We start from the raw sequence: 542,079 nt of genomic DNA, 5'->3' as shown, positions 1-542,079 counted from the left end.
TATGCAATACGTATGCAACAATATGACATGGCACAATCATTCTGAACAGAACTGAGGGTAGATTCAGTGCAGGGAGTGTGTGTGCGTGCAGAAAGCAGAAACTATGCATGGGTAGAAGCTCTATGATTTTCTCCAGTAATAATGCAAATTGTCCCTCAGAAAAAGTATCGTACTAGAGAAGAATCATAAAGGATTGACACAATTGCTGCCTTTGCTGTTGCCCCAGTTGTGTAATTTGTGAAGGACTGGTCTCTTGCAGATTGAGGCACCTAGTTGCAATTGTGTGGTAAAAATTAACCTTACAACCATTTTTTCTATAAACTTGAGATCTTTCTGAGATACTATCTCACAGACTTCTTATGAATGAGGAACTCTGAAATTGTCACATTCCAATTTGTACGTCCTTAAAACCATGCTGGTTATTCAAATGGGCAGATTGTTTTGTAAATTCCTTTCTGTCTCGAGTTGTAGCTATATTGATACAGAGGCATAATTGTTTGAATGATATATATTGGTTTGGTTGAAGTATGTTAGTAGAGGTGGTGATAGGCTTTCTGTGTCTGTCTGAGAGCAAGGACCGGTTAACGTCTTTTTCCAAGAGCAGTTTGTTGTGAAAGGTATCAGGAAAAGGAGTATGTATTGTCATGTGGTTCTCTGATTGCTTCTGTCCACTTGCCAAAAGTTCCAAGGCCCTATTATAACATAAAAACTGTAACTTTGAAGTGGTGGGTGGTGGAGGTTTAAGATGGTCAGTTTAATTAAAGACAGAAAAGTGAAACGAATGACTACGGAAATACTCTATGTGGCCATGAACTGCGATGAAAGGATGATTTTGGAACTCTGTCTTGCAGATTACTCTCAATGCCGCAATGGATAGGGCACTACTCCCACAGACCGGGGTGTGTAAGTTTAAGTCTATCTGAGGTGCACACCCTGAACTAATACTTTTTTGCTGTAACATAATCATATTGTTTACTCTTCCTCGTAGCAGCTTGCCAGGGTGATAGTATATTGCAACAGAACCATTCCACTTCTTCACTGAAAAGAGTCATGCTGGTTACCCAAATGTGCAGCGTGTCATTTTATACAGCTTTCTTTATTGAAATTAAACTTGGACTCACTTGAAATATTCTCTTTCAAAATTATTGTTTTGAGCTGCTGTGATTTTTATTTCTAGAGGTGGTGACAGGCTTTCAGGTACGTGCTTAGGTCAAGGCCCTGTTCATGTCACTTGTATAAGCTAATTCAGGGAGCAAATTAGCAAGTCAAGAAATGGGAAGTCTGAACTACTGTCAAAGCAGTTTCATTCTCTTTTCAAATAATCCAAAAATACCATTGCAGCATAAAACAGAGTATTCAATAAAAGAATAAAGGAGGTTTAACGGCAAAAAAGCACATTATAAGATATGAAACTTTGGAAATTATCAAGATATTGTTTGAAAAAACTCCTTTGATGGAAAGAAGATGAAGAACGGTATGGGATCCTGTCCTGCGCACCTGTAATTGATATGTTCCACATCCATTCATACCACCTAACCCTAAACACCCAAACATATTGCAGTCAGTGACCATGTGGCCTAATGGATAAGGCGTCTGACTTCTGTTCAGAAGATTGAGGGTTCGAGTCCCTTCATGGTTGAGTCTTTTTCTCACAGCACCCAACTTATCTTTACATACAAACTGGAGGCACACTCTTACAATAGTCCTTTCACTCTCACTCATTAAGAAAGCCCAATCCAAACTGCACAATCAGTCACATTATGCCTTCAGCATTGCTACTTTTCTGTCTTTCTGCCATACCAAAGTACCTCTTCATAAACGCTACGGATATGCAATACGTATGCAACAATATGACATGGCACAATCATTCTGAACAGAACTGAGGGTAGATTCAGTGCAGGGAGTGTGTGTGCGTGCAGAAAGCAGAAACTATGCATTCGTAGAAGCTCTATGATTTTCTCCAGGAATAATGCAAATTGTCCCTCAGAAAAAGTATAGTACTAGAGAAGAATCATAAAGGATTGACACAATTGCTGCCTTTGCTGTTGCCCCAGTTGTGTAGTTTGTCAAGGACTGGTCTCTTGCAGATTGAGGCACCTAGTTGCAATTGTGTGGTAAAAATTACCCTTACAACCATTTTTTCTATAAACTTGAGATCTTTCTGAGATACTATCTCACAGACTTCTTATGAATGAGGAACTCTGAAATTGTCACATTCCAATTTGTACGTCCTTAAAACCATGCTGGTTATTCAAATGGGCAGATTGTTTTGTAAATTCCTTTCTGTCTCGAGTTGTAGCTATATTGATACAGAGGCATAATTGTTTGAATTATATATATTGGTTTGGTTGAAGTATGTTAGTAGAGGTGGTGATAGGCTTTCTGTGTCTGTCTGAGAGCAAGGACCGGTTAACGTCTTTTTCCAAGAGCCGTTTGTTGTGAAAGGTATCAGGCAAAGGAGTATGTATTGTCATGTGGTTCTCTGATTGCTTCTGTCCACTTGCCAAAAGTTCCAAGGCCCTATTATAACATAAAAACTGTAACTTTGAAGTGGTGGGTGGTGGAGGTTTAAGATGGTCAGTTTAATTAAAGACAAAAAAGTGAAACGAATGACTACGGAAATACTCTATGTGGCCATGAACTGAGATGAAAGGATGATTTTGGAACTCTGTCTTGCAGATTACCCTCAATGTCGCAATGGATAGGGCACTACTCCCACAGACCGGGGTGTGTAAGTTTAAGTCTATCTGAGGTGCACACCCTGAACTAATACTTTTTTGCTGAAACCTAATCATATTGTTTACTCTTCCTCGTAGCAGCTTACCAGGGTGATAGTATATTGCAAAAGAACCATTCCACTTCTTCACTGTAAAGAGTCATGCTGGTTACCCAAATGTGCAGCGTGTCATTTTATACAGCTTTCTTTATTGAAATTAAACTTGGACTCACTTGAAATATTCTCTTTCAAAATGATCGTTTTGAGCTGCTGTGAATTTTATTTCTAGAGGTGGTGACAGGCTTTCAGGTACGTGCTTAGGTCAAGGCCCTGTTCATGTCACTTGTATAAGCTAATTCAGGGAGCAAATTAGCAAGTCAAGAAATGGGAAGTCTGAACTACTGTCAAAGCAGTTTAATTCTCTTTTCAAATAATCCAAAAATACCATTGCAGCATAAAACAGAGTATTCAATAAAAGAAGAAAGGAGGTTTAACGGCAAAAAAGCACATCATAAGATATGAAACTTTGGAAATTATCAAGATATTGTTTGAAAAAACTCCTTTGATGGAAAGAAGATGAAGAACGGTATGGGATCCTGTCCTGCGCACCTGTAATTGATATGTTAAACATCCATTCATTCCACCTAACCCTAAACACTCAAACATATTGCAGTTGGTGACCATGTGGCCTAATGGATAAGGCATCTGACTTCTGATCAGAAGATTGAGGGTTCGAGTCCCTTCATGGTTGAGTCTTTTTCTCACAGCACCCAACTTATCTTTACATACAAACTGGAGGCACACTCTTACAATACTCCTTTCACTCTCACTCATTAGGAAAGCCCAATGCAAACTGCACAATCAGTCACATTATGCCTTCAGCATTGCTACTTTTCTGTCTTTCTGCCATACCAAAGTACCTCTTCATAAACGCTACGGATATGCAATACGTATGCAACAATATGAAATGGCACAATCATTCTGAACAGAACTGTGGGTAGATTCAGTGCAGGGAGCGTGTGTGCGTGCAGAAAGCAGAAACTATGCATGCGTAGAAGCTCTATGATTTTCTCCAGGAATAATGCAAATTGTCCCTCAGAAAAAGTATAGTACTAGAGAAGAATCATAAAGGATTGACACAATTGCTGCCTTTGCTGTTGCCCCACTTGTGTAATCTGTCAAGGACTGGTCTCTTGCAGATTGAGGCACCTAGTTGCAATTGTGTGGTATAAATTACCCTTACAACCATTTTTTCTATAAACTTGAGATCTTTCTGAGATACTATCTCACAGACTTCTTAAGAATGAGGAACTCTGAAATTGTCACATTCCAATTTGTACGTCCTTAAAACCATGCTGGTTATTCAAATGGGCAGATTGTTTTGTAAATTCCTTTCTGTCTCGAGTTGTAGCTATATTGATACAGAGGCATAATTGTTTGAATGATATATATTGGTTTGGTTGAAGTATGTTAGTAGAGGTGGTGATAGGCTTTCTGTGTCTGTTTGAGAGCAAGGACCGGTTAACGTCTTTTTCCAAGAGCAGTTTGTTGTGAAAGGTACCAGGCAAAGGAGTATGTATTGTGATGTGGTTCTCTGACTGCTTCTGTCCACTTGCCAAAAGTTTCAAGGCCCTATGATAGCACAAAAACGGTAAGATTGAAGTGGTGGGTGCCGGAGGTTCAAAATGGTCAGTTTAATTAAAGACAGAAAAGTGAACCGAATGATTGCAGAAATACTGTATGTGGCCATGAACTGAGATGAAAGGATGATTTTGGAACTCTGTCTTGCAGATTACCCTCAATGCCGCAATGTATAGGGCACTACTCTCACAGACCAGGGTGTGTAAGTTTAAGTCTATCTGAGGTGCACACCCTGAACTAATACTTTTTTGCTGAAACCTAATCATATTGTTTACTCTTCCTCGTAGCAGCTTACCAGGGTGATAGTATATTGCAAAAGAACCATTCCACTTCTTCACTGAAAAGAGTCATGCTGGTTACCCAAATGTGCAGCGTGTCATTTTATACAGCTTTCTTTATTGAAATTAAACTTGGACTCACTTGAAATATTCTCTTTCAAAATGATCGTTTTGAGCTGCTGTGAATTTTATTTCTAGAGGTGGTGACAGGCTTTCAGGTACGTGTTTAGGTCAAGGCCCTGTTCATGTCACTTGTATAAGCTAATTCAGGGAGCAAATTAGCAAGTCAAGAAATGGGAAGTCTGAACTACTGTCAAAGCAGTTTCATTCTCTTTTCAAATAATCCAAAAATACCATTGCAGCATAAAACAGAGTATTCAATAAAAGAAGAAAGGAGGTTTAACGGCAAAAAAGCACATCATAAGATATGAAACTTTGGAAATTATCAAGATATTGTTTGAAAAAACTCCTTTGATGGAAAGAAGATGAAGAACGGTATGGGATCCTGTCCTGCGCACCTGTAATTGATATGTTCCACATCCATTCATACCACCTAACCCTAAACACCCAAACATACTGCAGTCAGTGACCATGTGGCCTAATGGATAAGGCGTCTGACTTCTGTTCAGAAGATTGAGGGTTCGAGTCCCTTCATGTTTGAGTCTTTTTCTCACAGCACCCAACTTATCTTTACATACAAACTGGAGGCACACTCTTACAATACTCCTTTCACTCTCACTCATTAAGAAAGCCCAATGCAAACTGCACAATCAGTCACATTATGCCTTCAGCATTGCTACTTTTCTGTCTTTCTGCCATACCAAAGTACCTCTTCGTAAACGCTACGGATATGCAATACGTATGCAACAATATGACATGGCACAATCATTCTGAACAGAACTGTGGGTAGATTCAGTGCAGGGAGTGTGTGTGTGCGTGCAGAAAGCAGAAACTATGCATGCGTAGAAGCTCTATGATTTTCTCCAGGAATAATGCAAATTGTCCCTCAGAAAAAGTATAGTACTAGAGAAGAATCATAAAGGATTGACACAATTGCTGCCTTTGCTGTTGCCCCAGTTGTGTAATCTGTCAAGGACTGGTCTCTTGCAGATTGAGGCACCTAGTTGCAATTGTGTGGTAAAAATTACCCTTACAACCATTTTTTCTACAAACTTGAGATCTTTCTGAGATACTATCTCACAGACTTCTTATGAATGAGGAACTCTGAAATTGTCACATTCCAATTTGTACGTCCTTAAAGCCATGCTGGTGATTCAAATGGGCAGATTGTTTTGTAAATTCCTTTCTGTCTCGAGTTGTAGCTATATTGATACAGAGGCATAATTGTTTGAATGATATATATTGGTTTGGTTGAAGTATGTTAGTAGAGGTGGTGATAGGCTTTCTGTGTCTGTCTGAGAGCAAGGACCGGTTAACGTCTTTTTCCAAGAGCAGTTTGTTGTGAAAGGTATCAGGCAAAGGAGTATGTGTTGTCATGTGGTTCTCTGATTGCTTCTGTCCACTTCCCAAACGTTCCAAGGCCCTATTATAACATAAAAACGGTAACTTTGAAGTGGTGGGTGGTGGAGGTTTAAGATGGTCAGTTTAATCAAAGACAGAAAAGTGAAACGAATGACTACGGAAATACTCTATGTGGCCATGAACTGAGATGAAAGGATGATTTTGGAACTCTGTCTTGCAGATTACTCTCAATGCCGCAATGGATAGGGCACTACTCCCACAGACCGGGGTGTGTAAGTTTAAGTCTATCTGAGGTGCACACCCTGAACTAATACTTTTTTGCTGTAACCTAATCATATTGTTTACTCTTCCTCGTAGCAGCTTACCAGGGTGATAGTATATTGCAACAGAACCATTCCACTTCTTCACTGAAAAGAGTCATGCTGGTTACCCAAATGTGCAGCGTGTCATTTTATACAGCTTTCTTTATTGAAATTAAACTTGGACTCACTTGAAATATTCTCTTTCAAAATGATTGTTTTGAGCTGCTGTGAATTTTATTTCTAGAGGTGGTGACAGGCTTTCAGGTACGTGCTTAGGTCAAGGCCCTGTTCAAGTCACTTGTATAAGCTAATTCAGGGAGCAAATTAGCAAATCAAGAAATGGGAAGTCTGAACTACTGTCAAAGCAGTTTCATTCTCTTTTCAAATAATCCAAAAATACCATTGCAGCATAAAACAGAGTATTCAATAAAAGAAGAAAGGAGGTTTAACTGCAAAAAAGCACATCATAAGATATGAAACTTTGGAAATTATCAAGATATTGTTTGAAAAAACTCCTTTGATGGAAAGAAGATGAAGAACGGTATGGGATCCTGTCCTGCGCACCTGTAATTGATATGTTCCACATCCATTCATACCACCTAACCCTAAACACCCAAACATATTGCAGTCAGTGACCATGTGGCCTAATGGATAAGGCGTCTGACTTCTGTTCAGAAGATTGAGGATTCGAGTCCCTTCATGGTTGAGTCTTTTTCTCACAGCACCCAACTTATCTTTACATACAAACTGGAGGCACACTCTTACAATACTCCTTTCACTCTCACTCATTAAGAAAGCCCAATGCAAACTGCACAATCAGTCACATTATGCCTTCAGCATTGCTACTTTTCTGTCTTTCTGCCATACCAAAGTACCTCTTCATAAATGCCACGGATATGCAATACGTATACAACAATATGACATGGCACAATCATTCTGAACAGAACTGTGGGTAGATTCAGTGCAGGGAGTGTGTGTGCGTGCAGAAAGCAGAAACTATGGATGCGTAGAAGCTCTATGATTTTATCCAGGAATAATGCAAATTGTCCCTCAGAAAAAGTATAGTACTAGAGAAGAATCATAAAGGATTGACACAATTGCTGCCTTTGCTGTTGCCCCAGTTGTGTAATCTGTCAATGACTGGTCTCTTGCAGATTGAGGCACCTAGTTGCAATTGTGTGGTAAAAATCACCCTTACAACCATTTTTGCTATAAACTTGAGATCTTTCTGAGATACTATCTCACAGACTTCTTATGAATGAGGAACAGTGAAATTGTCACATTCCAATTTGTACGCCCTTAAAACTATGCTGGTTATTCAAATGGGCAGATTGTTTTTTTAATTCCTTTCTGTCTCGTGATGTAGTCATATTGATATAGAGGCATAATTGTTGAATGATATATATTGGATTGATTGAAATATGTTCGTAGAGGTGGTAATAGGCTTTCTGTGTCTGTCTGAGAGCAAGGACCGGTTAACGTCTTTTTCCAAGAGCAGTTTGTTGTGAAAGGTATCAGGCAAAGGAGTATGTATTGTGATGTGGGTCTCTGACTGCTTCTGTCCACTTGCCAAAAGTTCCAAGGCCCTATGATAGCACAAAAACGGTAAGATTGAAGTGGTGGGTGGCGGAGGTTTAAAATGGTCAGTTTAGTTAAAGACAGAAAAGTGAAATGGATGACTGCAGAAATACTGTATGTGGCCATGAACTGAGATGAAAGGATGATTTTGGAACTGAGTCTTGCAGATTACCCTCAATGCCGCAATGGATATGGCACTACTCTCACAGACCAGGGTGTGTAAGTTTAAGTCTATCTGAGGTGCACACCCTGAACTAATACTTTTTTGCTGAAACCTTATCATATTGTTTACTCTTCTTCATAGCAGCTTGCCAGGGTGATAGTATATTGCAACAGAACCATTCCACTTCTTCACTGAAAAGAGTCATGCTGGTTACCCAAATGGGCAGTGTGTCATTTTATACAGCTTTCTTTATTGAAATTAAACTTGGACTCACTTAAAATACTCTCTTTCAGAATGATGGTTTTGAGCTGCTGTGAATTTTATTTCTAGAGGTGGTGACAGGCTTTCAGGTACGTGCTTAGGTCAAGGCCCTGTTCATGTCACTTGAATAAGCTAATTCAGGGAGCAAATTAACAAGTCAAGAAATGGGAAGTCTGAACTACTGTCAAAGCAGTTTCATTCTTTTTTCAAATAATCCAAAATGAAAATGTCACTTACCCAGTGTACATCTGTTCGTGGCATTAGTCGCTGCAGATTCACATGTTTAGCACAGTCCGCTGCCTGGTGTTGGGCTCGGAGTATTACAAGTTGTTTTTCTTCGAAGAAGTCTTTTTTGGTCACGGGACCGAAGGACTCCTCCTTCTTCGGCTCCATTGCGCATGGGCGTCGACTCCATCTTAGATTGTTTTCCCCGCAGAGGGTGAGGATGGAGTTGTTTGCTATAAATAGTGCCCATGCAATGGAGTGAATACGTATGTACATAAAAGGTTTATAATAATTATTTACAAATGTACAAATGTTTAAGATTTAAGATTTACTTCTAAACGGCTACAGGCTTCCCGGGGAGGCGGGAGGGCACATGTGAATCTGCAGCGACTAATGCCACGAACAGATGTACACTGGGTAAGTGACATTTTCAGTTCGATGGCATATGTTGCTGCAGATACACATGTTTAGCATAGACTATAAAGCAGTTACCTCCCCTAAAAGCGGTGGTTTAGCCTGTAGGAGTTGAAGTAGTTTGGAATAATGTTCTTAGTACAGCTTGGCCCACTGTAGCTTGTTGTGCATTTAGTACGTGTACACAGTAGTGTTTAGTAAATGTATGAGGCGTAGACCAGGTTGCAGCCTTACATATTTCGCTCATAGGAATGTTTCCTAGAAAGGCCATTGTAGCACCTTTCTTTCTGGTTGAGTGTGCCTTTGGTGTAATAGGCAATTCTCTCTTGGCTTTAAGATAGCATGTTTGAATACATCTGACTATCCATCTAGCAATGCCTTGTTTAGAGATTGGATTTCCTATGTGTGGTTTTTGAAAAGCTATGAACAGTTGTTTTGTTTTCCTGATTAGCTTTGTTCTGTCAATGTAGTACATTAGTGCTCTTTTGATGTCTAATGTATGTAGTGCCCTTTCAGCCACGGAATCTGGCTGTGGGAAGAACACTGGTAATTCTACTGTTTGATTTAAATGGAATGGTGAGATGACTTTTGGTAGAAATTTTGGATTTGTTCTTAGAACTATTTTATTTTTGTGTATTTGAATAAATGGTTCTTGTAGGGTAAATGCCTGTATTTCACTTACTCTTCTGAGGGATGTGATTGCAATGAGAAATGCGACTTTCCACGTTAGATATTGCATTTCACAGGAATGCATGGGTTCGAAAGGTGGACCCATGAGTCTTGTTAAGACGATGTTAAGGTTCCATGAAGGAACTGGTGGTGTTCTTGGTGGTATAATTCTTTTTAGTCCTTCCATGAATGCTTTAATAACTGGTATTCTAAATAGAGACGATGAATGAGTAGTTTGTAGGTAAGCAGATATTGCTGCGAGGTGTATTTTTATAGATGAAAAAGCGAGGTTTGCTTTTTGCAAATGTAGTAAGTATCCCACTATGTCCTTTGTAGAGGCATGCAATGGTTGGATTTGATTGGTATGGCAGTAGCAAACAAATCTTTTCCACTTAGATGCATAGCAGTGACTAGTGGAAGCTTTTCTAGCTTGTTTTATGACCTCCATACATTCTTGTGTGAGGTCTAAGTGTCCGAATTCTAGGATTTCAGGAGCCAAATTGCTAGATTCAATGATGCTGGGTTTGGATGCCTGATCTGTTGTTTGTGTTGTGTTAACAGATCTGGTCTGTTGGGTAGTTTGACATGCGGTACTAGTGAAAAGTCTAGTAGAGTTGTGTACCAAGGTTGTCTTGCCCATGTGGGTGCTATTAGTATGAGTTTGAGTTGGTTTTGACTCAACTTGTTTACTAGATATGGAAGAAGAGGGAGAGGGGGAAAAGCGTATGCAAATATCCCTGACCAACTCATCCTTAGAGCATTGCCTTGTGATTCGCGGTGTGGGTACCTGGATGCGAAGTTTTGGCATTTTGCGTTTTCTTTTGTTGCGAACAAATCTATCTGGGGTGTTCCCCAAATTTGAAAGTATTTGTTCAGAATTTGGGGGTGAATTTCCCATTCGTGGACTTGTTGGTGGTCTCGCGAAAGGTTGTCTGCTAGTTGGTTTTGGATCCCTGGAATAAATTGTGCTATTAGGCGAATGTTGTTGTGAATCGCCCACTGCCATATTTTTTGTGTTAGGAGGCACAATTGTGTTGAGTGTGTTCCTCCTTGTTTGTTTAAATAATACATTGTTGTCATGTTCTCTGTTTTGACAAGAATGTATTTGTGTGTTATTATGGGTTGAAAGGCTTTTAACGCTAGAAATACTGCTAACAGTTCTAGGTAATTGATATGAAATTTTGTTTGGTGTACATCCCATTGTCCTTGAATGCTGTGGTGATTGAGGTGTGCTCCCCACCCTGTCATGGAAGCATCTGTTGTTATAACGTATTGAGGCACTGGGTCCTGAAATGTCCGCCCTTTGTTGAAATTGTTGCTGTTCCACCATAGAAGCGAGAGGTATGTTTGGCGGTCTACCAACACCAGATCTTGAAGTTGACCCTGTGCCTGTGACCATTGTGATGCTAGGCACTGTTGTAAGGGTCGCATGTGTAGTCTTGCGTTTGGGACAATGGCTATGCATGATGACATCATGCCTAGAAGTTTTAGCACCAATTTTGCTTGTATTTTTTGGTTTGGAAACATAGCACTTATTACTTTGTGGAATGCTTGCACTCTTTGTGGACTTGGAGTGGCAATTCCTTTTGATGTGTTGATGGTTGCTCCTAGATATTGTTGTGTCTGACACGGTTCGAGGTGTGATTTTGTATAGTTGATGGAGAAACCCAGTTTGTGAAGGGTTTGTATGACATATGTGGTGTCGTTTGTGCACTTCTTTACTGTATTGGTCTTGATTAGCCAATCGTCCAGGTAGGGAAACACGTGTATCTGTTGTCTTCTGATATGTGCTGCTACTACTGCTAGACATTTTGTGAACACTCTTGGTGCAGTTGTTATTCCGAATGGTAAGACTTTGAATTGGTAATGTATTCCTTTGAATACGAACCTTAGGTACTTTCTGTGAGAAGGGTGTATCGGTATATGAAAGTACGCATCTTTTAGGTCTAATGTGGTCATGTAATCCTGCTGTTTGAGCAGTGGAATGATGTCTTGTAGTGTGACCATGTGGAAGTGGTCTGATATGATGTAGGTATTTAGTGTCCTGAGATCTAATATTGGTCTTAATGTTTTGTCTTTTTTTGGAATTAGAAAGTACAGGGAGTAAACTCCTGTGTTTTTTTGTTGTACTGGTACTAGCTCTATTGCATTCTTTTGCAGTAGTGCTTGAACTTCTAGTCCTAAAAGTTCTAAATGTTGTGGTGACATTTTGCGTGTTTTTGGAGGGATGTTTGGTGGGAATGTGTGGAATTTTATGCAATATCCATGTTGGATTATTGCTAATACCCAATTGTCTGTTGTAATCTGTTGCCAAGATTGGTAGAATTGGCTTAGTCTTCCCCCCACTGGTGTTGAGTGAAGGGGTTGTGTGACTTGAAAGTCACTGTTTAGGTGGAGGTGTTTTTGGAGTTTGGAATCTTCCCCTACTCCTTGGGAATTGACCCCCTCTATATCCCCTGAAACCTCCCCTTTGGAATGAACCCTGATATGGTGTGGTTCTTGTTTGTTGGCTGGTGGTGTCTGTGGGTTGGCCACGAAACCCCCCTCTAAATGGTGTTTTTCTAAAAGAGCCTCTGCTCTGCGGGGAGTAGAGTGCGCCCATGGCTTTGGCCGTGTCTGTGTCCTTTTTAAGTTTTTCAATGGCTGTGTCCACTTCAGGGCCAAAAAGTTGTTTCTCGTTGAAGGGCATATTAAGGACAGCCTGCTGGATTTCAGGTTTGAAGCCTGAAGTGTTTAGCCAAGCGTGTCTCCTTATGGTGACAGCAGTGTTGACTGTTCTTGCTGCAGTATCGGCTGCGTCCAGTGAAGAGCGGATTTGATTGTTTGAGATCGTTTGTCCCTCTTCAACTATTTGCTGCGCCCTTTTTTGGTATTCCTGGGGAAGATGGTCTACGAGAAGTTGCATCTCGTCCCAGTGTGCGCGGTCATATCTGGCCAGCAGCGCTTGTGAATTTGCGATGCGCCACTGGTTGGCTGCCTGTGATGCTACTCTTTTTCCTGCCGCATCAAATTTTCGGCTTTCTTTGTCCGGAGGTGGGGCGTCGCCAGATGTATGGGAATTTGCTCTCTTGCGAGCTGCCCCTACTACCACGGAGTCAGGTGGTAACTGCGAAGTAATAAACACTGGGTCTGTGGGTGGTGGTTTGTATTTCTTATCCACCCTTGGGGTGATGGCTCTTGATTTTACGGGCTCTTCAAAAATTTGTTTTGTGTGCCGTAACATCCCTGGTAGCATTGGGAGACATTGATATTGGCTGTGTGTAGCCGAGAGGGTGTTAAATAAAAAATCATCCTCTATAGGATCGGAATGCAGTTGGACATTGTGGAATTCTGCTGCCCTAGCCACCAGTTGCGAGTATGAGGTACTGTCCTCTGGCGGTGACGGCTTTGTGGGGTATGAATCGGGATCATTGTCCGGCACTGGGGTGTCATACAGGTCCCAAGCGTCTTGATCCCGATCGTCATGACTTATGGTAGTTTGCGCTGGTGAGTGCATTTGTGGCGGTGTTTGTGCCGGCGATGCCTGTGGTGGAGAGGGCGGAGGCGTGACTTTTTTAACCACTTTGGCTTGTGGTTGTGCGTCATCCTTTGGAAGTCCGATCCTTCTTTTCCTCATTATTGGGGGAAGGGTTGATATCTTCCCTGTGTCTTGATGGATGTACAGTCTCTTTTGTGTGTAGTCCGATTCTACACTTTGGAGCTCTTGTCCAAATTTGTGCATCTGGCCACTTATTCCTTGTTCCTCTGTGTAGGGTGAAGGTGTGGAACTTTTCGGCGCCGAGAGATCTTTTTTTGGCTTCGGCGCCGACAGGATTTTTGTGGCTTTCAGCAGTGTGTCTCGATGCCGATGTTTTTCGGTGCCGGCATCTTGCTTTTGCCTCTCGGCGCAGCTATCTCGGCTCCGAGGTTGCTCCATGGCGGTCCCTCGACCGGAGTCGGGTGTCTTCGCTATGGGCGTGCCCTTTTTCGGCGCCTTCGACGGCTCGCCGGTTTTATGGGTCGAGCCATGGCCTGTTGGCAGTGGCGTCCCCTGGGCTTTTGTCTTCTCAATGGTTTTACTTTTCGACGTCTTACTCACTGTTTGTAGCTGTTCTTCGACGTCGGAGTCTCCGGATTCTGATTCCGGAACCGAGAATGTTTCCTCTTCCTCGTCGAAACGTTGTTTTGTCGGCGTAGAAGCCATTTGAAGATGCCTGGCTCTTCGGTCCCGGAGTGTTTTTCTGGACCGGAAGGCTCGACAGGCCTCACAGGTATCCTCCTTGTGCTCGGGGGACAAGCACAAGTTACAGACCAAGTGCTGATCTGTATAAGGATACTTACTGTGACATTTTGGGCAGAAACGAAACGGGGTCCGTTCCATCGGCTTCGATGTCGCACGCGGTCGGGCCGACCAGGCCCCGATGGGGGATCGAAACTACCCCAAAGTCTTCCGATGATCGGTGTCGATGTACCTAACTATCCCGATACCGAACGGAACAATACCAACGCTTTCTTCCGAGATTCTGACTAACTTTCCGAACCGAAACACGGAGCGAAAAGGAATACGTCCAAACCCGACAGCGGAAAAAAACAATCTAAGATGGAGTCGACGCCCATGCGCAATGGAGCCGAAGAAGGAGGAGTCCTTCGGTCCCGTGACCAAAAAAGACTTCTTCGAAGAAAAACAACTTGTAATACTCCGAGCCCAACACCAGGCAGCGGACTGTGCTAAACATGTGTATCTGCAGCAACATATGCCATCGAACATACCATTACAGCATAAAACAGAGTATTCAATAAAAGAAGAAAGGAGGATTAACGACAAAAAAGCACATCATAAGATATGAAACTTTCGAAATTATCAAGACATTGTTTGAAAAAACTCCTATGATGGAAAGAAGATGAAGAACAGTATGTGATCCTGTCCTGCGCAACTGTAATTGATATGTTCCACATCCATTCATACCACCTAACCCTAAACACCGAAACATATTGTAGTCAGTGACCATGTGGCCTAATGGATAAGGCGTCTGACTTCGGATCATAAGATTGAGGGTTCGATTCCCTTCATGGTTGAGTCTTTTTCTCACAGCACCCAACTTATCTTTACATACAAACTGGAGGCACACTCTTACAATACTCCTTTCACTCTCACCCATTAAGAAAGCCCAATGCAAACTGCACAATCAGTCACATTATGCCTTCAGCATTGCTACTTTTCTGTCTTCCTGCCATACCAAAGTGACTCTTCATAAATGCCACGGATATGCAATATGTATACAACAATATGACATGGCACAATCATTCTGAACAGAACTGTGGGTAGATTCAGTGCAGGGAGTGTGTGTGCGTGCAGAAAGCAGAAACTATGGATGCGTAGAAGCTCTATGATTTTCTCCAGGAATAATGCAAATTGTCCCTCAGAAAAAGTATAATACTAGAGAAGAATCATAAAGGATTGACACAATTGCTGCCTTTGCTGTTGCCCCAGTTGTGTAATCTGTCAAGGACTGGTCTCTTGCAGATTGAGGCACCTAGTTGCAATTGTGTGGTAAAAATCACCCTTACAACCATTTTTGCTATAAACTTGAGATCTTTCTGAGATACTATCTCATAGACTTCTTATGAATGAGGAACTCTGAAATTGTCACATTCCAATTTGTAAGTCCTTAAAACTAAGCTGGTTATTCAAATGGGCAGATTGTTCTGTAAATTAATTTCTGTCTCGAGTTGTAGTTATATTGATACAGAGGCATAATTGTTGAATCATATATATTGGTTTGATTGAAATATGTTCGTAGAGGTGGTGATAGGCTTTCTGTGTCTGTCTGAGAGCAAGGACCGGTTAACGTCTTTTTCCAAGAGCAGTTTGTTGTGAAAGGTATCAGGCAAAGGAGTATGTATTGTGATGTGGTTCTCTGACTGCTTCTGTCCACTTGCCAAAAGTTTCAAGGCCCTATGATAGCACAAAAACGGTAAGATTGAAATGGTGGGTGGCGGAGGTTTAAAATGGTCAGTTTAGTTAAAGACAGAAAAGTGAAACGAATGACAGCAGAAATACTCTATGTGGCCATGAACTGAGATGAAAGGATGATTTTGGAACTCAGTCTTGCAGATTACCCTCAATGCCGCAATGGATAGGGCACTACTCTCACAGACCAGGGTGTGTAAGTTTAAGTCTCTCTGAGGTGCACACCCTGAACTAATAAATTTTTGCTGAAACATAATCATATTGTTTACTCTTCCTCGTATGTGGTGGTCTGACTGCTTCAGTCCACTTGCCAAAAGTTCCAAGGCCCTATGATAACATAAAAACGGTAACATTGAAGTGGTGGGTGGCGGAGGTTTAAAATGGTCAGTTTAGTTAAGTGAAACGGATGACTGCAGATATACTGTATATACTGTATGTGGCCATGAACTGAGTTGAAAGGATGATTTTGGAACTCAGTCTTGCAGATTACCCAAAATGCCCCAATGGATAGAGCACTACTCTGACAGATCAGGGTGTGTAATTGGTGGAGTGTGTAGTTTTAAAAGCAATATTACTACGATGCTTGAAATATAATGTGTGATAAAGCTGCATAGAAATGTGTTAACATAGAGAAATAATGCACACGTCCAAAATGTACCCACGGGGAGTGGCTATCAATGTACACGAAGACGAATGAAAATAATTATTAATGATGAAATGTTATGCACTAATGTTTGAAATTTGTACTAATATATCATATTTTAGGTTCTATGCTAAGAATTGCTTTATTAATTAAAATGGGTTTAAGTTAACAAGGGCTTGGGCCTAGCTGCCTGGCCTCATATTTGAAATTGCTTTTTCTAACGTATATTGTGCTGTTTTGCTCAAGGACACGAAGCTGTACTTTTCCAGAAGCTATGTGTGTGTGTAACCGTAGTAAATTCTTTCTCATGAGAACCGACTTGCTCAAGGCGATGTTCTTGCTGGACGCAACAGAGTAATTCATAAGAGACACAAAGGTTAACTTCCCAGGAAGAAGACAATAAAGACACTGACTGCAGCGTGAAGTGTAACTTTTCCTACCTGACATTCCAACCGTTGAAGAAGTCAATAAACTGGACCAATGAGTGACATGAGAACCGCAAATTGAGGAAAATTCTAGTAGGGGACTTACCTTGCGATTGGACGGAGATACTAATGCACCAAAAATTACCCAATGAGGAATTAGGGAACAGTTAGACAGTTTTGATTTAACGGCGTGACCCTGGGAGAGGAGACACTTCTTCACTCAACATTTTTGCCACTTGACATTTGCCCTTCGTCCTTTTCTAAAGAGACTTTTGCAATTACCACGTATTCCTTTGCTAAAGACTTTTGCCAGTTATCATACTTAGTTTAGTTTGCCCTTTGCAAATCATCCTCTACCCATCTTTGCCCGATTTTATCTTCTCCTCCATATGGGGGAAGTAATCTGTTCTTAGCTATGCTGTCTTGAGACTTTGCCCCGTGCTGCTCTGCCTGATGCCGATGAACTGATGTCCTGAGGACGAAGAGTGACGCTGCTTGCTGATCCGTTGGATTTGTCACTATCTGATGCAAATTGTAAATTTGTCTGTTTGCCTTTTCTTTCTAGGTACCAACTGCTCTTTTGAGGCCTTAGTTTAGATGTTTTCAAAATTCGTGTTCACTAAATGTTTTGCATGAAGCCCAACATGCTAATGCTAATTCGAGGTTAGTTAAGGTGTTCACTAATATCTGACGCAAATAGACAAATGAATGGATTTTTGCTTTCTTGAATCATGTACTAAGGAGACTCTGCTATGTTGACTCATATTAATGATGGGTTTAAGTTCTAATGATCATAATCTATACATTGATTAAGCTGTTTTCTGATAGCCAAATAATAGTGGTTTTGATGTGCTTATTGCTATTGAGACTAATAAACATGGTTTTATGTTGTAACGAATAGGGAATACATCTCTTAACACTTAACTGAACTTGTGTGGTTATTCATGACTGAAAGGTCATGGTGTGTTCAGTTATTGATTCTTATTGATTGTTTATTGATTAGTGATGCGTTTATTGATTTGTTATATTGATCTGTTGAATGATTATGCATAGAAATTACTTCGTACTGGGAAGTCTCCAAACGTGGTCCAAAGGTTTATCGACCTAAACGCATGTCTCCTTGTAAGTTTACGTATCAAGGTTCTGACGCTCTAACTTAAGTTTGAGTCTATCTGAGGTGCAAACTCTGAACTAATACTTTTTTGCTGAAACCTAATCATATTGTTTACTCTTCCTCATAGCAGCTTACCAGGGTGATAGTATATTGCAACAGAACCATTCTGTGTCAAGGCCCTGTTCATGTCACTTGTATAAACTAATTCAGGGAGCAAATTAGCAAGTCAAGAAATGGGAAGACAGAACTACTGTCAAGGCAGTTTAATTCTCTTTTCAAATAATCCAAAAATACTATTGCAGCATAAAACAGAGTATTAAATAAAAGAAGAAAGGAGGATTAACGGCAAAAAAGCAAGTTATAACATATGAAATTTTGGAAATTATCAAGATATTGTTTGAAAAAAGTCCTTTGATGGAAAGAAGATGAACAACGGTATGGGATCCTGACATGCGCAACTGTAATTGATATGTTCCACATCCATTTATACCACCTAACCCCAAACACCCAAACATACTGCAGTCAGTGACCATGTTGCCAAATGGATAAGGTGTCTGAATTCGGATCAGAAGATTGAGGGTTTGAGTCCCTTCATAGTTAAATATTTTTCTCAGACCACCCAACTTATCTTTACATACAAACTGGAGGCACACTCTTACAATACTCCTTTCACTCTCACTCATTAATAAAGCCCAATGCAAACTGCACAATCAGTCACGTTATGCCTTCAGCATTGCTACTTTTCTGTCTTTCTGCCATACCAAAGTACCTCTTCATAAATGCCACGGATATGCAATACGTATGCAACAATATGACATGGCACAATCATTCTGAACAGAACTGTGAGTAGATGCAGTGCAGGGAGTGTGTGTGTGTGCAGAAAGCAGAAACTATGCATGCATTGAAGCTCTATGATTTTCTGCATGAATAATGCAAATTGTCCCTCAGAAAAAGTATAGTACTGGAGAACAATCATAAAGGATTGACACAATTGCTGCCTTTGCTGTTGCCCCAATTGTGTAATCTGTCAAGGACTGGTCTCTTGCAGATTGAGGCACCTAGTTGCAATTGTGTGGCATAAATCACCCTTACAACCATTTTTGCTGAAAACCTGGGATGTTTCTGAGATACTTCTCACAGACTTGGTATGAACGAGGAACTCACAAATTGACACGTTCAAATTTGTACGTCCTTAAAACCATGCTGGTTATTCAAATGTGCAGATTGTTTTTTAAATTCCTTTCTGGCTCGAGTTGCAGTTATATTGAGATGGAGCCATAAACCAGGATGTGTAAGTTTGAGTCTATCTGAAGTGCAATCTCTGACCTAATACTTTTTTGCTGACACCTAATCATGTTGTTTATTCTTCCTCATAGCAGCTTACCAGGGTTATTATTATATTTTGCAACAGAACCATTCCACTTCTTCACTGACCAGAGTCATGCTGGTTACCCAAATGGCAAACCTCATCAGAAGGATGTAATAGCAGTACTAGGGGTCCTTGAAGGAGCCCCCAGAGAGCATGGGATCATACAACCAATGCTTGCAAAAGCATGGGGGCATGATTCCTACATGCTTGATACCAAAAATGGACATAGTTAGTGTCCTATGTCCAGTAATCGCGTAAAATGGCATCCCTGCACTCATGAAGTCAGGGAAAATGGTCCTGGAGTTCGTGGGGGCACCTCTGCTAGTGCAGGGATGCTGTCACACTCAGGTACTTTGCGCCCTGCCCTCAGGGCTGGAGGGCCTGCTAAAGGGGTGACTGATTAGTTACCTGGTGCAGTGTAAATGGCAGTGAAAGGGTGCTTGCACCTCTTTACACAGGCTGCAATGGCAGTCTTGCAGAAGCCTTTGCATGGGCTCCCTATGGGTGGCAACATATATGCTGCAGCCCATAGGGATCCCCTGGAGCCCCAATGCCCTGGTTACCTAGGTACCATATACAAGGGACTTATAAGGGGGCACCATACAAATACAAAACCACAGAAATTCAGCAGTTAGAGTTATTTCAAATAACTATAACTCATGCTTCCTCATGCATAGTTAATTGCTCCACATATTATATCATTGATGACACCTTCTATGGCATCTTTTATATTATCACTGCAACATTTGCAATAAAATTATTTATAAGAAAACTGTGCATGGCGAGTGTGCGTGTTATAGTTACCTTAGAGCATGACTTACAGTTAATTAAACTAACTCTAACTTTAACTGCTGAATTTCTATGGTTTTGTACAAGTAAATTCAGAACCTAACTATAATGTCCCTGTAACATTTGGTTTATTCAGTGACTATACATACAAACATATATATATATATATATATATATATATATATATATACATATACATATATATATATATGTATATAGATAGATAGACAGATAGATAGATAGATTAGAAATTCACTTAAAAAAAAAAACAAAGGTTATAGGGACGTAATCTTTGTTTTTTTTCAATGAATTGATGAATTGATATATATATATAAGGTTACAAGGACACAAGGATGTTATAGTTAGGCTCACAATTTAAACGCACAAAACTATAGAAATTCATCTGTAATAATTAGAGTTATCTCAAGTAACTATAACTCCTGCCCTAAGGTAACTAGCACTCACGTCCCCGCCATGGGGGGAAACAGAGTTTCTGCCCAATGGCCCAGTGGGAAACAGGCCCCAACACTGACTGGCAATGTTGCAGTGCGTCGGGTGCGACAAGCACCTGTTGCGCTTTTCACTGTTTGTGGGAAAGTCCTCCTTTTTGCCCTGGTCACCCCCAAACATTTTGGACAGGTACTGATGGTTACTGACTCTTCGCTGTGCCCTGGGTACTGCTCACCAGTCCCAGGGCCAGTGCTCTGTGTAAAGTGGATAAGCAAATTAGGCTAATTATAATTCTCAATATTAACCTACCTATAAGTCCCCAGTATATGGTAGGGCATGGAGGTTTAGGGACCCCAGCATAGGTAGTGCCCCCATAGGTGCACTGCTGAGGTGCCCAGTGTCATTTTAAAGGCAGGTGTGCCTTGCTGGCTGCCTTTAAACTAAAGTTACATGCAAATTCGACTTTGGAATTAAAAGTAGTTCCAAAGTCTTAAATTACCTTATTTTTACATAAAAGCTACTCACCCCTAAGGTGTGCCCTATGTGCCCCTAGGCCTGGGTGCCATGTAACTATAAGCAGGGACCTTATAAAAATAGTTTTATAAGCCCTTTTGAGGTAAAACAGCCAAATTTGTTTTTCCCTCATTGTAGTGAATGGCATCCGTAGGCTAGAATGGGGAGACTATATTTTAATTTTAAAACTCCCCTTAAGTAATAGATACTACAAGTTTGGTATCAAATTAATTGTTATAATAAACCCCACAACTTCCAGTTGTTGGTTTTAATATAACTTGTTCAGGTAAAGAGTTTTAAACTTTACCTGAAAAGTTGCCATCTTCAGCCCTGCAGTGTTTTTGCTGCTGTGCTCTGATTGGCCAGCCTCTGGCAGCCTGGCCAGGCTGCCATGGTGAGGTGTGAAGTGGCCTGGCTCAACACAAAGAGATGTGCCTGGGGGAGGATATCCCCCCTCAGCAGGTAGGAAAGCAGGAAGGGAGGAGGGCTGCCAAACTGGCCTTCAAAGGCAGGGAAGGACATTTGGAGCAACCCAGTAACACCCTCACAACCTGCAAACCCAGACAATTAGTTGCCCCCTTGATTAGAATAGGAGAGGGCAGGAGAGGGGGTGTTTAGGATTTGTAGCCACACCAGTGGGTGTGCTCAGCCAGATGTAACCTCCAAAAATCACTTTCAGCCATGATGGATTTTTGAGGAATGTTGCTCCCTGGGATTGATTTTTGCCACACTTCCCAGGAGGTAGTCATCACAGGGGGAAGGACCCTGCCCCTGATTGGAGAACCAGGACCCCCCTGTTTTTCACCCAGGAGCAAGGATAAAACTGGCTGACCTGCACCGACACCTCAGATCCCTCTCAAATTCCAACAAGGAAGAACTACAGAAGAAGAAAGACTGCCCTGCTGGATCCTTGGCCTGCACCTGGACACTGCACTCTGGAGGACTGCACCAGCTGCACACTTGGGCTTCACCACAAGAAGGACTTTTCCTGGCTTCCACTGGTTCAAGGAGGGACTCCATGTTTGCTACAGGTGAAAACTTGCTAACCAGAGTCCCCTGCACCAACTCCTGAAGAAACCAACCCGCTGACCACTGTCCAGTGGCCAAAAAGGAGTTTGCGCCAGGTGCATTCTGGGAGTTGTAGTCCACACCCCCAAGGAGCGCCTCAGAGCTTCTGGAACCTTGGGGTGAACTGTGGACCTCAAAAGAACCTTTAAAGATACAGAAGTTTGGAGAACTTTGGAGAACTTTTGGAAAAAAGCTCCATTGAGGGACTGACCCGCCACGGCAATTCTAGCCGGCTTGCCTCAACCGCGAGCCGACCTGACTTGCAGGTTCGTCCCGGTGAAGAAAATCTTCAAAAAAGAGACTTAGGGGGTCATTCTGACTCAACGACCGCGGAAGCACCGCCAACAGGCTGGCGGTGCTTCCATGGGCATGTACCGCCGCGGTCAGAAACGGGAAACCGGCGGTGTCCCGCCGGTTTCCCGCTGCCCCAGGGAATCCTCCACGGCAGCGCTGCTTGCAGCGCCGCCATGGGGATTCTGACCCCCTTACCGCCATCCTGTTCCTGGCGGTTTTCACCGCCAGGAACAGGATGGCGGTAACGGGTGTCGTGGGGCCCCTGCAGTGCCCATGGCATGGGCACTGCAGGGGCCCCCTAACAGGGCCCCACATTGATTTTCAGTGTCTGCCAAGCAGACACTGAAAATCGCGACGGGTGCCACTGCACCCGTCGCACGCCTTCAACTCCGCTGGCTCGATTCGGAGCCGGCTTCCTCGTTGAAGGCGCTTTCCCGCTGGGCTGGCGGGCGGCCTTCTGGCGGTCGCCCGCCAGCCCAGCGGGAAAGCCAGAATTGCCGCAGCGGTCATTTGACCGCGGTGCGTCATTCGGCGGCTCCCGCCGGGCGTGCGCTAACCGCCGCTGGCGGGAGTCAGAATGACCCCCTTAGTCTGAACGCAGGAAGTTGACCGGGACCTCCCAGCTAGCGTAACCGAAGAGGGCTCCAAGGACGTCGGATCAAGATTCAGGTTTGCCCCGGTCGAAGGATTTTCACATCAAAAAAACGACTAAGTCCGAAGGTATAAATCCCCACCAAGGGCTCCTGCGACGCGTATCCAAGGAAGTGTTCCAGGAGGTCAGACTGGACTGGCAGGTTCGTCCTGCTGTAGAAAATCTCCAGAAAAATGTCTAAGTCCTAAGGTAAACTTTTTACCGAGGCCTCCCGCGGGCAGTAGCCAAGCCAGGCTTTATTGCGGTCAGCCTTAAACATTAACTTTGCCCCGGTCAAGGTGCGACCAGATGAACAGGTCGGCGCTTTTCATTTCTATGTGCTAGAAAGCAATAATTCTTAAAAAATTCATATCTCTGGTTCCCCCTATCCGATTTTATTCGTTTTGGTGTCATTTTAAAGCTAAAAAGATTTTTAAACTGTTTCCTGTGTTTTATTTAATTACTGTTTTGTGATATTTGAATGTTTTATGCTTTGTCTCCTAAGTTAAGCCTTGTCGCACGTTGCCAAGCTACCAAGGGTTGAGCTGGGTTTAATTTACTGAGACCTAACTGGACCTAAGTGGAGGTTAGTGGCCTATTGCTAAGTGTAGGTACTTACCTCCCCTTACCAATAACCCATTTTTCAACACTGTCTGAATTCAGACAGTGAAAAGCGCGACGGAGCTGCCCATGGGGCCCCTGGCACCCTGTCTTTGTCAGTCTTTACATGGCAGTGGAACCGCCATGCAAAAGCTGGCGGAGACAGGAGTCGTAATCCCAAGGACAACGCTGCTTGGAGCGCTGCCCGGGCAGATTAAGACCACAGGCACCGCCAGGGCATCGGCTGGCGAAAAAGTGGCAGTGCTGGCAGTCGGACTGTGGTACGTTCGCCACAGTCATAATGTGGAGGCCGCGGCGGTCCTAGGACCTCCAGACTCATAATGAGGGCCTTAGTTCTTAATAGGTTTCTGAAGGTTTAATGATTAGGTAAAACTTCAATCATGAGCAGAAAAAATGTCTGCTCTTATGAGCTAGAATGTAGAATTAACAACTTCCTTCTTTACATTTCTGGAACCTTGGCACTGAAAAAAAGAAATATGGAATCAGAAAAAAAGGAACTGAATGGTAAAAACGGAAACCTCATTTTGTATAAATTCAGTTGGTGAATACATGGATTTTGACTATTTGAGGTTTTTTTTTGTCTGAACACCCCTGCAAAGAAGATATCCAGAAAGGTCTTGAAGTAAGTATTTTCAGCTTTTTTTCATAATATGGGAGACTGTTCTCTCAAACTCTGTGAAAGAACATAAAGTGCTTATATTCTACCAAGGGCAATCTATAGAGCAACACTCCAGGCAAACTGAGTATGACCTGCTTGAGTTGCTGTCATATATAACTTGCAAACAAGAATTCTGTGGGCTCCTCTGTGGGCCAGTAATTTTATATTCCTATGGCAGCTTAACTTTAAATGTATTTGCCACTATATTGGAAGTAAATGCCGTCCTATACTGGGCCAAGGTATGAGCAAGTAACTTGTACTGATGTATAGTTTTGTCACCTGATAAAACCTGCTGAGATTCCTGAAATAAAATTAACAGAATTTATTAGAGAATCTGTGTTGCCAATAACTAGTGGTACTGGGAACATCTCACAGTTTAGTCTGCTAAAATATGAGTATGAAATTATGTTAAAATATTCTCCTTTGATGTGCATATTTAACAAGCATTTTTAAAAGGTAGGGAACCACATTGCAAATAGAATCACTATAGCAAGGCTGAGTAATGTGATAGTTTTAGTCAAAACCAAAACATTTGACAAAAAAATGTGGATATAAAAATTAAAGTATTTGTTTTTGTGAATGAGTAAACCAAGGAACCCTAAAACCTTTTTATTTTTCTGCCTCTGATTCTCTTGAAAGCAGCTAATATGTTTATAAAGCTGGTGTGAGATACAGATGCATCTCTTACTACACTACAGGGCATATTTATGAGAGGCTTGCGATGCTGTTGCGTCACTTTTAGTGATGCAGCTGCAGTGCCAACCTTTCAGCCAAATGAATGAGGCCACGCAAAGCCACTTTGTGTCGCATTGAATAGCCTCATAGATACTGAGTAAGGCAAGGAAGTGCAAATTGCTGCGTTGCCTTACTCTGCGTGAGGGAGGTGTTCCATTGGCATTGCAGTGGGTGTTCCCCAGCAACACCCATGGAGTTTGACGCATCCCCAGATTTGAAAGAGCCTGTACACCTGAAGATGCACCAAACCCTTACGCAAGGAGAAGAAATATCTATATTTCTTCTCCTCTTTTCCTCTTTCTATGTGGGCTGCATTCTGCATCACACATAGAAAGAGAAGAAAGCCTCTCTGGATTGGTTTTGTGCTGGAAGGTGTCCCTTACTGCACAAAAACAATCGTGCCCATAGTCCAGATCCCATGGTGCAAGGGTGCCTGTGTTGCCGCTACGCTGCCAAAACAACACCAGCGTAGTGGGAAATAACAGGAATGTGCCGTATTCTGCAGATGCAGCGCTTTCCTGCCCTTTCCTTTTTGATGCAGCCTGCGCCAAAAGCTCTTAAATCTGGGATGAGCCTGTGTTTGGTAGACTTGGGGGGTCATTATAACCCTGGCGGACGGTGTTAAAGCGGCGGTAAAACCGCCAACAGGCCGGCGGTAAAAATTTTTGGAATTATGACCGTGGCGGAAACCGCCAACAAAGACAGCCACTTTAACACTCCGACCGCCACGGCGGTACACACAAACAGCTTGGCGGTCACCGCCAACAGACAGGCGGAGTACAATGTACCGCCCACAGTATTACAACCCACCAATCCGCCACCTTTTCTGGGGCGGATTCACCGTGGATAAAAACACGGCGGAAATAGGAATTCCGAAGGGAAAGCGCTCACCTCTACACACCCCACGAGGAACAACGACACGATGGAGCCGGAACTCCAAATTCTCCCTGCGATAGACTTCCTGCTCCTATACGACCATCATCAACGCCGACGGCGAAGACAACGGTGAGTACTGCACCTACGACATAGGGGAGGGGGAGGCAAAAGTCAGGGACACACACACGCAACACCCCCACCCCCACCCTCACCCACTACATACAACACACACACCAATGCATATCCAAACAGTACAGTCACAACCCCCAACCCCCCCGGAAGAATGCAAACACAAAAGGAAATGAGTTCAACCATTGTAATATATCAAAATACAGTAACCAAATATATACAGATAGATATACACATTCAACCAAATATACATCACAATTAGTAGTGCAGGTAATGCACCATTCATTGTCCGTGGACCACTGGGCCCAAAATGCATGGGCGAGGCCCACATCCGATACCTGATCAATACGGAGAGAACACTGCTGGGGCATCCGATAGAGTACAACAGGCACCTCAGGGGGAAGGTAAGGGGAGGCACCTCAGCCGGATGAGTGCACCACGCCAGATCCACAAGGGGGCTCCATGCCCATAGATGTATCCTGGGGAGTGCAAAGCCACAGTCTCTCAAGTCTCTACAGTGGGTGGGTTGCCCACTGTTACATCCTGGGGAGTGCAAAGCCACAGTCTCTCAAGTCTCTACAGTGGGTGGCTTGCCCACTGTTCAATCCTGGGGAGTGCAAAGCCACAGTCTCTCAAGTCACTACATTGGGTGGCTTGCCCACTGTTACATCCTGGGGAGTGCAAAGCCACAGTCTCTCAAGTGGATAACAGTCTCCACTGGTTCTGGAGGGGGACTGGTGCCCAGAGTGTTTCATCCTGCCAAGGACTGAGGTAGTGGATGCATGTCTCCACTGGTTCTGGAGGGGGACTGGTGCCCAGAGTGCTTCATCCTGCCAAGGACTGAGGTAGTGGATGCATGTCTCCACTGGTTCTGGAGGGGGACTGGTGCCCAGAGTGCATCACTCTCCCCGTGACCGTCCCAGTTGCGTCACTGCCCCTGCCGCTCATGGGCTAGCGGTGCTTGAGTTGGCGGTCTCTGCCCTGTTCAGCGGTGCTTGAGTTTGCAGTTTCTGACCTGTTCAGCAGTGCTTGCCATGGCGGTCTCTGCCCTGTTCAGTGGTGTTTGCCCTTTTCAGCGGGTTCAGTGGTTAATTCTGCACGACTGACTGGGAGCCCAAGGGCTGTGTGGATGGTGTCATCCTCTAGTACACAATGACAGCAGTAGAGGATGGAGGCTTATTTACATATACCACAGAATATCTTTAGAGTGTGTTGTGGTTGTGATTCTGCAGGACTGACTGGAAGTCCGAGGGCTTGTTGGATGATGTCGTTCCTCTAGTGCACAGAGACAGCAGTGCAGGATGGAGGCGTATTTACATTTACCACAGAAGGTATTTAGAGTGTCCTGTGGTTGTGATCCTGCATGACTGACTGGGAGCCCAAGGGCTGTGTGGACGGTGTCATCCTCTAGTACACAATGACAGCAGTACATGATGGAGGCTTATTTACATATACCACAGAATATCTTTAGAGTGTGCTGTGGTTAATGTCTCACGACTAACTTGGAGTCCAAGAGCTGTGTGGACGGTGTCATCCTCTAGTACTCAATGACAGCAGTACAGGATGGAGGCTTAGTTACATTTACCACAAAAGATCTTTAGAGTGTGCTGTGGTTGTGATTCTGCACGACTGACTGGGAGCCCAAGGGCTGTGTGGATGGTGTCATCCTCTAGTGCACAGTGACAGCAGTACAGGATGGAGGCTTATTTACATTTACCACAAAAGGTCTTTGTTAGAGTGTGCTGTGGTTATGATTCTGCATCACTGATGGGGAGCCCAAGGGCTGTGTGGATGGTGTCATCCTCTTCTACACAGTGACAGCAGTACAGGATGAAGGCTTATTCACATTTACCACAGAAGGTCTCTAGAGTGTGCTGTGAATATGATTCTGCACAACTGGCTGGGAGCCCAAGGGCTGTGTGGACTATGCCATCCTCTAGTACAGTGACAGCAGTACAGGATGGAGGCTTATTTGCATTTACCACAGAAGGTCTTTAACGTGTGCTGTGGTTGTGATTCTGTATGACTGACTGGGAGCCCAAGGTCAGTGTGTATGGTGTCATCCTATAGTGCACAGAGGCAGCAGTACAGTATCGATGCTTATTTACATTTACCACAAAAGGTCCTAGAGTGTGCTGTCATTATGATTCTGCATGACTGACTGGGAGCCCGAGCGCTGTGTGGACAGTGTCTTCCTGTAGTACACAGTGACAGCAGTACAGGATGGAGGCTTATTTACATTTACCACAGAAGGTCTTTAGAGTGTGCTGTGGTTGTGATTTTGCACTACTGACTTGGAGCACAAGGGCTGTGTGGACGGTGTCATCCTCTAGTGCACAGTGACAGCAGTACAGGATGGAGGCTTATTTACATTTACCACAGAAGGTCTTTAGAGTGTGCTGTGGTTATGATTCTGCACAACTGACTGGGAGCCCAAGGGCTGTGTGTACGGTGTCATCCTATAGTGCACAGTGACAGCAGTACAGGATGGAGGCTTATTTACAGTACAGGATGGAGGCTTATTTACATTTACCAGAGAGGGTCTTTAGAGTGTGCTGTGGTTAATTCTGCATTGATGATTGGGAGCCGAAGGGCTGTGTGGATGGTTTCATCCTCTACTACTCAGTGATAGCATTATCGGATGGAGGCTTATTTACAGTAAAGGATGGAGACCTATTTATATTTACCTCTGAGGGTCTTTACAGTGTGCTGTGGTTGTGAATCTGCACGAATGACTGGGAGTCCAAGGGCTGTGTGGACGGTGCCGTTCCTCTACTGTGCGTTGACAGTAGTGCAGGTTGGAGGCGTATTTACATTTACCACTGAATGCCTTTAGAGTGTGCTGTGGTTGTGATACTGCAGGACTGACTGGGAGCCCAAAGGATGTGTGGATGTTGTCATCCTCTAGTGCACAGCGACAGCAGTACAGGATGGAGGCTTATTTACATTTACCACAGAAGGCCTTTAGAGTGTGCTGTGGATATGATTCTGCACAACTGACTGGGACCCCAAGGGTTGTGTGGATGGTGTCATCCCCTTAGTGCACAGAGGCAGCAGTACAGGATGGAGGCTTATTTACATTTACCACAGAAGGTCTTTAATGTCTGCTGTGGTTATAATTCTGCATGACTGACTGGGAGCCCAAGGGCTGTGTGGATGGTATCATCCTCTTGTATACTGTGACAGCAGTACTGGATGGAGGCTCATTTACATTTACCTCTGAGGGTCTTTTGTGAAAAACTATTCAGTCTCCCGTATGTGGGGCTCTCCACCACCCACCAAATGTGTGTGGTGTGGTTGTAGTTGATTAACTGGGAGTCCTGGTGTGTCAGAAGCAGAGGTTGGTGTCTTCCAATCATGCTGGAGGATGTGTAATGCCCCAGTATCTCATGACAGTAGTTGTGTATTTATCATGTCATGGACTTGTCCATTAGCCCGTACTTCTCGATGTTCTTATAGAGTCACCTAGTGTTCCCAGCAGGGCTCTCGCTCAACCTACTCCCCCCTGAGGAGTTTGCCTCCCATATGAGGCCCATGTCTCTAGAACAGTGGCTCCTGGAGTCTGAGGGTCTCATTTACGAGTGACTTGCAGCACACTGCACCACCTGAGTGTCATTTTTTTGCCACTGCAGTGGCACAATGTGCTGGCCCAGATTTACAAGGCCATGCTAAGCCTCCTTGCATGGCTTTTCATGATCTTGTAAAGATGGACCCATTTCATGCACAACACTGTGTGAAAGGAGCGTTCCGTGGGTTTTGCTGTAGGTGTTACCATGCCACACCCATGAAATCTGATGGAATCTGATACATTCCCAGATTTAAAAGTTTGAAAATGTGTCAGATTCCTACGCCACATCAGGGGTGGCGTTAAAGTGGTGTATCCGGGAGAAATAACATTATTTCTCCCCATTTTTCCTCTTTCTATGTGTGCTGCATTCCGCAGCACACATAGAAAGAGGAATGTGCCATTAATGATTATTTATGTGCAGGAAAAGTGTCCCTTCCTGCACATAAACAATCATCTGTGCAAAGCAGGCACCCGTGCCCCATGGTGCAAGGATGCCTGCGTTGGCACTAGGCAGCAAATTGTGTGCCAGCGCAGGGGACAAGGATAGGAATGCGCCGAATCTTATGGATGCGAACAGAATACCAGGGTTCCGCACAGATTCATCACTCTAAACATGTGGTCCAAGTCGCTGTCCTTCTCAGACACCTGCACACTATTCCTCCAGATAGCAAGGAATTTGCATACCACTCACTTCCACACAAGTCATCTTCCAGGACTGATTACCTCTCTATCCCCACCACAGATGTAGATGTAGGATGTCTGGCCAAGGCTCATAACATCCCACATGCCTTACAGACCACACTCCAGTGCAGACCTACAATACATGGCCTTGGTGCAGTTGAGGGGGATTTTAAGATTGAGTGCTTCAGGGCTCCGTGAGGCTGATCTGCAGCGACATCTGCTGGAACAGTGACATCAGCGTCCATACCCTGGGAGGCACTTAAGGCAGTTCTGAGGGGAGGGGACAAGTCATAGCCTACCAATCCGGGGCTAACAGGAAGAAGGACAAGGAACTCCATGACCTAGAGCATAATATCTGTGAGTTAGAGAAGGAGCAAGTAGACCCTCCCATTGTGGCAACTGTCTACATGAACTGCTGAGGATCTCACTTAGACTGAAATTGTTTGATTCCACCACACAAGCAAATGCAGTAAAGCTTAATAAAATATACAAATGAGGGGACAAGGCAGGAAAGCTATTGTATTGGCCTGCCAATAGAGACATGTTGTTCTGATTTGTGCCTAATCTCACCACTTGTCCCGGGCATGTTTTAAACAACCCTGATTAAACTGAGTAAAAGTTTGTCTGGTATTATCAATCCATATATATAGAAGCCAAGGCTTCTGCTCCGGCCAAGCTGTATAATTGCATTGTTTATAATTTGGTGGTTTCCAAGTGAGACTGACAAATACTAGATGACTCTATAAACAAAGAAGAAATACTAGAAGCACTTAATCCTCTTCTCCCAGGGAAAAGCACCTGCCCTAATGGCTTACCATTTGAGATCTTCACAAAGTATGAACACAGCAAACATCCCCGCTACTGGCTATGTACGAAGAGCACCTGCCCTACTGGCTTATCATTGAGATCTTCACAAAGTATGAATACAGCTAACATCCCCACTACTGACTATGTACAAAGAGCACCTGCCTTACCGCTTATCATATGAGATCTTCACAGAGTATGATTACAGCTAACATCCCTGCTACTGGCTAAGCACAAAGAGCACCTGCCCTACCGGCCTATTATATGAGATCTTCACAAATTATGAATACAGCTAACATCCCCGCTACTGGCTAAGCACAAAGGGCACCTGCCCTACCGGCTTATCATATGAGATCTTCACAAAGTATCAATACAGCTAACATCCCCGCTACTGGCTATGTACAAACAGCAACTTCCCTACTGGCTTATTGAGATCTTCACCAAAGTATGAACACAGCTAACATCCCCACTACTGGCTATGTACGAAGAGGCCATATGACCTGCGGGCACAATCATATCCGTGATTCTGAAGCCAAAGAAGTCCCTGATTTATTTTGACTCATATTGGCTGATAATTTTAACTAACCTAGAGCCAAATACCTTAGCCAAGGTCCTGGCTAACAGACTGGTTCAAGTGATACAAAGCTTGCAGGATCAGGACGGCTTCATGCCAGGTGTCCCAGGTGACTACACAATGCCCTACTGTGATCAGAAGACACATCTGGAATGGTTCTAGTATATTTTCAAAAAAGATTTTAATTTGTTGTTGTGGCCTTTCATGTTCCCTTTATTTGAACAAATGTATTTTGGTCCTCACCTTTGTAGATGCATGCAGGTTTTATATGAGAAGCCCTCGATAAGGGTCAGGGCAAATGGAGGCCTTTCCTCCCCATTTAATAACAGTAACAAATGAGGCAAGGCCGTTCCATCTCGCCCCTCCTCTTTGCACTGACTATCAAACCACTGGCAGAGTGACTCTGCGATGCATTATTTAGCAGATGCCTACGGGCAATAACACAGGAGGACAAAATATTGTTTATGCAGATGATATATGAACTTATATATGTGATCCTGAGCCTCTATAGCTAGATTGATCCAGATGTTGTACATCTATGGCGACACCTCTGGCATGACTGTTAATTGGACATGAGGACCAGTTCAAGTGATCATTCTAACCTTGCAGCGGCAATCGGATGCAGGTAGTACTTAGCAGATAGAGGGCCCCGGACATGAATATAGTGCCTTTATCTTCCTGAGTGAAGCAGAATATGGACACGTTTTTTTCTTTCCCGTAATATTGCTGGCAGAGGAGCCCAGTTCTAAAGGATTTCTCTCCCTCGCCTGCTTTATGCACCTCATCATTTACCATTCAGTGTGTTGCTGTCCTCATTTCAGTCATTACGGTCAGTCATCACAACCTTTCTATGGGCTGAAAGCAACCCCAAATCGCTTTCAGGAATGTGTGCTTGAATGACAGGTGTTCCATGTTGGTGTCTGTGGATGTGGTGCTGCTGATGGTGTTCTTGTGGATGATGATGATTCCACCTTTGGGCTTGTGAAATCTGTCTTGCCTGGCAATCTTGTAGCCAGTGGGGATGACTGTAGTGATATCAAGCAGAGGTGTGGGGTCCAGTCAGGTTTCTGTGAGACAAGGTAGGTCAGGGGTATGTTGTGCAGCAGGTCCCAGATCTCTGTGGCATGTTTGGTGAGTGAGAGGGTGTTGAGGAGCATGTAGGAGGCTGGACTGGCTTGTAGTGAGTACCAAGGGGTACTTGCACCTTGCACCAGGCCCAGTTATCCCTTATTAGTGTATAGGGTGTCTAGCAGCTTAGGCTGATAGATAATGGTAGCTTAGCAGAGCAGCTTAGGCTGAACTAGGAGACGTGTGAAGCTACTACAGTACCACTTAGTGTCATATGCACAATATCATAAGAAAACACAATACACAGTTATACTAAAAATAAAGGTACTTTATTTTTATGACAATATGCCAAAGTATCTTAGAGTGTACCCTCAGTGAGAGGATAGGAAATATACCCAAGATATATATACACAATAGCAAAAATATGCAGTATAGTCTTAGAAAACAGTGCAAACAATGTATAGTTACAATAGGATGCAATGGGGAAACATAGGGATAGGGGCAACACAAACCATATACTCCAAAAGTGGAATGCGAACCACGAATGGACCCCAAACCTATGTGACCTTGTAGAGGGTCGCTGGGACTATTAGAAAATAGTGAGAGTTAGAAAAATAACCCTCCCCAAGACCCTGAAAAGTGAGTGCAAAGTGCACTAAAGTTCCCCTAAGGACAAAGTAGTCGTGTTAGAGGAATAATGCAGGAAAGACACAAACCAGCAATGCAACAACTGTGGATTTCCAATCTAGGGTACCTGTGGAACAAGGGGACCAAGTCCAAAAGTCACAAGCAAGTCGGAGATGGGCAGATGCCCAGGAAATGCCAGCTGCGGGTGCAAAGAAGCTTCGACTGGACAGAAGAAGCTGAGGTTTCTGCAGGAACGAAAAGGGCTAGAGACTTCCCCTTTGGTGGACGGATCCCTCTCGCCTTGGAGAGTCGTGCAGAAGTGTTTTCCCGCCGGAAGGACGCCAACAAGCCTTGCTAGGCGCAAATCGTGCGTTTGGCGTTTTTGGACGCTGCTGGGGCCCAGGAGGGACCAGGAGGTCGCAAATTGGACCTGAAGAGAGAGGGGACGTCGAGCAAGACAAAGAGCCCTCACTGAAGCAGGTAGCACCCGGAGAAGTGCCAGAAACAGGCACTACGAGGATGCGTGAAACGGTGCTCGCCGAAGTTGCACAAAGGAGTCCCACGTCGCCGGAGACCAACTTAAAAAGTCGTGCAATGCAGGTTAGAGTGCCGTGGACCCAGGCTTGGCTGTGCACGAAGGATTTCTGCCGGAAGTGCACAGGGGCCGGAGGAGCTGCAAAGTCACGGTTCCCAGCAATGCAGCCCAGCGAGGTGAGGCAAGGACTTACCTCCACCAAACTTGGGCTGAAGAGTCACTGGACTGTGGGGGTCACTTGGACAGAGTCGCTGGATTCGAGGGACCTCGCTCGTCGTGCTGAGAGGAGACCCAAGGGACCGGTAATGCAGCTTTTTGGTGCCTGCGGTTGCAGGGGGAAGATTCCGTCGACCCACGGGAGATTTCTTCGGAGCTTCTGGTGCAGAGAGGAGGCAGGCTACCCCCACAGCATGCACAAGCAGGAAAACAGTCGAGAAGGCGGCAAGATCAGCGTTACATAGTTGCAAGAGTCGTCTTTGCTACTATGTTGCAGGTTTGCAGGCTTCCAGGGCGGTCAGCGGTCGTTTCCTTATCAGAAGGTGAAGAGGGAGATGCAGAGGAACTCGGATGAGCTCTTGCATTCGTTATCTAAAGTTTCCCCAGAGACAGAGACCCTAAATAGCCAGAAAAGAGGGTTTGGCTACCTACGAGAGAGGATAGGCTACTAACACCTGAAGGAGCCTATCAGCAGGAGTCTCTGACGTCACCTGGTGGCACTGGCCACTCAGAGCAGTCCAGTGTGCCAGCAGCACCTCTGTTTCCAAGATGGCAGAGGTCTGGAGCACACTGGAGGAGCTCTGGACACCTCCCAGGGGAGGTGCAGGTCAGGGGAGTGGTCACTCCCCTTTCCTTTGTCCAGTTTCGCGCCAGAGCAGGGGCTAAGGGGTCCCTGAACCGGTGTAGACTGGCTTATGCAGAATTGGGCACATCTGTGCCCAAGAAAGCATTTCCAGAGGCTGGGGGAGGCTACTCCTCCCCTGTCTTCACACCATTTTCCAAAGGGAGAGGGTGTCACACCCTCTCTCAGAGGAAGTTCTTTGTTCTGCCATCCTGGGCCAGGCCTGGCTGGACCCCAGGAGGGCAGATGCCTGTCTGAGGGGTTGGCAGCAGCAGCAGCTGCAGTGAAACCCCAGGAAGGGCAGTTTGGCAGTACCAGGGTCTGTGCTACAGACCACTGGGATCATGGGATTGTGCCAACTATGCCAGGATGGCATAGAGGGGGTAATTCCATGATCATAGACATGTTACATGGCCATATTCGGAGTTACCATTGTGAAGCTACATATAGGTAGTGACCTATATGTAGTGCACGCGTGTAATGGTGTCCCCGCACTCACAAAGTTCAGGGAATTGGCTCTGAACAATGTGGGGGCACCTTGGCTAGTGCCAGGGTGCCCTCACACTAAGCAACTTTGCACCCAACCTTTACCAGGTAAAGGTTAGACATATAGGTGACTTATAAGTTACTTAAGTGCAGTGTAAAATGGCTGTGAAATAACGTGGACGTTATTTCACACAGGCTGCAGTGGCAGGCCTGTGTAAGAATTGTCAGAGCTCCCTATGGGTGGCAAAAGAAATGCTGCAGCCCATAGGGATCTCCTGGAACCCCAATACCCTGGGTACCTCAGTACCATATACTAGGGAATTATAAGGGTGTTCCAGTAAGCCAATGTAAATTGGTAAAAATGGTCACTAGCCTGTTAGTGACAATTTGGAAAGAAATGAGAGAGCATAACCACTGAGGTTCTGGTTAGCAGAGCCTCAGTGAGACAGTTAGTCACTACACAGGTAACACATTCAGGCACACTTATGAGCACTGGGGCCCTGGGTTACCAAGGTCCCAGTGACACATACAACTAAAACAACATATATACAGTGGAAAATGGGGGTAACATGCCAGGCAAGATGTACTTTCCTACACAACCCCCCCCCAAACGAAGGACAATAAGACTAGCCATGACCTGATGAGTCTTCATTGTCTAAGTGGAAATATCTGGAGAGTCGATCTGCATTGGAGTGGCTACTCCCAGGTCTATGTTCCACTGTATAGTCCATTCCCTGTAGGGATATGGACCACCTCAACAATTTAGGATTTTCATCTTTCATTTGTTTTAGCCAAAGTAGAGGTTTGTGGTCTGTCTGAACAATGAAGTGAGTGCCAAACAGGTATGGCCTCAACTTCTTCAGAGCCCAGACCACAGCAAAGGCCTCCCTCTCAATGGCAGACCAACGCTTTTCTCTAGGGGTTAACCTTCTACTAATAAAAGCAAAAGGTTGATCCTGGCCCTCAGAATTAAATTGTGATAGGACTGCCCCTACTCCTAATTCAGATGCATCAGCTTGGACATAGAATTTTTTAGAGTAACAAGGGCTTTTCAGGACAGGTGCAGAGCACATGGCCTGCTTCAGCTCCTCAAAAGCTTTCCGACAGCTTGCTGTCCATAATACCTTTTTAGGCATTTTCTTGGATGTGAGGTCATTAAGAGGGGCTGCAATGGAGCCATAGTTCTTAATGAACCTCCTGTAATACCCAGTGAGGCCTAGGAAGGCTCTCACCTGAGTCTGAGTGGTAGGGGGAACCCAATCAATAATAGTTTGGATTTTCCCCTGAAGTGGTGCAATCTGTTCCCCATCAACAAGGTGTCCCAGATAAACCACCTTACCCTGCCCTATCTGGCACTTTGAAGCCTTGATAGTGAGGCCTGCCTTTTGCAGGGCCTCTAAAACTTTCCATAGGTGGACCAGGTGATCATCCCAGCTGGAGCTAAAGACAGCTATATCGTCCAAATATGCTGCACTGAAAGCTTCCAGCCCTTGCAGGACTGTGTTCACCAACCTCTGAAAAGTGGCAGGTGCATTTTTCAAACCAAAAGGCATTACAGTAAACTGGTAATGCCCTCCAATGGTAGAAAATGCAGTCTTAGGTTTAGCATCTTCTGACAATTTGATCTGCCAATACCCTGCAGTCAAATCAAAAGTGCTTAGATACTTGGCAGATGCCAGTGTATCTATGAGCTCATCTGCCCTGGGTATAGGGTGAGCATCAGTTTTGGTTACCAAGTTGAGACCTCTATAGTCTACACAAAACCGCATTTCCTTCTTTCCATCTTTAGAATTGGGTTTTGGTACCAGTACCACAGGAGAAGCCCATGGACTGTCAGAGTGCTCAACCACTCCTAGTTCCAACATTTTCTGAACTTCTTGCTTTATACAGTCCCTGACATGGTCAGGCTGCCTATAGATCTTACTTTTGACAGGTAAACTGTCTCCAGTATCTATAGTGTGCTCACACCAAGAAGTGGTTCCTGGCACAGTAGAGAAGAGTTCTGAAAATTGTCCTAGGAGATTTATGCAATTATCTTTCTGCTCAGCAGTAAGACAATCAGCCAAAACTACACCTTCCGCAAGAGCATCTTGTTCTGTGGAAGAGAAGAGATCAGGTAGAGGATCACTGTCTTCTTCCTGTCCCTCATCAGTTGCCATGAGCAGGGTGAGATCAGCCCTGTCATAGTAGGGTTTCAGGCGGTTGACATGGAGCACCCTAAGGGGACTCCTGGCAGTGCCTAAGTCAACTAAATAGGTGACTTCACCCTTCTTTTCAACAATTGTGTGGGGACCACTCCATTTATCTTGGAGTGCTCTTGGGGCCACAGGCTCCAAGACCCACACTTTCTGCCCTGGTTGGTACTGAACCAAAACAGCCTTCTGATCATGCCATTGCTTCTGGAGCTCTTGGCTGGCCTGAAGGTTTTTACTGGCCTTTTTCATGTACTCAGCCATCCTTGATCTGAGGCCAAGTACATAATCCACAATATCCTGCTTAGGAGCTTTTAAAGGTTGTTCCCAACCCTCCTTTACAAGTGTGAGTGGACCCCTAACAGGGTGTCCAAAAAGAAGTTCAAAGGGGCTGAAGCCCACTCCTTTCTGGGGTACCTCCCTGTAGGCAAAAAGGAGGCATGGTAGAAGGATATCCCATCTCCTGCGGAGTTTTTCAGGGAGACCCATAATCATGCCTTTGAGAGTTTTATTAAATCTCTCCACCAGTCCATTTGTTTGTGGATGATAGGGTGTTGTGAACTTGTACGTTACACCACACTCCTTCCACATGGCCTTTAAGTATGCAGACATGAAGTTGCTTCCTCTGTCTGATACTACTTCCTTTGGGAAGCCCACCCTGGAAAATATTCCCAGGAGGGCCTTTGCCACTGCAGGTGCTGTAGTGGTCCTTAAAGGAATAGCTTCAGGATATCTTGTGGCATGGTCCACTACCACTAAGATAAACCTATTGCCTGAAGCAGTAGGAGGGTCAAGGGGGCCAACTATTTCAACCCCTACCCTTTCAAAGGGAACCCCAACCACAGGCAGTGGGATAAGGGGTGCCTTTGGAGTGCCACCTGTCTTGCCACTGGCTTGACAGGTTTCACAGGACTTACAAAATTCCTTTGTGTCCTCAGACATCCTAGGCCAATGAAACAATGGAACCAATCTGTCCCAAGTTTTCATTTGACCCAGGTGCCCAGCTAGGGGAATGTCATGTGCCAGTGTTAGGAGGAACTTTCTGTACTCCTGAGGAATCACTAATCTCCTGGCAGCTCCAGGTTTAGGATCCCTATGCTCAGTGTACAAGAGGTTGTCCTCCCAGTAAACTCTGTGAGAGTCACTGACATCCCCATTAGCCTGTTTGACAGCTTGCTGTCTGAGACCCTCTAATGTGGGACAGGTTTGCTGTGCCACACTCAGCTCCTCTCTGGCAGGCCCCCCTTCACCCAAAAGCTCAGCAGTGTCTGCTTCCAGCTCCTCTGGTGTAGGTTCTGCACAGGGAGGGAATTATTCTTCCTCAGAAGTAGAATCCACTGTAGAGGGAGGGATAGTAGGAAGTGGTTTGCTTCTACTAGCCCTAGCTTTAGGGAGCACTTGGTCCATTGTTCCAGGATCCAAGCTTCCCTGTCCTTTTTGCTTTTTGGCCTGAGCCCTTGTCAAAGCAAAAATATGCCCTGGGATGCCCAGCATTGCTGCATGGGCCTCCAACTCCACATCTGACCAAGCTGATGTCTCCAAATCATTCCCTAATAGACAGTCTACAGGTAAATCTGAAGCTACCACAACTTTCTTTGGACCAGTTACCCCCCCCCAGTTGAGATTTACAACAGCCATGGGGTGGCTTTGTGTTATGTTGTGAGCATCGGTTACTTGGTACTGGTGTCCAAGTATGTGTTGTTCAGGGTGCACCAGTTTCTCAATCACCATTGTGACACTGGCACCTGTGTCTCTGTAGGCCTGGACCTCAACACCATTTATTAGGGTTAGTTGCTTGTACTTCTCCAAGTTATGGGGGCAAGCAACCAAAGTGGCTAAATCAATAGCCCCTTCAGAGACTAAAGTAGCCTCTGTGGTCTCCCTAATCAGACCAACCCCAACTAAATTACCAAAAGTGAGCCCAGCTACTCCCTTGGATTGGCTATTAGTAGGTTTGCTCCCACCACCACTGCTATTAGTAGGGACACTAGGTGTAGCAGTAGGGGTTGTAGTGGTAGGAGCTGTGGTGCCTTTCTTTGGACAACTGGGATCTGTTGTCCAATGGCCTTTTATTTTACATAAATAGCACCATGGTTTCTTTTCCTTGTTCTGATTAAAGGAGGATTTGGACCCACCACCCCCACCAGAGTGTTTTTGTGGGCCTGATGAAGACTCATTTTTAGATTTGTCCCCACCCTTGTCTGAAGACTTACCATCCTTCTTTTTGTTGCCATCTTTGTCACCCCCTGTATGAACTTTTCTGTTCACTCTTGTTCTGACCCATTTGTCTGCCTTCTTTCCCAATTCTTGGGGAGAGGTCAGATCAGAGTCCACCAAGTACTGGTGCAACAAATCAGACACACAATTATTAAGAATATGCTCTCTCAGGATCAAGTTATACAGGCTGTCATAATCAGTAACTTTACTGCCATGTAACCACCCCTCCAAGGCCTTCACTGAATGGTCAATGAAATCAACCCAGTCTTGTGAAGACTCCTTTTTGGTCTCTCTGAACTTTATCCTGTACTGTTCAGTGGTTAAGCCATAACCATCCAGGAGTGCATTCTTAAGAACTTGGAAATTATTAGCATCATTTTCTTTCACAGTAAGGAGCCTATCCCTACCTTTTCCACTAAATGATAGCCATAGGATAGCAGCCCACTGCCTTTGAGGGACATCCTGTACAACACAGGCCCTCTCAAGTGCAGCAAACCACTTGTTAATGTCATCCCCCTCCTTATAAGGGGGAACTATCTTGTGCAGATTCCTGGAATCATGCTCTTTTGCAGGATGACTATGGGGAATACTGCTGCTGCCACCATGGGTTTCTAAACCCAACTTCTGTCTTTCCTTCTCTAATTCAAAAGACTGTCTATCCAAATCCAGCTGTTGCTTTTTAAGCTTCAGTCTGGTTTGTTCCACCCTCAACTTATTGAGTTCCCTCTCTAACATTCTGTCATCAGGGTTGGTGGGAGGGACATTTCTAGAAACAGAGCTATGATGGGAATGGACAGAAGGAGACCTGTCCCTTACAGAAGGCACCCTAACAGCTTGGTTTACAGAAACATTACTACCAGTATGGTGAGAATATATGCTTTTGCTATGATGTGAGACAACACTATTTATTTGGTGTGGCTCATCATCATTACCATCTATGCTAGATTGTCTAGTAATGGGCAGGCTAGGAAGTTTCTTTCCTGAATCTTTTCCTGGGGGAGTCCCTGAATCAGATTGGGAACTATTAGGTACTTTTTCAACAGATGGGGCACCTATGGCCTTATCCTGTTCTCTAAGCATGTTAAGTAACGGTTCCAAGGAAGGATTCTTCCCTACACTCAAACCTCTCTCTATACAGAGACTCCTTGCTCTTTTCCAGCTAAGGTTGTCATATGCAAGTTTGGACAGATCAACACTTTGGCCTGTGCCAGACATTTTTAGAGAGAGTTAAAGTGATAGAAAAAGAGAAAAAAGTTTTCAGAACTTTTTGGAAAGACAGAAAAAAACTTTTTAAACTTTTAAGAACTTTTTGAAAGTTTAGAAGTACTTTTCAGCACTTAGAAAAGAGTGAAAAGAGGAAATGCAAAACTTTTTGGCTATGTGTATATACACTGACCTTGTTTTGTATATTTTTCTCTTATGAAAAGTACAATGACAAGAGTGGTAAGTAGTCTCAAGCACTTATCCCACCACTGCACAACCAATGTAGGAGGCTGGACTGGCTTGTAGTGAGTAACAAGGGGTACTTGCACCTTGAACCAGGCCCAGTTATCCCTTATTAGTGTATAGGGTGTCTAGCAGCTTAGGCTGATAGATAATGGTAGCTTAGCAGAGCAGCTTAGGCTGAACTAGGAGACGTGTGAAGCTACTACAGTGCCACTTAGTGTCATATGCACAATATCATAAGAAAACACAATACACAGTTATACTAAAAATAAAGGTACTTTATTTTTATGACAATATGCCAAAGTATCTTAGAGTGTACCCTCAGTGAGAGTATAGGAAATATACACAAGATATATATACACAATAGCAAAAATATGCAGTATAGTCTTAGAAAACAGTGCAAACAATGTATAGTTACAATAGGATGCAATGGGGAAACATAGGGATAGGGGCAACACAAACCATATACTCCAAAAGTGGAATGCGAACCACGAATGGACCCCAAACCTATGTGACCTTGTAGAGGGTCGCTGGGACTATTAGAAAATAGTGAGAGTTAGAAAAATAACCCTCCCCAAGACCCTGAAAAGTGAGTGCAAAGTGCACTAAAGTTCCCCTAAGGACAAAGTAGTCGTGTTAGAGGAATAATGCAGGAAAGACACAAACCAGCAATGCAACAACTGTGGATTTCCAATCTAGGGTACCTGTGGAACAAGGGGACCAAGTCCAAAAGTCACAAGCAAGTCGGAGATGGGCAGATGCCCAGGAAATGCCAGCTGCGGGTGCAAAGAAGCTTCGACTGGACAGAAGAAGCTGAGGTTTCTGCAGGAACGAAAAGGGCTAGAGACTTCCCCTTTGGTGGACGGATCCCTCTCGCCTTGGAGAGTCGTGCAGAAGTGTTTTCCCGCCGGAAGGACGCCAACAAGCCTTGCTAGGCGCAAATCGTGCGTTTGGCGTTTTTGGACGCTGCTGGGGCCCAGGAGGGACCAGGAGGTCGCAAATTGGACCTGAAGAGAGAGGGGACGTCGAGCAAGACAAAGAGCCCTCACTGAAGCAGGTAGCACCCGGAGAAGTGCCAGAAACAGGCACTACGAGGATGCGTGAAACGGTGCTCGCCGAAGTTGCACAAAGGAGTCCCACGTCGCCGGAGACCAACTTAGAAAGTCGTGCAATGCAGGTTAGAGTGCTGTGGACCCAGGCTTGGCTGTGCACGAAGGATTTCCGCCGGAAGTGCACAGGGGCCGGAGTAGCTGCAAAGTCGCGGTTCCCAGCAATGCAGCCCAGCGAGGTGAGGCAAGGACTTACCTCCACCAAACTTGGGCTGAAGAGTCACTGGACTGTGGGGGTCACTTGGACAGAGTCGCTGGATTCGAGGGACCTCGCTCGTCGTGCTGAGAGGAGACCCAAGGGACCGGTAATGCAGCTTTTTGGTGCCTGCGGTTGCAGGGGGAAGATTCCGTCGACCCACGGGAGATTTCTTCGGAGCTTCTGGTGCAGAGAGGAGGCAGGCTACCCCCACAGCATGCACAAGCAGGAAAACAGTCGAGAAGGCGGCAGGATCAGCGTTACAGAGTTGCAGTAGTCGTCTTTGCTACTATGTTGCAGGTTTGCAGGCTTCCAGCGCGGTCAGCGGTCGTTTCCTTATCAGAAGGTGAAGAGGGAGATGCAGAGGAACTCGGATGAGCTCTTGCATTCGTTATCTAAAGTTTCCCCAGAGACAGAGACCCTAAATAGCCAGAAAAGAGGGTTTGGCTACCTACGAGAGAGGATAGGCTACTAACACCTGAAGGAGCCTATCAGCAGGAGTCTCTGACGTCACCTGGTGGCACTGGCCACTCAGAGCAGTCCAGTGTGCCAGCAGCACCTCTGTTTCCAAGATGGCAGAGGTCTGGAGCACACTGGAGGAGCTCTGGACACCTCCCAGGGGAGGTGCAGGTCAGGGGAGTGGTCACTCCCCTTTCCTTTGTCCAGTTTCGCACCAGAGCAGGGGCTAAGGGGTCCCTGAACCGGTGTAGACTGGCTTATGCAGAATTGGGCACATCTGTGCCCAAGAAAGCATTTCCAGAGGCTGGGGGAGGCTACTCCTCCCCTGCCTTCACACCATTTTCCAAAGGGAGAGGGTGTCACACCCTCTCTCAGAGGAAGTTCTTTGTTCTGCCATCCTGGGCCAGGCCTGGCTGGACCCCAGGAGGGCAGATGCCTGTCTGAGGGGTTGGCAGCAGCAGCAGCTGCAGTGAAACCCCTGGAAGGGCAGTTTGGCAGTACCAGGGTCTGTGCTACAGACCACTGGGATCATGGGATTGTGCCAACTATGCCAGGATGGCATAGAGGGGGTAATTCCATGATCATAGACATGTTACATGGCCATATTCGGAGTTACCATTGTGAAGCTACATATAGGTAGTGACCTATATGTAGTGCACGCGTGTAATGGTGTCCCCGCGCTCACAAAGTTCAGGGAATTGGCTCTGAACAATGTGGGGGCACCTTGGCTAGTGCCAGGGTGCCCTCACACTAAGCAACTTTGCACCCAACCTTTACCAGGTAAAGGTTAGACATATAGGTGACTTATAAGTTACTTAAGTGCAGTGTAAAATGGCTGTGAAATAACGTGGACGTTATTTCACTCAGGCTGCAGTGGCAGGCCTGTGTAAGAATTGTCAGAGCTCGCTATGGGTGGCAAAAGAAATGCTGCAGCCCATAGGGATCTCCTGGAACCCCAATACCCTGGGTACCTCAGTACCATATACTAGGGAATTATAAGGGTGTTCCAGTAAGCCAATGTAAATTGGTAAAAATGGTCACTAGCCTGTTAGTGACAATTTGGAAAGAAATGAGAGAGCATAACCACTGAGGTTCTGGTTAGCAGAGCCTCAGTGAGACAGTTAGTCACTACACAGGTAACACATTCAGGCACACTTATGAGCACTGGGGCCCTGGGTTACCAGGGTCCCAGTGACACATACAACTAAAACAACATATATACAGTGAAAAATGGGGGTAACATGCCAGGCAAGATGGTACTTTCCTACAGAGCATGCGAGTGTGGAGTGTTGTGTGGGTGCCTTCAGGACTGTGTGAGTGCGAGAGAGTGGTGTGCTGGGTGATGTCGCTGCATTAAGTGTTGGCTGTGGGTAAGTGCACAGGAGAAGGCTCCCTCCAGGCTAGACTGCTTGACCTGGGACGGTTTCAGCCATGTGCAACAAAAGGTCTTCCCACTCCTTCCTCTTTGTTTGATTGAACCCAGACTTGCCTTCATAAACAATAATAGAAGGAATGGACAATCTAAGGAGGAGCACCGGTGGATAACTCAACTCATCATCAGACCCCATTCAGAGGGGGCATCAAGCAGGGCTGCAAGGCCTTAGCTGTGGCGGCTGATGTTTGCCTCTGATCCTACTATGGCTCCACAAACTGGGTCAGGTAGACTAGCATCAGCATTTGACTCTGTGGTACCACAGCAGTCACCGGCTTCTTAAGCAGGTTGTAGAAGATCACAGAAGTTGTAGCCGACACAGTGAATGAATCAATCAAGATTTATTTTAGAGTGAGTGTCTATTCCATGAAATTGATACATCAAAGTCAGAAGAATAAAGTGCATTTTAAGATCAATTCATAAATGCTGATAGAGAAACAAGGAACTGCTGCATCAAAATGAAAATACACATCTCATGTCAAAAAATTATTATATATTTAATTGAACTTTCAAGGATACCCACGCTAACTAAAATAATTCACAGTTTATTACACCAATAGTTAAATGAAACCCTCAGAAATATGTGCATCCTCCAACCTAGGTGTGACATGAAATGTTCGGCTAATTAAGTCCTTTTTTGACCTAAAACTCACAAACGTGGATAATTCCTCTCTGATTAAATTGTTTTCAAACTTTGACCATTTAGTACAGAATGTCTGGAACATCTGATATTAAGAAAAATTATTATTCTATATTATCAGCTTTTCACACTATAGTTTAAAAAAAATCATTGTTATTTTCATTTTAAGGGCACCGACACATTAACAAATTTACCTCAAGAAATAATTGTTGGCAAATTGCTGCTCTGTTATCTGTTGCCTCAGCATCACAGCGACTGAATCTACCTTGTTACTTTGCACATCTCAGTGAAAGCTAGGAACAGATGTCTTATCAATCAACCAACCACTTACATTAGTCAAACATCCCCAGTGACCCAGCCTAGGTGGACAAGCCAGTTCTCAGTGGACCCCAGCCGTGTACGCGGGACAGGTAGCCACGTTGCCAGTGGTCTTTCTTAAGTCATATGTGCTGAGATTCTCGACTGTCATTGTTTCCAAATAGCAAACATGCCACGATGAACAGGCCTCTCACTCCTGTGCTGTACTCATTCTGGCATTTAACAGTACGTAATTTCCAAGTTCTGTGAGTGACCTTGTCCGAGGGGGTCATTACAACATCGGCGGTAAAAGCCGCTTACCGCCGTGCAGAAGACCGCCAACACACCGCCGCGGCCGCGGAATTCCGCCACAGCTATTATGACCCACAGCACGGAATCCGCCAAAATGCAGACACCCACACAAGTCTGCCACACCAAATGTCAGTGATAAACTGGCGAAAACAAAACCTCCACCGTCAAGCCAACAGAAACACGCCCATGCTATCACTACCCACGAATCCACGCAGCGGTCTTTCAACCGCGGTATTCCATTGGCGGTACACACCGCTGCGCTCAAAATGCACACATATCTCCAAAACACTGCCACATTGGACAATTCGAAATACACACACCTGATACACATACACACACCACTCCTAAACACCCAATACAATAAAAAACACACACCCACATCACCCACAAACCCTTACGACCAAAAATTTAGATGAAGGCCAGAGAGACAGCACAGCATAGACAACCCCACCATACAGAGGCACACAACACCATCACCCACACTACTTCCACGCACAAAACACCACACACCAATACATATCACCACACTCATCACCACATACACCACCCCACACATCACCTACACCACACCATGGCACGGCAAAGACACCTCAGGTTCTCGGAGGAGGAGCTCAGGGTCATGGTGGAGGAAATCGTCCGGGTACAGCCACAGCTATTTGGATCACAGGTGCAGCACACCTCCATAGCTAGGAAGATGGAGCTATGGCGAAGAATAGTGGACAGGGTCAATGCAGTGGGACAGCACCCAAGAAATCGGGACGACATCAGGAAGAGGTGGAACGACCTACGGGGGAAGGTGCGTTCCGTGGTCTCCAGGCATAACATCGCGGTACAGCGGACTAGCGGCGGACCCCCACCTCCTCCCCCACAACTAACAACATGGGAGGAGCAGTTCTTGACTATTATGCATCCTGAGGGCCTCGCAGGAGTAGGTGGAGGAATGGACTCTGGTAAGTAAAATCTTAACTATCATATCCCCCACCCTACCTGCATGCTATCAGAGACCCCCCACCTTCACCCCCTCCCCTATCACTCCAACTCCTCACTAATGTACTACTAACACAAACCACACATCCCAACCCCAAGCCCTGCATGACACAACAAAGCATGGACACCCATCACTAAACCATACCCACTGCACATACCCATAACACCCCCCTAAACCATCATCACACAAGCCCCCACACAGGAGTGCTAGCACTGGGGTACACGCTCACCCACCCATTGCACACCATGACACACACAGATGCAATAATCATGCTTTTATACCCCTGTGGGACCACTACCCAACGTCACCAGACAGGAGGGTCCAGACATCTCTACCCCTCCCACAGAAGAGGCCTACAGTGATGACAGCAGCTCTGACCTACTGGACCCAGATGACCAGCCCGGACCATCGTGGGCCTCGGGACAGTCGGTTCCCCACACCCAGTCACAGGCCACCACAGACCTTCCACCCTCTGGTAACACCAGCACAGCACCCACCCAGTGGGCCCATACCTCCGTACCCAGGACACGTCAATCAGCTGTGTGTCCACCACTACAGGGAACCCAGGATAACCCACCACCCCAACAACAACAGGGACCTGGGGGCAGTGGTAGTGGGCACACGGTCCAGGGGACGGAGGCACAGGAACACAGGGGAACTGGGAGGGCTGCTGTGCGACAGGGGGCGGACAGGCCAAGGGAACCCACTCTCCACGAGGCCCTCTCCTCCATCATGGGAGCCTACCACCACTTCCAGGAGACGATGGCAACGGTACTGGCCAACTTTCAGGAGACCCAGCGCCTGCAGGAGGAACAGTATTTGGGGTTCAGGGAGGAACTCAGAACCATCAGCTCCGCCCTGGACACCATCGTAGGGGAGCTGAAGGAGATACTGAACACCAGGAGGGACACCGTGGCACTCCAAGGGGCCCCTGACACTAGCATGGACGAAGAACTGCCCACCACCTACACTGGCGCTAGTGGACAGGAGGCACCGCCACAGGACCACCATACCAGCACCCCACCCCCTGCAGATGGAGAACCACCCCGCAAGCGGTCCCTGAGATCCAGGAACAGGACAGAGCACAATGCCAAGACCCCCGCCAAGAAATGAGACCACCCTGATTGTCATCCCACTGTCCCACTTTGTAACCCTGTCCATATTGGAACTGCGCCAGCTCCACTTCCTATGCCCATATGGGAAGTGCACCTGTGAGACTGATAGACTGGACTCTGCCATGGACAGTCCTCCACCATCACCCATCACCGTTTTACCACCGCCCTCCAATATTTAGCACTTCAATAAACACCATTGAAGCACAAAACAATCTGGAGTCAGTCTGTGATTTTGAAAATGTGTATTAGCAATGACAGTGACAAAATTCTGTTCTCAAATGTAATGTCAACATACCTATGTCACACATCTCAAGTCCATGAGGAATCTAAGCAGATGACACACGTTGGTAACCACACCTGTGAAACCGTAATGGAAATGTACAACTCAGTTACCATATACTGGTTGAAATCGACAGACAGGATAGAGGTAGAAGTGTGAAAGTACTTGTAGTTGGCAGGAATGTGTACTCACCTGTGTGTCACTGGAAATATTGCTGGATGACTGAGTCCCTGTTGTCAATGTCTTCTTCCTCTGCTTCCTCCTCATCACTGTCCACAGGCTCCACAGCTGCCACAACACCGTCATCTGGACCATCCTCCTGCAGAAAAGGCACCTGTCGTCGTAAAGCCAGATTGTGAAGCATACAGCAGGCCACGATGATCTGGCACACCTTCCTTGGTGAGTAGAATAGGGAACCACCTGTCATATGGAGGCACCTGAACCTGGCCTTCAGGAGGCCGAAGGTGCGTTCGATCACCCTCATAGTCCGCCCATGGGCCTCATTGTAGCGTTCCTCTGCCCTGGTCCTGGGATTCCTCACTGGGGTCAGTAGCCATGACAGGTTGGGGTAACCAGAGTCCCCTAATAACCACACACGGTGCCTCTGGAGTTGACCCATCACATAAGGGATGCTGCTATTCCGCAGGATGTAGGCGTCATGCACAGAGCCAGGGAACATAGCATTTACCTGGGAGATGTACTGGTCTGCCAAACATACCATCTGTACATTCATGGAATGATAACTCTTCTGGTTCCTGTACACCTGTTCACTCCTGTGGGGGGGGGGGGCCAGAGCTACATGAGTCCCATCAATGGCACCTATGATGTTAGGGATATGTCCAAGGGCATAGAAGTCAACTTTAACTGTAGCCAAATCCTCCACCTGAGGGAAAACGATGTAGCTCCGCATGTGTTTCAGAAGGGCAGACAACACTCTGGACAACACATTGGAAAACATAGGCTGGGACATCCCTGATGCTATGGCCACTGTTGTTTGAAATGACCCACTGGCAAGGAAGTGGAGCACTGATAGCACCTGCACTTGAGGGGGGATCCCTGTGGGATGGCGGATTGCTGACATCAGGTCAGGCTCCAACTGGGTACACAGTTCCTGGATTGTGGCACGGTCAAACCTGTAGGTGATGATTAAATGTCACTCCTCCATTGTCAACAGGTCCACCAGCGGTCGGTACACCGGAGGATTCTGCCATCTCCTCACATGTCCCAGCGGACGGTGCCTAGGAAGGACAACAGTGACCACAGAGTCAAACAACTCAGAGGTATGTACCCACAGTCTACACAGAACACGAAACATAATCCAAAAAGTTGCCTGTATGTGTGTTGAGTCTAGGCCTAGGTATGTGTTACGCAGTTGAAATTGAAGCCATGTGGGCCCCTGAAATGGCGGCTGCCTGACCTCTAAACTGGGACAATGGGATGTGAGGTAACTGCGCTGGCGTTGTACACCGTCGCGGTAGGCGGTCGAAGACCGCGGCGCAATGCTGCATTCGTTAACATTGGACCCTATGGGTCTCAGGAGCCAATGACGAAGTGCGCCGGCGGTGATGATACACACCGCCGAGGACGTCACCGCCGTGGACGTGACCGCCATTTTCTATCTGTTCAATCACTCAATACCTGATCTTCGACAGGAGAGGACCTACACTGCAAGGGCTGCTGTGACCTCGGTCTGGAAGAGACAATGGCTCGTGCGTCTGGGGAAAGGGCCCCTGCCTTCACTGCACAGGAGCTGGAGAAGCTCGTGGATGGGGTCCTCCCCCAGTACACGCTACTCTATGGTCCTCCAGACCAACAGGTAAGTACACAGGGAGCACGTTGTATGGGCTATGCCTGAGTGTAGAGGGCTGGTTGTAAGAAAGAAGGGGCCACAGTACTGCGTGCATGAAGGACTGTGAATGCATGTGCCACATGGCAAGGCTAGGGATGTGGGCCACGCACTTCGACGGTGCAGTTGCTAATGACTTCTCTTCTTCCCCTGTACATTTCATGTAGGTCAGCACCCACCAGAAGAAGGATATTTGGCGTGCCATCGCCAAGGATGTCCGGACCCTGGGGGTCCACCACAGACGGAGCACCCACTGCCGGAAGAGATGGGAGGACATTCGCCGCTGGAGCAAGAAGACGGCGGAGGCTCAGCTGGGGATCGCCTCCCAACGTGGGAGGGGTGCCCGTCGAACCATGACCCCTCTGATGTTCCGGATCCTGGCTGTGGCCTACCCTGAGTTGGATGGGCGTTTTAGGGCATCCCTAGGCCAGGGAGAGTTCTGTAGGCTAGGCCCATCTGTAATGCAGGCCATGTGGCACTCCACCCCACCTCTGTAGAGTGCCAAGTACAGGTAAACATGCCCCTGTGTCATCTATGTGTGCAGATGTCCACCACAACCATGTAGGCCATATCTCAGGCACTGCATCTGTAGAGGCCAACAGCGCGGCATAGTGCAGGGGGCTGCTGTGTCTGTATTGTCCCCCAACAGAAGCGGTAAGCCATGCACTCAACCTGTCTGTCTTCTGTCGTCCCCCCCCTTTTTGCGCTCTCCCTGTTCTTGTGTGCATCAGCATCATCAGGCGGAGGTACAGTGGCACCGGAGCACGAGGGAGCTGCATCCCACATGGCCATGGAGGGCCACACCACGGACTCTGAATACACCAGTGGGACGGAGGGCGAGGGGAGCTTCACAGCGGTCACAGGATCTGCAACGAGCGACACAGACTTGTCCTCTGATGGGAGCTCCCTTGTGGTGGCGGCAAAATCTGTGCCTCCCACTTCTACAGGTACAGCCGCCACCCCCCCTACCAGCACCGCCCTCCCAGCAGCCCCTCAGCCTTCGCCCCGTGCCCGCTCATCCAGGAGGGTGGGCATCACCTTCGCCCCTGTCACCTCTGCTGCCCTCAGTGAGGAGGCCATTCGCCTCCTCAGGTCACTCACTGTAGGGCAGTCTACCATTTTGAATGCCATCCAGGGTGTAGAAAGGGAATTGCAACACACAAATGCATTCCTGGAGGGCATTCATTCTGGTCAGGCTGCCGTTTATCGAACCCTGCAGACTCTGGCCTCAGCACTGATGGCAGCCATTGTCCCTGTCTCTAGCCTCCCCCCTCCAACTTCCTCCACCCAGACCCAATCCCCTGTACCCCAGCCTATCCCAAGCACACCATCAGACCAGCATGAACACACGTCAACACCCAAGGGAAGCTCAGGCAAACATAAGCACCACACATCCCACAGGCACTCACTCAAGCATCACACACATACAGACACAGCAACATCCACTGCCTCCACTGTGTCCCCCTCCTCGTCGTCTCCCTCCTCCCTCCCAGTCTCGTCTACACTCTCACCTGCATGCACTACCACTACAGCCACTAGGTCCCGCACCAGCACACCCACCAGCACACCCCGCTCACCTGCACTCACCACCCCCACTACCATTTACACGTCCCCTGTGTCCTCTCCCAGTGTGTCTGTGACGTCCCCTCCCAAAGTACACAAACGCAGGCACACACCCACCCAACATACATCCACCTCACGACAGCCTCCAGCGCATGCACCTGCACCCAAAGCCACAAAAGTTACACCTCCTACAACCACCTCCTCTTCCTCCACTCCCAGACCCTCCCCAGCTACCCGTCCCAGTGTTCCTAAGAAACTTTTCCTGACCAAGCTTGACCTCATTCCCAACCCCACCCCCTCAAATTTATAGGTCCCGTACTAGCACCTCAGCCAAAAAATCTCTGGAACCAGTGGTGCCTGTTGTTAGAGGTATGTGGAGTGCACCAGGCACCAGGGCAGCCAGTGTGACACGGAGCCACAGCACAGCCAGTCCCCCCCCCCCTGTGAAGCACCAGAATTCGGACAGTGCCCGGCGGGAGTGGGCAAAGCCGCTCACATGGGTCCCGGGGGGAGTGTCCACTCAGCTGTGACTCCTCCCAAGGTGGGGAAGGGGCAGAAGAAATCGCCAAAGTCTGGGAAGAGCAGCACGGCGGAGAAGACCGCCATCATCCCCGCTGCCCAGGAGGCCACCGCCAGAGTCAGTGCTCAGAAGGGCAGCCCCATCGTCACTGGCCAGGAGGCCACTGCCAGAGTCAGTGCCCAGCAGGGCAGCCCGATCGTCACTGGCCAGGAGGCCACTGCCAGAGTCAGTGCCCAGCAGGGCAGCCTGATCGTCACTGGCCAGGAGCCCACCGCCAGAGTCAGTGCCCAGGAGGGCAGCCCGATCGTCACTGGCCAGGAGGCCACCGCCAGAGTCAGTGCCCAGGAGGGCAGCCCCATCGTCACTGGCCAAGAGGCCACCGCCAGAGTCAGTACCCAGGAGGGCAGCCCCATCGTCACTGGCCAGGAGGCCACCGCCAGAGTCAGTGCCCAGGAGGACAGCCCCATCGTCACTGGCCAGGAGGCCACCGCCAGAGTCAGTGCCCAGGAGGCCACCGCCAGCCACAGCCCAGCTGCCCAATAAAGGACCGCCAGCCCCAGCCCAGCTGGGCAATGAAGGACCGCCATGGCAAGCACCGCTGAACAGAGCAAGCACTGCTGAACAGGGCAGACACTGCCATGGCAAGCACCGCTGAACAGGGCAGAGACCGCCATGCAAGCACCGCTGAACAGGTCAGAAACTGCAAACTCAAGCACCGCTGAACAGGGCAAGCACCACTGAACAGGGCAGAGACCGCCATGGCAAGCACCGCTGAACAGGTCAGAAACTGCAAACTCAAGCACCGCTGAACAGGGCAAGCACCGCTGAACAGGGCAGAGACCGCCAACTCAAGCACCGCTAGCCCATGAGCGGCAGGGGCAGTGACGCAACTGGGACGGTCACGGGGAGAGTGATGCACTCTGGGCACCAGTCCCCCTCCAGAACTAGTGGAGACATGCATCCACTACCTCAGTCCTTGGCAGGATGAAGCACTCTGGGCACCAGTCCCCCTCCAGAACCAGTGGAGACATGCATCCACTACCTCAGTCCTTGGCAGGATGAAACACTCTGGGCACCAGTCCCCCTCCAGAACCAGTGGAGACTGTTATCCACTTGAGAGACTGTGGCTTTGCACTACCCAGGATGTAACAGTGGGCAAGCCACTCACTGTAGAGACTTGAAAGACTGTGGCTTTGCACTCCCAAGGATATGGCAGTGGGCAACCCACCCACTGTAGAGACTTGAGAGACTGTGGCTTTGCACTCCCCAGGATGTAACAGTGGGCAACCCACCCACTGTACAGACTTGAGAGACTGTGGCTTTGCACTCCCCAGGATACATCTATGGGCATGGAGCCCCCTTGTGGATCTGGCGTGGTGCACTCATCTGGCTGAGGTGCCCCCCCTTACCTTCCCCCTGAGGTGCCTGTTGTACTCTATCTGATGCCCCAGCATTGTTCTCTCCGTATTGATCAGGTATCTGATGTGGGCCTCGCCCATGCATTTTGGGCCCAGTGGTCCACAGACAATGAATGGTGCCTTACCTGCACTACTAATTGTGATGTATATTTTTTGAATGTGTATATCTATCTGTATATATTTGGTTACTGTATTTTGATATATTACAATGGTTGAACTCATTTCCTTTTGTGTTTGCATTCTTCCGGGGGGGTTGGGGGTTGTGACTGTACTGTTTGGATATGCATTGGTGTGTGTGTTGTATGTAGTGGGTGAGGGTGGGGGTGGGGGTGTTGCGTGTGTGTGTCCCTGACTTTTGCCTCCCCCCCCCCTATGTCGTAGGTGCAGTACTCACCGTTGTCTTCGCCGTCGGCATTGATGATGGTCATATAGGAGCAGGAAGACTATTGCAGGGAGAATTTGGAGTTCCGGCTCCATGGTGTTGTTGTTCCTCGTGGGGTGTGTAGAGGTGAGCGCTTTCCCTTCGGAATTCCTGTTTCCGCCGTGTTTTTATCCACGGTGAATCCGCCCCGGAAAAGGTGGCGGATTGGTGGGTTGTGATACTGTGGGCGGTACATTGTCCTCCGCCTGTCTGTTGGCGGTGACCGCCAAGCTGTTTGTGTGTACCGCCGTGGCGGTTGGAGTGTTAAAGTGGCTGTCTTTGTTGGCGGTTTCCGCCACGGTCATAATTCCAAAATCTTTACCGCCGGCCTGTTTGCGGTTTTACCGCCGCTTTAACACCATCCGCTAGGGTTATAATGACCCCCCAAGTCTACCAAACACAGGCTCATCCCAGATTTAAGAGCTTTTGGCGCAGGCTGCATCAAAAAGGAAAGGGCAGGAAAGCGCTGCATCTGCAGAATACGGCACATTCCTGTTATTTCCCACTACGCTGGTGTTGTTTTGGCAGCGTAGCGGAAACACAGGCACCCTTGCACCATGGGATCTGGACTATGGGCACGATTGTTTTTGTGCAGTAAGGGACACCTTCCAGCACAAAACCAATCCAGAGAGGCTTTCTTCTCTTTCTATGTGTGATGCAGAATGCAGCCCACATAGAAAGAGGAAAAGAGGAGAAGAAATATAGATATTTCTTCTCCTTGCGTAAGGGTTTGGTGCATCTTCAGGTGTACAGGCTCTTTAAAATCTGGGGATGCGTCAAACTCCATGGGTGTTGCTGGGGAACACCCACTGCAATGCCAATGGAACACCTCCCTCACGCAGAGTAAGGCAACGCAGCAATTTGCACTTCCTTGCCTTACTCAGTATCTACGAGGCTATTCAATGCGACACAAAGTGGCTTTGCGTGGCCTCATTCATATGGCTGAAAGGTTGGCGCTGCAGCTGCATCACTAAAAGTGACGCAACAGCATCGCAAGCCTCTCATAAATATGCCCTGTAGTGTAGTAAGAGATGCATCTGTATCTCACACCAGTTTATAAACATATCAGCTGTTTTCAAGAGAATCAGAGGCAGAAAAATAAAAAGGTTTTAGGGTTCCTTGGTTTACTCATTCACAAAAACAAATACTTTAATTTTTATATCCAAATTTTTTTGTCAAATGTTTTGGTTTTGACTAAAACTATCACATTACTCAGCCTTGCTATAGTGATTCTATTTGCAATGTGGTTCCCTACCTTTTAAAAATGCTTGTTAAATATGCACATCAAAGGAGAATATTTTAACATAATTTCATACTCATATTTTAGCAGACTGAACTGTGAGATGTTCCTAGTACCACTAGTTATTGGCAACACAGATTCTCTAATAAATTCTGTTAATTTTATTTCAGGAATCTCAGCAGGTTTCATCAGGTGACAAAACTATACATCAGTACAAGTTACTTGCTCATACCTTGGCCCAGTATAGGACGGCATTTACTTCCAATATAGTGGCAAATACATTTAAAGTTAAGCTGCCATAGGAATATAAAATTACTGGCCCATAGAGGAGCCCACAGAATTCTTGTTTGCAAAATATAAATGACAGCAACTCAAGCAGGTCACACTCAGTTTGCCTGGACTGTTGCTCTATAGATTGCCCTTGGTAGAATATAAGCACTTTATGTTCTTTCACAGGGTTTGAGAGAACAGTCTCCCATATTATGAAAAAAAGCTGAAAATACTTACTTCAAGACCTTTCTGGATATCTTCTTTGCAGGGGTGTTCAGACAAAAAAAAAACTCAAATAGTCAAAATCCATGTATTCACCAACTGAATTTATACAAAATGAGGTTTCCGTTTATACCATTCAGTTCCTTTTTTCTGATTCATATTTCTTTTTTTTCAGTGCCAAAGTTCCAGAAATGTAAAGAAGGAAGTTGTTAATTCTACATTCTAGCTCATAAGAGCAGACATTTTTTCTGCTCATGATTGAAGTTTTACCTAATCATCAAACCTTCAGAAACCTATAAAGAACTAAGGCCCTCATTATGAGTCTGGAGGTCCTAGGACCGCCGCAGCCCTCCACATTATGACTGTGGCGAACGTACCACAGTCCGACTGCCAGCACTGCCACTTTTTCTCCAGCCGATGCCCTGGCGGTGCCTGTGGTCTTAATCTGCCCGGGCAGCGCTCCAAGCAGCGTTGTCCTTGGGATTACGACTCCTGTCTCCGCCAGCTTTTGCATGGCGGTTCCACTGCCATGTAAAGACTGACAGAGACAGGGTGCCAGGGGCCCCATGGGCAGCTCCGTCGCGCTTTTCACTGTCTGAATTCAGACAGTGTTGAAAAATGGGTTATTGGTAAGGGGAGGTAAGTACCTACACTTAGCAATAGGCCACTAACCTCCACCTAGGTCCAGTTAGGTCTCAGTAAATTAAACCCAGCTCAACCCTTGGTAGCTTGCCAACGAGCGACAAGGCTTAACTTAGGAGACAAAGCATAAAACATTCAAATATCACAAAACAGTAATTAAATAAAACACAGGAAACAGTTTAAAAATCCAAAATCAATTTATAAAAATAGGAAATGTTTTTAGCTTTAAAATGACACCAAAACGAATAAAATCGGATAGGTGGAACCAGAGATATGAATTTTTAAAGAATTATTGCTTTCTAGCACATAGAAATGAAAAGCGCTGATCTGTTCATCTGGTCGCACCTTGACCGGGGCAAAGTTAAAGTTTAAGGCTGACCGCAATAAAGCCTGGCTTGGCTACTGCCCGCGGGAGGCCTCGGTAAAAAGTTTACCTTAGGACTTAGTCATTTTTCTGGAGATTTTCTACAGCAGGACGAACCTGCCAGTCCAGTCTGACCTCATGGAACACTTCCTTGGATACGCGTCACGGGAGCCCTCGGTGGAGATTTATACCTTCGGACTTAGTCGTTTTTTTTATGTGAAAATCCTTCGACTGGGGCAAACCTGAATCTTGATCCGACGTCCTTGGAGCCCTCTTCGGTTACACTAGCTGGGAGGCCCCGGTCAACTTACTGCGTTCAGACTAAGTCTCTTTTTTTAAGATTTTCTTCACCGGGACGAACCTGCAAGTCAGGTCGGCTCGTGGTTGAGGCAAGCCGGCTAGCGCTGCCGTGGCGGGTCAGTCCCTTTTTTCCAAAAGTTCTCCAAAGTTCTCCAAACTTCTGTATCTTCTTCCAGATGTTCTTAAAAGGTTCTTTTGAGGTCCACAGTTCACCCCAAGGTTCCAGAAGCTCTGAGGCGCTCCTTGGGGGTGTGGACTACAACTCCCAGAATGCACCTGGCGCAAACTCCTTTTTGGCCACTGGACAGTGGTCAGCGGGTTGGTTTCTTCAGGAGTTGGTGCAGGGGACTCTGGTTAGCAAGTTTTCACCTGTAGCAAACATGGAGTCCCTCCTTGAACCAGTTGAAGCCAGGAAAAGTCCTTCTTGTGGTGAAGCCCAAGTGTGCAGCTGGTGCAGTCCTCCAGAGTGCAGTGTCCAGGTGCAGGCCAAGGATCCAGCAGGGCAGTCTTTCTTCTTCTGTAGTTCTTCCTTGTTGGAATTTGAGAGGGATCTGAGGTGTCGGTGCAGGTCAGCCAGTTTTATCCTTGCTCCTGGGTGAAAAACAGGGGGGTCCTGGTTCTCCAATCAGGGGCAGGGTCCTTCCCCCTGAGATGACTACCTCCTGGGAAGTGTGGCAAAAATCAATCCCAGGGAGCAACATTCCTCAAAAATCCATCATGGCTGAAAGTGATTTTTGGAGGTTACATCTGGCTGAGCACACCCACTGGTGTGGCTACAAATCCTAAACACCCCCTCTCCTGCCCTCTCCTATTCTAATCAAGGGGGCATCTAATTGTCTGGGTTTGCAGGATGTGAGGGTGTTACTGGGTTGCTTCAAATGTCCTTCCCTGCCTTTGAAGACCAGTTTGGCAGCCCTCCTCCCTTCCTGCTTTCCTACCTGCTGAGGTGGGATATCCTCCCCCAGGCACATCTCTTTGTGTTGAGCCAGGCCACTTCACACCTCACCATGGCAGCCTGGCCAGGCTGCCAGAGGCTGGCCAATCAGAGCACAGCAGCAAAAACACTGCAGGGCTGAAGATGGCAACTTTTCAGGTAAAGTTTAAAACTCTTTACCTGAACAAGTTATATTAAAACCAACAACTGGAAGTTGTGGGGTTTATTATAACAATTAATTTGACACCAAACTTGTAGTATCTATTACTTAAGGGGATTTTTAAAATTAAAATAAAGTCTCCCCATTCTAGCCTACGGATGCCATTCACTACAATGAGGGAAAAACAACTTTGGCTGTTTTACCTCAAAAGGGCATATAAAACTATTTTTATAAGGTCCCTGCTTATAGTTACATGGCACCCAGGCCTAGGGGCACATAGGGCACACCTTAGGGGTGAGTAGCTTTTATGTAAAAATAAGGTAGTTTAAGACTTTGGAACTACTTTTAATTCCAAAGTCGAATTTGCATGTAACTTTAGTTTAAAGGCAGCCAGCAAGGCACGCCTGCCTTTAAAATGACACTGGGCACCTCAGCAGTGCACCTATGGGGGCACTACCTATGCTGGGGTCCCTAAACCTCCATGCCCTACCATATACCGGGGACTTAGAGGTAGGTTAATATTGGCAATTATAATTAGCCTAATTTGCTTATCCACTTTACAAAGAGCACTGGCCCTGGGACTGGTGAGCAGTACCCAGGGCACAGCGAAGAGTCAGTAACCATCAGTACCTGTCCAAAATGTTTGGGGGTGACCAGGGCAAAAAGGAGGACTTTCCCGCAAACAGTGAAAAGCGCAACAGGTGCTTGTCGCACCCGACGCGCTGCAACATTGCCAGTCAGTGTTGCGGCCTGTTTCCCACTGGGCCAGTGGGCAGAAACTCTGTTTCCCCCCATGGCGGGGACGTGAGTGCTAGTTACCTTAGGGCAGGAGTTATAGTTACTTGAGATAACTCTAATTATTACAGATGAATTTCTATAGTTTTGTGCGTTTAAATTGTGAGCCTAACTATAACATCCTTGTGTCCTTGTAACCTTATATATATATATCAATTCATCAATTCATTGAAAAAAACAAAGATTATGTCCCTATAACCTTTGTTTGTTTTTTTAAGTGAATTTCTAATCTATCTATCTATCTATCTATCTATCTATCTATCTATATACATATATATATATATATATATATATATATATATATATATATATGTTTGTATATATAGTCACTGAATAAACCAAATGTTACAGGGACATTATAGTTAGGTTCTGAATTTACTTGTACGAAACCATAGAAATTCAGCAGTTAAAGTTAGAGTTAGTTTAAGTAACTGTAAGTCATGCTCTAAGGTAACTATAACACGCACCCTCGCCATGCACAGTTTTCTTATAAATAATTTTATTGCAAATGTTGCAGTGATAATATAAAAGATGCCATAGAAGGTGTCATCAATGATATAATATGTGGAGCAATTAACTATGCATGAGGAAGCATGAGTTATAGTTATTTGAAATAACTCTAACTGCTGAATTTCTGTGGTTTTGTATTTGTATGGTGCCCCCTTATAAGTCCCTTGTATATGGTACCTAGGTAACCAGGGCATTGGGGCTCCAGGGGATCCCTATGGGCTGCAGCATATATTTTGCCACCCATAGGGAGCCCATGCAAAGGCTTCTGCAAGACTGCCATTGCAGCCTGTGTAAAGAGGTGCAAGCACCCTTTCACTGCCATTTACACTGCACCAGGTAACTAATCAGTCACCCCTATAGCAGGCCCTCCAGCCCTGAGGGCAGGGCGCAAAGTACCTGAGTGTGACAGCATCCCTGCACTAGCAGAGGTGCCCCCACGACCTCCAGGACCATTTTCCCTGACTTCATGAGTGCAGGGATGCCATTTTACGCGATTACTGGACATAGGACACTAACTATGTCCATTTTTGGTATCAAGCATGTAGGAATCATGCCCCCATGCTTTTGCAAGCATTGGTTGTATGATCCCATGCACTCTGGGGGCTCCTTCAAGGACCCCCAGTACTGCTATTACAGCCTTCTGATGAGGTTTGCCATTTGGGTAACCAGCATGACTCTGGTCAGTGAAGAAGTGGAATGGTTCTGTTGCAAAATATAATAATAACCCTGGTAAGCTGCTATGAGGAAGAATAAACAATATGATTAGGTGTCAGCAAAAAAGTATTAGGTCAGAGATTGCACCTCAGATAGACTCAAACTTACACATCCTGGTTTATGGCTCCATCTCAATATAACTGCAACTCGAGCCAGAAAGGAATTTAAAAAACAATCTGCACATTTGAATAACCAGCATGGTGTCAATTTGTGAGTTCCTCGTTCATACCAAGTCTGTGAGAAGTATCTCAGAAACATCCCAGGTTTTCAGCAAAAATGGTTGTAAGGGTGATTTATGCCACACAATTGCAACTAGGTGCCTCAATCTGCAAGAGACCAGTCCTTGACAAATTACACAATTGGGGCAACAGCAAAGGCAGCAATTGTGTCAATCCTTTATGATTCTTCTCCAGTATTATACTTTTTCTGAGGGACAATTTGCATTACTCCTGCAGAACATCATAGAGCTTCAATGCATGCATGGTTTCTGCTTTCTGCACACACACACACTCCCTGCACTGCATCTACTCACAGTTCTGTTCAGAATGATTGTGCCATGTCATATTGTTGCATACGTATTGCATATTTGTGGCATTTATGAGGAGGTACTTGGGTATGGCAGAAAGACTGGAAAGTAGCAATGCTGAAGGCATAATGTGACTGATTGTGCAGTTTGTATTGGGCTTTATTAATGAGTGAGAGTGAAAGGAGTATTGTAAGAGTGTGCCTCCAGTTTGTATGTAAAGATAAGTTGGGTGGTCTGAGAAAAATATCCAACTATGAAGGGACTCAAACCCTCAATCTTCTGATCCGAATTCAGACACCTTATCCATTTGGCAACATGGTCACTGAATGCAGTATGTTTGGGTGTTTAGGGTTAGGTGGTATAAATGGATGTGGAACATATCAATTACAGTTGCGCATGTCAGGATCCCATACCGTTGTTCATCTTCTTTCCATCAAAGGACTTTTTTCAAACAATATCTTGATAATTTCCAAAATTTCATATGTTATAACTTGCTTTTTTTCCGTTAATCCTCCTTTCTTCTTTTATTTAATACTCTATTTTATGCTGCAATGATATTTTTTGATTATTTGAAAAGAGAATTAAACTGCTTTGACAGTAGTTCTGTCTTCCCATTTCTTGACTTGCTAATTTGCTCCCTGAATTAGTTTATACAAGTGACATGAACAGGGCCTTGACCTAAGCACGTAGCTGAAAGCCTGTCACCACCTCTAGAAATAAAATTCACAGCAGCTCAAAACAATCATTTTGAAAGAGAGTATTTCAAGTGAGTCCAAGTTTAATTTGAACAAAGAAAGCTGTATAAAATGACACGCTGCACATTTGGGTAACCAGCATGACTCTGGTCAGTGAAGAAGTAGAATGGTTCTGTTGCAATATACTATCACCCTGGTAAGCTGCTACGAGGAAAAGTAAACAATATGATTAGGTTTCAGCAAAAAAGTATTAGTTCAGAGTTGGCACCTCAGATAGACTCAAACTTAAGTTAGAGCGTCAGAACCTTGATACGTAAACTTACAAGGAGACATGCGTTTAGGTCGATAAACCTTTGGACCACGTTTGGAGACTTCCCAGTACGAAGTAATTTCTATGCATAATCATTCGACAGATCAATATAACAAATCAATAAAAGCATCACTAATCAATAAACAATCAATAAGAATCAATAACTGAACACACCATGACCTTTCAGTCATGAATAAACACACAAGTTTAGTTAAGTGTTAAGAGATGTATTCCCTATTCGTTACAACCTAATACCATGTTTATTAGTCTCAATAGCAATAAGCACATCAAAACCACTATTATTTGGCTATCAGAAAACAGCTTAATCAATGTATAGATTATGATCATTAGAACTTAAACCCATCATTAATATGAATCAACATAGCAGAGTCTCCTTAGTACATGATTCAAGAAAGCAAAAATCCATTCATTTGTCTATTTGCGTCAGATATTAGTGAACACCTTAACTAACCTCGAATTAGCATTAGCATGTTGGGCTTCATGCAAAACATTTAGTGAACACGAATTTTGAAAACATCTAAACTAAGGCCTCTATCAAAAGAGCAGTTGGTACCTAGAAAGAAAAGGCAAACAGACAAATTTACAATTTGCATCAGATAGTGACAAATCCAACGGATCAGCAAGCAGCGTCAGTCTTCGTCCTCAGGACATCAGTTCATCGGCATCAGGCAGAGCAGCACGGGGCAAAGTCTCAAGACAGCATAGCTAAGAACAGATTACTTCCCCCATATGGAGGAGAAGATAAAATCGGGCAAAGATGGGTAGAGGATGATTTGCAAAGGGCAAACTAAACTAAGTATGATAACTGGCAAAAGTCTTTAGCAAAGGAATACGTGGTAATTGCAAAACTCTCTTTAGAAAAGGACGAAGGGCAAATGTCAAGTGGCAAAAATGTTGAGTGAAGAAGTGTCTCTTCTCCTTGGGTCACGCCGTTAAATCAAAACTGTCTAACTGTTCCCTAATTCCGTTTGGGTAATTTTTGGTGCATTAGTATCTCCGTCCAATCGCAAGGTAAGTCCCCTACTAGAATTTTCCTCAATTTGCGGTTCTCATGTCACTCATTGGTCCAGTTTATTGACTTCTTCAACGGTTGGAATGTCAGGTAGGAAAAGTTACACTTCAAGCTGCAGTCAGTGTCTTTATTGTCTTCTTCCTGGGAAGTTAACCTTTGTGACTCTTATGAATTACTCTGTTGCGTCCAGCAAGAACATCGCCTTGAGCAAGTCGGTTCTCATGAGAAAGAATTTACTACGGTTACACACACACATAGCTTCTGGAAAAGTACAGCTTTGTGTCCTTGAGCAAAACAGCACAATATACGTTAGAAAAAGCAATTTCAAATATGAGGCCAGGCAGCTAGGCCCAAGCCCTTGTTAACTTAAACCCATTTTAATTAATAAAGCAATTCTTAGAATATAACCTAAAATATGATATATTAGTACAAATTTCAAACATTAGTGCATAACATTTCATCATTAATAATTATTTTCATTCGTCTTCGTGTACATTGATAGCCACTCCCCGTGGGTACATTTTGGACGTGTGCATTATTTCTCTATGTTAACACATTTCTATACAGCTTTATCACACATTATATTTCAAGCTTCGTAGTAATATTGCTTTTAAAACTACACACTCCAACAATTACACACCCTGATCTGTCAGAGTAGTGCCCTATCCATTGGGGCATTTTGGGTCATCTGCAAAACTGAGTTCCAAAATCATCCTTTCAACTCAGTTCATGGCCACATACAGTATTTCTGCAGTCATCCGTTTCACTTTTCTGTTTTTAACTAAACTGACCATTTTAAACCTCCGCCACCCACCACTTCAATGTTACAGTTTTTATGTTATCATAGGGCCTTGGAACTTTTGGCAAGTGGACAGAAGCAGTCAGAGCACCACATCACAATACATACTCCTTTCCCTGATACCTTTCACTACAAAGTCCTCTTGGAAAAAGAGTTAACCGGTCCTTGCTCTCAGACAGACACAGAAAGCCTATCACCACCTCTACGAACATATTTCAACCAAACCAATATATATCATTCAAACAATTATGCCTCTGTATCAATATAACTACAACTCGAGACAGAAAGGAATTTACAAAACAATCTGCCCATTTGAATAACCAGCATGGTTTTAAGGACGTACAAATTGGAATGTGACAATTTCAGAGTTCCTCATTCATAAGAAGTCTGTGAGATAGTATCTCAGAAAGATCTCAAGTTAATAGCAAAAATGGTTGTAAGGGTGATTTATACCACACAATTGCAACTAGGTGCCTCAATCTGCAAGAGACCAGTCCTTGACAGATTACACAACTGGGGCAACCGCAAAGGCAGCAATTGTGTCAATCCTTTATGATTCTTCTCCAGTACTAAACTTTTTCTGAGGGCCAATTTGCATTATTCCTGGAGAAAATCATAGAGCTTCTTATGCACGCACACACACTCCCTGCACTGCATCTACCCACAGTTCTGTTCAGAATGATTGTGCTGTGTCATACTGTTGCATACGTATTGCATATCCGTGGCATTTATGAAGAGGTACTTTGGTATGGCAGAAAGACAGAAAAGTAGCAATGCTGAAGGCATAACGTGACTGATTGTGCAGTTTGTATTGGGCTTTCTTAATGAGTGAGAGTGAAAGGAGTATTGTAAGAGTGTGCCTCCAGTTTGTATGTAAAGATAAGTTGGGTGCTGTGAGAAAAAGACTCAACCATGAAGGGACTCGAACCCTCAATCTTCTGATTTCAAGTCAGACGCCTTATCCATTAGGCCACATGGTCACTGACAGAACTAAACTTGGGTGTTTGGGGTTAGGTGGTATGAATGGATGTGGAACATATCAATTACAGTTGCGCAGGTCAGGATCCCATACCGTTCTTCATCTTCTTTCCATCAAAGGAGTTTTTTCAAACAATATCTTGATAATTTCCAAAGTTTCATATCTTATGATGTGCTTTTTTGCCGTTAATCCTCCTTTCTTCTTTTATTGAATACTCTGTGTTATGCTGCAATGGTATTTTGGGATTATTTGAAAAAAATATGAAACTGCTTTGACAGTAGTTCAGACTTCCCATTTCTTGACTTGCTAATTTGCTCCCTGAATTAGCTTACAGAAGTGACATGAACAGGGCCTTGACCTAAGCACGTACCTGAAGGCCTGTCACCACCTCTAGAAATAAAATTCACAGCAGCTCAAAACAATCATTTTGAAAGAGAATATTTCAAGTGAGTCCAAGTTTAATTTCAATAAAGAAAGCTGTATAAAATGACACGCTGCACATTTGGGTAACCAGCATGACTCTTTTCAGTGAAGAAGTGGAATGGTTCTGTTGCAATATACTATCACCCTGGCAAGCTGCTACGAGGAAGACTAAACAATATGATTAGGTTTCAGCAAAAATGTATTAGTTCAGGGTGTGCACCTCAGATAGACTTAAACTTACACACCCTGGTCTGTGAGAGTAGTGCCCTATCCATTGCGGCATTGAGGGAAATCTGCAAGACAGAGTTCCAAAATCATCCTTTCAACTCAGTTCCCTATCCATTGCGGATATCAAGTGAGGGTTAGACATATAGGTGACTTATAGGTTACTTATGTGCAGTGTAAAATGGCTGTGAAATAACGTGGACGTTATTTCACTCATGCTGCAGTGGCAGTCCTGTGTAAGAATTGTCTGAGCTCCCTATGGGTGGCAAAGGAAATGCTGCACCCCATAGGGATCTCCTGGAACCCCAATACCCTGGGTACCTAGGTACCATATACAAGGAAATTATAAGGGTGTTCCAGTATGCCAATGAGAATTGGTAAAATTAGTCACTAGCCTGCAGTGACAATTTTAAAAGCAGAGAGAGCATAAACACTACAGTTAGGAACCACACAGGGAACACATATAGGCCACTGGCTAGCAGGATTCCAGTGACATATGTCAAACACACTGACAACATAGGGTTTCCACTATGAGCACTGGGCCCTGGCTAACAGGATCCCAGTGAGACAGTAAAAAACACCCTGACATCTACTCACAAACAGGCCAAAAGTGGGGGTAACAAGGCTAGATAGAGGCTACCTTCCTATAACCTTCTCCCTTGAACAGGTAAGGCGATCGTCCGACAGGGAAGGGGGGTAGGAGGGTGGGTGGTGTTGTGTGTGAGTGTGTGGTGTATGCGTGGTTGTATGCGTGTGAGTCAATGCATGTATGAATGTTGAAGTGAGTGCATGTCTGCATGACAGTGCGTATGTGTGTTTGGATGTCTGTGTGTATGTATGCCTGAATGCGTGTGAGTATGTATGAGTGAATGCGTGTATGGATGAGTGTGTGCGTGAATGTGGGTGTGGGGGGGTGTGAATGGATCGGAGGAGGGGTATGTGTTTGCATTGGGAGGAGGGTGACTTTGGATGGGGGAGTGGGTGGGAGGGCGTTAGGTGGTTGCTGGGAGGGTGGGGGAGCCGTCTACCAGTGACAGGGAAGGAATCCCCTGTCACCAGTAGGCCCTACTGCCATGGTTTTTGTGGTGTTGCTAAACCATGGAATATATGGCGGTAGGCCGGCTCATAATACCGCCGGCGGTACTCTGTGGGCTGCCGGATCGGAGATGAACAATACTGTCAGGGTCAAAATGAGGGCCTCAATATGGCTTGCGGGTTCCTACTGGCGGGGCGGTGCATGTGGTAGCAGTGCCAGGACACCACCGTCCGCCAGCATGGCTACTGACGGATTTCTGCCCTAAGTGTGGCGGAAGTCCGACAGTGTCCATAATCTGGCTGACAGATAGCAGTATGTTGGCGCCCATGGCATCGATGCCATAATGACCTCTTCAGTCTTTAAAAAAAAAAAAAAAAGGTACTTTATTATGGTAACACCAAAATACTATAGAGACAATACTTCCTTAGGAGGTAAGTAATACACAAGATATGTACACTATTTGTCAGAAATAGGCATATGAACAGTTAGTACAAAACAGTGTAAAACACAATAGAGAATAGTGACCCTAGGGGGAGCACAAACCATATACTAAAAAAAATGGAATGCGAGAGTTGGACCCCCACCTAGGAAAGTGGAGTGGGTAGGGGGACCCCAGGGGTTCCAGAAAAGCACAAAGGTAAGTACCACAACACTCCCCAGCAACCAGGATAGTAGGAGTAAATCACTAGAATTTCCCCAAAACACCCACTAAGAAGAAAAGAAGAGAATTGCAAAACCCAGAGATGACTGCATAAAACCAACAGTGGATTATGGAAGAGGAAGACCTGTGGAAAGAGGGGACCAAGTCCAGAGGACACAGCAAAGTTCAGTGGGGAGTCGGATCCGAGTTCCTGGAGGATGCAGGTGATGTGCCACGCCGGAAGGAAGATTGCAGTCGGGTTTGCGTGTTTGGATTCCACCAACAAGCCTTGGCACAGGCAAAACTTGCGGTTTCACGGACAGTGGTGCTGTCGTGGACCAGCAAGGCCCAGGAGGACTCAACACAAGGAGGGGGAGCCAGAGGGGCCCTCAGATGCAGGGAGGTGCTTCCTTCACTTCAAGGAAGATTTCTTCTTCTTTCCTGTGCAGACTGAAGACGGGCTGTCCTAAGAGGATGCACGACCTGGGAAATGTTGCAGAAGCTGGAAGGAGCCGTGGAAACAATGTTGCAGGCAAAGTCTTCGTCTTTAATTGTCGGGTCCTGGAGAGTCCAGATGCAGTTACTTTTGTCAGACGCCAAAGTGGAGGTTGCAGAGGAATCCTGCTGGAATCTTGCAAGTGTAATCCGAGGAACCACCCAAAAGAGAGACCTTAAATAGCCATAAAAAGGGGATTGGTCGCCTAGCTGGATTACCACCTATCAGAAGGGGGCTCTGAGGTCACCTTCCTGTCCTGGCTGCTCAGATTCTCCCAGAGTTCCCTGCTAACCTTGGATTCAAGATTGCAAAACCCAGGGACCCTCTGGAAGAGCTCTGGGCACCACGCCTTGGGTGGTGATGGGCAAGGGAGTGGTCACTACCATTTCCATTGTCCAGTTTCACGCCAGAGCAGGGACTGGAGGTCCCTGAACCGGTATAGACTGGTTCATGCAAGGAGGCCACCAAATGTGCCCTTCAAAGCATACCAGTGGCTTCGGGAGGCTACCCCTCCCAAGCCCAGTAACACCTATTTCCAAAGGGAGAGGGTGTTACACCCCTCTCCCAAAAGAAATCCTTTGTTCTCCCTTCCTGGGCTTGAGCTGCTCAAGCAACAGGAGGGCAGAAACCTGTCTGTGAGGTGGCGCAGCTGGGGCTGCCTGGAAAACCTCAGAAGGCTGTAGGAGCAATGCTGGGGTCCTCTAAGGAGCCCTCAGAGTGCATGGAATCATACAACCAATACTTTCAAAAGTATTGGGGTATGATTCCAGCATGTTTGATACCACACATGCCTACAATCGGAGCTACCGTTATGTAGCTGGACATAGGTAGTGACCTATGTCCTATACACGCATAAAATGGCATCCCCGCACTCACAAAGTCCAGGAAAATGGTTCTGGAGTTTGTGGGGACCCTTATGCTAGTGCAGGGGTGCCCTCACACACAGGTACCTGCACTCTGCCCCCTGGGCTGAGAGGGCCTACCATAGAGGTGACTTGTAGTGAACTGGTGCAGCGACCTGTAGTGAAAACGGGTGTATGCACCCAGTTCGCGAAGACTGCAATTGCAGGCCTGCAGAACCCTGTGCATGGGCCTCCTATGGGTGGCAGAATAACTGCTCAAGCCCATAGGGATCCGGATGAGACACTTCTAAATCAACCGTGGGAGTGGCAGCAGGAGAGGGATGGGGCTCCTGTCCCTTTGTCCACCAAGATACTTCAGGGCCGATGACCCCACAGTAAATGCACCTTCAGAGAGGAATACTACAAGAACTGTCACTACTTAAACTGCACATGATTAAGGTATAACACCTAGTGCAGGAGGTCTTACTTTTATACAATACCTAAAGTACGCATGCAGGGTCACCCTCCTCTGGGCAGTCCTACTGTATCAATTATAGGATCGGCTTGAAGCCTCTAGCCATCTTAGTTGACTGGGTCCTTAGCCCCTCCCCTCCCCCCAGTTAAACAAATGCCATCTTACATACAAGACACAAAACACATGTTGAACATAATCAGAGCCTTAGCATTCAACCCAGAATGACAAGGAATGCTAATCCTTCACATAGATCGATCCCCTTACACCAAGATTCCACAAGAAGAGATCTTAAAGTTAATTGAATATTTGTTGCACAACTACATTTAGGCACAAAAAAGAGTGTCCAATTGTTTTGTGATTGAGAGAGCCCAACGTGCCCTCAACCTCAGAATCTCACCCAGAACTCCATGAAACCCCCCTTACTGCCCGGTTTCTGTACTAGAAAGAACATGTTACGAAACCAGGAAATATACCCTATTGTCTCCCTATGAGCAGAACTCTGCACGAAAGTGGAATCAACTCTGTTAGTGTTGCAGAACAATGAGATTGAGGAGAGGAAATCAGTGCATGAGATGATGCTGGATGGACCCCTTTGAGGCCAAGGCTTTGCAGCACGTCTGTGGACAAGGGTATGAGATGATGCTGGATGGACCCCTTGGCGACCAGAGCTTTATGGCATGGCTGTAGAGTCAGTGTATGAGATCAATCAATCAAACATTTATAGTGTGTGGTAAATGACCTGTGAGGGTCTTGAGGCGCTGGTGCTGTATGCTGCAGTGTGGAAGAATGATCATTCGAACATCCAGATCTTTAGTTCTCTTCTGAATAGCTGGAGTGATGTTCAGTCCTGAGGTGCAGGGAGAGGTTGTTCCATGCTGTGGCTGCAAGTTGCGAGGAGCATCCTCCAGTGTTGGCTCGACGGATACTTGGAGTGTCTGCGAGAAAGCGGGAAGCTGATTGGAGGTGTCTGGTCGGTTGGTGGAAGGTCATGCATTTGTTGGTGTATGCTGGTTCTTCATTGTGTAGAGCCTTGAAGGCCTGGGTTAGCATCTTGAACTGGCATCTCTTCTGAATCAGGAGCCAGTGTCGTTTTTTGAGATGGGGTGTGATGTGGATCCCTCTGCAGAGGTCGAGTCTTGCTGCTGAGTTCTGTATTGTCTGGAGTCTCTTCAGGAGGTATGATTTGATTCCTACGAAGAGCGTGTTTCTGTAGTCTAGTCTGCTGGTAATATGGGCTTATGTAACGTCCTTCTGGTGTCTGCTGGGAGCCACCTGCAGATCTTGTAGAATATGCAAAGGGTGTGGAAGCAAGCGGATGAAACTGTGTTGACTTGTTTCTTCATGAATAGCTTGCTATGCAGGATATAGCTGAGGTTGCAGGTGTGTTGTTGGGGTGGGTGGTGTGCTGAGCTCTGCAGGCCACCATGTGTCAGTCCATGGCGAGGTGTTGTTCCCAAAGATAAGGACATCGTTTTTTTCATTGTTGAGTTTGAGACAGTTGTCCTTCATTGAGTATGCTGCATTCATCATGCATTTGTGGAAGTTAGCTTTTGTGGGGGAGGGATCTTCAGGCAGTGAGCGGATGAGCTGTGTATTGTCAGCGTAAGAGATAATGTTGAGTTTGTGTGATCTGATGGTGATGGCCAGGGGGTCATGTAGTCATGAGATGATGCTGGATGGACCCCTTGGAGGCCAAGGCTTTGTGGCATGGCTGTAAAGTCAGTGTATGAGCTGCTGCTGGATGGACCCATTAGAGGTCACGCTTCACAGAACATCTGTAGAGTCAATGTGTTAGACTGGACAGCCTTAGGGTGGTCACCCCCAACTTTTTCCTTCCTCCCTCCACTTTTTTTACACTGTTTTTGCTAGTTTTAGGACTCTGCGTACTTTACCATTGCAAACCGGTGCTAAAGTGCATATGCTCTCTCCCTTAAAACCTGATAACATTGGCTCATACCCAATTGGCATATTTAATTTACTTATAAGTCCCTGGTAAAGTGTACTACATGTGCCCAGGGCCTGTAAATAAAATACTACTAGTGGGCCTGCAGCACTGATTGTGCCACCCACATAAGTAGCCCCTTAACCATGTCTCAGGCCTGCCATTGCAAGGCCTGTGGGTGCAGTTTCACTGCCACTTCGACATGGCATTTAAAAAGTACTTGCCAAGCCTTAAACTTCCCTTTTTCTACATACAAGTCACCCTTAAGGTAGGCGCTAGGTAACCCACAAGGCAGGGTGCTGTGTAGGTAAAAGGCAGGACATATACCTGTGTGTTTTATATGTCCTGTAAGTGGAAAACTCTTAATTCATTTTCCACTACTGTGAGGCCTGCTCCTTTCATAGGCTAGCATTAGGTCTGCCCCGATATACCGTTTGAGTAGTAGATTCTGATCAGAAAGAGGTAGACAGGTCATATTTAGTATGGCCAGAATAGTTATAGAAAATCCTGCTTATTGGTGTGGTTGGATTTTATGTGTCTATTTTAGAAATGCCACTTTTAGAAAGTGAGCCTTTCTCTGAACTTAAATCCTTCTGTGCCTTATAGTGTGTCTCCAATCCACGTCTGGGCCGGGCTGCTCCCTTGTGCATTTTACCAAGACAACCACAAACACAGGATACTCATTCACACCTGCATACTGAATGGGTCTTCCTGGGCTGGAAGGGTGGAGGGCCTGACACTTACATTTCAAAGGACTGTGGCCTGTCGTCACACAATGGACTGCCAAACCCCCTACTGGGACCCTGGCAGACAGGGTTGTACTGAAAGCAGACCTTGTGCACTTCAAAACCACTCTTTGAAGTCTCCCTCACTCCAAAGGCACTGTTGAGTATATAAACTGGGTTCCTGACCATACCAACTCAGACATTTCCTAGGACAGACTCCCTGAACCAGATCCTGAAAGCTGCTAAGAGGAGCAGCCTGGCTACCCAAATGACTCACCTGGACTGCTTTGCTGTAAAGGACTGCTGCCTTGCTGTTGCCCTGCTGCCTTGCTGGTCTCTGGCTCTGCTGAGAAGTGCTCTCCAAGGGCTTGGATTGAGCTTGCCTCCTGTTTCTGAAGTCTCAGGGCCAAAAGGAATTCATCACATCTCTTTGTGTGCCGAAAAATGGATGCACAGTCTACCGGAAACGACGCACAGCTTGCCTTGCGACAAGAAAATCACTGCACAGCCGAACCGGAGCGATGCAAGATCAACGCAGTGCCTGCATTGCGACCAAAAATTCTATGCACAGCTCTACCCGATCAACGCACAGCGGAGCAAGAGTGAGGCAGCCTGACTTCCTAAGTGAAGAATCGACGCAGCGCCTGCCGTGCGCCACAAAATTCAACACATCGCCATACCAGATGAACTCAATGCTGGTGACTTCGTCCTGCATGCCTAGGTTTTCCACGCATCGTTCCTGGGCGTCCAAAGAACCCTGCACCGCAGTGAGGACCCAAGACTCTGCATCGGAAATCGACGCAAAGCCCCTTGCAGCGTGGCAAAAAAACACGCAACGTCCGTGCCGCGTCGGAAAATCCAACGCACACCTTATTTTTTCACGCATCTCCTCCTCTGCGGTCTTCGTGCGTGATAATTTTTACGCAAACCAGGTATCTTGTGCAAACAAGAGACAACTGTTGATTTTTAAGATCTGAGACTCTTTTTATTCTTACCAAAAGTGATATTTCAACTTGTGCTTCTTGAATCTTTATCATTTTTACCTTAATTTAACTAGGTAAATATCTTATATTTTGCTAAACCTGTATGGTGTGTTTTTGTGGCGTTTTCACTGTTTTATTGCATGATTTATTCCACAAATACTTAAGACATTGCCTTCTAAGTTAAGCCTGACTGCTCAGTGCCAAGCTACCGAAGGGTGGGCACAGGATAATTTGGATTGTGTGTGACTTACCCTGACTAGGATTGTGGTCAGACTTGGACAAGGGTGTATACCTCTGCCAATTAAAGACCCAATTTCTAACACAGTGTATGCGAGTGCAAGGCTTTGAGGCACATCTGTAGAGTCAATGTATGAGATGATGCTGGATAGACCGCTTGGAGGCCAAGCTTTGCAGCACATCTGTAGAGTCACTGTATGGGATGATGCTGGATGAACCTCTTGGAGGCCAAGGCTTCACGGCATGTCTGTAAAGTTAGTGTATGAGTTGATGCTGGATGGACCCCTTGGAAGCCAAGGCTCTGTGGCACATCTGTAATTTGTATGAGGGGATGCTAAATAGACCCCCTGGAGGCCAAGGCTTTGAGGCATGTCTGTAGAGTAAGAGAATACGATGATGCTGGAAGGATGCCTTCAATAAATGTTCTTAGTGTTGCAGAAGAATGAGATTGGGGGAGCGGAATTGGCCACCCCTCTGCAGTGTAAAGTTTGGCATTATTGCACAGGGAGTGGCTGCTGGATTAACAGGGCTTCTGCCAAAAAATGTTTGTGGAAGTCCCTGAATAGGCAACGTTGAGGGTTTTGGAATAAAGACTTGGAAAAAAACCCAAGAAGAATAGTCTCTAAACCTATATTGCTGACTGCAAGAGTCCTTTTTGTTTTTAGAAACAGGTGAGACAGAACCGGGTGTCAGGAGAACAGTGTACTTCGCCTCTGTGGTGGGAGGACTCAGCTTAGATACTGATGGGCCATAACGCACCCAACTAACACCTGACTGAATTGCATAACCTGAAATATGGTATTAGTGGGGGGTAGTCCCTCTGATATATTCCGCAGTTATGCATCCCACATACTTTAGCCCAAGATACATAATATAATATTGCACGATAAGCAGGTCCCCTCGGAGAAGACGTCATGAAGAAATAACATTAAGATCCAGGAGTCTTGTGGGAGAAGAAGAGAAACACATGCACATGTGTATGAGAGTGCTGTTCAACACAATCCTGGAATTGACAGAAAAGAGCCCCTGTAGGAGATGAATGTCCTGGTGATGACCAGGCTATGACATTAATAACAGTCGGTGACAGGCGATTACAACAGCAGGATAAGATGGTCTTTTAATCGAACCTTAGTGGGTTGGGCTGTCTATAACATCAGTGTGATAACTAGGCATCCACATTCACTGTGTATGTGTAGCATGGATGAGATTGCTTACAAAGATGTAAGGTGGGGTGCCAACATTGGGTTCCTGCACCCTTCTCTAAGGCTATAAGCCGATCCTTGCAGCATATCAGGTGTCCCCTTTTAACATCAACATGCTCTGGACACCACTGCAGAGAAATGCATGCACCTCTGCTCCAGAAACCCTCCGCCGACCACAGCATATTCCAGAACTACCACCCCATCCCACTGCTACCCCTCCCTATCAAAGTCCTGGAGAAGGACACCAACCAGCACTTCACCGAATACCTGCAGAGGAACAGCCTGCTTCATGCCTCTCAGTCCGGTTTCTGTGCCAACCAGACCACCGAGACCGCCCGGTGTTAGATATTTTACAACAAGAATACCTGGATATTATATTTAAAAAGAAATATAAAAAAGAAACTCTCGACTCTTTGACTTGAGTCTCCCCTTAAAGTCCACCGGGCCCTGTCCTATACCCCTGGCCCTCCCTCCACTCCTGGCCCTTCCTCCTGCCTCCTCCCTCTCCCTCCTCCCTCCTGCCGCCTCCCAAAGGCTCACCTCCTTTGTGACCTCGAAACCCTCACCTGTCCTTGTGTAACGAACTGGTGAACAGTTTCACTTCCGGGTGACGAAGGGCAGGGACAGCACCAGAAGCGGAAGCTGATACGTTCCTGTAAGTGTAATAATGTCCGGTCACCACCAGCAGAGGCAGAGAAGGAGCAGAACCTGGTGAACCCCTCCCAGGCATGTGAGTAGAATAACTTCTGGGTCAGCTGCGGTAGAGTCAGAACAAGCAGCAGAAGCTGAAACGATCTCCTCCGGACAGAGAATGTAATAGGCTCGAGGTCAGCGGCGGCAGAGATAGCACAACACAAGCAGCGGGTCTCAGCCTCCTTCACCCTCTGTGTCCAGCCTCCTGCAGAGGAGGAAGAGCCCCCGAAGGTCTGTGCAGGTATCTTCACCTTCAGACCCTCACAGGCCCCCTCAGACTCCAAATCTGCACCTGCACCCCCCCTACCCAGCCCCAGGAGGAGGAGAGAGCCTGGAAATGTCTGCACAGGTTTCTGCTCAGGTAGGAGATTGTCAGCACCTTCTGCTGTGTTTGTAGAAATAGACTGAATAATCCTGGAGGAAATCTCTGACAGGAGCCGGGCTGAGCTGGGCTCTTCTATCCGGGGGGTGGGGGGGGGGGGGGCAGGCTTTCCTTCCAGCCCAGGGGGTGTTTGTGGTCATCATTTGTGTTAAAGAGGGGATCTGAGCACTGCACTGCATCTTACAGCACTGTGAGGAATCTGTGCACTGCACTGCATCCTACTGCGCTGTGAGGAATCTGTGCACTGCATCTTACTGCACTGTGAGGAATCTGTGCATGCACTGCATTTTACCTCACTGTGAGGTATCTGTGCACTGCATCTTACTGCACTGCAAGGAATCTGTGCACTTCATCTTACTGCACTGAGGAATCTGTGCACTGCATCTTACTGCACTGTGATGGATCTGTGCACTATACTGTATCTTACTGAACTGTGAAGAATTTGTGCACTGCACCTTACTGCACTGTGAGGAATCTGTGCACACTGTACTGCATCTTCCTGCACTATGAGGAATCTGTGCACTGCATCTTACTACACTGTGAGGAATCTCTGCACACTGCACTGCGTCTTACTGCACTGTGAGGAATCTGTGCACACTGCACTGCATCTTACTGCACTGTGAAGAATCTGTGTCACTGCACTGCATCTTACTGCATTGTGAGGATTCTGTGCACATTGCACTGCATCTTACTGCACTGTGAAGAATCTAAGCACACTGCACTGCATCTTACTGCACTCTGAGGAATCTATGTCACTGCACTGCATCTTACCGCACTGTACAGAATCTGTGCACTGCATCTTATTGCACTGCATCTTATTGCGCTGTGAGGAATCTGTGCACTGCACTGCATCTTACTGGACTGTGAGGAATCTGTGGATGCAGCACTGCATCTTACTGCAACGTGAGGAATCTGTGCACTGAATCTTACTGCACTGTGAGGAATCTGTGCACACTGCACTGCATCTGTAGGAAGTTGGCTCTGTATGTGCTATTTCAAAGTAAGGAATAGCATGCACAGAGTCCAAGGGTTCCCCTTAGAGGTAAAATAGTGGTAAAAAGAGATAATACTAATGCTCTATTTTGTGGTAGTGTGGTCGAGCAGTAGGCTTATCCAAGGAGTATTGTTAAGCATTTGTTGTACATACACATAGACAATAAATGAGGTACACACACTCAGAGACAAATCCAGCCAATAGGTTTTGTATAGAAAAATATATTTTCTTAGTTTATTTTAAGAACCACAGGTTCAAATTTAACATGTAATATCTTGTTTGAAAGGTATTGCAGGTAAGTACATTAGGAACTTTGAATCATTTCAATTGCAGGTATACTTTTCAAGTTATTCACAAATAGCTATTTTAAAAGTGGACACAGTGCAATTTTCACAGTTCCTGGGGGAGGTAAGTTTTTGTTAGTTTTACCAGGTAAGTACGACACTTACAGGGTTCAGTTCTTGGTCCAAGGTAGCCCAGCGTTGGGGGTTCAGAGCAACCCCAAAGTTACCACACCAGCAGCTCAGGGCCGGTCAGGTGCAGAGTTCAAAGTGGTGCCCAAAACGCATAGGCTTCAATGGAGAGAAGGGGGGGCCCCGGTTCCAGTCTGCCAGCAGGTAAGTACCCGCGTCTTCGGAGGGCAGACCAGGGGGGTTTTGTAGGGCACCGGGGGGGACACAAGCCCACACAGAAATTTTACCCTCAGCGGCGCGGGGGCGGCCGGGTGCAGTGTTAGAACAAGCGTCGGGTTCGCAATGGAAGTCAATGAGAGATCAAGGGATCTCTTCAGCGCTGCAGGCAGGCAAGGGGGGGCTTCCTCGGGGAAACCTCCACTTGGGCAAGGGAGAGGGACTCCTGGGGGTCACTTCTGCAGTGAAAGTCCGGTCCTTCAGGTCCTGGGGGCTGCGGGTGCAGGGTCTTTTCCAGGCGTCGGGACTTAGGTTTCAGAGAGTCGCGGTCAGGGGAAGCCTCGGGATTCCCTCTGCAGGCGGCGCTGTGGGGGCTCAGGGGGGACAGGTTTTGGTACTCACAGTCGTAGAGTAGTCCGGGGGTCCTCCCTGAGGCGTTGGTTCTCCACCAGCCGAGTCGGGGTCGCCGGGTGCAGTGTTGCAAGTCTCACGCTTCTTGCGGGGAGTTTGCAGGGTTCTTTAAAGCTGCTCCTTTGGATAAAGTTGCAGTCTTCTTGGAGCCGGTCCGCTGTCCACGGGAGTTTCTTGTCGTCGTCGAAGCAGGACAGTCCTCAGAGGATGCAGAGGTCGCTGGTCCCTTTGGAAGGCGTCGCTGGAGCAGAGTTCTTTGGAAGGCAGGAGACAGGCCGGTGAGTTTCTGGAGCCAAGGCAGTTGTTGTCTTCTGGTCTTCCTCTGCAGGGGTTTTCAGCTAGGCAGTCCTTCTTCTTGTTGTTGCAGGAATCTAGTTTCTGGGTTCAGGGAGAGCCCTTAAATACTAAATTTAAGGGCGTGTTTAGGTCTGGGGGGTTAGTAGCCAATGGCTACTAGCCCTGAGGGTGGGTACACCCTCTTTGTGCCTCCTCCCAAGGGGAGGGGGTCACATCCCTAATCCTATTGGGGGAATCCTCCATCTGCAAGATGGAGGATTTCTAAAAGTTAGAGTCACCTCAGCTCAGGATACCTTAGGGGCTGTCCTGACTGGCCAGTGACTCCTCCTTGTTATTCTCATTATTTTCTCCGGCCTTGCCGCCAAAAGTGGGGGTCGGGGCCGGAGGGGGCGGGCAACTCCACTAGCTGGAGTGTCCTGCGGTGCTGTGACAAAGGGGTGAGCCTTTGAGGCTCACCGCCAGGTGTTACAGCTCCTGCCTGGGGGAGGTGTTAGCATCTCCACCCAGTGCAGGCTTTGTTACTGGCCTCAGAGTGACAAAGGCACTCTCCCCATGGGGCCAGCAACATGTCTCTAGTGTGGCAGGCTGCTGGAACCAGTCAGCCTACACAGATAGTCGGTTAAGTTTCAGGGGGCACCTCTAAGGTGCCCTCTGTGGTGTATTTTACAATAAAATGTACACTGGCATCAGTGTGCATTTATTGTGCTGAGAAGTTTGATACCAAACTTCCCAGTTTTCAGTGTAGCCATTATGGTGCTGTGGAGTTCGTGTAAAACAGACTCCCAGACCATATACTCTTATGGCTACCCTGCACTTACAATGTCTAAGGTTTTGCTTAGACACTGTAGGGGCACAGTGCTCATGCACTGGTACCCTCACCTATGGTATAGTGCACCCTGCCTTACGGCTGTAAGGCCTGCTAGAGGGGTGTCTTACCTATACTGCATAGGCAGTGAGAGGCTGGCATGGCACCCTGAGGGGAGTGCCATGTCGACTTACTCATTTTGTTCTCCCTAGCACACACAAGCTGGTAAGCAGTGTGTCTGTGCTGGGTGAGGGGTCTCTAGGGTGGCATAATACATGCTGCAGCCCTTAGGGACCTTCCCTGGCATCAGGGCCCTTGGTACCAGAGGTACCAGTTACAAGGGACTTATCTGGGTGCCAGGGTGTGCCAATTGTGGAATCAAAAGTACCGGTTAGGGAAAGAACACTGGTGCTGGGGCCTGGTTAGCAGGCCTCAACACACTTTCAATTCAAACATAGCATCAGCAAAGGCAAAAAGTCAGGGGGTAACCATGCCAAGGAGGCATTTCCTTACACAACCCCCCCCCCAAACGAAAGAGGATGAGACTAACCTTTCCCAAGAGAGTCTTCATTTTCTAAGTGGAAGAACCTGGAAAGGCCATCTGCATTGGCATGGGCAGTCCCAGGTCTGTGTTCCACTACAAAGTCCATTCCCTGTAGGGAAATGGACCACCTCAACAGTTTTGGATTTTCACCTTTCATTTGCATCAGCCATCTGAGAGGTCTGTGGTCAGTCTGAACTAGGAAGTGAGTACCAAAGAGGTATGGTCTCAGCTTCTTCAGGGACCAAACCACAGCAAAGGCCTCCCTCTCAATGGCACTCCAACGCTGCTCCCTGGGGAGTAACCTCCTGCTAATGAAAGCAACAGGCTGGTCAAGGCCATCATCATTTGTTTGGGACAAAACTGCCCCTATCCCATGTTCAGAGGCATCTGTTTGCACAATGAACTGCTTGGAGTAATCTGGAGCTTTTAGAACTGGTGCTGTGCACATAGCTTGTTTCAGGGTGTCAAAGGCCTGTTGGCATTCTACAGTCCAGTTTACTTTCTTGGGCATTTTCTTGGAGGTGAGTTCAGTGAGGGCTGTCACAATGGATCCATATCCCTTCACAAACCTCCTGTAGTACCCAGTCAAGCCAAGGAATGCCCTGACTTGAGTCTGGGTTTTTGGAGCTGCCCAGTCCAGAATAGTCTGGATCTTAGGCTGGAGTGGCTGAACTTGGCCTCCACCTACAAGGTGTCCCAAGTAAACCAAAGTTCCCTGCCCTATCTGGCATTTGGATGCCTTGATAGAGAGGCCTGCAGATTGCAGAGCCTTCAAAACCTTCTTCAGGTGGACCAGGTGATCCTGCCAGGTGGAGCTGAAGACAGCAATATCATCAAGATAAGCTGCACTAAAGGATTCCAGCCCAGCAAGGACTTGATTCACCAACCTTTGGAAGGTGGCAGGGGCATTCTTTAAACCAAAGGGCATAACAGTGAACTGATAATGCCCATCAGGTGTGGAGAATGCTGTCTTTTCTTTTGCTCCAGGGGCCATTTTGATTTGCCAGTACCCTGCTGTTAAGTCAAAGGTACTTAAGAATTTGGCAGCCCCTAATTTGTCTATTAGCTCATCAGCTCTAGGAATGGGATGAGCATCTGTCTTGGTGACAGAGTTGAGACCTCTGTAGTCCACACAAAACCTCATCTCTCTCTTTCCTTCTTTGGTGTGAGGTTTGGGGACTAAGACCACTGGGCTAGCCCAGGGGCTGTCAGAGTACTCAATTACTCCCAATTCCAGCATCTTGTGGACTTCCACCTTGATGCTTTCCTTAACTTGGTCAGACTGTCTAAATATTTTGTTTTTGACAGGCATGCTGTCTCCTGTGTCCACATCATGGGTACACAGGTGTGTCTGACCAGGGGTTAGGGAAAAGAGTTCAGCAAACTGCTGCAGGACCTTCCTGCAGTCAGACTGCTGTAGGCTAGAGAGGGTGTCTGAGTAGATCACTCGATCTACTGAGCCATCTTTAGGGTCTGATGAGAGGAGATCAGGGAGAGGTTCACTCTCAGCTTCCTGGTCCTCATCTGTTACCATCAACAGATTTACATCAGCCCTGTCATGGAAGAGCTTAAGGCGGTTCACATGGATCACCCTCCTGGGGCTCCTGCTTGTGCCCAGGTCCACCAGGTAGGTGACCTGACTCTTCCTCTCTAGTACTGGGTAAGGGCCACTCCATTTGTCCTGAAGTGCCCTGGGAGCCACAGGCTCCAAACCCAGACTTTCTGCCCTGGTTGAAATTCAACCAGTGCAGCCTTCTGGTCATACCACAACTTCTGGAGTTGTTGGCTGGCCTCAAGGTTTTTACTTGCCTTTTCCATGTACTCTGCCATCCTTGAGCGAAGGCCAAGTACATAGTCCACTATGTCTTGTTTAGGCTCATGAAGAGGTCTCTCCCAGCCTTCTTTAACAAGAGCAAGTGGTCCCCTTACAGGGTGGCCAAACAGAAGTTCAAAGGGTGAGAATCCTACTCCCTTCTGAGGCACCTCTCTGTAAGCGAAAAGCAGACATGGCAGGAGGACATCCCATCTCCTTTTGAGTTTTTCTGGGAGCCCCATGATCATGCCCTTTAATGTCTTGTTGAATCTCTCAACAAGGCCATTAGTTTGGGGATGATATGGTGTAGTGAATTTGTAAGTCACTCCACACTCATTCCACATGTGTTTTAGGTATGCTGACATGAAGTTGGTACCTCTGTCAGACACCACCTCCTTAGGGAAACCCACTCTGGTAAAGATACCAATGAGGGCCTTGGCTACTGCAGGGGCAGTAGTCGACCTAAGGGGAATAGCTTCAGGATACCTAGTAGCATGATCCACTACTACTAGGATGTACATATTTCCTGAGGCTGTGGGAGGTTCTAGTGGACCAACTATGTCCACACCCACTCTTTCAAAGGGGACCCCCACCACTGGAAGTGGAATGAGGGGGGCCTTTGGATGCCCACCTGTCTTACCACTGGATTGACAGGTGGGGCAGGAGAGGCAAAACTCCTTAACCTTCTGGGACATATTGGGCCAGTAGAAGTGGTTGACTAACCTCTCCCACGTCTTGGTTTGTCCCAAATGCCCAGCAAGGGGAATATCATGGGCTAAGGTCAGAATAAACTCTCTGAAACCCTGAGGCACTACCACTCTCCTAGTGGCACCAGGTTTGGGATCTCTTGCCTCAGTGTACAGGAGTCCATCTTCCCAATAGACCCTATGTGTTCCATTTTTCTTGCCTTTGGACTCTTCAGCAGCTTGCTGCCTAAGGCCTTCAAGAGAGGGACAGGTTTCTTGTCCCTTACACAACTCTTCCCTTGAGGGTCCCCCTGGGCCCAAGAGCTCAACCTGATAAGGTTCCAGCTCCATAGGCTCAGTTCCCTCAGAGGGCAGAACTTCTTCCTGAGAAGAGAGGTTCTCTTTTTGGTGTTGTGTTGCAGCTGGTTTCCCAGCAGACTTTCCTTTTCTCTTGGTAGGCTGGGCCATTTTTCCAGACTCCAGCTCTACTTTTTCACCCTGGGCCTTGCACTGTGCCCTAGTCTTGACACACACCAGTTCAGGGATACCCAGCATGGCTGCATGGGTTTTTAGTTCTACCTCAGCCCATGCTGAGGACTCCAGGTCATTTCCAAGCAAACAGTCTACTGGGATATTTGAGGAGACCACCACCTGTTTCAGGCCATTGACCCCTCCCCACTCTAAAGTTACCATAGCCATGGGATGTACTTTAGTCTGATTGTCAGCGTTGGTGACTGGATAAGTTTGTCCAGTCAGGTATTGGCCAGGGGAAACCAGTTTCTCTGTCACCATAGTGACACTGGCACCTGTATCCCTCAGGCCTTCTACACTTGTCCCATTAATTAAGAGCTGCTGCCTGTATTTTTGCATGTTAGGGGGCCAGGCAGCCAGTGTGGCTAAATCCACCCCACCCTCAGAGACTAATGTAGCTTCAGTGTGACACCTGATTTGCTCTGGGCACACTGTTGATCCCACTTGGAGACTGGCCATTCCAGTTTTAGCTGGATGGGAGTTAGAAGTGGTATCTTTCTTGGGACAGGCCTTGTCTCCAGTTTGGTGTCCAGACTGACTACAGTTTCGACACCAGGCCTTTTTGGGATCAAAGTTTTTACCCTTGTACCCAGGATTGTTTTGTGAAGAGGCTCTGGGCCCACCCTCCTATGCAGGTTTTTGGGGGCCTGTAGAAGACTCTTTACTATTTTTATTTTTGGCTGTCTCACCACCTTTCCCCTGGGGAGGTTTTGTGACCCCTTTCTTTTGGTCACCCCCTGTGGAAGTTTTGGACACCCTAGTCTTGACCCAATGGTCCGCCTTCTTTCCCAATTCTTGGGGAGAAATTGGTCCTAGGTCCACCAGATGCTGATGCAGTTTATCATTCAAACAATTACTTAATAGGTGTTCTTTCACAAATAAATTGTACAGCCCATCATAATCATTTACACCATTTCCTTGAATCCAACCATCTAGTGTTTTTACTGAGTAGTCTACAAAGTCAACCCAGGTCTGGCTCGAGGATTTTTGAGCCCCCCTGAATCTAATCCTATACTCCTCAGTGGAGAATCCAAAGCCCTCAATCAGGGTACCCTTCATGAGGTCATAAGATTCTGCATCTTTTTTAGAGAGTGTGAGGAGTCTATCCCTACACTTTCCTGTGAACATTTCCCAAAGGAGAGCACCCCAGTGAGATTTGTTCACTTTTCTGGTTTCACAAGCCCTCTCAAAAGCTGTGAACCATTTGAAGATGTCATCACCATCTTCATATTTAGTTACATATACTCTTATGGCTACCCTGCACTTACAATGTCTAAGGTTTTGCTTAGACACTGTAGGGGCACAGTGCTCATGCACTGGTACCCTCACCTATGGTATAGTGCACCCTGCCTTAGGGCTGTAAGGCCTGCTAGAGGGGTGTCTTACCTATACTGCATAGGCAGTGAGAGGCTGGCATGGCACCCTGAGGGGAGTGCCATGTCGACTTACTCATTTTGTTCTCCCTAGCACACACAAGCTGGTAAGCAGTGTGTCTGTGCTGGGTGAGTGGTCTCTAGGGTGGCATAATACATGCTGCAGCCCTTAGGGACCTTCCCTGGCATCAGGGCCCTTGGTACCAGAGGTACCAGTTACAAGGGACTTATCTGGGTGCCAGGGTGTGCCAATTGTGGAATCAAAAGTACCGGTTAGGGAAAGAACACTGGTGCTGGGGCCTGGTTAGCAGGCCTCAGCACACTTTCAATTCAAACATAGCATAAGCAAAGGCAAAAAGTCAGGGGGTAACCATGCCAAGGAGGCATTTCCTTACAGCATCCTACTGCACCACGAGGGGTCCCTGCCACTGCACTGCATCTCACTTCACTGTGAGGATTCTGTGCACTGCACTGTGAGGAATATGTGCACTGCACTTCATCTTACTGCACTGTGAGGAATCTGTGCACTGCACTGCATCTTATTGCTCTATGAGGGATCTGTTTACACTGTACTGCCTCCTACTGCACTATGAGGGATCTGTACACTGCACTGTGATGAATCTGTGCATGTACTTCATCTTACTGCACTGTGAGGAATCTGGACACACTGCACTCCTTTTTACTACACTTTGTGGGACATTGACTGAAGAGGATGACTGTGAAAATGGCACTGCTTTTTACTATACTGTGAGAATTTTGATGCACTGGGATCAGTGCTCTGCTCTACATCTTACTGCGCTATGAGGAATATGTGCCACTGCGCTGAGGAATCTGTGCACTGCACTGCATTTTACTGCACTGTGAAGAATATGTGCCACTGCACTGCATCTTACTCCACTCTGAGGAATCTGTGCATGCCACACTGCATCTTTCTGCACTATGAGGAATCTGTGCATGCAGCACTGCATCTTACTGCACTTTGAGGAATTTGTTCACACTGCATCTTACTGCACTATGATGAATCAGTGCAACTGTACTGCACATTATTGCACTGTGAGGAAACTTTGCACTGCACTACACTGTGAGGAGTCTATGAGGGTCATTCTGACCCTGGCGGCCGGTGGCCGCCAGGGCCACCGACCACGGGAGCACCGCCGACAGGCTGGCGGTGCTCCAATGAGCATTCTGACCGCGGCGGTTCAGCCGCGGTCAGAAGCGGAAAGTCAGCGGTCTCCCGCTGACTTTCCGCTGCTCTTTGGAATCCTCCATGGCTGCGGAGCGCGCTCCGCAGCCATGAGGATTCTGACCCCCCCTACCGCCATCCAGTTCATGGCGGGAAAGCCGCCATGAACAGGATGGCGGTAGGGGGGGTCGTGGGGCCCCTGGGGGCCCCTGCCGTGCCCATGCCAATGGCATGGGCACGGCAGGGGCCCCCGTAAGAGGGCCCCGAAAAGTATTTCAGTGTCTGCCTTGCAGACACTGAAATACGCGACGGGTGCCACTGCACCCGTCGCACCTTCCCACTCCGCCGGCTCGATTACGAGCCGGCATCCTCGTGGGAAGGTCGTTTTCCCCTGGGCTGGCGGGCGGTTTTACTGGAACCGCCCGCCAGCCCAGGGGAAAACTCGTAATACCCGCCGCGGTCTTTTGACCGCGGCGCGGTAATTTGGAGGGCGGGATCCTGGCGGGCGGCCTCCGCCGCCCGCCAGGGTCATAATGAGGCCCTATATGTGCTGTACTGCCTCTTACTGCACTATGAGGAATCTGTGTCAGTTCACTGCCTCTTACTGCATTGTGAGAAATCTGGGCACACCACTGCATCCTACTGCGCTGTGAGGATTCTGTGCACGCTGCACTGCAACTTACTGTACTGTGAGGAATCTGTGCACGCTGCACTGCATTTTACTGCACTGTGAGGAAACTGTGCACTCATCGTTCTGCACTGTGAGAAATCTGTGCACTGCATCTTACTGCACGGTGAGAAATCTATGCACTGTATCTTTCAGCACTATAAGGAATCTGTGCATGTTTCACTGCATTATGATTCACTATGAGGAGCCTGTGTCACTACACTATATCTTACTGCACTATGAGGAATCTGTGCATGGTGTAGTACATTTTACTTTACTGTGAGAAATCTGTGCACACTGCTTCCTATTGCGCTATGAAAAATCAGTTCACGCTGTCTTATTAAACTTTGAGAAATCTGTGCGCACTGCACTACTTTTTCATCCAGGGCCCTGGAGCTGTAGAAACGCTTTGTCTGTCGATCATACTGTGACCACAGGTGTCCTGGCACTAGTGGACCAAGGACAGACTCATGGACTTAAAACAGACAGTCAAAGCACAAACCAACAGGACATAATGGGAAGGGATGAGTCAAGTGGGCAAAAGATAGCCCATTACAAAGGTGGCGACTCAGATCACTGAAGATCCTCCGCCTACATCTAGTCCTCTGGAAAAAAGGAATATGAGTTACGGCCTGTTGGCTGGATCGCAGAAGCCATGTAAGAGTGTGGGGCACCAGCTTGTCTGACAAGGAGGTTGGAGTACCTCTGTACTTTGTAAAAGGCCTAATGAATAAGACAGAGGATTTTAAAGTGTCTTTTTCCTGGGAACCAGTGAAATGACATGATGACATTTCTGCAGCACTAGCATCTGCATTACTAATATATTCTGAGTCTGCTGTAGCCTTCCCATCCCTGCCTTCAGTATGCCAAGATAGATAGTCTACTTGATAGGAATAAATGCTCTTGCCTCTTCCACTCTCTTAGGAGTGGAGAGTAATGCCAGAATCATTCTAAGGATCCACAGTTGTAAAACACAAGAACAACAATTTTTTCTTTTCCATATGTTGCTCATATACAAGGGAGTCTCTCAGAGATGAAAACAGGGCTTCCTATTTGAAGCAGGTCACACCCACATGACCCTGGTGTAATTACAAATCCAATTTCTTCTGTAAGTGCCTCCTTGGAGTGTATTACAAAGTAGTACAGTGCAGAGATTTCCTCTTCTGTTAGCACGCCCTACAATGTAAGTAAAACACAGCGTAATGTGCGCAGATTCTCTTGTTTAGTATTAGAAATAAGTGGTGCAGGGTGCAAAGCACACACGGTATATGCCCCTTCTACTGTAGTGTTGTTGCTCAAATGTGAATTTATCTTAAAAAACAAAAGACAAGAGGTGTTTGGCAAAACAGGAACGGTTCGTTTAATTACACATTATGGCCAGAAGAGCAGTTACAGAAACGGGGTCTGAGGACTGTCTCTCAGTGTACAATCCATCTGAGCGGGGTTTTATACATTTCTTTGGGTGGAATAAAACAATTACAACATTTCTTGCTGGGTAAGCAATCGGAACAGTTGTCTTGGAGTCATAAATAAGGTCCTGTTAACATATGCATGTAGTCCTTGACCTTGCGTGGACACAAGGAGGGCCAGTGAGTAATGTGTCCAGATGTCTGGCCTGAGGGGCGTGTGTTCATGGCATGTTACTGTGCATGCTGTGTTCTGATTGGCTAAGTATTCCTAACTTCATGTATCATCTGACTTTATGGTATTTTGGGAATTTGCGCACCCCTCCGGCCATATGTGTTTTATTGGGTCCAATCTCTTGGGTCAATTGTGGTGTCGCTGTGATTATCTGTGGGATTGATCTAGATTTCCTGTTCATACATTTGTCTGCGGGCTAGATGCTGCTCCACCTGTGACCTGTCAGGCAGTAACCTCGGGCCTAAGTGCCTGCCTGTCGAGGGAGAGTTCATAATCTGATGGGCGAATCTGATAATAATTATGCAGTTTCCTTTTTATATGTGAACGTATCATGGTGAACACCGACATCAACTTTTCCAGTAGTAACACATCTTTAAAGTTTTAGTAGTCGTTAGCACTTGAATGGGTGTCAGGCAGACCCCAGAAGACTAGTGCAATTGTCAGACTTCCATTCCAGCTATGAAAATGCTATGTCATCGGCTTAGGGTGATACCGTCAAACTAAAGGAGAGGAAAACCCCTCAGTAGCGCCACATACAGACTAAAGAGAAAGGGTGAGACATAACATCCCATGGACTGCTCCATACACTATCACCTACATTGCTGACTAGAAGGGCAGAGAAGCAGCAACCCATGTGCACCCACACAGAAAGAAGCAGAAGCATTGAAAATTTAGGCAAAAATACCTATCGCCAAAGGACGGTTGACCAATATCAAGCATTCAGCAGTGTCAAAAGTAGCTGTCAGCTGTAAGCGCCAAGCCCATCATTATGACTCATTTGAAACTTGTCTGGGAAGGCCAAAAGAAATGCCATACACTGCGGACTGTCCTTTTACTCCTGCCTTAACTACGTCTTCACCAAAGGACTGTACCAGCACAGCCCTCACCCCAATCCTGAATGACTCAGTCAACTCAGCCACTGTGCTGAATGCCTGCAAACATGCCACAGTACCTCCCACCCCTCCTCAAGAAACTTTCAATGAACACAGAGATGCTCACCAACTATCAGCTCATCTCGCTGCTAACCTGCCCAGCTAATGTTATGGAAAAGACAAACGTCTTGCCACCAACCTCAATGACTTGACCCTCTCAACCACCTCCTCATTCTTGATTCAGGCACAAGAGAGGCCCGCTCTTATCTCCACAACAGACAACATATGACAGAGGAAACACCTCTACCTTTCTGGTACACAAAGAAACTGCTGCACCACCAGTGAAGACAAACATCACACCAATCCTGGAACACCTAAACTTCCAACTCCAAACCAGTGGCAAAACTACCATCAGAGGCACCCTCACCTATAGACCTTCACTGAACATGCCCTGGCTTCTGCAACACCATCCCCAATTTCATCGCCCCACATGCCATTGACTCCAAGCACTACATCTTCCTCGATGACCCCAAAGATGCAAATTCAGCCAAACTCCTGGAAAGCATGAGCAACATCAGCCTCACTCAACTGGTCACCAACCCCACACACAGCGCAGTGCACACGCTGGGCCCTATCTTTACGGCCAGCGACAGAGCTAAGTACAGTCATGTCTCCAAACTCACCTACTCAGACCATGCCATTATCCACTTCCCCATCGCAGGATCCCCATGCACCAACACCAGGTCCCCAGTTCCTCCCACTGCAGGAGGAATAAAGTGACAGAGACCCAATGGATGAATGCCTTCAATACGACCTGGCCTGAATCCGCAACCAACCTTGAACATCCCATCCAGAATTTCTCCATTTGGATCACCAACTGCATCGACAGAGTTGTCCCCATCAAGCCAGCCAAGACCAGCAGATTCACCAAACAAGCCAGTCGGTATACACCAGAACTCAGGACAATGAAACGCAACTGCAAACTGCCAGAAAGAAAGTGGCGAACTAGCAGAGATCCCACAGACCAAGCCACCTTCAAGTCAGCCCCCAACCAATATTACCAATGCCTAAAAGACTCGAAAAGAGTTGCACTAGCAGACCGCGTTGAAGCAAGCTCCAACCACAGCAAGGAACTCTTTAGCATTGCCAGAGAGTTCTCCTGCCTGTCAGCCACCAAAAACTAAATCTCCCCTTACCAGGAACTCTGTGACATGCTGTCGGTCTACTTCCACACCAAGATATCAACCATGTACAGTAACTTTGAACCCTAACCCACTGACATTTACAACCTCCTCACACCAACCAACGCCACCCTCAACCACCCAACACTTCATGGGAACAGCTCACCACACAGATTACCACAGCCATCATGAACTCCATCCACTCTGGAGCACCCGTGGACCCCTGCCCTCAATATTCCTTCAACAGCGGGAGCAAGGAAATCAGTTGCAATCTTGCCTTCATTCTCAATGCATCACCATGGTTGCCTTTTCCGACAGATGGAAACATGCAGAGGTCAGAACCCTGCCTTGTGGAATAACACCTGGTGGCCCTCCAAGCTTGGACCCACACTGACAGACTACACCCGCAACCTCTGCATCATCCTGTACAGCAAACTCACCATGAAACACTTTCTCCTCCGCCTGCTTTCACATCCTTTGCATGCTCCGAAAGATCTTGAGATGGCTCCCCATCAGCACCAGGAAAACCACCACTCAAGCCTTAGTCACCAGCCATCTGGACTACAGCAACACACTCTACACAGAACTCCCCACCCATCTCCTGAAGAGATTCCAGATGATACAGAACTCAGTTGCAAGACTCATCCTCCACCTTCCCAAACTGATCCACAACACCCCCCAACTCATGAACCTTCACTGGCTCCCCATTCAGAAAATATACCAATTCAAGATGCTGACACACACCTACAATGTCTTCCACAACCAAGGACCAGCATACATCAACCACCGCCTGAACTTCCAACAGACACTCCAGACACCTGCACTCTGCCTCCTTCTCACACACTCCCGGCATCCTCTGAAGAGCCTTCTCCTACCTCGCTTCCAAGGCCTGGAATGACCTTCCCCTTCACCTCCGAACATCATCCTCTTTCCCAGAATTCAGAAAGGGACTCGAGACCTGGCTTTTTGACTGATGCCAGCAAGAACCTTTGACCCAGGATACTCTTGCGGGTAAGTAGCCACACTCTACAATTGATTGACCTCTGCCCTCATCCTACTCGACCTATCTGAAGCCCACAACACAGTCTCCCACCACATCCTATTCTAACGACTGCATAAAGCCGGCATCCAAGGACCTAGACTTTGCTGGATCTGCTTGTTTCTTACAAGCTACAACCAGTCTGTCAGCTTGGCTCTCTTCATCTCAGAAGACTCCAACCTCATCTGCAAAGTTCCTCAAGGCTTTTCACTCAACTCTAACCTGTTCAACACCTACATTGTGCCACTCACTAACATCCGTGTGAATGCAGTCAATGTTATATCCTATGCTGCAGATCCCCAGATACCCTCCGTCTCTGAAAAAATGCCAAACAACAAGATTTGTTTCTCCACAGGCATGGCGGAAGATGCCAAATGGATGAAAGCTAACCATTTCAAGCTCAAAGCAACAAAGATGAAAGAAGTTATGATTGGCAAAATGGCCTACCAAACTTGGACCTACAGCCCTCCTGGCAATCCATGCTAAAAACCGTGGACTAGTAATAGAGAACCAACTCACTATGACTGGCCGAGTGAAGGCAGCCCCTGCCTCCTGCTTCCACACATTCATGGTGCTCAAGAAGCTCTCGAAATGGCTCCCTACCAACACTCACAGAGCCATCACCCAAGCCTTTATCACTAGCAAGCTGGACTACGGCAATGCATTCTATGTATGTCTCTTCACAGAAGGTGCAAGGCCATAAAAAACTACTCCCTGAACCCACATCATCCCAAACCTCAAAGAACTCCCCTGGCTCTCAATCAACAAACGAGCACTCTTCAAACTCCTTGTGCACACATTGGCCCCCACGTATCGCGACAACTACATAAACTTCCACAGCCCTCTAGACACTTCCGCTCAGCCAGACTCCCAATCACACACTTCCCCCGCTTACCACATCCGGCAGTTGTGTCTTCTCCTACACTCCTAACGCCCGAGACAACCTTTCCCTCTATACCAGAGTTGCCTTCTCAGTTTGTGAATTTTGCAAGAAATGGACAACCAGGCACAGCTCATGCAGTTCTTGTTTTCAGTACCAGGATACCCTGTCAGGTGAATTGTGTGCTGTATAAATACGCATAACATAACATTTTAGTGACATGCATTTTCACAGTGCTTATTGCCATCTCACCATTTTCTCCTGGAGAAACTCCTTCTATGTGCTACCAAGTTTGGTTGGTGAGCTGTTTCTCTTCCCACCCTGGAAGGAGAGTTACTCCAGCATTTTTCTGAAGCAAATCTCTAACAATTCCCAGCATGGGAAAGAATCACATTGAAGTTTGCAAAATGCTCACAAGTTTGTGATCATTCACAAACTGTCAACGCTAACTACACCTTGCTCCTCCCACTCCCCAGTTTTTGCTCTACATTTAACAGTGAGTAAAACTGTGCTTGACGAGAATTACACAGTGTTAAATCATTTAAACCTGGAAGGGATCCTTTTGAAAATAGCTGTCAGGGATCAGTAGAGCCATTTACAGCAGTAAACATAGGTATAAGACCATAAATGGCTTTCTGACTGAACACTAAGACTTTTGGCACCATAAAACACACGTAGATTACTTGGGTGGGACCCAAATGGTTTTTAGATTTTAGATTGTTCAGAATTGAAAACATGGTAGCAGGGATTTGGACCCAATGAGTTGGCCAGTTTCTACTAGGCACCACTTTCCATTGACTAGTTTTGTTTGTAAATGTTGTAGAAAGACCTACTGAGTCTCAAAGAATTCTGAGAGCACCCGACAGGGCTAAAAAAATCATAAAAATGTTACTAGACCCGCAGGTCGAGTAACTTAAATAATCTACTCGACCTAACTATAATGTACTTGACCCGTAAACGAGTCTCAATTGTGTGATCCTAGGCAAATAGTTTCCAGAGTCACCTTTTTCTTAATTCTCACATATGATTGCACCTTCAAATATGTTAGCTCAGCATTTTTGCAGTACAAAAAAACTCTTTTGTTTGTTTAAGTAGACTAAAGTTTGCTGCATGCATCACAAGAATCTTGCCCACATACCCATGAGGTCTAGCCCACATAACCTAGGACTTCTTTTAGTTTACTTACAACATTGCCATCAGGGCAGGAGTGTTCCTCAGTTTGTTTAAACACTCAATTTTAATAAATATATTACTAAACCATGATGTGGTAACATATTGTCATCACACACAGTAACTTTCTAAGCAATGTCCAAAAACCTCTCCACTCACTTGCAGCTTTACTGACAAAACTATATAGTGTATTAACAATCTGTGAAAATTGGGTTTCAGAAAACATATCCTTTGCACATCAACATGTAAAGTATTCTGATTTGTTTTCATCCTATAAAAATTTTTTTTTAGTCACACAGAAATATAAAAAAAGGTATTTCCCAACTACTGAAATATATTTTGAAATGTTTGCACAGTTGACTTAGGCCCTCATTACAACCCTGGCGGTCGGAGTAAAAGTGGCGGTAATACCGCCAACAAGCCAGCGGAAAAAAAATGGAATTACGGCCATGACGGTTTCCACCATGCCAAACCGCTACTTCTACACTCAAGGGTGGAAACGACCACTAGGCTTGAGACTCCGGTCTCCAGCCCGGCGGCCATCAGTAGACCGCCGGCGGTATCAGGACCCCACATACCACCATGGATTTCATGGGGTTTAGTACCGGCACAAAATCCATGGCGGTAGGCACTATCAGTGCCAGGGAATACATTCCCTGGCACTGATTGGGGACTCCCCCTGCCCCCTCCCCTGAGTCCTCCCCCAACACCCACGACCCCCTACTAGCCCCCAACGATGGTAGGACCCCCCTCCCCACCAGATACACACACACAAACACCCCCTACACGCACGCTCACACCACTCATACACATACACATACACGCACACATACATGCACACATACATTTGTCACATTTCCCATACACACAATACACCCACCGCATGCATACACTCACTCACACAACCCCTCTACACACTCACACGCACACCCCCAACCACGCACACAACGCCCCCCCACCCCCCTCCCCTAACGGATGATCACCTTACCTGTTCTGGTGATCCTCCGGGAGGGAACGGGATCCATGGGGGAGCAGCCTCCTCTTCACTGCCGACCGCCAGTATGGCTGCTGGCGGCTCTCCGTCCGAAAAGGGCAGAGGGCTGCTAGCAGTTATAATACGCTTGTCGGGAGACTGCCTGCACTGGCGGTCTTCGGCCTGGCAGAACAATCGGCGGTCTTGCAAAAAGACTGCCGAGGTCCAAATGAGGGCCTTAGTCATTTAAATGTTGTGTGTTAGGAAAAACCTGACACCCTAAATCCTTTTATCTTACATTCTAAGCAGCAGGTCACCTTACAACGTCCTGGAACTCTGCAGTCAGAAGGAAAATTAATTGTAAGAAAAACTGACTTTTGACCTCTGTCTTTAAACACATACCAAATGTGACATAAGAACAACATTTAAATGCATCTTTTATTGCCCCTCCACTTTTCAACTGAACAGAACACCTTTTCAGTGTCAACTCGCCAGGGGGGAAGAGTAAGTATTAAAAATAACTCGACCTAATCAAATAAGACTCACCAATGCGTGTGGTCGAGTGGATTTTTCTACCACTGCCCGAGTACTATGCCCGAGGTTAGCTTTAGACACGAGTTCTATGTAATGTCAAACGCCAACTGTATGTGCATAAAGAAGATAAGTGGTAAATTATGGGGGGGGGTATCTCTGCCCAAAGGGGGGTGTCAACACCTTCAGTATATTTTTAGCTGCTCCTTTTTTTACCTGTTGATGAAAGTCCTAGTTGTCTTTGATGTTGTAGCTCTGGCTGGACATTGGCCGTATTGTGTGTGTTTTACTATGTTGCACTGTGTGTGATCTCCATTTGGTGCCACGGCATGCCTTGACTGCTTGTCTTTACTACTTCACTGCCCTTGTGAGTCAATTACTCAAAGGAATGACTTGGTTATTCAGTTGCAATGTAGTGGACACCAATAAAATGTCTCACCAGCTCTTGGACCTGACAGCTCCTGCCGAAGAGTACCCAGATGGTGTTCCGCTGGGTGTGTTCAGCTGTTCTGGTCAGCACTTTTTCCAGCTCCGATTCATTGCACTGCCCTTGAATCCCTTAAATTTTGATTTTCACAAAGATGATCTCTCTGACTCCTCCATGTCACAGGTCAGGCATTTCCCTCTCTAAACGCTTCTTGTGCCACATGTGACGAAGCATTATTGTGGTTTTTAACTTTTCATGTCTCCACACTCACTGGTTCAACTATCTTTTTTCTCACTAAATCTCACAATATCTGGAATGTCTCACTGTTGTCAATTCTTTACACAAGCTGCTCTAGATTCAAAGTCAATGCAGAAATGTTTTTACAACTCTAGAAAAGAATACAGCATCAGCAGGATTTATTGTGAGAACTGCAACCTGTTAAGCATTCATGCTTGAGTTTTATAGCTATTGCTAAAAATGGCTGCCACAAAGTCTCGTAAAAGGTTGATCTTCTAAAGAAAAATCTAGTTCCTTGCAAGATGTCCTCCCTGCTTCTAGTGGTCTACCACACAAGTCCGTACGTTACCGTCTGTGCCCTCTGACACCAATCCAGCAGTTTCTCTTCTTGTGCTGTGGCGTTTCCTTGTTTTATTTTAATGACAAAACATGAAGTATGATCTGCCCATCAAAGAATATGTATATCCATCTCTGAATAAAGTGATTGTGTTTCTTTTTCAGCTGCAGAGCACCACATCCTTCTTACCACACACCACCTGCGGAGTCATATGCCATAGGTTCTATCAGTAAATCTTCAGAGCTGCCAAACTCCGCACATCTTGCATCTGGTAAGTCATATTAGTATATCACTGGGAATAACTCTTAATATCAAGGAACAGAGAGGATTATGATGGTCCATCACACTTCCTCCTAAGTCATAAGTGTACACAACAAATTGTTGTGTTCTGAAAAAAACATGAGTTTGTGGGGCTACAATTATCCTTATAATGATTTATCTCATTAGGTCCAGGGATTATCCTTATCAGATGCTCAGACCCTCACCTACCGAGGAGGCATGCTTCATCATCCGGTCGTGCTCCACGTTGATTGTGGTGTACAGTACGCAATGGGCTCCAAAGGAGCAGTTTTTTGGAGATTTTTGTTTTATTTTTTATGTGCGTGGTCGAAAGAACAATGCTTTTATCTGGTTGCTACGTGTTTGAAGTAAAAAGTTGTAGACTGGGTGATTTATAGCTAAAATTGCCTATAAATAACCTGTAGACTGTTTTAATGTTAGTTGGTTGTATCAATGGTAAGATAAAAAAAAAATGTTGTGGACTAGCTTGGCTTAATCATCCCACAAGTCCAATGAAATTAATTAGTGGTCTGTGCATCCTGATAAGGACAATCCCTAGTCCTGATGGGGTAAATCATTACAGTGATAATTGTAACCCTACATATTGCTGTTTTCTATGGGACGCCACACCTTGTTGTGTGTACCATTCATAATACCCCCAGCTGATCACCCTCCTAGGAAGACCGCTCCTCACTGCTCCCTCTTCTAACCCTCTTCTCAGCTCTGTTTGTGTAGATAAATATATGTAGTGGGGAACAAGGTATCATCTTTCCCAATATGTTGGTCTTTTGAGACATTTTGTTCAGTTACAGGGGGCTTAGAGCTCATCCATTGTAAACTATTGGTTAGCTTTGTCATCATTCTTATTTCTTTGCTTCTCTTTATTTTGCACTTGCCACGTCACTACCTCTTCGTATGCTGGCCTCTGCTCTGGAGCCTGACTCAAGTACTATTTCCTTGCCCACTGTGTGCTCGCTTTCAGAATTCAGAGGTCATTTATTTATCTTCCTGTTGTTGGTTGCCCTATCACTCCTTTGTTATATTGCTTTCCTCTCTCCCATATTGTGATGCTTGCCCCTTCCCACAGCATTCTTTTGTTTGTCCTGTCGTCCCACTCCACCTTCTGCGTTGTTCCTGCTTGCCCGTCCAGTTGCTTGCTCCGTTGCTTTTGCTTGACTCGTCATTTTTGCTTGCCCCTTTACTCCTGTTTGCTCTGGGCCTACTGCTCCACTCATGGGCTGAGTTGCTTGTTACGTCCCCCCACCATCCTCCCTGATTAACTTGCTTGCCTCGTTTACTTCCTGACCCCTTTCCCCCTCACCTGCTTTGTTGTTGTTTGCCCCATCTCCCTGCCCTCCTGCATTGTGTTGTTTGCCTAATCCTTCTGCTCCCTCCTGTGTTGTCACTTGCCCTGTTGCCCCACTCATGTTATCAAGCCTGCTCTGCCCCTTCTGCCAGGAAACAAAGCCCTATGCTGCATCACAGCACTATTTTTCTAATTTTAGCCAAACAACATAGCTAAAAGACATTGACAAAGCCAATAGGTCTCACATAAGCAAGACCTACTGGCTTTGTTAGTTTGTTGAAGATAAATGCTAAAGCCTGATACCTCGCTAAAGCGATCCATTTCTTTCATAAGAAGAGACTTTGTTGGGTTGCTCAAGAACACCAAGATGTTGTCAGTTTATAGGGTAAGTCGTGGTTTTTCCTGATGATCTTTTTTCCTGTAAAGTTTGTGTTGCACCTCACACTCTGCCATCTGCTCTATATACAGAGGGGAAAGGAAGGGAGAGAGAGGGCTGTCCTGTCTTTTGCCTGAGTATGTTTATTTGTAGTGACATGGCCCCGTCTATGCTACCTCTTCTGTGTGGAGGGTGATAGTTGTTAAAGATTCATCTAACAAAGATTGAGCCAAATTCAGGCAAGTTTCTCTCATGGGCTAGCATTCTTGTGAAGACTTTAGTGTTCACATTCAGGAGACTGACCTGTATGAAGAGTAATTGTGTGATCTTACCCCAGTTTGGGCAGTGCTCCATGTCAAACGATGTTTCTTCGTCTATTGTTCCTTCTACCTTATCTGTGAGGTGCAATGTCTTTTTACTATTATCATAGCAATGCCAGCCTGAATAAAAACCAGTCTGGTCTGGATCTGTTGGGTGTGACATGAGTGGATGCAGTCTTTGGGCTAGTATGCTGGTGAAGAGTTTGGTAACTACAGTCTGGAGATCGGCCTTATGAAGAGTTTGAGTATTGTGTATTACTTTCCTTGGTTTGTCTAGACAGTAGCCAGGTTAAATGTAGTAATAAAAGACTGCAGTTCCCAGAACCCATTGGAATTCATCACTACAGAAGACTAAACTGGGTGGGCTGTCATGGCACATTACCTGTGCACCTCCTCTGTTTGTACCTCATAAGCACCTGCCTGTGCACTTCTTCTGTTTGTACCTCATAAGCACCTACATGTGCACCTCCTGTTTGTATCTACCAGGTGAACGTCTCAAAATGAATCTTGTGATTCCTGTATTGCCAACCATGGCCGTTTGACTGTCAGACCGTTATCTGATTTCGGATCTGTGCAGACAACGAGTCGCCGCGTGCTTTGGCTAACAGTGAGCCCTGTAGAGTGAGTATGCAGCCATAGGTGTGTGTGTGTGTGTGTGTGTGTGTGTGTGTGCGATGCACAGAAAGGTGTTGGCACTTCAGAGGATCCAGTGTGAACAGGAAAGGATTGTGAAGAGGAGTGTGAATGGAGTTTTCTTTGTTATATACTTCCTGAAGAGTTTCCTTTTTTCTACACTTCCTGAAGAGTTACATTTATGCTACACTTCCTCAAACGTAAGTGACAGCATCATGTCCTGATCTATCTCTGTTTCCACAATTTGTTCTTCTTTAAATGAAATCTTGTCCATGTGCATTACTTTGTGAACACTGGTAGTTATCAATTGTTTCTGAAGTAAAGATGGGATGTGCTCAACAGAACTTTTAGTTAAATATTTGTGTATGGTATAAGTTTTAACATTGGTAAAGAAGAGATGACTTTTACAACCAGATAAATATTCCATTTAGCAGTTTTCATTCTCTTTACATCCAACAGGAAACAAGTCTTGAATGCACAAAACGATTATATATAATGAAGATAATGCTGTAAATCTGTAAAAGCTGTCATAAATAATGAGATCCAGTATTCGGGACAATATCAGTGCAATCAGCGACAGAGGAACCTGAACGTAAACTGACAGATCCTGGAAGAAGGAGTCAAGGTCAAGTCAGTGGCTATAAGAAGTGACCTCTACAAAATTAAGGCAACAACACTGACAAACCACCTCCTGTATAAACTGGTGTCAACCACTAGCTTTGATCGTGGGATCAGTGTGGGGTGACTACAGCAGTTCTCTGCTTTCTAGAATGATAAAAGACCACCATCCAATGCTCTAGGTGTATTGTAAACCCTTTCAGTCCAGCCTACTGCAACCAGAGAAAAGCACAACACTGAAGGGTAAAGGAAGGAGGCATCTGCTAAATAAAACACAGAGAACTGACCCTGTTTCCACAAACAGGAGAAGAAAGGATCTTTACCCGCAAGTATGGGAAACCATTGTCCCATTTAAAGACAGTCAACCAAAAAAGAAGCCTTACACATATTATGCATGTGGTAAGTATTTAGTGGCCATTGCTCTATATTGTTAAATCAGAAATCTAGTGTGCAAAATGTGTGAGAATAACACAAGTGATTTATCAACCATGTTGGCCCTTCAGGAAACACAGCCACAGGATGTAGAAAAATGTATACCTAACCCAAACACAACCAAGAAAGAAAAAGCATACACATGCAGTGAGAGCTTTAGTTTGTCATCAGAACTAAAGCACTTTCAGCAAACGCACACAGCAGAAAAAAAAATCAAATGCAGTGAATGTATGAAGAGCTTCATTAATGTATCAGCACTACAAAGGCACCAGCAAACACACACAGGGGAAAAAACATTCAAGTGCAGTGAATGTGTGAAGAGCTTTAGGCTGTTATCACACCTACGAAGACATCAGCAAACACACACAGGGGAAAAGCCATTTAAGTGCAGTGAATGTGTGAAGAGTTTTAGTCAGTTATCAAACCTACAAAGACACCAGAGAACACACAGTGGGGAAAAGTCATTCAAGTGCAGTGAGCGTGTGAGGAGCCTTATTCACTCTGGACAACTAAAAGCGCGTCAGGGAAAACACACTGGGTTAAAACCTTTCAGGTGCAGTGAATGTGTGAAGAGCTTTGGTCAGTTATCAACCCTAAAAAGACATCAGCGGACACACACAGGGGAAAAACCATACAGATGTAGTGAATGTGTGAAGAGCTTTAGGCGGTTATCACACCTACAAAGACATCATCGAACTCACACAGGGGAAAAACCATTCAGGTGCAGTGAATGTGTGAAGAGCTTTGGTCAGTTAGCAACCCTAAAAAGACATCAGTGGACGCACACAGGGGAAAAACCATTCAACTGCAGTGAATGTGTGAAGAGCTTTAGGCGGTTATCACACCTACAAAGACATCAGCGAACCCACACCGGGGAAAAACCGTTCAGATGCAGTGAATGTGTGAAGAGCTTTGGTCACTTATCAACCCTAAAACAACATCAGCGAACACACACAGGGGAAAAACCATACCATTGCAGTGAATGTGGGAAGAACTTTAGCCATTCAGCATGCCTAAAAGAACATCAGCAAAAACACACAGGAGAAAAACCATTCAAGTGCAGTGAATGCATGAAGAGCTTTGGGCTGTTATCAACCCTAAAAAGACATCAGCAGACACACACAGGCAAAACACTATTCAGGTGCAGTGAATGTATGAAGAGCTTTGGGCTGTTATCAACCCTGAAAAGACATCAGCGAACACACACAGGAGAAAAGCCATTCAATTGCAGTGAATGTGGAAGCAGCTTTAGTCGCTCAACACACCTAAAACTCCATCAGCGAACACACACAGGGGAAAAAGCATTCAAGTGCAGTGAATGTGTGAAGAGGTTTAGTTCTTTACCAAGCCTAAAACAACATCAGCGAACGCACACGGGGGAAAAACCTTACCATTGCAGTGAATGTATGAAGAGCTTTAGTCGTTTTTCCATACTCCGAGTACATCAACGAACACACACTGGGGAAAAGCCATACAATTGCAGTGAATGCAGAGGTAGTTTTAGTTGTTTCTCAACATTAAGAAAACATCATCGAACACACACAGGAGAAAAACCATTCAAATGTAGCAAATGTGTGAAGAGCTTTAGTTCTTTATCAAGCCTAAACAGACATCAGCAAACACACACTGGGGAAAAGCCATACCAATGCAGTGAATGTCTGAAGAGCTTTAGTCGATTATCTAGCCTACAAAGACATCAACGAACACACACCATCACTGAGTAAATAGAATGGATTAAATGTGCCAATTAGGTGCATACCAATTTTACTATGTTGAGAAGGGAGAGGGCAAGTACTTCATCACTCGTTAGCAGGAGTAAAGTGCACAGAATCCTAAAGCCACCAAAACGGGTTCAGCAAGAACCTGAGGGATGTCTTGCAAAAGATGGTCATTTCCAACAGTGTATTTTCCCAACAATTGTTAATTTCTCTACATTTTGTAGGAAGAATCAATGAAAACCAGGAAAGACATTGTGAGTTTAGCACAATGTGGAATAAAAGGAATGAAAGTGTCTACGAAATAGATGTAGAAAGAAAAACATCCAAGCACACTTGACACTAGGAATAATAGGGCATTGAATAAAGGGCCACCTACCAGTAGTTCTGGTTCTGCTTCATAGGATCTTCTTTGATACTCCTAAACAGTAGAATAATTCCCTGCAGTGTCCCAGAACACCTATTAATATGTAGTATTTGCTGTTACCTTCAAGACCCAGTTCTTTTTAAGCCTTAACGTAAAGTAGAGATGCTTATGTACATATGTATATAGAGATACTCCCACACCCATCCTTTAAAAAGTACAGTCAGTGAGGGGTCATTTATGGATTCACTGAACATTCCTATGATGAAGAACCAGGACTACAGGTGCAAAACATTTTCTTTTGCATTGTAGGGTCTTTATTGATCGTCATAAATGCTAGACTAGAATAGCAAGCTAACTCATTGACGAAGCGATTGGTAATTTATAGTCCAGCAGAACAGAAACGTAAAGAACCTTATTTAATAAGTTTTATAAAACTTGCTTCACCTACTCTAGCTTCTGCTTGATTATCAAACTCTAAACAATAGTGTTTGGCGAAGGTGTGGATAGATTTCCTTGCTGCAGCTCTATAGATGCCCACAACAGAAAACATTTGTTATTCATGACGTAGGACCTGCTTTTTCTCTTCTATAATGAGCTCTGGGTTTGCCTGGCAATTGTTGGTTTGTTTGAACGGTGGTAGCATAATGACATGCATGCCACTAGATATAGATTGTTTAGAAGTAGCCATTTCTTCTCTTATGTGACCATAATTTATAAAGAATTGATTTGTATTTCTGATGTCCTTGGTTTTATCTAACAAAAATAAAGAAGAACCCTTCTGATATCTAACTAATTAAGAGCTCTTTCTGCTGGTTTAGAGGGCTTGGGAAAGTAATGGTCAGATTGAAGTGGAATTCTGAGACAACTTTAGCCAGGAACGAAGGATGCTTTCTTCAAACTGCCCTATTCAAATGAAAAACAATTAATGCTTTCTTAAAGATAAATCATGGAACTCACTGACAGTTCTAGTTGAAGTGGCAGCAATTCAAAAGGCAGTTTAGTTTTCCATGAAATATGCTGCAAAGTAGCTGTATGAATGTATTTAAAAGTAGGAGCCATTAATTTTGACAGTACCAGATATAACTCCTCAGTTGGAAGTGCATTTTTAACACGAGGGAAGACTTTTTTAAAGAACTTCTAGAAAATGTTTTAGGGTGGGTAATTTAAAGAACGAAAGCCACAGGATGCACTTTATGGAACAGATTTGTAACTTGGCTTTTGGTTGATGCAGTGGATAACGAAACAAAGCTTTGTCTTGACATGAAGTTGGGTTTTGTCCTTTAGTGTGCTATCATATACAAAATCTTTACCATTTGAGAGCATAACATGGATGGGTATTTCGCTTCTTTTAGTGTAGCCATACAAACCTGGGGTGCATTCAGGTATACATATTGTTCGTCTCAGAGACAATGGTTTCCTTTGTGGTGTGGATGAAACTGTAGAAGTGCCAACATTCTGAATGTTTTCCTTTTGAATGTATTTGTTAAGAAAACACAGATCAAATACTGGATGATGTTGGATTGTTTTTGGGGACTAGAAAACTGAAGTAAACTCCTTTGTTTCTTTGATGCAAAGGTTCTATTGTGCCTGATTTAGTTGTTCTGTAGGATACAGGTTTCTTGCTCCAGCAGCAAGAGGAAGAAATTAAGTGTTGGTTTTGAAGCAGATTAAGTAGCCCCTTTCTATAATGTTGAGTATCCATTTGTCTGTTTTTTTTTCCACTCTTCCAAGTGGAATGCCAGCACTTCCCCCATAGGAGTGGATAACTATCAGCGGGGCTGTTAGAGAATCACTGGAAATTGCTAGATGAGTTTCTCCCTCTAGAATATGAGTTTCTGGGAAGTGGCAGTTTCTTACTTTGATACGACATTGGGGTTGCTGATCCTCCCCTTGCTTTTATTGCTAAGGCCATTTTTGATGTTGCAGTCTGTGCTGGATAAAACAACGTTCTTTTGGACTGTACTGTTTACAGAAAGCTTCTTCAATCCCAACAGATGTTAGAGTTTCCACTTGATACGGAGCATCTTTTTGTCCGTATGTTGGCCAAAGAGGGCTATAATTATAAGTTGCAGCACTAATTACAAATCACATAATCATCTCCCTAAGGTTTTTCCCAAGAAGTATTGTCACAATTGCGTTTTTCCAATGTGCTGATGCTGTTCCTCACATTTCCTAGTGATACCAATTTTCTTGCTTTCTCTCTCAGGAGCAGCAGTTGATTCAGGATCTGAAGGATGTTTTCATCTCACAGCTGTGACAATGACTGAATCAGGCTTTGGGACTATTATTAGATTTTCTGGATCTTTTTGTGGTGGTTTCTATTTCTTCAGTAGACGCGGAGTTGTTGAGTGAGAAGCTTATCCTCTGCCAGTCTTCAAAGTCTTGAGACTAATTGTAAGAGAGGGTGGGGTGCTGTTCTAGATTGTAATGTTTCCAGAATTACAGATACCGATGACTGAGGTGCTTCACGGAATATGTTAAGCTTGGTTGCTCTTCTACTAGTACCTCATGGAAGGTGATATTGTATTGGTAATACTCTGGAAGAGGATTGAGATGGTGATGCAGGTGATGTTGTAGTGTATGAAGACAGATCAGATATGTGCATGGTGATCTGGGCCTTCTTTTAAGGGAGGCGCTTGGAGATGTTCTTCTAGGTGTTTGTGGTGAAGGTGGTTTCCACATGTGTATAATGACATTGAAGTGGCCTTTGACATCTTTTTTGGAAGTGATTAGCCCAAAAGGCTATGGCGACATTGTATTGTCTCTTCAAATGGTATTGTTGGGGTGATTGCACTGTACAACAAGGGTGCAGGGTTCAGAGAAGGTGTGTCTGCATGCGGGACAGACAGATGTTTCTTTCCTTTATCTCTTTAATATCATGGAGTACCTCCTACAGGTGAAAAGTTTATTGTGGTTGGAGTATGTTTGGAGAGGTGGTGATAGGCTTTCCGTGTCCACTTAAGGGCAAGGATCAATTGACACCATTTTTCTAAGAGATGGTCGTTTTGAAAGGCATCAAGGCAAATCCAGATCTGTGACTGGGAGTCTTTGAAAAGTTTCAACACTCCGTCCATCATTTTATTTTGTGATATTTCCTTGTGTGCCCCCACGCCCAGACGTGAGTCCCTTGCTTTCTGCGCCACTGGATTCAATTTAGCCTGGCTGATGAATGGTGATACCCTAAAACTGGTCCCATGATACTAGAATCCTGTCCATGGAGGACCTGGCTTGGCAGTTAAGGCTGGACTGTTCCATTAGGAGCAGGGTCAAAACTGATTTGCATATAGCTGGGTCTGAACTGGGGTGACATAGCAAGAAAAACAACAATGGATTAAACCCAGATCTGTGACTGGGGTGAGTGTTTGAAAAGTTTCAACACTCCATCCATCATTTTATTTTGTGATATTGCCTTGTGTGCCCTAAGTGGCTGGGGTATGCCTAGACGTGGGTCCCTTGCTTGCTGCGCCACTGGATTCAAGCTAGCCTGGCTGATGAAGGGTGATACCCTGAAACTGGTCCCAGGATGCTTGAATCCTGTCCAGGGAGGACCTAGCTTGGAAGTTCGGGCTGGACGGCTCCCGTTGGGAGCAGGGTCAAGACTGATTTGCATATAGCTGGGTCCAAACTGGGGTGACGTGGCAAGCAAAATAATAATGGTTTAAACTTAGATCTGTGACTGGGGGTAAGTGTTTGAAACGTTTCAACACTCTGTCCATCATTTTATTTTGTGATATTATCAAGGCAAATCCAACAGATTAGGCCAGCTGCGGCATCGTGGGCCAGCTACGGTGTCGGGAAGACCCGCAAACAGTACATTGGAAATGCAGGGCATCATGATCCTTATGAGGAGGTCTGGTTTGTGGTGTTGCAGGCATCTGTTCACGAGGTCAGTGCAGGGGTAGTCGGGCTGATGATGAAATCAGGAGGGCTGGTGTTGATGGCGTTGGGGCTGCAGTGCCAACTGGGACAGTAGCTTTGCACTGAGCAGTAAGGTTAACTTAGAAGGCAATGTGTAAAGTATAGGTGCAGAACGTATACCATAACACAGTGAAAATACCACAAAAAGACACCACACAGGTTTAGAGAAAATAGAGAATATTTATCTGAATAAAATACAGTTGAAACAAGCAAATTCCAATGTACACAGGCAAAGTTATGAATTTTTAGAGATTAAATCCAACTAAAGTGCCTAGAAACACAATAGCTCCAACTGGGGCTATCGTGGCGTAGTTGATGGAGTTGTTCCCAACAATCCGACACCACCAGTGCAGGTCACAGAGTCACATGGACCCTCAGGTACAGTACCTTTTGAAAACGAAGAGTCAAAAAAAGGTGTTGCTGAAGTTGGTGCGGCGTCGGTCCTTTACAGCTTTCGAGGAAAGAGGCGTCAGTTCTGTGCTGCAGGGGGAGATCGGCGCCCCGATGCTTCAGTTCCGTGTGACCCGGCAGGGTCACTGGTTCCAGTCCATCAGGACGTGATGTGTCAACTTTGCAGTGTCGCAATGACCCTGAGTGATGTCATCGGAGTCGCGGCAACGTCGGACTTGCATTTCAAGGCACAGTCGTTTCATGCAGCAAGGTCCACCAAGCAGGCTGCAGCGTCGCTGAAGTTGTTCTGGAGTCACTGTAGTCGGGTACTAGCAAAAAGCTAGTAGTTCAAATCTTTGATGTCCCTGATACTTCAGAACAGGAGGCAAGCTAAATCCAATCCCTTGGAGAGCACTTTTGGGGGGAGGCAGAGTCCTTCCAGCACAGTCAGAGGCCACCAGGGCAACAGTAGGGCAGCAGTCTTTCTCAGCAAAGCAGTCCAGAGAGTCCTTTGGGCAGCCAGGCAGGCCTTCTGACAGAGTTCAGGCGCAGCTCCAGAACTGTCTGAGTTGCTGGGGTCAGAGGCCCAGTTTATATACCCAAAATGCTGTTGAAGTGGTGGAGCCTTCAAAGAATGGTTTTAAAGTGCACAAGTTTCCCTTTTAGCCCAGTCCTGTCTGCTAGGGTCCCAGTGGGGGTTGTCAGTCCTTTGTGTGAGGGCAGACCACTGGCCTTTGAAATGTACGTGTCAGGCCCTTCACCCTTCCGGCCCACAAAGACCCATTCAGTATGCAGATGAATGCAGATGTGACTGAGTGTCCTGTGTTTGTGGTTGTCTGGGTGAAATGCACAAAGGAGCTGTCAACCAGCAAAGATCAGACGTTGATTGGAGACAGGATGTAAGGTGCAGATGGTTTTAGGTGCAGAGAAGTTGTCAATTTCTAAAAGTGGCATTTCTAAAATATTAATATAAAGTCCAAACTCACCAATAAGCAGGATTTTCTTATTAAATATGACCTGGATACCCCTTTCAGATCAGAAGCTACCACTCAAAAAGTATATAAGGGCAGGCCTAATGCTAGTCTATTAAAAGAGCAGGTCTCACAGTAGTGGAACATGAATTTAGGAGTTTTTCACTACCAGGACATATAAAACACATATGCACATGTCCTGCCTTTTACCTACAGAGCACCCTGCCCTATGGGTTACCTAGGACCTACTTTAGGGGTGACTTATGTGTAGAAAAAGGGGAGTTTAAGGCTTTGCATGTTCTTTTAGATGCCAAGTCGAAGTGGCAGTGAAACCGCACACCCAAGCCTTGCAAATTGCAGGCCTGAGACATGGATAAGGGGCTACTTATGTGGGTAGCTCAATCAGTGCTGCAGGCCCACTAGTAGCATTTAATTTACAGACCCTGGGAACATGTAGTGCACTTTACTAGGGACTTATAAGCAAATCAAATATGCCAATTGGGGGTGAACCAATGTTACCATGTTTAAGGGAGGGAGCATATGGACTTTAGCACTGGCTAGCAGTGGTAAAGGGTGCAGAGTCCTAAAACCAGCATAAATAGTGTCAGAAAAGTGGAGGGATGCAGACAACAAGTTGGGGAATGACAAACCTAAGGCTGTCAGGTCTAACAAGAGCAAATAGCAGTGATAGCCCTAATCCCCCCATCTAGTCCAAGGAAGGAAGCTCATTCCCCATACCTGTGTTCAGAGGTAAGGAAGAGGTCTGTTAGTCTGCTAGGAGTCCTCGTAGACACAGAGGAAACAGAAAGTTTCAGCAGAAACTGTGACGACGTGCAGCACGAGTTGGCAAGCTGGCTGGAATGTCCCCTCTAAGATGGTGTGGGCAGTGTGATGTTTTATAATAAAATATATGTTGTTTTAAGAACTTCCCTGATGTGACAACACATATTTTTCCGTGTAGGGTAGACAATGTACCCTTTGGATTGTCAATACCAGGTAAATATTGTGCAGCCTTGGGTTAAGCACAGGATGAAAATGTTAGACAAAGAAATGAATAACAGATTCTGAATGGAAGGACAACTGATATAAAGAATAAAAACATCTACACTAGAATGAAACTTTGCTAAAATAATAGAAGGTTATCACACAGTGTGTGGGTCAGTGACTTCCATTAATGATCCCTCACTCTTCTGGAGAGAAGCTTTGTGCCCAGCCTGGTTATCACACAGTGTGTGGGTCAGTGACCTCCCTTAGTGATCCCTCGATCTTCTGAAGAGAAACTATGTCCTCGGCCTGATTATCACGCAGTGCGTGGGTCAGTGACTTCCATTAATGATCCCTCACTCTTCTGGAGAGAAGCTTTGTCCTAGGACTGGTTATCACACAGTGTGTGGTTCAGTGACTTCCATTAATGATCCCTCGCGCACATCAATATAAATCATTCAAACAATTATGCCTCCATCTCAATATAAGTACCACTCATGATAGAATAGAATTTAAACAGTAATCTGCACGTTTGAATAACCAGCATGGCTTTTAAGAAGGACGTACAAACTGGAACATGACAATTTCAGAGCTTCTCATTTGTAATAAGTGTGTGAGACAGTGTCTCAGAAAGATTTTAAGTTTGCAGCAAAAATGTTTGAAAGAGTTTTGTTTTACCCTTCAAATGGGACTACATGCCTCAATCTGCAAGAGACCAGTGTTTGACAGATCACACAACTGGGGCAACAGCAAAGGCAGCAATTGTGTCAATCCTTTCTGATTCTTCTCTAGTACTGTACTTTCTCTGAGGCAAAATGAGCATTTTTGCTGCACATAATCATACAGCTTCTACACACATATACCTTCTGCTTTGTGCACGCACAACCTCCCTGCACTGCACCTACCCACAGTTTTGTTCAAAATGATTTTGCCTTGTCATATTGTTGCATACGTATTGTATATTCATGGCATTTGTGTAGAGGATCTTTGGTATGGCACAAAGACAGAAATGTAGCAATGCTGAAGGCATAATGTGACTGATTGTGTAGCTTGTACTGGGCTTTATTAATCAGTGAGAGTGAAAGGAGTATTGTAAGAGTGTGCCTCCAGTTTGTATGTAAAGATAAGTTGGGTGCTCTGAGAAAAAGATCCAACCATGAAGGGATTCGCAGTCTTTTGCCTTAGCCATTAGGCAACATGGTCACTTGCATCAGTATCTCTGGGTGTTTAGGGTTAGGTGGTATGAATGGATGTGGACCATTTCAATTACAGTTGTGCAGGTCAGGATCTCATATCATTTTTCATCTTCTTTCCCTGAAAGGACTTTTTAAAATATATATATTGAATAGTTCCAAAGTTTCATATGTCATAATTTACTTTACTACCTTATAATCCTCCTTTCTTCCTGTGTTTAATACTCTTTTATGCTGCAATACTAGCTTTGGATTATTTGGAAAGAGAATGAAACTGCTTTGACAGTAGTTCAGACTTCCCATTTCTTGACTTGCTAATTTGCTCCCTGAATTAGCTTATACAAGTGACATGAACAGGGCCATGACCTAAGCACGTACCTGAAAGCCTGTCACCACCTCTAGAAATAAAATTCACCGCAGCTCAAAACAATCATTTTGAAAGAGAATATTTCAAGTGAGTCCAAGTTTAATTTCAATAAAGAAAGCTGTATAAAATGACACGCTGCACATTTGGGTAACCAGCATGACTCTTTTCAGTGAAGAAGTGGAATGGTTCTGTTGCAATATACTATCACCCTGGTAAGCTGCTACGAGGAAGAGTAAACAATATGACTAGGTGTCATCAAAGAATTATGAGGGTAGAGATAACACCTCAGGTGGACTCGAACTTACACACCCTGAGTTGGGAAAGCAGTGCCCAAGCCAGTAAGGCACCGAGGGTAATCTGTAAGACTGGGTTCCAAAATCATCCTTTCAACTCAGTTCATGGCCACATACAGCATTTCTGCCTAGGGACTTAAACCTAACGAGGTTTAACGAGGGACTGGAGATCGTAAAGCCATGCAGAGAAGGAGTTTCACAGGTTTAACTGGATATACTTATCCTAGGTTCTAGATAAGATCCACTTATGGCCTACAATGAAATCTTTCATTCATGCCAGCTTTCGGAAACACACTGCCAAACATAAAATCAATGCATCCTTCTCCCCCTCCGATTATGCTCAAGGGGGGTACATGGTAATGGTGTTCTTCATCCCCCCTAGCCTTTACCCTTAAAATGGAACCTTAAGCAGTCAGGATCCTGTCCAACCCTGCAATTCATGGCATGATGACAGAAGGCAAAGAGAACATAAGTTGGCTCTTTTCGCCAACTATATCCTCTGCTTTATTACTGACCTGGACATCACCATCCCTGCACTGATGAGGGAGTTAGCCTCCTTCTCTCAAGCTTCGAGATTTAAAATCGGTTTCTCAAAATCATGGGGCATAGGAGAAGCAGACCACCTGAATAGCCTCAGGGACCCCCATACAGATAGGTGGCTTCCAGTGGGAGATATCAGTGATTACCCAGTGAATCAGACTTCCACAACGCACGAGTGATCTATATAACTACACTATCCCTCCTCTTTTTACTTCCCTTTTCAAGGACCTTTATCTGTGGGGTAAGCTGGAGATCTCCTAGCTCAGCAGGCTTAAAAGCCTGAAAATGAACTTCATGCCTCGTCTATGGTATGGTCTCCAAAACCTCCCTCCAGCCATCTCCAAAGCCACTCGTATACAAATTTGCACCAAAATGTTTGACTTTGTGTGGGGAGGCAAGTCCCGGAAAGTAGCAAGGGCATCACTATTTTTACCTGTAGCGGAGGGTAGCTTGGGTTTTCCAGACATTCTCATCTACATCTTTGCTGCACTACTCCACCCCTACCTGGACTAGAACTGCGACCCCTATGGCAAACCTTGAGTTCAGGCAGAGAAAGCTTTCTTCCCAGTTCCTCTACTGGGTTTCTGTGGCTTCCTTTGTAGGCCTGGAAGGGAAAGGTCCCCATGCCCCCCCCCCCCCCTGTCCCTGCACACTAGAGAGAGGTGTGGCAGAGACTGGCATTTCCAACTTATCCCTTTCCGCTTACCCCTTGATAAATAACCCAGAATTTCCCCTAGGTTCCTTTAGTTGTCTCCGGGACACACACCAGCCTTACAAGACTTCTACGATTATGAGGATGTGCGGTCACACAGGACCTGGTTGCTAAATTTGCACTGACCATACAGGACACCTACAGGTTGTCAGGCACTAGTAGACTTAGATTTACAACGGGACAAAACTCCCATAGAAATCCTATCCCTTAATGACACCCATGGCAGAGGCATATCATGGCTATACCAACATATCTTGAACCTTGCTCCCCCCAAAAAACATGCCTATGTGCGGCAATGGGAGAGGGAGTTGGACACCAAGATCTACGGTGCTATGTGCCAGAGAACAGCTAAATCTTAATTTCGTATTCGCTATAAGGGGAATGCCTATAAAATACTAATGTGTTGGTACCTCACACAAGTTAGATTGGCAAAGATGTTTGGGAGTTCAGACTTATCTTGGAAGGAGTGTGGCGAGTGCTGCACATTCCTACACACTTGGTGGTCTTGTTTGGTAATCCAAACATTCTGAGTCAGAGTTCCTTGTGCAATACATGCCATTACAAATATCTTGTTAGCACACGATCCACTCACAATCCTCCTAGGGGACACGGGAAGATAGACTCTTCCCCATGACAAGTCTACAGGGAGGACAGCATGATTGAATCTGGCCTAAATGTGGAAACAGCTGCACACCCCCTCCTTGAACATGTGTGTGGTGGGGCAAGACCTGGCCTATATATGCTATGCCTCAGTAGTTTAGGGAGTTCATCCTTACCTTAGCCCATGACATTCCCCTTGGTGGGCATTTAGGACAACCCAAGACTTGGGAGAGATTAGTCAACCATTTCCAATGGCCCAATATGTCTCAGAAGGTAAGGGAGTTTTGCAGCTCCTGTGTCACCTGTCAAGCAGGTGGCAAGACAGGTGGCCATCCAAGGGCCCCCTCATTCCACTTCCAGTGGTGGGGGTCCCCTTTGAGAGAGTGGAAGTGGACATAGTGGGTCCACTTGAACCACCCACAGCACCAGGGAACCAATATATACTGGTAGTAGTGGATCATGCTACCAGGTACCCTGAGGCAATTCCCCTTAGGTCCACTACTGACCCTGCATTAGCCAAAGCACTCAAAGGTCTCTCTACCAAGATGGGATTTCCTAAAGAGGTGGTTTCTGACAGAGGTACCAACTTTATGTCAGCTTACCTAAAACATTTGTGGAATGAGTGTGGGGTGACTTATAAATTCACCACACCATACCATCCATAAACCAATGGTCTTGTGGAGATATTTAACAAGACATTGAAGGGCGTGATCAAGGGGCTCCCTGAAAAACTCAAAAGGAGATGGGCTCTCCTCTTGCCATGTCTGCTTTTTGCCTACAGAGAGGTTCCACAGAAGGGAGTAGGGTTTTCCCCCTTTGAGCGTCTGTTTGGCCATCCTGTAAGGGGACCACTGGCACTTGTAAAAGAAGGCTGGGAGAGACCTCTCTGTGAGCCTAAACAAGGTGTATTGGAAGACATACACAAGGCCTCCGCTCCAGTATGGCAGAGTACATGGAAAAGGCAAGCAAAAACCTTGAGGCCAGCCAACAACTCCAGATGTTGTGGTATGACCAAAAAGGCTACAATGGTTGATGTAGGAGGCTGGCCTGGCTTATAGTGGGTAACTTGTGGTACTTACACCCTGTGCCAGGTCCAGTTATCCCTTATTAGTAGAATAGAGGTGTTTCTAGCAGCTTAGGCTGATAGAGGTAGCTATGGCAAAGCTTAGGCTGAACTAGGAGACATGCAAAGCTCCTACTATACCACTTATATCATATAGCACAATATTGTAAGAAAACACAATACACAGAGTTACTAAAAATAAAGGTACTTTATTTTTATGACAATAAGCCACAAGTACCCTCAGTAAGAAGGTAAGTAATATACACAAGTTATATGTACACAAACCAAAAACAGGTAAGTAATAGATGGAAAAGTAATGCAAACAGCGTAGAATTACAATAGGATGCAATAGGTGAACATAGGTCTAGGGGCAACACAAACCATATACTCCAAAAGTGGAATGCGAATCACGAATGGACCCCAGACCTATGGGAGCTTGTAGAGGGTCGATGGGACTGTAAGAAAACAGTCAGGGTGTCCAAGATACTGTTCTGCTTTCCTGCTCTTATCTCATGACTGAGCTTACAGAACCTCTCTGGAATGCACTTCACAGTTTAAAGAAGACATTTATTGTTATTATTACTTCACCATGAGGTTCACCATGCAGAAATACCGCAAACAAGCCTTGCTAGCTGCAAGGGGCGCGGTAGAGGTTTTTGGGTGCTGCTGGGGACCAGGAAGGACCCGGATGTCGCCCTTGGAGGAGGAGACAGAGGGGGCGCTCAGCAACTCAGAGAGCCCCCACAGAAGCAGGCAGCACCCGCAGAAGTACCGGGGCAGGCACTTAGAAGATTTGTGAACCAGAGCTGGCTCAGAGTCACAAAGGAGGGTCCCACGACGTCGGAGTACAACTCAGAGGATTGAGCACTGCAGGATGGAGTGCTGGGGACCCAGGCTAGGCTGTGCACACAGGAATCCTTGGAGAAGTGCACAGAAGCCAGAGCAGCTGCAAATCACGCAGTACACAGGTTTGCAGTCTAGCGTGGGGAGGCAAGGACTTACCTCCACCAAACTTGGACTGAAGGGTCACTGGACTGTGGGAGTCACTTGGATATAGCACCTGTGTTCCAGGGACCACGCTCATCAGGATGAGAGGGGACCCAGAGGACCCGTGATGCAGTCTTTTGGTGCCTGCGTTAGCAGGGGGAAGATTCCGTCGACCCACGGGAGATTTCTTCTTGGCTTCCAGTGCAGGGTGAAGGCAGACAGCCCCCAGAGCATGCACAACCAGGAAACAGTCGAGAAAGCCTGCAGAATGAGGCGCTACAATGTTGTTGGCAGTCGTCTTGCTACTTTGTTGCGGTTTTGCAGGCATCCTGGAGCAGTCAGCGGTCGATCCTTGGCAGAAGTCGAAGAGGGAAGTGCAGAGGAACTCTGGTGAGCTCTTGCATTCGTTATCTGAAGAATTCCCCAGAGGAGAGACCCTAAATAGCCAGAAAAGGAGGTTTGGCTACCAAGAAAGGAGGATTGGCTACCAAGAAAGGTAAGAGCCTAGCAGAGGGGATCTCTGACATCACCTGCTGCCACTGGCCACTCAGAGCAGTCCAGTGTGCCCCCAACACCTCTGTTTCCAAGATGGCAGAGGTCTGGGACACACTGGAGGAGCTCTGGGCACCTCCCCTGGGAGATACTCGTCAGGGGAGTGGTCACTCCCCTTTCCTTTGTCCAGTTTCGCACCAGAGCAAGGCTGGGGGATCCCTGAACCAGTGTAGACTGGCTTATGTAGAGATGGTCACCATCTGTGCCCATCAAAGCATTTCCAGAGGGGGCCATTCACACCTATTTCCAAAGGGAGAGGGTGTAACACCCTCTCTCAGAGGAAATCCTTTGTTCTGCCTTCCTGGGCCTGGGCTGCCTAGACCCCAGGAGGGCAGAATCCTGTCTGAGGGGTTGGTAGCAGCAGCAGCTGCAGTGGAAACCCCGGAAAGGAAGTTTGGCAGAACCCGGGTTCTGTGCTAGAGACCCGGGGGATCATGGAATTGCCCCCCCCAATACCAGAATGGTATTGGTGTGACAATTCCATGATCTTAGACATGTTACATGGCCATGTTCAGAGTTACCATTGTGGCGCTATACATAGGTAGTGATCTATGTGTAGTGCACGCGTGTAATGGTGTCCCCGCACTCACAAAGTCCAGGGAATATGCCCTGAACAATGGGGGTACCTTGGCTTGTGCCAGGGTGCCCACACACTAAGGGGGTTATTACAACTTTGGAGGAGGTGTTAATCCGTCCCAAATGTGACGGATATACCACCAGCCGTATTACGAGTTCCATAGGATATAATGGACTCGTAATACGGCTGGTGGTATATCCGTCACTTTACCGTCACTTTTGGGACGGATTAACACCACCTCCAAAGTTCTAATAACCCCCTAAGTAACTTGGCACCCAACCTTCACCAGGTGAAGGTTAGACATATAGGTGGCTTATAAGTTACTTATGTGCAGTGGTAAATGGCTGTGAAATAACGTGGACGTTATTTCACACAGGCTTCAGTGGCAGGTCGGTGTAAGAATTGTCAGAGCTCCCTATGGGTAGCAAAAGAAATGCTGCAGCCCATAGGGATCTCCTGGAACCCCAATACCCTGGGTACCTCAGTACCATATACAAGGGAATTATATGGGTGTACCAGTATGCCAATGTGAATTGGTAAATTTAGTCACTAGCCTGTTAGTGACAAATTTGGAAAGCAGAGAGAGCATAAACACTGAGGTTCTGGTTAGCAGAGCCTCAGTGATACAGTTAGGCACCACACAGGGAACACATACAGGGCACATACTATGAGCACTGGGTCTCCTGCTTGGCAGGGTCCCAGTGACACAAGGACTAAAACAACATACATACAGTGAAATATGGGGGTAACATGCCAGGCAAGATGGTACTTTCCTACACCCTCCCCCCAAACAAAGGGCAATAAGACTAGCCATGACCTGATGAGTCTTCATTGTCTAAGTGGAAATATCTGGAGAGTCCATCTGAATTGGAGTGGGTACTCCCAGGTCTATGTTCCACTGTATAGTCCATTCCCTGTAGAAATATGGACCACCTCAACAATTTAGGGTTTTCACCTTTCATTTGTTTTAGCCAAAGTAGAGGTTTGTGGTCTGTCTGAACAATAAAGTGAGTGCCAAACAGGTATGGCCTCAACTTTTTCAGTGCCCAGACCACAGCAAAGGCCTCCCTCTCTATGGCAGACCAAGGCTTTTCTCTAGGGGTCAACCTTCTGCTGATAAAAGCAACTGGTTGATCCTGGCCTTCAGAATTCAGTTGTGATAAGACTGCCCCTACCCCTAATTCAGATGCATCAGTTTGAACAATGAATTTCTTGGAGTAACATGGGCTTTTTAGGACAGGTGCAAAGCACATGGCCTGTTTGAGCTCCTCAAAAGCTTTCTGACAGCTAGCTGTCCATAATACCTTTTTAGGCATTTTCTTGCTTGTGAGATCATTAAAAGGGGCTGCTATGGAGCCATAGTTTTTAATGAATCTCCTGTAATACCCTGTGAGGCCTAAAAAGGCTCTCACCTGGGTCTGAGTTGTAGGGGGAACCCAATCCATGATTGTCTGGATTTTCCCCTGTAGTGGTGCAATCTGTTCTCCACCTACCAGGTGGCCCAGATAAACCACTTTTCCCTGCCCTATCTGGCACTTTGAGGCCTTAATAGTGAGGCCTGTCTTTTGCAGGGCCTCCAAAACTTTCCAATGGTGTACCAGGTGCTCATCCCAGGTTGAGCTAAGACAGCAATATCATCCAGATATGCTGCACTGAAAGCCTCCAACCCTTGCAGGACTGTGTTCACCAATCTCTGAAAAGTGGAAGGTGCATTTTTCAAACCAAAGGGCATCACTGTAAATTGGTAGTGCCCTCCTATAGTTTAAAATGCAGTCTTTGGTTTAGCATCTTCTGTAAAGCTGATCTGCCAATACCCTGCAGTCAAATCAAAAGTGCTAAGATACTTGTCAGATGCCAGTGTATCAATGAGCTCATCTGCCCTGGGTATAGGGTGAGCATCAGTTGTTACCTGATTGAGACCACTGTAGTCTACACAAAACCTCATCTCCCTTTTTCCATCTTTTGTGTGAGGCTTTCGTACAAGCACCACTGGGCTAGCCCATGGGCTTTCAGAAGGCTCAATCACTCCCAGATCCAACATTTTCTGCACCTCTTGTTTGATGCAGTCTCTGACATGGTCAGGCGGCCTATAAATTTTACTTTTGACAGGCAGGCTATCTCCAGTATCAATTGTGTGTTCACACCAGGATGTTGTACCTGGTACAAATGAAAAGAGGTCAGAAAATTGTCCTAAGAGATTGATGCAGTTGTCTTTCTGTTCTGCAGTCAGACAGTCTGCTAAAACGACTCCCTCCACTAAGGCATCTGCTTCAGTGGTGGAAAAGAGATCAGGGAGTGGGTCACTCTCTTCTTCCTGTCCCTCATCTGTTGCCATGAGCAGGATGAGATCAGCCCTGTCATAGTAGGGTTTCAGGCGGTTGACATGAATCACCCTAAGGAGACTCCTGGCAGTGCCCAGGTCCACCAAATAGGTAACCTCACCCTTCTTCTCAACAATTAGATGGGATCCACTCCATTTGTCCTGGAGTGCTCTTGGGGCCACAGGCTCCAATACCCACACCTTCTGTCCTGGTTGGTACTGGATCAGAACAGCCTTCTGGTCATGCCATTGCTTTTGCAGCTCCTGGTTGGCCTGAAGGTTTTTGCTGCCCTTTTTCATGTACTCGGCCATTCTGGATCTTAGGCCAAGTCATAATCCACTATGTCCTGTTTAGGAGCTTTTAAAGGTTGTTCCCAACCCTCCTTCACAAGAGTGAGTGGACCTCTTACAGGGTGCCCAAAGAGGAGTTCAAAGGGGCTGAAGCCCACTCCTTTTTGGGGTACCTCCCTGTAAGCAAAAAGAAGGCAAGGTAACAGGACATCCCATCTCCTCCTGAGTTTTTCAGGGAGTCCCATTATCATACCTTTTAGAGTTTTATTAAACCTCTCTACCAGTCCTTCAGTCTGTGGATTGTAAGGAGTCGAGAACTTGCAGATAATACCACACTCCTTCCACATTGCTTTCAAGTATGCAGACATTAAGTTGCTACCTCTGTCTGACACCACCTTTTTAGGAAAACCCACCCTGGAAAAGATTCCCAGGAGGGCCTTTGCCACTGCAGGAGCTGTAGTGGTCCTTAAAGGTATGGCTTCAGGATATCTTGTGGCATGGTCCACTACCACCAAGATAAATCTTTTGCCTGAAGCAGTAGGATGGTCAAGGGGGCCAACTATGTCAACCCCTACCCTTTCAAAGGGCACCCCAACCACTGGAAGTGGAATTAGAGGGGCCTTTGGAGTGCCACCAGTCTTGGCAGGTCACACAGGACTTACAAAAGTCTTTTGTGTCCTCTGACATATGAGGCCAGTGAAACAAGGGGACAAGTCTTTTCCAAGTTTTTGTCTGACCCAAATGCCCAGCCAAAGGAATGTTATGTGCTAGAGTGAGAAGAAACTCTCTGTACTGCAGGAGAATGACCAATCTCCTGGCTGCTCCAGGTTTTGGGTCCCTTGACTCTGTGTACAAGAGGCTGTCTTCCCAGTATACTCTATGACTGTCACTGACATCCCCATTTTGCTGCTTGACAGCTTGCTGTCTGAGACCCTCTAATGTGGGACAGGTTTGCTGTGCCACACTCAGCTCTTCCCTGGCAGGCCCCCCTCCACCCAAAAGCTCAGCAGTGTATGCTGCCAGCTCCTCTGGTGAAGGTTCTGCACAGGGAGGTAATTCCTCTTCCTCAGAAGAGGAATCATCTGTAGAGGGAGGGATAATGGGTAGGGATTTACCCTTTTTACCCCTCGCTTTAGGGAGCACTTGGTCCATTGTTCCAGGATCCAAGTTACCCTGTCCTTTTTAGTTTTTGGCCTGAGCCCTGGTTAAAGGAAAAGTATGCCCAGGAATGCCCAGCATTGCTGCATGGGCCTCCAACTCCACGTCTGCCCAAGCTGATGTCTCCAAATCATTTCCTAGTAGACAGTCTACAGGTAAATCTGTGGCTACCACAACTTTCTTTGGACCAGTAACCCCCCCCCCCCTCCCCAGTTGAGATTCACAACAGCCATGGGGCGGCTAAGAGTGTTGTTATGAGCGTCTGTCACTTGGTACTGCTGACCAAGTAGGTGTTGCTCAGGGTGGACCAGTTTTTCTATCACCATAGTTACACTGGCTCCTGTGTCCCTGTAGGCATGAACCTCAACACCATTTATTAGGGGATGTTGCTTGTACTTATCCATATTAAGGGGACAAGTAACCAAGGGAACAAAATCAATGCCCCCATCAGAGACTAAAACAGCCTCTGTGGTCTCCCTAAGAAGACCAACCCCAACTACATTGCCAATAGTGAGCCCAGCTACACCCTTGGATTGGCTATTAGTAGTAGATTTCCCACCACCACTGCTATTACTAGGGGCACTAGAATTTGTAGCAGGGGTTGTAGTGGTGGGAGGTTTGGTGTTTTTCTTTGGGCAAGTGGAATCAGTTGCCCAATGGCCTTTGACTTTACACAAATAACAACAAGGCTTTTTAGGTTGATTATTAGAACAGGATTCGGACCCACCTCCCCCAAAGGATTTTTGTGGGCCTGATGAAGACTCAGAATGCTTACTTTTGTCCTCACCCTTCTCAGAAGATTTACCATCCTTCTTCTTGCCATCCTTGTCACCCCCTGTATGAACTTTTCTTTTCACTCTTGATCTGACCCATTTGTCTGCTTTCTTTCCCAATGCTTGGGGAGAGGTCAGATAAGAGTCCACTAGGTATTGGTGCAACAAGTCAGACACCCAATTAATAAGAATATGCTCTCTCAGAATAAGACTATACAGGCTTTCATAGTCAGAAACTTTACTGCGATGCAACCACCCTTCCAAGGCCTTCACTGAACAGTCCACAAAATCTGTCCAGTCTTGAGAAGACTCTTTTCTGGTGTCTCTGAACTTAATCCTGTATTGTTCAGTGGTTAAGCCAAATCCACCCAAGAGTGCATCTTTCAAAACTTTGTAGTTATTGGCTTCACTTTCTCTAACAGTAAGGAGCCTATCCCTACCCTTTCCAGTGAAAGATAGCCACAAAATAGCAGCCCACTGCCTTTGAGGGATCAACTGTACCATTCAGGCCCTCTCAAGTGCAGCAAACCACTTATTAATGTCATCCCCCTCCTTGTAAAGGGGGACTATCTTGTGCAGATTCCTGGAATCTTGCTCTCTAGCAGGATTGCTATCAGAAATACTGCTGCTGCCACCATGGGGAACTAACCCCAACCTCTGTCTTTCCCTCTCTATGTCTAGGGATTCCCTACTAAGGCCAGCTGCTGCTGTTTAAGCTTCAGTCTGGTCTCTTCAACCCTCAACTTTTTGAGTTCCCTTTCTAACAAGTTATCCTCAGGGTGGGTGAGTTGGGAATGCTTTGACACAGAGGAAATGTGGGAAGTTTCTAACCTCTCCTGAAATGGGCCAGACTGGTTCTGGTCATCTACAATGAGCATGTTAAAGAGAAACTCTTTTGTAGGGTTCTTTCCTATACTCAAACCTCTATCCAGGCAGAGACCCCTCAAACGTTTATAGTTTACACTCTCATATGTTGCATTAACAGTTTTGGGAGTGGGCTCTACAACAGACATGATAGTATAGGTTTAAGGATAGTGAGAAAAACAAAAGTTTTAGAACTTTAGGAAGCACAGAAAAAACGTTTTCAAACTTTGGGAAAACTTTTAGAAGTTTTCACAACTTTTCAGAACTTTGTTAAAAGTTTTAGAATAGAAAAGTAAACTTTTTTGGTTAAGTGTACACATACTGAACTATTTGGTATGTGATTCTCGTACCAAATGACAAAGTGGTAAAGCAGTTGCAAGTACTTATCCCACCGCTGCACCACCAAAGTAGGAGGCTGGCCTGGCTTATAGTGTGTACCTTGTGGTACTTACACCCTGTGCCAGGTCCAGTTATCCCTTATTAGTAGAATAGAGGTGTTTCTAGCAGCTTAGGCTGATAGAAGGTAGCTATGGCAAAGCTTAGGCTGAACTAGGAGACATACAAAGCTCCTACTATACCACTTATATCATATAGCACAATATCATAAGAAAACACAATACATAGAGTTACTAAAAATAAATGTACTTTATTTTTATGACAATATGCCACAAGTATCTCAGTGAGTACCCTCAGTAGGAAGGTAAGTAATATACACAAGTTATATGTACACAAACCCAAAACAGGTAAGTAATAGTAAGAAATGTAATGCAAACAGTGTAGAATTACAATAGGATGCAATAGGTGAACATAGGTCTAGGGGCAACACAAACCATATACTCCAAAAGTGGAATCCGAATCACAAATGGACCCCAGACCTATGGGAGTTTGTAGAGGGTCGCTGGGACTGTAAGAAAACGGTCAGGGTGTCCATGATACCCCACCCCAAGACCCTGAAAAGAAGGAGTAAAGTACCCCTACTACCCCAATAGGACACAATAGTCGCGATAGGGGGATTCTGCAAGAACCACAAACACCAGCAAAGCACTGAAAACGGATTCCTGGACCTGAGGACCTGCAAGGCAAGGGGACCAAGTCCAAGAGTCACGATAGTGCCCGGGGGGGGGGCAGGAGCCCAGGAAACCCCGGGTGAAGGTGCAAGGAAGCTGCTCCGGATGGAAGAAGCTTAGGATTCTGCAACAACGAAGAGAGCTAGGAACTTCTCCTTTGGATGGAAGATGTCCCAGGGCGTGCTGAAGGTTGCAGAAGTCTTTCCATGCAGAAATACTGCAAACAAGCCTTGCTAGCTGCAAGGGTCGCGGTAGAGGTTTTTGGGTGCTGCTGGGGACCAGGAAGGACCAGGATGTCGCCCCTTGAAGGAGGAGACAGAGGGGGTGCTCAGCAGCTCAGAGAGTCCCCACAGAAGCAGGCAGCACCCGCAGAAGTAACGGAGCAGGCACTTAGAAGATTTGTGAACCGGAGCTGGCTCAAAGTCACAAAGGAGGGTCCCACGATGTCGGAGTCCAACTCAGAGGGTTGAGCACTGCAGGATGGAGTGCTGGGGACCCAGGCTAGGATGTACACAAAGGAATCCTTGGAAAAGTGCACAGAAGCCGGAGCAGCTGCAAGTCACACAGTACACAGGTTTGCAGTCTAGCCTAGGGAGGCAAGGACTTACCCCCACCAAACTTGGACTGAAGGATCACTGGACTGTGGGAGTCACTTGGATATAGTGCTTGTGTTCCAGGGACCACGCTCGTCAGGATGAGAGGGGACCCAGAGGACTGGTGATGCAGTCTTTTGGTGCCTGCGTTAGCAGGAGGAAGATTCAGTCGACCCACAGGAGATTTCTTCTTGGCTTCCAGTGCAGGGTGAAGGCAGACAGCCCACAGAACATGCACCACCAGGAAACAGTAAAAAAAGCCGGCAGGATGAGGCGCTACAATGTTGCTGGTAGTCGTCTTGCTACTTTGTTGCGGTTTTGCAGGCATCCTGGAGCAGTCAGCGGTCGATCCTTGGCAGAAGTCAAAGAGGGAAGTGCAGAGGAACCCTGGTGAGCTCTTGCATTCGTTATCTGAAGAATTCCCCAGAGGAGAAACCCTAAATAGCCAGAAAAGGAGGATTGGCTACCAAAAAGGTTAAGAGCCTATCAGAGGGGGTCTCTGACGTCACCTGCTGGCACTGGCCGCTCAGAGCAGTCCGGTGTGCCCCCAACACCTCTGTTTCCAAGATGGCAGAGGTCTGGGACTCACTGGAGGAGCTCTGGGCACCTCCCCTGGGAGGTACTGGTCAGGGGAGTGGTCACTCACCTTCCTTTGTCCAGTTTCGCGCCAGAGCAGGGCTGGGGGATCCCTGAACCGGTGTAGACTGGCTTATGCAGAGATGTTCTGCCTTCCTGGGCCAGGGCTGCCTAGACCCCAGGAGGGCAGAATCCTGCCTGAGGGGTTGGTAGCAGCTGCAGTGGAAACCCCGGAAAGGCAGTTTGGCAGTACCCGGGTTCTGTGCTAGAGACCCGGGGGATCATGGAATTGTCCCCCCAATACCAGAATGGTATTGGGGTGACAATTCCATGATCTTAGACATGTTACATGGCCATGTTCGGAGTTACCATTGTGACGCTATACATAGGTAGTAACTTATGTATAGTGAACACGCGTAATGGTGTCCCTGCACTCACAAAGTCCGGGGAATTTGCCCTGAACAATGTGGGGCACCTTGGCTAGTGCCAGGGTGCCCACACACTAAGTAACTTGGCACTTATGAGGTTTAAAATGGGCAATATAGTTAAAGGCAGAAAAGTTAAATGGATGACTGCAGAAATGCTGTATGTGGCCATGAACTGAGTTGAAATGATGATTTTGGAACCCAGTCTTACAGATTACCCTCGGTGCCTTACTGGCTTGGGCACTGCTTTCCCAATTCAGGGTCTGTAAGTTCGAGTCCACCTGAGGTGTTCTCTCTACCCTCATAATTCTTTGATGACACCTAGTCATATTGTTTACTCTTCCTCGTAGCAGCTTACCAGGGTGATAGTATATTGCAACAGAAACATTCCACTTCTTCACTGAAAAGAGTCATGCTGGTTACCCAAATGTGCAGCGTGTCATTTTATACAGCTTTCTTTATTGAAATTAAACTTGGACTCACTTGAAATATTCTCTTTCAAAATGATTGTTTTGAGCTGCTGTGAATTTTATTTCTAGAGGTGGTGACAGGCTTTCAGGTACGTGCTTAGGTCATGGCCCTGTTCATGTCACATGTATAAGCTAATTCAGGGAGCAAATTAGCAAGTCAAGAAAAGGGAAGTCTGAACTACTGTCAAAGCAGTTTCATTCTCTTTTCAAATAATCCAAAGCTAGTATTGCAGCATAAAAGAGTATTAAACACAGAAAGAAAGGAGGATTATAAGGTAGTAAAGTAAATTATGACATATGAAACTTTGGAACTATTCAATATATATATTTTAAAAAGTCCTTTCAGGGAAAGAAGATGAAAAATTATATGAGATCCTGACCTGCACAACTGTAATTGAAATGGTCCACATCCATTCATACCACCTAACCCTAAACACCCAGAGATACTGATGCAAGTGACCATGTTGCCTAATGGCTAAGGCAAAAGACTGCGAATCCCTTCATGGTTGGATCTTTTTCTCAGAGCACCCAACTTATCTTTACATACAAACTGGAGGCACACTCTTACAATACTCCTTTCACTCTCACTGATTAATAAAGCCCAGTACAAGCTACACAATCAGTCACATTATGCCTTCAGCATTGCTACATTTCTGTCTTTGTGCCATACCAAAGATCCTCTACACAAATTCCATGAATATACAATACGTATGCAACAATATGACAAGGCAAAATCATTTTGAACAAAACTGTGGGTAGGTGCAGTGCAGGGAGGTTGTGCGTGCACAAAGCAGAAGGTATATGTGTGTAGAAGCTGTATGATTCTGTGCAGCAAAAATGCTCATTTTGCCTCAGAGAAAGTACAGTACTAGAGAAGAATCAGAAAGGATTGACACAATTGCTGCCTTTGCTGTTGCCCCAGTTGTGTGATCTGTCAAACACTGGTCTCTTGCAGATTGAGGCATGTAGTCCCATTTGAAGGGTAAAACAAAACTCTTTCAAACATTTTTGCTGCAAACTTAAAATCTTTCTGAGACACTGTCTCACACACTTATTACAAATGAGAAGCTCTGAAATTGTCATGTTCCAGTTTGTACGTCCTTCTTAAAAGCCATGCTGTTTATTCAAACGTGCAGATTACTGTTTAAATTCTATTCTATCATGAGTGGTACTTATATTGAGATGGAGGCATAATTGTTTGAATGATTTATATTGATGTGCGCGAGGGATCATTAATGGAAGTCACTGAACCACACACTGTGTGATAACCAGTCCTAGGACAAAGCTTCTCTCCAGAAGAGTGAGGGATCATTAATGGAAGTCACTGACCCACGCACTGCGTGATAATCAGGCCGAGGACATAGTTTCTCTTCAGAAGATCGAGGGATCACTAAGGGAGGTCACTGACCCACACACTGTGTGATAACCAGGCTGGGCACAAAGCTTCTCTCCAGAAGAGTGAGGGATCATTAATGGAAGTCACTGACCCACACACTGTGTGATAACCTTCTATTATTTTAGCAAAGTTTCATTCTAGTGGAGATGTTTTTATTCTTTATATCAGTTGTCCTTCCATTCAGAATCTGTTATTCATTTCTTTGTCTAACATTTTCATCCTGTGCTTAACCCAAGGCTGCACAATATTTACCTGGTATTGACAATCCAAAGGGTACATTGTCTACCCTACACGGAAAAATATGTGTTGTCACATCAGGGAAGTTCTTAAAACAACAGATATGTTATTATAAAACATCACACTGCCCACACCATCTTAGAGGGGACATTCCAGCCAGCTTGCCAACTCGTGCTGCACGTCGTCGCGGTTTCTGCTGAAACTTTCTGTTTCCTCTGTGTCTACGAGGACTCCTAGCAGACTAACAGACCTCTTCCTTACCTCTGAACACAGGTATGGGGAATGAGCTTCCTTCCTTGGACTAGATGGGGGGATTAGGGCTATCACTGCTATTTGCTCTTGTTAGACCTGACAGCCTTAGGTTGGTCATTCCCCAACTTGTTGTCTGCATCCCTCCACTTTTCTGACACTATTTATGCTGGTTTTAGGACTCTGCACCCTTTACCACTGCTAGCCAGTGCTAAAGTCCATATGCTCCCTCCCTTAAACATGGTAACATTGGTTCACCCCCAATTGGCATATTTGATTTGCTTATAAGTCCCTAGTAAAGTGCACTACATGTGCCCAGGGTCTGTAAATTAAATGCTACTAGTGGGCCTGCAGCACTGATTGAGCTACCCACATAAGTAGCCCCTTATCCATGTCTCAGGCCTGCAATTTGCAAGGCCTGGGTGTGCAGTTTCACTGCCACTTCGACTTGGCATCTTAAAAGAACATGCAAAGCCTTAAACTCCCCTTTTTCTACACATAAGTCACCCCTAACATAGGTCCTAGGTAACCCATAGGGCAGGGTGCTCTGTAGGTAAAAGGCAGGACATGTGCATATGTGTTTTATATGTCCTGGTAGTGAACAATTCCTAAATTCATGTTCCACTACTGTGAGACCTGCTCTTTTAATAGACTAGCATTAAGCCTGCCCTTATATACTTTTTGAGTGGTAGCTTCTGATCTGAAAGGGGTATCCAGGTCATATTTAATAAGAAAATCCTGCTTATTGGTGAGGTTGGACTTTATATTAATATTTTAGAAATGCCACTTTTAGAAATTGAGACCTTCTCTGCACTTAAAACCATCTGCTATTAATATTTTAGAAATGCCACTTTTAGAAATTGAGAACTTCTCTGCACTTAAAACCATCTGCACCTTACATCCTGTCTCCAATCAACGTCTGATCTTTGCTGGTTGACAGCTCCTTTGTGCATTTCACCCAGACAACCACAAACACAGGACACTCAGTCACATCTGCATTCATCTGCATACTGAATGGGTCTTTGTGGGCCGAAAGGGTGAAGGGCCTGACACGTACATTTCAAAGGCCAGTGGTCTGCCCTCGCACAAAGGACTGACAACCCCCACTGGGACCCTAGCAGACAGGACTGGGCTAAAAGGGAAACTTGTGCACTTTAAAACCATTCTTTGAAGGCTCCACCACTTCAACAGCATTTTGGGTATATAAACTGGGTCTCTGACCCCAGCAACTCAGACAGTTCTGGAGCTGCGCCTGAACTCTGTCAGAAGGCCTGCCTGGCTGCCCAAAGGACTCTCTGGACTGCTTTGCTGAGAAAGACTGCTGCCCTACTGTTGCCCTGGTGGCCTCTGACTGTGCTGGAAGGACTCTGCCTCCCCCCAAAAGTGCTCTCCACGGGATTGGATTTAGCTTGCCTCCTGTTCTGAAGTCTCAGGGACATCAAAGATTTGAACTACTAGCTTTTTGCTAGTACCCGACTACAGTGACTCCAGAACAACTTCAGCGACGCTGCAGCCTGCTTGGTGGACCTTGCTGCATGAAACGACCGTGCCTTGAAATGCAAGTCCGACGTTGGCGTGACTCCGATGACATCACTCAGGGTCATTGCGACACTGCAAAGTTGACACATCACGTCCTGATGGACTGGAACCAGCGACCCTGCCGGGTCACACGGAACTGAAGCATCGGGGCGCCGATCTCCCCCTGCAGCACAGAACTGACGCCTCTTTCCTCGAAAGCTGTAAAGGACCGACGCCGCACCAACTTCAGCAACACTTTTTTTGACTCTTCGTTTTCAAAAGGTACTGTACCTGGGGGTCCATGTGACTCTGTGACCTGCACTGGTGGTGTCGGATTGTTGGGAACAACTCCATCAACTACGCCACGATAGCCCCAGTTGGAGCTATTGTGTTTCTAGGCACTTTAGTTGGATTTAATCTCTAAAAATTCATAACTTTGCCTGTGTACATTGGAATTTGCTTGTTTCAACTGTATTTTATTCAGATAAATATACTCTATTTTTTCTAAACCTGTGTGGTGTCTTTTTGTGGTATTTTCACTGTTTTATGGTATACGTTCTGCACCTATACTTTACACATTGCCTTCTAAGTTAACCTTACTGCTCAGTGCAAAGCTACTGTCCCAGTTAGCACTGCAGCCCAACGCCATCAACACCAGCCCTCCTGATTTCATCATCAGCCCGACTACCCCTGCACTGACCTCATGAACAGATCCCTGCAACACCACAAACCAGACCTCCTCATAAGGATCATGATGCCCTGCATTTCCAATGTACTGTTTGCGGGTCTTCCCGACACCGTAGCTGGCCCACGATGCCGCAGCTGGCCTAATCTGTTGGATTTGCCTTGATAATATCACAAAATAAAATGATGGACAGAGTGTTGAAACGTTTCAAACACTTACCCCCAGTCACAGATCTAAGTTTAAACCATTATTATTTTGCTTGCCACGTCACCCCAGTTTGGACCCAGCTATATGCAAATCAGTCTTGACCCTGCTCCCAACGGGAGCAGTCCAGCCCGAACTTCCAAGCTAGGTCCTTCCTGGACAGGATTCAAGCATCCTGGGACCAGTTTCAGGGTATCACCCTTCATCAGCCAGGCTAGCTTGAATCCAGTGGTGCAGCATGCAAGGGACCCACGTCTAGGCATACCCTAGCCACTTTGGGCACCCAAGGCAATATCTCAATATAAAATAATGGATGGAGTGTTGAAATTTTTCAAACACTCACCCCCAGTCACAGATCTGGGTTTAATCCATTGTTGTTTTTCTTGCCATGTCACCCCAGTTCAGACCCAGCTATATGCAAATCAGTTTTGACCCTGCTCCTAATGGAACAGTCCAGCCTGACCTGCAAGGCCAGGTCCTCCCTGGACAGGATTCTAGTATCATGAGACCAGTTTTAGGGTATCACCATTCATCAGCCAGGCTAAATTGAATCCAGTGGCGCAGAAAGCAAGGGACTCACGTCTGGGCGTGGGGGCACACAAGGAAATATCACAAAATAAAATGATGGACGGAGTGTTGAAACTTTTCAAAGACTCCCAGTCACAGATCTGGATTTGCCTTGATGCCTTTCAAAACAAACATCTCTTAGAAAAATTGTGTCAATTGCTCCTTGCCCTTAAGTGGACACGGAAAGCCTATCACCGCCTCTCCAAACATACTCCAACCACAATAAACTTTTCACCTGTAGGAGGTACTCCATGATATTAAAGAGATAAAGGAAAGAAACATCTGTCTGTCCCGCATGCAGACACACCTTCTCTGAACCCTGCACCCTTGTTGTACAGTGCAATCACCCCAACAATACCATTTGAAGAGACAATACAATGTCGCCATAGCCTTTTGGGCTAATCACTTCCAAAAAAGATGTCAAAGGCCACTTCAATGTCATTATACACATGTGGAAACCACCTTCACCACAAACACCTAGAAGAAAATCTCCAAGCGCCTCCCTTAAAAGAAGGCCCAGATCACCATGCACATATCTGATCTGTCTTCATACACTACAACATCACCTGCATCACCATCTCAATCCTCTTCCAGAGTATTACCAATACAATATCACCTTCCATGAGGTACTAGTAGAAGAGCAACCAAGCTTAACATATTCCGTGAAGCACCTCAGTCATCGGTATCTGTAATTCTGGAAACATTACAATCTAGAACAGCACCCCACCCTCTCTTACAATTAGTCTCAAGACTTTGAAGACTGGCAGAGGATAAGCTTCTCACTCAACAACTCCGCGTCTACTGAAGAAATAGAAACCACCACAAAAAGATCCAGAAAATCTAAAAATAGTCCCAAAGCCTGATTCAGTCATTGTCACAGCTGTGAGATGAAAACATCCTTCAGATCCTGAATCAACTGCTGCTCCTGAGAGAGAAAGCAAGAGAATTGGTATCACTAGGAAAGAAATGTGAGGAACAGCATCAGCACATTGGAAAAACGCAATTGTGACAATACTTCTTGGGAAAAACCTTAGGGAGATGATTATGTGATTTGTAATTAGTGCTGCAACTTATAATTATAGCCGTCTTTGGCCAACATACGGACAAAAAGATGCTCCGTATCAAGTGGAAACTCTAACATCTGTTGGGATTGAAGAAGCATTCTGTAAACAGTACAGTGCAAAAGAACGTTGTTTTTTCCAGCACAGACTGCAACATCAAAAATGGCCTTAGCAATAAAAGCAAGGGGAGGATCAGCAACACCAATGTCGTATCAAAGTAAGAAACTGCCACTTCCCAGAAACTCATATTCTAGAGGGAGAAACTCATCTAGCAATTTCCAGTGATTCTCTAACAGCCCCGCTGATAGCCCCGCTGATAGTTATCCACTCCTATGGGGGGAGTGCTGGCACTCCACTTGGAAGAGTGGAAAACAAAAACAGACAAATGGATACTCAACATTATAGAAAGGGGCTACTTAATCCGCTTCAAAACCAACACTTAGGCCCTCATTATGACCCTGGCGGTGTTGCACCGCCAGGGCCAACGGGGGCGGGAGCACCGCCGACAGGCCGGCGGTGCTCCCTTGGGCATTCTGACCGCGGCTCTTTGGCCGCCGTCAGAAATGGAAAACCGGCGGTCTCCCGCCGGTTTTCCGTTGCCCATTTGAATCCCCCATGGCGGCGCAGCTCGCTGCGCCGCCATGGGGGATTCTGACACCCCCTACCGCCATCCTGTTCCTGGCGGTTCGCCCGCCAGAAACAGGATGGCGGTAGGGGGTGTCGAGGGGCCCCCGTAAGAGGGCCCCGCTAGTATTTCACTGTCTGCATAGCAGACAGTGAAATACGCGACGGGTGCAGTAGCACCCGTCGCACCTTCCCACTCCGCCGGCTCGATTACGAGCCGGCTTCATGGTGGGAAGGTCGTTTTCCCCTGGGCTGGCGGGCGGCCTTTCGGCGCCCGCCCGCCAGCCCAGGGGAAAAGTCAAAATACCCGCCGCGGTCTTGCGACCGCGGTACGGTATTTTGACGGCGGGACTTTGGCGGGCGGCCTCCGCCGCCCGCCAAGGTCCGAATGAGGGCCTTAATTTCTTCCTCTTGCTGCTGGAGCAAGAAACCTGTATCCTACAGAACAACTAAATCAGGCACAATAGAACCTTTGCATCAAAGAAACAAAGGAGTTTACTTCAGTTTTCTAGTCCCCAAAAACAATCCAACATCATCCAGTATTTGATCTGTGTTTTCTTAACAAATACATTCAAAAGGAAAACATTCAGAATGTTGGCACTTCTACAGTTTCATCCACACCACAAAGGAAACCATTGTCTCTGAGACGAACAATATGGATACCTGAATGCACCCCAGGTTTGTATGGCTACACTAAAAGAAGCGAAATACCCATCCATGTTATGCTCTCAAATGGTAAAGATTTTGTATATGATAGCACACTAAAGGACAAAACCCAACTTCATGTCAAGACAAAGCTTTGTTTCGTTATCCACTGCATCAAGCAAAAGCCAAGTTACAAATCTGTTCCATAAAGTGCATCCTGTGGCTTTCGTTCTTTAAATTACCCACCCTAAAACATTTTCTAGAAGTTCTTTAAAAAAGTTTTCCCTCGTGTTAAAAATGCACTTCCAACTTAGGAGTTATATCTGGTACTGTCAAAATTAATGGCTCCTACTTTTAAATACATTCATACAGCTACTTTGCAGCATATTTCATGGAAAACTAAACTGCCTTTTGAATTGCTGCCACTTCAACTAGAACTGTCAGTGAGTTCCATGATTTATCTTTAAGAAAGCATTAATTGTTTTTCATTTGAATAGGGCAGTTTGAAGAAAGCATCCTTCATTCCTGGCTAAAGTTGTCTCAGAATTCCACTTCAATCTGACCATTACTTTCCCAACCTTCTTTCCCAAGCCCTCTAAACCAGCAGAAAGAGCTCTTAATTAGTTAGATATCAGAAGGGTTCTTCTTTATTTTTGTTAGATAAAATCAAGGACATCAGAAATACAAATCAATTCTTATAAATTATGGTCACATAAGAGAAGAAATGGCTACTTCTAAACAATCTATATCTAGTGGCATGCATGTCATTATGCTACCACCGTTCAAACAAACCACCTATTGCCAGGCAAACCCAGAGCTCATTATAGAAGAGAAAAAGCAGGTCCTACGTCATGAATAACAAATGTTTTCTGTTGTGGGCATCTGTAGAGCTGCAGTAAGGAAATCTATCCACACCTTCGCCAAACACTATTGTTTAGAGTTTGATAATCAAGCAGAAGCTAGAGTAGGTGAAGCAAGTTCTATAAAACTTATTAAATAAGGTTCTTTACGTTTCTGTTCTGCTGGACTATAAATTACCAATCGCTTCGTCAATGAGTTAGCTTACTATTCTAGTCTAGCCTTTATGACGATCAATAAAGACCCTACAATGCAAAAGAAAATGTAGTCCTGGTTCTTCATCATAGCAATGTTCAGTGAATCCATAAATGACCCCTCACTGACTGTACTTTTTAAAGGATGGGTGTGGGAGTATCTCTAAATACATATGTACATAAGCATCTCTACTTAACGTTAAGGCTTAAAAAGAACTGGGTCTTGAAGGTAACTGCAAATACTACATATTAATAGGTGTTCTGGGACACTGCACGGAATTATTCTACTGTTTAGGAGTATCAAAGACGATCCTATGAAGCAGAACCAGAACTACAGGTAGGTGGCCCTTTATTCAATGCACTATTATTCCTAGTGTCAATTTTACAGTTAGCGTGATCAAGTGTGCTTGGATGTTTTTCTTTCTACATCTATTTCGTAGACACTTTCATTCCTTTTATTCCACATTGTGCTAAACTCACAATGTCTTTCCTGGTTTTCATTGATTCTTCCTACAAAATGTAGAGAAATTAACAATTGTTGGGAAAATACACTGTTGGAAATGACCATCTTTTGCAAGACATCCCTCAGGTTCTTGCTGAACCCGTTTTGGTGGCTTTAGGATTCTGTGCACTTTACTCCTGCTAACGAGTGATGAAGTACTTGCCCTCTCCCTTCTCAACATAGTAAAATTGGTATGCACCTAATTGGCACATTTAATCCATTCTATTTACTCAGTGATGGTGTGTGTTCGTTGATGTCTTTGTAGGCTCGATAATCGACTAAAGCTCTTCAGACATTCACTGCATTGGTATGGCTTTTCCCCAGTGTGTGTTTGCTGATGTCTGTTTAGGCTTGATAAAGAACTAAAGCTCTTCACACATTTGCTACATTTGAATGGTTTTTCTCCTGTGTGTGTTCGATGATGTTTTCTTAATGTTGAGAAACAACTAAAACTACCTCTGCATTCACTGCAATTGTATGGCTTTTCCCCAGTGTGTGTTCGTTGATGTACTCGGAGTATGGAAAAACGACTAAAGCTCTTCATACATTCACTGCAATGGTAAGGTTTTTCCCCTGTGTGCGTTCGCTGATGTTGTTTTAGGCTTGGTAAAGAACTAAACCTCTTCACACATTCACTGCACTTGAATGCTTTTTCCCCTGTGTGTGTTCGCTGATGGAGTTTTAGGTGTGTTGAGCGACTAAAGCTGCTTCCACATTCACTGCAATTGAATGGCTTTTCTCCTGTGTGTGTTCGCTGATGTCTTTTCAGGGTTGATAACAGCCCAAAGCTCTTCATACATTCACTGCACCTGAATAGTGTTTTGCCTGTGTGTGTCTGCTGATGTCTTTTTAGGGTTGATAACAGCCCAAAGCTCTTCATGCATTCACTGCACTTGAATGGTTTTTCTCCTGTGTGTTTTTGCTGATGTTCTTTTAGGCATGCTGAATGGCTAAAGTTCTTCCCACATTCACTGCAATGGTATGGTTTTTCCCCTGTGTGTATTCGCTGATGTTGTTTTAGGGTTGATAAGTGACCAAAGCTCTTCACACATTCATTGCATCTGAACGGTTTTTCCCCGGTGTGGGTTCGCTGATGTCTTTGTAGGTGTGATAACCGCCTAAAGCTCTTCACACATTCACTGCACCTGAATGGTTTTTCCCCTGTGTGAGTTTGATGATGTGTTTGTAGCTGTGATAACTGCCTAAAGCTCTTCACACATTCACTGCACCTGAATGGTTTTTCCCCTGTGTGTGTCCACTGATGTCTTTTTACGGTTGATAACTGACCAAAGCTCTTCACACATTCACTGCACCTGAAAGGTTTTAACCGAGTGTGTTTTCCCTGATGCGCTTTTAGTTGTCCAGAGTGAATAAGGCTCTTCACACGCTCACTGCACTTGAATGACTTTTCCCCAGTGTGTGTTCTCTGGTGTCTTTGTAGGTTTGATAACTGACTAAAACTCTTCACACATTCACTGCACTTAAATGGCTTTTCCCCTGTGTGTGTTTGCTGATGTCTTCGTAGGTGTGATAACAGCCTAAAGCTCTTCACACATTCACTGCACTTGAATGTTTTTTCCCCTGTGTGTGTTTGCTGGTGCCTTTGTAGTGCTGATACATTAATGAAGCTCTTCATACATTCAGTGCATTTGATTTTTTTTTCTGCTGTGTGCGTTTGCTGAAAGTGCTTTAGTTCTGATGACAAACTAAAGCTCTCACTGCATGTGTATGCTTTTTCTTTCTTGGTTGTGTTTGGGTTAGGTATACATTTTTCTACATCCTGTGGCTGTGTTTCCTGAAGGGCCAACATGGTTGATAAATCACTTGTGTTATTCTCACACATTTTGCACACTAGATTTCTGATTTAACAATATAGAGCAATGGCCACTAAATCCTTACCACATGCATAATATGTGTAAGGCTTCTTTTTTGGTTGACTGTCTTTAAATGGGACAATGGTTTCCCATACTTGCAGGTAAAGATCCTTTCTTCTCCTGTTTGTGGAAACAGGGTCAGTTCTCTGTGTTTTATTTAGCAGAAGCCTCCTTCCTTTACCCTTCAGTGTTGTGCTTTTCTCTGGTTGCTGTAGTCTGGACTGAAAGGGTTTACAATACACCTAGAGCATTGGATGGTGGTCTTTTATCATTCTAGAAAGCAGAGAACTGCTGTAGTCACCCCACACTGATCCCACGATCAAAGCTAGTGGTTGACACCAGTTTATACAGGAGGTGGTTTGTCAGTGTTGTTGCCTTAATTTTGTAGAGGTCACTTCTTATAGCCACTGACTTGGCCTTGACTCCTTCTTCCAGGATCTGTCAGTTTACGTTCAGGTTCCTCTGTCGCTGATTGCACTGATATTGTCCCGAATACTGGATCTCATTATTTAGGACAGCTTTTACAGATTTACAGCATTATCTTCATTATATATAATCGTTTTGTGCATTCAAGACTTGTTTCCTGTTGGATGTAAAGAGAATGAAAACTGCTAAATGGAATATTTATCTGGTTGTAAAAGTCATCTCTTCTGTGGCTCTACCCGGACGATTTCCTCCACCATGACCCTGAGCTCCTCCTCCGAGAACCTGAGGTGTCTTTGCCGTGCCATGGTGTGGTGTAGGTGATGTGTGGGGTGGTGTATGTGGTGATGAGTGTGGTTATATGTATTGGTGTGTGGTGATTTGTGCGTGGAAGTAGTGTGGGTGATGGTGTTGTGTGCCTCTGTATGGTGGGGTTGTCTATGCTGTGCTGTCTCTCTGGCCTTCATCTAAATTTTTGGTCGTAAGGGTTTGTGGGTGATGTGAGTGTGTGTTTTTTATTGTATTGGGTGTTTAGGAGTGGTGTGTGTATGTGTATCAGGTGTGTGTATTTCGAATTGTCCAATGTGGCAGTGTTTTGGAGATATGTGTGTATTTTGAGCGCGGCGGTGTGTACCGCCAATGGAATACCGCGGTTGAAAGACCGTCGCGTGGATTCGTGGGTAGTGATAGCATGGGCGTTTTTCTGTTGGCATGATGGTAGAGGTTTTGTTTTCGCCAGTTTATCACTGACCTTTGGTGTGGCGGACTTGTGTGGGTGTCTGCATTTTGGCGGATTCTGTGCTGTGGGTCATAATAGCTGTGGCGGAATTCCGCGGCCGCGGCGGTGTGTTGGCGGTCTTCTGCACGGCGGTAAGCGGCTTTTACCGCCGATGTTGTAATTACCCCCTCGGACAAGGTCACTCACAGAACTTGGAAATTACGTACCGTTAAATGCCAGAATGAGTACAGCACAGGAGTGAGAGGCCTGTCCATCGTGGCATGTTTGCTATTTGGGAACAATGACAGTCGAGAATCTCAGCACATATGACTTAAGAAAGACCACTGGCGACGTGGCTACCTGTCCCGCGTACACGGCTGGGGTCCACTGAGAACTGGCTTGTCCACCTAGGCTGGGTCACTGGGGATGTTTGACTAATGTAAGTGGTTGGTTGATTGATAAGACATCTGTTCCTAGCTTTCACTGAGATGTGCAAAGTAACAAGGTAGATTCAGTCGCTGTGATGCTGAGGCAACAGATAACAGAGCAGCAATTTGCCAACAATTATTTCTTGAGGTAAATTTGTTAATGTGTCGGTGCCCTTAAAATGAAAATAACAATGATTTTTGAAAAAATATAGTGTGAAAAGCTGATAATATGTAATAATTATTTTTCTTAATATCAGATGTTCCAGACATTCTGTACTAAATGGCCAAAGTTTGAAAACAATTTAATCAGAGAGGAATTATCCACGTTTGTGAGTTTTAGGTCAAAAAAGGACTTAATTAGCCGAACATTTCATGTCACACCTAGGTTGGAGGATGCACATATTTCTGAGGGTTTCATTTAACTATTGGTGTAATAAACTGTGAATTATTTTAGTTAGCGTGGGTATCCATGAAAGTTCAATTAAATATATAATAATTTTTTGACATGAGATGTGTATGTTCATTTTGATGCAGCAGTTCCTTGTTTCTCTATCATCATTTATGAATTGATTAAAATGCACTTTATTCTTCTGACTTTGATGTATCAATTTCATGGAATAGACACTCACTCTAAAATAAATCTTGATTGATTCATTCACTGTGTCGGCTACAACTTCTGTGATCTTCTACAACCTGCTTAAGAAGCCGGTGACTGCTGTGGTACCACAGAGTCAAATGCTGATGCTAGTCTACCTGACCCAGTTTGTGGAGCCATAGTAGGATCAGAGGCAAACATCAGCCGCCACAGCTGAGGCCTTGCAGCCCTGCTTGATGCCCCCTCTGAATGGGGTCTGATGATGAGGTGAGTTATCCACCGGTGCTCCTCCTTAGATTGTCCATTCCTTCTATTATTGTTTATGAAGGCAAGTCTGGGTTCAATCAAACAAAGAGGAAGGAGTGGGAAGACCTTTTGTTGCACATGGCTGAAACCGTCCCAGGTCAAGCAGTCTAGCCTGGAGGGAGCCTTCTCCTGTGCACTTACCCACAGCCAACACTTAATGCAGCGACATCACCCAGCACACCACTCTCTCGCACTCACACAGTCCTGAAGGCACCCACACAACACTCCACACTCCCATGCTCCTCAACACCCTCTCACTCACCAAACATGCCACAGAGATCTGGGACCTGCTGCACAACATACCCCTGACCTACCTTGTCTCACAGAAACCTGACTGGACCCCACACCTCTACTTGATATCACTACAGTCATCCCCACTGGCTACAAGATTGCCAGGCAGGACAGATTTCACAAGCCCAAAGGTGGAATCATCATCATCCTCAAGAACACCATCAGCAGCACCACATCCACAGACACCTCATCCTCCAACATGGAACACCTGTCGTTCAAGCACATATTCCTGAAAGTGATTTGGGGTTGCTTTCAGCCCATAGAAAGGTTGTGATGACTGACCGTAATGACTGAAATGAGGACAGCAACACACTGAATGGTAAATGATGAGGTGCATAAAGCAGGCGAGGGAGAGAAATCCTTTAGAACTGGGCTCCTCTGCCAGCAATATTACGGGAAAGAAAAAAACGTGTCCATATTCTGCTTCACTCAGGAAGATAAAGGCACTATATTCATGTCCGGGGCCCTCTATCTGCTAAGTACTACCTGCATCCGATTGCCGCTGCAAGGTTAGAATGATCACTTGAACTGGTCCTCATCTCCAATTAACAGTCATGCCAGAGGTGTCGCCATAGATGTACAACATCTGGATCAATCTAGCTATAGAGGCTCAGGATCACATATATAAGTTCATATATCATCTGCATAAACAATATTTTGTCCTCCTGTGTTATTGCCCGTAGGCATCTGCTAAATAATGCATTGCAGAGTCACTCAGCCAGTGGTTTGATAGTCAGTGCAAAGAGGAGGGGCGAGATGGAACGGCCTTGCCTCATTTGTTACTGTTATTAAATGGGGAGGAAAGGCCTCCATTTGCCCTGACCCTCATCGAGGGCTTCTCATATAAAACCTGCATGCATCTACAAAGGTGAGGACCAAAATACATTTGTTCAAATAAAGGGAACATGAAAGGCCACAATAACAAATTAAAATCTTTTTGGAAAATCTACTAGAACCATTCCCGATGTGTCTTCTGATCACAGTAGGGCATTGTGTAGTCACCTGGGACACCTGGCATGAAGCCGTCCTGATCCTGCAAGCTTTGTATCACTTGAACCAGTCTGTTAGCCAGGACCTTGGCTAAGGTATTTGGCTCTAGGTTAGTTAAAATTATCAGCCAATATGAGTCAAAATAAATCAGGGACTTCTTTGGCTTCAGAATCACGGATATGATTGTGCCCGCAGGTCATATGGCCTCTTCGTACATAGCCAGTAGCGGGGATGTTTGCTGTGTTCATACTTTGTGAAGATCTCAAATGGTAAGCCATTAGGGCAGGTGCTCTTCCCAGGGAGAAGAGGATTAAGTGCTTCTAGTATTTCTTCTTTGTTTATAGAGTCATCTAGTATTTGTCAGTCTCACTTGGAAACCACCAAATTATAAACAATGCGATTATACAGCTTGGCCGGAGCAGAAGCCTTGGCTTCTATATATATGGATTGATAATACCAGACAAACTTTTACTCAGTTTAATCAGGGTTGTTTAAAACATGCCCGGGACAAGTGGTGAGATTAGGCACAAATCAGAGCAACATGTCTCTATTGGCAGGCCAATACAATAGCTTTCCTGCCTTGTCCCCTCATTTGTATATTTTATTATGCTTTACTGCATTTGCTTGTGTGGTGGAATCAAACAATTTCAGTCTAAGTGAGATCCTCAGCAGTTCATGTAGACAGTTGCCACAATAGGAGGCTCTACTTGCTCCTTCTCTAACTCACAGATATTATGCTCTAGGTCATGGAGTTCCTTGTCCTTCTTCCTGTTAGCCCCGGATTGGTAGGCTATGACTTGTCCCCTCCCCTCAGAACTGCCTTAAGTGCCTCCCATGGTATGGACGCTGATGTCACTGTTCCAGCAGATGTCGCTGCAGATCAGCCTCACGGAGCCCTGAAGCACTCAATCTTAAAATCCCCCTCAACTGCACCAAGGCCATGTATTGTAGGTCTGCACTGGAGTGTGGTCTGTAAGGCATGTGGGATGTTATGAGCCTTGGCCAGACATCCTACATCTACATCTGTGGTGGGGATAGAGAGGTAATCAGTCCTGGAAGATGACTTGTGTGGAAGTGAGTGGTATGCAAATTACTTGCTATCTGGAGGAATAGTGTGCAGGTGTCTGAGAAGGACAGCGACTTGGACCACATGTTTAGAGTGATGAATCTGTGCGGAACCCTGGTATTCTGTTCGCATCCATAAGAACCGGCGCATTCCTATCCTTGTCCCCTGCGCTGGCACACAAATTGCTGCCTAGTGCCAACGCAGGCATCCTTGCACCATGGGGCACGGGTGCCTGCTTTGCACAGATGATTGTTTATATGCAGGAAGGGACACTTTTCCCGCACATAAATAATCATTAATGGCACATTCCTCTTTCTATAGCACACATGGAAAGAGGAAAAATGGGGAGAAATAATGTTATTTCTCCCGGATACACCACTTTAACGCCACCCCTGATGTGGCGTAGGAATCTGACACATTTTCAAACTTTTAAATCTGGGAATGTATCAGATTCCATCAGATTTCATGGGTGTGGCATGGTAACACCTACAGCAAAACCCACGGAACGCTCCTTTCACACAGTGTTGTGCATGAAATGGGTCCATCTTTACAAGATCATAAAAAGCCATGCAAGGAGGCTTAGCATGGCCTTGTAAATCTGGGCCAGCACATTGTGCCACTTCAGTGGCAAGAAAATGACACTCAGGTGGTGCAGTGTGCTGCAAGTCTCTCGTAAATGAGACCCTCAGACTCCAGGAGCCACTGTTCTAGAGACATGGGCCTCATATGGGAGGCAAACTCCTCAGGGGGGAGTATGTTGAGCGAGAGCCCTGCTGGGAACACTAGGTGACTCTATAAGAACATCGAGAAGTACGGGCTAATGGACAAGTCCATGACATGATAAATACACAACTACTGTCATGAGATACTGGGGCATGACACATCCTCCAGCATGATTGGAAGACACCAACCTCTGCTTCTGACACACCAGGACTCCCAGTTAATCAACTACAACCACACCACACACAAAACTGAATAGTTTTTCACAAAAGACCCTCAGAGGTAAATGTAAATAAGCCTCCATCCAGTACTGCTGTCACTGTGCACTAGAGGATGATACCGTCCACACAGCCCTGAGGCTCTAAGTCAGTCATGCAGAATCATAACCACAGCACACTCTAAAGACCTTCTGTGGTGAATGTAAATAAGCCTCCATCCTGTACTGCTGTCACTGTGCACTAGAGGATGACAACATCCACACAGCCTTGGGGCTCCCAGTCAGTCCTGCAGTATCACAACCACAGCACACTCTAAAGGCATTCAGTGGTAAATGTAAATACGCCTCCAACCTGCACTACTGTCAACGCGCAGTAGAGGAACGGCACCGTCCACACAGCCCTTGGACTCCCAGTCATTCGTGCAGATTCACAACCACAGCACACTGTAAAGACCCTCAGAGGTAAATATAAATAGGTCTCCATCCTTTACTGTAAATAAGCCTCCATCCGATAATGCTATCACTGAGTAGTAGAGGATGAAACCATCCACACAGCCCTTGGGCTCCCAATCATCAATGCAGAATTAACCACAGCACACTCTAAAGACCTTCTCTGGTAAATGTAAATAAGCCTCCATCCTGTACTGTAAATAAGCCTCCATCCTGTACTGCTGTCACTGTGCACTATAGGATTACACCGTACACACAGCCCTTGGGCTCCCAGTCAGTTGTGCAGAATCATAACCACAGCACACTCTAAAGACCTTCTGTGGTAAATGTAAATAAGCCTCCATCCTGTACTGCTGTCACTGTGTACTACAGGAAGACACTGTCCACACAGCGCTCGGGCTCCCAGTCAGTCATGCAGAATCATAATGACAGCACACTCTAGGACCTTTTGTGGTAAATGTAAATAAGCATCGATACTCTACTGCTGCCTCTGTGCACTATAGGATGACACCATACACACTGACCTAGGGCTCCCAGTCAGTCATGCAGAATCACAACCACAGCACACGTAAAAGACCTTCTGTGGTAATTGCAAACAAGCCTCCATCCTGTACTGCTGTCACAGTACTAGAGGATGGCATAGTCCACACAGCCCTTGGGCTCCCAGCCAGTTGTGCAGAATCATATTCACAGCACACTCTAGAGACCTTCTGTGGTAAATGTGAATAAGCCTCCATCCTGTACTGCTGTCACTGTGTAGAAGAGGATGGCACCATCCACACAGCCCTTGGGCTCCCCATCAGTGATGCAGAATCATAACCACAGCACACTCTAACAAAGACCTTTTGTGGTAAATGTAAATAAGCCTCCATCCTGTACTGCTGTCACTGTGCACTAGAGGATGACACCATCCACACAGCCCTTGGGCTCCCAGTCACTCGTGCAGAATCACAACCACAGCACACTCTAAAGATCTTTTGTGGTAAATGTAAATAAGCCTCCATCCTGTACTGCTGTCATTGAGTACGAGAGGATGACACCGTCCACACAGCTCTTGGACTCCAAGTTAGTCGTGAGAAATTAACCACAGCACACTCTAAAGATATTCTGTGGTATATGTAAATAAGCCTCCATCCTCTACTGCTGTCATTGTGTACTAGAGGATGACACCGTCCACACAGCCCTTGGGCTCCCAGTCAGTCATGCAGGATCACAACCACAGGACACTCTAAATACCTTCTGTGGTAAATGTAAATACGCCTCCATCCTGCACTGCTGTCTCTGTGCACTAGAGGAACGACATCATCCAACAAGCCCTCGGACTCCCAGTCAGTCCTGCAGAATCACAACCACAACACACTCTAAAGATATTCTGTGGTATATGTAAATAAGCCTCCATCCTCTACTGCTGTCATTGTGTACTAGAGGATGACACCATCCACACAGCCCTTGGGCTCCCAGTCAGTCGTGCAGAATTAACCACAGCACACTCTAAAGACCTTCTGTGGTAAACGTAAATAAGCCTCCATCCTGTACTGCTGTCACTGTGTACTACAGGATGACACTGTCCACACAGCGCTCGGGCTCCCAGTCAGTCATGCAGAATCATAATGACAGCACACTCTAGGACCTTTTGTGGTAAATGTAAATAAGCATCGATACTGTACTGCTGCCTCTGTGCACTATAGGATGACACCATACACACTGACCTAGGGCTCCCAGTCAGTCATGCAGAATCACAACCACAGCACACTCTAAAGATCTTTTGTGGTAAATGTAAATAAGCCTCCATCCTGTACTGCTGTCATTGAGTACTAGAGGATGACACCGTCCACACAGCTCTTGGACTCCAAGTTAGTCGTGAGAAATTAACCACAGCACACTCTAACGATCTTCTGTGGTATATGTAAATAAGCCTCCATCCTCTACTGCTGTCATTGTGTACTAGAGGATGACACCATCCACACAGCCCTTGGGCTCCCAGTCAGTCGTGCAGAATTAACCACAGCACACTCTAAATACCTTCTGTGGTAAACGTAAATAAGCCTCCATCCTGTACTGCTGTCACTGTGTACTACAGGATGACACTGTCCACACAGCGCTCGGGCACCCAGTCAGTCATGCAGGATCACAACCACAGGACACTCTAAATACCTTCTGTGGTAAATGTAAATACGCCTCCATCCTGTACTGCTGTCTCTGTGCACTAGAGGAACAACATCATCCAACAAGCCCTCTGTTGGACCTGGCTTTTTGACAGGGACATCCCCAAACTTTTTGCCTCCTTCCTCCTATTTTTTCTGACCGGTTGTTGTTGGCTTTTGACCTCTGGGCACTTTACCACTGCTAACCAGTGCTAAAGTGCATATGCTCTCTGGGTAAATTGTACTACTGATTGGTTTATCCATGATTGACTATTTAATTTACTTGTAAGTCCCTGGTAGAGTGCACTACATGTGCCTAGGGCAGGTAGATTAAATGCTACTAGTGGGCCTGCAGCACTGGTTGTGCCACCCACCTCAGTAGCCCCTTAACCCCGTCTCAGGCCTGCCATTGCAAGGCCTGTGTGTGCAGTTTCACTGCCACTTCGACTTGGCATTTAAAAGTACTTGCCAAGCCTAGAACTCCCCTTTTACTACACATAAGTCATCCCTAATGTGTGCCCTAGGTAACCCCTAGAGCAGGGTGCTGTGTAGGTAAAAGGCAGGACATGTACCTGTGTAGTTATATGTCCTGGTAGTGTGAAACTCCTAAATTCGTTTTTACACTACTGTGAGGCCTGCTCCTTTCATAGGCTAACATTGGGGCTGCCCTCATACACTGTTGAAGTGGCAGCTGCTGATCTGAAAGGAGCAGGAAGGTCATATTTAGTATGGCCAGAATGGTAATACAAAATCCTGCTGACTGGTGAAGTCGGATTTAATATTACTATTCTAGAAATGCCACTTTTAGAAAGTGAGCATTTCTTTGCACTAAAATCTTGTTGTGCCCTTCAATCCACGTCTGGCTAGGTTTAGTTGACAGCTCCTTGTGCATTCACTCAGACACACCCCAAACACAGGGTACTCAGCCTCACTTGCATACATCTGCATTTTGAATGGGTCTTCCTGGGCTGGGAGGGTGGAGGGCCTGCCCTCACACAAAGGACTGCCACACCCCCTACTGGGACTCTGGCAGACAGGATTGAGCTGAAAGGGAACTTGGTGCATTTCTTAGAGACTCTTTGAAGTCACCCCCACTTCAAAGGCACAACTTAGTATAAAACAGGGCGTCTGCCCTACCTCATCAGACACTTGCTGGAGAAGAAACCTGAACCAGAAACTACATCCTGCCAAGAAGAACTGCCTGGCTGCTCAAAGGACTCACCTGTCTGCTTTCTACAAAGGACTGCTGCCTTGCTGTTGCCCTGCTGCCTGGCTGAACTCTTGTCTGGCTGTGAAAGTGCTCTCCAAGGGCTTGGATAGAGCTTGCCTCCTGTTCCTTGAAGTCTCAGGGCCAAAAAGACTTCTCTCTTTTACTTGGACGGTCCGTGCGCCGAAAATTTCGACGCACAGCTTGTTCGGCGGCGAGAAAAACGCCGCACACCGACGCTCTTGGGACGATCGAAAATCCGACGCACGGCCTCGCAAGGACAACGCCGCCCGACCTCTAGAGGAGAAATCGACGCGACGCCTGCCGTGAGATCGTAATTTCAACGTGCATCCCCGCAGATCGACATCCGGAGGAGAAATCGACGCGACGCCTGCCGTGAGATCGTAATTTCAACGCGCAGATCGACATCCAGAGGAGAAATCGACGCGACGCCTGCCGTGAGATCGTAATTTCGACGCGCAGCCCCGCAGACCGACGCGCAGCCGGAGAACAAGCAGGAAAATCCACGCACAGACCCGGGACATCTGGTAATCCCCGCGATCCACAGAAAGAGACAGTCCGCGCGCCGGAAAACGACGCCGGCCTCCCCGCGTGGAAAATAACGACGCAAGTCCGTGTGTGCTGGGGAGAAATCGACGCACACACCCTTTTTCCGCGCACCTCTTCTCTTGTGGCCCTCTGAGGAGATTTTTCCACGCTAAACCAGGTACTTGTGCTTGAAAGAGACTTTGTTAATATTCTAAAGACCTAAGACACTTTATATCACTTTTCAGTGATATCTTTACAAATTCGTATTGCAACTTTGATCATTTTGACCTGAAGATACCCAGATAAATATTATATATTTTTCTAAATACTGTGTGGTGTATTTTTGGGGTGTTATGCTATGGTGTTGTATGATTTATTGCACAAATGCTTTACACATTGCCTTCTAAGTTAAGCCTGACTGCTCGTGCCAAGCTACCGGAGGGTGAGCACAGGCTGATTTTGGATTGTGTGTGACTTACCCTGACTAGAGTGAGGGTTCTTGCTTGGACAGAGGGCAACCTGATGCCAACCAAAAACCCCATTTCTAACATTGGTGATCAGCGGTGAGGATAGGACTTGTGTTTGTGCAGTGACATACAGTAGCTAAGTATTTCACTACCTACCCACAGTTGAAGGTCAACTTGATTTTTCATCTTTTTTGGCTCTTGGTTCTCTGATGTCCTCCTGGATATACTATTGATATTTTGGACTTTGGATTTTGGTTTTTGCTCATAAGATCTTATCAAAATGGGATTGTGTACCTACTCATTCTTTGTTTGTACGGACCACCTCACTAAGGCTGACCTAAGGAAGCTTTGCAGAAAATGGGGCCTTCCTGTAGCAAGGAGATCTACTAAGGCGGAGATGCTCCATCAGCAGGAGGAAAGATGGGCAGAGAGAGAGGCAGCAAGAAACCAAATGACTAAGTACCCCTCAGATGAGGAGGAGGACTACTCACATGAGGAGGAAGACTGCTCACATGAGGAGGAAGACTACTCAGATGAGGAAAGAGAACCAGTGGGAGATGAATGGCTCCTAGCTCTAGAGCGGTGTCTAGAAGAGCTAGATGAGCAGCTTGAAAGGGCTGAGGCAGCAAGTCTCTTAGCCCTGGAAGAAGAAAAGATTGCAGCTCAAGAGCTGAGCTGTAAAGAGCTGAAACTGGAGGCCGGAAGGGCTGAGTCCAGTTCAGATGGTGGCAGCAAAAATCTTGCATCCAGTACTGCTGAAGAAGGGCACAAGCCCAGAGATGTGGTGCCCAACTTGAAGAAGGGAGTTGACACACCCCAGGCGGTTCAAGGGTATGAGGTAGTTCCCGTTATGCACAGGGTCTCTGAGAAGGATTGGGGAACTGGCACAGGGAGTCATATTCCTACTGGGGGGAGGGACACTTTACTGACTCTAGCAGAGAGTGACAGAGAAAAGGGTTCCCCCCTGGTGGACGTCCTGGATATAGAGTGTAGAGACATCCCAGAAGAGTTTGGGTTGAGTGTCAGGGACAGACAGATACTGTCTCACCAGTCTCAGGAGGGTGAAGTAGAGTGCTTTTCCAAGGTTGAGTTACTGGGTGGTTGGGTGAAGGGTACTGTGGTTAATACATGTGAAGGGCAGAGTGATGTAATTGCTGGAGAGCATATGTCTGGTCCTTATATTCCAGAGCTACGCCAACACCAGGTGGAGTGTGAGTTCTCTGACCCCAGGGAACTTACAATGGAGGCAGACTTCTGGGTGAGTACCAGAGAGTCTGAAGAGGCATTTGGGGGTGCTTCTGAAGGGAGTGGTCTAGGTGGTTCCCAACCGAGTGTGGTGGGAAAGGATTGTAGTGTCCCAGGTAGGTCCCAGGTCCTAGAGGGTTCCATGAGGGAACACCAGGAGGGAAGCCTAGCCTGTACCGTAGGGCCACCTTTTGAGGGAAGCCCCGCAGTGTCAGAAGAACTTGGGGGGGGTGACTGTAGCCAGCATCCCAACAGTTCTGGTGTCTGGCAGTACCCCTCATAGTGAGGGGGTGCAGAAGTCCAGACATAGGGTTGAGAGGGGTTTGCAGACCCCAGTGGAGGACCTTGAGAGTCAGGGGACAGCTCTGAGAGCAGAGCCCCCCAGGAATGACCCAGGTGAAACCGTTTCTGGTTTGGGGGAAACCCAGACTCTGCCGGATGGGCAGAGGTCGGGAGACCTGCACCAACCAGACTCTTGTGTGGCCCTTGGGGACGGTGTGTCCCTTGAGGGGGGTGAGAGTGCCCCCCAGGAAGTCCTGGCATGCCAGGCAAAGATTCAACCTCAGGGTGGTGACCCTGGGTTGGGGAACCAGGCTCAGAGGTTAAACTCTGACCTGGTGGGAGGTAGGTGTGCCTCCCTGAAAGTCCTGGCCTGCCAGGCAATGGTTCAACCTCAGGGTGGTGACTCTGGGTTGGCTAACCAGGTTCAGGGAATAAGCTCTGACCTGTTGGGGGGTAGGCGTGCCCCCCAGGAAGTCCTGGTGTACCAGGCAGTGGTCCAACCTCAGAGTGCTGACTCTGGGTTGGATAACCGGGTTCAGAGGTTAAACTCTGACCTGGTGGGGGGTAGGTGTGCCCCCCAGAAAGTCCTGGCTTGCCAGGCAATTGTTCAACCTCAGAGTGCTGACTCTGGGTTGGATAACCGGGTTCAGAGGTTAAACTCTGACCTGGTGGGGGGTAGGTGTGCCCCCCAGAAAGCACTGGCATGCCAGGCAATTGTTCAACCTCAGGGTGGTGACTCTGGGTTGGATACCCAGGTTCCGAGGTTAAACTCTGACCTGGTGGGAGGTAGGTGTGCCTCCCAAGAAGCCCTGCTGTGCCAGGCAATTGTCCAACCTCAGGGTGTTGACTCTGGGTTGGATGACCAGGTTCAGAGGTTAAACTCTGACCTGGTGGGGGGTAGGTGTGCCCCCCAGAAAGTCCTGGCGTGCCAGGCAATTGCCCAACCTCAGGGTGGTGACCCTGGGTTGGGGAACCAGGCTCAGAGGTTAAACTCTGACCTGGTGGGGGGTAGGTGTGCCTCCCAGGAAGTCCTGGTTTGCCAGGCAGTGATCCAGTCTGAGGGTACAGACCCTGGGCTGGAAGACCAGGTTCAGGGTGTCCCCCCGGACCTGGAGGGAGGGGCTACTGATAACAGTGCCCCTACCATGTTGTCTTCTGAGGAGGCCACTCCTAGTTGGAGGGTGCTGGACCCTGGAAGGGAGGGCAGGGGGAGGGAAGCCTCACCCCGGGCCCTAGTCCAACCTGAAGGTACAGGCCCCAGGTTGGAGGGCCAGTTGCAGGTTAACAGCCCTGCACTGGTGGAGGAATGGTACAGGGTGACTTCTGTAAGCACCCTGACCATGTTGGACTCTGGGGGTACCGCTCCAGGAGGGAGGGTACAAAGCCCCAGAGGGGAGGACCAGGTTCAGGCTGTCATCCCTGACCTGGTGGAAGGGAGAGTGGTTAAAGGGTGCCCAGCACCTGGGGCTACCGCCCCCCACTCTCCACAGCCACAGTGGTTGGAGAGCTTTGAGAGGCCTGGGGCATGGCTCTCATCCCTGGCAGCTGTCAGTAATCACTGTGGCTTGCTGTCCAGGTGGACAGAGTTATCCCTGGGGAGGGGACAAGTGTCACACCCCAGGGGTAGAGTGGGCAACACCACTGTGTTGGTCATGGTGGTACTATCCTGCTCCTGGGATACATCTGTGAGCAAAGTAAGGTTAGGTGCTGCACAGATGGGATCCGCAGGTAAGGAGAAAGGTTCCCCATGGGTTGGCTTAGTGGGCCCTGAGAGTATGGACAGAGTGATCCAATTGGAGTCAGGAAGGCGAAGAACTGGAGCATGCCCCTGCTGTTGTGGGCCTGGGTCCTTGTTCTGTCGCCTCAAACAGGGAAGTACATCAGGATAGTGATTGTTCTCCCCTGGCTTTAGGTTGGTAGGGGGTCATGTTGGACCTGGCTTTTTGACAGGGACATCCCCAAACTTTTTGCCTCCTTCCTCCTATTTTTTCTGACCTGTTGTTGTTGGCTTTTGACCTCTGGGCACTTTACCACTGCTAACCAGTGCTAAAGTGCATATGCTCTCTGGGTAAATTGTACTACTGATTGGTTTATCCATGATTGACTATTTAATTTACTTGTAAGTCCCTGGTAGAGTGCACTACATGTGCCTAGGGCAGGTAGATTAAATGCTACTAGTGGGCCTGCAGCACTGGTTGTGCCACCTACCTCAGTAGCCCCTTAACCCTGTCTCAGGCCTGCCATTGCAAGGCCTGTGTGTGCAGTTTCACTGCCACTTCGACTTGGCATTTAAAAGTACTTGCCAAGCCTAGAACTCCCCTTTTACTACACATACGTCATCCCTAATGTGTGCCCTAGGTAACCCCTAGAGCAGGGTGCTGTGTAGGTAAAAGGCAGGATATGTACCTGTGTAGTTATATGTCCTGGTAGTGTGAAACTCCTAAATTCGTTTTTACACTACTGTGAGGCCTGCTCCTTTCATAGGCTAACATTGGGGCTGCCCTCATACACTGTTGAAGTGGCAGCTGCTGATCTGAAAGGAGCAGGAAGGTCATATTTAGTATGGCCAGAATGGTAATACAAAATCCTGCTGACTGGTGAAGTCGGATTTAATATTACTATTCTGGAAATGCCACTTTTAGAAAGTGAGCATTTCTTTGCACTAAAATCTTGTTGTGCCCTTCAATCCACGTCTGGCTAGGTTTAGTTGACAGCTCCTTGTGCATTCACTCAGACACACCCCAGACACAGGGTACTCAGCCTCACTTGCATACATCTGCATTTTGAATGGGTCTTCCTGGGCTGGGAGGGTGGAGGGCCTGCCCTCACACAAAGGACTGCCACACCCCCTACTGGGACTCTGGCAGACAGGATTGAGCTGAAAGGGAACTTGGTGCATTTCTTAGAGACTCTTTGAAGTCACCCCCACTTCAAAGGCACAACTTAGTATAAAAGAGGGCGTCTGCCCTACCTCATCAGACACTTGCTGGAGAAGAAACCTGAACCAGAAACTACATCCTGCCAAGAAGAACTGCCTGGCTGCTCAAAGGACTCACCTGTCTGCTTTCTACAAAGGACTGCTGCCTTGCTGTTGCCCTGCTGCCTGGCTGAACTCTTGTCTGGCTGTGAAAGTGCTCTCCAAGGGCTTGGATAGAGCTTGCCTCCTGTTCCTTGAAGTCTCAGGGCCAAAAAGACTTCTCTCTTTTACTTGGACGCTCCGTGCGCCGAAAATTTCGATGCACAGCTTGTTCGGCGGCGAGAAAAACGCCGCACACCGACGCTGATCGACGCGACGCTCTTGGGACGATCGAAAATCCGACGCACGGCCTCGCAAGGACAACGCCGCCCGACCTCTAGAGGAGAAATCGACGCAACGCCTGCTGTGAGATCGTAATTTCAACGCGCAGCCCCGCAGATCGACATCTGGAGGAGAAATCGGCGCGACGCCTGCCGTGAGATCGTAATTTCAACGCGCAGCCCCGCAGATCGACATCCAGAGGAGAAATCGACGCGACGCCTGCCGTGAGATCGTAATTTCGACGCGCAGCCCCGCAGACCGACGCGCAGCCGGAGAACAAGCAGGAAAATCCACGCACAGACCCGGGACATCTGGTAATCCCCGCGATCCACAGAAAGAGACAGTCCGCGCGCCGGAAAACGACGCCGGCCTCCCCGCGTGGAAAATAACGACCCAAGTCCGTGTGTGCTGGGGAGAAATCGACGCACACACCCTTTTTCCGCGCACCTCTTCTCTTGTGGCCCTCTGAGGAGATTTTTCCACGCTAAACCAGGTACTTGTGCTTGAAAGAGACTTTGTTAATATTCTAAAGACTTAAGACACTTTATATCACTTTTCAGTGATATCTTTACAAATTCGTATTGCAACTTTGATCATTTTGACCTGAAGATACCCAGATAAATATTATATATTTTTCTAAATACTGTGTGGTGTATTTTTGGGGTGTTATGCTATGGTGTTGTATGATTTATTGCACAAATGCTTTACACATTGCCTTCTAAGTTAAGCCTGACTGCTCGTGCCAAGCTACCGGAGGGTGAGCACAGGCTGATTTTGGACTGTGTGTGACTTACCCTGACTAGAGTGAGGGTTCTTGCTTGGACAGAGGGCAACCTGATGCCAACCAAAAACCCCATTTCTAACACCCTCGGACTCCCAGTCAGTCCTGCAGAATCACAACCACAACACACTCTAAAGATATTCTGTGGTATATGTAAATAAGCCTCCATCCTCTACTGCTGTCATTGTGTACTAGAGGATGACACCATCCACACAGCCCTTGGGCTCCCAGTCAGTCGTGCAGAATTAACCACAGCACACTCTAAAGACCTTCTGCAGTAAATGTAAATAAGCCTCCATCCTGTACTGCTGTCACTGTGCACTAGAGCCCTGTAGCTCCCAGTCAGTCATGCGGAATCACAACCACAGCACACTCTAAAGACCTTACGTGGTAAACGTAAATAAGCCTCCATCCTGTACTGCTATCGCTGTGCACTAGAGGATGACACCGTCCACACATGCTTTGGGCTCCCAGTCAGTCGTGCGGAATCAACACCACAGCACACTCTAAATACCTTCTGTGGTAAATGTAAATACGCCTCCATCCTGTACTGCTGTCACAGTGCACTAGAGGAACGACACAATCCAACAAGCCCTCAGACTCCCAGTCAGTCATGCAGAATCATAACCACAGCACACTCTAAAGTCCTTCTTTGGTAAATGTAAATAAGCCTCCATCCTGTACTGCTGTCACTGTGTACTACAGGATGACACGGTCCACACAGCCCTTGGGCTCCCAGTCAGTCATGCAGAATCATAATGACAGCACACTCTAGGACCTTTTGTGTGGTAAATGTAAATAAGCATCGATACTGTACTGCTGCCTCTGTGCACTATAGGATGACACCATACACACTGACCTAGGGCTCCCAGTCAGTCATGCAGAATCACAACCACAGCACACTCTAAAGATCTTTTGTGGTAAATGTAAAAAAGCCTCCATCCTGTGCTGCTGTCATTAAGTACTAGAGGATGACACCGTCCACACAGCTCTTGGACTCCAAGTTAGTCGTGAGAAATTAACCACAGCACACTCTAAAGATATTCTGTGGTATATGTAAATAAGCCTCCATCCTGTACTGCTGTCACTGTGCACTAGAGGATGACACCATCCACACAGCTCTTGGGCTCCCAGTCAGTTGTGCAGAATTAACCACAGCACACTCTAAAGACCTTCTGTGGTAAACGTAAATAAGCCTCCATCCTGTACTGCTGTCACTGTGTACTACAGGATGACACTGTCCACACAGCGCTCGGGCTCCCAGTCAGTCATGCAGGATCACAACCACAGCACACTCTAGGACCTTTTGTGGTAAATGTAAATAAGCATCGATACTGTACTGCTGCCTCTGTGCACTATAGGATGACACCATACACACTGACCTAGGGATCCCAGTCAGTCATGCAGAATCACAACCACAGCACACGTTAAAGACCTTCTGTGGTAAATGCAAATAAGCCTCCATCCTGTACTGCTGTCACTGTACTAGAGGATGGCATAGTCCACACAGCCCTTGGGCTCCCAGCCAGTTGTGCAGAATCATATTCACAGCACACTCTAAAGACCTTCTGTGGTAAATGTGAATAAGCCTCCATCCTGTACTGTAAATAAGCCTTCATCCTGTACTGCTGTCACTGTGTAGAAGAGGATGGCACCATCCACACAGCCCTTGGGCTCCCCATCAGTGATGCAGAATCATAACCACAGCACACTCTAACAAAGACCTTTTGTGGTAAATGTAAATAAGCCTCCATCCTGTACTGCTGTCACTGTGCACTAGAGGATGACACCATCCACACAGCCCTTGGGCTCCCAGTCAGTCGTGCAGAATCACAACCACAGCACACTCTAAAGATCTTCTGTGGTAAATGTAAATAAGCCTCCATCCTGTACTGCTGTCATTGAGTACTAGAGGATGACACCGTCCACACAGCTCTTGGACTCCAAGTTAGTCGTGAGAAATTAACCACAGCACACTCTAAAGATATTCTGTGGTATATGTAAATAAGCCTCCATCCTGTACTGCTGTCACTGTGTACTAGAGGATGACACGGTCCACACAGCCCTTGGGCTCCCAGTCAGTTTTGCAGAATCATAACCACAGCACACTTTAAAGACCCTCTGTGGTAAATGTAAATAAGCCTTCATCCTGTACTGTAAATAAGCCTCCATCCTGTACTGCTGTCACTGTGCACTAGTGGGTGACACCGTCCACACAGCCCTTGGGCTCCCAGTCATTTGTGCAGAATTAACCACAGCACACTCTAAAGACCTTCTTTGGTAAATGTAAATAAGCCTCCATCCTGTGCTGCTGTCACTGTGTACTACAGGATGACACTGTCCACACAGCGCTTGGGCACCCAGTCAGTCATGCAGGATCACAACCACAGGACACTCTAAATACCTTCTTTGGTAAATGTAAATAAGCAATCATCCTGTACTGCTGTCATTGCGTACTAGAGGATGGCACTGTCCACACAGCACTTGGCTTTCCAGTCATTGAACTGAAATCTCCTCTTAGAATCATTATGCAATTGGGAGGTAGGGTTGTCGTTATTGGGGGCATAGATGTTCATGTCTGTCATTTCAGTGTTGCTCCTCTGTATTTTAGTAAGAAGCCATCTGCCTCTGTTGTCTTCCTCTGAGGACAGGATAGTGAGTCCAGAGGCTTTAGAGATAAGGGTGATCAACCCCTTTTTTGTTTGTGGCTGGGGCGCATGCTAAGTCACCAACCCATGCTTTTTTAGGAGGATTGCCTCTTTTATGGCCACCTTGGTTTTTTAAGGAGAATTAGGTCTCCCTTAGGTTTATGTGTATAGTCTAGGATTTTCTGTCATTTGGTTGGGTGATTTAGACCCTTGACATTAAGGGAGAATATTTCTATGTTCTGAATTTTTGTGGGAGGTGAGTCTTCTTGTTGCTGTAACCAGCTAAATGCCAGTTCTTGTTAGCCGGTCAGGTGGGGATAGGAGGGCGGGTGGGCGGATGGGTTTTAAGGGATGGCATGGATGTGGAAATGGAATGGGTGAGAGAGGAACAGGGGGAGGTAGAGAGGAGGGAAAGGAGATAGTAGAGTAGTACATTACAGGAGGAAAAAAATGAAAGGTAAAAAGAAAATGGAGAAGTAAATGATAGTATAGTAATTGATTAAATATTTGTGCTGAGAATCTAGATACCATGGAGAGGTATCCAACAAAATCTAAATGAGGAGAGGCGATGGAGGCCCCAATTGGTCAAGCCTCTGCTCAGAGTGCAATCATGCCTCTCCCTGTATAGAATAGGGTGGGTATTAAGAATCACAGTAGTGTCTAAGTATGGTATGTTTATCTATATTGTATGGTGGCTGGAGTGCCTGGAATTGTTTCCATAGTGGCGCCTGGTGAGTTAATTGTCATTTAGTGGGAGTGGATAATAATGCATACTCTGTTTGTTTATATTAATGCATTTGCAGGTACAGTAGTCGTAGTATATAGAGAAAGTGTAATATTTGTAGCAAGTGAGGTGGCTATTTGTTGGAAGGGTGTTAGTTGGTGACACGTCATTATTTCTGCTGAGTTAAGTTTTTATGACAAACGTTAGGGTTGTGAAAAGTGGTACCCAATGTGTTTCACAATTATGGAGTACAATGTACAGCTTGTAGTAAATTCTCCACTTACTGTCATTATAGTGCTAACATAATATCAACATAGTGTCAACGTAGAGCTAACAAAGTTTCAATGAGTTATCAGTAAGGTCTCTACCTAGAACCAACATATTATCAACCTAGTACCAGCATATTCTCAACATAGATTCAGCACATATCGAAGTGAGTCGGTCGAGTGCCCCCAGGTTACTGTATTGCAAGTAGTGCGGGCAAAAGTTAGTGATTTTTGTATTGTCCAGCCTGTGGGTCAAAACACAGTTTGAATAGCAATTGGACAACAGCTAAGTATCCACTGCATGGCACTAGATTGGTATGATATTATTATCACTGGAAGGCTGGTGTCAATATTAATTAATGCCAATTTGAGATTTGATAAATCTAAATTATGTTGAAAGTGAGAAGATGAAACGTTGCAATAAATCTGTCATCGAGTTGAAGGCAATTATAAAACATCCCATTTAACCAGAGCAGGTGAAGAGAACTCTTACCATTGGTTAGGGTCAACAGTAGGTTATTAGATTTATTGTTAGGTTATTACAAGGTTATTAGGTGCTAGTTAGTTAGATTAGCTAAGGTTTTGTAGGTTGCTGACCACTTTATTTATTATATCTGGGTTTGAAGAGGTGGAAGCAACTCAAACCAATATTTTAGCCCGTTATTGGTATTATGGAAGAATGAGCTTGTACACCCATGTGTTGTGCTCATGGGTTGATCAGAGTTCTGCAGTTGTATTGGAAGAAAGTGAATTGGGTTTTGTTAAGGCCGTTTGTGAGCAGCCTAGTTATCGCATGTTACTAAGTGAGTAGAAAGTTAGTGAAAGTTAGTAGGAAGGAAAAGTTAGCCATTCCTTCCGAGTTTTTACAAAGTCATTTTCAGGTCTTGGATTCCTGCAAAGTAGGAGTCCAGTTCCTTTAGGTCTTCATAAATGATGGTTTTGCTGTTGTAAATTGTTTTTATTCATGTAGGACCAATAAACGAAAATTGTATTGAGAGATCTTTCAGAGTCTTCCTTTGAGAAAGGAACGCCTTTCATGTCTTTTGAGCAATCTGCTTCAGAGAGAGTTGTATTAAATGGAAGTGGCCATCTTAGGGTCAGGCATAGAAAGGGAGAGCCCGTGCCATATTTTCTCTGGTCAGTAGGTTGGTTTCATATATTATAGGTTCCTACCCTTATTGAATATTGTAGTGTAGTGCTCATCTCTAGGGGTAGGATGTTCGTAGTGATGCTGAGGTAGTCGAGTAGACATTCATCCACGTGGATTGCTGGTGTTGGCCATTTTAGGGTCAGACGTTGTGAGGCAGCTTCTGGAACACTTTGGAGTGTAAGGAATTATTCCCAGCCCCCTTCTGCCTCTATCTGGGTTGCAGTTAAGGTGGAGAAATTTAAGATCCCAATGTGTGTAGTTTAGAAGTAAGAAAGTTCTGGAGTATGCTTTAGAGAGAGCTGTATTAAATGGAGGTGGCCATCTTAGGGTCAGGCATAAGATGGAGGGCCCATGACATATTGCTTGGGTCTGTAGGTTAGTTTTATGTATTATAGTTTCCTACCATTAGAGTTGTAGAGTAGGGCCATTAAGTGCTTACCTCAAGGTGTAGGATGCTCTTTGTGACACTGGGATAGTCGAGTAGAGATTCATCCACGTTGTGAGGCCGCTTCTGGAGCACTTCTTATAATCTGTGTTTCTCTCAAAGTTTTATCGCCAAAAGTAGGTCGCTGAAAGCACCACACCTTCCTATATCCTAAGCACTATTTAAGGTGTCCGTGGAGCAGTGTACCAGCAGGGCACAGCACTGGCACTCTGAAAAATTGACAACAAAATTAAACACTCATGTCTAGCCTCGCTATGCCCACACAATGAAAACTTAAAACTATAAGGGAGAACAATGTATATAGAGAAATGGCCAGAACAAGATGTTCTCCTGGTGAGAGATATCGGCACCCCCTCAGAACCCATAACATTATCTCAAATTAAAGACAAATTTTATTTAAATGACCTAGACTTTTACCATTTCCTTAAAATAAAATCCAAGCATAAACCTCCAAAACCCCCTGACATACCCAACATATTAGAAAAATTTACCAAAGTCTATCACTAAGCTTCCAAACTGTACTTCTGCCTATCCCCCATAAAATCCTCACTAAATAAACCAACACAAGGCAAGTGGAAACTCTACTATTAGACTCCAACAACACTCCAAAGGTCTCACCGGACTGGCCATCTACCTGGAGTAACCTCCCTTTCAACATAATAACTCCATCACTAGCACAAAGCAGATACTGGATTGACAATATGGCCCACTGGGCTGTGGCCAAACTTTATAAACTAGGCCTCAGATCCTACGACACATAGTGGAGCTGTTTTTTCCGCCAAAACATTATGGCAGGACGTCAGTTATACAATATCTCAAATTCTTCATATAAAATGGACTCCTACTTCAGCCTCTATCATACTGGGCATCCCCCCCACTGACATTAAACAGGCATTCAACAAAGAGGACCGTCTCCTATGGGACATTCTAGTCACAACTGGCCTTAAAGTTCTCCTCAATGAATGGAAAGACTCATTCAAACTACCTTCCACAAATGGGAATGGGTCCAATTCACCAGAACTGCCTGTAACTTACTAAACCTATGCTTAATGACAACACCAATGAAGCTGATAAATTCTGGTGCAAACTAGACAACTTTATGTCTCACTTGTCTATATAACCATGATCACTCAATCATTCATGCATTCACTCACTCATTCTCCCACCCTCTCTCTCCTCTCCCCACTTTCCCACCTCCTCCTCTCCCTACCCACTCCCCTTCCCCATGTACTCCCTACTTTTCACCCCCTATCACCTTCTTCTCTTCTCTCGTCTCCGCTCTTTTGCTCTGACTCATTCATCTACAACTGAGGTACCTTAATCATTCACTAAAATATCAAAAACCGCTCTGTCACAATACTTACTCACCTTACCATTGCAAACAAATGCACTTATCTCTGCCCTCTCACTTTGTAAATGTGGATCGATTCCTCATGCTATACCGTAAACTACTGTTCCCATGTGATGTGATGGTACCATACAATGTATTGTTTCTTTTCATTTATTAAATTTTCCTATTGTATAAACTCCCAATAAAACACTCTTGAAATAAAAAAAAGAAAGGCATGTCCATAAGGGATGTCTAGACATCACCCGAAAAGCCAGTTGATCTCAGCCAGGTGTTGGGTTTGAGTGCCACTGACGATGCAATCACTCTGTCTAGTGAGTTGGTTGTATACGTTCTGTAGCAAATTGTGAGATTTGCTGCGTCTCTGGCATCTGCAATAGCCTGTGACAGTATGGCCCGGGCCGCTTCGCAACCATCAGCAGCACTTTTGCAACCGAATCCGCAACCATGTGGTTGTATCAGCCCAAAAGGCACACAGTGTTCACCAACTTCAGCGCAAGGCCAGTGGAAGAGAACATCCTCTTGCCAAAGGTGTCCAGCCTCTTGGACTTGCTATCTAGTGGTGTGCTAGTTAATTGACCTTGGACAACCAGACTCTCTGGAGTAGGATGCTGTGTGAGGACAGCAGGGCTCCCATGGGCCGGGATATGGCAGTGGGCAATTATCATGCGCACAAGCATCCCTGTGCAGGGGTGGGCTAGACCCAAGCTAGATTCCAGTGAGGGCTTCGTTAAAAGGGAGGAAAGGTTTTGAGGGGGAATTCCCAGTTGAAGCACCTCTGTTGACTGTCACCAAGGGCAGCTTGAGGTCCAGGACCTCAGCTGCCCGTCTCACCACCATAGCAACTGAAGCCTCTTCCTCCATAGCCACACTAGGAGGAGAGACCAGCCCAGCATTTGGAGTGGTGCCAATAATCTTCAGACTAATCAAGGGGGTTGGTGTAACCACAAAGATCCTCAGATCCTCCCCATCATACTCCTCTACAGGCCTGTTGAAAAAAGGAGGCACTGGCTCTGACTCGGAAGGTCAATTTCCAGCTGGAGCCAACATTGTGTGACGCTGATGCAGCTCTGTATCTGAGTCAGGTATGATTGGGGCCTCTGTGGTGCCAGGAGCAAAGACACTCGAATGGCCTCCAAGGAAGGTTCTGGTCTCATGATCAGCATCATTCCTGATCCAAAACCAGATCCAAGGGGCCCAAATGGGGCTCCTGGTGGACCAGCTGGCGGAAATGCAGTGGGGGCACCTGCTGAACCCATGGGGCCCAAAGGTGCTCCAGAGGGGTCAGCATGCCCAAATATTGGGTACATTGCCACAAAAAAATTCTAGGAGTTGGGTGGGAGTCGCTCTGGCTCCTGGAAACTCAGGGAGACATAGGCCCAGAAGCAGGTTCCATGTGGGAGTGGGGCCTAGAGTGGCTTTGTTCCCAAGCCTTGTCCAAAGATTTGGACTGACAATGTAGAGTCGAAGATTGCTTTGGCTTCTTTGATTGTTTTGGACATTTTGTGGGACTAAACCGATGACTTCAAGCATGATGATGAGTGCCTGGAACGACTCCAAGAATGGGCCCAAGACCTTCCTCACAACCGGGATCGGGAGGTTTGTGGAGGCAACCGGCACTGGTCGACTAGAAGCTCCAAGAACCAGTCCCTCAGAACATTGTGGTTCATGGTGCAGCAGACTTCACAATTCTTAAAGTTGTGGTCCGGCTTCAAGCACCAAAACCAAATCAGATGTGGGGGTCTGTCACAGACCTCTGTCTGAGACAGAAACTACAGGGCTTAAACCCCACCAGTGTTGTGGGGACATATCACACTGAGAGACAGAGTCTCAAAAAAGGCTTGACAAAATGTCAAAAAAGTCAGTAAAAAATTGCCTGGATGTAGCTCTCTCCGGGTCTCTGCTGACTAACGAAGAAATAAAAGAACTGACTTTAGCACGCTGGGGTGGCATGTTTATAGGCACCGTGCATGTCACTTTTGCTGTGTGAGAAGAGCTGAATGACGCCACCTACCAGCTCACAGAGGCTCCGCATGAAACTTTCTTGTATCAGTGTGATGTCTGTGGATTGTTCTAAGGCAGGTGTCTCCAATGAGTCGAGCGCAAACTACCAGTAACTAACAGACACCTTCAGAGTAGCTTGCAGACTCAAGTTCATTTTTAAATAAGCACTTCAATAAGTGTTGGGTTCTCCTTTTAAAGCTTAGAAAAATGTTCTTCACAAATATTCATAATATGGAACATTTTTCTGCACTTTTAAATTCCACGTAAACAAATGTCTGTATTTTTATGTTATAAATATGGCACTGTGTCTCCAGGCCACTGGGAGCAAAATGTCTGCTGTTTGTAAATGTGGCACTCTGAAATGGGAGAACATTAAAATCATGAGTTTTATGGAAAGGATTTAGCATAAAGTTCAATCTTCAGTTTAATTTTCTCCCTGTGTTGCCTTTACACACAGCAGGCACCTTGCTCCCAGTGGCTTGTAGAAATGCTGCCCTATTTATAAGTGAAAAATACAGCACATTTTTAAATGAGAGAAATTTAAAGGGCAGAAAAATCTTCTGTATTATGAATATTTTTGCAGAATATTTTTCTTCACTTTAGAATTCTGCCTTTTAATTTTTTTTTTGCATTTTTGTGTCGTGCATGTAACGGTGTCACATATGGTGAAAAGTATGTTCTGTGTACATATGACACAGTCACTCAGTCACTCCACACATATATCCCATTCATAGGCACACAGGTCCATAAATTCCCACATACCTCCTGTCCCTGACGATCATGGCAGCCCTGTCATAGTGCCCCTAGTTAAAAACATTTTGTTCAAACTATAGTATGTGGCTCTCTGGACATTAGGTGGCATACTTACAAACCTCTTGTGCCGCCACTGTGGCACTTTTTATGTCGCAATGGCTACGCAAACCACCACGTCATATCTATGAGGGCATGCAAAGCCACTTTGTGTGCTTTGAATGGCCTCATACAGATGGAGTACGGCAAGTCAGCACAAATCGCTACGTTGCCTTACTCTGCATTGGGGAAGCGTTGCTGTGGGTCTGCCCACGCAACACCGATGAATTTTGACGCATCCCCAGATTTACAAGCACTTGTAAACCTGAGGTTGTGCCAAAACCTTTTGCCTCCGAAGGGAGGCGTAACGAGGAGAAATATCTTTATTTCTCTGCGTTTTTCATCTTTTGCCTTGCTGTGCAAGGGTGCCTGTGTTGGCGCTAGGCAGCCCACTGTGCACCAGCGCAGGGACAAAGGACAGGAATGTGTTGTATGCTATAGATACTGCACATTCCTTCCCTTTCACTATAATGCAGGGTGGCACAGCAAGGCGACCTGCTCTGCGCCAAATCCCCACAAATATGCCCCTAGGTTTAGTCAGTGAAGCTGGGCATGGGGGTGTCTGGTAACCCCACATGAGTGGCTTGGCCTTCAGTAGCTTATGACGATTTTCATTGCAGAAAAGATTGTAAACCCTTGAACTAGAGTTTGCTGTGAAGAGTGAAAGCTGCTGGCACTGATGGAGGCATCGGTTAGGTCTGCTAGGTGTGGTGTCTGTGGGATTTCTGGCACTTGTGTCGATGCTGAGGTGTGGGAGGGAGGCATCAGTTAGGTTTGCTCTGTGTGGTGTCTGAGGGATTTCTGGCACTTGTGTCGGCGCTGAGGTGTGGGAGAGCTGCTGGCACTGGTGGAGGCATCGGATGGGTCTGCTGGGTGTGGTGTCTGTGGGATTTCTGGCACTTGTGTCGGCGCTGAGGTGTGTGACAGCTGATGGCACTGGTGGAGGCATCGGTTAGGTCTGCTCGGTGTGGTGTCTGAGGGATTTCTGGCACTTGTGGCGGCCCTGATGTGTGTGAGAGCTACTGGCACTGGTGGAGGCTTCGGAGAGCTGCTGGCACTGGTGGAGACATTGATTAGGTCTGCTGGGTGTGGTGTCTGTGGGATTTCTGGCACTTGTGTCGGTATTGTGGTGTGGGAGAGCTGCTGGCACTGGTGGAGGCATCGGTTAGGTCTGCTGGGTGTGGTGTCTGTGGAATTTCTGGCACTTGTGTCAGCGCTGAGGTGTGGGAGAGATGCTGGCACTGGTGGAGGCATCGGCTAGGTCTGGTAGGTGTGGTGTCTGTGGGATTTCTGGCACTTGTGTCGGCCCTGAGGTGTGAGAGAGCTACTGGCACTGGTGGAGGCATCGGATAGGTCTGCTGGGTGTGGTGTCTCTGGGATTTCTGGCACTTGTGTCGGCGCTGAGGTGTGTGACAGCTGATGGCACTGGTGGTGGCATCGGATAGGTCTGCTGGGTGTGGTGTCTGTGGGATTTCTGGCACTTCTGTTGGCGCTGAGGTGTGTGAGAGCGACTGGCACTGGTGGAGGCATCGGATAGGTCTGCTGGGTGTGGTGTCTGTGGGATTTATGGCACTTGTGTTGGTGCTGAGGTTTGTGAGAGCTGCTGGCAATGGAGGAGGCATTGGTTAGGTCTGCTGGGTGTGGTGTCTGTGGGATTTCTGGCACTTGTGTCGGCGCTGAGGTGTGTGAGAGCTGCTGGCATTGGTGAATGCATCGGTTAGGTCTGCTGGGTGTGATGTCTGTGGGATTTCTGGCACTTGTGTCAGTGCTGAGGTGTGAGAGAGCTGCTGGCACTGGTGGAGGCATCAGTTAGGTCTGCTCGGTGTGGTGTCTGTGGGATTTCTGGCACTTGTGTCCGCGCCGAGGTGTGGGAGAGCTGCTGGCACTGGTGGAGGCATCGGATAGGTCTACTGGGTGTGGGGTCTGTGGGATTTCTGGCACTTGTGTCGGTGTTGAGGTGTGTGAGAGCTGCTGGCACTGGTGAATGCATCGGTTAGGTCTGCTTGGTGTGGTGTCTGTGGGATTTCTGGCACTTGTTTCCGTGCTGAGGTGTGGGAGAGCTACTGGCACTGGTGGAGGCATCGGATAGGTCTGCTGGGTGTGGTGTCTGTGGGATTTCTGGCACTTGTGTCGGCGCTGAGGTGTGTGACAGCTGATGGCACTGGTGGTGGCATCGGATAGGTCTGCTGGGTGTGGTGTCTGTGGGATTTCTGGCACTTCTGTTGGCGCTGAGGTGTGTGAGAGCTACTGGCACTGGTGGAGGCATCGGATAGGTCTGCTGGGTGTGGTGTCTGTGGGATTTCTGGCACTTGTGTTGGTGCTGAGGTTTGTGAGAGCTGCTGGCACTGGAGGAGGCATTGGTTAGGTCTGCTGGGTGTGGTGTCTGTGGGATTTCTGGCACTTGTGTCGGCGCTGAGGTGTGTGAGAGCTGCTGGCACTGGTGAATGCATCGGTTAGGTCTGCTGGGTGTGATGTCTGTGGGATTTCTAGCACTTGTGTCAGTGCTGAGGTGTGAGAGAGCTGCTGGCACTGGTGGAGGCATCAGTTAGGTCTGCTCGGTGTGGTGTCTGTGGGATTTCTGGCACTTGTGTCCGCGCCGAGGTGTGGGAGAGCTGCTGGCACTGGTGGAGGCATCGGATAGGTCTGCTCGGTGTGGTGTCTGTGGGATTTCTGGCACTTGTGTCGGTGCTGAGGTGTGTGAGAGCTGCTGGCACTGGTGGAGGCATCAGTTAGGTCTGCTCGGTGTGGTGTCTGTGGGATTTCTGGCACTTGTGTCGGTGCTGAGGTGTGTGAGAGCTGCTGGCACTGGTGGAGGCATCGGTTAGGTCTGCTCGGTGTGGTGTCTGTGGGATTTCTGGCACTTGTTTCCGCGCTGAGGTGTGAGAGAGCTACTGGCACTGGTGGAGGCATTGGATAGGTCTGCTAGGTGTGGTGTCTGTGGGATTTCTGGCACTTGTGTTGGTGCTGAGGTGTGGATAAGCTAGGAGATGCTAGCTGAGACCAAGATTTGCTGGCTTCAGCTCTGTGTTCAGTGTGAGAGAAAGCAAGAGGATTCTATGTGTGTTGTAGCACCCTAACCCCTAGGCACCATTCTTGCCACTGCCCCACACATCCTGACCCCTACCAGCCCCTCAACAGGTTTCACCACCTGCTCAGTGGAAGTGGTATATATCTGTGTTAGAGTCACCGTAGCAGGGGGAAATGCATTCAGAAGGACCCATTAATTATATCCTCCCAATCTGGAAACTTATAATCCCTGGTATCTCACTACATGATCCAGAATCGTCAATTCTGGTCCCAGTAACTCTCCAGGAGAACCCCGCAGATTACTAGAAATCAGACTTGTTAGTCAAGCACCACCATTATGTGATTTATTATATTTGATAGTATAACTGAAAGATACATTGTTTATTTACAATATGAGAAAAATGTATTAAAGATATACAGAATAAAAACAGATGCATTACTACATATACCATACATACACCGCATATCACCCATATTTGTAGTTTTTGTACATTTGATATGAAAGCAGAAATCAATGTCACCTTAACATAAAATAAAATAAAGGAGAAAATCCATGTCGTCCATAGTACAATAAATGAACACATAGAGCTAAAATTTAAACCTACATCAAAAGGTGTGGTACAACAGTGTTAAATTATTTTAAAGATTTATCTGCGGCTGTAGTGACCACAACACTGCGTCTTGTACAATATTGTTAAGGTAAGTAGAGCTATGACAGAAAATTTGCACCCAGTGTGTAGGCTCCCTACGATGGTCTTCTGCAGTTATAGATCTTGCATTCCTGATTTGTGAAAACCTATAGTTTTGTAACCTATGTTATGACAAAGATCCTATTTAAGGTCTTTCGAAAAACAATTCCATTGCAAAACCAGCCACTGGGTCAAACACTGATCTGATAAATAAAGGCAGGGGGACATTACATAAAACCAGAGAACTACTGTGGTAATGTGTGCTTTTGAGCCAAAAAAATCTTTTGCTTTTTGCCAATGTTTGTTTCAATGGTGAGGGCCCAGCAGCTTTCACAACAATAAATATTTCCAAAAGACGTCAAAACAAGACCTGCATTGACCAAACTCAATAGCTGACTACCAGTGTCAGACCTACTGCCTTTGCCAATGCTTGTTTATTTTAATGTTTCCCATAATCTTGTTGAAAGTAGTTAGACTGATTTTTCATTGCAAATATTTTTGGAAATACTAGCATGCATCAACAAACTTTACTAAATGTTGCTTCAAAGAAATGGTTCTTAACGTTTCACAGTAGTTTAGCAAAACATTATTTTCCTAGTTGCCTTTTTGTGAACATTTGATTTTGAAAGCAAAGACTCATCAATCTTGCTTTCAAGCTTCTGCAAATTTGCATCTAATCAGAGAGCATTCTGGGAGTATTAGACGCAGCCTCATATTTTTAAACTTTGCAAACTTACACATTTCTTACTGGAACCACTGTCAGTAGTGTAGTCCAAGCTCACAACACATATTTAGAGTGCTCACCTTAATAATAAAGGCTTTGCACTATTGAACCATAAATGCAAGTTTGAACAGCATTGACATACAGACCTGATCAATACCTCAACAGCAGACAATGTCCTTCACTGATCCATAACGCAGCACTGTAAACTGGAAGTCAAAGAGTCTGTGCTGCAGGGGGACGACGGCCCTACCTGTTCCAGGACAAAATAAACATGAAAGCTTGTCCCTGACCCCAAACAAAGGTAGGTAATGCACCATTACCCCATCTGAAACTACCACAAATCCTTTTAATGTGCTTGTCCTGTCTAGTATTGAAGTTTCAGGAATTGTATGGAAAAATAGCCCTATCAATGTCATCTAACTGCCTTCAACTTAGTACCAGAAAGACTGAAATCTTGCTCTTTGGAAAACCTTCCTCCTTTTTGTCTGATTACTGGTGGCTGCCGGAACTGGGGCGAGCTCAAACTCCCAAAAAGTAGTATGAAATGTGGGCATACTGATACATGATGCCCTTTCTTTGAAAGAACAAGTCAATTCCATCTTTGGGTCCAATTTTGGAATTATGCATCTGCTCAGAAGTGCCTTTCAATGGCTGACTTTCCAGTCCAGAGAGTCCATCACTCAGGCACGTATTATGAGTCACCTAGACTATGGAAACGCCCTCATGGTTGCAGCAAATGAAGCTTTTTTAGCCAAGCTTCAAGTAGTGCAAAATACTGCTGCCCGTCTGATTTGCAATTTGCCATCCCACTCTCCATTAGAGCCCACATTGAAACTTTTGCATTGGCTTACAACAAAAAAGTGCTCCCTATTTAAATTTCTTTGCCTTGTACACCAGTCCCTCTTTGGAAATGGTCCATTTTATCTACAGAAGAAGTTGCTGTTTTGTGCACCCACGTACAATTTTAGATCCAGTGGACAATTTTTACTTCATCTGTCATGTTCATACTGCAAGATACAGGGTAGATCTTTTTCTTACTCTGCTCCCCATCATTGGAACAAGCTGTCTTTGCACCTATAAGCCTGCTCGGATTTTGCTTGCTTCAAGAAATTTCTTAAAATCTAGCTCTTTCAGTTTCTTTTGGTAATGCTGTGCTGTTGTAGAGTGCTCACCACCAGGAAACCCTCTTGGGGGTGAATAGTTTGTGCTGTACAAATATTATTAACATGACATATCACAGAACGCTTAACCCACATCTAGCACTGGACGAGGGATTCCTCCTCTGCAACAATGGAACCAAAAACAGTACTTCCACTAATGGAGTGAACAAAAGAAGATGGGAACCAGCCATGACGTAAGGAGTAATTTGGTTCATGACACAAATAAATAGCTTTGCAGAAGTACACCACTTCCAAACTTACTCTGTGACAATCAACTAACTTACTCTACAAGGTTCTACCACTCCTTCAAACAGAATAGCATGTAAAACTAGAGATCACAATGTGGCCTACATGGAACTACCCAAAGGCCTCACCAGAACTACCTGAATCTACAGAAAGAGCCCACAGGATCTACATGAGGCTATCACACAACTGTCCAAAGAGCTCATGTGATCTTCATTGGACTACCCAAAAAATAAATTCTATATGATCTACACAGGACTAAGCAAAGACTTCATGTAATCTACCTGACCAATCAACAACTTAAATGGCAGAGTACAGCGGACACAAAATTAGCCAGCAAAGTTGACAGTCAGTTGAATCCACCAGCAGAGTTCGCAACCAACTGAAGTGGCATTTAGATGGAGCTAAATTCCTATGCAGCAAGGAAAAATTGTCCTGTAACAAGGGTCAGGAGGGCAATGAAGAGAAAGGCCCCGTCTACCTCCAAGCAGAAATCTCCAGTCAGCCAAAGTTTGAGTATATGAATAACACTTGGAAACAAATACCTGTGTATGGTGGGCCCAAAACTCTGTAATACCCACAGTCCACAACAGAGTACACAACTGAAATACCTATCCTTTTGGAAGATGTTGGCATACCAACGGTGCTGTCCCTGGGCACTGGAAAAACGTTGGCCCTCATTACGAACTCGGAAGGAAATGCCGCCGAGCTCGCTGCTGGCGGTCAAAACGACGACTGGCAGCACGCTGAAGACCCTGCCGACCAAATAAACAACATTCAGCAGGGCCAGCGGGCGGAAACAGTGTTTCCGCCAGCCGGCCCAGCGCAATGCAAGGCCTGTACATTGAGCACATGGAGCCGTCGGCAATGTAGCAGTGCGACGGGTGCTGCAGCACCCGTCATGCATATTACTGCTCGTAAATCGGGCAGTGACATGCACGACGGGGCTGTGCATGGGGGCCCCTGGGCACCCATTCCTCCAGCCTTTCCCTGACGGCCTAAACCGCCAGGGAAAGGCTGGGGGAAAACAGGTTCATTATCCGGCGGGCAGCGCTGCTTGTCGGATAAGGAACTCCATGCTTGGCGGCGGTAGCCTGGCGGTGGAGGAGTTCCGCTTGTGGCAGTCTCCCTAGGTCATTTATATGGCAGTCCGGACTGCCATGCCAGTGGCAGTAATTTTCGCCACCGCCGGCACAGCAGTCTGGATCTCCATGTTCATAATGAGGGCCTTTGTTGGAAACTACTGACAACCGTTGTTGGTAATCTAACAACACCTTGAGAATACAAATCTCTCACCCAGTGCATAACCAGAAAAATGTAGTCTCCACCACTTTCATCTAGGAGGATGGCTTGGGCACAGTTCTGACTTTTCTGTGTTAGAAACTATGCCTTTTGCCTGAAGCTTCTAACCGTCTCCACTATTTCATTCAGCTCCTCAAAACATTCAACGACCCAGCTTCACTGAAGTCGAACACATCGTCTCTAAATTTACTTTTCTTGTTTTCAGCGAATAATTCATCTGAAACAAATTATGCCACATCACAACAGGGATCAGGGGAACGAGTGGATAAATTGGGCTGTCTGTGTTTGCATCCTCCCTACATCAACTGTCAACATCAAAAGGCAAACATGATTATTCTGTCAAGACTAAACACAGGGATCTCTCCTTGGGATTTGCTCATATTTCTTGGGACCCTGATGTCCATGTTTGCCCCCAAACATAACAAGACCTTGGAATTAGAAAAGATTTTAAGACATGGCCTCACCAAACACGGTGTCATGCTTCATTAATGGCCAGCGACATTCGCCAGAGAAATCTCTAGTGGCGAAATGGTTCCCAGTGCTTCTAGGGAGTGGCGAGAAATGGGGCTGTAGTGTGCAATGACAAAAAAATATCAAGGCCCTTTACCAAAGGTGCTCCTTTTTATTCAAGGTGTGACAATGTGATGGGTTAAAATAACTGATGAATGGGAGTGAGTACTGCCCAGCATCTCCTGGGTCAACATGTTTCGGCCTATGAAAGGGCCCCTGGCTTTCATCAGGACTTAAGCCCCTACTTGGTCCTAACAAAAGGGCCCCAGGGAGGTGTTTATGAGGGAAACCCTTCTAGTCACAGATGTTTCTCTTCTGCCATCCCTAGACCAGCATGCAACACTCCTCCATGGGGCCCTATCTGGCAGAAAATAGAGGCCACCCAAATGTTGCAGAATAGGTGAAGAGTATCCAGCAAGACTATACTAATAGGCATCACGTTTATGCATGTTGGCAAACTGCAGTGACTGCCCATGTGGCGAAATCTCGCTGAGAAGCATTCTAGCAACCAATAATCACACTGGGGGACACTAGTTCTCACTCGCACTCGCCAACTTAATGTTGCAGAGCCTCACAAAGCAAAAAATGCTGCTACGCGGTGGTGGCAGAGTTTTCCTGGAACTCTGTGTTCCAAGTGGAGCGTGGAATGGGCAAAACTCTGCGAACTCCACCGGCAGAGCAGACTTTTTCACCTACCCCTACTTGCTTGTCAAGAAAGGCCCCATCTACAGAAAGGAAAGAATATGGGAAATAACTAAGGGCCAGATGTAGTAAGGTCCGAATTTGCGATTCGGAAATTGCGAGTCGGTGCAACTCGCAATTTCCGAATCGCAAATTCGGATGCAGAACAGTGTCTCAGACACCGTCTGCGACTCGCTATGGGGTCGCAAAGACCCACCTCATTAATACTAATGAGGTGGGTCGCTTTTTGCAACCCCATAGCGAGTCCCTGCACTCACAGGGATGGTGGCCTGCTGAAGTCAGCAGACCTCCATGTCTGTGACTGCTTTTTCAATAAAGCAGTTTTTTTTTTTCATTTTGCAGCCCGTTTTCCTTAAAGGAAAACGAGTTGCAAAATGAAAAAAAAATTACGAAACCATTTGGTTTAGTTTTTTCAGTGTAGGCAGTGGTCCATTGGACCACTGCCTGCTCTGAAAAACCCTTTTTGCCCACATTCACAAAGGGGAAGGGGTCCCATGGGGGCACCTTCCCTTTTGCGAATGAGTTACCACCAGTGTGACACTGGTGGTAACTGCGAATTGCTTTGCGACCGCATTCGCGGTCACAAAGCAATTCTGCATTGCGATGCGAGTCGCAAATAGGAAGGGAACACCCCTTCCTATTTGTGAGTCGCATTCACAATTTGCGAGTCGGTAGCGACTCGCAAATTGTGAATGAGCATCGCGTTAGGTTGTCTGCATAGCGCAAACTGCGATTTTCGCAGTTTGCACCATGCAAACGGCTTCCTACATCTGGCCCTAAATCCCTGACCATATCACACTTATGTACTCCCTCCACACAACACACAGAAAGCTCATCACATTAAAGAAGCCACGTAATACACTCACACAATGTAGGATGCTACCAACAGAAGCTCTGATCCCACACGTTCTAGACAACTGCCATCAATCTGGGTGAAAAAATAGAAAAGATGTGTCCGCACATCAATAATGTCAAACCTGTTTGTATCCTAAAACCTCAGTCTACATTGTCGTCCTTAAAGTCTGTCTCTCGCGGACCTCACAACATCCTTAATTCCTTCACAAGTCACCTCCTATGAGGACAATTTCTTACATTCAACAAAGCCCTCTGTGTGAAGGCTCTGTCACCCCTCTCTTGTATGCTTGTACGCCAGATCAATTGTCAGATGGTTAACTTTCTCTGGCTGCAAAGCTAGAGGATTCTGTAAACACCAATCTCCAAGATAAAATTATTAGAAATTTGGAACAAGACATAAGCAGACATTTAGGGGGTTATTCCAACTTTGGAGGAGGTGTTAATCCGTCCTAAAAGTGACGGATATACCACCAGCCGTATTACGAGTTCCATAGGATATAATGGACTTGTAATACGGCTGGTGGTATATCCGTCACTTTACCGTCACTTTTAGGACGGACTAACACCTCCTCCAAAGTTGGAATAACCCCCTTACTGTCTTTCTTTTAACACATCACAAACGTGATAAGATAAAACAAGACTGAAAGGCATCTTTATTGCTTATTCACTTTCAGAATACCTGTTCTGTTTCAGGAGCTCTCTCACTAGACCAGGCCACTAGGCCCGAAACACAGCTCGCCCTGGTAAAATCTGAATCACCATAGTAGGTGGGCGAGTAGGTTGTTGAGGCCTGTGCCCCAATCCTAGTCCAATTTAGAAAACAGATAAAGACACACCTCTTTAAAGAACACTACATCATGATGCTGTAACAGTCCACTTCCGTTCATAGAACCCCGTTGCTCCTTCAATCACTCAATCTCTTCAGCTTTCACACTTTATAGCACTCGGCTGCCTTTTATCTCTGTTTGCATTATACAAAGACACTCACATATATGTTTAGCTTTAGATGCAGTGTGAGAACCATCAAACACTTTAGCAGAATATGAAACTGATGACACCCAGTTAAGAATGGTCAAAATAGGTCTATAAAAAAAGAAAAATAGCCAAAGAAACAAAATGGAAATCTATGTGTGGGGAGCAACCAGTGTAGCTCTCACACTAACAGTGCAGGAGAAGAGCATCATTCCTGTCTGAATTCCTCCGTTTGAGCACGTCCTTTGAATAAAGCTTTTTTCACACCTGTTGCACAGAAAGAGCATAACTGGGAGCAGCATTCTGCGTGCTAAAGAAATCTCTTTTTACAACAGTGCTATAAGAGAGCTACAACCTCCTTGGGGAATTCTCAAGCGATGTTTTAAATGAACCTTTTGTAAGTCTTTTCCCCTCATTAGTGTGGGGATAAAACTGTCAAGACATATGAATTCTCATTTGAAGTTCATGACCTGTTTAAAAGTTCCAGTCCTTGTGAGAATTCTCTTGTGATGTTGAAGATGTCTTTTGTGAAACTTTTTGCTTATAGGGTTCCAACCCAATGGTGACAATATGGTGTCAAGGAAGGTCCTTTTTAACAAACCTCTTGTTGCATTCTGTGTATGCAAAAGGTTTCTCACCCGTGTTGAACTTCTCGTGACAGTGAAGATCACTTATTCATCAAGCTCTTCCTATAATGAGTCCAAGAAAATGGTTTCTCATCCATGTGTACTCTCCAATGATAGTGATGCCTGTCTCATACATAAAACTCTTCACCCATTCAATGCATGAAAATTGTTGCTCACTTGTGCGGATTATCTGGTGGTGTTTAAAATGTGTGTTGATTAAAAATCTTTTCACAATGATTGCATGAAAGTGGCTTCTTTGTGGGTTCTCAGGTGATGTCGAAGAAATGACCTTTGAGTAAAGCTTTTTCCACACAAAGTGCAAACAAAGGGCTTCTCACCAGTATGGATTCTCTGGTGACGTTCAAAATCTGACTTATACACAAAGCTCTTCCCACACTCGCTGCAGAGAAAGGCTTTTTCAATTGCACCATCGTGGATTTTTAGGTGGCGTTTAAGTCCTGTTTGGTGAGGAAAGCTCTTCGCACATTCAGAGCAGGGAAAGCGCTTCCCTCCAATTTGAATTCTCTGTTCGTGTTGAAAGTCCAATTCAAAAACAAAGCTTTTCTCAATGTGGATTCTTTGATGACGCTGAAGATCTGACTTGTACACAAAACACCTCCCACATTCAGAGCAGGGAAAGGGTTTCTCAATCTCACCTGTGTGTATTTTCTTGTGACGTTTAAGCCCTCCCTTCTGAGTAAAGCTTTTCCCACATTCAGTGCAGAGAAAGGGTTTCTCGCCTGTGTGAATTCTCTGGTGACGGTGAAGAGTTGACAAATGAGTAAAACTCTTTTGACATTCAGTGCAGGAAAAGGACTTCTCACCAGCATGGGTTTTCTGGTGACGAAGAAGATAGCACTTCTGGATAAAACTCTTTCCACAATACGTACAAGGAAAGCACTTCTTTACTACATTGTATTTCTGATGGTACAGACGATTCCCAATTCTTTTAAATGCCTTTTTTCCATAAGCGGAGAGGGCATGCTTGTCATCATTTTGGAGTATTTGATATTGGTTAAGGACAGACATTGGAATACAGGTCTTGTTTTCACAGCATGTAGTGGATTCTTTCACAAGCATACTTCCGGAGTCGGACATACCTGACATAGAATGAAAAAAAATGTGAAAAATTATTATTTTCTTTTTTTAACAAAAAACATCTCAGTTTGCCACTTGTGAAAGAGGGACAGTCATACTACAGACAAGCAATCAATGACAGTCAAGTAGCAGATGTCATATTAGTCTCTAATAGGCAGGTGCCAGCACGTGCACTGAATGACAAATGTTAATCTGCCCTACTCCTGGCAATAGTCAAGAAGTCCAAATGAAAGCAAGTGTTGGATACCTTGAATGACAAACATGTACCAGTCCGTGCAATGTCTGGTGAATGCCCAGTCGTGTAAAATCGGAATGATTGGCATGATTTTAAGCAGATTAGAGCTTAAAAACAGCCATTTGATTACAAGAGAACTTTGCTCCATCAGATTCTTCTGAGTAGATTACAACCTAGTTGTTATTATGGGAAAACGATTTTGTAGTTAATATGTTCTGTTAGTCAGGAGTCTTTTGAATATCTTAAAACAGGATCACCTGTACTTTTTGATGTGTCGATTCCTTGTGATCCAGCAAGGTTGCTGGTTCCAGACCGTCAGGACATGATGTGTCGACCTCACAGTGTTGCGATGACCCTGAGTGACGTCAGCGGAATCGCGGCAACGTCGGACATGCGTTGCAGGCCTCAGTCATCGCATGCAGCGAGGTCCACGGAGCAGGACAAGGCTGCGACGTAGCTGGCATTGATGAAGTCATTCCCACGTTGCTGGGGACGAGTACTAGCAAAAAGCCAGTAGTTGAATTCTTTGCTGTCCCTGAGACTTCAGAACAGGAGGCAAGCTCAATCCAAGCCCTTGGAGAGCACTTTTGGGGGAAGGCAGAGTCCTTCCAGCACAGTCATAGGATAGCAGGGCAGCACGGCAACAGCAGGGCAGCAGTCCTTCTCAGCAAAGCAGTCCAGAGAGTCCTTTGGGCAGCCAGGCAGGTCTTCTGACAGAGTTCAGGTGCAGGCCCAGAAGTGTCTGAGTCGGTAGGGTCAGCCCCAGTTTATATACCCAAAAATGCCTTTGAAGTGAGAGAGACTTCAAAGAGTGGTTTTGAAGTGCACAAGTTGCCCGTTCAGCCCAGTCCTGTCTGCCACGGTCCCTGTGGGGGATTACCAGTCCTTTGTGTGAGGGCAGGCCACTGGCCTTTGAAATGTAAGTGTCAGGCCCTCCACCCTTCCAGCCCAGGAAGACCCATTCAGTATACAGATGAATACAGATGTGACTAAGGGGGTTATTCCAACTTTGGAGGAGGTGTTAATCTGTCCCAAAAGTGACCAAAAAGTGAGGGATTTACCACCAGCCGTATTACGAGTCCATTATATCCTATGGAACTCGTAATACGGCTGGTGGTATATCCGTCACTTTACCGTCACTTTTGGGACGGATTAACACTCCTCCAAAGTTGGAATAACCCCCTAAGTGTCCTGTGATTGTGGTTGTCTGGGTGAAATGCACAAGATAGCTGTCAACCAGCACAGACCAGACATTGACTGGAGACAGGCTGTAAGGCACAGATGGGTTTAAGTGCAGAGAAATGCTCACTTTCTAAAAGTGGCATTTCTAAAATAGTAATATAAAATCCAGTCTCACCAATAAGCAGGATTTTCTATTGCTATTCTGGCCATAGAAAATATGACCTGGTTGCCCCTTTCAGATCAGAATCTACCACTCAAAAAGTATATGAGGGCAATCGTAATGTTAGTCCATGAAAGGAGCAGGCCCCATAGTAGTGGAAAATGAATTTAGGCGTTTTTCACTACCAGGACATATAAAACACATATGTACATGTCCTGCCTTTTACCTACTGTGAGAAAACAGGGCTGATTGCAGAGGCCCCCTAACTTTTTGCCCCCATTTTCCACTTTTTGCTGGTGTTTTCCTGGCTCTGATGGTGCTCTGGGTACTGCTAACCAGTCCCAGGGCCTGTGCTCTGTGTAAAATGGATATGCAAATTAGGCTAATTATAATTGGCTAAGTGAACCTACCTATAAGTCCCTAGTATATGGTAGGGCATGTAGGTTTAGGGACCACGGCATAGGTAGTGCACCCATAGGTGCACTGCTGAGGTGCCCAGTGTCATTTTAAAGGCAGGCCTGCCTTGCTGGCTGCTTTAAATTAAAGTTATATGCAAATTCGACTTTGGAATTAAAAGTAGTTCCAAAGTCTTAAACTACCTTATTTTTACATATAAGTCACCCCTAAGGTGTGCCCTATGTGCCCCTAGGGCTGGGTGCCATGTAACTCTAAGCAGGGACTTTATAAAAATCGTTTTGTATGCCCTGGTGAGGTAAAAACAGCCAAATTTGTTTTTCCCCTCATTGTAGTAAATGGTCTTCATAGGCTAGAATGGGGAGACTTTATTTTAATTTTTAAAGTCTCCTTAAATGATGCATACCAAGAATTTGGTATCAAATTAATGGTTGTAATAAATCCCACAACTTCCATTTGTGGGATTTAATATAACTTGTTCAGGTAAAGAGTTTAAAACTTTACCTGAAAAGTTGCCAATTTCAGCCCTGCATTGTTTTTGCTGCTGTGCTCTGATTGGCCAGCCTCTAGCAGTCTGGCCAGGCTGCCTTGATGAGGTGTGAAGTGGCCTGGCTTCACACAAAGGAATGTGCCTGTGGGAGGGAATCTCCCCTCAGCAGGTGGTGAGGCAGGAAGGGGGAGGGCTGCCAAACTAGTCTTCAAAGGCAGAGAAGGACATTTGGAGCAACCAGCAACACCCCCACATCCTGCAACCCCAGACAACTAGGTGCCCCCTTGATTAGATTAGGAGAGGGCAGGAGAGGGGTGAGTTTATGATTTTTAGCCACACCAGTGGGTGGGCTCAGCCTGATGTAACCTCCGAAAATCAGATTCAGCCATGATGGATTTTTGGAGAATGTTGCCTCCTGTGATTGATTTTTGCCACACTTCCCAGGAAGTAGTCATCACAGGGGGAAGGACCCTGCACCTGATTGGAGAACCAGGACCCCCTTGCTTTTCACCCAGGAGCAAGGATAAAACTGGCAGACCTGCACCCACACCTCAGATCCCCATCAGATTCCAACAAGGAAGAACCAAAGGAGAAGAAGGACTGCCCTGCTGGACCCCTGGCCTGCATCTGGAACCTGCACTCAGAAGGACTGCACCAGCTGCACACTTGGGCTTCACTACAAGAAGGACTTTGCCTGGCTTCAACTGGTTCAAGGAGGGACTCCCTGTTTGCTACAGGTGAAAATTTGCTAAATAGAGTCCCCTGCACCAACTCCTGAAGAAAGCGACCAGCTGATCACTGTCCAGTGGCCAAAAAAGGAGTTTGCGCCAGGTGCATTCTGGGAGTTGTAGTCTGCACCCCCCACGGACCATCTCAGAACTTCTGGACCCTTGGGGTGAGCTGTGGACCTCAAAAGAACCTTAAAAGGACATCTGGGAGAAGCCCCAGAAGTTTGGAGAACTTTTGATAAAAAGCTCCATAGAGGGACCGACCCGCCGCGGCAACTCTAGCCGGGTTGCCTCATCCGCAACCCGGCCTGATTTGCTGGTTCGTCCCGGTAAAGAAAATCTCCGAAAAAGAGACTAAGTCCGAAGGTAAGAAGTTGACCGGGACCTCCCAGCCAGCGTATCTGAGGAGGGCTCCATGGACGTTGGATCAAGATCCAGGTTTACCTCGGTCGAAGGATTTTCACCTCGAAAAAACGACTAAGTCCGAAGGTAAAAATCTCCACCGAGGATTCCCGCATCGCGTATCCAGAGAAGGGCTCCAGGAGGTCGGATTGGACTGGCAGGTTCGTCCCGCTGAAGAAAATCTTCGAAAAAAAGACCAAGTGTGAAGGTAATCTTTTAACCGAGGCATCCCGTGGTCTGTAGCCGAGCAGGGCTCCATCGCGGTCGGCCTTAAACTTTGACTTTGCCCCGGTCGAGGTGCAACCAGATGACCCGATTGGCACTTTTTGTTTCTAGGCGCTAAAAAAAATAAAATTCTTTAAAATTTCATATCTCCGGTTCCCCTTATCCGATTTTATTTGTTTTGGTGTCATTTTAAAGATAAAAATATAATCTATTTTTATAAATTGGTTTTGGATTTTTAAACTGTTTCCTGTGTTCTATTTAATTACTGTTTTGTGATATTTGAATGCTTTACACTCTGTCTCCTAAGTTAAGCCTTGACGCTCATTGCCAAGCTACCAAGGGTTGAGCTGGGGTTAATTTACTGAGACCTAACTGGACCTTAGTGGAGGTTAGTGGTCTATTGCTAAGTGTAGGTACCTACCTGCCCTTACCAATAACCCATTTTCCAACACCTACATTGCACCCTGCCCTATGGGTTACCTAGGGCCTTCCTTAGGGGTGACTTATATGTAGAAAAATGGGAGTTTAAGGCTTTGGCAGTACTTTTAAATGCCAAGTCGAAGTGGCAGTGAAACTGCACACACAGGCCTTGCAATGGAAGGCCTGAGACATGGTTAAGGGGCTACTTATGTGGGTGGCACAATCAGTGCTGCAGGCCCACTAGTAGCATTTAATTTACTGGCCCTGGGAACATGTAGTGCACTTTTCTAGGGACTTATAAGTAAATCAAATATGCCAATTGGGGATGAACCAATGTTACCATGTTTAAAGGAGAGAGCAGATGCACTTTAGCACTGGTTAGCAGTGGTAAAGTGAGCAGAGTCCTAAACCAGCTAAAATAGTTCAGAAAGGTGGAGGGAGGCAGACAAAACGTTGGGGAATGACCACCCTAAGGCTGTCAGGTCTAACATGTGTGTCCCCCAGCTAAAAGTGGGGAGAGCTACCCAGCCCCCTGGAAGCTCTCATCACTAAGGCGGAAGAATCTGGAGAGACCATCAGCATTGGCGTGGTCAGACTCTGAACTATGCTTCACTGTAAAATTCATCCCCTGTAGGGAGATGTACCACCTCAAGAGTTTAGGAGTTTAGGATTTTCTCCCCTCATCTGCATGAGCCAGTTGAGGGGCCTGTGGTCTGTCCAAACCCAATAGTGAGTCCCAAACAAGTATGGTTTCAGCTTCTTCAGTGCCCAGACCACAGCAAATGCTTCTCTTTCAATGGCACTCCACCTCTATTCCCGTGGTAATAACTTCCTACTAATGAAGGCTACCTGTTGGTCGAGGCCCTCCTCATTCAGCTGAATGCCATGCTTTGAAGAGTCTGTCTGCTCTGTGAACTCCTTGGAGTAATTAGGGGCCCTGAGCACGGGTGCTGTGTGCACATGGTTTCCTTGAGAGAATCAAAGACTTTCTTACAAGCCTCTGTCCAGATCACCAACCAAGGCTTCAAAGAATTCAGCTCAGTTAAGGGGGCCACCATAGTCCCACAACCCTTAACAAATCGGCGGTAGTAACCAGTGAGGCCTAGGAAGGCTCCCACTTCAGTTTAAGTTCTAGGTTATTGCCAGGCAGTAATTGTCTCCCTTGGAGGGGCTGCACCTGGCCAACACCTACTAGGCGTCTGTGAGAAAGTAGCCTCTTTCTAGCCTTGTTACCCCCACTTTTGGCCTGTTTGTGAGTGTATGTCAGGGTGTTTTCGCTGTCTCACTGGGATCCTGCTAGCCAGGGCCCAGTGCTCATAGTGAAAACCCTATGTTTTCAGTATGTTTGTTATGTGTAACTGGGACCCTGCTAGTCAGGACCCCAGTGCTCATAAGGTTGTGGCCTATATGTATGTGTTCCCTGTGTGGTGCCTAACTGTCTCACTGAGGCTCTGCTAACCAGAACCTCAGTGGTTATGCTCTCTCATTTCTTTCAAATTGTCACTAACAGGCTAGTGACCAATTTTACCAATTTACATTGGCTTACTGGAACACCCTTATAATTCCCTAGTATATGGTACTGAGGTACCCAGGGTATTGGGGTTCCAGGAGATCCCTAGGGGCTGCAGCATTTCTTTTGCCACCCATAGGGAGCTCTGACAATTCTTACACAGGCCTGCCACTGCAGCCTGAGTGAAATAACGTCCACGTTATTTCACAGCCATTTTACACTGCACTTAAGTAACTTATAAGTCACCTATATGTCTAACCTTTACCTGGTAAAGGTTAGGTGCAAAGTTACTTAGTGTGAGGGCACCCTGGCACTAGCCAAGGTGCCCCCACATTGTTCAGAGCCAATTCCCTGAACTTTGTGAGTGCGGGGACACCATTACACGCGTGCACTACATATAGGTCACTACCTATATGTAGCTTCACAATGGTAACTCCGAATATGGCCATGTAACATGTCTATGATCATGGAATTGCCCCCTCTATGCCATCCTGGCATGGTTGGCACAATCCCATGATCCCAGTGGTCTGTAGCACAGACCCTGGTACTGCCAAACTACCTTTCCTGGGGTTTCGCTGCTGCTGCTGCCAACCCCTCAGACAGGTTTCTGCCCCCCTGGGGTCAAGCCAGGCTTGTCCCAGGATGGCAGAACCAAGGACTTCCTCTGAGAGAGGGTGTTACACCCTCTCCCTTTGGAAAATGGTGTGAAGGCAGGGGAGGAGTAGCCTCCCCCAGCCTCTGGAAATGCTTTCATGGGCACTTTTGGTGCCCATTTCTGCATAAGCCAGTCTACACCGGTTCAGGGACCCCTTAGCCCTGCTCTGGCGCGAAACTGGACAAAGGAAAGGGGAGTGACCACTCCCCTGACCTGCACCTCCCCTGGGAGGTGTCCAGAGCTCCTCCAGTGTGCTCCAGACCTCTGCCATCTTGGAAACAGAGGTGCTGCTGGCACACTGGACTGCTCTGAGTGGCCAGTGCCACCAGGTGACGTCAGAGACTCCTTCTGATAGGCTCCTGCAGGTGTTGCTAGCCTATCCTCTCTCCTAGGTAGTCAAACCCTCTTTTCTGGCTATTTAGGGTCTCTGTCTCTGGGGAAACTTTAGATAACAAATGCAAGAGCTCATCAGAGTTCCTCTGCATCTCTCTGTTCACCTTCTGCCAAGGAATCGACTGCTGACCGCGCTGGAAGCCTGCAAAACTGCAACAAAGTAGCTAAGACGACTACTGCAACTCTGTAACGCTGATCCTGCCGCCTTCTCGACTGTTTTCCTGGTGGTGCATGCTGTGGGGGTAGTCTGCCTCCTCTCTGCACTAGAAGCTCCGAAGAAATCTCCCGTGGGTCGACGGAATCTTCCCCCTGCAACCGCAGGCACCAAAAAGCCGCATTACCGGTCCCTTGGGTCTCCTCTCAGCACGACGAGCGAGGTCCCTCGAATCCAGCAACTGTGTCCAAGTGACCCCCACAGTCCAGTGACTCTTCAGTCCAAGTTTGGTGGAGGTAAGTCCTTGCCTCCCCACGCCAGACTGCATTGCTGGGAACCGCGACTTTTGCAGCTACTCCGGCCTCTGTGCACTTCCGGCGGAAATCCTTTGTGCTCAGCCAAGCCTGGGTCCACGGCACTCTAACCTGCATTGCACGACTTTCTAAGTTGGTCTCCGGCGACGTGGGACTCCTTTGTGTAACTTCGGGTGAGCACCGTTTCACGCATCCTCGTAGTGCCTGTTTCTGGCACTTCTCCGGGTGCTACCTGCTGCTGAGAGGGCTCCTTGTCTTGCTCGACGTCCCCTCTCTCTCCTGATGCAATTTGCGACATCCTGGTCCCTCCTGGGCCACAGCAGCGTCCAAAAACGCTTACCGCACGATTTGCAGCTAGCAAGGCTTGTTGGCGGTCTTTCGGCGGGAAAACACTTCTGCACGACTCTCCACGGCGAGAGGGATCCGTCCTCCAAAGGGGAAGTCTCTAGCCCTTTGCGTTCCTGCAGAATCCTCAGCTTCTTCTGTCCAGTAGAAGCTTCTTTGCACCCACAGCTGGCATTTCCTGGGCATCTGCCCATCTCTGACTTGCTTGTGACTTTTGGACTTGGTCCCCTTGTTCCACAGGTACCCTCAACTGGAAATCCATCGTTGTTGCATTGCTGGTTTGTGTCTTTCCTGCAGTATTCCCCTATCTCGACTTCTGTGTCCTTTGGGGAACTTAAGTGCACTTTGCACTCACTTTTCAGGGTCTTGGGGTGGGCTATTTTTCTAACCCTCACTATTTTCTAATAGTCCCAGCGACCCTCTACAAGGTCACATAGGTTTGGGGTCCATTCGTGGTTCGCATTCCACTTTTGGAGTATATGGTTTGTGTTGCCCCTATCCCTATGTGTCCCCATTGCATCCTATTGTAACTATACATTGTTTGCACTGTTTTCTAAGACTATACTGCATATTTTTGGTATTGTGTACATATATCTTGTGTATATTTCCTATCCTCTCACTGAGGGTACACTCTGAGATACTTTGACATATTGTCATAAAAATAAAGTACCTTTATTTTTAGTATAACTGTGTATTGTGTTTTCTTATGATATTGTGCAAGTGACACTTGTGGTACTGTAGGAGCTTCACTCGTCTCCTAGTTCAGCCTAAGCTGCTCTGCTAAGCTACCATTATCTATCAGCCTATGCTGCTAGACACCCTATACACTAATAAGGGATAACTGGGCCTGGTGCAAGGTGCAAGTACCCCTTGGTACTCACTACAAGCCAGTCCAGCCTCCTACAGCGTCCCAAGTACACCATGGAACCCTGCGCAATCGGGTACTTACTGGCCTTGATTGTCAGTCCTGCTTGTTGCCTGGAGGTGAAGCAGGTGTTCCTCCCAGCTGGCACTGTAGATGGCAATGTCATCTAGATAGGCAGCGCAGAACACATCAGAACCAACCAAGACCCTGTCAACCAACCACTGGAAGGTAGCGTGGGTATTTTTCAAGCCAAAGGTCTTTACCCGGAACTGGTAATGTCCCTCAGGTGTTGAAAATGCAGACATGAAGTTAGTGCCTCTGTCAGACACTATCTCCTTGGGGAACCCCACGCGGGTAAAGATCCTCATCAGAGCTCTGGTCACCACTGGTGCATTCACCGTCCTCAAAGGGATTGCCTCTGGGTAGTGGCTGGCATGGTCCACCAAACTTAGGATGAACTTGTTGTCTAGGGCAGGTTTGGGGTCCAATGGACCAATGACGTCGATGCCCATCTGTTGGACCTGGCCCTTTTACAAGGTCATCCCACAGCCTTTTTGCCTTTTGCCTCCTTATTTTTCTGACCTTGTTGGCTGACGTTATGACTCTGAACACTTTTTCACTGCTAATCAGTGCTAAAGTGAATGTGCTGTCCCTGGTAAAATTGGTATGATTGGCTTATACATAATTGGCTTATTTAATTTACCTGTAAGTCCCTTGTAAAGTGGTATCCCTATACCCAGGGCCTGTAAATTAAATGCTACTAGTGGGCCTGCAGCGCTGCTTGCGCCACCCACTAAAGTGGCCTTTCAAACCTATCACAGGCCTGCTAGCGCAGGGCCTGTGTGCGCAGTTTTCTGCCACAGGGACCTGGCATCTAAATTTACTTGCCAGGGGTAGAACTTCCCTTTTACTACATGTAAGTCACCCCTAAGGTACGCCCTAGCTAGCCCTATGGGCAGGGTGCCATGTATGTAGAAGGCAGGCCTGCCCTGGTAGTGACAAACAGCCTAACTTGGTGTCTCACTGCTGTGTTTGGAGCCTGTGCTGGAGGAGAGAAGGGGCACCCCCAGAACCAGTTGTAACTGGTTAGAACCCCCTCTCCTCCTCATTGTAAGAGACACTGCAAATTGAGTATAAGTACAGGGGAAGTTTCCCCACAATTTGGACATTCCTGGGACTCCAGAAACGTACTTGACACTGGACACAGGACACTGCTGAATGGACTCACCAGTACCACCTTGGACTGTTGCTGCTGTACTGACCTGTGACCTGCCTGGTCACTAGGAGGAACTGCCATCACCTGCACCCCTTGTGCTGGCCTGCTGCTGGGCCTGCCAGCCCTGTGCTTCCCCCCTTTCTAGTCTCCGGGGGCAGGGTGCTGTGGTTCCTGACCCCTGCTATCATCTACTAAGAAAAACGCCTGGATAGCGCTTCCTGTCTGATGAGGCATCTGGCGCCCTGAAAACCGCATTGCTGTGATCCCTAAAGGGCCCGAGGAGTGCTGTCCTCTAATCTCTTGGAGCACGAAGGAATAGCGCTCTATTTCCGTGTAGGATCACGGTATGCTAATCTTTTGTCTGCCCGAGGAAACCTGCTCCGTCGCTACCCGAGCCGGCAACACGTGGGAGCTCCTCCGAAGCATGCCCACAGAGGTGCCACGGTGGCACAACCACAAGAAGGAGGGATCGAGCGTGCTCACAGGTTGAGTACCCCCCCCGGGTACTCGAAGGAACTGCATTGAGGCCAGGTCACCACCGCGGCCGGGGAGAAGCAAAGACAAGTTGCCTGCTGATCGGGCAGGGTGACTAGGGGCTCCGGACCGCCTCCGCGAGGAGTGCATCTCCAGTCGAGGGGATTGAGCTCCAATCTCCTTAAGGAGTCTCCTTTTCAATCTCCCACGCTCACCAGCAGACCAAGTATCGGGGTCGGGCCGGAGCGTGGGAGGGTAAGAACAGAGCCGCGGGCTCTATGAGGTTGCAGCCCCCGGAAGGGCTAAAGCCCCAATTTGGCTCGTCAGAGGTTCCCCAGCTGCCGAGCCTCTCTCTCTTTGCCTTCCCGCCTTGGCTTTAAGGTTCGGAGGAAGGAGGACCAGTTGAGGCCCAGGAGGGGCCCGTTAAGTACAGCAGAGAGGGTGCCGATTGCCCTTCTCCCCCAGGGGCCGAACGTGGCCCCCGTCTAGCGCACAGGCAGGCCGGGGGCCCTACCTTTCCCTTCTAGGCACTTGGCATGCCTCTTTCTCCATAACCAGGGACTTTTGGGGACATTGGGAGGTTGGTATGCTCCAGGCTTATTTTTTCTAAGGCGATATATATTTGCCACACTTTCCTGTTATGGCCCTGACATGCTGATATATGTTTTTTATGACTTGCCATATAATTTTATAATGTTCCTGATATAGGCGTTTATGATATTTTTTATGACAAGTGCATTTATATATTTACTGTGATTCCTGACTACTGCTTATGTTGCAGAATCCTGAGTACTTACATGTTCTTATGTGACAACTGCTTATTCTTGCAGAGTATTAGTAACTTGTGTAACGTTCTGACAACTGCTAAAGTAGCAGGGTATTACTGACATGTAATGTTTGGTCTAATTATGTTTTGTGCGATACAGTTTATTTTTACATAGCTTACTTTGTGGTGTACATATTGCATCACATGTATTGTGTGTGTTGTGCAAACGCTTTACACATTGCCTCCGAGATAGGCTTGACTGCTCGTGCCAAGCTACCAAGGGGGTGAGCAGGGGTTATCTTGGACGTGTAACTCCCGTGCCCTGACTAGAGTGGGACAGGACCTACAGAATGTATCTGAGTCTGTCCGCATTCAAGGCCTCTAGAAGTGGGTGACAAGCCTGGCAAAGGTATTTTCTTGCCCTAAATATGTTGTGAGCCAGGCCCAGTAGGAAGGCTCGGCAACACTGGGGGACCACCAGCACACGTGGTGCCCCAGTACCCAGACGCGCGTTAGGCTCCCAGTAGATAAGGTGATCCCTAGAGGCTTAACCTGCTGCTTGGGCTGAGGCCTGTTGCCTCAAGCCCTCAACAGAGTAACACTGTGTGCTTTGCAGAATTCCTTCCTGGTTGGCCCACCCTCAACTTGCCAGCCAGCAAGCTCAGGTAAGTCACCCACGGCAGCAATGTCTTCCCTGGTTGGCTCAGGGGCCTCCTTCTCAGGAGCCCCATCAGCCTCCACAGCGGGAATTTCTGGGACCGGTTTCCTGCACCCCTTGCCCCTATCCTTGGCAGTTGTCTGGGCCATTCTTCCAGGCTCCAGACGCCATTGACTTCCCTCCCGGGCAGCCATGGACTGTGTGGTTATGCAGACCCACTCAGGCAAACCATTGCCCACCCAACGCCATCATGGTGTCCCTGAATGTCCTAGGCAAAAGCAGGGCCCTGGTCCGAATGGAATGCTGCAACCGCATATGTACCAATAAAGACCAGCAAGTTCTTTAGCAACAGTTCAAGCGTCAGCGGACCACTGTGGCCGTACCCAAAGGAACCCAGAACAAGAATCAACAGCGACTAAGATGTATTTGTATGCACCATCCGGTTGTAAGGGACCACAGTGGTCCAGGTACACACATTGTAGTGGCCTATTGGACACTAAGAGGGATGTCTGTGAAGGGCATTTGATGTTGGAGCCATTTATTTGCTGGCAAATGTCACAGAAAAGGACATATTGCTTGGCCTGTTTGTATAGACACGGCCACCAGAAATGTTTCTGTAAAAATGAAATTGTGGCCGTCACACCGGCATGGGCAGATGCAACACCCTCATGTGCTGCACTGTTGAGATCTAATCTCTGGGCTTGGTTGGGGATCACTCAATCTACCACAGCAGGAATTGTTGCAAAGGCAATATTATGTGCACTGATGTGGTATGAATATTTAGCAGGGTATGCTTTTGGAAGAGGATTGCCCTCAGCCGAAGCTTTCACAGCAGCTTGAATCTCATTATCCACTCTCGTGTGACAACAAGTCACTGCAGCAACAGAAGCCGAAGCTACTGCATATTTGGCAGCTTCAAAGTATTTTCTACAACGTGTACTCCTACACTTTGATGGCTCGGTGAATGTACTACATGAGCATCTGGTAGCTTATCCGTAAGATCAGCCACCCTCCTCCACAGAGTTCCGTGGTTTATGGTGTCCCCTTTGAGTCTATGAACCTGTTCAACCACCAATGGTTGAGATAATCATTGTACGACTGGACACATTGGTACGAATCACACACAATCTGTGTGAGCTGTTCTGGATCCATATGTTCCAGTGCAAACATAAGAGCTTTATGCTCAGCCAACTGTGCTGTGCAGTTCCCGAGGGTCTGTGTGTAGGTATTTTGAGGGTGGGACACACCTTCATTCATCACTCCGCTGACAGTCAGCGGCTGAGTATTGATGTTTCGTACTTACAGCTGGTTGTGCTGAACCTTCAGTGTGAATGACAGTTTGGTATCTGTCAAGTGGCAAAATATCTAGAGGAGCAGGGTACTCCTGCTCCTACTGGAGAAACTCTTGTGTTTGAAGTTTTGGATCAAAGATGTAACTAACATCTGTGGCAACCAGGGAGGTTGCCCATTGAATTCAACATGGGTGTAATGCTTTAGCCTTAGGGACGCTTGCTTTAGTGACGGCCTCAAGGGCTGATACCAGGGTAACTACAATGATGCGTTTCCCGTGGGCAAGCCATCTTTACAGCAGTCAGAATCTTTTCTTTGCGTTCAAAACGTTGTTCTGCGTTTGAGTACGAATGTGATGTGTATGCTATGGGCACTGTGTCACCCTAGTTAAAGGTGACATAAGTGAACCCAGTGGCACCAGCTATTATTCTGATGAACAAATTTGTTTTGCTGTCGTGTGTGAGTTTTGCTTCTAGCATGTCTTGCTGCAACCCTCTACCCTCTGTCCGATTTTTTGCTTTAAAAATCTGGGCAAATTAAATCATAGAGGTGTTTTGTGCATTGAGCATAATCTGGAATGTATGATCTGCCAAAGTTAAAGAAACTAAGTAATGACTGTAGTTTCTTGATTGTATTTGGTGGCTAAAGCTGAGCACATTTTACTAAAAAGTGCGGGGCCAGGCTCTTGCCTTCATCTGATAACTTGTGTCCCATGAACAATACACTGAGAAAATCTATTTTAGTTTTCTTAAAATTGAATTTGCAGCCAAGGCAGCGAATCCTAAGATGTTCTGATCGACCCTTGCAAGATGAATGTTGAGGTCGTCATCTGTGAGATTGATATCATCCACACAGGACAACGCCTCAGGATCAATATCATGCAATATTGATGTTACACGGGTAGAAAACAACTCTGGGCTGTTCTTATAGACCTGTGGTAAACGGCAAAAACGCCGCTGAGAGCCAAAGGAGAATGCACTAAGGTCCTGACTTTCATCCACTAAGTTTTGGCAGAAAAAAACTTGTGAAATATCCAGGGTTGTTTTGTATTTCTTACACACTATGTTGTTAATTAGTGCAGCGATGTGTGCATTTTGTATCGCAAATGTGAGTGTGCAGTTGTTTAAGTGTCTATAATCTAAGACTATTCTATATGAATGGTCTGGTTTTGCAACGGGGAATAATGGGCTATTCACTGCAGAGACACAGGGCTCTATTACTTCCTGGTACTCGAGTTGAGTGAGGATCTCCCTATCTGGGGCTTTACCCTCATGTTTGACTGAATATTGAGGTTGAGGCTGGGGTATAAACCCGATAGGTATTACGTGGTGGGGGAATCCTTATCCCAACCTACGTGGTAGTGGTACAGCGCGGTGCCTGTGCCAAAGCCCAGTAACAGCACAGGCTTCCTTTATCGCATCTGGAACAAGATCTGAGAAAGAAGGCAAAATGACATCTTCCCCATGTGTGGACATATTTAGGTGCCCACTCTTTTTCTGACAATATGATATCACAATTAAGTTCCTCCTAAACAATGACACTAAGAGTACGCTCTACGTCTCCCTCAATTTGGATGCGCTCTATGTCTCCCTCAATCTGGATATTTAAGTGATATACCCTGTCGGGTGGGAAGAGGCGCCCGTCCGCAGTCTCGACTACAAGAAAGTTATTAGTTGCTGTCACATCCAGATGATCTTTCAGACACCAGTGACCTCTGCTGCGCCGTCTAGCAGAGTCTCTCCCATGTCTTGTTCTTCAACAATGTCCTCAATGCTGCTGCCATGTTTAACTTTTACTGCAGCCACATTTTTCTTTTTAAATTGGAGCTTCTGTTAGGGAGATTTGTCCTCTTTCTTGTCTGAGGAACTCTGTGAGTCTTTTTTCTGCTTCACATAGTCAGTGCTTTACTCTGACCGGCCTTCTCTCTCACTCCATTTATCCGTCGTGTCCTGGAAGGAACAAGAGGGACGTGTATCTGTATATCTGTCAGGAATCTTTAAAGTCACTCTATTTCTTAGATTATATCTCCTTTCAGAGCTCTCTGGCTGTGGAGAGTCTGCTCTCTGACATCTTCTGTCTTTATTTTGTTTTTGTTTATCCCAGCGTTTTTTAGAACCCTCTTGTCCTTGTTTAGCACCGTCCTTAGGGGGGTACTTTGAATTTCTATTTTTTTCAGCTTGACTCCCAAATTATCCCAGTATAGGTTTCGGAAATTATTTTCAGTAGTTGACACTACTGTTCCAACGTGGAATCTCCCGGAGCCGCTGGCGTATAGCCAACACTTCTGCTTCCCCTTTAATGTTAATAAGTATTATTGAGGAAACTATTTCGAAGTTGCGCATCAGTTTCGTTCCCAAATCCAGGGCTAGAGCAGCCCTGTGTTCATTTTTATTTTGTTTTAACACTTCCGGTAAGCAGGCAAGTGTCAGGGTATCATGCATGGTGGTGTAAATTTCAGCTAGACTGTACCCCATGTGGTGTAGTCGTCTACTGAGGAAACCAATCCGAATAGCAAGCACATTGTAAGAATTCTATGTTTATCTTGGGGTCCCATATGGGGAAACACAGGTTCCAGCTGGTTAGTTTTTTTGTGCTATCCAGAATGGAATTTTCTCACATTCCGTGGGTCCCTTGCCCATGACAGAATTTATTGTTTGTGGGTTAATTTCAGTAATGGCCAATTGATGTCCAGCTGGTGCCGCCCGCGCATGGGTAGTGTTCAATGTTCACACTGCGAACTGAACAAGTCGTCTGTATAGTGCTACTAGCTCATTGTAAAGTGTGCATAGGCTACTTGCACAGCTTGTATGCCAGGATATGGTATGTATGTGGCAAATATGGGCCACGTTGGTCCGTCATTACCTAAGGGACCTAATATCACGCATTGTATTGCATGTGATAGGGCACCATTGAACCAGTTTTGATGTTCTTGATAAGAAAGCAGTATCTCTAGATACTGATAAGCTTTGTACCATTGTAGTATCTTCACTATTTCATGTATGTGAAATGTGTATGTTGTAGTGTCTTCCTCAGGAAAGGTAACCCAGGAATAGAATGTTTCTGTGTGGTAAGTCTTGTGAGCTTCCATGATAAACGTGACATCTTCACCCTCATCTCTTAAGCCATGGGCTATTATAAGTTATGGTAATGCATGTCTGACATTTTCTGGAATGTCTATGGCATTAGCCATGTTGAATAATGGATGCAGAGAAGGAACACCAAATGGGGAATATTCTTTTTAAAATTCAAGCTTAAACTACCTGCAGCCCATATAGGTGCTCCCTATTCAGATGAGGAGGATTAGCTCTAAGATAATGCTTGCAGTGATGGTTGGACCGCCGCACTTCAGGGGGTCCGACCGCTACATTATAACCCTGGCGGGCGGACCCACCAGTGGACCGCCATCCCCCGCCAGGAACATGGTTCCCGATGGGCTGACAGTGGTCTGAGTTGTACTCAGCCTTGGCGGCGCTGAACTCAACACCGCCTGGCTGATGACATCTCAGCTTTCCGCCAGTCTTTCCACATGCTATGGTATTGGCCTCAGCTTTCTTAAGGGAGCCAAGACCAATATTGTAGCACTGTTCCTGCCGGTCCGCCTGGTGGGAACGCGTAATACAATGTTCCTGCCAGTCAGCCCAGAGGAAACATTGTAAAACGCTTGGGGGGACGGCTCCTCTGACTGCCAAACCCATAATGAAGCCCTTTGTCTGACTGCCATAGGAAGGGCAAATCTTTTATCCAGTTCTTTCAACCAGGATATAAGATTGACTAATGTTGTCCAGTGTTGAGTCAGTCGGAGGAGGTGTTGGTGCGTCTGTCACCAGCAGAAGACAGTCATTCCAGTTATCTCATCTACGTTTATTTGAGCTAGGCAATTCTGCTACCTCGTGCCCTAATGTAACTTTTAACTTGTGCACTTGCCATGAACTGCTAATTACTTCCCATATTACATCACTCATGACATGTTCTATGACATCAATGATGACAACACTGTGCATGGCCGGGTACAAGTTATAGTTACCTTAGGGCACAAGTCAAAGTTACATGTATATTTTAGTGGTTTTGTTTGTTTAAAACAGTATGTCCTAACTGACATTTCCACCTAAGTACAAAGTCCATTCAACCTTTTTTTTCACTGAAACAAAATATACATCTTCCTCCATTGAAACTTATGTTACATTTTAAAGAAAATCTGCCACAATAATTGCTGTAACAATGATCCCTTAAATCCACCCCAAAAGTTTCAATGGATATGAACAAGCATTATTTCTCAGACAACCAAAACATGTTACATTCTCTACTATATTGTAATTCACAACCACCTCTTCTCATGCTCACCTGAAATTGTTAACTCGGGTTCTATTGTCTGCTGAACACATGATTCCTCCTCTGGTTTTGTGCTCAGTGAAAACACTGCTGTTATAAGTGGAACCCCTGAAAAGAGACACACCATATACAACTGTATGAGAGAATGAAAGAATAAACACAATGAGTAAGGAAACCTGTGAAGTATAACCAAAAATAAACTATTTGAAAGGAGGCCTTAAAACATGAGCTACAGAACAGAAAACAAAAGGTGAGTGATGCCACAGTGTGTACAGGAGAAAAAACAAAACTGTCTAAGCACAACTACACAAACTGCATCTACATCACCAGCGGCCGCGGTGGAAATAACATCAAAGAGGTGTCAGTTTCCTAGCAGCATACGAAAATCTGCAAAGGCAATTAACCAAAACTGTTTAAAAAACTTATTTTTTGATAAATGAAGTAATAGTATTTTACCCTTTGGTAATCTATAAAGCCCCTCATCAGAAGCAAGCACTGGTTATGTGAATTGTGTAGAAAGCGTTAGAAGAACTTTAACTTCTGAACACTGAGTTGATTTAAGGAGGACTCACTCACTGTTACTGATGTCAAGTTGGAATTATTTCATTTTAAGGTGACTACTCATGTTGTAAAGGATGTGGCTTTTACTAACTTCAAATAAAGGAATTAGAGGGTTAAAAGATTATCTGCTTGTACTGTAATCACAGCGATAAAATTGTTACCTCCAACTTTGAATTTAGCAGCATTTTGGTTTGCTTTAGTTATGGTAGACTTGAATGCTCTGTGAGCCTTTGGTGCAATGACACACTGTCCAACACAAGGGAAAACCCGCACCCTCCCCGAGCCTTAGGTGTAGTGTCCAACACAAGAGTACACAATTTGAGGCTGAACGTGATGGAGTTCTGGTCAGATATAACAAGTAGGCTGATCCTGGTAAAAGTCTAGAGGTCAAAAATATCAAAAGGGACTGTCACTTTTGAGAAGAAAAAGCCTCTTTGAGTGGGCTGCTGCTGAAATTGTAGCCTGGGGTTTGAATCCAAAAGCTGGATACCTAACGCAGGTTGGTACCACTGGAGCTCTGGAGAAGAGGCCTGGACCTGCTGTCTGTGACCAGAGAGGAGCCCTGACCTGCTGCATCTGCTTTCTCTTGTATCGAGGACAAGAGTTGGAATCCTTCAAGGGCCAGCAGTTGAGTCCCAAAAAATGAAAAACTGGAGGTGAACACCCAAGAAGGGGTCACTTTGAAACAACTGCACATTGTCCAACACAAGAAGTGCAACAATTTAGGACTTACCCAAGTCCGGGTTGCCGCTGCTCTCTTCAATTTCCTCAGCAAGACGCTCGATAAAAGGGGAAGCTGCCTCTTCTTTGTTCCTCAATAAAATAGCAGGATTACCAAAGAAAACCAGGTAGAACAAGTTATCGACAGTTACAGGTTTATACAGACTGAGTTTCATCCACTACAAATATACAATTTTAGACCAATAATAAAGATCAGGACCATTTCTTTTTACAGTTCAGAAGATCTTGACATTTGCATTTTATTTTGTTTACTTTGTAAAAACAGGCACTGCTGCAAGTGAGTGAAACTACTAATGGAAAGGACGTCATGTTCAGAAAATCTATCCTCTCTTAACACCTGTTCTGCGGGGTATCCTCTCTTAACACCTGTTCTGTGGGGTTATCCTCACTTTACACCTGTGCTGTGGGGTATCCTCTCTTAACACCTATTCTGTGGTGTATCCTCTCTTAACACCTATTCTGTGGGGTATCCTCTCTCAACACCCATTCTGTGGGGTATCCTCTCTTAACACCTATTCTGTGGAGTATCCTCTCTTAACACTCATTCTGTTGGGTTATCCTCTCTTAACGCCTGTTCTGTGGGGTATCCTCTCTTAACACCCATTCTGTGGGGTATCCTCTCTTAACACACATTCTGTGGAGTATCACCTCTTAACACCTATTCTGTGGGGTATCCTCTCTTAACACCTATTCTGTGGGGTATTATCTCTTAACACCTATTCTGTGGGGTATCCTCTCTTAACACCTGTTCTGTAGGGCTATCCTCTCTTAACTATTCTGTGGGGTACCCTCTCATAACACCTATTCTGTGGGGTATCCTCTCTTAACACCCAATCTGTGGGGTATCCTCTCTTAACACCTATTCTGTGGGGTATTATCTCTTAACACCTATTCTGTGGCGTATCCTCTCTTAACACCCATTCTGTGGGGTATCCTCTCTTAACACCCATTCTGTGGGGCTATGCTCTCTTAACACCCATTCTGTGGGGTATCCTCTCTTAACACCCATTCTGTGGGGTAACCTCTCTTAACACTCATTCTGTCGGGTATCCTCTCTTTACACCTGTGCTGTGGGGTATCCTCTCTTAAAACCTATTCTGTGGGGGTATCCTCTCTTCACACCTATTCTGTGGGATATCCTCTCTTAACACATATCTGGGGGGGGCATTACTTTGGTTCAACTTCATGCCTCCTAGAGGCAGTTTTGAAAATCAAAGCTGACTGATACGTTTAAAGTTACACCTACTAAGATTTCATACAAAACAACATACATAGTATATTTTTTAATATTAGCTGATCTGTACACCTGCTTTACTTCTGACATTTTAGTTGTTAAATTGTTTTCTGCTAACTACATTTGATATAAATTTGGACTTATATACTAACTTAATGTTTTGGTGCAACACTACATATGCCAAATGCACTTTTGTTTGAGGAATGCAATTGCTTGTCTCAAACTACAAAAAGTAAGCATAGAAGTCCTCACAGAAACCTTTTTTTTATGGCACAAGATTGTTTTAACAGTGCTTGAGATCAGCCATAGCTTATATCAAGACTGAAGGCCTGACAGTCTAACAATCCAGATCCCTGCAGAGGCACATCACTTTCTGCACAGGTGAATATGACACAGTCTTCCTGAGAGTCAGAGGTTTGTGGCAGTATATATAACACTCCTGGTGATGCACACTATTCCACATTATTTGTGCAGTCTTGCTCTAGAAATTGTAGAGGGCTACTGTGGGTAATTTCCCAAGACAAGGATTCAGAAAGGCGGAAGTATTTTAATATTTCCAATATTCTTACCTCTGCTAAGACAATCTTTTCTTTCGTCTGTTTCCTGGGGGCTATTCAGTTGGACATTTTCTTCTCTTTTTAAGATCAATAACTCACAATGTCTGGTGCTTGAGTCACCTAGTGTATAAATGTAACATGATTTCAGTTTTCTGGAGACTATGTTAGTTCTTCGTTGAGGCCATTACCATATGGGGGTCATTACGAGTCTGGCAGTCACTAGACAGCAAAACTCGCGGATGGCTGTCGGACCCCCTGGGAACCACCAGCTCCGCCAGGATTGGAGATCCCAGCAACCAGGAAGTGGTGGCGGTCCTAATCCGCCAGAGCACTTGGCATGGGCAGTGCAGGGCCCCCTGGCCAGCACCATCGCTTTGCAGACAGTGAACAGTGAGAGGGTGCTGTAGCCCGTTTCCCACTATGCCAGTGAGTGGAAACTCAGGTTCGCTCAATGCCAATCTGTAAGCTATGCCTTATTTCTTGGGGATCAGCACACATGTCTAGTGTATGCCATTTGTGAGTGTAGGCTCCTTGTTACAACCTGTAATGAGTACCTTATTTCGTGCAATTCAACACTGTCCTGTGTGTGTACCTTTGTGAGTGCGTATTAAACCCATATGTGGATGTGGTGTCTCATCCGCTTGGGAGGACACATGTGCCATAAGCACATGTCCCATGTGTGCGTACGTGAGAGTATGCTTAATTGTACTGCATATCTGTAACAGTGCCTTATCCGCTGTGGGTTAATAATGTGCCCTGTGCGTACGCGCTGACTACCGTAGTCTGTGACCAGTGCCTTATCTACTATGAATTAACACACATTTCCTGCGTGCCCGTGTGAGTACATACTCACTGCTCTATTCCAAGTGGTACCTTATATGGAGCAGGTAAGCAGCTGTGCCCTAAGTGTGCATTTGTGAGTGGTTTCACTGCGTAAGACTGCACTGCTGCACTGGTTTCCGATGAAGAAGACATGCCTTTTGTGTGCCTCTGTGAGGACATACACCTTGTGTGTGCCTCCATGAGTGTGTGTTCAATGCTGCAGTCAATAAGCAGTGCCTTGCCTAGTGAGGACATACACTTTGTGTGTGCCTCCATGAGTGTGTGGTCACTGCTGTGATTGGGAAGCAGTGCCTTGCCTAGTGAGGACATACACTTTGTATGTCCCCCCGTGTGTGGTCACTTCTGTAATCAGTAAGCAGTGCCTTGTCTACAGTAGTGAGGACATACACCTTGTGTGTACCTCCATGAGTGTGTGGTCACTGCTGTGATTGGGAAGCAGTGCCTTATCTAGTGAGCACACGTGTCCCATATGCATGAAGCTGTCAATCTCACATCAAGGCTAAAGCACCCCTTGCTTACTTGGGGAACATGTGACACAGTCTCTTCTCTCAGACTCATTGTTGTCCAGAGGATGGAGCAGTTGCGTTCCTTTAGTTCTCAATGAAAAGACAGTGCTAGCAATCAGAGGGCCTATTCAAGAAAGAAATAACAAATTAATAATGCTACAAGGGGCAATATACAATATTGAGCAGAATCTGATGTTTGTCTTACACAACACATGTTTATCAACACACGTTTATGGGTAGAGCGGACACTGAGCACAGCACGTCAGGCACAGTCCAAAAATTCCAAGACAAAGTGACAGATGTGCACACCCTTACAATGTGACAGAAGTCCTCACTCCCCTCACAAAACATAATGTGAGAGATGGACTTCTCCTCAGGAGAGACAGAGTGAGAGAGACGCTTGTGCTTCATGAGAGACAGAGGGGGTCATTATGACCCCGGCGGTATGGGATAATGTGGCGGTAGTACTGCCAACAGGCTGGCGGTACATACCTTCACATTATGACATTGGCAGGTTGGCTGCAGCCAACCGGCCAATTTACCATTTCTACCGCCATGGCGGTAGCAGCCGCCGGGCCAGAGATAACAATCTCCAGTCCGGTGCCCGCTATTGTACCACTGGCTGGAGGCATTATGAGCCTGCTTACCGAAATGGTGGTAGGCCCTACCAGTGACAGGGAATTCCTTCCCTGTCACTGGTAGGAGGCTCACCCACCTCAGATGCCCCCCTCCATCCACACTCCCCACCCTTCTGATCCCCCACCCCCTCTTCACGCACACTCGCAGACATGCACTACACACTCACTCACACTGGCATTCATGCATTCATTCATGCATGCATCTATCATTCTCTCACAAATTGTTACACGCATTCACACTGACACGCAGACACGTATTCACATTTCCATTTGCCCAGGCATTCTCACAATGCTTACACCCACACACACAACACTACACACAGTCGCATTCACACACGCACTCACACATTCATGCACACAACCCCCCCACACACACACACACAACAGCCCCATCCCTCTCCCCTGTCAGAAGCCCAACTTACCAGCATCCAGGGGGTCTTCTGGCAGGGAACGGGACGGGGCGCTGCTACCGCCAGCAACGCCAGCCAGCAGAACACCGCCAGGCCGTATCATGTGTCACCACCATCCGCCAGTATGGCCACAGCTGGATATCTGCCCTTCTTTTGGCGGAAATCTGTCTGTGGTCATAATTTGGCAGAGGGATGGGAGCTGCGGCGACGGTCTTTTGCCAGCTGTCGCAGCAGCGGTAGGCGGCTTATATTGCCATTGTCATAGTTAGGGCCAGAATGTTTTCTGGTTATTATTCCTGGCTCTCTTGGTTGCTGCTTGTATTAGTGGAGCAAGATACTGTCTGTCTAAGAAATGGATGGACAGAGTTTAGGGCAGAGTTTTGTAGTGTTCTTTGAATTTATAAACTTGAGAACAATTGAGTAGGAGGCTCAGGAACTGGCCAAATGGGAGATTGGCCATCAGGGACTTGGGGTGAAAGCTGTGGTACGAAAGTAAGGTGTTCTGTGCCTTGGGTTTCTTATACAGGTAGATTTCAAAAAGGCCTGCTGAGGAATGGATCAAGAGGTCAAGGAAGGGGAGCTTCTCTTTGCTATACTCGTATGCGAATCTCAGGAAATTATTCTGAATGTGGTGGATGTTTCATTTCCACGCCAATTAACAAAAATATCTTCTACGAACCGCTTCCAAACCTTGATGTTGGATCGGTATGGATTGCTAGGAGAGAGAACATGTCTCGAAAGCATGCGTGTATACATTTGCCAGACTGGGGGTGAAGGTGCTGCACATGGAGGTCCCAGAAGTTTGTAAATACAAGCGGTCTTCAAAACAGAAATAGTTTTCTTTCGTGGCCAGATGGGCACATTTCCTGGTGAAAGAAACAGGTGTAAGAAAGTAATGGGCAGTAGCCTGAATCAGGAACTGTACAGTAGCAAGAGTCTGATCTTGGGGGAGGCATGTGTAGAACGACTCGCCATCAAAAGAGCACTCCTCATGTATATATATATATATATATATATATTTAGAAGTGTTATTCATGTTGTTTGTATTTATTTTCATGTTTGCAGTCATGTCTGTCTTTTTTTGCTTCCCTTGTCTTTTTGTACCCTTAATAGGCATTGTGTAAATTATTTATATGGAGTTTCAATTGTGTGTATGTATATATCTTTAAGTTGTTGTACATATACTTATGTTTGTAATGTAAGAGATCTATATCCATTGTATTACAGCCCTGAAGAAGTCTTGTTGTATGGATGAAATGCGTTGGTTGTTTCTGCTATAAATATGTGTCTATTTCAAAAAGAAAAAGAAGAATAAAGAGAAGATTTAAAATGGATTGATACTTTGAATTGGAATTGGACTTTTTAACTTGTTTAGGGTGGGCAGTGTTGGCAAATTATCCCCAAGGATTTGGATGTTGTCCCCAGATAAAGAATAGGAACACAGAATCGTACAAGAGATACTGGGACTGGCAGAGTCATGCGGACACCAGCACTACAATGCATTAGTTTAATCCTTGATGCCTGGTACTTGGCAGGGCTGAATAACACATTTACATGTGGCCTTAGTGACAGATAAAGGTGGCACGACAGACCAGGCTAAGCACCGATGAAGTGCTGACTGTTTAGATGAATTGACTGTGTCAAAATGAATGAGGGCATGTGAAAAAGTCAAGTATTCCCCATGGCAAAATTCAAGCAAGCATGGTTTCACTATTTACACAGAACCTAGATGAGGCCAAACAAATTGACTAAGAAATACCCCGCCAGCCCTGTAGTTTGCAGCAGATGCAAGCTTCCTTCTCTATCAAAATGTTCCTCTTTAGCGTGATGACAAGAAGGAAATGCTTCTTAAATGAAGAGCTGAAGGGTGACGCTCAATATGATGTTGGCGAGGAGGTGGATTGCAATACAATGGGTGGCGTCTACGGCCCCGAAGGAAAGGCCTGGAAAGCAGACTTATTGGAGTAGGGAATCGCGGATGAGTAACGTACTCGGGGCCAAATACCATACAAACTACATCTCATTGGCTAATATTATTAGTTTAATGCTAGACAGGAAGGTCCTGCGCCCAGCTCTCCGCGAGCGACTAATGCCCGACCGCACTTTGGCTGTTCGCAGCATGTGGTTAGCTGCAGGGTTCTGCACCCCCCTCTTTCTGGGCAGCCAACACCCCCCACCACCACCACCCACCGTGCACAGCCTTTGTGTCGTAAGTATGCCCTAATTTACACCTGTCCCTGTCCAGTGGCCACTTTTCCCATTTTACCACTTACAATCTTTAAGCATCCATCTTAACCATGGCTGTCTATTTTTCTGGAGTACCCACTCCATCTCAACATACCCAGATCATTACTCCTGGAAGAATGAAAGAGATAGAACAAAGATAGAACATCAAAAGAAAATTTGCTCCCACAATTCTGCAATAATGCACACATTCAGTATCCGGAAAACAACAACGTTTCTTGGTAATGGTCAATAGTGCAACTTTACCCAGCGAGATCAGCGCTCGGTGAATTTCTTTCATAAGGTTCCCACAAAGCTCCTTCTGCCATTCTTGTAAAAGATTCCACTCCTCATCTGAGAAACAGCCAGAAGCATCCAGGAAGGGAACCTGTGTCTGGAACAAAAACTTTTAAGTTTTTCTATTGTCTGCAACACTCAGTGAAATCTAGAAAACTGTGACCCTGCATTCATCTTAAATACATTGAACTTAATGTTAACTTCCCACCACATTCTTTCCTCTTCTCGTTTAATGATTGAGACACTTAGGTCAGTTTCTTAAAGTAAAAAACGTAATGAGTAAACTGACGGGGAGGGGCTGAAGACCACTTTAAATACAGAGAAATAGATTAAATAATACATTTTAAGAATCAGGGCCTGATTAAAAGTGGGTCGCTATAGGACAGTCCACTCACAAGCACTGATTTGCACAGGGATTGTAACTATAAACAATGAGGTGTTTATTCCATGCAGTAAATACAGGAGGTGATAAAGTTTGAAGTGTGCAGATGAAATTTGTAGGAAAAGAATAAAGAAAATGGCCTGCTATTTATGTGGGTATATTATTGTATGCACGTCTGTGCGTAAGTTTGTATGTACATGATATTTGTATAGGACCAAAAGGCAGCGGAGGGCTGTACTATGTCAAATCAAATCAAATCAAATCATTAACATTTATAAAGCGCGCTACTCACCCGTGCGGGTCTCAAGGCGCTAGGGGGGAAAGGGGGGGTTATCGCTGCTCGAACAGCCAAGTCTTTAGGAGTCTCCGGAAAGCGGAGTGGTCCTGGGTGGTCCTGAGGCTGGTGGGGAGGGAGTTCCAGGTCTTGGCCGCCAGGAAGGAGAAAGATCTCCCACCCGCCGTGGAGCGGCGGGTGCGAGGGACGGCAGCAAGTGCGAGGCCAGCGGAGCGGAGGGGGCGGGTGGGGACGTAGAAGCTGAGGCGTCTGTTGAGGTATTCCGGTCCCTTGTTGTGGAGGGCTTTGTGTGCGTGGGTGAGAAGACGGAAGGTGATCCTTTTGCTGACTGGGAGCCAATGCAGGTGTCTCAGGTGTGCGGAGATGTGGCTGTTGCGGGGTACGTCGAGGATGAGGCGGGCCGAGGCGTTTTGGATGCGTTGCAGGCGGTTTTGGAGTTTGGCGGTGGTCCCGGCGTAGAGGGTGTTGCCGTAGTCCAGGCGACTCGTGACAAGGGCGTGGGTCACGGTTTTTCTGGTGTCGGCGGGGATCCAGCGGAAGATCTTGCGGAGCATGCGGAGAGTGAGGAAGCAGGCGGAGGACACGGCGTTGACTTGCTTGGTCATGGTGAGAAGAGGGTCCAAGATGAAGCCGAGGTTGCGGGCGTGGTCTGCGGGGGTCGGTGCGGTGCCGAGGGCCGTGGGCCACCAGGAGTCGTCCCAGGCGGACGGGGTGTTGCCGAGGATGAGGACTTCCGTTTTTTCAGAGTTCAGCTTTAGGCGGCTGAGCCTCATCCAATCTGCGACGTCCTTCATACCCTCTTGTAGGTTGGTCTTGGCGCTGGCGGGGTCCTTGGTGAGGGAGAGTACAAGTTGGGTGTCGTCGGCGTAGGAGGTGATGATGATGTCGTGCTTGCGTACGATGTCGGCGAGGGGGCTCATGTAGACATTGAAGAGTGTCGGGCTGAGCGATGAGCCTTGAGGTACGCCGCAGATGATCTTGGTGGGTTCTGAGCGAAACGGAGGGAGGTAAACTCTTTGGGAGCGGTTAGCGAGGAAGGAGGCGATCCAGTCCAGGGCCTGGCCTTGGATCCCGGTGGAGCGTAGGCGGGTGATTAGGGTGCGGTGACAGACGGTGTCAAAGGCAGCCGAGAGGTCGAGGAGAATGAGGGCGACTGTTTCACCGTTGTCCATCAGGGTTCTGATGTCGTCTGTGACTGAGATGAGGGCGGTTTCCGTGCTGTGGTTGGTTCGGAATCCGGTTTGTGAAGGGTCGAGCAGGTTGTTGTCTTCCAGGAAGGTGGTCAGCTGTTTGTTGAAAGGGGGTCAAGACAGGCTTAAGATCAACAAGTGATAAGAGCTGTAGCTGGGTTGTGGCTTGTTACTATACTGTGATGTAGTGTTCTTTAAAAAGCTTTGTCTTCAACTTTTCCTAAATTGGAGCAGCCTTTGGCCGGTCCTGATGGATACATGAATGTTGTTCAACATCCTTGGTGTAGAGATGGCAAAGGCCTGCTTCCTTGGTTTTGCTTTTTTACACTTCTTAGTCTCCAGTCTGATGATGTACAGGCTGTGGGTGTGCTGAGAAAACAACAGTGATGGTGAGCTTGTCTGCAAAATAAGCAGAGGTGTTATTCATGATGGCTTTGTAAATGATGCATCTGGTTTGAAGATGTTGTGGCCCGGCAAGTGGAGCCAATGTAATTCCATCAGGATGAGCCTGATCAGGTTATGTTACAAGCATTTGTGATCGTGCTATCAATTGTGAGGGTGTCCTAGCACTATGCTCCTGCTGGAGCGAAATCTGTCTTTAGAAGGGTTTACTTCAAGAGACAAGCCTTCAGCCTATTACGTAACTCAAGACGTGAGAATGAGGCTCAGATGTGAGGAGCTAAGTCATTCCGGGCTTTAGTAGCAAATATGTGAGAACGCTCGGCCTTTGGCTTTGCTTCTGTGTATGCGTGGGATGTGTGTGAGTAGCAGTCAGACACAGCAGAGATATCTGTGTGGTTGGCCGAAGGTGATGCTATTGTTTAGGTAAGCAGGAATAAGGTTGTGTAGTGCCTTGAATGTATGTCTAAGGAGTCTGAAGTGAGGGCATATGTGTATAGGAGGCCAATGGACCTCCCTGAGGTGTAGTGTGTGTGTGTGTGTGTGTGGGGGAGTTTGATTATCAGTCTTGCTGCTGAGTTCTGGATGGATTAAAACCTTCTAGTTCATTGTTTGAAGATTCCGGCAGTGAGGGTGTTTCACAGTGCAGTTTGCTGGTGATGAGAGCATGGGTGACGGTCTTCATGGTATGGTTGGGGAGCCACTTGTAGATCTTCATTACCATTTTCAAGGTGCAGTAGCACGATGCTGTGACGTCCTTGACTTGCCTCTTTATATCCAGTTTGTTGTCTTTGATGATCCAAAGGTTCCTGGCATAGCTGCTGAGTGAGGATGTAGGCTCTAGTTCGGCAGCCACAAGTTAGAATTTCCAGGTAAGGTGCTGCAGCCGAAGACTACTATGTCTGAACTGCTGGTGGTGAGCTTCAGATAGTTAGACTTCATCCATTCGTCATACAGGTGGTGATCTTGCTTCTTGTGTTGGGGGGACCTGTCTGAGAGGGAAATTACCAGTTGCAAGTCATCAGCGTAGGAGAGGATGTTGATGTTGTGTTCTCGGGTGACGTTTTCCAGCGGGATAATGTATGCGTTGAAAAGCGCGGGGCTCAGGGATTAGCCTTGCGCTACTCCACAAATTACTTTACAGGCTACTGAGGAATACAGTGCCAGGCTGACAGCTTGTGTTTTCTCAGGTAAGAAGGAGCAGATCCAGCGGAGGGGGGGGGGTCCTTGGATGCTGATGTTATGCAGGTGCCTGATGAGGCAAGGGTGTGAGATGATGCTAAGAGCTTCTGAGAGATTCAGGAGGATGAGGGATGCAGACTCTCCTATGTGTGGGGTCATGCAGATGTCATCAGTGGCACCCATGAATGACGCTTCCATGCTGTGGCTGGGCCTAAAACTAGATTGAGTGATGTCAAAGTGTTGATGGTTGTTGAAGTGGTCGTTGAGGAATAGGTTGATAAGCTTCTCTGAGACTTTGGCCAAGTCTGGTAGAATGGAGATGGGCCTGTAGTTAGTTGGACAGTGTGGCTGGGTCTGTGGATGGCTGCTTGAGCAGGAGAGTGATGGTTTCCAAGGGTCCAGGATATCAGCTGAGTCGGTGGAGCCGTTGAGGTTGATAGTTAAAGCTTCACTTTTTGGAGGGAGTCATTTGGTGAAAGTGTGGTCTCTAGGTAGGAGTCAGGGGGAGCCCGAGTGGACTGTCTTGAAGGTAGCATTTGTTGAGTCCGGGTGATGGTGCTCCAGGAGGTCAAGGTTTGCTCCTCAGTGAGGAGTTGAGTGGCCTGGGTGATGGGGTCTGGTTGTTGCCAAGGTTTCCATGGATGAAGGCAATGTTGTTGCGGAAGAATTCGGAGAGTTTGTCACAGAGGTCTAGTGAGCGGATTACAGTGGGAGGCAGCTGGCAGGGGTGTAAACTCCTTGACCGTGGTAAAAATCTCCCTGCAGGCATTGATATGGTCTGTGATAGTTGTACTTTTGACTATTGGGATCAACTAGTGTCTTTGTCTGTGGTCTCTTGGGTGAATCTCCACCTATGGTCCAGTTGCTTGCAGTGTCTCTTGTCAGCCTAAGATCTTCTGTGTACCGGCTTGCGTTAGGTTGGGGGTCTTGGAAAGGTGCTTTTCCGTTTAAGAGGGCCAGAACGTTGGCCCACGAAGTTGACCATTTGTTGAACTTTCTGATGGCCGTAGGCAGGCTGGTGGCGTGGTCAAGTTGGGGCGTGCTGAGTACAGTGGTCCAGTCGGTTTCTGTGATTTTGTTCCAACTCCGGTGGGCAGTTCCGATGATGCGAGATGTGGGACATGAATGCTGAAGCTGATAAGCTAATGGTCTGTCCAGGTCAATAGTACTGTCTTATTGACTGTGATGTTATGGAGGGAGGTATAAACTGGGACAAGAGATGACCAGCAACATAGGTCAGTCTGGTAATATGCTGAGTGAGCCCTGGGTTTCTGAGGGTTTCTGGGAGAGCCATGCAGTGTGGGTCAGCATAGCGTTCTAGGTAAAAGTTCAGATCACCTAGGAGGATGAAGGTGCTGTCATCGATGATGCGGGGTGTATTGAAGTGTGTGAAGTGTAGTTGGAGCAGGGCCACAGAGGTCTTCAGGGTTTGGATTCCTCATAGGCTGCGGTGTGGAGCTTGAAAGTGAGTGCCATGTAGCTGGCGGTGGAGTCCCTGGTGGTGAAGCAGATGATTGTGTCCTTGAGTAGGATAGCCAATCTGCCTCTGGGCTTGTTCTGGAGATCCTGCCTAACAATCTTGTAGTTGTTTGCATTTGCTGTGGCAGTGTCTGTTGCAAAGGTTCAGTCAAGTTTCCTTGAAAAACAGAATGTCCAGTGAATATTCATGCAGTAGGTTCCAGATTTCTGTAGCATGCTTGGTGAGTGAAAGAGTGTTGAGGCTGGTGTCATGGGATAGCTTTGTGTTGCGTGGAGAGACTCGGGTATCATAATCCTACCCACACTGCAGGACATCACCTGGATCCAATCTTCACCACCAGTGGCAGGATCACCTAAAACTCCAACTCACTGCTGACATGGAATGCCCACTCCATCATAAACTTGTAAATTACCGCAGCGCAAAGTAAAGCACCCACAAGTATCAACCTACCCAGTCGGACCTGCAACAAAGTAACAGTGGCAGACTGTGCTAACACCTTCAAAACGGACCAAACTAACACCACCAACAACCTCGACAAGAACATCTCCTACTTTAACAAATGGATCATTAACTATGCAGACTTTCTTGTGCCCATCAAAAGCATCAAATAAAGAAGAACCAACAAACAAGCCAGGTGGTATACAGAGGACCTCAGAGAATCTAAAAGCTACTGCAAGTAGCTATAAAGAAAATAGAGATCCAACCATGATGCCAACGCCAGAACCACTTACAAGGCTTCACAAAGACACTAACACCAACTTCTAGGAATCGCCAAATGAAGGGTACTAACCAAACTATTAGAGGCGAGCACCAAGAGCTGCAAGGAGATTTTTACAACTGTCAAAGAGTTCACCACCTCAGAGGCCACAGCCAACACCATCACTCATTCACAGGAGCTCTGTGACAAGTTATGAAACTTCTTCCACAGCAAAACAGAAAAGTTCTACAGCAACTTCGACAATAATCAGCCCCCAAATATCTGATCACACACCTGACCACCACAATCCGATATGAACACCTGACTGAATGACAAACTGTAACCGAAGAAGGCACTGCAGCAATCATGAACACAGCACACTCCGTGGAACCTACAGACCCATGTCCCCACCACATCTACAACATGGGGGGATCACCAATCAGCAGAGCCCTCACTCACATCATCAAGACCCCCATCAAATCTGACACATTCCCAAAAGTCTGGAAACATGCAACAGTCAATGCTCTCATAAAAAAAAAAAAATATATATATATATATATATATATAGATAGCCTGAACTCAGTAGGCTGAACAGCTTTCGTCCCATCTCTCTGCTTCCTTACCCAAGCAAAGTGTCACCAGCCACCTCAAACGCAACAACCTACTGGACCACACCCAATCAGGATTTTGAGGCAACGCCACTCATTGTGGCAATAAACAACATCTGTGCTATACTGGACCAGGGAGAAGCCACAGCCCTCATCCTACCCGACCTCTCGGCAGTCTTCGATACAGTCTCCAACTACACCAGTGTCAGACGACACCACAAGACAGGCTTCCAAGGACTGTCCCTCAACTGGATCGGATCCTTTATCGCAGAAGGAACACAACAATTCAGACTACCACCGTATACACTGGAATCCAAGGAGCTGATCTGCACAGTCCCACGAGGTTCTTCACTCAGCCCAACTTTGTTCAACATCTACATGAACCCGTCACCAACATCATCAGATACAAAGGCATCACCATCACCCTACACCAATGACACACAACTTATCCTCTCTCTGACAGACAAGTCCACTATCGCCAGAACCAACTTCTCCAACTGCGTGATCAACGTAGCAGACTGGATGAGATCTAACTGCCTGAACCTGAACTCCAACAAAACAGAAGTGCTTATCTTTGGAAACAAGAACTATCCATGTGACTCCAGGTGGTGTTCAGAGCTTGGACCAACTCCCACTCTGACTGACCATGCCAGAAACCTAGGACTCATTCTGGATGAGAAGCTCAACATGACAGCGCAGACCAATGCAGTCAGCTCCTCCTGCTTCCACATTCTTCTCATACTCCGCAAGATATCCAAATGGCTACCTCTGAACACCAGACGCACCATCAGGTGCCCAAGGATCTGTTCCTGAGCCCTCAGCTGCCAGGCCTCAGCCGGCGGAGGGCTCAAGAAAGGCACAAACCTGCTGAAGCTCTGTGGGCTTAGGTGAGAATGGACCCCCAGCAAGGACCCTGCAAACATCCACCCTCCCAACACCCACCATGGCCTGAAAGTAATAGCCCAGCGGAGGATGACACTGCTTCTGAGCCAAGCTTCAATGGGCAGGGGGCCGAGGTGAGAATACCCTAAGGGCAGGGCCACTGAAATTATGCAATAGTGCGGGTGCAGGGATTTTCGCATAATTTCAGATTTGACGAATTTGCCACATAATCCATCATCTGCTACATTTTCGGCAGATTTTAACAAAAAAAATTGTTTCCAGCTCAAACCGTTCAAATGTAACTAAAAATGCAGCGCATGCATTGCCACTCAGTGGAAGGTACAAAAAATAGGAGGGTGAATGATGAGTAATGAGCGCTCCCTACTCTATTGCTATACTCAAAATCCCACTGTATCTCACGGTGCAGCTGACTAGGGTCTCACCCTCAAAAAAAAAACCTAAACGACAATTACCTATTGTCAAACATGAGAATAAATTCAGTTGCACACGTGACAATAAAATAAGAAGAAATCTAGTTTCAAAGCAGTAAACAGATTGTATTATATGCACAAGTTAAATAAATCAAATTAAACAAATTAAATATCCATCAGATGATATCCTATTATCTAAGTTTCCCGAAGTCCATAACAAATGTATAATTCCCTTGTTGTCTTATCAACAGTCTCAAAGTCCATCAATCCAAATATTAAATCTTTATTTGGTTTGGTTCCAATGTTGCCAATTTATATCCTTGTGTGAATTGTTTCAAAATTGCCAGTTCCATCCAACAGCTTCCTCTTTTCTCCCTTGGTCTTTTAATCTCTTTGTCTTGTCTTTAGTCTCTTTGTCTTTGTCTTGTCTTTAGTCCCTTTGTCAACACGTGTTTCATCCAGGGAGTACCCCCAGGACTTCGTCAGGACTTCCGATTGATTATATTCTATTTTATATGCGAGTACGCTCAAACGCCGATCGCACGTGTTTGCCGTTCCGGTATTTTAAAAGTGGAAGGCTATTTGCAATTACATTATTGTTATGATATTGCTATATTTGAGAGTTATACTGGTACATATGAGAGGCAACAATGCCAAAACAATGTTAACAAGTTTGAAAATGACAAAACAAAGAAGTAATACTATGCAAAAGATGCTACATTATGCTGCATAATTTGCTTTTTTTGGTGCATAATTTACTCAACCCCCCTGCATAATTTGGCCCTCCCTTGCCGCATTATTCCAGTGGCCCTGCCTAAGGGCCAGAGCAACACCTGGACATCAGCCTTAGTTTGACAGCATGGCAGGGAAGTGTCCATGATGCTGGTGCCATATTACAATGGTCTGACAGGGAAAACCGGTCCACAGGTGACCCTGAGGCACCGGCTCATCACCCAGTGCCCCACTGCCTTCCATCCCAATCCAAGCCTGAGTGGCGACTTTACTCTAAGGCTGACCTTCTGTGAGCCAGAGCCTATCACTAACTGCAGGCAGTACGTGCCTGGCATCTTCCTCCTTTGTACTGTCTAACAGGCATCACAAGATATATGTTGTGTTTATGTTGCCAACACGATGCCGCTCCTAACCCCATGCAGTGTTGCATCGGGGGCAGTAATGTGTGGTAAGTACAGTGCAAGCGCTGCTCATGTTGCCCGGCCCAACAACACGGAACGATGGCGTCATGTACTCATTGCTCGTGGTAGTATGCACTCCCATCCATCCAATCCACCCCACCCCAATCCATCCCATAATACTCCGACTCACCCAACTCCACTGTAATCCACCCACTCCAATTCACCCCACTCAAAATCACCTCAATCCAATCCACCTCACCCCAACCCAATCCAATCCACCCCACTCCAATCCATCCACTACATTCCAATCCACCCCAGTCTACTCAAACTCACCCCACTCTAGTGTAATCCACCCACTCCAATTCACCCCACTCAAAATTACCCCAATCCACCCCAACCTAGTCCTGTCACTTCAGTCCAATCCACCCACCTCGTCCAGTCTTATCCCTTTACTTCATTCCACCTCACCCCATTCCAATCCATCTCACTCCAGTCAATCCACCACCACTCTACTCCTATCCAACCCACTCTACTTCAATTCAGCCCACTACCTCAATCCACTCGAAGCCATTCCACCCTATTCCACCCCACGCCACTCCATGACACTCTCTGCCACTGAACCGCTGAACTCTACTGCCCTCCCCTCAACTCCACAACAGTGTACTCCTTCCTACTCCACTCTATAACACTTCACTTCACCACTCCACAACACTCCATGCCACTAACTTTTAGTCATGTTGAACAGAAGCCACACTGATGTACAACAGGGCAAAAACACACTGCCAAAAACCAATAGCTCTTGTATAGGCAAGACCTACTGGCTGTGCCACTGCTTGTTTGAAGTATCCTGGCTGGGAGGTATTGTGACCCTCTCCCCTAAAAGCAATGGCGCCCAGTTTGTCTCCTCACAGATACTTGAGAGGGATGTTTTTGGCTTTGTTCAGCCCCTGTATGTAGAACACGTACAGCACCGCAAGAACTTCAGATGTGTTGATCGTCGCAGTATTTACACAAATAAAGATTTAAAAACACTATTTGTTTTATTACTTCAATAGCGCTTCTCATCCCAATGGAAGGTGTAAGAGCGCTTTGCATCACACGTACACGTTATGGAATGACAGTAAATCATGAGTGTAAATCATTGTACAGGGTGTACAGTGACTTACAATCTATGAACTGCAAGTAACAGAAGGATCTCAGTGTTAAACGCAGTGACCCCCTCCCCCATTCACAGGAAATACCAACCTGTTATCTCTTGTTACATAATGTGCTCTGTAGGAGACTTTTAACCCTCTATACTACTTCATTCAAAACTGGGACTAGAGAAAACACTGATATCTCTCTGCAGAGAGCGCGTTAACCCCCAGAGTTACCTTACCATGTTGATTAGTCCCTGGCACGCAGGATCTTAGCAGCGAGTACACTTATCTCTCGGGCATGCGCAGTAAAGAGAAGACGCTTATCTGGTGAACATGCGTGGTCAGGACATTACACTTCTTGACATACGGACTAAGACAAGACACCTCTCTCCCGGGCTTGCACAGCAGCACTCATGCGCAGTGAGACACTACGCTTCTCTCCCGCACATGCGCAGTAGCCGCTAGAGCAGCACAGGCCCCACCGGTCTTACCAGGGAGAGGGTCTCGCGGTCTCCCGTCTCCCCCTTGGTCTTCCCCCGCTGTATCCACCGGTCAGCCCCGGGGCCCAGTGAAGAGCCCCCCCGGAGTTCGTGGAGGTCAGCTCCGCTGGTTTCAGTATCAGCGGCCGAAGAGCTATTGCCCCGGGGGCTCCGGCTCTGTGGGGAGCGCCGACCCCCCCCTCACCCCCCCCCAGGGGTAAGTGAAGGGGGGGGGTCGAGTTTCACTGGAGCAGCTGTGGTTGCACATTTAGGGAGCGCGTCAGATCCCTGGGCCTGTGAGATGAACCTGACCTTGTGGAACCAAACTGGTGCTCGTGTAAAGCGCTTCGGTGTGAGCTGGCGCTATAGAAAACTGGCAAAAAAAATTCAACTAAGTAAAACAAAGTCTAAACTTAAAAAGGGGAGCACGGATAGACACCCCCTTACTTTCACATCACATTCACTCCTTATAAAATATGGCATCTGTCCCCCCTCTGGCCCCAGGGTCACAGCCCCACAGTAAAGGTTTATTTAATGCAAGTTACTCAAGGCTTCTTCAGGGCTCAGTTTCCTTTCACTTAATCTGTTTCACTTTTGTATTTTAACTGTTTGTCGTGCCCAGTGCTCAGCTCCATTTGTCTATAACATTAGTGCCAGCAAATGTACAATCCACACATTTCACAAAAGTGAAACCAGTACAAAGTGAAACCAGAATGTTTGGATAAATCCCAGCTTTACCGCTGAAACTGTGTGAACTTATGCAAATATTTCATTTTACCAAAACTCCTCTTTCTTCCTTATTGCCTATGAAAGTACTTTTGAATATGTGAGTTAAGAGTATCAGTTGTGTAAACATCTATTATGTTTAATTTAATAGACTGTAATTTTGCTGTATAACAATCTGTGCCATGTACAGGGTTTACATGATTACTGTCTTCATTCTTATTTCACTAAAGAGACTTTTTAAATAGTTTGCATGTTTGTTGTGCGATGTACATAACCAGTATTTTCAGGCATCGGCTCGTACATGGGCTCTAATAGCTGAACTGGACCCTTGGCTCGGCTTTGGCTTGGCCCGTGCACCACAGCAATGAACCACTGATGGGCACAGCGAGAACAACCTCTACTCGTACCCTGGCTCTTTACAAGTCTTCTTCTCACTCTACCACATTTCCTCGGTTCCTTCTGGGCCATTTCTCACAACGGGCTCTGCAGCTGGTCCTCCTTAATGGGCAGGCAGACTCCTGCCGGACAAGGCTCTCCTCTATTCCCTCTCATGAGGTAGGCAGTTTGCAGGGTCAGTGGCAGAGACACAGTTTCATCCTAAAGACTTGCAGAAACCAGGCAATGAGCCCTCTCCTCCCGAAAACTGGCAGTCAGCTGTACTAATCTTGGAACACAGCGGCTCTTCTTGTCTGGCAGTGAAGCAACTTGAATCAGAACAAAGTCAATATGTTTGGAACCCAATTTTCTGTGGTATTTTCAGACAGGGATTCCTAATTCACTGTCTGGGGTTATAAACCAGTTTGGCCTGGTTTCTTTTTATAGTCCACTTATCCCTGCAGTGGAGACAGGGTCTGTGTGCAGGGTGATTGCTCCTAACAGCAGGTAGTGATGACACTGACCTGTGGGCCTGGATCTCTGCAGCCTTCCTGGACAGGTCACCTGAAAGATATCAAAGAATCCAGCTCTCAGAGAAGCCTCTCTTTCACTAGTGTTTCTCTGCTTACTCTCCACATTCCACACCATTAATCAAACAGGAGAGCTCATTAAAGACCAGTCAGCAATCTTATGCTAGAAAGGTCACAAAGACTCCCTCCACACTTCACTATCCATAGTTACACCCTCCTCTTCAGAAACACCAGCAATGCACGCCATCTTGTACCACGTCAGACCAGGGGCAATTCAACACTAATCTGACTGGAAACAACATACATACCCATGTATAAACATTTCTGTTGTCTTTTTGTCACATAGGAGGGTCGCTAATTTGAATTCTGGTTGGTGCACTAGGGAATAGTGACATATAGGTAAGCCAGTGGTACAAAGGAGCAATTACACAAGGTAGAACATATGCTACACAAACAATAGGATGGCCGGTACAGAGTATAATCGACTGCTGCAAAATTTGCAAAAAATCCATTCTGTAAATGCTTACCATGCTATCAGATATTACATTTTCAGTAATAGCAATCAGACTGTACCCAGTGTAATACTTTTTATAGGTTCCCATGAAAATAATGTATTCCAGAAGTACTGTTAACAACCTTACAGTATTCTGTGGTTTATGCCATTGCCCACACTCATCTAGTTCAGCTCACCGATGCCAGTACAACTGGAACAGCCTGGCAGGGTGCGCACATCTCCACTATAAAAGTCCTGCTTTTTGCAGCTGGGAGGCAGGAGGGATCCCGCGCAGTGCAGCCTCAGGGGCACAGTTGCCTTTAGAGATGCTAATATGGAGTGCGGAGACCTACAGTTAAACAACTCGCTCTGAGCAAGTGAATTAAATCCATGCTGGGGGCATGTTCTGGGAATGTGCCTCTGCTGTTTATTTCTTCCATCCAGCCTCCTTCGAAGTGCACAAGCTGTCAGATCACGGGACAGAGGCACAGAAAGAGTAGGATTCATCTAGTACTAAACAGTTTGTCAAGCTACCACTCAAATGAATGCAGAAGTACTTGTTCTAAAGATTATTACTTCTCCATGTTGCAATCTGGTGAATAGTCCATGAGACTGGACACTGTGTACCCACCATCCCAAGACATAGGTCCTCATGACTTTGGTTGTCTTCCATGAAGACCACCAAAGCCACGGGCGGCAGGAGACCCGCCATATCACAGGTACTTCCGGATCTCCGCCACACTTTGGGCGGAAATCCGGCAGTAGTCATGCTGGCAGACAGATGTGTCTTGGCGGTTCCACCACCTACACCGCCCGTAAGTAGGACACTACCTATTATGGGCCATAGTATGGCCTGGTGGTGTCCTGCTGGAGGGGGGCTGCCAGCGGTGGAAGCACCCTGTCCCGTTTTCTGCCAGACACCCTTCTCCCCAGACCAGGTAAGGTGATCGTCCAACAGGGGATGGGGTGGGAGGGTGAGAGGTGTTGTGTGTGCGTGTATGAGTGTGTTGTGTCTGCATGTTTGCATGAATGTGTGTGAGTGTGGTTGTATGCATGTCTGTATGTTGAAATGAGTGTGTGTCTGCATGTCAGTGTGTATGCCTGTTTCGATGGGTGTGAGTATTTGTGCACGAATGCGTCTATGGATGGAGTTGTGAGTGCATGTATAAATGGAGTTGTGAGTGCGTGTATGTAGGAGGCTGGACTGGCTTGTAGTGAGTACCAAGGGGTACTTGCACCTTGCACCAGGCCCAGTTATCCCTTATTAGTGTATAGGGTGTCTAGCAGCTTAGGCTGATAGATAATGGTAGCTTAGCAGAGCAGCTCAGGCTGAACTAGGAGACGTGTGAAGCTACTACAGTACCACTTAGTGTCATATGCACAATATCATAAGAAAACACAATACACAGTTATACTAAAAATAAAGGTACTTTATTTTTATGACAATATGCCAAAGTATCTTAGAGTGTACCCTCAGTGAGAGGATAGGAAATATACACAAGATATATATACACAATAGCAAAAATATGCAGTATAGTCTTAGAAAACAGTGCAAACAATGTATAGTTACAATAGGATGCAATGGGGAAACATAGGGATAGGGGCAACACAAACCATATACTCCAAAAGTGGAATGCGAACCACGAATGGACCCCAAACCTATGTGACCTTGTAGAGGGTCGCTGGGACTATTAGAAAATAGTGAGAGTTAGAAAAATAACCCTCCCCAAGACCCTGAAAAGTGAGTGCAAAGTGCACTAAAGTTCCCCTAAGGACAAAATAGTCGTGTTAGAGGAAAAATGCAGGAAAGACACAAACCAGCAATGCAACAACTGTGGATTTCCAATCTAGGGTACCTGTGGAACAAGGGGACCAAGTCCAAAAGTCACAAGCAAGTCGGAGATGGGCAGATGCCCAGGAAATGCCAGCTGCGGGTGCAAAGAAGCTTCGACTGGACAGAAGAAGCTGAGGTTTCTGCAGGAACGAAAAGGGCTAGAGACTTCCCCTTTGGTGGACGGATCCCTCTCGCCTTGGAGAGTCGTGCAGAAGTGTTTTCCCGCCGGAAGGACGCCAACAAGCCTTGCTACACGCAAATCGTGCGTTTGGCGTTTTTGGACGCTGCTGGGGCCCAGGAGGGACCAGGAGGTCGCAAATTGGACCTGCAGAGAGAGGGGACGTCGAGCAAGACAAAGAGCCCTCACTGAAGCAGGTAGCACCCGGAGAAGTGCCAGAAACAGGCACTACGAGGATGCGTGAAACGGTGCTCGCCGAAGTTGCACAAAGGAGTCCCACGTCGCCGGAGACCAACTTAGAAAGTCGTGCAATGCAGGTTAGAGTGCCGTGGACCCAGGCTTGGCTGTGCACAAAGGATTTCCGCCGGAAGTGCACAGGGGCCGGAGTAGCTGCAAAGTCGCGGTTCCCAGCAATGCAGCCCAGCGAGGTGAGGCAAGGACTTACCTCCACCAAACTTGGGCTGAAGAGTCACTGGACTGTGGGGGTCACTTGGACAGCGTCGCTGGATTCGAGGGACCTCGCTCGTCGTGCTGAGAGGAGACCCAAGGGACCGGTAATGCAGCTTTTTGGTGCCTGCGGTTGCAGGGGGAAGATTCCGTCGACCCACGGGAGATTTCTTCAGAGCTTCTGGTGCAGAGAGGAGGCAGGCTACCCCCACAGCATGCACAAGCAGGAAAACAGTCGAGAAGGCGGCAGGATCAGCGTTACAGAGTTGCAGTAGTCGTCTTTGCTACTAGGCTTCCAGCGCGGTCAGCGGTCGTTTCCTTATCAGAAGGTGAAGAGAGAGATGCAGAGGAACTCGGCTGAGCTCATGCATTCGTTATCTGAAGTTTCCCCAGAGACAGAGACCCTAAATAGCCAGAAAAGAGGGGTTGGCTACCTAGGAGAGAGGATAGGCTACTAACACCTGAAGGAGCCTATCAGCAGGAGTCTCTGACGTCACCTGGTGGCACTGGCCACTCAGAGCAGTCCAGTGTGCCAGCAGCACCTCTGTTTCCAAGATGGCAGAGGTCTGGAGCACACTGGAGGAGCTCTGGACACCTCCCAGGGGAGGTGCAGGTCAGGGGAGTGGTCACTCCCCTTTCCTTTGTCCAGTTTCACGCCAGAGCAGGGGCTAAGGGGTCCCTGAACCGGTGTAGACTGGCTTATGCAGAATTGGGCACATCTGTGCCCAAGAAAGCATTTCCAGAGGCTGGGGGAGGCTACTCCTCCCCTGCCTTCACACCATTTTCCAAAGGGAGAGGGTGTCACACCCTCTCTCAGAGGAAGTTCTTTGTTCTGCCATCCTGGGCCAGGCCTGGCTGGACCCCAGGAGGGCAGATGCCTGTCTGAGGGGTTGGCAGCAGCAGCAGCTGCAGTGAAACCCCAGGAAGGGCAGTTTGGCAGTACCAGGGTCTGTGCTACAGACCACTGGGATCATGGGATTGTGCCAACTATGCCAGGATGGCATAGAGGGGGCAATTCCATGATCATAGACATGTTACATGGCCATATTCGGAGTTACCATTGTGAAGCTACATATAGGTAGTGACCTATATGTAGTGCACGCGTGTAATGGTGTCCCCGCACTCACAAAGTTCAGGGAATTGGCTCTGAACAATGTGGGGGCACCTTGGCTAGTGCCAGGGTGCCCTCACACTAAGTAACTTTGCACCTAACCTTTACCAGGTAAAGGTTAGACATATAGGTGACTTATAAGTTACTTAAGTGCAGTGTAAAATGGCTGTGAAATAACGTGGACGTTATTTCACTCAGGCTGCAGGGGCAGGCCTGTGTAAGAATTGTCAGAGCTCCCTATGGGTGGCAAAAGAAATGCTGCAGCCCATAGGGATCTCCTGGAACCCCAATACCCTGGGTACCTCAGTACCATATACTAGGGAATTATAAGGGTGTTCCAGTAAGCCAATGTAAATTGGTAAAATTGGTCACTAGCCTGTTAGTGACAATTTGAAAGTAATGAGAGAGCATAACCACTGAGGTTCTGGTTAGCAGAGCCTCAGTGAGACAGTTAGGCACCACACAGGGAACATATACATGCACACCTATGAGCAAAGGGGCCCTGTGTGACAGGGTCCCAGTGACACATACATTTAGGCCACAAACCTATGAGCACTGGGGTCCTGACCAGCAGGATCCCAGTGACACATAACAACCATACTGAAAATATAGTGTTTTCACTATGGGCACTGAGGCCTGGCTATCAGGATCCCAGTGAGACAGTGAAAACAGTGACAAACACTCTGACATACACTCACAAACAGGCCAAAAGTGGGGATAACAAGGCTAGAAAGAGGCTACCTTCTCACAGTGTATAGATGTTCTTGTGAATGCGTGCATGAATGCGTGTATGGATGGAGTTGTGAGTGCCGGTATGGATGCTGTTGTGAATGCGTGCATGAATGCATGTATGGACGGAGTTGTGAGTGCGTGTATGGATGCGAATGAGTGCATGAATTCGTGTATGGATGTTGTGAATGTGTGCATGTATGCGGGGAGGGGGAGAGGAACGATGTGGCTGATGGGGATGTGGAGGGAGAACGGGTGCTGTGACTAAATGGGGGAGTGGGGTGCTGTGACTGTGGGGGGGTGCTGTGGCTGAAGGTGGGGTGGGATGAGGAAGGATGGGTGGAGCCGTATACTGATGACAGGGAAGAAATTCCCTGTCACCGATGGCCTTTCCGCCATGGTTTTCATGATGGTGCTACTGCTGTGGAAACCATGGTGGAAACTCAGCTTCTAATACCGCTGGCAGTGTTCTGTGGGCCGCCGGGTCGGAGATGATCATCTCCGGCGGTTCCGACCACCATGGCCGTATGAGTGGAGATGTGGTGGGTTGGCAGAGGCCAACGCGCCACACTCTTAATGTGGCGGTCTTCAGCGCCACCCTGTTGGTGGTAGGACCGCCACATTTACCCTGGAGGTCTAAAGACCATCAGGGTTAAAATGACCCCCATAATGTCTATGTGGTAATCAAGCTCTCCTGTCATCAGTAGGTTAAGAGTAAGATTCATTTATCACTCACCCAACAGCACCAGGAATATACCTGCCCAGAAGACTCCTGAAAATTAATCAACAACACATCAGGAGCTACTTGAAAATACTCTTTAGTTAAAGACACATCACCACAGTCTAGGCCCATTTTTGAAAAACACAGTTTTACTTACAACTTGAGGATGATTGTAAATACCACGATCTTGGACATAAATAGGGTTAGAGGAATACATGTAATCAGTGATTACTCAAGGACACTTCTAGACAAATAAGTACATCACATTTAAACACAAAGCCTCCTGGTTGCATAGTTTCCTAGGGGAGAAAACCACATGTGGGGTGACATAGTTTGTGATGGAAAGGCCGAGGCACTACATTCCCAGGATAATGACAAGTATAGTGGCCCTGCCGAGACTTAACATTTATTGTTTATTTCCAGCATATTTATTTAGGCTGGTATTAGATGTTATATCTAGTAATGATGTGCGCTCACACCAGGGGTTGTGTCAAGGGTTTTTACCGCATTTGCTAGCTGTATTGAGCCTATTGGTAAGCTCCTTCCCTACCAATATTTTCATGTAATGGAAAAAGTCAGAAGTAGGTTGAGACATATAGTAATACAATATACATACATACATTCATCCATATTGGTGTCACTGGTATGTCACTGGGTTGTACACCTCCCCTGCACTGTGCTGGAAAACTGTGCTGCTCTCCACTCACTCATGGAATGGGTGACCACCCATCGGACAAGGCATTGCATCACTCCAAGCTCTTCTGGGGCAGTGGTCACTCATTGCACATCGTCATCCAATCTGCGTTCTTTTGACTTGCTCACGGGTCACCTGGTTCACTTTACAGTGAAGAGCCTGCGGGTCCTGCCATCTTGAATGTCCTTCATCTAACTTGCTGACTCCAAGATCACCCAGCAGCCATTTGACTGATATGTTATAAGTGATGTGTCCCCAGCTGGTTCCACCCATCTTCAGTGTCTCTTGGGGTGGGATGCCTCCCTTCCACCCCTGGTTCACCTAAAGAACCGAGATTGGATTTGCATTGATGCCTTGTTGTTCCCATTTCTCAGCATTCATTTGCATGCTGGATCACCATGAACTTGAATTGCTGTTGCTTAGAGAGCATGGTTTCTGTAAATCTAAGAGTGGTTGGCTGATTTATGGAGGGTGGACAGAATTATGTAAAATGACTTTAACATGCTGTTTGTCAACCTGTTTGATTTCATTTGCATCTTTCATTGGCTGTAAAAAGACAGATGGGGGTTATGGAGAAGTGGGTTTGGCGGTTAGGGTCTGCTGTCCGAGGCTGTGGGTGCACTGTATGCTCACGTACACCATTTTTCAGCTTTTGGGTGCACTGTATGTTTACTCAGACCTTTTTCAGTCTTTGGGTGCACTGTATGTCCACTCAGACATTGTTCAGCCTGTGGCTGTGCTGTATGTCTACTCAGACCTTGTTCAGCCTGTGACTGCGGTGTATGTTCACTCAGACCTTATTCAGCCTGTACGTGCGCTGTATGTTCACTCAGACCTTGTTCCACCTGTGGGTGCGCTGTATGTTTACTCAGACCTTGCCCGGCCTGTGGGTGCACTGTATGTTCACTCTGATGTTGCTCAGCCTGTGAGTGTGCTGTCTGTTCACTGGACCATGTACAGTCTGTGGGTGCGCTGTCTGTTCACTCAGACCATGTACAGCCAGTGTGTGCACTGTCTGTGCAGTCAGACTTTGTTGAGCCTGTGAGTGCCCCATCGGTTCTCTCATCATCCTGTGGATGCGCTGTATGTTCATTCAGATCTTGTTCAGCCTGTGTATGCGCTGTATGTCCACTCAGACCTTGGTCATGGTACTTTTTGTGTTCTTGTAGCTCAACGTTTGGATTTGGAGGAAGATGTCTGTTGTGGGTTTGACGTAGATACTAGGATACTGAAAAGGTTTTCCTGAAAAAAGTTGATTTTTTTCACAGAGCAACAGTGCTTTACAATGATTTTTCAGAGAACAAGAGTTCCTTTTGTTTCGTAAATTTAGGTTGATTGTTTGAAAAATGGGATGTAGCGTGATTCACGTTTGATGTAAATAAGCTATTGGTTGAAGCATCTCTTTACTTCCTTTCAAGGTATTCAGGGACGGACCTCGTGGTGCGACTGTCACCCATGGAGGAACAAAAAAATAAACATCAGGTAAAGTTTCCTATTACCCTCTGTTTCTTTTTCTCCTATTTCTTCTCCAGTCTCTGTCTCGTATCCTCTGTTTTTATATCTCTTTAAATTCCTAAATTTGACTCCCTCTCCAGACTATCCTTTAGCCATATAGCTTGTGATAATAAAAAAAATAAGAAATCAAATAAAACAAATATGTGGCTTTTACTTAGTTCTCTTCCTTATTTGTTTTTATGCTAGCTGCTTTGAGCGTGTTTCCTTACAAAAGTTAGTATACTCCAGGGTCAGGCTAATTATCTCCAGTTTCATAAATTTTGCAATGCTTTCTTCTTTCTGCCTCTTACTTTAGGGCTCTTACAAATACCAAGGTTTCTCTGTCAAAGCGTGTCACCATGCAGGGTGTTGTAGCAGTGTCCTGCCTCCCTATTTTCCCACAAACCTCCCCCTTTGATTTTTGAGTTCCCGTTAACCTTGCACTGAGCCTTGAGGGCTTGACTCCTGTGTTGATCAGCAGCCCCTTGACTGTCGGCACAATTATATATCCTCCTCACCACATGATACTATCCTCCCTTGGGTCTGTTTCTTCTGTGTCCTTCCTCTCCGGGTCTGACTTCCGCATCTTTGCATACTCCTACCCTCCCCTTTCTTGTCTGGCATGCTGGGGCCACACTGGGTCTCTTTGAAGAATATTGGAAGATAGTCTCTTTTTTCATACCTCTCTGTTTCTTTAATATTTGTCTTATCTCATCCCTTTTTGATTTCCTTTACCGTTGTGATGTTTCTTTCTTTTTCTGGTTTTCAGTATCTGGGTTTAATAAACTGTCCCTTCATGAGTCACTGAAATAAGGAGTATATGATTCCTGTAAGTGGAGAGGGGTGTTAACAATATCTGATAACTTATTAAAGGTATTAAAATAGCCGTTGTCATAGAAAGAGTACATTGTTTATTTTGGATGCTTTTGAGAATTTGTGTCACAATGTATGTGTAACTTGTGTTTTATTCTTCAGTATTCACTATTTTTGCTCTCCCAACCTTAAGTGCCAGTGGTTCCAAACTCCCTCTCTACACAGTGTCCAAGAGCTGTTTCACCCCTGTCAGAAATGCAACTCAAACTGATTTCCTTCCTCATTTCTTTAAATGATTTCTTTCTGCAAAGAATAAGGTCATAAATATTATTCTTTTTGTCCATTTACAATCTCCAACTCTATTTCTACAGGTCACTGAAACGCGAACCGAAAAATAAATGTACTTTAGTGAAACACGATGAAAAGGATTATTTTGAAGAAAGTAAAACATTCTGCCTTCTAGAGCTCTAAAAAGAAAAAACATTCTTTGTGTCAGGAATTGTGAGGAACGTGGAGCAGAAAAAACTGCTGAATGTAAAATTGATTCCTCACATTTCTTTTGTTTATTTTAAGTTCTCAAGTCCCTAAAGTAAAATGACCAGAAGCAATTACCGCATTTACCATTTCAAGGTATGTATGAACAAGAACATTGGCGACAACTGATACCTATGCAGTGCACTTGAGAGCAAACTAATCAGTGTTGTAAATTCATTCTGATGGTGTGTAAGGAATGCCTGGGAGACCCAAGCACACCCGAAGAAAGCAGTGTCCGTACACATGATATGACAGAATTGTCAGGACAACCAGCCACCTCAATTTAAACAAACAATCTTTTGTCTACATCTCCTTTGATTCACGAAGAGAGAAAACATTGTTTAAAAGACATTAACTGTGAAAACTCTTTCCCTGTTGTCACTACAGCAAAATCGCTGGATTATCATTTTCAATATAGAAAGATTTTCTTCGCCAATCTGTCTCTTGGGTTGGTCCAAGTTGTTTCAAAGTGTCCCCAACTGTCAAAGTCGGTCATCTAACTGCTGTGGATTTAGCCAGAGAGTGAAAGAAGCTTGTACTGGGATAGGAAGCTTAAAAGGGCCCAGTGTTACGCTGTTGATAATTCATAAGATCAATGTGTCATGTCCTAATCCCCGATCACTACTTGTATGCACAAATGTATCTAAGGCATAAGTTCTAAACCCCAAAGACCTTATCAGTGCTTTTAGAACTCTTAGATCAAATGTGATAAACTGGAGTCACAAAATGAGTCTAATTCTACTTGGGAGAACTCACCAGGGTATAACTTGGAGAAAATGACTCCATGAGGGGCGTCTTAATAAAAAAGAAGGGTCTCCTTTGTGAAAGTTTATAGGACAAGTTAGAAAGGCTGCCTCTAAATGTAGTAAAAATTATCTCCAGGTAAAAGTTATCATTAGTAAAAAACAAATGTTTGGAAGGGTATGTGCAGTGTAGTTTAGAAGTTAATGCAGAGTGTGACATAAACAAGTACAGACTCTGGAATCAGATTCAGTCTTAAGATGGCATGTATCCAGGAACAAATCCAACTTGGAGATACACACAACTCGAATAAGAGCAATGAATGTGATTACCACTTCAGTTATCAATACCACATCACTAAACATGAGACAACTCACAATGGACAAAAACCTTATCAGTGTCCTGAATGCCAAAAAGTCTTCAGTCACAAATCTTCTCTCATTCACCATGTAAGAATCCACACTGGGCACCAACCTTTTAAATGCTCTGAGTGCCAAAAAAAGTTCACTCATCAATCTAGTCTTACTATGCATCTGCGAACCCACAGTGGACAAAAACCTTATCAGTGCACTGAGTGTAAAAAAAGCTTCAGTCATAAGAGCAGTCTCATTCCACACAAGAGAATCCACACTGGAGAGAAACCATATCAGTGTTCCGAATGCCAGAAAAGCTTTAGTCAGAAAATAACGCTGACTCACCATGAGAGAACTCACACTGGGCAAAAACCTTATCAGTGCTCTGAATGCTGGAAAAGCTTCAATCAGAAAGCTGGTCTCTCTCAACATGAGAGGACTCACACTGGGCAAAAACCTTATCAGTGCTCTAAATGCAAAAAAAGATTCAGTCTGAGAGCCAGTTTACTTGGACATGAGAGTTACCATATGGGACACAAACCATATCAGTGTTCTGAATGCCCAAACACTTTCAGTCAGAAATCAAGTCTCATTCAACATGTCAGAATCCACACTGGACAAAAACCTTACCAATGCACTGAATGCCTGAAAACCTTCAGTCGCAAAAACTATCTCACTCACCATGAGAGAACACACACTGGGTACAAACCTTATCAGTGCTCTGAATGCCAAAAAAGCTTTAGTCAGAAATTTGGTCTCACTCAACATGAGAAAACCCACACTGGAGAAAAACCTTATCAGTGCTCTGAATGCTGGAGAAGGTTCAGGCAGAAATCCCATCTCGCTCATCATGAGAGAACCCACACTGGACAGAAACCTTATCAGTGCACCAATTGCCAGAAAAGCTTCAGTCTGAAAACCAGTCTCATTCAACACGGGAGAATACACACCGGATAAAACCTTATCCTTGTTCTAAAGGCCAATCAAACTTTAGGCAGAAAATCAATTTGTTTTCACATGAGAGAACCCTCAACCAGAAAAAATATCAGTGCTTTCAAAGTGACAAAATGTAAACGTAACCTCACAGTATGAGAAAGACCATGTGGGAGAATAAAATGTGCTTACTGTCAAGCCAGGGGAGGAGATTTCAACGTCGCAGAATCTTCACATGGAGCAGCCACAAAAACACCAATTCATTGATTGTCCTGTAAGCTGTCTACTGAGAAAAGCACACAGCGAGGGATGAAAATGCTTGCATTACCTCCTTCCTTAATAACTGTTTGTGGCCTCATTCTAATCGGTGTGTTTGGCTCCCTGCAGCCAATGAGCCATGACTCTAACCCACAAGGTCCAGTCGATCCCTAACATTGAGGCTAAGCCCCAATGATTGGAAAGCAAGTAATCTCACACTGTTTCCAGGCTTAATGAGCCTCACCAGGGAGCTGCAGCAGGAGTCTCTTTGTCGTAGGTCTCTACGGGACCAACGTCTGTTCATGTCTTTGCCACTTAGGGCTGATGATTGAGAAAAAGAAAGGTGACGGAAGGGCTGATAGTTAATCTCAGCAACATCCCACCATGTCATTCTCGAGTCACTGTGCCACTAAAGACAAGGCCAACCATATGCAAACCATTCTTGGTCCCACCCTAGATAGTCCTAATGAATTCTGTTCCGAGGTGCGAGGGGACACAACCTAGCATTATAAAGATCTACTTGAGTGATCTCTACCCATTTCCTTTTTGCTACAAATGGAACCTGCTTCCCATCTGCTGAGTCAGTATAGAGTCCCCTGTGACCTTTTTAATTCCCATGTGGCTCTTTGCACTCCCTAGTCACACAACAGCTAAATGTAGCAGCACAAGAGCACAGCCCCTCTTGGCAAAAATCGATAATCGTGCTGGTATTCTAAAAAGGAAACCATACTGATCCAGCCTGTATTCGGCCTATTTCTCTAATTGATGCACAAGTGAAGGTTATTGGTAGGGTGCTGCTGAACCGACTGATGGACTGGGTGGAAAATGGAATGATTTTATCTGACGTTCAATATGGATTTAGGCCGGGCAGAGGTGCGATTGAACAGAACCTTAACCTTTAACTTTTCATTGCCAAATGCACACGAGTGAGGACAGAGCTGATTTGCCTGGCCTTCACAGACCTCAGCTTAGTCTTTGACACAGTAGATAGATCTAAGTTATGGTTTGCGCTGGGGGACATGATGTTTCTGTTCCATTTGCATGCCGAGCTGGAAGCTTCAGTGAGGTTTGCCCCAATAGGGAATAGGGAATGCACCACGCACTTTCCTTCTGGGGAAAGGTATCCACAAGGGCTGTGTTTTAGCCCCTTTACTTTTTATTTGATATATTAACCAGTTGGAGTAGTTTTTAATAACCCATTGCTAGGACGTTCCAAGGGTTGGGAAAAGGCTGGTCCCTGCCTTAGTGTATGCAGACAACACAGTTCTCATAGCACACAGACAGTGGTTTGCACCCTTTGGCATATTGTTGTTTTGATTTTATAAACAAATTGGGTCTGAAAACAAATTTGACAAAGACATATACAATGGTGCTAGGGCCGAAAAATATGAAAAACAAAGCTTATTTAACCAAGGGGCAGCCTATTAGTGACACTCCTAGCTTCTGCTACTTAGGCATTCGGTTAGATCGCAAACTGAATTGGGAACCTCTGTTGAGTGCTCATGTGCAATCCTTTTTTTTAGGGTAGCCCATAGCATTGACGCCTTCTCAAGGCGGCTTGGCCGGCTCCATGTTAAATCTATAGCGGACATTTATGATGCCGAATGTGTCCCCACAGTGTCATTTGACTGTGAGATCTGGGGCTATAAGTCTTGCCACCCCATCCAAGTAGCCAAAAATAAATTTTTTAAGGAGAGTCCTAAGGCTACCCCAGAGTGTTCCTGCAGAGATCATGCATGAAGAGCTGGATGCAAGGTTTATTTCCGATTATATTCAAATCCGCCCTGTATTATTGTGGTTGTCTGTTTGGCTAAAAAATGACTGGGATTTTAATAGAGAGATTCTGAAAAACTGTCTGAGGCTTGACTGTTGCCGTTGTATACCTTGGTTGAAATATATCAAAGGCCTTTTGGGAGATCTAGGCAGACCCAAACTGTTTCTGAACCCAGAATTAATTTCTAAAGCTGATGCCTTGTGGGTTAAGAAATCATTTGTGCATGAGAAAAGGACTGGCCGTTCTTTGTTTAAAACCTCATGCAGTTTTATGCAATGGTTAAAACTCTAAGCAAAACAGAACTGTATTTGACACTGGACATGTTTTGCACAGATGACTATTGACTTATTTTCATTTTTACCTGTTCCGTCAGCTTATATTTGGTTGGCACAATCTGTTGTGACCAGCAATTTGCACATGTGAAATGGCTGTTGCACTAGACACTTTACATATTGTCCTTATCTGCCCTAAATTTGCAGATTTGCGTTACAAGTACATACGTTCCCTCTTGTTGCCACTGAATTTTAATCAAGTGAGGCCTTTACTGCACCTTCAATTTTTAGATAATCACACTGCTTGTTTTTATGTATCTTGGTACTGTGCAGGGATGTTCCATCATTTGCAATGAAATTTGCTGCATTGTTTTTAGATGTTCTTAATGAATTGTTTTTTTATGTGCTTTTATTAATTACTATGCTACACTGAATAAAGTAAGTTTGACTTGACTTGAATATGTTAAATAAACATTTTTTTAAAGATTTGTTTAAAAAAATCTCACTTAAAGTGAAATCATTGTATTTTCTTATTATGTACTCAGAATTACTAAATTGCCTTACGTCTGTTGAAAGGGGACACAGCCTTACAAAAAGTTGTGTATAGAGTTAATTGAATTTATTTTTTAATAGTTACAATATATTTTAATCAAACGATGAACATGTATCATTAAATAATAATTTACAAAATATGTAATTTTGTAAAATTCTTTTGAATTTATATGTACTTTTAAAATGCAAAATAAATTAAAATAATTTATCTTTATTTCCTAAAGGGTTCTATTTTTAAGTCTCTGCCTCCATTATTTTCTAAGGGAGGGTTTTGCATTGTCCGGGTCTTGCCATGTGTGGTGCTGCAGTTTCTACTGCTCCATTTTGGCTGCAATAAGTTGTGTTTGTAAATTATGCCCCTCCACTGTTTCAGGGGGTGAAGACTATACTTTTGAGTAACTTTACACTTGTAGTGATGAATAGCTAAAAGTAGGAAAGTTACTCCAAGAGCACCCAATGCATGTATAGATCTCTCATGGTCTTCAAATCAACCCGAGTTTTTCATTTTTGTGGAAAAGCTAAATCGACTCGGGTACTTGAGCAAATGAGATGATCCTGCAAGACACCAGGGGACATATTTATACTCTGTTTGCACCGAATTGGCGTCATTTTTGTTTTACTCCAATTCGGTGCAAAACTAACTCCATTTTTATAGTTTGGTGCTAGACCCGTCTAGCGCCAAATTTATGGAGTTAAATTCATTTTTTGGAAGTGGAAACCTACCTTACCTTAATGAGATGCAAGGTAGGCGTTTCCGTGCAAAAAATGACTATGGCCTTAACTCCATATTTATGCTCACGTGCAAAAATGGTGCATCGGAGGGAGGAGTGATCAAAAAATGGTGCAAAGCTTGCTTTGCCCAGTTTTTTAACTCCTTTGTCAGGGCAGGCATTAGGGGACCTGTGGGCCTATTTCCATGGTGGAACACCATGGAATAAGTCCACAGGTGCCCTTCCCAGGCCCCAGGGGCACACCCACCCACACCAGAGGAACTGCGGAGGATGGGGGGCACCATCCCAGGTAAGTACAGGTAAGTATTACATTTAATTTTTGAATATGCCATAGGGGGCCCTAAAATGGGCCCCCATACATGGCACAGGGTGCAATGGCCATGCCCAGGTCACCCTTGTCCCCTGTGCTGGCCATTGGGGTGGTGGGCATGACTCCTGCCTTTATTAAGGCAGGAGTCATGTGGCATGGTACGTTTAGCACCATAAAATGACACTAATCTGGTTAGAGTCATTTTTTTACCTAAAGTAATTTTTTGTTGCTAAACCCCCTTCTTCTATACCGCCAGCCCCTCCCGACCAAAGTCATTTTTTTTTTACTCTAGCCTACCCTTTGCACCGGCTTGCACCATTCCATAAATATGGTGCCCGGCTGGTGCACAGAAATGGTGCAAGCCGGTGCTAAATGTTTTGGTGCAAAACTGTGTTAGTGCAGTTTTGCACCAAAAAGTATAAATAAGGGCCCAGAGCACTTGTCTCATGTGTTTGTTTGGCTGAGGAGTGGCAACGAATATCTTCAAGTAATTTTCCTGGACTTGCTACATCATTGGGCCTCCTGAGAGCCTCTTGTCACAGCTATTTGACATTGCAGTAGTAGGATCAGGTAATTTCTCTGTGTTATTAACCATGTTATCACAATTTGCTTTTATAATTTCTCTTCTCCTTTTACCTAATTTTGCTCTGCTTACCACCACATTGGCACTGAAATGTCATTTGCTGGTAAGAGGTTCTCTTATTCTTCATGTGCATTTCTATACGATATACAGTTTTTACACTTGTTGTCCGGCTACAATGTAAGCACCGAGAGCCCAAACTCTGAGATTTCTGCACCTTGATCTGCCTTTATTGGTTTTCTACCCTTCCACCTGGATAACTGAGATTTGGTTTTGAATCACTGATTGACCTTTGAACCTTCTGTGTTATATCTGACAGTTACAAGTTTCATGTTCAAACTGTCAGCGTGAGCTCCAATGCACTGCTTGTTCTCACATGACATTCTGTGCTTTGGGTCGGATCATCTTTCTTGAACCAGCTCCATAACTTGGAAGCTCAGAAGACTTTGCAGCTGTTGTAACTACCTGAAATTTGACGCATTTTGATGGCCATAGATTCAGGTTCAACTTGATGACTCAACTTTGTGGGGATGTTGCACTTCAAGCCACCTCTGTCTAGTTCTTCATCTTCTGAGACCTATACTGCCCAAAACCTTGCATCAAATTCCAGTGTTAATCATCACCCAAAACTAGACTTACTAGTGCCCCATTGTACATGGCTAGCAAGGTCAGCTGCTGTTTTGTATGCGTCTTCAACATTGATTCAGTGGATCGGCTTTGTTTAAAATGTATTTATCTTTTTTCTTTTGGTTTTGATTTCATGACTAACAATATCCTTTATTTCCTTTACAACAGTTACTTTTGCTAATTAATAATCCTTAAATCACAGACCTCCTTTACATTTTGCTTCTGATTAGATAAATATTCTTGTTTATCTAAACTTAGTTTGAATATTGAAGTTCTTGGTCTCCTTTTACCACACTGGATTGAAAGCTGTGACTTCCATTGTTTTGCTTTACCTTTGAGTGTGCCTTATGTCTGACTGCTCAAGGCACGTTACCAAAAGTAAGCTTAGGACTCTTTAGTGGAAGACACATTTACCTTTGCTGACAGAAGACTGTAAAACAGCAATGCAGGCTGATTCCATTAAGCAGTAGTGGTGGGCGGAACTGGAATTTAGTAATTTTGTGTTACTCATGTAACAGAATTACTAATAAATTCTGCTACTCCACCAACAGAATTAATCAATCCCACTTCTGAACTATATGTATCAACACACCGGCCTTTTCATCAGTGTGAAAGGAGCTACACGTGTGGTTCAATACGGTGTGGTGCTGTACCTTCAAATTTTGACTTGCAGAAATCCCTGAACATTCTGACCTAAGGACAATGCTGTTTGTATACCCTCCTTCACCATTATATTTGCTCTTTCGACTAACCCATGGGAAGAAGGAGAATAAGAGTTACTTTAAAATGTTTGATATCATGTAACTTCAAGAATGGGCCACTACGGTTAGACAAAAAATGTGTACCATTTTTTGTGACAATTACTGATTGTAGGAGGCTGGGCTGGTTTGTAGTGGGTACCAAAGGTACTTACACCAGGTCCAGTTATCCCTTATTAGTGAAATGTTGGCAGTGTCTAGAAGCCAGGCTCTCTAGGGGTAGTGTGGACGAGCAGCCAAGGCCTAACTAGGGGTCATGCAAAGCTCATGCAATACCACTGTAGTCACACAGTATTTACACACATGAAAGAAGGTACTTTATTGTGGTGACACAAATGTCAAAAATACCTTAGAGAGTTTACTCCCCTAGGCGGTAAGTAATATACACAGCATATACACTAGAATGCAGTAATAACTATTAAAATAGTGCAAATCAATAGATAGCAATGGGCCTAGGGGGAACACAAACCATACACTAAAATAGTGGAATGCAAAAGTTGGTTTCCCACCTAGGCAAGGGTAGTGTGTAGAGTGATGCTGTGAGTGTAAGAAAGCACCAAAGGTAAGTAATAGAACCCACCCCCAGGAAAGCAAGAGTAAATCACAGTAAGTTTCCTAGAACACACAAGAACATGTGATAGAAGATTTAGCAAGAACCAGAAGAGACTGCAAGACACCAACAATAGATTCCTGGACCTGAAGACCTGTGGAAGAAGGGAACCAAGTCCAAGAAGCACTGAAGAGTCCAGGGAGAACAGGAGCCCCTGCTAACCCGAATGAAGTTGCAAAAGAAGAACCACTGGTGAAGAAGAACAGTCAGTACTGCACCCAAGAAGACGGATGCGGGTTCGTGGTTGGTGCAGATTATGTCCCATGCTGGATGGATGATTGCAGTCTGGTTTGCGTTGCTGGATTTCGCCAACAAGTCTTGGCACACGCAAAGCTTGAGGTTAGTGGAAAATACTGGTGCTGCCTGGATAACCTCAGAAGGCTGGTATGGCAGTACTGGGGGTCCACTGTGGAGCCCCCAGAGTGAGTAGAATTATACTGTTGTGTAGCTATTTTAGTTATAACTTCATACACGTTATTTTAGCAACTAGGCCTGCCGCTGTGCACTTTACCCTAGACATATTTTATTCAGCTTTGTTTATTATTTCAACAAATAGCAACATTTGCGGTTGTTTTGTTTCTCTCTATCTAGCTGTTCTTTGCCTAGGCCAGCACTGCGTTCTTAAACAAGAAATTTCTTTCACTCTGTGCTTTTCTCAAGGCTGCAGTAAGATAGGTTGCCGGTAAACGTAGTAACGCTTTGTCTCTGGTGTTCATAGAAACATACACACTCTTACGTGATGATCCTTTCTTGGAACATCAGTTGTTTTATTATAAAAACACTTCTCTGTCCCATACACATTAGAGGGAGATTCCAGCCAGATGACCACAACTGCATGCTGATTGCTGAATGCGTCTGTAAACTACAGTCCTCTTACTCAGGTATCGGGAATGATGTCTTCCCAGGGGAACCTGAAAGGCAGGACTAGAGCTTAACATGCTGTGCTCTACCGTAGCCTAGGTAGGAACTACTTTAACGATTCTAGTGACAATATGGTAGCGTTATTTGTATGCTTTACTCTCCTCGTCATGATTTTTATCTTGTTATGCTTCATCGTCCTAGTTATTGCAGTACATGTTTTACTATCCAAGATACATTTGCCTCATTTAAATCTTATTGAAACCTATACTGCCTCTGATTGTCCTTGCATTCATGAGACAAGTGTATATGAGAGAAACGGATGAGATCTGAGTGACCACGATTTCCCTGAGGATTCAGTTGTGTCTTGCGCTTGGCTGCCCAACCATCCCTGCTTTTGAGTGGAGATGTGGCACTGCTAGTTAGCCGGGGCAAAACCTGGATTAGGCCAACAGGTGTCTCCTGTAGTGGGTACAGACTCAGTCCCCCCACAGTATAGGTGATTCTGCCGCTCAAATCCAGTAGTCTCATTCAAATAATGAGAGCCTATGTGACATGGCGCCGTCAATGTTTGGTCAGGCTCTAATTTTCGGGTCTTCCTGAGTATCTCTGTCTCACTACATGCAAAGACACCTCAGTACTATATAGGACACGTCCATGGTATTGAGGATTTTCCTCCTCAGCTAAGTAGGGAGCACCTAACGCTGTAGGTTGTTCAAGCTTGAACCATTAAAAGGATAATCCCCATTTGGTGTGCTTATCTCTGAACAAAATTTACCATTCATCATGGCAAACACACAACGACCACCCCTAACTGCACATCAGCACATGGCCTAGTGGTCCAGGGTGCTCCAGTTCCATTTGTTGTTGAGGCTCATCCAGCCCATGGAACAGACATTTTTTACTCTTGGGTCACGTTTCCAGCAGTTGATGGGAACAACAAATACATTTCATAGCTATACACCTGCACAATACATATGCATATTTAGAAATACCTCTATCTTATTAAGAACATAATAATTGGCTTGATGGCGCCCTACCCCATACAATTCTACATGTTAGGTTAGGTCCTCTAAGTAACGATGGTCCTACCTGGCCTTTACTGGCCATATAGAGCGCACCCTGATGCAGCAACCATGATGGTAGCTGAAGTCCGTCGTTTATATGCTGAGCTTAGAGGAATATACAGACAATTAATACAGTTTGTAATGCAAACATTAAATACAAACCCAGCACGTGCTGCTCTGGTGCAACAACCAGTAACACCAGGTGTTAATCCTGCGACTGTACATTCGATCATGGGTAAAGTACCCACCAAACGAGAAGAAATACTGTTTTGGTTAGCTCAAAAAATAAATGTACTGGAAGCAGTATTTCCCCATACGGGACCTCAGGATAAGCATAGACTATTAACCATGTGCTTGCCATTTGGGATGGTTCCCACAATAGATAACTGCAATACTTGGGGCACGGTGTTTGCCACGCTGTATACTACCACACACTACCACACACACGGTACACCGACACTTGCCAATTTACCGGAAGTGTTGAAACAAATTCAAGATGAATACAGGGCTGCCCCGACCTTGGACTTGGGGATGCAACTAATGGTCAATTTTGCCACGGTATCCTCAATTATATTAAGTAACCTTAAAGGAGAAGCAGGTGCACTAGCAGTGCACATGCCGCTCCCGGACGTTCCTCCACAGGATCAGGAATGTGATCTGCCAAAGATTATCGTGGAGACCTATTCTAGTACTGGTCGAGATAGTCAGGGGGCCAGACCCACGAAACCACAGTTTCAGGGTAAGTCTAATAAAGATTCTACCAAGCAAGTTCCTGAGGGTTCTAAAACACGCTGTGATGAAAAAACAAACACCTAAAAAAGAAAGGGGAGAATCTCTGCATACAGAGACCCCACAGAATAGATATAATCTTAGGAATAGAGATAATATAAAAACACCTGACAGATATCAATATACTCATACATGCCAATCTTGTTCCTTTCAGGACTCACCAGAAAAACGCAGTGAGAGATATAAACAGTCAGAGCGAAGAACTGAGTACGTGAAACCGAGACAGGAATCACAACGCTCGTCGGAAGTTTCAGTTAAAAAAGAAGAAAAACTTCCACAACAAAAATGAAAAAAAGTGGCAGCAGTTGTGATTCGTCATGCCACTCAAGGAGAAGGCTCTATTGAAGAACAAGAAGTGGGCACTAGCTTTGCTAGACAGCGCGGCCGAGGTCACAATAGTTTGCTGGAATCTTCTAGAGCATCTGGAGGTGAAAGCAACAAATTGAAACTGCAAACATGCGAGTCTCCACGCCTGATAGGGTGTACAAAGTAACGTTACAGTTAGAAGGAGACATAGGACGCACTATTGACGCAATCTTTTGGGATCGCATCATAAACATATATTATATTCTACTGGCTTAAAGTGTTTGGCCACCTGAATTTGGCCGTACTTGCCCATTTGGGGATTATATTATCAAAACTTCTTTCTCGCATCTTGTTCCTGATGAGCTCGCAGAATCCTACGCCATCGATTGGCATTTCATCGCAACCACGTAGGGAAGGATAAAGATTCCCCCTATCATGTAATTCCAATTAAAAATCAACCTCAACCCCAATATCCAATAAACATGATGCTAAAGCACCCGTGAGGGAAATCCTCACACAGCTAGAGTACCAGGGCGTAATCGAACCCTGTGTCTCACCAATGAATAATCCCTTATTCCCAGTAGCTAAACCGGTTCATTCATACAAAATAGTCTTAGATTACAGACATCTAAACAGTCATACAGCACATATGCAATACAAAACTCTCACAGCACAGCACTCACGAACAACATAGTGCGCAAAAAATACAAAACAGCACTGGGCATTTCCGATGGTTTCTTCTGCCAAAATATAGCACCTGAGAGTAGAGACCTAACAAGTTTCAGTGCAATATGCTCGCAGAAAAAATTCTGTCATTTACCTCAGGGGTACAAGAACAGTCCAGGACTGTTTGCGGCTTGTGTGACTTCAATATTACACAACATTGACACAGAACCATTGTCCTATGTATATGATACATATCTTATGGTTGGTGAATTATTGCAACATCTAAGGGGGGGGTAGCCCGCATTGTTGTGGGATTTGCTTAATACTGCTACAAATTTAACTTAAAGAAAAGAAATAACCTTCCTTAGTGTCCTGTTTCTCGGATACGAATTGTTGAGTGAAGGAAAGAGGCTAGCGCCACAATTCTTGGAAAAATTCACACAATTATAACCTCCAAATACCATTAAGAATCTCCAATCACTGTTGAGTTTCCTAAATTTTGGCAGAATTTACATTCCAGATTATGCATCACGAATAAAACCATTATATGACTTAATACGTCCCGACTTCTCCCGTAAATTGTGGACAGTTGAACACACATATACTCAGATCTTTGCAAACAGACATGCTTGCAGCACAACACCTATACGCAAGGGACAATAAAACACATCTGGTCATCAGAGTAATTTCTGGTGCCATTGATTTCACCTATGTAACTTTCAATGAGGGTGAGACAGTACCGATTCCATACAAATCACATTTGTATTCAGCAGCAGAAAAATGCTTTGCTCCCACTGAGAAAATTCTCACTGCTGTTAAGATGGCCGTTATTAAAAAGAGACCACTGGCCCAGGGGAAACGCATTATTGTTGTATCTTCAATTCCAGCCCTTGAGGCTTTTACCAAAGCAAGCGTTCCAAACGCTAAAGCATTACATCCACGTTGGATTCAATGGGCAACGTCTCTAACAGCCACTGATGTTGACTATATCTTCGACCTAAAGTTACAAACTCAAGAGTTTTTGCAATATGAACTAGAATATCCAGTTCCGGCATACACATTGCCTATTGATCAATATCAAAGAGTCATGCACACCGATGGCTCAGCACAACCAGGCGTAGGCACAAAGCATCAATACTGCGCTGCTTGCGCAGTCATAAGCGGCTATATGGAAGGTAATAAATTCTATCCACAACACACTTTTACGCAAACCCTAGGGGATTTCATAGCACAACTGGCAGAGCTAAAGGCTCTGGTGATGGCACTGGAACATACGGATCCTGCACAGATAACACTGATTGTTTGTGCTTATTGTGTCCAGTCCTTCAATGAATTACTGGCGCCAGAATGGGTTCAGAGATTCAAAAGGCAACACCATCAAACACAGGCTTCTGTGGGGGAAAGTAGTGAATTTAATGGCAATGCTACCAAACGTCCATGTTGTGCATACACTAGCGCGTTGGAATACACGTTGCTGGAAATACACTGGCTGATGAAGCAGCCAAACCAGCAGTAGCCTCGGCTGCTGTTGCTGCAGTAGCTCATTCTGGCACGAAACCGGACGATGACATATGGGCTGCAGTGAAAGTTACAGCTGAAGGCACGCCTTATCCAAAAGCATTTCCTGCTGAATATTCCTACCAAACGGGAGGCTTCCTTGACGCAGAAGTAAAAATACCAGGCGTGGGAGTTTGAGTAATTCCCAACCAAGACATAAGACCAGAGTTGATTAAAGCAGCGTATGAGGGAGTTGCATCTGCCCATGCTGGTGTGGCAGCTACAATATCATTATTGCAAGCACGTTCTCCATGGCCAGGTCTATACAAACAAACCAAACAATATGTCCTTTGTTGTGACATCTGCCAACAAATTAAGGCCTCCAGTGCCAAACGCCCACTACAGACACCCTTCCTAATTTCCAACAAACCATTACAATGTGTGTACTTGGACCATTGTTACATGGCCATATTCTGAGTTACCATTGTGAATCCACATATAGATAGTGACCTATATGTAGTGCACGCGTGTAATGGTGTCCCCGCACTCACAAAGTCCGGGGAATTGGCCCTGAACAATGTGGGGGCACCTTGGCTAGTGCCAGGGTGCCCTCACACTAAGTAATTTTGCACCTAACCTTTACCAGGTAAAGGTTAGACATATAGGTGACTTATAAGTTACTTAAGTGCAGTGTAAAATGGCTGTGAAATAACGTGGACGTTATTTCACTCAGACTGCAGTGGCAGGCCTGTGTAAGAATTGTCAGAGCTCCCTATGGGTGGCAAAAGAAATGCGGCAGCCCATAGGGATCTCCTGGAACCCCAATACCCTGGGTACCTCAGTACCATATACTAGGGAATTATAAGGGTGTTCCAGTAAGCCAATGTAAATTGGTAAAATTGGTCACTAGCCTGTTAGTGACAATTTGTACAGAGAGAGCATAACCACTGAGGTTCTAGTTAACAGAGCCTCAGTGAGACAGTTAGGCACCACACAGGGAACACATACATATAGGCCACAAACTTATGAGCACTGGGGTCCTGACTAGCAGGCTCCCAGTGACACATAACAAACATACTGAAAACATAGGGTTTTCACTATGAGCACTGGGCCCTGGCTGGTAGGATCCCAGTGAGACAGTGAAAACACCCTGACATACACTCACAAACAGGCCTAAAGTGGGGGTAACAAGGCTAGAAAGAGGCTACTTTCTCACACAACCCCCCCCCCCCCCCAAACGAAGGACAATAAGGCTAACCTTGGCCAGTTGAGACTTTATTGTCTAAGTGGTGATAAGTAGAGAGTAGCTCTGCAATAGACTGGTTACTCCCTTTATCATCCACTAGATGGTTACTTCCCTGTGGGGATGTAAACCACCCTGTTTGAAGTTTTTTAGCTAAGCAACAATGTGAAGATGTATTTTCAGAGTTTCTATCAGTACGTTTTAGTTTAGAGCAGTGGGAATTATCCACTGAACCTATTTGTAATGATCGAAATGCCAGACAGGGATGCTGTCTCAGTAAAGCCATAGCTGGGCAAAAACTTTGTCCATATGGCTGTAAGAGAGAACAGGGGTGCTGTTTCTCTTGAGTTGGAGCAGGGCAGGGATGCTGTCCTATGAGCTCCACACTAGGGCAGGGATGCTGTCCTAAGTGTTGTGAGGCAGTACAGGGTTTCTGCACTAAAGTTTCTCTGGGAGGGTTGGAGGGATGCTCGATGTTAACTAAAATGGTGCTCTTTTTCTCACCAATGTTAGTTATCCCACAGAGAGGTACTTCTACCTCAGGGAGTCCAGCTTTGCCAGCTGATGATTCCCTTGGAACAGGCGCCACCCCAGGAGAGGTTTCTCCCACCACAGGAATGATATCCTGAATGGTAGGGTGGTTAGGGGATACTGTGATACCCTTTTTACCTGTTGATGGAGAGGGATCCTGAGTTTTCAGGCCTTCTCTCCTTTGCTTTTTCATTTCAGTAGAAATGAGAGTGAACAATTCCTCTGGGATGCCCAGCATGGCTGCATGGGCATAGAACTCTATATCAGCCCAACCTGAGGCCCCTAGGTCATTACCTAAGAGACAGTCTACAGGTAAGCTAGGTGATACCACCACCTGCTTAGGGCCAGTGACTCCACCCCAACTAAACTGAATTATAGCTAAAGGAAGAAACTTAGTGGAGTTATGGACATCAATAATTTTATACTGTTGTCCAATGATGTGTTGTTCAGGAGCCACTAGGGTTTCAGTCACCAAAGTGATACTGGCACCTGTGTCCCTGTAGGCCAAGGCCTCAACACCATTTATTGAAACTGTCTGCCTGTACTTATCCATTGTAAGGGGACAAGCAGCCAGTGTGGCAAGGCCAATGCCACTAGGTGTGACAGAAACTGTCTTGGGACTGACTACCCCAGTTTCTACTATGGACCCATAAGTGAACCCAACTACACCCTTAACTTGACTGTTGCCAGCAGTCCCACCACTAGTACCACTACTGCTAGGGGCACTAGAGCTTGATGTATTAGTGGTGGTAGGCTCAGGAGGTTTACCTGGACAGGACTTATCCCCTGGCCTATGGCCTCTGTTTTTACACACAAAGCACCAGGGCTTTTTAAATTGTGTAGGTTGAGAAGAAGAGGAGGAATTTGTTTTATCCCCACCCCCTGAAGAGTGTTTAAGATTTGAAGTGGGATCTTTGGTTTTACCCTTATCCCCATGCTTATCTTGAGATTTTTCACCATCTTTCTTCTTATTGTTCTCTTTGTCACCCCCTGTATGAACTTTTCTGTTCACCCTTGTTCTGACCCATTTGTCTGCCTTCTTTCCCAATTCTTGGGGAGAGGTCAGATCAGAGTCCACCAAGTACTGGTGCAACAAATCAGACACACTATTATTAAGAATATGCTCTCTTAGGATCAAGTTATACAGGCTGTCATAATCAGTAACTTTACTGCCATGTAACCACCCCTCCAAGGCCTTCACTGAATGGTCAATGAAATCCACCCAGTCTTGTGAAGACTCCTTTTTGGTCTCTCTGAACTTTATCCTGTATTGTTCAGTGGTTAAGCCATAACCATCCAGGAGTGCATTCTTAAGAACTTTGTAATCATTGGCTTCATTTTCTTTCACAGTAAGGAGCCTATCCCTACCTTTTCCACTAAATGATAGCCATAGGATAGCAGCCCACTGCCTTTGAGGGACATCCTGTACAGCACAGGCCCTCTCAAGTGCACCAAACCACTTGTTAATGTCATCCCCCTCCTTATAAGGGGGAACTATCTTGTGCAGATTCCTGGAATCATGCTCTTTTGCAGGATGACTATAGGGAATACTGCTGCTGCCACCATGGGTTTCTAAACCCAACTTCTGTCTCTCCTTCTCTACTTCTAAGGTCTGTCTATCCAAATCCAGCTGTTGCTTCTTGAGCTTCAGTCTGGTTTGTTCCACTCTCAATCTATTGAGCTCCCTTTCTAACAATCTGTCATCAGGGTGGGTGGGAGGGACATGCCTTGAAACAGAAGTATGGTGAGAATGGACAGAAGGAGACCTATCCCTTACAGAAGGCACCCTAACAGCTTGGTTAACAGAAACATCACTTCTACTGTGGTGAGAATGAATGCTCTTGCTATGATGTGAGACAACACTATCTGTATGGTGTGACTCAACATCAGTACCAACTATGCTAGACTGTCTAGTAATGGGCAGGCTCTGAAGTTTCTTTCCTGAATCTTTTCCTAGGGGTGTCCCTGGATCAGATTGGGAACCATTAGCTACTTTTTCAACAGATGGGGCTCTTTTGGCCTTATCTTGTTCTCTAAGCATGTTAAGTAACAATTCCAAGGAAGGATTCTTCCCTACACTCAAACCTCTTTCTATGCAGAGACTCCTTGCTCCTTTCCAGCTAAGGTGATCATATGCAAGTTTGGACAGATCAACATTTAGGCCTGTGCCAGACATTTTAGAAAGAGTTTAAGTGATAGAAAAAGTGAAGAAAAAGTTTTTCAGAACTTTTAGAAAGACAGAAAAAAACCTTTTTAAACTTTTTAGAACTTTTTAGCAAGTTTAGAAGTACTTTTCAGCACTTAGAAAAGAGTGAAAAGAGGAAATGCAAAACCTTTTAGCTATGTGTACACACACTGAACTTGTTTTGTATATTTTTCTCTTATGAAAAGTACAATGACAAGAGTGGTAAGTAGTCTCAAAGCACTTATCCCACCGCTGCACAACCAATGTAGGAGGCTGGACTGGCTTGTAGTGAGTACCAAGGGGTACTTGCACCTTGCACCAGGCCCAGTTATCCCTTATTAGTGTATAGGGTGTCTAGCAGCATAGGCTGATAGATAATGGTAGCTTAGCAGAGCAGCTTAGGCTGAACTAGGAGACGAGTGAAGCTCTACAGTACCACTAGTGTCACTTGCACAATATCATAAGAAAACACAATACACAGATATACTAAAAATAAAGGTACTTTATTTTTATGACAATATGCCAAAGTATCTCAGAGTATACCCTCAGTAAGAGGATAGCAAATATACACAAGATATATGTACACAACACCAAAAAAATATACAGTATAGTCTTAGAAAACAGTGCAAACAATGTATAGTTACAATAGGATGCAATGGGGACACATAGGGATAGGGGCAACACAAACCATATACTCCAAAAGTGGAATGCAAACCACGAATGGACCCCAAACCTATGTGACCTTGTAGAGGGTCGCTGGGACTATTAGAAAATAGTAAGGGTTAGAAAAATAGCCCACCCCAAGACCCTGAAAAGTGAGTGCAAAGTGCACTAAAGTTCCCCAAAGGACATAGAAGTCGTGATAGGGGAATTCTGCAGGAAAGACACAAACCAGCAATGCAACAACAATGGATTTCCAGTCGAGGGTACCTGTGGAGCAAGGGGACCAAGTCCAAAAGTCACAAGCAAGTCGGAGATGGGCAGATGCCCAGGAAATGCCAGCTGTGGGTGCAAAGAAGCTGCTACTGGACAGTAGAAGCTTAGGTTTCTGCAGGAACGACAAGGGCTAGAGACTTCCCCTTTGGAGGACGGATCCCACACGCCGTGGAGAGTCGTGCAGAAGTGTTTTCCCGCGGAAAGGCCGCCAACAAGCCTTGCTAGCTGCAAATCGTGCGGTTAGTGTTTTTGGATGCTGCTGTGGCCCAGGAGGGACCAGAATGTCGCCAATTGCGTCAGGGGACAGAGGGGGCGTCGAGCAAGACAAGGAGCCCTGTCAGCAGCAGGCAGCACCCGGAGAAGTGCCAGAAACAGGCACTACGAGGATGCGTGAAACGGTGCTCACCCGAAGTCGCACAAAGGAGTCCCACGTCGCCGGAGAACAACTTAGGAGGTCGTGCAATGCAGGTTAGAGTGCCGTGGATCCAGGCTGGACTGTGCACAAAGGATTTCCGCCGGAAGTGCACGGAGGCCGGAGTAGCTGCAAAAGTCACGGTTCCCAGCAATGCAGTCTGGCCTGGGGAGGCAAGGACTTACCTCCACCAAACTTGGACTGAAGAGTCACTGGACTGTGGGAGTCACTTGGACAGAGTTGCTGGATTCAAGGGACCTCGCTCGTCGTGCTGACAGGAGACCCAAGGTACCGGTGATGCAGTTCTTTGGTGCCTGCGGTTGCAGGGGGATGATTCCGTCGACCCACGGGAGATTTCTTCGGAGCTTCTAGTGCAGAGAGGAGGCAGACTACCCCCACAGCATGCACCACCAGGAAAACAGTCGAGAAGGCGGCAGGATCAGCGTTACAGAGTTGCAGTAGTCGTCTTTGCTACTATGTTGCAGTTTTGCAGGCTTCCAGCGCGGTCAGCAGTCGATTCCTTGGCAGAAGGTGAAGAGAGAGATGCAGAGGAACTCAGATGAGCTCTTGAATTCGTTATCTAAGGAATCCCAAGAGACAGAGACCCTAAATAGCCAGAAAAGAGGGTTTGGCTACCTAGGAGAGAGGATAGGCTAGCAACACCTGAAGGAGCCTATCAGAAGGAGTCTCTGACGTCACCTGGTGGCACTGGCCACTCAGAGCAGTCCAGTGTGCCAGCAGAACCTCTGTTTCCAAGATGGCAGAGGTCTGGAGCACACTGGAGGAGCTCTGGACACCTCCCAGGGGAGGTGCAGGTCAGGGGAGTGGTCACTCCCCTTTCCTTTGTCCAGTTTCGTGCCAGAGCAGGGCTAAGGGGTCCCTGAACCGGTGTAGACTGGCTTATGCAGAAATGGGCACCAAATGTGCCCATGAAAGCATTTCCAGAGGCTGGGGGAGGCTACTCCTCCCCTGCCTTCACACCATTTTCCAAAGGCAGAGGGTGTAACACCCTCTCTCAGAGGAAGTCCTTTGTTCTGCCATCCTGGGAAAAGCCTGGCTGGACCCCAGGAGGGCAGAAACCTGTCTGAGGGGTTGGCAGCAGCAGCAGCTGCAGTGAAACCCCTGAAAAGGCAGTTTGGCAGTACCTGGGTCTGTGCTACAGACCACTGGGATCATGGGATTGTGCCAACTATGCCAGGATGGCATAGAGGGGGCAATTCCATGATCATAGACATGTTACATGGCCATATTCGGAGTTACCATTGTGAAGCCACATATAGGTAGTGACCTATATGTAGTGCACGCGTGTAATGGTGTCCCCGCACTCACAAAGTCCGGGGAATTGGGCCTGAACAATGTGGGGGCACCTTGGCTAGTGCCAGGGTTCCCTCACACTAAGTAACTTTGCACCTAACCTTTACCAGGTAAAGGTTAGACAAATAGGTGACTTATAAGTTACTTAAGTGCAGTGTAAAATGGCTGTGAAATAACGTGGACGTTATTTCACTCAGGCTGCAGTGGCAGGCCTGTGTAAGAATTGTCAGAGCTCCCTATGGGTGGCAAAAGAAATGCTGCAGCCCATAGGGATCTCCTGGAACCCCAATACCCTGGGTACCTCAGTACCATATACTAGGGAATTATAAGGGTGTTCCAGTAAGCCTATGTAAATTGGTAAAATTGGTCACTAGCCTGTTAGTGACAATTTGTACAGAGAGAGCATAACCACTGAGGTTCTGGTTAGCAGAGCCTCAGTGAGACAGTTAGGCACCACACAGGGAACACATACATATAGGCCACAAACTTATGAGCACTGGGGTCCTGACTAGCAGGGTCCCAGTGACACATAACAAACATACTGAAAACATAGGGTTTTCACTATGAGCACTGGGCCCTGGCTGGCAGGATCCCAGTGAGACAGTGAAAACACCCTGACATACACTCACAAACAGGCCTAAAGTGGGGGTAACAAGGCTAGAAAGAGGCTACTTTCTCACAGTACCTAAGTACCATATACAAGGGAATTATATGGGTGTACCAGTGTGCCAATGAGAATTGGTCAATTTAGTCACTAGCCTGCAGTGACAAATTTAGAAAGCAGAGAGAGCATAAACACAGAGGTTCTGGTTAGCAGAGCCTCAGTGATACAGCTAGGCACCACACACGGAACACATACAGGACACATACTATGAGCACTGGGGTCTTGCCTAGCAGGATCCCAGTGACACAAGGGCTAAAACAAGCATACTGTAGGAGGCTGGCCTGGTTTGTAGTGGTACCAAGGGGTACTTACACTCTGCACCAGGTCCAGTTATCCCTTATTAGTGTAGAAGAGGTGTCTAGCAGCTTAGGCTGATAGAAAAGGGTAGCTTAGCAGAGCAGCTTAGGCTGAACTAGGAGACGTGTGAAGCTCCTACTATACCACTGGTGCCATATGCACAATATCATAAGAAAACACAATACACAGATATACTAAAAATAAAGGTACTTTATTTTTATGACACTATGCCAAAAGTATCTCAGTGAGTACCCTCAGTATGAGGATAGCAAATATACACAAGATATATGTACACAATACCAAAATTATGCAGTAATAGCAATAGAAAGCAATGCAAGCAATGTACAGTCACAATAGATTGCAATGAGGGCACATAGGGATAGGGGCAACACAAACCTAGAAGTGGAATGCGAACCACGAATGGACCCCAAACCTATGTGACCTTGTAGAGGGTTGCTGGGACTGTAAGAAAACAGTGAGGGTTAGAAAAATAGCCCACCCCAAGACCCTGAAAAGTGGGTGCAAAGTGCACCTAAGTTCCCCAGAGAGCACAGAAGTCGTGATAGTGGAATTCTGCAAGGAAGACCAACACCAGCAATGCAACAACAATGGATTTCCAGACGAGAGTACCTGTGGAACAAGGGGACCAAGTCCAAGAGTCACACTCAAGTCGTGAGTGGGCAGATGCCCAGGAAATGCCAGCTGTGGGTGCAAAGAAGCTGCCACCGGATGGTAGAAGCTGTGGATTCTGCAAGAACGAAGAGGACTAGGAACTTCCCCTTTGGAGGATGGATGTCCCACGTCGTGCAGAAGCTTGCAGAGGTGTTTCCGTGCAGAAAGACCGCAAACAAGCCTTGCTAGCTGCAAGAGTCGCGGTTAGGGTTTTTGGATGCTGCTGTGGCCCAGGAGGGACCATGATGTCGCCAATTGCGTGAGGAGACAGAGGGGGCACCCAGCAAGACATGGAGCCCACTCAGAAGCAAGCAGCACCCGCAGAGGTGCCGGAACAGGCCCTACGAAGAAGAGTGAACCGGAGCTCACCCAAAGTCACAAAAGAAGGTCCCACAACGCCGGAGGACAACTCAGGAGGTCGTGCACTGCAGGTTAGAGTGTCGGGACCCAGGCTTGGCTGTGCACAAAGGAAATCCTGGAAGAGTGCACAGGAGCCGGAGCAGCTGCAAATCACGCGGTACCCAGCAATGCAGTCTAGCGTGATGAGGCAAGGACTTACCTCCACCAAACTTGGACTGAAGAGTCACTGGACTGTGGGAGTCACTTGGACAGAGTTGCTGAGTTCCAGGGACCACGCTCGTTGTGCTGAGAGGGGACCCAGAGGACCGGTGATGCAATCTTTTGGTGCCTGCGGCTGCAGGGGGAAGATTCCGTCAACCCACAGGAGATCTCTTCGGAGCTTCTAGTGCAGAGAGGAGGCAGACTACCCCCACAGCATGCACCACCAGGAAAACAGTTGAGAAGGCCGCAGGATCAGCAATACAAGGTTGCAGTAGTCGTCTTTGCTACTTTGTTGCGGTTTTGCAGGCGTCCAGAGCAGTCAGCGCTCGATTCCTTGGTAGAAGGTGAAGAGAGAGATGAAGAGGAACTCTGATGAGCATTTGCATTCGTTATCTAAAGAATTCCCCAAAGCAGAGACCCTAAATAGCCAGAAAAGGAGGTTTGGCTACTTAGGAAGGAGGATAGGCTAGCAACACAGGTAAGAGCCTATCAGAAGGAGTCTCTGACGTCACCTGCTGGCACTGGCCACTCAGAGCAGTCCAGTGTCCCAGCAGCACCTCTGTTTCCAAGATGGCAGAGGTCTGGAGCACACTGGAGGAGCTCTGGGCACCTCCCAGGAGAGGTGCAGGTCAGGGGAGTGGTCACTCCCCTTTCCTTTGTCCAGTTTCGCGCCAGAGCAGGGCTGGGGGATCCCTGAACCGGTGTAGACTGGCTTATGCAGAGATGGGCACCATCTGTGCCCATCAAAGCATTTCCAGAGGCTGGGGGAGGCTACTCCTCCCCAGCCCTGACACCTTTTTCCAAAGGGAGAGGGTGTAACACCCTCTCTCTGAGGAAGTCCTTTGTTCTGCCTTCCTGGGCCAAGCCTGGCTGGATCCCAGGAGGGCAGAAACCTGTCTGAGGGGTTGGCAGCAGCAGCAGCTGCAGTGAAACCCCGGGAAAGGTAGTTTGGCAGTACCCGGGTCTGTGCTAGAGACTCGGGGGATCATGGAATTGTCTCCCCAATGCCAGAATGGCATTGGGTGACAATTCCATGATCTTAGATATGTTACATGGCCATGTTCGGAGTTACCATTGTGACGCTATACATATGTCGGGACATATGTATAGTGCACGCGTGTAATGGTGTCCCCGCACTCACAAAGTCCGGGGAATTTGCCCTGAACAATGTGGGGGCGCCTTGGCTAGTGCCAGGGTGCCCACACACTAAGTAACTTAGCACCCAACCTTTACCAGGGAAAGGTTAGACATATAGGTGACTTATAAGTTACTTAAGTGCAGTGGTAAATGGCTGTGAAATAACGTGGACGTTATTTCACTCAGGCTGCAATGGCAGGCCTGTGTAAGAATTGTCAGAGCTCCCTATGGGTGGCAAAAGAAATGCTGCAGCCCATAGGGATCTCCTGGAACCCAATACCCCTGGGTACCTCAGTACCATATACTAGGGTATTATAAGGGTGTTCCAGTATGCCAATGTAAATTGGTGAAATTGGTCACTAGCCTGTTAGTGACAATTTGGAAAGAAATGAGAGAGCATAACCACTGAGGTTCTGGTTAGCAGAGCCTCAGTGAGACAGTTAGTCATAACACAGGTAACACATACAGGGCACACTTATGAGCACTGGGGCCCTGGCTGGCAGGGTCCCAGTGACACATACAACTAAAACAACATATATACAGTGAATTATGGGGGTAACATGCCAGGCAAGATGGTACTTTCCTACACAACCCCCCCCAAACGAAGGACAATAAGACTAGCCATGACCTGATGAGTCTTCATTGTCTAAGTGGAAACATCTGGAGAGTCCATCTGCATTGGAGTGGGTACTCCCAGGTCTATGTTCCACTGTGTAGTCGATTCCCTGTAGGGATATGGACCACCTCAACAATTTAGGGTTTTCACCTTTCATTTGTTTTAGCCAAAGTAGAGGTTTGTGGTATGTCTGAACAATGAAGTGAGTGCCAAACAGGTATGGCCTTAACTTCTTCAGTGCCCAGACCACAGCAAAGGCCTCCCTCTCTATGGCAAACCAACGCTTTTCTCTAGGGGTCAACCTCCTGCTGATAAAAGCAACAGGTTGATCCTGGCCCTCAGAATTAAGTTGTGATAAGACTGCCCCTACCCCTAATTCAGATGCATCAGTTTGGACAATTAATTTTTTGGAGTAACAGGGGCTTTTCAGGACAGGTGCAGAGCACATGGCCTGCTTCAGCTCCTCAAAAGCTTTCTGACAGTTAGCTGTCCGCAATACCTTTTTAAGCATTTTCTTAGATGTGAGGTCATTAAGAGGGGCTGCAATGGAGCCATAGTTCTTTATGAACCTCCTGTAATACCCAGTGAGGCCTAAGAAGGCTCTCATCTGGGTCTGGGTTGTAGGGGCAACCCAATCTATAATAGTTTGGATTTTCCCCTGAAGTGGTGCAATCTGTTCTCCACCTACCAGGTGTCTCAGATAAACCACCTTCCCCTGCCCTATCTGGCACTTTGAAGCCTTGATAGTGAGGCCTGCCTTTTGCAGGGCCTCCAAAACTTTCCACAGGTGGACCAGGTGATCATCCCAGGTGGAGCTAAAGACAGCTATATCATCTAGATATGCTGCACTAAAAGCCTCCAATCCTTGCAGGACTGTATTCACCAACCTCTGAAAAGTGGCAGGTGCATTTTTCAACCCAAAAGGCATTACTGTGAATTGGTAGTGCCCTCCAATGGTTGAAAATGCAGTTTTTGCTTTAGCATCCTCTGATAACTTGATCTGCCAATACCCTGCAGTCAAATCAAAGGTGCTTAGATACTTGGCAGATGCCAGTGTATCTATTAGCTCATCTGCCCTGGGTATAGGGTGAGCATCAGTTTTAGTTACTTGATTGAGACCTCTATAGTCTACACAAAATCTCATTTCCTTCTTTCCATCTTTGGAATGAGGTTTTGGTACAAGTACCACAGGAGAGGCCCATGGACTTTCAGAGTGCTCAACCACTCCCAGTTCAAGCATTTTCTGAACCTCTTGTTTTATGCAGTCCCTGACATGGTCAGGCTGCCTATAGATCTTACTTTTGAAAGGCAAGCTGTCTCCAGTATCTATAGTGTGCTCACACCAAGAAGTGGTGCCTGGCACAGTAGAAAAGAGTTCAGAAAACTGACCTAGGTGATTTATGCAGTGGTCTTTCTGCTCAGCAGTAAGACATGCCAGAACTACACCTTCCACCAGAGCATCTTGTTCTGTGGAAGAGAAGAGATCAGGGAGAGGGTCACTGTCTTCTTCCTGTCCTTCATCTGTTGCCATGAGCAGGGTGAGATCAGCCCTGTCATAGTAGGGTTTTAGGCGATTGACATGGAGTACCCTAAGGGGACTCCTGGCAGTGCCTAAGTCAACAAAGTAGGTGACTTCTCCCTTTTTTTCAACAATAATGTGGGAACCACTCCATTTGTCTTGGAGTGCCCTTGGGGCCGCAGGCTCCAAGACCCACACTTTCTGCCCTGGTTGGTACTGAATCAGAACAGCCTTCTGGTCACGCCATTGCTTTCGGAGCTCTTGGCTGGCCTGAAGGTTTTTACTGGCCTTTTTCATGTACTCAGCCATTCTAGATCTTAGGCCAAGTACATAGTCCACTATGCCTTGCTTAGGAGCTTTTAAAGGTTGTTCCCAACCCTCCTTTACAAGTGTTAGAGGACCACTTACAGGGTGTCCAAATAGGAGTTCAAAGGGGCTGAAGCCCACTCCTTTTTGGGGTACCTCCCTGTAAGCAAAAAAGAGGCAAGGTAACAGGACATCCCATCTCCTTCTGAGTTTTTCAGGGAGTCCCATTATCATTCCTTTGAGAGTTTTATTAAACCTCTCAACCAGTCCATTTGTTTGTGGATGATAGGGTGTGGTGAACTTGTATGTCACACCACATTCCTTCCACATGGCCTTTAAGTAAGCAGACATGAAATTGCTTCCCCTGTCTGATACCACCTCTTTTGGGAAGCCCACCCTGGAAAAGATTCCCAGGAGGGCCTTTGCCACTGCAGGAGCTGTAGTGGTCCTTAGAGGAATTGCTTCAGGATATCTGGTGGCATGGTCAACTACCACCAAGATAAACCTATTGCCTGAAGCAGTAGGAGGGTCAAGGAGGCCAACTATGCCAACTCCTACCCTTTCAAAAGGAACCCCAACCACAGGTAGTGGAATAAGGGGAGCCTTTGGGGTGCCACCTGTTTTGCCACTGGCTTGACAGGTTTCACAAGACTTACAAAATTCCTTTGTGTCCTCTGACATTCTAGGCCAATGAAACAAGGGGAAAAGCCTGTCCCAAGTTTTCATTTGCCCTAAATGTCCAGCCAAGGGAATGTCGTGGGCTAGAGTTAGGAGGAACTCTCTGTATTGCTGAGGAATCACCAATCTCCTGGCTGTTCCAGGTTTTGGATCCCTTGCTTCAGTATACAAGAGGTTGTCCTCCCAGTAAACTCTGTGAGAGTCACTGACATCCCCATTTTGCTGTTTGACAGCTTGCTGTCTTAGACCCTCTAGTGTGGGACAGGTCTGCTGTGCCACACTCAGCTCCTCCCTGGCAGGCCCCCCTCCACCCAAAAGCTCAGCAGTGTCTGCTTCCAGCTCCTCTGGTGCAGGTTCTGTACAGGGTGGAAATTCTTATTCCTCAGAAGTTGAATCCACTGTAGAGGGAGGGATAGTAGGTAGTATTTTACCTTTACTAACCCTAGCTTTAGGGAGTACTTGGTCCATTCTTCCAGGATCCAAGTCACCCTGTCCTTTTTGCTTTTTGGCCTGAGCCCTTGTCAAAGCAAAAATATGCCCAGGAATGCCGGGCATTGCTGCATGAGCCTCCAACTCCACTTCTGCCCAAGCTGATGTCTCTAAATCGTTCCCTAGTAGACAGTCTACAGGTAAATCTGAGGCAACCACAACTTTCTTTGGACCAGTAAACCCCCCCCCCCCCAGTTGAGATTCACAACAGCCATGGGGTGGCTAAGAGTGTTGTTATGAGCATCAGTCACTTGGTACTGGTGACCAAGTAGGTGTTGTTCAGGGTGGACCAGTTTCTCTATTACCATTGTAACACTGGCACCTGTGCCCCTGTAGGCCTGATTCTCAACACCATTTATTAGGGGAAGTTGCTTGTACTTATCCATATTAAGGGGACAAGCAACCAAGGTGGCCAAATCAATGGCCCCCTCAGAGACTAATACAGCCTCTGTGGTCTCCCTAACAAGACCAACCTCAACTAAATTACCAAAAGTGAGCCCAGCTACTCCCTTGGATTGGCTTTTAGTAGGTTTGCTCCCACCACCACTGCTATTACTAGGGGCACTAGGTGTAGCAGCAGGGGTTGTAGTGGTAGGAGGCTTGGTGCTTTTCTTTGGACAACTGGGATCAGTTGTCCAATGGCCTTTTACTTTACATAAATAGCACCATGGTTTCTTAACTTGATTTGAAGAGGATTTGGGTCCACCACCCCCACCAGAGTGTTTTTGTGGGCCTGATGAAGACTCATTTTTAGATTTGTCCCCACCCTTGTCAGAAGACTTACCATCCTTCTTCTTGCCATCCTTGTCACCCCCTGCATGAACTTTTCTGTTCACCCTTGTTCTGACCCATTTGTCTGCCTTCTTTCCCGATTCTTGGGGAGAGGTCAGATCTGAGTCCACTAGGTACTGGTGTAACAAATCAGACACACAATTATTAGGAATATGCTCTCTCAGGATTAAGTTATACAGGCTTTCATAGTCAGAAACTTTACTGCCATGTAACCACCCCTCCAAGGCCTTAACTGAATGGTCAACAAAGTCTACCCAGTCTTGTGAAGACTCCTTTTTGGTTTCTCTGAACTTGATCCTGTACTGTTCAGTGGTTAAGCCATAACCATCTAGGAGTGCATTCTTAGGAACTGTAAAATCATTGGCATCACTTTCCTTAACAGTAAGGAGCCTATCCCATCCCTACCCTTTCCACTGAAAGATAGCCATAGGATAGCAGCCCACTGCCTTTTAGGGACCCTCTGTACAACACAGGCCCTCTCAAGTGCAGCAAACCACTTGTTAATGTCATCCCCCTCCTTGTAAGGGGGAACTATCTTGTGCAGATTCCTAGAATCATGCTCTTTTACAGGATTACTATCTGTAATACTGCTGCTGCCACCATGGGGTCCAAACCCCAACGTCTGTCTTTCTTTTTCTAAGTCAAATGCTTGTCTGTCTAAATCCAGCTGTTGCTTCTTGAGCTTCAGTCTGGATTCTTCCACTCAATCTATTGAGTTCCCTTTCTAACACTCTGTCTTCAGGGAGGGTGGGTTGGGCATGCCTTGACACAGAAGAATGGTGTGAATGAACAGAGGGAGACCTGTCCCTAACAGATGGCACTCTAACAACCTGGCCTAAAGGAGTAACCTCTATACTATGATGAGAACTCACATCAGTCCCAGCCATGCTAGGTGGCCTGCTAAGGGGCAGGTTGGAAAGAATACCATCTATCATTCTTACTGGGGCAACCCCAGAATCAGAGTGTGAACCATCAGCTAATTTGTCACCAGATGTGCCAGCTAAGGCCTTATCATTTTCAATGAGCATATTAACTAACAATTCTCTAGAGGGATTCTTCCCTACCCCTAAACCTCCATCAATGCAGAGACTCCTTACACCTTTCCAGTTAAGGTGGTCATAAGCTGTGCTGGCCAGATCCAGAGTTTGACCTGTACCAGACATGATAGAAAATGGTTTAAGGGACAGAAAAAGAAAGAAAAAGTTTCAGAACTTTTTAAAGAACAGGAAAAAACACTTTTTTAACTTTTTAGAACTTTTTGAAAGTTTTAGAGGTACTTTTCAGCACTTAGCAATAGAGTAAGGGGAGAAAAGCAAAACGTTTTGGTTAGGTGTACATACACTGAACTTGTTTTCTATATTTTTCTCTTATGAAAAGTACAAAATGACAAAGTGGTAAGTAGTTGCAAGTACTTATCCCACCGCTGCACAACCAATGTAGGAAGCTGGCCTGGTTTGTAGTGGTACCAAGGGGTACTTACACTCTGCACCAGGTCCAGTTATCCCTTATTAGTGTAGAAGCGGTGTCTAGCAGCTTGGGCTGATAGAAAAGGGTAGCTTAGCAGAGCAGCTTAGGCTGAACTAGGAGACGTGTGAAGCTCCTACTATACCACTGGTGCCATATGCACAATACCATAAGAAAACACAATACACAGATATACTAAAAATAAAGGTACTTTATTTTTATGACAATATGCCAAAAGTATCTCAGTGAGTACCCTCAGTATGAGGATAGCAAATATACACAAGATATATGTACACAATACCATAATTATGCAGTAATAGCAATAGAAAGCAATGCAAGCAATATACAGTCACAATAGATTGCAATGAGGGCACATAGGGATAGGGGCAACACAAACCATATACTCTAGAAGTTGAATGCAAACCACAAATGGACCCCAAACCTATGTGACCTTGTAGAGGGTCGCTGGGACTGTAAGAAAACAGTGAGGGTTAGAAAAATAGCCCACCCCAAGACCCTGAAAAGTGGGTGCAAAGTGCACCTAAGTTCCCCAGAGAGCACAGAAGTCGTGATAGGGGAATTCTGCAAGGAAGACCAACACCAGCAATGCAACAACAATGGATTTCCAGACGAGAGTACCTGTGGAACAAGGGGACCAAGTCCAAGAGTCACACTCAAGTCGTGAGTGGGCAGATGCCCAGGAAATTCCAGCTGTGGGTGCAAAGAAGCTGCCACCGGATGGTAGAAGCTGTGGATTCTGCAAGAACGAAGAGGACTAGGAACTTCCCCTTTGGAGGATGAATGTCCCACGTCGTGAAGAAGCTTGCAGAGGTGTTTCCGTGCAGAAAGACCGCAAACAAGCTTTGCTAGCTGCAAGGGTCGCGGTTAGGGTTTTTGGTTGCTGCTGTGGCCCAGGAGGGACCAGGATGTCGCCAATTGCGTGAGGAGACAGAGGGGGCGCCCAGCAAGACAAGGAGCCCACTCAGAAGCAAGGAGCACCCGCAGAAGTGCCAGAACAGGCACTACAAGTGAACCGGAGCTCACCCGAAGTCACAAAAGAAGGTCCCACAATGCCGGAGGACAACTCAGGAGGTTGTGCACTGTAGGTTAGAGTGTCGGGGACCCAGGCTTGGCTGTGCACAAAGGAAGAGGGCACAGGAGCCGGAGCAGCTGCAAATCACGCGGTACCCAGCAATGCATTCTAGCATGGTGAGGCAAGGACTTACCTCCACCAAACTTGGACTGAAGAGTCACTGGACTGTGGGAGTCACTTGGACAGAGTTGCTGAGTTCCAGGGACCACGCTCGTCGTGCTGAGAGGGGACCCAGAGGACCGGTGATGCAATCTTTTGGTGCCTGCGGTTGCAGGGGGAAGATTCCGTCGACCCACGGGAGATTTCTTCGGAGCGTCTAGTGCAGAGAGGAGGCAGACTACCCCCACAGCATGCACCACCAGGAAAACAGTCGAGAAGGCCGCAGGATCAGCGATACAAGGTTGCAGTAGTCGTCTTTGCTACTTTGTTGCGGTTTTGCAGGCGTCCAGAGCAGTCAGCGGTCGATTCCTTGGTAGAAGGTGAAGAGAGAGATGCAGAGGAACTCTGATGAGCTCTTGCATTCGTTATCTAAAGAATTCCCCAAAGCAGAGACCCTAAATAGCCAGAAAAGGAGGTTTGGCTACTTAGGAAGGAGGATAGGCTAGCAACACAGGTAAGAGCCTATCAGAAGGAGTCTCTGACGTCACCTGCTGGCACTGGCCACTCAGAGCAGTCCAGTGTGCCAGCAGCACCTCTGTTTCCAAGATTGCAGAGGTCTGGAGCACACTGGAGGAGCTCTGGGCACCTCCCAGGGGAGGTGCAGGTCAGGGGAGTGGTCACTCCCCTTTCCTTTGTCCAGTTTCGCGCCAGAGCAGGGCTGGGGGATCCCTGAACCGGTGTAGACTGGCTTATGCAGAGATGGGCACCATCTGTGCCCATCAAAGCATTTCCAGAGGCTGGTGGAGGCTACTCCTCCCCAGCCCTGACACCTTTTTCCAAAGGGAGAGGGTGTAACACCCTCTCTCTGAGGAAGTCCTTTGTTCTGACTTCCTGGGCCAAGCCTGGCTGGACCCCAGGAGGGCAGAAACCTGTGTGAGGGGTTGGCAGCAGCTGCAGTGAAACCCCGGGAAAGGTAGTTTGGCAGTACCCGGGTCTGTGCTAGAGACTCAGGGGATCATGGAATTGTCTCCCCAATGCCAGAATGGCATTGGGGTGACAATTCCATGATCTTAGACATGTTACATGGCCATGTTCGGAGTTACCATTGAGACGCTATACATATGTTGTGACATATGTATAGTGCACATGTGTAATGGTGTCCCCGCACTCACAAAGTCCGGGGAATTTGCCCTGAACAATGTGGGGGCGCCTTGGCTAGTGCCAGGGTGCCCACACACTAAGTAACTTAGCACCCAACCTTTACCAGGTAAAGGTTAGACATATAGGTGACTTATAAGTTACTTAAGTGCAGTGGTAAATGGCTGTGAAATAACGTGGACGTTATTTCACTCAGGCTGCAATGGCAGGCCTGTGTAAGAATTGTCAGAGCTCCCTATGGGTGGCAAAAGAAATGCTGCAGCCCATAGGGATCTCCTGGAACCCCAATACCCTGGGTACCTCAGTACCATATACTAGGGAATTATAAGGGTGTTCCAGTATGCCAATGTAAATTGGTGAAATTGGGCACTAGCCTGTTAGTGACAATTTGGAAAGAAATGAGAGAGCATAACCACTGAGGTTCTGGTTAGCAGAGCCTCAGTGAGACAGTTAGTAATAACACAGGTAACAAATGATGTAATAATACCCCGAGTTGTTTCTGATGTCTGGGATGTGAAAACAGTTGATTCCATGATGAATGAATTGCAGTATTTTACTGTATTTGAAGGTGAGGATGCATATCAATCAAAAGAGAATTATGGTAATATGTTTTGCTATAATTATTATGGACAACATTTAGGCCCTCATTATGATCACGGCGGGAAAGACTGCTCCGCCAGCGGCGGTAGTAAAAACCGCCAACAGAGGAGCGGTCCGGACCGCCAAATAATGACCCAACTGAAACATAGGCATCCTGAAAACCACTCACCGCCAGTAAGGAAGTGCCAAAAACGACGGCAGAGGCCAAAGACAGGCCGACGGAAAGGCCCAACTCACCCATCAAAAATGAACCACTAGATCGCCCTCAGTTCCGGGGCAGGAACCACCGCCACGCAAAGCCGGTCAGAAACGAACCAAATATAAGGAAACACTCACCGGAGGCTCACACAACACGCCGAAGCAGACATGGATAGAGAGCTGCAGATCATGCCAGCCCTTCTCCTTGCCATATACCTCCACGACCGAGACCGCAGACAAAGACGACAACGGTAAGTACCACAATCTATGAAACAAGGGAAGAAAGGGCACAGTTACATGCCCACCCACTCCACCCACCCTGCAACACTCCCAGAACCCTTCACAACAGCACAACCCATAAATCCCACAGCAAGAGGTACTTAACCGACACAAGGCAAATCCAACCTGACCATAGTACCTACAAATGCCCCAGACCCACAAACAATTAAAAGAGAGACAAGGGATCAAGAGTGTACTGCCAAAACATAAATGTTTAATGCAGCTTTCTGAGCAAACGATTGTTAAGTAAGGCCAATGGCCAGTCCAGAGTGCTAGAGTTTAATGGGCTACTATGGCCCAAACCTGACTCCCAAAAGTGCTATGGTAGTCCACCCTATAGGGGCAACAATGGGGCATCCAGGCACCTCAGGGAACAGGGGCAGGGGGGGTGGGGGTGGGGATTTGCGCTCAGAAGGTGGAGGGGATTTGCATTTCGCCATGGAAGGTAGGTGTGTGTGCTTGGACTGGGTGGAGCCAGATGGAATTGTCTCTGCACAGGGTTTCTTCCTCTCTGGGGAAGGGGCATGGGAATGTGAAGGGCAGACAGGGGCGGGCTGTGAAGTGGAAGGAGTGGAAAGGGCAAGGAGGTGCGCACGTTTAGGGACAAGACAGGGTGGGCCAGTGGTTTGGAAGAGGTCAGCACAGGAGAGGAAACGTTTTTGGGAGCAATTTGGTTGGACCTGGAGGAGGGCGTGGGAGTGGAGGCAGAGGGTGTGGACATAAGTGGTGTAGGGGTGCGTGTTGTGGGTGCAGGTGACTGGACAGTATGCTGAGGTGTGGTGGATGTGTGATGGGTGGGTGTTTTGGCATGTGTGTCTGTGCTTTTGGAGGGGGGTGGACACAGTGGGAGAAGACAGGCTGCCAGTGTGAATGTATGTTGTGTGGGTGTCTGCAAGTCTGGTGAGTGTGCTGCATGTGTCAACTAAAGTAGTTGTGGTGAGTGCAGGTGTGATGTCTGGGGTGCATGTATGGATGTGTGCTATTGTGGTGAGTGCAGGAATAGGCTCAGCAACAGTGAATGAAGGTGCAGTGCCTGAGCGTGGGCATGTAGAGGGGACAGACGGGGAGGCGGAAGAGGTGGGCACACTGGGGGAAGTGGATGGCACACTGGGGGAAGTGGATGTTGCTGTGTGTGCATATGTATTTTGGCTGTGTGAATGCTTGTGGTGGGAGGTGTGGTGCTTGTGTTTAGAAGTGTGCTTCTTGTGTGTTGAGGTGTGTGACTGCGTGTCAGATTGTGTGCTCTGGACAGGTGAAGGGAGTGGGGTGCTGGAAGTGGTCGAGGAGGTTGGAGGGGGGACGGAATGACCAGGGAAACAAAGAGGAGGCCAGAGCCTGAAAAGATCTCTGTAGGCCAGACACGGCCCAGTGAATGCCATGCAGATAGGCATTGGTCTGCTGCATCTCTGATGCTAACCCCTGGATGGCATTGACAATGGTTGTCTGCCCTACAGAGATGGTTCTCAGGAGGTAATAGCCTCATCCATGAGAGCAGGAGGGCTGAATGGGGCAGGGGAAGGAGGTGCCTGGGGCGAAGGAGACGCCCACCCTTTTGGGTGAGCGGACCCGGTCAACTTGGTGGGGAGCAAATGGGAGGCCGATAATGGCATAGGGGGTGGCGGAAGATGATACAGCAGGGGTGGTCCCACTAGGGTCCGCCACTGCCAGGGAGCCCCCATCGAGGAGGTATCGGAGTCACTACCTCCGGTGGTAGTTGCCTCCCCCGTGGTACTCCCCTCGCCCTCCATCCCACTGGTCCCCTTGGTGTCAGATGACTCTGCCTCCGAGGATCCGTGGGCCACTGCATCCCCACTCGCCGGTGTCTCAGCTCCCTCGCCAGATGATGCTGATGTACACAACAAAAGAGAACAGGGATGGGGAGACAAAACAGGAGAGAAACTTGTAAATAGCTGAAAGCAGTGAACAAAGTGGTCATACATACACCCATCCAGAAGACCCTCCAACAGGCAGCACCTTCCACTATACCTATGGCCATGCCCCTGACTAGTGAACAGAACCCTGCACCCATTCCCTAAACAACCTAAGGACCCAACTTGTAGGAGACCTGACCCAAACACCCCTACTCCCTACAGGGGCCATAATGTAGATGGACATCAGTCAGAGTCCCTGCAACTAAGCAGCATAAACCCGAATGCACACACAGACATCCATCAAGGGTCAAAAATGTGGTATTTGTACTTACTCCCTTGTGACTGCTGTGCAGCCTTCAAGCGCCCATCTAGGTCTGGGTATGCCACTGCCAACATGCGTAGCATGTGCGGGATCAGTGCCCAATGGGCACCCCTTCCCCGCTGGGAGGACTTCCCCAGCTGGGCCTCGCAGATTTTTCGTGCCCAGTGTCGCAGGTCCTCCCACCTCTTCCGGCAGTGGGTGCTCTGCTGGTTGTAGACCCCCAGGGTCCACACCTCCTTGGCGATGTCATGCCGAAGTGCCCTCGTCTGGTGGGCGCTGACCTAAAAGGGACACACAGAAATGATACACAGAGGTCAGGCACCTGGCAAATATATGCAGCTGGCTATACGTCCACTATGGGACAGACAGTACAAACAGACTAACAGCACATACGCATGCAGCATGTCATAAACCATGGCCCATCCAGGGTGAGAGGTGCACACATATGTACTGCCAACACCATCCATTACACACAGCCATTGCCCACAATCCCCTGACTCACCTGTACCTCTGGCTGTCCGTAGAGCCTGGTGTACAGGGGCAGGACCCCGTCCTAGCCTCTCCAATTCCTCCTGGGTGAAGGCCGGGGCCCTTTCCCCTGCAACACAAGCCACTTCCATGACCAGAGGCAGGACACAGCAGTACATTCAGTGGAGTACCTGCTTGCACGAGATCAGGTAGTCAAGTGAAGTTGGGGTGACAACTTTGTGTACGTACCGCAGCGGTGTGCACCGTCACCTCCGGCGGTGATCATGATACGCTAGGATTCCCCATTGACATCGATGTAAACCAATGACTGTACTCACTGTGGTAAACACCGCTTTACGCTGTTATGTCAACCGCTAGCTGTATGAGGTCACTTCCACCACAACAGTTCAGGATTACAGCGGGCAGATATTTTGCATTTGATATTTTGCCAAAAACTACGCATTTATAATACTGCTATCTGCACAATGCAGGCCCTAATGTTCACCTAACACACCTATGCATGTGACCATTAACAATACCACACATGACAAACCCTGATCAATAATTATGGTCTAGTTGATGTTAGGTCAAAAACATTTATCAGTTGAGTCCCTACAATCAAGTCAGCAGTGTTAAATGACTGACAATGTTTGCCGATGTATGTGTCTTCCTCACACAAGTTTCAAATTCTTCCTAGTTACAGGCCCTTGTGGCGAGGAAGGGCCCCATCGGTGTACAGACCACTTGTGGATTTGCAGACCATGGTGGAGCGTCACATCATAATTAATTACAGACTCACCCGTGCAACTATTCTCGAACTTTGTGCATTACTGGATCCTGCACTGACTCCGGCAAATCGTAATTAGCATGCCATCCCTATTGAAGTGCAGGTGCTCTCTGCACTCCATTTCCTGGCCACGGGCTCTTTTCAAGTGACAGTGGGCATGGGTGCTGGATTTTCACAGCCAATGTTCAGCTTGATACTGACAAGATTTCTGAATGCATTTGTACAACACTTGCAGCCCTATGTGAGGTTTCCCCAAAGTACTGACCTCCCTGCCATCAAGTCTGATTTCTATGCCTTTGCCAACATACCCCATGAGATAGGTGCCATAGATGGCACCCACATACCTATAATCCCCCCAAGAGTCAGTGAACAGGTGTACAGAAACAGGAAGAACTTTCACTCCATGAACATTCAATTGGTATGTACTGCAGACCAGTACATCTCACATGTGAATGCCATGTTCCCCGGTTCAGTCCATGATTCCTTTGTGCTGAGGAACAGTAGTGTGCCACACAAGATGGAACAACTACAAGAGGACAGAGGGTGGTTCATAGGTTGGTGTTTCTGTCACTAACTGCCACCTAGCAGACAGCCAGGCTGTCTGACACTGAGGCTTGTCAATGACAGTTCTGTTTTGCACCTTTTTCTAGATGATTCTGGATATCCCAACTTGCGTTGGCTCCTGACACCAGTGAGGAATCCTGGGACAGATGCAGAGGGGACGAGAGTGATGGTGATGATGAGGAAGGGGAAGATGTCAATTCCAGGACCCAACTTATACAACTATACTTCCAGTAACTATGTGCGACTAATGACTGAGATTGGTGTTTGTGAAACATACTGCCAGTGTGCCTTGTCATCTAGGTGGGGTTTGAATGTACTAATTGCAACTATGTCCAGGTCTGCATAGGACAGAATACAATTTAGTGGTTCTTTTTCTCAACATATTTAGGCACAACAACATGTAAGGTGAGTGTGTACTTTTATGCTGCGCAGGTACAAATAAAGTAGTTATCAGCCAGTTGCATCCATCCTTCACTTTATGACAGGGGACAGTGTTACAGGTGTGATAAATGCTTTATTTGGTGCAGGGATTGAATTGTGCAAATTACAGTGATGGCAGTTGGTCATGGGTGGTTATCCTAAATGCCAACATAGTGGCAGCCTTGTTGTAAGTCTTGGTAGGTCCATCAATGCTTACATGAGTTCTTATGTATTGTTAGCACTGTTTAGTGGTTGATTGTGTGGGATAGTTGGTGGACAGATTGTTGCAGAGTCACTTATTTGAGGGGGCCTTGTTTTTGGCAGGTGTTCCAGTCACATATCTTGGCCTGAAGGTCCGTTTGGGCACCTGTTGTTGTCCTATAATGGATGAAATGGTTGTTCCTTGAGTTGCCTCTGAGGGTAGTTCGTGGGAAGTTGCTGCTGATGCAGTCATTGTCTGGTCTGTCTCCTGTGCTGTAGTGGGGGCTTCCTGTACTGTGTGGGTCTCAGACTGGGTTTGTACAAGCTGCAGCAGTGCACGTGCTATGCTGGCCATTGCGGCGTTGTGCATTTTCCACTGCTCCATGGCCTCTTGGTGGTGTTCCTGCTGCATCCTCTGACCCTGCTCCAGGGTGGATACTATCTGAGCCAATCTGTCATGGGTATGCTGGTAGGCCCCCACGACCTTACAGATCATGCGCTGGGCTGCAGCATCCATCCTGTGGCCTCCCCCCTGGCCCGCTGATGCCCTCCCACTGGGCCTAGCCCCCTGTGCCTGTGTCCCCTGCACAGGGCCGGCGGTGCTACTTGTACTGGGGCCATCGTCTTCCTGACTGTTGGTAGGGGGTGACTGTGGCCTCTGTACTTGTGTTCCACCAGTCTGTGGCCTGGATACACAGGTGTGTGGACGGTTGCCCTGGGCTGCTGTTCTTGTCTGGGTGGGGCTGCTGGATGGTGACAGTCCAGGACTGTGTGCGGGGCCAGCCTGCTCATCAGTGTCCAGGGTTCCATCCCCAGTGTCCTGTGAGGTGCCTCTGTCTCCCTGGGGGGCACTGGCACTCCTTGTCCTGTCCGTCAGGTTGGCGTGGGTGGTGGTGCATGTTGGGGGAAATGGGCATGTCTGATACATTCGCATAGTCGGATGGGGTGCAGAGGCCTGGGCGGGTTTGTGCGGCTTACACACTTTGGGAACATGCAGGATGCTTTATTGGGGTTAACACTGCTTTTAACTTAGGGTGTGGATGTGCACTGTGGGTGTTATAGGCCATTGTGTTGCCTTGCAGAGGTGGGTGGCTGTGCACCGGGGGAGGGATGTGAGCCTGTTAGTGGGTTTGTGATCATGCATGGGTGTTGGATTCATTGCCTGTGGTCTGGGTGGGGTGTTGGTCCTGGTAGGTGTTGGAGGGGTGGGGTGGTGCATGCATTCCAGGTGTGATGGATATGGGGTAATTGTAGATGACTTAACCGAGTCCATTCCTCCAGTGAGTCCCTGAGGGTGGCCAGTACCTTTTCCTCCCAGTCAGTGTAGTCGGGTGGTGTTGGTGGAGGTCCCCCCCTAGTCTTCTGGACTGCGTTGTGGTGCCTGGATGCCATAGCCCTGACCTTCCCCCACAGGTCGTTCCATCTCTTGCGGATGTCGTCCCTGGTGCATGGATGGTGTCCCACTGCCTTGACCCTGTTGACAATGGTCTGCCATAGCTCCATCTTCCTGGCGATGGGTGTGTGCTGCACCTGAGACCCGAATAGTTGTGGCTCCACCTTCAGGATCTCATCCACCATGGTCCTTAGCTCCCTTTCTGTGAAGTGTGGATGTTTGGGGGGGTGACATGGTGAGTGTGGTGAATGGTGTCGGGGATGGAAACGCGGTGAGGGTGCTCTTCTGTGGTTCGGTGTGAGTCTCGTGTATTGTGGCATTCGGTGTCTGCTTCTGGTGTTCTCTGTCTTTGTTGGCCTACTTTCATTGGAAAGGATTGTGGGGTGTGTCTGTGAGTGTTTTAATGGTGTTGTGGATGTGTGTCAGGTTTGTGGGTTTCTAACTTATCCAATGTGTGTACTTCTTACTGTTGGTCGTTTGGCTTCCACTGACCACCAAGGTGATTTGTGCATCATTATTTGGAGGGCGGGATGTGGGTGTGCTCGGCGGTTGTGGGGTGGGAGGTCCAGCCTTTCTGCCGACAGGGTCCTGGTGGAGACTGGTGGACTGGTGATTTTTGACGGAATCTCTTTTTTGGGTCATTATATTGTGGGTTTCTGTTGACCGCCAATGATGGTCTTCTGTTCACCGTCGCCACGGCGGTCAGCGGTGTTTCCCGCCGTGTTCATAATGACCGCCTTAATACACAGAGCAACCAGCCCAAAGACTATTTTTAATTACACACAATTCCTGTGTTTACACACAATTCCTGTGTTTCCTGTTTGGCTATAGAAGGCTATATATATAGCTGTAGCTCTATATATATATTGGTTAAAATTGATTGACTTAAAAAGTGTGTGGGGAATAAGGCATTGGCAAATAAGGGGAAAGGAAGCTTTGTTTAGAGCATGCCTGATACCTGTTCAAATGATATTTGTACAACAGACAAGTTGTTTAGGTTTAGTAAAAATTAAGGATTTGAATGCGCTCGGTATTCCTGCCCCAGCAAAATTTTACAAATGGCAAAAGTATATAAATGCAACTGAAGATCAGCTTAATGAATGGGTCCAGAATAGCACGTTTAATGGTTCCCTGTCATGTACTGGCGGATGGTTATTGTGGCCAATAGATACCAATGGGTGTCACAAACATTTTGTAAACTCCACTGGGGTTTTCGAACAAGTGGGCCGGACCCTCGCTATGTGTCATCCGAACATGCAGGCATAGTAACAACATACAATGTAGGGAAACTGTGCCAGCAATGGTTGAAGAGTTCCTCACTAGATGCTGTTAGAGAACTCCTCAGTCTCCTGTCCAATAACACTGACTTAGAGGATTTCCTGTTAGGCATGAGGAAACATCGCAGAAAGTGTTTCTTATATGAAGTTTAGAATGAAATTTGGAAGCTTTCCCAACAAGAAGCTGCTGCCCAGTTAAGGCAAATAGATCAAGAAAACTTACAGAAGGCATTAGTTGTTGTAGATAATGGGATTAATACCCCGTCCAACCGGATATACACCTTAAACAACATTGGGCCTGATTCTAACTTTGGAGGACGGTGTTAAACCGTCCCAAAAGTGGCGGATTTACCACCTACCGTATTACGAGTCCATTATATCCTATGGAACTCGTAATACGGTAGGTGGTATATCCGCCACTTTTGGGACGGTTTAACACCATCCTCCAAAGTTAGAATCAGGCCCATTGTTTCTTCTGCAATAGATATAATACAAAGTGACATGTCCTCACTACACCATGGACAGAGTCAATTAAGATCCATCATGCAGTTAGGTTGGACACTACAAACACTAAATGCAGGTCACATTCCCTGACAACACGTTAGCATAAGGGACATATTTTCCACATTTAATTTAACATGACAACAACAACTAATGGCTAAGAAAGAAGCAGCTTATGTCTTGTTAAATATTGAAAGGTTGCCTTTTACTGTGGCTGATATACCATCTGCTGTGTGGTTAATATACGGGGTCATTAATCTGCCTATTTCAACACTTTGATTCACGTCCTGCTTAAAACACATTCTAGTGGGCAGATATGAAAGGCTAGGAGATAGTTACAATCATGATGTGTGGGAGCTGCCCTTCTCATACAAATGTCTCAGTGGCATGAAAGAGGCCTTTTTTAGCAGTAGTGAATGCGAGACTTCTGTCAGCCATTCAATGGTTTGTAAACAGCTGTCCTTGCACAAGCGTGTAACGCTTCACCAGCGAATTTGGCTTGTTATCTGAAGGGAGTTCCATTCCCTTTGATTAGACCTGCGTTCCAGGTGCTCTCCAAAGGCAGCTATGTTCTCCTCAATAGTGAAAACTGTTGTGGGATGCGAGCCGGAATAGTTTACGTTATTTTGGTCCCTAAAATTGTTACATGCTGCGGGAACTTACTTTTTCCTCCCACAAGACAAAGCGAAGTAGCTGAGATTTGGCCCCATATTGCTATTTCAAATGTGAATTTTGACAAGTTGAGCAGACTCAAGGCCTTATTGTTTCAAAAACATGTGGTGCTCACATCTGCACGCAAGACCTACGCGCTTCAGGTGGCAAGGTCGTCCGTAGAGATACAGTCCCTTTTAAGTACTAACTTTCCGAGTCACTTTGGTGAGCTCGTGGGACGAATATTTAATGCGTCCAGTACTACTGGAATAGCAAACTTTTTTAAGGCTGTTGGTTCTGGTTTCGTTCACACCTTCTCCGCTATATTCGGCTTAATACCTTCAGCCATCCACTCAATATTCTCCAGTACTTTAGGGGGATTGCCAATAACTTTGGCTATAATAGGTGTCATCTTGCTATTGCTACTTTTTCTGCGCAATGGCTGTCCCGTCGCAACAAGGAAGACTGAAAGCTGTGTCATGAACGCATAATGCAGTACTTTGGAGGAACACTCCTGGAGCAATTGGAGTGTGACTGGTCTCTGTCAATCAGACCAGTTTTGCATTGTGTGCAGCCCGTGTTTCGGTGCATCTGGTGCTCGTGTGAACACGCACTGAAAGTTTGTCTTTCTACGCAGCACTTGCTTTCATTGGACGCTGATCTGTTGATGTTCTCGCTGAGGGCTCATTAACACACATGCAAGTTGAGGGTGCGTTTGCTACGGGAAGCTGCATTCGTGGAGGATGCAGCTCTAAACTTATTGTTGGGCACACCACGGAATGCTGCTGCCTTGGCTGTTCAATTATCCCGGATTCAATTGGCAAATTCCAAAATGACTCTGACTCTTGAAATTCTGTTTTTTTGCACCACAGTTAACTTTTTAAATTGTCCTTTTTATACATGCTCAAGTGTCTTTTTGACTTGTCATTGTTGACATATTAATATATATATCTTAGGACAGATGTTTATAGCTTTAGCATATAATTAAGCTTTGGACCGGCAAGGGGAGGGTGTTGTGTAGCTATTTTAGTTATAACTTCATACACGTTATTTTTGCAACTAGGCCTGCTGCTGTGCACTTTACCCTAGATATATTTTATTCAGCTTTGTTTATTATTTTAACAAATAGACACATTTGCGGTCTTGTTTTATTTCTCTCCATCTAGCTGTTCTTTGCGTAGGTCAGCACTGCGTTCTTAAACAAGACATCTATTTCACTCTGTGCTTTTCTCAAGGCTGCAGTAAGATAGGTTGCGGGTAAACGTGATAACGCTTTGTCTCTAGAGTTCATAGAAACATACACACTCTTACATGGGGATCCATTCTTGGAACATCGGTTGTTTTATTATAAAAACACTTCTCTGTCCCATACACATTAGAGGGAGATTCCAGGCAGATGACCAACACTGTATGCTGATTGCTGAATGCTTCTGTAAACTACAGGCCTCTTACTCAGGTATGGAGGATGATGTCTTCATAGGGAACCTGAAAGGCAGACCTAGGCCCTTATTACAACCCTGGCGGTCGGTAGTAAAGCGGCGGTAGAACCAGCAACAGGCCAGGGGTAAAAAAAAAATGGAATCACGACCGTGGCGGAACCCGCCAACATAGACAGCCACTTTAACACTCCGACTGCCACGGCGGTACAAACAAACAGCGTGGCGGTCACCGCCAACAGACAGGCGGAAGACAATGTACCGCCCACAGTATCATGAGAGGCCAATCCGCCACCTTTTCCGGGGCGGATTCACCGTGAATAAAAACACGGCAGGAACAGGACTTGGAAAGGAAAACACTCACCTTTACACACCCCACGAGGAACCAGGACGCCATGGAGCCAAAACTCCAAATTCTACCTGCCATTGTCTTACTGCTCCTCTACCAGGAGCACGAACGCCAGCGGCGACGACCACGGTGAGTACTGCACCTATGACACAGGGGAGGGGGGAGGGAAAAGAGAGTGACACACACGCAACACACAACACCCCACCCCCACCCTCAACCACAACAACACACACACAAATACATATTCATACATTACATTTACACCCCCCAAACCCCCTGGAAGAACTCCAGGACAAAAGGAAATGAGTTGAACGAATGTAATCAATAAAAATCCATTACTCAAAAATATATATACACTATTAACAAATATATACTCCAAGAATTCAAGTCCATGTACTGCACCTACATAGTACGTGGACCACTGGGCCCAAAATGCATGGGCGAGGCCCACACAAGATACCCAATCCAAACGGAGACAACACTGCAGGGGCATCAGATTGAAATAAAACAGGCAACTCAGGGGGAAGGGAAGGGGGGCACCTCAGCTGGATGAGTGCACAATGCCAGCTCCACGAGGGGGCACCATGCCCATTGATGTATCCTAGGGAGTGCAAAGCCACAGTCTCTCAAGTCTCTCCAGTGGGTGGTTTGCCCACTGCTTTATCCTGGGGAGTGCAAAGCCACAGTATCTCAAGTCTCTCCAGTGGGTGGGTTGCCCACTGCTTTATCCTGGGGAGTGCAAAGCCACAAACTCTCAAGTGGATAACGGTTCTTCACTGGTTCTGGAGGGGGCTCTGTGCCCAGAGTGCTTCATCCTGCCAAGGACAGAGGTAGTGGATGTCTTTCTCCACTGGTTCAGGAGGGGGCTTTGTGCCCAGAGTGCTTTATCCTGCCAAGGACTGAGGTAGTGGATGCCTTTCTCCACTGGTTCTGGAGGGGGCTTTGTGCCCAGAGTGCTTCATCCTGCCAATGACAGAGGTAGTGGATGCCTTTCTCCACTGGTTCTGGAGGGGGCTTTGTGCCCAGGGTGCTTCATCCTGCCAAGGACTGAGGTAGTGGATGTGATACTCCACTGGTTCTGGAGGGGGTTTTGTGCCCAGAGTGCTTCATCCTGCCAAGGACAGAGTTAGTGGATGCCTTTCTCCACTGGTTCTAGAGGGGGCTGTGTGCCCAGAGTGCTTCATCCTGCCAAGTACTGAGGTAGTGGATGCCTTTCTCCACTGGTTCTGGAGGGGGCTTTGTGCCCAGAGTGCTTCATCCTGCCAAGGACAGAGGTAGTGGATGCCTTTCTCCACTGGTTCTAGAGGTGGCTGTGTGCCCAGAGTGCTTCATCCTGCCAAGTACTGACGTAGTGGATGCCTTTCTCCACTGGTTTTGGAGGGGGCTTTGTGCCCAGAGTGCTTCATCCTGCCAAGGACTGAAGTAGTGGATGCCTTTCTCCACTGGTTCTGGAGGGGGCTTTGTGCCCAGAGTGCTTCATCCTGCCAAGGACTGAGGTAGTGGATGCCTTTCTCCACTGGTTCTGGAGGGGGCTTTGTGTCCAGAGTGCTTCATCCTGCCAAGGACTGAGGTAGTAGATGCCTTTCTCCACTGGTTCTGGAGGGGGCTTTCTGCCCAGAGTGCTTCATCTTGCCAAGGACTGAGGTAGTGGATGTGACACTCCACTGACGGTGGGCCTACATGGAAGCTGTCCAGGCCCCTGGAACTGGCCACCAGCTTTGTGCGACTGACCACTGGGGATGGCAGCCATGTCTGCGGTGGTGCCACTGGCACATGATGTGGCGTGGCCGCTGGCGGTGCTTGCGGCGGCCTCAGTATCTACGGTGCTTGCGGCACTCATTGGCCAGCGGTGCTGGTGGGTGGCTCAGTGAGCGTGCAACAGGCGGCGGTGTCCTGGGCAGCGGTGCTGGTGGCGGCGGTGTCCTGGGCAGCGGTGCTGGTCGTGGCGGCGTCCTGGGCAGCGGTGCTGGTGGCCGCAGTGATGTCCTGGGAAGCGGTGCTGGTGGCGGCGGTGCATGTGGCGGTGCCGGTGGCGGTCTTGTCCGCCGTGCAGGTTGGCCGGCGACTTACCTTTCTTTCTCTGCCCCTTCCCCACCTTGGATGGTGGCGCAGCTGTCTTGCCACTCCCAACTGTAGTCCTGGGAGAGCCCTTGGTGGCAGGTGTTTTGCCCTTCTCCCTCCGGGCTGTGACCACCTTCTTATGTTTCTGAGGTGGGGGACTGTCCTTGGCCTGGCTCCTTGGCACAATGGATGCCCTGCTGCTTGGCGCACTCCAGAAGCCGGTTACTGCTGGCACCACTGTTCCCAGTCATGTGGTGGCTGAGGTGCTGGGTAGGGACCTGGAAAGGCGGGCCCTAGGGGACGGAAGGGGTGGGGGAGGTGAAGGGAAGAGGTCAAGGTTTGACAGGAAAAGTTTTTTAGACACACTGGGATGGGTAGATGGAGGGGGGTTGGGAGTGGAGGAAGAGGTAGTGGTTGTAGGAGGTGTTTGCTGACTTTGGGTAAAGGTGCATGGGCTGGAGGCTGTCGTGAGGTGGATGGCTGTTGGGTGGGTGTGTGACTGCATTTGTGTAGTTTGGGAGGTGGGCTCACAGACACACTGGGAGAGGACACAGGGGATGTGTGAATAGTAGTGGGGGTGGTGAGTGCACGTGAGGGGTGTGTGGTGATGGGCGTGCTGGTGATGGACGTAGTGGCTGAAGATGTAGTGCATGCAGGTGTGAGTGGAGACGTGACAGGGAGGGAGAAGGGAGACATGGAGGAGGGGGACACAGTGGAGGCAGTGGATGTTGGTATGTGTGCATGGGTATGATGCTTGTGTGAGTGCCTGTGGGATGTGTGGTGCTTATGTTTGCCAGAGCTACCCTTGTGTGTTGAGGTGTGTGCATGCTGGTCTGATGGTGTGCTTGGGATAGGCTGAGGTACTGGGGATTGGGGCTGGGTGGAGGAAGTTGGAGGGGGAGGCTGGACACAGGGACAATGGCTGCCATCAGTGCTGAGGCCAGAGTCTGAAAAGCTTGCTGTTGGGCTGCCTGACCAGAATGAATGCCCTCCAGGTATGCATTTGTCTGTTGCAACTGCCTCTCTACGCCCTGGATAGTATTCAGAATGGTATACTGCCCAACAGTGAGGGATCTGAGGAGGTCAATGGAGGGCTGACAGGGGCAGGGGCTGAGGTGCCTGGGGCGAAGGAGATGCCCACCCTCCTGGGTGAGTGGCCACAGGGCACACACGCTGAGGGGCTGCGGGGAGGGCAGTGCTGGTAGGCGGCTGTACCTGTAGATGCGGTGGGCACAGAAGGGCCCGCCACCGCAAGGGAGCTCCCATCAGAAGAGGAGTAGCTGTCGCTGGTCTCAGCTCCTGTCTCCGCCGTGGAGCTTCCCTCGCCCTCCATCCCACTGGTGAATTCGGAGTCCGTAGTCTCGCCCTCCAGCTCCCTCCTGCTCCGGTGGCACTGCTACTCCGCGTGATGATGCTAATGCACACAGGAACAGGGAGACCACAAAAAGGGGGAAAAAGAAAGTAGAAAGACATGTTCATTGCATGCAACACCGCTACCGTTGGCGGACACTACAGACACAGCAGCCCTCTGCACTACGCCATGCACTTAGAGTTCCCTAATTAATCACTGACAGATTCTCATGGTGATTTGTCACTTTGACATTTCATGCTTTACCAGTCAGTCTACTGACGTCTTGGTATTTTACTATTTTCTGAGTTTATTATGCATGTTCAAATACTGAACTAATGCTCTGATGGTTTAGAGCTCTTATAGTCCAAATTCTAAGCCGTCCCCCTTACCCTGCTCTATCCTGAAGCTGACACTGCTGTCCCCCTGATGTAGCTGTAACCGAGCTGCTGACATTCCTTAGGGATAGGTGTTAGAAACTGGGTTTTTGGTTGGCACTGAGGTTACCTCCTGTCCAAGCAAGGGCCCTCACTCTAGTCAGGGTAAAGGAGAATCACACTCAGTTAACCCCTGCTCACCCCTTTGGTAGCTCAGCACGAGCAGGCAGGCTTAACTGCAGAAGCAATGTGTAAAGTATTTGTACCATCACACACAGGACCTCAGTGGAAACACTACAAAATGACACAACACAGGTTTAGAAAAATAGGTAATATTTATCTAAACAAAACAAGTCTAAAACTATAAAAATCCAACATACACAAGTCAAGTTATGAATTTTTAAAAAGAATAAGGGGCATATTTATACTTTGTTTGCACCGGATTTGCGTCATATTGTTTTATGCAAATCCGCCACAAACTGAACTCCATATTTATATTTTGACACTAAACCTGTCTAGCTTCAAAATATTGGAGGTAACATCATTTTTTGTCTGCGGAAAACTACCTTGCGTCAATGAGATGCAAGGTAGCCATTCCCAGGCAAAAAATTATTCTGCGCCTTATTTATCCTCCCGTGCAAAAATCACGCATGGAAGGAGGAGGGCCTTAATTAATGGCGCTGAGCCTGTTTATCGCCATTATTTAACGCCTGGGTCAGGGCAGACGTTTGGGGACCTGTGGGCCGTTTTCCATGGTCAGAGGCCATGGAAACAGCTCACATGTGCCCTTCTGTGCACCCAGGGACACCCACACCCGGAGGACACCATCCCAGGTAAGTTTTTTTTAAAGTGCCTTAGGGGGGCCTAACTTAGGTCCTCCTAAATGGCACTGTGCCCAATGTCCATGCCTAGGGGACATAGGTCCCCTGGACATGGCCATTAGGGAGGGGGGCATGACTCCTGCCTTTAGTAAGACAGGAGTCATGTCCATGAGATTTGTGCATCAAAAAATGACGCTAGTCAGGTTAGCGTAATTTTTCTGACTCTAACCTGACTTGCGCCATTGTTTGACGCACAACCTCCTGTTTCCCCTACGCCTCCCCCACCCGGGTAGCATAATTTATTTTGACACAAATCAGGCCTTACCGCCGGTTAGCGTCATTCCTTAAATATGATGCCTGGCTGGTGTCCAGGAATGGCGCCAGCCAGCTGTAAACTTTTTGACGCAAACCTGCGCTAACACACGTTTGCTTCAAAAAGTATAAATGAGGGTCTAGGAGTCTTAATCCTGAGAAAACAGTGAAAACGCTGTTATTTCACAAAAGTACCTGGGCAGCATCAAAATAAGGCCGCATGGGCGAGTGTGCATCGAAAAAGGCCATTGATGCGTCAATTTCTCACCCGTAAGCGAGAATGGGCGTCGTTCCTCCTTCAGTCGAGTCAGCATGCGTAATTTCTCCTCTCCTGCAAGACAGTGATGCATTGATCCGAACGGGCACCTTGGGTCCGGGCAGGCTTTGCGTTGATTTTCCGCGCCCAGCAATGTTGCTTTGAAATCCGGTTGCACGGTGTCAAGAAACAGCGCTGCATGGGGGCTTGCATCGTTAGCAGCCGCTGTGGGTGTTGCACATTGTTTCTCCAGCCACGTTGCATCGATCTTCCAGCCGCAATGCAGATGGAGCGTGGATTTTAAGTGCGAGGCAGGCTGCACCTTTCAAGGGCAAAGAGACTGGTTAGGGCACCATTTGGCAGGCAGGACTCTCAGCAGAAAGCCCAAGTGCTAGCTGAGAGAAGTCTTTGTTGTCCCTGCGATTTCAACAACAGGAGGCAAGCTCAGTCCAAGCCCTTGAAGATTCTTCCCAAGCAGGAATGCACAACAAATTCTAGTCTTTGTCCCCTTTCAAAAGCAGAAGCAGCAACTGCAAGATAGCCCAACAAAGCACAGTCACAGGCAGGGGCAGCACTTCTCCTCAGCACTTCAGCTCTTCTCCTTGGCAGAGATTCCAGAAGTGATCTAATTTTTAGGGGGTTTGGGTGCCCTTCTTATAAACCTTTCTGCCTTTGAAGTAGGCCTACTTCAAAGCAAAGTCTCTGTTGTTTTCAAGGTCCTGCCTTGCCCAGACTAGGACCCAGACACACACCAGGGGGTTGGAGACTGCATTGTGTGGGGGCTGGCACAACCCTTTCAGGTGTGAGTGACCATTCCTCCCCTTCCTCCTAGCACAGATGGCTCATCAGGATATGAAGGCTACACCCCAGCTCCCTTTGTGTCACTGTCTAGAGGAGAGGTGCAAACAGCCCAACTGTCAAACTGACCCAGACAGGGAATCCACAAACAGGCAGAGTCACAGAATGGTTTAAGCAAAAAATGCCTACTTTCTAAAAGTGGCATTTTGAAACACATAATATAAAAAAAAACTTTACTAAAAGAAGTATTTTTAAATTGTGAGTTCAAAGATCCTAAACTCCATATTTCTATCTGCTCCCAAAGGGAATATACACTTTAATAATATTTAAAGGCATCCCCCATGTTAACCTGTGAGAGAGATAGGCCTTGCAACAGAGAAACACGAGGACATGTAAAACACATAAGTACATGTCTCACCTTTTACATACACTGCATCCTGCCCATGAGGCTACCTAGGGCCTACCTTAGGGGTGCCTTACATATATAAAAAGGGAAGGTTTAAGCCTGGTGTAGGGGGCTGGCATGGCTTATAGTGGGTACCTGATGGTACTTACACCTTGTACCAGGTCCAGTTATCCCTTATTAGTACATTGGTAGTGTTCTAGCAGCTTAGGCTGATAGAGGTAGCTATAACAGAGCAGCTTAGGCTGAACTAGGAGACATGCAAAGCACCTACTATACCACATATCATATAGCCTTATATCATAAGAATCGCAATACTCAGAGTTACTAACAATAAAGGTACTTTATTTTAGTGACAATGTGTCAGAAATATCTTAGAGGATATACTCCCTTAGGAGGTAAGTGAAATACACAAAATATACACACAAACCAAAGTCAGGTAAGTAAACAGTTATAAAAGTAGTGCAAACACTGTAGAATACAATAGGATGCAATAGGCCTAGGGGCAACACAAACCATATACTAAGAAAGTGGAATGCAAACCACTTAGGGACCCCAGGCCTAGTGTAGTGTGTAGAGGGTCACTCGGAGTGTAAGAAAACACTAAGGGTGTCCAAGATAGCCCACCCCAAGACCCTGAAAAGTAGGAGTAAAGTTACCCTACTTCCCCAGAAACACACTAAAGTCGTGATAGGAGATTCTGCAAAGACCACAACTGACTGCAAATCACTGAAGACGGATTCCTGTGACAAGAGGACCTGTAAAGGAAGGGGACCAAGTCCAAGAGTCACAAAAGTGTCCAGGGGGGCAGGATCCCACTAAACCCCGGATGAAGGTGCAAAAGGGATGCCTCTGGGTGGAAGAAGCTGAAGATTCTGCAACAACGGAAGATGCCAGGAACTTTTCCTTTGCACAGAAGGTGTCCTACAGCGTGCTGGAGGATGCAGAGTTGTTTCTTTGGAGAAAGATCACAAACAAGCCTTGCTAGCTGCAAAGGTCACGGTTGAAGAAAATGGGTGCTGCCTGGGCCCAGGAAGGACCAGGAGGTCGCCACTTGGAAGAGGAGACAGAGGGGGTGCTCAGCAACACAGAGAGCCCAAGCAGAACCAGGCAGCACTCGCAGAAGTACTTGAACACGGGTTCAAGAAAACTGAGCACAGCGGTCGTCTCAACACTACAAAAGAGGGTCCCACGAAGGCGGTGGTCAGCTCAGCGAGTTGAGCAATACAGGACGGTGTACTGGGGTTCTGGGCTGTGCTATGCATGAAGGATTCCTTACAAAAGTGCACAGAAGCCCTAGCAGCTGCAGTTCACGCAGTACACAGGATTACTGTCTGGCGTGGGGAGGCAAGGACTTACCTCCACCAAATTTGGACAGATGGACCACTGGACTGTCGGGGTCACTTGGATCCAGCTCCTGTGTTCCAGGGATCATGCTCGTCACAATGAGAGGGGACCCAGAGGACCGGTGAAGCAGAAGTTTGGTGCCTGTGTTAGCAGGGGGAAGATTCCGTCGACCCATGGGAGATTTCTTCTTGGCTTCCAGTGCAGGGTGAAGGCAGACAGCCCCCAGAGCATGCACCACCAGGAAACAGTCTAGAAAGCCTGGTAGTCTTCTTGCTACTTTGTTGCAGTTTTGCAGGCGTCCTGGAGCAGTCAGTGGTCAATCCTTGGCAGAAGTCGAAGAGGGAGATGCACAGGAACTCTGGTGAGCTCTTGCATTCGTTATCTGAAGAGAAGCCTACAGGAGAGACCCTAAATAGCCCTCAGAGGAGGAATGGCCACATAGTCAGGTAAGCACCTATCAGGAGGAGTCTCTGATGTCACCTGCTGGCACTGGCCACTCGGAGGCCTCCACTGTGCCCTCACACCTCTGGATTCAAGATGGCAGAGGTCTGGGACACACTGGAGGAGCTCTGGACACCACCCCTGGGGTGGTGATGGACAGGGGAGTGGCCACTCACCTTTCCTTTGTTCGGTTTCATGCCAGAGCAGGGGCTGGGGGATCCCTGCACTGGTGTAGACTGGCTTATACAAGGAGGGCACCATCTGTGCTCTTCAAAGCATTTCCAGAGGCTGGGAAGGCTACTCCTCCCCAGCCCTTAACACATATTTCCAAAGGGAGAGGGTGTAACACCCTGCTCTCAGAGGAAATGCTTTGGTCTGCCTTCCTGGGACTGAGCTGTCCAGACCCCAGGAGGGCAGAACCCTGTCTGTGAGGTGGCAGCAGCTGTAGCTGCAGTGCAAGCCTCAGAGAGCTGGTTTGGCAGTACTTGGGGTCCATGGTGGAGCCCCCAGGATGCATGGAATTGGCTTTCCAATACCAGATTTGGAATGGGGGGACAATTCCATGATCTTAGACATGTTACATGGCCATGTTCGGAGTTACCATTGTGAAGCTGCATATAGGTATTGACCGATATGTAGTGCACGGGTGTAATGATGTCCCCGCACTCATAAAGTCCAGAGAAATGGCCCTGAGCTATATGAGGGCACCTTTGCTAGTGCAAGGGTGACCTCACACTTAGTAACTTCGCACCTAACCTTGGCTGTGTGTGCACTATTTCACGCAGGCTGCAATGGCAGTCCTGTGTAAGGGTTTGTCTGAGCTCCATATGGGTGGCAAAAGAAATGCTGCAGCCCATATGGATCTCCTGGAACCCGAATGCCCTGGGTACCTAGGTACCATATAATAAAGACTTATAAGGGGGTTCCAGAATGGCAATTGAGATTGGTAAGTGTAGTCACTGGCCTACAGTGACACATTTAAAAGCAGAGAGAGCATAAGCACTGAGATTCTGATTAGCAGAGCCTCAGTGACACAGTTTGGCACTACACAAGCATACACATTAGGCCACAAACCATGAGCACTGGGGTCCTGGCTAGTAGGATCCCAGTGAGACAGGCAAAACACACTGCCATATAGGTGTTTATCTACGAGCACTGGTGTCCTGGCTAGCAGGATCCCATTGACACAGTAAAAACATACTAACACATACTCACAAACAGGCCAAATGTGGGGGTAACCATACTAAAAAGAGGCTACTTTCTCACAGGAATACACTGCACCAGAACTATCATTCTACCACCATTGGCTAGTGATAAAGAAAACCGCTTTGTACCTATCGACAATGTCAAGTTACACCATGTGGCCGATCTTGCACAGCAGACCAAGAGGAGCAGCCAGTAGTTCCCAAATCCCTCTCACTACTGGTACTGCAACGCTGACACCTCTCCGAGCTTGGGGAGGGTGGAAAATGATCTTGCATTACTTTCACTAACATCTGTTACAACAAACAATACTGAAAGTACTGATCGATTTGACACAACTTCAACAGAAACAGATGGCGTCATTTACTATGAACCACCGCGGGAGACCCCTACCAGTTCTCCTCCTACAAATATGGCTCCAGCTCTTGCATGAACTGCTTCTGGAAACTTCACCAACATCAACAACACTTTTTGGGACTCATTTGCCTCTTCTACATCTGAACTATCTAAAACACATAAGCTGATAAACTGGCTTAAAACAAATTACTGTATTTTCCCATGGAACTATCTGTGGCTTTCCTTGACTATACTGGCTTTCCTCCTTTGGATTGGTTTTGCCATTAAAAAAATTCTTTTAATACATGGTCATTTTCTTCCTGAAATATCAACAGCTGAACTGGTGGATGAGGTCCTAAAAGCCCATTTCTCTTCTCACAAGGTCTACAGAGACTTGTCTTTCATGAACATTTCCGCTATACCAATTCCTGATGGGATTGTTTGGGATAAAGTCACATTTGATATATACGGGCCGACAGAGGTCATTCAAAAACCATGGGGCATATTTATACTCCGTTTGCGCCGAATTTGTGTCGTTTTTTTCGACGCAAATTTGACGCAAAACTAACTCCATATTTATACTTTGGCGTTAGACGCGTCTAGCGCCAAAGTTCATGGAGTTAGCGTCATTTTTTGGCGTGAACACCTTCCTTGCGTTAATGAGATGCAAGATAGGCGTTCCCGTCTTAAAAAATTACTCCCAGGCATGTGCGTGGTATTTATACTCCCGGGCAAAAATGACGCCCGGGAGTGGGCGGGGCAAAAAACCCCGCATTTGCGCCTCTTTTTAACGCCTGGGTCAGGGCAGGCGTTAAGGGACCTGTGGGCTCAGAATGAGCCCAGAGGTGCCCTCCCCTGCCCCCAGGGACACCCCCTGCCACCCTTGCCCACCCCAGGAGGACACCCAAGGATGGAGGGACCCATCCCAGGGAAGAAAAGGTAAGTTGTGGTAAGTATTTTTTTTAATTTTTTTTTGTGGCATAGGGGGGCCTGATTTGTGCCCCCCTACATGCCACTATGCCCAATGACCATGCCCAGGGGACATAAGTCCCCTGGGCATGGCCATTGGGCAAGGGGGGCATGACTCCTGTCTTTGCTAAGACAGGAGTCATTTCAATGGGGTTGGGAGTGAAAAAAAAATGTCGCAAATCGGGTTGAGCCGATTTTTTTGCCTCAGCCTGACTTGCACCATTTTTGGACGCCCATACTCCATTTTCCCCCTACGCCGGCGCTGCCTGGTGTACGTCGTTTTTTTTAACGCACACCAGACGGCGCCGGCGGCTAACGCCGGCTAACGTCATTCAATAAATACGGCGCCCGCATGGTGCTTCAGAATGGCGTTAGCCGGCGCTAATTTTTTTGACGCAAAACTGCATTAGCGCAGTTTTGCGTCAAAAAGTATAAATATGGGCCCATATGTGTTTAAACTTTCAATGAATGATGTAATAATACCCAGAGTTCTTTCTGATGACTGGGATGTGAAAACAGTTGACTCTATGATGACTGAATTGCAGTATTATACTGTTTTTGAAAACAAACATGTTTATCAATCTAAAGAGAATTATGGTGATATGTTTTGCTATAATAATTATCGCCACCATTTCTTTCACAGAGCAAGTACCCCAAAGACTATCTTTAATTACACACAATGGGACGATTGTCCAACTCCACCACAAGGTAGTTCTAAAACATATTCTGAAAAGTTTGCATATTTTTCTGGGCACAATGTTAAAAATGCTGAGTCATATTATTTTAAATTGACATCAATGGAAAAAGTACACATATTATTGACAGATACGAAATTCATTTATTTGGATTCCTTTGTTTCCCGGTTGGCTATAGAAGGCTATGAATATTGGCTGAAGTCGATTGACTTAAAAAGTGTCTTGGGAACTAAGCATTGCCAAATACAGGGGAAGTAAGCTTTGTTTAGAGTATGCCTGATACCTGTTCAAATTATATTTTTAAATGAAACCGTACAACAAACAAGTTGTTCAGGCTTAGCAAAGATTAAGGAATTGAATGCGCCCAGTATTCCTGCCAGTACAAAATTTTACAAATGGCAAAAGTATATAAATGCAACTGAAGATCAGCTCGATAAATGGGTCCAGAATGGCACGTTTAATGCTTCACTGTCACGTCCTGGCAAGTGGTTATTGTGGCCAATAGATACCAAAGGGTGTTATAAACATTTTATAAACTCCACTGGGGGTTTTAGAACTAGTAGGCAAGAGCCTCGCTATGTGTCATCCAAACATGCGGGTATAGTAACAACATACTGTGTAGGGAAACTATGCCAGCAATGGTTAAAGAGTTCTTCACTAGATGCTGTTAGAGAACACCTCAGTCACCTGTCTAATAACACTGACTTACAGGACTTCCTGTTAGGCCCCAGAAAACAACGCAAAAAGCGCTTCTTATATGCAGTATATAATGAAATTTGGAAGCTTTCCCAACAAGAAGCTGCTGCCTGGTCAAGGCAAATAGATCAGGAAAACTTACAGAAGGCATTAGCTGTTGTAGACAATGGGATTAATATCCTGTCCGACCGGATGTACACCTTGAATAACATTGTCTCTTCTGCAATAGACATAATATAAAGTGATATGACTTTGTTACACCATGGACAGAGTCAACTAAGGTCCATTATGCAGTTGGGTTGAACACTTCAAACACTGAAGGCAGGTCGCGTTCCCTGGCAACCTGTTAGCGCAAGGGACATATTTTCTACATTTAATTTAACACGACAACAGCAACTAATGGCTAAGAAAGAAGCAACTTATGTCATAATAAATATCAAAAGGTTTTACTGTGGCCGCAATACGTTCTGCTGAGTGGTTAATACACAGGGTCATTAATCTGCCTATTTCCACACTCCAATTCACGTCCTGTTTAAAACACATTCCAGTAGGCAGATAAGAAAGGCTGGGATATAGTTACATCCATGAGGTGTGGGAACCGCCCTTCTCGTACAAATGTCTCAGTGGCATGAAAGAGGTCTTTCTTAGCTGTAGTGAATCCAAGACTTCTGTCAGCCATTCGATGGTTTGTAAACAGCTGTCCTTGCATGGGGCGTGTAACGCTTCAGCAGCGAACTTGGCTTGTTATCTGAAGGGAGTTCCAGTCCCCTTAATTAGACCTGCGTTCAAATGGCAGCTATGTTCTCCTCAATAGTGAAAACTGTTGTGGGATGCGAGCCGGAATAGTTTATGTTGTTTTGGTCTCTAAGATTGTTACATGCCGCAGGAACGTACTCTTTCTTCCCACTAGACAAAAAGAGGTAGCTGAGATTTGGCCCCACATTGCTACTTCTAATGTGAATTTTGACAAGTTGAGCAGAATCAAGGCTTTATTGTTCCAAAAACATGTGGCGCTCACATCTGCTTGTGAGACCTACACACTTCAGGTGACAAGGTCATCAGCAGAGATACAATCCCTTATAAGTACCAGACACTTTGGTGAGCTCGTGAGACGAATATTTAATGTGTCCAGTACTACTGGAATCACAAATTTCTTTAAGGCTGTTGGTTCTGGTTTCCTTTACACCTTCTCCTCTATATTCGGTTTGATACCATCAGCCACCCAGTCAATATTCCGCAGTATTTTCGGGGGATTTCCAATAACTTTGGGTATAATAGGTGGCATTTTGCTATTGCTACTTTTTCTGCAGATTGGCTGTCCCACCGCAACAAGGAGGAATGAAAGTGCTCCCACCAGCGCAGCTGTGTCGTAAATGGATGATGCAGTACTTCGGAGCAACACTACTGGAGCAATTGGAGTGTGACTGGTCTCTGTCATTAAGACCGGTTTTGTATTGTGTGCAGCCCGTGTTTCGGTGTCTCCGCTGCTTGTTCAAACATGCCCTGAAAGTATGTCTTTCTACACAGCGCTAGCTTTCATTGGACGCTGATCTGTTGATGTTCTTGCTGAGGGTTCATTTCCGGACATGCATGTTTTCTGGGTGCGTTTGCTATGGGAAGCTGCTTATGAGTTGCCTTTCATGGAGGATGCAGCTCTGAACTCATCATTGGGCACACTGCGGAATGCTGCTGCCTCGGCTGACTCTCAGGCTACGGAACACGAATGCTCTATGGTTCTTCTTGGCGATGAGTTTCCTACTGTACCACCTGCAGAAGTGGAATATTTCCTTTCTTCAATTGTCCCGGATTCTATTGGCAACTTCCAAAATGACTCTGACCCTTGAAATGAGGCCTTTTTTATGCCACAAGTTACATTTTAAAATTGTCCTTTATATATGCTCAAGTCTCTTTTTTAACTTGTCATTATTGACATTTGTTATATATACCTTTGGTTGAATTTTAGTAGCTTTAATATATAATTAGGCTTTGAACCACCTTTGAACCGGCATGGGGAGGGTGTTGTGTAGCCATTTTAGCTATAGCTCCTTGCACGTTATTTTAGTACAGTAGGCCTGCCACTGTGCACTTTAACTTAGATATATTTTATTCAGCTTTGTTTATTATTTTAATAATAGCTACATTTGCGGTCTTGTTTTATTTCTCTCTATCTAGCTGTTCTTTGCCTAGGCCAGCACTGCGTTCTTAAACAAGACATTTCTTTCACTTTGTGCTTCTCTCAAGGCTGCAGTAAGATAGGTTGCCAGTAAACGTGGTAACGCTTTGTCTCTGGTATTCATAGAAACGTACACGTAGGGACATTTTCTCTGAACATCAGCTGTTTTATTATAAAAACATTTCCCTGTCCCATACACATTAGTGGGGGATTCCAGCCAGATGACACGACTGTATGCTGATTGCTGAACGCTTTGCTACAGCTGCTTATGCAGACTTCAGGCCTCCTGCTCAGGTATGAGGGATGATGTTTTCCCAGGGGAACCTGAAGGGCAGAACTAGAGCTTAACATGCTGTGCTCTAATATAGCTTAGGTAGGAATTAGTCTATTGCCTCTAGTGACAACACGGTAGCGTTATGTTTATGCTTTACTCTCCTTGTCACAAGTTTAATCTTGTCATGCTTTATCATCCTGGTTATTGCACTACATGCTCTATTATCTAAGATGCAGTTGCTTCATTAAAACCTTTTTTAAACATATAGGGGCATATTTATACTCTGTTTGCACCGGATTTGCGTTGTTTTTTTTAAGCAAATCCGACGCAAAGCTAACTCCATATTTATACTTTGGCGTTAGACGCGTCTAGTGCCAAAGTTCTTGGAGTTTGCGTCATTTTTTAGCATGGACACCTACCTTGCGTTAATTATATGCAAGGTAGGCATTCCCATCTAAAAAATGACTCCCAGGCCTGTGCGCCTTATTTAAACTCCCGTGCAAAAATGACGCACGGGAGTGGGCGGGTAAAAAAAAATGACGTCCAGCCGCGTTTGCGTCATTTTTTAATGCCTGCTCAGGGCAGGCGTTAAGGGACCTGTGGGCTCGGAAGGAGCCCAGAGGTGCCCTACCATGCCCCCAGGGACATCCCCTGCCACCCTTGCCCACCCCAGGAGGACGCCCAAGGATGGAGGGACCCACCCCAGGGACATTAAGGTAAGTGAAGGTAAGTATATATTTTTTTATTTTTTTGTGGCATAGGGGGGCCTGATTTGTGGCCCCCTACATGCCACTATGCCCAATGACCATGCCCAGGGGACATAAGTCCCCTGGGCATGGCCATTGGGCAAGGGGGCATGACTCCTGTCTTTGCTAAGACAGGAGTCATGTCAATGGAGGGTGGGAGTAAAACAAAATGGCGCAAATCGGGTTGAGGCAGATTTTTTGCCTCAGACCGACTTGCCCCATTTTTTGACGCCCAAGCTCCATTTTCCCCTACGCCGGGGCTGCCTGTTGTGGGTAATTTTTTTTGACGCACACCAGTCAGCTCTGCCGGCTAACGTCATTCCATAAATAAGGCGCCCGCATGGCGCTTTGGAATGGCGTTAGCCGGCGTTAAACTTTTTGACGCACAACTGCGTTGGCGCAGTTGTGCGTCAAAAAGTATAAATATGGCCCATACTTCCTCTTCCTGTCCTTGTATATGTGAGACTAATGTAACTGAGTGAAACAGAGTGACCATGATTTCCCTGAAGAGTCAATTGTGTCATGCGCTCGGCTGCCCAATCATATCTGTCTTGGGTACAGATGAGGCACTGCTAGTTAGCCGGAGCAAAAAACCCAGATTAGGCCGACAGGTGTCATCTGTAGTAGTTTGGACTCAGTTCCAAACACTGCAGGCAATTCTGCTGCTCAAATTCAGTAGTCTCATTAGAATAATGAGAGCCTACGCGACAAAATGGGGCTTCCATTATTTCTAATGGGCCCCTATGTACTTTGCAGGAGTAGTGCCAATATTTTGGCCCTACTCCTGCAGAATACATCAATAGCATTAACAAAAATTACTCTAATGCCCCCTACCCTTCACCTTGGTGCATTGTATCTTAGATACAGCATGCACATGGTGGGGGTAGGGGGCTGTAAGGGGGCAGGAAAAAGTGGCGCTGCACTGGGTGCAGCGCCACTTTCCTTAAATTTAAATAAGCCCCTTGGCCTGCTGCAGGAGGACGTCACTAGGAAGGAGCGGGGCCTGCTTCAGGAAGACATCACTAGGATACGGCAGAACCTGCTGCAGGAGGACGTCACTAAGAAGGGGCGGAGCCCGTTTCTCGAGGATGACACCAGGAAGAGACTGGGCCTGCTGCAGGAGGACGTCACCAGGAAGAGGTGGGCCTGCTGCAGGAGGACGTCATTCTGAAGGGGCAAAGTGTGAAGCAGGCAGACGTCACCAGGAAAAGACTGGCCCTGCTGCAGCAGGACATCACTAGGAAGGGGCGGGGCCTGCTGCAGAAGGACATCACCAGGAGGGGGCAGAGCCTGCTGCAGGAGGACCTCACTAGTAAGGGACTGGGATTGCTGCAGGAGGACGTCACTAGGAAGGGGCGGGCCTACTGCAGGAGGACCTCACTAGGATGGGGCCGAGCCTGCTGCAGGAAGACCTCACCAAGAAAGGGCGGGGCCTGCTGCAGGAGGATGTCATCAGGAGGAGACTGAGCCTGCTGCAGTTAGACATCAACAGGAAAGAGCAGGGGCCCGCTTACAGGAGGACATCACTAGGAAGGGGCGGAGCCTGCTGCAGGAGGACGTCAGTAGGACGGGCAGGGCCTACTGCATGGGGACGTCACAAGGAAAGGACAGGACCTGTTGCAGGAGGACATCATAGGAGGGGCAGGAAGATGTCACTAGGAGGGGGCGGAGCAAGCTGCAGGAGGACGTAACCAGGAAGAGGTGGGGTCAGCTGCAGGAGGACATCACCAGGAAGAAGTGGGCCTGCTGCAGGAGGACGTCACCAGGAGAGGGCAGGGTCTGCAGCAGGTGGACGTCATTAGCCCCTCCCCCTTGCACTGCAGCAGGTGTACTGGGTGTACTGTGGGCGCGTGCCGATGGAAAGAAAGCTGAATAACCAAAAGCCATCATCGTGAATACTTCCGGATCATGACCACAGGGGAAACAGACGTGTTTAATACTGAAGGGAGTAGCTGTGGTTATATATCCAACGGCATTCATAATATAGCATAAAACGCAGACATTTTAAAGTTGCTCTAGGATTAGTGAGTTGTATTTTTATCAGCCTTAGAAGAGACAGACCCTTAGTTATTCATTCAGGCCAATATTTTTTTTTATGTTAAAACGGCGCAAATTTAACTCCATATTTATATTTTGACATTAGACCTGTCTAGTGCCAAAACTGTGGAGCTAGCATCATTTTTTGGATGCGCAAACCCACCTTGCACCAATGAGATGCAAGGTGGCGTTCCAATCCAAAAAATTACGCTAACCCCTTAGCGCCATATTTAGGCCCCGGTGCTAAAATGACGCACGGGTAGGAGGCGGACCCAAATAATGACAATAAGGCCCATATTTATACTTTTACCCCCAAATCTGCGTTAGCGCAGTTTTGCGTGTAAAAGTATAGCACCAGCTTGCACCATTCCTGGACGCCATATACATGGAATGGCACTAGCCGGTGCTAATGCCCTGTTAGCGTCTTTGTAAAGGACGCTAACCGGGTGGTGGAGGCGTAGGGGAAACCAGAGCTTGTGCGCCAAATTATGGCGCTACACTGTTTAGAGGCAAACAAATGCCTCTAAGCAGTGCAACACCATTTCCTGGCACACAACCCCCATGGACATGGCTCCTATCTTAGTAAAGACAGGAGCCATGCCCACCACCCCAATGGCCATGCCCAGGGGACAAATGTCCATTTGGGGCCAGTGCCATGCAGGGAGCCCCAAGTCAGGGCTCCTGAGCGGGGAAAAAAAATATATACTTACCGGGACTTACCTGGGATGGGCCCCCCATCCTGTGGTGTCCCTCTGGTGTGGGTGTGAGTGTCCATGGTGCCATGGGGAAAAATATGGCGCTTATGCCATATCGACGTTTTCTGCAGGGAACGCCTACCTTGCATCTCATTGACGCAAGGTAGGTTTCCACGTCCAGAAAATGGCGTAAATTCCATAACTTTGTCGCTAGATGTGTCTAATGGCAAAGTAGAAATATGGAGTTAGGTTTGCACTGAATTAGCGTAAATAAAAAATTACGCTAATTCAGCGCAAACCGAGTTTACGTATGGGCCTAAGCCTGCTTAGCGCCATTTTTTAACGCCTGGGTCAGACCAGGCGTTAAGGTACCTGTGGACACATTTCCATGGCCAAAAACCATGGAATAGGCCCACAGATGCCCACCCCAAGCCCTAGCAACACCCACACCAGAGGGACACCAGAGGATGGGGGACCCCACCCCGGGTAAGTTTAGGTAAGTATTTTAATGATTTTTTAAGTGCCATTGGGAGCCCCTTGCATGGGGCCCCCTGCCTGGCACAGGGTCTAATGGCCATGCCCAGGGGACACTCGTCCCCTTTGCCGGTCATTGGTGTGGTGGGTATGACTCCTGTCTTTACTAAAACAAGAGTCATTTTTGGGTGGTTGTGCGTCATGAAATGACGCTAGGCTAGTTAGCGATTTTTTTTTTGCTGCTAACCAGCCTAGCATCATTTTCTAACGCGCAATCGCCTTTTCCTATACTGCCACCCCCACGGGGCTAGCATCTTTTTTTTTTTTACACTAGCCCATAGTTAGCGCAGGCTTGCGCCATTCCATAAATATGTTGCCTGGCTGGCGCTCTTGAATGACGCAAGCCGGGGAAAAACATTTTGACGCAAAACTATAAGTATGGACCTCAGTGTTTTGTTTGCTCTGCACATGGCGATGATGAACGGACTGTGCCCAGTGTTTGTGGGGATTGTGAGTTAAAGAAACTCGACCACTGGTGAAATAAACGGGTCATTGTGAGAAAACATTGAAATAAATGAATGTATCTAGTGCAGGTTAACAAGACCGAGCTTTGTTTTCATTCTTCTGGAGTCCACGGGGAGAGAGGTAGTTTTCTGGTGACTCTTGGTTTCATGTCCCATCTTGAACATCACCCATTGCTTGGTGATTTAACTCATTCTGGCCCCCGACACTGGACCTCAGTATGTGGCCGATGAGGTGCGCGGAGATGAATACACCAAAATTCCACAGAATTCCATGCAGCCTTTAGCGCCCCCTACCGCCACCATATGTGCGCCATATCTAAGATACGGTGCACCATGGCGCAGGGTAGGGGCAATAGCATCAACAATTTTGACGCTATTGATGTAAAATTTAAAGCTAATCCTGCAAAGCACACAAAAGCCCATTATAAATAATGGTATGCGCCCTTTTAAAGGCTGCGCTGAGCAGGCGTTAAACATGGCGTTAAAAATGACGCAAAGGAATCTCATCCATTCCACTGTGCCATTTTTTCACCCCTCCCAATGGGAGATCGCCTCCCCTTGCATACATTATGCCTGGCACAAGCATAATGTGGCGCAAGAGATTACAAAGTGGCGCAATGCAATCATAAATGTGGTGCGGTGAATTTGGCTTCATTGAGCCACATTAGAGTAAGACAAATTACCCTAATGTGGCGCAAGGAGGCTTGTGCCCTCTTAAATCTGGGCCATAATTTCCACGTACCTGGACCACTGATATTTTCTGTGTCAAGGACACATTCTATTATTAGTGTGTTGTGGTCTGATAGCGAGTTGTTTTCTGTACAAAAAGCTTCTATAGGAAACTGATTTGGACGCAAAAATAAAACCTATTCTTGAGGAAGTGTCAACTTTATCCAATTTCCATGTCAGACCCAAAACTTTTTTTGGGGGGGGTTTCTTCAAACAGGTCCATAAAATGTAGGTCCTCTGCTATTTTAAGCCATGTTTTGGACGATTTATCCAGGTTATACCATGAGCTGGAACCCTTCCTGTCTTTTTGGTGCACAGCACACCCAAACTAAGAAGAAATCGAGCGCATCTCTCAACAAAAAACACTTTGACCCTCTGCCTGACCTGTCAGAGATGGAAACTTTATCCCTGAAGGATGAAAACTCCAAAAACAAAAGTACACCCGAGCATCAGGCAGAAGAAATTCTCTTTGTGTCATCCCCTTTCTGGGAAGTATGAGAGAAATAGACAAAAATACACAACAAGAGGCACAATCTTTGTATGATCCAGAAGGCATAAATGTTAAGGGACATATTTATACTTTTTGACGCAAAACTGCGCTAACGCAGTTTTGCGCCAAAAAAATTAGCGCCGGCTAACGCCATTCTGAAGCGCCATGCGGGCGCCGTATTTACTGAATGACGTTAGCCGGCGTTAGCCGCCGGCGCTGTCTGGTGTGCGTTAAAAAAAACGACGTACACCAGGCAGCGCCGGCGTAGGGGGAAAATGGCGTATGGGCGTCCACAAATGGTGCAAGTCAGGCTGAGGCAAAAAAATCGCCTCAACCCGATTTGCGCCACTTTTTTACGACGCCCAACCCCCATTGAAATGACTCCTGTCTTAGCAAAGACAGGAGTCATGCCCCCTTGCCCAATGGCCATGCCCAGGGGACTTCTGTCCCCTGGGCATGGTCATTGGGCATAGTGGCATGTAGGGGGGCACAAATCAGGCCCCCCTATACCACAAAAAAAAATTAAAAAAAATACTTACCTGAACTTACCTTAATGTCCCTGGGGTGGGTCCCTCCATCCTTGGGTGTCCTCCTGGGGTGGGCAAGGGTGGCAGGGGGTGTCCCTGGGGGCAGGGGAGGGCACCTCTGGGCTCATTCTGAGCCCACAGGTCCCTTAACGCCTGCCCTGACCCAGGCGCTAAAATCCGGTGCTAATGCGGGTTTTTTAGACCCGCCCACTCCCGGGCGTCATTTTTGCCCGGGAGTATAAATACGACGCATATGCATCGGAGTCATTTTTTAAGACGGGAACGCCTACCTTGCATATCATTAACGCAAGGAAGGTGTTCACGCCAAAAAATGACACTAACTCCATGAACTTTGGCGCTAGACGCGTCTAACGCCAAAGTATAAATATGGAGTTAGTTTTGCGTCGAATTTGCGTCGAAAAAAACGACGCAAATTCGGCGCAAACGGAGTATAAATATGCCCCTAAATACGTATAAACTTTTGATATTTATAATAATGATAGAAATGTCCATCACAATTGCAACCCTAAATGTTAGAGGGTTATAACAACCAGTCACCAGAGCTGGCATCTTTACATTTTGCAAGATGATTAAGGCAGGTGTAATATGTTTGCAAGTATGTAACAAACCACAAATGCAAAATTAATTATCACTGTTATTGTGAAGAATGGCTACACGTCCATTTGCTCGGTCTGGTGGGGGCAACGCAAGTGCAGGTGTTCCCAACTTAAGTGAAAACAAAAATGTTATGGCCTTGATTTAACAAAAATGACCCACAACTGCACTAGCGCTGTTCTGCATCAAAACAATTACCTCTGGCTAACGCCATTCCTTAGCACCATCCATACGCCATATTTAAAAAATGACGCAACATGGCACTAAGGAAAGGTTAGCGTAAAAAAATTATGCTAACCCTTGCAATATGCCGGAAAGAAAAATGGCACTAATGCTGGAAAAGTGGCATTAGGCTGTTTTGCTGCACGTTTTTTCACACAAATCGTGTTAGCGCCATATTTAGTAGCATTATTGTAAAAAAAAAGCACAAGCAAGGAAAAAATATAGGGAGACGCGATGGAAAAGACAGGCCAGGAGAGACCACAGAGAGATCCCAATGAGCCCAGTACAAGCCAGAGGGACCAGCAAAGTCCCAGGAGAAGGAGAAAAGGAAGCGGAAGTGTTGCTTTAGTGAGGAGGAGCGTGACATCCTGGTCAGAGAGGTGAAAGAGCACCAACACTAGCTCTTAGTCACCTAAAAATTGCCAGTAAGTAGGAGAGAGGCAATACGGCAGGCAACAGTAGATAAAATCAACATTGTCGCAGAGGTGAAGAGGACTGTCACTGATTGTAAGAAGCACTGGCACAATTGCAAGCGCAGGACTAAAGATAAACTAGCCAGGAACCAAAAGACAGCATTGCAGACTGGAGGTGGACGTTCCCCACCATAGAAGGACCTGGATGAGCTCCAAGGAGATGGTGGCAGTGGTCATCCTGGAGGTGCTGGTCACTGGAATCACAGGACAGCGCAGACTAACAAGACCTGCCACAAATGCAGAGTAAGTTGCAATGGGGAAGTATCTGGAAATTTACAAATGGCAGAAGGAGGAGGAACATAGGACACACTGAATGCATCGGGACACATAGGCCCATAGTTATGGTCTGTTTGCGCTGCTTTAGCGTCATATTTTTACATTAAAATGGAGCAAGCTTACCTCCATATTTATATTTTGACCCATTGCATCAAAATATTTGAGTTACCATCATTTTTTGAATGCGCAAACCCACCTTGCGTCAATGAGATGCAAGATAGGCGTTCCCGTAAAAAAAAAATGACGCTAACCCCATAGTGCAAAAATGTCAGACGGGTGGGAGGCGGACCAAAATAATGACGCTACGCCTGCTTAGCATCATTATGTAACGCCTGGGTCAGACCAGGCATTACGGTATCTGTGGACCCATTTCCATGGCCAAACACCACGGAATGGACCTACAGATGCCAACCCCAAGCCCCAGCAACACCCTCACCCACACCAGAGGGACACCAGAGGATGGGGGACCCCATACTGGGTAGGTATAGGTAAGTATTTTTTTTTTATGTGCTATTGGAGGCCCCTTACATGGGGCCCGTGCCTGGTACTGGGTGCTATGGCCTTGTAAAGGGTCACTGGTCCCCTGTGGTGGTCAATGGGGTGGTGGGCATGACTCCGGTCTTTACTAAGACAAGAGGCATTTTTGGGTGCTAGTGCATCAGAAAATGACTCTTGGTTGCCTAGTGGTATATTTTTTGCCGCTAACCAGCCTAGCATAATTTTCTGATGCACTATCGCCTGTTCCCCTATCGCCATCCCCCCCGGCTAGCGTCATTTTTTATGACACTAGCCTATCCTTAGTGCCATTCCATGAATGTGGTGCACGGCTGCTGCTATGGAATGGTGCTAAAAAGTTTGCGGCAAAACTGTGTTAGCCCAGTTTTGCAGCAAAAAGCATAACTATGGGTCATAGTGCCAAAATCAAAAGGCCCTATCGCCACCAGAGCCTCACTTTTAATGACGCTCTGGTGGCGCTGTGGACTCCACCATATTCACAGCATGGCGTTATAGCACTTTTTGTGGCATAACACCATCTTGTAAATATTGCCACTTCACACTTTGCAACACTTTGCCTGGAGGGTGCGTGCAATCAGGGTGACTGTGGTTTTGCCACAGCAACACCTATTGCATGTTGTTATTGCACAAGATTTAAGAATTTATGTAGACCTGAGGCTGTGTCTAAATACAACACCACCCCAGGGATGGTGTTAGAATGGCGCAACAAGCAGAAATGCTTTCCTTCCTCCTCGTGTTATTGCTCTTCCTTTGTGAGCTGCATCCTGCAGCACACATAGAAAGTGCAAATGCCCAAAGAAGATTGTATTTTCTGCAGGAAGGTGTCCCTTCCTGTCCAAAAACAATCTCCCCTGCAGTGCAGCCATCCTTGCTCCATGGTGCAAGGCTGTGTGCGTTGGCACTCAGCAGCAAATATGGCGCTGATACAGGAGCCAACACAGGGCTGTGCCATATATGCTTTAAATGGTGCATCCAAGCGTATTGAAAATGACAGAGTGTGGCAATGCCAAACGTGGCGCAACGTTGTGCTCCGTCATTTTCCCTGAGACCATGGCAATAATGGCCAACACTTCAGATGCACCCACACCTTCCCACCTATATGCAACGAAACATTTCTGAACATCCCAGGAATCGCTGCACTCTTGACACTGATCCACCTGCCTATGTGTAACACTCGGGCCTGATTTAATTAGTCCTAGCACCACTTTAGTGTCACCATAGCGTCATTGTTTTTTAATGCTAAGGCGGTGCTAAAGTGGCTTTTTACACGTACATTATTTACAAAGTGGCGCAATGCATGAATTGCACCACTTTGTAAACCCTTGGCCCACATTATGCCTGCGCAAAGCATAATGTATGTAAGAGGCATTTCCCAAATTAGGGAGGGGTGAAAAAATGGCGAAAGGAAATCTGAGAGATTTCCTTGAGCCATTTTTTCAGCACTTTTAACGCTTGCTCAGAGGAGGCATTAAAAGGGGGCATGCCATTGAATACAATGGGCCCCTATGTACTCTGCAAGACTAGTGCAAAACGTTTGGCACTACTCTTGCAGAGTACATCAATAGCGACAGGAATTCTGATGCTATTGCCCCTTATCCAGCACCATGCTGTGCTGTATTTTAAATATGGAGCACACATGGTGGCGGTAGGGGGACGCTAAGGGCTGCAGGGAAAATGGAGCTGCACTGGGTGAAGCACCACTTTTCTTAAATCAGCCCCTCAGTGTGCAACATTTCAGCCCAGATTTAGACTTTTTTTGCAAAACTGTGCTAACGCAGTTTTGCGGCATAAAGATTAGCACCGGCTTGCGCCATTTTTCAATGCCAGCCGGGCACCGTATTTATAGAATGGTGCAAGCCCCTGTTAAACTTGGGCTAGCGTCTCAAAAAAAGATGCTAGCTGGGTGGGGGTGGCAGTAGGGAAGGAGGGGGTTGTGCATCCAAAAATACCACTAGCCTGGTTGGAGGCAAAACAAATGCCACTAACCAGACTAGCGCCATTTTCTGGTGCACCACCAAAAATATGACTCCTGTTTTAGGAAAGACAGGAGTCATGCCCACCACCCCAATGGTCAGCACAGGGGACACGTGTCCCCTAGGCATGGCCATTGCACCCTGTGCCATGCAGGGGGCCCCAATCGGATCCCCAATGGCAAATTTCCTTTAAAAAAAATATGTTGTAGGAATGGTTGGTGTTGTACACAAAGGGGCACCTTCATGCGTAAGAACAGGCACAAGTGGCATCCATGTCGCACTACGTTACAGTGTTACAGGCCTGTAATGCAACATTAGCATCATACAAATTGTTCCCAATGTGGATATAAGCTGCCCATTCCCCTTTGTACCACATCAACAAAGTCACACAAAGCATGCATTGATCCACTTTGTACATCGTTACATCACTATATGCCTGTGGCAGATATGCTGTATGTAAGGAAATATCCCTTGCGCAGGGAGGGAAAAAGTAATGGGGCTGACAATCCATAAAGGTTGCACGGTGCCATCTCATGTGTGAGGCCTGCTAAAGGCAGATGACAACGCAACACAAGAATTGTAAGCAGTGGACCTCTCTGTGCTTTGCTGCACTAGTGACATCATTCATGGTGCCAATGCAGTTATGCACCAAAATAGTGACAAAACTTATTAGACTACTGTGGAAATGTCCACCATGATGTACAGTCATGTAAATGATGTGCTTCCATGGTGTCAGTGGCTGGGGCAAGGGGCCTGCAAGGAAAATGGTGGCGTGGGGTCAATGCACCAAATACCTTGAAAGGTTGCCATATGTGTGATGCACAATGCAACACATAATAAACAACTACAACCTGTAGAATTACAAACTTGCCACACACCTACTTGTCACTCCCACACCACCCTGAGTTCTTGGACTACACTAAACCTAATCCAGATGTGCTGACCTTTTCAAAGGCATCAGAAGCTGGGTGGGTCACAAATTACCCATGGAATGCCTATTACATACAGTGTCAGATGTGAGAGGGGCACATGGAAAATATGCCAGGATGTTGGCATGTTATGTATGACCTATCACTATCTACCACTAATGTTCAAGTATGAAAGTTTAGATGGTTGGGTACAGCACTATGATGTCTGTGTCTGGATATACTGGCACATACATACCCATTGATGAAGAAACAAACAGTGGAACAGTTCTGCTTGCTTCACTGTGCAACATCAATTCTGATGTCCAGGGATGTGTGCTTCTCACAGGTAGTCAATGCATTTCTATACTAACCTTGGTAATTTCCGAAAATATTAGGGACCTTACCAACATTGCCACACAACCTGCATGGTGTAGGGGTGTAGGGATGTTCCTCTTGTCTGTCCTAATGCACATCTGCAGGAAGGAACACATCCTGCTAAATCTTCAACAGGAATGCTATCTGCTGCTTACAATGTTTGGCGATGATTGCAACACACATTGAAAGTAGTCCACAATAGGATTACTACAATGTCTGTTCTCGGTACCACCACAATGCCACCCTTGATGTGGTGTCCCAACATGATGCATCCATACATCAACAAGCCTCAAAATATTTCGGGGCATATTTATACTCCGTTTGCGCCGGATTTGCGTCGTTTTTTTTTACGCAAATTCGACGCAAAACTAACTCTATATTTATACTCTGGTGTTAGACGTGTCTAGCGCCAAAGTCCATGGAGTTTGCGTCACTTTTTAGCGTGGACACCTACTTTGCGTTAATGATATGCAAGGTAGGCGTTCCCGTCTAAAAAATTACTCCGAGGCATGTGCGCCGTATTTACACTCCCGGGCAAAAATCACGCCCGGGAGGGGGCGGAAAAAAAAATGTCATCCAGCCGCTTTTGCGTCGTTTTTTAGCGCCTGGTCAGGGCAGGCGTTAAGGGACCTGTGGGCTCGGAAGGAGCCCAGAGGTGCCCTCCCATGCCCCCAGGGACCCCCCCCTGTCACCCTTGCCCACCCCAGGAGGACGCCTAAGGATGGAGGGACCCATCCCAGGGAACATAAGGTAAGTTCAGGTAAGTAATTTTTTTTTTTTTTTTGTGGCATAGAGGGGCCTGATTTGTGCCCCCCTACATGCCACTATGCCCAATGGCCATGCCCAGGGGACAGAAGTCCCCTGGGCATGGCCATTGGGCAAGGGGGCATGACTCCTGTCTTTGCTAAGACAGGAGTCATTTCAATGGGGGTTGGGAGTCGAAAAAAATGGCACAAAACGGGTTGAGGCGATAATTTTGCCTCAGCCTGACTTGCCCCATTTTTTGGCGCCCAAGCTCCATATTCCCCTACGCCGGCGCTGCCTGGTGTACGTAATTTTTTTTTACGCACACCAGGCAGCGCCGCCGGCTAACGTCATTGAATAAATACGGCGCCCGCATGGCGCTTCAGAATGGCGTTAGCCGGCGTTAGATTTTTTGACGCACAACTGCGTTGGCGCAGTTGTGTGTCGAAAAGTATAAATATGGCCCTTCATGTCTGCATCCCACCACACGTTTTCACAGTGTGATGGAAGTGGGCGGCCTTTACACATACAGCCTCCTAGCAACTTAAGCTCATATTCATGACAAAGTGGTGCAGCGCACTGCTGCACCAAAAATAGCAGTGCCACTTTTTGAAATGCAGGGATGGGCCTTATTTACAGGAATATGGCTCACCCTTGCGATTCCCCCTGTGCTTGTGCTGAAGTAAGCTGCATGCGGCATAGTGCAAGGGTATCTGCTTTGAGGAGGCTGATTGTTTCTGGGCAAGCAGGGACACCATCCTGTACATGAACAAACATCCATGGCATTGTGCCTCTCTTATGTGTGCTACAGTGTTGTGTAGCCATTTTAGTTTTAGCTCCATGCATGTTATTTTAGCACACTAGGCCTACCGCTGTGCACTTTAACCTAGATATATTTTATTCAGCTTTGTTTATTATTTTAACAATAGGCACTTTTTGCGGTCTTGTTTTATTTTTCTCCATCTAGCTGTTCTTGCTTAGTCCAGCACTACATTCTTAAACAAGACATTCTTGTTCACTCTGTGCTTCTTTCAAGGCTGCAGTAAAGTTTTGTCTCTGGTATTCATAGAAAAATACACATCCTTACGTAGGGCCATTTTCTCAGAACATCAGTTGCTTATGCAGACTTCAGGCATTAGCTCAGGTATGGGGATGATGTCTTCCCAGGGGAACCTTAAGGACAGAACTAGAGCTTAACATGCTGTGCTCTAATATTGCCTAAGTAGTCTATTGACTCTAGTGACAATATGGTAGAGTTATTTCTATGCTTCACTCTCCTTGTCACTATTTTAATCCTGTCATGCTTTATCGTCTTGGTTATTGCAGTACATGCTTTAGTATCTAAGATGCAGTTGCTTCATTAAAAACCTTATTGAAACATATACTGCCTCTGTTTGTCCTTTTATATGTGAGACTAATGTAACTGCGAGAAACGGATGAGACCTGAGTAACCACGATTTCCTTGAGAAGTCAATTGTGTCATGCGCTTGGCTGCCCAATCATCCCTGCTCTTGGGTAGAGATGAGGCACTGCTAGTTAGCTGGAGCAAAACCCAGATTAGTGCTACAGGTGTCACCTGTAGTGGGTTAAGATTCAGTCTCCCACAATGCAGATGTGCTGACGATTGTGCCGCTCAAATCCAGTAGTCTCATTAGAATTATGAGAGCCTACGCGACATGGCGCCTCTAACATTTGGTCAGGCTCTACTTTTTGGGTCCTCTTGAGTATCTCTGTCTCACTATATACGAATACACCTCAGTACTATGTACGGAGACATCCGTGGTATTGAGGATTTCCCCCTCAGCTAAGTAGGGAAAACTTAACTAAAGCTGTAGGTTGTTCAAGCTTGAACTCTAAAAGGATAATCCCCATTTGGCGTGCTTATCTCTGAACAAATTTACCATTTAATACGATGAATCCACAACAGGTAGCAATTGCAGTCAATATAAGACCAGCCCTTACTGCACATTTATTGGCACATGGCCTAACTGCCCAGGGGGGTCCAGTCACATTCGTTGTTGACGCGCATGCAGCTTATAGAACAGAACTTTTTTATTCTTGGGTCACATTTCCAGCAGTTGATGGGAACACAAATACATTTCATCACTATACACCTACAAACGTACCTGCACAATACAGAGCATATGCATATTTAGAAATACCTCTATCTTATCAAGAACATAATAATTGGCTTAATGGCACCCTACCCCACACAATTTTGCACGTTAGGTTAGGTCCTCTAAGTAATGATGGTCCTACCTGGCCTTTACTGTCCACTTGTACACCTCACCCTGCTGCAGCGAACCTAACGGTAACTGAAGACTGTCACTTATATGCTGATCTGACGGCAATATACAGACGATTAGTACAGTTTGTAATGCAAACATCAAACACAAACCCAGCACGTGCTGCAACAGTGCAGCCACATGCAGTGGTGCCAGGCATTAACCCTGCAACTGTACATTCGATCATGGGTAAGGTACCCGCCAAACGAGAAGAAATTCCATTTTGGTTAGCTCAAAAAATAAATGCGCTGGAAGCAGTATTTCCCCATACGGGACCTCAGGATAAACACAGAATATTAGCAATATGCTTACCATTTGGGATGGTTCCCACAGTCGTTAACTGTAATACATGGGGCCCGGTATTTGCCACGTTCTATACTACTGCACACGGTACACCGACACTTGCCAATTTACAGGAAGTGTTGAAATAAATTCAAGATGAATACCGGGTGCCCCATCCCTGGACTTGGGGATGCAATCAATGGGCAACTTTGCCACAGTATCCTCAATTATATTAGGTAACCTTAAAGGGGAAGCAGTCGCATTAGTGGTGCGCATACAGGTCTGGGACGTTCTTCCACAGGATCAAGAACGCGAGCTTCCAAAGATTATCGCGGAGACCTACTCTAGTATTGGTCGAGATAGTCTGGGGGCCAGACTAACAAAACTACAATTTCAAGGTAAATCTTATGAAGATTTTACCAAGCAAGCTCCTGAGGGTAATAAGAAACGCTGGGATAAAAAACATCAAACTTCTAAAAAAGAAATGGGTGAATCTCTGCACACGGAGACCCCACAGAATAAATATAATCTCAGAAATAGAGATAATGTAAAAACGCCTGATAGATATCAATATACTGATACACGCCAATCTGGCAGCAGTTGCAGTTCGACATGCCACTCAAGAAGAGGGCTCTCTTGAAGAACAAGGAATGGGCACTAGCGCTACTAGGCAGCGCAGCCAAGGTCACAATAGTTCACCAGAATCTTCTAGAGCATCTGGAGGTGAAAGGAACTGATGACTTTCTACACTCTGTCTCCACGCCTGACAGAGTGTACAAAGTAACATTACAGTTAGAAGGAGACATTGAACGCACAATAGACACAATCTTTTGGGATTGCGTGGTAAATATTTATGATATTTTGCTGGCCGAACAGGATTAGCCACCTAAATTTGTCCATACATGCCCATATGGGAAAGATGTTATTAAACCTTCTTTCTCGCCCCTTGTTTCCGAGGAGCTCGCAGAATCCTACTCCATTGATTGCGCATTGACGCAGGTACCCACGTTATATCGCAACCACGTTGGATGGGACAAAGATTCCCCCTACCATGTAATTCCTATTAAAAATCAACCCCAACCTCAACCCCAATATCCAATGAAACATGATGCTAAAGCACCTGTTAGGGAAATCCTCACACAATTGGAGTACCAGGGCATAATTGAACCCTATGTCTCACCTGTGAATAATGCCTTATTCCCAGTAGCTAAACCTGACCATTCGTACAGAATTGTCTTAGATTATAGACACTTAAACAGTCATACATGCACATATGTATAGAATATGTGACAAACTCACATAGCACAGCACCTATGAACAACATAGTGCACAAAAAAAACAACACTGGACATTTCCAATTTTTTTTTCTGCCATAATATAGCACCTGAGAGTAGAGACTTAAACAGTTTCAGCACACTAGGCTCCCTGAAAAAATTCTGTTGTTTACCCCAGGGGTACAAGAACAGTCCAGGACTGTTCGCAGCTCATGTGACTTCAATATTGCACAACACTGACCCTGAAGCATTGTCCTATGTAGATGATATTTATCTCAAAGATGATGAACTACTGCAATATCTAAGACAGGTAGCCCGCATTGTTGTAGGATTTGCCGAGTTCATCTACAAATTCAATTTAAAAAAAACAAAAATAGCCTTCCTTAGCATGCTGTTTTTGGGATATGAGCTGTCAAGTGAAGGAAAGAGCCTAGCACCACAATTCTTGGAGAAATGCGCACAGTTACAACCACCAAATATCATTAAAAAACTCCAATCTATATTGGGTTTCCTAAATTTTTGGCAGAACATACATTCCTGATTATGCATCGCACATAAAACCTTTATATGACTTAATATGTCCTGACTTTTCAAGTAAATTGTGAACTGTTGAACACGCATGCATACTAAGAGCTTTGCAAACAGACATGCTTGCAGCACACCACTTACACACTAGGGACAACAAAACACACTTGGTCATCAGAGTAATTGCTGGTGCCATTGGATTCACCTATTTAACTTTCAACGAGGGTGAGAAAGTCCCAATAGCATACTGTTAGAAATGGGGCTTTTGGTTGGCAGTCAGGTTACCCTCTGACCAAGCAAAAGCCCTCACTCTAGTCAGGGTAAGTCACACACTATCCAAGATTATCCTGTGCCCACCCTCTGGTAGCTTGGCACGAGCAGTCAGGCTTAACTTAGAAGGCAATGTGTAAAGTATTTGTGCAATAAATCATACAATACCACCATATAGCACCACAAAAATACACCACACAGTGTTTAGAAAAATATATAATATTTATCAGGATAATTGTAGGTCAAAAAGAATAAAGTTGCAATGGAAAATTGTAGAAATATCACAGGGAAGTGATATAAAGTGTCTTAAGTCTTTAGAATATAAACAAAGTCTCTTTCAAGCACAAGTACCTGGTTGGGAGTGGAAAAATCTCCTCAGAGGGCCACAAGAGAAGAGGTGCATGGAAAAAGGGTGTGTGCGTCGATTTCTCCCCAGCACACACGGACTTGCGTTGTTATTTTCCACGCGGGGAAGTCGGCGTCGTTTTCCGGCGCTCGGACAGTCTCTTTCTGTGGATCGCGGGGATTACCAGATGTCCCGGGTCTGTGCGTGGAGTTTCCTGCTTGTTCTCCGGCTGCGCGTCGGTCTGCGGGGCGGTGCGTCAAAATTACGATCTCACGGCAGGCGTCGCGTCGATTTCTCCTCTGGATGCCGATCTGCGGGGCTGCGCGTCGAAATTACGATCTCACGCAGGCGTCGCGTCGATTTCTCCTCTAGAGGTCGGGCGGAGTTGTCCTTGCGAGGCTGTGCGTCGGATTTTCGATCGTCCCAAGAGCGTCGCGTCGATCAGCGTCGGTGTGCGGCGTTTTTCTCGCCACGGAACAAGCTGTGCAGCGAAAGTTTCGGCGCACGGAGCGTCCAAGTAAAAGAGAGAAGTCTTTTTGGTCCTGAGACTTCAGGGAACAGGAGGCAAGCTCTATCCAAGCCCTTGGAGAGCACTTTCACAGCCAGACAAGAGTTCAGCAAGGCAGCAGGGCAACAGCAAGGCAGCAGTCCTTTGTAGAAAGCAGACAGGTGAGTCCTTTGAGCAGCCAGGCAGTTCTTCTTGGCAGGATGTAGTTTCTGGTTCAGGTTTCTTCTCCAGCAAGTGTCTGATGAGGTAGGGCAGAGGCCCTGTTTTATACCCAAATGTGCCTTTGAAGTGGGGGAGACTTCAAAGAGTGGTTAAGAAGTGCACCAGGTCCCCTTTCAGTTCAATCCTGTCTGCCAGGGTCCCAGTAGGGGGTGTGGCAGTCCTTTGTGTGAGAGCAGGCCCTCCACCCTCCCAGCCCAGGAAGACCCATTCAAAATGCAGATGTATGCAAGTGAGGCTGAGTACCCTGTGTTTGGGGTGTGTCTGAGTGAATGCACAAGGAGCTGTCAACCAAGCCCAGCCAGACGTGGATTGTAAGGCACAGAAGGATTTAAGTGCAAAGAAATGCTCACTTTCTAAAAGTGGCATTTCTAGAATAGTAATATTAAATCCGACTTCACCAGTCAGCAGGATTTTGTATTACCATTCTGGCCATACTAAATATGACCTTCCTGCTCCTTTCAGATCAGTAGCTGTCACTTCAACAGTGTATGAGGGCAGCCCCAAGGTTAGCCTATGAAGGGAGCAGGCTTCACAGCAGTGTAAAAACGAATTTAGGAGTTTTACACTACCAGGACATATAACTACACAGGTACATGTCCTGCCTTTTACCTACACAGCACCCTGCTCTAGGGGTTACCTAGGGCACACATTAGAGGTGACTTATATGTAGAAAAATGGGAGTTCTTAGCTTGGCAAGTACTTTTAAATGCCAAGTCGAAGTGGCAGTGGAACCGCACACACAGGCCTTGCAATGGCAAGCCTGAGACAAGGTTAAGGTAGCTACTTGAGTGGGTGGCACAACCAGTGCTGCAGGTCCACTAGTAGCATTTAATCTACAGGCCCTAGGCACAGGTAGTGCACATTATCAGGGACTTATAAGTAAATTAAATAGTCCAATCAGGTATGATTCCAGGTTACCATGTTTTAGGGGAGAGAGCATATGCACTTTAGCCCTGGTTAGCAGGGGTAAAGTGCGCAGAGTCTATAAACCAGCAAAAACAGTGTCCAAAAAGTGGGGGGAGGCAGGCAAAAAGTTAGGGGTGACTACACTAAGGCTGTCAGGTCTAACACATACAAATCACATTTGTACTCAGCAGCAGAACAACGCTTTGCTCCCACTGAGAAAATTCTCACTGCTGTTCAGATGGCTGTCTATCTAAAGATCTCTATCCCAAGGTAAACGCATAATTGTTGTTTCTCCAATCCCAGCCCTTGAGGCTGTTACCAAAGCCAGCGTTCCAAACGCTAAAATATTACATTCACATTGGATTCAATGGGCAACGTCTTTGACAGCCACGTATGTCTTTGACCCAAAATTACAAACTCAATAATTTTTGCAATATAACTAGAAAACCCAGTTCCAGCAAAAACACTGCCTATTGATCAGTATCAAAGAGTCATGTACACTGATGGCTCAGCGCAACCTGCAATTGGCACAAAGCATCAATACTTCGCTGCTTGGGCAGTCGTAAGCGGTTTTATGGAGGATAATACATTTTGTCCCCAACATACGTTCACGCAAACCCTAGGAGATTGCACAGCACACTTAGCAGAGCTAAGGGCTCTGGTGATGGCACTGGAACATACGGATCCTGCACAGTTAACCCTGATTGTTTGTGATTCGTCTACTGTGTCCAGTCCTTCAATGAATACCTGCATTACTGGGGCCAGAATGGGTTCAGAGATTCTAAAGGCAACACCATTAAACAAAGACTTCTGTGGGGGAAAGTAGCGAATCTCAAGAAAACGCTACCAAATGTCCATGTTGTACATACACTTGGACTCTAGCACATTGGAATACACGCTGCTGGAAATACACTGGCTGATGAAGCCGCCAAGTCCGCAGTAGCTACGGCCACTGTTGCTGCAGTAACCTGCTCAGGAGCAAAACTGGATGATGACATATGGGCTGCCGTGAAAGCTACGGCTGAAGGTATGCCCTACCCAAAAGCATTCCCTGGTAAATATTCCTACCGAATTGGAGGCTGCCTAAATGCTGAGGTAAAAATACCAGGCGTAGGGGTTCGATCTATTCCCAACAAAGATAAAAGATCAGAGTTGATTAAAGCAGCGCATGGGGGGGCTGCATTGGCCCATGCTGGTGTGGCGGCTACAATATCATTGTTGCAAGCACGTTATTGGTGGTCAGGTCTATATAAACAGACCAAGCAGTATGTTCTCTGCTGTGACATCTGCCAACAAATTAAAGTTTCCACTGCTAGACGCCCACCGCAGACACCCTTCTTAATTTCCAACAAACCATTACAATGTGTGTACTTGGACCATTGTGGTCCTCTAAAACCGGACAGTGCATACACATACATTTTAGTCGCTGTTGACTCCTGCTCCAGATTTTTATGGGTGTGGCCACAATGCTCGGCTGACACTCGGACTGTTATTAAAGATTTTCAAGTCTTTATTGGTACATATGCAGTTGCGGCTTTCCACTCTTACCAGAACGCTCTGCTTTTGTCTCAAGGGCATTCAGGGACGCCATTGCCTCTTTAGGGGTCCAACTCCATTACTTGTCTCTATTTCATCCCAAGAGAAATAGTGTTGTGGAGCGACAAAACCGTGATTTAAAGCAGTCCTTAACAGCCAGAGTCTTAGGTATGGGTCGTAGTTGGCTTAATCACCTGTATGGAGTCCAGAGAGCACTTAATAATCTGACTAGAAGGTCCCTGGGGGTGTCGTACTTCATACGAGTGCCTGTTTGGAACTCATATGTATGTTACAGATCTTGATGGTCCTGGCGTGGAGGCGGCAGAAACACCTTTTGACATAAATTAACATGTCACTGTCTTGCAGGAATTACAACAGTTCCATGACGACAATGCTTCTTCCAGTGCTGCCTCCACAGGAATTAAGGATGTGCCAGTAATACCACCTACCGGCTGGATTCCTAAAGCTGGGGATCTAGTATGTCAAAAGATTGCTGTGAAAAAAGAGTTTGGTCCTTCTTATCGTGCACCGGTTCCAATCTTGGGAATACATGGTACCAGAACTGTCATTCTACCACGTTAGCTGCTGCTAAAGAAAACAGCTTTGTATCTATCGACAATGTCAAGTTACAACATGTGGCCGATCCTACACAGCAGACCAAGAGGAACAGCCAGTAGTTCCCGAATCCCTCTCACTACTGGCCAAGAAGGCCCTCTACAAGTTGCAAGCAGCAACACTGATACCTCTCCGAGCTTGGGGAGGGTGGAAAATGATCTTGCATTAGTTCCACTGACATCTTTTTCAACAAACAATACAGAAATAATTGATTGAATTGACACAACTTCAACACAGATGGATGGCATAATTTATTCTGAACCACCACAGGAAACACCCACCGGTTCTCCACCTTCAAACACGGCTCCAGCTTTTGCACAAACTGCTTCTGGATACTTTGCCGACATCAACTACACCGTTTCAGACTCATTCACCTCTTCTATATCTGAATTGTCAAAAACACGTAAGCTGATAAACTGGTTTAAAGCAACTTACTTTATTATCCCATGGAATTATCAGTGGCTTTCCTTGACTATACTGGCTTTCCTAATTTGGATTGGTTTTGTTATAACATTCTTTTTATTAATACATAGTCATTTTCTTCCTGAAAGATCAACAGTTAAACTGGTGGATTCTTCTTCTTACAAGGTCCGCAGAGACTTGTCTTTTGTGAACATTTCCGCTACACCAATTCCTGATGGGATTGTTTGGGATAAAGTAACATTTGATATATATGGCCCCACAGAGGTCATTCAAATACCATATGTGTTTAAACTTTCAATGAACGATGTATTAATACACTGAGTTGTTTCTGATGATTGGGATGTGAAAACAGTTGATTCTATGATAACTGAATTGCAGTATCATATTGTATTTGAAAATGAAAATGTTTATCATTCTAAAGAGAATTATGGATGTCATGTTTTACTATAATTATTATGGGCACCATTTCATTCACAGAGCAAGTACCCCAAAGACTATTTTTAATTATACACAATAGGAACATTGTCCAACTCCACTATAGGGGAGTTCTAAAACATACTCTTCAAAGTTTACATATTTCTCTGGGCACAATGTTCAAAATGCTGAGTAATATTATTTTAAATTGGTATCAATGGAAAATGTACACATATTATTAACAGATAGGAACATTTTTTATTCGGATTCCTTTGTTTCCTGGTTGGCTATAGAAGGCTATCAATATTGGCTGATATCGATTGATTTAAAAAGTGTGTTGGGAACATGAAATTGGCAAACAGGGGGGAAGAAAGCTTTATTTAGAGCATGTCTGATACCTGTTCAAATTATATTTTTAAATGACACTGTGCAACAAACAAGTTGTTTAGGCAGAGCAAAGATTAAGGAATTGAGGCCCATATTTATACTTTTTTAGCACAGCATTTGCGGTGTTTCTTGATGCAAAATCAGTGCAAACTTACAAAATACAATTGTATTTGTAAGTTTGCTCTGCTTTTGCGTCAAAAAATGACACAAATGCGGCACTAAAAAAGAATAAATATGGGCCTGAATGCGCCCACTATTCCTGCCCCTGACAAATTTCATAAATAGCAAAAATATATAAATGCAACTGAAGATCAGCTTGATGAATGGGTCCAGAATGGCACGTTTAATGCTTCACTGGTACGTCCTGGCGGGTGGTTATTGTGGCCAATAGATACCAATGGGTGTCATGAACGTTTTATAAATTTCACTGGGGTTTAGAACTAATAGGCCGGACCCTTGCTATGTATCATTCGAACATGCAGGTATAGTAACAACATACAGTGTAGGGAAACTATGCCAGCAATGGTTGGAGAGTTCCTCACTAGATGCTGTTATGGAACACCTCAGTCTCCTGTCTAATAAGACTGATTTACAGGACTTTCTGTTAGGCCCTAGAAAACAACGCAGAAAGCGCTTCTTGTATAAAGTATATAATGAAATTTGTAACCTTTCCCAACAAGAAGCTGCTGCCTGGTTAAGGCAAATAGACCAGGATAATTTACAGAAGGCATTAGCTGTTGTAGATAATGGGATTAATACGCTGTCCGACTGGATATATGGACCCTAAATAACATTGTCTCTTCTGCAATAGACATAATACAAAGTGATATGTCTTCTTTACACCATGGACAGAGTCAACTAAGGTCTATTATAGAGCTGGGTTGGACACTTCAAACATTGAATGCAGGTCGCATTCCCTGGCAACACGTTAGCGCAAGGGACATGTTTTCTACATTTAAGTTAATGTGACAACTACAACTAATGGCTAAGAAAGATGCGACTTATGTTAAACATTGAAAAGTTAGAAAAGTTGCATTTTACTGTGGCTGAAATACCATCTGTTGAGTGGTTAATACACGGGTCATTAATCTGCCTATTTCAATGCTTCAATTCACGTCCTGTTTAAAACACATTCCAAAAGGCAGATATGAAAGGCTGGGAGATAGTTACATCCATGAGGTGTGCGAGCTACCCTTCTCATACAAATGTCTAAGTGGAGTGAAAGAGGTCTTTCTTAGCGGTAGTGAATGTGAGACTTCTGCCAGCCATTTGATGGTTTGTAAACAGCTGTCCTTGCACGAGGCGTGTAAAGCTTCAGCAGCGAACGTGGCTTGTTATCTGAAGGGAGTTCCAGTCCTCTTGATTAGACCTATGTTCCAGATGCTTTCAACTGGCACCTATGTTCTCCTCAATAGTGAAGACTGTTGACATGTGCTCATGGATGTAACTATCTCCCAGCCTTTCATATCTGCCTACCAGAATGTGTTTTAAACAGGAGGTGAATTGAAGTGTAGAAATAGGCAGATTAATGATCCAGTGTATTAGCCACTCAGCAGATGGTATTTTAGCCGCAGTAAAAGGAAACCTTTCTAATTTCTCAATGTTTAACATGACATAAGTCGCTTCTTTCTTAGCCATTAGTTGTTGTTGTTGCGATAAAATAAAGGAAGAAAATATTTACCTCCCGCTGACATGTTGCCAGGGAACGCAACCCGCCTTCAGTGTTTGAAGTGTACAACCCAACTGCATAAGGGACCTTAGCTGACTCTGTCCGCGATGTAAGGAAGACATATCTGTTTGTATAATGTCTATAGCAGAAGAGACAATGTTATTTAAGGTGTATATCCAGTCGGACAGGGTATTAATCTCATTATCCACAACAGCTAATGCCTTTTTTAGATTTTCCTGGTCTAGTTGCCTTAACCGGGCAGCTGCTTCTTGTTGGGAAAGCTTCCAAATTTCATTATATACTTCATATAAGAAACGCTTTCTGAGGTGTTTTCTGGGGCCTAACAGGAAGTCCTGTAAATCGGTATTATTGGACAGGAGACTAAGGTGTTCTATAACCGCATCTAGTGAGGAAGTTCTTAACTATTGCTGGCATAGCTTCCCGACACTGTGGCCCTCATTCTGACCTTGGCGGTCTTTTCGCAAGACCGCTGAGTTACCGCCGCGGTGAAGACCGCCGACCGCGGCGGTGTGCCGCTGTGCGCATTCTGACCGCTGGGAGCGTTCCGCCGGAAAACCGCCAGCAGCCACACTGGCGGTCGGCGGGAAAGTGGAGACTGGTCAACCTCCACCGCCACGCCAGCAGAACACCGCCCACAGAATTACGACCCACATTTCTGTGTGGCGGTCTTCTGTTGGCGGTCTTCTGTTGGCGGTCACGTCCCTATGGCTCCCGTTGCCTCCCGGAGGACCAACGCACAAGGTAAGTTGATCGTCCGTGAGGGGAGGGGGTGGGGGGGTGTTGTGTGATGTGGGCGTGCATGGGGGTGTGCGTGTGAGTGTGTAGAGGGGGTGTGTGAGTGCGTGTATGCGGGCGGGGGGTGCTGCTGTGTCTATGGGTAATGTGTGCTGTTCGGCAGGTGCGCATGTCGGCATGTATGTGTGCGGGTATGTGTCCCCGTTGTGTATGTGTGTGTAGGGGGTGTGTATATGTGCATGTTGGGGGTGTGTGCATGTCGGGGTACATGTATGTGCATGTCGGGGTGGGGGTGGGGAGGGGGTTCGTACCACCTCTGGGGGGTGGCAGGGGAGTGGAGGGTGTGGGGGGAGGACTCGGGTGGGTAGTGGGGGGTGGGGGAGACCCCTATCAGTGCCAGGGAAGGAATTCCCTGGCCCCGATAGTGCTTACCGCCATGGTTCGCACGGCGGTTCCCGCCCGCAAGAAACCGCGGCGGTAGGCAGGGTCATAATACCCTTGGCGGTCTTGGAACGACCGCCGGGCCGGAGTGCGCAAACTCCAGCCCCGCGGTCATGACCGCCGCGGCGGTCGGAGTGGAGAAGTAGCGGTCGGTCGCGGCGGGGACCGCCGCGGTCAGAATGCCATTTTTAATACCGCCGGTCTGTTCGCGGTCCGACCGCCGTCTCTCCGCCGACCGCCAGGGTCAGAATGAGGGCCTGTATGTTGTAACTATACCCGCATGTTCAAATGATATATAGCGAGGGCCCGGCCTATTAGTTCTAAAACCCCCGAGGAGTTGATAAAACGTTGGTGACACCCATTTGTGTCTACTGGCCACAATAACCACCCGCCATGACGTGTCAGTGAAACATTAAATGTACCAGTATGGACCCATTCGTTGAGCTGATCTTCAGTTGCATTTGTATATTTTTGCCATTTATAAAATCTTGCAGGGGCAGGTATACTGGGCGTGTTTAATTCTTTGATCTTTGCTAAACCTAGACAACTTGTTTGTTGTACTGTTTCATTTAAGAATATCAGGCATGCTCTGAATAAAGCTTCCTTTTCCCTTATTTGCCAATGCCTAGTTCTCCACACACTTTTTAAGTCAATCGACTTCAGCCAATATTCATAGCCTTCTATAATCAACAGGGAAACAAAGGAATCCGAATATATACATTTTGTATTTGTCAATAATATGTGTATGTTTTCAGTAGTTGGCAATTAAAAATAATATGACTCAGAATTTTTAACATCATGCCCAGAAAAATATGCAAACATTTCAGAATACGTTTTGGAACTCCCTTGTGGTAGAGTTGGACAGTGTTCCCATTGTGTATAAACAAAAACAGTTTTGGGGCTGCTTGCTCGGTGTATGAAATGGTGCCCATAATAATTATAGCAAAACATATCACCATAATTTTCTTTAGATTGATAAACATCTTCGTTTTCAAATACAGTATAATACTGCAATTCAGTCATCATAGAATCAACTGTTTTCACATCCCAATCATCAGAAACAATGCCTGGTATTATTATATCATTCATGGAGAGTTTGAACACATGTGGTATTTGAATGACCTCCGTAGGGCCGTTTATATCAAAAGTTCCTTTATCCCAAACAATCCCATCAGGAATTGGTATTGCAGAAATCTTCACAAAAGACAAGTCTCTTCAGACTTTGTGTGATTCAAAATGTGGTTTTAGGACCTCATCCACCAGTTCAACCATTGATTTTTCAGGAAGAAAATGACCATGTATTAACCAAAAGAAAGTGATGACAAAACCAATCCAAAGTAGGAAAGCTTGTACAGTCAAGGAAAGCCACAGATAGTTCCATGGAAAAATAAAGCCAGTTAATTAGCTTACATGTTCTTGACAGTTCAGGTGTTGAATAGGCGAATGAGTCTAAGAAGTCATCATTGATGTCAGCAAATATCCAGAAGCAGTTCATGCAAAAACTGGAGCTGTAAAAGTTGGATGAGTTTGTGTTTCTCGCAGTGGCACAGAATAAATAGCACCATCAGTTTGTGTTGAAGTTGCATCAAATCGATCAACTATTTCTGTATTATTAGATGTTAGTGGAGCCAATGCAGGATTATTTTTCACCCTCCCCGAGCTCGGAGAGGTGTTGCTACTTACAAGAGGAACGTCCTGACCAGAAGTGAGAGGGATTCGGGAACTACTGGTTGTTCCTCCTGGTCTGCTGTGCAGGATCGGCCACATGGTGTAGTTTGACATTGTAGATGGAAACAAACCGATTTTCTTTGGCACCTGCCAATGGTGGTAGAATTACAGTTGTGGTACCGCGTATTCCCAAGACTGGGACTGGTGCTCGATAAGAAGAACCAACTTTCTTTTTCACAGCAACCTTTTCACGTACTAGATCCCCGACTCCAGGAATCCAGCCAGTAGGCGTTACAGGTACATCCGATGTAGATGATATTTATCTCAAAGATGATGAACTACTGCAATATCTAAGACAGGTAGCCCGCATTGTTGTAGGATTTGCCGAGTTCATCTACAAATTCAATTTCAAAAAAACAAAAATAGCCTTCCTTAGCATCCTGTTTTTGGGATATGAGCTGTCAAGTGAAGGAAAGAGCCTAGCACCACAATTCTTGGAGAAATGCGCACAGTTACAACCACCAAATATCATTAAAAAACTCCAATCTATATTGGGTTTCCTAAATTTTTGGCAGAACATACATTCCTGATTATGCATCGCACATAAAACCTTTATATGACTTAATATGTCCTGACTTTTCAAGTAAATTGTGAACTGTTGAACACGCATGCATACTAAGAGCTTTGCAAACAGACATGCTTGCAGCACACCACTTACACACTAGGGACAACAAAACACACTTGGTCATCAGAGTAATTGCTGGTGCCATTGGATTCACCTATTTAACTTTCAACGAGGGTGAGAAAGTCCCAATAGCATACAAATCACATTTGTACTCAGCAGCAGAACAACGCTTTGCTCCCACTGAGAAAATTCTCACTGCTGTTCAGATGGCTGTCTATCTAAAGATCTCTATCCCAAGGTAAACGCATAATTGTTGTTTCTCCAATCCCAGCCCTTGAGGCTGTTACCAAAGCCAGCGTTCCAAACGCTAAAATATTACATTCACATTGGATTCAATGGGCAACGTCTTTGACAGCCACTGATGTCTTTGACCCAAAATTACAAACTCAAGAATTTTTGCAATATAACTAGAAAACCCAGTTCCAGCAAAAACACTGCCTATTGATCAGTATCAAAGAGTCGTGTACACTGATGGCTCAGCGCAACCTGCAATTGGCACAAAGCATCAATACTTCGCTGCTTGGGCAGTCGTAAGCGGTTTTATGGAGGATAATACATTTTGTCCCCAACATACGTTCACGCAAACCCTAGGAGATTGCACAGCACACTTAGCAGAGCTAAGGGCTCTGGTGATGGCACTGGAACATACGGATCCTGCAAAGTTAACCCTGATTGTTTGTGATTCGTCTACTGTGTCCAGTCCTTCAATGAATACCTGCATTACTGGGGCCAGAATGGGTTCAGAGATTCTAAAGGCAACACCATTAAACAAAGACTTCTGTGGGGGAAAGTAGCGAATCTCAAGGAAACGCTACCAAATGTCCATGTTGTACATACACTTGGACTCTAGCACATTGGAATACACGCTGCTGGAAATACACTGGCTGATGAAGCCGCCAAGTCCGCAGTAGCTACGGCCACTGTTGCTGCAGTAACCTGCTCAGGAGCAAAACCGGATGATGACATATGGGCTGCCGTGAAAGCTACGGCTGAAGGTACGCCCTACCCAAAAGCATTCCCTGGTAAATATTCCTACCGAATTGGAGGCTGCCTAAATGCTGAGGTAAAAATACCAGGCGTAGGGGTTCGATCTATTCCCAACAAAGATAAAAGATCAGAGTTGATTAAAGCAGCGCATGGGGGGGGCTGCATTGGACCATGCTGGTGTGGCGGCTACAATATCATTGTTGCAAGCACGTTATTGGTGGTCAGGTCTATATAAACAGACCAAGCAGTATGTTCTTTGCTGTGACATCTGCCAACAAATTAAAGTTTCCACTGCTAGACGCCCACCGCAGACACCCTTCTTAATTTCCAACAAACCATTACAATGTGTGTACTTGGACCATTGTGGTCCTCTAAAACCAGACAGTGCATACACATACATTTTAGTCGCTGTTGACTCCTGCTCCAGATTTTTATGGGTGTGGCCACAATGCTCGGCTGACACTCGGACTGTTATTAAAGATTTTCAAGTCTTTATTGGTACATATGCAGTTGCGGCTTTCCACTCTTACCAGAATGCTCTGCTTTTGTCTCAAGGGCATTCAGGGACGCCATTGCCTCTTTAGGGGTCCAACTCCATTACTTGTCTCTATTTGATCCCGAGAGAAATAGTGTTGTGGAGCGACAAAACCGTGATTTAAAGCAGTCCTTAACAGCCAGAGTCTTAGGTATGGGTCGTAGTTGGCTTAATCACCTGTATGGAGTCCAGAGAGCACTTAATAATCTGACTAGAAGGTCCCTGGGGGTGTCGTACTTCATACGAGTGCCTGTTTGGAACTCATATGTATGTTACAGATCTTGATGGTCCTGGCGTGGAGGCGGCAGAAACACCTTTTGACATAAATTAACATGTCACTGTCTTGCAGGAATTACAACAGTTCCATGACGACAATGCTTCTTCCAGTGCTGCCTCCACAGGAATTAAGGATGTGCCAGTAATACCACCTACCGGCTGGATTCCTAAAGCTGGGGATCTAGTATGTCAAAAGATTGCTGTGAAAAAAGAGTTTGGTCCTTCTTATCGTGCACCGGTTCCAATCTTGGGAATACATGGTACCAGAACTGTCATTCTACCACGTTAGCTGCTGCTAAAGAAAACAGCTTTGTATCTATCGACAATGTCAAGTTACAACATGTGGCCGATCCTACACAGCAGACCAAGAGGAACAGCCAGTAGTTCCCGAATCCCTCTCACTACTGGCCAAGAAGGCCCTCTACAAGTTGCAAGCAGCAACACTGATACCTCTCCGAGCTTGGGGAGGGTGGAAAATGATCTTGCATTAGTTCCACTGACATCTTTTTCAACAAACAATACAGAAATAATTGATTGAATTGACACAACTTCAACACAGATGGATGGCATAATTTATTCTGAACCACCACAGGAAACACCCACCGGTTCTCCACCTTCAAACACGGCTCCAGCTTTTGCACGAACTGCTTCTGGATACTTTGCCGACATCAACTACACCGTTTCAGACTCATTCACCTCTTCTATATCTGAATTGTCAAAAACACGTAAGCTGATAAACTGGTTTAAAGCAACTTACTTTATTATCCCATGGAATTATCAGTGGCTTTCCTTGACTATACTGGCTTTCCTAATTTGGATTGGTTTTGTTATAACATTCTTTTTATTAATACATAGTCATTTTCTTCCTGAAAGATCAACAGTTAAACTGGTGGATTCTTCTTCTTACAAGGTCCGCAGAGACTTGTCTTTTGTGAACATTTCCGCTACACCAATTCCTGATGGGATTGTTTGGGATAAAGTAACATTTGATATATATGGCCCCACAGAGGTCATTCAAATACCATATGTGTTTAAACTTTCAATGAATGATGTATTAATACCCTGAGTTGTTTCTGATGATTGGGATGTGAAAACAGTTGATTCTATGATGACTGAATTGCAGTATCATATTGTATTTGAAAATGAAAATGTTTATCATTCTAAAGAGAATTATGGATGTCATGTTTTACTATCATTATTATGGGCACCATTTCATTCACAGAGCAAGTACCCCAAATACTATTTTTAATTATACACAATAGGAACATTGTCCAACTCCACTATAGGGGAGTTCTAAAACATACTCTTCAAAGTTTACATATTTCTCTGGGCACAATGTTAAAAATGCTGAGTAATATTATTTTAAATTGGTATCAATGGAAAATGTACACATATTATTAACAGATAGGAACATTTTTTATTCGGATTCCTTTGTTTCCTGGTTGGCTATAGAAGGCTATCAATATTGGCTGATATCGATTGATTTAAAAAGTGTGTTGGGAACATGAAATTGGCAAACAGGGGGGAAGAAAGCTTTATTTAGAGCATGTCTGATACCTGTTCAAATTATATTTTTAAATGACACTGTGCAACAAACAAGTTGTTTAGGCAGAGCAAAGATTAAGGAATTGAGGCCCATATTTATACTTTTTTAGCACAGCATTTGCGGTGTTTCTTGATGCAAAATCAGTGCAAACTTACAAAATACAATTGTATTTGTAAGTTTGCTCTGCTTTTGCGTCAAAAAATGACACAAATGCAGCACTAAAAAAGAATAAATATGGGCCTGAATGCGCCCACTATTCCTGCCCCTGCCAAATTTCATAAATAGCAAAAATATATAAATGCAACATAAGATCAGCTTGATGAATGGGTCCAGAATGGCACGTTTAATGCTTCACTGTCACGTCCTGGCGGGTGGTTATTGTGGCCAATAGATACCAATGGGTGTCATGAACGTTTTATAAATTTCACTGGGGTTTAGAACTAATAGGCCGGACCCTTGCTATGTATCATTCGAACATGCAGGTATAGTAACAACATACAGTGTAGGGAAACTATGCCAGCAATGGTTGGAGAGTTCCTCACTAGATGCTGTTATGGAACATCTCAGTCTCCTGTCTAATAAGACTGAGTTACAGGACTTTCTGTTAGGCCCTAGAAAACAACGCAGAAAGCGCTTCTTGTATAAAGTATATAATGAAATTTGTAACCTTTCCCAACAAGAAGCTGCTGCGTGGTTAAGGCAAATAGACCAGGATAATTTACAGAAGGCATTAGCTGTTGTAGATAATGGGATTAATACGCTGTCCGACTGGATATATGGACCCTAAATAACATTGTCTCTTCTGCAATAGACATAATACAAAGTGATATGTCTTCTATACACCATGGACAGAGTCAACTAAGGTCTATTATAGAGCTGGGTTGGACACTTCAAACATTGAATGCAGGTCGCATTCCCTGGCAACACGTTAGCGCAAGGGACATATTTTCTACATTTAAGTTAATGTGACAACTACAACTAATGGCTAAGAAAGAAGCGACTTATGTTAAACATTGAAAAGTTAGAAAAGTTGCATTTTACTGTGGCTGAAATACCATCTTTTGAGTGGTTAATACACGGGGTCATTAATCTGCCTATTTCAATGCTTCAATTCACGTCCTGTTTAAAACACATTCCAAAAGGCAGATATGAAAGGCTGGGAGATAGTTACATCCATGAGGTGTGCGAGCTACCCTTCTCATACAAATGTCTAAGTGGAGTGAAAGAGGTCTTTCTTAGCGGTAGTGAATGTGAGACTTCTGCCAGCCATTTGATGGTTTGTAAACAGCTGTCCTTGCACGAGGCGTGTAAAGCTTCGGCAGCGAACGTGGCTTGTTATCTGAAGGGAGTTCCAGTCCTCTTGATTAGACCTATGTTCCAGATGCTTTCAAATGGCACCTATGTTCTCCTCAATAGTGAAGACTGTTGACATGTGCTCATGGATGTAACTATCTCCCAGCCTTTCATATCTGCCTACCAGAATGTGTTTTAAACAGGAGGTGAATTGAAGTGTAGAAATAGGCAGATTAATGATCCAGTGTATTAGCCACTCAGCAGATGGTATTTTAGCCGCAGTAAAAGGAAACCTTTCTAATTTCTCAATGTTTAACATGACATAAGTCGCTTCTTTCTTAGCCATTAGTTGTTGTTGTTGCGATAAAATAAAGGAAGAAAATATTTACCTCCCGCTGACATGTTGCCAGGGAACGCGACCCGCCTTCAGTGTTTGAAGTGTACAACCCAACTGCATAATGGACCTTAGCTGACTCTGTCCGTGATGTAAGGAAGACATATCTGTTTGTATAATGTCTATAGCAGAAGAGACAATGGGCCTCATTATGACCCTGGCGGGTGGCGGAGGCCGCCCGCCAGGATCCCGCCCTCCAAATTACCGCGCCGCGGTCAAAAGACCGCGGCGGGTATTACGAGTTTTCCCCTGGGCTGGCGGGCGGTTCCAGTTAAACCGCCCGCCAGCCCAGGGGAAAACGACCTTCCCACGAGGATGCCGGCTCGTAATCGAGCCGGCGGAGTGGGAAGGTGCGACGGGTGCTACTGCACCCGTCGCGTATTTCACTGTCTGCAAGGCAGACAGTGAAATACATTTTGGGGCCCTCTTATGGGGGCCCCTGCCGTGCCCATGCCATTGGCATGGGCACGGCAGGGGCCCCCAGGGGCCCCGCGACCCCCCCTACCGCCATCCTGTTCATGGCGGCTTTCCCGCCATGAACTGGATGGCGGTAGGGGGGGTCAGAATCCTCATGGCTGCGGAGCGCGCTCCGCAGCCATGGAGGATTCCAATGAGCAGCGGAAAGTCAGCGGGAGACCGCTGACTTTCCGCTTCTGACCGCGGCTGAACCGCCACGGTCAGAATGCTCATTGGAGCACCGCCAGCCTGTTGGCGGTGCTCCCGTGGTCGGTGGCCGCCAGGGTCAGAATGACCCTCAATGTTATTTAAGGTGTATATCCAGTCGGACAGGGTATTAATCTCATTATCCACAACAGCTAATGCCTTTTTTAGATTTTCCTGGTCTAGTTGCCTTAACCGGGCAGCTGCTTCTTGTTGGGAAAGCTTCCAAATTTCATTATATACTTCATATAAGAAACGCTTTCTGATGTGTTTTCTGGGGCCTAACAGGAAGTCCTGTAAATCGGTATTATTGGACAGGAGACTAAGGTGTTCTATAACCGCATCTAGTGAGGAAGTTCTTAACTATTGCTGGCATAGCTTCCCGACACTGTATGTTGTAACTATACCCGCATGTTCAAATGATATATAGCGAGGGCCCGGCCTATTAGTTCTAAAACCCCCAGAGGAGTTGATAAAACGTTGGTGACACCCATTTGTGTCTACTGGCCACAATAACCACCCGCCATGACGTGTCAGTGAAACATTAAATGTACCAGTATGGACCCATTCGTTGAGCTGATCTTCAGTTGCATTTGTATATTTTTGCCATTTATAAAATCTTGCAGGGGCAGGTATACTGGGCGTGTTTAATTCTTTGATCTTTGCTAAACCTAGACAACTTGTTTGTTGTACTGTTTCATTTAAGAATATCAGGCATGCTCTGAATAAAGCTTCCTTTTCCCTTATTTGCCAATGCCTAGTTCTCCACACACTTTTTAAGTCAATCGACTTCAGCCAATATTCATAGCCTTCTATAATCAACAGGGAAACAAAGGAATCCGAATATATACATTTTGTATTTGTCAATAATATGTGTATGTTTTCAGTAGTTGGCAAATAAAAATAATATGACTCAGAATTTTTAACATCATGCCCAGAAAAATATGCAAACATTTCAGAATACGTTTTGGAACTCCCTTGTGGTAGAGTTGGACAGTGTTCCCATTGTGTATAAATAAAAACAGTTTTGGGGCTGCTTGCTCGGTGTATGAAATGGTGCCCATAATAATTATAGCAAAACATATCACCATAATTTTCTTTAGATTGATAAACATCTTCGTTTTCAAATACAGTATAATACTGCAATTCAGTCATCATAGAATCAACTGTTTTCACATCCCAATCATCAGAAACAATGCCTGGTATTATTATATCATTCATGGAGAGTTTAAACACATGTGGTATTTGAATGACCTCCGTAGGGCCGTTTATATCAAAAGTTCCTTTATCCCAAACAATCCCATCAGGAATTGGTATTGCAGAAATCTTCACAAAAGACAAGTCTCTTCAGACTTTGTGTGATTCAAAATGTGGTTTTAGGACCTCATCCACCAGTTCAACCATTGATTTTTCAGGAAGAAAATGATCAAGTATTAACCAAAAGAAAGTGATGACAAAACCAATCCAAAGTAGGAAAGCTTGTACAGTCAAGGAAAGCCACAGATAGTTCCATGGAAAAATAAAGCCAGTTAATTAGCTTACATGTTCTTGACAGTTCAGGTGTTGAATAGGCGAATGAGTCTAAGAAGTCATCATTGATGTCAGCAAATATCCAGAAGCAGTTCGTGCAAAAACTGGAGCTGTAAAAGTTGGATGAGTTTGTGTTTCTCGCAGTGGCACAGAATAAATAGCACCATCAGTTTGTGTTGAAGTTGCATCAAATCAATCAACTATTTCTGTATTATTAGATGTTAGTGGAGCCAATGCAGGATTATTTTCCACCCTCCCCGAGCTCGGAGAGGTGTTGCTACTTACAAGAGGAACGTCCTGACCAGAAGTGAGAGGGATTCGGGAACTACTGGTTGTTCCTCCTGGTCTGCTGTGCAGGATCGGCCACATGGTGTAGTTTGACATTGTAGATGGAAACAAACCGATTTTCTTTGGCACCTGCCAATAGTGGTAGAATTACAGTTGTGGTACCGCGTATTCCCAAGACTGGGACTGGTGCTCGATAAGAAGGACCAAATTTCATTTTCACAGCAACCTTTTCACGTACTAGATCCCCGACTCCAGGAATCCAGCCAGTAGGCGTTACAGGTACATCCTTGATTCCTGTGGAGGCAACTGTCGTCACTGAACTGTTGTAAATCCTGTAAGACAGTGACACGTTCATTTATGTCAAAGGGTGTTTCCGCTGCCTCCACACCAGGGCCATCAAGATCTAGAACATAATTTTGAGTTCCAAAAAGGCACTCATATGAAGTACGACCCCCCAGGGACCTCCTAGGCAGATTGCTAAGGGCTCTCTGAACTCCATACAGGTGATTAAGCCAACTACGACCCGTACCTAAGACTCTGGCTGTTAAGGATTGCTTTAAATCACGGTTTAATCGCTCCACGACACTATTTCCTTCGGGATGAAATGGAGACAAGTACTGGAGTTTGACCCCCAACGAAGCCATGGCATCCCTGAATGCCCTTGAGGCGAAAGTGTAGATTGAAGTCCGAGTGGAAAGCCGCAACTTCATATATACCGATAAAGACTTGCAAATCTTTAATAACAGTTCGAGTGTCAGACGAGCGTTGTGGCCACACCCATAGCAATCTGGAGCAAGAGTCAACAGCGACCAGAATATACTTGTATGCACTGTCCGGTGTTAGGGGACTGCAATGGTCCAAGTACACATATTGTAAAGGTTTATTTGAAATCAAGAGGGGTTTCCGCGGCGGTCATTTGGCAGTGGAAACTTTAATTTGTTGGCAGATGTCACAACAAAGGACATACTGCTTGGTCTCCTTGTAGAGGCCTGGCCACCAATATCGGGCTTTTAAGATTGATATTGTAGCCGCCACACCAGCATGGGCAGATGCTTCCACTTTGTGCGCTGCTTCAATCAATTGTGGTGTTATATCTTTGTTGGGAATATCTTGCACCCCTACGCCTGGTATCTTAACTTCAGCGTTCAGGCAACCTCCCATTCAGTAAGAATATTTGTCAGGCAATGCTTTTGGATAGGGCGTACCATCAGCCGTAGCTTTCACGGCAGCCCATATGTCTGCGTCCGGTTTCATACTAAAACGAGTTACTGCAGCAACAGCAGCCACAGCTACTGCTGACTTTGCAGCTTCATCAGCCAATGTATTCCCAGCAACGTGTATTCCAACGCGCTGGTGTCCAAGTGTGTGTACAACATGGACATTTGGTAGCATTTCTTTCAAATCCGCTACTTTCCCCCACAGAAGTCTGTGTTTAATTGTGTTGCCTTTAGAATCTCTGAACCCATTCTGGGTGCCAGTAATGCAGGTATTCATTGAAGGACTGGACAAAATAGTATGAATCACAAACAATCAGTGTATACTGTGCAGCATCCGTATGTTCCCGTTCCATCACCAGAGCTTTGAGCTCTGCTAATTGTGCTGTGCAATCCCATAGGGCTTGCGTAAATGTATGGAGTTGACAGAACTTATTGTCCTCCATATAGCCACTTACGACTGCGCAAGCAGCAGATTATTGACGCTTTGTGCCTATTGCAGGTTGCGCTGAACCATCGGTGTACATGACTCTGTGATATTGTTTGATAGGCAATTTGTTTGCTGGAATTGGGTATTCCAGCTCGTATTGCAAAAATTCTTGAGTTTGTAACTTTGGGTCAAAGATGTAGTCTACATCAGTGGCTGTCAAAGACGTGGCCCATTGATTCCAACGTGGATGTAATGCTTTAGCGTTTGGGACGCTTGCTTTTGTGACAGCCTCTAGGGCTGGAATTGGAGAAATTACACTAATGCGTTTGCCCTAGACTAGAGGTCTTTCTTTAATGACAGCCATCTGAACAGCAGGGAGAAGTTTCTCAGTGGGAGCAAAGCGTTGTTCTGCAACTGAGTACAAATGTGATTTGGAAGCTATCGGGACAGTCTCACCCTCATTAAAGGTTACATAAGTGAAACCAATGGCCCCAGCAATTACTCTGATGTCCAAGTGTGTTTTGTTGTCCCTCGTGTGTAGGTGTTGTGCTGCAAGCATGTCTGTCTGCAGTTCCCTAAGTATTCATGTGTGACCGACTGTCCAAAATTTACATGAGAAGTCAGGACGTATTAAGTCATATAAAGGTTTAATGCGTGAAGCATAATCTGGAATGTAAGTTCTGCCAAAATTTAGAAAGCCCAATAGAGATTGGAGTTTTTTGATCGTGTTTGGAGGTTGTAGTTGTGCGCATTTTTCTAAGAATTGTGGCGCTAGGCTCTTTCCTTCACTTGCTAGCTCATACCCTAGAAACAGGACACTAAGGAAGGCTATTTTTGTTTTTTTTAAGTTTAATTTGTAGCCAAATTCAGCACATTCTACAACAATGCGGGCTACCAGTCTTAAATGTTGTAGCAATTCATCATCCGTAAGACAGATATCATCTACATAGGACAACGCTTCAGGGTCAATGTCGTGCAAAATTGCAGTCACACGAGCTGCGAACAGTCCTGGGCTGTTCTTGTACCCCTGAGGTAAACAATATAATTTTTTCTGTGAGCCTAGTGCACTGAAACTTGTTAAATCTCTACTCTCAGGTGCTATATTCTGGCAGAAACAACCACTGGAAATATCCAGTGTTATTTTGTATTTTTTACGCACTATATTGTTCATCAGTGCTGTAGTATGTGAATTTTGTATAGCATAAGTCAGAACATCAGCTGTTTTATTATAAAAACACTTCCCTGTCCCTTACACGTTAGAGGGAGATTCCAGCCAGAGAACCATGACTGTATGCTGATTGCCGAATGCTTCGCTACAGCTGCTTATGCACACTTCAGGCCTTTGCTCAGGTACAGGGAATGATGTCCTCCCAGGGGAACCTGAAGGGCAGAATTAGAGCTTAACATGCTGTGCTCTAATATAGCCTAGGTAGGAATTAGTCTATTGACTCTAGTGACAATATGTTAGCGTTATTTCTATGCTTCACTCTCCTTGTCACCATTTTTATCCTGTCATGCTTTATTGTCCTGGTTATTGCAATACATGCTTCAATATCTAAGATGCAGTTGCTTCATTAAAAACCTTATTGAAACTTATACTGCCTCTGTTTGTCCTTGTATATGTGAGACTAATGTAACTGAGAGAAGCGGTTGAGACCTGAGTAACCACGATTTCCTTGAGAAGTCAATTGTGTCATGCACTCGGCTGCCCAATCATCAATCAATTAATCAGTCAGGAATTTGTAAAGTGCACTACTCACCCGTGAGGGTCTCAAGGCCCTGCTCCTGGGTAGAGATGAGGCACTGCTAGTTAGCCGGAGCAAACCCCGGATTAGGGCGACAGGTGTCACCTGTAGTGGGTTGAGACTCAGCCTTCCACACCGCAGGCAAATCTGCCGCTCAAATCCAGTAGTCTCATTAGAATAATGAGAGCCTACGTGACAACAGAATGCTGCATGCATGGAAAAAGCAAATAACAAGGATGAATAAAGGCATACCTCCTAATTTTGCCATTTTAAAAGCCAACCCTGGGTTGGCGTCAGTACTTGCCAATGTCATACATTTTTGATTTCTTATAAATTTGAGGCAATATGATACATTATGGAGGCTGTGGTGGAATGGCCATTGCAAGATCCATTGCACGCCCCTCTGATGCAGAAAACTGAGTTTAAGGGGCCCATTTTTACAAGGACACGTAATGTCACAGTTAGAAATGGGGTTTCTGGTTGGCATGGGTATGCACCTAAGCCTGGCAGAACCCACCCACTCAAGTCAGGGCGAGGGAGTTACACTCACAGCAGTGAGAAACCTTATAGGCCGTTTGTCACTTCCAGGACAGGCCACACTACCAGGCACATGTCCTGCCCGCTACATACGTAGCACCCTGCCCATAGGGCTAGCAGGCCTACCTTAGGGGTGACTGACATGAAGTAAAAGGGGATTTCCAGGCCTGACAAGTAAATTTAGATGCCAGGTCCCTATGGCAGTAAACTGCGCATGCAGGTCCTGCGCTACCGGGCCTGAGACATGTTTGAAAGGCTACTTCTGTGGGTGGCGCAAACTGCACTGCAGTCCCACTAGTAGCATTTAATTTACAGGCCCTGGGTATAGGGATACCACTGCACAAGGGACTTACAGGTAAATTACAGGTGCCAATCAGGTATAGGCCAATCATATTAAGTTTACAAGGGAGAGCACAAGCACTTTAGCACTGATCAGCAATGATAAAGTGACCAGAGTCACAGGGCCATATGTATACTTTCTGACGCAAAACTGCGCCAACGCAGTTTTGCGTCAAAACATTTAGCGCCGTCTAACGCCATTCTGAAGCGCCATGCGGGCGCCGTATTTATTGAATGGCGTTAGCCGGCGTTAGCCGACCGGCGCTGCCTGGTGTGCGTGAAAAAAAACGACGTACACCAGGCAGCGCCGGCGTAGGGGGAAAATGGAGTATGGGCTTCCAAAAATGGGGCAAGTCAGGCTGAGGCAAAAAAATCGCCTTAACCCGATTTGCGCCATTTTTTTACGACGCCCAACCCCCATTAACATGACTCCTGTCTAAGCAAAGACAGGAGTCATGCCCCCTTGCCCAATGGCCATGCCCAGGGGACTTATGTCCCCTGGGCATGGTCATTGGGCATAGTGGCATGTAGGGGGGCACAAATCAGGCCCCCCTATGCCACAATTTTTTTTAAAAAAAAATACTTACCTTAATGTCCCTGGGGTGGGTCCCTCCATCCTTGGGTGTCCTCCTGGGGTGGGCAAGGGTGGCAGGGGGTGTCCCTGGGGGCAGGGGAGGGCACCTCTGGGCTCAATCTGAGCCCACAGGTCCCTTAACGCCTGCCCTGACCCAGGCGTTAAAAAGAGGCGCAAATGCGGGGTTTTTTGCCCCGCCCACTCCCGGGCGTCATTTTTGCCCGGGAGTAGAAATACCACGCACATGCCTCGGAGTCATTTTTTTAGACGGGAACGCCTACCTTGCATCTCATTAACGCAAGGAAGGTGTTCACGCCAAAAAATGACGCAAACTCCATGAACTTTGGCGCTAGACGCGTCTAACGCCAAAGTATAAATATGGAGTTAGTTTTGCGTCTAAAAAAACGACACAAATTCGGCGCAAACGGAGTATAAGTATGCCCCACAATGTCAGCAAAAAGGGCAAGAGGAGTAAGGTAAAAAAGTTTGGGAAACGAACCTGTAAAAAGGACTAGGTCCAGCAGCCACAAACAGTGGCAATACAACGCCTTGTAAAAATAGAGCACTGAAAAGCGCCTCTGGAGCATTGCTAAAAGTGAAGCTGCGGTGGTGATAGGGCCTTGTAAATCTGGCCCCAGAGTCATGTATTCTGCATCCTGCACCACACCACACAACATAACAATTAACCATCTTGTGTGTATGTGTGCAAACTGGAAGGTCTACCTTCCACCAAAACAATACTCAGTCCAGCAGTGCAGCCATCCTTGCAGCTATGCAACAAGGAAACCTGAGATGCATGGATGAGTGTTGTCTTGCAGGAAGGGAGAAGATTCTGTTTGCTCACATACACACAATGTGGTTGAATCTCACAATGAGTGGTGCAGGATGCTGGACACATCACTCAAAGAGGCATATTTAGAGTACCCTAGCATCCCCTTGCGCCACATTAACGTCATCGTTTTTGACGTTAATGTGGCCCAACAAGGCTGAAAGCACCGCACCTTATTTACGGGGTGGCACAATGCATGCATTGCGCCACTCATTAACCCTTTGCACTACATTATGCCTGCACTAGGCATTATGTATGCAAAGGGGGTGCACCCCCGTTAGGGGAGCCGGAAAAATGGCGGAAGGAAATCTATGCGATTTCCTTACACTATTTTTTACGCCACTTTTAACGCCTGCTCAAGAGCAGGCATAAAAAGGGGCCTTCCATTCTTTAGAATGGGGCCCTATGTACTCTGCAGGAGTAGTGCCAATAGTTTGGCGTTACGCCTGCAGAGTACATCAATAGCATCATGAATAATGACGCTATTGTCCCCTACCCTGTGCCATGCCATGGTGCGCCGTATTTTAAATATGGCACACAAATGATGGCGCCAGGGGGTGCTAAGGGGCTCAGGGAAAGTGGAGGTGCACTCATTGCAGTGCCACGTTCCATAAATCTGCCCCTAAGTGTCTAGGAGGATGCATATGGACAGCTCACTCCCTACTGTCTCTCCCACAACACACATAGGGTGGCAGATGAGTCACTTAATAATTCAACTATCTGTAGGAACAAATTCCAAGTATATCTGAACATCTCCACTTGTGGAGTGAGCACAAATCTGGAACAACACCCATGTCTTGCAAAGTCAAGTCATTGAAAGGGGTACATGTGTCAAACACCATGATTAAAATATGAGGGTGGGTGTAACACACTGGGAACTGTGGACTGACAGATTGTACAAATGATGACTAAATACAAATTATGTTCAGGTGGCATAGTGTGCCAATAGGGGTCCACAAATGTGTGCCTTGATTTGGGAGTCTGTAACATGTCACTGAGCCACCAGAAGCAAGTAAATGATGAGCCATGTCAACAGCCACTACAGTCAAAGATTGACCTTTCACTATCCTATTGCAAAGGATGATGCCTTACCACCTGCGGACCTGCCTGTCCTGGATTTTAAAGATGACATGGATGACCAGCTGCCGGCCATCAATGAAAAGACTCTCCAGGATGTCTTGGGTTCCTTCCAGACACCACCTCCAGTCGCAGGGAGGACACAGTGTTGTGGGGTCTCCACATGAAACACACAGCACCAACCAGTCCTGCCACAGCCCTGGACTCTCTAGACCAAGATATTACCTTTCAGAGGACAATGGTAGGAATCCAGCGGGAGCTAACACAGCAGGTGCGGGTGGGGATGGAGGACATGGCAGGCAGCCTAGAGGTAGTGTAGAGATGCCTCAGTCCGAATAAGAGCAACTCAGCTGCCATCAGAGGCACCCACTCCCCGCTACGTGGACTCCAGCAGTCCCTGGCCCCATATCTACTGTCATGAGGCAGAGGTTTGAACAATTGCCCTCCCAAAGTGGCAGTAGCATGATAGATAACAGGCTGAGGGCTATACAGAATACCCTGGAGCCCATACAGTGGGAAGTGGCCCCCCTCAGGGAAAACATGGCTGCCTACCACTGTGATGTAGCAGCAGTGTTGCGAAATCAGCAGTTACTCCTTGCTGCAGTGATACCTTATGTATTCCCAAAAACGGCAGCTGCCGGGACCTTTGATTCCACATCTCTATCCCCTGATGTGTGTGTGCCCCCCTCAACTTCAACAGCACGACCAATGGCCAGGAGGCACCACACACATCAGAGGATAAAAATGTGGAAGGACAACATTCACACGTAAAACCACCCGGTACCTGCATTCAGCGCCACACTGACTGTATCTCTTTAGTTCTGTGCTTAAGATTATGCCAGTGTTGTGACAGCTGGCAATGTGCCCTCTTTAGTCAACCACAGCTGACTTATCTTGTATGGACTGTCATTGTCTCAGTTCCTACCTATTGGACTCCGAATGTACATCGAGTGACTCAGGATCTCTCATGGGTCTGTGAACTGGATATTGTACTGCATTGGAAATTAATCTCCACATTCACATGTATCATGCTCTTTTCCACTGTTCAATGAACTCCTATAAATGTATGCATTTTGTGAAGCTGTGCCAATGAGAACAGAACCAAATGACATGTGTGGCTTACTGCCAGACCCAAAGGCACACATTAGTACTCAAACATGATAAAGGTGGCCGATAGTATTGTGGACTGCAAACAACTTTCCGAGCCTTCCGAGAATGTACTGAACAGATATCCATGCATGTTGACATATGGCATGAACGGTTCGAAACTCATGGGTCTAGAAATTTCCCTGATGATTGTATCAGTATAACAAATATATGAGGAACACAAGAGGCATATTTAAGACTGTGACGGGCAGCTGTCAAACCCTCAAAAAGATGATGCAATTGTCCCCTAACCTGCACCATGGTGCGCCATATCTTAGATACAGTGCACACATGTTGGTGGTAAGGGGTGCTAAGGGACGCAAGGAAAGTGGTGCTGTACTTTTCTCATAACATGCTGCAGTTATCCTTACTAAGCCCTACTGTCATGCACATGCAAAGGAGGATGTTGCTATGTTACAGGTTTACTTACCAACAGGTCTGCCAACCTGAACCACCAAGTGATCCAGTAGATCCCCTGGCTGGGCATTGAGGTCTGCCCACCTGTTCTTGATCTGGTGGTCCAAGCACTCTACCTTGAAGAGCCTGCATAGCTGGAACAGCACCTTCCCCAAGCACAGCTTCCTGACCTCCATAGGGTAGCCGATTATGACATGGCTACCCATTTTCACCATGTTGGGAAGGTAATGCAACACTAACCAAATTAACCCTCCAGTTCATCTGGACTCATTCGCAGTGCCCTTGCCTTCCTGGACATCCTGCTGTTTTCCTCCCCAGAAAACAATAAACCCGCCCAAAATATTCTAACCCCCCCAAATAACCCCTACAAACGTATCTACTCCGGGACAAACACCCAACAATACAGACACAATGATGGTACAACTATGGACTAAAAACTTAACAAAATTGACAATATGTGACAAAATACTTACAAGACATAGCACAACACACTCCAAATCCAACACTCCTCACACCAGTATAAGCACCACACAACCTCTGACAAGCACAGATGAAAAGACGGTAAAGTAAAAGTGAAAGTAACATCACCTTTCCATGTGCAGCAGCAAGAAAGTCTTATTACATCATTCCCTGGGCATATGTATCAAGTGTTGTTTTTTGACGATGACCAGCATGCACATTTTTTCCAATGAAGGCAGACTTAGCCTGTCGACTTCAGTTCAATGCACAGGTGAAATGCGTCAAATTTTGTAGCTGCGATGTATGGAGAACAGCCATATGCGTCATTTTTTTTTACGTTTGACAGCGATGCATTGGTTTTCCTATGAAGGCTAACAAGGCATGACAAGAGTTGATGTACATGGTGCAGTACGTCATTTTAGTGATATACATGTATTCGTAATACCGTATGCATATTTTTTTTTGTTTTTTTTACGTATGATTGTTGTAGTTTAGCAGCGATTAGATTCTGCATTAGCAGAAGACATCTTGTATTTAGTAACTATTGTGAACATTTTGCGGAATCCATTTTGTATTCATGGCAGCCATTTTCTCTGCCACATGCTGCCATGTGCTCACCATGTGCTCTGTCCTACCTTTCTGTTAACTACTCTTGAAAATCTGCCTAGTGACAAGTTATATTTAGCATCTCCCACTTTCGCACATGCTCGGTAAGGTCTGCAGCTGTTAGTCCTTGAAAACTGTTAGCCCCTCCTACCTGTCGACTGTGCATTTCCACATGACCTTATATGTATGCAAGTCTTGCTTCTATAATTGTACCACCTCCTTTTAGCCCCTGCGTGGGTATAAAAGGGCCATGCTCTCTCAGTTCAGTGTGCTACTTCAAACATTACCGAAGGGTGCTGTTTGAACTGTAGTACCACCTCATGAGGTTAATAAACTTAGGGGGTCATTCCGACCTTGGCCAACCGTCATGCGGCCGCACTCATGCGGCCCCCATTCTGACATTACCGCTGGGCCGGCGGGAATGAGGCCGCAACATGGGAGCCGACTCCTAATGGAGCCGGCGGTGTTGCCGCCGTGCGACGGGTGCAGTTGCACCCGTCGCGCTTTTCAATGTCTGCTATGCAGACAGTGAAAAGCTGGCCGGGGCCCTGTTAGGGGCCCCTGCACTGCCCATGCCAGTGGCACGGGCAGTGCAGGGGCCCCCAGGGGCCTCAGGACACCCCTTACCGCCAGCCTCTTCCTGGCGGTGCAAACCGGCAGAAACAGGCTGGCGGTAAGGGGGTCATAATCCCCAGGGCAGCGCTGCTTGCAGCGCTGCCCTGGCGGATTATCACCGCCGGGGCAGAAACGGCGGAAAACCGCCGGCCCCGGCGGTGCGACCGCGGCGCTACCGCCGCGGTCGGAATAAGGAAGGAAGCACCGCCAGCCTGTTGGCGGTGCCTCCGTCATTCTTGCCCTGGCGGTCTCGGACCGCTAGGGTCAGAATGACCCCCTTCGTCTTTTATTTCAGTTTCTGTGCCAACTTCTTCCTACATGGTCTGAGGACTTTGTGCAGAGAAAGGTGAACCCCTTGCACTAGTAGGCCTTGCTGAGGCTTACTTCAACATGATGGGTATGCGTGGTTTTTTGGGGGGAGGCTGACAGGGCACCCTGATTCACTTTCCTAGTTACACGGGCTATGCATATTTGTCGCTTGACTGGTATGGCAATATGTGTTTGCATGTGTACATAACTGTCTCCCGGAAAAATTGGAATATTTAAGACATATGTTACAATGTGTGTGTGATGTATGGGAGTACAGGTATTGTTTGCAAATGTGCATGTGTATCTATAGTTTTTTCCACATACATGTTACCACATGTGTACTGTGAGTGTACATATGTGTTGGTACTCATTTTTGAGGGTCCACCACATTGTCATGTCTGATTTCCAAATATACGTTTCACAACATACATAAAATATGATAGGCTATGTCCAATACACATTCATGCATGTGATACTCTTGACAAATCTTACACAAAGAATACTGTTGACTAAGGCTGGGTTGCTTTCTGGAAACCCATGGCAATGTGAGTGCATGTCTGTCCACACTGTGGTGTGTTGCATGGTCCAGGCTTCATGATGCAAAGCTACACATGTAACGTAGAGTTCCCCATGCATATATGATGCAGGAGATGGTGTGCAGACATGTGTCAATGAAATTAGGGCCCGTATTTATACTCCGTTTGCGCCGAATTTGCGTCGTTTTTTTCGACGCAAATTCGGCGCAAAACTAACGCCATATTTATACTTTGGCGTTAGACGCGTCTAGCGCCAAAGTATGAAGAAAGAGCGTCATTTTTTAGCGTGAACGCCTTCCTTGCGTTAATGAGATGCAAGGAAGGCGTTCCCGTCTAAAAAAATGACGGCGACGCAAATGCGTCATATTTATACTCCCGGGCAAAAATCACGCCCGGGAGGTGGCGGGTCAAAAAAACCCGCATTTGCGCCTGAATTTAACGCCTGGGTCAGGGTAGGCGTTAAGGGACCTGTGGGCTCAGAATGAGCCCACAGGTGCCCTCCCCTGCCCCCAGGGACCCCCCCTGCCACCCCTGCCCACCCCAGGAGGACACCCAAGGATGGAGGGACCCATCCCAGTGAAGTACAGGTAAGTTCAGGTAAGTATAATTTTTTTTTTTTTTGTATTTTTTTTGTGGCATAGGGGGGCCTTATTTGTGCCCCCCTACATGCCACTATGCCCAATGACCATGCCCAGGGGACACAAGTCCCCTGGGCATGGCCATTGGGCAAGGGGGCATGACTCCTGTCTTTACTTAGACAGGAGTCATGAAATGGCGTCTGGGCGTCGAAAAAATGGCGCAAATCGGGTTAAGACGATTTTTTAGCGTCAACCTGACTTGCGCCATTTTAAGACGCCCTAACGTCATTTTTTCCCCACGCCGGCGCTGCCTGGTCTACGTGGTTTTTTTCCACGCACACCAGGCAGCGCCGGTCTGATTGCGCCGTCTAACGCCATTCCATAAATACGGCGCCCGCATGGCGCTTCAGAATGGCGTTAGACGACGCAAAAATTTTTGACGCTAAACTGCGTTAGCGCAGTTTAGCGTCAAAAAGTATAAATATGGGCCTAGGTATGTGAGGTGTATGTGAAAAGATATGTTTCATGTATGATATGTAATGCATACTACAGCAGTTTTGTTAGACTTGGCATCATTGGCATGGTCTCCCCTAACTTTTTGCCTCTACTTCCCAGGTTGCTCCTGTGTGCTGGACTGTTTTTGCTGTTTTGTTTGCTCTGGGCACTTTACCACTGCTGACTAGTGCTAAAGTGTAAGGGCCATATTTATACTTTTTGACGCACAACTGCGCCAACACAGTTGTGCGTAAAAAAATCTAACGCCGGCTAATGCCATCCTGAAGCGCCATGTGGGCGCCGTATTTATTCAATGACGTTAGCCGGCGTTAGCCGGCGGAGCTGCCTGGTGTGCGTAAAAAAAAATGACTTACACCAGGCAGCGCCGGCGTAGGGGAATATGGAGCTTGGGCGTCGAAAAATGGGTCAAGTCAGACTGAGGCAAAATTTTCGCCTCAACCCGATTTGCGCCATTTTTTTTTACTCCCAACCCCCATTGAAATGACTCCTGTCTTAGCAAAGACAGGAGTCATGCCCCCTTGCCCAATCGCCATGCCCAGGGCACAAATCAGGCCCCCCTATGCCACCCAAAAAAAAAAATATATATATACTTACCTGAACTTACCTTAAGTTCCCTGGGATGGGTCCCTCCATCCTTGGGCGTCCTCCTGGGGTGGGCAAGGGTGGCAGGGGGTGTCCCTGGGGGCATGGTAGGGCACCTCTGGGCTCCTTCCGAGCCCATAGGTCCCTTAACGCCTGCCCTGACCATGCGTTAAAAAATGACGCAAAAGCGGCTGGACGTCATTTTTTTTTACCCGCCCACTCCCGGGAGTCATTTTTGCCCGGGAGTGTAAATACGGCGCACATGCTTCGGAGTAATTTTTTAGAAGGGAACGCCTACCTTGCATATCATTAACGCAAAGTAGGTGTCCACGCTAAAAAATGACACAAACTCCATGAACTTTGGCGCTAGACGCGTCTAACGCCAGAGTATAAATATGGAGTTCGTTTTGCGTCGAATTTGCGTTAAAAAAAACGACGCAAATCCGGCGCAAACAGAGTATAAATATGGCCCTAAGTGTTCCCTGTATAAATTATATGTGTACATTGGCTTATCCATGACTGGCATATCTGATTTACTAGTAAGTCCCTAGTAAAGTGCACTAGAAGTGCCCAGGACCTGTAAATCAAATGCTAGTGGTGGGCCTGCAGCACTAGTTGTGCCACCCACATTAGTAGCCCTGTGAACATGGCTCAGACCTGTCACTGCAGTGTCTGTGTGTGCAGTTTTAAAATGCCAATTTGACTTGGCAAGTGTACCCACTTGCCAGGCCTACACCTTCCCTTTTTATACATGTAAGGCACCCCTAAGGTAGGCCCTAGGTAGCCCCAGGTGCAGGGTGCACTGTATGTTAAAGGTGGGGCATGTACTTATGTGTTTTACATGTCCTGGCAGTGAAATACTGCCAAATTCGTTTTTCACTGTTGCAAGGCCTATCTCTTTCATAGGTTAACATGGGGGCTGCCTTTAAATATCATTAAAGGGCAGATTTCCTTTGGGAGCAGATAGAAATATGGAGTTTAGGGTCTCTGAACTCACCATTTAAAAATACATCTTTTAGTGAAGTTGTTTTTTAGATTGTGTGTTTGAAAATGTCACTTTTAGAAAGTAGGCATTTTCTTGCTTAAATCATTCTGTGACTCTGCCTGTTTGTGAATTTCCTGTCTGGGTCAGTTTGACAGTTGGGCTGTTTGCACCTCTCCTTTAGACAGTGACACAAAGGGAACTGGGTGTAACCTGCATATACTGAGGGGCCACCTGGGCTGAGAGGAGGAGTGGTCACTTACACCTGAAAAGGCTGTGCCTGCTCTCACACAATGCATTTTCCAACAACATGGTGTGTGTCTGGGGCGTGGCCTGGGCAAGGCAGGATCTTAAAAACAACAGAGAAGTAGGCCTACTTCAAAGACAGAAAGGGGTATAAAAAGAGCACCCAAACCCCTGAAAATCAGATTACTTCTGGAACCAAGAGGAACCTCTGCCCGGGAGAAGAGCTGGAGAAGCTGGAGAAGCTGGAGGAGGAGCACTGCCCCATTGCCTCTGACTGTGTTTTGCTGGGTTGGCCTGCAGTAGCTGCTTCTGCCTGGGAGAGGACAAAGACTGACTTTTGTGTGACTTCCCACTGGTGAAGAATCTCCAAGGGCTTGTACTGAGCTTGCCTCCTGTTGTTGAAGTCTCAGGGACAACAAAGACTTCCCTCTGCCAGTACCCGGGCTTTCTGCTGAGAATCCTACCTGCCAAGTGGTTCCCTAACCTGTCTCTGTGCCCTTAAAAGGTGAAGCTGGTGGAAAGGGACAGGAATCCACTCAAAAACTGCAGTGCAGGGAAACTTTTGACGCACCACCCGCCTTGCGGCTGATAAATGATGTGCCACCGGCCTCGCAGCTAAAATCGACTTTCTACCTGCATCGCGGCTGGGAGATTGACCCAACGGGGCTGGAGAAATGACATGCAACACCCACAGCGGCTGCTGTTAGTGACATAAGCCCCTATGCAGTGTGGTTTCTTGACACCGTGCAACCGGATTTCAACGCAACATCGCTGGGTGTGAAAAATCAACGCAAAGCCTGCCTGGACTCGAGGTGCCCGTCCAGGATCAACGCATCACTCTTTTGCGGGAGAGAAGAAACGATGCATGCTGACCCGACCGGAGGAGGAACGGCGCTCAGTCCCGATTGCGAGTGAGAAATCAACGCATCGCTAGCTTTCTCCGACTCACCAGTGCGGCGTTACTACCCAGGTACTTTTCTGCTATGACAGCGTTCTCACTGTTTTCTAAGGATTAAAACTGTTACTCTTTTTAAAATTCATATCTTGACTTATGTATGTTGGATTTTTGTCATTTTGGTCTTGTTTTGTTTAGATAAATATTACCTGTGTTGTGCCATTTTGTAGTGTTTTCACTGAGTTACTGTGTGTGTTGGTACAAATACTTTAGACATTGCTTCTGAAGTTAAGCCGGCCTGATCGTGCCAAGCTACCAAGTGGGTGAGCGGGGGTTAACTGAGGGTGATTCTTATAGGAAAGTACCCTCTTTCTTGGCATGGGTACCCCCTTTTTCTGCCTGTGTTCACTGGGATCTTGCTAACCAAGACCCCAGTGATTATGCTCTCCCTCCCAAAATTCTGTATTTTACACCCAATTGGCACACTTGTGCTCCCTTATAAGTCCTTAGCATATCATACCTAGGTACCCAAGGCTTTTGGGTTCCAGGGGATTCCTATGGGCTGCAGCATATATTTTGCCACCCAAAAGGAGCCCATGAAAAGGCTTCTGCAGGACTGCCATTGCAGCCTGTGTGAAAAGGTGCAAATACCCTTTCACTGCCATTTTTCATTACACCACGTCACTTATAAGTTACCCCTATGGCAGGTCTTCTACCTCAGAGGGCAGGGTGCAAAGTACCTGTGTGTGAGAGCACCCCTGCACTAGCAGAAGTGCCCCCATGAACTCCAGGCCCATCTTCCCAGACTTCATGAGTGCAGGGATGCCATTTTGCGCGTGTACTGGACATAGGTCACTACCTATGTCCAGCTACATAATGGTAACTCTGACCAAACGCATGTTTGGTATCTAACATGTTGGAAGCATACCCAAAGGTTTTTGCAAGCATTGGTTGTATGATTCCATGGAGTCTGAAGGCTCCTTAGAGGACCCCCAGTATTGCCATTTCAGCCTTCTGAGGGTTTCCAGGCAGCCCAAGCTGCTGTCACCTCCCAGACAGGTCTCTGCCCTCCTGTTGCTTGAGAAGCACGAGCCCAGGAAGGCAGAATAAAGGATTTCCTTTGGGAGAGGTGTGTTACACCCTCCCCCCATTTGGACATAGGTATTACAGGCTTGGGAGGGGTAGCCTCCCCAAGCCACTGGAAATGCTTTGAAGGGCACATTTGGTGCCCTCCTTGCATAAACCAGTCTACACCGGTTCAGGGACCCCCAGTCCCTGCTCTGGCCCGAAACTGGACAAAGGAAAGGGGAGTGACCACTCCCCTGTCCATCACCACCCCAGGGGTGGTGCTCAGAGCTCCTCCAGAAGGTCCCTGGGTTTTGCCATCTTAGAATCAAGGTTGGCAGGGAAGTCTGGGGGCAACTGAGTGGCCAGTGGCAGCAGGTGATGTCAGAGCCCCCTCCTGATAGGTGGTCACTCAGCTAGGTGACCAATCCTCCTTTCAGGGCTATTTAGGGTCTCTCCTTTGGGTGGTTTCTCAGATTTGGATTGCAAGACTCCAGCAGGAACCCTCTGCATCCTCCACTTCGACCTCTCACCAAAGAAACTACATCTGGACTCTTCAGGACCCCACAAGCTGCAACAAAGAAGCAAGACGCCTTCTGCAACATTGTAACTCCGGCTCCTTCCAGCAACTGCAATATTTCACCAGTCGTGCATCCTCTGAGGATAGCCCATCTTCAGCCTCCATCAGAAGAAGGAAGGAATCTCCCTTGGGGTGAAGGAGTCACTCCCAGCTTCCGCAGGCACCAACTGACCGTGGATCACCTCTCCTGCTGAGCTATATCATGGGTGGTAGACTGCAGTGGTCCAGACGGTCCTCTCTTACAGCTTTCCAACTCTGGTGGAGGTAAGGCCTTACCTCCCCACGCAAGACAATGCCCCTGTGCACTGCGTCATTTGTAGCTGCCAAGGCTTGTTGGTATCCTTCCTCCAACATCTTTATGCATCTTGAAGCTATGGCCCCCAGCACTCTATCCTGCGAGGCACAGCTTCCTGAGTGGTTCTCCAGTGGCATGGGAGCCTTTGTCATAGTGCTGCATGAGCCTCTTTTGCAACTTTCTTGTCCCCTCCCTGTGGGACTCGTGTGTGCTGCCTGGTCTTCTGTGGGGTCTCTGAGTTGCTGATGGCCCCCTCCTACACCTTCTCCTGGGTAGAGTCCACTTGGTCCTTCCTGGTCCCCAGCAGCGCCATTTTCCGCTAACCGCAAGCTTGGCATTTGCCAAGGCTTGTTAGCGGACTCCGACAACGCAAACTGAACTGCAATCCTCCATCCAGTGTGAGGTATAACTTGCAACCTCCAGGAACCCGACTTCGTCTTCTTGGGTGCAGTGCTGACTTTTCTTCTTTACCGGTGGCTCACCTTTTGCACCTTCATCCGGGTTAGCAGGGGCTCCTGCTCTTCCTGGACTCCTATGTGCTTCTTGGACTTAGTCCCCTTCTTCCACAGGTCTTCTTGTCCAGGAATTCACTGTTGGTGTCTTGCAGTATCTTCTGGGTTTTGCATAGTTCTTCTTTTCTTCTCTGTGTGTGTTCTAGGAAACTTACTGTGATTTACTCCTGTTTTCCTGGTTGCTGGGGTGGGTTGTGGTACTTACCTTTGGGTGTTCATAGTACTCTCAACTCCCCTCTACACACTACACTTGCTTATGTAGGGGACCGCCTTTCGCATTCCACTCCTTAGTATATGATTTGTGCTCCCCCAGGCCCAATTCTAACTGTTGTGACTTTCACTAATTGCACTGTTTTCGAACTGTTTTTATGCCTATTTCTGTATACTAGTGTATATAATTTGTGTATTACCTCCTAAGGGAGTATAGTCTCTATGGAATTTTTTGATATTTGTGTCACCAAAATAAAGTACTTTTATATTGTAACACTGAGTGTTTCATGTGTGTGAGTACTGTGTGACTACAGTGGTATCGTATCGCATGAGCTTTGCATGTCTCCTAGGTAAGCCTTGGCTGCTCATCCACAGCTACCTCTAGGGAGCCTGGCTTCTAGACATTAGCCCTCACTACACTAATAAGGGATAACTGGACCTGGTATAAGGTGTAAGTACCATAGGTATTCACTACACACCAGGCCAGCCTCCTACATTGGTGGCAGTGGTGGGATAAATACGTTCAATTGCCTTCTCACTCTGTCACCTGGTGCTTTCCACAGGAAAGACTACTCCATACGCAGAGAACGTACATAGTACCTAGTGCAGGAATCTAGGCCCAGATGTAGCAACTTCCGAGTTTGCGACTCGCAAATTGCGAGTCTGAGCGACTCGCAATTTGCAAGTCGCAAACCCTGATGCATCTGCGAATCGCAAGTCGGTTGCAAAGACCCACCTCATTAATATTAATGAGGTGGGTCGCAATTTGCCACCCCCTTGCGATTTGCAGCACTCACAGGGATGGTGGACTGCTGGAGACAGCAAACCACCATGTCTGTGACTGCTTGTTAATAAAGCAGTTTTTTTTTTTATTGCAGCCCGTTTTCCTTAAAGGAAAATGAGTTGCAACACAAACGAAAAAATAAAACGTTTTTGTTTAATTTTTTTAGTGCAGGCAGTGGTCCATAGGACCACTGCCTGCTCTGAAAAAATGTTTGCAGGGACCCCTTCCCTTTTGCGAATGGGTTACCACCAGTGTGGCACTGGTGGTGACTGCGCATTGCTTTGCGACCGCGTTCGCGGTCACAAAGCAATTCTGCATCGCGATGCGAATCGCAAATAGGAAGGGGAACACCCCTTCCTATTTGCGAGTCGCATTCCCATTTTGCGAGTCGGTAAACAGGTTACCGACTCGCAAAATGGGAATGAGCATCGCAATGTGCTTTTTGCAGGGCACAAACAGCGAAATTCGCTGTTTGCGCCATACAAAAAGCTTCGTACAGCTTCGTACATCTGGCCCAAAGTCTCTAAAGTTTAGGCAAGCTAGGGTATAGGCATAGCCCTTTCTCTAAACTTCTTTCTGAGTGTCTAGTACACCATACACCAACCTAACACACACCATGTCTACAGCTGGGCCTAGATCTGAGGTCATGGACTCCCCTTATAAGGGCCTGACCTTCAAGTAATTGAAGGGGCTGTGTTCAGAGAGGACACATGGGGAAGAACCCTAACAAGGGTCTGCTCTTGAGCCTCCTCCTTCAGGATGACCAAGATCATGCTGTTAGCCAGGAGGAAGAAGAAGAGGACTATAACCCCACTGAGTTAGAGAATGATATTCTAGGCCCAGTGGAGGGTTCTTCAAAGGATCTTGAGATTCCTAGCAGAACAACTAGTGTAGCTGGTAGTGGCAGGGGAAGTCACACAGGGAGGGCTCCCTGTACACCCAGGGGACAGGTAGCTAGGGTCACTAAGAATAGGGAAAGATGCACTTCTGCCCACTCTCATGTCACTTCAATGTTTGAGGGGTCACACTTCACAATTTCAGAGAATGATTCTATAGATAGAAAGCTCAGGAACCTGAGACTGGAGGAGGCCAGGCTGAGGCTACAGCAGCAACAGTTAGCCCTAGATAGGATGGCCTTGGCAGTGGAGAGGGAGAGGTAGGGGTTCGGGTTAGCACCCCATGGTGGCAGCAGCTCAAGTTTCAGGGATTACAGAGTAAGGGAGGACTCCTTGGATTCCAGAAACTTGCACAAAATTATTTCCCCATATAAATCGGGTGATTACATTTACAAGTGGTTAGCTGCACTTGAGAGGGCCTGTAAAGTTCTGAGGGTCCCTCAAAGGCAGCAGGCTGCTATTCTCTGGTTGTCTTTCTATGAGAAGGGAAAGGATAGACTTCTCACTGTCAGAGAGGAAGATGTAGACAACTACAACATACTCAAAACAGCACTCTTAGATGGTTTTGGTCTCACCACTGAGCAATATAGAATCAAGATCAGGGAGACCAGAAAAGAGGCCTCACATGATTTGGTTGACTTTGTGGACTGTTCTGTTACAGATTTAGAAGGCTAGTTACATGGCAGCAAAGTGTCTAACTATAACGGATTGTATAATCTGTTACTGAGAGAACATATTTTGAATAATTTTGTGTCTGACGTGTTGCACCAGTACTTGGTAGACTCAGATCTGACCTCTCCCCAAGAATTGGGAAAGAAGGCAGACAAATGGGTCAGAACAAGGGTGAGCAGAAAAGCTTATACAGGGGGTGACAAGGACAAGAAGAAGGGTGGTAAGTCTAGTGACAAAGCTGGGGAAAAAGATAAAAGTAAAGAGTCTTCATCAGGCCCACAGAACTCTTCTGGGGGTGGGTCTAAATCCTCTTCTCATCACAAGCAGAAAAAACAGCCTTGGTACTATATTTATAGAAACAAAGGCCATAGGGCAGGAGACAACTCTTGCCCTAAGAAAAGCACCAACCCTCCCACCACCACTACCCCCACTGCTACAACTAGAGCCCCTAGCAATAGCAGTGGTGGTGGGAAAACTTATAGTAGCAACAGTCAATTCAAGGGTGTAGCAGGGCTAACTCTGGGATGTGAAGTGAGGGCTGGTTTAGTTAGGGAAACCTCTGAGGCTGTTTTAGTCTCCGAAGGTGGCACTGACTTTGCCACCCTTGTTGCTTTTCCCCTTAATATGGATAAGTACAGGCAACAACCCCTAATAAATGGTGTTTAGGTTGAGCCACACAGGGACACAGGTGCCGGAGTCACCATGGTGACTGAAAAACTGGTGGCACCTGAGCAACACCTACTTGGTCACCAGTACCAAATGACTGACTCCCACAACAATACTGTGAGCCACCCCATGGCTTTTGTTGATCTCAACTGGGAGGGGGGTTTACTGGTCCTAAAAAGGTTGTAGTGTCCACAGACCTACCTCTAGAGTGTCTACTAGGGAACGACTTGGAGATTGCTTAGCATTCCTGGGCATATCTTTGCTTTAACAAGGTCTCAGGCCAAACAGCAGAGAGAACAGGGAAACTTGGATCCTGAAACTATGGACCAAGAACTTCCCCAAAACAGGGCTAGGAAGGGTAAGAAATTATCTCCTATCCCTCCCTCCATTGTAGATTCCTCCTTTGAGGAGGAGGAATCAACTCCTTGGACAGAACCTATACCTAAAGAGCTTTAAGTTGATACAGCTGAACTCTTAGATGCAGGGGGCTGCTAGGGAGGGGTTTGGTATGGCTCAACAAACCTGCCCCACACTTGAGGGTTTGAGACAGCAAGCTGTCAAAGAAGATGCAGGGTATGTCAGTGGCACTGAAGGGTGTACTGGGAGAACAACCTCATGTATTCAGAGCCAAGGGAACCCAAGTCTGGTGCCACCAGAAGATTGATCATCCCTCTGCAATACAGATAATCTTTGCTGACCTTAGCCCATGACATTCCCCTTGCTAGACATCTGGGCAAAGTAAAACATGGGACAGACTGGTCCTTCATTTTCACTGGCCTCACATGTTTGAAGATACAATGGAGTTTTGTCACTTCTGTGTCACCTGACAAGCCAGTGGAAAGACAGGTGGTGCCCCAAAGGCCCCCTTAATCCCACTGCGAGTGGTTGGGGTACCCTTTGAAAGGGTAGGGGTTGACATTGTTGGCCCCCTTGACCCTCCCATACCTACTGGAAACAGGTTTATTCTGGTGGTGGTAGACCATGCCACCAGGTATCCAGAAGCCATACCTCTTAGGACTACTACAGCTCCTGCAGTGGCAAAAGCCCTCCTGGGAATCTTTTCCAGGTTGGGTTTCCCAAAAGAGGTTGTGTCAGACAGAGGTTGCAACTTCATGTCTGCATACTTAAAAGCAATGTGGAAAGAGTGTAGTGTAACATATAAATTCACCACACTTTACCATACCCAAAAAATGGGTTGGTTGAACGTTTTATTAAAACACTCAAAGGAATGATAATGGAACTCTTTGAAAAACTGATGAGAAGATGGGATTTCCTGTTACCATGCCTCCTCTTTGCCTATAGGGAGGTACCCCAAAAAGGAGTGGGCTACAGCCCCTTTGAACTCCTCTTTGGTTCCAATTGCACTTGTGAAGGAGGGTTAGGAACAACCCCTAAAGCCCCCTAAACAAGATATAGTGGATTGAGTACTTGGCCTCAGATCAAGGAAGCCTGAGTACATGAAGAAGGCCAGTAAAAACCTTCAGGCAAGCCAAGAATTGCAGAAGCAATGGCCTGACCAGAAGGCTGCCCTGAATGTGTACCAAGAGCACTCCAAGACAGGTGGAGTGGAACACACATAATACTGGAAAAAGTGTGAGGTCACTTATTTCGTAGACCTTGGCACTCCAAGAAGTCCTCTCAGAGTACTTCATGTGGACCGCCTAAAGTGCTAATATGACAGGGCTGACTTAACCCTTCTCCTGGCCACTAATGAGGGACAGGAGGAAGAGAGTAACCCTCTCCCTGATCTCTTTTCAAATTCTGCAGCTGATGGTTCAGTTGAGGGGGTAGTCTTAGCAGATTGCCTTTCTCAGTCACAAAAGGAAGACTGCAGAAATCTCCTGGGACAGTTCTCAAAACTGTTTTCCCTTACACCTGGTCAAACCACATGGTGTGAACACACCATTGATACAAGGGACAGTCTGCCTGCCAAGAGTAAATTCTACAGGTCACCTGATCATGTAAGGGATTGCATCAAAGCAGAGGTGCAAAAAATGCTTGGCCTGGGAGTCATTGAGCACTGAGATACCTCCTGGGCAAGCCCAGTGGTGGTGGTCCCAAACCCACACTCTCAGAATGGAAAAAGAGAGATGAGGTTTTGTGTTGACTATTGAGGGCTCAATATAGTAACCAAAACAGATGCTAATCCAATCCCCAGGACAGATGAGCTCATAGATACACTGGTGTCTGCCAAGTATCTTAGCACTTTTGACCTTACTGCAGGCTATTGGCAGATTAAGTTGTCAGAAGATGCTAAACCAAAGACTGCATTTTTAACCATTGGAGGGCACTACCAATTTACAGTAATGCCCTTTGGTCTGAAGAATGCTCCTGACACTTTTCAGAGGTTGGTGAATACAGTCCTCCAAGGTCTAGAAGCCTTTAGCGCAGCATATCTAGATGATATAGCAGTCTCCACCTGGATGACCACCTGGTCCACCTCTGGAAGGTTTTAGAGGCTCTGCAGAAAGCAGGCCTTACTATCAAGGCTTCAAAGTGCCAGATAGGGCAGTGGAAGGTGGCTTATCTGGGACACCTAGTAGGTGGGGAACAGATTCAGCCACTACAGGCGAAGATCCAAACCAGTTTGGATTAGATTCCCCCTACCACGTAAACCCAGGTCTCAGCCTTCCTAGGTCTCACTGGGTATTACAGGAAGTTCATTAAGAACTATGGCTCCATTGTTGTCCCTCTTAATGACCTCACCTCCTAGAAAATGCCTAAGAATGATTATGGACAGCCAGCTGTCAAAAAGGTTTTGAGGAACTCAAACAGGCCATGTGCTCTGCACCTGTTCTAGCCCAAACTACTCCAAGAAGTTCAGACTGATGCTACAGAGGTAGGGGTTGGGGCAGTTCTCTCACAACTCAATACAGGGGGCCATGATCAACCAGTAGCTTTTATTAGCAGATGGTTGAACCTCAGAAAAAAAGCATTTGTCAGCCATAGAGAGGGAGGCCTTTACTGAGGTCTGGGCCTTGAAGGAGTTGAGACCATACCTCTTTGGTACTAACTTCATTGTTTAGGCAGACCATATACCTCTATTATGGCCCAAGCAGATGAAAGAAGAAAACCCCAAATTGTTGAGGTGATCCACTTCCCTACAGGGAATGGACATTACAGTGGACCATAGATCTGGAAGTAACCACTCCAATGCAGATGGACTTTCCAGATATTTCCATGTAGCCAAGGATGACTCAACTGCGCAAGGTTGATCTTCTTGCCACACGTTTGGGGGTTATTGTGTAGGAAAGTACCCTCTTTCTTGGCATGGTTACCCCCTTTTCTGCCTGATGTTAGTGTGTTTGACTGTGTTCACTGGTATCCTGCTAACCATGACCCCAGTGATTATGCTCTCTTGCCCAAAACTCTGTATTTCATCCCACAAATTGGCATACTGGTGCCCTGTGTAAGCCCCTAGTATATGGTACCTAGGTCCCCAGTGCATTAGGGTTCCAGGGGACCCCAATGGGCTGCAGCAGTTATTCTGTCACCCATAGGGTGCCCATGCAAAGGGTTCTGCAGGGCTGCCATTGCAGACTGCGTGAACCAGGTGCAGGCACCCGATTTCACTATAGGTCACTACACCAGGGCACTAAAAGTCACCCCTATGGTAGGCCGTCTCATCCCAGAGGGCAGGGTGCAGGTACCTGTTTGTGAGGGCACCCCTGCACTAACAGAGGGGCCCCCACAAACTCCAGATCCTCTTTACTGGACTTTGTGAGTGTGGGGAACCATTTTACGTGTGTACTGGACATGGGTCACTACCCATGTCCAGCTACATAATGGTAACTCTGAAACTAGGTATGTTTGGTATCAAACATGTTGGAATCATACCCCAATACTTTTGTAAGTATTGGTTGCATGATTTCATGCACTATGGGGCCTCCTTAGAGGACCCCCAGTATTACTACTACAGCCTTCTGAGGTTTTCGAAGCAGCCCAAGCTGCTGCCACCTCACAGACAGGTTTTCTGCATTCCTATTGCTTGAGCAGCTCAAGCCCAGGAAGGCAGAACAAAGGATTTCCTTTGGGAGAGGGGTGTTGCACCCTCTCTCTTTGGAAATAGGTTACATGGCTTGCGAAGCGTAGCCTCCATGCACAAACCAGTGTACACTGGTTAAGGGACCTCCAGTCCCTGCTCTGGCGCAAAACTTGACAATGGAAAGGGGATTGTCCACTCCCTTGTTCATCGCCACCCCAGGGGTGGTACCCAAAGCTCCTCCAGAGGGCCCCTGGATTCTGCCATCTTGAATCCAAGGTTGGCAGGGAACTCTGGGAACATCTGAGTGGCCAGGCCAGGGAGGTGACGTCAGAGCCCCCGCCTGATGTGTGGTCACCCAGCTAGGTGACCAATCCCCTTTTCAAGGCTATTTCGGGTCTCTCTTTTGGGTGGTTCCTCAGATTCGGTTTGCAAGATTCAAGCAGGAATCCTCTGCATCCCTTACTTCAACTTCTGACCAAAGAAACTGCATCTGGACTCTACAGGACCCGGCAATCTGCAACAAAGACGAAGACTTCACCTGCAACATTGTTTCTCCGGCTCCTTCCAGCTTCTGCAACATTTCCCTGGTTGTGCATCCTCGTGCATCATGTATTCTTTCATGTGTGTATGTGCTGTGTGACTACAGTGGTATAGTATGAGCTTTGTATGTCACAACTACATCTAGAAAGCTTCTAGACTTCTAGACACTGCCTACACTACACTAATACGGGATACCTGGACCTGGTATAAGGTTAAATACCTTAGGTACCCACCACACCAGGCCAGCTTCCTACAGTCTGTAAATGAGATTACCGCTCAGCATGAACTTGACTGAAATGTGGACTCTGAAGGACACGTGCTACATGTTGCCGGGGGTTGTGCCTGAGGAGGTGATGCAACTGGTGGCACCCTCGAAGATGATGGGGATACCGATCCCGGCTTGTGTTGTCTGTCTCGCAAGGTGATCTTGTATCCAGGGGGCATGGCTGGGGTGATGCTGTCGGGTCAGCCTGGTCTCTGTGAGGAACAGCAGATCTGGTGCTTGGTTGTACATCAGGTCCCAAATCTCCATGTCATGTTTGTTGAGAGAGAGGGTGTTGAGAAGCATGAGTGTGGAGTGCTGTGCAATTTGTGGCTGGTGAGTGTGGGTATGAGAGAGATAGGTGTTGGTGCAGAGGTAGTAAGCAATGTGTGCTCGTGTAGTGTGGTGTAGTGCAACTGCGGTAGGGTCATGTTGGGAGAAGGGAGATCCAGCGATCTCAGTGTTAGGTCCAGCCGGGCACAGACGGGCTTGTATTTGCTGTGAAGTTTAGTGAGTTTTTCAGTGTTTTTAACTGATTAAAAAAAATATAAAAATCAGCCGTCATCAGTGTTTATCCTTTCTTCTTTTCTTCTGTACAAATCATGGCAAAGTTGATTATCCACTGCTCATGAAGACGTTTGGTTTGGTTTCCTTCCTTTCCTCATTCATTCCTACTGTCAATTGTTAGAAATGGGGTCTTTAGTTGGCAGTCAGTTTACACCATGTCCAAGGAAGGATCTTCACTACAGTCAGGGTAAGGGAGTCACATACCTGAGATAAGCTTATGTCAGATGCAATGTGTTAAGTATTTATACACCCCCCCCACACACACACAGTGAAAACCCACAAAAGGACTCCACACCAGTTTAGAAAAATACCTAATATTTATCTAAGTTAAACAAGACCAAAACAACAAAAATCCAGCACACATAAGTAGAGATATCATCCTTATAACCCACAGTACCTTGAATGCATCAAAAACAAAGATGATGCGAGCCGCAAAGGAGGTGATATGTCGGAAAAGCAAGTGATGCGCTGATTATTTACCCGCTGGACGGGCGATGCGTGGATTATTTTCCCATTGTGTTGGTAATGCGTCAATTCTTTTCCCACCCGATGAGTGATGCTTGGATTCTTTTCCCACTGTGCTGGCTATGCATTGATTCTTTTCTCCTGCTGGTCTGGCGATGCGTGTATTCTTTTCCTGCCGGCCTGGCAATGCATTGACTCCTTACTGTGGTGCAGTGTTGATGAAGAAAATGACGCCCAGGCATGATGTGTGGAAAATCCAGGCGCACGGCAATGATAGATCTGCGCTGAAGAAGGCAATGCATTGATTTCACAGCCGGGAGACAGACGCTGCATTGGTCTGGCAACAGCGGTGCAGGGGCTGTGTCAATTTTTCTGCTGCAACGGCCTCAGTACATGGATTTTACTTCAGATCACCAGCTTCCACTTCCAAGGGCCCAAAAACTGGATTTGGCACCAATTGACAAGTCAGGACTCTCAGCAAAAGAGACCAGGCACTGGCAGATGAGGTCTTTGATGTCCCTGAGACTTCACAACAGAAGGAAAGCTCAGTTCAAGCCCTTGTAGAACCTTGGGGAGCAGGATAGGGAAAGCAAAGTCCAGTCCTTTCACTCCCAGGGCAGACGTAGCAGCAGCAGGCCAGCACAGCAAAGCAACAGGCAGAGTGGAAGGTCCTCCTCTAGCATCCACCTCTTCTCCCTGTCAGAATGTCTTCCGTCCAGAAGTGTTGTGAAATTGTGGGGTCAGCAGTCCGGTACTTACACCCATTTCTGCTTTTGAAGTAGGCAAACATCACAGGAAAGTCTTTGTAGTGCACAAGACCCAGCCTCTCCCTATCCTGGCCCCAGACACACTCTAGGGGGTTGGAGACTGGTTTGTGTGAGGTAGGCACAGCCCTATTCAGGTGCAGGTGTCATCTCTAGCCCAGGAAGACCCATCAGCATATGCAGGACATACCTTAGCTCCTTTTGAGTGACTGTCTATAGTGAATTCACAAACAGTCCATCTATCACTCTGACCCAGATGTGGGTTCAGCAGCCAGGCAGAGGCAAGAGAATGGTTAAGCAAGAAAATGCCCACTTTCTAAAAGTGCCGTTTTCAAACTTACAATTTAAAAAACAACTTCACCAAATTATGTATTTTTAAGTTGTGAGTTCTGAGACCACAAACTCCATATCTCTATCTGCTCCCAATGGGGAATTACATGCAAAAGATATTTTAAGGCAATACCCCTGTTACCCTATGGGAGAGATAGGTCTTGAAATAGTGAAAAACTGATCCAGCATTATTTCACTATTAGGACATGTAAAACACAGCAGTACATTTCCTACATTTGACATACACTGTACCCTGCCCATCAGGTTGCTTTGGGCCTATCCTAGGGTTGACTTACATGTAGAAAAAGGGAAGGTTTGAGTCTGGCAAGTGGGTACACTTTGCCAGGATGAACTGGCAGTTCAAAACTGCACACATAGACGCTGCAGTGGCAGGCCTGAGACATGTTCCTGGGGCTACTTATGTGGGTGGCACAATCAGTGCTGCAGGCCCACTAGTAGGATTTGATTTTTAGGCCCTGGACACACACAGTGCATTTTACTAGGGACTTACTAGCAAATCAAGTATATCAATCATGGAAAAATCAATCACCAATCCAACTTAGACAGAGAGCACTTGCACTTTAGCACTGGTCAGCAGTGGTAAAGTGCCCAGAGTCCTACAGCAAGCAAAAGCGAAATTCAGCATATGATCAAAAACAGAAGCTCAGAAGCAAAAAGTACTGGGGGAAACCACACCAAGAGCAGAAAGGTCTAACACGTGCCTCCTCCCCCCAGCTGAAGGTCAGGAGAACTACCCAACCTCTTGGGAGTTCTCATTACTAAGGCAGAAGAACCTTGACAGACCATCAGCGTTGGAGTGTTCTGTTCCAGGGCGGTGTTCCACTGTAAAGTCCATTCTCTGTAGGGAGATGGACCACCTCAACAGGGATTTCCACCGCTCATCTGCATCTTCCATCTGGGGGGCCTGTAGTCTGTCTGAACCCGAAAGTGAGTCCCAAACAAGTAGGATCTTAGCCTTTTTAGTGCCCAGACCACAGCAAAAGCCTCCCTTTCCATTGTGCTCCACCTCTGTTCCTGGGCAAGTAATCTCCTACTGATGAAGGCTACAGGTTGGCCTAGGCTCCCTTTGTTTAACTGTGAAAGTACACCTCCCACACCTATCTATCTGCACCACAAATTCCTTGGAAAAGTCAGGAGCCTTGAGCATGGGTACAGTGCACGTGGCCTCCTTCAGTTTGTCAACAGCAGTCTAGTACGCTTCAGTCCAGATCACCTGATAAGGCTGCTTCCTGGAAGTCAGCTCTTTCAAAGGGGCACAAATGCTATACCACTTGACGGATTTCCTGTAGTATCCAGTGATACCTAGAAAGGCTCTCATCTCTGTCTGGATCTTGGAGGGTACCCAAGCCAGAATGCTATCAATTTTAGCTTGTAGGGGCGCCACCTGGCCGCTCTCTACCAGGTGTCCCATGTACACCACAGACCCCTGCCCTATCTGGCACTTACTGGCCTTGATAGTGAGGCTTGCACTCTGCAGGGCCCTCAGCACTTCCTGGAGGTTGATCAAGTGATCCTCCCAGCTAGAGCTTAAGACAGCAATGTTGTCCAAATAGATGGCACTGAAGTCCTTCACCCAGCCAGGACCTGGTTGACCAGCATCTACAAGGTGGCAGAGGTGTTCTTCAACCCACACACACACAGCCTTTGGCGGTGCACAACAGGGTTTGGCGACAGGTCCTGGCCTGCGGTCAACCACCCGTAGGCATCCAAACCTGCGATATGCACAGCCTTCCCCTGTGTGCGGCAAAGGTTGGCTGCAGGGCCTGGTCTGCATCCAGACCCTGTGGCCAACCCTGCCCAGGAACCCTAGGACGTGTTGAGGTTTAATTTCTCTGCAATGAGCAAGGGGCATTGTGAAACCCTAAAGGACTCTGAACAGCAGCAGTTGATTTGTCAAGTAGAAAGTGAACCAATTAAGAATTACACCACTGATGAGCATTCAATATTTAAAGATGTTGGTCAGAGAAGCCTGAATGACAGTGCAAAGTACGTTAGGAACAACAAGCAGTTTTGGGGTTTGTATCCTTCCTCTTCTCCTGCGTCTTTGTAATGTTATTTGTCGTTGGTGCTGGGCTACCAGATTGTGTGCCTCCTGCTACATGTGGAGCCTTTCCTCTTATTCATCCAAGAAGAGGCCACAGCTTTGCGCAAAATGTCTACCCAACTGCAGTACTTTCTACTGGCTAATTAGTAATTGCTACCTCGTTGGGTAAATGTATAGTGTATATTCCACACTGCAGCTGCATACAGGACCCTGAGCTAATGTCTCTAGAGACCTTGTGTGTCTGTAATTTTAGCAATGTGATTATTCCTTGACTGCCTCCATACAGAATGTGGTTCACTCTTAATCAAATTCCTCCTAAAATATAGGTTCCAATAGATTCAGTCCAATTGTTCCACAATTCAATGTTCAGTCTATATTCTCCTCCACAGTCCGAAAGTAATATCCACAAATCCAATATGCATATCCTACGTATATTATATTTATACAGAGTATTAACAAACATAAATTAAAATAGTGTGGTTCACTCTCAAAACAAATTCCTCTTTATACAGAGTATTAACAAACATAAATTACATCGTGTGGTTCACTCTTCAATCAAATTCCTACTAAAATATAGGTTCCAATAGATTCAGTCCAATTGTTCCACAATTCAATGTTCATTCTATATTCTCATCCACAGTCCGAAAGTAATATCCACAAATCCAATATGCATATCCTATGTGATTGATCCCAAAGTTACCAATTCAGTCCAGCCTCTTCGTCAGCACGTGTTTCATCCGGGGAGTACCCCTGGATTTCATCAGGACCTCCTATAATAACATTTCCATAAATGGTGTTACATAGTATAAATATTACGTATTAACAACATTTACACATTTGTTGTGTTATGACATAGTGAGATACTTGGTAGTGGGAACCCATAAAACCTATTATCAATAATTGTGACAAATCGAAACTGACAATCCGGAATTCCAAATCAGACTATTACAAGTGATATACGTGACTGGTTCCTACTAATAAACATGCACATCCCCTGTGCAAACCACCGTGCTCCTAATGTGTTTACAAAAGACACTAACCAAACAAATCCAAAATATGTAATCTGTAATCAAGCTAATCATACCTCCAACATATACTTGATCGCTAAATACGCTCCATAGTATTGTCTATAAATGCCCATTCTTATTGTTATATCCTGCTGAAACACAAGTAAAATATCGCAAATATTTGATACCATCCCAAAGACTATCTTAAACTATTCTGATTGTAGTATAAACGTGTGTTCCACTCACCCAATACGTCTGTATCCTCCACTAACCTCCAAATGTTATTTTAGTATTCTATGTGACCCTGTAAAATATAGTATTCAGGATTCTTTAATCCTGACATCGAATCATCCTCACGATAAGAAGCTCTAAATGTAACAGTTTCCCATAATTACATGCTTACCGGCTGGTTTCGTTCACACAAGCGAGTACGCTGCAGTTTATCAAAGCCGAGGCTCTGTAACCTCCGACTATTTTAGCGTTTCTCTTTGTGGTAGAAAGAGAAAATGGACTACACCAAATACTATCCCCATTTCCGGGGATACTTTCTAATTCCGGGAAATACTCTGTACAAAGAGGAATTTGTTTTGAGAGTTAACCACACTATTTTAATTTATGTTTGTTAATACTCTGTATAAATATAATATATTTCGAATACTCTAAGAAATTAGATTTGTTCTGTTACTATTCACGTGTGCAATTGTGTAAATTTGTAATTTAGATAACGTCATGTTGTCGTTTTGGGGGATATAGAGGGTGTGACCCCAGTCTTTTGAACTGTGCATTATATTGAGGTTCAACTGTACAGATTTAGAGTAGAGCGCCTATTACTCAGTAATCACCCCCCTAATTGATGTTTGCCTTCATACAGAAATCTGCAATTAAATGAATCCTCATGTAGAGAAGATGACAAGACTACAAAGAGTTGAATCTTCAGCAAAGATACTCACTTATTTATATGTAGTAGGTGCTCCTTTGTTTGGTGTACAAGTGCTCGTGGGGCCTTTGCACTGAGAATGCATTTCCAAAATCAGTGGAACACATGCTGAGGGGGTCTTTTGGTAAGCTGTCCATCATCCTGAAAAAAGGCATGAAGAAGCTGCATACCACTAAAGTATATGTGGCAGGGCCAGACGGACAGACTTCTAAGTTATTTTGCATACTGCACTGGTTAAAAGGGAGAACAATGATTTTGAATATTTAGGAACTGCAGGGGAAGCCTCAAGGTCCCAGCGGTCTCTGTCTGCTCTCTGCCGCCAGTGGGAGCCAGAATTGCTTCCGCAAACAGGAAGCAGCTGAATATGCTGCTCCCTGCATGCGGGGGCAATCCTTTCATCTGTTTCCCTGCTTGACAGCGGCTCACTGGGAGTGAACTTATCATCTTGACAGTGAGCAGGAAAACAGATGTTAAGTCCATTCCCAGCAAACGTGAGCAGTTTTCTTCCTCCTCCTGCCGCTTGGAGGGGGAATACAAGTTGCTCTCGCTTGACGGGAAATCTCATAGCTCCCGCCAAGCAACAACAAACTGCTACCTCCTGAGGGTGGACACCTCTGGATACAGGAAGTCAGCCCTGTGGGTGGCAGCCTCCAGGGCCATTAGTGGTTCCTGAAGGGGGCCTCGCGCCCGCCCCCCCTTTTGTTCTTTAAGGGCAGCCCCAGGGAGGTGGTGGTACCTGAGGCCAAAAATGTCCAGGGATTGGGGCCACGTGACCCCTCAATGCCCTTTACTTTCTAATTCTGGCCCCAGGGAGGTGGCGCTCCCCACTGCTCTTTAGAGCTTTAAGCAGGAGGTCCACACAGCCCCCTTCCTATTTAGTATTAAAACCCTGGGGTGGTGGTATTTGCCAGGGCTCTTAGAAGCCATGAAGAGGGCAACCCGTGTGGCCCCTCTTCATTTTGTTATAAGCTGCATGCCCCTGGGACCTGGCCTACCTTGGGACTTACGTTTAAACAAGTGCAGGAAGCTGCGCTTGTGTTTTTTTTGCAATTTTCATCAAGATTTGCAGATCATCTGTGAATTTCACCCTGACAATTTAAAAAAACGTTTTTTGGCCCAAGTGGGGACCATGGGGGACCTGAGCACCAGGCCTAGGGGCTCAGGGTATTCCTACCCTGCCTCCTTGTCGCTAGTTTTTTTAGACTTGGCTGAGTCCAAGTCCCAAAATTGCTGCAAACACTTCCTGGTTGAAGCGTTGGCAGCCAATCAGCTATCAGCACAGAGACGGTAGGATCTGGGTCCCTAGATATCTATATTTCTTTTTCCCTTAATATATCAAAAAACTAGTGAACAGGTTTGCCACAAATCACAAAAATGGCGGTTTCTAGACCAAGAGCTACCTTTATGGCAAACTTGGTATAGTTCTGTCCAGAGGTTCGGGCTACAGTCAGGTCTAAAAATCCATGCATGGGAAAAAGCATTTGGGAACCCACTTTTTTCTCAGTCCCGCTTGACAAATCACCACAAAACTTTCAACACAGCAGCTGAACTGACTGTTGTACTAGTTTTAAAAATTTTATGAAGATGGGTCAAAAGGCGCTAAAGGTATTGGCAAAACAAAAAAATATTTTCCTAACTATAACTGCTACTGGCGATGCCAGTAGGTAATATATATATGCAAACAATGTCTTGTCCATCATGCAGTGCAGCAAGTGCAGAGGGGGCTTAGATATATAAACCAAACCATATCCTGCACTCTTACATACGTTACAAGGAGATTCACCAAAAGCCGGAGTACTGAGATTTACTCAGAAACATCGCACCCCCACTAGATCAGAAGCCTGGGGTTGGGAGGCGTGACACCCCCATCCCTCTGACGGTGTTGATTCCTAATGGGTCTCAAATTGTGACCTATCTCATTAATATTATGAGGTAGATTGATTTCACTATTTTAAACTTAAAGGTTTCATACATTAGTAGTTGTGATTTCCAAATTGAGATTCAGTATTAACCATAATTTGGAAAAAGCAGTTACTAATGTTGACACATCTGGCCTTATGTTCTTTTAGGGGCTTTGAGGAACAGCCTCCCACATAACGAAAAAAAGGTTAAAATGCTCAGTTTGTTCAGGAAAATAGGTAGAGCAACATTCTGGATATGATCTTTGCCGGAGAAAAGAAATCTTGTCCTAGACCTGGTTATCACACAGTGTGGGGGTCAAGAGCTCCCATTAATGATCCCTCACTCTTCTGAAGAGAAGCCTTTCCCTAGGCCTGGTTATCAACTAGTGTGTGGGTCAGTAACTTCCAATAATGATCCCGCACGCTTCTGAAGAGAAGCCTTGTCCTATGCCTGGTTATCACACAGTGTGTAGGGGGTCGTTAACTTCCATTAGTGACCCCTCACTCTCCTGAAGAGAAGCCTAGCCCTAGGCCTGGTTTTCACACAGTGCGGGAGTCAGTGGTTTCTATTAATGACCCCTCACTCTTATGGAGAAAAACCTTGCACTAGGCCTGGTTATCACACAGTGGCCCATATTTATACTTTTTGACGCTAAACTGCGCTAACGCAGTTTAGCGTCAAAAAATTTAGCGCCGTCTAACGCCATTCTGAAGCGCCATGCGGGCGCTGTATTTATGGAATGGCGTTAGCCGGCGCTAGCAGACCGGCGCTGCCTGGTGTGCGTGGAAAAAAAAACACGTAGACCAGGCAGCGCCGGCGTGGGGGGAAAATGGCGTTAGGGCGTCTTAAAATGGGGCAAGTCAGGTTGAGGCAAAAAAATCGCCTCAACCCGATTTGCGCCATTTTTTCCGACGCCCAGACGCCATTTAAATGACTCCTGTCTTAGTAAAGACAGGAGTCATGCCCCCTTGCCCAATGGCCATGCCCAGGGGACTTATGTCCCCTGGGCATGGTCATTGGGCATAGTGGCATGTAGGGGGGCACAAATAAGGCCCCCCTATGCCACCAAAAAAAATTAAAAATATAAAAAATTATACTTACCTGAACTTACCTGAATGTCCCTGGGGGGGGTCCCTCCATCCTTGGGTGTCCTCCTGGGGTGGGCAAGGGTGGCAGGGGGGGTCCCTGGGGGCAGGGGAGGGCACCTGTGGGCTCATTTTGAGCCCACAGGCCCCTTAACGCCTACCCTGACCCAGGCGTTAAAAAGTGGCGCAAATGCGGGGTTTTTTGACCCGACCACTCCCGGGCGTGATTTTTGCCCAGGAGTATAAATACGACGCATTTGCGTCGCCGTCATTTTTTTAGACGGGAACGCCTTCCTTGCATCTCATTAACACAAGGAAGGCGTTCACGCAAAAAAATGACGCTATTTGCCCATACTTTGGCGCTAGACGCGTCTAACGCCAAAGTATAAATATGGCGTTAGTTTTGCGCCGAATTTGCGTCGAAAAAAACGACACTAATTCGGCGCAAACGGAGTATAAATACGGGCCAGTGTGTGGGAGTCAGTGGCTTCCATTAATGACCGCTCACTCTCCTGAAGAGAAGCCTTGCCCTAGGCCTGGTTATATCACACAGTGTGGGAGTCAGTGGCTTCCACTCATGATCGCTCACTCTTCTGCAGAGAAGCCTTGTCCTGGGCCTGGTTATCACACAGTGTGTGGGTCAGTGACTTCCATTAACGATCCTGCCCTTTGCTGAATAGAAGTCTTGTACTCAGTGTGTCCAGCTTCATGAATTTGTGATCAGACCCAAACAAAGCAAGGAAGGGCGGTGAATAACCCAGTATGAACCTGGGCGAAACATGAAAAGCAAAGGGAAGGGATCAATCAAAAGTACCTGAAGCTGACTCTACAGTAGTGATAGTGATGCTACTCACTATTCGAATACAAGATACTTACTAGTGCAACTGAATTTGCTTTTATTTTGCTGTTCTAATATTACACCTTTCCAATTTATTTACAATGAATCACCGAGACCAAATACACATATCAACATGGAAAAATATGTACATCAACAATTTACAATACAAACAACCCTGATTTTGAGCCTGTGTAAAGGCAACGCATATTATATTAGAATAAGGTAAGACAACACATTAGGATAAAGTTCTTGATGGTATGCTACGAAATTAATATGTCATCTAGAATCGTAGTTTCTGACCCTGCAGACTAAAGACCTTTTACCCCATTCCAGATAACTAGCCCAAAATCAAATGATTATTCGCAAACTGATTTACTTCTGTTTGGCTCAAACTGTAAACATGCTTATTAAAAATGTGTACATTTTACACACAAAAAACGTGGTGTTAAAATACATCTGCACAGTATGCTCTCTAGTACTTTCCCAACTATTTAACATGCCACATTGGCCCTCTGCCGTGCCTCGACAGGCATCACTGGGGCGGCAATTAATTGCTCCTATCACTGCCTTGACGGCCGATCACAGACATTTTCACTCCTGATCCGATGTGCGTCTTTCAGTGCTATGCATATACTGTTGGCACCCACGCCCTGCTCAATTTGGATTTACTCTGTGCTTTATTGTTAGCATCTGTAAAGACTCTACTACCTTCACTACTGCACCAAAGCACTGATGTTGTATCCTTCCACAAAAAAAAGTGATTCACCATCCACACAGCTGTGATTACCTTGTTTCTCTGATTGCCTGAGGCTGAACTTTCAGGAGAACACACACAACACTAATGCTGCTAAAGTGTCTTAGATAACTATTTAAGTTATGGTGTTTGTTTTTTCTCTGGCAGTGGCAGAGATGGGAGGAGGGAAATCCTAGTACCCTCCCCTTCCATCATCAAATGTAGGTCTTAGTGTATTATTTTGTGTTTGAGCTCTTGGGCCTGTGGTAAAGCAAGACTGAGTGGTTATGGTGGCAAGTCAAGGATCACAGCTGTAGGCCTGAGCTGTATAATATGAAATGTTATAATAAAGGCACGAGGCCTGAAGGATTTATTGAGAAAGTATATGGTAAAGTCAAAGGGCATTTACGGGTGGATTGTTACGTTTCTGTGTTTAAGCTACAGATAGAGACATTTAAGGGTGTATTGTTATGTCTCTGTGTTAAAGTCTACACATAAGTATTTTGTTCCATTAAATGTCACAAATTACTTTGGTAGGAAATAATTTTGGCGCTGGTTAACATTTCCAGAGGTGGAATATTTGCACTGCAATAATTCTTGCTAGAAGCTCTTCTTAGCTGTTTAACAGGACATTGTAATAAAAAAAGTCATTAAATAATACATATATTCATATATATATAAATATATATCCATATAGTTACATAGAGGACCTTTGTTCTGTTCTGCCATTGTTCTGTTTTGCATACCTTGACACTCTGGTTCTATCCATAACAATGTACTGCAGTGTGGTAATGCTTCAGTGCACATCAACCATTGTCTCTCTTGCCCAGTAAATGACAGCATTTTCTGATGATGTGTACATCCACCTGAAAATGAGTGGGCTTTAGTGTCAGGAATGTTCTCCTTTTATCGTTCCTCTTTCGTTTCTTTGTTCATCATGTTACGTTTTATTGGTTCTTAAGAAGATACAGCAGCCTCCAGGTGATGCTAACAGGTGGCCTGCTTGGCACTTATTTAATCTACCTTGTGCCGCAACCCACGCGGCCACTTCCTCTGAATTAGAAGCCCTTTCTGGAAAGCTGTTGTCCACAGTGTATCATTGTTTTACCATTCACAAAAGGCCAACACACTGGTTCTAAATGTGTCAACCATACTGGAACTTTAAAGCAATGTAGACAATTCACAATACCCTTGCAAGGTGAACACCAACTGCAATGTTTAGTTCAGTTGTTGTAAGCATATGCCCAGCGTGTTTGGACAGCAGCATGCTTTCTTTTTTTCTACTTGTATTCTTTCAATTTATCTTGTACAAGTTATTAGTTTGTGGTTTTTTTATGCGGGTCAGAGAGAGAATGCAAAAATGAGTAAGTAAATAGATTAACTGATGGATGCATGAATGCAAAGATGAGTGACAGAATCCATGTATGGCGGCTTATTGAGTGGTGTAAACCATCAATGGGCCAAAAGATGTTTTTATTCAGTAGCCAGATCTACTACAATACTTGCTTGAAAGGCTCTTGAATTTCCATAAACAGGCTGACAATATGCCTGGGTGTGTATCACTGGTAGAGATTTATAAAGTGTCAGATTTCAAATTAATTATACCAGTAATGGTCGTAAGAACCACATATTCCAAAGTATACAGTGTATAATTTAGAAGTGGTTCCTGTTAATGTGAAAGTGAAGTGAGTTTGATCCTGGTACATGCCTCTGCAGTGTGTTGTTTTAAAGGCTCTGGGATGTCCATACATGGGCGGTCTTTAGATGTTTAGTTGTGTATCATTAATAGAGATGTATAACATGTCAGGTTTAACATGTATTATGCCACAAATGGCCATACAAACCATATATTCTGAACTATAACGTGTAGTTAAGAAATGGTTCCTGTTAACATGAAAGTAAAATGAGTTTTATCCTGGCAAAGACCTCTGTTGTGCGTTATGTATAAATAGGGGTGCGCTGAAGAGCAATCTCGTTGCTGCCCCTCACTGGCTGGGTGGCTGTGATGGTGGTCGGCCACAGGAAGAAATTACTGGGGTTGGGACTTTGTGAAAAATACCTCATTGTAATGCATTTGATTCTACCATATTTGGTTATTCAAGATGCTTCTTTTTCTTGTTTCTCAGATTAATATTTTATTGGAGAACTCCTTCATCTACATAAGACTTGATTATAAGAACACTATGTACACAGGAGCTGTAGCAACACAAAAACACATTTCAGATGATTCAGAATGCTGTGATCTATCTTATTTGTGGTCTGAGGAAGTCTAAACTGCATCCCAAATTTTCACTGTTTGTTCACAAGGCAGCATATACTTTCTAAGTTCTTGCATTCCCTGGTGCAATTTGTAAATTGAGGGTTCCTTTTTGTTGTAAACACAAACCTGAATATCATTTGTGTCAAGACTAAATATCATTTGTGTTCCTTTTTTTCTCAATCCAGATTTATTTTCCATTGCCAAAGTTGCAGAAATGTATAACAGATAGTCAGGAGGTCTGCATTCTAGCTCCTAGGAGCAGGAATTCCTTACTCCGCAGGAATCGATTTCCCCCAACTCATCAAGCTTTCAGAAACATATTAAGGCCCGTATTTATACTCCGTTTGCGCCGAATTAGCGTCGTTTTTTTTTACGCAAATTCGGCGCAAAACTAACGCCATATTTATACTTTGGCGTTAGACGCGTCTAGCGCCAAAGTATGGGCAAATAGCGTCATTTTTTTGCGTGAACGCCTTCCTTGCGTTAATGAGATGCAAGGAAGGCGTTCCCGTCTAAAAAAATGACGGCGACGCAAATGCGTCGTATTTATACTCCCGGGCAAAAATCACGCCCGGGAGTTGGCGGGTCAAAAAACCCCGCATTTGCGCCACTATTTAACGCCTGGGTCAGGGTAGGCGTTAAGGGGCCTGAGGGCTCAAAATGAGCCCACAGGTGCCCTCCCCTGCCCCCAGGGACCCCCCCTGCCACCCCTGCCCACCCCAGGAGGACACCCAAGGATGGAGGGACCCACCCCAGGGACATTCAGGTAAGTTCAGGTAAGTATAATCTTTTATATTTTTAATTTTTTTTGGTGGCATAGGGGGGCCTTATTTGTGCCCCCCTACATGCCACTATGCCCAATGACCATGCCCAGGGGACATAAGTCCCCTGGGCATGGCCATTGGGCAAGGGGGCATGACTCCTGTCTTTACTAAGACAGGAGTCATTTAAATGGCGTCTGGGCGTCGAAAAAAATGGCGCAAATCGAGTTGAGGCGATTTTTTTGCCTCAACCTGACTTGCCCCATTTTAAGACGCCCTAACGCCATTTCCCCCCTACGCCGGCGCTGCCTGGTCTACGTGGTTTTTTTCCACGCACACCAGGCAGCGCCGGTCTGCTAGCGCCGGCTAACGCCATTCCATAAATACGGCGCCCGCATGGCGCTTCAGAATGGCGTTAGACGGCGCTAAATTTTTTGACGCTAAACTGCGTTAGCGCAGTTTAGCGTCAAAAAGTATAAATATGGGCCTAAATGTTTCAACAGCTCTTTCAGTTGTCAATAATTTTGCCTATATGCACTGATGATTCTGTTCTTCCACCACTCAGAATTTGGTTGAATGATGGTCTGTAAATAAGAAACTCATAAAATATACTTAGATACAATTAACCTAACCATGAATCATTTATATAGTAAGCGATGCGCCATCAAGTCTCCCGACCACTATGGTGGATGCATTTACAGATGCACGTGATGAAGGAAATGAGCATCACTTCTCCTGCATCAGGTCTTCAGAGGTAAATGTTGTGCACTGCAAGCATTAACCCGGAGAGTTACAGCCCACATTTTCCTTCTTTCACTTCTCATGCTTTTGGACCCTTTTCTCTCGCCGCTGTCACAGAACCATCAATGTAGCATATAGTGACCAAACATCACGACCAGCTTTGAATATTCTCCAGTGTTTTCTTGTTAAATTGGTTTGAGTGTGTTGGGTTTATAGGTTTTTCCACTAGTCCCTAATATTCAATTAGCTGAAAATACCCTTCTTAGTCCAAGCATTGTTCATAATGTTGCTTTTACAGGTAGCATGATCTGGTGTGCCTAGATTTTCTTTATAACTCTACATCATGGAATAAAAAACAATAATGTTTCTTTTCCTTTATTCCACACTGTGATAGTCTCTCAAAACGTTTCTTTGCATTTCATGTTTTTTTCTTATATTTACTGAAATTAGCAATGACAAGGAAGAGACAATTTCTACAAATATCCTTATTTTCTTCTTTCCTGCTAGTTGCGTCTTCTATCATCTACTTTTCATTATCTGGTATTTAAAAGTCACACATAAATATAATGGTATCATTATCTGTAATTCGTTCATCTCACAATAACGTAATTTGTTTGCTTCTGTGAATGACTACAGATGGGCCAGTATTATTGTTCATGTACTTCGGTTTCTGCCATATTTGCTGCATTTGAATAATTATTTCTTTACATATTCAGTCAATGATGTTGTGTGTCTGCTGATGTCTCTTTAAGTTTGATACTCAACAACACCTTTTCATGCATTCACTGCATTGGAATGATTTTTGCATTGTGTATGCTCCCTGGTGATTCCTTAATGCTGTAGATTCACTAAAAATACTTCTGCATTCAATGCAATAGTATCATCTTTTCCTTGTGTATTCGCTGATGGCTTTGGAGATGTGATAACTGACGAAAGCTCTTCACACATTCACTGCAGTTGTATGGTTTTTCCCCTGTGTGTATCAGCTGATGTCTTAGGAGATCTGATGATTCACAAAAGCTCTTCATACATTCCCCACAATGATATGGTTTTTCCCCTGTGTGTGTTCGCTGATGCCTTTGGAGATCTGGTAATCGACCAAAGCTCTTCATACATTCAGTGCATATGAAAGGTTTTTCCCCTGTATGTGTTCGCTGATGATTTATTAATGCTGAGGAAACCCTAAAACACATTCCACAATAATTACAATGGTATGGTTTTTCCCCTGTGTGTGTTCGTTGATGTGTTTGTAGGTTTGATAATTGACTAAAGCTTTTCATACACTCATTGCACTGGAATAACTTTTCCCCTGTGTGTATTCGGTGATGTCTTTGGAGATCGGATAACTTACTAAAGCACTTCTCACATTCATTGCACTTGAAAGGCTTTTCACCCAAGTGTGTTCGCTGATGCCTTCGGAGATCTGATAACCGTCTAAAGCTCTTCATACATTCAGTGCATATGAGAGGCTTTCCCCCTGTGTGTATTTGCTGATGATTTATTAATGCTGAGGAAACCCTAAAACTACTGCCACAATAATCACAATGGTATGGTTTTTCCCCTGTGCATGTTCGCTGATGTCTTTGTAGGTTTGATAATTGACTAAAGCTCTTCATACACTGATTGCACTGGAATGGCTTTTCCCCTGTGTGTTTTCGCTGATGATTTATTAATGCTGAAGAATTACTAAAACTACTTCCACAATAATTGCAATGGTATGGTTTTTCACCTCTGTGTGTTTGCTGGTGTCTTTGTAGGTTTGATAATTGACTAAATCTCTTCACGCATTCAGTGCATTTGAATGGTTTTTCCCCCGTGTGTGTTCGCTGATGTACTTTTAGGTGTGATAATTGACTAAAGCTCTTCACACATACAATGCAATGGTATGGTTTGTCACCTCTGTGTGTTTGCTGGTGTCTTTGTAGGTTTGATAATTGACTAAAGTTCTTCACACATTCAGTGCATTTGAATGGTTTTTCCCCCGTGTGGGTTCGCTTATGACTTCTCAGTCTTGATAAGTGATGAAAGCTCATCACACATTCACTGCACCTGAATGACATTTTTGCTGTCTTTGTTTGTTGATGATCTTTTAGGAGTGCTGATTGACTAAAGCTCTTCACACATTTAGTACAAATGAAATGTATGTTTTCTCCTGTGTGCTTTTGCTGGTGGTGCTTTAGTAGTGATGACAAACTTGAGCTGTCACTCAATGTGAATTATGTTTCTTTCTTGGTCAGTGTTACTTTGTCAGGTATATATTTGCCTACATTACATGACTGTTCTTCCTGAAGAGCAACATAGTTTCTAAAGCACTTGTATTATTTTAACATTTGCTTCATGTACATGAAAAATGAAGTGCAATGGTCACTAAATACTTGTCAACCTCTTAATATGTGTAAGATTTGTTTTCTAGGTGATTGTGTCTTTAGATTGGATAAAGGTTTTGCATGCTTGAGGGTAATGATTTTTCGTCCTCCTGGTTGGTGCACATTAGGACAGCACTCTGTGTTTAGACAGTAGAATCCCTCTTTCCTTTATCCTTCAGTGTCCGGCTCCACTCCGTTGTGCTTTTCTCTGGTTGCTGTGGTTTGATGTGAAAGAGTTTACAAGACACCTAGAGCACTGAATGATGGTCCGTTATATTAGAGAACAGACTCCTGCTCTAGCTGCATAACACCAATCCCTTTAATCAAAGCTGGTATGGACACCTCTTTATACAGCAGGAGGTTTGTCAGTGCAGGTGCACAGCTCAGACTCTCACATTCACTGAATTGCCCTTGATTGCTCCCTCCAGGATCGTTCAGTTTTCCTCAGTACTGGAGCTCAATTTGTTCTGTCAGTGTTTTGCAGATTTCAGTATTCTTTTCATGTTTCATATTCATTTTGTGCATTCAAGATTTGTTTTCTGTTGGATGTAAACAGATTTAAAATTACAAAATGTCAACACAATGGAATGTGAAAACACAATACTTAACTGGCTGTAAAAGACATCTGTTCTTAACCATCTTTGAAACTTAGCATTGGAATATTTGATCACACGCATATATTAACTAAAAGGTCTATTGAATATGTCACATCTTATTACTTCAAAAAAGGAGGTGATTTACCAGCGTTCACAGAGTAACTTAGTAAAGGAAAGGCATTCACGGAGCACGCACATGCTACAGGTACAGCTTTAAGTAGTTGCACATGGTCAGGATTTCATATAAAAAAAGAATAGATTGTGGAAAAAAGGATGGGGCAGGATGTGCTGCTGACACTTACGTTTCAGGAAGTGAATAAGGGGAACTCTTTAGGAGGTATACACCAACTGTAAATCTTCATGAAGTATATAACAAAGGTAACTTATTTCACACTTGCGTACATTTTTGTGTATTAATCAAAATTGTGCATTAATAATAATGTCCGGTCTATTAATCTACATTCTGAATCACATATATACACTGACATAGTACTACTGTGTTTGAAACATTTTGCTATGTCCGGTTAAAGTGCATTTTCTTCGTTTACACCAATTAGGTCTCAATGCTGTTTTGCTCAGTTTTATCAGGTTTAATCACATTCTGATTCTGCACTGATATGTTTGTAACAATAAAGGCAAGTTTTGGCATTCGCTGACACAGTATCTCAAAGGACAAGGGTACTCTGAAGCTAAAGGCACAGGATTTCTGGAAGTCTCAGAACATGTAGCATGCCTGTCTGAACTGTTTTACATAAAAATATTTTTACTTTTTTTTTTAATTAAGTTTTTCGTTTTCCCCAATACTTTACCACAAGGAGACTTCACAAGTAAAAGTGGATCTCTCCCTACAGTAAAGTATAGGAAAAATTAAAAAGATATTTGTCAAACTTCATAATAAATGAGCACAAATATGTTAATATTGAATATTAATATAAAATATGGGCCTGATTTACATTTTGGCAGGCAAGTTACTCCATCACAGCGGTGACAGATATGCCGTCCGCTGAAGTATAAATCCCACGGGATATAATGGAATGCATATTTTGGTGGACAGGATATCAATCACTCTTGAGAAAGAGTAACCTGTCCGCTGAAATATAAATCAGGTCCTGGGTTTGTATATTTAAATGTAGAACAAAAAATGCTCCAACACTATTAACTTAATGCTGACCAGAGAAGGAAAGATGGAGGAAGAGAAACTATGAGGGAAGGTCTACACTGAACAGTGCTTCATCACCAGAGAGTAGCTATGGCCTTGTTCTCCTTAGGGGAAGGACAGTACCTTCAATATATGAAAATCTCAAACACAGCACAAGAGGTGTGGCCCTCCTTCCCTGGTGTGCCGACTAGCTCCAGTGCGTTGTCAGTCATGCTAAACATGGCAGGTGGACGCTAGCTGATCTCCCACTTATATGGAGCACTATGCACTGATCTCCCAGTGACGATGCTTCTCATACAGACCAAATGGGAGATAATAATTGGAGAGACACTACAAACCACAGACTGCAAAAGATGCACAAGGGAGTACCTAGCGTTAGCTCCAATAACCGCTTCGAACTCCTGTAATATAATACCATCCATCAGACATATCTTGCCCTGCAAACACTCAATGCAATTCATCCCAATCTGGCAGCCGGTTGCCCCGGTGTAGAGCACCGACAGCGGGTTTCCTGCACGTGTTATGGTCCTGCCCCTCCTTATCCTTATACTAGAACACCATGGTACATACTATTAATAGTGCCTCAGGGTGGGAAATAGAACCAGACATTCGAATGATACTGCTGATCCTACTCTGGTCACCTACCAAGAAGTTTATTCTTATTGGACTTGCTCTAGTGAAAAGACGCATAGCTATGGCATGGCTCTGACCAGTGCCCCTACCCACAATGCCTACATACAAGATGTGGTTTAATGGGCGAGTGCTGAGGAGGTATAAATGTGCCATGTTCTCACAGACGACAGCTTGGAAGATGATCTGTGAGCTTGGTCGACTATGATATCTGAATTACAGGAATCACAGGATCCCCCTGTTTCCGGTGATGAAGTGGCATAATACTGTGTGAGAAGTATGAGGGAGACTCAGACAGAGTACACAAGTCTAACTATACTTGTAGTGACCAGACAATGACTATCCGCTCTTCCCTCGAATCCACCAGAACAACAGCAATCTAATAGACATCACATACACAGACCAAAGAGGGGTTAGGGGGTGTGGAGTTTATATGTTATGTTTTTGGGATTTGTTTTGTAACACGTCTATAGCCACAGACTGTCCCGAGTCTTGATCCTAATGCTCTTCTCCTGAGAATGGACGCAGAAAATGTTCCATGAAGCAAAACATTCTGTCATATTTTCTATAGGGTATATGCAGAACTCACTACAGGCTCAGTCTAATGACTCGCCTTTCTCTGGGCATGATTGTGATGATTTCACCCACTGTCTGGAAAGATGTATAACACTTTATGCTTTCTTACAGGACGCAATGCTCTTTGTATCTTACGACCAGTGATGTTATCACTATGCGACATGCAGAAAATCCAATAAAGTTAAAAAAAAAAAACGTAATGTTTAATTACATTTTTAACTATTTAAATATAAAAAATATTTTTTCAAACGGAAAATTACAAAATAAATATCCACCTAAAGTAAAACAATTAAATGTTTTGTTACGCTTTAATAATTATTAAAAATGATGTATTGAATTAAAATAATGTAATTATACTTTAATACACATTTCACTAATTTATAAATGTAAACATGGTAACAAATATTAAATAACTAAATAATAGTTATATTTTATCTTTAGATATTTGTTTTAACATTCAATTATATTTATTCATATTTTTCTCTGTTTTAAATACTTTGACTTTAACATTATTTCCTATGAGATTTTATTTGAAGCCCCTACCGCCATTATGTTCTGTAGGAGAGTGTTAAAGTACCAGTGGTTTGGCCATCCGTTGGACTTACTACTGTTTGTACTTGGCAGAGTAGCTACACCCCCTGTTCCAGGTCCTGGAGATATGCAAGTCTACACTACTGAGTAACTTTACACTCAGATTTTGTGAACAGCCCAAAGTAACTATAACTTGTGCCCTCACCATGCACTGCTTATGACCTCGCATACCTAGAACTAGTTAATTTATGTGTTTTTTTATTTATTTCAAAATGTTTATGTTGTCACTGACACATTTACCTAACTGTTATGTTACTTTAACCTTTGGCAATTCAGTGAATTTCTACGTTTAAAAATAAAATAAAAACAGTTTTTTTCTCACACATAACTGTACCTTACTTTCACCTTCAGTTTCTTCAGTGTGCGGCAGGAAGTTCGCTGATATACCAGGCCCTGCAGCAAACCCCCCACATGCAACTAACCTCAAGCTCCGCCATGCATACAGGGGAGTTCAACACAAGGGCTGGCCTGCAACCAATCCTTTGGTGTAGTGGGCAGCTACGCGAACTGCGTACACTAAAGGGCTTCTGAGCCTGGGGATTGCTAGACATTGATAAGCTCGGAGACGTCTGGAGAGGGGGCACCTTAATCATGCTGACAGACCTACAAACTGAATATGACTTGCGACCCTTTGAGAGTTTTAAATATCTCCAACTGGGCCACGCACTTGGGAGACATCTCCGTATGGGGGAGAAAATACCTGATTTCTCCCCGTTGGAGGATCGCCTATTGATGGATCCCATGCTGGAGAAAGCAATTTCTCTAATCTATAAAAAAAATGATGAATAACTCACCTGACATGGGGCAACCCCTTCGAGAGGCATGCGAGCGAGATATAGGGCGAATTGAGGATGATGACTGGCAAGACGCCCTTCAGAGCCCAAAAGAGGTGGCAATCCCGGCAAGATTCTGCCTCGTACAACTACGAATCCTTCACAGGTCATATTATTCTAGAACCCTCCTACTCCATATGGGAAAAGGGGAGTCAGACGTGCAGAAGGGGATGTGGTGAGCTAGGGACATTCTTTCATATATTATGGGGGTGTCCGGTAATACAACCGTTTTGGGGGAGAGTGGTGCACATTATGACCCGGGTTACGGGACTCACGGTTCCTTGGGACCCCAGGTGGGTAATACTCCAGATCTCAGGTGAGGAGAACTGGCGGAGACATTTAAAGACTTGGCTGATGCTAGCGGTGGGGGTAGCCAAACAGGATATTGCCTGATCATGGGGGGGCCTCGGAGCCGCCGGAAGTCCAAAGTTGGGAGAGAAACATGGACTGGTGCCACCACACGGAATGTGTGATTTACCAGGGCAGGGTTTGCCCCCGGAAATTTGATAAGATATGGCCACTGTGGGGTGGATATAGAGGACTGTAGGAGGAGGGCCCAGGAGGATGAGGGAAGCAGGAGAGGGAGGGGACCACTGCAGAAGGATAGTCGCTACATACAGGGCTGTAGGGCATATTACGATTAGCAGGATTGATAACTGCAGTGAATTACTGAGTAGACATGATTGTTGTAATGGAAAATGATACCTTTGACCAAGGTGTATTTGTTGATCATATTCGTCAATGTTGTACTGTGCTGAGCCATGATTTAATAAAAAGATGTTTAGAAAAAATAGATTTCATACCAGGGCAACCAAATAGCCTTCTTCCCAGATTTCACAGTGGCAGCAGAAGCAGCCCGCGAGGAATTTTTAACTATCAAGAAAAAAAAGGGCAAACTCACTTATGCCATGTTCTACCTGGCACACCTACGTATAGACTACTGTGGAACTCAGAAAACATTTGCGAACCCCAGGGCAGCAGTGGAATTTCTTAAGACTGTCACTTTTGTTGTATAGCTATTTCAGCCATATTTGAGACATGTTACTTTAGCAAACTAGGCCTGCCGTTGTGCACTTTAGCCCAGTTCCATTTTATTCAGCATCGCTTAATTTTTCTAGCAATAACCATATTTGCGGTATTGTTTTATTTTTCTCTATCTAATTTTTACTTTTACTTGGAAAGCAATACGTTCTTAGTAGGACATTCATTTCACTTTGTGCTTTCTTCAAGGCTACCATCAGATAGGTTTCCGGCAAAAGTGGTACACTGAATCTCTAACATTCACAGAAACATACACACTTACACGTGGGGACCACTTCTTAGAATGCCAACAGTTTTATTATAAAAATACTCCTTTGTCCCATACACATTAGAGGGAGATTCCTGCCAGATGATCACGACTGCATGCTGACTGGTTCGCTACAGCTGCTTGCTTAGACGGCCGAACCCCTGACCTACATGGGGATGGTGTGATTCTAGACTACAGACTTCTTTACTCAGGTATGAGAGATGATGTATTCCCGGAGGAAACCTGTGGCCGGATTAAGCTTCTCATGCTGTACTCGAACATAGCATAGGTAGGAAGACTATAGCCCTCATTGCGACTGCGGCGGGCTTTTCCGAAGACTGCTGCAGACTCGGCTGCCAGAAAACCGTCGTATTATTACTGCTACAGGAAATCCGCACCGCCATTGGATGGATATCAGGCAGCATTCAATAGGGCGCTCAGGCAGTTCCACTGCCGGCACCGCCACGCCAGAATTATGACCGGTAATTGTGTGTGGCGGTATTTTTCTGACGTGGTGGTGACGGCGATGGAAGTGCCGGATTCTGTCCCCCTACGGAGGAGCACCTTGTCAGATGAGGTAAGTGCTTGCAAGGGGAGGGGGTGGGGGTGTGTGAGTGTGTATATGCTTGTCATGAATGTGAGGGGGAGTGATTGTGAGTGAATACGTGTGTCTGTGTGTAAATGTGGTGAAGTGTGTGTGTATGCATGTGGACGGGGGTGTGCATGGGTGAATGAGTAAGGGGAAAGGGTGTGTGTGAGTCCGTGCGTGCAGATGTGTGTATGTATATATGGTGTGTGTGTGCGTGCAGTGAGGTATGATTGTGGGGTGTGGTTGTGTGAAGATGAGTGAAGTGGTGGGGGTTGTGTATGTATGTAGTTGAAGGGAAGGGGTGGGGGTATGGAGAGTGTATGTGTGCGTGTGTGATGTGTATGTATGCTTGTCTACGGGGTGAATGTTGTGAGTGCGTGTGTGAGTGGAGGCGTGGCTGTGTGTCACTGTTTGGGTGCATTCGTGAATGTGTGCGGAGGTGTTTGGGGGTATCCCAGCAACAGGAATGTAAGTTCCTGTCGTCGTGATAGCTTTCTGCCAGCATTTTCGTGGCAGTGAGACCGCCAGGAAAATGCTGGCATTGTCCCTAGTTGGGTTTTATCATCCTAGTTATTGCAATACATGCCATTTTATCTAAGATGTTGTTACTTCAATAAACTCCTATTGAACCATATCCTGCCTCTGTTGTCTTTGCCTGTGTGAGACCAATGTAGTTGAGAGAAAAGGATGAGATCTGAACGACCACGATTCCCCTGAGGAGTCTTACTTGTCATGTTCCCGGTTGCCACAATCATCCCTCCTCTTGGTTAGAGATGAGACACTGCTTGTTAGCTGGTAAACCCAGATTAGGCTGACAGGTGTCACATGGTATGGAACTGTACTTAGTAACCCACAATCCATGCGATTCTGCCACCCAAATCCGGTCGCCTCATTAGCATAATGAGAACCTACGCCTTGAATGACAAGACCAGCCTACAGACTATAAAGAGGAAGACAGCAACTGACTTTGCATGGATGGCTTGGTCACCTCACCCAATGGCCCTTCTCTGCTCATGCTGTGCGGGACTCTAATCGGGCAGATGAAGGTCTTGTTTCTTGCAGTGTGAGTTGACCTTGAATCTTGGATTGACCACACTAATCAGAATATGACTGCTCCTCCAGGCCATCTCCTGACAGCTGGAGGAGTGTTGGGACTCTAGCAGTCCCCTTGAGGGAGTACCCGCAAGATTTCAATTTATGGTAAAAATGTTGACTGATATGATGTATAATGTTACATCTTGGTATATGCTTTCTTTCTTTTCAGGTTGTGGGCATTTCTTTGGCATGATTAGGATGCTGAAGTGGGTGAAGGAGGGAGTTGATTGTTTACTGCTTCTATTGCCATCAAGGTGTTGCTCAGTGCCATGCTGTTGCTATGCACTGTACACTACCCACTGTTATCTACAGGACAGTCACTATTGCTATAATGTGACTATGGCCCCATCCCGTGGACACATAGCTCTCCTGACTTGGAACATACGAGGGCTTTATAACTCTTGGAAAACTCTTCATGTACTCATACCTAGAGAGGCACAATGTGCAGGTTGCGTTCTTACAAGAGATGCACTTATCATGACACACAGAGCATGCTATTGGGGGGGCGCTGGGCGGTAAATAGGCTAGCCTCTTCCTACTTGATCTACTCCGGAGGTGTCATGATTTTGATTATAAAAAGGCGCCTTCACAGCTACACATTCCATAGTGGATGAATACAGCCGATATGTGATATTGCAGGGTAGCCTCGGCGGCACACCTATCACTCTGGTAAATCAGTATGGGCCTAATATATATGATCCGGGTTTTTATCTGATACTTTGGCGCCACATACACACCTTTCCACCGACAGCCATCATCTGGGGTGAGGATCTAAATGCATTCTCCATGCTTGACCGGTCGGCAATGACAGACTGTCCCGGAAAGCACTCTACTAAGATAATACGGGATGGAATGGAGGAATATGGGACTGTGGACATATGGAGACTCCGAAACCCCTCCCGACAGCAGGGCACGCTCACCTCATATGTACCTGGATTATGGTCTCAACTAGATTTTTAGTTAGTAACTCAAGAGATATGTGCCTGAGCAACAGAGGTAACACACCTGCCCAAGAAGCTATTTGATCATGGCCCCCTGAAACTAGTAATCTCAATCCCCACCCATACTCCCATACAATTTGTGTGGAGATTCCAGGTGATGGCTCTCCTGAACCCTCTATTACAGGATATTCCGGGATGGACTACACTCAGCTATTTACTACTTTGAAAAGAATACTGATCCTGTGTAAGGGGAGAACAAGCTGTGGGAAGTATTCAAGGTCACGGTCATCCGAATTAGCACGTAGGCAGATGTACTATGAGCAATACACACACAACTGCAAATTAGTGAGAACATCTTTTTTTTTTTTATTGTTTATTTATGCATAGAAAGAACACATATAACTATGCACTACATTAGAGCAGTTTACATTTAAGGGAAATTACAGTCAGCCGACCGGCCAATGGCAGTACCAGTTTGAGTTCCCAACCCGAGACCACACATTGTGCTCTGACCTAGTAAGCATAGAGAAATAAAACATTTAGGCCCATATTTATACTTTTTGACGCTAAACTGCGCTAACGCAGTTTAGCGTCAAAAAATTTAGCGCCGTCTAACGCCATTCTGAAGCGCCATGCGGGCGCCGTATTTATGGAATGGCGTTAGCCGGCGCTAGCAGACCGGCACTGCCTGGTGTGCGTGGAAAAAAACCACGTAGACCAGGCAGCGCCGGCGTTGGGAAAAAATGACGTTAGGGCGTCTTAAAATGGGGCAAGTCAGGTTGAGGCAAAAGAATCGCCTCAACCCGATTTGCGCCATTTTTTTACGACGCCCAGACGCCATTTCATGACTCCTGTCTTAGTAAAGACAGGAGTCATGCCCCCTTGCCCAATGGCCATGCCCAGGGGACTTGTGTCCCCTGGGCATGGTCATTGGGCATAGTGGCATGTAGGGGGGCACAAATAAGGCCCCCCTATGCCACCCAAAATAAATTAAAAAATATAAAAAATTATACTTACCTGAACTTACCTGAATGTCCCTGGGGTGGGTCCCTCCATCCTTGGGTGTCCTCCTGGGGTGGGCAGGGGTGGCAGGGGGGGTCCCTGGGGGCAGGGGAGGGCACCTGTGGGCTCATTTTGAGCCCACAGGCCCCTTAACGCCTACCCTGACCCAGGCGTTAAATAGTGGCGCAAATGCGGGGTTTTTTGACCCGCCACCTCCCGGGCGTGATTTTTGCCCGGGAGTATAAATACGACGCATTTGCGTCGCCGTAATTTTTTTAGACGGGAACGCCTTCCTTGCATCTCATTAACGCAAGGAAGGCGTTCACGCAAAAAAATGACGCTATTTGGCCATACTTTGGCGCTAGACGCGTCTAACGCCAAAGTATAAATATGGCGTTAGTTTTGCGCCGAATTTGCGTCGAAAAAAACGACGCTAATTCGCCGCAAACGGAGTATAAATACGGGCCTTATGGTACTAAACTAGGTTGAACCCAACCACCGCATACTCACTAAGTACATTGATTAGCGGCACAAACCACTACAAATTCAGTGCAGTACATTTCAATACATTAACTATCAAACAAACAGAACACTGTGATTATACTGACTGTGAGTACTGACAGAACAGAAAATAGTGCAACAAATGCCCATATGACATCAAAGGCATCACATACACGTGGCCAAGGGGGGCATGCCCGGGTCGGGGGACTGGAAAACAGTCCATATACAAGTCAGGGACGAAGATGAGGAGGAGGTCCACTCATGATGATCCCCACATCAAAAGCATTATTACAACCGCCTGCGCGCCACTTTGCAAACTCCATCACCTCAGCGGCCTTGACAAAGGGTTGGATCCACCATAGTGGAAGTAGGTGTGCGTACAGGGCCCAGCGTAGAACCCGCACAACCGCACTCTCCCAAGCTCTCGATACCTGTTCCACCAAATGGGGGGAACCCTGCGGAACCCTAGAGCCACCCATTAGTATATGCGGGAGACTCTCCGCACAGAAAGAGCCAGCTAACAAATCCTTTTCCCAACTGGAAGTATCCTCACACCATCGGACTGAATACTGTAGTAACCCCGCTAGGTAATATAGGCAGAGGTCTGGCAGTCCCAGACTCCCACTAACCAGGTCCAATTTCAAGAGTTCCATGCGGACTCTACATCTTTTGCCAGCCCAGACTAGAGATAATAGCAATTTATCCAGCTGCCGGAATAATGAAAGAGGAAGCTCACAGAGTGAATTCTGCATAACATACAGGCACCGGGGAAGAACAATCATTTTACTAAGTGCGATTCTACCCATAACCGATAATGGGAGAGAGGTCCAGAATTGAACAGAGGCCCTCCAGTACTCTTCCCATGTTTAAAGTAAATTGCAATAGAGGGGAGTGTGTCACTTGAATGTCTAAATATGAAAAGGACTCAGTCTCCCACGACAGACCCAAATGGGGTAACTCTGGCGCCGCCATGGTCGACAGACCTGCCATCGGGAATAATACAGTTTTGTGCCGACTGACTCGGAGGCCCAACACCTGCCCAAAAATGTCCATCATACCCAACAAGAGGTGGACCGCTCGCTCCGGGCCTGTGATGTACACCAGGGCATCATCTGCATACAGTGATATTATATGCGCTCTTGTCCCCACACGGATGCCCCACCTATCCAGCCGAGACCATAGTTGTATGGCCAGAGGCTCCATCGCACACGCGAAGAGCAGTGGCGACAAGGGGCACCCCTGCCGTGTGCTGCATTCAATAGTAAAGGACTCTGACACTATTGCCCCCATACGCACTCTTGCCCGAGGCATTGTATACAAAAGACACACCCAGAACAGAAAGACGGGGCCTATGCCCATCCTGCGCATCACCTCCTATAAGTATTCCCAGGATAAGGTGTCAAACACTTTCTCTATATCAAGAGCCACCAGGGCTGCGGGAAATGTGGAGTCACGGGTCTTGTGTAGTATATGTGTTAAGCGCCGTACATTCATATGAGTCCCCCTCCCCGGTATAAATCCGCACTGATCTGCCTGTACTAGATGTGTCACCACTCAACTCCAAAACTTTAGTTAATAATTTAAAATCAACATTTAGCATGCATAACGGACTGTAGGAGCCCGGGTCGTCAGCCACTTTCCCAGGTTTCGGTAGCATGACTATCAATGCTTCCCGCATATTCTCCGGGAGAAGGCCCCCACTACGCGCCTCATGAAGCATTTCCAACAGTCACGGCAGAATCACAGCGGGATAGGTTTGGTAAAATTTGACTAGTAGCCTGTCAGGACCAGTCGCTTTCCCAGACGCCATACCTCCCAATGCCTCCACCAGGTCGCCCAAAGACACCTTCCCCTCAAATTCCTCTGACTGGACCTCCATAAGGCGAGGCATCCGGAGACCATCCAAGTACTCCCATAACCTGGTCACACCTACACCACATGGTGTGGCATAAATATTCCGCAGGTGCGAATTCACCCGCAGCTGCCCCATAAATCTTTTCACCAGAAGGACCGCAGAGCATCTGGATGATGGGAATGGGACGCTCCCGCCAGAGGAGCCAGGCCAACATACGCCTGAGCGGTCCCCCTCCCGAAACAGCCACTGCCTATAATTCCGGCAGACATAATTATTCAGTCTATCCCAGAGGTTTACAATTCTGCCACGCACCTCAAGACAATCCGACACGTCGCCATTATCTACTTGGCTCTCTAAGGCTGCCAATACGTCTTCCTGTTGCGTGAGCTCCTGGTACAAGCGCTTCCTGATACCATATGTTTTACTGTGGCTTTCCCCTCTGATAACTACTTTCAATGCCTCCCATTCGATGCCTCGGGCCGTAGCCGTACCCCAATTTGTACTAAAATAACCATTCAGCACACTTTGAAAGTTTTTTTTATATTGAGGATCACCTAGTAGGTCAGGCCGCAGACGCCACAGGGGGATCGCAGGTTTGGGTATGTGTATTTCGCATTCCAAAAGGAGAGGGGCATGGTCCGATAAGAACCGGATCTTGATAAACAGGCGGACGTCAAGTGATCCGTCATTGGCAAGGAGAAATCTATCCAGGTGGCTGTAAGCCCCATGGGTGGGGATGTAACACAAATATATTTTAGAGGTGGGGTACATCTCTCTCCACACCTCTACAAAGTGTAAATTCCTCATAACACTCCGCAATTTGGCAGTCATGTGCGACTTAGTGTTCATCTTTGGCGGGTCCCTATCTAGTACTCCGTCTAGGACACAATTAAAATCACCAGCCCACAAAATGGGCATCCCAGTGTAAGATATTAATTCCTGTTGGAGCTAATGATAGAACCCTGCATCATCAGTGTTAGGGGCATAAATATTCAAAAGACAGAGCTCCCGGCTAAATAATACCCTGTGTAAGAATATGTATCGGTCTTGCACATCCGCTTTTAGACTTCTTAATGTAAATGGAGTCCCGGGAGCAATCCAAACAGAGACCCCTCTAGCGTAGGAGGAATAGGTCGCCGAATAAAACTGCCCCTCCACTTTTTCTGCACTTTTTGCGCTTCATTTTCTACCAAATTAATCCCTTGTAGGAGAGCAATATATAAGCCAAGCCACTTAAGATATGTATGTACTCTATAGCGCTTCACAAAGGAATTCAATCCTCTAACATTCCATATAACTATGTGCGTCAGGGTACCCACCATAATCTGTTCCACTCCACCTGGTCCACTACAGTACTCGACCGGCCCCTCCCCCACCACATACCGCCCCCCGGCACGGCACATGCGCAACCCGATGATCCAATGCCTTCTCAATAGGAGAATGCTCACAGTGCTCACAGTGTCAAAAACAGAATGCCAATTCCAACTAGAACCCACATAACACTCCCCCATCCACCACAGGTAAACACCTCCCACAACTAGTATCTGCCCAATCGTGTGTGTACCCCGCTATCACTTCTAGTGCCCAGAAGTGGGGAACAATCGCCGCTCCCGCTCGATAGCCAGACTACACTGCAACACTCCTAACACACACCAATTGTCCGGTCCGAACACACACTGTTACCAAAAAGTGAACTAACAACAGGGAGGGGGGTATCACAGGCCCATCACTCCGCCATGGCCCCAGACCGACCGCCAACCCGGACCCCCGTACTCCCAGCACCTAAATGCAGCAGTAGACAAGAGAGAAAAAGGGCCAGAGGGCAAGAGGAGAGCCAACAGTGGGAAGACCCCGAGCATCGACCCAGAACCAAAGTACTTGACTTCAACCACAACGGAAGGTTCAATGAATCATTCAGGTGACCTCAGTTTCCCATTCTGGAGACAAACTACCTGTGACACAGGGGGGTCCGGAGCGCAAGGACGCCTCCGATGTGACAGTTTGTACCAACAGTTTAGCCTCCTCACGCTCCTGTCTCCTACGCTCAATACTCAGAGTAACGTCCGAGCGCATAATCACTCGGCTTCCATGGTCAGCACAATGGCGTCTGGTTCTTCTGCGCGCTGCAGTATGCACTTCCGCTGTACCTCGGAGTCTCCCGCCATTCTCAATCATTCCTCTCCAACCAGTCCCACGCTGCTTCAAGAGAGTTTAACACCAGTATATGACTGTCGCTGGATCTGCACCGCCCTGGTGTAGTCAGGAAAAAAGCAGATAGTGTGATAGTCAAATGTAGGGTCTCAATGTTCGCGCACCTCCTGCAAAATTGCGTCGCGGTCCCTATAGTTAAGGACCTTGGCTATGATCATTCGTGGAGGGGCTCCCGGCGGTGGCGGCGGCGGTAAGGCCCTGTGTGCACGCTCCCCCACAAACACAGCCGTCAAGGGGGCATCAGGCAACAATTTACGGATCCAGTTCTCTAGGAAGGCCTCAACATTCGCCCCCTCGATTTCTTCGGGGAAGCCCACTATACGGAGGTTACAATGTCTCACCATACCCTCTGCATCCTCAACACACGCTTCCAGTTTGTGCATTTTAGCTTCGAGGATGGCCACCGAGGCCTTCAGCGTGTCCACCTAAGACGGCATGCATTTCACTTGTTGCTCAGTGGCCACCGATCGTTCCGCCCCTCAAATCGGCTTTCAGCAGGTTGACATCTACCGCCATGGCCGCAATCTGAGTTTGCATTGCCCGACTAGACAACTCAATAGCAGCCAAGATTTGCGCCCCGGTGGGCTCCGCTTCCTTCTCCAAGGGGCCAGGGGGATCTTTTTGCAGACTCACTCCTGAACTCTGCGCTGTGTATTGATCCATCCATGTTTGATGCTTTCCCTTATTCGCTCTGTCTTTGCCTATGGTGCACACTTGATGAAGCGCCTGCTACAAGCGAATTCTCCTAATGCCGTGCAACACACTACCAGGCGCAGTGCAAGTGGTTGAACTCTTTGTCCTCACCACACAACACTGCTTGGTCCCTAACTGCCTCACCCTCACCAGACCACTTCAGGGCGAACACTGGCACAGGCAGTAGCAGCGCAGGCGTCGTTCTCGGCTCAATGTGGCCGTCTCACAACCAGCCAGTCCTGCACTCCAGGAGCCGTGTGACACAGGGCCACCCAATCAGAACACCGCCGTAGGAGGGGTGCACCCCCAGAACTAGCTCAGCAACAGTTCCCAGCTACCTTTGTATGTTCAGTGCAGCTCCGTACGTCTCCGGCAACCCGAGCGCCCTCCTCAGCTGGCCGCCAAACGACATCCTGCAGTGTCCAATTCACCGTGATGGGCCTCCAGGCCTGTGGGAAGGCCCACCTCCAGCTCCATGCAGGGGGTGAGGGGGGCGCAAAGGGGGGTGCGGCGCCAAAGCACAACTGGGTCCATACCATGAAGGCCCCCCGATAGGGTCGCTCCTCCTAGGTTGCACCTCACCACTGCTTCAATCAGTCGACTTTGACTGATTTTCGTAACGCGCCCGCGATCGCGGCCACCATCTTGGAGTCAGGCGCTCTTCACATGCGCTCCCCCGTGGCGCGATCGTGCAGCCTGCCACCGGTTTTTGGTGCTCCTCTTGTCCTCCCCTCCTCTCCAGGGGCCTCCAGGACCCGTCTGACAGGCCTGCGAGGCCCAGGGTGGCAGGATCGTGTAGGATGCTGGATCCGGGGCTGGGAGCACTCCTCTAGTGCTGCCGGTCTGCCATCTTGCCGCCTGCACCCCCCAGTAAGAACAGTTTAAAGTCCCTATAACACAGTTATGGAATCAATCCCTACCCTGCCACACTTGCTTTCACTCAAGAACACATTACAAGTTTAAATGTTGTGTCTTCACAGGAACTCAGATTTTTATCTAAATGACATACAGCAAGAGCTTATAGAGAGGGAGGGGTGCCCGGACTGAATTACAACAGGCCCCCCATACTGAACGATGGTTTAGGTTGCTTCCATGTTAACATGGACGCTTACAGTGAATGCTAAAATATCTACTAGTGAACTGAGATAATGCATTTTACACCATGCTTATTTTATCTGTTTGAGACTACAGGGAGTGCAGAATTATTAGGCAAGTTGTATTTTTGAGGATTAATTTTATTATTGAACAAAAACCATGTTCTCAATGAACCCAAAAAACTCATTAATATCAAAGCTGAATATTTTTGGAAGTAGTTTTTAGTTTGTTTTTAGTTTTAGCTATGTTAGGGGGATATCTGTGTGTGCAGGTGACTATTACTGTGCATAATTATTAGGCAACTCAACAAAAAAAAATATATACCCATTTCAATTATTTATTATTACCAGTGAAACCAATATAACATCTCAACATTCACAAATATACATTTCTGACATTCAAAAACAAAACAAAAAAAAATCAGTGACCAATATAGCCACCTTTCTTTGCAAGGACACTCAAAAGCCTGCCATCCATGGATTCTGTCAGTGTTTTGATCTGTTCACCATCAACATTGCGTGCAGCAGCAACGACAGCCTCCCAGACACTGTTCAGAGAGGTGTACTGTTTTCCCTCCTTGTAAATCTCACATTTGATGATGGACCACAGGTTCTCAATGGGGTTCAGATCAGGTGAACAAGGAGGCCATGTCATTAGATTTCCTTCTTTTATACCCTTTCTTGCCAGCCACGCTGTGGTGTACTTGGACGCGTGTGATGGAGCATTGTCCTGCATGAAAATCATGTTTTTCTTGAAGGATGCAGACTTCTTCCTGTACCACTGCTTGAAGAAGGTGTCTTCCAGGAACTGGCAGTAGGACTGGGAGTTGAGCTTGACTCCATCCTCAACCCGAAAAGGCCCCACAAGCTCATCTTTGATGATACCAGCCAAAACCAGTACTCCACCTCCACCTTGCTGGCGTCTGAGTCGGACTGGAGCTCTCTGCCCTTTACCAATCCAGCCACGGGCCCATCCATCTGGCCCATCAAGACTCACTCTCATTTCATCAGTCCATAAAACCTTAGAAAAATCAGTCTTGAGATATTTCTTGGCCCAGTCTTGACGTTTCAGCTTGTGTGTCTTGTTCAGTGGTGGTCGTCTTTCAGCCTTTCTTACCTTGGCCATGTCTCTGAGTATTGCACACCTTGTGCTTTTGGGCACTCCAGTGATGTTGCAGCTCTGAAATATGGCCAAACTGGTGACAAGTGGCATCGTGGCAGCTGCACGCTTGACTTTTCTCAGTTCATGGGCAGTTATTTTGCGCCTTGGTTTTTCCACACGCTTCTTGCGACCCTGTTGACTATTTTGAATGAAACGCTTGATTGTTCGATGATCACGCTTCAGAAGCTTTGCAATTTTAAGAGTGCTGCATCCCTCTGCAAGATATCTCACTATTTTTGACTTTTCTGAGCCTGTCAAGTCCTTCTTTTGACCCATTTTGCCAAAGGAAAGGAAGTTGCCTAATAATTATGCACACCTGATATGGGGTGTTGATGTCATTAGACCACACCCCTTCTCATTACAGAGATGCACATCACCTAATAAGCTTAATTGGTAGTAGGCTTTTGAGCCTATACAGCTTGGAGTAAGACAACATGCATAAAGAGGATGATGTGGTCAAAATACTCATTTGCCTAATAATTCTGCACTCCCTGTATAGTGTCGCCTCAAATTATAAACATTAAATAAAACTGGGGATCAGATATTATAAAAACTCACGTATCTGACCATTATTTGGAGCGGCTTTGTGATGGAATGATCGCGCCAAAGGTTAAGGCTGTTTGCTGCACCAAACCAGCCCCACTGTTTATCACACCTGGGCAAGGCCTGTGATAGAGAGTAGCTAAACAGCTACTTCTTACTGAGAAAAGGTATGCTTGTGATCCATCTTTAGAAACTCAATGTATAGGTTTGTCACTTCGTCTTTCTGCTCAATATTAGCATTGCGCTCATAAGTAGTAATAGAGTGTTAGGATGCTAGGAACTGGCTATCCACGTTACAAACACTTACATTATTTTTACTGCCCATGTCATACTTTGCTGTATTTATTTTGTATTATGTGTGGTTACTGTTCATATTTTATGCACTAGGCTTGGGTTTTATAAATAAACATTTTAAAGTTTCAATCCATGTTTCTGAGTGCTATTTTGAGTGTGGTATTCATTAATGAAAGAGGGTTTGGAGTTCCACAGTGTCCCTGAACTCATCAAAGGGGACTACTCATGACCAGAAAACACCACCTACACTGTATTTATTAGAGAATTTTGTAAGGGCCACAGTCTAACCGGATTTCTAATTTGTGTTGATGCACTGAAATAAGTCCCTGTACCCAAGGGGAACGAGGGTTAGAAATCCACCCACTGTGGTTCGGAGTGGGGGGCAGATTGTGATACTTGGTGCATGCTCAGTTTATCTCAATTCTTGAGTAGTGTTTTGATGACACACTCAATAAACAATTACAAAAATACAGAGATGTCCATTGTAATATTGTTTCTCTACTTGTTTTCTCCTTCATATTAAATAGGAACTCCCTGTTGTCTCTAGGTTTGCCTGCAGTTGGTCCATAAAAGGATACTTCTCATCTGTGATTTCTGCATTTTAGATATTTGACATCCTTTAGCAAGATAACTTAAAAAGGAATTGTCGGTACCCCAAATGTCAGGTTTTCATAATTAATTGCAGGTGTCACTGTCCCGTAAGGGGATCAAGCAAAGCCAACCTGTATCTGGCCCAAAGCATATCTATCCATCAGAATTGGTGCTACCTGTCACATTATGACTTGTAACTGTCTGTTTCACTTCTTTAACAGGTCTACCTGCCACCGGGACCATGCAAAGCACTCCTGAGACAGTTACTTCCCTCCTAGATGAAGCCCTCAGTGAGGCCAACTATCAGCCTCACCCTGCCCACATCGACTCCTCCCAGCCCTGATGCATTTACATCACAGGCAACCAGTCTCCCACAAACGTGTGTCCCGAGGACAGTAACCACCATCGTGTGCCCCCCTGTCCAGGTACCAGTATCACAACTCGCAAACCCTGACAATGATGGACCTGGCACAAGTGGCAGTGGGCAAACTGTGCCATAGGCATAGGTACATGGGGGTAGGGTGCGTGGGAGCGATGCTATGGGCCAGCAGCGTGAAGCTGCTAAGGACACTTCGGACCAGGACCCTATCTCCCAATTCTTGGGAACCTACCAACAATCCCAAGGCGTGGTGGGCCAGGTACTTGCCATGATGGGGGAGATAAAGCAGCTGCTGAGGGACAACCACCAGGAAGTCATGCAACAGTTGGAGGCCCACAATACCCACATGGTCTCCCTAACGGGTGCAGAGAGACATCTACACCACCCTGAGCAGGGAACGTCCACAACACCAGACCCCTTCCTTTGGCCAAGTTACACCAGCCCCTTCAACATCTGTGGCCAGTGGAAGGGTGGCTCTGCCAGGGGAAGGACATGCCTCAGACACTACTGCCTTTGTAGCTGATAACTCCACCCCCCCCAGCAAATGTGAACATCCAGCCAAACAACCAGGAGAAGCATATGGCAAGGCAACAACCCCTTCCCGAAAGTAACCCCCAACTGATGGATTCCTTATTTGTGCTTCAGATGCCCCCTGTTGACTAGTCTACAACCACTTTCCAATTTACCTGGTTAGTTGGACACTGGACTTAGGACATCACATTTTGTGGCACCTACTCAAATGATAACATCCACCATGACTGAGCCCTTCACTGTTTGAACATTATTCTTTTGCTCACATTAAACACAATCTTCTGTGCATATGAAAATAAACACAACTAATACACTATTAAGTCTGATAGTCTTTTTTCATCCATGTAAGTTAATATGGAATCTGTTTCCTGCTCATGGTTAAATCATAAAAAGGAAATGTGAGGAGGGCCAGGTCTCATGTAGTGTTATCCTGGGGATCAATACAAACACAATGACACAAGTGGACAATCACCAATATCCATTTATTACATTGTGCAGCACATAGGCTGGCCAAATATCAGGACTGTCATAGTCAAGTATGCCCAAACATATCTTTTTGTTAATGCCTAGGTGTGAGTAAGTAACTTCCCCCTGACCGCTGAAGTAAGGGAATGCAAGACTGTGTCCCTCAGGATAGCCTACCATATTTGTGGAACTCAACATCAGCTCAACCCTTATCACACACCGATACCATGCCTCCCGAATCAACATACCCCATCAAGCAGACATAGAACAGTACAACAGTCCCTAGTCCACCTTCCACTTACAATGGTTAGGCATCTGTAAGCATGTCATTCACGTATGTCAGTGTTGACTCACATGCACAGTGGACTGCAATGAAGGAACACAATGACAGCTACATACAAGTCAAACAGGGTCATTGTCAATACTATGAGAAGGTTTAGTGAACCAGCTGTGGGATAGCGCTGTCCCGCATGATGAAGGCATCATGGACTGAACCTGGGTACCGTGCACATACTTGGGAAATGTAGAGGTCTGCCAAACAGACTATTTACACATTTATAGAGTGGAAGTTCTTCCTCTTCTGATAGACCTGTTCATTGCCATGTGGGGGGACCAAGGCTATATGGGTACCATCAATGGCTCCCACTACATGTGGGATATGTGCCAAACCACAGAACTCTGCCTTCACATCGGTCAAATCCTCACGTTGCGGAAATCGGATGTAGCTGTCCAGGTGTTTCCAGGTGCAGAAAGTACATCCTTCAAGACCAGACTGAACATAGGCTGAAACATCCCTGTAGTTAGGGCCACTGTATTTTGGAAAGAGCCTGTGGCCAGGTAGTTCAGCACTGATATGACCTGAACAATGGGTGGTATGTTGTTTGGATGACTGATGGCAGGTATCAGATCTGGCTCCAACCGACGAGAGAGATCCTCGATTGTCTGCCAGTCCTGGCAGTATATTTGTATAACATGTCTATTCTTCATGGTTTGCAAGTCTGCTAGTAGACGGTACACAGTAGATTGTCTGACCCTTCTCATTCCAGGGTAACTACGTGAGAGAAATGAAGAAGGTATGTACATCAGTTTCTGGGTCCCCTGTCAGTGACACTTCATATGTCACATGAAAAATTTGACATGCTACATGATAAAGTAAAAACATGATACACACCACATACCAATGGCAAAAGTGGCACATAAGTCACGTCATCCTCTTGCCTCTATTAAGATATGTACACATAAGCAGATGCATCAGTGAGAATAAGTTATACTTACATCAAAAAATGTCTGTCATCAAAAACCCCCACAAAACTAATTTTTTGCACATGGCCGAGAGGGTGGTGACTGTGCCACCAAAGATTTCTGGAACTTAATATGACAACATGTGCCCTAAATCTGGACAGATATACATCTTTGGACAGTGACAGCACTTAGGATAATGCAGTAGCAATGTTTAGCAAATTGTGACGCATCAAAAATTAACTTTTCCGACCAACGAAAGGCTTTAAAATGGCGACTACCTTACCTATTCCACTGGACAATTGCCAACGACCGCCATCGGAAGTCGTCATGGTGGAAGGCGGATGCTACCGCAGCAGACACTGCCATTGTATTACATTGCTGCCTCTGGTGGTCTCAGGTCAATGGCAGTGTTTGCCGGTGGTGACGGTCGTGTACGGGAAGGACATGACTGCCATCTCCTGATGAATCTCACTTGACTCTTTACACTGCTGCCAGCAAGACCTCCACAACCTGAGCTGCTGTGTACTGCCTCAGGGAGCAATCATGCCACGTCCTACAGGTGATAGGGCTCCTGCTTTCTCACCAGAATCTTGTGGAGGAGGCCCTACCCCTGTATGGACAGCTCTATTGTGCACCAGAGGAGCAGGTAAGATTAACATGTGCACATATGTTTCTGTAGCTCTACTGACCTCTGATTTAGTTAGCCTAGGATTATGGGTAATATGTGCTATAAGTGTGCCTATATGGTTTAGTTCATAGGCATGTACCCATGTGAAGTGACGCGCTCAGAGCCCTGAGACATTGTGGAGAGTGTGCAATGACTGTTTCCTGACCCACCTGTGATTGTTACATATGGTTAGCTGAGGTGTCATGACAGCCATCACCATGTAAATCCCATCTTCTGTGCTTGATGTATGGTCCTATTTTCCAACATGACAGAAGGAGGTGTTGTTGCATGCTTCTCACTGGTTTCTCACCATAGTTGTGCCCTTTCTGTATCTGCACATACATCTGTGCACACAACTGGCATTGTGGTAATGTTGTACTGATGCCAGCTAATAACACTCTATGAGCCCAGCCTCTGCACATTGACAGTCATTGGTAGCTGGCTAGAGGAAACATGAAGTGTTGTGATGCATCTAAGTGTGTGGGACATGGTATTGTGTGTGGAATTGCGTGCTCTGCCTGCAGAGAATGTTGCCTTTCCATTGCCACTTTCTGTAAATAGTTCGATCTGGACTGTTATTGCATAGTTTTTGCACAGCAAGTGTGTGCAACCATAACCAGCATGTGAAGGTTACCAATCAAGAGTCATTACTAAAGTTCTTCGACTTCAGCCTATACCCAGTGTATACCCTTGTCGTGTCAATGGAAACATGGTAGAGAGCTGTGACAGATGTGCTTATAACAACTCTGATCATTTGTGTTACATATCATTGACTGGTCCCATGATCACACTGCCCTGTTGGCTCCTGGATCCAGCTCTGATGCGTATTGTGCAGAGCAGAATACAAAATAGAATCAAAGGACAATGGGTTTGCAGAAATGCAAGAAGAAATTCAGGCAAAAAATAACACAAAAATGCATTTTTATTGTGCTAATGTTGGAGGAAATATTCAAACTGTGACTTGATAGCTCAACAATCTAGTTCTATGAGAGATAAGTGCATATTCTCTGCAGCTTATCTCTAACCTATGTTCCACCATGGCTGGTTATCCTGACCACACATCCACATCTGTGACGTCTTGCTTGCACTTCAACCTGTCTGTGGCGCACTCAGAGTACTTACTACACACTGCTTCCTGTTCTTTTTGAGAGATTACACTGTGCACGTTTGACGTCAGAACACCCTTGCACTCCCCTTAGGACAGGGCTAAGCCTCTTGGATTTCCGGGTTACATCACATTTATATAGTTCTTCGCAGTGCTTAATTTGTAAATAAAAACTTGCCGTGCTCAAAGCCCTCCTCTTAACCGGTTCTGTGCTGAGGACGTAATGGTTACGTCCTGCGGCACAGTGCTGTTGTTCGACCCAGCCCAGATGGAGCTCTAGCGCTCCCTCTGTGGGGTTAAAGTCAGGGATGGAAGGGGAAGCCCTTCCACCCCCAACCTCCCCCACCCCCCCGTGACGTCAGCGCGCGAGTGCTCGCTGACAATCACAATGCCTCCTCCTTCGCGCTGGAAGCTGAGCTTTGCATTTCTCTTCCGATCACGGGGAGGAGGCAGAGAGGCTTCAAAGGGAAGGAAATGTATTTCTTTCCCTCTGAAGTCTCTCTCTGCGTTTTGGCAGCCGAATTGTAAAGCAATCCGGCTGTCATAACGCCCACCGGGGGGGCAGAAACCTCTAGGCACAAGGGGTAATTTTTTGTTTTTTTTGTTTAGTTTTTGTTTTTTGAGGTGGGGAGTGACTCCTTAGGCAAGGGTCGCTCCCCTAGGGGGCAAATTATATTTAGGCCATTTCTGCCCCCCTTGGGGGCAGATTGGCCTATTTTTATGAGGCCAGAAACCACTAGACACCAGGGAGGTTTTTTTTGTTTGTTTTTCACGTTCCCCTGGGGGGCAAATTTATTTTAGGCCATTTCTGCCCCCCATGGGGGCAGATCAGCCTATTTTAATTAGGCTGATCTGCCCCCACGGGGGGCAGAAACCACTAGGGGCCAGGGCAATTTTTTTTAATTATTTCTTTTGTTTTTTTAGGGATGGGGAGCGACCCCTTCGGCAAGGGTCGCTCCCCTGGAGGGGCAAATTGTGTCTAGGCCATTTCTGCCTGCTTTGGGGGCAGGTCGACCGATTTTAGGTCAATCTTTCCCCAAGGGGGGCAGAAACCACTAGGCACCAGGGATCTTTTTTTTTGTGCCGTCACGCAAGGGGAGCAACCTTGTAGGCAAGGGTCGCTCCCCGGGGGGGTGAGGGGGCAAATTTATTTTAGGCCAATTCTGCCCCCCCCCGGGGCAGATCGGCCTATTGTTATTAGGCCGATCTGCCTCCAGGGGGGGCAGAAACCTCTAGACGCCAGGGCAAATAGTTTTTTTGTGTTTTTTTTTTGGTTTGTTTGTTTTTTTAGAGATGGGGAGCGACCCATTAGGCAAGGGTTGCTCCCCTGGGGGGCAAATTGTATTTAGACCATTTCTGCCCCCCTTGGGGGCAGATTGGTCGATTTTAGGTCAATCTGCCCCCAAAGGGGCAGAAACCACTAGGCACAGGGGATTTTTTTTTTTGCCGCCAATGTCACGCAGGGGGAGCGACCCCGTAGGCAAGGGTCTTTCCCTGGTGGGGGAAGGGTTGGGGAGGTGGGGGACAAATTTATTTTAGGCCATTTCTGCCCCCCCTGGGGCCGGCTGAGCTAGAGGCCAAATTCCACAGGTAGGCACTGTTTTCTATGAAAAAATGTGATGTGTCCACGTTGTGTTTTGGGTCATTTCCTGTAGCAGGCGCTAGGCCTACCCACACAAGTGAGGTATCATTTTTATCGGGAGACTTGGGGGAATGTTGGGTGGAAGGCAATTTGTGGCTCCTCTCAGATTCCAGAACTTTCTGTCACCGAAATATGAGGAAAACATGTTTTTTTAGCCAAATTTTGAGGTTTGCACAGGATTCTGGGTAACAGAACCTGGTCAGAGCCCCACAAGTCACCCCATCTTGGATTCCCTTGGGTTTCTAGTTTTCAAAAATGTGCTGGTTTGCTAGATTTCCCCAGGTGCCGGCTGAGCTAGAGGCCAAAATCCACAGGTAGACACTGTTTTCTATGAAAAAATGTGATGTGTCCACGTTGTGTTTTGGGCCATTTCCTTTCGCGGGCGCTAGGCCTACCCACACAAGTGAGGTATCATTTTTATCTGGAGACTTGGGGTAACACTGGGTGGAAGGAAATTTGTGGCTCCTCTCAGATTCCAGAGCTTTCTGTCACCGAAATGTGAGGAAAACGTGTTTTTTTAGCCAAATTTTGAGGTTTGCAAAGGATTCTGAGTAACAAAACCTGGTCAGAGCCCCACAAGTCACCCCATCTTGGATTCCCCTAGGTCTCTAGTTTAAAAAAATGCACAGGTTTGGTAGGTTTCCCAAGGTGCCGGCTGAGCTACAGGTAGGCACTTTGCAAAAAACACCTCTGTTTTCTTTAAAAAAAATGTGATGTGTCCACATTGTGTTTTGGGGCATTTCATGTCACGGGCGCTAGGCTTACCCACACAAGTGAGGTATCATTTTTATCAGGAGACTTGGGGGAACATAGATTAGCAAAACAATTGTTATTGCCCCTTGTCTTTCTCTACATTTTTTCCTTCCAAATATAAGAGAGTGTGTAAAAAAGACATCTATTTGAGAAATGCCCTGTAATTCACATGCTAGTATGGGCATCCCGGAATTCAGAGATGTGCAAATATCCACTGCTCCTCAATACCTTATCTTGTGCCCTTTTTGGAAATACAAAGGTTTTCTTGATAGCTATTTTTCACTCTTTATATTTCAGCAAATGAATTGCTGTATACCCGGTATAGAATGAAAACGCACTGCAGGGTGCAGCTCATTTATTGGCTCTGGGTACCTAGGGTTCTTGATGAACCTACAAGCCCTATATATCCCCGCAACCAGAGGAGTCCAGCAGACGTAACGGTATATTGCTTTCGAAAATCTGACATTGCAGGAAAAAGTTACAGAGTAAAATGTAGAGAACAATTTATGTTTTTTTCACCTCAATTTCAATATTTTTCTTTTTCAGTTGTTATTTTCTGTAGGAAACCCTTGTAGGATCTACACAAATGACCCCTTGCTGAATTCAGAATGTTGTCTACTTTTCAGAAATGTTGCGGTTTCTGGGATCCAGCATTGGTTTCATGCCCATTTCTGTCACTGACTGGAAGGAGGCTGAAAGCACAAAAAATCGTAAAAATGGGGTATGTCCCAGTAAGATGCCAAAATTGTGTTGAAAAATTGGGTTTTCTGATTCAAGTCTGCCTGTTCCTGGAAGCTGGGAAGCTGGTGATTTTAGCACTGCAAACCCTTTGTTGATGCCATTTTCAGGGAAAAAAACACAAGCCTTCTTCTGCAGCCCTTTTTCCCATTTTGTTTTTAAAAAACGTTTTTTTTCACTGTATTTTTGCTAATTTCTTGGCCTCCTTCTGTGGAACCCACAAAGTCTGGGTACCTCTAGAATCCCTAGGATGTTGGAAAAAAAGGACGCAAATTTGGCGTGGGTAGCTTATGTGAACAAAAGGTTATGAGGGCCTAAGCGCAAACTGCCCCAAATATCCAAAAAAAGGCTCGGCACAAGAGGGGGAAAAGGCCTGGCAGCGAAGGGGTTAAACATGCAGCTGCAGCAATTAAATGTGTTAACACGGAATACTGGTGCAGCGTAATCCTGATGCCACCTCGGGCCTCTTCAATCCATTTAAAGACACTCCCTGACCCCTAAGATCTCTCTTGCAGCTTTCTGCTTTCTCCTTTCTCCAGCTGTGACACTGTTTAGTTTTTCTCTTCCTCCGTCTTTCCCATATATGTCTGTTGCTCACAGTAAATGCTTCAAGCAGAAAAATAAGCGCTGGCCCTCAAAAATTGTGCTCCGCACTGGAAACAACAAGCACAAATTAAGCACTGGTTCTTCGTACATCTGTTAAGCTCCAAGGCTCATCCGTAGCTCAGGGCGGCAACAGCATATTTTTGTCAAGTGCAGAACTGTAACCAAGCGAAACATGAACTCTTCACAACTGAAATTAATAGAAAGCTTAAATAGTGCTGTTTTGGGTGCTGACTGCCTGAACACTTGATGCCCCATTGTAACCAAGGAAAAGTAATCGCATAATACTTCTGCACGTGCTCTGCCAAAAGAAAAATCAATTTTTTTTAAAGTCTTTTAGTGGACCCTGGCGTTCAACCCGTGAAACTGACACACCCCTCAAATTACAACGCCGGAGAAGAAACTTTATTCGGTATGAAATAATTCAACCCTTAAGTTACATAAACAACAATAAATAACCATAAAATCAATAAAACAGTAAAATCAGTATAATCATAATTTAAAAACAGATCAAACATAATTTTCAAGAATAATAATCTAAAATGACCCTTAAAAAAACTCTAGGTTATTACGCCAGGTAATGGCTCCCCTAAAAAACAATCCTAAACCCCTCCATACCAATGCATCTGAGGCCATGTGCCGCCACATAAAAGCAGGGCGAAACTGCACAAATCCCTTTGGCCTCAGCAGGGGTAGTAAAAAACGTCTTCTAAAAGGTGCGTAAAAAACACAGAATAATGTAAAATGAGAGAAGGTCTGCAGGGACAGCCCGTCACAGGGACACGGTCTGATAGATTTTACACCATACTGACCTAGCAGGAAGCAGAGATTATTCCTAATGACCCCCAAACGAAATCGAGTAATAAGAGTCCTTTCCCTCAGGTCATTTATTACTAGGAGGTAGGGCTCAGGACCCACCCCCATCTTTAACATAATACAATCTCTAACTGATTGTTTCCCTAGTTCCTTTCCCTCTCTTTCAACCCTCTGCATTCTTAGGAAATTCTCCTTCACCCAATTCTTATCCTGGCTAGTCAGACCCTCGGGAGAGTAAAACAAATCCGGCCGCCCCAACTCCTGTGCTACTTTTCTTATGTACATCAGTCAGGGGATGCATTTTACATTATCGCAGGCCAAACAATCCCTTAAAATCTCTCTATTAAAAATAGCAAAATCGTTTCTCCAAATCGAAATCCATAACAAATGGGGAGCCAGCTGAATAGTATCTTGCACACACTCAAGATCTAATTCTAGATGCAGGCAGAAACCAGAGGTATTTTGACCAACGCCCAATAGTCTTCTACAAAAATGATTTTCTTCAATAATGGGCACTCGCGTGTCCATATAACCCCAGAGTGCTGCACCATACAACAGGACATTTTCGCCTATAGATTTCAAGCAGGGGCTTAATGGGTTTGCTTCCTACTCTTACAGCAAAATCAAAAGTAGCACCAACTGAGGCATGGAAGAGCATACTCCTAGCAATAGAAGGTTTCCATGAGCCTTTATCATCAAAGATTACCCCTAAATATGGGAATTCATTGACCCTGCTAATAGTTTGATCATCGACCTTAAGCTCCCCAACCCTGCTTAAAGGTTTACCACATACCATAAAATGCAATTTCTTATAATTTATCTCTAGGCCCAAGCCCGACATATAAGATGCATAGGCTCTAACAGCTTTTCGAAGCCTGTTCATGGTGCGGGCCATAAGGACTGCCCTCATTTACTTAGAGCCCCTGGAAGTTTAAAGCACACTGTGAGGGTATTATGATCACTCATACATTCATCAAGCACCTCTCCACCAGTAATCACATTTTTCAGTGACGGAGATACAAAAATGTAGTCAATTGTGGTGCCATACCCTCTACCCACAAATGTTGGGAGCTGGTGAAAACCTACTGCTTCAATATCCCGGAAGTTCAAAAGGCCCAACTTCCTAAGTTCCTTGGTCAGAGCCCTGCCTCTCATGTCCTGAATGTCATCCACCAAGTAGTCCCAACAGTCGTAGTCAAAGGGATTTATCATTGTACTGAGGCTGCCCAGCTTAGCATTAAAATCTCCTGATACAATGGCACAGAATTCCAACCCCACCTTCTCTATTCTATATTTCAACACCTGGAGAGTGGAGAAAAGAATCCCAATTTGACACCCCCCGTCCCATACAGCATTATAAAAATTAACCAACAGAACATTAAGATTATTAGAAAAAATTACCCAAACAGGCAATATACCCTAGTGGTTACAATTAATTTGGAAGGCAGCCACTATCTTGGAGAAACGTATTCAGGTAACCAGGCCCCCTTTCGAGCGACCTCCAAGGGACTGAGCTGCTAGGATGGCGAATCTATCATAACCATCACAAGCAGCCAGCCCCTCAGACCATGTTTCCTGCAGCATAATAATATCATATTCAGCCACACGCCTAACCCAAACCTGATCAGATAACTTGGCATCATACCCCGCAATATTCCAAGAAATAAAGTTGCACTATGAGCCCACCCCCTCCAACCCAATCACAGTCTTGGTGCATTGTCATTCCACCCCTGCCAAGTCCGAGTTCATATTGTAATCTGTTCTCCTGCAAATTTTCCGCGGGGCATTCTGGCCTAGGGCGGGGATCCTACCAGGGTCAGGAGAGAGATCAGCACCCGGACGCATTTGATTGTAAAAGTATCCCAGGGGGGCCATACCAATTGAATCTGCCCTTAAAAAGGCCTGACTATATGAGAAGAGAAGCCGTTGAGCCAGGCCCGGGTATCTGACATTTATAATAGCACAATCCTCGACCCCTTCTTTTTCCCTTGGCCCAATCCAGTCAATTCTTCGAACAAACAAGACATCATCAAGATCCTTACATAAAAAATTGCAGTTTTTGCTCAGCCAGTGGCCAGTTTTATTTTTTAGTTGAGCCGTAGATTCTGTTGCCCCACGGGCCAGAGCAGGAACATTTGTCAGTACTACCACATATGGGGCACATGCTGGAGGGAGATCCAAACGGGCCAATGATGACTTTTTACTCAACAGATTCTGATTGGACTTCCCAACCGGCAATGGGCAGGACCCCCCAATCACCACAGAACCACGGTCAGGCTGTTTTCCGAGGCTAAGACCATTCAGGGCCCGCTGCTCATTGGTGGGGCGGTAGTTGGGGCCAGCACAGATTGAATGCAGGCACCTTGTCCCCCAGAACTCGACAAGTTATCTAGATGCTGAGGCAGACTTCCCAGGGGCCCAGCATTTTCCTCCTGTAGATTCTCATCCATACTAGGACGAGATACACAACACAGGGCCTTACACCCCCCCATAGGATGGCTCCCTTGGCTTCTTAGTTCACCTAGCCGAGTAACTGCTTTTTCTATCACCGATAATTTTGCCATCACAGGTGTCAAAATACCCTCAATCCTCTCCTTCATCTTTAGCAAAAGAATGGTTGCATCACAGCCCATTAGCTCGCTGGATTTTATACTGCCATATAGCTCCTTGGAACTATCCACAAGCGAAGCTTTCGTTTTAGGGACAGATTTCATCAGTGTCTTTTTCTTCCCTAGCGGGGGACTGCACTTATCCATAGAACAGGCCACAGGAAAGACAGCAAAAGCCTTTTGCTTCTTCTCGAAGGCCCTGGGTCGCCAGAGTCTCCTAATTTCTCTGCATGGTCATGCTCTGATACAGCACACAGCTCTCCTCCATGGTGGACCACCACCCCCTCCTCCTCCTCCAAAGCCACTGAGGGATCACTGGCTAATGAGACATGACCCCAATCCTCCATCTCCATAGATAGCTTCCTCTCCGCCAAGTCAATTTTCTTGGTCACGACCCCCACCGCTCTCGCAAGAAAGGAGTCCAAAGTAGTATTTACATTGCCCTGCCTGCCACCTCCACCATTCATGGCTCCAGATAGTTGGCCCTTTTTCTGCCCCATTTAACAAACAATAGCTCCTCACCGAGGGCAGCAGCAGCAGCAGGTAACACAGTATAAAACAAGGGCTTCAGGCAAAAAAAAAGTCTCCAGCGACTAATACAATAAGTAGTCACCAAAAAGGAAAAAAGAAACTCACCATCCCCGGCAAGATGAAAGGGGGGTGGCCCAGCCCGGCCTCTAACGGTCGATGACGGGCGCAGGACGGGCCCGCCCTTGGCCCAGGCTTTGCCCGGGCACGTCCCGCTATGCGGGCGCGCTAATCAGGTTTAAAGGGGCCACAGGTCCTGCCCCTCGAGCAGCTGGAGTCCAGTGCGCGTCCCGCTATGCGGGCGCGCGAAACAAGTTTAAAGGGGCCAAAGGTCCCACCCCTTGAGCAGCCGGAGTCCATAGAACGCCATTAATTTGGAGCCTGAATTCATTGAGATTATATTACAGAAGAGGTGTAAATTGCTCTGCAGCCCGTAAACAGTGTTTAACTACTGGCAATTATTGTAAAAACTCCACGATCTGTGGAACCAGTACGAAAGCACAAGTAGCCCGGGTACATATTCTGAACTCAATCAGGATCTCCGACCAAATCCTGAAATAAATACATTCTCCCGACCTCCTGTCCCAGCACCAGATTTCTTTATGTTTTTTCCAGTCACATAAAGGAATGTATTAAAACAAAGTCAAATATGTATTAAATATAGATTTGTGCGAACATTTTAATTAATTTTTATAACATTTTATACTTTGCTAAATTCCATAAAACGTTTGTGAATTACATTTCTCTAGTGAACTGTGGCTTGCTGTTATAGCGAGTGACTCTCTTCTCGTGAGCGCACTCTTTGTATGGAAAAAATCTTTTAAGATACTGCAGACGACTGGTTGATGCAGAATATGCCTCGTAGTGAAACATTTTCTACACGAACAAGCCCACCACAAGCAAAACACTGCACGAAATTGCCTGGTGCGAGATATCTAGCAATTGCACGAATTTCAACTAACTCAATGTAAACAAATTACAATTTTTTTAGCGTAATTAAAATGTTGCCCATGCATTGTTTTAAACTGCCTATTCAACTTCCCAAAGCTACATAAAAACACTGCCCTTGAACATGACATCACAAGAACTATTTGCTGTAATTAAAAAAAACAGTGGTTCCCATTTCGAATGAATGAACTACTTAAATAAACAAGCGAGATCGTGCTGGGAAAATAGAGAAAAGCCGGACGGAAAACAGCGAGCCTCGCATGTTTTCTGTACTTGGTCGATGCACTCGAGGAAGGCTATCCACCGGAAAAGGCATGACCTATGCATGCCTTCCTCTAATGAAATCAAGCAGATCCTAACAGACAAGCCCACGAGCCAATGAAAGAAACTGACGTGACGTGGACATGGCTCCGAGCCCTTTTTAATTCCTAAAGCGTCTAGCTTAGTGAAACGCATGCGCAGGGGCATGCGACGCAGGCTCAACCCTAAAAAAAGCGCAGCGCGATTGCGCTATGTAAAATGCAGCGCGATAGCGCTGAAATTAAAAACTGAAAAACCGAGCGCAGTTGCGCTATGTAAACCCCAGCACGATCGCGCTGCGTGGAAAATAAACAGATAAAGTAGTCCGGAAACCAGGCTGAAAACACCGAGCCTCGAATGGTTTCAGTAGTTTACTGGCGCTGTGTAGGTGGGCTAAACACCGGAAAAGGCATGACGTATGCATGTCTTTCACAAATGAAAGCAAGAGGATTTAAAATGCAAGCCCACAAACCAATTAAAGTGACTGACATGACATGGGCGTGGTTGGGAGCCCAAAGAGAGGTCACTACAGAGGACGAAGCGATTTCCGCCCGCCCCTAAAAATGCCAGCAACCGAATTCTCATATAGAAGCTTCCTATGTTCCTAAGTTTCCCATGCTGTCCCAGTGTCCCAAGTGTTCCTAAGCTTACTATGCTGTCGCCAGTGTCCCAAGTGTTCCTAAGTTTCCCATGCTGTCCCAGTGTCCCAAGTGTTCCTAAGCTTACTATGCTGTCGCCAGTGTCCCAAGCAATTGAAATGCAGTCACAGGTATGAGAAGATGTTAGTCATTTTTGCTTCATTTATGTGCATGTGGTCTCATCATCACTGGCATAACATCCGACTCACCTTATTTGTGAAAATACAACCCAGTTTGTAGACGAAAAAGAAATCACAGTGTAAGCACAGACTGAATATGAATAATATCTTGACATACAGATATATAGCAGGTCAATCAAAATTCATCCTCTGAACCTTAATTTGGATTTTTCATACCTATAGCTTCCAATATAATCTTAATAGTTACTTGGGTAATCAAAGGCTTGTCAGATTAATCAGTGCCATCTCAAATCAACCGCTATTCCATAAAGATAGGTGACCACATATAGGATTACACATGTATGTGGTGTTTTATGTGGGCACCACCTTAGGTCTGAGATTTAAGCCCAGGATTAGAAAACAGACTGCCAAAGGACATTACTCCTATAAATACAGATGTCGGAGTCCCCATGTAGAGATGAGTGTATGTGGCGTTGCAAGTGGGCACCACCTTAGAACAGAGATTTTGGTTCGAAACTAGAAAACGGACTATCTATAGGCGTTATTCCCATAATGCCTTGTCCCTTTGGCATTAAACGTAAACGCCATCTTGGGTGAAGGAGTGATGCGTTACCGTTTCAAACTCAAAGCAAAGTTGTTACATTGGAGCCTGCATGTCTCAACGAGAAAACTCACCTTAAAGCATATTAACTAGTACTTCTATACAAACCACACTGCAATCTAGTACATATACATCATTCTCTTCGTACCCTAATAGTCCAGATAAGAGAAAGCAAGGTAACAAAATACACAAAGACAGCGCACGTCATACTATCTACCAATAACACATTGTTAAGTATATATAAGCGACTTACCTGTCCTGTTCCCCATACTAATATAACGTATTCACATCAAAATATACTAAGGGAGCACAACAAACAAAACAGCGCACATCATACTAGATACAAATCTAATATCTCTAAATTCCCATACATGGCCTCACTGTCCCAGTTACGGTAATGATATACCATAGTGACACATAACAGACTCCCCAAAATATTCCAACCATGAATCAAAGTGAGCATCACGCTACAGCCAGCTTACCTCGCAGGTGACAGGCACTTCCCCTAACATGAACTTGTCCTGGCACATTTAAATGATGACATATTCCAACCCCCTAGGCATATTATCATTCATCTCCCAGAAAGCACTGTAACTCTGTGTTAAGTCCCTTCTCCACAGATTTCAGTTTCATTATCCACAGTGCATCAACACAATGTAGGAGCAGGTCTTGATTGCCATCCATGGCTTTAGCACCCACAAAATCATTTCCATGAATGAAATCAGAATGTGGGATCCTGTTCTAACATGATGCACTGCAAAATAATTTTTCAAAGCCCCCGATTTCAGAGCTCACGTGGTCTGAGGTTCTCTCACATACTGTTCTGATCATGCTACCTGCATACACTTTACCAAAGGCACACAGCAAAATATAAAACACATACTTCAAACTCCATGTAATATTAGACAACATTGTATACTCTTTGCTCTCACTGTAGCAGTTAGATCTGTTTCTGCCCACAGCTAGTTTGCAAACCATACATCTCCCACATTTATAAAAGCCAGATGGCAGGGAGCACCAAGGGGTCATATTAGAGGTGGGACAAGGGGTAGCTACAGCTTCCTATGGTCTTTATCGTCCTTCCTCTGCAAAACCTTCTGCTAGGATGTGGGGTAATGTAGTTCCTGTTCGAGTCAGTACATGCCAATGTTTATTCAATATACCTCTAAATCTATCAATGTCCTTCCCATGTGTAGTCATTCTATTTCTTTTTGTAGTATGCTAACCAAAATCCCCCATTAATATGGTCTCTCGTTTCAATTTCAAAACCTTACAACCTGCTGTTTTCAGTCATTTCCAATCATACCTTCTGACGTAAAATCTGTGTTCAATGTCGATGATAATTTCACAAAACCCTTTATCCATGCTATAGATCTTCCTTCCCTGGTTATTTTCCACAATGGGATGGCTCTAATTTGCGATTGGCGACGTGAGCTAGCAGCATGTGGGACAGCCTTTTCAAGATGTTCTTTGCAGTGCATCCTACTTTATAGTTTATGATTTTTTACCTACAATTGTATTTCCAAACACAATGATTGTCTTCTTAATCTATGTCAAAGCGAAACTCATAATATTGTAATTTCCATTCAAGTAGGAAAAAAAGTCAACAAGTTTGTTCCCTGTCAACACACCATTGGATCCTGCTAGGGCCCCAGTTTCGCTGACCCCTCAAAAAAAAACATAACATTTTTTGCGTATGAGGGTGCAAATCTGGAGTCAACACAGTATCTTGCACCTGTAGATACCAGACATCACTATGCAAGAATATATTACACTCCAGGACCAATGTTGTCATATCCAGAAGCATTTCTGTGGGCTCCATAAAGTTTGCAGGTCTCCTATTTAAAATGTTTCTCATTGCACGTAATCCCCCATTAATGGGTGATATTAGAATATAGGGAAACTATGTCCAATATAACTAGTAGCAAATTATTGTAACAATTGTAATCATTAAAAATCCATTAGTCAAAAGTAAAAATTCAGTATATACACATATGTACACCAACTACACAAGTCCAGATAGTGCACCAATCATTGTCCGTGGACCACTGGGCCCAAAATGCATGGGCGAAGCTCACACATGATACCTGACTGGAAACGGAGAGAACACTGCTGGGGCATCAGATTGAAAATACACAGGCACCTCAGGAGGGGGGGAGGGGGGCACCTCAGCCTGATGAACGCACAACGCCACTGCTGCACGAGGGGGCTCCGTGGGGAGTGCAAAGCCACAGTCTCTCAAGTCTCTCCAGTGGGTGGTTTCCCCACTGCTTTATCCTGGGGAGGGCAAAGCCACAGTCTCTCAAGTCTCTCCAATGGGTATTTTGCCCACTGCTGTAACCTGGGAAGTGCACAGGCACAGTCTCATAAGTCTCTCCAGTGGGTGGTTTGCCCACTGCTGTATCCTGGGGAGTGGAAAGCCACAGTCTCTCAAGTCTCTCCAGTGGGCGGTTTGCCCACTGCTGTATCCTGGGGAGTGCAAAACCACAGTCTCTCAAGTCTCTCCAGTGGGTGGTTTCCCCACTGCTGTATCCTGGGGAGTGAAAAGCCACAGTCTCTCAAGTCTCTCCAGTGGGTGGTTTGCCTTATCCTGGGGAGTGCAAAGCCACAGTCTCTCACGTCTCTCCAGTGGGTGGTTTGCCCACTGCTTTATCCTGGGGAGTGCAAAGCCACAGTCTCATGAGTCTCTCCAGTGGGTGGTTTACCCACTGCTGTATCCTGGGGAGTGCAAAGCCACAGTCTGTCAAGTCTCTCCAGTGGGTGGTTTGCCCACTGCTTTATCCTGGGGAGTGCAAAACCACAGTCTCTCAAGTCTCTCCAGTGGGTGGTTTCCCCACTGCTGTTTCCTGGGGAGTGCAAAGCCACAGTCTCTCAAGTCTCTCCAGTGGGTAGTTTGCCCACTGCTTAATCCTGGGGAGTGCAAAGCCACAGTCTCTCAAGTGGATAACAGTCTCCACTGGTTCTGGAGGGGGCCTGGTGCCCAGAGTGCTTCATCCTGCCAAGGACTGAGGTAGTGGATGTGATACTCCACTGGTTCTGGAGGGGGCCTGGTCCCCAGAGTGCTTCATCTTGCCAAGGACTGAGGTAGTGGATGTGATATTCCACTGGTTCTGGAGCCCAGAGTACTACATGTGCAGTGTGGCTGGTACAATTCCCTCACCTGGGTGTGCGTGCCATGAGATTGGCAAGGTTCAGGTAGCATGATACGCCATGGAGGCAGCGACATACCCCACACTGCTGCGGCTTCGCATTCCACCTGCAGGTGCAAACAGTGATGGAAGTCATGCCTCATGGAAGTTGCCCAGGGTCCACGAACTCACCTCCAACCTCAGACGACTGACCACTGGGGATGGTAGCCATGTCAGCGGTGGTGCCAGTGTCCGAGGACGCCACGGGGCCGGTGGCTGTGCTTGTGGCGGTGTCTGTGGCGGCGGTGTCTGTGGCGGCGGTGCTGGCGGCAGTGCATGGGTCAGCACCTGCTGAGGGACAAAGCAGGACATCTCCTGCAGCCTCGGACGGCTGCCCACTGGGGAAGAGGCTGGGGACTGTCGCTGAGGCTGTAGATGTGCCGGGGGCGGTGCAGGTGGTGGTTATGGTAGCGGGGCAGCTAGCGGTGTTCGCCGCTGTACAGGTTGGCGTGGTCTTGGACAGAAGGTGTGACACTGGTCCCTCAGTCGGTGCCACCATGCCCTCTCCTGACCTGCTCTTCTGCTTCTGGCCCTTCCCCACCTTTGATGGTGCTGCAGTTGTCTTGCCACTATCCCTTTTTATTTTTGCTGAGCCCTTGGTGGCTGGTAGTTTCGTCTTTTCCCTCTGGGATGTGGACACCTTTTTCACCTTGGCAGGTGGCAGAATGTCCTTGCCCTCGCTACGTGGCACACTGGCAGCCCTGATGGGTGGCGCACTCGATGACCCCACAGTTGCTGGCACCACTGTGCCTGGGGATTTGGTGGCTGAGGTGCTGGGCTGGGACCTGGAAAGCCTGGCCCTAGGGGAAGGACAGTGGGGTAGGAGGTGAAGGGAAGAGGTCAAAGCTTGCCAGGAAAGGTTTTTTTGACACACTGGGACGGGAAGATGGAGGGGGTTTGGGAGTGGAGTTAGAGGTAGTGGTTGTAGGAGATGTAAGTCTGCTGGATTTGGGTGAAGGTGCATGGGCCGGAGGCTGTTGTGGGGTGGAATGCTGTTGGGTGGGTGTGTGCCTGCGTTTGTGTACTTTGGGAGGAGGGCTCACTGACACACTGGGAGAGGACACTGGGGATGTGTGAATGGTAGTGGGGGTGGTGAGTGCACGTGAGCGGTGTGTGGAGATGGGCATGCTGGTGATGGAGGTAGTGGCTGAGGACGTAGTGCATGCAGGTGTGAGTGGAGACGAGACAGGGAGGGAGGAGGAGGACATGGAGGAGGGGGACGCAGTGGATGTTGCTGTGTCTGCATGGGGATGGTGCTTGTGTGAGTGCCTGTGGGATGTGTGGTACTTATGTTTGCCATGTCCACTCTTGTGTGTTAATGTGTGTGCATGCTGGTCTGATGATGTGCTTGGGATAGGATTAGTGTAGGAGGCTGGCCTGGCTTGTAGTGGGTACCAAGGGGTACTTACACTCTGTACCAGGTCCAGTTATCCCTTATTAGTGTAGAAGAGGTGTTTCTAGCAGCTTAGGCTGATAGAAGGTAGCTATAGCAGAGCAGCTTAGGCTGAACTAGGAGACATGCAAAGCTCCTACTATACCACTGGTGTCATATGCACAATATCATAAGAAAACACAATACACAGATATACTAAAAATAAAGGTACTTTATTTTTATGACAATATGCCAAAAGTATCTCAGTGAGTACCCTCAGTATGAGGATGCCAAATATACACAAGATATATGTACACAATACCAAAAATATGCAGTAATAGCAAAAAGAAGTAATGCAAGCAGTGTATAGTTACAATAGATTGCAATAGGAGCACATAGGTATAGGGGCAACACAAACCATATACTCCAAAAGTGGAATGCGAATAACGTATGGACCCCAAACCTATGTGAGCTCGTAGAGGGTCGCTGGGACTGTAAGAAAACAGTGAGGGTTAGAAAAAAAGCCCACCCCAAGACCCTGAAAAGTAGGTGTAAAGTGCACCTATATTCCCCAGAGAGCACAGAAGTCGTGATAGGGGAATTCTGCAAGGAAGACCAACACCAGCAATGCAACCAAAGTGGATTTCTGGACGAGAGTACCTGTGGAACAAGGGGACCAAGTCCAAGAGTTACGACAAAGTCGAGAGTGGGCAGATGCCCACGAAATGCCAGCTGAGGGTGCAAAGGAGCTGCCACCGGATGGTAGAAGCTGTGGATTCTGCAAGAACGAAGAGGGCTAGAAACTTCCCCTTTGGAGGATGGATGTCCCACGTCGTGAAGAAGCTTGCAGAGGTGTTCCCACGCAGAAAGACCGCAAACAAGCCTTGCTAGCGGCAAGGGTCGCTGTTAGGGTTTTTGGATGCTGCTGTGGCCCAGGAGGGACCAGGATGTCGCCACTTGGATGAGGAGACAGAGGGGGCACCCAGCAAGTCAGGGAGCCCTCACAGAAGCAGGCAGCACCTGCAGAAGTGCCGGAACAGGCACTACGAAGAGGAGTGAACCGGAGCTCACCCGAAGACACAAAAGGGAGTCCCACGACGCCGGAGGACAACTCAGGAAGCTGTGCACTGCAGGTTAGAGTGTCGGGGACCTAGGCTTGGCTGTGCACAAAGGAAATCCTGGAAGAGTGCACAAGAGCCGGAGCAGCTGCAAATCACGCGGTACCCAGCAATGCAGTCTAGCGTGGGGAGGCAAGGACTTACCTCCACCAAACTTGGACTGAAGAGTCACTGGACTGTGGGAGTCACTTGGACAGAGTTGCTGAGATTCAGGGACCACGCTCATCATGCCGAGAGGGGACCCAGAAGACCGGTGATGCAGTCTTTTGCTGCCTGCGGTTGCGGGGGAAGATTCTGTCGACCCACGGGAGATTTCTTCAGAGCTCCTAGTGCAGAGACAAGGCAGGCTACCCCCAGAGCATGCACCACCAGGAAACAGTCGAGAAGGCGGCAGGATCAGCGATACAAGGTTGCAGTAGTCGTCTTTGCTACTTTGTTGCGGTTTTGCAGGCGTCCTGAGCAGTCAGCGGTCGATCCTTTGGCAGAAGGTGAAGAGAGAGATGCAGAGGAACTCTGATGAGCACTTGCATTCGTTATCTAAAGAATTCCCCAAAGCAGAGACCCTAAATAGCCAGAAAAGGAGGTTTGGCTACTTAGGAAGGAGGATAGGCTAGCAACACAGGTAAGAGCCTATCAGCAGGAGTCTCTGACGTCACCTGCTGGCACTGGCCACTCAGAGCAGTCCAGTGTGCCAGCAGCACCTCTGTTTCCAAGATGGCAGAGGTCTGAAGCACACTGGAGGAGCTCTGGGCACCTCCCCTGGGAGGTGCAGGTTAGGGAAGTGGTCACTCCCCTTTCCTTTGTCCAGTTTCGCACCAGAGCAGGGCTGGGGGATCCGTGAACCGGTGTAGACTGGCTTATGCAGAGATGGGCACCATCTGTGCCCATCAAAACATTTCCAGAGGCTGGGGGAGGCTACTCCTCCCCAGCCCTGACACCTTTTTCCAAAGGGAGAGGGTGTAACACCCTCTCTCTGAGGAAGTCCTTTGTTCTGCTCTTCCTGGGCCAAGCCTGGCTGGACTCCAGGAGGGCAGAAACCTGTCTGAGGGGTTGGCAGCAGCTGCAGTGAAACCCCGGGAAAGGCAGTTTGGCAGTACCCGGGTCTGTGCTAGAGACTGACATGGCAATGCCATGATCTTAGACATGTTACATGGCCATGTTCGGAGTTACCATTGTGACCCTATACATAGGTAGTGACCTATGTATAGTGCACGCGTTAAATGGTGTCCCCACACTCACAAAGTCCGGGGAATTTGCCCTGAACGATGTGGGGGCACCTTGGCTAGTGCCAGGGTGCCCACACACTAAGTAACTTAGCACCCAACCTTTACCAGGTAAAGGTTAGACATATAGGTGACTTATAAGTTACTTAAGTGCAGTGGTAAATTGCTGTGAAATAACGTGGACGTTATTTCACTCAGGCTGCAGTGGCAGGCCTGTGTAAGAATTGTCAGAGCTCCCTATGGGTGGCAAAAGAAATGCTGCAGCCCATAGGGATCTCCTGGAACCCCAATACCCTGGGTACCTCAGTACCATATACTAGGGAATTATAAGGGTGTTCCAGTATGCTAATGTGAATTGGTGAAATTGGTCACTAGCCTGTTAGTGACAATTTAGAAAGCAGAGAGAGCATAACCACTGAGGTTCTGGTCAGCAGAGCCTCAGTGAGACAGTTAGTCATCACACAGGTAACACATACAGGGCACACTTATGAGCACTGGGGCCCTGGCTGGCAGGGTCCCAGTGACACATACGCTAAAACAACATATATACAGTGAAATATGGGGGTAACATGCCAGGCAAGATGGTACTTTCCTACAATTAGGTACAGGGGATTGGGTCTGGCTGGAGGAAGTTGGAGGGGGAGGCTGGACACGGGGATGATGGCTGCCATCAGTGCTGAGGCCAGAGCCTGAAATGCTCTCTGTTGGGCTGCCTGGCCAGAATGAATGCCCTCCAGGTATGCATTTGTTTGTTGCAAGTGCCCCTCTACACCCTGGATGGCATTCACAATGGTAGATTGCCCAACAGTGAGGGATCTCAGGAGGTCAATAGCCTCCTCACTGAGGGCAGCAGGGCTAACTGGGACAGAGCCTGAGGTGCCTGGGGCGAAGGAGATGCCCACCCTCCTGGGTTGGCGGGCACTGGACACACACTGAGGGGCTGCTGGGAGCGTGGTGCTGGTAGGGGGGATGGCGACTGTACCTGTTGATGCAGTGGGCACAGAGGTGCCCGCCACCGCAAGGGAGCTCCCATCAGAGGAGGAGTCGCTGTCACTGCTGTCTGCTCCTGTCCCCGCCGTGGAGCTCCCCTCGCCCTCCGTCCCACTTGTGGCTTCAGACTCCATTGCTTCACCCTCCAGTGCCAAGTGGGTTGCAGCTCCCTCCTGCTCTGGTGCCAATGCTCCTCTGCCTGATGATGCTATTGCACACAAGAACAGGGAGACCACAAAAAGGGGGTGGGGGGAGACAGAAGAAAGACATGTTCAGTGCATGCCACACCACTACTGTTGGCGGACACAACACACATGGAGCAGCCCTCTGCACTACGCCATGCACTGACAGCTCCTAGAAATGTTAGCTGACCATGGGGTACGAGGCCTAAGACCAATTGCTGCACACCTGGAAGTCACAGGAGCCTGACTAGGTGCAGATGGCTCTTACCACTGGTGGGGTTGGGATGCCACATAGCCTGCCTCACAAGGGACCTTGCCTACCAAGTTCGCCCTGGCCTAGGGGAACCCACTGCCCACCTCCCCCACCCAGACACCTCGTAATGCGCGCAGAGTCAGCTGAATGAGATTGTACTCACCCCCGTCCGGACCGTCATACTCATTGCCCACCAGTTCCCACCCATGCCCTGGCGCACATACACTCAACATCCGCACATGCAGGCCTCAGCCCCCCCCCATGTATCTTCCATCCACACCACTCAAAACAGACATTGCCCATGCAGCATGCTCACAGTGTACTCACCTGTTTGTCTGGAGGACCGTACAGTTGCGTGTACTGGGGAGGACCCCATCCACTAGTTTCTCCAACTCCTCCGAAGTGAAGGCAGGGGCCCTTTCCCCAGACACTGTAGCCATCGTCGCTTACAGACACAGGTCACAGCAGCACTTGCAGTGTAGGTCCTCTCCTGTTGAAGGTCAGGTATCAAGTGAGGGAACAGACAGAAAATGGCGGTCACGTCCGCGGCGGTGCGTACCGTCACCACCGGCGTACATCGTCATTGGCTCCTGGGACCCATAGGGCCCAATGTTAACCAATGCAGAATTTGGCCGCGGTCTTCAACCGCCCACCGCAACGGTGTACAACGCCAGCGCAGTTACCTCATATCCCCTTGTCCGACCTTACAGGTCAGGCAGCCGCCATTTCAGAAGGGGATGAATGTTAACTGCGTCCCACCTATCTGGGTCAGGAATATAGACAGATACCGGCACATTGCGGATTAATAAAGTTTCTGCAAATAATAAATTGTGATACCTCAGTGTTGGATGACTCTCTTCTCACTGTTCTCCTCCACGGGGCACGTCTGCTGGGGCAGGTGATGAGATGGCGGCATCCTCCGGTGTACAGACCCCTGGTGGACCTGTCGACAATGGAAGAGAGACACATCCTAGTCACAAACAGGCTTGATCGTGCAACAATCCTGTAACTGTGTGCCCAGTTGGAGCCAGGCCTGATTTCAGCTATCCGTCATCCCACAGGAATCCCCCCTCTAGTGCAGGTTCTGTTGTACTCCATTTCCTGGCCAGTGGATCTTTTCAAACAACAGTGGCCAAGGCATCAGGGATGCCCCAGCCAATGTTCTGGGTGTTGTCCAGAGTGTTATCTGCCCTGCTGAAACACATGTGCAGCTACATCGTTTTCACTCAGGTGGAGGACTTGCCCACAGTGAAAGGTGACTTCTATGCCCTGGGACATATCCCCATCATTGGTGCCATTGATGGGACACATGTGGCATTTGTACCCCCCGCAGGAATGAACAGGTGTATAGAAACCGGAAGAGCTACCATTCGATGAATGTGCAGATGGTGTGTTTGGCAGACCAGTACATCTCCCATGTCAATGCCAAGTATCCTGGCTCTGTGCATGACGTTTAAATTTTGAGAAATAGCAGCATCCCTTATGTGATGAGGCAACTCCAGAGGCACCGTGTGTGGCTAATAGGTGAGGCCAAGGTCCCAATACAGTTGACAAAGGTGTCTGGGTATGGGGATGTCACTAAGGCTTAGTGTGTGTCTAACAGATATCCCTCGACATTTGCAGGTGACTCTGGTTACCCCAACCTGTCATGGCTACTGACCCCAGTGAGGAATCCCAGGACAAGGGCAGAGGAACGCTACAATGAGGCACATGGGCAAACTAGGAGGGTGATCGAACGCACCTTCGGCCTCCTGAAGGCCAGATTACGGTGCCTCCATCTGACAGGTGGCTCCCTATACTACTCACCGAAGAAGGTGTGCCAGATAATCGTGGCCTGCTGTATGCTGCACAACCTGGATTTGCGGCGGCAGGTGCCTTTTCTGCAGGAGGATGGGTCAGATGGTGGTCTTGTGGCAGCTGTGGAGCCTGTAGACAGTGAAGAGGAGGCAGAAGACGAGGATATCGACAACCAAAACAACATCATCATGCAATACTTCCAGTGAGACACAGGTAAGAAGATGTAACTGCTTCCCACATCTCATACTGTTGTTTGAGCTAGCATAAGTCTGTCATTTTCACTCAGTGTATGGACCCTGACTTGTCACTTTGACTTTCCATTTCACGGATGTGGGTCCCACTTTGTGCCCTCTGCTCTGTTTACTCCTGGCCTACAGCTGTGTTACATTGGTGTAGGAAAGTACCATCTTGCCTGGCATGTTACCCCCATTTTTCACTGTATAGATGTTGTTTTAGTTGTATGTGTCACTGGGACCCTGGTAACCCAGGGCCCCAGTGCTCATAAGTGTGCCTGAATGTGTTACCTGTGTAGTGACTAACTGTCTCACTGAGGCTCTGCTAATCAGAACCTCAGTGGTTATGCTCTCTCATTTCTTTCCAAATTGTCACTAACAGGCTAGTGACCATTTTACCAATTTACATTGGCTTACTGGAACACCCTTATAATTCCCTAGTATATGGTACTGAGGTACCCAGGGTATTGGGGTTCCTGAAGATCCCTATGGGCTGCAGCATTTCTTTTGCCACCCATAGGGAGCTCTGACAATTCTTACACAGGCCTGCCACTGCAGCCTGAGTGAAATAACGTCCACGTTATTTCACAGCCATTTTACACTGCACTTAAGTAACTTATAAGTCACCTATATGTCTAACCTTTACCTGGTAAAGGTTAGGTGCAAAGTTACTTAGTGTGAGGGCACCCTGGCACTAGCCAAGGTGCCCCCACATTGTTCAGAGCCAATTCCCTGAACTTTGTGAGTGCGGGGACACCATTACACGCGTGCACTACATATAGGTCACTACCTATATGTAGCTTCACAATTGTAACTCCGAATATGGCCATGTAACATGTCTATGATCATGGAATTGCCCCCTCTATGCCATCCTGGCATAGTTGGCACAATCCCATGATCCCAGCGGTCTGTAGCACAGACCCTGGTACTGCCAAACTGCCCTTCCTGGGGTTTCACTGCAGCTGCTGCTGCTGCCAACCCCTCAGACAGGCATCTGCCCTCCTGGGGTCCAGCCAGGCCTGGCCCAGGATGGCAGAACAAAGAACTTCCTCTGAGAGAGGGTGTGACACCCTCTCCCTTTGGAAAATGGTGTGAAGGCAGGGGAGGAGTAGCCTCCCCCAGCCTCTGGAAATGCTTTCTTGGGCACAGATGTGCCCAATTCTGCATAAGCCAGTCTACACCGGTTCAGGGGACCCCTTAGCCCTGCTCTGGCGCGAAACTGGACAAAGGAAAGGGGAGTGACCACTCCCCTGACCTGCTCCAGACCTCTGCCATCTTGGAAACAGAGGTGCTGCTGGCACACTGGACTGCTCTGAGTGGCCAGTGCCACCAGGTGACGTCAGAGACTCCTTGTGATAGGCTCCTTCAGGTGTTGCTAGCCTATCCTCTCTCCTAGGTAGCCAAACCCTCTTTTCTGGCTATTTAGGGTCTCTGTCTCTGGGGAAACTTTAGATAACGAATGCAAGAGCTCATCCGAGTTCCTCTGCATCTCTCTCTTCATCTTCTGCCAAGGAATCGACTGCTGACCGCGCTGGAAGCCTGCAAACCTGCAACATAGTAGCAAAGACGACTACTGCAACTCTGTAACGCTGATCCTGCCGCCTTCTCGACTGTTTTCCTGCTTGTGCATGCTGTGGGGGTAGTCTGCCTCCTCTCTGCACCAGAAGCTTCGAAGAAATCTCCCGTGGGTCGACTGAATCTTCCCCCTGCAATCGCAGGCACCAAAAAGCTGCATTACCGGTCCCTTGGGTCTCCTCTCAGCACGACGAGCGAGGTCCCTCGAATCCAGCGACTCTGTCCAAGTGACCCCCACAGTCCAGTGACTCCTCAGTCCAAGTTTGGTGGAGGTAAGTCCTTGCCTCACCTCGCTGGGCTGCATTGCTGGGAACCGCGACTTTTGCAGCTACTCCGGCCCCTGTGCACTTCCGGCGGAAATCCTTTGTGCACAGCCAAGCCTGGGTCCACGGCACTCTAACCTGCATTGCACGACGTTCTAAGTTGGTCTCCGGCGACTTGGGACTCCTTTGTGCGACTTCGGGTGAGCACTGTTTCACGCATCCTCATAGTGCCTGTTTCTGGCAGTTCTCCGGGTGCTGCCTGCTGCTAAGAGGGCTCCTTGTCTTGCTCGACGTCCCCTCTCTCTCCTGGTCCAATTTGCGACCTCCTGGTCCCTCCAGGGCCACAGCAGCGTCCAAAAACGCTAACCGCACGATTTGCAACTAGCAAGGCTTGTTGGCGTTCTTTCGGCGGGAAAACACTTCTGCACGACTCTCCACGGCGAGAGGGATCCGTCCACCAAAGGGGAAGTCTCTAGCCCTTTTCGTTCCTGCAGAAACCTCAGCTTCTTCTGTCCAGTAGAAGCTTCTTTGCATCCACAGCTGGCATTTCTTGGGCATATGCCCATCTCCGACTTGCTTGTGACTTTTGGACTTGGTCCCCTTGTTCCACAGGTACCCTAGATTGGAAATCCACAGTTGTTGCATTGTTGGTTTGTGTCTTTCCTGCATTATTCCTCTAACACGACTTCTTTGTCCTTAGGGGAACTTTAGTGCACTTTGCACTCACTTTTCAGGGTCTTGGGGAGGGTTATTTTTCTAACTCTCACTATTTTCTAATAGTCCCAGCGACCCTCTACAAGGTCACATAGGTTTGGGGTCCATTCGTGGTTCGCATTCCACTTTTGGAGTATATGGTTTGTGTTGCCCCTATCCCTATGTTTCCCCATTGCATCCTATTGTAACTATACATTGTTTGCACTGTTTTCTAAGACTATACTGCATATTTTTGCTATTGTGTATATATATCTTGTGTATATTTCCTATCCTCTCACTGAGGGTACACTCTAAGATACTTTGGCATATTGTCATAAAAATAAAGTACCTTTATTTTTAGTATAACTGTGTATTGTGTTTTCTTATGATATTGTGCATATGACACTAAGTGGTACTGTAGTAGCTTCACACGTCTCCTAGTTCAGCCTAAGCTGCTCTGCTAAGCTACCATTATCTATCAGCCTAAGCTGCTAGACACCCTATACACTAATAAGGGATAACTGGGCCTGGTGCAAGGTGCAAGTACCCCTTGGTACTCACTACAAGCCAGTCCAGCCTCCTACAATTGGTATGTGAATAAGTACATTGGCATTGCTATATTCCATAGTTATTGCAATTACACATTTGTGAAAGCACAGACTGACTCCAGATTGTTTTGTGATTGAAGTGTGTTTATTCCTGTGCAAATAAGTGGAGGTGGGTTGTAAAATGGGCTGGGTGATTGTGGAGGAATGTCCATGGCAGAGTCCAGTCTATTTGTTTCGCAGGTGCATTGTCCAAAGGGGCATAGGAAGTGGAGCAATGGCAATTTAAGGATGGACAGGGTGACATAGTGGGACAGAAGAGTGACATTCAGGGGGGGTCTCATTTCCTCGCGGGGGTCTTGGCAATTTTCTCTGTCTTGTTCCTGGATCTCAGGGACCGTTTGCAGGGTGGTTCTCCATCTGCAGGGGGTGGGGTGCTGGTGTCCTGTAGTTCCTGTGGTGGTGCCTCCTGTCCACTAGCACCGCGGAGGTGGAGGGCTGTTCATCGTCCAGGCTAGTGTCAGGGGCTCCTTGTTGTGCCACTGTGTCCCATCTGGTGTTGAGAAGGTCTGCCAGCACCCCTGCAATGGTGACCAGGATGGTGTTAATGGACTTCAGGTCCTCCCTGATCCCCAGGTAGTGTTCCTCCTGCAGCCGCTGGGTCTCCTGAAACTTGGCCAGAACCGTTGCCATGGCCTCCTGGGAATGATGATAAGCCCCCATGATGTTGGAGAGTGCCTCGTGGAGTGTCGGTTCCCTGGGCCTGTCCCCCCCCCGGTCGCACAGCAGTCCTCCCAGTTTCCCTGTTATCCTGTGCCTCTGCCCCTGAACCGTGTGCCCACTGCCACTGCCCCCAGGTCCCCAATCATCCTGTGTTAGTGGAGTTGCCTGGGTTCACTGTAGTGGTGGACACACTGCTGATTGACGTGTCCTGGGGACAGAGGGATGGGCCTGCTGGGTGGGTGCTGTGCTGGTGTTTCTTAAGGGGGGAGGCTCTGTGGTGGCTTGTGACAGTGGCAGGGGAACCGACTGTCCCGAGGTCCCAGACGGGCCGGGCTGATCATCCTGATCCAGGCGTGCAGAGCTGCTGTCATCACTGTGGGCCTCTTCTGGGGGGGGGGACTGGATGTTGGTAGCACCTCCTCTCCGGTGACGTTGAGTGGAGGTCCTGTGGGGATGTAAATGCAGTGTTGTTGTATCTGTGTGTGCCATTGTGTGCAATGGGTGAGTGACCCTCTACTCCAGTGCTTACATTATTGGCTTGGTCCTTGTCTGATTGGTGATTTTGGGTCCTTGAGTGAGTCTCTGTACTGGACATGCTTCGGTGATTGGTGTCCATGCATTGGTGTTACATGCAGGGCTTGGTTTTGGGATGTGTGGGTTGTGTTGGTGGGGTATCTGTGGGTTGTTGGGGTGATGGGTGTGAGGGTAAGGGTGGGAGTATGTGGTGGCATGCAGGTGGGGTGGGGGGTAAGGTAGTAAAGATTTGCCTTACCAGAGTCCAGTCCTCCTGCTACTCCTGCGAGGCCCTCAGGATGCATAATTGCCAAGACTTGCTCCTCCCATGTTGTTAGTTGTGGGGGAAGAGGAGGGTCCACCGCCAGTCCTCTGTCCAGCAATCTGGTGTCTGGATACCACGGAACACACCTTCCCCGTAGGTCGTTCCAACTCTTCCTGATGTCATCCCGTGTTCTTGGATGCTGTCCCACTGCATTTACCCTGTCGACAATTCTTCGCCATGGCTCCATCTTCCTTGCAAATGGATGTCTGCTGCACCTGTGATCCGAATAGCTGTGGCTCTACCCAGATGATTTCCTCCACCATGACCCTGAGCTCCTCCTCAGAGAACCTGGGGTGTCTTTGAGGTGCCATGATGTGGTGTGGGTGATGTGTGAGGTGGTGTCTATTGTGATGTGTGAGGGGATATTTTGCTGTGTTGTTTGAGGTGCGTGGATGTTGTGTATGTGATGGTGTTGTGTGTCTGTGGATGCTGGTGTTGTTTTTGGTAGTGTCTCTCTCTGGCCTGCTTTCAAATTTCTGGTAGTAAGGGTTTGTGGGTAATGTGGGTGTGTGTTTTATATTGGATTGGGTGTGTGGGAGTGGTATGTGTATGAGGTGTGTGTATTTTGAATTGTCCAATGTGGTTGTGTTTTGTAAGTGTGTGTGTATTTTGAGCGTGGAGGTGTGTACCGCCAATGGTTTACCGTGGTTGAAAGACCGCCGCGTTGATTCGTGGGTCGTGATAGTGTGGACGTATTCTTGTTGGCGTGACGGTGTCAGTTTTGGTATCGGCAGTTTATCACTGACCTTTGGTGTGGCGGACTTGTGTGGGTGTCTGTATTGTGGCGGATTCCGAGCTGTGGGTCGTAATACCTGTAGCGGAATTCCACGGCTGCAGCAGTATGTTGGCAGTCTTCTGCACGGCGGTAAGCGGGATTTACCGCCAGGGTTGTAATGGGGGCCTAAGTTTCTTGGAACACAAAATGGAATACGTCTGTACAACACTCACCCAATCAATTAACAAGTTTTGGTCTAACGCCAATTATATTGAACGAAAAACCTTGACTAAATCACAGGAGCAGGGAGTGGAATGAACATTTACTAAAGGCGGGCATTACCTGCCTCATTCATATTACACCCAACGCCAAGACATGGCTGTTCGAGAAAGCACTTCATAATAAATAGAAAAAAATACAAGGCGCAATTTTAAACTCCGCAATACATGAATATTTAGGCCCATATTAATAATCTTTTAGCGCTGCATTTGCGTAATTTTTCGACGCAAAAGTGGTGCAAACTTACAAAATACAATTGTATTTTGTAAGTTTGCGTCGCTTTTGCGTTAAAAAGCGGCGCAAATGCGGCACTAAAAGAGTATAAATATGGGCCTTAGTGTGACCATGCTACACGACTTCTACCGTTTAGCACGTTATGAAAATGTGTAAGAAACCGTATTCCACAGCTGTATGCATCAGTGTAATAAAGGAGGAGCCAAAAAATTTGACAAAAGAGAAAATCACCGGCAAAGCCAATAGATTTGGCCTTACAAGCTGGTGAAATGGCCTATCTGTCATTGTAAGCAAAATATATGCTGCAAAAATAAAAATGAAAAACTAAATTATGCTATCACCTAAGCATGACTGGTTTTATATTTGCAAAAAAATGAATAATTTTAATAAACATTCACCCAGCCACCTGTTTTCCTGGTGAGGTTTCTTTTTAAAAAATCAGTTCTGCCATGTACTTTTTTTATTAAGTGTTAAGGGAAGAAGACTAAGGCCCTCATTACAACATTGATGGTAAAAGCCGCTTACCGCCGTGCAGAAGACCGCCAACACACCGCCGCGGAATTCCGCCACAGCTATTATGACCCACAGTTCGGAATCCGCCAAAATCTAGACACCCACACAAGTCCGCCACACCAAAGGTCAGTGATAAACTGGCGAAAACAAAACCTCCACCGTCACGCCAACAGAAATACGCCCACACTATCACGACCCACGAATCCACACGGCGGTCTTTCAACTGCGGTACACACCGCTGCGCTCAAAATACACACACATTTACAAAACACAGCCACATTGGGCAAATCGAAATACACACACCTGATACACATACACACATCACTCCCACACACCCAATACAATATTAAACACACACCCACATCACCCACTCACCCACAAACTCTTACGACAACAAATCACGAACGAAAGCCAGAGAGAGACAGCACCAGCAAGAACAACAGCATCCACAGGCACACAACACCATCACCCAAAGAACTTCCACGCACCTCACACAACACCCCACTACATATCAGCACACTTATCACCCCACACTCCACCCCACACTTCACCTACACCACCCCATGGCACGGCAAAGACACCCCAGGTTCTCGGAGGAGGAGCTCAGGGTCATGGTGGAGAAAATCGTCCGGGTAGAGCCACAGCTATTCAGATCACAGGTGCAGCACACCTCAATTGCAAGGAAGATGGAGCTATGGCGAAGAATAGTGGACAGGGTCAACGAAGTGGGACAACAGCCAAGAAATCGGGAGGACATCAGGAAGAGGTGGAACGACCTACAGGGGAAGGTGCGTTCCGTGGTCTCAAGACACCACCTGGCGGTTCAGCGGACTGGCGGCGGACCCCCACCTCCTCGCCCACAACTAACAACATGGGAGGAGCAGGTCTTGGCGATTCTCCATCCTGAGGGCCTCGCAGGAGTAGGTGGAGGAATGAACTCTGGTAAGACAAATCTTAACTATTACATCCCCCATCCTACCTGCATGCCAGCACATACCCCACCCTCACCCCCAGCACTCCAACTCCTCACATATGTCCCAACAACACAAACCACCCATCCCAACACCAAGCCCTGCATGCAACAACAAAGCATGGACACCCATGACTAAAGCATGCCCACTGCACATACCCATACAACCCCCTAAACCATCATCACACAAGGTCCCACACAGGAATGCAAGCACTGGGGTACACGGTCACCCACCCATTGCACACCATGCCACACACAGATGTAATAAACATCCTTTTATACCCCTGCAGGACCCCTACCCAACGTCACTGGACAGGAGGGTCCACACATGTCCACACCACCAACAGAAGAGGCCCCAGTGATGACAGCAGCTCTGTCCAACTGGATCTAGATGACCAGCCCGGCCCATCGGGGATCTCGGGACAGTCGGTTCCCATCACACAGTCACAGGCCACTACAGAGCTTCCCCCCTCTGGAAACACCAGCACAGCACCCACCCAGCGGGCAAATACCTCCTTCCCCAGGACACGTCAATCAGCTGTGTGTCCACCACTACAGGGAACCCAGGCTAACCCACCACCCCAACAATAACAGGGACCTGGGGGCAGTGGCAGTGGGCACACGGTCCAGGGGACGGAGGCCCAGGAACACAGGGGAACTGGGAGGGCTGCTGTGCGACAGGGGGCGGACAGGCCAAGGGAACCCACTCTCCACGAGGCCCTCTCCTCCATCATGGGAGCCTACCACCACTCCCAGGAGACGATGGCAACGGTACTGGCCAAGTTTCAGGAGACCCAGTGCCTGCAGGAGGAACAGTATATGGGCTTCAGGGAGGAACTCAGAACCATCAGCTCCACCCTGGGCACTATCGTAGGGGTGCTGAAGGAAGTACTCAACACCAGGAGGGACACTGTGGCACTACAAGGGGTCCCTGACACTAGCATGGACGATGAACTGCCCACCACCTCCGCCGGCGCTAGTGGACAGGATGCCCCGCCACAGGACCAGCACCACACCCCCGCAGAGGGAGAACCACCCCGCAAACGGCCCCTGAGATCCAGGAACAAGACAGAGCACGATGCCAAGACCCCCACCAAGAAATGAGACCACCCTGATTGTCATCCTACTGTCCCACTTTGTCACCCTGTCCATACTTAAACTGCCCCAGCTCCACTTCCTATGCCCATATGGGCAATGCACCTGTGAGACTAATAGACTGGACTCTGCCATGGACATTCCTCCGCCATCACCCCTCACCATTTTACTACCCCCTCCAATATTGAGCACTTAAATAAACACACTTAAAGCACAAAACAATCTGGAGTCTGTCTGTGATTTCGAAATAGTGTATTAGCAATTACAGTGACAAAATGCTCTTTCAATTGTAATGTCAACCTACCTATGTCACACAGCTTAGTCCATGAGGAATCTAAGCAGATGTCACACAGTGGGACCCACATCTGTGAAATCGTAAGGGAAAGTGAAAACGACAGACAGTAGAGAGGCAGTAGTGTATAAGTACATGTAGTAGGCAGGTCTGTACTCTTACCTGTGTCTCACTGCAAATATTGCTGGATCACTGAGTCCCTGTTGTTCATGTCTTCTTCCTCTGCTTCCTCGTCTTCATTGTCCACAGGCTCCACAGCTGCCACAACACCGCCATCTGGACCATCCTCCTGCAGAAAAGGCACCTGTTGTCGCAAAGCCAAGTTGTGAAGCATACAGCAGGCCACGATGATCTGGCACACCTTCTTTGGTGAGTAGAATAGGGATCCACCTGTCATATGGAGGCACCGGAACCTGGCCTTCAGGAGGCCGAAGGTCCGCTTGATCACCCTCCTAGTTCGCCCATGGGCCTCATTGAAGCGTTCCTCTGCCCTTGTCCTGGGATTCCTCACTGGGGTCAGTAGCCATGACAGGTTGGGGTAACCAGAGTCACCTGCAAATGATGAGGGACAACTGTTAGACACGCACTAACCTTTAGGGATATCCCCAGACAACCATTCCCACTGTCTTGCTTCCAGGTGCTCACCTAATAGCCACACACGGTGCCTCTGGAGTTGACCCATCACATAAGGGATGCTGCTATTCCGCAGGATGTAGGCGTCATGCACTGAGCCAGGGAACATGGCATTCACATGGGAGATGTACTGGTCTGCCAAACATACCATCTGTACAATCATTGAATGATAACTCTTCCGGTTTCTGTACACCTGTTCACTCCTGTGGGGGGGTACCAAAGCCACATGGGTCCCTTCAATGGCAATAATGATGTTGGGGATATGTCCCAGGGCATAGAAATCACCTTTCACTGTAGGCAAATCCTCCACCTGAGGGAAAACGATGTAGCTCCGCATGTGTTTCAGAAGGGCAGACAACACTCTGGACAACACGTTGGAAAACATAGGCTGGGACATCCCTGATGCTATGGCCACTGTTGTTTGAAATGGCCCACTTGCTAAGAAAAGGAGCACTGGCAGCACCTGCACTTGAGGGGGGATTCCTGTGGGGTGGCGGATTGCTGACATCAGGTCTGGCTCCAACTGGGTACACAGTTCCTGGATTGTGGCACGGTCAAGCCTGTAGGTGATAATCACATGTCTTTCCTCCATTGTCGACAGGTCCACCAACGGTCGGTACACCGGAGGATGCCACCATCTCCTCACATGTCCCAGCGGACGGTGCCTATGAAGGACAACAGCGAGCACAGAGTCAAACAACTCAGAGGTACGTACCCACAGTTTACACAGAACACCATTCATACACAAAAGGTGGCCTGTATGTGTGTTGAGTCTAGGCCTAGGTATGTGTGACGCAGTTGAAAATGAAGCCATGTGGGCCCCTGAAATGGCGGCTGCCTGACCTGTAAAGTGGGACAATGGGATGTGAGGTAACTGCGCTGGCGTTGTACGCCGTCGCGGTAAGCGGTCGAAGACCGCGGCGCAATGCTGTATTGGTTAACATTGGACCCTCTGGGTCCCAGGAGCCAATGATGATGTACGCCGGCGGTGACGGTACGCACCGCCGTGGACGTGACCGCCATTTTCTTTCTGTTGAATCACTCGATACCTGATCTTCGACAGGAGAGGACCTACACTGCAAGTGCTGCTGTGACCTCGGTCTGGAAGAGACAATGGCTTGAGTGTCTGGGGAAAGGGCCCCTGCCTTCACATCGGAGGGGTTGGAGAAACTCGTGGATTGGGTCCTCCCCCAGTACACGCTACTCTACGGTCCTCCAGACAAACAGGTAAGTACACAGGGAGCATGATGTATGGGCTACGCCAGTGTGGAGAGGGCTGGATGTAAGAAGGAAGGGGGGAGAGTGCGGCGTGCATGAAACAACGGTGAATGCATGTGCCACATGGCAAGGGTAGGGATGGGGGCCAATCACTTTGACGGTGCGGTTGGTAATAACTTACTCTTCCCCCTGTACATTTCATGTAGGTCAGCGCCCACCAGAAAAAACATATTTGGCGTGCAATCGCCAAGGACGTCCGGACCCTGGGGGTCTACCACAGACGGAGCACCCACTGCCGGAAAAGATGGGAGGACATTCGCCGCTGGAGAAAGAAGATGGCGGAGGCTCAGCTGGCGATGGCTTCCCAACGTGGGAGGGGTGCCCGTCGCACCATGACCCCCCTGATGTTCAGGATCCTGGCGGTGGCCTATCCGGAGTTGGATGGGCGCTTGAGGGCATCACAGCAGCAACAAGGGGGTGTGTACACTCTCATTCTGCTGACTTTGCGAGCAGTGGAGGGGTCTGGATGGGAAAGGTGGGCTGTGGGTTTCCCTAGGCCAGGGCGAGTTCCGTAGGCAAGGTCCCTCCGTAAGGCAGGCCATGTGGCACCCCACCCCACCTCTGTAGAGTGCCAAGTACACCTAGTCATGCCCCTGTGTCATCTATGTGTGCAGATGTCGTCCATAGCCTTGTAGGCCATTTCCCAGGAATTGAACAGTGGAGCCCAAGAGCGCGGCGTAGTACAGGGGGCTTCTGTGTCTGTTGTGTCTGCCAACGGTAGCGGTAATGCATGCACTCAACATGTCTTTCTTCTGTCGTCCCCCCCTTTTTGTGGTCTCCCAGTTCTTGTGTGCATTAGCATCATCAGGCGGAGGAGCAGTGGTACCGGAGCACCAGGGTGCTGCATCCCACATGGCCATGGAGTGCCACACTACAGTCTCGGACTTCACCAGTGGGACGGAGGGCGACGGGAGCTCCACGGAGGGGACAGGAGCTGAGACCAGTGACACGGACTCGTCCTCTGATGGGAGCTCCCTTGTGGTGGCAGCAACATCTGTGCCACCCCCATCAACAGGTACAGCTGCCACCCCCCCTTCCAGCACCGCCCTCCCAGCAGCCGATCAGCCTTTGCCCTGTGCCTGCTCACCTGGAAGGGTGGGCATCACCTTCGCCCCAGGCACCTCAGGCCCTGCCCCAGTCACCCCTGCTGCCCTCAGTGAGGAGGACATTGACCTCCTCAGGTCCCTCACTGTTGGGCAGTCTACCATTTTGAATGCCATCCAGGGTGTAGAAAGGCAGTTGCAACAAACAAATGCATTCCTGGAGGGCATTCATTCCCGTCAGGCGGCCCTTCAGCGAGCTTTTCAGACTCTGGCCTCAGCACTGATGGCAGACATTGTCCCTGTGTCTAGCCTCCCCCTCCAACTTCCTCCACCCCGACCCAATCCCCTGTACCTCAGCCTATCCCAAGCACAACTACAGACCAGCATGCACACACGTCAACACACAAGGGAAGCTCAGGCAAACATAAGCACCACACATCCCACAGGCACTCATGCAAGTATCACACACATGCAGACACACCAACATCCACTGCCTCCACTGTGTCCCCCTCCTCCTCGTCTCCCTCCTCCCTCCCAGTCTCGTCTACACTCACACCTGCATGCACAACCTCTACAGCCACTACGTCCCTCTCCAGCACACCCACCGCCACACACCCCGCTCACGTGCAGTCACCACCCCCACTACCATTCACACGTCCCCTGTGTCCTCTCCCAGTGTGTCTGTGACGCCACCTCCCACGATACACAAACGCAGGCACACACCCACCCAACAGCCAACCACCTCACGACAGCCTCCAGCGCATGCACCTTCACCCAAAGTCAGCAAACGAACACCTCCTACAACCACCACCTCTTCCTCCACTCCCAAACCCCCTCCAGCTACCCGTCCCAGTGTGTCAAAAAAACTTTTCCTATCCAACCTTGACCTCTTTCCCACACCTCCCCCACCCCGTCCGTCTCATAGGTCCCGAACTAGCACCTCAGCCACAACATCTCCGGGACCAGTAGTGCCTGTAATCACCAGAATCTGGAGTGCACCGGCCACCAGGGCAGCCAGTGTGGCACGGAGCCACAGCACAGACAGTCCCCCACCTGTGAAGCATCAGAAATTGGCCAGTGCCCGGCGGGAGAGGGGGAAGACTCCAGCCACCAAAGCTGCTCCCAGGGGTCCCGGTGGGAGTGTGGAGTCAGCTGTGACACCTTCCAAGGTGGGGAGGGGCCCCAAGAAACCCGGCAAATCTGGGAAGAGCAGCACGGCGGAGAAGACCGCCATCATCCCAGCTGCCCAGGAGGCCACCGCCAGCACCAGCCCAGATGCCCAGAACAGGCCCGCCAGCACAAGCCCAGCTGCCCAGGACAGGACCGCCAGCACAAGCCCAGCTGCCCAGGACAGGACCGCCAGCACCAGCCCACCTGCCCAGGAGGCCACCGCCAGCACAAGCCCACCTGCCCAGGAGGCCACCGCCAGCACAAGCCCACCTGCCCAGGAGGGGCCCGCCAGCACCAGCCCACCTGCCCAGGACAGGACCGCCAGCACCAGCCCACCTGCCCAGGAGGCCACCGCCAGCACCTGCCCAGGAGGCCTCCGCCAGCACAAGCCTACCTGCCCAGGAGGCCACCGCCAGCACAAGCCCACCTGCCCAGGAGGCCACCGCCAGCACGGGCCCAGCTGCCCAGGAGGCCACCGCCAGCACAAGCCCCGTTGGGCCATGAAGGACCGCCAGCACAAGCCCGCTGGGCCATGAAGGACCGCCAGCAAAATCCCCGCTGGGCCATGAAGGACCGCCAGCAAAAGCCCCGCTGGGCCATGAAGGACCACCAGCACAAGCCCCGCTGGGCCATGAAGGACCGCCAGCAAAAGCCCCGCTGGGCCATGAAGGACCGCCAGCAGCTGAGTCCCTGCAATGGAGACCGATGCCTCAAGCACCGCTGAACAGAGTACTGCTGTCTCAAGCACCGCTGAACAGGGCACCGCCATCTCAAGCACCGCTGAACAGGGCACCGCCGTCTCAAGCACCGCTGGCCCATGAGCGGCAAGGGCACTGGCGCAACTGAGTCCGTCACGGGGTGAATGATGCACTCTGGGCACAAAGCCCCCTCCAGAATCAGTGGAGACTGTCATCCACTACCTCTCTCCTTGGCAGGATGAAGCACTCTGGCAGCATGCCCCCTCCAGAACCAGTGGAGAAAGGCATCCACTACCTCTGTCCTTAGCAGGATGAAGCACTCTGGGTACCATGCCCCCTCCAGAACCAGTGGAGACTGTCATCCACTTGAGAGACTGTGGCTTTGCACTCCCCAGGATTGAACAGTGGGCAAACCACCCACTGTAGAGACTTGAGAGACTGTGGCTTTGCACTCCCCAGGATTGAACAGTGGGCAAACCACCCACTGTAGAGACTTGTGAGACTGTGACTTTGCACTCCCAAGGATTGAACAGTGGGCAACCCACCCACTGTAGAGACTTGAGAGACTGTGGCTTTGCACTCCCCAGGATGGAACAGTGGGCATGTGGCTCCCTCGTGGATTTGGTGTTGTGCACTCAAGCGGCTGAGGTGCCCCCCCTTTCCCTCCCCCTGAGGTGCCTGTTTAGTTGCTCTCTGATGCCCCTGCAGTGTTCTCTCCGTCATGGTCGGGGATCTTGTGTGGGCCTCGCCCATACGGTGTGGTCCGTGTTCCACGGACTTTATTAGAGCACTACCTGGACTACTATGCTTGGTATATATTTTGTACATGGTGTATATATATATTTCTGCCTGCTTGCTTTTAATATATTACAATGGTTACACTCATTTTCTATTGTCTTTGCATTCTTCCGGGGGGTTTGGGGGATGTAACTGTGATGTATTGATATGCATTAGTGTGTGTTGTAGTGGGTGGGGGTGTTGCGTGTGTATGTCCCTGTTTTTTCCCTCCCCTTCCCCTGTGTCGTAGGTGCAGTACTCACTGTGGTCTTCGCCGCCGGCGTTCGTGCTCCTGGTAGAGGAGCAGGAAGACTATTGCAGGTAGAATTTGGAGTTCCGGATCCATGGCGTCCTCGTTCCTCATGTGTAGAGGTGAGCGTTTTTCCTTCGGTATTCCTGTTTCCGCCGTGTTTTTATCCACGGTGAATCCGCCCCGGAAAACGTGGCAGATTGGCCTGTTGTGATACTGTGGGTGGTACATTGTCCTCCGCCTGGCTGTTGGCGGTGACCGCCAAGCTGTTTGTTTGTACCGCATTGGCGGTCAGAGTGTTAAAGTGGCTGTCTTTGCTGGCGGTTTCCGCCATGGTCGCAATAGCACATTTTTTCAGCCGGCCTGTTGGCGGTCTTACCGCCGCTTTATCACCGTCCGCCAGGGTTGTAATGACCACCTAAATCCCCACCTAACCATCCTCTCACATTGCAGGCAGCTACAATATCACTTAAACACTTTATAATATAAATGTTAAAAAGGAGTGCAGGAAAAATAGATGGTATGTAAAGCTACTATTAAAAAAAATACAACAAATAAAAAAGCGTACTTTGAACCACCTCTGCTACTGAAGAGAAAGAAACTGCTTCTAAGTGAGTGTGAACAATCTATCCAGTGAGTGTGAACAATCTATCCAGTGGTTGTGAAGACTGATGACAGCCAATAGGAAAAAGTCGTCTCTCTCACTGTGCCAGGCTGTATTCTGTGTTGGGCAAAAGCAAAATGCGAATAATTGTTTAACAGATCAAAATTCCTTCTATATACGCATATTATGTATGTTTTTGAGAGAAAACTGTAGAATAGCAAAAGCTGTCTGGAAGGTCAGACAATAAAAAAAGAATAGTAAGTAAAAGTACCCTCTTAGTTGCATAAAATGGGGGCAGGGCTTTGCAAAGAACACAGATGATCATGGCTGATTAAAATATCCAGGGAGGGATCTCACAGTGACACGCAAAAATGAATAAAATTCATTTTAGTTCACGAAACTTGTAGCACTACTCATAACCCACATACCTATTTTGCTGTATTAAACCAGCCTACATTTTACTTGACATAAAAAGGGGCTCCAACAGACGGCCTGAAACTACAAAACTACCTTCCATGCTTCCTCAGAAAATAAGTCACTTGGGACTGTCTAGCACCTGGGACTTCTTTATGTCCAAACTGAGCACCCAGTTACTATCAGTGGTTGGGGATAAAGCCAGCTTGTCAAAATGCTGCCATGGTTGGATGACGCTCTGCAGTTATACCAGGCCTAAATCACAGTGTTATCTAAGTGAACCTTACAGTAATCATGTGAAGTAACAATTTCTGAAATATAGGGTGGGGATACCACAAGTCTTAAGACATTACCCTCCATGGAAGAGAAGGGAAGGTCCCATGGGCTCTGTTCATGCAAGTCTGTCGTGGGGAAAAAACACCTGCTGTTGTGTAGGAAATGGATGGATTGTGGAATAAGGCCATGCAGGAATTGCAGGAAGACGGTGATGGCCTGTTTTGAACCAACTGATCCCACATTGAACCGTGCAATGTTGAAATTTCTTCAGAGGTTTGGGAACAGGGATATGGCTAAGGTCCTTGAGGAAGCAAGGGAGGAGTGAACAGATTCAAGCAATTAGCTTACATTATCTAGTGCCTGCAGCATGATTGAGGGCTAGTCCTGGTAACAGATAATGGGTCCCTTTTCTGGTTTTAGCAGGCACATGGGGAATAGTTTGTGGGGGAGTTAGGCAGACACAAGTATAATATAATGCTCTTCGTTTCTGGAAAGGTTTCATTTGAAAATCTGCCTTGCAGTCCTCTAGATCTTGCAAGGAGCATCTGCATTTTATTTTTGGATTGTTCAATGTGTTGCAACTGCTATGCTCATATTTAGATCCCAAGACTGCCCAATGCTCAGACCGTCCAAAGTTTTCCGCTTTGTCTCTTAGGAAGGTATTTCTGAAAGCTTGGTTTGTAGCCATCTGTAGGAAAGTACCATCTTGCCTGGCATGTTACCCCCATTTTTCACTGTATATATGTTGTTTTAGTTGTATGTGTCACTGGGACCCTGCCAGTCAGGGCCCCAGTGCTCATAAGTGTGCCCTGAATGTGTTACCTGTGTTATGACTAACTGTCTCACTGAGGCTCTGCTATCCAGAACCTCAGTGGTTATGCTCTCTCATTTCTTTCCAAATTGTCACTAACAGGCTAGTGACCAATTTCACCAATTCACATTGGCATACTGGAATACCCTTATAATTCCCTAGTATATGGTACTGAGGTACCCAGGGTATTGGGGTTCCAGGAGATCCCTATGGGCTGCAGTATTTCTTTTGCCACCCATAGGGAGCTCTGACAATTCCTACACAGGCCTGCCACTGCAGCCTGAGTGAAATAACGTCCACGTTATTTCACAGCCATTTACCACTGCACTTAAGTAACTTATAAGTCACCTATATGTCTAACCTTTACCTGGTAAAGGTTAGGTGCAAAGTTACTTAGTGTGTGGGCACCCTGGCACTAGCCAAGGTGCCCCCACATTGTTCAGGGCAAATTCCCCGGACTTTGTGAGTGCGGGGACACCATTACATGCGTGCACTACACATAGGTCACTACCTATGTGTAGCTTCACAATGGTAACTCCGAATATGGCCATGTAACATGTCTATGATCATGGAATTGCCCCCTCTATGCCATCCTGGCATAGTTGGCACAATCCCATGATCCCACGGGTCTCTAGCACAGACCCGGGTACTGCCAAACTGCCTTTTCAGGGGTTTCACTGCAGCTGCTGCTGCTGCCAACCCCTCAGACAGGTTTCTGCCCTCCTGTGGTCCAGCCAGGCTTGGCCCAGGAAGGCAGAACAAAGGACTTTCTCAGAGAGAGGGGGTTACACCCTCTCCCTTTGGAAAAAGGTGTTAAGGCAGGGGAGGAGTAGCCTCCCCCAGCCTCTGGAAATGCTTTCATGGGCACAGATGGTGCCCATTTCTGCATAAGCCAGTCTACACCGGTTCAGGGACCCCTCAGCCCTGCTCTGGCACAAAACTGGACAAAGGAAAGGGGAGTGACCACTCCCCTGACCTGTACCTCCCCTTGGAGGTGCCCAGAGCTCCTCCAGTGTGCTCCAGACCTCTGCCATCTTGGAAACAGAGGTGCTGCTGGCACACTGGACTGCTCTGAGTGGCCAGGGCCAGCAGGTGACGTCAGAGACTCCTGATAGGCTCCTTCAGGTGTTGCTAGACTATCCTCTCTCCTAAGTAGCCAAACCCTCTTTTCTGGCTATTTAGGGTCTCTGCTTTGGGGAATTCCTTAGATAACGAATGCAAGAGCTCATCAGAGTTCCTCTGCATCTCTCTCTTCACCTTCTGCCAAGGAATCGACTGCTGACCACGCTGGAATCCTGCAAAACTGCAACAAAGTAGCGAAGACGACTACTGCAACTCTGTAACGCTGATCCTGCCGCCTTCTCGACTGTTTTCCTGGTGGTGCATGCTGTGGGGGTAGTCTGCCTCCTCTCTGCACTAGAAGCTCCGAAGAAATCTCCCGTGGGTCGACTGAATCTTCCCCCTGCTACCGCAGGCACCAAAGAACTGCATCACCGGTCCTCTGGGTCTCCTCTCAGCACGACGAGCGAGGTCCCTTGAATCCAGCAACTCTGTCCAAGTGACTCCCACAGTCCAGTGACTCTTCAGTCCAAGTTTGGTGGAGGTAAGTCCTTGCCTCCCCACGCCAGATTGCATTGCTGGGAACCGCGTCTTTTGCAGCTACTCCGGCTCCTGTGCACTTTTCCAGGATTTCCTTTGTGCACAGCCAAGCCTGGGTCCACGGCACTCTAACCTGCATTGCACGACCTCCTGAGTTGTCCTCCAGCGGCGTGGGACTCTCTTGTGCAACTTCGGGTGAGCACCGTTTCACTCCACTTTGTAGTGCCTGTTCCGGCACTTCTGCGGGTGCTGTCTGCTTCTGAGAGGGCTCCTTGTCTTGCTGGACGCCCCGTCTGTCCCCTCACGCAATTTGCGACATCCTGGTCCCTCCTGGGCCACAGCAGCATCTAAAAACCCTAACCGCACGATTTGCAGCTAGCAAGGCTTGTTTGCGGTCTTTCGGCGGGAAAACACTTCTGCACGACTCTTCACGACGTGGGACATCCATCCTCCAAAGGGGAAGTTTCTAGCCCTTGTCGTTCCTGCAGAATCCTCAGCTTCTACTTCCTAGTAGCAGCTTCTTTGCACTCACAGCTGGCATTTCCTGGGCATCTGCCCACTCTCGACTTGATCGTGACTTTTGGACTTGGTCCCCTTGTTCCACAGGTACTCTAGTCTGGAACTCCATCGTTGTTGCATTGCTGGTATTGGTCTTTCCTGCAGAATTCTCCTATCATGACTTCTGTGCTCTTTGGGGAACTTTAGTGTACTTTGCACTCACTTTTCAGGGTCTTGGGGTGGGCTATTTTTCTAACCCTCACTGTTTTCTTACAGTCCCAGCGACCCTCTACAAGGTCACATAGGTTTGGGGTCCATTCGTGGTTCGCATTCCACTTTTGGAGTATATGATTTGTGTTGCCCCTATCCCTATGTGCCCCCATTGCATCCTATTGTAACTACACATTGTTTGCAATGTTTTCTAATACTATACTGCATATTTTTGGTATTGTGTGCATATATCTTGTGTATATTTGCTATCCTCATACTGAGGGTACTCACTGAGATACTTTGGCATATTGTCATAAAAATAAAGTACCTTTATTTTTAGTATATCTGTGTATTGTGTTTTCTTATGATATTGTGCAAGTGACACTAGTGGTACTGTAGGAGCTTCACTCGTCTCCAAGTTCAGCATAAGCTGCTCTGCTAAGCTACCATTATCTATCAGCCTAAGCTGCTAGACACCCTATACACTAATAAGGTATACCTGGGCCTGGTGCAAGGTGTAAGTACCCCTTGGTACTCACTACAAGCCAGTCCAGCCTGCTACACCATCCCAGATCTTCAGATGAGTAATTTGTATGTTAACACCCAGACCATCCCGCGCCTTCAACTGCTGCATTAGCACCTAATATCTTAGAGCCACCCCAGGCCTTGTGAAGAGGTTTTGCATTTTACCTTTAAGACCGTTCTATGCACTTTCACTGTTGCAATTGCAGTTAAAATCCAGTGTATTTTTCAGGGAAGAGATAAACTTGGGAAGGCACAGTATCTAGCCATGCTGCTCCCTATTTCAAGGGAGGCTTATCAGAGAGCTTCTTGTTTCTTTGGCCAAACACTAGACTGTAACATGTACTAGCACTTTTACTCCCACATTGCCCTATGCAACTTAATTGGTGGACTCACATTTTAGCACTCGTCTTATCCTGTGCATGTCGGGGGCATGTATGTTGGGGAAAGCGCACACACTTTAAGACAGCTTTTCTTCCTACTTCTAAGGAACGCTGCCTAGGAATAACTGTGTAGTGGCTTTGATAGCAGCGGATACCGCTGCGCGTGCCGATCAGCTGTTCCTCGGCATTGGTGTTTTCACCAGTTTTTACATTGAGCACCTGAACAAAGGGTCAGGTGCATTGTTCATTTGTTAAGGGGTAATTCTCAAAAGTTTATTTTTGTTTTCTTTGGTTTTTGTTTTCTTTTAAGTGTTAAAAGAGAAAACTAAATGTAGTGGCTTTGATAGCAGCGGATACCGCTGCGCGTGCCGATCAGCTGTTCCTCGGCATCGCACGCACAGCGGAGGTGATCATACGTGGCCGTCCTTCGTTGTTCGGGGTTCCTTTCCGCGTTGTTAGCGCGAGGAACATCTAACATTCGGGGGAAGGCAACGGCCGGCCAGGCTGTCGATCTGCGACACCGAAGGTCATCTCTGCTGCGCGCTGGGGTGGTTTCACTAGAAGAAACTTATCTTCAAATAAACTCTATGAAACTTCAACAACCGTGCGTCTGGATATTTTGTTTCCAGCTTACTTTAAACAGTTTTGCAGATAACTTCTAATTTATTATAAGCATGTGCACCTTAACTCACATGCTGCCCTTGTACCTTAAACACTATTTACTAAGAATCAGTATTCTTGACTCTGCAAGGGTTGACAGTCCTGGGTTAGTAGGGTTAGATGGACCCCTCTCTCAGCTCTTTAATATATGCATGGACAAGAGGAGAACAAGCTATTTATATGCTATTTTAAATTGAATTATAGTTGAGAATTTTATAATGTCATTTTATCAAACATGAATTTGGATGTGATTTTTTTCTTTATGTTTTATAATGAGCTTTCTGAGCATTATATTGCAATGGTTTAATAATCAAACAATAAAAGGTATTTGATTGATTAAGACACTTGACGCAATCAAACATTTTCTGACCAAGCAGTAGTAGAACCAAAATGTGTTCAATTTGGCCACATGCAGCTGAGAGAATTTGCTTGCCTGTTTATATGGTTTAGAGAACTTGATTTCAAATCGATGACTTGTTATGCAGTCACATATTTCCCCATGTAAAGATATATTACCTAATTCTGTGTGTCAAATTACTCATTATACATGCTTGAGCATGTTCCTGCAACTATTTGACATGTTTATGTCTAGCAACGCGTGGTTTTAGACAAGATTTTGCACTGTTGTGTGTTTTTAGGTTGAGTATAGCAGTGCGCATAAACTGCTTTTCCGACGTGTTGGTATCTATGTGGGCTTTTGACACCCACCTCACGCCACTAGCATGTGGGCTTGCCTTTCAGAAATTGGTAAATGCTTTATGTTTGTCCCGTCTTGGGGCAATTTTGTTACATAGATAATTAAACAATTGCCGATATGTTTGATTGCAAACTTCTTTTTCCTTTTGTGTCTCTCCTTCGCACTCACGCTCATGGCGGGCGTGGTGCTTTGAATTGACTTGCTTATGTCAACATTTTTACTTTTCATTTTCAATTTATGGGGCAAGAAAAGTCCAGTTAGGAATTTACAACCCTAAAAGGTCTAACTCGAGCAAACGCGAGACCCATTGCATTGCAAATGCTTGTTATTCTTCTACGTTTAGGCAGTAGACATGTTACCCATTTTCTGCGCAGCTCTCTGGCGTTTTTGTGCCCAGGTCGATGTTACAGAAACCACGTATATATTAATTTTAAAATAACTTTGCTCATGCAGTACCGCAGCACGAAGGAAAGGTGAAGGGGTTAGCGAAGATAACCGGACAACTCAGTGCTTCCTTAAAAACATGACCATAAAATCTTAATTTACCATGCACGAAGCGCTCGCATAATATAACGCGGAGGAGGCTATTAAGTTACAGAATGTACTAGTGATTGGGGCATTTGCGTTTTTTAAATTACAACGTACTTTAAATCATAAAAATAATAAAATAAAAAACACCCCTTCTGTTTGCGGCTGACAACGAAACGGCAAGCGACTCTTAAACCTGTGCGTGTGGAGTCATGTTCAGCCATGTAAGGATTAAAGACATTTACTGAGATGTACACGTAAAATACAACCACTGGGATTACCAGAAAATACGTGGAAATGTATGTTGTGATTCCATTAAACTTCTAGTGCCCTGTTGCGGGACTAATCAACAGAAATGCTATCCTTGGGAACCTGAAACTTCCAGCTCACGGTGGCACGCCGCTCCCTAAGGAAGTCAGTTTGTACAACAGTTCACTCCAGGGGGGGGGCAGCAGTTCACTCCAAGGGGGGGGGCAGCAGTTCACTCCAAGGGGGGGGGGGGGCAGCAGTTCACTCCAAGGGGGGGGGGGGCAGCAGTTCACTCCAAGGGGGGGGGGGGCAGCAGTTCACTCCAAGGGGGGGGGCAGCAGTTCACTCCAAGGGGAGGGGGAGGTAACCTCGGCCAGTTTCTCTGGTATATAGGCTTCCCGTATAAAAAATTATTTGTAGCCATTCACTTTCAATTCTGGGGTGCCGCAGGGTCATGAGAAAGGAAAAGGGGGGCAGGGAAGATGCAGGGCAGAAGTGGCCACAGTTGACTATGAGCTCGTATGGCCGACTGCAAACCAGCATAATGAGGGGCAGCAACGCAAATTAGTGCACTACGGACAAATATAACCCTAGAAGATGTACAGGCTCCTTAAGCTTAAAAACAAAAGAGACAACTATAACTATAGACCAGCATTCTTCATGGATGCGCATTAAAGAAGAACGTCAAGAAAATGCAGATCTCTTATACTGCAAGGAGCAGACACACCATAGCTCACCTCGAGACCAATTAGCTATCTAAATCTCACAATCTACAATGAATGTTGTTTCCCAAACACAAGGACATGATCCCTCCACTCCTCCCACGCACTGTTCAAGAAGGTAGAAGGGGGGAAAACCTACAAAATAAAAGGAAAACAGAGGGAACAGTGATGCCAGAAACTAACAAGAAATGATAGCTACGACAGAGCACACCAGGAGCAGGCAGCTACACAATGAATTCAACTGCACTGAAAACAGTAATGCCTAATCTCTGCGTTTCGTTTTCACGTGAGCTGTCGCATTTTCATATCAATTTTTAGTGTCTTGTTGCTGCGAAAAATCACTGAAACAAACCATAAATACAATGGTACAGCAGACCTACCAGACTATCCATCTCTATTTAAGTCAATGGCGACGTTAAAAAACCGCGGAATAAAGGGGAAAAACAAACACCTAGGGCAAGAGCTTCGTTTCACAGACCACGATCATCACCCATTTGAAAGGGAGCAGCAAATTTGCGTATCTGGGCCATAAAAGGTTTGTTTTCCCACCAAGCGCGTGCGCCACTGAACCAAGAAAGGACTACAGGAATGAAACTCGGTGTGAGAAAGAACATGTATGTATGGAAAACGCAGAGCAGCTCCCAGGGGGAGGGGAGGGCACACTGCTGCTACAGCTCAGACCCAAAGGAAGAGAGCAAGGTTTCAAAACAAGAGACGGGCGTCAGCACGGGGAAGGGAGAGGGCATTGCTGCTAGAGTTGTAAATTACTGACAGGACTTTTATTGCCAGACAGACTGAAAATAACAAGAGGAAGAGAGCGAGCTAGCCCTGGAAAAGCCCCCCTCTGACGTTGGTTTATGTTTACAGAGGGTGCTGGTGGGGAGGAGGGGCTGAACACACACCCACAGTGCAAGGCAAACAGGCCAATACTGAAAGAAAAAGTCCCCTTCAGAAAAGATAAACAGGACAAAGCATAATTAAACAGTACTTTGTGCTGCTCCCAAAGTGAAAAAAGGCAGGACACAGAGGCAGAACTGACCACTAGCAAGCAAGGATTTTTGAAGGACACTGCAACTAACAAATGAAAATGCTGGAACTCACTCTATTGTATACTTTAGTATACAGCAGGCCGAACGCTAACGCTCAACTTAAAAAGGAGTTGGATTAACTTAAAAAATGCCCTGCAAACTACAAATACTTCTGTGGAACAGGACTTGGGTGACAGGGCTACTGGACAGTGAAGAGAAGTGACAATAGGGTGCAAGACATCTGGAGGAGAATCAAACTGAACATATACAGGTTGAAACTCAAGATGGACATGTAAATCCTCCAGACAGGGCATACATTGTAAAAATATAAATTGAGGGGATTATACCACTGATTATTTTTTTTTTATAAACACATTTTTATTGTTTTATTTAAAGGTAAAACAAGTCATATTAAAGTCTGACAAAAGGCCACAGTGTAGAGTTAATCAGCACACCCGTCAGGCAAGTAATCTTCATAAGTTTATTAGTAGATAGAGAAACCACCCCGACAAACAGACACCGGCCGGCAGCTCCTTCGTTAACGCGCCTCCCTCTTTGCCAGCCATTTTCCTTCCCCACGTTCTACATCGAACGTCTCTTGTCAACCCAGTTCGCAAGATAAGCGTGCAAATTAATAAAAGTCCAGCGCGCCGATGTCGCGAGCCGGAGAAAATGGAGAATACTACATGGGTTTTCCTCTTCCAAAAACAATAGGAAGAGATTAAATAAACACATAACATTGGAACACCACCAGCTGATCCGCTCCACCAAAAGAGCATCCTTCAAAGAGAGACTGGACAAGCACACCCACAACAGCAAAGAACTCTTCAACATCGTCAAAGAGCTCTCCAACCGCAACGCCAGCTCCAACTCCATCACGCCCTCACAAGAACTCTGCAACTCCCTCGCTACCTTCTTCCATCGAAAGATCACCGACCTACACGACAGCTTCGGACCACTGATCCCGCCGACCACCATGGAACTCACAGCCCCAACCATCACCCTCAACGCCTGGACACCCATCAGCTCCGAAGAGACTAGAACCACCATGAACACCATCCACTCCGGTGCCCCCTCAGACCCTTGCCCTCATCACATCTTCAACAAAGCCGACGCCATCATCGCCCCCTATCTCCAGAGGATCATCAACAGCTCGTTTGCATCTGCCACCTTCCCCGAGAGCTGGAAACACGCAGAAGTCAACGCCCTCCTGAAAAAAACCACGGCGGACCCCAACGACCTGAAGAACTTCCGCCCCATCTCGCTCCTCCCCTTCCTGGCCAAGGTCATCGAGAAGGCTGTCAACAAGCAACTGACCAACTTCCTCGAAGACAACAACCTGCTCGACCCCTCCCAGTCTGGCTTTCGGGCCAACCACAGCACAGAAACCGCCCTCATCGCAGTCACTGACGACATCAGAACCCTGCTGGACAACGGAGAAACAACCACCCTCATCCTCCTCGACCTCTCGGCTGCCTTCGACACGTCTGCCACCGCACCCTAATAACCCGCCTCCGCTCCACCGGTATCCAAGGACAGGCCCTGGACTGGATCATCTCTTTCCTCTCGGACAGATCCCAAAGAGTCTACCTCCCGCCCTTCCGCTCAGAACCCACCGAGATCATCTGCGGCGTCCCACAAGGCTCCTCACTAAGCCCTACTCTCTTCAATGTCTACATGAGCCCCCTCGCCGACATTGCTCGCAAACACAACATCAACATCATCTCCTACGCCAACGACACCCAGATAATACTCTCCCTCACCAAAGACCCAGCCACCGCCAAAACCAACCTGCAGGATGGAATGAAAGACGTTGCACAATGGATGAAACTCAGCCGCCTAAAGCAAGAAGGAAGTCCTCATCCTCAGAAACTCCCCGTCTGCCAGGGAGGGCTCTTGGTGGCCCACGGCCCTGGGCACCGCACCAACCCCTTCAGACCACGCACGCAACCTCGGATTCATCCTGGAACCCCTTCTCACCATGACCAAGCAAGTCAACGCCGTCTCGTCATCTTGCTTCCACACCCTTCGCATGCTCCGGAAGATCTTCCGCTGGATCCCCACCAACACCAGAAAAACTGTGACCCACGCCCTCGTCACAAGTCGCCTGGACTACCGAAACACCCTATACGCAGGAACCACCGCAAAACTTCAGAAACGTCTTCAGCGCATACAAAATGCCTCTGCACGCCTCATCCTCGACGTACCCCACCACAGCCACATCTCCGCCCACCTGAAACACCTGCACTGGCTACCCGTCAACAAAAGGATCACCTTCAGGCTCCTCACCCACGCACACAAAGCCCTCCACAACAAAGGACCCGAATACCTCAACAGTCGCCTCGCCTTCTACACGCCCACCCGTCAACTTCGCTCTACCAACCTCGCTCTCGCCGCCGTCCCTCGCATCCGCAGAACCACCGCTGGAGGGAAATCCTTCTCCTACCTGGCAGCCAAGACGTGGAATTCCCTCCCTGCCCACCTCAGGACTACCCAGGACCACCTCACCTTCAGGAAGCGCCTCAAGACCTGGCTCTTTGAGCAGCAGTGACCCCCCCCTAGCACCTTGAGACCCTCACGGGTGAGTAGCGCACTTTATAAATACCTTGATTGATTGATTGATTAAATGCTATATAAATATACAACTTAAGACAACGCACTAAAATAAACTATAAATTTACTATTCAATACTGTCAAAAAAGTAGAGGATTTTAAACACAGAAAATAAAAGGAAACTTACATAATAACAAAAAGACCAGATAACAAAGTAAAGCTTAGAAGTAACATAGTACAACTGAATTAAGGACAAAATTCTGCCATACAATAAAACAAAGATATTGAATCATCTGAATCTGTTAGGTTCACGTCACACAAGTACTTCAGCGTACAATGGAGAAATCATGTATGGTTCACGTCTCACACGAGTACTACAAGTACAATGGTGAAATCATCACAGCTCTGAATCATCTAAATCTGTAAGGCTTACGTCTTACACGAGTACTTCTGCGTACAATGGAGAAATCATCACAGATCTTGCAGGTACAACAATAAAACAAAGATATTGAATCATCTGAATCTGTTAGGTTCACGTCACACAAGTACTTCAGCGTACAATGGAGAAATCATGTATGGTTCACGTCTCACACGAGTACTACAAGTACAATGGTGAAATCATCACAGCTCTGAATCATCTAAATCTGTAAGGCTTACGTCTTACACAAGTACTTCAGCGTACAATGGAGAAATCATGTATGGTTCACGTCTCACACGAGTACTACAAGTACAATGGTGAAATCATCACAGCTCTGAATCATCTGAATCTGTAAGGCTTACGTCTTACACGAGTTCTTCTGCGTACAATGGAGAAATCATCACAGATCTTGCAGGCACCATCTCGTACTTTGCAAACATCATTTTGAATATCACAATTATTATGACTATCCACTTCATTGCATAAATAGCTTGTATTAGCTGGTGAATGAACCTTCACAACCTTAGACTTATTCCACCAATTACCACCCTCTACCCTGACAGCATTTACACATACTTTATTAACCAACAAAGGAGATGAAAACTTAAAGTCACCTTTCTTGATGAAACCCCCAAGCTTGATTTTCACAAAATCCCCAGCATTCACAGACATCTCAGACACCTTCCTCCTTTCATAATAGTAACCTTTCTGTGAAGTTTGTGCTCTGGCTACATTTTCTCTTACAAAATGATCTAAGTTCTGAACACACACCTCTTGTTTCAACAATTTGAAAATCCATGCAGGTTTAAACTCAGTGGCTGGTTTCCTTCCATGTAATAATTTGAATGGAGAAACCAAAGTGGTCGATTGGGGTGTAGGCCTATAGAACCACAACACTGACTGATTAGCTGAGTAAATGTCAACTTTGTTCTGTATGGCCCACTTTATACAATCACCCAGGACCCGGTTAAAGCGTTCTACAAGACTATTAGTTTGTGGATGAAAAAATAACTTTTCAGATGTATAATACCACTACTCCTGAAAAAATGTTCAACCTCATTAGAAACAAATTGAACCCCATTATCAGAAACAATACACTCAGGAAATCCTTCCCTCATGCATACATCTCTGATGAATTTCACTACCGCCTTTGAATTGGATTCACTAATGAACCTAACTTATGGCCATTTTGAGTAATAATCCAACAGAACTAAAGCATACTTCGAATTTGAAGGCAGGGTGTAAAAGGGACCAATCAAATTGATTCCTAATTTTACCCAGGGTTGCTCAGGCACTGCAATAGGTATTAAAGGTGGCACACATGTTTTAAGGACTTTATCGATAGAAGTGCATCCAACACATCCCTTGACCACATCATCCACCTCGCTATCCATTTGGGGCCACCAGAAAAAGGAACGTTTAGTGAAAGTTGAACCTAAGTGTCCCTCATGGGCTTTTTTTAGTAATTGTGCAGAATTACAGAAGATTTGGTAATCCTTTATTCCAAGTATACTGAGTAGTATAATGAGGATAACTCCCAGGTTGCTCCTTCTTCCTCTCCTCCCAAGCTTCTTCTAACTCCAACCTTCCAATCAATAGAATGCCGCTCTACTTCACATTCCACCCCATAGTCACAAGCACTTTACTATACATCTTCCCCCTTTCTAAATTGTGAAAATACTTACAAGAAAATATTCTAAACTATATACAACCTATATACATAGTCTATTTAATCCATATTAACTGTACACAAACTATATACAGCTTATATACATAGTAGATCTAGATCATATTAACTTTACACACATTTCCAACACTCCATTCTCTCCCATCATCCAATTTGGCTACTGAATTCATCACCCTCCCCACTTTCTGAGGTTCACCAAACTTACTGTCACCCTTCTTTACAACACCACATTTTCTCACCACCACCCAATCACCTACTCCAACGCAGACATCCTTCACCCCTTTCCTATTGTCATAATATGACTTATTACGTTCCTGTGAGCTCCCAACTCTGGCTTTCATGCCTTCGCGATCAACCCACACTTCTTTCTTTTCTTTCAACCACCACGGAGACTCTTTGGTTGCCGGTTCTCTTCCTTTCAGAGCAACATAAGGTGATACACCAGTTACTGAATGAGGAGTTACTCTATGTGCCCATATCATTTTATTCAACTCCATCCTCCAGTCCAATCCATTGGCCAATGACAGTTGAATATTTTCAATGACAATCCTATTCACTCTCTAAACAATTTGCTTGTGGCCTATATAGTACAACTCTCTCATGTTTAATCCCCAGCCCAGCAAACAAAATTGTCATAATTGTAGAAACCAACTGTACGCCATTGTCGGTTACTATGATCTTTGGTACCCCTTAATCCAGAAATGCATGTTTAAGAAATTCAATGACTTTGATAGTTGTAATTTGCTCCACGCTTTTGACCATGAACCACTTACTATGATAATCCACCAAAATTATCAAGAAACGATTCCTCCTGCCAAGTTTGTCCCCTGGACAAAGGAAATCTAACGCCAATTTTTCCCAGGGTTTATCAGGAAACTGCATACATCCTAAAGGTGGTTGCCTAACAATTTTCACCTTATCACTATTTCTACAGGCCTGACAATCATTCACAACCATCTCAAAATCCTTATCCATCCCTAGCACCAATAGTACTGCCGCAACCTCCTCTTTGTTAAGCTTCTGCCTAGGTGTCCCTCATGCACAATTTTTATCAACCTTTCCCTCAGTTTCACAGGAGGAACAATTCTATCACGCCTCAACACTTTCTCTCCTTGCACACTCAATTCATTCCTAACTTTACACTACACACTGCCTCATATTTCCTTGCCACACTCCAAGATTCTCATCAGAACAACTTATGAACTTCCTCAAATTACTATACTCAGTATCATCCCTCACAGCATCATCCCATTCGTCCTGACCCAAAGCTAGTTCTCCACTCATTGGTAATATCTCCACTTCCATTTCACATATGTCATCCCGATCATCATCAATCGTCATACGCGACAAACAATCTGCCAACACGTTCTTTTTGCCTCTCACAAATTCCACCACAAAATTAAACTTCATGATTGATATCAACCATCTGGAAATACGCGGTGTTATGCTTCCTTCCAATCCTCGTCCACATTTAAACATTTGCGGTCTGTATGAAGTACAAACGGCAGACCCCACAAATAGTACCTATAATGACTTATGCCCCAACAACAGGCTAAAGCCTCTTTTTCTATGGCAGAATATGACCACTCAGCACCACGCAATCTCCTAGATGCAAATACGATAATTTTATCCACATTCGCCTTCCACTTGCATCAATACCGCACCAAGCCCTACACTGCTGGCATCAGTTATCACAATCGTTTTCCTTTTCACATTGAAGTGCCCCAAATTGGGAGCACTAGCAATCGACTCTTTAATTTTATGAAACGCCCTCTGATACTCAACATTCCATTCAAATGCCGCACCCTTCTTCAGCATCATCCCCAGAGGTTCAACAAGATCTGCAAAATTATGCACAAACTTAAATCCTTTTAGGTTTGATTCCTTCTGCTGATAATTTGTGTCCTAAATAATTTACACAATTATTCCTCAATTGACATTTCTCTGTCTTGACAGTCAATCCACACTCCTCAATTCTTTTCAACACTTCCAATAACAATTCATTATTTACGTCAAATGACCTGCCCAGTACGATAATGTCATCTTGGAAGCATAATACATTATCCAAACCCTTAAAAATATTCTGCATTATCAGTTGAAATACAGCAGATACCGATGCTAAACCAAACGGCAACCTACAATATCGGTAAGCTCCCAAAGGTGTTACAAAAGAGGTCAGGTGACGAGATTCAGCATGCAAAGTGACTTGATGACATGCAGCAGACATATCTAACACACTAAGGCCCATATTTATACTTTTTTTGCGCAGCGTTTGCATCATTCTTTGACGCAAAAGCAGCGCTAACTTACAAAATACAATTGTGTTTTGTAAGTTAGCGCCACTTTTGCGCCAAAAAGTGACGCAAACGCGGCGCAAAAAAAGTATAAATATGGGCCTAAATACCTTACCACCACTCATCATGCTCAACATTTCATTGATATTCGGTAAGGGCTGCCTATCCACCCAAATGTTTCTATTTAAGTCTCTCAAATCAATACATAAACAAATTTTGTTTCCCTCCTTTGGTGCTACTACAATGGGCGCCAACCACTCAGATGATTCAATTGGTTCTATTATCTTCTCCTCCAGCAACCTACTCAGTTCTTGTTGAAGTGGTTTTCTCATCATGAATGGCACTGGTCTTACCTTATGTACCACTGGTACTGCATTAGTTTTCAGTTTTATTCGGTGCGTAAAACCCTTCAACTTACCCAACTTGTTAGTAAAAACCTTAGGAAATGTATCCATCAATTTCTCGCACCATTGTGCATCCGCCTCCAGACTTTCCATACAACCCATTTGCTCCACCATCATGACCGGTTCTGTTGCATTGGGATCAAGTACAATGCCCAAATCCTTTTGGTGTCTCCATCCTAAAAGGTTTGATCCTTCTTCTGTGATATATATCTTTCAATGCACACCATTCTTTTTTAACGTAATGTCCATCCAGCACATTCCTATAATTTCAATTCTTTTACCCCCATAACCAACTGTCTTTACATCAGGCTTCTGCAGGTTCTCGAAGTTTTCCTTCAAAACATTTTTGTATACCTCTTTAGATAACAGTGTGAATAAACTGCCTGAATCCACTAGCATCCTTACCACCTTACCAGATCCAATTATTACATTGCAATGGGGTTTTTCCAATCCATCTGAACTTTCTCTCTTTAAATTCTTCACACTCACAGACTCCACCCTTTGCCAACCAGACTCTTCTGCACCACTAATTGCGAGTATAATTTCCTCACGATCATTCTTCATATCATCCTTCATATCGTCCACCGATTTAACACTGCCACTTAACATTTTCCCTTTTGATCTACGTACTTTAGCTATGTGCCCCTTCCTGCTACACAATCTACATGTCAAAGTATATGCGGTGCACATCGGGCTCGGAGCTATGTGCCCAGGGCACCCACATATAAAACATGTGATGCCCATATTCTTCCTCTCCGCAATTCTCGCCGAAGCATTTTCAATAATTTTCTCTCGCTTCCTGGATTTAAATTCATTCACCTCAACAGTGGTTTCCTTATAAGAGTCTCTGACATAGTTTTTGGATATGTCAATCTCCTTCATCCAAGCATCCGTGTGTTCCATGCTTCTCGCTATTTGTATGGATTCCTCCAACGAAGGATCCATTGATAACAACCTTTCTTTCACCTTCTTGTTATCCGTGCACCGTACTATTTGATCTTGTGTTAAGGAATCTCTAAAGTCACGAAAGTCGCATGTCACTGTCAATCGCCTCAAAGCTGCAACAAAAGACATAGGGGGTTATTACAACTTTGGAGGAGGTGTTAATCCGTCCCAAATGTGACGGATATACCACCAGCCGTATTACGAGTTCCATAGGATATAATGGACTCGTAATACGGCTGGTGGTATATCCGTCACTTTACCGTCACTTTTGGGACGGATTAACACCTCCTACAAAGTTGTAATAACCCCCATAATGTCCTCATCATGACCTTGGGTATGGGAGAAAAATTTATGACGTTCAAATATTGTACTTATTTTTGGAGTAAAATGTTTCTCCAGCATTTGTAATGACATATCATACACATTAATAGGTTGACCATCTCCCGTACCTAAAGGTATCTCTGGCAAGTCATCATAAATTCTTCTACCCTCAGTTCCTAAATGGTGCAACAAAATCGCTTGTTTCCTGACTGGATTATATTTATCCCCAGCTATAGCCAACAAGTACGTAGTAAATATGTTCTTCCATCTTTTCCATGTTATAGCTGGTTCCCCTGGTAAAGGTAGAAAACATGGTGGTGCAGAAATATTTTGTTCAGCCATACCTGTAAGAAATTTTAAATAACAAACTACCACAAAATACTAACATAACAATCTAAATTGACAAACTAAAATAACAATCAAAAATAACAATCTAAATTAACAATTTAAAATACAATCTAGAAAAAAATATAATTCATTAAAACTATAAGTAGTTGCTGTTAAGGTTATTCTGCTTCCAGAAGTCTCTCTTTCCTTTCTATCTGGCTCACTTCCTCTGTAGTTCTTCTTCAGTTTCTTACTGCAGTACCATGAAGACTCGTAACTCCAGGAGCTTCACTAGTAAGATCAATGAAGTTGATCACTTAACCACGATCCCTCCGTAAGTCCTCCAATGCTTAAATGTCTGTCTAATGTGAGTGGGTGACAGGGCGTAAAGCTGAAAAGAAAAAAAAGCACGAGCACGACGCATAAAAAAATGTATGCGCTTGCACCCGTCGCGTTCTATTCAGCACGAAGTATGCGGTGTTGTCTTTCAATATAACAGCGTGTGTATCTCGCGCGTGTATCTCACCAAGATCCAGTGCGAGCTGCGCGCATGTAATGTTTCTTTTTTTTCCAATGACAGCGTGCGCTGTTCGTTTTTCGATAGTTGATGCATGAGGTAACTAGTAACAGTTAAGATGCAGTGTAGGATTTAAATATGACAGCGCACATTAATTTAACCGATACACACGTGCCGTTCGTATTTCTATTGCTGATGCTTAACTGATAGCAGTATCCGTTTTCCCATAGCATGCATACAGGTATAATTGTATAATTGTCCAAAGGAGAAAAAGCAAAGCAGAGAAAAGTAAGTAAAAAAAATGGTGAAGAAGAAGTTGAAGTTTAGAATGCTCGCATGCGACCAATCACAGCTACGGACCAGCAACACAATTCAAATAAACTCACAGATCGTACCGCCTTGGTCCAAATATTTTTCTTCACTCTTCTCCTCTAGCTTCTTTTGATTTACTTTCTTCACCGTCTCTCCAGATCCTTCACTGCAGCTCTAGATCTTCTCTTTATTATCTAAGGGTAGGGAGTTCTGAAGTTTTCTCTGCCCCCTGCGCAGAGTCCCTCGTTGCCAATTATGTAGTAATTGTGCAGAATTACAGAAGATTTGGTAATCCTTTATTCCAAGTATACTGAGTAGTACAATGAGGATAACTCCAAGGTTGCTCCTTCTTCCTCTCCTCTCCTCCCAAGCTTCTTCTAACTCCAACATTCCAATCAATAGAATGTCCCTCTACTTCACATTCCACCCCATAGTCACAAGCACTTTACTACACATTTGTTGTTTGAAAATTTGAGAGGGTATCAATTTGTCCGATCTCATAACTAACCCACACTCCAACTATAATTTCTCATTTACTTTGAAGAAAGGTTGAATACTTGCTTCCAGTGATTTCTCCTTGGGACACCCCTCGCTGATAATCTTGGAAACGGATCTCAAAATTGGATCATTGTTTGTAGCAGAAATCCATTCTGCTTCAGAAAATGGACCTACATCATCTTGTTCTAGAGACGCAATTAAGTAACTTTCATCGTCACATTCATCTTTCAAAACGTGAGGCCAGGAAACTGCAGGAAACCTAGATAAATAATCAGCTCACACATTTTTATCCCCAGAAATGTGTTGAATTTCAAATTGAAATTGAAGATGACAAGCTGAGAACCTTGCAATCCTGGGTGAACAATTCCTAACATTCTTCCCACTAAGTATAAAAATTAGAGGTTTGTGATCTGTTTGGAGCAAAAACTTTGTTCCCCAGAGATAAGTGCAAAATTTCTCTATTGCCCACCAGCAGGCTAAGAGCTCCTTTTCAATTACAGAATAAAGGCATTCTGAATCTCTTAAGACTCTGGAAGCAAATCCTACAGTGTTTTCACCCTCAAGTGTTTGTTGAGTAAGAACTGCACCTAAACCAACATTACTGGCATCAATGGTGAGCACGGACTTCAGTTCTGGATTAAACGGCTTAAGCGCCACACATTTAGAAAGCTGATGCTTAATCCACTTGAATGCAGCAACACAATCACGACTCCAGTTAAATTCTACTTTAGCTTTAAGCAGGTTTGAGGTCGGACTGACTCTGGAAGCAAACTCCTTAATAAACTGTGAACAGAATTCACAAAGATCAAGAAAGTGTTTAACGCCGCTTTTATCAGCGGGGCAGGTGCTGACACCAGAACAAGAAATCACATGGCCCAAGTATTCAACTTCTTCTCTTTTTAATACAACAGCTTGCAGAGAATACTACACATAGTCCTCAAGTAATACCTTCACTAGTACAATCAATGCAGACGTCAACATTTCATATAGTGGATTCAAGAGGTCTGCCACATCAACGTTTCTACGACATGTCAACACCTGCAGTCTCACACCATTTGTTCAAAATGTTATCATGGTTTGCTGGACACCCCCCGCACCTCTCCCCCCTTGGCCTCAGAGTCTGGCTTTTCCTGCTGGGCACACATACCACGGAAATTTAAAGCAATAATCTGGCCACATTTATCAGATGCCTACAACATCATTCCTGCAGAGGATCGCTGTCCATCTGTTATAAGGGATGCACCCCAAGAAAAGGGAATAATAAGGTTACTATTATCTTCTGGCAAACCTGTGGATGTCAGGGATAAGCACATGAGTAGGCTTTAAAACAAGCTCCAGCGCTGGACAGAAATCAAGTGGGTTGCAATAAAGAACCTCTTCTACAACCACTGCATTACAAAGTGATCAGCATAAACAGGATCAAAAACTGTGAAGATAGAAACAAACATATCAGCTGCAATATCACACACACACACACCACTCTCCTCCCACAGAACTCATGACGAACAAGGTGCGTAAAAAATAGAATTAACTCTTGACATCTCCATTAGTTTCTTCAGTCAAAATATAGCATCTGAAAGAGAGTATCTACCTGCTTTCTCATTTAAATGATTGCCAGTGGCTAGAAGAATAGTCTTGGTATTTTTGGAGCACCCGTTAGGGAGATCTTACAGGAAAATTCAAAGGCGCTATCTTATATTGACGATATTTACGTAACAAATGATGAGGTAGAACAACACCTGACTAGGGCAGACCGGATAGTGACAATACTGGCCAGACGTGCTTACAAAAAATGTTTTAAAAAATCAACAATTTCTTACGTGTATGTGATGTTCCTAAGATATGAGTCATCCACCAAGGGTTGGAGTCTGAAACAGGACTTCCTACAGATGCGTGCCACCTTACAGCCTCCAAATATGTTAAGAAAATTATAAGCCCTGATGGGATTTCTTAACTTTGGAAAGACTTACTTGCCACACTATGCCCAGCAAGTGAAGCCCTTGTACACCTTAATTTCCCTCAGAGTTTCTGAAAAAAATTGGACTGAAAGCACACAGCTACTTTGAATGAACTCCAAGCAGATGTGTAGGGACTAAATATTTGCACACTTGGCGCTAGACCTGACATCCGTGGTGTGGTATCCCCCCACACTTTTTACCTTCATACCTTCTGTTTCCTGAATTTGCTTTTGTTGGCATTAGGACTCTGTGCACATTACTACTGTTTAACAGTGCTAAAAGTCTTGTGCTCGATCTTAAAGACATAAAAAAATGGCCTACGCTTGATTGGCGCATCACATTTACTTGGTTCCTAGTATATGGTGCTACTTGTACAAGGGCCTGTAGATTACATGCTATTAGTAAACCTGCAGCACTCATGTGCCATCCACTATAGTACCACTTTAAAACGTGTCTCAGATCTGCCACTGCAGTCTGTAGCACAGTTTTCCACTGCCAATTTGAGCTGAAAAAAGTAAACTTTTTCCCAGGCATAAACCTCCCTTTTTAATACATATAACACATACAAGTTGCCTCTAGGGTACACCCTAAAGGCCAACAAGGCAGGGTGTATTGTAATTAAAAAGCAGGACATGTGTTCTGTTTTATTCCTAAATTCATCTTGCACTACTGTGAGACCTATCTCTCCCATTGGATACCACTGGGTTACCTTGTTACATTTGTGTTAACTGTTTGTCATAGGAATGACCCATCGTTTACTCAAATAGAGTTATATACATTTTTTAGGACCTTGCTACATTCTGGTTTACCAAGAATCCATGAGTCCAGAGAGTATCACAGGCTTGCGATACGCCTCTACAATTTTGCCTCCGACTAACTTGATGCCAAAGGAAATCATAACATTTGAGAAGGCAGTTCTGTTTGAGGTAGAGAAAGTATTCAAGGAACATAAATATGTGCAGTCCAACTTTACTAGAGCTCAAAAGGAATCTTTATCCTCCCTAGCAAGCAATAAAAATATAGTTATCAAACCTGCTGATAAAGGAGGAGCACCATTATTCAAGATAGAACAGATTATGAACAGGAAGTTGTAAGACAACTTCACATTATAACAAATTAAAGAAAGATCTAAAACCATCCATTAGAAGTGACCAATAAGGGTCTGTGTGATGGGTGGTTAAGTACAATTGAATATGACTATCTTAATAAGGATGATTTTTCCATACAAGCCTTATATGTTTTACCCCAAATCCACAAAGATACAAAGAAGCCACCAGGAAGGCAAATCGTGGCTGGCTGCCAGTCAGTTTTACAACCACTTGCAGAGTATGTTGATTTTTTCATCGAACCGTTTGTACCTCTAACCAAGTCATACATAAAAGATTGTCTGTGATCACTCAAATAGAAGGGGTTCCTTTTAATCCTGAGGTTGACATCTCAGTTACGATGGATAAAGAAAACTTGTACACCAATATTCCACAAGGTGAGGCACTTAAGGTAATCACCATCATTCTTGCCCAAGACCTCATAGGGTCCCCACTGATTTTATCACAAGTTGTATGCAGATTGCACTGGAATGCAATTACTCCCTGTTCAATGATGAGTTCTTTACACAAATAAAGGTAGTAGCGATGGGAGCTGTTTTTGCTCCTGCTATTGCAAATCTATATGTGGCAACTTTTGAAGAGTATACCATCTATAAGGGGCAATCCTTATGGTGGTTACATCACAAAGGGTCTCATTACCTCATTGGCAGTATTGACCACCTACCGCCACGGCAACGGCTGCCAACATCCTGCCACCGTGGCTACCAGCCGGCAACACGTATTATGACCGCAGACGGTATTCCGCCAGAAAAGACGGTGCTGCTGACAGCAGCACTGCCACGCCAGCAAAACACCACCGACTGTACCATGAGCAATGATACAACCTGGTGGTGTTTTGCTGGCGGATGCTGCTGCTGACAGCAGTGCCGCGGACCGTCTCCAGCTGGAGGACCCCCTGCAAGCAGGTAAGTCGGGTTCTCCGACCGGAGAGGGGGGTGGGGGTTAGTTGTGTGTATGTGGGTGTATGTGTGTGTATGTTTTGGGATGAGTGCATGCGGGTGTGAGTTGGGTTGGATGCGTGCGTGAATGAGTGATTGTGTTGTGTGTTGTGAATGCATGTGTGTGACAAGGTATGGTGGTGTGTGTTGTGGTGTGATGATATGTATGTGTGCATGCTTGGGTGGTGGTGGGTATGCGTGTGTGCATGTGTGTATATGGGTGCACGTGTGGGCGTGTGTATGTGCGGGGGCAGGAGCGGGTGGGGGAGGGTGGGGAAGGACTCTGGTGAGGGACCGGGGGCGGTGGAGACCCCCTATCAGTGCCAGGGAAAGGATTCCCTGGCACTGATAGTGCCTCCCGCCATGGTTTTTGTGACAGTAAGTTTGGTCATGAAAACCATGGTGGTAGGTCAGGTCGTAATCTCGAGGGTGGGAATGTGACGGCCACCGGACTGGAGACCAAAGTCTCCAGCCCCGGAGCAGTTACCATCCCATTTTTTTTACCGCCGGCTTGTTGCCAGTATTACCGCCACTTTAACACCGACCGCCAGGGTTGTAATGATGGCCAAAATGGCTCCGGTATATAGATGACATCTTCTTTGTTTGGCATGGTCTAATAAGTGGCTTACTACAGTTTCACAAATGGATTAATACTCCAAATACAAACTTAACATTTACCCTGGAGTATGATACCCATTCCATTAATTTTGTTAGATTTGAAAATTTCAGTTGACGAGGTCAAGCTGTATGTTGACCTATATACTAAACCTGCTGCCAGAAATACTCTACTGAGATATAATGATATAATAGCCATCATCCCAGGAATTTTAGGGACAATTTATCATTTGGGCAATTCTTAAGGATTAAACGTAATTGCATCAAGAAAGACAAGTATTTTTTGGAAGCCAAGACTTTAATGTCCAAATTGATTAAGAGAGGCTATCCATATAGACTGGTTAAAAGATCCCTGAAACGTGCCTAGCACTCCATAGTGCGGTAAGATGCACTGCAGTGGTACAAATCCCTCATAATGCAGTAAGGTGCAGTGGCACAGATTCCTCATAGTGCAGTGAGATGCAGTGCACTGATTCCTCACAGTCCAGTAAGATGTGGTGCAGTACACAGATCCCTCACAGTGCAGTAAGATGCAGTGCAGTGCACAGATTCCTCACACTGGAGTAAGATGCAATGCAGTGCACAGATTCCTTGCAGTGCAGTAAGATGCAGTGCACAGATTCCTCAAAGTGCACTAAGATGCAGCGCAGTGTACTTATTCCTCACAGTGCAGTAAGATGCAGTACAGATTCCTCACAGCGAAGTAAGATGCAGTGCAGTGCAGTTTTCTCAGAGTGCACTAAGATGCAGTGCACAGACCCCTCACAGTGCAGTAAGATGCAGTGCACAGATCCCTTCTTTAACAAAAATGATGACCACAAACACCCCCAGGGCCGGAAGGAAAGCCCCCCAGGGGTCCCCGGATAGAAGAGCCCAGCTCAGCCCAGCTCCTGGCAGAGATTTCCTCCAGGATTATTCAGTCTATTTCTACAAACACAGCAGAAGGTGCTGACAATCTCCTACCTGAGCAGAAACCTGTGCAGACATTTCCAGGCTCCCTCCTCCTCCTTGGGCTGGGGGGCAGGTGCAGATTTGGGGTCTGAGGGAATTTGTGAGGGTCTGAAGATAAAGATATCCGCACAGACAGAGGGTCCTTCCTCCTCTGCAGCAGGCTGGACACAGAAGGAGAGGCCGGAAATGACGTGAGCATCTGCTGCTAGTGCTGTCTCTGCTGCCGCTGACCCGGAAAAGGAAACCCTTCTCCCTTTCATACAATGTGCTCGGTGGATTTCATCAGCAGGTGAGGAGCGCCCTCTGGTGGCCGCTGACAGAACCGCCGCCTCCAGGAGGGAATTTAAATGATAACTTATTTCATTAAATGTATTCAAATGTAGACAGCTGCTCCAAATAAACTGGACAGCGTTTTTCTGATTTTTCAGTTTCTGTGGGTAATTCCTTATTAGGCTGTCTATCCACAAACAGCATTTCAACGCTTTGCCCCAAATTAAGTTTTACATTTGCACACATGCCAACATTTTAGAAGTGAAAACGGGAGTTTAAAAAAAAAATATTAAAGAGAATGTATTTTCCCTCATTGACTTCTATTGAAACCTGAATCAGGTTATTGTCATGTGTGGGACTTGCAAGTGTGCTGCTGCGGGATCGAATATGATATTAGAAATACAAATATACGTGCCAGGAGCATGGAAAAAGCGCTATAGCAGGCACAGAAAGCGTGATAAAACTGTTGTGCACTGGCCTGCAGGAGCTGGTTTCTGACAGTGCATGCTCCGAGTCACACAACACCAGACCCTGTCCACCTGCAGAAGGATGGGGTTTCTGCATGCAGGAATTGGGAGGCAGGAGACTAGCCTTGAAATCGGAAGCCTCACCCCTGAATCGAGAGGGTTGGTATGTGTGCATTTATCTCCTGCTTTGTTGTTCACCTACCTCCCTTCAAGGGTTCACTTATAAAACACAGAAAGAAGCAGATGGTAGACACTATAAATTCTTAAGACAGAACCATCAGGTTTCACCCAGACAGGGATCTCTCACTCAGTGGATCATGAAAATAGTGAAAGGTATCGGTCTGAGGGACGGAGGGGGTATTTTACCACTCGAAAGTGTTGGACTCTTATTATGGTTACCACCTTCTGGCCATGTTTTCAGAATTTGCAAAGGTCCGGACATGATTCTTCAATAAACCCTTGCATGAAATTGTTTGTATTCATTTTATTTTTAACACAGCTTTACTGTCTTTGTTTACTTTAAGTATCAGTCGTTGTCTATTAAGGCAGTTCTAGAACACATTTTAAGATGAATTTAGCTTACATGTGCTATTTTTAGTGTACACTGACATAGCTGCCAAGCATGCTTATGGGTGACATGTGTCGATGAGTGACATTTCATTGCCAGGGGATGACGCTCTGAGTGACAATTTACAGGCAACCTTAGTTCTTTCACACTATAGATATGCAGTGGTACCTTTAATAACCATTTTATATACGATTAGCATATTGCCTGCTTTAACCAACTACTCTCCAGTAACTTCATGAAAATTACATGTGGCCTTTTTTAAAAGCCGACACAGAGTAACACCCTTTCAGCCTCTAAGATCTTCTTTGGAGAACACATGTACCTACACACATGAAAACAAATACTTGGTGTTACAAAAAAAGGTACTTTATGTTGGTGACACAAATACCAAACATACCATAGAGGCTATACTCCCTTAGGAGATAAGTATTACACAAATTATATACACTAGTATGCAGAAACAGGCATAAAAACTGTTAGAAAACAGTGCAATTAGTGAAAATCCCAATAGAGAGAAATAGCCCTAGGAGGAGCACAAACCATATACTAAAAAAATTGAATGCGAACGTCGGTCCCCCCACTTAGGTAAGTGGAGAATGTAGAGGGGAGCTAAGAGTATTAGGAAAGCCCAAAGGTAAGTACCATAACCCAACCCAGGAACCAGGAAAGTAGGAGTAAATAACTGCAAATTCCCCAGAACACCCACTTAAAAGAAAAGAAGAAGAATGCAAATCCCAGAAGAGACTGCAAGACACCAACAGTTGATTACCGGACAAGAGGACCTATGGAAGAAGGGGACCAAGTCCAAGAAGCACAGCAGAGTTCAGGAAGGGCAGGTGCCACTACCCACCAGACTGAGGGTGCAAGAGGTGAGTCGACGATGAAGAAGGAGAGTCAGCACTGCACCCAAGAAATGAAGTCCAGCATCCTGAGGTCAGTGCTGTGATAAGTGTGCAGAGCTTGGTCACTTTTTATCTCCAAATTTAAATAATGTAAATAAAAAATTAGGAATTTGAAAGAAAGGAGCACCTCGGCACAAAGCAGATGTGCAGCAATAATGGATTTAAATGAAGCGCAACCTACAAACAGAGATAATTGATGTAAATGATGGAGGCGTCATATAACATGTCCCAAAACATTTTATTCTGTAATACCTACAAACACAGACTTAAATTAAGAATCACTCAACGTATCTCTCCCTTATTTGTAGACTGTAATACCAAGAAACACAGCCAACCCTGAAAACAAGATCGAATCAAAGCAGGGCGTCTGCAGTGGTGGCATAAAGACAACGGAGCATCTGTAGAGCGTGTCAAGTGTGCGTTCCCAGTGTGAAACCCAAACCGCGTACCTTACAGGAATATTGTCAACCTAGCGCGTGCCACGCATTTAAAGAATAAACCAAACACTACAAATGTGCTTTTAAAGCAGAAACCAGACACAACAAACGTGCATTTAGGTGCATATTTAAAGTCATTTTTTGCTAGTGGGAAACTACCTTACGTCAATGAGATGCAAGGTAGGCTTTCCCGGGCAAAAAATTGACTCTAAGGCCTAGGCGTCTTATTTATCCTCCAATGCAAAAATGATGCACGGAAGGTAGGCGGGCCTAAATAATGGCGCTAAGCCTGCTTGGTGCCATTATTTAATGCCCAGGTCAGGGCAGGCGTCAGGGGACCTGTGGGCTCATAACCATGGTGGAACTCCATGGAAAGTGCCCACAGGTGCCCTCCCAAAATCCCAGGTACACCCCAACCAGAGGGACAGCAAAGGATGTGGGACCCCATTCCAGGTAAGTATAAGTAAGTACAGGTAAGTATTTTGTTTAATTTTTCAAAGTGCCATAGGGGCCCTGAAAGGGATCTCCCTCCATGGCACTGGGTGCAATGGCCATGCCAGGGGACCCTTGTCCCCTGTGCTGGCCATTGCGGGGAGGGCATGACTCCTGTGGTATGGTAGGTTTAGCCAAGAAATTACGCTAATCTGGTTAGAGTCATCTTTTTGTACTTTAACCTGCCTAATGTCATTTTTTGGTGGTAAACCCCCTTCTCCCATACCGCCACCCCCACCTGGCTAACGTCCTTTTCCATGAAGTTAGCCCACCCTTTGCGTCGGATTGTGCCATTCCATAGAAAGACGCCCGGACGCCGTCTTGGAATGGCTCTATCTGGCGGTAAACTTTTTCACGGAAAACTGTGTTAGTGCAGTTTTTTGTGAAAAAGTATAAATATGGGCCCTAAAGCATAAACCAGACACAAGCACATGAGGGCAGTGCAACTTCACATAGATGCGCAGTAGTGAACCCCTAAAACCATACTTTAAATGTAATGTGTGCGGAGCAGGGCATGCATGACGCGTGTGAAGCATAAACAAAGCACAGTAAACTGACTCTTGGGGGAAGTGTTAATGACATTAAAGCGCTGCAGCCGTGCAGGATGCGCCGCGGTAAACGCTCAGTGTGGGCAACACTGGGGAGGCTGGAAAGGAGTCATTGCGTAACTTCTCCCAATAGTTCTATTTAAGGCAAATGAGGCGCAGATAGGCCAAGTCATGTTCCCAAGATCACAAAGATTGAGCAGCGCAGCACTGGACGGTTGTTACCCGCTTCCGATATGAACACGTTACCCCGGAGTAGAGCTTTTAACGACAGTGAATATTCACGTTTACCATCAATTCAGCGAAGTATTTGCCAACCATGGATTTATTCAAATCTATCCGTACACTACATTCTAAATATTTTTTTAAAGAAATTGTTTAGATGTATTTCCCTTTACAGTTTCAGAACCCTTTATAGCAGACCACAATAACTTTAAAATGTGTAAACAAGTTAGGGTCTGAGAGGATGGACCGTGACGTACCGAGCTGCAGAGTTCGGGACTGGGATTCCCGGTTCGAGCCTCGGCATCAGCTCTCCCAGTTCCCACATAAAATATAGATGGGAAAAATAAAATGAAACAATGGCAAATCTTCAAATGCCAATCTGTACTAAAGTCCACATCAAAGTAAACAAGCGAAGGCGCAGGGCCGAGGAGAGCAGAAAGGGAAGTGGGTGAAACACTTGACAGAAGCGGTCGATTCAAAGCGCCATGGCCGCCATGAGCGTCAGTGTGAGAGTTATTAGCTCCCTTCCTGAATATCCTACTGCAGCAGCTCTGCAGACACCCGGGTGCAGTACCGTAGCCTGTCACTAGGTGTCACTAGTCTAGTCCTGCAGCACACGCTGCGTACACCAGGCTGCAGTACCACAGGCCGTCACTAGGTGTCCTTAGTCCAGTCATGCAGCACACTCTGCAGACGCCAGCCTGCAGTACCACGAGCCGTCACTAGGCGTCACTAGTCCAGTCCTCCATGCAGCACACTGTGTACACCAGGCTGTAGTACCGCAGGCTGTCACTGGGCGTCCCTAGTCCAGTCCTCCTGCAGAACACTGTGTACACCAGGCTGCAGTACTGCAGGCTGCCACTAGGCGCCCCTAGTCCAGTCCTCCTGCAGAACACTGTGTACACCAGGCTGCAGTACCACAGGTCATCACTAGGTGTCCCTAGTCCAGTCCTCTTGCAGCACACTGTGTGCACCAGGTTGCAGTACCGCACGCCCTCACTAGGTGTCCCTAGTTCAGTCCTGCAACACTCTCTGTGTACACCAGGCTGCAGTACCGCAGGCCGTCACTATGTGTCCCTAGTTCAGTCCTGCAACACTCTCTGTGTACACCAGGCTGCAGTAACGCAGGCCGTCACTAGGTGTCCCTAGTCAAGTCCTCCTGCAGCACACCCTGTGTACACAAGGAGGAGGGAGACCTGGGGGCATATTTATACTCTGTTTGCGCCGGAATTGCGTCGTTTTTTTTAACGCAAATCCGACGCAAATCTAACTCTATATTTATACTTTGGCGTTAGACCCGTCTAGCGCCAAAGATCTTGGAGTTTGCGTCATTTTTTAGCGTGGACACCTACCTTGCGTTAATGATATGCAAGGTAGGCGTTCCCGTCTAAAAAATGACTCCAAGGCATGTGCGCCTTATTTAAACTCCCGTGCAAAAATTACGCACGGGAGTGGGCGGGTCAAAAAAAAATGACGTTCAGCCACTTTTGCGTCATTTTTTAACACCTGGTCAGGGCAGGCGTTAAGGGACCTGTGGGCTCGGAAGGAGCCCAGAGGTGCCCTCCCATGCCCCCAGGGACACCCCCTGCCACCCTTGCCCACCCCAGGAGGACGCCCAAGGATGGAGGGACCCAGCCCAGGGAACTTAAGGTAAGTTCAGGTAAGTAATTATTTTTTTTTTTTTTTGTGGCATAGGGGGGGCCTGATTTGTGCCCCCCTACATGCCACTATGCCCAATGACCATGCCCAGGGGACATAAGTCCCCTGGGCATGGCCATTGGGCAAGGGGGCATGACTCCTGTCTGTGCTAAGACAGGAGTCATTTCAATTGGGGTTGGGAGTCAAAAAAAATGGCGCAAATCGGGTTGAGGCAGATTTTTTGCCTCAGACCGACTTGCCCCATTTTTTGATGCCCAATCTCCATTTTCCCCTACGCCGGCGCTGCCTGGTGTGGGTCATTTTTTTTTACGCACACCAGTCCGCAGCGCCGACTAACGTCATTCCATAAATAAGGCGCCCGCATGGTGCTTTGGAATGGCGTTAGCCGCCGTTAAATTTTTTGACGCACAACTGCGTTGGCGCAGTAGTGCGTCAAAAAGTATAAATATGACCACCGATTTCCAATGCCAACAGACATTGGCAAAGTCAATAGGTTTCACCTCAGGGAAAGCTGCTGCACATGTGTGAGAGTAACAATTGTACTGCTGCTACTGTGCCTGCGTGTTCCGTGGATGCGTGCTGAAAAAGTGTTCACTTCTGCGGACTGTGCTTTAACAGCTGTGAGTGTGATGGAAGTTGTACAGCTGCTGCCTCTGGTGTACCTGCGCGGCCTGCTAAGATAATGTTTGAGTGTGGGTATAAGAGGTCATACACCTTTTTTCTGTGATAAAGCTGTTGTGTGTGTAGGAAGACTTGCACCCTCACTGGATGTGATGTAACTGTTCTCTGTGTATGTTTGCATGTATGTATAAATAAAGGACACTTCCGCTCAGTGCAGGAGTCGGGGTGCACACAGGTGGACGGCGTCCACCCAGTATTTTCGCAGGGTGAATGCTGTCCACCCTGCCACAAAGTTGTGCCCCAGTAAAATATGGTGAATTCGTCCCTGTGTAGCGGGACACTTTCAGCAGCGCCACAACACACTTTCAGTAGCACTTGCACATACTTTCAGCAGCGTTGGCACACACTCTCAGCAGCGGGACACTTTCAGCGGTGCCGGCACATACTTTCAGCAGTGCCGGAACACACTTTTAGCAGCGCTGATGCATGCTTTCAGCAGTGCCAACACACACTTTGGCACACACTTTCAGCAGCACCTGCTCACACTTTCAGTAGCCCCGGTACTTAATTTCAGCAACGCCAGCACATACTTTCAGCAGCGGGTCACTTTCAGCAGCACTTGCACACACTTTCAGCAGCACCTGCACACATTTTCAGTAGCCCCGGTACTTAATTTCAGCAACGCCAGCACATACTTTCAGCAGCGGGTCACTTTCAGCAGCACTTGCACACACTTTCAGCAGCACCTGCACACATTTTCAGTAGCCCCGGTACTTAATTTCAGCAACGCCAGCACATACTTTCAGCAGCGGGTCACTTTCAGCAGCACTTGCACACACTTTCAGCAGCACCTGCACACATTTTCAGTAGCCCCGGTACTTAATTTCAGCAACGCCAGCACATACTTTCAGCAGTGGGTCACTTTCAGCAGCACTTGCACACACTTTCAGCAGCACCTGCACACACTTTCAGCAGCACCTGCACACACTTTCAGTAGCGCTGGCACATACTTTCAGCAACGCCAGCACACTCTTTAAGTCCGTGGTATTCAAACTTGTTCATGCTGCGCCCCCCCAGTGGAAAAAAATAAATCATCAGGCCCCCCTCAGAATTTTTCATAACCATTCTATTACATTGGAAATGTTTAAATACGTTTGGACTTATTCAAACACTGAAGTTAAGTTCTGTTACCTTTTTACAAATGTAATAAACATTTTTTCTGCTTAAAACAAAGCACTATTATCTGCATAATCTTTCTTTTGGCCAGAGCCTGGAGCTCTCCCTAGGATCACTTGAGGCCCCCGCAGGTTGAAGACCCCTGCTTTAAGTAGTGCCTCCACGTTGCGTGCTTTCGTTCGTTCTAGAAGCAACGTGTAGGACAAGAGGGGGCTTTCTTATTTGAAATTTCTGCTGCCTCAGGACAAAAGCTGAAAAAAAGAGGTCATCAGGCCTCCTTTTGTTTGATTAGCCTGGTTGGAAGCTGTCTGGAGCCTGGCACCCGACTGTAACAGAAGAAAAAACAAAGGCGCACAGCTTGCTACCACTTCACAGGTACTTAAGAGAGGCGCGGTTTCATAAGAGATATGTATACACTGTAAGAAGGTCTGATGTGTTGGTCTGTCCCACTATTTACACAAATAATTTAAATACCACTATTTTGCGTTATTTCGTTTATAGCGCTACTAACCCACATGCAGGGTGTCCAATCGCTTTACATCATTTATTTTGTATTGCTTAAAAGGAATCCCACATTCTTTAACTGAAAGGCAAGATAATATTTGTAGAAGTCTGGTGTTGCGATCCCCCCATGTTCTTTCTTTCTACATATCTTTTTCCATGCTATTCGTACTCCCTTAGATGCCCATACAAACGCAAACAAATCCCCCTGTAATTTCTTAAACCAACACGCTTTAAACTCCAATGGGATTGCATTAAATAAAAAGGTCAATTTTGGGAGAATAATCATCTTTAAAATATTAGACCTTCGAAATAGAGACAGGGGATGACCAGCCCACGCCTTGAGGAGTTTTTTAGTATCCGCCCAAGCTCTATCAAAATTAACCTTTGCCACTTCCTCCAAATTAGCCGTAACCTGAATCCCCAAGTATCTTATCTCTTGGTTAACTAGCGGGCTATTATATGCCATATTCCAACACATAATTTCTGTTTTCTCCGGATTCACAGAGTAGCCCGACATCCTACCAAAATCCTCCATTAAAAAAGTAATACTAGGAAGAGAGCCGGCCACGTCTCTAGTGTAAATCATGAGGTCTTCTGCATACAATGCAACTTATTTTCCCAACCATTGCTTTGAAAAGAAAGAATGTTACTATTCACTCTAAGCAGTGATGCCAGAGGCTCAATATACAAATAAAAAAAAAGAAGGGATAATGGGCACCCCTGAAGGGTCCCTCGTCCAATCCTAAACTCTTGTGACAACTTTTCATTAATCAATATTCTAGCTGTTGGATGTCTATACAGGGCCTTAATTGCCATAATAAACATTTCCCCAAACTTATATGTTTCCATAGTAATCTACAAAAAAGACCAATTGACCAGGTCAAATGCTTTAGCCGCCTCAAAAGTAAGGCCCGCCAACGGAGCCCCCTCCTGGAGCGCCAGATCCACTGCACCCAATAAGTCATGAGTGCGTTCATAAAGTTGTCTTCCTTTGATGAAGCCCTTCCGGTCTGCATGCACCAGACAACCGGCCACTCTCTCAAGTCTTCTAGATAAAATACAAGCATAAAGTTTATAGTCACAGTTTAATAACGAAATAAGTTGGTACCACATACACAGGGTCGGGTCTTTCCTAAGTTTTAAAAGCAGGCTGATTGTGGCATTGTCCCATGATTTTGGCACTTCCATACCTTCAAAGAAGACATAATTAAACAACTCCAGCAGGATTGGAACTATCTCATCCCTAAGTAGGCTATATAATTTGTTTGGAAGATTATCCGGACCAGACGCCTTTCCTTTCTTCAGATTATTAATTGCTTCATACACCTCTCTTTCCTCTATCTTACTCCCCAACTGCTGCCGTGCCAACTCATCCAAACCAGGAAGGTGAATTCCCTTCAAAAACTCTCTGACCTGCTCTTCTGGGACCCCTACATCCTCCATATAAATTGATTGAAAAAAGGAGGTGAAGGCCTCCTCTTTCTCTGATTCCTCCATGCAAAGATGACCTGTGGCCCTGGATCTGATCAATGTAATATAGTTCCTCGTACAGTCTCTTTTAGTTTTCCAAGCTAAAAGCCTACTACACCCTTCCCCATATTCATAATGTGGGTACCGACTACTATCCCATCTTCACCTATTTTTCTTTTCTAGAAACGATTCCAGATCTAAATTAGCCTTCTCAAGTTGAGCTTCCAAACAAATCAAATGATGTTTATTCACCAACTGATGAGTGTTATGCATTGATTCCTGCAAAATGGCGAAAACAGATGCTAAACTTTGCAACTGCTCCCTCTATTCCCTATGCCTGTGGGTGGCCAAGTTGATAAGTCTGCCCCTAATATATGCCTTGTATGCATCCCACACAACCCGTAAGGTGTCAGAGCCATAGTTCATGGCAAAATATTCTTTGGTGTCACACTTTAAACCTTCAACAATCAGCTCATCCAGGATTAAACGACGATTTACGGTCCACCTAAATTTAAAAGGCTATGTATTGAAACCAAGCTGTAATTTTACTGCTGAGTGATTCGAGATATGGGCGGGAGCATGGCCCACATAATTAACCTATCCACATAGGCTACTGTGCACTAAAAAAAGTCTATCATAGATCGATGGCCGTACTTCTTATTAATAAATGTGAATCTGGAGCCATCTCCCCCCTTCCATCGCCAAATATCAACAAGGCCAAGATCTACCATAGCCTGCATCACCCAAGATCACGTTTTAGGAGAATTAGCCATTCCTGGGCGGTAGATTTATTCAAAACAGGATCTAACAATACATTAAAATCTCCTCCCAGCCCTAGCTCTCAATGCGGCGTTGCAGTTGCTCCTAGCACTATGGGGCACAGATAGGGTTCCGTCACATTTGTCATGGTTGCAAAAGCTATGGTTTATCTTGGCTATGGAAAAGCTTACACTGGCCTCTCAGCAGCGAGTGGGTGAGATGGGCAAGTTGTGGAGGCCGTTCTTGCAGATCCTATCCACAGAATTTGCAGAGCTGACATGTCCGACTTATTTAAGAGTTCTTGGGCTGATTTAAACATTGGACGGGGCTGCTGCTGAGAGAGATTTCCGGGAGTACCGGGGCTGTATGAGAGTGGCGGGGTGGGGAGTGGAGATACGAAGGGAGGATATGGACTCTGGAAGGGAAACACTGTTGGTGTGTTATTAGTTACTTATATGTTTGGATTGACATGTATGGATTTCGCAGCTTAAAGATTTTTGTCCGCCAGGCAACAGTTCATTGGGTAGCAGGCAAGAGGCCATGGGTGCTGTCATTCCTGGCAGAGCTCAGGGATTCCTGGGAGGGCCTTGGCATGCTGTTATGGTGCTTCTTTACTGGGGCGGGGTATTTTATTTGTCAAGCTGTGATGTGTTGTATATATCTGTTTCTATGTTAAACCCAATAAACAGATTTGATCCATAAAATCTCCTCCCAGTAGGACTGGATATTTAGCTGTCAGTAAATGATTATATAAACCCTGAAAGGGTACCGGGTCATCTGTATTGGGGCAATAATATCTGGCTAGAACCCATGCAAACCCACTTCCACAATCAACCATCTACCTTTCAAATCCGTTATTACATTGCCCACCTTTACCCTTGTGGATTTTTTAAAGAGGATCGCCACACCTTTGGCCATACAAGGTTAATTTGTACTTACACTAGAGCCCACCCTATTTACTTGCTGAAGAAAGACTTCCCACTCCTCCTGCAGTAAGTGGGTCTCCTGAGAATAACCACCTCTTCTTTGGCCATTTTCAAAAATGCAAAGATCTTCCTCCTTCTCCCCTTAACCCTAAGGCCGTTAACATTCCACAAGAGGATCTTTAACTGGGTAAACTCATATCTACTAATTACCCATAAAAACAGAAGCCACATGAGCCCCTGCCAAACCTGAATACAAAATATCTGAGGACAATTACATGCATTTTGTGTTCTTTTTTTCCCCACATGCTCCTACACCTAGTGCAAAAAAGCCCCCAAAATCTCTAGAAACCCCCCCAACCACACACCCCTCCCTGGAGCTCCCTCCAATCCTTCTCTGGGAGAAACATAACGTTACCCTGTTACCAACATAGACTAACGCAATGCCTTAATCTGTTCTATAAAAGCACGAACTTCATTAGGATCCCCAATATTATGCATTTTATTGTTCCACATAATCCTCAGGGCAGCCGGGAACCTCACCTGGACTATTGCACCTAAGGACCTGAGTTCCTGCATGTAGTTCCCCAATTCCCACTGTCTGTCCAGTGTTGCCTTTGATATATCTGATTATATATGAAAAGACCAGTCCCCCTTTGAGAAACTTCCCTCTTTAAGAGCTTCAGAAAGGATTTTTTCTTTAATAGAGTATGTACCAAAGTTTATTAATATTTTCCTGGGGACTTCCCATCCAACATTACTCTTAAAAGGGTCTCAATTAATTCTTTGAATGTTTTCTTCCAATTTAAGATGAGCTAATTTCGGAATAGCATCTCTAAACAGAGAAATTACATAACCCTTAATATCTTCTCCTTCATCCCCCTCGGGGACGTTTAGCAGTCTGATACTATTTCTCCTCATATTGTTTTCTAAAATTTCTAACTTATCTTGAAGTACTTTTCCTCCATTTTTCAGATGAGAGATGTCTTGGCTATTTACAAGCAACCGTCTATCCTGTTCTTCCACCGCCAGTTCCAGTCTGCCCATCCTTTCTGTTAGCAGATTGATCTTGCTCTCCAGAGCCTCACATGCTTCTCTAATTTTCCCTTGGTTACACTCGGAAACCTCAAACATGTCTCTAATCTCCTTTGTTAAGGAGCTTAAGAGATCCTGCAGTACCGGACTGTGAGGCGCCATGGGAATGACCGGAAAGTCAGGTTCAGGGGAGCCTAAGGAAGATGGAAGGGTAGCCTCCATTTTCCCACTAAAAAGCACTTGGGCTGAGTCCTTATTGCTGTTTCCCAGCTCTTACTTCTTGAAAACCAGACCCCCGAAGCAGAGGGGGCAACAATTACTTCTTGCAGGGCCTGCACACCCTTCTCCCCTTTAGGAAAAGATTTGAGAAAAGACAAAAGCGGTGTAGCCCCCTACGGCCCTCCAATGAGTGTTTTGAGGCAGAGGCTCCCTTTTTTTGCATCCAGATAGGCGTGGCTTTACAGGACAATTTCTTATTTAAGTTTATATTATGCTGCTGGTTCTTTAGGCAATCGCTAATCTCCAAAGCGCTATTTGTCAGCCCACCTCTCTCTCTCTCTCTATCCCCTTCCTGACACATTTAGAGCAGTTCCCCTCCCCTTTTTTCTTGATGGGGATAGCTATAAGTGTAACACCAGAATCCACCTCCAGAGAACCCACCTTACCTTTATGTGGGTTTTCTGTCTATAAATTTGAGGCTGCCAGGGAGCCTCTGGGGCCTGTGCGGGGACGACGTCTAACCAGCATCATAAACATCGAGTCATCTGCGCTATTGACGCGCCCCGGCCCCCGGGTCCCAAAAACCTTTCTTTCCAGAGGAAGAACGCCTCTCGTGCCGGATGCCCCACGGAGGCTGCAATGAAACAAGCAGAGTCTTCCGCGATGCACACTCCAAGCAGCCTCCACCCAAACACGCCGGCTTCCAAAACATACCTTTTCCGCTGGCTTGCTCCGTCTCACCTCCAAGTCCGAAACCAGCTCTGCTCTCGGGCTTCGGATACATACGCTCCAGGTAAAGATCCACATTAATGGTGAGGTTAGTGCTTATTCATCCAAGAAATATACTTAAACGAAACCAGGCATATTCTTAGCAACTGCCATCCGCTGTCCAGAGACGAGAAGAGCTCCCGGCAGCGCTCCTCAGCCGGCTGCCATGTTCCCCGTTCTGTAAACACTTCACATCATACGTAAACAATATTCACTGACAATACATGATATGTGTGTAAATCAATGTATATGATGTGTTACATAATACAGTGAGGGTTACAAGATATAGGAATCACATGTCCTGCATAGCTCCCTGTGCTATATCAGAAGGATTACAAGTTGTGATCTGCAAGTTACAAATGGATCTTTGTGTTAAAAATAGTAACCTACTTACCTATCTACATAAAATAAAATCTTGTCACCTACATATTACATGATGTGCTTTACAGTTTAAACATTACTTTGATTCAAAACTGGGACTAGGCAAAGCCCAGATCTCTGCAGCAAATGCATTAACCTCCAGAGTTATCTTACCATTGTTATTATTCACCGGTCTCACAAACATCTCTGCAGCAGATGCCTTAACCCTGTAAGATATTTTAAAATGCAGACTTTGCAACCAATTATGCAGAACTGATTTCACATTTCTCCTTGGTACCAATTTGTTTGTGGCAGAGTAAAAAAAATATATATATATTAATTGAGGCCCAGATTTTGTGTCGAGTTTTTCACAACCTCATTGTGAAATCTCACTTTTTAAATCTCCCGATGCACTCAAATGTAGTCACAAAAGAACTGCTAAAAATATCATCAGCTTGGGCAGAAGTGGAGTTGGAGGCTCATGCAGCAATGCTGGGCATTCCAGGGCATATTTTTGCTTTGACCAGGGCTCAGGCCAAAAAGCAAAAAGGACAGGGTGACTTGGATCCTGGAAGAATGGACCAAGTGCTCCCTAAAGCTAGGGTTAGTAGAAGTAAAGCACTACCTACTATCCCTCCCTCTACAGTGGATTCAACTTCTGAGGAAGAAGAATTTCCACCCTGTGCAGAACCTACACCAGAGGAGCTGGTAACAGACACTGCTGAGATTTTGGGTGAAGGGGGGCCTGCCAGGGAGGAGCTGAGTGTGGCACAGCATTCCTGTCCCACACTAGAGGGTCTAAGACAGCAAGCTGTCAAACAAGCAAATGGGGATGTCAGTGACTCTCACAGAGTTTACTGGGAGGACAATCTTCTGTACACTGAAGCAAGGGATCCAAAACCTGGAGCTGTCAGGAGATTGGTGATTCCTCAGGAGTACAGAAAGTTCCTCCTAACTCTAGCCCACGACATTCCCTTAGCTGGACATTTGGGGCAAATGAAAACTTGGGACAGGCTTGTTCCCTTGTTTCATTGGCCTAGAATGTCAGAGGACACAAAATAATTTTGTAAGTCCTGTGAAACCTGTCAAGCCAGTGGCAAGACAGGTGGCACTCCAAAGGCACCCCTTATCCCACTGCCTGTGGTTGGGGTTCCCTTTGAAAGGGTAGGGGTTGACATAGTTGGCCCCCTTGACCATCCTACTGCTTCAGGCAATAGGTTTATTTTGGTGGTAGTGGACCATGCCACCAGATATCCTGAAGCAATTCCTCTAAGGACCACTACAGCTCCTGCAGTGGCAAAGGCCCTCCTGGGAATTTTTTCCAGAGTGGGCTTCCCAAAAGAGGTGGTATCAGACAGGGGAAGCAATTTTATGTCTGCTTACTTAAAGGCCATGTGGAAGGAGTGTGGTGTGACATACAAGTTCACTACACCCTATCATCCACAAACAAATGGACTGGTGGAGAGATTTAACAAAACTCTCAAAGGCATGATTATGGGACTCCCTGAAAAACTCCGCAGGAGATGGGATATCCTTTTACCATGCCTCCTTTTTGCTTACAGGGAGGTACCCCAAAAGGGAGTGGGCTTCAGCCCCTTTTAACTCCTATTTGGTCACTCTGTGAGAGGTCCTCTAACACTTGTTAAGGAGGGTTGGGAACAACCTTTAAAAGCTCCAAAGCAAGACATAGTGGACTATGTACTTGGCCTCAGATCAAGGATGGCTGAGTACATGAAAAAGGCCAGTAAAAACCTTCAGGCCAGCCAAGAGCTCCAAAAGCAATGGCATGACCAGAAGGCTGTTTTGGTTCAGTACCAACCAGGGCAGAAAGTGTGGGTCTTAGAGCCTGTGGCCCCAAGAGCACTCCAAGATAAATGGAGTGGACCCCAGATAATTGTTGAGAAAAAGGGTGAAGTCACCTACTTAGTTGACTTAGGCACTGCCAGGAGTCCCCTTAGGGTGCTCCATGTCAATTGCCTGAAACCCTACTATGACAGGGCTGATCTCACCCTGCTCATGGCAACTGATGAGGGACAGGAAGAAGAGAGTGACCCTCTCCCTGATCTCTTCTCTTCCACAGAACAAGATGCTCTAGTGGAAGGTGTAGTACTGGCAGATTGTCTTACTGCTGAGCAGAAAGACCACTGCATAAATCTCCTAGGTCAGTTTTCGGAACTCTTCTCTACTGTGCCAGGTACCACTTCTTGGTGTGAGCACACTATAGATATTGGAGACAGCTTGCCTGTCAAAAGTAAGATCTATAGGCAGCCTGACCATGTCAGAGACTGCATAAAGCAAGAGGTGCAGAAAATGCTTGAACTAGGAGTGGTTGAGCACTCTGAAAGTCAATGGGCTTCTCCTGTGGTACTTGTACCAAAACCTCATTCCAAGGATGGAAAGAAGGAAATGCGGTTTTGTGTAGACTACAGAGGTCTCAACCAGGTAACCAAAACTGATGCTCACCCTATACTCAGGGCAGATGAGCTCATAGATACACTGGCATCTGCCAAGTATCTAAGCACTTTTGATTTGACTGCAGGGTATTGGCAGATCAAATTATCAGAAGATGCAAAAGGAAAAACTGCATTTTCAACCATTGGAGGCCATTACCAATTCACAGTAATGCCTTTTGGATTGAAAAATGCACCTGCCACTTTTCAGAGGTTGGTGAACACAGTCCTGCAAGGGCTGGAAGCTTTTAGTGCAGCATATCTGGACGATATAGCTGTCTTTAGCTCCAGCTGGGATGATCACCTGGTCCACCTATGGAAAGTTTTGGAGGCCCTGCAAAAGGCAGGCCTCAATATCAAGGCTTCAAAGTGCCAGATAGGGCAGGGGAAGGTAGTTTATCTGGGACACCTAGTTGGTGGAAAACAGATTGCACCACTTCAGGGGAAAATCCAAACTATTATAGATTGGGTTCCCCCTACTACTCAGACTCAGGTGAGAGCCTTTTTAGGCCTCACTGGGTACTATAGGAGGTTCATAAAGAACTATGGCTCCATTGCAGCCCCTCTTAATGACCTCACTTCAAAGAAAATGCCTAAGAAGGTATTATGGACAGCAAACTGTCAGAAAGCTTTTGAGGAGCTGAAGCAGGCCATGTGCTCTGCACCTGTCCTGAAAAGCCCCTGTTACTCCACGAAATTCATTGTCCAAACTGATGCATCTGAATTAGGGGCAGTCTTATCACAACTTAATTCTGAGGGCCAGGATCAACCTGTTGCTTTTATCAGCAGGAGGTTGACCCCTAGAGAAAAGTGTTGGTCTGCCATAGAGAGGGAGGCCTTTGCTGTGGTCTGGGCACTGAAGAAGTTGAGGCCATACCTGTTTGGCACTCACTTCATTGTTCAGACAGACCACAAACCTCTACTTTGGCTAAAACAAATGAAAGGTGAAAATCCTAAATTGTTGAGGTGGTCCATATCCCTCCAGGGAATGGACTATACAGTGGAACATAGACCTGGGAGTACCCAGTCCAATGCAGATGGACTCTCCAGATATTTCCACTTAGACAATGAAGACCCATCAGGTAATGACTAGTCTTATTGTCCTTCGTTTGGGGGGGGGGGGTTTGTGTAGGAAAGTACCATCTTGCCTGGCATGTTACCCCCATTTTTCACTGTATATATGGTGTTTTAGTTGTATGTGTCACTGGGACCCTGCCAGCCAGGGCCCCAGTGCTCATAAGTGTGCCCTGAATGTGTTACCTGTGTTATGACTAACTGTCTCACTGAGGCTCTGCTATCCAGAACCTCAGTGGTTATGCTCTCTCATTTCTTTCCAAATTGTCACTAACAGGCTAGAGACCAATTTCATCAATTTACATTGGCATACTGGAACACCCTTATAATTCCCTAGTATATGGTACTGAGGTACCCAGGGTATTGGGGTTCCAGGAGATTCCTATGGGCTGCAGCATTTCTTTTGCCACCCATAGGGAGTTCTGACAATTCTTACACAGGCCTGCCACTGCAGCCTGAGTGAAATAACGTCCATGTTATTTCACAGCCATTTACCACTGCACTTAAGTAACTTATAAGTCACCTATATGTCTAACCTTTACCTGGTAAAGGTTAGGTGCAAAGTTACTTAGTGTGTGGGCACCCTGGCACTAGCCAAGGTGCCCCCACATAGTTCAGGGCAAATTCCCCGGACTTTGTGAGTGCGGGGACACCATTACACGCGTGCACTACACATAGGTCACTACCTATGTGTAGCTTCACAATGGTAACTCCGAATATGGCCATGTAACATGTCTATGATCATGGAATTGCCCCCTCTATGCCATCCTGGCATCGTTGGCACAATCCCATGATCCCACGGGTCTCTAGCACAGACCCGGGTACTGCCAAACTGCCTTTTCAGGGGTTTCACTGCAGCTGCTGCTGCTGCCAACCCCTCAGACAGGTTTCTGCCCTCCTGGGGTCCAGCCAGGCTTGGCCCAGGATGGCAGAACAAAGGACTTCCTAAGAGAGAGGGTGTTACACCCTCTCCCTTTGGAAAAAGGTGTTAAGGCAGGGGAGGAGTAGCCTCCCCCAGCCTCTGGAAATGCTTGCATGGGCACAGAGGGTGCCCATTTCTGCATAAGCCAGTCTACACCGGTTCAGGGACCCCTCAGCCCTGCTCTGCGCGAAACTGGACAAAGGAAAGGGGAGTGACCACTCCCCTGACCTGCACCTCCCCTGGGAGGTGCCCAGAGCTCCTCCAGTGTGCTCCAGACCTCTGCCATCTTGGAAACAGAGGTGCTGCTGGCACAAAGGACTGCTCTGAGTGGCCAGGGCCAGCAGGTGACGTCAGAGACTCCTTCTGATAGGCTCCTTCAGGTGTTGCTAGCCTATCTTCCCTCCTAAGTAGCCAAACCCTCTTTTCTGGCTATTTAGGGTCTCTGCTTTGGGGATTTCCTTAGATAACGAATGCAAGAGCTCATCAGAGTTCCTCTGCATCTCTCTCTTCACCTTCTGCCAAGGAATTGACTAGTGACCGCGCTGGAAGCCTGCAAAACTGCAACAAAGTAGCGAAGACGACTACTGCAACTCTGTAACGCTGATCCTGCCGCCTTCTCGACTGTTTTCCTGGTGGTGCATGCTGTGGGGGTAGTCTGCCTCCTCTCTGCACTAGAAGCTCTGAAGAAATCTCCCGTGGGTCGACGGAATCTTCCCCCTGCTACCACAGGCACCAAAGAACTGCATCACCGGTCCCCTGGGTCTCCTCTTAGCACAACGAGCGAGGTCCCTTGAATCCAGCAACTCTGTCCAAGTGACTGCCACAGTCCAGTGACTCTTCAGTCCAAGTTTGGTGGAGGTAAGTCCTTGCCTCCCCACGCCAGACTGCATTGCTGGGAACCGCGTCTTTTGCAGCTACTCTGGCCTCTGTGCACTTCCGGCGGAAATACTTTGTGCACAGCCAAGCCTGGGTCCACGGTACTCTAACATACATTGCACGACCTCCTGAGTTGTCCTCCGGCGGCGTGGGACTCCTTTGTGCAACTTTGGGTGAGCACCATTTCACTCCTCTTTGTAGTGCCTGTTCCGGCACTTCTGCGGGTGCTGCCTGCTTCTGAGAGGGCTCCTTGTCTTGCCGGGCACCCCTTATATCCCCTGACGCAATTGGCAACATCCTGGTCCCTCTTGGGCCACAGCAGCATCCAAAAACCCTAACCGCACGACTTGCAGCTAGCAAGGCTTGTTTGCTGTCTTTCAGCGGGAAAACACTTCTGCTCGACTCTTCACGACGTGGGACATCCATCCTCCAAAGGGGAAGTTTCTAGCCCTTATCGTTCCTGCAGAATCCTCAGCTTCTACTTCCTAGTAGCAGCTTCTTTGCACCCACAGCTGGCATTTCCTGGGCATCTGCCCACTCTCGACTTGATCGTGACTTTTGGACTTGGTCCCCTTGTTTCACAGGTACTCTAGTCTGGAAATCCATCGTTGTTGCATTGCTGGTGTTGGTCTTTCCTGCAGAATTCCCCTATCACGACTTCTGTGCTCTTTGGGGAACTTTAGTGCACTTTGCACTCACTTTTCAGGGTCTTGGGGTGGGCTATTTTTCTAACCCTCACTGTTTTCTTACAGTCCCAGCGACCCTCTACAAGGTCACATAGGTTTGGGGTCCATTCGTGGTTCGCATTTCACTTTTGGAGTATATGGTTTGTGTTGCCCCTATCCCTATGTGTCCCCATTGCATCCTATTGTAACTATACATTGTTTGCACTGTTTTCTTATACTATACTGCATATTTTTGGTATTGTGTACATATATCTTGTGTATATTTGCTATCCTCATACTGAGGGTACTCACTGAGATACTTTGGCATATTGTCATAAAAATAAAAGGGCCATATTTATACTTTTTGACGCAAAATTGCGCTAACGCAGTTATGCGTCAAAAAAATTAGCGCCGGCTAACGGCATTCTGAAGCGCCATGCGGGCGCCGTATTTATTCAATGACGTTAGCCGGCGTTAGCAGCCGGCGCTGCCTGGTGTGCGTGAAAAAAAACGACGTACACCAGGCAGCGCCGGCGTAGGGGGGAAATGGAGTATGGGCGTCCAAAAATGGTGCAAGTCAGGCTGAGGCAAAAAAATCGCCTCAACCCGATTTGCGCCATTTTTTTTCCAACGCCCAACCCCCATTGAAATGACTCCTGTCTTAGCAAAGACAGGAGTCATGCCCCCTTGCCCAATGGCCATGCCCAGGGGACTTATGTCCCCTGGGCATGGTCATTGGGCATAGTGGCATGTAGGGGGGCACAAATCAGGCCCTCCTATGCCATACATTTTTTAAAAAAAAAATACTTACCTGAACTTACCTTAATGTCCCTGGGGTGGGTCCCTCCATCCTTGGGTGTCCTCCTGGGGTGGGCAAGGGTGGCAGGGGGTGTCCCTGGGGGCAGGGGAGGGCACCTCTGGGCTCATCCTGAGCCCACAGGTCCCTTAACGCCTGCCCTGACCCAGGCGTTAAAATCCGGCGCTAATGTGGGTTTTTTAGACCCGCCCACTCCCGGGCGTCATTTTTGCCCGGGAGTATAAATACGACGCATATGCATCGGAGTCATTTTTTAAGACGGGAACGCCTACCTTGCATATCATTAACGCAAGGAAGGTGTTCACGCAAAAAAATGACGCTAACTCCATGAACTTTGATGCTAGACGCGTCTAACGCCAAAGTATAAATATGGAGTTAGTTTTGCGTCGAATTTGCGTCAAAAAAAACGACGCAAATTCGGCGCAAACGGAGTATAAATATGCCCCAAAGTACCTTTATTTTTAGTATATCTGTGTATTGTGTTTTCTTATGATATTGTGGATATGACACTAGTGGTACTGTAGGAGCTTCACTCGTCTCCTAGTTCAGCCTAAGCTGCTCTGCTAAGCTACCATTATCTATCAGCCTAAACTGCTAGACACCCTATACACTAATAAGGGATACCTGGGCCTGGTGCAAGGTGTAAGTACCCCTTGATACTCACTACAAGCCAGTCCAGCCTCCTACATTGGTTGTGCAGCGGTGGGATAAGTACTTTGCAACTACTTACCACTTTTGTCATTGTACTTTTCATAAGAGAAAAATATACAAAATAAGTTCAGTGTATGTACACCTAACCAAAAAGTTTTGCTTTTCTTCTCTCACTTCTTTACTAAGTGCTGAAAAGTACCTCTAAACTTTCTAAAAAGTTCTTAAAAATTTCAAAAGTTTTTTTTTCTGTCCTTCTAAAAGTTCTGAAAAACTTTTTCTCACTTTTTCTATCACTTAAACACTTTCTAAAATGTCTGGCACAGGCCAAACTGTTGATCTGTCCAAACTTGCTTATGATCACCTTAGCTGGAAAGGAGCAAGGAGTCTCTGCATAGAAAGAGGTTTAAGTGTAGGGAAGAATCCCTCTAGAGAACTGTTAGTTAACATGCTTGTTGAACAGGATAAGGCCAGAGGTGCCACTTCTGTTGAAAATGTAGCTAATAGTTCCCAATCTGACCCTGGGGCACCCCTAGAAAAAGATTCAGAAAATAAACTTCCTAGCCTGCCCATTATCAGACAACTTAGCATAGCTGGTACTGATGTAGAGTCACACCATACTGATAGTGTTGTCTCACATCATAGCAAGAGTATTCCTTCTCATCATAGTAGAAGTGATGTTTCTGTTAGCCAAGCTGTTAGGATGCCTTCTGTTAGGGACAGGTCTCCTTCTGTTCATTCTCACCATACTTCTGTTTCAAGGCATGTCCCACCCACCCACCCTGATGACAGATTGTTAGAAAGGGAGCTCAATAGATTGAGAGTGGAACAAACCAGACTGAAGCTCAAGAAGCAACAGCTGGATTTGGATAGACAGTCCTTAGAAGTGGAAAGAGAAAGACAGAAATTGGGTTTAGAAACCCATGGTGGCAGCAGCAGTATTCCCCATAGTCATCCTGCAAAAGAGCATGATTCTAGGAATCTGCACAAGATAGTTCCCCCTTATAAGGAGGGGGGTGACATTAACAAGTGGTTTGCTGCACTTGAGAGGGCCTGTGTTGTATAGGAGGTCCCTCAAAGGCAGTGGGCTGCTATCCTATGGCTATCTTTCAGTGGAAAGGGTAGGGATAGGCTCCTTACTGTGAAAGAAAGTGAAGCCAATGATTTCAAAGTTCTTAAGAATGCACTCCTAGATGGTTATGGCTTAACCACTGAAGAGTACAGGATGAAGTTCAGAGAAACCAAAAAGGAGGCTGCAGGACCATGTTGTTCAGACTCATCCCTCCTCCGGGAAAGCTGAGAGATCCTTTTGTTTAGACTCACGTCTCTCCTGGAGGCTGCAAGACCCTCTTGTTTAGACTAACCCCCTCCTCCAGGAAGGGTGTGAGACCCTGTTGTTTAGTCTCACCTCCGGGAAAGTTGTGAGATCCTTTTGTTTAGACTCATCTCCCTCTGGGAGGGTTACAAGACCCTGTTGTTTAGACTCACCTCCCTCTGGGAGGGCTGCAAGACCCTGTTGTTTAGACTCACCTCCCTCTGGGAGGGCTGCAAGACCCTGTTGTTTAGACTCACCTCCCTCTGGGAGGGCTGCGAGACTCTGTTGTTTAGACTCACCTCCCTCCAGGAAGACTGCAAAACCGTGTTGTTTAGACACCTCACCCGCTGGGAAGGCCACAAGACCCTGGTTTTTAGACTCACTTCCAGGAAGGCTGCGAGACGCTGTTGTTTAGACTCACCTCAGGGAGGGCTGTGAGACCCTGTTGTTTACACTCACCTCCCTCGGGGAAGGCTGCGAGACTCTGTTGTTTAGACTCAACTCCGGGAAGGATGCGAGGCCCTGTTGCTTAAACTCACCTGCTGGAAGGCTGAGAGACCCTGTTGTTTAGATTCACCTCCCCTGTTAGGGATGTGAGACCCTGTTGTTGAGACTCACCTCCCTCCAGGAAGGCTGCAAGACCCTGCTGTTTCGACTTACCTCTGAGAAGGGTGTGAGCCCCTCTTGTTTAGACTCACCTCTGAGAAGGGTGCGAGACCCTCTTGTTTAGCCTCACCTCCCTCTGGGAAGGCTGCGAGACCCTGTTTTTCAAACTCACCTCCCTCTGAGAAGGCTGTGAGACCATGTTATTTAAACTCACTTTCAGGAGGGCTGTGAGACCCTGCAGGAGCTGTGCTCATCTCATGGAGCTGTGCTCATCCATAGTAGAGGAGCTGTGCACATCTCATGTGCAAGATCTGTGCTTGTCCCATGCCAAGAGCTGTGCTCATCCCATGGAGCTGTGCTCACCCCATGTGCAAGAGCTGTGCTCGTCCCATGTGCAGGAGCTGTGCTTGTCTCATGTGCAGGAGCCGTTCTCGTCCCATGTGCAGGAGCTGTGCTTGTCTCATGTGCTGGAGCTGTGTTCCTCCCATGTACTGGAGCTGTGCTTGTCTCATGTGCAGAAGCTGTGCTCCTCCCATGTGCAGGAGCTGTGCTCACCCCATGGAGCTGTGTTCCTCCCATGCAGCCCTTCCTGTTCAATCCTTTCCTTCACTGCCCCGAACAAGCTTCTGGGTATAGATTCCTCAGAATCTAACTCCATCCTCTCACCTTCCAGAATAATACAAACCTAGTACCTTCAAGTATCTGAGCGCCATTAATATGTAAATATGTTTTACCCATAAACGAGTTTCTCTCAAGTAGAAACTCTCCAAAAATTACTCTAAAATCCTACTACTTATCAGCGCCACACAGAGTGCGAATGAACCGCAGACAAGGAAGAGACTTGTTCATGAAATTTTTAGTCGACTTCACTCGCAATTAAAAAATAATGTAACTCTCCAATGCTGGGGTAACTTTGAAAATGCCGCATTTTATTCAAATAATATGTATGTTTCCGAATGTATAATCAGTTCCACCTTTCGGCTGTAAGCAAATGTCTGTTTTACCCGTAGTCATGAAACGGAAATGTTTATCGCGCTGGTTTGTGGGTATACATATATTGGTGCGTCACGCCACGCCCCCAGAGAATACCAGCTGCAGTTGCTAGGGCGGTTCTCAGGGGGAGGGGCCTAATGACGTCATCAGGACGCGCGCTCAGTAGGCACCCCCAGACTGCAGTACCAGAGGCCATCACGAGGTGTCCCTAGTCCAGCATGGTGTACCGTTGGGGGGGGGCCCATACGAATAGTGGGTTATTGTGTTTTATAAATTCGGATGCTTAGGGCCATATTTATACTTTTTGATGCAAAACTGCGCTATCGCAGTTTTGCGCCAAAAAGATTAGCGCCGGCTAACGCCATTCTGAAGCGCCATGCGGGCGCCGTATTTATTGAATGGCGTTAACCGGCGCTAGCAGACCGGCGCTGCCTGGTGTGCGTGGAAAAAACCCACATACACCAGGCAGCGCCGGCGTTGGGGAAAATGGCGTTAGGGCGTCTTAAAATGGGGCAAGTCAGGTTGAGGCAAAAAAATCGCCTCCACCCGATTTGCGCCATTTTTAACGACGCCCAGACGCCATTTACATGACTCCTGTCTTAGTAAAGACAGGAGTCATGCCCCCTTGCCCAATGGCCATGCCCAGGGGACTTATGTCCGCTGGGCATGGTCATTGGGCATTGTGGCATGTAGGGGGGCACAAATCAGGCCCCCCTATGCCAAAAAAAATATAAAAATAAATAAATTATACTTACCTGAACTTACCTGAATGTCCCTGGGATGGGTCCCTCCATCCTTGGGTGTCCTCCTGGGGTGGGCAAGGGTGGCAGGGGGGGTCCCTGGGGGCATGGGAGGGCAGCTGTGGGCTCATTTTGAGCCCACAGGTCCCTTAACGCCTGCCCTGACCCAGGCGTTAAAAAGAGGCGCAAATGCGGGGTTTTTTGCCCCGCCCACTCCCGGGCGTGATTTTTGCCCGGGAGTATAAATACGACGCATTTGCGTCGCAGTCATTTTTTTAGACGGGAACGCCTACCTTGCATCTCATTAACGCAAGGAAGGCGTTCACGCAAAAAAATGACGCTCATTCCTCATACTTTGGCGCTAGACGCGTCTAACGCCAAAGTATAAATATGGCGTTAGTTTTGCGCCGAATTTGCGTCGCAAAAAACGACGCAAATTCGGCGCAAACGGAGTATAAATATGCCCCTTAGTGTTTTTTCCTACCGTCTGAATAGAAGGAAGTTTTTATATTTGATGATGAGCGTAATTTCTGTGCATAGGTTTATGAACGTTAAAAACCGCAATATTTGCACATGGAATAAGCACAGTCTCTGCGTGCAGTTCCTACATGCAGCTGCAGATGTACAGGATGAGCGCAGCTCCTGCACACAGCTGTAGGTGAGTTAACATCTTTTTTTGACAGTGAAAACCTACCTTGAGCCAATAAGATGCAAGGTAGGTGTTCCCGGGCAAAAATGAGTCCAACGCCTTTGCGCCTTATTTATCCTCACGTGCAAAAATCACAAACGGGAGGAGGGCCTTAAATAATGATACTAAGCCTGTTTAGCGCCATTATTTAACACCTGGGTCAGGGCAGGTGTTAGGGGACCTGAAGACTCAGTTCTATGGTCGGAGTGGTCCACAGGTGCCCTTTCCTGCCCCAGGGACAACCCCAGCCACCCCAACTCACACCTGGAGGACACCTAAGGATGGAGGGACCCATCCAAGGTAAGTTACACATTTTTTTATACAAGTGCCATAGGGAGGCCTAACTTGGGCCCCCCTACATGGCACTGTGCCCAATGGCCATGCCCAGGGGGCATAAGTCCCCTAGGCATGGCCATTGGGCAGGGGGGCATGACTTCTGTCCTTACTACGACAGGAGTCATGTCCATGGGAGTTTTGCATAAAAAAATGAGGCTAGTCAGGTTAGCGTAATTTTTTCTGACTCTATCCTGACTAGCGCCATTCTTCAATGCACAACCTCCTGTTTCCCCTACACCTCCCCCACCCGGTTAGGATCATTTATTTTGACGCTAACCAGGCCTTACCGTCTGCTAGCGTCATTACTTAAATATGACGCCCGGCTGGCGTCCCGCAATGGCCCTAGCCAGCGGTAAACGTTTTGACGCAAACCTGCGCTAACCCAGGTTTGCATCAAAAAGTATAAATCAGGGCGAGTGTGTACACCGGGCTGCAATACCACAGGCCGTCACTAGGCATCCCTAGTCCAGTCCTCCTGCAGCACATTCTGTGTACACCAAGCTGTAGTACTGCAGGCCATCACTAGGTGTCCCTAGTTTTGCCGCCTGCAGCACACTCTGCGCATCAGGCTGCAGTACCACAGGCTGTCACTAGGTGTCCCTAGTCTAATCTGTCTTCAAGACACTCTGGCCCATATTTAAACTTTTTTAACGCTGCATTTGCGTCATTTTTTGACGCAAAAGCAGCACAAACTTTCAAAATACAATTGTATTTTGTAAGTTTGCGCCGCTTTTGCGTAAAAAAATTACGCAAATGCGGCACTAAAAAAAGAATAAATATGGGCCTTTGGACCTGATTCATGAAAAGTTTGCACTGCCTTTGGGTCTTTACTTTATGCAAAAGCTGGGCAAACTTACAAAATAGAAATGTATTTTGTAAATTTGTCCTCTTTCGCGTCAAAAAATGACACAAAGGTGGCGCAGACTTTTCATAAATTGGGCCCCGTATGTACACAAGGCTGCAGTACGACAGGCCGTCTCTAGGCGTCCGTAGTCCAGCCCACCTGCAGCACAATCTGGAGCATATTTATAATGCCATAGCACCATCTTACACCTCATTACCGTCACTATTTTTGACTATAATGTAGCCCAACAAGGCTGAAATCCCTGCGCCGTATTTACAGAGTAGCGCAATGCATGCATTGCACCACTCTGTAACCCTTTGTGCTGCATTATCCCTGCACAAGGCATAATGTATGCAAAGGGGGGCATTCCCCCATTAGGGGAGCGGGAAAAATGGTGTAAGGAAATCTATGAAATTTCCCGGCGCCATTTTTTAAGGCACTTTTAACGCCTGCTCAAGAGCAGGTGTTGAAGGGGGCTGCCAATTTTTAGAATGGAGCCCTATGTAATCTGCAGCAATTGCGCCGATATTTTGGCGCTACTCCTGCTGAGTACATCAATAGCGTCATGAGAAATGGCGCTATCGCCCCCTACCCTGCGCCGTGGTGCACCGTATTTTAAATATGGCACACACTTGGTGGCAGTAGGAGGGTGCTAAGGGGATCTGCCCCTCTGTGTACACCAGGCTGCAGTACCACAGGCCATCACTAGGTGTCCCTAGTCCTGTGCTTCTTCAGCACTATCTGTGTACACCAGGCTGCAGTACTGCAGGCCGTCAGTAGGTGTCCCTAGTCCAGTCTTGCAGCACACTCTGGGGCATATTTATACTCTGCGTCGGATTAGCATCATTTTGTTTTTACACAAATCCGATGCAAACTTAACTCAATTTTTATATTTTGAGGCTAGACCCGTCTATTCGAGTTTGCGTCATTTTGAGGATGCGTAAAACCCCCTTGCGTCAATGAGATGCAAGGTAGGTGTTCCTATTCAAAAAATGACTCAAACACCCGTGTGCCATATTTATCCACCCAGGCAAAACTGACGCACGACTGGGATGCGGATCTGAAAAATGACGCAAAGCCCAATTTGTGTCAAATTTTAATGCCTGGGTCAGGGCAGGAGTTAAAATGGGGAAAACACACCACTACTTAAGGAAAATACAGACAAGCAACATAATTTCTCAAGAAGAATGACATGGAGGTGCTACTCATGCAGCATGCCAGATGACGCAGAGCACAGGGCCAACAACAGCAGCTACCACCACACCAACGTGGATCCCAAAGGCAACGCAGAAGACAGGAGAGGGTCTTCAGGACCAGGACAATCCTCCTGGGCCTCAGGAAACAGGATATCATGTGGAGGTACACACTCAGCTGGCAAGCCATACAGCAGCTGCTGCGCCAAATTGAGCCACAGATAACAGCCAGCCTGCAGACACCACACAATATTCCACCAGTGACCAAGCTGCTAGCTGTCCTGCACATGTTGGCAAGTGGCTCATACCAAACAACGGATGCCCTGCTTGCTGGGGTATCACAGCCCTCACTCTCCGCCTTCCTTCCCAAGGTCCTTTATGTCATCATCTCCCTCACACCCGACCACATCAGCTTCCCCAACACACAGCAGAAGCAGCAGGTGACCAAAGAGGGGTTTTACCAAATACATGGCTTGGGTAGTGTAGGTGCACGGTTGCACATGAGCCACTGGCAGAGGAAACTACAAAGGTCTACACAGAACCAAGTCACACATGGGACAATTGTGCATTTTCAATACTGTACAACTCCGTGCTGCCAACGTAGGGAGATGTGTTGGGCATTGTCACCAAGCCTAATCAAACGGCCTCACTTCTGGTTTTCATCTGCAATGACATATGTCTAAGTGGATGGGATGTCAAGGCCACGTAGTGCAACCATGTTACCACCACATTGGAATCTATTGTGTGTGTGGAATTATTATGTCCCCTCCAGTGAAAGCACACTAAAACACGTAGCTCACTACACAACGCATGGGAGACACACACTAATCTGCAGTTTGGAAACTAAACCATAGATATCAGGTCAATGAGCCAAACACAAGTTGTCAAGTCAAACAACCCAAGGCAGAAAGAACCTCACAGAAGCCCAGGATCTCACACAATGCCACAAACACATATGAGTCACAGACACCACAAGATATCAACTGCCATGCTACATGATGTTCCTGGTGCAAGCAACAACAAAATACTTACTCCTATTTTCTTTTTCAGCTGATCAGGGTTATGGGATCCAGCCATGGATCATGACCCCATTCCCCAACCCAAGCACAGCAGCAGAGCGTGCCTATAATGAGGCACATTGGAGGACACACACCATTGTTGAACAGACCTTTGGCATCCTGAAGTCCAGATTCAGGTGCCTGGACATCAGGCAGCTTCCTATATTCCCCAGAAATGGTCTGCAAGATTACTTTGACTTGTGCCATCCTGCACAACATTTGTGTTAGGAGGAACATCCCCTATATGAACTCGAGCAAGAACTGCCTGAGGAGGAGGAGGAGACGGATGGTGCCAGGGAAAATGAGGGGGAACATCCAAACACAGCTGCAGGATTGCGTCGCAGACAGCAGATAGTTCAAAACTTTTTTCAACAATAGTCACTATAAACACATTGTTACGATATGTAATTAAACACCTCACTTTATCACCCATTCCTGCTCTGGGTACTCATTTATGCATCACATGTTCTTTAGGAATGTGAGTATTATCTCAGGGAGCATGTCACAAAGACAAATCTGACTACTTCTGATGCAACATCACATGTGATCCATACGATTGTTTAGCAAACATCACACAGTTTGTAAAAAAAACATCTTTTCAATTTCACATATGAAGGGCGAAATCATAGGGCCACAGCATATGATAGACATCCACGTTGCCAACATGGCCTACTGTAGCACATGACACACAACTATGACATCTTCAATCATAAGGTAAATAAGTGCATCATACATGAGGCAGTGGATGTGAAATATCATTGATAACAGGAATGTATGAACAGACCCCTGACATTAGTAAGTATGACATTTGCTATCTCTGCAAGGAGCTTGTGTGACAAGAGGTGCATCAATACTGAAAATGGATAGTATGAGTGCCCCAGGTATGACAAGCAATGGTCACAACACATGCCCTGCACAGCCCATCCGTGGTAATGAGTCCTGCCACTGTCACATGTTAAGTCTCTGCCCTCCCTTCTCTAGGGGGCGCTGTAAATGGACTATATATACCCTGGGAATCATCATTGACACTCACCCAGACTCCCATTCTGACTCATGTTTGCTTCCCATTTCTATATGGCATGCTATAGAACAACTACATTAGCCTGCATAGGTCCTATAATGCTCTGTCTGGTAGTCGGTAAGACCTGTAGTCTTCTGTCCATAGCTTCACATGGGAAAGGTCCAGCTGTCCCCTTATACTGGATTCTCTCCTCCAGGACTTGTGAGAGACTGAAGCTGCACACACCTGTGAGCTCTCTTGTGCAGCCCAGCTATGTGGCTCTGCTCTGACCTTGCTGCTGCCTGGAACTGCTTAGAAGCTGCCATTCCCTGAAGCTCCTCGTCCTGCAATTGGAGTACTATTTATTTGTGTACCAGAGCCCTTGTTGGATAGTGTTACAGTCCTGATTACGCCTGAAACTGCTCTGTGTTTACACAGTGCTGTTCCTGCTTGTTCCAGTCAGACTCTGCTCCCTGTTTTTCAGCCTTGTTCATGTTGGTTCCTGACAGAGCCTGCTTCCTGTTAGCCAGACCGGTTCCAGTCTTTGCGTCAACCAGAGCCTGTTCCCTGTGCCTGCATTTGCCTCCTAGTTCGTTCCCTTGCCCTCCGTTTCCTCTTGGAGTATTGTGTCTGGAAAGTGTACTATTAGTCCTCAATGGAATAGAATTGTTTAATTTTGTAATTGTTCTGGTACCTGGTTTCCAGGAGGCTAATCCAGCCCCCATCCTTTGTCTGGTTTTGCATGTATTCATTGGTGCCTAACACTGACAGTGTGCTGTGGCTGAATTCCTGGATTTGTTACTGTGTCTCCAGCCCGACAAACAGGGGCTAGTCTCGTGTATGTAAGGACAATCCATGTTTGTGCCCTGAGGGTTCAGACACAGATTCACTTCTGCCGCCACCTTTTGATGGGGCTTGCGTGGTGACTAGCTGTGAGATTAATCTGCAGAGAGGCACTGACGTTGCCTGTTGCTGTGGGAACTTCTGAGCCCTATCCTTTGTACAAACGTAGTGATGAGCCCTGCATGTTTGTCCATTACTGACCCGTTACATATTTGTCCACACTAAGGTTGCGCTGTCTTCACTCTTCTGTATTATCTACCGTACCATAGCTGCCCTATCCCCTTGTATGCCTTTAGCTAATCTTCTGCTTTAGGACAATTCTGCCTTGAAACTCAAGGGTTGCCCCAACAGATTCCTAACTAGACCTGCATGAAACCGTAACACCATGGTACCCAATACTGACACAAGGTACACATGCCCACACGCTTGAACTGGACACTGTGCAATGCATCTCTGAAAATATGTGAACACATGCAGCCAGGGCTGCAGGTCCACGACAGCCATAGGAGGAACATACGTAATTTACATTAGTCAAACTGACGTGTGTAGGAAAGTAGCATCTTGCCTGGCATGTTACCCCCATATTTCACTGTATGTATGTTGTTTTAGTCCCTGTGTCACTGGGACCCTGCCAGGCAGGGCCCCAGTGCTCATAGTATGTGCCCTGTATGTGTTCCCAGTGTGGTGCCTAACTGTATCACTGAGGATCTGCTAACCAGAGAGGGAGGCCTTTGCTGTGGTCTGGGCACTGAAAAAGTTGAGACCACACCTGTTTGGTACTCAATTTATTGTTCAGACAGACCACAAACCTCTACTTTGGCTAGAACAAATGAAAGCTGAAAACCATAATTGTTGAGGTGGTTCATATCTCTACAGGGAATGGACTATACAGTGGAACATAGACCTGGGAGTACCCACTCCAATGCAGATGGACTCTCCAGATATTTCCACTTAGACAATGAAGACTCATCTGGACAAGGTTAGTCTTATTGTCCTTCTTTTTGGGGGGAGGGGGGTGTTGTGTAGGAAAGTGCCATCTTGCCTGGCTTGTTATCCCCATTTTCACTGTATGTATGTTTGTTTTTGCCCTTGTGTCACTGGGATCCTGCTAGGCAGGACCCCAGTGCTCATAGTGTATGCCCTGTATGTGTTCCCTGTGTGGTGCCTAACTGTATCACTGAGGCTCTGCTAACCAGAACTTCAGTGTTTATGCTCTCTCTGCTTTCCAAATTTGTCCCTGCAGGCTAGTGACTAAATTTAACAATTCACATTGGCATACTGGTACACCCATATAATTCCCTTGTTTATGGCACTGAGGTACCCAGGGTATTGGGGTTCCAGGAGAACCCTATGAGCTGCAGCATTTATTTTGCCACCCATAGGGAGCTCTGACAATTCTTACACAGGCCTGCCACTGCAGCCTGAGTGAAATAACGTCCACGTTATTTCACAGCCATTTACCACTGCACATAAGTAACTTATAAGTCACCTATATGTCTAACCCTCACTTAGTGAAGGTTGGGTGCCAAGTTACTTAGGGGCATATTTATACTCTGTTTGCGCCGGATTTGTGTCGTTTTTTTTTACGCAAATCCGACGCAAAGCTAACTCTATATTTATACTTTGGCGTTAGACCCGTCTAGTGCCAAAGATCTTGGAGTTTGCGTCATTTTTTAGCGAGGACACCTACCTTGCGTTAATTATATGCAAGGTAGGCGTTCCCTTCTAAAAAATGACTCTAAGGCATGTGCGCCTTATTTAAACTCCCGTGCAAAAATGACGCACAGGAGTGGGCGGGCCTTAAAAAATGACGTCCAGCCGCTCTTGCGTCATTTTTTAACGCCTGGTCAGGGCAGGCGTTAAGGGACCTGTGGGCTCGGAAGGAGCCCAGAGGTGCCCTCCCATGCCCCCAGGGACACCCCCTGCCACCCTTGCCCACCCCAGGAGGACACCCAAGGATGGAGGGACCCATCCCAGGGAACTTAAGGTAAGTTCACGTAAGTATTTTTTTCGTTATTTTTTTGTGGCATAGGGGGGCCTGATTTGTGCCCCTCTACATGCCACTATGCCCAATGACCATGCCCAGGGGACAGAAGTCCCCTGGGCATGGCCAGTGGGCAAGGGGGCATGACTCCTGTCTTTGCTAAGACAGGAGTCATTTCAATGGGGGTTGGGCGTCAAAAAAACTGGCGCAAATCGGGTTGAGGCCAAAATTTTGCCTCAGACCTGACTTGCCCCATTTTTTGACGCCCAAGCTCCATTTTCCCCTACGCCGGCGCTGCCTGGTGTGAGTCATTTTTTTTGTCACACACCAGTCAGCTGCGCCGGCTAACGTCATTCAATTAATAAGGCGCCCGCATGGCGCTTTGGAATGGCGTTAGCCGGCGTTAAAATTTTTGACGCACAACTGCGTTGGCGCAGTTGTGCGTCAAAAAGTATAAATATGGCCCTTAGTGTGTGGGCACCCTGGCACTAGCCAAGGTGCCCCCACATCGTTCAGGGCAATTTCCCCGGACCTTGTGAGTGCGGGTACACCATTACACTCGTGCACTATACATAGGTCACTACCTATGTGTAGCGTCACAATGGTAACTCCGAACATAGCCATGTACTTTTCTATTTCTAAACTTTTAACAAAGTTTCTGAAAAGTTTTGAAAACTTCTAAAAGTTTTACCAAAGTTTGTAAAAGTTTTTCTCTGTGCTTTCTAAAGTTCTAAAACTTTTTCTCTCACTATCCTTAAACCTATACTATCATGTCTGTTGTAGAGCCCACTCCCAAAACTGTTAATGCAACATATGAGAGTTTAAACTATAAAAGTTTGAGGGGTCTCTGCCTGGACAGAGGTTTGAGTATAGGTAAGAATCCTACAAAAGTGTTTCTCTTTAACATGCTCATTGTAGATGACCAGAACCAGTCTGGCCCATCTCAGGAGAGGTTAGAAAATGGAGAAGCTTCCCAGTCAGACTCAGAGGAGTTCCATGAGGAAGCTGGGGAGGGTTCTTACAAAGTCCTGCCCCCTAGCAGGGCACCTAGTGACACTGGTAGTGTTAGAGGGTCCCACACCAGTAGGGCATCTTTCACCCCTAGAGGCCAGGTTACTAGGGTCCAGACAGTTAGGGACAGGTCTCCCTCTGAAACTTCCCACATTTCCTCTGTGTCTAAACATTCCCAACCCACCCACCATGAGGATAACTTGTTAGAAAGGGAACTCAAAAAGTTGAGGGTTGAAGAGACCAGACTGAAGCTTAAACAGCAGCAGCTGACCTTAGATAGGGAATCCCTAGACATAGAGAAGGAAAGACAGAGGTTGGGGTTAGTTCCCCATGGTGGCAGCAGCAGTATTTCTGATAGCAATCCTGTTAAAGAGCAAGATTCCAGGAATCTGCACAAGATAGGCCCCCCTTACATGGAGGGGGATGACATTAATAAGTGGTTTGCTGCACTTGAGAGGGCCTGTATGGTACAGTTGGTCCCTCAAAGGCAGTGGGCTGCTATTTTGTGGCTATCGTTCACTGGAAAGGGTAGGGATAGGCTCCTTACTGTCAGAGAAAGTGATGCCAATAATTACAAAGTTATGAAAGATGCACTCTTGGATGGATTTGGCTTAACCACTGAACAATACAGGATTAAGTTCGGAGACACCAGAAAAGAGTCTTCTCAAGACTGGACAGATTTTGTGGACTGTTCAGTGAAGGCCTTGGAAGGGTGGATGCATGGCAGTAAAGTTTCTGACTATGAAAGCCTGTATAATCTTATTCTGAGAGAGCATATTCTTAACAATTGTGTGTCTGGCGTGTTGTACCAGTACCTAGTGGACTCTGATCTGACCTCGCCCCAAGAATTGGGAAAGAAGGCAGACAAATGGGTCAGAACAAGGGTGAACAGAAAAGTTCATATAGGGGGTGACAAGGATGGCAAGAAGAAGGACGGTAAGTCTTCTGAGAAGGGTGGGGACAAAAGTAAGCATTCTGAGTCTTCATCAGGCCCATATAAGTCCTCTGGGGGTGGGGGGGTCCAAATCCTCTTCTAATAATAATCAGAAAAAGCCTTGGTGTTATTTGTGTAAAGTCAAAGGCCATTGGGCAAGTGATTCCACTTGTCCAAAGAAAAACACCAAACCTCCCACCACAACCCCTGCTGCAAATTCTAGTGACCCTAGTAATAGCAGTGGTGGTGGGAAATCTACTACTAATAGTCAATCCAAGGGTGTAGCTGGGCTCACTATTGGCAATGTAGTTGGGGTTGGTCTTGTTAGGGAGACCACAGAGGCTGTTTTAGTCTCTGATGGTGGCATTGATTTTGCCACCTTGGTTGCTTGTCCCCTTAATATGGGTAAGAACAAGCAACTTCCCCTAATCAATGGTGTTGAGGTTTAGGCCTACAGGGACACAGGAACCAGTGTAAGTATGGTGATAGAAAAACTGGTCCACCCTGATCAACACCTACTTGGTCAGCAGTACCAAGTGACAGACGCTCATAACAACACTCTTAGCCACCCCATGGCTGTTGTGAATCTCAACTGGGGGGGGGGGGTGTTACTGGTTGAAAGAAAGTTGTGGTAGCCACTGATTTACCTGTAGATCCTGGAACAATGGACCAAGTGCTCCCTAAAGCTAGGGGTAGAAAGGGTAAATCCCTACACACCATCCCTCCCTCTACAGATGATTCCCCTTTTGAGGAAGAGGAATCCTCTCCCTGTGCAGAACCTACACCAGGGGAGCTGGCAGCAGACACTGCTGAACTTTTGGGTGCAGGGGTGCCTGCCAGGGAAGAGCTCAGTGTGGCTCAGCAGACCTGTCCCACATTAGAGGGTCTCAGACAGCAAGCTGTCAAACAGCAGAATGGGGATGTCAGTGACAGTCATAGGGTGTACTGGGAAGACAACCTCTTGTACAAGGAGTCAAGGCACCCAAAACCTGGAGCTGCCAGGAGTTTGGTCATTCCCCTGCAGTACAGAGAGTTTCTTCTCACCCTAGCACATGATATTCCTTTGGCTGGGCATTTGTGCCAGATGAAAACTTGGGAAAGACTTGGCCCCTTGTTTCACTGGCCTCATATGTCAGAGGACACAAAATACGTTTGTAAATCTTGTGTGGCCTGCCAAGCCAGTGGCAAGACTGGTGGTACTCCAAAGGCCCCTTTAATTCCACTTCCAGTGGTTGGGGTGCCCTTTGAAAAGGTAGGGGTTGACATCGTTGGCCCCCTTGACCCTCCAACTGCTTCAAGCAATAGATTTATCTTGGTGATAGTGGACCATGCCACAAGATATCCTGAAGCCATACCTTTAAGGACCACTACAGCTCCTGCAGTGGCAAAGGCCCTCTTAGGAATCTTTTCCAGGGTGGGTTTTCCTAAAGAGGTGGCGTCAGACAGAGGCAGCAACTTCATGTCTGCATACCTAAAAGCAATGTGGAAGGAGTGTGGTGTTACCTACAAGTTCACCACCCCTTACCATCCACAAACAAATGGTCTGGTTGAGAGGTTTAATAAAACTCTCAAAGGTATGATAATGGGACTCCCTGAAAAACTCTGGAGGAGATGGGATGTCCTGTTACCTTGCCTCCTTTTTGCTTACAGGGAGGTACCCCAGAAAGGAGTGGGCTTCAGCCCCTTTGAACTCCTCTTTGGGCACCCTGTAAGAGTCCACTTGCTCTTGTGAAGGAGGGTTGGGAACAACTTTTAAAAGCACCTAAACAGGACATAGTGGACTATGTACTTGACCTAAGATCCAGAATGGCTGAGTACATGAAAAAGGCCAGTAAAAACCTTCAGGCCAGCCAGGAGCTGCAAAAGCAATGGCATGACCAGAAGGCTGTCCTGACCCAGTACCAACCAGGACAGAAGGTGTGGGCATTGGAGCCTGTGGCCCCAAGAGCACTCCAAGACAAATGGAGTGGACCCCATCTAATTGTTGAGAAGAAGGGTGAGGTTACCTATTTGGTAGACCTGGGCACTGCCAGGAGTCCCCTTAGGGTGATTCATGTCAACCGCCTAAAACCCTACTATGACAGGGCTGATCTCACCCTGCTCATGGCAACAGATGAGGGACAGGAAGAAGAGAGTGACCCTCTCCCTGATCTCTTCTCCACCACTGAAGCAGATGCCTTAGTGGAGGGAGTAGTCTTTGCAGATTGTCTGACTGCAGAACAGAAAGACAACTGCATCAATCTCTTAAGCCAATTTTCAGACCTCTTTTCACTTGTACCAGGTACAACATCCTGGTGTGAACATACAATTGACACTAGAGACACCCTGCCTATCAAAAGTAAAATGTATAAGCAGCCTGACCATGTCAGAGACTGCATTAAACAAGAGGTGCAGAAAATGTTGTAGTTAGGGGTGATTGAACCTTCTGAAAGCCCCTGGGCTAGCCCAGTTGTGCTTGTACCAAACCCTCACACCAAAGATGGAAAGAGGGAGATGAGGTTTTGTGTAGATTATAGAGGGCTCAATCAGGTAACCAAAACTGATGCTCATCCTATACCCAGGGCAGATGAGCTCATTGATACACTGGCTTCTGCCAAGTATCTTAGCACTTTTGATCTAACTGCAGGGTATTAGCAGATTAAATTGGCAGAAGATGCTAAACCCAAAACTGCATTTTCTAGCATTGGAGGGCAGGGCACTACCAATTCACAGTAATGCCCTTTTGTTTGAAAAATGCACCTGCCACTTTTCAGAGGTTGGTGAATACAGTCCTGCAAGGTTTGGAAGCTTTCAGTGCAGCATATCTAGATGATATTGCTGTCTTTAGCCCCAGCTGGGATGATCACCTGCTCCACCTATGGAAAGTTTTGGAGGCCCTGCAAAAGGCAGGCCTCACTATCAAGGCCTCAAAGTGCCAGATAGGGCAGGGGAAAGTGGTTTATCTAGGCCACCTGGTTGGTGGAGAACAGATTGCGCCACTACAGGGGAAAATCCAAACTATTATAGATTGGGTTCCCCCTACAACTCAGACCCAGGTGAGAGCCTTTTTAGGCCTCACAGGGTACTATAGGAGATTCATCAAGAATTATGGCTCCATAGCAGCCCTTCTTAATGATCTCGCTAGCAAGAAAATGCCTAAGAAGGTGTTATGGACAGCTAGCTGTCAGAAAGCTTTTGAGGAGCTCAAACAGGCCATGTGCTCTGCACCTGTCCTAAAAAGCCCATGTTACTCCAAGAAATTCATTGTTCAAACTGATGCATCTGAATTAGGGGTAGGGGCAGTACTATCACATCTGAATTCTGAGGGCCAGGATCAACCAGTTGCTTTTATCAGCAGAAGGTTGACCCCTAGAGAAAAGTGTTGGTCTGCCATAGAGAGGGAGGCCTTTGCTGTGGTCTGGGCACTGAAAAAGTTGAGACCACACCTGTTTGGTACTCAATTTATTGTTCAGACAGACCACAAACCTCTACTTTGGCTAAAACAAATGAAAGCTGAAAACCATAATTGTTGAGGTGGTTCATATCTCTACAGGGAATGGACTATACAGTGGAACATAGACCTGGGAGTACCCACTCCAATGCAGATGGACTCTCCAGATATTTCCACTTAGACAATGAAGACTCATCTGGACAAGGTTAGTCTTATTGTCCTTCTTTTTGGGGGGAGGGGGGTGTTGTGTAGGAAAGTGCCATCTTGCCTGGCTTGTTATCCCCATTTTCACTGTATGTATGTTTGTTTTTGCCCTTGTGTCACTGGGATCCTGCTAGGCAGGACCCCAGTGCTCATAGTGTATGCCCTGTATGTGTTCCCTGTGTGGTGCCTAACTGTATCACTGAGGCTCTGCTAACCAGAACCTCAGTGTTTATGCTCTCTCTGCTTTCTAAATTTGTCACTGCAGGCTAGTGACTAAATTTACCAATTCTCATTGGCACACTGGTACACCCATATAATTCCCTTGTATATGGTACTTAGGTACCCAGGGTATTGGGGTTCCAGGAGATCCCTATGGGCTGCAGCATTTCTTTTGCCACCCATAGGGAGTTCAGATAATTCTTACACAGGCCTGCCACTGCAGCCGGAGTGAAATAACATCCACTTTATTTCACAGCCATTTTTCACTGCACATAAGTAACTTATAAGTCACCTATATGTCTAACCCTCACTTAGTAAAGGTTGGGTGCCAAGTTACTTAGTGTGTGGGCACCCTGGCACTAGCCAAGGTGCCCCCACATCGTTCAGTGCAATTTCCTTGAACTTTGTGAGTGCCTGGACACCATTATACCCGTGCACTGCACATAGGTCCCTACCTATGTGTAGCGTCACCATGGTAACTCCGAACATGGCCATGTAACATGTCTAAGATCATGGAATTGTCACCCCAATACCATTCTGGTATTGGGGTGACAATTCCATGATCCCCAGGGTCTCTAGCACAGAACCCGGGTACTGCCAAACTGCCTTTCCGGGGTCTCCACTGCAGCTGCTGCTGCTGCCAACCCCTCAGACAGGATTCTGCCCTCCTGGGGTCTGGGCAGCCCCGGCCCAGGAAGGCAGAACAAAGGATTTCCTCTGAGAGAGAGTGTTACACCCTCTCCCTTTGGAAATAGGTGTGAAGGGCTGGGGAGGAGTAGCCTCCCCCAGCCTCTGGAAATGCTTTGATGGGCACAGATGGTGCCCATCTCTGCATAAGCCAGTCTACACCGGTTCAGGGATCCCCCAGCCCTGCTCTGGTGTGAAACTGGACAAAGGAAAGGGGAGTCACCACTCCCCTGACCAGTACCTCCCAGGGGAGGTGCCCAGAGCTCCTCCAGTGTGTCCCAGACCCCTGCCATCTTGGATTCAGAGGTGTTAGGGGCACACTGGACTGCTATGAGTGGCCAGTGCCAGCAGGTGACATCAGAGACCCCCTCTGATAGGCTCGTACCTCTCTTGGTAGCCACTCCTCCTTTCTTGGTAGCCAAACCTCCTTTTCTGGCTATTTAGGGTCTCTCCTACGGGGTATTCTTTAGATAACGAATGCAAGAGCTCACCAGAGTTCCTCTGCACTTCCCTCTTTGACTTCTGCCAAGGATCGACCGCTGACTGCTCCAGGACGCCTGCAAAATCGCAACAAAGTAGCAAGACGACTACAAGCAACTTTGTAGCGCCTCATCCTGCTGGCTTTCTCGACTGTCTCCTGGTGGTGCATGCTCTGGGGGCCGTCTGCCTTTACCCTGCACTGGAAGCCAAGAAAACATCTCCTGTGGGTCGACGGAATCTTCCCCCTGCTAACGCAGGCACCAAAAGACTGCATCACTGGTCCTCTGGGTCCCCTCTCATCCTGACGAGCGTGGTCCCTGGAACACAGGACCTAGATCCAAGTGACCCCCACAGTCCAGTGATCCTTCAGTCCAAGTTTGGTGGAGGTAAGTCCTTGCCTCCCCACGCTAGACTGCAAACCTGTGTACTGCGTGATTTGCAGCTGCTCCGGCTTCTGTGCACTTCTCCAAGGATTCCTTTGTGCACATCCTAGCTTTGGTCCCCAGCACTCCGTCCTGCAGTGCTCAACCCTCTGAGTTGGACTCCGACGTCGTCGGACCCTCCTTTTGTGACTCCGGTTCACAAATCTTCTAAGTGCCTGCTCTGGTACGTCTGCAGGTGCTGCCTGCTTCTGCAGGGGCTCTCTGAGTTGCTGAGCACCGCCTCTGTCTCCTCCTCCAAGGAGTGACATCCTGGTCCTTCCTGGTCTCCAGTAGCACCCAAAAACCTCTACTGCAACCCTTGCAGCTAGCAAGGCTTGTTTGCAGTATTTCTGCATGGAAACACATCTGCAACATCCAGCACGCCGTAGGACATCTTCCATCCAAAGGAGAAGTTCCTAGCCCTTTTCGTTGTTGCAGAATATTTGGCTTCTTCCACCCAGAGGCAGCCCTTTTGCACCTTCATCTGGGGTTTCCTGGGCTCCTGCCCCCCCTGGACACTATCGCGACTCTTGGACTTGGTCCCCTTGCCTTGCAGGTCCTCAGGTCCAGGAATCCATTTTCAGTGCTTTGCTGGTGTTTGTGGTTCTTGCAGAATCCCCCTATTACGACTATTGTGTCCTTTTGGGGTAGTAGGGAAACTTTACTCCTACTTTTCAGGGTCTTGGGGAGGGGTAGCTTGGACACCCTGACTGTTTTCTTACAGTCCCAGCGACCCTCTACAAGCTCCCATAGGTCTGGGGTCCATTTGTGATTCACATTCCACTTTTGGAGTATATGGTTTGTGTTGCCCCTGGACCTATGTTCACCTATTGCATCCTATTGTGATTCTACATTGTTTGCACTACTTTTCCTACTGTTGCTTACCTGTTTTGGGTTTGTGTACATATAACTTGTGTATATTACTTACCTTCTAACTGAGGGTACTCACTGAGATACTTGTGGCATATTGTCATAAAAATAAAGTACCTTTATTTTTAGTAACTCTGTATTGTGTTTTCTTATGATATTGAGCTATATTGTATAAGTGGTATAGTAGGAGCTTTGCATGTCTCCTAGTTCAGCCTAAGCTGGTTTGCCATAGCTACCATCTATCAGCCTAAGCTGCTAGAAACACCTCTATTCTACTAATAAGGGATAACTGGACCTGGCACAGGATGTAAATACCACAAGGTACCCACTATAAGCCAGGCCAGCCTCCTACAAGGGGTTTGCAAAATGAGACCTACCTCATCATTATTCAAGAGGTAGTTTATTTGCTACCCCATTTTTTAATTGCAAACAGTGTCATTTCAAGTGTTCCACCTCTGATCATCCTACTTGCTAATTGCTAGTTGCTAAATCTCGCAATGTGTGAATCACAAAATCTGATATAAGTACATATGGCCCTGAGTGACACATTTCAGGTGCAATGACTACAGCTGTGTCCATGCATTCTGTCAATGATGATCAGCTAAGACACAGTCAGCATGCCATATTTCATAGTTTTGGGACAGCAAAGTGGGCTATCTATGTTTAGCGCCACATTGTCATCATTACACACACATGATCCCTGCCATCATGTTGGCAAAGGAGGCATATACGGCATAAGGGACACTGCCAATGGGGCATTTGTTACCTACATACAACTGTGCCACATCTGGTATGGACCACTGAATGCACGATAATTGCTGACTGAAAATTGAGCCACATGTCCATCACACAGTTAATATTTGTCCCTTGATGACCAAGCCACAATACCTGAGTCACTAGTATTGCAGTGCACCAGGGAAGTGCCATTGCAATTGTCACCCAATTACAAATCATGATATGGAGTACCATATGAAATGGATTAGCCACAAAACTTTATAGTCAGGTTTAGCACCACATGATTGTTAGGCCCAGTGCATGTGCACATATGTATGTCTATCACTCGCTGGAGTATCAGTGTCAATGCAAGTTTGCAGTGGTATGCCTGTTGGAGTGTCTATATGACTGATCTGCAGTTCACTCATATAAAATGTCACACACTGTGATATGTTGTCCCCAAGTTTGTACAGCAATCAGACATTGAGCATATATCTCCTTTCCATGTCTTACATCCCCCATACCATCGGGGAAGTGTCTCGATTTGAGGACCCAGGCGTATCCAATAAGTGTGAAAATGACTGTCCTGTGTTGTGATTGCAGCTGTTGTGTGATTGACTCGTGTGTTACACTCATTGCAAGATATGATTAGCTGGCTTGTGATCTGACATATAACTTGACTGGAGCTTGACATAGTGCTCCAAGCAAGGGTTAGACATTCACAGGCAGAGAGTCATATCTTGCCTGTCTCATTTTTACAACTGCCAACATGAATGCCCCTGAGATTAGGGAGTTTCAGAGGTGGGCTGTGAGATACAGGCATATCTTGGATGTGAAGTCTGGGTTCAGGATGATGGCAAGACGCTATCGTAGGGAGAGAGCCACAGAAGCATGGCGGGCTTTCAGCCAAGGGGGCCCTGCATTGACCACAACAGGTGTCACCACCGCCACGACTGCAGCCAGTGGCCCAGTGGCCATCAGTACATCAGGCCCACCTGCTGCACCCTCAACCTTGGGAGCTACAGCCACAGCACCTGCTGCACCTTCACTTCCAGCACCCCTGACCATGGCACCTGCAGTTGCTACAACATCAGGGACACACCCCACCACCGCATCTGATTTGGACATGAGCGCAATCAGGCATCTACAGAGGGACATGAGAAAGGTCCTAAGGAAGCTTGGCACTCTCCAGGAGGACATGGCTAGGAGTCGCCAGAGGCTAAAATCTATTTAAAAAACTTTGAAGAGGGCCAACCTCTAAGTCCTGCATTGCCTCACCCCTAATTCCATCCCCTCCCTCCTCTTTCCTTATCCTGTTTATTAGTGGGTTTAGGGGGTTTAGTGATAGGTTAGAGTTGGCTAGTAGTTTAGATAGGATAAATAGGTTGGGGGGGTTTATATTATTACATGTTATTTTGTGGGTGGGGTTTTGATGTTGGGGCTTTTGTGTGTTATAAAAAAAAATATATGTATATATATGTCAAAACAAATCCCTTTCAGGTTTAGAGTGATGCATAAATTATGCAAAAAAAGAGAATAGCGAACTCTGGGTAGTTCCCAAGTTTAGGTGGAGAGCAGCTCTAGAAGGAGCATTCTGCAACACCAGGGACACTCTAGATTTGCTCACCTCAAATGTAATAGGTTTTGACACAGTGTCAAACTTGCAGAGCTGTAAAATGGCAAAAGCCATTTACCTCTCCAGGCACAGTATTACAGCTTTGGACTGGTAAAATACCGCCCAAGCCAACCTGGAATGAGCAAAAGCAGCCCCAGACACGTGTTTCACTCTCATTAGAGACTTTGCTGTATAAATGGCACAAGACTTTGTCACTATCTAGCTCGGCGTGGATAGCACTGTGCTGATCCAATGCTTAAAAACTTTGCTAGATAAACAGACATTTGAGATGAGCAAATCTAGAGTGTCGCTGGTGTTGCAGAGTGCTCCTTACTGGAGCTGCTCTCCACCTAAACTTGGGAACTACCCAGAGTTCTCTATTCTCTTTTTTGCATAATTTATGTGTCACTCTAAACCTAAAAGGGATTTGTTTTGACTTATACTGGGTGCTCCCTTGTACCTGGACAAAGCTAAGCCTCTCTGATGAGCTCTAATGAGAGCGAAACATGTGTCAGAGGCTGCTTTTGCTCATTCCAGGTTGGCTTGGATGGTATCTTACCAGTCCAAAGCTGTAATACCGTGCCTGGAGTGGTAAATGGCTTTTGCCATTTTACAGCTCGGCAAGGTTGACACTGTGTCAAACCTATGTTTAAAGACTTTGCTGAATAAATGGCAAAATAATTTGTCACTATCTAGTTCGGCGTGGATAGCACTGTGCTGATCCAATGCTTAAAAACTTTGCGAGATAAACATACATTTGATGTGAGTAAATCTAGAGTGTCGCTGGTGTTCCAGAACACTCCTTACTAGAACTCCTCTCCACCTAAACTTGGGAACTACCCAGTGTTCTCTATTCTCTTTTTTTTTGCATAATTTATGCATCACTCTAACCCTGGAAGGGATTTGTTTTGACTTATACCGGGTGCTCCCTTGTCTCTGGACAAAGCTAAGCGTCTCGGATGAGCTCTAATGAGAGCGAAACACGTGTCAGGGGCTGACGGTATTTTACCAGTCCAAAGCTGTAATACTGTGCCTGGAGTGGTAAATGTCTTTTGCCATTTTACAGCTCGGCAAGGTTGACACTGTGTCAAACCTATGCTTAAAGACTTTGCTGTTTAAATGGCAAAAGACTTTATCACTATCTAACTCAGCGTAGATAGCACTGTGCTGATCCAAAGCTTAAAAACTTTGCTAGATAAACAGACATTTGAGGTGGGCAAATCTAGAGTGTCGATGGTGTTGCAGAGTACTCCTTACTAGAGCTGCTCTCCACCTAAACTTGGGAACTATCCAGAGTTCTCTATTCTCTTTTTTGCGTATATATATATATCCCATCAAACGCTGTCACAGAAACTCACAAAGCCTGCGGCTCGGAGTAGAAAGAACAACGTTCCCAGACTCAAATGCAGAGACGCTTCTATTGTGGGTTCCACAAAGTTATCCCTTCTGACGAGTTTCGGAGCAAGAGCTCCTTGCTCACAGGTCAAATGCTTATTCCCTTACAACAAATATTTAAATATAAACTACTTCCTGGATTGTGCACAAAAATAAAAAACGGACTACTGCTCAAAGAAAATAAGAGAAAAAGGCTCAAAAGTGTGTCGGCCATATCTGAGTGACAACATACTTAAACAACAAAATACTTCCACATACTATGCAGCATGAATGCTTACTCTCAACATTCTCTCCAATACTGCAAGTGATCAGTAATACAACATCTTATTACTAAATGCATTCTAGTAAAATATAAATCATATAAATCTTAATAAGATACTCATAGTGTCTATAATGGCTGCGAACATCCTCAATATCGTGTCAAAATGCCACTTCATGATATAATAGCGCTTTGCATCTCATAGATATACACCCATTGTTATGCAGTCATACCTAATAACGAAGCACAGCAGCCCAGTCCCAGGAAGGCAGAACAAAGCATTTCCTCTGAGAGCAGGATGTTACATCTTCTCCATTTGGAAATAGGTGTTACAGGCTGAGGAGGGGTAGCTTCCCCCAGCCTCTGAAAATGCTTTGAAGGGCACAGAAGGTGCCCTCCTTGCATAAGCCAGTCTGCACCCGTTCAGGGACCCCTTGTCCCCTGCTCTGGTGCGAAACTGGACAACAAAAAGGGGAGTGACCACTCCCCTGTACATAGCTCCTCCAGTGTGTCCCAGACTTCAGCCATCTTGCTTTGCAAGATGTGGGGGCACTCTGGAGGGCTTTGAGTGGCCAGTGCCAGCAGGTGACGTCAGAGATCCCTCCTGATAGGTCCATACCTGATAAGGTAGCCAATCCCCCTCTCAGGGCTATTTAGGGTCTCTCCTGTGGGTTCTCTTCAGATTCTGCTTGCAAGTTTCCTTCAGGAATCCTCTGCAACTATATCATCATCCTCTGACCTCAGATCAACCGCAGCCTGCTCCAGGAACCGTTGTAACAACAAAGTATCCACAAGGGATACTTTTCCTCTGCAACTTCAGCTCAAGCCAGCAACTGCAACAGTTTCCACAGTGTGCATGCTCTGAGGACTCCCTGTCTTCATCCTGCATCAGAAGGGACGACAAAATCTCCAATGGGGTGACGGAGTCACTGCCCTGCTCCAGCAGGCACCTTCTAAGACAACGACCGGTACCCTTGGACTCCTCTCACAGCAACGAGCGTGCGCCTAAGGACACAGAGGTTGGACCCCGTCGACATAGACTGTCCGGAGGTCCTGCTGATGCAATTTGGAGGAGATAAGACCTTGCCTTTCCTGACAGCGACGGTACCCCTGTGTACTGCATCTTCTTCACCTCCTGAGGCCTCTGTGCACTATTTGCACAATTCCTTTGTGGACAGCCTGACCCAGGTCCCCAGAACTCCATCCTGTGATGCTCAACTGGCTGAGTTGTTCTCCGGCGGCGTGGGACCTTCCTTTGTTGTGCTGCACCAACCGCATTTTGTGCCTTCTTTGTCCCCATGTCTTGGGACTCCCGTGGGTACTGCCTGGCATAATGAGGGCTCTCTAAAGTGCGGAGAGCCCCCTTTCCCTCCTCACACAGAGTTGAGGCCCCCAGGTCCCTCCTGGGTCCGTCTAGCGCCATTTTGATGCAAAATGCACTTTTGTTGTAACCAAGGCTTGTTGGCAACTTCCAACACGAAATCACATCTGCATCAATCTTCACATTGTGGGACAGCCTTTGCATCATGCAGGAACCCACTGGCATCTTCCTAGGGTGCATTCCTGCAGTCTTTGACCAACCGGGAACTCTTCTTTTGTAACATCTTCTGGGTTGGCAGGGGCTTCTGTCCTTCCTGGAACTTCTTTCGACTTCTGGACTTGGTCCCCTTCTTTTGCAGGTCTTCAGGTCCAGGAATCCAGCAGTTGTTGTTTGCAGACTTGGTTGGTTACTGCATAATCCCATTCATGAGGTGTAGTGTGTCCTAAGGAAACTTGCAGTACTTTACTCCTGCTTTCCTGGGCTCTGGGGTGGGGTGATTTACTTACCTTTACTGTATTCTTACTCTCCCAGCGATTCTGCACACACTACATTTGTCCAAGGGGGAATTTGTGATTCGCATTCCACTTTCTTAGTATATGGTTTGTGTTGCCCCTGGACCTATTTTCTCCCATTGCATTCTATAGCATTTCCTATTGTTTGCATTGTTCTATGACTATTTACTTGTCTAATTTTGGTGTCTAGTGAGTAGTAGTAGGGAATACCTTCCCTCATCAAACTTTTGACAGGTACCACGCCCTGTGGTGACGTAGGCAGTGACTTGGGTGCCCCCGCCCTGTGCTGACGTAGGTGTATGTGTGTCACGTGGTTTGTGACCTCATGGTGTCACGTGTTAGCAATGTGCCATGGTCATGGCCCCTTGTGTATTGGCCTATGGGCTGTGTCAAATGAAGGCCTTGGTGTTGTGCAACCAGTTTCAGAGCCTAAGAGGACAGGTCTGGACATACATAGCAGGGTAAAATGCACATGTTTTTGTACAGGTTATTTTGAGACATACATTTATACAGTGTTGAAAACAGTTGTTTAATATGTAGAGGTGTACAGCATGTTTAAAGGCTTAAAAACATTGGTTGTTGTAAAAATAGAAGTGTCTACATTTATAGAACAATATACATGATGATTAAAATGTTTTTAAGATTGTAATACTTAGCTATGTAGTTCAGGCCAACACAATTGTATTACACAGTTGTTTTTTATAAAAGAAGTTTGTCAAACAACGTATGTTTTAAAAAGGCTCGTAGCAGTGTCTACTTTAGGGTTGGTGGTGATGTGGACAGGGTGGCGCAGGTCTCAGGCATCGCTGTGTTTAGCAATAACTTCTGAAGCTAACAATTTAAATGCATATGCTATAAACTGTCTTTAGGATGCATTTATAATGTTAAGATACAGCCTGTAATTAACGTTCAAGTCGGAGTCTTGTTTAGAGGGGGTGTTGATAATTTGTAAAGTAGCGCTGGTGGTTAAGATGCAGACTGCAAAGAACAGAACTATGGGGCATATTTATTCTCTGTTAGCGCTGAATTTGCGTCAAACATTTTGACACAAATTCGGCACAAACCTTACATCATATTTATACTATGATGCCCTACCCCGCAAACGTCAAAATTCTTCCATGTGCGTCATTTTCTGGATGCGGGAAACCACCTTGCGTTAATGACATGCAAGGTAGGCATTCCTGTCCAAAAAATGACTTTAAGGCCTGTGCGCCTTATTTATCCTCATGCGTCATTTTGACGCACAGGAGGGGGCGGGCCTTAAAAAACGTTGCCCAGCCTAAAGTGCAACGTTTTTTAATGCCTCGGTCAGGGCAGGCGTTAAGGGACCTGTGGGCTCATTTCCATGGTCGCTGACCATGGAAGCAGTCCACAGGTTACCTTCCCTGCTGCCAGGGACACCCATTGTCACCCCCACCCACCCCTGGAGGACACCCATGGATGGGGGGACCCATCCCAGGTAATTACAGGTAATTTGAGGTAAGTATTTTTTTTATTTTGTTTTGTGGCATGGGGAGCCTAACTTGGGCCCCCCTACATGCCACTGTGCCCAATGGCCATGCCCAGGGGACACAGGTTCCCTGGGCATGGCCATTGGGCTGGGGGGCATGACTCCTGTCTTTGGCCTTTGCTAAGACAGGAGTCATTTCAATGGGGGTTGTGCATCTAAAATGGCGAAAGCCCGGTTAGAGCCATGATTTTTTATTCTAAACTGACTTGCACCATTTTTTGACGCACAACTCCCATTCTTCCCTACGCCAGCGCTGCCCGGTTAGAGTAATTTCTTTTTACTCTGACCATCCCGCAGTGCCGGCTAACGTCAATTCATAAATAAAAGTATAAATATGGGCCCATATGTGGATAGTTGAGTTGCTAGGTAAAGCCTGCCTTTACCAACACTTTTTAAAATTAAATGATATTAAGGTATGTTGGAGGAAGCCTGTGGCGAGATGTGGGGGGGGGGGACAATGTTTAATTTGTGCTTGTGGGTTCAGTTGCTAAGCATTTACATCTATTCTTTGAGGATCTGCACTTATCCCGGAGGGTGGAGGCCATGCTTAATTTGTACTTGTTGGTTCTGGTGCTGAGCATATGCACTTATTTTGGAGGGTTGGGGCATGGTTTAATTTGTACTTGTTGGCTCTGGTGATGAGCATATGCACTTATTTTGGATGGTTGAGGCATGGCTTAATTTGTACTCATTGGCTCTGGTGCTGAGCATATGCACTTATTTTGGGAGTTGGAGGCATGGCTTAATTTGTACTTGCTGGTTCTGGTGCTGAGTATTTGCAGGTATTTTGAGGGGTCTGCACTTATTTTGGAGGGGTGGAGGCCATGCTTAATTTGTACTTGCTGGTTCAAGTGCTGAGCATTTGCACCTATTTTTTTTTTACTTTATTTATTTTATTTATTCTTTTAGCATTTTACACTTATTCTAATGCCTCAAACATGTACTGCTAGCAAAATACATATATAGGAAAGACAGTGGAAGAGAAAAACGAAAAAGCGTTACAATTGTAGAAAGCAGAAAGCTGCAAGAGTGAGCTGTATGGGCTGGGAGCGGATTTAAGTGGGTTAAAGAGGTCTGAGATAACGTTAGGTGTACTCGACCTCAGTATTCAGGGTTTGCGCCTTTAATTGCCCAAAGCCGGATGTTTAAGAGACCGGCTTTGGGCATTGGAGCATTTCTATTATTAACACGAGGTCCCCGAGCTGCATAATGGTTGGGGACCCCAGTTATTAATTTGACATCTCTGCTCTCAGAGACCACATGGTCTCAGAAAGCTGAGAGGTTAAATTAATATCCGGGGCCTCCGAGAGCTATGCGGCTCGTAGACCCGTTATCAGTTTAACAGCATCGCTCTCAGAGCACACATGGGCTCTAGGAGCAGAGATGTTAAGCTGATAACGGAGGTCTCTGAGCCGCACCGCTCTCGGGGACCCTCGTTACTAACTTAACAGCCCCGCTCTCAGAACCCACGTGGGCTCTGAGAGCAGGGATATTAAGTTCGTAACGAGGGTCTCCGAGTGCGGTGCGGCTCAGAGACCTTCGTTACCTGCAGATCCGAACTGCTCTCAGAGGCCGCGTGGCCTTTGAGAGCAGATCGTTTCTGTTGATAACAGAGGTCCCCAAGCCACACAGTGCAGAAGACCTGGGGAGGACCGCCACCAACACCACCGACTACACCGACTGGGAGGAAAAGGTACTGGCCATCCTGCACCCAGAGGGACTCACTGGACTCACTGGAGGAATGGACTCGGGTAAGTCATCTACAATTACCCCATATCCATCACACCTGTAATGCATGCACCACCCCACCCACCCCACACCAACCTGAACCTACACCCCACCCAGCCATTACCCACCACATCCACCTCCCTGCATGACCTCACACTTACTAACCCCTGCACGTACCCACAATGGAACAATACCCCCCACCACAATGCAACCCCACACTGGCGCTAAATGCAATGTCAACCTCACAAAGGCACCCTGGAAGGCCAATGAAAGTAACACCAGCAAAAAATAGCCCAGTCCTGTATACCTCAAACCTTCATGCATATGTAACAGACATGTCTATGTCCCCCAACAGACACCACCGCCCATGCCACCCTAACGGACGGGACAAGGAGCGCCACTGCCCTCCAGGGAGACAGAGGCACCTCACAAGACACTGACGAAGGATCCCTGGACACTGATGAGCAGGCAGGCCCCTCACACAGTCCTGGACTCTCACCATGCAGCAGCCCCACCCAGGAAACCACTGTCACCACCACCACCCAGTCAAGACCAGCATCCCAGGGCAGGCGTACCCACACCACTGTACCCAGGGCACAGAGTGGTGGAACACAGTTACAGAGGCCACAGTCTCCCACTCCCAACATGCAGGAAGGCGAGGGCCCCAGTACAAGTGACACTGCCAGACCTGTGCAGGGGGACACAGGCACAGGGGGCTCGGGCAACTTCAAGGGTCTCAGTGGGCCTGGGGGGAGGCCACAGGATGGATGCAGCAGCACAGGATGTTATTTCAGAGGTATTGGGGGCCTCCCAACACACCCAAGACATGATGGCACAGATTGTGTCCACCCTGGAGCAAAGTCAGAGGATGCAGCAGGAACAACACCAACAGGCCATGGAGCAGTGGAAAGAGCAGAATGCCACAATGGCCACCATAGCAGGAGCACTGCTGCAGTTGGTCAAAAACCAGTCTGACACCCATACCGGACAAGAGGGCACCACAACAGCCATGGACAAGCAGCATTAGATGACCCAAGCAGCAGAAAGATCCCAGGAAATCCCCTCCCACGAAACCCAAGGACCAACCATGTCACCCCAAGAAGGGAACAAGGCCCCCTCCAACAATTGACTGTGCTACAAATGCAAAGCAACCATCCCACCCATTCCCCAACAACACTTAGCTGAGGGAAATTTTAAGTACTGTTCAACAAAATGGACCCATCAATACTATCCAATAAGGCTGCCACCAAGTAGGTTTTGAGGACCCCCCACCCTTACGACTCCCATCACTGTAAATAGCACAATTCACTTACTTCTACCAATAAAACACATTTCACACCTGTAACACTGTCCCCTGTCTTAAATTGTGAACAAATTGGAGTATGGATGCAATTGGCAGAGAAAAACTTTATTGTCAATTTGGTGCATGATGGTAGTCCTGTGTGCCCAAATGGTGGCAAGGATGGAATGCATATAATTTCAGTCAGTACCATGCAGAAGTGGCCCATGTATTGCCTATCATGACCAACCCCCCCTATATGACAGAGCACACTGACAGTATTAGTCACCAACCCCAATGAGAGGCTTAAGTCCCACACAGTTATTGGAAGTAGAGTTGTAGCAGTTGGTTCCTGGAATTGACATCTTCCCCTTCCTCATCATCACCAACACTCTCCTCACCTCTCTGAGGTAGCTGATCAGGACCTACAGCACCCTCCACCTCCAAGAGGGGGATAGAATGTCTCACTGCCAGCTTGTGCAGCATGCAGCAGGCCACCACTATTCTATACACCTTATCAGGCCCATATGCCAGGGGACCCCCAGAGATATGTAGACACCGAAATCTAGCCTTCAGGAGACCTATAGTTCACTCTATTACCCTCCAAGTACGTCCATGGGCCTCATTGTAATTCCTCTCTGCATCCGTCCTGGGATTCCTCACTGGTGTCAGGAGCCAACGCAAATTTCGATAGCCAGAATCACCTAGTAAATGGTGCAATACAGACTCGTCATTGTAATGTCCCTTAGTCAGACAGGCTGGTTTTCTGCAATGTGTCAGTTAGTGACAGGCAAACTTACCTATGATCCACCCTCTGTCCTCTTCTAGTTGTTCCATCTTCTGTGGCACACTACTGTTCCTCAACACAAATGAATCATGGACTGAACCTGGAAACATGGCATTCGCATGGGAAAGATACTGGTCTGCAGTACATACCAATTGGATGTTCATGGAGTGAAAGTTCTTCCTGTTTCTGTACACCTGTTCACTCACTCTTGGGGGGATAATAGCTATGTGTGTGCCATCGATGGCACCTATGACATGGGGAATGTTGGCATAGAAGTCAGACTTGATGGCAGGGAGGTCAGCACTTTGGGGAAACCTCACATAGGATTGCAGATGTTGTACAAATGCATTCAGAAATCTTGTCAGTACCTGGGTGAACATTGGCTGTGAAAATCCAGCACCCATGCCCACTGTCACTTGAAATGAGCCCTTGGCCAGGAACTGGAGTGAGGAGAGCACCTGCACTTCAGTTGGAATGGCATGCTGATTACGATTTCCCGGAGTTAGTGCAGGATCCAGTAATGCACAAAGGTCCTGAATAGTTGAACGTGTGAGTCTGTAAGTGATTATGATCTGACGCTCCACCATGGTCCCCATTTCCACAAGTGGTCTGTACACCGATGGTGCCCTTCCTCACCACAAGGTTCGATACCTATGAGGGGTTACAAAAGGGAGTGATGAAAACACATACATTGGCACACTTGTCATCCTATGTGCACAGCATTGTTCATTGCGGTGTCTCTACAATAACTGCTACCTGACATTTATACATGTACATCACAATGAGGGAACAGAACATTTCATGTTGGCTACAATACTGAATGGACAGAGGCCTAGGTGCTTCATGTGGCTAGTAGGGCCTGCATTGTGAGTATTAAATAATTGTAGATACGTAGGTAAAGGCAAAATGTCTGCCCACTGTTCTGACCATTCATTGTGGAAGTGACCGCATACCGCTAGCGGTTGACGTCACAGCCTAAGGCGGTGTTTACCGCTGTTCACACCCTCATTGGTTAACATGGATACCAATGGGGAATCGTGGCGTATCATGATCGCTGCCGCCGGTGACGGTCCACACCGCCTCGGAACGTATGCGCATTCATCATCGTTTGATCAGTTGACTCCCTAATCTTGTGAGGACAGGTACTCCACTGTGTGCACTGCTGTGGCCTGCCTCTGGCTATAGATGTGCCACGTGTTGCAGGGGAAAGGGCCTCGGCCTTCACCCAGGAAGAACTGGAGAAGCTAGTGGACGGGGTCCTGCCCCTGTACGCAAAACTGTACGGATGGCCAGAGGTACAGGTGAGTCTGGGTTTCGGGGTCACTGTGTGTGTGCAATGGATGGTGTTGATTGGACATATGTGTGCACCTCTGAGCCTGCATGGGCCATGGTGCATGGCATGTTGTGTGCGACTGTCCTGTATGTCTGAGACTACTGTCCGTCCCATAGTGGATGATTAGCCAGCTGTTACTATCATGCAAGTGCCTGACCTCTGTGTTCCATTTCTGTGTCGCCCTTTTAGGTCAGCGCCCACCAGAAGAGGGCACATTGGCATCCCATCGCCAAGGAGGTGCGGACCCTGGGGATCTACAACCGGCGGAGCGCCCACTGTAGAAAGAGGTGGGAGGACCTACAACACTGGGTGCGAAAGATCAGTGAAGCCCAGCTGGGGAAGTCCTCCTAACGTGGAAGGGGTGCCCGTGTTCCCCAAAGAGTGTAGAGGTGTCCATGTCGGGTTTCACCTACTTCAGCTCCTAAGGTATTTCAGGGGATGGGTGTAGAGCAGTATTCTGGTCAGTAGTCAGGGGCATGGCCATGGGCATAGTGAACGGTGCTGCCTGTTGGGTGTGTCTTCTGGGTGGGTGTATGTCTGGTCATTATGTACCTGCATTCAGCTGTTTACAAGTGTCTCTCCTGTTTTGTCTCCCCATCCCTGTTCTCTTGTGTTGGTTTGGTACAGCATCAACATCAGGCGAGGGAGCTGAGGCACCAGCACGTGGGGAGGCAGCAGCCCACGGATCCTCAAAGGCAGAGACAACCGACGCCCAGGGGACCAGTGGGTGGGAGGGTGAGGGGACTTCCATGGGGGAGGCTACTACCACAGGAAGTAGTGACTCTGAGACCTCCTCCGATGGGGGCCCCCGGTGGTGGTAGACACTAGTGCACACACCACTACCGTTACATCTTCCGCCACCCCCATTCCATCACTGCCCTCCCTTCTGCCCCCCACTGAGATGCCCGTGCCCGCCCACCCAGAAAGGTGGGCGTCTCCTTCGCCCCAGGTACCTCCTCCCTTGCCCCAGTCAGCCCTGCTACCCTCACAGAGGAGGCGAGTGACCTCTTGAGCACCATCTCTGTAGAGCAGACAACCATCGTCAATGCCATCCAGGGGCTAGCATCAGAGGTGCAGCAGACAAATGCCTATCTGGATGGCGTTCACATTGCCGTGTCTGCCCTACAGAGATCTTTTCAGACTCTGGCCTCCTCTCGGACGGCAGCCAGTTTTCCTGGCCATTCCGTCCCCCCTCCAACCTCCTCTACCCCATCCAGCACCCCACTCCCTTCACCCGTCCAAAGCACACTTTCAGACATGCAGTCAAGCACATCAACACACAAGAAGCACACTTCTAAACACAAGCACCACACCTCCCACCACAAGCATTCACACAGCCAACATACATCTGCACACACAACAACATCCACTTCCCCCAGTGTGTCCACCTCTTCGGCCTCCCTGTCTGTTCCCTCTACATCCACACCCTCATGCCCTGCACCTTCACTCACTGTTACTGCTACTCTTCCTGCATTCACCACAATAGCAGTCAGCCATACATGCACCCCATACGCCACACCTGCACTCACCACCTCTACTGTAGTTGACACATGCAGCACACTCACCTGACTTGCAGACACCCACACAACATACATCTACACTAGCTGTCTGTCTTCTCCCACTATGTCCACCCCCCCACCTCCCAAAACACACAAACGCACCAAGACACCCACCCATCAGACAACCACCATACCACAGCATACTGAGCAGTCACCTGCACCCACTACACGCACTTGTACACCCCATACATCCACTCCCTCTGCTTCCACTCCCACGCCCTCATCCACGGCCACCTCAATGGCTCCCAAAAAACTTTTCCTCTCCCGTGATGACCTCTTCCAACCCACTGGCCCACCCCGTCTTGTCCCCAAACGTGCTCATTTCTTGCCCTTTCCGCTCCTTCCACATCACAGCCCACCCCTGTCCGCCCTTCACATTCCCGTGCCCCTTTCCCAGATAAGAAGAAGGCCCGGAGAGAGCCTAGGACATCCAGCTCCACCCGAGGCAAACAGCCCCCACCCCCTTCAAAGCAAAAGCCCACCCATCCTCCACCTTCCAAAAGAATGTCAAAGGCACACCCCGTTGAAAATCCCCACCCACACCACCCCATGCCCCCCTTCCGTGAGGCCCCTGTATGCCCATATGGTGCCCCATTATGTGGAGTACCAAGCACTTGTGGGAGTCATGTTGGGCCCGTTGTGGGCCATGACAATTGGGAAAATACAGACTGGCCATTGGCCCTGTTTGCACTGTTTGGCTCTTAGAGCTTGTGAATAAAGTTTCTGTGTGGCCTGTGTTTGGGCTGCACACCGTTGAACCCTGATCATTTGTTTCACTTTTTTATGGGTGTGGGGCTTTTGTATGTACTATGGTCAAGTTGCATTAGCCTTGTGTCGGGTAAGTACCTCTTGCGGTGGGGTGTATGACTTGTGTTGCTGTGAAGGGTTGGGGGGGCGTTGCAGGATGGGTGGGGTGGGTATGTAACTGTGCCCTTTCCTCCCTTGTGTCGTAGGTTGCGGTACTTACCGTTGTCGTCTTCGTCGGCGGTCTCGGTTGTGGAGGTATATGGAGTAGGGCTGGCATGATCTGCAGCTCTCTATCCATAGCTGCCGCAGCGCGTTCTGTGGGACTCTGGTGCGTGGTTCGTTATATTTGGTTCATTTCTGCCTGGCTTTGTGCGGCCGGGGTTCCCGCCCTGGAACTGGCTACGGAATGGTGGTTCATAATTTGATGGGTGGGTTGGGCCTTTCCGACGGCCTGTGGGCAGACTCTGCCGTCGTCTGCGGCACGCCTCTCCTGGCGGTGGGTGGTTCATGGGATGCCTGTGTTTCGTTTGGATCATTATTTGGCGGTCCGGACCGCTCCTCTGTTGGCGGTTTCTACCGCCACCGCCGGCGGACCGGACCGGACCGCCATGTTAATAATGAGGGCCTAAGATAGGAGTATGTGAAACGATTGAGTCTGAACTCAAACGAGAGGAAGACTTCTTGCAAGAATTAGGGAGAGAGATGGTAATAACTGCAGGACGAAGGTGGCAACTCAAGGAAGCTACAAATAAACATGCTGAATTACTAGGGTGATTACACTGCATAGACATGACATCCTGCTTGACTAGAATGCATGCCACGCGTGATAGGGCATGGAAACTGCTTGTGTGGTTAATAAAGGGCCTGTTGAATAGAGCATTCAAATAATAATATGCAGCATTGTACACCATTTCCACTGTTTCTAGTGATGTGGCTATGGATGAATTCCAAAATGGTGTGGACTTCTCACAGACACTCCAGGGGTACAGTGAAGAAATAAATAAGAAATAAATGAGGCCATCATGCTTCAGAAGGTAAGAAGCTCCGTTTGCACTTTAACAAGGAGTGATATGCCAAGTAGAGACGGCCTGCCAAATAGATTTTTTTGCAGATTATGAAGCACATTTGATCCCCAATTAAATAAATTATACAAATCTGCCAGGACCCAAGGTTGTCTTCCTCTATCCATGAGTGAGACACTAATAGCCTTGATATGGAAACCCAAATGTGATCCATTAAGCATGAATTCTTACCGCCATCTGCCAATATTAAGTGCAAGGTATAAAATACTGGGTAAAATACCAGAGGAGAGACTGATGGCAAGTACAACAAAACTGATACATGAGGATCAAAACGGGTTTATCCTATAGTGAAGCACCAACTTAAGCATGTGTATATGTTACTAAATATCTGCCCCTACAGTCCTGGCCTCGATCCGGCAGTCTGGCACTCAACCTTGAACAGTTCTTTAATATGCTCAATTTGAAATACATGATCAGGGAGTTCGAAAAATTCGGCATATGGCATTAGCTGACTCAATGGGATATGCTCCAATACTCTAGGCCAACGGTGAGAGTTAATGGGGCATATTGTATCTGCAATGTATTAAGTAGCCGGAGGCTAACTCTAATGTCACTTTAACCCTTGTTTTTTCTGTGAATTTCTGTTTTTTTAATATAAAGATATCCATCACCATCTGCAACGTGGCGTTGGGTTTAGGGCCTGGCCTAGGGCACCCACCCACTTTTATTTCTGTTAAGGCCTGCAGGGGGAGCTGGCTCTCCACCCACCACCATGGTGGGAGCTAGCATTTGATTTTTAAAAGCGGGTGCCCACCAGGGAAACCCACGTGTCCTTATTCTTTGGGAAGTGCGGGCTCACCCCAGGGCAGGTACCCATAGAAGTCCCCCTTAATTGTTCATACAATTCATTGTTAAACACAAAGATGATTTTAGTAGGACACCATTGAATCATCTTTAACAGCATATCCAACTAGGCCTGTGGAAATGTTTTACTTCTCTGATGCCATCTTCATGACATATTCTGGTGTATAAGGATGATATATATCAGGTCATCCAGAGCATATCACGTTCCCTGTTGATGTCATAAATGAGGAATTCAGAGGTGTCCTCCATTGAGAACGGCTCACTTGCTCCCTCTACTAGGGAGGCATTAAACAGTGTTTGTCCTATACGTTGACCAGATGTAATCTGGAAGAAATAGAGTACATGGCAGAACGACTCAACCCTGTTCACCTCCTTCGATTGGTGTGCCGGGGTACCCAACAGGCTCCCTTTTACTGCACATAGCCATGACCTATTGGAGGATGGCAATGAAATGCACTGGTTCCATAATGGTATATGCACCAAAGGTACCGCTGTGTGATCCCCCCACGTCTTCAGGCACACTGACAGCACACAGACTAAGCCCTTGGGAGCATAAGGGCATTCTGATGGTTCCTTGTTTCAGGATGGAGTGTTGTTGTGTAATGCACGTCAGCATTCTCCGTTATGTCCATCAGTACTGGGCACCAGATGGGAGGGAACCAATCATGCATGAACTGCTTCAGGCATTGCATACAAGAGACATGGTGGACACCGAGTATGCTGGCTCTGTTGTGTACTCTGGGCCCACCTCATGATATGGGAGGCTGATCTTTCCTGAGAGTTATTGGACAAAAAATGGGTGTATATGCTCAACTATCCCAAAAATGTTTTATGTAACTCAAGATTTAAATTCATCCAGTTCTCCATATTACAAAGAGCATATTTAACTCTGCACAGACTTGATGCCATGTTTCAGATGGCCTCTTCAGCGTGCCCTCATTGCCATGCAGACGATGCCAACCTCATGCATATGGTATGGGCATGCCTCTCATTGTCAGCCTATTGGGTGGAGCTATCAACAGCCTTGATGGAATTAACCGGCATGGACTGGTGAGATACACCAGCACACTGTCTCTTAGTTTTACATCTGAGGCCAAAGAACTCAAAAGTGGCTCTACACTTTATTGAGTTGGCCTTATTACTGGCAATATGACTGATAACTAGAAGCTTGAAATCTCAGAGGGCTGCACTGGTGACTCAGTGACGGGAGGAAGTTGCACAGTGGGGACTAGTGGAAAGCAGAGTGCTAAGGCAGGAGGAATATAGAGGCCTTATGAAAGAACCCCATCTTGCTCAAATAGGATGCCCTTCTAGAAGGGTTCAAGGTGTGGGATGAAGTACCAGAGGAAGAGTGAGAAACATGGATGTCCTCTCTATGCCCACTGAGGATGTTCTAGCCATACTATAGGCCCTACCTCCTTCCCTCTATCATTGTAGGAGAAGGCATGCACACTACCCCCTTTTTCTTAGCTCTGTAGGATTCCGGATCTACCCCTCAATATCACAGATATACCTCTATAATTTCCTACTACTATACAGCTACTCACAGAAATTCACACACACTCCCACACATAACTCTTCACATGCCCTGCTTATAGAGAGGTGGCACAGGATAGGGCTGGCCTCTTTTATAATCCACCTGATCTCTCAAATACATATGAGCTTTTTCACTTTTGTAGTCTCCCCCAGTGCTTTTAGCCATCCCATCATTAAATTTTTGAAACTCATCACTGTTTCTTTCTCTCCTTCCTTGTCATTAATATCATTCAGTTCCTTATGTTTCAACAGTTCATCCCTGTCTATTTCAGTATATTTGATCAAACTTCATAACATTCCCAATGAACTGGTCACATTGTGCTTTGTCCACTCATCAACATTGCGAGGGTAGAGATTCTCATAACTCGGTATGATCATGATACGAAGGTCTCTGGCACATGCCCCATCTCTGTGTGTTTTTTCAGGGACGCACTCTCCCACCACTTTGTCAGTTCATTCTTGTAAATGTTTTCCTGTCTTACCAGTTTCAGTTGTGAAATCTCCTCTTTATCTGATCCTATACACCCCATTTGTTCTCCATGCTTGGAATGTCAACTAATTAACGCTTGGCATGTCAGTGAAAGGTTTATCTTCTGTCTGTTGCCTAGGCTTGAAATCAGCCTCCGCCATGATCACATGAATGCACATCTAACTTCTGCTGTACAAAGTTTATTCGCACGTGTGGAAAAAGTAATCCATTCGACTGGCTCCTACCGCATAAACACCTATCTACCTTACCGATTAGTGAAGGATCCTCTGAATCTGCCCTGCCGATCCCCGAGGTCTGGATTATTCTAGTGCAAAGTTTGCAGGGTTCCACCGACCTTGAAAATGTCTTGAGAGTAGATGGTGGTTGCCAGCGGGCTCCAAAACGCCTGTGGTGCTCGGTGAGTGGCGTGACCGCTGTCAGCACCACAAAAATTATGTTTTTCTCTTGTACCATCTAAACGAGAGACCAGCATTTCAAAGGGGGTCAGTACATCTGTTTATTCTAGCCTAGGTACAAGCATATAATAAAGCTGGGCACCGCGGGGCTTGGGTGCCTGCAAGGGGCTTTTTGTTATTTGGTGTAAATCTGTTCAGCCATTTTTGAGAAATGTGCAGGTCATTGGGAAGGGGTCATGAAAGGGTTAAAAGTATATCCGACGGTTGGTCCTGCGGGCGTACTGGGGTACAGAAAAATTCAAAGAATAGGGCCCTCTGATTGGCCAAGAGAGCTCTTTCTCCTGTCCCAAGGGCACTGAGCAATCTGGAGTTCTTTGTACACCTCCAAGAATGGATGGCGTCTCACCAACAGTTACTGCCGGAAACTGTAGCTTAGACTACACTCAGTTAAGCCTGCTGATCATCTGACCACAATTTTAATTAATTTACTATGTGGGCACCTACTAGGGCTATACTATCATTGAGGCCAGGGAAAGCCTGGGCCCTGATAAGGTTCCTGGTGATGTATATCAATCAGAACTTGCAGTGCGGGCCCATACATTAATGCACTATCAAACAGGATCATGGCAGGGGAAAGTCTCCCTGATTCATGGCTGGGTGCTGAAATCATTCCCATATTTAAAAAAGGTGATAAGACCATCCCTGGTAGCTATCTGCTCATCAGTCTTATTGACAATTTACAGCAAGTGTTCCCCCATTACGTTTTAGATAAATTGTTTGATTGGGTAGCAGAATGCTCTTGCCTCTACAGGCAGGCTTCCACCTTAAGGTGAGCATGATTGACCAGATTCTTTGTTTAAATCTCATCTTGTGGAAGTATCTGAGACTATCCAAGGCCAACTACCTGTATGTTGCCTTTGTGGACTTAAAAGCGGCTTTCAGTTTGGCCCCACGGCATTCCCGCTGGTCTACCCTTGCCTCAATGGGTGTCATTTCTGCTCTACTAGGTATTCTGATGAAACTTCACAAAGGAAGCTTTCTCCAATAAGGTGGTGGCAAACTTATGGCCCTCATATCTGTTGAGTGTGGGATGTGGCCTCGACCCCCATCTAATTCTCTTTCTAAATACATGATGTTCCTAAAAATCTAAGCAACTGCATCAACAATGCACCAAAGATAGGAGGCATCTATGTCCCCTCCCTTTTATTTGCAGATGATACCCTGATCGCACCCTAAATGGACTGCAAAACCTGCTTACCAACTTCGATGACTTCTGTGTAGTTCAAGGCCTTGAACTGAATATATCAGAAACCAAGGTCATGGTGCTAGCCCGCACAGGTCCTTTAGAGGAGGGTTTTCAATGAAAGGCTGGACTTTACATTCTTTCAACAATTTAGATTACCTAGGCAGTGGGATGGACAACTCATGTGTTTGGAGATCACAACTACAGAAGAGCGAAATGATCCTCCAACAAAGTGCATCTGCCATCTTTAAAAGATATAAAGCTATAACTCCCCAATCTGTCTCCCTGGCCATTGAGGTGTACCATGCAATGACACAAATTGCGGCTTTCTAGGGGCTGAAGTTTGGGGAGCAGGAAATATTTCTGGGTTGTCTCACAAGGAAAACAAATTAGTTAGATCCCTATTTAGTGTGTCCTAGAATACTCCTCTGGTTCCCTTGTTCTTAGATATAGTTCTGAAAAGAGCCTCCCTGACACCTCTCCTCCATTAAGTTAGACTGTGGCCCACTCCTGAGTTGCTACTTTTCAGATGTGACCTAACTCAACTTATGAACACTGGGAAAATACACCCAATTCCTTGGTTTCAACACAACGCTTTTCAGTAATACAGGGATGGCTAGTTGTTGAAGTGATCCCACATCCATTAACCCAGGAACTAATGCTTTGGTAAAAAAGACTTCAAGATCCAGTCATATCACAACGTTTCTAAAATTGAAGGAGTTACGAAGGAGTTTCTGGCTAATAAATATGTCCCTTCCGTAGAGCTCTACCTGGATGTAATTGCATCCAGCCAAGCCTAAACACTGTATAGTAAATTTTGATTCAACATTTTGTTATCTAATACATTTACCAAAAAATGGAAGACCGACCATAGAACTTCTGCTCATTGTTCACTTTGCACAGATTTGATAGAGGATGTTGAACACATACCATTCTTCTGCCAGTCATATTATAGACCAAGAAGGGCATGGATAAGGCCTCTATGCCAAGTGCTAGGCGTAAAACAATATAGAATAGCTCTTCTGATTTTTAAGATGGATACCAGCCCCGTAGTAGTCTTTGCACTTAGTCGCTGCATAAATGTAGTTTGGCTTTATAGGAAGAAGCAGGGATTACCGCTATGATAATTGAACAATGAAATGTTTTTTGCTAGTCGAGTACAATACGACAGTAAGCTGATTTGAATTATGGAAGCTCACTATTTGAGCCCATTAGTCCAGCCCATTGCTATTTTTAATCATGCACTTCATCTTTAGGATATGCAAAGCAATTTTTTCTCACTGGCTTTTTGATCCATATGAGATTCTTTTTAATCTTCTCTAACTGTTTTCATGACATTTTGTGTAAAACCAAGAGAACAAGCACCTAAATGTGGCATTTTATCGTTGTTTCCCTCTGTAATCATGCATTTGACAGTTTTATACTCATCATTGTATTGTAGTATATGTGTCTATAGTACAGATGTACATATTTGCTTGTTCTGTATTACATTGTCACATAGGCTCTCATTATTCTAATGAGACTACTAGATTTTGAGTGGTGGAATCACCTGCAGTATGGGAGACTGAGTCTGACCCACTATAGGTGACACCTGTCGCTCCAATCCGGGTTCTGCTCCGGCTTACTAGCAGTGCCTCATCTCTACCCAAGGGCAGGGATGATTGAGCAGCCGAGCGCATGACATAACTGGTTTCTCAGGGAAGCCGTGGTCACTCAGGTCTCAGCCGTTTCTCTCAGTTACATTAGTCTCACATACACAATGACAAACAAAGGCAGTATGTATTTCAATAATGCTTTAATAAAGTGACTGCATCTTAGATAGCAAAGCGTGGACTGCAATAACCAGGACAATACAGCATGAGAAGATTAAAATTGTGACAAGGAGATTAAAACATAAAAATAATGCCACCATGTTGTCACTAGAGTCAACAGACTAATTTCTACCTAGGTTATGATAGAGTACAGCGTGTTAAACTCTAATTCTGCCCCTTGGGTTCCCCTGGGAAGATATAATCCCCCATACCTGAGCAAAGGCTTGACGTCTGCAAAACAGCTGTAGCGAAGCATCCGGCAATCAGCATACAATTGTGGTTCTCTGGCTGGATTCTCCCTCTAACATGTAAGGGAGAGGGAAGTGTTTTTAAAATAAAACAGCTGATGTTCTGAGAAAATGTCCCTACGTGCGGATGTGTATTTTCTATGAATGTCAGAGACTAAACTTATACCACGTTCACCGGCAACCTATCTTACTGCAGCTTTGGAAGAAGCACAGAGTGAGCAAGAATGTCTTGTTTGAGAACAGAGTGCTGGCCTAGGCAAAAACAGTCAGATAGAGAGAAAATAAAACAAGACCGTAAAAGTGGCCACTGTAACAATAATAAAGCGGAGCTAAATAAAATATATCTAGGTTAAAGTGCACAGCGGCAGGCCTAGTATGTTAAAATAACATGCATGGAGCTATAACTAAAATGGCTGCACAACAATATGTATCTATAGAACATATGTATATATTTGCTCGTATTGTATTATATGTGTCTGTATTACAGGTGTGTATATTTGCTTGTATTGTATTATATGTGTCTATAATACAGATGCATATAGTTGCTTGCACTTTATTATATGTGTCTATAGTACATATATATATATATATATATATATATATATATATATATATATATATATATTAGCTTCTATTGTTTTATATGTGCCTGTAGTACAGATGTATATATTTGCTTCCACCGTATTATGGGGCATATTTATACTCAGTTTGCGCCGAAATTGCGTCGGTTTTTTTTACGCAATTTTGACGCAAAACTAACTCCATATTTATACTTTGGCGTTAGACGCGTCTAGCGCCAAAGTCCATGGAGTTAGCGTCATTTTTTAGCGTGGACACCTACTTTGCGTTAATTATATGCAAGGTAGGCGTTCCCGTCTAAAAAATCGACTCCGAGGCATGTGCGTCGGATTTATACTCCTGGGCAAAAATCACACCCGGGAGTGGGCAGGTCAAAAAAAATGACATACGGCCGCTTTTGCGCCGTTTTTTAGCGCCTGCAAAAGGCAGGCGTTAAGGGACCTGTGGGCTCTGAAGGAGCCCAGAGGTGCCCCCCCCATGCCCCCAGGGACACCCCCTGTCACCCATGCCCACCCCAGGAGGACACCCAAGGCTGGAGGGACCCATCCCAGGGACATTAAGGTAAGTTCAGGTAAGTGTTTTTTTTTTTTTTTTTTGTGGCATAGGGGGGCCTGATTTGTGCCCCCCTACATGCCACTATGCCCAATGACCATGCCCAGGGGACAGAAGTCCCCTGGGCATGGCCATTGGGCAAGGGGGCATGACTCCTGTCTTTGCTAAGACAGGAGTCATTTCTATGGGGGTTGGGAGTGAAAAAAAATGGCGCAAATCGGGTTGAGGCGAAAAAATTGCCTCAACCTGACTTGCCCCATTTCTTGACGCCCAAGCCCCATATCCCCCTACGCCGGCGCTGCCTGGTGTACGTCGTTTTTTTTAACGCACACCAGACGGCGCCGGCGGCTAACGCCGGCTAACGTCATTCAATAAATACGGCGCCCGCATGGCGCTTCAGAATGGCGTTAGCCGGCGCTAATTTTTTTGACGCAAAACTGCGTTGGCGCAGTTTTGCGTCAAAAAGTATAAATATGGGCCGTTATGTGTCTGTAGTACAGATGTATACATTTGCTTGTACTGTATTATATGTGTCTATAGTACAGATGCATATATTTGTTTGTATTGTATTATATGTGTCTACAGTGCAGATGTATATATTTGCTTGTACTGTATTATTATTATATATATATATATATATATATACAGATATATATATTTGCTTGTACTGTATTATATGTGTCTATAGTACAGATGTATATATTTGCTCGTATTATATGATATGTGTCTATAGTACAGATGTGTATATTTGTTTGTATTATATGTGTCTGTAGTACAGATATATATATATTTGCTCGTACTGTATTATATGTGTCTATAGTACAGATGTATATATTTCCTTATATTATATTATGGGGGTCATTTCAACATTGGCGGTAAAAGCCGCTTACCGCCGTGCAGAAGACCGCCAACACACCGCCGCGGCCGCGGAATTCCGCCACGGTCATTATGACCCACAGCTCAGAATCTGCCAAAATCCAGACACCCACACAAGTCCGCCACACCAAAGGTCAGTGATAAACTGGCGATAACAAAACCTCCACCGTCACGCCAACAGGAATACGCCCACACTATCATTACCCACGAATCCATGCGGCGGTCTTTAAACCGCGGTATTCCATTGGTGGTACACACCGCCGCGCTCAAAATACACACACATTTACAAAACACTACCACATTGGACAATTGCAAATACACACACCTGATACACATACACACACCACTCCCACACATCCAATACAATATAAAACACACACCCGCATTACTCACAAACCATTACGTCAACAATTGCGACTGAAGGCCAGAGAGAGACACCACCATCTACAAACTAGCATCCACAGGCACTCAACACCATCACTCACACAACATCCAAGCACCTCACACAACACACCTCTAAATATCACCCCACACATCACAACACACACCACCCCACACATCACCCACACCACCCCATGGCACCGCAAAGACACCCCAGGTTCTCTGAGGAGTAGCTCAAGGTCATGGTGGAGGAAATCATCCGGGTAGAGCCACAGCTATTCGGATCACAGGTGCAGCACACCACCATAGCTAGGAGGATGGAGCTATGGCGAAGAATCGTGGACAGGGTCAACGCAGTAGGACAGCACCCAAGAACTAGGGTTGACATCAGGAAGAGGTGGAACGACCTACGGGGGAAGGTGCGTTCCGTGGTCTCAAGACACCACCTTGCGGTTCAGAGGACTGGCGGCGGACCCCCACCTCCTCCCCCACAACTAACAACATGGGAGGAGCAGGTCTTGGCTATACTGCATCTTGAGGGTCTCGCAGGAGTAGCAGGAGGAATGGACTCTGCTAAGTCAAACCTTTAACTACTTCATCCCCCACCCACCTGCATGCTATCACATACCCCCACCCTCGCTCTCACCCCCATCACTCCAACTCCTCACGTATGTCCCACTATCACAAACCACACATCCCAAACCCAAGCCCTGCATGTAACACCAAAGCATGGACACCCATCACCAAAGCATGGCCACTGCACATACCCATACACCCCCCTAAACCATTATCACACAAGGTCCTACACAGGAATGCAAGCACTGGGGTACCGGGTCACCCACCCATTGCACACCATGGCACACACAGATGCAATAATCATGCCTTTACACCCCTACAGGGCCCCTACCCAAAGTCGCCGGACAGGAGGGTCCTAATATGTCCACTCCACCCACAGAAGAGGCCCACAGTGATGACAGCAGCTCTGTCCAACTGGATCTAGATGACCAGCCCGGCCCATCTGAGACCTCGGGACAGTTGGTTCCCCTCACACTGGCACAGGCCACTACAGAGCTTCCCCCCTCTGGAAACATCAGCACAGCACCCACCCAGTGGGCCCATACCTCTGTCCCCAGGACACGTCAATCAGCAGTGTGTCCACCACTACAGGGAACCCAGGCTAACCCACCCCCAGGGACCTGGGGGCAGTGGTAGTGGGCACACGGTTCAGGGGACAGAGGCACAGGAACACAGGGGAACTGGGAGGGCTGCTGTGCAACAGGGGGAGGACAGGCCCAGGGAGCCCACTCTCCATGAGGCCCTCTCCAACATCATGGGAGCCTACCACCATTCCCAGGAGACAATGGCAACGGTACTGGCCAAGTTTCAGGAGACCCAGCGGCTGCAGGAGGAACAGTATTTGGGGTTCAGGGGGGAACTCAAATCCATCAATTCCACCCTGGGCACCATTGCAGGGGTGCTGAAGGAACTCGTCAACACCAGGAGGGACACTGTGGCACAACAAGGGGCCCCTGACACTAGCCTGGACTTTGAACTGCCCATCACCTCCACCGGCGCTAGTGGACAGGAGGCACCGCCACAGGACCACCACACCAGCACCCCACCCCCTGCAGATGGAGAACCACCCCGCAAACGGTCCCTGAGATCCAGGACAGAGACAGAGAACAATGCCAAGACCCCCGCCATGAAATGAGACCACCCTGATTGTCATCCTTCTGTCCCACTTTGTCACCCTGTCCATACTTAAACTGCCCCAGCTCCACTTCCCATGCCTCTTTGGACAATGTACCTGTGAGACTAATAGACTGGATCCTGCCATGGACATTCCTCCACCATCACCCCTGACCATTTTACAACCCCCTCCACTATTTAGCACTTAAATAAACACCCTTAAATCACAAAACAATCTGGAGTCAGTCTGTGCTTTCACACTTGTGTATTTGCAATAAATGAGGGAAATAGCAATGTCCATTCTATTGTCAACATACCAATGTCACACAGCTCTAGTCCATGCGGAAACAAAGCAGATGTCACACAGTGGGACCCACATTTGTGAAATCAAAAGGGAAAGTGACAACTCAGTGACCATACACTAGGTGAAAATGACAGACTGATGAGAGGTAGTAGAATTAAATCAGATGTAGCAGCCAGTGTTGTCTTCTTACCTGTGTGTCACTGGAAGTATTACAGGATCACCGTGTTCCTGTTGTCTATGTCCTCTTCTTCTGCTTCCTCGTCTTCACTGTCCACAGGCTCCACAGCTACCACAACACCTCCATCTGGACCATCCTCCTGCAGAAAAGGCACCTGTTGTCGCAAAGCCAAGTTGTGAAGCATACAGCAGGCCACGATGATCTGGCACACCTTCTTTGGTGAGTAGAATAGGGAACCACCTGCCATATGGAGGCACCTGAACCTGGCCTTCAGGAGGCCGAAGGTCCACTCTATAATCCTCCTAGTTCGCCCATGGGCCTCTTTTTAGCGTTCCTCTGCCCTTGTCCTGGGATTACTCACTGGGGTCAGTAGCCATGACAGGTTGGGGTAACTAGAGTCACCTGGAAATGTTGAGGGACAACTGTTAGACACACACTAACTCATAGGGACATCTCCAGACCCTAGTCACACTGTATTGGGTCCATGTCCTCAATTAATAGCCACACACGGTGCCTCTGGAGTTGCCCCATCACATAAGGGATGCTGCTATTCCGTAGAATATACGCGTCATGCACTGAGCCAGGAAATTTGGCATTCACATGGGAGATGTACATTAATTGAATGGCAACTCTTCCGGTTTCTGTACACCTGTTCACTCCTGCGTGGGGGGACCAAGGCCACATGTGTCCCATCAATGGCACCTATGATGTTGAGGATATGTGCCAGGGCATAGAAATCACCTTTCACTGTAGGCAAATCCTCCACCTGAGGGAAAACGATTTAGCTCCGCACGTGTTTCAGCAGGGAAGACAACACTCTGGACAACACGTTGGAAAACATAGGCTGGGACATCCCTGATGCTATGCCCACTGTAGTTTGAAAAGACCCACTTGCTAGGAAATGGAGTACTGACAGCACCAGCACTTGAGGGGGGATTCCTGTGGGATGGCGGATAGCTGACATCAGGTCTGGCTCCAACTGGGCACACAGTTCCAGGATTGTGGTACGATCAAGTCTATAGGTGATGATCACATGTCGCTCCTCCATTGTCGACAGGTTCACCAGTAGTCTGTACACCAGAGGATGCCACCATCTCCTCACATGCCCCAGTGGACGGTGCCTATGGAGGAGAACCGCGAGCAGAGAGTCAACCAACTATGAGGTACGTAAACACAGCTTAATTGGAAAATATTAGCAAATCGACAAATGCATGTATTAGTGTTTAAGCAAAGCCTAGATGTGTGTGACGCAGTCCAAAATAATGCCATGTGGCCCCCTGAAATGGCGGCTGCCTGACCTGTAAAGTGGGACAAAGGGATATGAGGTAACTGCGCTGGCGTTGTACACCGTCGCGGAGGGCGATCGAAGACCGCAGCGCAATCCTGCATTGGTTAACATTGGACCCTATGGGTCCCAGGAGCCAATGACGATGTATGCCGGCGGTGACGGTATGCACCGCCGCGGACGTGACCGCCATTTTCTCTCTGTTCAATCACTTGATACCTGATCTTCGACAGGAGAGGACCTACACTGCAAGTGCTGCTGTGACCTCAGTCTGGACTAGACAATGGCTCGTGTGTCTGGAGAAAGGGCCCCTGCCTTCAGCACGGAGGAGTTGGAGAAACTAGTGGATGGGGTCCTCCCCCACTACACGCTACTCTACGGTCCTCCAGACAAACAGGAAAGTACACTGTGAGCATGCTGTATGGGCAAAGCCTGTGTGGAGTGGTGTTGATGAAAGATAGGTGGGGGTGAGAATGAGGCGTGCATGAAACAACAGTGAGTGCATGTGCGTCATGGCAAGGGTAGGGATGCGGGCCAATGACTGTGACGGTGCAGACGGTAATATCTTCTCCTTTTCCCCTGTACCATTCCTGTAGGTCAGCACCCACCAGAAGAAGGACATTTGGCGTGCCATCGCCAAGGAAGTCCGGACCCTGGGGTTCTACCACAGACGGAGCACCCACTGCCGGAAAAGATGGGAGGACATTCGCCGCTGGAGCAAGAAGACGGCAGAGGCCCAGCTGGGGATGGCCTCCCAACGTGGGAGGGGTGCCCGTCGCACCATGACCCCCCTGATCTTCACCCCTTCCCCACCTTGGATGGTGGCGCAGCTGTCTCCACACTCCCAACTGTACCCCTGGGAGCGGCTTTGGTGGCTGATTTCTTTCCTCTCTCCCGCCGGGCAGTGGCCAACTTTTTGTGCTTTACAGGTGGGGGACTGTCCTTGCTCTGGCTCCTTGCCACACTGGCTGCCCTGCTGCCTGGCGCACTCCAGAAGCCGGTTACTACTGGCACCTCTGGTTCCGCAGATGTTGTGGCTGAGGTGCTGGGTTGGGACCTGGAGAGGCGGGCCCTAGGAGACTGAAGGGGTGGGGGAAGTGAGGGGAAGAGGTCAAGGTTGGACAGGAAAAGTTTTTTGGGAACACTGGGACTGGTAGATGGAGGGGGTTTGGGAGTGGAGGAAGAGGTAGTGGTTGTAGGAGGTGTACGTTTGCTGACTTTGGGGGAAGGTGCATGGGCTGGAGGCTGTCGTGAGGTGGATGGCTGTTAGGTGGGTGTGTGGCTGCGTTTGTGTAGTTTGGGAGGAGGGCTCACAGACACACTAGGAGAGCACACAGGGGATGTGTAAATGGTAGTGGGGGTGGTGACTGCACGTGAGCCGGGTGTGCTGGTGATGGAGGTAGTGGCTGAGGATGTAGTGCATGCAAGTGTGAGTGGAGATGAGACAGGGATTGAGGAGGAGGACGTGGAGGAGGGGGACACAGTGGAGGCAGTGGATGTTGGTGTGTCTGCATGGGGATGGTGTTTGTGTGAGTGCCGGTGGGATGTGTGGTGCTTATGTTTGCCATGTCCACTCTTGTGTGTTGATGAGTGTGCATGCTGGTCTGATGGTGTGCTTCAGATAGGCTGAGGTACAGGGGATTGGGTCTGGGTGAAGGAAGGTGGAGGGGGGAGGCTGGACACAGGGACAATGGCTGCCATCAGTGCTAAGGCCAGAGCCTGAAATGCTCTTTGTTGGGCCACCGGGCCAGAATGAATGCCCTCCAGGTATGTATTTGTTTGCTGCAAATGCCTCTCAACACCCTGGATAGCATTCAAAATGGTAGATTGCCCAACAGTGAGACATCTCAGGAGGTCAGTAGTCTCGTCACTGAGGGTAGCAGGGCTGACTGGGGCAGGGCCTGAGGTGCCTGGGGCAAAGGAGATGCCCACCCTCCTGGGTGAGCGGGCACGGGAAACACACTGAGGGGCTGCTGGGAGGGTGGTGCTGGTAGTCTCTGACGCTAGTGTATGCTCCTGTCCCCGTCGTGGAGCTCCCCTTGCCCTCTGTCCCACTGGTGCCTTCAGACTCTGTTACTTCACCCTCCAGGGCCATGTGGGATGCAGCTCTCTCCTACTCCGGTGCCACTGCTCCTCTGCCAGATTATGCTAATGCACGCAAGAACAGGGTGACAAAACAAAAAGGGGGGGGAAGACAGAAGAGACACATGGTCAATGCATGCAACACCACTACCGTTGGCGGACACAACACACATGGAGCAGCCCTATGCACTAAGCCATGCACTAACAGTGCAGGGGAAAAGCACATGCCCAAGGGGGACTCTGTCTAGACCCATTTCATGCACAGCTGGAACCCATAGGAGCCTGACTAGGTGTAGAGGGCAAATACCACCTTTGGGGTTGCAGTGGGAATGAGCCTGCAAATCAGTGGATCTACCTTTGCACGTCTGCCCTGGCCTAGGGGAACCCCACCCAGACACCGGGTCAAGTGCGCAGTCAGCTGAATGAGAGTCTACTCATCCCCTTGTGGCTGGTGTGATGCCCTCAAGTGCCCATCCAACTCCCGATATGCCACCACCAGGATCCGGTACATCACGGGGGTCATGGTGCGACGGGCACCCCTTCCACGTTGGGAGGACATCCCCAGCTGGGCCTCTGCCGTCTTCTTGCTCCAGCGGTGCAGGTCCTCCCATCTTTTCCGGCAGTGGGTGCTATGGTAGACGCCCAGGGTCCGCACTCCCTTGGCGATGGCACGCCAAATACCCTTCTTCTGATGGGCGCTGACCTAGAGGAAAAGTGAAGTTAGAATGGATGTTACTCTTCCGTACAGTTCTTCTCAAACATTGACCACAAACCTCCCACCCTGGCCCAGACATACATACACACACCATCCTCACATTCTAGCCTGCCCCCCTCCCTCTTCCATCCACGACACTCCATACAATCATGTGCCATCCACCACACTCACCTGTTTGTCTGGAGGACCGTACAGTTGCGTGTACTGGGGGAGGACCCCATCCACCAGTTTCTCCAACTCCTCTGAAGTGAAGGTAGGGGCCCTTTTCCCAGACACTGTAGCCATTGTCGCTTCCATACACAGGTCACAGCAGCACTTGCAGTGTAGGTCCTCTCCTGTTGAAGGTCAGGTATCAAGTAAGGGAACTGATAACAAATGGTGGTCACATCCGCGGCAGTGCGTACCGTCACCGCTGGCGTACATCGTCATAGGCTCCTGGAACCCATAGGGTCCAATGATAACAAATGCTGAATTGTGCCACGGTCTTCGAAAGCCTACTGCAATGGTGTACAACGCCAGCAGAGTTACCTAATTTCCCCTTGGACCAACTTATGAGTCAGGCAGCCGTCGTTTCAGGGGGCTACATGGCAGTCCAAAAAACTGCGTCACGCCTATTTAGGCCAGGAACTGTGTCCCCAGTTGGATCCTAACCTGATGTCGGCTATCCGCCATCCCACAGGAATACCCCCTCTAGTGCAGGTCCTGTCTGTACTCCATTTCCTGGCCAGTGGGTCTTTTCAAACAACAGTAGCCATGGCATCAGGGATGTCCCAGCCAATGATCTCTAACGTGTTGTCCAGAGTGTTGTCTGCCCTGCTGAAACACATGGGCAGCTGCATTGTTTTCCATCAAGTGGAGGATTTGCCCACAGTGAAAGGTGACTTCTATGCCCTGGGACATATCCCCAACATCATTGGTGCCATTGATGGGACACATGTGGCATTTGTTCCCCCCGCAGGAATGAACAGGTGTACAGACACCGCAAAAGCTACCATTCTATGAATGTGCAGATGGTGTGTTTGGCAGACCAATGCATTTCCCCTGTGAATGCCAAGTATCCTGGCTCAGTGCATGACGCTTACATTTTGAGGAATAGCAGCATCCCTTATGTGATGGGGCAACTCCAGAGGCACCGTGTGTGGCTAATAGGTGAGCCTAAAGTCCACACACAATTGCATTTGCTGTCTGGGTATGGGAGATTCAATCATGTTCTTAGGATGCCTAACAGATGTCCCTCGAAATCTGCAGGTGACTCTGGTTACCCCAACCTGTCATGGCTTCTAACTCACGGAAGAAGTGTGCCAGATCTTGGTGGCCTGCTGTATGCTGCACAACCTGGCTTTGCGACGGCAGGTGCCTTTTTCTGCAGGAGGATGGGCCTGATGCTGGTCTTGTGGCAGCTGTGGAGCCTGTGGACAGTGAAGAAGAGGAGGCAGAAGAAGAAGATGTAGACAACCAAAACAACATCATCATGCAATACTTCCAGTGAGATACAGGTAAGAACATGGAACTGCTTCCCACATCTCATACTATTTTAGGACTTAGCATAAGTCTGCCTTTTTACCTCTGTGTATGGACCCTGACTTGTCACTTTGGCTTTCCATTTCACAGTTCTGGGTCCCAATTTGTGCCCTCTGCTATGTTTACTCCTGGCCTACAGCTGTGTAACATTGGTATGTGAACAAGCACATTGACATTGCTATATTCCAGAGATTTTGCAATTACACATTTGTGAAAGCACAGACTGACTCCAGATCTTTTGGTGACTCAAGGGTGTTTATTTTTGTGCTAATAAGTGGAGGGGTGTGTGAAATGGGCTGGGGTGATGATGGAGGAATTTCCATGGCAGAGTCCAGTCTCTTGGTTTCACAGGTGCATTGTCCAATGGGGAATAGGAAGGGGAGCAATGGCAGTTTAAGGTGGACAGGGTGACAAAGTGGGACAGAAGGGTGACATTCAGGAGGGTCTTATTTCCTGGCGGGGGTCTTGGCAATGTTCTCTGTCTTGTTCCTGGATCTCAGGGACCATTTGCAGGGTGGTTCTCCTTCTGCTGGGGGTGGGGTGCTGGTGGCCTGTTGGTCCTGTGGCGGTGCCTCCTGTCCACTAGCGCTGGCGGAGGTGGAGGGCTGTTCATCGTCCAGGCTAGTGTCAGGGGCCTGTTGGTGTGCCACTTTGTCCCTCATGGTGTTGACAAAGTGTCCAGCACCCCTGCAATGGTGACCAGGGTGGTGTTAATGGACTTCAAGTCCTCCCTGATCCCCAGGTAGTGTTCCTCCTGCAGCGGCTGGGTCTCCTGAAACCTGGCCAGTACCGTGCCCATGGTCTCCTGGGAATGGTGGTAAGCTCCCATGATGTTGGAGAGTGCCTCGTGAAGTGTCAGTTCCCTGGGCCTGTCCTCCCCCTGTTGCACAGCAGTCCTCCCAGCTTCCCTGTTATCCTGTGCCTCTGTCCCCTGACCGGTGTGCCCACTGCCACCGACCCCAGGTCCCTGTATTTCTTGGGTTTGTGGGTTTGGCTGGGTTCCCTGTAGTGGTGGACACACTGATGATTGACGTGTCCTGTGGACGGAGGGATGGGCCCGCTGGGTGGGTGCTGTGGCGGTGTTTCCTGAGGGGGGAGGTTCTGTGGTGGTTTGGGGCTGTGTCAGGGGAACCGATTGTGGAGATCCCTGATGGGCCAGGTTGGTCATCCAGATCCAGGTGTCCAGAGCTGCTGTCATCACTGTGGGCCTCTTCTGGGGGTGGACTGGAAGTTGCTGGAACCTCCTCTCTGGTGAGGTTGGATGGGAGACCTGTTGGGATGTAAAAGCAGTGTTATTGTTTCTGTGTGTGTCATCTTGTGCATGGCTGTGTTGCCCTGTATGGTTGTTATTGCCCTGGTAGATTTGCCTTTGAGTGAGTAGCTATTTGGTGGGCTAGGTGATTCTCTCCAGTGTGCAAGCAGTGGTGATAGGTGTCCATGCAGGTCTGTGAGTGGTGTCCATGCATTGGTGTTACATGCAGGGCTTGGTATTGGGATGAGTGGGTTGTGATGGTGGGGTATGTTGGAGGTGGTGAAGTGATGGGGGTGAGGGTAGGAGTGGGGCTTTGTGATGGCATGCAGGTGGGGGGTGATAGTAATAGAGATTTGACTTACCAGAGTCCAGTCCTCCTCCTACTTCTGCCAGGCTCTCAGGATGCATGATCGCCAAGACTTGCTCCTCCCATGTTGTTGGTTGTGGGGGTGGAGGTGAGGGTCCACTGCCAGTCCTCTGTACATTTATTTGGTGTCTTGCTGCTGAGGAACGTACCTTCCCCTGTAGGTCGTTCCACCTCTTCCTGATGTCATCCCTTGTTCTGGGGTGCTGTCCCACAGCGTTGACCCCGTCCACGATTCTCCACCATAGCTCCATCGTCCTTGAAATGGACATCTGCTGCACCTGTGATCCGAATAGCTGTGGCTCTACCCGGATTATTTCCTCCACCATGACCCTTATCTCCTCCTCAGAGAACCTGGGGTGTTGTTGTGGTGCCATGGGTGTATTGTGAGTGGTGTGGGTGAGGGTGTGTGGGGTGCTGTGTTGGGGTGTGTGATGTGGGGTGCGTGGATGGTATATAGGTGATGGTGGTGTGTGTCTGTGGTCTTGTCTGTGGTCTTGCTTTCTCTCTTGTGGCACTTGTTTGTAATAGTTTGCAGCCAGCAAGGCAGGCCTGCTTTTAAAAGGACACTGGGCACCTCAGCAGTGTACGTATGGGTGCCCTACCTATGCTGGGGTCCCTAAATCTACATGCCTTACCTTATACTAGGGACTTATAGGTAGGTTAATATTGCCAATTATAATTAGCCTAATTTGCATATCCACTTTACACAGAGCACTGGCCCTGGGACTGGTAAGCAGTAACCACCAGTATCTGTCCAAAACGTTTGGGGATGACCAGGGCAAAAAAGAGGACTTTCCTACATTGCCCCCCCCCCCCCAAATGAAAGGTGATGTGTACTAACCTACACCCTGGTAGTCCTCATCAGCTAAGTAGAAAACCTGGAAAGGCCATCTGCATTGGCATGGGCAGTCCCAGGTCTGTGCTCCACTGTAAAGTCCATCCCCTGTAGGGAAATGGACCACCTTAACAGTTTTGGGTTCTCCCCCTCATTTGCATCCACCATCTAAGAGGTCTGTGGTCAGTTTGTACATGGAAGTGGGTGCCAAACAGGTATGGCCTCAACTTCTTCAGGGACCAGACCACAGCAAAAGCTTCCCTCTCAATGGCACTCCATATTTTCTCTCTGGGGAGTAGTCACCTGCTGATGAAAGCAACTGGCTGATCTTGGCCCTCTTCATTAACTTGTGCTAACCCTGCCACAGTCCCTTCTTATGAAGCATCTGTTTGCACTATAAACTCTTTGCTATAGTCAGGGGCCAGTAACACTTGTGCTGAACACATAGCCTGCTTCAGAGTGTCAAGGCTTTTTGACACTCTGGGGTCCAAGTGACATTCTTGGGCTGTTTCTTTGAGGTAAGCTCATTCAGAGGGGCCACTATGGTCCCATAATTCTGAACAAACCATGTAGTACTCAGTCAGACCAGGAAAGGCCCTGGCCTGAGTCTGGGTTTTAGGAGCCTCCCAATCCAGGATAGTCTGTATCTTGGGCTGGAGAGGTTGTACATGGCCTCCACCAACAAGGTGGCCCAGGTACACAACTGAACTTTGCCCTATCTGGCACTTGCTTGCTTTGATAGTCAGGCCTGCTTGAAGCAGGGCTTGAAGCATTTCCTTCAGGTGGACCAGGTGGTCCTTCCAGGTGGAACTGAATACAGCTATATCGTCCAGATAAGCTGTACTGAAAGATTCCAACCCAGACAGGACTCTATTCACCAACTGTTGGAAGGTGGCAGGAGCATTTTGCAGGCCAAAGGGCATCACCTTGAACTGAAAGTGGCCCTCTGGTGTTGAAAATGCTGACCTATCCTTAGCTCCTGGACTTAAAGCATTCTGCCAGTATCCTGAGGTCATATAAAATGTGCTCAGGAATTTGGCAGCCCACAACCTATCAATGAGCTCATCAACTCTAGCTATGGGGTGAGCATCAGTCCAAGTGACTGCATTTATACCGCTGTAGTCCACACAGAATCTCAATTCCTTCTTCCCACCCTGGGGATTAGGTTTGGGTACAGTACCACTCTACTGGACCAAGGACTGTCAGAGGGTTCAATTACCTTGAGCTCCAATATCTTAGCCACCTGTACAGCTTGTTTTTGACAGGTAAGCTGTCACCAGTTTTAATGTCATGGACACCCCAATTGGTGATGCCATGGGTCAAGGAAAACAGACTAGCAAACTACTCCAAAACTTTTCTGCAGTCTTTTTGCTGCTGGTCTGTCAACTTAGGAGAGAGCACCACTCCCTCAACTGACCCATCTTGTGCATTTGAGGACAGGAGGTCTGGCAGAGGTTCACTCTCCTCCACCTTCCCATCATCTATGACCATCAGCCTATTCATGTCTGCCCTGTCCTGGTGGGGTTTCAATTTGTTGACATGCAGGAACCTATGAAGATTCCTGGGGTGCCAAGGTCCACCAGGTAGGTGACCTCACCCTTTTTCTCCACAATTGGATAGGGCCCAGTCCACTTGGCCTGAAGTGCCCTAGGAGCCATAGGCTCCAAAACCCACACCAGCTGTCCTGGGTGATACTCTGGCATGGTAGCCTTCTGATCATGCCAGAGCTTCAGGTTGCTGCTTGCCTTCTTCATGTACTCAGCCATTCGTGACCACAGGCCCATCACATACATCAGCACATTCTCCTTGGATTTTATGAGAGGCTTCTCCCAAGACTCTCTCACCAAGCATAATGAGCCTCTTACAGGGTGCCCAAATAGTAACTCAAACGCGCTGAATCCAAACCCTTTTTGTGGCACCTCTCTGCAGGCAAACTGCAGGCATGGGAGGAGAACATCCCATCTCCTCCTGAGTTTGTCAGACAAACCCATGATCATGCGCTTCAGGGTCTTATTAAATCTTTCCACCAGAACCATTGGTCTGTGGATGATAGGGGGTGGTGCACTTGTATGTAGCACCATACTCATCCCACATTGCTTTCCCATAGGCAGACATAACATTTGTGCCCCTATCTGAGACCACCTCCATTGTGAATCCCACTCTGGTGAACACACCAAGTAGGGCCCTAGCCAGTGTGAGAGCAGTTACTGTCCTGAGGGGTACCTGGTGGCATGGTCCACAACCACCAAAATGTACCTGTTGCCCGAGGCAGTTGGTGGGTCTAGGGGACCAACAATGTCAATCCCCACCCTCTCAAAGGGAGTCCCAACCACTGGCAGTGGTATCAAGGGACTAGCCTGGCAGGTGACACAGGAGCTGCAAAACTCCCTTACTTTTTCAGACATTTGGGGCCAATAAAAATGGTTGACCAGCCTGTTCCAGGTCTTGATGTGTCCCAAATGTCCAGCTAAGGGAATATCATGGCTTAAAGAGAGGAGGAATTCTCTCTACTTCTGGGGGGCCACCACTCTCCTGGTTGCCCCTGGTTTGAGGTCCCTTGCCTCGGTGTAGAGAGCTCATCCTCCCAGTAAATCTTGTGGGTTCCACTAGTATCCCCTTGTTCTTGCCTGGCAGCAGTCTGCCTTAGGCCCTCAAGAGTGGGATACTCTGTTTGTCCTGGGCACAATTCGTCTCTGGTGCGTGCACCTGTCCCTTGCAGTTCTGCCAAGTCAGACAGAGCTTGCAGGGGAAGTGGCCCTCCCTCAGAGGTCAGATCCTCCCCTCAGGTTTGGATTCCTCATGACCCTCTGTACTTGTTAGGACTGGCCGGCCAGACCCAGTGCCCTATCTCTTTTTCTTGGAGGCTTGGCCCATTGTTACAGGGTCCAAGTGTCCAGCACATCCTGCCATGCTGCCTGTGACCTGGTCACAACACACACCCATTCAGGGAGGTCTAGCATCTGTGCATGGACCCTTCTTTCTACCTCCGACCATTCAGATGCTTCCAGATCATTTCCCAGCAGACACTCTACTGGTAGGGCAGGAGCTACAGCTACCTTCTCAGGGCCAGTCACACATCCCCATTCCAGGCTCACCATGGCCATGGGATGGAGTTTGGTTCTGCTATCTGCATAAGTTACTTGGTGGAAGACACCAGGTAAGACCTGTTCTGGAGAAACCAGGTTCTCTGTGACCATTGTCACACTGGCTCCTGTCCCATTGACTTTAGGCCTCTGCCTATATCTCTCCATACTGGGAAGTAAGGTGGCCATAGATGCAATGTCCACCCCACCCACGGATACCAAGTGACCTTTGTGTACCCTGATCCCAGCCCTGGGCCAACTTCCACACCCGTCCCTTCTGCTCTGGGGTCAGACCAAACTTTTTAGTCTTAGAAGTGGAATGGCTCGGTGCTCCCCCACCCTGAGACGTTTTTGGTGACTCTTGTGAGGACTTATTGGGATTTTTGTCATCTTTCCCTTGTTTTTTCCCCTGAGAAGAACCATGTCCTCCCTTTTTCTGACCACTCCCTAGGGGTTTCGGGTTAAACCTAGTTCTTAACCAGTCATCTGCTGCTTCCCCAGCTCTATAGGGTTGGTCAATGTAGAGTCAACTAGATACTGAAGGAGCTTCTCTTGGGCACAGTTGGTTAGAAGGTGCTTCCTCATAATCAAACTGTAAAGCCCCTTAAAGGTACATACCTTGTTGCCCTGTATCCAGCCCTCTAGTGGCTTAACTGAGATGTCCACAAAATCCACCCAGGACTGGGTGCTTGTCTTTTGGGTGTCCCTAAACTTGAGCCTATACTGCTCTGGGGTCAGACCAAACTTTTTAGTTAAGCACCTCCTCATGCTAGGGTATGGATCTGTCTCCTTCCTACTTAAGGTCCGAAGCCTATCCATCCCAGAGTTGGAGACCAACTCCCAAAGAAGTGAACCCCAGTACTGAGGCTTTACTCTCCTGATCTGGAGCGACCTCTCAAAGACCCCCAACCACTTATCTATGTCACCCCCCTCTACATAGGCAGGAACCACCCTCTTGGGTAATCTGGGGCAAAACCCCCTACCCATGGACATCTCAGCTGCTCTGTCGCTGCCACCATCTCTTGCCTCTTCCCTTACCAACTTGTTCTTTTCTAGAGCCAGCTTCTCTGCCTCCAAAGCTATAAATGCTCTAAGGGACAGGTCTTCTCCTTCTGAAGGGACCCTCTTCCCCCAACTAGCTTTGGGTATGACCCTGGTGACTGTGAAGTGAGGACCGGTCTTCCTCCTCCTCACCTAGGCTCAGATGCCCTCCCTCCCCTGAGTGGTTAGAGGTAGCATCCTCCCATTCTTCTCCCTCCTCTGGAGCTTCCTCTGGGCCTACTTCTTGGGCTTCAGCCCATGGTGTCAGGGATTTGATCATCACATGCTTCCTGAGTTTAGTGGCTGCAGGCAACCCCCTCTCAGTACACAACCCCCTAAGCTGGGCTACTGTCAGTGTGGGTAGGCTAGTCAGATAAAGCTCCATGGTGCCCTAGTTTTGTGTCAACAAAACGTTTAGCAAAAATTGGAAACCAGAATTTAGAAAAATCAAAAAAAATCAATAATTGAAATGAATCCAAATTAAAAATTTAAAACTATTTTTGCACTAGGACAATTTAAAGGGTTTTTTATTTGCCTTACTTAAAACTAACGTGATACTAAACATAAGTACAGGATCCCACCATTGCACACAAAAACATTTGGAAAATGGGTTATTGGTAAGGGCAGATAAGTACCTACACTTAGCAATAGGCCACTAACCTCCACTCAGTCCCAGTTAGGTCTCAATAAATTACACCCAGCTCAAACTTTGGTAGCTTGGCAACGAGCGATAATGCTTAACTTTGGAGACAAAGCGTAAAGCATTCAAATATCACAAAATGGTAATTAAGTAAAACACAGGAAACAGTTTAAAAATCTAAAACCAAGTTATACATATAGGAAATATTTTTTGCTTTAAAATGACACCTTAACGAATAATATTGGATAAAAGGAACTGGAGGTATGAATTTTTAAAGAATTAATGCTTTTTAGCGCTTAGAAATGAATAGCGCCAATCTGGTCATCTGGTTGCACCTCGACCAGGGCAGAGTCAAAGTTCCAGGCCGACCGCAATAAATTCCTGCTCGGCTACAGCCCGCGGTAGGCCTTGGTCGAACGTTTACCTTCGGACTTAGTAGTTTTCTTGAAGATTTTCTTCAGCAGGACCAAGTCGCCAGTCCAATCCGACCTCCTGGAACTCTTCATCAGATATGTGTCGCAGGAGCCCTCAGTAGAGATTTTTACCTTCGGACTTAGTTGCTCCTTCACCGGGACAAACCTGCAGGTCAGGCAGGGTCGTGGTTCAGGCAAGCCGGCTAGAGTTGCTGCAGCGGGTCGGTCCCTCTATGGAGCTTTTTTCCAAAAGTTCTCCAAACTTTTCCAAACTTCTGGATCTTCTTCCAGATGTTCTTTTAAGGTTCTTTTGAGATCTAAAGCTCACCCCAAGGTTCCAGAAGCTCTGAGATGCTCCTTGAGAGTGCGGACTACAACTCCCAGAATGCACCTGGTGCAAACTCCAGTCTGGCCACTGGACAGTGGTCAGCTGGTCAGTTTCTTCAGGAGTTGGTTCAGGGGACTCTGGTGAGCAATTTGTCACCTGTAGCAAACAGGGAGTTTCTCCTTGAGTTGAAGCCAGGCAAAGTCCTTCTTGTGGTGAAGCCCAAGTGTGCAGCTGGTGCAGTCCTCCAGAGTGCAGTGTCCAAGTGTGGGTCAGGGCTCTAACAGGGCAGTCCTTCTTCTCCTGTAGTTCTTCCGTGTAGGGATCTGAGGTGTGGATGCAGGTCTGCCAGTTTTATCCTTTCTCCTGGGGGAAAAACAGGGGGGTCCTGGTTCTCCAATCAGGCACATGGTCCTTCCCCCTGAGATGACCACTTCCTGGGAAGTGTGGCAAAAATCAATCCCAGGGAGCAACATTCCTCAAAAATCCATCATGGGTGAATATTTTTTGGGAGGTTACATCTGGCTGAGCCCACCCACTGGTGTGGCTAAACATCCTAAACACACCCATCTCCTGCCCTCTACAAATCCCATCAAGGGTGCACTTAATTGTCTGGGTTTGCAGGATGTGAGGGAGGTGCTGGGTTACTCCAAATGTCTTTCCCTGCCTTTGAAGACCAGTGTGGCAGTCCTCCCCCCTTCCTGCTTCCGAATCTGCTGAAGGAAGATCTCCTTCCCCACGCACATCTCTTTGTGTTGGGCCCAGGCCACTTCACACTCCATCAAGGCAACCTGGCCAGGCTGCCAGAGGTTGACCAATCAGAGCAAAGCAGCAAAGCACTGCAGGACAGAATTTGGCAACTTTTTAGGTAAAGTTTAAAACACTTTACCTGAACAAGTTATATTAAATCCAACAATTTTAAGTTGTGGGATTTATTATAACAATTAATTTGATACAAAACTTGAGGTATCTGTTACTTAAGGGGACTTTATTAATTAAAATAAAGTCTCCCCATTCTAGCCTATGAAGGTCATTCACTACAATGAGGGAAAAACGAATTTGGCTGTCTTACTTCACCAGGGCTTATAAAACTATTTGTATAAGGTCCCTGCTTATAGTGACATAGCACCCAGCCCTAGGGGACATAGGGCATACCTTAGGGGTGACCTATATGTAAAAATAAGGTAGTTCAAGACTTTGGAAGTATGTTTAATCCCAAAGTCAAATTTGCATGTTGCTTTAATTTAAAAGCAGCCAGCAAGGCAGGCCTGCCTTTAAAATGACACCGGGCACCTCAGCAGTGCCCCTATGGGTGCACTACCTATGCTGGGGTCCATAAACCTACATGCCCTACCATACACTAGGGACTTATAGGTAGGTTAATATTGGCAATTATGTTTAGCCTCATTTGCATATCCACTTTACACAGAGCACTGTCCCTGGGACTGGTAAACAATACCCAGGGCACAGCCAAGAGTCAATAACCACCAGTATGTGTCCAAAAAGTCTGGGGGTGACCAGGGCAAAAAGGAGGACTTTCCTACACTTATATTATATGTGACTATAGTACAGATGTATATATTTGCTTCTACTGTATTATATATTCTATAGTACAGATGTATATATTTGCTCGTATTGTATTATATGTGTCTACAGTATAGATGTATACATTTGCTTGTATTGTATTATATGTGTCTATAGTACAGGTGTATATAACTGCTTGTATTGTATTATATGTGTCTGTAGTACAGATGTATACATTTGCAGTTATTGTATAATATGTGTCTGTAGTACAGATGTATATACATTTGCTTGTACTGTATTATATGTGTCTATAGTACAGATGTATATATTTGCTTGTTTTATATGTGTCTATAGTACAGATGTGTGTATTTGCTTATATTTTATTATATGTGTTTGTAATCCAGATGTATGTATTTGCTCGCATTGTATTATATGTGTTTATAGTACAGATGTATCTATTTGCTCGTATTGTATTATACTTGTCTATAGTGCAGATGTATATATTAGCTCATTTTGTATTATATGTGTCTATAGTACAGATGTATGTATTTGCTTGTATTGTATTGTATGTGTCTATGGTACAGATGTATGTATTTGCTTGTAATGTATTATATGTGTCTATAGTACAGATGTATATATTTGCTTGTATTGTATTGTATGTGTCTATAGTACAGATGTATTTGCTTGTAATGTATTATATGTGTCTATAGTACAGATGTATATATTTGCTTGTACTGTATTGTGTGTGTCTGTAGTACTGATGTATATATTTGTTTGTATTGTATTATATGGGTCTGTAGTACAGATGTATACATTTGCGTGTATTGTATTATATGTGTCTGTAGTACAGAAGGATATATATTTCCTTGTACTGTATTGTATGTGTCTATAGTACAGATGTATATATTTGCTTGTATTATATGTGTCTATAGTACAGATGCATATATTTGCTTGCATGTTATTATATGTGTTTGTAGTACAGATGTATATATTGGCTCGCATTGTATTATATGTGCTTATAGTACAGATGTATATATTTGCTCATATTGTATTATGTGTGTCTATAGCGCAGATGTATATATTTGCTCGTATTGTATTATATGTGTCTATAATACAGATGTATATATTTGTTCGTACTGTATTATATGTGTCTGTAGTACAGATGTATATATTTGCTTGTATTGTATTGTATGTATCTATAGTACAGATGTATGTATTTTCTTGTACTGTATTATATGTGTCTATAGTACAGATGTATATATTTACCAGTACTGTATTGTGTGTGTCTGTAGTACAGATGTATATATTTGCTTATATTGTAATATATGTGTCTATAGTACAGATGTATATATTTGCTTATACTGTATTATATGTCTCTATGGTACAGATGTATATATTTGTTGTACTGTATTGTGTGTGCCTGTAGTACAGAAGTATATATGTGCTTGTATTATATTATATATTTTTGTAGTACAGATGTATATATGTGCCTGTATTGTATTATGTGTGTCTATGGTACAGATATATATATTTGCGTGCACTGTATTATATGTTTCTATAGTACAGATGTTTATATTTGCTTGTATTGTATTATCTGTGTCTATAGTACAGATGTATATATTTGGTTGTACTGTATTATATGTCTCTGTAGTATAGATGTATGTATATTTGTTTGTATTGTGTTATCTGTGGCTATAGTGCAGATGTATATATTTTTGCTTGTATTGTATTATATGTGTCTATGGTACAGATGTATATATATATATTTGCTTGTATTGTATTATCTGTGACTATAATACAGATGTTTATATTTGCTAGTATTGTATTATATGTGTCTATAGTATAGATGTATATACTTGCTTGTATTATATTATATGTGTTTGTAGTACAGATGTATATACTTGTTTGTACTGTATTATATGTCTGTAGTACAGATGTATATATTTGCTTGTATTGTATGATATCTTTCTGTAGTACAGATGTATATATTTGCTTGTATTGTATTATATGTGTCTATGGTACAGATGTATATATATTTGCTTGCACTGTATTGTATGTTTCTATAGTACAGATGTTTATATTTGCTTGTATTGTATTATCTGTGTCTATAGTATAGATGTATATATTTGCTTGTACTGTATTATATGTGTCTACAGTACAGATGTACATATTTGCTTGTATTGTATTATGTGTGCATGTAGTATAGATGTATGTATATTTGTTTGCATTGTATTATCTGTGTCTATAGTACAGATGTCAATATTTTTGCTTGTACTGTATTAAATGTGTCTGTAGTACAGATGTATATATTTTTGCTTGTACTGTATTATATGTGTCTATGGTGCAGATGTATATATTTGCTTGTATCATATTATATGTGTCTGTAGTATAGATGTATGTATATTTGCTTATATTGTATTATCTGTGTCTATAGTACAGATGTATATATTTTAGCTTGTACTGTATTATATGTGTCGGTAGTACAGATGCATTTATTTGCTTGTACTGTATAGGTGTCTACAGTACAGATGTATATATTTGCTTGTATTGTATTATATTTGCTTGTAGTACTGATGTATATATTTGCTTGTAATATATTATATGTGTCTGTAGTACAGATGTATACATTTGCTTATACTATATTGTATATGTCTATTGTACAGATGTATATATTTGCTTGTACTGTATTATATGTGTCTATAGTACTGATGAATATATTTGCTTGTATTGTATTATATGTGTCTGTAGTATAGATGTATGTATATTTGCTTGCATTGTATTATCTGTGTCTATAGTACAGATGTAAATATTTGTGCTTGTACTGTATTAAATGTGTCTGTAGTACAGATGTATATATTTGCTTGTATTGTATATGTGTCTACAGTACAGGTGTATATATTTCTTTGTATTGTATTATATGTGTATGAAGCACAGTTGTGTATATTTGCTTGTACTTTATTAAATGTGTCTATAGTGCAGATGTATATATTTTTGCTTGTACTGTATTATATGTGTCTACGGTGCAGATGTATATATTTGCTTGTACTTTATTAAATGTGTCTATAGTGCAGATGTATATATTTGCTTGTATTGTATTATCTGTCTATAGTACAGATGTTTATGTTTACTTGTATTGTATTATGTGTCTGTAGTAAACATGTATACATTTGTTTGTATTGTATTATATGTGTCTATAGTACAAATGTATATATTTGCTTGTACTGTATTATATGTGTCTATATAACTGATGAATATATTTGCTTGTACTGTATTTTATGTGTCTATAGTACAGATGTATATATTTTTGCTGAATATAGCGGACGTTAACAATGTTGTGGTTTTAGACTGTATGATGTGCAGCTGCTCTTTTGATGGTAAGTGACTTGATTAAGTGGAATGCACTGCATTCTGTTATTTATTTACTTTTTATAGATAATGTGCTTAAAATGCACCATTTATACAATGATTTACTTTTTTATGAGCCTATTTAAGAGACTTGTGGTTAACTTTTGAACTAATCTGTGTCGTTTTTTTCAAGCCACGTTTTGTTTTTATCAGTATTTGTAACTTAGTTTGGATTTGTAGCAGCCTCTGGTCTCATTTCACATTGACCATCTGTGGTCACCAGTATGTGTAAACATTGTTATCTCTCTTCACCAGCTGGAGACTAACAACACCTACAATGTTCTTCAGTTTTACAAATGTGTCAACAAATGGTGATAATTAAGCTCATGCAAATTAATTCCTGATAGTATAGCATTTCTCTTGTGTGCCTCACTGTTATTAGTTTCTAACAAACAAGGCTTCCAGAAGATTAGTGCCTGTGTACCTCAGACCTTTTTGTCTTTCAGAAAAGAATAGTTCAGCACAATCCAGCAGTAGCCGCAGGGGATGTTTGCCAATTCATGCTTATTGTTCACTTTGGAAATGTGCAACACGCTCTTGTCATGAGGCAAAACCTTACTTAGGCCCTTATTACAACCCTGGCGTTTGGTATTAAAGCGGCGGTAAGACCACCAACAGGCCGGCAGTAAAAAAATGGGAATCAAGACCATGGCAGAAACCGCCAACATAGACAGCCACTTTAACACCTCAACCGCCACGGCGGTACAAACAAACAGCATGGCGGTCACCGCCAACAGACAGGCGGAAGACAATGTACCGCCCACACTATTATAAGAGGCCAATCCGCCACCTTTTCCAGGGTGGAACCAACGCAAACAAAAACACAGCGGAAACAGGACTTGGAAGGGGAAACACTCACCTCTACACAACCCACGAGGAACCAGGACGCCATGGAGCCAGAACTCCAAATCCTCCCTACAATAGTTTTCCTGCTCCTCTACCAGGAACACGAACGGCGGCGGCGATGACCACGGTGAGTACTGCACCTACAACACAGGGGAGGGTGGAGGGAAAAGAGAGTGACACACACACACACACGCAACACGCAACACCCCCACCCCCACCCTCACCCACAACGACACACACCAATACATGCTGCAACATTAGATTTACACCCCCAACCCCCCTAGAAGAACACAATGACAAAAGGAAATGATTGTAACAATTGTAATCAATAAAAATCCATTAGTCAAAACTTGAAATACAGTATAAACAGTTATGTACACCAACTATACAAGTCCGGATAGTGCACCATTCAAAGTCCGTAGACCACTGGGTCCAAAATGCATGGCGAGGCCCATACTCGATACTAGACTCCAAACGGAGAGAACACTGCTGGGGCATCAGATCGAAATGAAACAGACACCTCAGGGGGAAGGGAAGGGGGGGCACCTCAGCCGGATGAGTGCATGACGCCAGCTCCACGAGGGGGCTCCATGCCCATTGATGTATCCTGGGGAGTGCAAAGCCACAGTCTCTCAAGTCTTTTCAGTGGGTGAGTTGCCCACTGCTTTATCCTGGGGAGTGCAAAGCCACAGTCTCTCAAGTCTTTTCATTGGGTGGTTTGCCCACTGCTTTATCCTGGGGAGTGCAAAGCCACAGTCTCGCAAGTCTCTCCAGTGGGTGGTTTGCCCACTGCTTTATCCTGGGGAGTGCAAAGCAACAGTCTCTCAAGTCTTTTCAGTGGGTGGTTTGCCCACTGCTTTATCCTGGGGAGTACAAAGCCACAGTCTCTCAAGTCTCTCCAGTGGGTGGGTTGCCCACTGCTTTATCCTGGGGAGTGCAAAGCCATAGTCTCTCAAGTGGATGCCTTTCTCCATTGGTTCTGGAGGGGGCTTTGTGCCCAGAGTGCTTCATCCTGCCAAGGACTAAGGTAGTGGATGCCTTTCTCCACTGGTTCTGGAGGGGGCTTTGTGCCCAGAGTGCTTCATCCTGCCAAGGACTGAGGTAGTGGATGCCTTTCTCCACTGGTTCTGGAGGGGGCTTGGTGCCCAGAGTGCTTCATCCTGCCAAGGACTGAGGTAGTGGATGTCTTTCTCCACTGGTTCTGGAGGGGGTTTTGTGCCCAGAGTGCTTCATCTTGCCAAGAGCTCAGGTAGTGGATGTGACACTCCACTGACGGTGGTGCAACATGCAAGCTGGCCAGGCTCCTGGAACTGACCACCAGCCTCGTATGACTGACCACTGGGGATGGCAGCCATGTCTGCGGTGGTGCCACTGGCTCAGGATGTGACGGGCCGCTGGCGGTGGTGTCAGTAACGGCAGTACTTGCGGCAGACTCTGTGGCATTGGTGCTTGCGGCGGACTCTTTGGCATCGGTGCTTGTGGCAGACTCTGTGGCATCAGTGCTGGCGGCGGGCTCTGTGGCATCGGTGCTGGCGGCGGGCTCTGTGGAAACGGTGCTGGCGGCAGGCTCTGTGGAAACGGTGCTGGTGGCGGGCTAACTGACTGCAGTGCTGGTGGCGGGCTCACTGACTGCGGTGCTGGTGGGGGGCTCAGTGTCTGCGATGCTGGTGGCGGGCTCAGTGTCTGCGGTGCTGGCGGCAGTGTCTGTGGCGGCGGTGCAGGTGGCAGTGCTGGTGGCGGTCTTGTCCGCCGTGCAGGTAGGCGCAGACCTGCCTTTGATTTTCTGGCCCTTCCCCGCCTTGGATGGTGGCGCAGCTGTTTTGAAACTTTCCACTTTTGTTTTGCCTGAGCCCTTGGTGGCAGGTGTTTTTGCCTTCTCCCTCCGGGATGTGGGCAACTTTTTCATTTTTGGAGGTGGGGGAATGTCCATGCCCTCGCTCCTTGGGACACTGGCAGCCCTGTTGCTTGGCGCACTCAAACATCCCGCTATTGCTGGCACCACTGTGCCCAGTGAAGTGGTGGCTGAGGTGCTTGGTTGGGACCTGGAAAGGCGGGCCCTAGGGGACGGACGGGGGGAGGTCTAGGGAAGAGGTCAACATTTGATAAGAAAAGCTTTTTACACACACTGGGACGGGTAGATGGAGGGGGTTTGGAGTGGATGAAGAGGTAGTGGATGTAGGCGGTGTACGTTTGCTGACTTTGGGTGAAGGTGCATGGGATGGAGGCTGTTGTGAGGTGGATGGCTGTTGGGTGGGTGTGTGACTGCATTTGTGTACTTTGGGAGGAGGGCTCACTGACACACTGGAAGAGGACACAGGGGATGTGTGAATGGTAGTGGTGGTGTTGAGTGCACGTGAGCGGTGTGTGGTGATGGGCGTGCTGGGGATGGAGGTAGTGGATGAAGATGTAGTGCATGCAGGTGTGAGTGGAGACGAGACAGGGAGGAAGGAGGGAGACGTGGAGGAGGGGGACACAGTGGAGGCAGTGGATGTTGGTACGTCTGCATGGGTATGATGCTTGTGTGAGTGCCAGTGGGATGTGTGGTGCTTATGTTTGCCTGAGCCACCCTTGTGTGTTGAGGTGTGTGCATGCTGGTCTGATGGTGTGCTTGGGATAAGCTCAGGTACAGGGGATTGGGTCTGGGTGGAGGAGGTTGGATGGGGGAGGCTGGATACATTGACAATGGGTGTCACCAGTGCAGAGGCCAGAGCCTGAAATGCTCGCTGTTGGGCTGCCTGGCCAGAATGAATGCCCTCCAGGTATGCAGTTGTTTGTTGCAACTGCCTCTCTACACCCTGGATGGCATTCAGAATGGTGGACTGCCCAACAGTGAGAGATCTCAGGAGGTCAATAGCCTCCTCACTGAGGGCAGCAGGGCTGACTGGGGCAGGGCCTGAGGTGCTTGGGGTGAAGGAGATGCCCACCCTCCTGGGTGAGCGGCCACGGGACATATGCTGAGGGGCTGCTGGGAGGGCGGTGCTGGTAGGGGGGGTGGTGGCTGTACCTGTAGATGCGGTGGGCACAGAGGGGCCCGCGGCCGCAAGAGAGCTCCCATCAGAGGAGGAGTCTGTGTCGCTGGTCTCTGCTCCGACGTGGAGCTCCCCTTGCTCTCCGTCCCACTTGTGACTTCAGACTCCGTTGTCTCGCCCTCCAGGGTCATGTGGGATGCAGCTCCCTCCTGCTCCAGTGGCACTGCTCCTCCGCGTGATGATGCTAATGCACACAAGAACAGGTAGACCACAAAAAGGGGGGAAGAAAGAAGAAAGACATGTTCAGTGCATGTAATACCGCTACCTTTGGCGGACACTACAGACTCAGCAGCCCTCTGCACTACGCCATGCACTTAGAGTTCCCTAATTAATCACAGGGACATGGGGTACAAGGCCTATGACTGATTGCTGCACACATGGAAGTCACAGGAGGCTGACTAGGTGTAGATGGCTCTAACCACTGGTGGGGTTGGGGTGCCATATAGCCTGCCTCACAAAGAGTCCTTGCCTACAAAGCTCGCCCGGGCCTAGGGTAACCCACTGCCAACCTCCCCAACCCAGACACCTCGTAATACGTGCAGAGTCAGATGGATGTGACGGTACTCACCCCCTTGTGGCTGCTGTAATGCCCTCAATCGCCCATCCAACTCTGGATATGACACCGCCAGGATCCGGAACATCAGGGGGGTCATGGTGCGACAGACACCCCTCCCACGTTGGGAGGCCATCCCCAACTGGGCCTCCGGCGTCTTCTTGCTCCAGCGGCGAATGTCCTCCCATCTTTTCCACGCCAAATATCCTACTTCTGGTGGGCGCTGACCTAGAGGAATAATACAGGGGAAAAGGATGATCTTTAACCGTCCGGACTGTCACAGTCATTGGCCCACGTTCCCACCCTTGCCCTGACGCACATACACTCACCGTCCGCTCATGCAGGCCTCAGTCCCTCCTCCCCCTGTATCTTCCATCCACACCACTCCAAACAGGCATTGCCCATACAGCATGCTCACAGTGTACTCACCTGTTTGTCTGGAGGACCGTAGAGTAGCGTGTACTGGGGAGGACCCTATCCACTAACTTCTCCAACTCCTCCGAAGTGAAGGCAGGGGACCTTTCCCCAGACACATGAGCCATCATCGCTTCCAGACTGAGGTCACAGCAGCACTTGCAGTGTAGGTCCTCTCCTGTCGAAGGCCAAGTATCAAGTGAGTGAACAGACAGAAAATGGCAGTCACGTCCACAGCGGTGCGTACTGTCACCGCCGGCGTACATCGTCATTGGCTCCTCGGACCCATAGGGCCCAATGTTCACCAATGCAGGATTGCGCCGCGGTCTTCGACCATCTACTGCGACGGTGTACAACGCCAGCGCAGTTACCTCATATCCCCTTGTCCCACATTACAGGTCAGGCAGCCGCCATTTCAGGTGGCCACATGGCATTATTTTAAAATGCATCACACCTATCTAGGCCTTGCATACACACAGTGACAGGCACATTGCGGATTGACAAATGTGTGCAATAAATTATTTTTTTACTACCTCAGTGTTGGCTGACTCTGTGCTCGCTTTTCTCGTCCATAGGGCACATCGGCTGGGGCAGGTGAGGAGATGGCGGCATCCTCTGGTGTACAGACCGTGTGGACCTGTCGACAATGGAAGACAGACACATTATTATCACTTACAGACTTGATCGTGCCACAATCCAGGAACTGTGTGCCCAGTTGGAGCCAGACCTGATTTCAGCTATCCGCCATCCCATAGGAATCCCCCCTCTAGTGCAGGTCCTGTCAGTACTCCATTTCCTGGAAATTGGGTCTTTTCAAACAACAGTGGCCAGTGCATCAGGGATGTCCCAGCCTATGTTCTCAAACGTGTTGTCTGCCCTGCTGAAACACATGAGCAGCTACATCGTTTTCCCTCAGGTGGAGGATTTGCCCACAGTGAAATGTGACTTCTATGCCCTAGGACATATCCTCAACATCAAAGGTGCCATTGATGGGACACATAGGGCCTTGGTACCCCCCGCAGGAGTGAACAGGTGTACACAAACAGGAAAAGCTACCATTCGAAGAATGTGCAGATGGTGTGTTTGGCCGACCAGTACATCTCCCATGTGAACGCCAAGTTTCCAGGCTCAGTGCATGACGCTTACATTTTGAGGAATAGCAGCATCCCTTATGTGATGGGGCAACTCCAGAGGCACTGTGCGTGGCTAATAGGTGAGGACAAGGACCCTCTACCGTGTGAATGATTGTCTGGGTCTGGGGTTGTCCCTAAGGGATAGTGTGTGTCTAACAGTTGTCCCTAAACATTTGCAGGTGACTCTGGGTACCCAAACCTGTCATGGCTACTGACCCCAGTGATAAATCCCAGGACAAGGGCAGAGGACCGCTACAATGAGGCACATGGGCGAACTAGGAGTGTGATCGAAAGGACCTTCGGCCTCCTGAAGGCCAGGTTCCGGTGCCTCCATATGACAGGTGGTTCTCTCTACTACTCACCAAAGAAGGTGTGCCAGATCATCGTGGCCTGCTGTATGCTGCACAACCTGGCTTTGCGAAGACAGGTGCCTTTTCTGCAGGAGGATGGTCCAGAAGGAGGTTTTCTGGCAGCTGTGGAGCCTGTGGACAGTGATGAAGAGGAGGCAGAAGAAGAGGATATCGACAACAGAAACAACGTGATCCAGCAATACTTCCAGTGAGACACAGGTAAGAAGACATCACTGCCTCCTACATCTCATACAATTGTTAGACCTTTCATATGTCTGTCACTTTCACCCAGTGTATAGACCTTGACTTGTCACTTTGCCTTTCCATTTCATAGATGTGAGTCCCACTGTGTGACCTCTGCTATATTACCTCATGGACTAGAGCTGTGTGACATAGGTATGTTGACAATACAATGGGCATTACTATTTTCCTTAGTTATAGCAAATTCACATTTGTGAAAGCACAGACTGACTCCAGATTGTTTTATGATTCAAGGGTGTTTATTTAAGTGCAAATTAGTGGAGGGGGTTGGAAAATGGTCAGGGGTGATGGTGGAGGAATGTCCATGGCAGAGTCCAGTCTATTTGTCTCACAGGTGCATTGTCCAAAGGGGCATAGGAAGTGGAGCTAGGGCAGTTTAAGGATGGACAGGGTGACGAAGTGGGACAGAAGGATGACATTCAGGGTGGTCTCATTTCTTGGCGGGGGTCTTGGCATTGTTCTCTGTCTTTGTCCTGGATCTCAGGGACCGTTTGTGGGGTGGTTCTCCATTTGCAGGGGGTGGGTTGCTGGTATCGTGTTCCTGTGGCGGTGCCTCCTGTCCACTAGCACCGGCGGAGGTGGTGTGCTGTTCATCATCGAGGCTAGTGTCAGGGGCCCCTTGTTGTGCCACAGTGTCCCTCCTGATGTTCACAAGGTTCTTCAGCACCCCTACAATGGTGACCAGGGTGGTGTTGATGGACTTGAGTTCCTTCCTGATCCCCAAATACTGTTCCTCCTGCAGCCGCTGGGTCTCCTGAAACTTGGCCAGTACCGTTGCCATCGCCTCCTGGGAATGATGGTACGCTCCCATGATGTTGGAGAGGGCCTCGTGGAGAGTGGGTTCCCTGGGCCTGTTCTCCCCCTGTCGCACAGCAGTCCTCCCAGTTCCCCTGTTTTACTGTTCCTCTGTCCCCTGAACCGTGTGCCCACTGCCACTGCCCCCAGGTCCCTGATGTTCTTGGGTTTGTGGGTTTGCCTGGGTTCCCTGTAGTGGTGGACACACTGCTGCTTGACGTGTCCTGGGGACAGAGGAATGGGCCCGCTGGGTGGGTGCTGTACTGGTTTTTCCTGAGGAGGGAGGCTCTGTGGTGGCATGTGCCAGTGTGTGGGGAAACGACTGTCCCGAGGTCCCAGATGGGCCGGGCTGGTCATCTAGATCCAGTTGGACAGAGCCAGGGACCTCGGGACAGTCGTTTCCCCACACACTGGCACATGCCACCACAGAGCCTCCCCCCTCAGGAACCACAGGACAATCAGTGGCAGTGGCAGTGGGCACACAGATCATGGGACAGAGTCACTGCACAACACGGAAGCTGGGAGGACTGCTGTGCGATAGGGGGAGGACATGCCCAGGGAACCAACTCTCCAGGAGGCACTTGCAGGGATCCTGGGAGCATACCACCATTCCCAGGAGACGATGGGCCAGATACCGGACAAGTTGCAGGAGACCCAGCGGCTGCAGGAGGGATAGTACCTGGGGATCAGGGAGGACCTGAAGGGCATCAACACCACCCTGGTCACCATTGCAGGGGTGCTGGCAGACATGGCCAACACCATGAGGGAGGTAGTGGCACACCACCTGGCCCCTGACACTAGCCACACTGATGAACAGCCCTCCACCTCCACTGCCGCTAGTGGACAGGAGGCCCCGCCACAGGAACAACAGGCCACCAGCATCCCTCCCCCTGCAGAAGGAGAAACATCCCACAAATGGTCCCTGCGACCCAGGCAGAAGCCAGAGAACATTGCCAAGACCCCCGCCAGGAAATAGGACACCCCTGATTGTCACCTTTGTGCCCCACTCTGTCACCCTGTCCACCTTGAACTGCCATTGCTCCACTTCCTAAGTCCCCTTGGACAATGCACTTGTGATACAAATAGACTGGACTCTATCCTGGACTTTCCTCCACCATCACCCCAGCCCATTGCACATACCCCTCTACTTATTGGCATGTAAATAAACACCATCAAAAAAAATACAAGTATGGAGTCTGGCAAATGATTGAACTATGTATTTGTTTAACAAGCTTTAAGCACTGCAATACAACTGTACAGGAATGTATACATAGGACTGACCTGTAGTAGGCTGCAGTCAACACACCAGGAGCCAGAGTGGGGCACATATACCTGAAAATAGAGATGCCAAAGGGTACAGTAAGTGGCCGTAGAATTGGGGGAATCTGCCTGCCATGTACAATGTCCAACACAAAAGAGTCAATGTAAAGTGAAGTTAAAGAGTCTTACCTGTGTGTCACTGGAAGTACTGTCATATTATTGCTGTTCTGTTGTCCTCATCCTCTGCCTCCTCATCTTCACTGTCCAAAGAGCATACTGCTGCCACATGCCCATCTCCAGCCTCATCCTCATGCAGAAAAGGCACCTGGCGTCTCAAGGCAAGGTTATGCATCATGCAGCATGCCACAATTATATAGCAGACCTACTTGGGTGAGTAGTACAGGGATCCACCAGTTAGGAAGCAACAAAACCTGGCCTTCAGGAGGTCAAAGGTTCTCTCTATAATCCTTCTTGTCCGCCCATGTGCCTCATTGTAACGTTCCTCGGCCCTTGTCCTGGCATTCCTCACTGGGGTCAGTAGCCATGAGAGGTTGGGGTAACCAGAGGCACCTGCAAATATTGAGAGACACCTGTTAGACACACACTAACCCTTATGGCCAACACCATATCCATACACCAACATCCACTGAGTGGGAACCAGGGCTCACCTATTAGCCACACCCGGTGCCTCTGGAGTTGAGCCATCACATTTCAGATGCTATAAACAAATATGACCACAGCACTCAACAACGTCCAGATTAAAAATACAGGTGAAAGCTTGCGTGTAGCAGCTTTGTTAATAAAGTATTTGGTATTCTTCTTGGTGTTCCAGAAGGTCGTTTATTAGGATTGATTTTCGTAAATCCAGAAATACATTCAAACAGGCACATTTCGGATGCTGCTGTTCTGCAGAATAAAGGCGTCATGCACTGATCCAGGATACTTTGCATTGACATGGGAGATGTACTGGTCCGCCAGGCACACTATCTGCACATTCATGGAGTGAAAGCTCTCTCGATTTCTGAACACCTGTTCATTTCTCCGGGAGGGGACAAATGCAATATGTGTACCATCAGTAGCCCCAATTATGTTGGGGATATGTCCCATTTGATAGAAGTCAGTCTACACTGTGGTCAAATCCTCCACTTGGGGGAAAACAATGTAGCTGCACATGTGTTTAATCAGGGCAGCCAACACTCTGGTCAACGCTATTGAGAACATTGGCTGTGACATTCCTGCTGCCAAGCCCACTGTCAATTGGAAGGAGCCAGTTGCCAAAAAATGGAGCACAGATAGGACTTGCACAAGAGGGGGGATCCCGGTGGGGTGACGGTTAGCAGATGGATAGCAGATGTCAGGTCAGGCTCCAGTTGGACACACAGCTCTGTAATTGTGGCCCTGTCCAGTCTATAGGTGAGGATAATGTGCCTGTCCTCCATTGTTGCCAAGTCCACCAGCGGTCTGTACACGAGGGATGTCTCCATCTCCTATTCATCCGCAGCGGTTGTAATCTAGGGGGCAAAACAGGGAGCAGCTGGTCAGTATTCTACATTTCCAAACACTACACTGCATTGCATGTTGTGACTGTAACACAATACTGTTGGATAGGCCCAAATGGTGCATATGTGTACTGTGGCGCAGTTAGGTGCCATAGCCTGCCCCCCCCCCGAAATGGCATCCGCCTGTCCTGTGTGGATGGACATGTGGAAATTAGGTAATTCCGCTGATGTTGTGCGCTGTTGTGGGAGGTGGTCGAATACAGCCATGCAACTCCTCATTGGTTGACATTGGGCCCTATGGGTTACAGTGGTGAATTGTACGTACTGCACGGTCCACTTTCTATCTGTTCACTCACTTGCTACCTGACCTTCAACAGGTGAGGACCTACACTGCAAGTGCTGCTGTGACCTGTGTCTGGAACCGTGGCTTGTGTCACTGGGGAAAGGGCCCCTTCCTTCACTGCTGCGGAGTTGGAGAGACTGGTGGATGGGGTCCTACCCCAGTACCGAATGCTGTATGGGCCTCCAGACCTACAGGTGAGTACACTATGAGCACGATGCATGGCGCATGAATGCATGGAGTGCTGTGTGTGAGGGCCTCGTGTAAGGGGGGGTTGGTGGAAGGGTCCTGGGCAGCGTGCTGCATGTATGGTGGGCAATGCCTGTGCGTAAGTGGATGTGAGGGCTATGGTGGGACATGAGTGTAACAGGCCGGACAGTATGACTGATACCCTTTTCTATGTGTATCTGTAGATCAGCGCCCATCAGAAAAAGGGTACATGGCGTGCCATCACCAAGGACGTGCGGACCCTGGGGGTCTACGGCAGGCGGAGCACCCACTGTCGCAAACGGTGGGAGGACCTGAGACGCTGGGCAAGGAAAACGGCGGAGGCCCAGCTAAGGATGGCCTCCCAACAAGGAAGGGGTGCCCGTCGAACCCTGATCCCCATGATGGCCGCATACTGGCAGTGACCTATCCGGAGCTGGATGGGCGCTTGAGGGCATCACAGCAGCCACAAGGGGGGTGTAAGGAAATGCCTCCTTGGCATGGTTACCCCCTGACTTTTTGCCTTTGCTGATGCTATGTTTTGAATTGAAAGTGTGCTGAGGCCTGCTAACCAGGCCCCAGCACCAGTGTTCTTTCCCTAACCTGTACTTTTGATTCCACAATTGGCACACCCTGGCATCCAGGTAAGTCCCTTGTAACTGGCACCCCTGGTACCAAGGGCCCTGATGCCAGGGAAGGTCTCTAAGGGCTGCAGCACATCTTATGCCACCCTGGGGACCCCTCACTCAGCACAGACACACTGCTTACCAGCTTGTGTGTGCTGGTGAGAACAAAACGAGTAAGTCGACATGGCACTCCCCTCAGGGTGCCATGCCAACCTCACACTGCCTATGCAGTATAGATAAGTCACCCCTCTAGTAGGCCTTACAGCCCTAAGGCAGGGTGCACTATACCATAGGTGAGGGCACCAGTGCATGAGTACTGTGCCCCTACAGTGTCTAAGCCAAACCTTAGACATTGTAAGTGCAGGGTAGCCATAAGAGTATATGGTCTGGGAGTCTGTCAAACACGGACTCCACAGCACCATAATGGCTACACTGAAAACTGGGAAGTTTGGTATCAAACTTCTTAGCACAATAAATGCACACTGATGCCAGTGTACATTTTATTGAGAAATACACCCCAGAGGGCACCTTAGAGGTGCCCCCTGAAACCTTAACCGTCTATCTGTGTAGGCTGACTGGTTCCAGCAGTCTGCCACAACCGAGACATGTTGCTGGCCCCATGGGGAGAGTGCCTTTGTCACTCTGAGGCCAGTAACAAAGCCTGCACTGGGTGGAGATGCTAACACCTCCCCCAGGCAGGAGCTGTAACACCTGGCGGTGAGCCTCAAAGGCTCACCCCTTTGTTCCAGCACCGCAGGGCACTCCAGCTAGTGGAGTTGCCCGCCCCCTCCGGCCACGGCCCCCACTTTTGGCGGCAAGGCCGGAGGAAATAATGAGAATAACAAGGAGGAGTCACTGGCCAGTCAGGACAGCCCCTAAGGTGTCCTGAGCTGAAGTGACTCTAACTTTTAGAAATCCTCCATCTTGCAGATGGAGGATTCCCCAATATGATTAGGGATGTGACCCCCTCCCCTTGGGAGGAGGCACAAAGAGGGTGTACCCACCCTCAGGGCTAGTAGCCATTGGCTACTAACCCCCCAGACCTAAACACGCCCTTAAATTTAGTATTTAAGGGCTTCCCTGAACCTAAGAATTTAGATTCCTGCAACTTACCGAAGAAGAAGACTGCTGAGCTGAAAACCCCTGCAGAAGAAGAAAGAAGACACCAACTGCTTTGGCCCCAGTCCTACCGGCCTGTCTCCTGCCTTCTAAAGAAACCTGCACCAGCAACGCTTTCTCAAGGACCAGCGACCTCTGAATCCTCAGAGGACTGCCCTGCTTCAAGAGGAACAAGAAACTCCTGAGGACAGCGGACCTGCTCCAAAAAGACTGCAACTTTGTTACAGAGGAGCAGATTTAAAGACCCCTGCAATCCCCGCAAGAAGCGTGAGACTTGCAACACTGCACCCGGTGACCCCGACTCGACTGGTGGAGAACCAACACCTCAGGGAGGACCCTCCGGCGACTCCGAGACCGTGAGTAACCAAAGTTGTCCCCCCTGAGCCTCCACAGCGACGCCTGCAGAGGGAATCCCGAGGCTCCCCCTGACCGCGACTGCCTGAACCTAAAGTCCCGACGGCTGGAAAAGACCCTGCACCCGCAGCCCCCAGCACCTGAAAGAACGGAACTTCTGTGCAGGAGTGACCCCCAGGAGGCCCTCTCCCTTGCCCAGGTGGTGGCTACCCCGAGGAGCCCCCCCTTGCCTTGCCTATGCTGATGTTGGCATTAGGTATTCCTGTCCATGGCCTCGTGACTAGCATTGTGACTGGTAGTGTATTGCCTAGTGCGTAGGGCTGTTCCCTGTGTGTGTATCGTGTACGCCAACTGTGGTGTTGGACTAAGTGTATCCTTTGTCTCTTCCCCCTCCTTTTAGTTTTGTCACCCTGTCCTTATAAGCATTAGCATCATCTGGCGGAGGAGCAGAGGCACCGGCGACAGAGGGAGCTGCATCCCACATGGCCCTGGAGGCCGAAGCCACCGACGGTGAGGGCACCAGTGGGATGGAGGGCGAGGGGAGCACTTCGGCGGAGACAGGAGGGGACAGTTCTGACAGTGATACCGCCTCCGATGGAAGCTCCCTGGTGGTGGCGGACTCCTCTGTGCCCACCCCAACCACAGGTACAGCCGCAACCCCCATACCAGCACTGCCTTCCCAGCAGCCCCTCAACGTGTTTTCCATGCCCGCTCACCCAGGAGGGTGGGCATCTCCTTCGCCCCAGGCACCTGAGGCCCTGCCCCAGTTAGCCCTGCTGCCCAGAGTGAGGAGGCTATTGACCTCCTGCGATCCATCTCTGCTGGGCAGTCAACCATTGTGAATGCCATCCAGGGGCTGACAGCTCATTTGCAACAAACAAATGCATTCCTGGAGGGCATTCACTCTGGCATGGCGGCCCAACAGAGATCAATCCAGGCTCTGGCCTCCTCTCTGATGGCAGCCATTGTCCCTGTTACTAGCCTCCCCCTTCCAACTTCCTCTACCCAGTCACATTCCCCTAAACCCCAACCTATCCCAAGTACACAGGCAGACCAGCATGCACACAAGACAACAAACGGGAGTGGCTCAGGCAAACACAAGCACCACACATCATCCCACAGGCACTCACACAAACACCATCCAGATGCAGACATACCAACATCCACTGCCTCCACTGTGGCTCCCTCCTCCTCCACCTCCCTCCCAGTAGCGTCTCCACTCACACCTGCCTGCACTACATCCTCATCCACTACCTCCATCACCGGCACGCCTATCACTACACACCCCTCACTGGCAGCCACCACCCCCACATCCATGCACATGTCACCTGTGTCCTCTCCCAATATGTCTATGACCCCTCCTTCCAAAAGTACACAAACGCTAGCACTCAGACACCCAACATCCATCCACCTCACAACAGCATCCAGCCCATGCACCTGCACCCAAACACAGCAGATAGACACCTCCTACAACCACAACCTCTTCGTCCACTCCCAAACCTTCACCCTCTTCCTGCCCCAATGTCCCTAAGAAGCTTTTCCTCTTCACCGTAGACCTCTTCCCTACCCCACCTGCCCCCCCATCCTTCACGTCAGGCCAGGGTGGTCAGAACCCAGGCAAGCACCTCAGCCACCCAGTCCACGGCCACATTAGTGTTGACAGTTACTGCAGGTCGGAGAGGATCCCGGGAACCAGCCAGCAGCACTGAAAGTGTGCCTGCACCAAATGCGTCAAGGAAGGGCAAGGTGGCACACCCAGCTGTGAAAGGGAAGGGCAAGGAGGCACCCCCAGCTGCGAAAGGGAAGGGCAAGGAGACACCACCAGCTGCGAAAGGGAAGGGCAATGAGGCACCACCTGCTACGAAAGGGAAGGGAAAGGAGGCACCGCCAGCAACAAAAGGGAAGGGCAAGGAGGCACCACCAGCTGCCAAAGGGAAGGGCAAGGGGCTTGCACCAGCAGGCAAGAAGGACAGGGTGCCTGGTGCTGGGACTCATTTGGAGCCCTCACCACCAACCATGGCGGTTCAGCCGTCAAAGGCTGCAGGGGAAGGGCTGGAGCCTCCCCCCACCACTGCCAGTACCTCCACCAGCACCGCCAACAGCACCACCAGCAGCAGCAGCAGCAGCCCCAGTGGGCAGCCATCTGAGGCTGCAGGGGATGGGCTGGAGCCTCCCCCCAACGCTGCCAGCACCACCAGCAGCACCACTGCCAGAAGCAGCAGCCCCAGTGGGTAGCCATCCGAGGCTGCAGGGGAAGAGCTGGAGCCTCCCCCCACCACCGCCAGCACCACCATCAGCCCCAACATCAGCCTGGCCACTGCCACCACTGAGCAGCCGTCACCTCTGGCGGGCAGTGTGTAGTCATGCCTCCATGGGCTGTTGTGCATCCTGGACCCTGCAAATCCTGTAGGTGTGACACCCAAGTGAGAGATTGTGACCTTGTGTAGGAGGCTGGCCTGGCTTGTAGTGGGTACCAGAGGTACTTACACCTTGTGCCAGGTCCAGTTATCCCTTATTAGTGTAGAAGAGGTGTTTCTAGCAGCTTAGGCTGATAGAAGGTAGCTATGGCAAAGCAGCTTAGACTGACCTAGGAGACATGTAAAGATCCTACTATACCACTGGTGTCATATGCACAATATCATAAGAAAACGCAATACACAGAAGTACTAAAAATAAAGGTACTTTATTTTTATGACAATATGCCAAAAGTATCTCAGTGAGTACCCTCAGTATGAGGATAAGATATATACACAAGATATATGTACACAAACCAAAATTATGCAGGTTATAACAAGAAAAGTAATGCAAGCAGTGTAAAGTTACAGTAGATTCCAATAGGAGCACATAGGTATAGGGGCAACACAAACCATATACTCCAAAAGTGGAATGCGAACCACGAATGGACCCCAAACCTATGTGAGCTTGTAGAGGGTCGCTTGGACTGTAAGAGAACAGTGAGGGTTAGAAAAATAGCCCACCCCAAGACCCTGAAAGGTAGGTGTAAAGTGCACCTACTACCCCCAGAGAGCACAGAAATCGTGATAGTGGGATCCTGCAGGAAGAACAAACACCAGCAATGCAACAACAGTGGATTTCCGGACCTGAGTACCTGTAACACAAGGGGACCAAGTCCAATAGTCGCAACAGTGTCGAGAGTGGCCAGGAGCCCAGGAAATGCCTGCTGAGGGTGCAAGGAAGCTGCCACCTGTTGGAAGAAGCTTGGAGTTCTGCAAGAAAGAAGAGGACTAGGAACTTCCCCTTTGGAGGATGGATGCCCCACGTTGCGATGAAGCTTGGAGAGGTGTTTCCACGCAGAAAGACCTCAAACAAGCATTGCTAGCTGCAAGGGTCGTGGTTAGGGTTTTTGGATGCTGCTGTGGCCCAGGAGGGACCAGGATGTCGCTACTTGGATGAAGAGACAGAGGGGGCGCCCATCAAGTCAGGGAGCCCTCATAGAAGCAGGCAGCACCCACAGATGTACCTGAACAGGCACTTGGAAGAAGAGTGAAACGGAGTCCACGCGAAGTCACAAAAGGGAATCCCACGACGCCGGAGGACAACTCAGAAGGCTGTGCACTGCAGGTTAGAGTGTCGGGGACCCAGGCTTGGCTGTGCACAAAGGAAATCCTGGAAGAGTGCACAGGAGCCGGAGCAGCTGCAAATCACGCGGTACCCAGCAACGCAGTCTAGCGTGGGGAGGCAAGGACTTACCTCCACCAAACTTGGAATGAAGAGTCACTTGGACAGAGTTGCTGAGTTCCAGGGACCACGCTCGTCGTGCTGAGAGGGGACACAGAGAACCAGTGATGCAGCCTTTTGGTGCCTGCGGTTGCAGGGGGAAGATTCCATCGACCCACGGGAGATTTCTTCAGAGCTCCTGGTGCAGAGAAGAGGCAGGCTACCCCCAGAGCATGCACCACCCGGAAACAGTCGAGAAAGCCGTCAGGATGAAGCGATACAAGGTTGCTAGTAGTCGTCTTGGTACTTTGTTGCAGTTTTGCAGGCGTCCTGAGCAGTCAGCGGTCGATCCTTTGGCAGAAGGTGAAGAGGGAGATGCAGAGGAACTCTGAGGAGCTCTTGCATTCGTTATCTGGTGAGATCCCCAAAACAGAGACCCTAAATAGCCAGAAAAGGAGGTTTGGCTACCTAGGAAGGTGGTTTGGCTACCAAGAGAGGTAAGAGCCTATCAGAAGGAGCCTCTGACGTCACCTGCTGGCACTGGCCACTCAGAGCAGTCCAGTGTGCCCCAGACACCTCTGTTTCCAAAATGGCAAATGTCTGGGACACACTGGAGGAGCTCTTGGCACCTCCCCTGGGAGGTGCAGGTCAGGGGAGTGGTCACTCCCCTTTCCTTTGTCCAGTTTCGCGCCAGAGCAGGGCTGGGGGATCCCTGAACCGGTGTAGACTGGCTTATGCAGAGATGGGCACCATCTGTGCCCATCACAGCATTTCCAGGGGCTGGGGGAGGCTACTCCTCCCCAGCCCTCACACCTACTTCCAAAGGGAGAGGGTGTTACACCTTCTCTCAGAGGAAGTCCTTTGTTCTGCCTTCCTGGGCCAGGGCTGCCTGGACCCCAGGAGGGCAGAAACCTGTCTGAGGGGTTGGCAGCAGCTGCAATGGAGACCCCGGAAAGGCAGTTTGGCAGTACCCGGGTTCAATCAATCAATCAATCAATCAATCATAGTATTTATAAAGCGCGCTATGTACCCGTCAGGGTGTACCCGTCCTGTGCTAGAGACCCAGGGGATCATGGAATTATCCCCCCAATGCCAGAATGGCACATGTTACATGGCCATGTTCGGAGTTACCATTGTGATGCTGTACATAGGTAGTGACCTATGTACAGTGCACGCGTGTAATGGTGTCCCCGCACTCACAAAGTCCGGGGAATTTGCCCTGAACGATGTGGGGGCACCTTGGCTAGTGCCAGGGTGCCCCTGCACTAAGTAACTTTGCACCGAACCTTCCCTAGGTGAAGGTTAGACATATAGGTGACTTACAAGTTACTTAAGTGCAGTGCTAAATGGCTGTGAAATAACGTGGACGTTATTTCACTCAGGCTGCACTGGCAGGCCTGTGTAAGAATTGTCAGAGCTCCCTATGGGTGGCAAAAGAAATGCTGCAGCCCATAGGGATCTCCTGGAACCCCAAAACCCTGGGTACCTCAGTACCATGTACTAGAGAATTATATGGGTGTACCAGTATGCCAATGTGAATTGGTAAATTTAGTCACTAGCCTGTTAGTGACAAATTTGGAAAGCAGAGAGAGCATAACCACTGAGGTTCTGGTTAGCAGAGCCTCTGTGCGACAGTTAGGCATCACACAGGGAACACATACAGGGCACATACTTATGAGCACTGGGGCCCTGCCTGGCAGGGTCCCAGTGACACAAAGACTAAAACAACATATTTACAGTGAAATATGGTGGTAACATGCCAGGCAAGATGGTACTTTCCTACACAACCTCCCCCCAAACGAAGGACAATAAGACTAGCCATGACCTATGGCCACAATGCCTCCTCCAGAACCAGTGGAAGAAACCATCCACTCTCCCCATCCTTTCCAGAATGATGCACACTGGGCACAAAGCCCCCTCCAGAACCAGTGGAGAAGCCACTCACTAGAGAGACTGTGGCCTTGCACTCCCCAGGACCAAGCTGTGGGCAAACCACCCACTTGAGAGACTGTGGCTTTGCACTCCCCGGGACCAAGCTGTGGGCAAACCACCCACTTGGGAGACTGTGGCTTTGCACTCCCCAGGACCAAGCAGTGGACAAACCAACCACTTGAGAGACTGTGGCTTTGCACTCCCCCGGATCAAGCAGTTGGCAACCCATCCACCTGAGAGACTGTGGCTTTGCACTCCCCAGGACCAAGCAGTGGGCAAACCACCCACTAGAGACCGTGGCCTTGCACTTCCCAGGACCAAGCACAGGGCATGTTGCCCCCTCCACGACCAGTGGCGTTGTACCATCTTCCAGCTGAGGTGCCCCCCATTCCCCCTCCCCCTGAGGTGTCTGTGTATTTTCAACCTGAGGCCCCTGCAGTGTTCTCTCTGTGTTGTTGCTGGAGTGAGGTGGGGCCTTGGCCTATGTGTTGTGGCTTTGTGGCCCACTGACATTGATGAGTGGGCAGTGTCCCTCCATTTGCAAATATGTATATACGTTTGAATATTGATGCACTTATTCTCGTTCTTATATCATATTACATTCACTCTCTTCAGATTATTTTGTCCTTGCATTATTCCTGTGGGGTACGGGGTAAAAATATTTTATTACGAACGCCAGAAAACATTCCCTCAAAAATCTAGTCTCACTTTACATGAGAGAGAACCGTCACTGGGCAAAAAGCTTATCAGTGCACTGAATGTCAGAAAATCTTCTCATTCAGCATGAAAGAACCCACACGGGTGAAAAACCTCATCAGTGTTCTGAATGCCATAAAAGCTTCACTCATAAAATCAAGCTCACTCAACATGAAAGAACACACACTGGACATAAACCTTATCAGTGCTCTGAATGCCAGAAAACATTCTGCCATAAGTACAATCTCAATTTACATACGAGAACCCACAATGGAGAGAAACCTTATCAGTGCTCTAAATGCCAAAAAAACTTCATGCACAGAAACAGTTGTATTCAACATCAGAAAATACACACTGGGAAAAAAACCTTATTCGTGCTCAGAATGTAAGAAAAGCTTCAGATATAACAGTCATCTTACCCAACATGAGCAAACCCACACCGGAGAAAAACCTTATTCATGTCTTGAATGCCAGAAAAGGTTCAGTTGCAAAAGGTATCTCACTGTACATGAAAGAACCTACTCTGGACAAAAGCCTTATTACTGTTCTGAGTGCCAGAAAAGCTTCTGTTGCAAAAGTAATCTAACTGCATGAGAGAACACACACTGGACAAAAACTGTATCACTGTTCTGAGTGCCAGGAAAGCTTCCACTGCAAAAGTAATCTCACTGCACATGAGAGAACCCACACTGGGGAAAAACCTGATGAGTGCTCGGAATGTCAGAAAAGCTTTAGCCAGAAAGTCTCTCTCAAATGTCATGAGAGAGCCCATACTGGGGAAACCCCTAATCAGTGTTCTGAATGCCAGAAAACATTCCAACATAAATCTAGTCTCACTTTACATGAAAGAACGCACACTGAGGAAAAACCTTATAAGTGCTCTGAATGTCAGAAAATCTTCAGACAGAAAATTGGTCTTGTTCAACATAAGCAAACACACACTGTAGAAAAACCTTATCAGTGTTCTGAATGCCAGAAAACATTCAGTAATGAATACAACCTCAGTTCACATGAAAGAACCCACACTAGGGTAAACCCAGTAACAGTGCTCTGAATGTCAGAAGAGCTTCAATCAGAAAGGCAATCTCAAAAAAGACACGAGAGAGCCAACACTGGGCAAAAATCTTATCAGTGCTCTGAATGCCACACGTCCTTCTGGTGCAAAAATAGTCTTATTAATCATCACAAAATACACCCGTGACAAAATCCTTATTCATGCTCTGAATGGACGAAAAGCTCCAGATTCAGCAGTAATTTTACTCAACAATAGGGAACCCACAATGGGGAAAAAACATATCAATGTCCTGAATGCCAGATAAGCTTAAGTTACAAAACCCACACCGGAGATAAAGCCCTTATCTCTGCTGGAATGTCAGAAATGTTTTAGTCATAAATCAAGTATCACTGAACACAAGCAAACTCATGAAGGGAAAATATCACAATTTTTCTGAATGGCAGATAAACTTCAGGTTTAAAATTAATCTGCCTCAATATGGGAGAATTAAAGTTATGCTCTGGACACGCCAAATAAATGTTTCAAAATGTGTCAATGAATATCCATTGAGGATCTTAGAATTCTTGTTTGGATTTCCCTGTATGCAGGGGTTAAATTTGCAGTATTGTCAACCTCTGTCGGAGCCTCCTTCTGGGATCTTCACAGCTTGAAAGAAAGAATGAGACTATTATCAAATATGATGTTGGATAGTATTACGTATGTTCCCATATACTCTTAGGACTACACAAATGTCACCAACTGTTTCTAACCTCATGCAAGAAAGAAGACAAGCAGCTTCCACTGCCTCCCTACCGCTCATCACTCAGTGGGCTTTCCTCCCTGTACTCCCAGTTGATTCTTTAGTGTGGTCAGTGGTCATGTTTTATCCAGTGTTTCCCTGTGGCTTCAAGACTCACTCCTTAGTGCTCTGCCCATCTCTACGTATGAACCATGCAGATGTGGACTTTAACTCTGTTTTGTAGGGTCTTTACTTGCTGCAGGTATAGCATGAGATGTTCTGTCTCTCACCTTCATTCTCCTTCTCCATTCTGCTCCACTCCTCTGTCTGTCACCTCCTTTCACATCCCTGCTCCACTGCTTCGCATCTCTTCTTTTCTCTTCTGCTCTGCTATTTCTGACCTTCTCTACACGCTACTGCCTGCTCTACACTGCCACCCAGTTTTTTTTTCCACACCCCTCCTCTTCCCCTCCTGCTCCCCATAACAATTCCCTTTTATCTTGCTTCCTTGTAAATGGCCCAGTGTTGTCCTCCTGGGTGACTGAATCTTGCTAGTTGCATCACCCCCAGAGAATGAAGACTAGAAGCTCCTACATATCCACAGGCCTCGTACACTCCTGCAGGATTGGCTTCCTAGAGTGAATCTTCCACTTCCACTGGTCTGACAGGAAGTTCTATGGTATAGACCAAGACAGCTCTGGCACTACACCTAGCTGAATTGGCTTAAGCAGTACAGAACTTTCAAAATGAGCCACTGAACTTTAAGATCCACAGATAAGAAGCCATTGTGACTACAGGTGCGGACTACAGATATGAAAATGAAACGTTTTAGTGCTCCGCTTCATAGACTGTAGAACATTATCCAGGCATGGCGTGGAATTGAGGTTATTTACCTCCTTTGAAAAACGAAAATCCATCTTCTAAACTCCATCCTAACGGAAAAATAATCACCACTGTTTATTTATCACCTAGGACTCCATATTCTTCAACTTCTAAATGGAACCATCATGGGTACATCTCACAAAACAAAACATCTCCCTCATCAAATAAACTGAGGACACACAACTACATTACAGAGTTGGTGGCAGCATTCAACAACTGAGGGCATGTCTGAACATCGACCTCTGAGATTATCTGTGACTATCTCTCAATTGTCATGTAATAAACATTTAATCCATTAAACACCCCTGTGTGTGGCCTTGGGTATGGTTACAATTAACTCATAATATCTCTTATGCTATTTGATGACTTGAAAACTGAATGGCCAGCATATGTCAAAAACCTAAAGAAGACTCATCTTTACCTGTGCATGAAAATGGACAATATTAAAAGGGTATTGTGGGTGTGCACAAATACTTTTGGAAAGACAAAGATCCAGTGCCTGCACAGAAAGCAACCGGCAGAAAAAGTGGAAGGAAGTTTACTGATGGACAAAAGTAAGGCTGAAGTGCAGCTTAAAAACACTATAACCACAGGTTAGACAGCATGGTATTTCTGATCTGTTCTTTAGCTTTGTAACCACAGCCTGAGTCTCTGGGAACATTAACCTGCCAACCCTCCTAGGACCATTGCAAATACTCTGAAGAACATAATCACATCAGAATAAAGAATAGATGTAGTGTGATAAACAGAGGCCTAAATACTTCAGGCCTGCAGACTTCTTTCATTGCACATGCAAAGCTTTTTGCAAAATGGATTGCGTGATAGACAGCCCAGCAACAAGTGGAGATAAAAGAAGGAACAGAAGCAGCAAAACAGAATATAAACACATTTGAGTATCTAGACTATAGGAAAAGGGCAAAGCACAAAACTGTCATGGAAAATAGTAACAACTCACAGAA

The 542,079-nt window shown here is 46.7% G+C and overlaps 4 protein-coding genes, 1 long non-coding RNA gene and 4 other non-coding genes across 9 annotated transcripts; 6 read left to right on the top strand and 3 right to left on the bottom strand.

The window, feature by feature from the left end:
* The first annotated feature begins 1,566 nt into the window (after positions 1-1,566).
* On the top strand, positions 1,567-1,639 carry TRNAR-UCU (transfer RNA arginine (anticodon UCU)). Its single transcript has one exon. It is a non-coding gene; the product is annotated as a tRNA-Arg (tRNA).
* Positions 1,640-3,394: 1,755 nt separating this feature from the next.
* On the top strand, positions 3,395-3,467 carry TRNAR-UCU (transfer RNA arginine (anticodon UCU)). The gene has a single exon. It is a non-coding gene; the product is annotated as a tRNA-Arg (tRNA).
* An 11,244-nt stretch (positions 3,468-14,711) lies between these two features.
* TRNAR-UCG (transfer RNA arginine (anticodon UCG)) lies at positions 14,712-14,784 on the top strand. Its single transcript has one exon. It is a non-coding gene; the product is annotated as a tRNA-Arg (tRNA).
* A 49,263-nt stretch (positions 14,785-64,047) lies between these two features.
* On the bottom strand, positions 64,048-64,120 carry TRNAS-UGA (transfer RNA serine (anticodon UGA)). The gene has a single exon. It is a non-coding gene; the product is annotated as a tRNA-Ser (tRNA).
* A 9,871-nt stretch (positions 64,121-73,991) lies between these two features.
* LOC138287340 (uncharacterized) lies at positions 73,992-97,619 on the top strand. Its single transcript, XR_011202205.1, has 3 exons — positions 73,992-74,399; positions 93,806-93,912; positions 97,015-97,619. It is a non-coding gene; the product is annotated as an uncharacterized lncRNA (long non-coding RNA).
* Positions 97,620-97,653: 34 nt separating this feature from the next.
* LOC138287333 (zinc finger protein 271-like) lies at positions 97,654-100,457 on the top strand. Its single transcript, XM_069227689.1, has one exon. It carries the CDS (start codon positions 97,662-97,664, stop codon positions 99,327-99,329), a length of 1,668 nt encoding a protein of 555 aa, XP_069083790.1. The 5' UTR covers positions 97,654-97,661; the 3' UTR covers positions 99,330-100,457.
* Positions 100,458-130,013: 29,556 nt separating this feature from the next.
* LOC138286965 (zinc finger protein 729-like) lies at positions 130,014-433,484 on the bottom strand. Its single transcript, XM_069227333.1, has 4 exons — positions 433,302-433,484; positions 348,858-350,894; positions 336,878-337,280; positions 130,014-131,970 (listed from the first exon to the last, which is right to left on the bottom strand). Exons 2-4 carry the CDS (start codon positions 350,047-350,049, stop codon positions 130,338-130,340), a joined length of 3,228 nt encoding a protein of 1,075 aa, XP_069083434.1. The 5' UTR covers positions 350,050-350,894; positions 433,302-433,484; the 3' UTR covers positions 130,014-130,337.
* Positions 167,327-204,929, bottom strand: LOC138287334 (zinc finger protein OZF-like). The gene is made up of 7 exons (XM_069227690.1): positions 204,797-204,929; positions 194,710-194,836; positions 191,185-191,295; positions 189,835-189,942; positions 188,024-188,095; positions 186,742-186,837; positions 167,327-169,506 (listed from the first exon to the last, which is right to left on the bottom strand). Exons 1-7 carry the CDS (start codon positions 204,797-204,799, stop codon positions 168,635-168,637), a joined length of 1,389 nt encoding a protein of 462 aa, XP_069083791.1. The 5' UTR covers positions 204,800-204,929; the 3' UTR covers positions 167,327-168,634.
* On the top strand, positions 204,985-220,828 carry LOC138287336 (zinc finger protein 813-like). Its single transcript, XM_069227693.1, has 3 exons — positions 204,985-205,253; positions 214,293-214,356; positions 215,553-220,828. The coding sequence occupies exon 3, from the start codon at positions 216,717-216,719 to the stop codon at positions 217,764-217,766; it is 1,050 nt and encodes a 349-aa protein (XP_069083794.1). The 5' UTR covers positions 204,985-205,253; positions 214,293-214,356; positions 215,553-216,716; the 3' UTR covers positions 217,767-220,828.
* Positions 433,485-542,079: the final 108,595 nt, after the last annotated feature.

This window comes from Pleurodeles waltl, chromosome 4_1 (genome assembly GCF_031143425.1).
Source record: "Pleurodeles waltl isolate 20211129_DDA chromosome 4_1, aPleWal1.hap1.20221129, whole genome shotgun sequence".
NCBI lineage: Eukaryota > Metazoa > Chordata > Amphibia > Caudata > Salamandridae > Pleurodeles > Pleurodeles waltl.
Note: the sequence above shows the minus strand (reverse complement) of the source record. Positions and strands in the feature narration are given on the sequence as shown.

What these genes read in the sequence shown, in the direction of transcription:
- LOC138286965 (XM_069227333.1), bottom strand. Translation starts at nt 350,049, where the DNA reads ATGTCATTCAGGTGCAGTGAATGTGTGATGAGCTTTCATCACTTATCA. An exon ending in AAAGATGATACTATTGCATT is followed by an intron (nt 337,281 to 348,857) that starts GAATGCAGAAGT and finishes GCCACCTTGTAG; the next exon opens with ATGCTGGTCAACCAGGTCCT. An exon ending in CAGGTGATCTGGACTGAAGC is followed by an intron (nt 131,971 to 336,877) that starts GTACTAGACTGC and finishes TTGTTAAATCAG; the next exon opens with AAATCTAGTGTGCAAAATGT.
- LOC138287334 (XM_069227690.1), bottom strand. An exon ending in AAAAGATTGTCTTAGCAGAG is followed by an intron (nt 188,096 to 189,834) that starts GTAAGAATATTG and finishes TGAGGAACAAAG; the next exon opens with AAGAGGCAGCTTCCCCTTTT. An exon ending in CAGCGGCAACCCGGACTTGG is followed by an intron (nt 186,838 to 188,023) that starts GTAAGTCCTAAA and finishes GTCTCTTTTCAG; the next exon opens with GGGTTCCACTTATAACAGCA.
- LOC138287333 (XM_069227689.1), top strand. Translation starts at nt 97,662, where the DNA reads ATGTTGGCCCTTCAGGAAACACAGCCACAGGATGTAGAAAAATGTATA.
- LOC138287336 (XM_069227693.1), top strand. Translation starts at nt 216,717, where the DNA reads ATGGCATGTATCCAGGAACAAATCCAACTTGGAGATACACACAACTCG.